Source organism: Ovis aries, chromosome 12, assembly GCF_016772045.2.
Source record: "Ovis aries strain OAR_USU_Benz2616 breed Rambouillet chromosome 12, ARS-UI_Ramb_v3.0, whole genome shotgun sequence".
Classification (NCBI taxonomy): Eukaryota; Metazoa; Chordata; class Mammalia; order Artiodactyla; family Bovidae; genus Ovis; species Ovis aries.
The window spans coordinates 79,329,702-79,789,059 of NC_056065.1; the positions used below are offsets into that span (position 1 = coordinate 79,329,702).

The 459,358-nt window shown below is 57.1% G+C and overlaps 6 protein-coding genes and 1 long non-coding RNA gene across 21 annotated transcripts; 4 read left to right on the forward strand and 3 right to left on the reverse strand.

The window, feature by feature from the left end:
- Nucleotides 1-11,350: 11,350 nt before the first annotated feature.
- On the reverse strand, nt 11,351-21,772 carry LOC105616599 (alpha-1,3-mannosyl-glycoprotein 4-beta-N-acetylglucosaminyltransferase-like protein MGAT4E). The gene is made up of 3 exons (XM_060396794.1): nt 13,832-21,772; nt 13,368-13,497; nt 11,351-12,543 (listed from the first exon to the last, which is right to left on the reverse strand). The coding sequence occupies exons 1-3, from the start codon at nt 13,949-13,951 to the stop codon at nt 11,396-11,398; spliced, it is 1,398 nt and encodes a 465-aa protein (XP_060252777.1). The 5' UTR covers nt 13,952-21,772; the 3' UTR covers nt 11,351-11,395.
- Nucleotides 21,773-23,669: 1,897 nt separating this feature from the next.
- KDM5B (lysine demethylase 5B) lies at nt 23,670-92,766 on the forward strand. Of its 5 annotated transcripts, none has more exons than XM_015099415.4 (27): nt 23,670-23,978; nt 51,341-51,418; nt 52,737-52,859; nt 53,643-53,813; nt 59,231-59,365; nt 61,115-61,211; nt 62,355-62,464; nt 64,102-64,260; nt 64,710-64,829; nt 66,489-66,647; nt 67,098-67,279; nt 68,383-68,545; nt 71,261-71,380; nt 72,217-72,411; nt 74,999-75,180; nt 75,308-75,432; nt 76,360-76,510; nt 76,628-76,742; nt 77,165-77,520; nt 78,600-78,738; nt 80,962-81,141; nt 81,774-81,932; nt 86,490-86,975; nt 88,308-88,419; nt 89,052-89,206; nt 90,304-90,624; nt 91,071-92,766. In XM_015099415.4, the coding sequence occupies exons 1-27, from the start codon at nt 23,790-23,792 to the stop codon at nt 91,206-91,208; spliced, it is 4,620 nt and encodes a 1,539-aa protein (XP_014954901.2). In that variant the 5' UTR covers nt 23,670-23,789; the 3' UTR covers nt 91,209-92,766. The 5 variants fall into 5 exon arrangements, with proteins under 5 accessions (XP_014954901.2, XP_027831824.1, XP_060252774.1 ...); XM_060396791.1 differs by lacking the exon at nt 23,670-23,978 and adding an exon at nt 24,809-24,941; XM_060396792.1 differs by lacking the exon at nt 23,670-23,978 and adding an exon at nt 24,877-33,580.
- Nucleotides 92,767-104,902: 12,136 nt separating this feature from the next.
- SYT2 (synaptotagmin 2) lies at nt 104,903-190,797 on the forward strand. 3 transcript variants are annotated; one of them, XM_027976132.3, is made up of 9 exons: nt 104,903-105,108; nt 181,607-181,794; nt 182,604-182,770; nt 183,483-183,602; nt 183,723-183,890; nt 184,032-184,199; nt 184,983-185,100; nt 185,477-185,610; nt 185,901-190,797. In XM_027976132.3, exons 2-9 carry the CDS (start codon nt 181,623-181,625, stop codon nt 186,105-186,107), a joined length of 1,254 nt encoding a protein of 417 aa, XP_027831933.1. In that variant the 5' UTR covers nt 104,903-105,108; nt 181,607-181,622; the 3' UTR covers nt 186,108-190,797. The 3 variants fall into 3 exon arrangements, with proteins under 3 accessions (XP_027831933.1, XP_042085427.1, XP_042085426.1); XM_042229493.2 differs by lacking the exon at nt 104,903-105,108 and adding an exon at nt 140,239-140,382; XM_042229492.2 differs by lacking the exon at nt 104,903-105,108 and adding an exon at nt 177,050-177,376.
- Nucleotides 190,798-194,780: 3,983 nt separating this feature from the next.
- PPP1R12B (protein phosphatase 1 regulatory subunit 12B) lies at nt 194,781-363,135 on the reverse strand. 7 transcript variants are annotated; one of them, XM_060396795.1, is made up of 26 exons: nt 362,746-363,135; nt 310,036-310,166; nt 305,437-305,555; nt 303,911-304,070; nt 302,789-302,933; nt 301,772-301,846; nt 300,213-300,292; nt 299,570-299,763; nt 297,666-297,778; nt 295,032-295,232; nt 294,023-294,105; nt 293,027-293,152; nt 292,326-292,385; nt 286,638-286,817; nt 259,819-259,909; nt 249,760-249,963; nt 247,668-247,836; nt 247,472-247,584; nt 246,699-246,740; nt 209,292-209,308; nt 206,486-206,615; nt 205,756-205,860; nt 201,399-201,449; nt 200,760-200,810; nt 197,599-197,751; nt 194,781-194,893 (listed from the first exon to the last, which is right to left on the reverse strand). In XM_060396795.1, exons 1-25 carry the CDS (start codon nt 363,028-363,030, stop codon nt 197,617-197,619), a joined length of 3,060 nt encoding a protein of 1,019 aa, XP_060252778.1. In that variant the 5' UTR covers nt 363,031-363,135; the 3' UTR covers nt 194,781-194,893; nt 197,599-197,616. The 7 variants fall into 7 exon arrangements, with proteins under 7 accessions (XP_060252778.1, XP_060252779.1, XP_060252781.1 ...); XM_060396796.1 differs by lacking the exon at nt 292,326-292,385; XM_060396798.1 differs by lacking the exons at nt 286,638-286,817; nt 292,326-292,385.
- On the forward strand, nt 274,117-277,356 carry LOC121816088 (uncharacterized). Its single transcript, XR_006055553.1, has 2 exons — nt 274,117-274,626; nt 276,291-277,356. It is a non-coding gene; the product is annotated as an uncharacterized LOC121816088 (long non-coding RNA).
- Nucleotides 363,136-366,146: 3,011 nt separating the features above from the next.
- Nucleotides 366,147-370,825, forward strand: UBE2T (ubiquitin conjugating enzyme E2 T). 3 transcript variants are annotated; one of them, XM_027976029.2, is made up of 7 exons: nt 366,147-366,199; nt 367,161-367,439; nt 367,925-367,994; nt 369,077-369,182; nt 369,285-369,383; nt 369,507-369,584; nt 370,472-370,825. In XM_027976029.2, the coding sequence occupies exons 2-7, from the start codon at nt 367,331-367,333 to the stop codon at nt 370,595-370,597; spliced, it is 588 nt and encodes a 195-aa protein (XP_027831830.1). In that variant the 5' UTR covers nt 366,147-366,199; nt 367,161-367,330; the 3' UTR covers nt 370,598-370,825. The 3 variants fall into 3 exon arrangements, with proteins under 3 accessions (XP_027831830.1, XP_027831832.1, XP_027831831.1); XM_027976031.2 differs by having other exon boundaries at nt 367,272-367,439; XM_027976030.2 differs by having other exon boundaries at nt 367,291-367,439.
- On the reverse strand, nt 368,337-442,708 carry LGR6 (leucine rich repeat containing G protein-coupled receptor 6). Its single transcript, XM_027976101.3, has 17 exons — nt 441,500-442,708; nt 438,860-438,931; nt 433,323-433,394; nt 405,525-405,740; nt 401,870-401,941; nt 390,383-390,451; nt 388,718-388,789; nt 388,485-388,556; nt 387,792-387,860; nt 386,981-387,052; nt 386,123-386,188; nt 385,327-385,398; nt 385,054-385,125; nt 383,520-383,645; nt 383,047-383,198; nt 379,919-379,999; nt 368,337-378,017 (listed from the first exon to the last, which is right to left on the reverse strand). Exons 1-17 carry the CDS (start codon nt 441,559-441,561, stop codon nt 376,792-376,794), a joined length of 2,643 nt encoding a protein of 880 aa, XP_027831902.2. The 5' UTR covers nt 441,562-442,708; the 3' UTR covers nt 368,337-376,791.
- Nucleotides 442,709-459,358: the final 16,650 nt, after the last annotated feature.

Here is a 459,358-nt window from a genome sequence, read left to right on the forward strand (position 1 = left end):
GCTCCCTCAGGCACCCAGCCTGAGCTGCTGCATCCGGCGAGGAAGATGCAGCCAGCCCCTCTACCCAGCCGCTGCACGGGGGAAGGGGATGCCGCAGCCAGCACTGGATCCACCAGACGCTAGTGAGCGGACACACGCCCGCGACACCTGCAGGACATCCGCACGTCCGCAGCCTGCTCTCTGGCCCGGGAGGCTGGACACGTGTGGAGCACGGGAAGCCCAGGTTGGGCTGTGGCTGGTGCTGGCGGCACCCACCGCTTCCCCGGGGCTGCCGTGTAGTCCAAGTGTGGATCTGGGGGTAGAAGCCTGAGCCGCCGGCCCTGCCACGCTGGCGCCTCACGTTGCCACCTGACGTCTTTTGCAGCCTCCTCTGACTCTGATCTGTGTCTAGCCCAGCAGGTGGGGGGAATCAGCCTTGATGCTCTGCTTGTTCTTCGATGCCTGAGCACGGCTTTCCAGCTGGGAGGGGCTCCCGCTGGCCTCCTGCCCCTTCTCCAGTTCCGCCCGGACCTGCCCAAGGCCTAGAGAGTTGGGGGCAGTGGCTGGGAGCTGGCAGCTCGTGCTGCCCCTTCAGAGGGACTGTCCCGATGCTGTCTCCGTGTCACCTGCGGGCCTGAAGCATCCCCAGGCTGAGGTCTTTCTTAAACGGAGCATTTTCTGTTTGTCATCAATTTGAATAACAGCTGCTTTTCTTTCTTTTTTGCTTTTCTTTTTTAAAATTTATTTTTGCTGATACACAGAAGACAACATAGCGGTCTCGGGGCACAGCACAATGTTCTGGTACGAGTGTGTATTGCCAGTAAGTGGGGTTCTGCTGGGTGGAGGCTGTCTCAATCTTCCAGCGTCCTTGCCTCCTTCCAAGGTAAAGCAGAGGCGCTTCCGCCCGCAGGGGGCCAGGACTGGCCCCCCCACCGGTTCCGGGGGGGCCAACGTCGCCCCTACGAGTGTTCGGGGCCCTGGATTGGCCCGAAGGAGAGGCGAGCCATGCCACCTTGGAGCTCTGACTGCAGCTGCTGGGAGTGTGTTCCCCCTCCCGCTGGCACCAGAGGGCAGTGGAGGCTGGGGCTGTGCCCTCCAGGCCGGTGGTGAGCCTTACCAGGGCTTCACCCAGCACCTTACAACTACGCAGGGTCCCAGAGCCAGGATCCCAAACAGTGGACACCTGAAATCATTATAAAGTGCCTGTGAGCCTCTTAGGCAAGAAGGCCCATAGCTTTTTATCCTCAAAGGGATCCCCACCAAGAGAGAAACTGTGACGGGAAGCGCGCTGACACCACCCACCCTGGCCGGCACCATAGCAACCATTTGCATGAGCTGTTTTAAGACAGGAGGTCCTGGTAAGGAACCTGGAACTAATAAGCCTCCATCAACTGGAAGAGTTTGGGAAAGGTCAAAAGGAGACCACCTCCCAGAATCCTCTCTGGCATTCATCTTGGCTGAACAAGCTGTGCACCACCAGGAAGGACTCTGAGTCAGAATGATTGGCTAAGGACAACCTGGAAACTAATCCCATCACCATAAAACCCGAGACTGCGAGCCATGTGGCTGAGCGGTTCTCCTGGGTCCCCTTGCCCTACTGCTCTCCACCCAGGTGCCCTTTCCCAGTAAAATCTCTTGCTTTGTCAGCACATGTGTCTCCTCGGACAATTCATTTCTGAGTGTTAGACAAGAGCCCAGTTTCAGGCCCTGGAAGGGGTCCCCTTTCCTGCAACAGAACCACTGATTGAGGGTCCAGCTGCCTGCGGTCTGAGAGATCAGTGTGTTCTCAGCAAAAAGGCCCAACAGGAACCACAGGCTGGACCGGACTTCCTTCTGGCACAGCCCAGGGTCCAGGTGGTTTGAGAGGCTCTTGCGGCGAGACAGGAGTGGGCCCAAGGTGGGGTCTGTGATGTGGGCCTGAGTCTTCATGCTCTGATTTCCGGACACACTTCTAGACTCAGTGTGTGTGCGCCCGCCACTGAGCGTCTGTGAGCCCAGCTTGATTCAGCCCTGGGAGGGGTGTGCTGAGAGGATGTTGCCCAGCCGCCCTCTGACCCCCGTGGTGCCCCTACGGGAGCTGTCGTCTGGCGGTGGGTCTGGTCCCCAGCCTCCCGTGTCCCTGCAGGTCCGAGGGCAGAGGCCTGCTGGCCCCGGCGCGACACGGCCCGTGGCTGTACTGGTTTGTCAGTCTTAGGCCCAGCTCCGGCCCGGGCCTGGGTCTTCCTTACCTGCACCCCTTTCCATTTTAGGGAACAGTTTCCCTGCTAGAGCTGTTCACTTTCTACTTGAGAACCTTTAAACTTCCTGGCTCCCCTAGGACTCCAGGGGCTCGGGGTAGAGGGGCAGTTAAGGTCCGAGGGGAAGTGGGGCGGTCACAGAAAGCTGCCCGGCACCTCCTCAGGGATCTGGGTCTGTGTCGGGTGAGTCTGCCCAGCCTGCTCTGCTGGGACCTCCCTGGACACAGGAGCCGGCACTCTGCTCTCTTTCTGCCGCTGCTTTTCCCCTGCTGGGTGCATGAATTCACACCTATTAGCAGTTGTGTTTGTTCGGAGCATCAGGGAGAGACCAGCCCTCACCACACAGGAGCCCAGGCAGCCGGAAGGAACCTGAGCCGAGCCCTCCTGTGCTTTGGTGCCAGACAGTCAGTCAGTGGTGGACAGAGCGAGCTGCGAGGTTCATCTGCACCGGCTCACAGCCGCCACTTCCTCCCCTCGTGATCCCAGGGTGGAGTAGCGTGAGCTGGGCTCTGTTCCTACCCCCCATCGTTTTTGTGTTTTTAAATAATCAGGGAGAATCTGTCACGGCTGTGCGGGACCGCCTCCAAACCCCACATGGGCCAAGTGCTTTCCCAGGGAGGGCCTTGCACGGGCTCCGTGCTTGTCACGCTGGCTCGCGTAGCTGTGCCAGGTCTTACTTGCAGACCACTCTGACCTTTGGCGTGGCGGCTGGCGTCTTTGCGGCATGTGGGATCTAGCTCCCTGACCAGGGATCGCACCCAGGGCCCCGCGCGTTGGGGGCTCAGAGTCTCAGCCACTGGACCACCAGCAAAGTCCCCCGGGCTCCTTTCCAACTATGGAGCCCTTGGTGGGGTGAGGACGGAAAGAGAAAGCATTGCCTTTGGAGTTGTGTCCTGAACCAGGGACACCTGCAGCCCACAGATGCTCTGCCCAGGGCATGATGTGAGCCCTCCCCGGCGGGCGGGGTCCGCAAAGCTGCTGCCGTGGGGCTGGGGCCCTGGGACCGCCGTCCTGGCTGCAGCAGAGTCCAAACTCAGGGGACTTCCCCCTGTATCCCCTTACTCTTCGTGCCTGACCCTGGCCTGGGAGCCATGGGAAGTTGGCTCCCTGCAGGCCTGCCCGTGATCCAGGACAGGAGACAGAGGACGTTAGTCCCAGTGATGGGACGATGGGAAGGTGAGGGGCCCTGTGCTCGGAGGGCTGTGGCAGGGTGGGAGGCGGCACCTGGCTTCAGACTCTCTCTGCCCGGGGTGGCTGCGAACTGTTCCCCTGTGACCCTTTCAACAGTCTTCCTCCTCTCACGCGTGCCCCCATTCTCCCTGGAGAGAGGCTGCGATGGGTCAGCGCTGTGCCCGGGGCCTCCTGCCTACAGAGGGGCTCTCCCTGTTCCCTTCTTCCCTCCTTAAAGCCCCCTGGAGCTGGGGTGAGAAAGGGGCAGATGTGGGTAGGGGGCACAGGGGGCCCCACCCGGCTGAGGGCAGGCTTCCGGGAGCCAGACGCTGGCAGTGGCGGGGTGCTTGAGGCCGAGCCGGGGGTAGGCAAAGGTGTGGGCAACACGGGCACGTTTATGCTCAGATGATGCTGAGTCCAGTCGTTTGCAGCTGAAACTGGAAGAGAGGGAGCTGGGGAAGAGTCGAGAGCTGGACGACCTTGACTTGGCACTTTTCTTTCAAATACTCCTCCGGCATTTCTGCGTGCCTCGGTTTATTCTAGACGCTACAGGGAACCAGTGGGGAACAAAAGGGTTGAACTTCCTCCTGCATGAAGCCTTCAGGTGCCTGCGCTTGGGGAGAGCCTGTCCTCCGAGCAGCGGCTGTCAGCCTGCAGTGGTGCGGTGGGGCCTCCCGGGTTGCCATGCTGGTGGGCAGAGACCACGGTGCTGCTCTGCGCCCTACCAAATGCAGGGTGCCTGTCTGCGCAGAGGAGGGCAGTGACCCCCGGAGACCTCGAGTCTAGGGATTAAGGTTCAAGGGGAGGTCATAAAAGGCGATCACCCCTGCGTTCCTGACAGCTCTCCTCCTCACACGTGGTCGGCTCGTCACCCCCGGGAGACGGAGCTGGTGACTTAACGCCTGCTCAGAAGGGCCTGGCGGGGCCCCCCAAAGAGCAGCATTCCCCCCATGCTCTCTCCCCGCCACCCTCGGGAAGAAAGCCGGGTGAGTGGGGCCCCTGGAAGGGGACGCTCTCCTCCGGCCCCTCCTGGTCTGTGAGCTGAGGGCGTGGGCTAGATCCCAGACATTCCCGCGTCTCTCTGGAGGAAGACATGGGGTCCAGGCTACGAGGACGCAGCCGAAGGCAGGCTGAATGAGGCTCTTCCTGGCAAGCCGGGGCGGCCTCTCCCGGGAGAGGCACGCGGGGTTCCATGCGGCAGCCGCTGCCGGGAGGCGGCTAGCCCCGGCCCGCTCGGTCGTCTCTTCTAGAGAGGAACCCAGTGGGGTCAGCGGTTAAGGCCCCGCAGAGGTGTGAGGGGCCATGTGGAAGTCCAGCTGTGTTATTCAGGGTTGAGAGTGCAGACTCTGAAGCCAGACTGGCCACACGTGGGCCCCGGACTTGCTGCTCCAGCACTGAGTGGCCCCATCGAGTCGCTGGGCCCGTTTCCTATCTGTAAACTGAGAGGCAGGGCTTCGTTGGTCCAGCGGTTAAGACCTCTCCTTCCAGGGCAGGGGCTGCGGGTTTGATTCCTGGTCAGGGAGCTGGGACCCCACGCGCCCTGCAGTCAAGAACCCAAAAGCATAAAACAGGAGCAATACTGTAACGAATTCAATTAAGACTTAGAAATGGTCCACATCAAAAACTTAATTAACAAATTAAAACAGATGGAAACAGTGGACCCACGACCACGGGCTGAGATGAGGATTAAGTGCCTGGACTGGGTCCTGGGCGCAGCAAGGCTGGCCCATCAGCAGTGGCCCCGGGGCCTGGTCCGAGCGTCCTTCCACCGCCTCCCTGTGTCCAACAAGCCTCCGTGCCAACTCGGAGGAGTCCTTTCTGTGCTTCCCCCAGGCACTTCCTTTCCTCCAAATCTAGCTCTTTTGAAGACACTTGTTCTTGATAGTTCACGGTCCCAACTTCCCGCACCAAGGCCTCTTGCCACTCTTCTGGGGGTCTGGAGCCTCACGACTGTCCCCGAGAGTCCAGGCTTGGCTGCACACCCCCACCCACCACCCACAAAGCGCCCCTCAGGGCCTCCTGGCCAGACCCTCATCCCGCCTGAGCCCCCAGCAGCTTGGAGGTCCATCAGAGGGGACCCTTCCTCAGCTGCAGGCAGAGAGCTCTGTCCTCATTCCCAGCCACGCAGCGGGAGTGAGACCCGAATGTCTTACTGGAGTGACGGGTGGGGCTGGATCCTGGCAGCAGCACCTCCGACCAGAGGAGTGAAGTGTCAGCGACGGGCCCGTGGCCCTCGTCTCCTGATGAGTGACAACACCCCAAGGTCTGGTGCTGGCAACCACCCCACGGGGTGCCTCACGGTCCCCCAGGCAGGGTGTGCTAGGGCCGCCCAGGCTGGCCGTACTCGCCCCTGCCTTCCATAAGGTGGCTGGACAACGCCGCCTCTGCCCAGGGCCCTCTCTACAGCACTGGGAACCTTCATTTGTAGAGGACCACTTCCAGAGGGGTGAACAGAAGCCAGGGCACTGGAGGCGCCCAGGCTTAAGGCCTGGATGTGTTAGGTTGGACCCCAACCCCGGGGTTATGGACCTACCAGCCCTACAGCTCCCCGTGTCCTCCTCCAAAGGCTCTGGGCCTGCCTCTAGTCCCACCGTCCCTATCGCAACCCACAAGCTGAGAAGGAGAGGGGCTTACTCCTGAAAGTCAAGAAGAGGGTCCCTGCCTTGGACAGAGCCTCGAGAGACCCCTGCATGGGCGCCATGCCCCCTTGCTGCCGCAGCGCCTCATGAAACTCAGATCCGAGGTCCTGGCACCACCCCTGATCTGATAGGCCAGCATGTGGGTGGAAAGGAGGCGGACAGGCCCACTCTGAGCTCTAGGGACCCCGATGAGGCCCCCGACGGGCTGGAAGGTGAAGAGATCTATCGTGCTGACCTCCTACTGAAGTGTGTAGCAGCCTGACACTCAGGCAGTGAGTCCCCTGCAGTCTCGGCTTTTTGGGGAGGTGACATTTGTGTTTTGCATGAGGAAACTGATATCCAGCCTGGACAGTCCCTGCTCCCGGGTTAGGGGGAGGGCTGGGAGAGCCGGGAGGTTGGCAGACAGGTTACCTCAACCATGCCTAGAAGAGCCCAAACCTGAAGGCAAGGTGAGAGGGCGATATCCCACGGTCTTCTGGGGTCACGAGGGCAAGGAGCAGACATGGCGGGCAGGGGAAGGCGAGAGGGAGGGCGGCAGGACAGCCCGGTGTCTGCTCAGGGGTGGTGCGGGGACAGGCGTGGGGCGGACGGTGCAGTGGGGACTTCAGGCTCAGGGAGGAGGGCCTGCCGGGCACTCCGCGAGGCCTGGGGGACAAGGATGCAGGGAACAGCCAGGCAGTTCTGGGGCAGGAAGCGTGCTCCAGGGCCCTCGCAGCAGGGCTGCACGAGGAGAGCGTCCCAGACGCAGAGCCGGCCAGGGTGGAGGTCGTGGGGAAGCGCAGGCCAGCAGGGCCCCGGCCCCTGGGAAGAGCCCTGGGGCGGCAGCTCCAGAGGGAGAGGCTGCAGGCGGGACAGCCCCGGGACCCGCCCAGCAGCAGGAGCCAGCGGGAGGGGCTCCTGAGAGTCCCGGGGCCTCACACACACAGACCCTACGCGCTTTCTCAGCAGCCCTGAGTGTCTGCATCCTACAGGCGAGACCATCTGGGACCCCAGAGGTCGGAGCCCCCCTCCGCCCCTAGTTCTGCCCGCAGCGTGGAGGCCGCAGGGAGCCAGCTGCCTCCTGAGTGAGCTCGGCCTCGGGGTGGCGACACTGCCTCCCGGAAATCCAGCAGGTTCCAGAGCAGCCGGCCAGCGAGACGCCCCCTCTCCTCCTTCGGGCTCCTTCCCGCTCTGTCTCCCCGGGGCAGCCCTGCTGATAGCCCCGGACCACGGGGACGCTGTCGAGCAGGGAGGCCCCGGGGGCTCGCACGCTTCCCTCCGCTGTCGGCCGCCACCCCTGGGCAGCCTCCCCGGCCTCCCTCGCCCCGTCCCCGAGGCTCCCCAGCGCCTCTCGGGGGTGGACAGGGGCCGCGCGCCGCCCGCCGCCCAGCGGCCGGTCTGGAGAGGCTGACCCGGGCCGGGCGGCGGCCTGGGCGAGGGCGGGGAAGCCGAGTCCCGCTGCTGACGGGAGGGCGCGCCGGGCTGGGCAAAACCACTTTCAGTAAGCAATTCCCGCGGACCCTGCTGTAAGCAGCGTACAGACCATTGTTTCAAAGCCCGGTTTTAGGTCTGCGAGTTTACATCGATAAGGTAACCATCGTCAGAAATGGACAAGGCCGCAGAATTTGCTGTCGGACGTGCTGGGCTGACAGGTCCAGCCAGGGGCCGCCGAGGCTCGGCTGGAGGCCCCCGAGGATGGCGTGGACCGGGGCGGTGCCCGCACGTGCCCTCGGGTGAGGCTCTGACCCTGCCTGAAGGCGGGAGGAGGTGGCAGAAAGGCCTGGAACGTTCCCACGTTCAGGGCTGGGTGGAGAAGCAGCGGCGTGACCGAGGCCGTGAGTAGTCAGAGAGGCATGCGGGCAACGCTTCATGAACGAAGCGGAGAAGGCGGGGGCCGGGGCGGGGCGCCCGGCCGCGCGGGGGCCCCTCGCGTCTTGTGGGTTTTCCTGGGTGTCTCCTTGTGCGCATTGATGGGTTTTGCTGTGCCGGGTCTTCGTTGCGGCGCGTGGGGTCCTTTTTTGTGTGTCTTAGTAACAGCATGTGAACTCTGCTGTGGCACGTGGGATCTAGCTCGATCCCTGAGCAGGGATCGAACCCGGGCGCCCTGCACTGGGAGTGAGGAGGCTTAGCCACCCGACGTCCAGGGAAGCCCCCATCTTGTTAGTTCTCATGGGGTTCCCCGTCCTGACCCCCTCCGGCTACCTCACCGGGGTGCCTGGGGTGACCTCCCCAAAGCACCCACAGCCGCTTCCTCTCCTGCTCAGGACCGCTGTGACCCTCTGTTGCCGCCAGGGTATTCCAAACCCTTTCACTGGCTTCTACAGCTTTAAACAAGTAACTGCTTTGTTGAGACATAATTCACATACCCCAAAATTCACTCTTCTTAAAGTATACAATTCAGTGGTTCTCAGTATGTTCAGAGTGCAACCATTACCACAGTCAGCTTTTCTCGCCCGCAGATACGATTTGGACTTGCTGATTGCAGGCGTCTCATACAAGTGGGGCCGTAAGCGCTCTGGCCTTTGTGACTGGTTTCCTTGACGCCGCACAGTGTTTCAAAGGTTCCTGCGTGCTGCAGCAAACCTGTGTGTTCCAGCCTCTCTCCTGGCTGAGTAGTTGTCTCATCTTACGATACACACCATGTTTCACTAACCGGTTCCTCAGGGATGGACTTTTGGATTGTCTCCACATTGGGGCTATTACCATGTTGCCATGACCATTCTGGTGAAAGCCCTCGTGTGGATAAACGTTTTTATTTTCTTAAGTACATACAGACCTAGGAGTAAAGCTGCTGGATCATATGGTAACTCTAACATTTTGAGAATTGTTAAACATTTTCCAAAGCGGCTGCCCCATTTTACAGCTCTGCTAAGCATGCATGTGCTATGGTGTTGGAGAAGACTCTTGAGAGTCCCTTGGATACAAGGAGATCAGCCCTGAATACTCACTGGGAGGACTGATGCTGAAGCTGGAACTCCAATACTTTGGTCACCGGACGTGAAGAGCTGACTCACTGGAAAAGACCCTGATGTTGGGAAAGATTGAGGGTGGAAGGAGAAGGGGACGACAGAGGATGAGATGGTTGGACGGCATCACCGACTCAATGGACATGAGTTTGGGTGAACTCCGGGAGTTGGTGATGGACAGGGAGGCCTGGCGTGCTGCAGTCCATGGGGTTGCAGAGTCAGACAGCTTAGTGACAGAACACAACAGTAGCACGTATGCGGCTCCAGTTTCTCCACACCTCACCGGCACTTACTTCCTGTTTTTTAAATAGCCATCCTCGTGGGCGTGAAGTGGTGTTTCAGTGTGGTTTTGATTCGCATTTCCCCAGTGACTAACCGTGAGTGCCTTTTCACTTGCTTGTTGGCCATTTGTGTATCTTTTTCAGAGAAATGTCTATTCAAATCCTTTGCCCATTTACAATTGTGTTATTTGTCTTTTTATTATTGTGTGTGAGCTTTCTTTATATATTCTGGATATCCATCTCTCATCGGACATGACTTGCAGATGGTTTTCTTCCCGTCTGTGGGTTCTCTCATCACTCTCTTGACAGTGTCCTGTGAACCATAAGCCCAACTTATCTGGGGCATCCCTGGTGGCTCACTGGTAAAGAATCCACCCGCAAGGCAGGAGATGTGGGGTCGCTCCCTGCCCTGGGAAGATCCCCTGGAAAAGGAAATGGCAACCCACCCCAGTGTTCTTGCCTGGGAAATCCCATGGAGAGAGGAGCCTGGCGGGCTACAGTCCATGGGGTCCCAAGAGTCGAACACTACTCAACAACTAAACCACCAGCCACGACCAGCAACTTATTTATCCTTTCGGTGACTTGTGCTTTTGGTGTCATGTCAGAATCTGCCGCCTAACCAAGGTCGCAACAATTTACACTTCTGTTTTCTTCTAAGAGCTTTTTTGTTTTTAGCTCCTCCGTCTGGGTGTAGATCCATTCTGGGTTCATCTTTAATGTGAGGTAGGAGCCGCGCTTCGCTCCCTGGCACGTGGACAGGCAGCTGTCCCAGCACCGCTTGTTGCAAAGGTCATCCTTTCCCCCGCTGAGCTGCCCACGGCCTTTTGTAAACTGGTTCGTAGTCCCGCGGCTGCATCTTCCGCCTCACTCCTACTCCAGCTCGCCCTCCACTTCCAGCCCCATTACACGAGTGGTCTTCCCCAATGAGTCAAGCTCCTTCTCACTTCTGGCCCACTTCCCTACATGCTATTCTTTTACTGGAAGATCTTCCTGAACCTTCCTCATCACCTGGCTTTCTTCTCCGAAAATCTGGTAGGTCAGGTTTAGACGTCGTGACTTCCAGAAAGCCTTTCCTAAGCTCCCAGTGAAGTTTTAACACAGGGCCATGCTCCCCAGGGGTCCTGTACTTCTTAACCCCAAGAGGAGCTCCTTTGGTCCCTGGAACATAGTCGTGCGAGCCTGCTAAGTCCCTTCAGGCGTGTCTGACTCTGTGCGGCCCCGTGGACTGTAGCCTAGAATACCGGGGCGCCCTCAGTAATACTTGCCACGCCCTCCTCCGGGGATCTTCCTGACCCAGGGATTGAACCTACACGAGTTCATTGGCGGGTGAGCTCTTTACCATTAGCGCCCCCTGGGAAGCCCGGGACATAGTAGGGATTCAGTGATTCTGATGAGTGGACGAATCCCAGGAGTCGAGAAGAAGGCTGATTTGCACTGTGTGTTGCTGCAGAGAGTAAGGAGACTGAGACCTGGGAACCCCTCCAGGTGTGACTGCTTTTCTCGTTACAAACAGGGAGGAGTCTCAGCAGCGCCGGGGTTCAGAAGCCGGCGTGGGGGTGAGTGAGCACCAAGGAGAAGGCGATACTTTGGTGGGAAACTGTTCATTCTGCAGTCGTCTGAGGGGAGGCGGGAGCTGGGCTGGCGCCACAGAACAGCTCAGAAAGACAGGGTCAAGAGCTCCGTTGCACTTCTGCACATGTGTCTGTGAACTCCAGAGCCTCGGGGAGTTTGACTTCTCAGGAGAGACCCTTTCTTAGCTTCTTCTGTGTGAATTCCAGGGCCTGGCCATGATTTCCCCTCCGGTTACCCCTCCCCTCCCGGTGGGAGAACACACACCATCACCCTGTCCTTGAGCTGACCTCAGCACCCCAGGAATAGAAAGGTTCTGGGAGCGACCAGGGCCTTGTCCCAAATTGGTCTAAGCTACATCTGGCCCAGGAAAAGACAGCCTGTAAGAGTCCCTTGTTTGGGCAGAAAAAGCAAGGAGCAGGTGGAGCATCTTGTTGGCACCACACTGTCTTCCCTCTCTGCCCCTCATTCCCTGGCACGACCCCCCACCCCCCCGCCGCCCCCCAGATCACTCAGACAGGCTAGAATGATGTGGCTGTAAGGTTTTAATTTTTCGGTGTCTTCCTCGTCTGTCTTCATCCCGAGCGGCCCACGTCTCTGGCATGCTCCTCCCAGAGGTAAATGTGCCTGACGATGAGCCCGCCCGCCTGGTTGGCGTTTGCCAGCAGCCTCACACAGCTCACCTGGTGCCCCACGGACCTGGGCACTACCTCCTGATCCAGCTGCCCCTCTAGGAGGCGGCCCAGCAGGACGAAGCTAGAGCAGCGCTGCGGCATCCCCTCGGGCCCGTAGCCCAGCTCCACCTGCCCCCTCTCCAGGGCGTACTTGCCCTCCACGATGGTGCCCGTCAGCACCTGCACCCTCCTCAGGTCGGCCGGCTGGTTCAGGATGACGGTCAGGTGGTTGCCGGCACTCACATTGAGGGTCCAGAAGAAGGACTCATCCAGGGTGTAGGCCTCCCAGGGGGAGTGGACCTCGAATACCTTCATGTCGGTGAAGGCGGCTCCGGGCGGGTTGTCAGGGGCGTAGGAGCTCTTTCTGTGCGCGCCCAAGGCCTTCTGCCTGTCGTTCCGGGGGTCGTAGGGGGCCCTGTGGTAGAAGAGGAAGGGCGTGCACAGGATGGGGTCCTTCTGGGCCAGGAGGACGCGGAAGTGGGCGAGCAGCCTGTCGAGGGGCTTCTCCCGGTAGAAGAGGAGCAGGAAGTGGGCCAGCGTCGGCAGGTCGCTGCTGCGGAAGAGCTTGCCCAGGACGCCCAGGTTGGCGAACTCCAGGAAGGCCCAGGGCTGAGACCGCAGCGCCTCCACCTTCCACTGCAAGTGGCTGATGAAACTGGGGGCGCAGAAGGCGTTGTCCTCCAGCAGCAGGAAGTACTCTGAGAGCTTCGAGGCGGAGCTCAGGAGGAAGGCGTGATCCACGTTCTGCTCGGAGTAGAGCTCCCGTCCGGAGGCCCCGGAGGCCCCGGCGCCCGCGGGCGGGTAGGCGTCTGGGGGGGCGTGGATCAGCAGCAGCTGCCCCGCCAAGATCTGCGGGCTGAAGAGGCTGGAAATGTGCAGGACGGTCTCCCCGAGCCAGGCGGGGTCGGCGCCCGCCAGGTGGACCAGCACCGTGAGGCGCTTCTGCTCCACCTTCGAGGTGGCGCGGAACACCGAGAGGAGCGTGTACAGCAGGCTGCTGGGGTCGGGCCCCGGCCGGGGCCGCGAGGAGACGCCCACCGTCAGCCACGCTGGGGAGGCAAGCGGCGGCGTCAGCGGGCGGGCGCCGGCTCTCTCCCGCCCGCCCCCCTGGAGTGGGCTGCAGACCCTCGCTGTGCGGAGTGCGGCCCCACCGGGACTCTGCGCTTGGACGCCGTCAGCAGGTGCCTGGTGTGCGCGGAAGCCTGAGGAGCCCTGAGCCAGGGTGCTGAGCCTCGCGGCCGCCGAGGCTTCCTGGAGCCACGGTTCTGCCGCCCGCGGTTTAAGTGACCAGCACGCACACCAGCTGCTTTTACATTCACTGTGGTTCCTTCTGGTTTTACCTAGCTCATCTTCACAGAGCTCTCCTTTAAAGAAGATCTCCTGGAAGGAGCCCTCTCCTGGAAGTCAGGAGCCCGAGCCTGCCTCAGCTCTGTGGGGCCCGCGGGGCTCCTGGAGTCCCCGCACCCCTGAGCTGCGATCTGGGCAAGTCGGGCTGTGCGCCCCGAAGGCCCCCCTCTCCCAGGTACTTTCAGGCCCTCTTCCGGGGGCAGCCACTTTATCTCCCCCTCCTTGCTCCTCATCCCTGAGACCAGATGCCCTGACGGGGAGAGGACTGCCGGCCCACGGACTCCCAGGCGCCCCGCCCTCTCTCCCTGCCTTGTTTCTCCCAGTCCCCACCTCCTTCTTCTTCTTTCCCTCTATTTCTGCCCACACCACGTGGCATTCAGGATCTTGGTGCCCTGGGCAGGGACCCAGCCCACGCCCCTCGCAGTGGACGCGCAGAGTCCTCACCGCTGGACACCGGGGAGCCCCCTGCCCTTCCTCCTCTCGACCCGCTTGATCCCAGGAGACCCACTGCCCCCTTGGAACTCACTCTTCTTTCTCTGCTGGAGTCTTTCCAGGTATTTGGAGGTGAGGTTCTTCCAGTCTTCTGGCGGTCCCAGGTCCTTCCTTCTCCTGTGGCTGTCCTCCTGGGGCACTGGCAGAGGCAACATCTGGTCCTTCTGCCATAGAAAGCACAGGCTTTATCGCTAGTGGTCTTTCCAGAGCTCCTCCGGGGAAAGAGTGGCTCACTCCCCCCAGAGTGAGCCCAGCGCGGTATCAGGACGTCTGACCACCGACCAGAGTATCCAGGGCTCACACAGTACTTGCTGTGTTCCTCGTCTTAACAAATATGGGGGGAGGGACAGGGAATCAGCTTCTCTGTGGACCAGTGGGTCCAGCCAGGTCCACACCCACCCCTTGGAGCCTCCTGCTCTCCCGTGAGAGGGATGGGTGCTGTTCACACCCCCCACCCACCCTGAACCCACACAGTGAGGGCTAGGCCGCTACTTGGACCTTGACAGCCATCCTGTCCTGGTCGTCTTCAACTTCCCTGGGCATTTCCAGCGTGAACAGGAGCCACAGGACCCCGAGGCCCACTGAGACAACGCAGCAGCGCCAGAGGGGACAGTGCATGGCGGCTCCTGGGCGAGAGGGGGACAGGCCGGCATGGCTCCCCCGTCCACACCTCAGCCCGTCTCCCGCAGGCCCACCCCTCCCAGCCGTCCTCTGTCCACTGCGCACTCAGTCCCCACGCCTGCCCTCTGTCTGAGCCGGGACCAGAGCCCGCTTCCTGGCCGGCAGGGGGAGGCTGCCTGCCCCGGGCCCTCTGCTGCCCTCTCTGTGCAGGTCTGGAGATTTCAATTCTCCAGGTTCTCCCTGCTCCAATGATCACGGTCTGCTGGGCCTTCATTGGTGAAGCCCGTTTATCTTAGAAAACAGATGGTTACCACCCACTCCTACTTTTTTAAACAAAAGTCAAACTATTTATTAAAATAGCTGAACTTGAAGTGTTGCTAAGTGCTAAGCAGTTTGATGCCTTTCCTACTTTTTGTAAAGGACGTCCTTAATTTATTCCAACCCTTAATCTTATTCACAGACCTTGATTAGAACATAATTCTGTTAACTCAGAGCAAAAGAAAAATCCTTTCAGGACTGATGGGCTGCAGGAATTCAGACTGGCTCAGCCTCCAGAGCACTCGTATGCTGCTTTTTCCCTGTCTGTGTCTTTCCTCCAGGAAGAATGGGTTTTTCTGATTGTTTCTAAATGATCAGAAGAAAGGCTTTAATATACCTTGTCTCCCACGCGTGATCCTTTCTCTGCAGTCAGTACACAAAAGAAAAGAAATCGTCATCAGTAATTATGATGCTCCCAAGACTACGATATTCTCTAATTTCCCCCCATTTTCATGGCTCCCTGCCCCTTTACTATTTTGGTAGAGGTTACCATGCTTTTCTGCCTTAGCCATTTAGCTTTTTGATAAGAGTTATAAAAACAGTACTTATTCAGCAGGAAGACTTAGACTTTTCTTACCTGGCTTTCTTAAGCCAGGACTTTCAGCCTGATGGGTAATTCAGATACAAATCAGTACATGTGACAGAAACAGGCTTGTTTTTTGTAGACCATACATACATAGATACATATATTGAATAAAAGGCTTTACAACGACAGCCGGAGGCAGTCACCCTCAAGTACGCAGCCCTGTTCCCTCTGCTCCTGGCGTGCGGGTTACCTGTCACTCACTGGCGGCCCCGGTGGGGGGTGGGGGGTGCACTGCCCTGTTGCAGCCCTGAGCCGGTCAGGCTCCTGGACGAGCAGGAGAGGAGCTGGGGTTCCGGAGGACCGGGCACCGCAAACTAGGCCCCCTCCCCGGTGCGCCGGCCTTGAGCTAGGCTCCCTCTGCGATGCTGCTCCGTGTCCCAGCCCACTGCCCCGTCGTCAGGGGGACCCCTGGCCAGGACGCACCCGGGGGCTGGGCTTGTCTGGGAGGCCCGGACTGGGTCCCTCCTGCCCGGGTGGCTGGCTCCCTGCTCTCGCCCCGTGAGGACGCTCTTTCCTCCTGCCATCTGCCCACGCTTCTTGCCCTACTGGGCCATTCCCATCATTGTCAAAAGGACACCAACCGTCTCCCAGGGGGTAATGCAGCACCCCCACACACACCCCACCGAAGAAATGTCCTTTCCAAGTCCTGCCCCCTGCCTCCGCAGCCGCGCTAGAATCTGTCGCCCTGAATCAGCCCACTTCATCTCACACTCCCTCTCTCCTCGTCTTCCTCAGCCTCCTCCTGCTCCAGACACTTTGCCCGGCTCGGCTCTTGCCGCTGACTCTCCCCTCCCAGGCTCTTTCCTTTGCTTCTCCTCTTCCTCGCCAGCCCCGCCGGGTGCCCCAGGGCTCTGACCCAGCCCTGTGTCTTTACTATGTACACTACTCGTGAACACGTGTGCGCCCGTGTGCGTGTATACATACACGCATGCAGTTGTGTGTATATCCACCATTTCATATGTACTCCTAAGGCGGGTCTGACCTCCAGCCCCAGTTTCTTTCCTGAGCTCTGAAGGACCTGATGATTCACCATCTCCACTTGGATAAGACGTGTCTTCATTTTAACGGAGCCGAAGCAGAGCTACAGAGTCTTCCTACTTGCCAAATCTCCCCAAGTTCTCCCCATCTCAGTAAATAGCACCATCATTTTCCCAGCTCCTCATGGGAAAAATCCTTGCTACGTCTCTCCCCTTAACACTCCATGCTCCACCTACCTAGTTCTGTTGTCTCGTCCTCCCCAAAGCATCTGGAACGCGACCCTCTCTCCGTGTCTGCCGCTACATCATCTCCTGCCCGGACCACCGCCACCACAACACAGGGGCCTTTTACCCGGAGATCAAACTCCAGACCACGGCCTCCAAGGTCCTGCCTGACCTGGCCCTCTGCCTGCCTCGTGGACTCCATCTCCCACCCCCTACGCTGCCCCTCCTCCCCAAGCTGTTTGGGGGAGTGAGCATCCTTTGGACAAACCAAGCTGTTTCTTGAGTGCTGGCATTTGGTCTTCTTAGAACTTTCCTTCAGAGACTTTCCTTGAGCCGACTCCTCCCAACACGCAGGGTCTTTATGCGGCCTCAGGTCATCATGGTTAAAACAGCTCTCACCCTCTCCCATCCTCCCATCGGCTACCATGCATTCTCTTCTCTGCATTCACTTCTACCAGAAGCTATCTTACTTGTGTGTGTTGCTGTCTCCAGTCACTAGGCTGAGGGCCAGGCCTTCGCTTCACTCCATGCCGCATCCAGAGCGCTGCACAGCGCTGGCCCAGAGTGCTGGCTCGGCAAACATGTGTTGAGTCACAAGCTACTGGGACTCTGTGATGTGACGAGTGGTCACCTATCTCTTCAACAAACACATGCTGGGCTCCAGGGACGCTGCAGTGCCAGGAGAACCGGGCAGCTCACCGGAGAAGGGCACTACCTGGGCGACGGATAAGAGCTCAGAGTCTGGACTCACTCAGACTTGTTCTGCTAAGCTTACTGGCCATGTGATCTTGGCCAAACGACTCAATCTCTCTGAAGCCCAGTTCCTCACCTAGAAACTAAAAGATAACGATGCTCACTCAGCGAAATCCTTACGAGGGTGAAAAGAAATCGTCCACAGAAAAATGTCTGCTTATAGCCAGCACTCAGTAAACGCAGGCACTGTCGTGATAAGGGACGATGACCATTTCTCAGCCATGGACCCGGCACTGCCTCCCTTTCCGTCGTATCTGAAAGGCCCCTCTCCCTTTATCCCTAATCCCCACCCAGAGTTTACTTTTAGACTCTTAAACAGACGCACAGCATTTTGGGAACATTTCCGCATCTAATTCCTGCTTCTCTAAGTGCTTTAGAGGAGACAAACAGTGGTGAAAGAGGGGGAAAGACACATTTTTAAGCTGAAGTGTAGTAGACTTAGAGTGAAGATAAACGTTAAGCCCTGGCAGGCCCCTCCGCAGCGTGCAGAGAGGGGTGACCACCTGGGATGCTGTGTCTGTTGCCACGGCAGGTCCTGGGTGCAGGCTCTGGACTTTGCTGGAAGTCAGAGCTCTCCTTCCAGCACAGAAGCATCATCTCGACCCCCGGCTGGGAGAGGGGAAAGGGTCTGGAGGGCACCTCTGTGCCCCCAGCATCCCTGGCTGGGCGTCCCCACTGGGGCTCCCTGGGCAACCATTGTTCTTCCTGAAGGTCAGCAGACTGACTACCCCACCCCCAGCCTCTCCAGGGAGGCGGCTCCACCCAGAACACACTTGGACCACAGGCTTGTCTGGTTGGCCCACAGACTGTCTTTTTGAAATTAGACTGAACATTTTAAAATTAGGAGAGACTGTATAAACACTTAAGACATTTGCCTTTTCTTGAAAAATTGCACCTTGCTGTCACCCTGGCCTGAGCAGTGATGGGAAGTGCATTCTCTTCTTCAGAATTTTTTTCTGTCCCCTGTTAGTCATTTGAGTCTTTGGCCTCTGCTTTAGGTCTTGGGAGAGTCGGAGACTATGCTAGGTCCTGGCTTTATACTGGGTGCCTGTATGGGATAAGATGGGAAAAGACGGGGCAGGAAGTGATCCCTCTAGTTGAAGGGCTGTGGGCAGAGGTAGGAGAAGATGAATAGAGGAGAGCAGACGAGTGAGGGATAAACCAAAGTAAACAGCAAACCAAAGAGATAAACAATGCAAACAGGCTGATGTGAGCTGGGCACCCTGGGGTGGATGGAGAGGCGAGTCGGAGAGGAGCAGTGGCCAAACCTGGAGGTGGGTGTGAAAAGCTCCTTCATCTACCTCTTCTTGAAAGCTGCCAAACAGGAAAAACTAACCCACTAGCACCATGTTTCCAGTCAAGGGTCAGAATCTGTAATGGTTACGAAGCCTACTTCATGGGTCTCAACCAGCTCTGTGTAAGGGTGAGCACTGTTGTGTGAAACCATCAGAATGTAAGCAAAGGAGCTATAGATGGCAGTCCAGAGCGCAGGAGAGCATCGGCGCTTAGCGGGGGAAGAATGGACACGTGTTGGCAGCTGAAGGGCCAGCTGGCGGTCAGATCTGGGATGGGGTTTCCATGTCCTCACGCCTCACCTTGGCGTTTAGGGAAGAGCACAGGCTCACCATTCCAGCCTGAGTTCTGTCACCGCCTGTGTGACTTTGCTGATCAGTTTTTCTGAGTCTCAGTTTCTTCATCTGAGAAATGGCTTTTTACTGTTTATTAATATTCAGTTCATTCAGTTCAGTCACTCAGTCGTGTCCGACTCTTTGCGACCCCATGAATCACAGCACGCCAGGCCTCCCTGTCCATCACCAACTCTCGGAGTTCACCCAAACTCATGTCCATCGAGTCGGTGATGCCATCCAGCCATCTCATCCTCTGTCGTCCCCTTCTCCTCCTGCCCCCAATCCCTCCCAGCATCAGAGTCTTTTCCAATGAATCAGCTCTTCACATTAGGTGGTCAAGGACTGGAGTTTCAGCTTCAGCATCAGTCCTTCCAGTGAACGCCCAGGACTATCTCCTTTAGGATGGACTGGTGGGATCTCCTTGCAGTCCAAGGGACTCTCAAGAGTCTTCTCCAACACCACAGTTCAAAAGCATCAGTTCTTCAGCGCTCAGCTTTCTTCACAGTCCAACTCTCACATCCATACATGACCACTGGAAAAACCATAGCCTTGACTAGATGGACCTTTATTGGCGAAGTAATGTCTCTGCTTTTTAATATGCTGTCTAGGCTGGTCATAACTTTCCTTCCAAGGAGTAAACGTCTTTTAATTTCATGGCTGCAGTCACCATCTGCAGTGATTTTGGAGCCCCAAAAAATAAAGTCTGACACTGTTTCCACTGTTTTCCCGTCTAATTCCCACAAAGTGATGGGACCAGATGCCATGATCTTTGTTTTCTGAATGTTGAGCTTTAAGCCAACTTTTTCACTCTCCTCTTTCACTTTCATCAAGAGGCTTTTTAGCTCCTCTTCACTTTCTGCCATAAGGGTGGTGTCATCTGCATATCTGAGGTTATTGATATTTCTCCCGGCAATCTTGATTCCAGCTTGTGCTTCTTCCAGCCCAGCGTTTCTCATGATGTATTCTTCACATAAGTTAAATAAGCAGGGTGACAATATACAGCCTTGACGTACTCCTTTTTCTATTTGGAACCAGTCTGTTGTTCCATGTCCAGTTCTAACTGTTGCTTCCTGACCTGCATATAGGTTTCTCAAGAGGCAGGTCAGGTGGTCTGGTATTCCCATCTCTCTCAGAATTTTCCACAGTTTATTTATTAATATTACCCATCTATTATACTTCGCTTTCCTGGTGGCTCATTGGTAAAGAATTCACCTGCCAAGCAGGAGACCCAGGTTTGATCCCTGGGTTGAAAGGATCCTCTGGAGAAGGAAATGGCAACCCGTTCCAGTATTCTTGCCTGGGAAATCCCAAGGACAGAGGAGCCTGGCGGGTTATAGTCCATGGGGTTGCAAAACAGCCTTATAGGACTTGGCAACTAAACAACAACCCGTCTACTTTCACAGGCCAGGGTGTCCAACAGACTGTGGATCACTCCAGCCACGGGCAGATCTGGTCCCCTGCGTCTCCAGGTGCCCCCGTCAGGGGAGGGGAGAAGGGGAGCTGGTGTCAGGGTCGTCAGACCCTGTGCTGGACATGCGACAGGATTCGGTTGAGCGCCGGATTTCAAATGAGTGTGGTGGATTTGGGAGTGCTTGGGCAAGCTCTGAAGCAAAGTTTTATTCCTGTTCCAAGACTCCGCCCCCCCCCCCCCCCGCCCCCGCATTCAGAGAATTCCAAACACTCCGACCACCTGAGGGCCCCCAGGCCCTTTCTTAGGGTGATGGCAGCGGCGCGGGGTGAACAGAGGCGTGTGCTTTTCTCTCTGCCTCTTCAGCTTTTCCCAGCATAGCCCAGAACCTCCAAAGCGGCCCAACCTGAATGGGCGGAAACACCCTTGTGGTGAGGACGGCGCCCCGCCCTGCCCCACGCCTCAGCCAGGTGACTCCAAGCCCTGACCCCAGGTCCCTCCGGGCTGAAGGGTTCCCACGGCCGGACAGAAGAGGGAACGGGCAGGAGCGAAAGGCAGTTATCAGGCGCCTTCCTAGGACCCAGACCCAGCTGCCCAGGGCCAGGAGCCCAGGGCTGAGCCCGCCCCCCGTCACGGTGGGAGTGGACCTGCAAGGACGGGCCCATGGCCGGGGGTGGGGCAGGACCGGGAGCAAACGAGCCCCACCGAAGAGACTTCCGGCGGCACCGAGCAGGGCAGCGGAGAAGCGGGAATGACCAGGGCTCAGCCCAGTAGGTGGGCCCTGTGGTGCGATCTCTTCCTGCCTCCCCTGGGAGCCAGGTTCATCTCCTTGTCCGGTCCAAAACTCCATCCCCGGCCAGACGGAGCCACGGACCACCATAAAGGCCATTTCCCCCTCCCCTTCTGCTCGGGGCTGGAGGCCTTGGCTCCCTCCCTTCCAGCGGTTTACAATCCCCAGGGTGAGAGCGCAGGGACGGGGGAGGGAAAAAGACAAACACCAAGTTAAAGGTGCAGGACCAGAGACGCGTTGTGGGAGCGCACAAAATAAAGCCACGGAGGCCTCCGAGGCGGCAGCGCAGCCTGAGGTCTCGGGGTCTGCGGGTTTGTCTCCACGGGGGACATCCGACACCAGACATTCCAGGGCCCCCAGAGGGGTGGGGGATGACGACAGAGAACCAGAGGGAGGAGCCGAGCTGGACTGTGAGCAGGCCGGGAAGAGGCCTGTGCTTCGGGGAAGTCAGAGGAAAGGAGGGCAGAGAGGAGGCCCACGAGGGCTGGGGAAAGGCGGGTGGAGTGGAAGGGACGCCGCGCCGAGGGTAGGCGCACCGCGCGCCCCGGAAGCCGGGGGAGGCGGCGGCGGGCGCGAGCGGCCCTCCACGTGCGCTACGTGCCGCGCTGGCCGCCCTCGCTGGGGAGCCGGTCTCTCCGCTGCTGGAACCCAGTCGGGGGTGGGCGCGCGACCACGTCGTGCCCTGGGTTGCGAGTGTGCAGCGCGGCTTCCGGAAGGAACGCGGTGCGCCCCGACACCGGGCGGCCGGCCCGGGGCGCGGGCTGCGGAGCCGGGGTAGGCTTGGGGGAGGCCCGCAGGCTGAGCGGGGCGGGGAAGGGAGGACAGACTCCCCAAGGCCGTGTGCTCGGCTCCAGGGAGGCACAGATGCTGCGACCAGAGAGTGAGCCCCGCGGGGCGGGGTGTCGTGCGGGTGAGGAGGGGTTACTGGAGACGTGGCACCCGGATGCGGCTCGGCTCCGCTCCGGCCGCCGGCGCTACCCCTCGCCGGCCCCGGCCCGACCCCTCGCAGGCCCCGGCACGGGACGTGACGCCGGCCCGCCCCCGCCTCGCTGCCCTCCGCCCCGAGAGCCGGACCTCCGGCCGTGAGCGAGCACGACCTCCGGGACGCCCGGCGGCCGCGGAGCAGACAATGCGGCGCGCGCCCCGCCCCCGAGCGCCGCGCCGGCCGGCCAGTCAGCGCCCGCGCCGGCCGGCCAATCAGCGCCCGCGGCCGGGCTCTTTAAAAAAAGAAGGGCCGGCGCGGCGCGGCTGTCAGCTGGAAGGATCCCTCCGCGCATGTAAACACGCATCATAAAGGGCCGAGAGCGCCTCCGCGTCCCCGCGGGCTAAGCGGCCCCTCCCAGCTCCCTTCGAGGCCCGGTCGCCGACCCTCCCTCAGCTGCAAGGCGCGTCTGTGGGGAGGGGCAGCTGCTGCCCTGTTTGCGGGCCACCGAATCCCGCGGCTCTGGGCTCTACCGGAAGTGGCGGACGCGGGGCGGGGAAGCTGCGGTGCGGGGGTGGCCCGGGGGTAGCTGGGGACGGGCGCGCTGTCCTGCTTCTCGGCCGGAATCCGTACGTGTCTGGAGTTCGTCTCGGAGTTTCGCCTACCTGGCTCGGACGATGCCAGTGTTCAGTGTGATAATCGTCTTAACGCTGCTCCCGGGAGAGAGCACGGGACAGGAAATCCACCCCAGTAAGACCTTCTAGAGCCCAAGGCAAAGAGTAACAACGAGGACTTTTCTCCCCAACGTTTTATTGTGAAAATTTTTCAAATATTCAGCCAAGTTAAAACTTTGTGCAACAGATTTCTCTACACCCCCAGCTAGATTCTGTGAACACATGAGCACATTCTAACCTGCAATGTCACATCCTCTGTACACTGACGACTTAATAGGGTGCCAGCTGCCCTTGGTTTCAGCCTTCGTCGCCCTGGCTTAGCAAGATCCTAAAGCCCTAGACAGCAAGGGAGGGATCTGCCTTCTCCAAGGACCTTTGGGTTTATTTTAGAGCTTTCTGAAGAGGAGGCTTCTCCCCTCCGCGGCCTTTTGGAGGAAGGATCCTCAAGGATAAGACTTTCCTTCAGGTGAATATAACATCAGGGTTAGGACTCGGTTGACACCTACCTACTAAGGAGGCCCTGGCGAACAGTCCTTCGTGGGTTTGGCTCCTTTCTCGAGGAAAGAGCTCTTTTTAGGGTTGAAGTTCTACTTTTTGAATTCCCTCTCTTCCCTTTTCTGGGGCAGGACATTATCCTCCCCACACCAACCCCAGATGTGTCAAAAGTGTTATCATCTCTTAGTGAACTTCTTTGTGCCTTTATTGTCTGCTCTGCAAAATGGGGACAATAGCAGGGACTCCCGCGCGGGATGAAGCGCAGATGCAAGCAGCTAACATACCATTGTCCACACCCGCCGTCTTGTTGCTCAAGGAACACTCTTCCCTGCAACACCCTACCTTCCGGTTAGGTGGTGTCTCCACCACTTGTTGACCTATATGCAACTTGGGCAAATCAACTTGCGCCTCGCTGGGTTTATGTGTAAATGGAAACGAGTACCTGCCTCGTAGGGTTGTTGTGTATATTAAAAATTCATCATGAGAGCACGTGCAAAGGCCTAGTACAGAGTGCTAGTTTCTCAGCCTCCTGTTGTTTTCTCACCTCTGCGCTGTTGTCACGTTCGAGCTGACCCCTCCACCTGGAAAAGCCGCCTCCGGCCCCGACACCCCACGGCCCCAGGGGTCTGGCCAAATGTCTGCGGACTTCCACCAGGGCGCCTCCCACGCGGCGGGGCGGGACAGAGGGTCCACCCGTGAGCCCAGCCTCTCCCCCAGACCCGTAACTTCCTGAGGGAGGGAGGGGACTCTGGCACGCAGTCAACGGTCAGTGGAGGCCAGCTGGGCTGAACCGTGAGGCCGCGATCCGTGCCCGGGGGCGGGCGCTCGGCGCGGGCTGGGTGGGGATGGGGGTGGGGTGGGACTCCTTTTCCTCGCCGTGGCGGCGGAGGCGCACGGCGTGGCTGGGGCGGCGCGGCGTCGTCGGTCGGTGTCGGAGTCAGAGTCGGAGTCGGAGTCTGAGCAGCCGGATCTGAGTCTGAGGAGGAGGAGGAGGAGGAAGGCCGAGGCGTCGGAGGAGGCCGAGGCCGGCCACCCAGCCGCGTCCGCGGCGCCGCGAGGATGGAGGCCCCCGGCCCGCGCCCCGTGCCGGCCCTCGGCGGCCCCGGCCCACTGGGGGAGTTCCTGCCGCCGCCCGAGTGCCCGGTCTTCGAGCCCAGCTGGGAGGAGTTCGCCGATCCCTTCGCCTTCATCCACAAGATACGGCCCATAGCCGAGCAGACCGGGATCTGCAAGGTGCGGCCGCCGCCGGTGAGTCTCGAGCGGGGCGCGCGGCCGGCGGGGGTCCGGGCGGCCGGGCCTCGGCGCGGGGCGCGGGCCGCGGGGGCGGCGGACGGAGCGCGGCCGGGCCGGGGTGCGGATCCGGACCGAGAGGCGGGGGCGCCGGCACCGGGGTCGCGGCCGTGCGCCGACCCGCGCGGGCGGAGGGCGGCCGGGCGGCCGGGCGGCGGGCGGGCGCGGAGGCCCCCGGGCGCGGGGGCCGCGGGTGCGGGGCGCCGGGGGTGCGGGGTGCGCGCCCCGCGAGTTGTCGCGAGGAGGAAAGTTTTCAATATGGCGGCGGAGCCCCTGGTCCTTTGTGTGGAGGCGGCGGCGGTCCGGGCGGCCTCACCTGGCGCCCCACCCTCCGGCCCCGGCCCCCCGCCCCGCTCCGGACCCCCGGCAGGTCCTCGGGGCCGGGGGCGAGCCGGGGCGGCGGCGCCGTGCGCGGGCCCCGCGGGCCGGGCCGAGGGGGCGTGAGCGTGGGCCTCGGGGGGCGGCCGCCCCGAAGCTCTGCGCGACCCCCCGGCCCGCCGGGCCCCCGGCCCGGGAGCCGTCCGCGGCGCGCGGTGTCGCCCCGGAGGCCGAGGCCGGCCCGCGCGCAGCCCCCGGCCGGGGTGGGCGTGCGGGGGGTGTTCCCGAGACCGGCCCCAACGGCCGCAACGGCCGCCGCCCCGCCCCGCCCCGCCCCCGCCGCGGCCCCGCGGCGCCCACCTTGGCGGCCGTTGGCCCGAGCCCAACTGCCTCGGGAGGGTCTGCGGGGCCGGGCCGCCGCTCCGCCCCCGCCCCCGGGTGCAGCCCCCCGCCCCCGCCCCGCGCTCGCCCTTTGTGGTGACGTTGGAGCTGCGGGGCTCGCGCGGAGCCGCGGCGCCCGGCCGCCCCCGCCGCCCCCGGCGCCCCCGGGGCGCAGCGCGGACTGGGACCCTGGAGTGTGTCTCGGAGTAGTCGGAAACGGAGGTGAAATGCCCACCTCCGAAAATAGCTGGTCCGCTGGTGCGGGGGCGATGCTTGGAAATCGGTGCCTCTCGCTGCAGGAGTGGACACGGTCGCTCGCCGTTGCCGAGGGGAAGTGCGCGTCGGCTGGGGCCGGAGGCCTGCAGAAGTTGTGCGGGATCGGGGCCCGGGCTTGGTTCGGGAAGAGGAGGGCGGGCGCGGACAGGTGGCCGTGGAGCTTGGTGTCGTGCGTTAGGGACGCAGACTGTGGAGAGTGCTTTGCCTCAGTGGGGTCTCCTCTGGAACTAGGCAACCTGAGGAAGTTCTCGGCAGCCCAAATGCGTGCAGTCGCCTCCTGGGAGTGAGGTGTCCTCCATGTTGGTATTGTGGTGCAAACCCTTTATCCACTCTCTCATCCCGTGCCTTTTGGGAGGCTCTTTTCCTAAAAAGGTAGTGTTGCTCTGCCTAGGTTTGGCTACTCATTTCCTCATCTTGGCCAGAATACCAGTTGTAAGCCCTGCAAAACGTGTGATCTGTCTGTCTGTCCCCATTCTCAGTGTCTGACAGACGTGATGGCCACCATTTTGTGTTGAGAGAGGTGCATCCCGCAGCCCGAGACGGGGGTGAGGGAGGCGCAGATAAGCGCTCCACAAACATGACCAGTGCTGTGCTTTGGAGACCTCCTTTGTGTGGAGGAGGCTTGCTTCCTCCTTTGTTTAAGAAACTCCTGTGCCAACTGGAAAGAGTTTGGAAGTATTCACTGTGGATACAACCACAAAAAGAGAAACCTTTCCAGAAGCTGTAGCTCTTGAAGGAGGGTCTTGTTGGAACAAAGGCTTCCTAAGAGAAGAGGATGTAAGCAATGGTTGTTTTAGAAACCGTTTTCTGTGAAAAAGTGGTTTCATATAGTTGAAATAAACCAACAACAAACCAAGAGATAGGAAATGTTTTCCACGGTGATAGCTATATATGCTATAATGCTTGTGTGTCTAGATGATTGTGGCCACTGAGTTTCTGGAATATAAGTGACTGTTAAAATGAGGATTGGGTTTATTGGTATTTTACTTTTCAAAGTAAGGGGAAGAATTACAAAGTATTTCTATTTCTTTTTGTCCTTAACCTTTGCATCTTTAATTAATGGTACTTAAGGTAGCTTCAGTTTATAGCTGCTCCTCAGTGATGGTCCTAAACTACTTGGCTGTTGAAAACTTGAGGTTCACAGAAACTTGTTTGAAATATAGTAAGATAAATGTGATAAAAGGTAATAAATCAAAAAGACATTACTCAAATCCTGAGTTATGAGTTTAAAGATGGAAGTCAACCGTTTTTCAAATTACATCAAGTGTCTGGCTTTTTGGATTTCTTTCTTCAGTTTACAAGTAATCTGCCTTTTGGTTTTATCCTTATAATGGAAATTTTCATTTCCTCCTTGATGTACTTAGATTTCTTTTTAAGGACAAATTGTATTTTCCATGTCATTTTGTGGTATTTGGAGGTAATTAATTTTAGGGTGGTAATTATTAGGCAAAATCTAATAGGCTGGTCAGTGAATTTCTGAGTCTCCTGAGCTTGACTGGAATATATTTGATGGCTTCAGTAAGCTACTCTGTTCTCAAACATACATCATTTGGCCATAGCTAGGCAGATTCCACAAATTTCTTCTCTGGTGGTATCCAGAAGTGAGAGATTTAAGTCAAACCCCAGATGGCACAGTAGACACATTTTTCCACTTTACCTTCTTGTGGTCGTTACTTAGTTTGACCCCTTTGACTTCATAGCCAGAGTGTAAACCTTTGGCGTGTTCAGTCCAGGCCGCATCTTGCAGCCCGCTGGCTCCGCCCTGAGGAGCGCGGAGGAACTCGAGTGCGCCTCTGTGTGTGGGGAGGCTGGAGCGGCAGGAGCGCGTCTCCTGTCGTCTCCCTGATGTTGGGGTTGCTTGACTTTGGCCTCATCCCCTTTATTGCTTTCCCAGTTTCTTTGGTGACCTGACATTTTTCTCTCTGATTCTTTGCCGCCTTAAACCTTTTAACATTTTGGGGAAAAGCTTATCAATAGAAATATCCTTGAGCAAAGGAAGAATTTACAATAAAAACCACAGTTTCGTTTCTATAGATACATATATATACACGTGCACACACTGCACAGTTCTTCAGTTTAAACTGCAGTTCAGTGGTTTTAGCATCTTCATGGAGTTCTTATAACCATCATTAGTTGTTAGAGCTCGTTCATCACTGCCCCTCCACGCCCCACCCCAGAAGAAAGCCTGAACCAGATTGTAACCACTTTTTAAGACAGATTTAGAACTATACCTCTCAAAAGAACTTCTTTTCCTCACTTGATAGGAGGCTGGGTTAAGTAAGTCCTACAGTTCTAGTTTGTGAATGTATCTGCCTTAAAGTAAAAGCAAACTTCATTTGTTGTAGTCTTTGGATGGGTGCTTAGCTAAATTTGACTTTGCCAGTGGTAAATTGATCACACCCAGATCCTCAGATATCCATCTAACTCACTCTTAGTTAACCAATCAACAAATTAATAGACTCAAAGAATGGAATGTGAGTGATATTACAGGCATATGAGGCAGCTCAAGATTTATGTCCCTACCCCCAGTGGAAAAGTTTCCCTTCCTGTGGTTGGTTATAGGATTTGTTTTTAAACATGCAGTCTAAACCTTTTTTAAAGAGCAGAATGAGGAGAGAATTGCCTTTGAAGAGTGTTAATTGTTGCAACTTAAAACTGGAGGATTGAGTTCATTATTGAGAGACAGCTATAAGGAAAATTAGAGAAAGTGATCAGCCATCAATTTCACTTTTTGTCTCTAAGATACTTAATTTTCTTTATTTCTGGTTGATCAGTAGTCAACTCATTTACTTGGTTAGTTTGGGAGACAGTAACAAAGTCCAGGATATTTAGGATACTTTAATATAGGCATACGGTAATCTGCTAATGAGAGTTTTCTTTTAGAAAGGCAAAAATACCATTGTGAACTAGTCAATTAAAAAAAAAAAGGAATCTGGTTTATGTGCTGTAAAATAGGAGCTTTCTGTAGGCTTTTGTAACCTCTCATTTTTGTTCTAATTGGACCACATTAAAGTTTGGCTATAGAAAAGGATAGAGGGACAGCTCATGCCCCAAAATGAAAGTGCTATTTAGGTTTCTGGATTTAGGTTCCATGAAGTCCACTTGTATATCTCTTGGCAGAGGCCATCTTTGGGTTTAAAAACCAGTAACCAACCGGGAAAGACCTTGCTTTCCCCATTGTACAGCCCCTTGCATTGAGCTGGTAGTCTGATTTTTCCTTTCCAAGAGAATTATATATTCTTTGGGGATTATGCTAATATACCTGTTTTATGAGCTAGAAGACCATTGCAGCCTCTTTTTTTTTTTTCGATTATGTGGAATACGTGTTGAGAACTAAAGAACTGACTGTACTTTGAGAAATGTCTACGTTTGGGCCCCTTGAAGAGGAGTCATCAGAAGCACACTGAAAAGTTCCTTTGGAGTGGATCCTGCCATATCATTGGGCCACTCATTTGCTTTAGATTACTTAAGAGTTTGAGACACTAGTAACTGGATTTTAAAATCTGAGTTGCAAGAAACTTGTTTAAGACATGAGAATTGTATGCAGCTTAACAAGGATTTCCTAAGCACTTATTAACTGCTGTGTCCTAGCATGGGATTAACAAGGAGAAAAAGGAGAGAACACCTTTGTACGCTGCAGAGAGTTCTTCTAAAAATGCTCCTTTTTCTGTTATTAGCTATTAGATGAGTTCAGTGATGACTTTGCTTTCTCGACCTCCAAGTTTATGAAGATGAATGGGGTAAAGCCATCTCTGGGGCACTAGGACTCTTAAGTTCCGTAATTGTAAGATGGGAGAATTTGACTGAATACGTCTGTCTTAAAGCATCATTGCCGTGCACCTGTAGATGTGGCCTGGAGTCGCCCCATCCGTTCATCTGTTACATTGTTTTCAATCATTTAAGTTGTCTTTCTGGATTTAGGACTAGATACTTTGCTCTGCTAGAGCCTTCATTTCCAGAGTATAAATGAAATTTTTTAAGTTATGAAAGTAAGCATACACTACATAGTCCCTTTATGTGTTTTCCTGGGTGTAAGAGAGCAGAAGGCAGAGTAGCAACGTTGGAATTGAGAGCAAACTAGTAACCTCAGTTGGAGAGAACAACTTGGTTTAGCTCTTGTCTTACTCAGGGTGAGTGAGGTTTGGGCAGTTAGGAATGAGGTTCTGGTAGGGAGAGATGGCCTCTCTGCCTCATCAGGATGGGGATTGGACTTCTCAGTCCCTCTGGTGGTCTGTTGCCTTGGGATATGTTTGTGGCGTGTCTGTGGGAGCGCCTGGTCACAGAGGCAGGTGGTGGGAGGTGGTGCCCCTTGTTCCCTTGCCACTCTGGGTCCATCTTCCCGTCCGACAGACGCCATCGCGACAGAGTGCAGCTGGGAGTCGGGAGTGACCGAGAAGCAGAACCGAGCCCCTTCTGGAAAATGAGTGTGAAGGAGGCGAGCGGCGAGGCTCTGAGGAGCTGCTGGGCAGGATGCCGCCGGGTGTGCTTGCCTGTGAAGATGGTTACTGACTTCCAGGTTCCGTGGTGCAGCTACTGTTTCAGCAGAATTGCTGATGAGCATTTAGGTGGCCTCAAATAATAAAAAGAGCCATTTAAAAGGCAGGCCATTGACAACTGTTTTCTATCCCCCTTAAAGTCTGCGTGCCCACCGCCCCCCACCCCCCATCATAACTTTGTTTTTCAGGCATTAAAGTGCCTAAACTAAGCATCCCTAGGCAGAAGACAGAATGAGTGGCTTTTTTTTTTTTTTAAGAAACTTGTTGATTCCGTTTCACTTGGAGGTCTGTTATTTTACAACAGATGTAGAATTTAAGAAATACTTTGCAGGGATAAAAATAAACTTTTATCAAGGAGAGTGTATGTGGGTTTTTTTTTATGTTATATAAAAGGAGTCAGTGTTTCTAGATTCTGTAAAATGAGTGAGTAGAATCTTGAATCTAATGCCATCGTGACCTTGGACAAAGTCATTTTTTCCCAATGTGTGCCTTCTTACCTGCTATAAGAAGACCTAACACTGACCTAGGGCCCCTGTCCAGACTAATTAATTGATGGTTTGCAAGGAGCTTAAATTCCAAAGCTTATGTTTGCTAACCGCTAAGAGTCTGGGGACAGATTTACAGAGACAAGGGTTAGTGCCAAATGCATATCCCGCATTTTCCCTTAGAATGAAGGGATTTTAAAAAGTGAAAAAGTCAAAAGCCCAGCATCAAAACTAGAATATGCAGAGTGTGACCCTCGTGCTGGCCCAGGTGAGGCTTTCCTGCGTCTCAAGTGCTCTTTAAAATTGAAGGGAAAAAAAAATTTTTTTTCCAGGTAAAGCTGTTAGAAATTATTTCAGAAAATTCGCAGTGCACGTGTGTTATACAGAGAGGAGTTTGTGTTTGGAAAGCTTCGTGCTGGGATGGCTCTGACGCTGTGGGAGCCCTTCAGATGGAGAGTATCCTGTTTTATCCAACACAATTTAGATATCCCAGTGCTTTCCTGACAGGATGGTTAGTAGAACTGAGTCTCACTAGTGAAGCGGGGAGAAAGGTAGAACAGACGGGAGGGAATGCTTATTTTGGTCCTCAGGACAGAGCCTGAGTATGTTATGTTCTATTACTGACAAGTAGCAAACTTTTAAAAAATAAAGCTCATTAGAATTGCTATATAATCATACAAATCTGGATTTCTCACTTTTGTTGTTAAAATATATTATCAGTGCTGTTTTCTAAATGTGTTAAGACACAGTCCACTGGTGTACATACCAAGTTTTACAACTGTTGAATGTTGAGTGTTTTAATTAAGAACTTGTAGCTAGGCTGAGCTCTTGTCTTCCCAGCTGTGTTCCTCGTGTGGCCCTAGGCAGACTTTTGTGCATTCCTACGTGAATTCTTGCCACCTCACACTTGATCAGATTGTAGTGTTAGAGAACTAAGTGCAAACCTGAGTGTGGTCAGCCCCTGGCTGGGGCTCCCGTGAGGCGCGTGTTCCCGTGAGGCGCACAGGTCTCTGAATGTGGCCGTCCACTCCACTCCTGCAGCTCCAGAGACAAAGAACAGATCCCATCAAAGCCACGTAATTACAAGGTCTTTAAGGCCAGTGCCTCCCAGTTTTCTGTGTGGTTGTACCAGCTCATCATTTGGTGATATTTAAACCAGACGGGAACAGCTCATCCCTGCCAGGATTTAACTTGGACAAGGAGAGCAAGGCTGTCTTAGGATTTGTGCTCTGATATCTTTTTATTTGCAGGAAGGGAGGTTCGAGCATGGAGATGAGCAAGGTCTGTAAAGAGAGTTTTTGGAGTATTACCCCCTTTTGTAAAATTCCAGATATTCCAAGCTTTTTTCTTCTCCCAGAGGGGCTCTTCTCCAATATTATGATGCATTTTGAACAAATTGAGAACAGCTACCAGATTTTCCAGTGGAAGGCTGGCTTCAGGGTTTTGTGTATGGTATGGGTTTGGGGTTTTTAAAAGTTACAGTAGGAGGCAGCCCATTCTTCTGGGTTCCTCTCTATAACTTTTTTTTTTTTTTTTAGTAACTACTTTTTTCTCTGATAACCTTGTGACTTTTCCTGTATTCCATATGTAAAATATATCTTTGACTTATATAATAGATAATTAATTCAGTTCAGCTCAGTCGTGTCCAACTCTTTGCAACCCCATGGACGGCAGCACGCCAGGCTTCCCTGTCCATCACCAACTCCTGGAGCTTACTCAAACTCATGTCCACCAAGTCTGGGATGCCATCCAACCATCTCATCCTCTGTCATCCCCTTTTCCTGCCTTCAGTCTTTCCCAGCATCAGGGTCTTTTCCAGTGAGTCAGTTCTTTGTATCATGTGGCCAAAGGATTGGAGTTTCAGCTTCAGCATCAATCCTTCCAATGAATATTTAGGATAATTGCTCATCAAATTTTTTTTAGGGGAACAGGGTTTAAAATTTGGTTTAGGATCCAGGCTAATTTGTTTCTGAAGGTTGGTATTAGATAGGAAGTGAAAACTTTGCAGAGAATAGAGATTTTCATGAAAAGATTGTGGAGCAGGAATCCAAACGTTAGACTTCTGGTATGTTTTCCATTATCTAGTTATTATCCTTGAGCTTCATGCCTTGAGGGTCATGACTGTTTTCAAGGTTTTATTCCATTAAGTAAGTAAAGTCGCTCAGTCATGTCCAGTTCTTTTTGCGACCCCACGGACTGTAGCCTGTTAGGCTTCTCCGTCCATGGGGTTTTCCAGGCAGGAGTGCTGGAGTGGACTGCCATTTCCTTCTCCAGGGGATCTTCCCGACCTAGAAATTGAACCCGGGTCTCCCGTATTGCAGGCAGACGCTTTACCGTCTGAGCCACCAGGGAAGCTATTTTATTCCATTAACCTGACTTTAAAATGGGGATAATTCTGGCCTTAGTTTACATGAAGAGGCATAAAGAGGGTAAGTAAACTTCTCAAGGTCACCTGGCTACTAAGTAGAGAAACCTAATGTGAGCACACACAGTATTCTTAATATTTATATTGCCTGTACCCTCGTAAAACTAGGGTTACATAGGATGGTGGACAGAAAATTACGAATCTTTTTTTTTTAACTGAAGTGCAGTTGATATAAACTAACAGTTTTGGGCTTCCCTGGTGGCTCAGATGGTAAAGAATCTGCCTGCAGTGCGGGAGACCTGGGTTCCATTGCTGGGTCAGGAAGATCCCTGGAGAAGGGAATGGCAGCCCACTCCAGCGTTCTGGCCTGGGCGGGTAGTGCTAGTTTCTCAGTGGAGTGGTTCAGCGACATGCGTTCTTTCAGATGATTCTCTGCTGTAGGGTGTCGTGAGATGCTGCATATTGTTCCCCGTGCTGTCCGGCACGCGTGCTGCATGTGTGGTGGTTTGTATCTGTGGATCCCACACTCCTGATGCATCTCTTCCCGGCCCTCCCTTTCCCCCTTGGTAACCAAAAGTGTTCTCTGTCTGTGCATCTTGCTTCTGTTTTATACATAGATTCATTTCATTATCTCTTAGATTCCACATATAAGCAATATCGTATGATACTTGTCTTTCTCTGTCTGATTTACTTCACTCAGTACAATAATCTTTAGGTCCATCCAGATTGATGCAGATAGCATCATTTCGTTATGCTTTATAGCCGAATAATACTCTGCGTGTTCTGGTATCTAGGCACCCTGTCTTCTGTGTCCGTCCGTCTGTGTGGGCCGTCTAGGCTGCTTCGTTTCCTGGCTGCGGGGCGCGTGCATCTGTCTGGAGCCTCTTCCCCAGACATCTGCCCAGGCGTGGGGCCGCTGGGTCCCTGGTGGCTCTGGTTTCAGCTTAAAGAGCCTCCTCCGCATTGTTCTCCAAAGCGCATCGCTTCAGCAATGCATTCCCACCAGCAATAGACAAGGCTTCCCTTTTCCAGTAGGTCCAGTAGAAAAACCTTTCTGTTAACTTAGTTCTTGCTGCTAAGGTAGGACTTTTTTTTTTTTTTTCCCCTTCCCATTCCATGCAACTTGTGGGATCTTAGGTTCCCAACCAGGGATTGAGCCCAGGCCCACAGCATTTGAAAGCACACCACAGGACTGCCAGGGAATTCAAGAACAGTTAGAGGAAGATGTACTGAGAGAAGGTGAGTGACTTGTCTGAGGTGACACAGCTTTTAAAGGACTGATTGGGGAATTCCAAACTGGCTTTTTACTTCTGAGTTCAGTGTTCTTCTAATACGCAGTGACCAGTGGCTCCTTTCATGGATCCCAGAAATCAGCTGGGCTTTTTGGGAAGGAGAGTGTGGTCTTCCTTTAGTTCCCTTTGGCTGTCCTGACACACTGCAGGAAAACCATCACAGAAAGCTGTATCTACACGACGCCCAAGTGCAGGCCCGTGGTGTTTTGTCTGCTTTCTGTTGTTGTCCAGCTCTTGGTGACCCCATGGACTGCAGCACGCCAGGCCTCCCTGTCCTTCAGTATCTCCCGGAACTTGCTCAGACTCATGTCCATCAAGTTGGTGATGCCATCCAACCATCTCATCCTCTGTCGCCCCCTTCTCCTCCTGCCCTAAATCTTTCCCAGCATCAAGGTCTTTTCCAATGAGTCAGCTCTTCACATCAGGTGGCCAAAGTATTGAGAGTTTCAGTTTCGGCATCAGTCCTTCCAATGAATATTCAGGGTTGATCTCCTTTAGGATTGACTGGTTGTATCTCCTTGCAGTCCAAGGGACTCTCAAGAGTCTTCTCCAACACCACAGTTCAAAAGCCTCAGTTCTTTGGCACTCAGCCTTCTTTATAGTCCAGCTCTCATATCCATACATGACTACTGGAAAAACCGTAGCCTTGACCAGATGGAGCTTTGTTGGCAAAGTACTGTCTCTGCTTTTTAATATGCTGTCTAGGTTGGTCATCACTTTCCTTCCAAGAAGCAAGCATTTTTTTTCATGGCTGCAGTCACCATCCGCAGTGGTTTTGAAGCCCAGAAAAATAAACTCAGCCACTGTTTCCACTGTTTCCCCATCTATTTGCCATGAAGTGATGGGACTGAATGATGATGTTTAGGCAATGTTAATAAAGGGCTTTTCTTACCTGTTGACTTTGAATTAATAAGAATTCTCAGCTTTGCTATAGGAAACTGAGAAATCCTTTTTTGTCAGCTCTGGTGAATGAAGAAATGGATTGGGTCCTTGGGGTTGGCTTTAGGTTCCATTCAGTAGGCTTAATGATATGTCAGTAAGTGCCAGGAATTGTTAAGGTTCTGTAGTGTACAACTTTGACTTAAGGAAACTTGTAATCTACTGGTGAGAAAGATCAGCAACTAGATTATAATAGTGGGATGTGTGCAAGTGATGGAACTTGTATATGGAATGCTTGAAGGTATTAGGGTTGGGCAGATAATGGAGGTGGAAAGAGAGTATGGGGAGAGGGGGCTGCCTGGGGTATCTGGGAAGACTGGGTTAGGGCAGAGCTAGGGAGGGGTAGGGGTGTAGAGTGAGAGCGAGAGTCATCCACACCTCCAGAAACATCAACAGACAAGGGGTGAAGAGGACCTGGACGGAGGCTGCAGGCAGTGTGCTGGGGAGCCAAGGAGAGAAAAAAGCTGGTTTGTTGAGTCTGTATTTCAGACTTACAGGACTTCTTGGCGATGATTTTCTCAAGTCTCAACTCCAGAGACAGCTGTAAAATTCTCTTATTTAAAATCTGGGAGAGGAGATAATAGAGGAGTTTTATCGTGCGTGTCCCATTGATACCAGGCATCCCTTCACATGAGGACCAGTTTTATCAGGCTGGCATTTTCCTCATATTTTGGGGTTGGGTGCGTCATAATCGTGTAATGAACCGATCAAGTCCATTGTTAGGCCCGTGCTGCTCGGCTTGCTGGGTCTTGGTTTCCTCACCAGGTGTTGAACCTGGCAGTGGTGGAAGCACCGAGTCCTGACCGCTGAACCTCCAGGAATTCCCAAGTCGGTTATTAAATGTGGCAGTACACGTGAAAGAAGTGAGATAGTGCTGTCTGTACAGCAGTAACAGGAGACACATCGTGAGATAAATTTAAGGTTTTTGGACATAGGACCTGTATCTACTCTCCTAAATTGAGCTTGCCTGTGTAATGTTACATCCTTTTGTCTTTCATACAGAAGATCTAGCCTTGAGGCATGGTCAGAATTAGAGTATATTGAATAGATGGTCTGGTTATGTTTGTGTAAATATTAGGTGATTGGCCGTGGGGTGGGGGTGAACAGAGCAGCTTCCTAGCAATACCAGCTCAGGTTCAGGCTTAGTCTTTTCCTTTGAATATGGCTATTAGGGATCATACATATTCTAAAATTATTTCCACTTTTGTTATTAGATTTATAGTTAATATATCTTAATTGCAGCAGGACCGAAAGCTGTTGAATGTTTGCTTTAATTAAATGTATGGCTTACTATTTATGTTTCTTTTTTGTACAATTGCAAATGTGTCTTGAGATAGATGGGAAGAGCTGACTCATTGTGAAAGACCCTGATGCTGGGAGGGATTGGGGGCAGGAGGAGAAGGGGACAGCAGAGGATGAGATGGCTGGATGGCATCACCGACTCGATGGACATGGGTTTGGGTGGACTCCGGGGGTTGGTGATGGACAGGGGGGCCTGGTCTGCTGCGGTTCATGGGGTGGCAAAGAGTTGGACCCGGCTGGGCGACTGGAGGGATCTGAACTTGAGGTAGAACATCAGAACAAAGAGCACCCCTTAGTGTCTTCTCCGAGGCTCAGGCTGATGTTCACTGCCACTGCTGTCCCTGTCCTGACCTTGATGTTTGAATCTCCCAAGAGAGCCCAGTTTGTCAAGTAGGGAAAGTGTAGTGTCGAGCAGGTGTTCACAGATCTAATAAGCCTTTAAAGATAGGGTGTGGGCTGTTTAACTTTCCCTGCCCTTGGTGCCCAGGTTGGTTTGGGTGTTACCAAGTGCAGGTTGAGGGGGCAGAGTCCAACCTCATTCCTAAAGTCCTTTCCCTGACAGATCATTTTTGTAATCTTTCTGAAGTATGTAATGTTTTCTTAACTTTAAATCAAAACTACTTATTAAGTAATTTCAAAAACTGTGGTATTGCTACAGGACCATAATGTGCCTTGGTTGTAGGCATACCGAAGTGATATTCTTGCCAGTTACAATCACTACAGGGGAGAACGGTCTGAAATTTCTTGCAGACTCATTCAGTGACCGTAAGATGTCTATGAATGACCTGAAATGAATAGTGCTTTCCTGTTAAATTTTCATGATTGACCATCGTATTGTCAGCCTATTTAAGGGGAAGATAATTTGTTTTAGAGATTTAGCTTTCTTAGGATCTTTCTTTCAGCACCCCCACGAGAGACTGACCCAGACTTGCCGGTGAGTGTCCAGGAGTCTCTGGCAGAGGTGTGGCCTGGTGTTGGCCAGCTGCAGGGTTGGGGCTCTGAGTTCCGCAGTGCACAGGACCTTTTGAAGGAGGTCACCATCATCTTCTGGAGAAGGCAATGGCACCCCACTCCAGTACTCTTGCCTGGAAAATCCCATGGACAGAGGAGCCTGGTGGGCTGCAGTCCATGGGGTTGCGAAGAGTCGGACACAACTGAGCGACTTCACTTTCACTTTTCACTTTCATGCATTGGAGAAGGAAATGGCAACCCACTCCAGTGTTCTTGCCTGGAGAATCCCAGGGACGGGGGAGCCTGGTGGGCCGCCATCTCTGGGGTCACACAGAGTCAGACTGAGGTGACTGAGGTGACTCGGTGGTAGCAGCAGCAGCAGCAGCAGCACCATGACCTTCATCAGCCCTAGTAGTTTGGTCTCAGGTCAAACAACAGGGAGGGAACACAGCCCCGCCCGTCAATAGAAAATTGGATTAAATATTTACTGAGCATGGCCCCGCCCATCAGAACAAGACCCAATTTTCCCTACAATCTGTCCCATCAGGAAGCTTCCATAAGCTTCTTATCCTTAGTGACAGAATGAACAGCCACAATCACAGAAAGCTAATGCAGCTAATCAGGTGGACCGCAGCCTTGTCTAACTCGGTGAAAGTAGGAGCCATGCCCCTTAGGACTGCCCAGAGCGGATGGGCCATGGTGGAGTGCTGACAAAACGTGGTCCGCTGGAGAAGGGAATGGCAAACCACGTCACTATTCTTGCCTTGGGAACCCCACGAACAGTATGAAGAGGCAGAAAGATAGGACACTGAAAGATGAACTCCCCAACTTGGTAGGTCCCTAATATGCTGCTGGAGATCAGTGGAGAAATAAATACAGAAAGAATGAAGAGACGGAACCAAAGCAAAAACAACACCCAGTTGTGGATGTGACTGGTTATGGAAGTTAAAGTCTGATGCTGTCAAGAGCAATATTGCATAGGAACCTGGAATGTTAGGTCCATGAATCAAGGTAAATTAGACGTGGTCAAACAGGAGATGGCAAGAGTGAACATTGACATTCTAGGAATCAGTGAACTAAGATGGGATGGAATGGGTGGATTTAACTCAGATGACCATTATATCTACTACTGCGGGCAGGAATCCCTTAGAAGAAATGGAGTAGCCACCATAGTCAACAAAAGAGTCCAAAATGCAGTACTTGGATGCAATCTCAAAAACGACAGAATGATCTCTGTTCGTTTCCAAGGCAAACCATTCAGTATCACAGTAATCCAAGTCTATGCTCCAACCAGTAATGCTGAAGAAGCTGAGGTTATGAGACCTTCTAGAACTAGCACCCAAAGAAGGTGCCCTTTTCATCACAGGGGACTGGAATGCATGAGTAGGAAGCTGGAGGAGTAACAGGCAAGTTTGGCCTTGGAGTGCAAAATGGAGCAGGGCAAAGGCTAATGGAGGTTTGCCAAGAGAATGCACTGGTCATAGCAAATGCCCTCTTTGAACAACACAAGAGATGACTTTGCACATGGACATCACCAGATGGTCAACACCGAAGTCAGATTGGTTATATTCTTTGCGGCCAAAGATGGAGAAACTATACAGACAGCAAAAACAAGACCGGGAGCAGGCCATGGCTCAGATCATGAACTCCTTATTGCCAAATTCAGACTTAAATTGAAGAAAGTAGGGAAACCACTAGACCGTTCAGGTATGATCTAATCAAATCCCTTATGATTGTACAGTGGAAGTGACAAATAGATTCAAGGGATGAGATCTGATAGACAGAGTGCCTGAAGAACTATGGACGGAGGTTCATGACATTGTACAGGAGGCAGGGATCAAGACCATCCCCAAGAAAACTGCAAAAAGGCAAAATGCTTGTCTGAAGAGGCCTTACAAATAGCTGAGAGAAGAAGAGAAGCTACACCTTTCCAAAGAATAGCAAGTAAAGATTAGAAAGCTTTCCTCAGTGATCAGTGCAAAGAAATAGAGGAAAACAATAGAATGGGAGAGATTAGAAATCTCTTCAAGAAAATCAGAGATACCAAGGGAACATTTCATGCAAAGATGGGCACAATAAAGGACAGAAATAGTATGGACCTAACAGAAGCTGAAAATATTAAGAGGTGGCAAGAAAACACAGAAGAACTATACCAAAAAGATCTTCATGACCCAGATAATCACTATGGTGTGATCACTCACCTAGAGCCAGACATCCTGGAATGTGAAGTCAAGTGGGCCTTTGGAAGCATCGCTACAAACAAAGCTAGTGGAAGTGATGGAATTTCAGCTGAGCTATTTCAAATCCTGAAAGATGATGCTATGAAAGTGTTTCACTCCATATGCCAGCAAATGTGGAAAACTCAGCAGTGGCCACAGAACTGGAAAAGGTCAGCTTTCATTCCAATCCCAAAGAAAGGCAATGCCAAAGAATGTTCAAACTACCACACAATTGCACTCATCTCACACTCCAGCAAAGTAATGCTCAACATTCTCCAAGCCAGGCTTCAACAGTACTTGGACCATGAACTTCTGGATGTTCAGGCTGGATTTAGAAAAGGCAGAGGAACCAGAGATCAAATTGCCAACATTCTTTGGATCATCAAAAAAGCAAGAGAGTTCTAGAAAAACATTTACTTCTGCTTTATTGACTACGCTAAAGCCTTTGACTATGTGGATCACAACAAACTGTGGAAAATTCTTCAAGAGATGAGAATACCAGACCACCTTATCTGCCTGCTGAGAAATTTGTATGCAAGTCAAGAAGAAAAAGAACCGGACATGGAACAATAGACTGGTTCCAAATCGGGAAAGGTGTGTGTCACGGCTGTATATTGTCACCCTGCTTATTTAATTTATATGCAGAGTACGTCATGCAAAATGCCGGGCTGAATGTATCACAGCTGTAATCTAGATTGCCAAGAGAAATATCAATAACCTCAGATACACAGATAACACCATGCTTAATGGCAGAAAGTGAAGAAGGACTAAAGAAGCTCTTGATGAAAGTGAAAGAGGAGAGTGGAAAAGTTGGCTTAAAACTCAACATTCAAGAAAGTAAGATCGTGGCACCCGGTCCCATCACTTCATGGCGAATAGATAGGGAAAGAATGGAAACAGTGAGAGACTTCATTTTTGGGGGCTCCAAAATCACTGCAGATGGTGACTGCAGCCATGAAATTAAAAGATGCTTGCTCCTTGGAAGAAAAGCTATGACAAACCTAAAAAGCATATTAAAAAGCAGAGACATTACTTTGCTGACAAAGGTCCATCTAGTCAAAGCTATGGTTTTTCCAGTAGTCATGTATGGATGGGAGAGTTGAAGTGCTGAGCGCCGAAGAATTGATGCGTTTGAACTGTGGTGTTGGAGAAGACTCTTGAGAGTCCCTTGGACTGCAAGGAGATCCAACCAGTCCATCCTAAAGGAGATCAGTCCTGAATATTCATTGGAAGGACTGATGCTGAAGCCGAAACTCCAATACTTTGGCCACCTGATGCTAGGAACTCACTCTTGGAAAATACCCTGATGCTGGAAAAGGGGACGAGAAGGCAGAAGGGGACGAGAGGATGAGATGATTGGATGGCATCACTGACTCAATGGACATGCGTTTTGAGTAAGCTCATGGAGTTGGTGATGGGCAGGGAAGCCTGGCGTGCTGCAGTCCATGGGGTCATAGAGTAGACGTTGCAACTGAGCGACTGAACTGAGCTGAGGATCTTTCTTAGTGAATTTTGAAAGGATCCTTCCATTATAGGCTTTATGAGACTTTTGGGACATGCCAAACATGCGTATGAATTGCTCCAGGTAACTTGGTAGTTATCTATCAAGGGTGTGTTTGTACTTAGCTTGTTCCTACAGAGGGACTTGGGAGGAAACTGTCTTTGAAGTCTGAAAAGCAGTATTAATGGGAGGATTGTTTTATATATGGCAAACAATAGATTTTCTCATGAAACCGGTAAAGTGGGCCTGTCATTTTGTAAGTTTGAAAGTCTTCTATTAATGATGTGATTGTGTTTCGGTTTTTGACAGTTCTCTTGTGGAGTCAGAAGTTTGAAATATAAGATAAAAATTGATCCAAATTATTTTTTAATTTAATATTTAAACTATTGTAAGTTTACAGAAAAATTGAGAAGATAGGTCGTTTGAGAACCTCCTCACCTAGTTTCTCCCCCCTTTATTAGCGTGCATCAATGAGCTGTTAGTGTGACGCATGTGTTGTATAAATCCGTGAATGAACACAGGTGCGCTTCGGTTTTATCTGACGTCTTCTGTTGCGGAATTTTATCTGGGGCATCACGACGCATTTACTTGTGAGGTCTTTTTGGGCTCCTGTTAGCTGCGGTGGTTTTTCAGATTTCTTGGTTTTGATGACCTTGACAATTTTGAGGAGGACTGACTGGACATATCAGCAACTTTTTTTTTTCTTTTCAGGAGCCATTTATTCTTGCAGTCTTTCCTGTTGGCTGTGGGAATATTGAAACATTAAAGCTGTGGGAGTTGTTCTCACGTTAACTAAAGCAAGCCCTCTGCTGCAGTACGCACCTCACTTGACACAGTTGCCCATGTCTAAATAAGGAGCATGATGTATTTTACTAAAATATTGTTTTCAAATACTTGTCACCAAGTTTTCTTCATTGACAAGTTTTTAGCAGTGAGAGGTTTTTTATTTCATATTTTTAATCTTATCTTTATAGAGACATTTAAAATTAACTTTCCTAATTAGACTTTGCTTGTCAGTAGCATTTATTGGACATCCATAGCACTGTTCTGGGAAGGTAATTTTCATTTTAAAGTCTTCCTTATTCTTATACTTCTGTTACAGAACTCACTGTCATTCATAAAAGGGGGTCTCAGGCAGGCACCTGTGGCTCCTGTGATCACATTGATTTATTTTTTTCCTGTGCTTGGCTGTCTGTAAAACGTGACCCTTGAGTGAAGCTGAAAGAAGCTTCTTAGAAGGTATAAATGTTTTGTTTATGATAATTAACATTGAAAAGTAAAGGAAATAACCTCAATGTCCAATAATAAGAAATTATTAAAGTGCCAATACAATGAAATATTAATGTTGACTGTATAGTAATAAGTAAAATGCAATGTCATTTTTTGGGGGAGGGTTTGAAATTATGAAGATAAGCATCTTAGAAAAAACACTGGGGGGATGTATACCAAAATGTAGCAGGTTTTTCTCTACAATTACAGGGCTGATTTTTTTCTTTATATTTTTTTCTGAAATTTCAGTAATAAGTCTGATTACTTTTGTATTAGGGGAAAAAAGTATATTTTAAACCTATTGTATTCCTTAGCCTTTGTCCCATAAGAAAATATGCAGTCAGGAAATTTTACATAGTGGTCACACAGAAAATGGCTTTGTCAGTATAAAATACTGATGTCACGTGTGAAACCATAGGTAGACTTGCCCGCGAGTGTTATTTTTTGTGTTACAGAAGTTGAATTCCATTGCCACCCTAGCACCTCCTCTCTAGACAGTTTTGTTAACTGCCTCTATGCCTAAAACAGTCTGATGGCATCACCGACTCGATAGACGTGAGTCTGAGTGAACTCCGGGAGTTGGTGATGGATGGGAGGCCTGGCGTGCTGCGATTCATGGGGTCCCAAGGAGTCGGACACGACTGAGGAACTGAGCTAAAACAGTCTGATAAGAATCTCTGTGGGTTTTTTTTTTTGGTTACATCTCACAATATGTGGGATCTTAGTTCCCTGACGAGGTATTGAACCTGGGCGCAGAGTTGATTCCTGGACCGCCTGGGAATTCCCTAGGAAGCTCTTTCAGCATGAAAATCCTGCTTCAAAAAAGCAGGATGCGTGTATCTAATGCTGGAAAAAGAACACAGAAAAAAAGATTAATGGACCTCGAGTAGTACATATTAATGAATTCCATTTTATACAAATTCATAATGAAGATTAGAGAATCACAGCCATTGTTTTAAACATAACCAATCAAAAAAAAAGAGAGAAATGATTGCATTAGGCTTCCTGGAAACGACAAAGCTTTGCAACATGAACATTTCATGCTCGGTAACGAGCTTTTTCCTGTCATTCACTGTGTGCATGCCAGGTGCCTCTCTAAAGGCCTCGCCCACATTATTTCGCTTAAGCTCCCTGATTCCCTCTCTCTCCGTGCGCACAAGGCACACGGAGCTAGCCTAGTTCAGAGTCACAGTGGAGCCAGGCTTTGAGCCTGGGCAGTGCGGCTGCGGGCCTCCTCCCTGACACCCCCTCTGCGATGTCGGGGAGACATAAGCCCCACTGTGCCTGAGGAGGCAGCATCGAGCAGGTGACAGGCGGGGGATGTACAGCCCTTGCTTGTTTACAGTCAATTTTCAGTTCATTTCGGTCGCTCAGTCGTGTCCCAACTCTTTGCAACCCCATGGCCTGCAGCACACCAGGCTTCCCTGTCCACCAGCTCCTGGAGCTTGCTCAAACTCGTGTACATTAAGTCAGTGATGCCATTTAATTTTATTTAAGTTTATTGTTTATTCTGACTTTATTGAGTCAAATGTATAAAATAGTAAAGTATATACAGAGAGGTTTAATAATTAGTTGTGTATATAGATATATAAAATTTAGTCAGGATGCAAGTTAAAACAAGTTCTTTTCTATCCCAAATACATTGTTACTTCTTTTTTTAATCTTTTTAATTTCTTAAGTTATGAAGATATGATAACACATTACAGGAAACTTGGAAAATATAGAACAGAGTTACATATATTTCCACTTATATATTGCTGTTTTTTTCTAAGTAGGTAAATTAAGATTTTTAGTTGGGATTTCAGTATCAAACTCAAAGATTAATAGAAATGAATATACAGAGAAGTAGAAGGACACAGTAGGCTTGGAAAAAGCCCCGTGAGCCAGCTTAGCAGAATTAAGATCTGTGCAGTCTTCACACAACACCAAAAGGTATTTGAAAATAACCCACATATTTTCAAGTTCAGTGTGACATTTACCGAGAGAGATCTTTGAGTTAGACGCTGAAAGCCTCAGTAAGGCTAGAAAACTGGAAAACCACAGAGGGTGACCACAGAGAAGACGGCATTTAAGGGAGAGATGAACATCAAAGATGCTTTTGAAACCCCATGAGTTTGGAAGTTAAATGTCCACTCTTAAGTGGTGGCTGTATCTAAGAAGCCGAAACAAGGAGAATTAGGAAATATTTGTAACAGAATACAAATGAAAAGAGAATTTTCCAGAATTGGTTGCATGCAGCTGAAGTTGCTCAGTGGAACTAAATACAATGTGGAATCTTGAATAAAGAATTAAAAAGATAGTATACCCTAGCATAAAATTTTGTGAAGTTTGAACAAAATCTGTACTTTAGTTAATAATACTGTATCACATTAATTTCCTATTTTTTTTTAAAAACAACATAGTATTTCCTTATATTCTCAGAAATGGATTAGAAGTTTCAAGCTTCATTCAACTTAAGGAAAAAAAATCCCTAAAATAATTGTCTTTTTAGACTTTTAGCATGAATACTAAATGCCAGAATACATGGAACTATATCAAAGTTTTTTACTGAGTCAAACAAGTAGACTCAAAATGTCATAATTTTTTAGGCTAGGCAAAAACTCGTAAGTTTTCTAAACTCATAAGTTTTCTGAATATTTTACATACTATTTGTATATGTAATATGTGTATGAAAAGCTTTTCTACTATGTTTGATGAAGGCTTAAGAAAGAGCAACCAAAAAAAGGGAAATGAGAGAACACAAACCAGGTGAAATGGGGGCCCTCGCCATCTTCCGGGACCCCTATAACGCGCATGGTGGTGTGCTCGGTGTCCCGGAGGTCTCTTAGAGACTGTCCTCTTTTTTTTTTCCCCTTCCCATTTTTCTATGTTCCATTCTACGGCAGTGATTTCCACCGTTTTGTCTTCCAGGTCACTTATCTGTTCCACTGCCTCAGTTTTTCTGCTGTTGATTGCTTCCACTGCGTTGCTCATCTCTGTTCTTTAGTTCTTCTGTGTGTTAGCTCAGTCGTGTCCAACTCTTTGTGATCCCATGGACTGTAGATTCCCAGGCTCCTCTGTCCATGGGATCCTCTAAGGCAAGAACACTGGAGTGGCTTGCCTGCCCTCCTCCAGGGGATCTTTCTCCTTTGTTGGCAGGGGGCTCCTTGTGGTGGTGGTGGTGGTGGTTTAGTTGCTTAGTCGTGTCCAGCTGTTGCGACCCCATGGACTGTAGGCGGCCGGGCTCCTCTGTCCATGGGGTTCTCCAGGCAAGAATACTGGAGTGGGTTGCCATTTCCTTCTGCAGGGGATCTTCCCGACCCAGGAATTGAACCTGGGTCTCCTGCCTTTCAGGCAGATTCTTTACCCACTGAGCTTTGAGGGAAGATCCTTCCTTTTGGTAAAATTTCTTATAAAGCTTTAATCCAGCTATCTACTGTGGGTGGCAGTTACACTTCCTCCCTGTTAGTTGTTTGGCCTGAGGCGACCCGCCTTGAGATCTATAGGCTCTGAAAGTGAAAGTGTTACTCCCTCAGTCTTTGCAAGACTCTTCAAGTCCATGGGCTGCAGCCAAGGCTCCTCTGTCCATGGAATTCTCCAGGCAAGCATGCTGGCATAGGTGTTCATTTCCTTCTCCAGGGAATCTGCATTGACCCTATCATATGCTATAGGCTCTATGGTAGGGTTAATGGCGACCTCCAAGAAGACCTGATGCCGAGGAGCATCTTCCAGGGCTGCTGCTGCCAGTGTCCCCGTCCCTGTGGCGAGCCCTGCTGACCCACCTCCACAGCAGACCCTCCACTGCTAGCAGGGAGGTCTGGTTCTGTATCCTGTGGGGTCAGCTGCTCCTGTCCCCCGGTCCTGGTGCATGCAAGATGGCTCAGCTGGGAAAGACTCCTCCTGCAATGTGGAGACACAGGTTCCATCCCTGGGTGGGGAAGATCCCCTGGTGGAGGAAATGGCTCGTCACTCCAGCATTCTTGTCCGGAAAATCCCATGGACAGAGGAGCCTGGGGAGCTACATGCAGTCTATCTGTGGGGTCACAAAGAGTTGGACACGAGTTGGCAACTAAAGCCCTCCCTTCAGGAGTGGAGTCTATTTCCCCCAGTCCTGTGGAAGTCTTGTAACCAAATACCACTGGCCTTCCATGTCAGATTCCCTGGGGATTCCCGGTCCCTTTGCTGGACCCTCAGGCTGGGAAGCCTGACTTGGGGCTCAGAACCTCCACAACAGTGGGAGAACTTCTGCGGTTCAGTTGCTTTTGAGCTTGTGTGTTGCCTGCCTGGCGGGTGTGGAAGTTGAATTTACTGTGATTGCTCCCCTCCTCCTGTCTGGCTGTGGCTTCTCCTTTGTTTCTGGACGTGGGGTATATTTTTTGGTGGGTTCCAGCATTGCCCCGTCCGTGGTTATTCAGCAGCTAGCTGGGATTTTGGTTTCTCTCAGGAGGAGGTGAGTGCATGTCCTTGTACTCTGCCGTCTTAAACCAATCTTCACTGTTACTTCTTCTTTTTAAAATGTTGCTCTCTTTTTTAAAGGTTATACTCTGTTTCTAGTTACTATAAAATATTTGCTTTATTTAAGGGAACTCTTTATTAACTTGTGTTGAAATTGCGATGATGAGAAGTACTGGTTGGCAACTAGGTGCCAACTGGAGTTAGGCTGAAAGGATGGGGCCCTTAAAGTTCTAAGCTCATATGCTCCTTGAAAGTTGAGGTTGCATTGACTTTTTGCTAGAGGAAAATTACATTTCGGCGGTCAGAACTCAATGTGATGTAATGCTTGTTATTTTTGCTTTACAGTAAGCAACACTTAGATCTGTAATTTCTATTCTCACCATAGCCCTGAAGGTGGCTGTTTTTCATACTTTTCTGCAGAAAGAAGTTGAGATTGCCCGAGTGGTGAAGATGGAACGCAGACTCCAGTCTTCTGCCTTCAGCGCATCACCCTTTCCTATCCTGTAGTGATGCTGATGTTCTGAGGAACAAGTGTCTTTATCTATTATTATGATGTTTGGTTAAGTAAAAGGAGAAAGTATTGAAAGAAAGTGGGTTGGGGTAGTGAGATAAGAACTTGAAAGCGCAAAATTTTTAAAGGAAAGCCAGATATACTCCCAGTACGTTTGTTTGGTTACAGACCCATTTGAGACCCTGGTGAAAGCTGTGAGCCTACCCAGAAAAAACCACATACACTTAAAGTGCCTCATATTTAAGATATAAAAGTGTTCCATAGTCTAAAAAGAAAATCCTCCAAGTGTTTTTACTAGTGGCTCACTAAGGCCAGGCGATCTTAAACATACTTGAACAAATTGGTGGCTAATTACAGTGCTTGGGGCCAGGTCTGCCCTGAGGGGAGTAAGAAGCAAAGGAGAAGCAGCACCAGCATGTATTTGCTTTGAGAAGACTGAATGAAGCCTTTGTCACAAAACTTTCCTGCTAGACACCTGTCAATGTCATTGTGAGTGGCAGTGGATGTCTGAGGGGCTCGTGAGCAAGAAGTCTGTTCCCGCAGTTCACGGGGAGTGTGCTGTGCCGCACACTGCCTGTCGCTTTTGTGCAGATGCCTTAAGGCTATCTTACAGACTGATGGGTGAGAAGGTGTCTTTAATTGTATTTCATAATATGTTACTGAAATCTTCATTAAGGCTGATAAACCTTACAACCTCAGCCCAACAGAAAGCTTTTTTAACTTCCCTTAACATTCTAAGATGAATTCTTTGTTCGGATCCTTAAAATTTGCACTGAGGTTCTGTGGTAATGTTGATAACACAATGTGAGAATCTGCCCTTGAGAACACTGAGGGTTAGCTCTGCTGGCATTGAACTCAAATCCCGTGAGTGCATTTTTTCAGTGATGAGTGGGATTGATAGAGTATATGCAATTAGAAAAAAGCTTTGGTTCTTAATTCATGTTATTCTTTGTAAACTAATGTGCTTTTGATGCTGATTTTTAATTGATTTTGTCTGTACGGAATCGGAGAACTAACTTGTAACCTCTGTATACTTTCCCGTTTTGGTGATTGTTAGGTTTCAAATGATGTCAGTCTCTAGAAACATTAAAACAGCTTCTAGTATATTGAGTATGTGGGTGTTAATAGTGGATATCTACGAAGTGAATTTTCATGGTCTTTTTGAAAAATCTTTAACATTCTATGGAAGTTATTTTCATACTGTTCATCATTTCAGACATTTTCTGAATTAAATGTGCTGTAAGTTACTGTTGCTAGGTTAGTGCTGGGACTAAGGAAAGTGTTTACGTGGTGTTTCTCAGGCCTCTCTCAGGATTTGGAAGCTTCAGTGTCCTACTTAACTGCCTTCCCAAGGAATATATTTTTTAATGCTCAGGAAAATAATTGAGCTTTTAAATATTATAACTGTACTTTTATATCGAATAACATTTTAAAGTTTTTAAAGAAAATTAAAATGAATTTTGACAGGGAATTTATATGGAACTCCTTGCAATCTATACCTACTTCATGTAGAAATTGCTTTTCTAATGTTAAAAAAAAAGCATGGTTTTATGAATCATCTTATTGGTAGAGGGCAAGATTTTGGTTAGATTACGTGATATCCCTTTTAGATACTTCACCGTCAAACCAGAAATTATCACCATGTTTCTAGATGGAAATCTTCATTGTCTGACATTTGAACGTTAGATTCCTGTGTGAAAATGTTCACTTCTTAGAAGCTTTATTACGGTCTCTCTGCTTCTCTGATGGCTGGCCTTAGTCAATTCACAGTTTATCTCTGATGGCTTCTTTCCACACATAAAGGTCATGGCTCAGTGAGGCCAGCCTTTGCCAAGGATTTCCTTGTTCTAATATGACAGTGAGCATCGGACAGAAAATGCGCTTCTTTTATTGGAGCAGAGCTTTGCCCCTGACAGTGGAAGACTCAAAACTGAATGACGTTTATCCTATTTTATCTCATTTTTTGGTAACCAGAGGAGGAGACAGAAGTTTGCAGTGATCTGAATTTAGTGAAGGAATAATCTACTGAAATAGTTTTGGTTTTAAACAGGTTAAACCCACTGTGTGAACTTCCTGAGGACAAACACATATTGTTTTCCCTTTGTGTGATTTTTAGGATTCATTTTACTCAAAAAATGTTGCAAGCTAAAACCAAGTATAAATTAAATAAGCTACATACGTACAAAGACACTGCATATCTTAATGTAGAAAACTTTAATATGTAGACTTATAGTGAAGTTAATTTCTGTATCATTGTGTTTTGGAAATAGAAGGCATATTTGATTCATTGGAGCGTATCATACATTACCCATAAATCTTAATCTCTAAAAATTGCAGATCATTTGGGCATTATGTTAATCATTTACTTACATATTTGACACATTATCTTTGATATATTTTTGGTCTAACCTTCAACTCGTATCAATTCAATTCAGAAAGCCTACAGCTTTTATGAAGTAGTAGAGAGCAAAGCTCTGAGCAACATCCAGTCTTCCATTATGCTGCTGCAGAATACTAAGAATCAATGTAATTTTCTTCTGCTACATTTTATTCATATAATTAAACACATTGCTTTCCTAATTTTTAGTTAACAAGGTAAACAAAAATCATTTTAATCTTTTTGACCCAGGATGAAATAAGTAGTATTTTTGTAAGTCTGTTAGCAATATAGTATATTTAACTAGCATTTAAACATTAGCTGTGGTGTTTGCTGAAGAGGCTGTATGATAGCGTTAGACACTTCAAGACCTGATCTGTAATTGGCTTGTTACACAGGACTGTTGGTTTTTCCTTTCTCCTTCCTATTCTTTTTGGGATTGTAGTAAATGGCTTTGTACCAATGTGTGATCTACTTATTTCCTTTTTAAAAAAACTGTAATATTTAATCTACTTTTTAACATAATGTTTAATCAGGCATTGCTGGTGAGCATTTTCACTTACGTGTGTCTATCACAAAAGCAAAGTCTTGTTTTAATTTTAAACTAAAAGCAGTCGATAGTGATAAATTCCAACAATATAAATTTGAGATTAAAATAACCTCTTTCCCCCTGTCTTTTATGATAGTCTTTAAAATTCACAAATGTCAGCACAGATCTGCAGGGTTTAGTTCTCCGCTCGTTCACTGCTGCTGTCTCTCCACGTTCAGAGTATCTAGATACTCCTCATTACAGCTGCCCAGTATTTTAGTGTTATTTACAGGTGTGACCAGCATTTGAATTAACTTGTTCTCTTAATCTAAAATTATTATTATTATTAGGTATTACATAATGTATTTAATATATTTCAGATTGTATTTAAAATGGGTAATGAAGCAAAAGAAAAATCACCCGTTATCCTACCAAAGACCAAAGACAAACCACTGTTACCCTTGTTGCTCTTTCCATGTTTTGTTTTCCTATTATATAGCCTGTTTTTCTTTCTTCCAAAAAACATATGTAAGGGAAAATTTCAGTGTCAATAAATGGAGCTATGTGTGTGTTTGTGACCCCATGGACTGTAGCCCACCAGGCTCCTCTGTCCATGGGATTTCCCAGGCAAGAGTACTGGAGTGGGGAGCCATTTCCTCCTCCAGGGGTTCTTCCTGACCCTGGGATGGTACCTGGGTCTTCTGCATTGCAGGCAGGTTCTTTGCCATCTGAGCTACCAGGGAAGCCACTATTAGAACTCTTCAACAGTTTAATTTTTGTCTTAAAATTATGTTGAAACACTAAAATAGTACCTAATATAAAGTAAACCATCGTTAGGGTGCAGTTTGGTAACATTAAGTACATTGACAGTGTTCCGTAACCGTCACCGCTGTCCATCTCCAGAACCTTGTCGCTGCTCCAGACTGACTCCGTGCCTGCTGGTAGCTCGGGTGCTGCTTAACACCTTTCAGCTGTTCTCTCGCTGGGAACAGTTTTTTCCACTTGGAAACAGTTCATATACACTCTCCTTCTTGTCTGTTTTCTTCTAATAGTTCTTCCAAGAACCCGGATCAATAGGTATGTTAAGGATGACTTTTTTTTTTTTTTTAAGGGATGATTCTTAAAGTTGGTTTTAGATGTCAGCCCTCCTTCCCCCAGGGAAGAGTTTATCCTCAATTTTATAATAAAGGTTAATGTTACTAGGTTACAGATACTAAAATACAGTTTGTATATAATTTGACATTAATATAGCTGTTTGGCAACCCACTCCAGTACTCTTGCCTGAAAAATTCCATGGACTGAGGAGCCTGGTAGGCTACAGTCCATGGGGTCGCAAAGGGGTGGACACGAGTGAGCGACTTCACTTCATGGCTGTTTCTGTCCTTACGGAAGAGAGGAGTGGGAGCCTCTTTTGCTTGAGTTGGCGACCTTTCGGCGGCATCTTTGGACCCTGCTTGGAGGGGTGTGTGCCGGCCGTGCCAGTTATTTGGAGAAGGGGGATTGTACATATTTCGCTGTTCTGGTAGAAAACGGTTGAGAAACTACTGCTCTGTGTTTTGTTTGACTCATTAGAAATGACATGTACTGTACTTAACCAGAGATTTTTCTCCAAGACTCTTTTTCTAAGTGTGAGAATTATGACGTTTTCTAATGAAAGCCGTTGCTTCTCTTCTAGGATTGGCAGCCACCATTTGCATGTGATGTTGACAAACTTCATTTTACCCCGCGCATCCAGAGGCTGAATGAACTGGAGGTGACGTCTTAACCACTGTTCTGGTTGCCTGTATTCTAGTTTTCTGAAAGGGCTCTTCTGAACTAGGCCTTGTCGCAAATCTAGTGGCTTCAGGGAAACTAAAGTATAGCTAGTAATTGTTAATCATAGTAAAACAGATGGCAATAAGCCTTTGAAGCAAACCCCAAAACACTGATTTTTGTCAGTAATTGCCAACCTGTTAATAAATGCATTTAAATCCTTGTAAATCTAAGGGACAACGAATAGAATTTAGATTTTGGAAGGCATTTGCTTTCAGAACTGCTTCATGGAGAAGATCTCCCAGCTCTGAGGCTCTCCCATTCTTCCGCATGCCTTCACTTAGGCCTAAGAGCACACTCTCCTCCCCCAAGGAGGAGTGAGTAGCCTGGGGCTCTCTACAGAAGGGGAGTGTCTCTTCTTTAGCCCTGGGTGACTTGAGCCCTAGAGTGCTGGGCGAGTAAGAGCTGAGCGCTTCTCGCATGAAGGCAGATCATTTCATATGAATGTTTTGCTAATCTAATTTCCATACCGAGCCGCGTTTTATTTTTTATACCAAACCAAACATTCTTAAATGAAAACTGTGTCCACTGGAACTCCGCTGCATTGGCAGTGGTGACATCTGGTGTGTATGTTTTCAGGCATTTCACTGTGTTTTCACATTAAGCTTGAAAGATAGGAAGATGGGTATTAACTTTGACGTAGGTGGGAATATCTGAGTATTGATCTCAATTTTGGTCTTATGCAAGATAAGACTCGTAGAACTGTCTGAATTTCACAATGGGGGAAAGAAAAATGAGATAATTTAAAAAACATGACTTGTAGGCTACAGTTAGTAATCTGTTAAAGGAGTAACATTTAAGAGTTCTCTGCTAAGATATCCAGACTGTTAACATTGATGCAGAACTGCTGCCGAACATGTGCTTTCAGATTTGCATTTGAGCAAATGAGAGAATTTGTACCTGGAGAAAATAGAACCTTAAAATGCCGGAATTGTAAAAAGACCAAAGGGGCATACAGAAGCTTACCTATGATACTCCTTAAATGAGGAGCTTTTCAGATTGCCTGTTTATGTTATGCGAGGACTTCCCGAGTGTGTAACTGCTACTAACCTGGTACATGGTAGGGGCTGGGTTAAATTTTTGATTGTTTATGTGTAATTATTTAATCAGTTTTATTTTGTATATTTTGGGACAGTTTCTCTCTTGAATTCATAAGTGCTATTGCAGTTAAATATTCTAAGAATGAGAATATCACATGCGCAGGAAAGGAGCTTTATAATAAGCTAGGTAAGAGTACAGCTCAGTTCTTTGTCATTTAGGCTCAAACACGTGTAAAGTTAAATTTCCTGGACCAGATTGCAAAGTACTGGGAATTACAGGGAAGTACTCTGAAAATTCCACACGTGGAGAGGAAGATCTTGGACTTGTTTCAGCTTAATAAGGTAAAAAAGCCTAATGACCATCTTTCTCAGTGAATAGTTTTTCTGACAGCATGAATTTGCTCTTCATTGCCTTAAACTAAGAAACTTACTGCTGCTTGAAATATGTAAGGTAAAATTCATCATTCAGTTTTGTGATTAATTGGTCTCTGCTTTTCAGGTTTGAAAGCCTTATCTTGTGAAGTATATTGCTACCACCTGGTTTTGGTCATACTTAAACTTCACAATGGTCCTCTTCGATATTCCTGTCTCTTTTATTACAGATAAGACGACAGTGGCTTTCAGTGTCCAAAGTGACCAGTTTGAAAAGGCTGAGTTATAATTCTCTACCTTAAAGTTCATTTCAGTCCAAAGCCTGCGTTATTTCCACCTGGCATGCTGCTGTTCTTCCTACTCATCAGTTTATGGAGATTTTAAAGGGTCACTGGGTTTGACCAATGGCTTGAACTCTGTCTTTATCAGAGATTTCATTGCTAATTTAGTTCTTTCTCATGGAAAATCGTGACTACTTTGGGGAACTGAGAAGTAGCTTTTGGAGGAGTACAAAAAGTTAATGGACTATGCTGTCAAAAGCAGTGTTTTTAATTTCTAGTTTAAAATTAATAGTGTATATATATATGTGTATGTATATATATGTATGTATTTTTTTACTTTGAAAATGTAATTTTTAAAAAAGATGATCACAGCCAAGAACATTGTATTTTCGGTGCCATACCTCGGCTTGAGGGGTTTAGGGCTGATTCCCCTATAGCTGTTTCTGATTCCTTCTGCTGTTTTATTTCACAGTTAGTTGCAGAGGAAGGTGGATTTGCAGTTGTTTGCAAGGATAGAAAATGGACCAAAATTGCCACCAAGATGGGCTTTGCTCCTGGCAAAGCTGTGGGCTCTCATATCAGAGGACACTATGAGCGAATACTGAACCCCTACAACTTATTTCTGTCTGGAGACAGTTTGAGGGTGAGTGGGGCTAGCCTTAACCTGTTTTATTTCACTGCTTATTGGTACATGGTCTTTGTGAGGAATGAAAAGGCCTTGATTATGTATGGAATACTTCCTTAAAAGACTTGGTTTATCAATTTTTCCTCTGATGTTTTTGTTCTGTTTCTAGAGTGAACATACTAAAAAGGTTGTTTTTGGAATGAATAGGGTTATGGAGGAAATAGTCTTTGATGAAACTGAAACCTATATTATACGCTCATTTCCTACAATGAGCAGTTGGTTATCACCTACTTGTCACAACTCATGCTTTTGCGTTCACTTACTGTTTAAAGTATATTCCTGGGCTTCCCTGGTGGTCCACCAGTAAAGCATCTACGTGCCAATGCAGGGGACGTGGGTTTGATCCCTGGTTCTGGGAAGGTCTCACATGCTGTGGGGCAACTAAGCCCACGTGCCCAGAGTCCCTGCTCGGCAGCAAGAGAAGCTGCTACAGTGAGAAGCCTGCACCGCAACTGGAGAGGAGCCGCACCTGCCGCAGCTGGAGAAGGCCTGCGCGCAGCAACGGGGACCCAGCACAGCCGAAAACACTTGATAGCGAATAAGTTAAAAAACTATGAGGCTTTAAAAAAATGGAATTCTCGCTGTCACATGAAAGTATAGCATGTGAAATATCTTGCTTGTGTGCTCTCTTGCCAGCTGAGATCGCCAAAGAGATTTTCAAATAGAATGTTGATTTTGGTAAAGAGTTAGGGGACTTGGTAGGTCTTCCCAGGTGGTGCCAGTGGTGAAGAACCTGCCTGCCGATGGAGGAAATCTAAGAGATGCAGGTTTGATCCCTGGGTCAGAAAGATCCCCTGGAGGAGGCATGGCAACCTGCTCCAGTACTCTTGCCTGAAGAATCCCATGGACAGAGGAACCTCCTGGGCTACTACAGTCCATGGGGTCGCAGAGAGTTGGACATGACTGAAGAAACTTAGCATTCACGCAGGGGACTTAGCAGTGCTGGACAGCAAATGGATCCCTTTTCTGATAGTTCTGTGTAACCATGTTTGTTTCCTTACAAATTATTCAGATGAAAACTTCCTTCTAATTAAAAGCAAAACAGTGTTATAAAAATTTCCCACTTTATTTTAGGCCCTGGTAGGAAGAAGAATATCATAATTACCCTTTGAGATATTGTACACTAGAGCAGGGGCCCCTGTAATTTTAGAAACTGTTAGGTGGAGAAGTAGGAAGGTATCACTGTTTCAGAGGGTGAACCACTAATCAGAACTGTGTCCTGAGGCAGATACACCATCCATGATGCTTGCACCCTGTAGATTCTCATAGCGTTTTTTTCTCTCTCGTGATTCCAGGAAGGCATTCTTTTTACCCTCGAAGAATGTGACTATTCTAATATTCAGAAAGTTGTTTAAAGATAGATGGATTGTGTGAGTGTTGAGTGAACCCATGGATGAAATAGTTAAGGATACTGTGTGTGGAACCTTTATGTCTCTGTTTTGTAATCCGATCTACATATTTTTGCCACAGTAGGTTTTTTCCTTTTAACCTTCTCGGTGCGGAAGTTAGAAGAATACAGAGAAAGAGTCTCAGCTTCACGGGTTGCAGCATTTTAGAAACAGCTCAGTCTGTGTGCTTAGAGTCTCAGAGTCTTTTCCAGTGAGTCAACTCTTCGCATGAGGTGGCCATACCAGAGTTTCAGCTTTAGCATCATTCCTTCCAAAGACATCCCAGGGCTGATCTCCTTCAGAATGGGCTGGTTGGATCTCCTTGCCGTCCAAGGCTGGGAGGGATTGGGGGCAGGAGGAGAAGGGGACGATGGAGGATGAGATGACTGGATGGCATCACTGACTCGATGGACTTGAGTCTGAGTGAACTCCGGGAGTTGGTGATGAACAGGGAGGCCTGGCGTGCTGCGATTCATGGGGTCGCAAAGAGTCGGACACGACTGAGCGACTGAACTGAACTGAACTGATGTACTTAGAGGCCCCGTAGTTTCATAGTTGAAAAGTATGTAAGCATTTATACAATTATAGTCTGAAAGGAGTGGATATTTAAAGAACCTCTGAAAGGAGTGGATATTTAAAGAACCTTTTACAAACATTGCATCTACAACACATAAATATTTGTTGAGGGGTCTACTGATGTGTTCATTGTGGAAAAAGTCTAAAAGGGAAATAGGATGAGAATAAATCCCACCTAATCCTCTCATCTCATGTATTATTTTTATACACATACATACAAATGGAGGTATATTCTTTATGTACAGAATTGATCTTACTTTTTTCCTGCTTAACATGTCAGTGTATATCTGTGAAGATACAGGTTTTTAAGGAATCTGTGGCATTCCCTTTTTTATACCCAGACCTCTTTTTTTTTTAGGTTGCTTCTTTCCGGTTGTGCTGGGTCTTGTCGCTGCGGGTGGGCTCTTCTCTCACGGTGCTGAGCGGGGTTGCTCTCTGGCTGCAGTGTCTGGGCTTGTTGGAGCGGTGTCTTGTTGAGCATGAGCTCTAGCGCAGGCTCATTAGTTGTGGCCTTTGGGCTTAGCTGCCCCGTGGCATGTGGGATCTCCCTGCACTGGGGGTCAAGTGCGTGGCCATTGCGCTGACGGGGATTTTTAACCACTGGATCACCAGGGAAGCCCCAGTGCAGACCTTGCTTTGATTTCTTGCGTCGCATTCTTTGTGTGTGAATTTTGTGCCCATTTCTGATTTTTGAAAATAATCCTGAGAGGAAAGGAGAATCAAAATGCATATATTTTTAATGGAAAACAACAGGAGGCCACTGTGCATCATTAAAGTGACCGGATCCAGAGCACAACGGCCCCGGTGCTGGTGGGGTGTGGAGCAGCAGGAGCTTCTTTCCACTGCTGGTGGGGAAACAGAACGGCGCCCCGCCCTGGAGGGCTGTGCACGACTGCCTAGAGAACGGAACGTGCTGATTGCCACACACAGCCCGGCAGGCACATGCCTTGGTATTCACCCAAAGAGTTGCAGCTTTATTGCCCAAATTGGAAGCAACGAAGATGTCCTTTAGTAGGCGAATGGATAAACAAATTGTGAGGCACCCAGACGATGGAGCATTACTCAGCCCTAAACAGTGAGCGGTCAAGCCCTGAGAAGACAAGGAGGAAGCTTGCGTGCGTTTCTTTACGTGAAAGAAGCCGGTGGGAGGACTGCGCCCACTGCATGATTGTACCTCAGTGGCACCCTAGAGAAGAAAAGACCAGTGATGCAAAGACCAGTGATCGCAAGGGATGGGGGCAGCGGAGGGAAGCGGAGCAGGCAGAGCCCAGCAGACTGAAGGCAGCGAAAGCGCTCTGAGTGATGCCCCACCTTTGTCCAGACCCAGAGCAGGCACGTCACCGAGAGGGAGCCCTGCGGCGCGAGCGGTGGGCTCCGGGGGCTGTGTTGGTGTCGGCCCACCAGCTGGAGCCAGTGTCCTAACACTGGTGAGGATGTTGACGATGGGAGAGGCCGTGCATGTGTTGGGGGCAAGGGTTGTATGGTTAATCTAGGTACCTTCCTCTCTACTAGACTGTAAACCTAAAAATTCTCTTGAAAAATAAACCCTTAGTAAGGGCTGGGGGAGACACGTGCTCTGTGAAGGAACTGTTGAAGCCTGAAGTAAGTTTTGGGAAACTCGAGAGACTGGCGCCGTGCTCGCGCGGGACAGAGCTTCAGTCTCGCGCCCCGTGCGCTCTAGTGTCTCACGGGATTGCATGATGTCGTTGTGTGTGATGATTCCAGTTACCTCGAAGGCCCAATTTCTCAAACCTTTGTTTGAGCGTTGGCATGTGGTAGCATTAAATATAGAACAAACATATCAGGTGTGTTTTGAACTGACTGAGCAACTAACACCTTCACTTGAAACAAATTAGTCTCTTCATACACATTCTTAAAAGTTCCTGAGCTTGATTTTATCTTGATTCCTCAAAGCCCTTATACAGCCAAGCAGACCATGTGTTATGGAGCTATTTACAGCAGTGGAGACTAAGAACCACACACACAATATTCTGATTTCTGACCCTCCACTTAATAAAATGTCTATGAATCAGCCTAGTTCCTGTGTCCACAATCATACATACGTTCAGGTTTCAGTAGAAAGTTTATATAATACATGAAAGTGACTAATTTAGGTGGTAGACAGGTTTTATTCCCATCTATGTGTTTTCACTGAACATACTCTTAACTACTTACTTACACAGTGCCAGTGATACTCTCTTCTAATTGAACTGGTGTTTGCAGATCCGATCTCTTAGACTAAGACTCTTTCACGTTCACAGGGTGCGCTGCCAGTGGCGGGTTGGTTACTTGCTCGTAGCATCGGGCAGTCTGTGGTAGTTTCCGTTACTAGTCTCTGACACTGTGTTGGAAGCAGACTGTGTCAGCTGGTGGCTCTGTGGTATCTCGGGGCTTCTGCCCCCCCTTCTCTGGGTTCTTTTTGCAGATGTTGTGAGGGGCGCCGAGCGCGTTAGTGAGGCCCTGGCCGCGGCGGTGCTCGCAGAGCGGAAGCTGTAGAAGACTGTCACTCGAGTGCACGTTCCACTGAGTGCGGATGCATGACAGCCATCTGTGCTCACGCTATGGAAACGGCTCTTAGAAATGCTGCCTGGGATGTTTGTGGGTCCTCTTACAGAGGAGCAGTATTTTCTTGAAATTCATACTCGATTCGGTGGCGAAACTTTGCTATCACTGTTTTGTCGCACTGGCATTGAATCACCCTTTTACAGTCAAACCAAAAAGAAAAATCAGAGCAAAAAGACACTGTTGTATGACCAGAACCAGAGTTACTCCTGGGGGCTGCCTGTTAACCTTTGCCTTGTGAATGAGACTTTGTAGGGATATGTTGAAGAAAAGGAAAGCCTTAATATGGGAGAACAGTCAGGTAATCTGTTTTCTCAATGCAAATGATATTTTTTTGATAACAGAAGGTGGCTAGTTATGTTTAAACCTACAGGATAGCATAACATAATTTAGAAAACTTACTGAATTCCACATTTCATTGCTGTAAATTTTTTTTAAAAATGAGATTCCAATTATGGAAAGCTATTTTGGGAACGTATAGGGGCCTTTCTAGCAATTTGGACCTTCAGTTAATTGACAAGTTGTAAGCAGGGGTAATTGCCACTGGCTCATGGGAGCTGCTTTGAGCCTGCTGTGGCCTGTTGTAACCTGATCAGATGACATCAGCATTACATGAGTTGAAGCAGCACTGTTCACCTCCTGGAAAAAAGTTCAAGGTGTTATAACTATATGTGTGTGTATATGGTTGATAACTGCAGACTTGTCTTTGCATTTATTTATTTAGATTTTAGAGATTGCACACCTGTATTTCCATCAGTAATTGTAACATATACCCTGCAAAAATCCATTGAAATTCTCTTAAGATTAAAACGGGAGAAATTCATCAGTACAGTTGTGTTTTATTTCCAGTGTCTGCAGAAGCCAAACCTGACCACAGACACAAAGGACAAGGAGTACAAACCCCATGATATTCCCCAGAGGCAGTCTGTGCAGCCCTCGGAAACCTGTCCTCCAGCCCGCCGAGCAAAACGCATGAGAGCGGAGGTGAGAGCCTCGTGAGGCTGGGCAGGCCTGGAGCCCAGTGCTGGAGTCTCTGACCCTGGACTCCGTCGCGCATGCGCTCTTCACAGGCTGACCTTTCCTGACCTCACAGAGGCATGCTGCGTGTACGCTGGCTTTTGCACTTGGAGGAATCGCACTGTTAGAGGGGCGAGGAATTGAGGAACTCCTTCTAGGTTTATGCTGCAGGGTCAGTCTGCTGCTGAATGGTTAACAGTCAGAGACTTGGGAAGAATAGGCATTCATTGTGACCCTGATGATGTTGGGCAGAGTTTATTGGGGGTTAAGACTAGTAGGTGTGAAGTTGAAGATTTTTCGCTGAGAAGAACTTTGTCTTTTTAACAAAGCATTTAGGAAGCAGGTAGCGACAGTTGTTTCTGTCAGACTCCTGAAGAGGGATATGTCTGTGGCAAACGCTCGTGCTGCAACGGCAAGGGGCAGGGAATTGAACACAGGTGAAATGAAAGAGAAGCAGGAGGGAAGATCAGGAGTGAACGGCTAACAAAACAGCTTGCTTTCAGATACTCCTGCTCTGAGAGGTTTCTCCTAGAAAGGGAGCAAAGTGTTTTCCCAGTTAGCTTTTTCCCACACAGAGGTGGGAAAGTTTGGGGTTCTTCCCTGGCTTGATGGACATGTATGAAGAATCAGTGATTAACATATTAAGAACAATTTAGAACTGGGAAGCCTCTTGGCATTAGTTGGGTTTCTGAATCTGTAGTTGGGTTATTTAGTAATTATTGGAGAGGATGAAAAAAATCAGCCATTTTGGTTTCTGAGAAAATGGATAAATAAGAGAATTATTTTTTATTTAGGTGGGTTGGAATAGGGAAAAGATTGGTGACTCCATTTTTCTGAAGTGAGAGTGCCTCCGAATAGGAATAAACGGTTATTTGAAGCCCACAGGCAGGCCTCCGGTGCATTCGCCTTAAAGGGAGCTCTTGTTTGAGTGCATCTTGATCTTGAAATGTGTAAGACATCCAGGTGCTGTGAGCGTCCAGGTCTGTCTTGAGGACACATCACGGTGATGGTAGCAGTGGACGTCCTAATTCTGTGTGAGTGAACGTGGGGCAGTTTCACAACCTCACTTGTGTCCCAGAGCAGACAGGGCTTTGCGTATCAACCAGTGTGAGCACTTTAGTGACTACTAGGGACCGTGATTGGCTTGCATGCTCTTTCTGATGGGAGCCCATGACTCAGTGCTGTTAGGGGAGCAGTTATAGTGATAGTCCACTACAGGAATTGATAGGAAATTGCTGTGGAAGCTGAATTTTCCTTGAATGCAGCCAAACTTTGGAAGAGCCAGCAGAGCTTATAGGCTGATGAAATTATGGTATTTCTGTAACTGTTTAGGCTGTGGCTTAACGATGACTGAATAGAGTGTAAGTTGTGAGCAGAGGAGAAGTGAGGAGCTTCTAGGAGGAAACACGCGCTATTCCCAGTAGGGGTAGTAATGCTTCCCATCAGTCACCCCTGATCCCTTGCCTTTTCCCGATTGGTTTTGTCCTGTTAAAAGGGGAGAAGACTCGTGACGTACAAGTTTCCTCATTCATTCCTCAAGTAATTATAATAATAAAGGTGGGGTCTCTCCTTTAAGGGGAAAGGGAGCTATGTTTTGAATGTCCTATTGATAGAGATAATTTTTAAGATTATGGGGATTTTGTGATTCCAACTGGATTTTAGGATATGTCTTTCTTTTTAAAGAAGATACTCACGTATATGACAAATTTGTTTAAGGCCATGAATATTAAAATAGAACCCGAAGAGACGACAGAAGCCAGAACTCATAACCTGAGGCGACGAATGGGATGTGCAGCTCCAAAGTGTGAGAATGGTAAGAACGTCCATCCGTGGGTAGGGAGGAAGAGCAGATAAGTGAAAACAGCCATTCATCTGTTAGTTAAAATAGTGGAGCAGCTTGACATACTAGTCACTGGGTTACATACTAGTCATTGGCGTTGCACCCTGAGAAATAAAATCTTATTATATCTGTTCACATATGAAGTGACCAGAAGGTGAAAGGGTCTCAGCTCCCCCTAGTTGCTACTTTGAATTTTGATTTGGCAACAGTAATTGTAAAGCAGTGATTTGTGAGACACATGGGCACCTTTGACTGAAGAGCTGAGAGGTTTGCTTTCAGGCACGCTTGCTGAGTCTGGGTTCTAGCTGCCTGCCTGGCCATTGCGTGATGTCAGTCACAGAAAGGCAGGTTTGGTGCTCTCTTGAGAGAAGTTCTAGACAGGGAGGCACTTAGTAATGAAGACGTTATTAAAGTGGACTTTTCTTAGTGGTTGGTGTGTTAGTGTAAAGGCAGCACAAGGTAACAGAAAACAGATGGGATTTTAAAAACGTAGATCTGAGTCTGATCCTGGCTCAACCACTAACTGGTTGTATGGCCTTGGAGATGTTTCTTATCTTCCGTGAATGCCAGTTTTCTTGTCTTTGAAACAAATTTGATGCAGAGCATTATGTGATAGATACAGTAGTGCTTTAGTACAGTACCTGCCACAGGATAGCCCATTAGCTAATAGCTCGTGTTTTTAAAAAGTCTGCATCTTTGAAACGAGAAAGTTAGGTTAGCAGCCTCAGACCATGGAAGGGCAGTCTGCAGTGTGGAGGGGGCTCTGGTGGTGAGCTGTCAGTCTCACAGGCAAGAGCAAGAGGAGCTCACTGTCTGCATGTGTGGTGTCTTAGCCTTAAGACCGTATCTTCACCTCCCACGTTAGAAGCATACAGGCTTGAGCAGCATCTCCAGAAGTGCTCGTATCTTAGAGTTTGAATGATGGGAGAGTTTGCACTTGACCCTAAAGCGATGAGCACAGAGCCCTTGAGCATGGTCGCTCGGGGGGCCCCTGCCGCCGCTGCGGTGAGAGCAGCGGGACATCCATTCAGGGTGTGCTTCGGGAGGAGGTGGTGAGGAGGGAGAAAGCTGAAGAAGCAGAGCAGAGACAGTGCTAACCTGGACTGCCTCTTACAGACAAAGACGTGAAAAGCAGCATCAAGCAAGAACCTGTTGAAAAGAAAGAGTATGTTACAGAAAGTGAGAAGGAAAAACCCAAGAGTCGAGCTAAAAAAACTACCAATGCTGTGAGTTGACATGTTTAAACTCTTCTATGGCCCAGTTTATAAATATTTAATGCCTTGCCTGGGACTGCTGGTTCAGGGTCTCTCACAGTGAAGAGACCTGTGGAGGTGGTTTGTATCGTCAGCTTGTAAACAGGGAACACGGACGCATCGTGAAGATGGCAGTCACTCCTGGGGACAAGGACGGCCGTGTCTCTGGAGGCCATGCCGTTTAGCCCTGAATAATGGTGAGCTCAGGCCTATGCCGTCGTTGCTAAGTGACTCACCTGCCTCCAGGTAAGCTGCAGGTGGATCAGAAAATCACGATGGTGTTCTCCAGCAAGGAAGGAAAGGGGAAGGAGTGTGGGGCCCCGGGAAGCCAGGGCCTGGCAGGGCTGTTCACTCGGGGACAGAAAAAGCCAGGCTTCTCCCTCAGCCCCCTTCTGAGCGCCTGGGAGCAGCAGCTTAACAACAGTACTTTTGATCTTGGAATTTGACGTTACGCAGTTAAATGTTCTCTTCATAAATATCTGTCCCTGCCCCACCACGAAAACACAGCCATCAGAAAAGTGGTTCTGTGAGCCAGTCCGGGTCTCTGTTGGCTACAGCGAAGACGCCTGCTTGGGCTGCCGTGATGAAGTATCACAGACTGAGCGGCTTCAGCAGCAGAACCCGATTTCCCCCAGCGGTGGAGGCTGCAGGTCTGAGGTCAAGGTGTCTGCAGGCCTGGTTTGTGCCAGAGGCCTCTGTCCTGGGCTCTGTGTGTCTGTGTGCGAGTCTCCCCTTGTTATCAGGACACCAGTCAGATTGGATTAAGGCCCATTCATAGGGCCTTTTGGGGCTTCCCTGCTGGCTCAGCGTTAAATAATCCACGTACAATGCTAGAGACTCAGGTTTGATCCCTAGGTTGGGAAGATCCCTTGGAGAAGGAAATAGCAACCTGCTCCAGTGTTCTTGCTTGAGAAATCCCATGAACAGAGGAGCCTGGCAGGCATGGGATTGCAAAAGAGTCGCACACGCCTGTGCAGCTAAACAAAAACAAATATGACCTCTTTAACGACCTCTTGAAGACCCTGTCTCCAAATGCAGTCGCATTCTGAGGTGCTGGGAGTCAAGACTCAACATGTGAATTTGGGGGAAACGGTATTCAACTTATAGTAGGTGATTTCTGAGTAGTTTTGTCCTTGTGTATTTGGGAGAGCTGCTTAACTATCACTCTTGAATTAGGATGTAAAGGGGTAATTTGATATGCTTGATTAACTTAAAACAGTTTCCTTTTAACATGCTAAAATTAAACTTTTCCTTTGTAAGTTCTGTTTTTGGTTAGATGAATAATTTATTGCCTAACATATTACTCTTCTAGAAGACTTAATCTTTCTGTAAGTTACTACAAGCTGGATATTTAACAAGTAACTTTAAAACACATAATTGAGAAATCTTGAAAATTACTCTGTACAGTTGGGAGTGCATGGGTATTGTGAAATATCTCTTACAGAAGGTGAAGCATTTTTATTTAAAACGTTCCTCACAGAGGAGGAAGCGTTTTCATCTGCAGCAGATTGAAGAGACTAGATTACGCTGCAGACTCATCACATTCTTAGAATTTCCCAAGAGCCTTCCTGTGGCTCATGCCTGCGTTCGTGCCTGTTTTCACGCTGCAGGTTGACCTGTACGTCTGCCTCTTGTGTGGCAGTGGCAGCGACGAGGACCGGCTTCTCCTGTGCGACGGGTGTGATGACAGCTACCACACCTTCTGCCTGATCCCGCCGCTCCATGACGTTCCCAAGGGAGACTGGAGGTGTCCTAAGTGCTTGGCTCAGGTCAGAAGTGATAGCAGAGGCGGCCGTAAAGCGTTTCCTTCAAATGTGTTTTCTTTGCCTTTGTGTTTTATATTGGGCAGTTGATAATAATGAGGCTCATGATAAAAACTGGGGTGGGCCTGAATGGAAAGGAGGTCTTGGAAGTGACTGCACAGCTATGCAGTCAGCTAAGAGGCAGAAAAATGCTTTAATAACTATGCTTTAAAACTTCTCATTTAAAAAAAAGCATTGTATGCTCTTTGCAAAAACTCTTAGGAACTGAACAACCTAAAATATAGATAACTTCACAATAGATAACCACTGTCAATGTTTTCCAGACAAGTAGAATTACACTGCACAAGTAATTTTAGTAAACATGTAATTACGATTTCTCATATACACATACATGTGAACTGTAAGTAAATATGGATATACTTAAATATTTTTCCTTTCTCTTTGTTTTTTGACAGGAATGCAGTAAGCCGCAAGAAGCATTTGGCTTTGAGCAGGCGGCCAGGGACTATACTCTCCGTACTTTCGGTGAAATGGCAGATGCATTCAAATCTGATTACTTCAACATGCCAGTCCACGTATGTACATACATGCTGCTCTGATTTAGGATTCTAATAACTTTGAGGGAAGGTGTATTGAGGATATTTGAGTTGGTTCTTAACTCTGGTAGTCAATTCATGCACAATAAAACCTTTAATTTGTTGAGTAGTATTAAAATTCCACAATACTTTTAAAATGCACTCTTAAGATTTCATTGGCTTTCTCTAAGGACAGGCTTTTTGAGACAAACGATGTAGCAGCAGGGACAGAACGCCGATTAAAGTCCCACACTGGCAGTCCTTCCAGTTCACAAACGTAGTCTGAAGAAGACGCCACGTCTGCTGAATGACCCCTGTGTGCCAGTCAGTGTGCTGTGCCCTGGGGGCCTGTTGCGTGTCCTTATGTTGTCATGAATTAGCGCTGTGAGCTTCACACTTTTAAACCCTCCTCTGTTCACTTGGAAGCATAAGCGCGCTTCGTCCAGTAAATGAGTGCACCAGGGTGAAAGGGCTCCTACCATAATTTTGGAGACTTAAGCTGTGTTTTCTTTTTCTCACTAGTAATAAAGTGCTATAGCAAACATTGTATGCATCTCTTTGGTTGGATTATTTTCTTAATATTTGTCCATCTTCTCCCCATCTGGTACACCAAGCTGTACCATTTATGCGATCCCAGCAATGTATGGGTGAACCTGCTTCTCCTAGTATCACTAATGTTAACTGTTACTTAAAATAGCCCCTTATTTAACAGGCTTATAAATAAATTCAAGTTATATTCCCTTTAAATTTTCAGTTCTTTTGACCCCTCCTGTATTACATATTATTTCTCCATATGTTTGCTAAAACAGTTCTGGTGCCTCTTCTGTCTGTGGTTGGCTTTTTATTTCACTGAAACGAGGACTTAGAGACTGGCCTCTGGCCTCATATCAGATGAACAGCAGACCTTAAGCATTCTTTTACATTCCTGGCGGCTCTTTACATGTGAGCTTGCAGCTGCAAAATCACGGCAGCCTATCTTTACCTTGAGGTTGCCCGCATCACTCTCTGCCAGGTCAGGTGCAAAGAGTGAGAACGTGGATTCAGAGTGATGTGATCAGACGCATCTCAAAAGATAAAGCATCATTCAAACACAGCTAACCGTTGTTACTAAACAGTAGTCAACCAGGTTGTGTTTTGGATTTCTGAAAACAGAAAAACACTTCCAGCTCTTAAATCTCCGCATTTTGCCTTCCTTGACCCCTTTACGGTGGTGGCCGGGCTGTTGATAGAGGAGCATGGGTTTTTAGTTCATACTCTCTGGTTATAAGAGTGTTTTTAAGAAGATAATGTTCACATCTGTGCTGCAGACGGGCCAGTTGTGGCGCATTTGGGACACGGCATGCGTGCCAAGTCTTGTCCAACTCTTGCAACCCCATGGACTGTAGCCCCCCAAGGCTCCTCTGTCCACGGGATTCTCCAGGCAAGAGCACTAGAGTGGGTTGCCATTTCCTCTTCCAGGGGATCTTCCCGACCCAGGGATCGAACCTGTGTCTCCTGCATCGGCATTCACACTCTTTACCGTTGACCCACCGGGGAGCCCTTTGGGGTGTTAGGGACTGTTTTTCCTCAGCCTACTACCCTGTGATCCTTAGGTTGCTCATGGGCCATGAGCAGCTGCGGAAAGCCGCTTTCTTCTGTTCCTCGCTGTTTTGTTTACAGATGGTTCCCACGGAACTGGTAGAGAAGGAATTTTGGCGACTAGTGAGCACTATTGAAGAGGATGTCACCGTGGAATATGGAGCCGATATTGCCTCAAAGGAGTTCGGCAGTGGCTTCCCTGTCCGAGATGGGAAAGTCAAGCTCTCGCCCGAGGAGGAGGTGAGCTAAGCTGCGAGCGCCGAGACTCGGAGGAGGAGGCAGGTGCCCTTAGAGCTGGTCGGTTTCAGTTAATGAAGAAGGAATTCACAGAAAAATGAGAATCCTGGATAATAGGGGAGAATCGCTTGCCTCCCTTTGCCTTCAGATTCTATAATTTTAGTTTCTCCTTCTGAAGAAAACATGAGGCACTGGGATCAGGCGTGTGTGTGTGCGTGTGCGTGTGCGTGTGCGTACCCACTTGCATAAGGCGCAAAAGCTGGGCAGAAGTGATCGATGGGCATCCAGGAAGTAGGCACAGTGGCTGCTCCTCTCCCCCCCCAAATCCCCCCCCACCCCCATTCTCTTAATTTTGAGGACTATTTACAGCCAGCCTTTTGAAACCAGTGGAGTTCCAAATTGTTAGCATGTTAGAGCTAAACCTTTATCCTTTTTTTATCTCCTTATTTTTAGGAGTATCTTGATAGTGGCTGGAATCTGAACAACATGCCTGTGATGGAGCAGTCTGTGCTTGCTCACATCACTGCTGACATATGCGGCATGAAGCTCCCTTGGCTCTATGTGGGAATGTGCTTCTCTTCCTTCTGCTGGCACATTGAAGACCACTGGAGCTACTCGATTAACTACCTGCACTGGTGAGGAGTCCAGAGAGCCTGTGAAAAGCACACCAGCTGGGCTGGAATACGTACCCACCTCTTAACTGTGACACACCCTTTAACTCTGTCTGAAGAGTAATGAATTTTTTATTCCTTAAGATTTTTGTTGACTGCTGTTGGAACAAGCAGCCTGACATGCTGAGACAAAGGCTCTTAAGAATCTATATGAAGTCCACGGAGCCCTGAGCTTGCTCATGGGTTTTGGTGGGAAGATAGGCAGTTTTTCTCTAACCCTCAGAGAAGTCTTTACTCACAAGAAGTCTAGAGAGCACTGTTCCCGTTGGGTGGCAGTGGCAGCCTTGGCAGCCCCCTTGGATGAGGGACAGGGCTCAGGGCCCGCGGTTGCTCTAGGTTCTCGGAGCCACCTGCTTCTGAGGGCTGGCCGAGGACCGACTTCTGTGTCAGGTGGAGTGGGCCGCCTCCTCGCGTGCCTGTGGTGGGAGGAGGCGGGAGGGGATATAACTCCTCACACAAGGACTTGGAGTTGGCACTCTATGGGCAGAGCATCAGTCCTGCTCCCCAAGCAGGCACTTCCAACTGTGAAGTGGCGGTGTTTACCACACCTCATAGGCTGTTACAGATTGATTGGCCAACAGGCCACTGTGCCTTGGAAGAATGAGAGCTCTGTGGAAGTGCTGGTTGCCTCCCTGGAGTTGGGTCTGACTCCTCCAGCAGCGCAGGCAAGGGAAGGCAAGGCTCGGGCTGCTGCCCCTCGTTAGCCGCTGTGGACAGCTGTGGCCGCCACCTTGCCCTCTACTCACGTGATGCCTTATGTTCTCAGGATGCGCGACCCCTGTGTTTTCTGAAGGGTCAGGTAAAATGGGAGGAAAGAGGGGGCCTCAGGTGGAACTCCCATATTCAGACTTTACACTTGAAGAGGCAAAGCGCATCGCTATGTTCAGGTCATACTTCCGGTGACACTTGGGGACATTGTTTCAGTTTGAACATTGCCTTACAAAGCAAGATCTTAAAAACAGAAACTGGTGAACCATTTTGTTTGCATGGATATTTGCTGGTTGATTTGTAAGAAGCTGCTGAAATACCATGTGTTTTTTGAGATTGTTCTGCTTTTACTGCTTTAGGGGTGAGCCAAAGACCTGGTACGGAGTTCCAGGGTATGCCGCCGAGCAGCTGGAGACTGTGATGAAGAAGCTGGCCCCAGAGCTCTTCATCTCCCAGCCCGACCTTCTCCACCAGCTTGTCACCATCATGAACCCCAACACCCTGATGACTCACGAAGTGCCTGTATGTTTGGGTCGATCCTCCTGCCACCCAGACTTAACTCCCCGCTTCTTTTTCTCCCCATTGCCTGAGACTTTATGCAGTTGATTTGGTTGTGTAGAAATAACTGTGTGGTGTAATTTCGTACAAAATTGCATTAAGCCAGTGGGACTGGATCCTCAAAACACCATCAAGAAAGCTGGTCTGGTACAGCTGCTGACCAGCTTGCCGAGCAGCCTCGTTTTGCCACAGTGAGTGCGGGGCCGCCTCCTCCCCCTCCCCAGCGTTCAGTGCACAGTGTGTTCCTCGGCTGCGGCCGGCGCCATCCCTGCCTTCCACACTGTCACTCAGTTTGTAGCTTTAGTTCTTCAAAGCAGCAAAACGAAAACCTCAGGAAATGAGTCTTGTTGGTGTCAGTTAGTTGCTGTGTTACTGCCCGCTCCAGGATTCCTGGGCTTCCCTGGTGGCTCAGCTGGTAAAGAATCTGCCTGCAGTGCGGGAGACCTGGGTTCGATCCCTGGGTTGGGAGGATCCCCTGGAGAAGGGAAAGGCTACCCCGTCCAGGATTCTGGCCTAGAGAACTCCGTGGACTGTCCATGGGGTCACAAAGAGTCGGACGTGACTGAGCGACTTTCGCTTTCACTATGGAACTGGCTGGGTTCTGTCATAAATTAGATCTAAACTTGTGGGTGTGACGCCTTCATAGGCCATTCCTACTTTAGAAAGTATTGAATATGCCCGGCCCTGGTTTTGAATGGTGAACTGAAACGGTGACTTCCGGGTGGATCTTAAACACTACCCACCCGCGCCACCCCCCCCCCCCGCCCCCCCAGTTAAGCTTAGTTTAAGAGAAAATTCAAAGAACAACAACAACAAAAATAGAAAATTCATTTCAAGGTCTTGAGCTTGGATTTCAGGGCTCCCACTCTAGACTGAAAGGTCCTGTATGCTTTTTCCTCTGAGGTTTCTGTACAAAGTGACACTTTTGTTTACTGACTTCCTTTCAGTGGAAACTCGGAAGACATTTTGGCAGGCCAGATTGAAATGTATAAAGTTGGAGAATCCAACTTAGTTAGCTCAAGCGAGTGTAGATGATACATTTACAGTGTTAAGAGGAATTCTTGATCTCAAGGTCTCCATTTCGTGCTTTTGGATTCACAAGCCAGGAAGTGGGGCAGATGGAGAGGACTTCTCTTTAAAGGACCTTCGAATATTCATGGGCCAAACCTTAGAAAATAGGGACCAGTAGCCATCAAAACACCACCATCACCTCATTGTTGGCATTTTCCGTATTGATTTCCCACCCCACATTGATGGACCTTTCTGATTTGCTTTGCAAAAAAAAAAAAGCAAAAGTTAGTCACTCAGTTATGTCTGACTCTCTGTGACCCCATGGACTATAGCCCACCAGGCTCCTCTGTCCGTGGAATTCTCCAGGCAAGAATACTGGAGTGGGTTGTCATTTCCTTCTCCAGGGGATCTTCCCGACCCAGGGATCGAACCCAGGTCTCGTGCATTGCAGGCTGACTTGACTGTGAAGGAATTTTAAGCACTGGGACGAGCTGGTAGCTGGCTTTAGAAGAGACCTCCAGCCCAGTCCTTTAATAGCTGAGTAACCCATATGGGGCTAGACTCTGGATCTAGAGAGGCAGATGGATGACACTGTGCATTTTAGGGCCCACAGTCTAAGAGAAAAGACATAGTGTTTACACAGACAATGGAAGGATGGTGTGGTTTGACAATGGTGTCAACTCTGGAGAACTGGAAAGGGCTCATGAGGGTATTTAAGCCCAGGTGTGGGGCCCTGAAGAAGTGTGGTGTGTGTGGCACAGAGTTGGGGAGGGAGGAGGCAGTCCTGGTGACGGGACTGTGTGGGGGTTAGTGGTCCTCACACTTTGCCTGTTGGAGCCCTGAGCGCATGCTGCAGCACAGGGCTGGGCCTCAGCCAGGGGCTGCTCGGCCTCGTGGCCTGCCTGGCTGGCACTGGAGAGCTTGCACTCCAACAAGCGGCCAGTCGACGGTGCTCTTGGTCTGGGAAGTGCGTTTTGGAGAACTGCTGGTGGAGGCGCGTGTGTGCGGGCACAGTCACGCCCATCTCTGCGACCCCGTGGACTGCAGCCCACCAGGCTCCTCTGTCTGTGGGATTTCCCAGGCAGGTTACTGGAGTGGGTTGCCATTTCCTACTCCAGGGGATCTTCCCCACCCAGAGATCGAACGCATCTCTCTCCTGTGTCTCCTGCATTGGCAGGCAGATTTTTTTTTTACCACTGTGCCACCTGGGAAGCCCCTGATGTTATTATTACATAATAATTGGTTCAGCATGAGGATTGTGTGCCTAGAACAGTGTGGGTGTCTTTTGGGTGAGAGCAGTTGGAAAAGAGGAATTGGAGGGGTTTAAGTTTGAGGCCCAAATCAGGAAGAGTTCTGTGTGGAACGAGAGCCTTGAAATAGAGTGGAATTTCTTTACTGGGTGGTAGGAGATCCTCTTTCATTTATGATACTATTTAGAAGGGTGTGTCCTGATCCTGGATATAGCCAGGTTGTTGTGTAAGCTGTTTTCTCTTGAGATACTTACACACCTGGAAGTCTGAGTAACCACTCCATCTTGTGGCAGAAACAAGTATCTCTAGGCAATACCCACCACACTTGTTTGCCTGCCCTTTCTGGGTCTGATACTCTGTGTCCAGAGTGTCTTTCATGAGAAATGTCACTGAAAATCTCCAATTTTTGTCTCCTTAGGTTTACCGAACTAATCAGTGTGCTGGGGAGTTTGTGATCACGTTTCCAAGAGCCTACCACAGCGGTTTCAATCAAGGTTTCAATTTTGCTGAGGCCGTTAACTTCTGCACTGTTGATTGGGTGTGTAATTATGACCTAGTGAGCCTTTTGACATGTACTGGTTTTCCTGCAGAAGTGGTATAGACTTTCTAGTTGCTTAAACCAGTTGCTGCTGAGACGGCAGGTCTGCCAGTCGAGCACCTTCCAGCAGGAGAAGGCACTAGCCCGCAGTGTGAACCCAGGACCTGGTGAAGAGTCTGTTGAGTTATGTTTTGCTTGAAGCTCATATCTCATTACAAACTAACAACAAACATTTCCAATCTGAAGACTGTACATTGACTTAAATTTTCCAAACACAGTAATTTTTAATGATACTTGATTTTAGATGGTTGTAAATTGCATTTTTATATTAGTATTAATACTTTTCATTTACTTAAAAAGAGCTGTCTAGTTTTAAGTGGGTGTGGTGTTAAAGCTAATAAATTGTAACCTTGTTTCAGTGCTTTTTAATAAAAACAGTGCTACTTCCTACACCTCTAATTATTTTCTGTACAGTAATAATAGTTTTTAGAGCATTTTTGTTCCTGAAGTAGGTTAACCACACCAGTTTCACACAGTTGCTTCAGGAAATGTGAAGATTCATATTTCTGATTAAATTCTACATTGTTGTAGACAGTAATGCCTCAGGAATACTTTGGGTTTTAAAACCCTGTTACAATTAAGGTCCCTAATAGCCAGATCTTTGAGATGCAAAGATTTTAAAAGGTCCGAGGCTTCTTTGAGTCTAGTTGTAGGGGTGATGTATAATACGGGTGATAACCCGAGATGTGATATTTGTTCGTTTGGTAATACAGGGGTCTTTGGAGACAGGCAGGTGTCCCCTTCCGCACGTCACGTGTCTTCCCCTTTTGGCGCAGCTGCCCTTAGGCCGACAGTGCGTGGAGCATTACCGCCTGCTCCACCGCTACTGCGTGTTCTCCCACGACGAGATGATCTGCAAGATGGCTTCCAAGGCGGATGTCCTAGACGTCGTCGTGGCCTCAACTGTTCAGAAAGACATGGCCATCATGATTGAGGACGAGAAGGTGCTCAGGGAAACTGTCCGCAAGTTGGTAAGGTTTCTGAAACTCCCATCTGAATGTCACTGGGGGTCACTCAGTACAGTCCTCACACTCAGGACCGTTCTGACGGGTGTGTAGTACTGCTTCACCGTGCTCTAATCTCCGTCTCTCCAGCGGCCGATGGTGCAGGCGCTGTGTCACGCTCGCTGCCTGTGCGTGTGTCCCTTCGGTGCAGCGTCTGCTCGCTCTGTCTTGCTGCGCCCCTTTCTACAGGCTTGTTGAGACACTCCACTTTATTCTGACCAGCTAAGTGTCCGCAAGTATTTCCTTGCAGTTACTGGTTTGTCTTCCCACTTTCTTAGTGGGGTCTTCCAGAGAGCAGAAGCTTTTCCTTTTGATGAAATTCAGTTTCCCATATTTTGTTGTTGTTGTTAGATTTTAATGAGTCTCTTTTGGTGTGTCCTTCCTAAGAAATTGTCCCCTAACCTGAGTCACAAGCGCTTCCTAGTGTGTAGACATCTAGAATTGCTAGTTTTAGGTTTTACATTTAAGTCTGTAATCCTCTTAAGTGGTTTTTGTTTACGACAAGTTGTGGTTGAGGTCATTGTTTTTGCATATGACTGTCTAAGTGTTCCGGCACCATTTCTTGAAGATGCCCGACTCTTTTCCCATCGGCTGTCCTGGCACCTTGGTTGAGAATCGATGCGTGTGAGCCGCTCCTGTACTCTGTTCTGGTCTGTTAGCTTGTGCCTTTATCCTCTTGCTGATGCCTTAAGGTCTTGATTACTGTAATTTTCTAATGTCTTGAAGTAATTTGAATCCTCCAACTTTTGCTCCTTTTAAAAATTGTTTTGCCTGTTTCAGCCCCTTTGCTTTTCCATATAAAGTGTAGAGAATCAGCCTACTGATTCTACCAAAATGCTTGTTGGCATTTAGATTGGATCTGCATTAAATTCATGGATAGTTTGGGGGAGAATTGATCTTGTAACAACACTGAGTCTTCTAATCTTTGGACATAGTATATCCCCTCGTTTAGTTAGGTCTCCTTTTCCTGGCTATGCTAGAAAGGCTGGGCATTTGGGATCGTATTTCCCTGACCAGGAATCATCCCTGTGCCCCTTGCAGTGAAAGTGGGGAGTCTTGTCCACTGGACCACCAGGGAAGGTCCCCACTGAGGTCTTCTTGGTTTCTTTCATTCCATGTTTTGTGGATTACCGCACACAGGTTTTACACGCATTTTCTTGGGTCTGTAATTAGGTACTTCTTGTTTTTGGCACTATAAATAATACTTCAGAGTTTTTCACAGTCTTTTATTGCTGGTATTTTAAAATACAAATTGACTTTCAAATGCTCTATCCTGACCGCTTCCCGAACTTAATAGTTCTTAGAGCTTTTTTGTAGATTCTTTGGAGACAGTCGTCTCCTCAAATAGTCATATGGATTTATTTTTCAGTGTGCCTCTTTAGCATGTTGGCTCCCTGGAGCCCTACTGTGAATCAACAACCGCTTGCTCACCTTCCCCTGATACTGTACCATTCTGGAAACAGTGCCCAGAGGGTTTAAGTGTCTTACCAAGGTCTTCCATCAATAGTGGTAGCTTGTTTTTGCAACTTGGAGAACTCATAATTTTTTTTCCAGATGTGGAAAATTTACAAATTAAAACTGAGTGGACTAATATGATTTATTCTCAACCAAAATTCATAGAGTTGATCCTTAATCTTACTTTAAAAAAAATTTTAAGACATCTCCTTAACAAAGTCCTTTTTAAGAATCAGTTTCAGGTTAGAACCAAAATTCATTTATTAGGTTTTTCCCTAACTTCTGATGAGCAGGATGTGAAATAGTCCAGAGGTTGAAATACAGAATGAAAGAGTAGAACAAAGGAGCGGGCTGGTTTATAAACATGAGTTGGCCAGACTCTGCATTCTCAGGTTTAGGTTGGAGACGGTTCCAGGTAAGGAGAAAAAGTGGTGCGAGTTCAGTTTTTCCAGAACGAAAGATACATCCTAGACGGGCTTGTCAGGTGGTGCACGTCACAGTAGGCACGTACTGGCTCGAGAGCTCATCTTTCTTGACGCTTGGTTACGAGATGCTTCGTTCTGCCTTCAGTCTCTGCGTCACAGATTGGCGAGCCTTTTCCAGGAGCCACGCAGGCCACTCAGTAGCTTCCCATCTGCAGTTCCTGCGTGATAGTCTTCTCTGCTTGCCCTATCTTCTTTCCTTTTATTTATATTTGTTATTTTTATGGATTCTCTGAAGTCCTATATAGCATTTCCTCTGCAGTAGAATGTATTTACATTTCTTTGCTCTTATATATACCCCAAAATTTGGGCAAGGCCAATTTTGAGTAGAAGCAGCAGCTAATCTCAGTAGTTTTATAAGCCTGTGAATAGCTGTTCTCATATTCAGATCAATATAGCCAAACATAAGGGCCTACCTTGTCCAGAAGAGATTGTTCCAGATGAGTGAAACAGGTTAACTTGCCCACATTTACTGGGTCCACACATTTTTAATCATGCAGTCTGTGTTTTGGTAAGGTTCTCTCTGGTTTTTTTAAAGCTCAACTATTGCGTGTTTTTCTTGGAAGCTAGTGGGTGGTATTATCCTTTGGCGATCTCTAAAGTACACTTTATTTTAGGGAGTAATTGATTCAGAAAGAATGGATTTTGAACTGTTGCCAGATGATGAGCGTCAGTGTGTGAAATGCAAAACCACATGCTTCATGTCTGCCATCTCCTGCTGCTGTAGACCTGGCCTGCTTGTTTGCCTGCATCACGTAAAGGAATTATGTTCCTGTCCTCCTTATAAATATAAACTGAGGTGAGTAGGAAGAATGACTTTTCTCCCTGTGGAAAGCACTGGATGTTTAATCTAGGCTTTGTGATGTTGGCATCTCATTACCTTCAGGCCCATGTATCTCAAAGCCAGCCTGCTCTTCTGTTTCCAGGTACAGATACACTCTGGATGACCTCTACCCCATGATGAATGCGCTGAAGCTTCGAGCAGAATCTTACAACGAGTGGGCCTTGAATGTGAATGAAGCTTTGGAGGCTAAGATTAATAAGAAGAAAAGTATGTGGTATATAGAGAGTGTGATTTGGTGATTGACAAATTGGGGCTGATTGTAATCCAGTCGGCAAACAGTTATCGGCAAGCATTGCTTGAAGCAGCCTGGTTGAGCTCATCTGTCCAGCCAGGCTTAGAGCTTTAGTACAAGTTTTAAGCCAAGAGTGAATGAGGCAAATATCCAAACATCAAAGGGAAGTCTTAGTGTAAGAGTTCTGAAAGATTGCATTCTTAACAGAGGCAGCATTATTACAAACCACAGTAGCTCTTACACGCCTCTGTCTCAGAAACAAAAGTATTTCACATTTTATATGGACCCTTAGAAAAAGTTTTTGTTTGTTTTGCTTTTTTTTTTTCAACTAGCGTTCATGACCCAAACAGTATATCCTAAAGAGTCAGTGAGGAGTTTATTACTTTTTAGCTCTAGTCAAAGTCTCTGGCCTCATTATTACCTTTGAAAGTCACTGCTTCCCTTCGCATCTCTTCTCTCAAAGTGGTTTCATTTGCTTTCCTTTTTGGAGCTCAGCAGGGGACTCTGCCCTCTCCTGTTCCAGGGCACGTGCAAGGTCAGTCTCTAAGCCGCTGGTTCCCTGCCAGCTGCAGTTAGATAGATGCAGGAGGGAAGTGTGGCTCCAGCCGCAGGAGGGTCTGCATGTGCGCTCTCCTGGCGTTCTCTCCTGCTCCATCAGGCGTTTCATAAACTTGTCCATGGTAAAGGGCAGTTCCAGGCACTTCATAAAGCCCTCCACTCTCAGGGCACCACCCACCGGCCCCCCCAACCCCGCCAAAAAAAGTCAACAAATTTACTAGCGGGAGAGCATTGCAAATATCCATAGATAAGAGCTGATAAAATCAAACCTCATCTTCTGTTCCAGACTTCATACCAGAAGTTCATATATATTGATCACAGAAAAGGTGATCTTTTGTTTCTAGGCCTTGTCAACTTTAAGGCTTTGATTGAAGAATCTGAGATGAAGAAATTTCCAGACAATGATCTTCTACGTCACCTCCGCTTAGTCACACAGGACGCGGAGAAATGCGCCTCTGTCGCCCAGCAGCTGCTTAATGGCAAGAGGCAGACGAGGTAGGCTCTGTGCACACCCGCTTTGGGTGTGGACTCTTGGGGAGTCTGCTGTGGCTGGAGTCTGGGGTGCTAGTACTTGTGTCCTCATGCAGCCTTCTTGGGCCTTTGTCTCTCTAGATACCGGTCTGGTGGAGGGAAATCCCACAATCAGCTGACCGTGAATGAGCTCCGGCAGTTTGTGACCCAGCTGCATGCTCTCCCCTGTGTCCTCAGTCAGACACCGCTGCTGAAGGTGCCCAGACGGGGGCTGCCCCCCTCCTATATGTGGTCATCCTGTATTTTGTAAATAAGCTCAGTTGACGTGATGAAGTCCTGTTCTTGAGTGGCTACTTTGTACATCTATTTGCAAATGTGTTTAACAGCAGCTTGAGTGGTACATGTTCACAAGGAGGTTGTAACAGGCCTGCAGTGGAGAGACAGTTGGAAGTCCTCACCTTGGCAGGGACCGCCGGCCGCTCGCCGCCGCCGCCGTGCGTCTGTCTGGAGCCCCTTGTTGAGCCGCCGTTTGGCCAGTGTGCTGTCATGTTGGTGTGTGTTGTTGCTGGGGTCGAGTGAGATGCAGAGGGCCATGTTGAATATGCACTGAAGGCTGTACATTTGCAAGAAGCCTGTTGCTGAAATTAGTGTTTTGATGCAACAACCTGTGTTTTTTAGGATCTCTTGAATCGTGTAGAAGATTTCCAGCAGCACAGCCAGAAACTGCTCTCTGAGGAGATGCCCAGCGCTGCTGAGCTGCAGGACTTGCTGGATGTCAGCTTTGACTTTGATGTTGAGCTTCCCCAGCTTGCTGAGATGCGTGTCCGGCTGGAGCAGGCCCATTGGCTGGAGGAGGTGCAGCAGGCGTGCCAGGACCCTAGCTCCCTCACCTTAGACGATATGAGACGTCTCATAGACCTGGGGGTGGGCCTGGCCCCGTATTCAGCCGTGGAGAAGGCTATGGCGCGGCTTCAGGAACTGCTCACAGTGTCAGAGCACTGGGATGACAAAGCCAGGAGTCTCCTCAAGGCCAGGTAACTGAGCGCGGCCACGCCTCCCCTGGGGAGGGCTCCTGCTTGGTCCACGCTGGGCAGGGCACAGGCTTAGAATGAGACCCAGGCGCAGCAGCTGAGCTGTGCGTGTGGAAGTTTAGCTGAGATGTTTGCAACTGCTTTGGAACTTGGTCAAAGAAGATTAATGTTTTTTTCTTGATTTACTGATTGTGAAATGAATGGTTCAAATGGATACTCATTTTCTAAAAGTGGTTTAATGAAATTTGCCTGGATTTCAATGGGAACATCTTTGAGGGAAGAAAACATTTACAAATAAGTGGAACTGTTTAGACACTCATTTTCTAAAAGTGGTTTAATCAAATTTGCCTGGATTTCAATGGGAACATCTTTGAGGGAAGAAAACATTTACAAATAAGTGGAACTGTTTAAACCCAGAATTAATGAAAGAGATCCCAAGGAGTCGTAAAGAGAAGCATCTGAGCCCCACGCTGCGCAGGGCCCTTAAAGCGGCGGCCGCGCTGTAGTTCCCAGCATTCATGCTGTTGCCTCATGACCTTGTCTGTCCTTGAGGACGTGTTGGGCTCGGGCTGACCATCTGAGGGGAGAAGATGGTTCCTCCTCGTCTTGCTTTCTGTCTAACAGATCTTTACTGTTGCAGCTGACAGCATAAAGTACAGGGATAGCTATTTTCTGGACGTTACTGTTTAATCCTGAAATAGTGGTCATCGATGAGAGGACACAGAAGTTTTGGGCTTTGTGCTTCGGTGCGGTGATGTCCTGGAGACTCTTACTTATCTTAGTGGAGCTGTATGAGCCTTGATAGCGTCTCTAGTTTAACATGGAGGAAACTCCCCCTAAGCTACCTTTTGCAAACAGAAGTGTATGGTTATTCCACTGTCAAATCAGAACCAAGTAGAACTGAGTTATTTGCCTTAGTCTTATGTAGATAATTCGATATCTTGTAGTTACTTGCCATTTCAAAAAGTTTATTTGCAACTGTGAATTTCCTTTGAAGTGGTTTCTCTAACTTCTCTGATAAGTAAGCCATGAGAAGTGCGAGCGGTTGCGCGGAGGCTGACGACACTCTTTCTGCTCTCTAGGCCCCGGCATTCACTGAGCAGCCTCGCCGCCGTGGTGAAGGAGATCGAGGAGATCCCCGCACACCTGCCCAACGGCGCGGCGCTGAAAGACTCTGTGCAGAGAGCCAGAGAGTGGCTGCAGGAAGCGGAGGCCCTACAGGTAGGCTCCCAGAGCCCCGCGTATGCCCGCGCCTCGCTGAAGAGCAGGGATGGAAGGCTGGGGGAGGGATGTGCGCTGGGCTTCGCGGCACGGGGCCTGTGTTTGGGCTGGCCACGCGATTGATTCTCTTCTACCCCGTGTAGATGCCCTTGCCCACCCCGCCTGCTGTGCTCACGAGTTGGCTTAATATGTAAGACTTAGATAATTTCACTAACCTTTTCTGGGAGCTTGGGAGCCTCCCATAACAACAGTCTCAAGCACTTGATTGGGGTTGAAGAGAAAGGGCTAAAAATGAAGTTGTGGAAGAAATGCAGTTACTAATCTTTGACCGTTATGGCTGTCTCTCGCTGGCTTGCCAATTGCTTGGAGTTTAGATAATGAAGAGTAGGCGATTGAGTGAGTAGTGATATGTGATTCCATGGCCAAACTGGGCAGTGAGGTCCGGGACTTTTACCGCACAGGTAGTGGCTTAAAAGTGCTTCTCTGTCCCTGCAGAGGAAGTGGGGCTTAGCGTATTCTGGAGTAATTCTCCAGAGAATCAGCACAAAGTATCTGTGGCTCTGTGCTAGATGGTGTACTTACTGAGCCTTTACCTATAAGTTAAAATAGAAAATTAAATGCGTGTGTAGCATCATTAAGGTATAGACAGAATATACCTTCACAATGTCCCTTAACTTGGTGTGCTGCAGTCCATGGGGTCACAGAGAGTCAGGCAGGGCTGGGGGACTGAGCAGCGACAATAAAGACGAGACACACTCTCTGTTTTTCTCTGTTTCCAGTTGGGGGACTTCATGTGAAAAGGGGTTGCTGGGGGTGTTTTCCTTTTTCTCTCTTATCATCATAAAACAGCAGGTCTTATGGTCCTATTGAGAAAAAAAGATCTTTGAATTACTTAATGGGCTAGGTTTAAAAATTTTTAATTTATATTGTACTTGAGTCTCAAGTTCTGTTTTGTTGAAGCCATCAGACTCTAGGAACAAAATATCTGGTTTTCTGAATATCTGCATAATTTAAGTTCTGCTAATAGACCAGTTGTTAAATGAGAAGTGCCAAATAGGACAGCTTAGCCAGGTGTTTTCAGTGAAACATCTGGACATCTATTCTGATTAACAGGGAAGAGAAGATACATTGTTTGATAAATAGTACATAAGGAGTGACTCCAGACAGTCAGAGAAAAGAGCACGGGGAGTGTTCGCGGTGCACACACACTTCCCAGCGAGATCACTGATGCACGCTCTTGTCTGTCGTTGCTGGAACCATCGTGATTGTAGCCTTGGTCCTTGCTTCCACTCATGGTTGCTAGGCGCCAGAAAGTGAGGTGGTGGCAGAGGTCAGGAGAGGTGAGCATATGAAATCAGAGGAGAGGACACGTTTCTAGGTGGGCTTGGTTCCCTTCACATGTTTTCATGTATGTGCTTCTTAGTTCTGTGTCTGCAACAAAATCTGTCGATACGGACAAAAAGCAAGTTTTGCTCCATTCCTGAAGTAATAGCTTGGCCTGGAATCATGTATGTAAGGACTAGCAGAGAAATGTGACCAGTGACAGGGCGACCCCTTGTGTTCGGTGGACTCCTCGTTCTACAGTGCCGCCCAGCTGTCTGTTTACACGCAGGGAGTGCTCTGCATGCTTCAGAGTGTGGTCCCAGAACAGCCCCAGCAGCCCCTGGGAAGTTTTAGGACTACAAATTCACATGGACCCTTCCCTAATGAACTGAATCAGAAATCTGGGGGTGGGGCCCAGGAAGTTTTTAAAACAGGCTTCCCAGATGGTTCTTAATAATAAACTTTGAGAGCCAGTGTTCTTTCTCAGCTCATTTTAGTTTTCCTGGATAATCTATCAGCTCATTGTCGGTGGACGGAGTGAAAGGCTGGCTTTCCGCTTTGTTCTCCCAGTCAGTGCGGAAGTCCTCTGAGTTGTTACAGGTTTGCATTTCTGTTGGATTTTCTTCAAACCCACCAAAATGGCAGATGCCCTGAGAAAGGGCGTAAGCGTCTGAGCGAAGGGATGGCCGCGCATGCCAGTCCTCAGTTGTGTCTGTGGCTCCAGCACGAGCCAGGCTCTTGCCTGGTGACCAAGTGGGATCCCCCAGGGGCCTTACTGTCACCACCACCAGCTAGCCGGCAGGTTCGGTCGGCATCGCTCGTGAGTTTAGTATGTTGAGATCATGGAGGGGCACTTTGTGCGCTTCCACAGCAGTGTTCTTCTTCCTCTGACTTAACCAGGCTGGAGGGCGTGTGCCAGTGTTGGGCGCGCTGGTGGAGCTTGTCACTCGAGGCCGGTGTATCCCGGTGCATCTGCCCTCGCTGCCGAGACTGGAGTCCCTAGTAGCTGAGGTCCACGTTTGGAAAGAATGTGCTGCTAACACATTCCTGACGAAGAACTCGTCCTATTCTCTCCTTGAGGTAAGTTTGCACTCAGACCACCTTGGGGCCTTGCGGCCCCTCACCTGGTAAACACACAGCCCCTTCGTTATGGAGGGGGCAACACTGACTGATGTATGCTCTAGGAGTTATTTTCTGAGGGGAGCCAGGGAGAGTCTCCTGAATTTCGCTGGAAACTTAGAAGAATCTTTGAATGTTTTCTGCATATGTTTGGGGATAGCATTCACTAAGGAAGAAATATTCCTCTTTGAAGTTCCTTGGTCTGTTAAAATTGAACATTTAACCTTGGCTATGCTTCACCACTTGGATTTGCCAAGCTTGATAAAAGATCCCCACCTCTCAACATGCTTATAGTTAACACTTGTAGTTTCCTTAAGCTGATTCTGGTCACACGTTATGACTGGAATCATTGCATTTTACTTCTTTTTACTTACTGTTTGATTGAATCTGAATCAAAAGTCTTTTTGTGAGATTTCCTTCATCCTTGCTTCCTTCCTTTGTAGAGTAGGATTTCTGGGATCAGGGTTGGATATTATGCAGAAAATATAAAGAAATCCACGTCCTCCCCGCTGCTTCGGCTTTTACTTGGGAACTTGGTGATGCTCTGTGGTGAACCAGACAAACCACAGCGGCTGTGCTTTGTTCCACATCAGGTGCTGTGTCCTCGATGTGACGTTGGCCTTTTGGGATTAAAGAGGAAGCAGAGAAAGTTAAAGGACCCCTTGCCGAGTGGCAAGAAGAAGAGCCCCCGAGTAGAGAGTCTGAGCGACCTGGAGAGAGCGCTGACGGAGAGCAGAGAGACTGCTTCAGCTGTGCGTGCTGGCGCGCCGCCTCTTTTCTTGGGGGGAGGGCCTTGTCTAGCTCTTCCTTCTTTACTGGGTATATTGGGAAGGCAAGTAGGAGAATAACTTCCAGAGTACTCTGTTACCAAAGCAACTTTAGGAAAACTGTCATTTGTAAAAGTTTTTAATGGAAGGTGCCTGCGAGGCCTCCCAGACTCAGAAACACTTCCCAAGCCTGTAGCTTGGTCCAGGGCTAACAGGTGACCTGCGATGCCAGCTTACTGTTAAGTTTACAACAGGCCATACACTGGAAAGGGTACTGGGTACTCCTGAGTCTGATCCCCTCTTAGCGTGAGCACTGTGGATCCAAAGATAGTGTCATCTTCAAGAAGATGGAGCAGTATCGGGCCAGTGTTTGGTGAGCACAGTATTGGATGGAAAGAAGAGAGCTATGGGCCTGGATGCTTTAGGAACTTGCCAGGCGGGCGTGACTGGCCTGTAGCATTAGTCTCAGGTGTGCCTGGAGTGGCCCAGGATATGTGCATTACCCAGTGGTCCCTGTGTGAGTCTAGTCAGTAGCCATCACCACACAGGTTTGTTTTTTTTCTCTTGTGATGAGAACTTTTAACATCTACTCTCTTAGCAACTTTCAGAACTATAACATAGTATTAATGACTATCTGGAGTAGGGAATGGCAACACGGTGCAGTATTCTTGCGGAAAATTGCATGGGTAGAGGAGCCTGGCCAGCTGTAATCCATGGCGCTGCAAAGATCTGGACACAACTGACATATTCCCTGGAGAAGAGAGCACAGTTTCTTTTTGTATCAGTGACCTCAGTCACCGTGCTGTATGCCGCATCCCCAGGATTTGTTTTTGCCTTTTGACCCCCTGCAGCCATCTCCCGGACCACTTACCTCTGGGAGCTGCCCATCAGTGCTCTGTGTCTGTCAGTCCAGTTCAGTCTCTCAGTCGTGTCCCGCTCTTCGCAACCCCATGGACTGTAGCACACCAGGCTTCCCTGTCCATTACCAAATCCCAGAGCTTACTCAAACTCATGTCTGTTGAGTTGTGTCCATCCAGCCATCTCATTCTCTGTTGTCCCTTTCTCCTCCCACCTTCATTCTTTCCCAGCATCAGGGTCTTTTCCAGTGAGTCAGTTCTTCACATCAGGTGGCCAAAGTATTGGAGTTCTAGCTTCAGCATCAGTCCTTCCAATGACTATCTAGGACTGATTTCCTTCAGAATGGACTGGTTGGATCGCTTTGCTGTCCAAGGGACTCTCAAGAGTCTTCTTCAACACCACAGTCGAAAGCATCAGTTTTTCCGTGCTCAGCTTTCTTTGTAGTCCAATTCAGATCCGTACATTACTACTGGAAAAACCATAGCTTTATCTAGATGGACCTTTGTCGGCAGAGTAATGTCTCTCCTTTTTTAATATGCTGTCTAGGTTGGTCATAGGTTTTCTTCCAAGAAGCAAGCGTCTTAATTTTGTGGCTGCAGTTACCATGTGCAGTGATTTTGGAGCCCAAGAAAATAAAGTCTCTAACTGTATCCATTTTTCCCCTCATCTATTTCCCATGAAGTGATGGGACCGGATGCCATGATCTTCGTTCTCTGAATGTTGAGCTTTAAGCCAACTTTTTCACTCTCCTCTTTCACTTTCATCCAGAGGCTTTTTAGTTCCTCTTCACTTTCTGCCATAGGGTGGTGTCATCTGCATATCTGAGGTTATTGATATTTCTCCCGGCAATCTTGATTCCAGCTTGTGCTTCATCCAGCCCGGTATTTTGCATGATGTACTCTGCATAGAAGTTAAATAAGCTGACCATATACAGCTTTGACGTACTCCTTTGCCAATTTGGAACCAGTCTGTTGTTCCATGTCCAATTCTAACTGTTGCTTCTTGACCTGCATCCAGATTTCTCAGGAGGCGGGTCAGGTGGTCTGGCATTCCCTTCTCTCTAAGAATTTTCCATAGTTTGTTATGATCCACATAGTCCTCTGTGGGGTGGTGTTTGTTTTTCTTCTTCTTTTTTAGATTCCACATGTAAGTGAGACCATACAGTCCTTGTCTTTCTCTGGCTTATTGCACTCGGTGTGATGCTTTGAGTTCATCTGTGTTGTTTCAGATGGCAGAATCCTTTTCTCTGTCTGTGGTTGGTAACACCCCATTGTACATACACAGCCGCGCTTCCTTTCATCCACCAGTGGGCACACTGAGGTGGTTTCCGTATCTTGGCTGTTGGGAATGAGGCCGCCTTGGACATGGGAGTACAGATAATCTTTTCAAGTTAGTATTTTTGTTTCCTTTAGGCGTGTACTCAGAAATGGAATTGCTGGGTCCTGTGGTAGTTCTGTTTTTACTCTTTTGGGGACTCTTCACACTGTCTTTCCACGGCAGCTGCAGCAACTCACATCCCCACTTGTAGTGTAGGAGCGGGTTCCCTTTTCTCCACATCCTCACTGACACCTGTTTTTTCTGGTCTTTTCGACGATAGTCCTTTTAAAACAGGTGTGAGGCGACGTCTCAGTGTAGCTTCGACCTGCGTTTCCCTGCTGGTCAGCGGTGCTAGGCGTCCTTTCCTGTGCCTGTTGGCCGTCTGTTCGTCATCTTTGGAGAAATGTCCGCTGGGCCTCCTGCCCGTTCTTGTCGGGCTTCGCTTTTGCTGGGGTGGCTGCGGCTGCTGTTGCAGTATGTGGGTTCTTCACAGATTTGGGGTCTTCATCCCCTGGATCAGGTTACAAGCTGCCAATACTTCTCCCGTTCTGTAAGTTGTCTTTTCCTCTTGTTGATGATTTCTTTCCATGTGCAGAAGTTTTCTAGGCTGATGAAGCCCCTTTTAGGGTGGTTTTGAAGGCACGAAGCCTTGCTCTTCCCAGAGCAGGAGCCCACCTGCTGCTGGGGTGGAGCTAAGCGGACTCGCCCTTGGGCCAGGACGCCTCTCCAGTCTGAGCCCTCAGTGCTGCCTGGCTGCCCTCGGGATTGACGTGGGGTTACCCTGAAGTGTCTGTGTATTTTGACACGGACTGTCTTTGGCGTATTCGTCCCTCCTTCGGATTGTAGTCAGCTGTGGCTGCCTGAGCATCATTCTGGTGCTTCCGAGCTGCTGCTTCCACTGGTAGACGGCGGGTTTTGCACAGGCTTGGCCTGGAGCTCTGCTCGGCTCTGCACATTGCCTGCTGGCCGCTTTGTCACCGCACCGCACCGTGTGCACTGCCTGCGCGCTGCTTCGTCTGTAGAAGTAGGAGATTTTCCAAATTGAGCAAGGGTTTGTTAGGTGGTTTATCCTAGGTCTTTTGGTTTCTTACCTCAACCCTCATTGATACATTTTTCTCCTCTAACCCAGAAACAGTGGAGCGTCAGTCTGGCCTCACGACTCAGGTTCCTCGTCTGGTGACCGGGGGTGGATCTGATCTCGGGAATGGTTTAGCTGTGACACAGTATTTTAAGGACTAGGAGATAGGGTTGGGAAAGAAACGGTTCTGTAAGCCTTTAGTTTTTGCTTCTGGTGGGGAATGCTGGTTCTAAACATCTGTGCTTCCTCTGTGTTTCTCTTCAGTGAAGTATCAGGACTTGGCTCATCCAGCCGTTTGCTATGAAAGGTCAATGTGTTATGTACCAAGGGGGTAGTGACTTACTCTTACATAGCTAGTGATCTGAATTGGTCCCCCTTAAAGCAGTTCTACTTCATGGTGAGCAGTGAATAAATCTGTAAAGCCTGGACTGCCTCACATGGAGGTCACACATGGACAGTCTGTACATGTTGGTCAGGAACATGTTCGGTATCACTTCAGCTTTTTACTCTGAAACTAATCATGCTCGTGTTTTCAAGTTGCTTATACAGATTACCTGATCTCGGAAGTGAAATGTGGCTCTTGTTTTAGTAGAGAAAAGACTATAGCAGGTACACGTGCCACTTCCTGCAGAAAAGCAGCTTGCTTTTGTCTGTGCCTGGTGGCCTCACGGTGTGTGTGTGTGTGCGGGGCGCTCGGTGAGGAGCTCCTGCAACCTCTTCACGAGGGACCCGCTCTCACCACGTGCGGTTCATGCGTCCAGTGCACCTGTGAGGCCTGATGTTAGAGGCAGTGAGGGACACAGGCTACGGTGGCATCTGAGAGACTTTCTCATCTAAATTACGTTTCTAGAAGGTCACAAAAGTTACTGGAGCTGAAGACAAACCTCAGAAACTTGTACATAGACAGTGAAAAACCTGGATCTTAGAAGGGAGGAATATCTTCTAAGAGATACACGTGCAGAGAAGTTGGCTTGGAAGAGCAGTGTGTGTTAGGTAACTGCTGACAGCGTGGTTCGCCGGGAGGCAGCCAGAGCACCTGGTCACATGGCCGTGGGGTCGTCCCAGCAGCCCTGGAGGCGGGCACTGTTCCTGACTCCAGTTTATGCCTGTGGGGGTCCCACCACAGTGAGCAGAGTTGTTGTCCAAGGCGCCCCCACGGCTTAGTGAGGCAGAACCGGCGTTGACACCCAGAGCCTGCTCTGGAGCCCTCCTCATCGCCACACCCCGGGAGTTTGAGAAGACGGCCGAGGTCTCTGTGCCATCATCCTTTATCGCCCTCTCCTTTCTAGATGGCAGCACTCGGGGAAGCTCGCGCACGAGAAATGGAAGCCTTGCAGTCTCTCCGACAAGCCAATGAGGGGAGACTGCTGTCGCCCGTGCACCATGTGGAGATGAGAGTCTGCGTGTGTCAGAAGGCCCCCGCGGCCCCCATGATCCAGTGTGAACTCTGCAGGGATGCTTTCCACACCAGCTGTGTGGCGGCTCCCAGCATTCCACAGGGCCCCCGAATCTGGCTGTGTCCCAACTGTCGGAGGTCGGAGAAGCCTCCACTCGAGAAGATTCTGCCCCTACTGGCCTCCCTGCAGCGCATCCGCGTCCGTCTGCCTGAGGGAGACGCGCTGCGGTACATGATCGAGAGGACCGTGAGCTGGCAGCACAGAGCCCGGCAGCTGCTCTCATCAGGGCACCTCGCGGCCCTGCAGGACCCAGTGGGCTCGGGACTGTTGTGTGGCAGGTGGCAGGCCGCAGCAGGACAGGTGCCAGAGACCAGCAAGGTGAGCCTGGGCCCTCTCTGCTGGTCTGCAGACAGCTCGCCGCCGTGCCCCTGTGGCTCTGGGCGCTTCTGCTGCCGGCGCCTGCTGTCCTTGCAGGGCTCCGTGCTCCTGCCACGTTGTCTGCTTCCTCTGCTCCCGGTGGTCAGTCTGTGGAGCAGATTTCACCTGCTCATATATACATATGGTTTCCCCATGTGTGTGTATGAACCTAGGTATTTTTAATAGATATACTTAATTTTTTTTTTTTTGCTTAGCTATTTTTTTTCCTGCTTCCTATCATGTGAGTCACTGAGCAGAAAGGGAGTGTGCCTTCTTCTGTGTCTTATTGCTTTTTGAGGAAAAATTAAGTTTTGAAGCATCTTTTGTACCATGTTGCTTCAGAGGGGAGGCAGTGGGTTTCACACTATCTGTGGTCTTGCTGCCGAAAGCCTGATTCTTAATAACCATGACTTTGGTGGCGAGGGTGGGGTCCTGTCTTCTTCCGCAGAAGATAAGAAAGCGCAGTCGGGAGTGCAGGGTTCAGTCCTCTTATAAGGCCCACCTGATGCCTCCCCGATGCTGCGGACTCTCCAGCAGAGTCACTGCTCCTCCCTGGTGCTGCGCCAGCGGAGGCCTGTGGTCTGCAAGGGCTGCGTGAGGTGCAGGCTAGACATAGCAGACAGAGGGTTGCTTCTGCTGTATTTGTTGTCTTTCTTTCTCTCCCCCCCCCACCCCCATTTATTTCCAGCTTCTGAAATACAGTGCCTGGCACTGAGCAGGTGATGTGTTTAAGTCTTTGCCTCATAGTTGAGTTGTGGCTCTTCGGACAACCTAACCCACATTGGAGACAGTTGTGTCCCTTACACATGCCGTGCTGGGGAGTTTCCTTGTGTTAATAAAGAGGAAAGACACAACTGCTGTTTGCTCATTTGTGGTCAAAGGACTGTTGTTCTAGCCCCTCTGATAAGCTCTGAAGAAGGTGGGGACATGAATGGGAGTGCTGTCTGGCAGTTCCTCAGTTGGTTTACCCAAAGGGCTGCATGTCTGTGTCAGGCAGGTGAAAATCCCCCCAGGAATCCAAGAGGCTGTGTGATCTGCCTCCATGCAGAGAAAAACTGACTTACTGCCCAGTAGTGCTCTTCACCTCTGCAGTCAGTCCAGGCACAGCCAGGAAGGCCAAAGGCTCGGTGAACAGGAGTTGGCTTGGCCAGATCTGAGATGCCAAAGGCTTGTTTCAGTTTGGGAAAATCAAGTCCTGCTATATGCTGCCTGATAACCCAAGCTACTTCTATCAGGCTGGTGGGAGTCTTAGTCCTGGAAGAGCCTTACTGTGAGATGTTTTCCTTCCGTCAGATATCTCAGCCTCCTGGCCCCACGTCCTTCTCCTTGCCTGACGACTGGGACAGCAGAACCTCCTATTTACACTCTCCCTTCTCCACTGGTCGGAGCTGTGTCCCCCTCCATGGTCTGTATTGATCACCATCGTCATGATCGTTGTTGTTGTGAGGGCTTGAACAGTAACAAGTGATGCTGCAGCAGTTTCCTGCTGCGGATGATCTGGAACCATTGAAAAATGACTTTGCTCGTGTATGTGGGATGCGTGTTACTGTGTACTTGAAAGGTGGGAGGAGAATCCTATTTAAAGGCTTGTAAGTGCAAAAGAAATAGAAAGGAAAGCTTTATATCCACTGCTTTCAGGGAGGAGTGGACTCATCCCATGTCAGCTGATAGTTAAACAGCAAGTGATACGGTCAGATGCTCAGTCACGGGTTCACTTGTTGCTTCATTACTCAGGAGACTTGAGGGGGCTGTTCGAGACCCTGCTTCTCTTCTGTCCCTCCTGCGGGTGACTGTTCCCCGGGAGCTCTGCCTGGAGCCCCGGCCCGTGAAGAGTGCCCGGCCCTGAGACGGCTGTCCAGGCAGAGGCGTGTCTCCTGCGTCAGCGCTAGACTCAGTCTCATTTGGGCCTGTTGGGCTGTGGCTCTGGGCACAGGAAGTGGCTCCACTTGACGTGGGGAGGGTGGCAGTTGGCTGGGTGGCCCTCCTCTCCTCATGTCACAAGGAGTGTCCCCGTGATCTGCTCTGGTCTTGACACAGGTATCAGCCCAGAAGTGAATGAGCTGCTGATGGAGGCCCAGCTGCTCCAGGTGTCCCTTCCTGAAATTCAGGAGCTCTACCAGACATTGCTCGCAAAGCCGAGCCCTCCGCAGCAGGCTGACCACAGCTCTCCAGTGAGACCCGGCAGTGAGAAGGTGGGCACTGGGGTTCGGCGTCCCCCCGTCTCAGCGCCACCCCCTCTCGACGTCACCCCCTCTTGATAGCACAGGGACGAGACGCTGTCTCTGATCCAGGAAGAGATGCCGACGGCGGCTGGGCTCACAGCCTGGGTTCTGGAACTGGTTCTTAAACCACTGTGTGAAAAGCTTTTCTTTTTCATACGGCGCTTCTCATCATTTCCATGTGATAATAGCTAGAAACAGGATTATTCTTGTGTAAGAGAAATCCTGTTAGATGAAAGTGTAACTACAGCTGGAAAGGCTTTCATTCTCGAGTCAACGTGTAACAGATGCGGTAACTCTGCTAAACGGAACCTGACAGCTGTTGGTAGGACCAGGTGGCTAGACCAAGAGGGCCCGTTTTTGTGCTTCGTTCTTTTTGGCTGCACCACAGGATCTTAATACCTTGACCAGGATCAAGCCTGTGCCCCTTGAAGTAGAAGTAGGGAGTCCTAACCTCGGGAGGTCCCGGGGGGCCTGTTCCCAGTGCTCTCTCCCTTAAGTGCGAAGGCCCCGTTTCTCAGCAGCGTGAGGTGCTGCCGCTGCTGCATCCTGCTAACGGCATCGCTGACCCCTGAGGATATAGTCGAAGCAGGAAGACAGCATAAGGGTAGACCCTGGCGTTTAGGATTGATTTTATTATTTCAGTACCAAATAGGGTAGCACATTACCAACTGTGTTCAGTTAAAAGCACCTTTTTTCTCTAAGGGGCGGAGATGTCCTTTACAAAGGACGGTATCGGTCTGGTTTCTTAGCCACCTGAGGGTCAGCATCTCCCAAGAAGCTCTGTGGACGTCAGGCATTTGCTCGTGTGTCTGGCCTCTCCCGCCTCCCGGCACTGCTGGGCTGGTGTGAGGCAGTTCACGTTGGTGACACGTTTGTCCTCCAGTGTTTGATGGGCTGAACGGCGAAGTTAGGTGGTCCTGTGGGGTGGGGTGGGCGAGGCCGGGAGCAGGGGCAGCCTGTCTTGGTTTCGTGGGGCGCACCTGTTGCTCATGCCTGCGGGTGTTGACACGGCAGCTTTAGTGAGAGGCAAGCCGTGCCCTAAACTGGGCTTGCCGTCTTCCTCCCAGAGTGACGGCTGCCGAGGGAAGCGAGACGGAGCCAGCGGCCTCAAGAGCAAGCTGAAGAGACGCCTGGAAAGAGAAGGCCTCTCCAGTGAGCGGTGGGATCGAATCACCAAAATGCGGGCCCCCAAAAAGAAGAGAATCAAACTGAGCCACCCCAAGGACACGGACAGTCTCAAGTTAGAGAGAGAGTGTAGCTATGAGTTGGTCCCCTCTGCCGACACGCAGTCCCTGCCCTCAGACTCGTCCTCCTCGGAGCAGGAGGACTCTGAGGACGAGGACGCCATCTGCCCGGCCGTGAGCTGCCTGCAGCCAGAAGGAGACGAGGTCAGTGAGGTTTGGGCCGTGGAGGACATGTGTTCCCTTAGCTCAGAACCCTGTGAGCACCAGCTCGCCCGGCCGGGTCTCTCTCCTGCTTAGCTGCCTTGAGCCCGTCTGAGTGGATTGCTCACCCTCCCCCACTGGTGTCTCTGCTCTCTCAGCGCTCCTGGGTCTCCTCCCTTTTCTCGAAGAAACTCTTCCTCTGCCCTTTCCTTTCCTGCTCCTCCGGCTCTCGCCGCCCGGCGCTCAGAAGGTGGGGGGGTGCCGCTGTCGTCCCTTTGCTTACTTGTCACGGGGCGACCTGTGCTCGCCCCGCTCAGCCACCGCGTGGAGAACAGCTCAGCGTGCTCGCCTGGGCTGCCGTGCCGGAGGTCCCGTGAGGGGCAGTGGCTGCCCCGGCCGCCGGGCCTCTTCTCCCCTGAAAACCCCGTCTCCCTGCTCTCTGTAACCAGGTGGACTGGGTCCAGTGTGATGGCAGCTGCAGTCGGTGGTTCCATCAGGTCTGTGTTGGTGTCTCTCCCGAGACGGCCGAGGAGGAGGACTACGTGTGCGTGCGCTGTGCGGAGACGGACGCGCCGGGCCGGAGATAAAACCCGCAGAGCCCTTCTCAGTCAGGGCTTGGCCCGGGGACTCCCAGTTTCTCAGCAAAGCTGCAGGACTGGCGTTCAAACCAGCCTGTGAACGGTGCTATTTCTATTCCTTACGGGATCATTTTTCCAGAACTCTTTGAAAAAAAGAAAAAAAAAAAAAACAAAAATTTTTTTGACACTTTTTGTATTTTTTTCCTTAAGAGCTGTTTGTGGTTGTTGAGATTTGAAACGCTGACTGTTTTTGCAGGGGTTCCCACCAGTTTGGAAGGATTGGCGCTTGCACCTTCTCATGTACAGCATTAAAATCTCACCTCTTCCTGGGGTTTACCGGCTGAGTCCAACTCGGTTTCAGTGCCCAGAAGGGCCCAGTAAATCCTCATTTGAGGAATTTCTCTCTCGTTTACTCTGTTACCATATTGGGGAGCTTAAGTTTTTCACTTTTGAGGTTTTTGTTTGTTTTCTTTATCCACTTTTGTTTTCCTGGTAGACTAGGTTTATTTATCTAAGCAATAACTTCCATGTTGGTTTCAGTGGCTGGAATTAAAACCAAACAAACTTCCAAACAGTGTGGTGCTTTAGCATCTGGCGGATGTCCGAACACAGACGTCTGGCTTCTGGTGTCACTGGGGAACTGGTGACAGAGAAGAGGCTGCTCCCTAAGCACCTGTCACCGCTGTTCTGGCTCTCCGCACCCCACCCCCCGCCTGCTCATTTGGAAGCTTGTATCAAGTGTTGCGGTTTATATTGTGGAATAAATCCTTGGTCCTAACGTAACACTACCTGCTGGTTATTCAGAGCCATCAGCCTACAGCTGCTTCTGCCCCTACCTGTGGGCCATGAAGAACCCGAGGGGGGCTTGCTTTTGCCTCTGCCCACCCAGGGGACAGCAGCAGCTGGTGGTAGCCTGCAGATATTAGGGAATTCTTCTGTATCCTGCTCTGTCTGGTGGGCCACATGCCTCCAGTCCCCGCTAACAAAGACCCCCTTTCCTCCCGTCTTCACGCACCAGAACCTTCTAGAAAGCCATGCTGTTTTTAAATACGCTTTCTCAGAATGCTGGCGGATCATTCTGTCCCTGGGTCAGTTCCCGGCCTCAGATGAGCTCTCCTTGGGGGGATGATGTCTTTATTCTATTTGAATCGACAGGAAGTTTGGTTTCAGGTTAGGACCTCAGAAGGCATCCTCACGGAGGCCTAGGAGAAGGGGGCTCCAGGGAGCACTTGGGAGCAGCCAGGCTCCCCTCCCATCAGCCTTCCTCTCTGACTTGCTGCTGTTCCCGATCGTAGGTGGGTCCCAGCCTTTGCACACCTTTTTTTCTCAGAGGACCCTGTTCCGCACTGGAGAAGACGTTCTGGTGAACAGACTCTGGCTTGCTTTTCCTGTCCTGTGCTAATGCCTACGTCCCCTACATTCTATAGCCATAGACCGGAAGATGGGTAGAAACAGCGGTCTTTAATAAGCAACAAGAAGAGCAGCGGCAGTCTGCGATGTAGCAGAGATTCACATGTGTACTGCTCCCTTTTATGCCATTCAGTCAATTAAATTTCTTTAAGAATGACTCTGAAGCGTCTCCAGTTTTCCCAGAGTTGTCTTCATATTTCTCCTCATCTTACGGGTTTGTGGGGCCAGTGGAGGAGACTGTCCAGAGTGCGGCCTGGCATTAGAGCAGTTTGATTTACAGTGTTGCGCCAGTCTGCTGGTCTTGGCCTTTTTAAGTGTCCAGATCCTTGGAGCCCCTGGCGTCGGGGCAGGATGCTGACTGCCCCAGTTCCACAGAGAGAGGAAGCTTAAGGCCACCCTGCTCCTGGAACAGAGCCTTGCCTGTGGAGAGCTGCTCTGCCCGTCTGGGCTGCCCCTCTCCTGCCCGGCCAGCTTTGCCGCTTCACCTGGAGGGTTGTGTGTGATCCTTGACAGGAGCACCCTTGGTGCTAGAGATCTCTGCCCCTCAGGGATGGGGGAGGCAGGAGTGAGTGGGAGCTGCCCCTCCCCGGGTGAGACCGCTGGCCCTTCATACACGACGGTGCTGCAGTTGCGGGCGCATTGGGTGCCAGCTGTCAGCTGCTGGTACAGACCCCGGCCTGCTGTGTCTTCAGCCCTGCCTGTGTGGCCATGTGGCGTGAAGACGCACACCTCCCGGTCACCCTTCTGAGGGACGCGCCACGACCCTGGCGGTCGTGTGTGAGCTCTGAGGCTGCAAAGACCGTCACACAAGTGAACTGACCCCTTGCCGTCTGGTCTATAGCCGCGTGAGGAGGAGGAGGGCCGAGTGAGCCTGGCGTCTCAGCCAGGAGGACCTGTGGACGGAGGGCCTGGTGCGCTGCTGGCTGTGGCGGCCATTCATGTGTTTGCTGGCAGGTGAGGCTGGGGCTGCTCGCTGAGCGCGGTGGACCCCGCCTGCGTGTAGACTGTCCTGGAGGAAGACTGGGGTGTGGGCGGTCTGTGAGCAAGGTCTGCCTCTGCGCTTCATTCCAGCACCCTGGGAGTAGGGACTTGTTCACCCTCAGTGAACCTGAAGCCAGCGATGCCGCCTGTGCTTGGGGTTGGTGGGAGCCTGCTGCTGCGTGCCTGTGAGCTCTGGTGACGGGGCAGGGCGTTGGTGAGATTTGGGGTGCTGTGGCAGACGTGTGGCGTGTGACCCACTTGGTTTGCTAGCACACCCACCATAGAAAGGAGCACGACCTTGGGGTGCCTGGACGGGGGTAAGCCTGTGCACAGCGTGGGTGCCTCCTGGAGGGCGTGAAGCCTGGCTTCTCTCCACCTCTGGTGGAGCTCTTGTCACAGGCCTCTGCCTCTCCTTTGTCTCGCTGTGATGCTGATGGATAGCCCGGCATTCTACTTACACCCTCTTCCGGCTGGAGTCCGCCTTGGTTGGAGTTCACTGCCCGTGGGTGGTGGTCCGGGCTAAGTCCTTTCTGGGTTTCCCAGCTTGTGACAGACTGGAATGGCTCACAGATAACCGTGTCCTGTGACAGGAGGCAGGTGCACAGCAAGGGTTTTCAGTCCGTGCTGATCGCCGTTCAGTCACTGAGCCAGTCTGCGCTGGGCATCGGCCTGTGTTGGAATGGCCTTGCCTCGGTGTAGAGATGCAGACAGCACAGTCCCTTCCACTGGACTTGACCTGTTGGGGAGGGCACTGAGGAGCGGTGAGGAGCCCGGTGCCCCGCCCTGAGCAGCCAGGGGGTTGGCTCCTGCCCTCCACCCTCCCGTCCAGCACGTGGCTCCTGAGAGCCCCCCTGCTCCTCAGGGCAGTCCCTGAGAAGCTGCCTGGACAAGACCGCATGTGAAGTCACACCACCGTAAATCCAGTTCCAAAACACAGAGTCCACGTGTAATGCGTACATTTCACTTCTTCCAAATTGATGTATACCTTGCCGTGTTCTGAGACTGCTCGCGCAGGTGCTGCCCCTTCCTGCCAGCAGGGACGGGGCCTGCAGATGGTGGCCCAGCCCCCTCTTCTGTCTTCAGCTACTTGCACTAGGAGGAGGGGCAGCGCGGTGCTCTTATTCTCAGGAGGACTCGCTGAGTTGGATGGAGGAATGGGATTGCGAGGCCGTGGGCCTGGTTCAGGTGAGTAAGAGGCCAGAGGACTATTCTGTTTTCCTTGAACTGGAACACAGGGAAAAGTTAATGGCTTTTCTCAGGGAACATGGTTATTTGCTCTATGGAAAATAAACGCCCAAGACACCATCTCCCTGGAAGCAAATGTAGCTCCTACAAGCCGGATGTTGGGGACGCGGTGGGGGCTCAACCAGTGGCTCCTTTCTGCCCGTGATCCCAGCAGGAACGCACATGGGAGGCCCCTCGTGCGCAGGCCAAGGACTGGGGGTCGGATAGTTTATCAGAAAGTCAGCGGGTGAAAAGGGACGCTTCCTGTTCCCTGAGTCCTGTGTTCATCCACTTAAGAGGCTAAAACTGAGGAGATGGCAGCCTAGGGACGAGGGCTTTTCTCCACAGCGATCGCCACGAATCACCCATGATGCTCAGTGTGGGCTTCCAGTAAAATGGATGAAGAATTTAGCCATTGTATGAAGGAGTTTGGCTTTCAGAATTCAGACTCTTTTCCTGCAATCTTTTATAAGTTTCGCCCATACTTATAAGCAGTTCTGTCTAGTTTTTATAAAAGCAACTCTTCACACTCAGTGGTTTATATTATCATAATGACGGACTTTCCTGGTGGTACGGTGGGTAAGAGTCTGCCTGCCAGTGAGGGCACATGAGTTCGATCCCGGGTCTGGGAAGATTCCAGATGCCTCAGAGCAACTAAGGCTGTGCACCACAACTACCCAGCCTGCACACCCAGAGCTGTGCACACGGCAAGAGCAGCCGCTGCGACGAGAGCCCCACACGCCATAGCGAAGAGTAGCCCCCGCTGACTACAAGTAGACAAAGTCGGAGCGCAGTAACCAGGGCCCAGCACGGCCAAAAATTCAAATCATCTAAAAATCATGACTACAGCTAGGAATAGGCGAGACCACAGAGGGCCAGCTGCAGACCCAGAGAGTCCGGGCTGGGCGAGCCTGCGTGGCGAGCTGCGTGTCCTGCCCTGGTCCAGCCCTGGTGAGGCTGCAGGATCCCGGGACACTGCTTGGTGCCCTCTGGCTGGGGCCCACCGAGGCTTCTGTTCTCAGAGCGGGTGGTGAGCACCCGTCTCGAGTCAGAGCGCCAGCAGGTGGCAGCCCCAGAAACCCAGGTGGGGTGAGCCTCCTGGGCTTGTGCCTGCTCTAAGCGAGAGCTCTGAGCACATGCCTAGGGCTGGGAGCCCACTGCGTCCCTCTGCCCCTGCCCCGACGCAGCAGCTGGGGTCGAGCAAGACGACCTCGCTCCCAGTATCGATGGGATATGAGCCCTGTGGCCCTGGTGGTGCGGGGCTCCAGGTTCTCCACGAAGCCCCCTTCTCCCTGTGGATAGCGAGGACAGTGGCAGCAGCGTGTCTGTGACTGCTGGACTTAACCACGTGCCTCTGTGGGTGCCTGTGAGGCCAGGGTCTGCTGGGCACAGACCTCCCAGCCTTGTCATGCTCGAGACGGTCCAGTTGAGCTTGCAGTGGACATGGCTGCCTGGCCTGTTTCCTGAGCTCTAAATTTCCACCCCCCGAACCCTCACCTTCCAAGAAACTTCAAGGAGCAGGAGTGAGCAACATTGAGGGTCTTGCTGCATCAAGGCGGAGCAGGGTCCAGAGAGCAAAGCGGAGGCTGCTGAGCAGGAACAAGAAGGCGTTTCTGGGAACCGAGTGCACGGCCAGCAAGGCCCTGGCCGCTGCCCGAAGTGCCCAACCCCGCACCGCCTGCTCCTGGTGCTGGCGGAGGTTTCCCTGGTTGGATTGGCCGGGAGAGAGAAATAGGGGCTTAGTCAGTCTTTGGGATTCTTTGGTGTCACCAAGGCTCCCACACAGGCTTCCCCAGCTTCAGTCTCTGGAAGGTGGGGAGAGCGGGATTAGGGACCAAGGCCTTCGGTGCAAGGAGCACCATTTACCCGGCAGAGGTCTGCAATGTGCTGACGGCGACCCTCCCTGCAGCTTCCTTCCCACGGAGCCCCCCTAGACTGTCCCCTGGAAGTAGCATCGGGGTGTGCCCTGCTGGGCAGCCAGACCCAAGCCCGTGTCCTGGAGACAGCCAGACCGTCCCGCTGTGCTGGGGCCTGCACGGCACGGAGAGCTCCACAGCCCCCGGGTGCCGTTCCTAGGGCTCCTCTGACCCGAGGAGCTGTTTCTCTGTGGGTGTGGGGCCTTCACCCTTCGCTTCAGAGCCTGAAACTGGAAGCAGGTGGGTATTAGTCAAGGGGGATCCTCCAGGTTCCTGTGAAGGCTGTGCCCCCAGCCTGGCTTTGTCCCGGGTGACAGCAGCTGAAGTCGCTGAAGACACCCTCAGGACGAGCCTGCAGGGCTCTTGGGGGGCGGCAGAGGGCTGGCGCTGGGCCAGGTTCCTGCCAGGTCCCTGAGCGCGGCCTCCCTGACGCCGTGAGCCTGCAGCCTGGGGCCCCTTAGGGATTCCGCTCTGTTCGGGGGAGACTTAGACGTGGACTTGAGATGGGGCCCTCAGGCCTCCTGCCCGAGCTGCCGGTGGCCCCAGTTCTGGGCTCCACGCGAGGTTAGGAGATTCGGGGTGTACAGAACTTGGACGCAGTCCCCGAGAAGCTGAGTCCAGGGCAGAGGGGCCTGTGGAAACAGGCCTCTGGGACTTTCTGGTCTTGGCTTCACGACTGATGGAGTCAGGAGAGCCGCCCTTGGGTTCTGTCACCCCCACACTGACTGTGTGACTGTGCTGAGGGGGAGGCTGGGCCCACTCACCTCCCCCGGTCCCACCCAGCCCCCACCTCAGAGCCCTGACTGCAAGCTGTTCTGGGGCAGGGCTCCTCTGAGCAGGGACAGGCCTTGCCTCCGAGGGGGACCCTTGGGTACAGACTCTGCGGTGAATGGAGGAGACATCTTCGAGGACCCCCAGTGTGACCAGAAGGGGATGTATGTGTGTGGTGGGGGCGAGCAATGATAAGAAGCAAGCCAACACAGTCCTTAATCCGTGGCGGGTGCTCTCTGAAAGCTGAGCCCGAATTCACCCCCTCTCCACAGCCTCCTGCGCAGCCAGCACCCCCGTCGTCTCCCAGATGACACGCAGCCGCTAGGACTGCAGGCGCTCCAGCCGGTGCCAGGGGGCCAGACGGGGCTCACGCCCACAGTCTGGGCCCTACACTCAAGGTGACAGGCCTCTGTGTGCCCTTGAGCCTCGCCTTCGCAGGCTGTGGCTCCCAAGGCAACGAAGAACTCCTGAACCCTCCCCGGCCAACTCCTGAAGCCCTCAGAGGCTGTGGGTTTTCTCCCACCACCAGCGCAGTGCAGCTTACGGAAGCCTTAGGAACTGGCGGGACGCTGTTTTTCTCCTGAACTGGTTTGCTTAATTCAGGCAGGCGGGAAATGCACTTCAGCTGTCTTATTAAGCTCCAGGCATCTGCGGCTTCAGGGTGCAGGGACCCTGCTGATGGGGGCCACCTGCCCCGTCGCACTCTGCCCTCACCCTGCACCTCCTCCCATGGTTGGCAAAGGCACGTCACTTGGCACAGGCCAGGCATATCCATTGAGATCCTGGCAAGTGAGCAGGAGAAAACAAGACGGTTAGTGACAGGAGGGCGGCACGTCCAGGTGACTGGCCTGGCCTGAAGCAAGGCTCTGTTGTGGTCGTCTTCTCTGGACAGAAGCCCCATCAATGCCCACAACCCAGAAGAAAAGACCCAGCTCACCATGCCACTCACGGACCTAGCTGCACACACACACCAATATTTCGGACCAGAGGCAAAGCAGACACGCCAAGCCCTGCTCCAAAGACGAGGCTTAGGCTCAGGTCCTCTCCTTCCTGAATCTTGCTGTGGGTGGGCCACAGGCTGAGTGAGGAAGCTTCCAGGCTCACTGTGTGTCCTTGGGAACATCCGTCTGCGTCTCTGGGGCATATGAGGACAGCCGTCATGAAACTTGCTGGCCAGAGGTAGCAGTGACAAGCCCCGGCTCCAGCGCAGCCCTCTGCGGGTGCCCCCCCCCCCCCGCCCCCCGCACAGTCCCATGAAGTGAGCTCACCGCTTAGTACCCAAGCCTGTGGGCGGTGAGCTGAGCCCAGGCTGAGGTTGAACCCAGGCAGCTGGGCACCAGAAGCCACCAGGGCCAGTCCACCTGCAGGCCCCCTTGGGCAGTCAGCAGGGGAGGGGGTCAGTGTGGGCCTCCAACCACCTGACATGAGTGGGTTGACCAGGCTCCTGTGTGTAGACGAGACGCCCTCAGCGGCCTCTGCTCACTGGTGAAGAGAACCTGAATGACCTGTCTGAACCCACCTGCCTTGGCCGAGCCCTCGCCCCTGACCTTGCGTGACTCCCCCACCCCGGCACAGTGGCCCCCACGCAGGGATCTTCCTGTTGCTGAAGCCTCGTGGCCGCCTGTTGTCAAGACCCTTCCCAGGGTTCCCGCAGCCCCCGCCCCAAGCCGCAGCGCCTCAGCAGCTGCTGAGGTCTCCGTTCAACGGAGACACAAGACACCCTGCTGCCGCCCTGAGCTGCTGCTGCCAGCTGGAGGCTCCAGGAGGCCACCTGGGTCAGTCACTGCAGGACTGCTGCCACCACCCCCCGGGGAGTCGGGGGTCTCAGGTGCCACAAGCCGCGGGGGTTGTGCCAGTGCCAGCCTTGGCGCTCCCGGCCCCCGGCAGGTGCCAGACAGCATCTCCACTGGGGGATGGGGTGAGGGCACGCGGGTGAGGCTGCAGTCAAGGGTGTCTGGCTTGCTGCAGATGTGCAGAGGCCCAGGGAAGGGCGGCAGGGCAGCCTGGGACACCCCGGCCGGCCGAGCGTCTGTCGAGGCCTCTTCCCCTGCAATGGCCTCTGCACTGCGGGCCGCTCTGAGACTCAGCCTCAACACACGGACACTTCATGGACTTGGAGATGTAAAGGGCCTCAGTGGTTTGCTTCTCACCCCCCTCGATGGTGGGTGTCCTGCGTCCTGAGAGCCGTGCTTGCCCTTGGGAAAGAAGAGTTCGCCTGGTGCAGCTCCCAGCTCGGAGCACTCAGCAGCACACAGCCCCTTCCGTGCATTTCTGGATTCAGGGAAGACGGGCTGTCTGGGGAAGGAGCGGGGTAGCTCAGGAGAAGCTGCTCCTCGACCATGGCGTGGGGGCCTCCGCTCAGAGGCATGCATTTACCTGGGACACCAGACTGGCGGGTACTTTGCTGACGAAGGAGGAATATAAAGATAAAAGAGTGTTTATTACTATTATTCCCTTTGAAAAGAAAAATCATGTTTGCTTCCAGAAAAGTCAGATCAAAGAATGTAAAAAGAGGAAGTCCCCATGATATTCACGAGGTCCTGTGATCTGATCAAATCTGAGATCATCTTTGGGATTTGTTTCACTTCCTCTCTATGCCAGGTATGGTCCTGAGAATCTTAAGATGTGACTTTTCTAGCAGCATAAAATTAGAAGTCCTCCTCAACCCTCCCTGTTCTGTGGTATTTGAGTTTTATTGGACTCAGTTGTTAAAACTTGATTGTTTTCGTTCATTGCCTGGGGAATAAATAGTCCAGTCACTCAGTCGTCTCTGACTGTTTTGCGACCCCATGGACTACAGCACGCCAGGCCTCCCTGTCCATCACCAACTCCTGGAGCTTGCTCAAACTCATGTCCATCGAGTCGGTGATGCCATGCAACCATCTCATCCTTTGTCGTCCTCTTCTCCTCCTGCCTTCAATCTTTCCCAGCATCAAGGTCTTTTCCAATCAGTCAGTTCTTCGCAACCAGGGGGCCAAAGTATTGGAGTTTCGGCTTCAGCATCAGTCCTTCCAATGAGTATTCAGGGTTGATTTCCTTTAGGATGGACTGGTTGGATCTCCTTGCAGTCCAATGGACTCTCAAGAGTCTTCTCCAACACCATTCTTTGGCATTGCTTTTCTTTGGGACTGGAATGAAAAGTGACCTTTTCCAATCCTGTGGCCACTGCTGAGTTTTCCATATTTGCTGGAATATTGAGTGCAGCACTTTAACAGCATCATCTTTTAGGATTTGAAAGAGCTCTGCTGGAATTCCATCACCTCCAATAGCTTTGTTCCTAGTGATACTTCCTAAGGCCCACTTAACTTCACAGTAAAGGATTTCTAGCTCTAGGTAAGTGATCACACCATAGCGGTTATCTGGGTCATGAAGATCTTTCTAAATATATTCTTCTGTGTATTCTTGCCACCCCCTCTTAATATCTTCTGCTTCTGTTAAGTCCATACCGTTTCTGTCCTTTATTGTGCCCATCTTTGCATGAAATGTTCCCTTGGTATCTCTAATTTTCTTGAAGAGATCTCTGGTCTTTCCCATTCTATTGTTTTCCTCTATTTCTTTGCACTGATCCTTGACGAAGGCTTTCTTCTCTCTCCTTGCTATTCTTTGGAGCTCAGCATTCAGATGGGTATGTCTTTCCTTTTCTCCTTTGCCTTTTGCTTCCTTCTCAGCCATCTGTAAGGCCTCCCCAGACAAGCACTTCACCTTTTTGCATTTCTTCTTGTGGGGGATGGCTTTGATCACCACCTCCTGTACAATGTTACAAGCCTCTGTCCATAGTTCTTCAGGCACTCTGTCTATCAGATCTAATCCCTTTAATCTATTTCTCACTTCCACTGCATTATCATAAGGGATTTGATTTAGGTCAAGCCTGAATGGTCTAGTGGTTTTCCCTACTTATTTCAATTTAAGTCTGAATTTGGCAATAAGGAGCTCATGATCTGAGCCACAGTCAGCTCCTGGTCTTGTTTTTGCTGACTGTATAGACCTTTTCCATCTTCAGCTGCAAAGAATAGAATCAATCTGATTTGGTATTGACCATCTGGTGATGTCCATGTGTAGAGTCATCTCCTGTTTGTTCATCACATGTGGAATAAATAATTATAGTTCACTTAGCCAGCTTCCTGGAGGAGTTGGCCTTCACTGACTGTTTAGAGACCTTTTTTTTAAAATTAAAATTTAAGATATTATGTGAATTGTGTGATACTTAACTTGATCCATGTTTCATTTTTTGGTTCCATCTAATGAGTTAATGTCTTTGGTATTAAAAGCATTTTTATGCAATAGCTAAGAAATTAAGCAGAGTTGAGTATGAAATATATTAGTGTAAGTAAAATTAAAATACCTCTAAACTTGGTGTGTCTACAAATCAAGTCAGATAAAGGTCACTAAGACCTGAGTGGCAGGAACTGCACAGAAGGTTTAAAACCCTTTGTTCTCTTACAAACAGGGAGGCAGGTGCCTCAGTGGAAGCTTCACCAAGGTCTGTTGAATTGTCAGAAGTGATGCAAACTGCTCCAGAGACTGACAGGGTGTATGGGGCATGGGGGGTGCAGCTTTGGGGGCATGTTTGTGTTGAGAGGGGTGTGAGGAGAAAGCAGGAGCTGGGAGCTGCTGAGGCCTGCGAAGTGATGGCCGGCTCGCCCCGCTGGCTCTGCTCTGTCTGCTCAAAAGACAACAGCAGAGCTTTGGAAGATTCTTGAGGCAGAGACATCCCCAGAACACAGTGGGGGTGCAATCCAAGTGCCAGCAGACCTGTGAGAGATGGAGATGGGCACAAGCAGGATTATTTAAGCAGCTGAGTTGGCCAGTGGGTGGGTGAGGGTGCAGGGGGTCTGGGTCCCCAGGGAGAGCGGTGATGGGGGAGATGCCACCTCCCTCTGGCCTGCCTCCGGCTTGAGACAATTGGAAATGAAACAGTAGGAAGCTCTGTTCAGCAGAAAGTGGTGAAGCCGGGTAACTAGGGGATTGTAGGCTCGTTCTCCCTGGAGAACCCTCCAAATTAGGCAGCCCTCTCCTACCTTCATGGGTTCAAACGGTATTGCACAGAGGCAGAGCGATTGCCTTGATGGCCTAGTTGAGCAGCAGTTCAGCGTCTAGGGTTGACCACAGGCTCTTCCTTCAAAGGACGAACAGCTGGAAAGCAAAGTAGTAACGCGGGTGGGGGGTGGGGGGTGGGGGGTGGGCATCCCTCCCACCCTTCTCTCAGCTCCAGAGCCTGGGGAATGGGTGCCAGGGGTGCTGAGCTCCCAATCAGGCTTGTAGCTGACACTATTGGTCCTGATGGATTAATGTGGAGGCTGTGGCCAGGAACATCGCATTTTTCATTAAACCAAACTGACTACAGCCTAGACTCTACATAGTCTAGGAGGCAGGCCAGCCCCCTCTGCCCCTGGGCTCTGGGCTCATTCAGGAGGAGCCCTGACAGCAGCTGGCACAGGTTTTGACTGGAGTGGTAGGCAGGGAGGCAGCCCAGTCGGCTTGGCTGGGTTCTGTGCCAGGAGACTGCAGCCCTTTCTCCCGCCTGCATCCTGCCGATGCGTCACCAGCTGGGGACCAGGAAGGACAACTCAGGCCCTCCAGCGAGGCAGCAGGTCCTAGGATGCTGGCCAGGGTGGGCAGCCTGAAGGTGTCAGCTCAGATGCCTCTCCTGGTCTGGATTCAGATTCCACTGCCCCTTGCCCTGTGCGTGGGGGTGACCTCCAGGCCTCGGGCAGGCACAGCTTGTCTCATCAAGGACCCCGCAGGCCTTCCATGCCCTTGAGGCAAGCTGGCTGCGACGGCCTCCATGAGTGATAGGGAAAAGCCCAGCTCCTCTCCCTGCCCTCCTCCCTCAAAACTTACTTTCATTTTTTCCCGCCCCGCCCCGCCCCCAGGCCGCTCGGTATTCCCCTTCACTCAGGAAGTGTTACTGAGACCTGAGGTCAGGTCAGGCGCATTCTGGCGGGAACCTCTCTGGGCATCTCTGGGAGAGGCAGATACTGCCCTCTGGTGATCAAGTTGACTCCAGGCGAGCTCGTGAAGATTGAGATGCTCCAGACGCTGCAGGAGTTGCAGATGCGGAAGGGAGAGCAGCACCTGGTGCTTCCCCCGGCCCCTTCCACGACTGTCTGCAGCTACTTGGCCATAGGACCATTTCGGGGCTGTTTGCTCCCTGCAAACTACCCCAAACCCACCTCCGCTCTGAGGCCAGCCCGTGTGGAAAGCCCTGTCCTGTGATAATTGGTCCTCCTCTGCTCTCTTCTCCCCCACCCACGCTGTTCTCTGAGCCGCTCCAGGCACCTTTAACACCTCCCAAGGGTCCTCCTCTTCCTCACCAAACCTCGAGGCTCAGAAACCCCTCCCTCCAGGTGACAACTGCAGGTAGAGGTGACCTTCCAAGGAGGAGGACGGCGAGGAGAGGGGCTCAGAGACCCCAAACGGCTACCAGGGCTCCTGCGGCCCGTGATGGCGCCTCGAGCTGCAGTGGATTTGGGACATTGAGGGGGAGCTGGCACGAGAGAGACAGCCCCTCTCGGGTGAGGAGCGCGAGGCCCGGCTCCCGGTCCGACCCTTCCTGACCTTGAGCAGGAGTCCGGGGTGGGCTCTGAGAGCCCAGAGATGCTGCGCGTAGGGCACCCGGGTCTGCCCCGCCCCGGCCCGCCCCGGCCCGCCCCGGCCCGCCCCTCCTTCCGCCCCGCCCCTCACCGTCCCCTCCCCCTTCCCGGACTCCGCCCCCTTCTGGCAGGTTCCCACCTCCAGCCGGTCTCCGCCCCCTCCGTGGGCCCCGCCCCACTTCCTCCCGCCCCTCGGGGCCACGCCCTCTCCCCGGACTCCGCCCCTTCTTGACAGGTTCCCACCTCCTGCCAGGCTCTGCCCTTCCCCGACCATCCGGGCCCCGCCCTCTTGGCTCCGCCCCTCCGTCTGGCCCCGCCCCCCGCCCCTGCCCCGCCTCCACCGCCTCCTGGCACTGCAGCTCGGGTCGTGAGCCTCCCTGCCTCCTGCCGGTCTCCGCCCGGCCCCGCCCTCATTCGGGCCCCACCCTCGGCTCCTCCGCCGGCCCCGCCCAGGGCTCGCTCCTACCCGCTCCCCGCACTGCAGCGCGCCCCGCGGATGGGAACGTCCCTCACCTCCTGCCGGTCTCTGCCCGGCCCCGCCCTCCTCCGGGCCCCGCCCTCCTCCGGGCCCCGCCCCACCCCCGGCCCCGCTTCGCGCCCCCATTTGGGCCCCGCCCTCGGCCCCGCCCCCTCCGGGCTCCTCCCCCTTCCTCCCGCCCTTCCACCGGGCCCCGCCCCCGTCCCCACACCCTCCCCGCACTGCAGCGCGCTCGGTGGGTCGCGCGTCTCCTGCCTCCTGCGGGTCTCCGCCCCGGCTCCGCCCCATTTCCTCCGGGCCCCGCCCCTGCCCCGCCCCCATTACCTCCCTGCACTGCAGCGCGCTCCACGGGTCGCGCGCCTCCCTCGCCGCGGCGCAGGCTGCAAGCTCAGCAAGTCTTGCGGCAAAGACACTCCGGCCGAGTTGGGGCCGGGGCGCCGCGGGACTCCGGGCCGAGCGGACGCCCTCTCGGCCGTCGCCGGCAGGCCGCCGGCCCTCACTTCGGGGACGCGGGTCCCTGCTGGCTGGCTATCTCGGTGAGTCGTACCGCCGCGGTGAGGGGCGCCGACCGCCTCCTCAGAAGTTTCTGCTCCTCACCGAGGGGCCGCGGGTGGGGTCCGCTCCCGGGGGCGGGCGGTCGCGGAGCTTTGAGGCCGAGGGGCCCGGGCGCCCGCACCGTCCTTTGGGGGAGTTTGCGCGCGTCCAGATGAGGCGTCTGGGGAGCCGGACCCGAGCGGCGCGGAGCCGCTGCTCTGCGGGTTTGGGGCGGGAAGAGGGGGCAGTTTCCACCCTGGCTCCCCCGGGACGAGCTGCGGAGCAGAGGGCCGGGCCCACTCCGCTGCGTCCCCGGGCTCTGAGCCCCCGACCCTCTTTCCCGCGCCTCGGAGACGTCCCCACTCCCGTCTCGCTCCAGCCGAGGTTCTCCTTGCCCCCACCTCAAGCTTCGGGGACCCCCGGCCCCGCCGTCGTGGGGGGAAGCAGGGAGGATCCTGAGCTCCAGGAGGTAGAGACCCTCGGTCGGGGAGCCGGCGCGGATGCAAACCACAGGGGTGGTCTGCGATCGAGGGTCCGGAGGAGCTGGGGCAGGGATGCGAGGGGGTGCAGGCACCCCTCACCTGTTCCAAATCTCATGACTCAGCAGACCTAGGACGTCCCGTCGCGCTGCAGCCCTCCCCCGCGCTGGGCAGCACTCCTGACACCAGGCAGCTCTCCCCTAACTGGACAGCCCAGCCCTCCTCCCAGCTGGGTACCCAGGCCCTGGAAGCACAGACAGCCCCTCCCTCTCTCTGGACCCCTATCATTTACCCCCACCTCCGCCTCTGTTCCTGCCCCAAATCTGGGCACAGAGTGGTTATTTTTTAACTCCAGACACATGGCTTATCCCTTCTCCTTCCCTATTTTCATCCCCGCACTCCACAGGTGCCGCCAGGACACCCCCGGCCCATGGTGTGGGGTCACCAAAGCCTGGTCTCTCCCTCTGCAGCACGCCCCCTCCCCCGTCAGGGAGAGGAGAGTGGCTTTCCTCGGTGGTGGCAGAGAGACAGGAGCGCAAGGACAAGGAGGCGCCGACCTGGGGGGGGGGGGCACTGCAATGAGGAGAGAGGGCTCCCCGCCTGGAGTGGGCTGGGCTGGGGGACAGGAGGACCTTAGGATCCGGGGACACCCAGAGAGAGGAAGGTGAGCTAGGGTCTGACAGGGAGCTGGAGGGCGCCCTCCCCGGCCCCACTGGCCCCCTGAGGGGAGGCTCCATGTGTAACAGTGTGTCCTCAGTCCATGGAGCCGGCCCGCGGGAACCTGGGTGCTTCATCAGAGGGTGTGACCGTTAAGAGCAGGGCTCCTTTAACCCTCCCAAGTCATCTCCCCCTGCTTAGGGCCGCATCCGACCTCCAGGCTGCGTCTCTGTTACCCCTAGAGAAGCCAGAGGGAAGAGCCATGCCCAGGGCCAGCCCTGGGGCCAGTGGGAGAGGCAGGGCAGCTCTGATGCAGTGGGACGTGCCTGGTGTCCTGGTGAGCCGCGGCCTGGCAGGCCCTGCAAGCTGCAGCATGGGTCTGGGCTCCCAGGTGAGTCAGCAGCAGGGGTCCTGGCCCGGCACGCTGCAGCCACCTAGGGAGCTCGGCCCGGGCCCCTGCTTTCCACGACCCTGGGGCGTGACCAGAGCTGCGGGGTCCTCTCCCTGGGCTTCTCTCCTCCGGGGACCAGCCTCCACCAGGTTGGCTCTCAGGCAGATGCCCCAGAGGGGCTCAGCTTTTTCTGGACACCTCTTGGGCTTAAGGTTCACAAGCTCCCCTTCTCCAAGGAGCTGGGAGCTTCTGGAAAACTGAAGCGGGGGAAAGAGATAAGTGTTCCATGCCTAGCCTCACGTGGACCTACCTGGCCCCCATCCCCAGGAGGAGGAGCCCGACTACTCTGCCGAGAGTTTCGTCCAGCAGTCCAGGGCTTTTTTTAAGGCAACAGCTTTTAGGTTGGGGGGGGGCGGATTATGCCAACGCAGCTTTCAGTGTTTCAGCCTCAGGGCCCGCTGCCCACACACAGATCAAGACCAGGCAGGAGAAAGGTGCTGGTGTTTCCCCACAGAAGCGCTTGTGGCTGGCTCCATCTCCTGACTGCTGCTGGGTTTATCCCCGGGCACAGCGCATACCTCGTTGCACACCTGCAGGGGCAGGGAGAACCTTTCTGGAGCTGGGGCCGGACTCTCTGACCTTACACTGTGGCCTTCCGCCCTCGGGCAGCTTCAGGCAGATGCCACAGGGCTGTCCCTGGTGTGGCACAGACCTGCAGAAGCCCCTTCCCTGCCCTCTCCAAGCCGGTACTCCCCACCCCAGGCCAGTCTGGCCTCTCATGTCCCTCCAGTCTCTCCCCGGGCTCTGACGTCTCTCAGCTGGGACCCCTCAGAGAGCAGGTGGAGGGAGGTGGGGGGGATGGTTAGGATGGTGGGAAGGAGGCTGGGGCTCTGGGGCTGGGAGAGTGGCTCGTCGACGCCTCCCTGAGCAGAATGTCCTCATGGGTGGTCGAAGGCTGTGGGGGAGGAGGAGCCGTTTCCCCTGGCGCTGTAGCTGGGTCATTGGACTTGGTTTGTTGGACGGTCCCGACGTTGGGTTCAGCTGCAGCTAGGCTTGCTTTCCATGAGCCAGACAACTCTGGGGTCAGGGTGATGTGGATATGCTTTCCAAACTGAATCAGCAGCCACAGGGAACAGCTGTGGGTGTCTGCTTGGTACAGGGGGGTGTTAACGTAGGCAGCAGGCATGCATGCACGCAAGTCACTACAGTCGTATTTGACTCTTTGCAACCCTCTGGACTTGCAGCCTGCCAGGCTCCCCCGTGCATGGGATTCTCCAGACAAGAATCCTGGGGAAGGTTGCCACGTCCTCCTCCAGGGGATCTTCTTGACCCAGGGATCGAACTCTACTCTCTTACGTGTCCTGCATTGTCAGGCATGTTCTTTACCATTAGCGCCACCTGGGAAGCACAGAGGCTGGGAGCCCTACAGGCCTGGGTTCAAACCCCCAGGCCACGAATTACAGAGCATGACTGTTAATGCAGCCAGTGCTTATTGGCGAGGCCTGCCCTGTGCCCGGCTCTGCTCCACTCACTGTGGACACTGGTGTGAACACAGCACACAGTCCCGGCCAGCTTGGACTTTGTGTTCCAGGGGCCAAGGCACGTTGCTCAGCCTCTCCACGCAGCAGTTTCTATGTCATTCCGCCTTTAGGTTTTGAGTCTGTTGCGTGCTTGGTGCTGGCAGCGAAACAGACCGGATCGCTACCTTCACGGCACTTACAGTCCAGTGAGTGACTCAGTTAGACAGATGATCACATAGATGATGGACCACAACCACGACAGGTGTTAGGTGAGCACGCAGGTTGCTTGGAGAGCATGTAATGGGGTGACCCGACCTACTCTGGTGGGTCTCATCTGTAAAACAGAGCTAATGACACTTGGCTGCACGGTAAGTAAGCTCTCAGCAAGTGGTGATGGTTAACAAGTCCCGCCAGACAGGTAGAATTCCGAATTCCCTACATGAACCGTCATCGTGCAGTCCGGGGAGCTGGGGTCCGGCCCGCGTCCCCCAAGCAGGAAGCCTGTGGGCTCCTTGGGGGAGAGTCTCGTCGCAGATGTCGGTCTGAGGCACTCAGGCCGACCGTGGGCGACTCAGTCAAACTCTGCTCAGTCTCTCTGTCTGCTGAATGGAGGTAAAGCGCACGTGGGTGACACCAGCTCGGGGAGGATTGAACGAGCTCATTCCGGTTGTGTGTTTGGAACAGTGCAGAGCGTGGCGGATGCCAGCTCAGCGCCTTGGCATTACCAGGATGCTTCTGCACACGGACCAGACTCTTTCTGGGTTCCCCAACTGAGGGGAGCCCTTCCCCCACCCTCACCCCCGGCTGTTTTTCTTTTTCAAAACTCAAGAGAAGGACCGGCGGCTGTCACTTCCTCAGAGGCCATTCCAGTGTCTCACCTCTCCGGCTTTCAGCCTTCCCAGCCGTGTCTCACCAGAACTTAATTTCTGGGAAGGGTTTGTCCCAGAATCCTTGATTTTCACCCCTGCAGTGATGGTTCAGGGAGGGGCCAGAGAGTGATGGGTAAACTTGGATCCTTGGCCAGTGACTGAGAATCTGGACAGCCGGGGGAGCCCCTGGCCGCCGACCCCTCCTCTGAAGACATCTGAGCTTCAGCCAGGTGTCCAAAGTTACCCACCAAGAAGGACCCCCAAGTGCAAGGGCCACAGAGCGGTCCCGAGGCTCCGTCCTTGGAGCACCTCCACTGTTGGCCACCTGTCTGGCCCGGAGACCATCTGACCAGACACCAGGTAGGGGCCAGCCCTGGCTGCTTAGGAAAGTGGGGCATCAGTTGCTCGGGTCAGTATAATGGCCACTGAACCTCAGGGGTTTTGTGTCACCAGGCAGCCCCAGACTGGGGGTCCGGCTGCAGTTGTAAAGTCAGGACAGGTCGTCTCTGGCTGCTGGCCGGGCCTCGGAGCTCAGCGTTCCCTGCGGGGGACACGGAGCCAGGTGCCCCCCCCCCAACCCGCTGCTTCAGGTTCCCCCTCCCTGAGCGCGCCCCCACGGTGAACAGCCTGCAGCTCCGTCCCTGCGGCCCTCAGGGCAGCCTTCGCAGCCTTTGCTGCCCCGTTTAACAGTGAGAGGACACAGACTCCCGGACAAGTTCCGTGACTCACTCAGGATCTCAGAGCACCTGCTTGGGGCAGGGGGCAGCTCTGGACCCTCCCGGCCGCGGCAGCTGATGGCTCAGAACGTTCCTCCCATCAGCTGCCCCTCCCACCTTCCCGCCACTCCACCTGCCCGGGCGCTCAGGGAGGAGAAGGGAATCGGGCATCAGACGCCTGATGGAACTGCTGGGGTTGAGTCAGCCTCCTCCCCTGCCACGGGGTTTCGTGGGACTGGCTGTGGGGCTTTGGTGGCCTCAGGAGCACCTGAGCTGCAGGGGTGGTGGGGGGAGCCGCGGTGGGTGCACCAGAAGGGTACTGCCTGACGGCCTTGGCACGAGGAGCCTTCACGAGGTCATGATTCGGTAATTACAGGCTCCCTCTGACAGCTGGGACGCAGGTCTGCGCACACCTGTGGGTGTGCATATGCGCGTGTGTGCACACTTGCCTGGCGCTCGTGCATACTGGGGGCTCTGGGCACCGAGAGGGAGCTGGGGTCTGGCTGGTGTCTGACTGCCCCTCCGTCCAGGTCTGAGAAGCGGGGATGCTTGTGGGACTCAGCCCCGCTCCCAGGCTGGACCCTCCACCGGTCCCACTGCGCCCTTCCTTCTGCTCGCGGGGTGGACAGAAAGGGCCCAACGGTGCTGGGAGGCTGGGCCTCACCACGCCCGCTCCAGCAGCCTGGGGCGCCCCCAGGGTTGGGGTGGTGGTGCTGGGCCCCAAGACATTCCCTGCCCAGGACAGCTGCCCACCAGAACCAGGTTTCCTCAGGGTGGGCAGCCCTCCATTCCCTCGGCAAGAAGCCAGGAAGCCTGAGACCCTCACCTGGCCCTCTGGGACCAGGGTAGGACTGTGGCCGAGTGGGGGGCAGCTCCCCTCAGGCGTCTGTGGGGAGGGCACCTCTGCGTGGGACGGGGCACCCTCAGGCCACGGAGAGCCTAGCGGGGCTTCCAGAACTGGGCTCCTGCCGCAGCCCTGGGGAGTCAGCAGTCAGGGGACGTAGCGTGTAATTCCTGCACTCCATGCGTCTGTATGGAGTGTAGTGGTCGCAGCTGTGAGTCTGGCCTTAGGGAGATGGGAACCCAGAAATGAATGGGGCGGGGGTGGGGCAGGGAGGCACGCAGCCCTCCCGCGCCCCGCAGGCTGTGCGTAACGCCCAGCAGCCCGCAGCTCTCCTAGGCGTCCTGCTCACCTTGGCGCAGGTGGGCACAGGGCAGGCTGCCCGGCGGTCAGCTTCAGAGGGAGGGCACAGTCATAGCCGATGGGTGCAGGGAGGGAAGGCGTGAGCAGGCAGCCCCTCCCGACGACTCTGCTCTGAAGTGATGGCCACGGGCCGGGCACCTCCTCCCTTTGGAAGCTGACCGAGGGAGCCACTTTCCTGCTGCTGCAGAGAGGAAGCCCTCGGTGGGCTTTGGGACCCCCTGGGTGAGCAGGAGAGCCGGTGCACGGTCCTCTGTCTCCTCGGGCTGCCCGACTCCCCTCAGCGTCAGCCGTGGCCCCCGACCCGCCCGTCTCAGGCCAGGCCAGGCCCCTGGGTTCCCTCTTCCCACCTGGAGGGGCGGGTCCTGCCTGAGGGGTGAGGGGCTGGGGGCTGACACCCAGCCTCCCGCAGGGAGCCCGGGAAGGTGGAGGCACAGGCCTGCTCTCCCAGTTTGATTCTCCCCCAGGGAGGAAAGGCACCACTTTAATGAGGCTGCCCCGGATCTGAATCAGGCCTGGCCTTGCAGGAGACGGGCGGAGGCACAGTGGGAAGCTGGGTTCGCTCGCTTGATGCTGGGCACTGGGCTGCTGGGGGCAGGGGGGCAGGGCAGGTGCCCCAGGTCTGAGCTTCCAGGGAGGCCCCGCCCGGGGAGCACAGGTGGTGAGAGCAGCCAGTCTTCACTCCTGCCAAGCCCGAGAGGTGCCCCGGCTTCCCCTGGGGTGCGGACGGTGAGCGTAGGGAGGGGCAAGAAGTCTGTGCCCCACGGTTGGGTGTCCTGCGGGTGAGATCTCGTGTGCGGCTGGAGTGGACGGCCCGCGTGGGGACCAGGCTCTCATTGCAAAGTGGAGACTGACAGGCGGGGTATGGCCTGGGGCACCAGTCCATGAGCTCCTGGGACAGCAGTTCTCAGCGTGTGCACCACCCCGGGGTGCGCCGGGGCTGAGATGCGGAGTCGGTGCCCCAGCCCCGGCGGTGATGGAGCCTGGCCCAGCCCTCCTGCGAGGCTGAGGGCCCACTTCCTCTCACATCATGAGCCAGGTGCCGGTGGGCCTGTGATGGGCCCTGTGTCTGCACAGCTGCAGCTGCGACTCAGAGCCCTGGGCTCCAAGGTGGGGAGGATGGGAAGTCTTGCCTTCTATTCTGTGGCTTTGGCGGCTCTGGCTCTGAGAGGCTGCGGTCAGATCACCCCAGGAGGGTGAGTGGAGCATGGGGCCAGGAGGCCTGGAGCCGCTGGAAGGGTGGCCTCTGAGTGAGAGTGAGCCCTGGACCAGAGCCTCCACATCCTGCTCCTCGTGGTCACGCGCGGTGAGGGACCACCCTGGCACGTGGCTGCTTCCTGGTCAGCTATCCTGGGCTGCCTACCAGAGTCCGGGAGTAGGGGGAGACTGAGACAGGAAGAGACAACTCCTCCCATGAGAGGGGTCAGCGGAGCAGTATGTCCCTTGCTGGGGATGGGTGTTCAGAGCTGGACGAGCTCCACAGGGTTTTCCAGCTGCAGTGGAAATTCTTGGCTCTCCCAGCTCTGCCCCCTGTTCAGCTCATCCTGCCTGTGCCCCCGAGGTGACTGGAGGTGGCCCTGGGCTGGACTCGTGGGCAGAGGACTCAGCAGTGGTCGGAGCCCCTCTAGGGCCCCTGGGGACCCCCAGGGCTCAAGTTCTGTGGGCCTGAGCTCTGGCCTTAAAAAGATCTGCGGTGCCCCTCTCAGCCCCCGCAGCCTGGCTCCCCTTTCAGAGAGCAGCTCCCTCTTGTCTGGGTTTGGGGCACCTCTAGGCATGTGGCTCAGAGTGGGGAAGACCCACAACGCCACAGACAGAACGTCACTCCTGCCGCAGTGTGGGCCGCCTGCCCGCGGGCCCTGGTCCCTCTCGCTCTCCTTCCTTGGAAATCAGGATGAACTTGACCCTGAGGCTGTACCTTCAGGCGGCAGCTCTTCCTGAAGTTGATCCAGTGCTGCGGGGCTGAGAGGCAGGGGCTGGCGGGAGGCAGTGAGACGGTGCATCCGGGTCAGGATCTGGGCCCTGCCCTGGTGACGCGTGCTTGGGGAAGGACCAGGAGAAAGGCACGTATGAAAGCCTGTGGACTTGTTCAGTCCTTTCAGCGGCAGGCTGGGCTCGACCGGAGCAGGGACCTCACAGAGCAGCGCTCAGCCTCGAGAATCCCTTCTGTGTCCCAGGCCTCCGGGGAGGGAGCGTCCTGAGGCTGCCGTTCTCTGTCCTCATTGTCAGAGGAGAGGCAGGCCCCGGCCTGCAGTCCCGCACCCCGGTGGCCCTGGCCCGCCCCCAGGCCTGCGCTCACTCACTCATGCCCAGGCACCCTGCCCACAGGGCCCTTACGGTCTCAGGAAACTGGGCAGTAAACAAAAGAGGGTCGCTTCACTGCAACTATGGTAACTGGTGTGGAGTAAAAGCTGCCCAGTGTCCCGAGGGTTTACGATGGGGGCGCTCAGCGCATGGGGGTCGTGGGGCCCCCCCTCACTCATGGGCCGTGGAGGGGCCTTCTCCCCGGACGGGGGTCCCGCGGGCGCCTGCGTGGTGGGCTCCGCCTGTGCAGCAGCGTGCGGCCTGCAGGGCGGGGGGGGGGGTCTGCGCTGGGGGTGGCCTCTGGTGCTGGAGGGACTGGGTGTCACCTCTGCCCACGGTTCCCAGGTGGCCTCCGGCGCTCACTTTCCCTCCTCATCACTGCTCCTTCATCTGTGAAATGAGGTTGGGCGAGGAAATCCCGCTGGCCCTCCTCAGAGCCCCAGGAAAGTGTCCGTGGTTTGCAGAGGCCAGACTGCCTTTCGTCCCCTGAGGCTGGGACAGGGATTTGGGACCAGGACAACTCTGCTCTCTGGCAGGGGATGGAGGCCAGGCTGAGTGCCTGGGTCTCCCAGGTGGCTGGCATCAGAGGTGGAGACGGATGGGGCCGCCCGCAGGACCCAGGGTGGACACCAGGCCGCACTTTCTGGCCTGCCGTGCCGAGACATCAGGCAGCTGACCAGACGGGGGAAGTGAGGGCGTCGGACAGACGCTCCAGAAAAGCAAAGAGCCTTGCCGGGAGAGTGTTTGTGCAGAGGCGGCGTGGTGGGTGACCTTCCAAGGTCTCCCCTCAGACAAGTCTGTGGCTCCCTCCTCGCCTTGCCACTGATGTCAGCGCTGTCTGGGTGTCTCTTGGAAATGAGTTTTTGGGCATAAACTGTCCCCAGTTCACGTCCCTGATGACACATGTGGCTAACTGTGAGCTGTCACACTCCATCACATCGAGCCCAATTACACCTTTGCTCTCTTGTCCTGCTGTAATGGAAATATGGCTTCTGAGAAGTGTATTAGTTGCTGGTGGTGTGATTGCTGGGGAGGCTGGGCTTGGGGGTGAAGGGAGGCCAGGGTGTTTCATGCTTCAGACCCAGAAACGAGGGCGGGAGACAGACTCTTCAGGGAACCTGGGACAGTGCTGTCCCTGGAAACGGGGGCAATCAAACGCCCTCTCCAGGGGCCTTTGTGTCCTTGGGCTTTTTTGTTGTCATTACCCGCGGCCACAGGTTCTCCGTGTGTATGTGGGTGGGGGGCTGTCCGGTGAACCCCCACCCCACTTCCATGAGGGAGACTCTCCATGTCTAAAAATTATTCACAAGGTCAGAGAGGCCCTAGGATTAACCCGGCATGGAAGTATTTCAGGTGGATGCGGGGGGCGTTTCTGAAGAGAAGTGTGGTTGGACATTGTGCCAGAAGACCAAGCAAGCGGTGAGCCCGCCTTCCAAGAGGAGGGGCCGGGCTGGGCTGGGCCTGGGAAGGGCAGGCTGACCAGCTGGACTGCCGTGGGCCCAGAGTCTCTGCGGGCGTGGGGGGAGCCGAGGTCAGGTGGGTCACTGCGCTCAGTGAAGGGGAGGACGGCGTGGGGTGGAGGGGCTTAGGGCGATCAGCGCCAGATGTGGTCACGTGGTCTCAGGGTAAGGGAGTGTGTGTGAGAGTCAGGGCTGTGGAAGGACATGCAAGTGCCCCCTCCGCCCGTTCTGCTCGTTTAAACCCAGGAGGCTGTCATCTCCTGCTGAAGGAGCTCTCTTTTGGTTGTGGTCCATTCACAATTGCAGAATGTTTGGCCTGCAAAAGCCACCATCATTCCACCCTAGGGTTGAAGGGAGTCGAGAGCCAGGTCCCCGAGGAATATGGCTTCTCGGTCTTTCAGCAGGGACTCCAGTCTGGGGCTCAGGATAGACGCAGCCCCCTCTTTTCAACACAACCTTGATATTTTTCCAAATGTTCCCAGTGAATCTCAGGGTTTATGCTAGAAACGCGTAAACCTAATCTGAAGCTACTCTGCCACTAACAGAGGACAGATGCTCAGTACTGTAATGCTTTGACCCCCTTCTCCGCTAGACTTCAAGGACCCACAGGAGGGTCATAGTCTTTGGACCCTCAGTTCTGGACTTTGGACGTATGACCTTGAAAGATCCTGACACCTGACCTGTAGCCTCTTGACAGGACCCTTCCGAATCCCCCCACATCCTTGACATGTCCTCCTGTTATCCACATAGCCTCCACATTTCCCTTGCAAATTCCTCCCCTCTGAGGCTCACCGGGTCAGTCCTGTTTTCTCGCTTTTAGCTGTTCTGAACGGATCTCAGCCTGTCAGATCAGGTGGCCATGCCCAGGTTAGGTGATGAGCAGGTTGGGAGGGTGCACTTCCCCGTCTCCGTGCTCCAGAACACCTTCCTGTTTATTTGTTGTTGTTTTAAATTTATTTGTTTTTAATTGGAGGATAATTGCTTTACCAATATTGTGTTGGTTTTTGCTGTGTATCAATGTGAATCACCCATAGGTATACGTATGTCCCCTCCCTCGTGAACCTTCCTCCCTTTTTAAAAACATTATTTATTTTTAATTGGAGAATAATGATAGAAGGATGGAGCACCCCAAGGCACCTCCCGAAATGCCGAAGCCTCGGGGTGCTGAGATCATGGGCCGTGTTGTGCGGCGGTTCAGCACCATGGACAGAGCCAGGCGTGCGCCCTGGAAGGAGGGTCCGGCGGGCTGCATCCTAACCTTCCAGGGAGACAGACGCGGGGGCTGACGGGAAACCTGGTGCTGTGGGCACTGTTCCCGCCCTTTGAGACGCGGCCACGCCCCCTTCTTCCCCTGGGTCAACTGTTTCCGATAGAACGGGCGATGGACTCCCGAGCGCCGCACAGTGAGCCCTGGTGTCTGCCTTGCCTTCACCACGAGGCCTTTAACAGCAGCGAGGCAGGCGTGGCCCGGGTTGGCGGGCCCTTGGCTTGCGGGTGTTGGGAATACACGACCTCAGGTCCTGCAGCCTGACTTTGGTCTCCCAGCGTCAGTGACTTGCTGATTGTCTTTGTTCCGATACCTCATCACCCACTCCTCTCGTGCAGCATCCAGCCTGGGGTGGTGGGAGGCGCCAGCTTTTGTGGTGGATGCTGTCCTGTGGGGCTTACTTGGGGCCCCTGCCCCGAAGTGAGGCTGGAGTAGGGAGGGGGCTGCATAGGGATTCGGGATCGGTGGGTGGGAGCAGGTGATGGAGCTACAGGGTGGAGGCAGCTGTAGCTGGGAGGAGGTGTGGGGTGGGCAGGATGCGATGGGACCCCGTGCCGGGGAAGGACTGGCATTGCTCAGGACTCAGAGGGCCCTGGAGCAGGGCGGCACTGCTTTCCGGCCTCTTGATCCCCCTGGACAGGGTCCCTCCTCTGCTTCCGGAGCTCAGGACACCCTTGGGTGGAGGAAACCTCTCCTGCCTCTGTCCCTTCCCCTCCACCCTTCCACCCACAGTGCCTCCGGGACCACTGTATGCCCTCTGAAACTGACCCTCCACACCCTCCCGGCTTCCTGTTCAGGGCACATGGCTGGGCCAAAGGTCTAACGTTCATCCTTCGAGTTATGAGAGACAGCTCAGCTGCCACGCTCTTCATGGGGCCACTAGGACCCTCCAGGATTTACGTAGCAAAAGCAAAAACCCAGGCCGCACTCAGGCCACTTTCTGTCTCCCCTTGGGTGCCTCTCCCCTCATGTTGCACTCAGACGCCCGGGTGGGGCCCCTGCTACCCGGGCCTCCCCTCCTTGTCCCCTCCTCCAGGCTGTACGTTGGGCAGAGCTTCCCCGTGCCCTGGCCCTCCCCCAGGCTGTGCATTGGGCAGAGCTTCCCCGTGCCCTGGCCCTCCCCCAGGCTGTGTGCCGGGCAGAGCTTCCCCGTGCCCTGGCCCTCCCGCAGGCTGTGCATTGGGCAGAGCTTCCCCGTGCCCTGGCCCTCCCGCAGGCTGTACGTTGGGCAGAGCTTCCCCGTGCCCTGGCCCTCCCGCAGGCTGTGCGTCAGGCAGGGCTTCCCGTGCCGTTGGTACCGCCAGGTGGTCGCTGCCTTCCCCCCTGATGGGCGGAAACAGATCCGCCAGAGGGGCAGGCACGTCCTGGCAGACAAGCCCGGTGTCCACGTGTGGGCACAGAGTTCTTGGGCAGGAAAGGAGACCTGGGGCTTCCCTCTGGCACCAGGAGAGCTTGTTGCCCAGGTTCAGTCTGGAAAGCCAGTGCCAAACAGGGAGGTGGTTCTGGGGAATGGGGCCAGGCTGGGGGAGCAAGCTGGGGCCCCTGCCTCACTGCAGGAGCTCCAGGCTCTGTCCTAAATCTGTTCCCCGTCTCATCCCCTCCTGGGCCCCGTGAACAACAGCTGACCCATGAAGCCTGACTGCGACCCACTCTCAGAAAGAGGTCGGCAAGGACCTCTTGGGTGTAAACCAGCGTCCTGTTTGGCACTGGTCCCTGGAAGACGCTGAATGACTGTTGACCGGATGCATGCCGGGGTAGGGGCCTGTCTGTGGGCACTTAGTGGCGTGCTGTTAGAGGGGCCTCCCGTCCAGCAGGCTTGGTCCTAAAGGCCTGTCCTCTTTGTCTGCGAGAGTCCAGGGTTCTGTGACCTCTCCTTGGGGAAGGCACCTTCAGGAAGAGGCCGGGGCTGCACTGGCAAGGGCATCTTTCTGGGGACACGGAGCTTGGGACCTTCTGCCCAGACACGTCTGCCACCAGACATGCCTGTCGACCTTGAGAGAGAGCGGGTCTGTGTGCTTCTCGATTCTTGGAAATCCTTGTTGGGAGGCTCCCGAGGGTCAGCCTCAGCGTGGCTGGCGCCTTGCTGGCCATCTGCTCAGCAGGGTGACGGCCGTCTGGACGCTGTGTCACTTTGCAGAGGTGGGCGTCCGTGGGACCCCGGGTGGGCAGGGGGTGGGGGAGACAACTGGCTGCTGTTAGGGGAAGGAGGTGGGGTGGGTTCGGTCCTGGCTCCAGCTGCCCCCATGCTGTGTGCCTGGCTCTGGCCCTGAGGGGGATGAATAATTGATGGAGACTAATGGATCGTTGCTCTTGCATGAGAGACTCCGCGGGGACCAAGCAGGCTTGTGCAATCAGGTGCTCCACTGCCCTCCCGGCGGGTGTGGGTCTCCCGGCTTCCCTTGACTCTCAGAACCCTGGGGTGGTGGGTGCTTCCCAGAGCGAAGGGGGCATCTTTCTCAGGGTAAACTTTCTGGGGGAGGGGCAGGGCCCTCAGTCCTCAATTCTGGGGACTGGGCTTGCCTGCTTTGCGGGGTGTCTCTACTGCCCGACATTTGGAATGCTGGTGAACTTCCAGGGGAGGCAGCAGGCAGCCCCGAGGTGTCTGAGAGGCAGTGGGATAGTGATGGTGGACGGGGGGACACACGCCGGCCCCCCGGTTCTTAGAACAGACCCGGAGCGTGAACTCATCTCACCGACGAGGAAGGAGTCTCGGAGGAGTGAGGTGATGTGCCTGAGGTCATGTGTCTGGTGGGTGGTAAATGATGTCACCGGGACCCCAGGATAGGATTATAGCCACAGCAGCAGTGTGCTGAGAAGGCTGGCTGGCCCCCGTGGGGGATGGGAGGATGGGAGTGAGTGTGTGTGTGTGTGTCGGAGAGTGTCTGCCAGCTCATCCCTGCTGTGTGATGAGGGGTCTGAACTAGTCGTCCCTCCATCACCTGCCCCGGCCCCCCGATCTCTGCACGGTGGGGGTGCAGCAGAGCCTGTGTTCAGGGGGGACACAGGGATGGGATTCACCTGGGGGGCCGGCTCCTAGGTGGGGATGGAGGGGTAGCTGCCCCCGCCACCCCCAGCTTGGGTGGTGCCCGCTCCCTTGGAGCCGCTCCCTGGAGCGTTTATCCGTCCACGGACTTGCCGGCCACAACCAGAGCCTGCACGTCCTGAGTCCCATGTGATCTTTCCTCTGCCACTCTGCCCGGGGCTCCGTCACCTCCAGAGGTGGGCGAGGGGCCGCCTGAGGCCCTGCTTCCTGCGCAGGCCGCTGGCCCGCACTCACAAGCTCTGCAAGACCCTGGGAGATGGGTCGGTTCCTCCGACTGTTTCCATGTCTTACAAGCTCCTTCTGGGGTCGGGAAGCTGTTCAAGCCCCAGGCCCCCTGCTGCAGCTGCCCAGTCAGTCTGTGCTTCTTCCCGCAATACTCCTGTAACATCGGGGTGGGGGCACCACGCATGCTTGCTCAGCAAGTGGGGAATGGGATGCGGGACTTGGGTGCGGTGCCAGGTGCCTTGGTAGCTCTCTCCACGAGGAAGCAGAAGGCCCCCCAGGAGTGTCCCCTGCTCATGCCTCAGTCCTCTGTGAGTGTGGACTCTGTGAGGAGTGTCCTCTGTGAGTGTGTCCTCTGTGAGGAGTGTCCTCTGTGAGTGTGTCCTCTGTGAGGAATGTCCTCTGTGAGTGTGTCCTCTGTGAGAGTGTCCTCTGTGAGTGTGTCCTCTGTGAGAGTGTCCTCTGTGAGTGTGTCCTCTGTGAGGAGTGTCCTCTGTGAGTGTGTCCTCTGTGAGAGTGTCCTCTGTGAGTGTGTCCTCTGTGAGAGTGTCCTCTGTGAGTGTGTCCTCTGTGAGAGTGTCCTCTGTGAGTGTGTCCTCTGTGAGACTGTCCTCTGTGAGTGTCCTCTGAGAGTGTGCACTCTGTGAGGAGTGTGTCCTCTGTGAGGAGTGTCCCCTGTGAGACTCTCCTCTGTGAGGAGTGTCCTCTGTGAGTGTGTCCTCTGTGAGTGTGTTCTCTGTGAGAGTGTCCTCTGTGAGATTGTTTTCTGTGAGTATGTTTTCTGTGAGTGTGTCCTGTTTGAGTGTGTCTTTTGTGAGTGTGTCCTCTATGTGAGTGTCCTCTGTGACAGTGTCCTCTGTGAGTGTGTCCTTTATGAGTGTGTCCTCTGTGAGAGTGTCCTCTGTGAGTGTGTCCTCTGTGAGAGTGTCCTCTGTGAGTGTGTCCTCTGTGAGAGTGTCCTCTGTGAGTGTGTCCTCTGTGAGAGTGTCCTCTGTGAGTGTGTCCTCTGTGAGAGTGTCCTCTGTGAGTGTGTCCTCTGTGAGAGTGTCCTCTGAGAGTGTGGACTCTGTGAGGAGTGTCCTCTGTGAGACTGTCCTCTGTGAGAGTGTCCTCTGTGAGAGTGTCCTCTGTGAGTGTGTCCTCTGTGAGAGTGTCCTCTGAGAGTGTGGACTCTGTGAGGAGTGTCCTCTGTGAGACTGTCCTCTGTGAGGAGTGTCTTCTGTGAGAGTGTCCTCTGTGAGGAGTGTCCTCTGTGAGAGTGTCCTCTGTGAGGAGTGTCCTCTGTGAGAGTGTCCTCTGTGAGTGTGTCCTCTGTGAGGAGTGTCCTCTGTGAGACTGTCCTCTGTGAGAGTGTCCTCTGTGAGTGTCCTCTGAGAGTGTGGACTCTGTGAGGAGTGTCCTCTGTGAGAGTGTCCTCTGTGAGGAGTGTCCTCTGTGAGGAGTGTCCTCTGTGAGAGTGTCCTCTGTGAGTGTGTTTTCTGTGTGTCCTGTTTGAGTGTGTCTTTTGTGAGTGTGTCCTCTATGTGAGTGTCCTCTGTGAGAATGTCCTCTGTGAGTATGTCCTCTGTGACAGTGTCCTCTGTGAGTGTGTCCTCTGTGAGTGTGTCCTGTTTGAGTGTGTCTTTTGTGAGTGTGTCCTCTGTGAGGAGTGTCCTCTGTGAGTGTGTTTTCTGTGAGTGTGTCCTGTTTGAGTGTGTCTTTTGTGAGTGTGTCCTCTATGTGAGTGTCCTCTGTGAGAGTGTCCTCTGTGAGAGTGTCCTCTGTGAGTGTGTCCTCTGTGAGTGTGTCTTTTGTGAGTGTGTCCTCTGTGAGTGTGTCCTCTGTGTGTCCTCTGTGAGTGTGTCCTCTGTGAGACTGTCCTCTGTGAGTGTGTCCTCTGTGAGAGTGTTCTCTGTGAGATTGTTTTCTGTAAGTGTGTCCTGTTTGAGTGTGTCTTTGTGAGTGTGTCTTTTGTGAGTGTGTCCTCTGCGAGGAGTGGCCTCTGTGAGTGTTATATTAACAGGACCATCCCCGCTGGTACCAAGGCCGGAGGAGGAAGGTGCACGCACTGCAGGGGCCCACTTTACAGATGGGGAGACCGAGGCTCACAGCAGCATGCCCAAGTTCACATTGCAGGCAGCGGAGGGTGTGGGCACGCACCCTGGTGTCCACCCCGAGTGCAGCGCCCGGGTCTGGGGGCCGCGGTCAGGAGCTCTTCCCACGACAGTGCCTCTGTCTGCCAGCCTCCGCTGCAGAGGAGGGGCACTGCCCCTCCATGAACGTGCCTTCAGCCTTCTTCCAGTTTCAGCTTCAGTTCCGGGTTCGCTGCAGGGGACTCGCCATATAGGCAGGCACGGGGTGGGAGATGGGGAAGAAATGACCCCAAAAGGAAACACTAATCACGTGGAAAAGGATCTGTTCTTTAAAAACAGCCCTTCCTGTCTGAGCAGCCGGGCTGGGGTGTCACACCCTCCGCTTGCCTCAGCATCCAGGGGGGCAGCCCCTGCGGTCCCTTCGCTGCCCAGCAGCCCCTCAGCCCGCAGCCCGGCTGAAGGTCCCCAAGGTCCCAGGCTCTGGGCTCCTCTCTTGGCGGGAGGCGGGAGGGCTCAGCGCCCCCAAAGGGGCAGCTGCGGGGCCTTGCGAGCCTCGCTCCCTCCCTCTCCAGCTGCCGTGCTGTGGGCCTCCCCGCGCTCCGCCAGCTCACGGAGGGCGTGCTGGGGCAGACGCGAGGCTTCTCCAGATGGACAGAGGAACCAGGGAGCCACGGGTGAAGACTCGGGTCCCAGGGGGCTGTGGGGAGCAGAGGGGCAGAGGTGTGAGCGGCCGTGTGCAGGTGGGGAGCTGGCCCCAGGCCCCAGCTCTCCCTGCGGGGTGTGGAGAGTGGCGAGGGTTGGGGGCAGAGAGCTCCAGCTGGCAGAGAGGGCGGCGGCCCTTGAGGTGATGGGGGCCTCTGTCTGCCCCCCAGTAGAGTGTTCGAAGTGGGTTTCAGGACAGCTTGCCCTTGGCTCCCTGGGGGACCTGGGTGTGGGGAGCCCCTGCCCCAGACCGCCATCCCCTTCTCTCGGGCTGTCGGAGACCCAGGCAGCAAGCCTTCACCCTCAAGGAGAGAGGTGTCTGTTTCCCGAGACCCTGTCTGTTGGAGGTTAGGACGGGAGGTGGGGGTCACAAGGAGGAGCTCCGAGTCTGGACTGCTGAGCTGCCAGGGGGGTCCCTGCCACCCGCTCTCCTTAACTTACGTGTTTCAGCCCTGACGCTGGCCCCGGCCTCTCTTCGCGGTCGGATTTTTCCTCTTACTTAGTGTGTGGTCACTTGTTCGGCTCCGCCAGGTCCTGTTGCAGCACGCGGACGCGGACCTTTTGGTTTGAATCCTTGGCCCGCGGGGTCTTTAGGTGCGGCGTGAACTCAGAGTTGTGACAGCGGGGTCTAGTTCCGCGAGCAGGGATCCCCCCCAGGCCCCCGGCGTGGGAGCGCCGAGCCTCGCCCCTGGACCACCAGGGCGGTCCTGTCGCCATCGATTTCTAACCGGGACTGAGCGGCACCTTGCCCTTCCCAGAGGTTTGTGAGAATGCTCAGGGACCCAGGCCGTCCGCCTGCCCCGGGAGGACCCTCGCGTGTGGTGCCTTTGTCTCTGGCTCCAGGTTCTCTTTTTCCTCTTGACTCCACCCACCCTCCTGGGGGCCCAGGCCAGCCGCACGTGGGCGTCCGGAGGCCCTGCTGCTCTCCGACTCTGACTCTGCGTCTGGCTGCCTGGTCTCCATCTCGTTTTCTGCAGTTTCTCTCTGCTACGTCTAGACGCACATTCACTTTTTCTGCTTGGAGTTTGCTGGGTTCTTGAACCTGTGGGTTGGTGTCTTTTCTCAGCCCTGAATATCCTTTTCCGTCTTTCTGTCCGTTTTCCTCGCTGGGACTCCAGCTCAGGCCTTGTCGTCCTCTTGTGTTCTGCCCTTTCTTCTGTGTGTGTGAGTGTTCGGTTGGGCCCCCTCCCTGCTCTGTCTCCCAGTTCCTTCCTTGCCTCCTCGGCTGCATCAAACCCACAGTGGGGCCTGTCCACTGGGCTCACTGTATTCATCAGCAGCAGGCTTCATGTTAACGTCAGCCCTGCGCCCCTGTGGGTCTCCTGCCCCCTGCTCTTCCTGACCACACACACTCACGGCATCCCCGAGCTTTAGTTTCATGCCGAGCGTCATGTGTGACGCACCCTGGGCTCTCTCCCCCCAGAGACGGTTTGCATTTGCTCCGGCAGGCGCTGGGGGCATTCCTCGAGCAGGAGGCTTCACTGAAGTTCAAGGCTTGGGTTTCCAACACCAGAGGTGAAAGGTCGGACCAGAAGCCCATCCAGCCCGTGCTGAGATGCACCTCCGTGCTGGGACCAGGGCTTAGAAAGACAGGTAGTTTCTATCGAAGTCTCTCCCGGTGGCCCCACCCCCGGGGGCGCTCAGCTCCCCCTCCTGCGGTGTGGACGCCCTCAGGACAGAGGCGCCTACCCTGGACTCCTGATGCCAGACTGCAGCCTGGCGTCCCCTTGCTGGGTTTCAGACGCTCTAAGGTGACCATTGGGTGGCATGGAGCTTTCCCCACCGCCTCCTAGGGGGCTGGTTTGAGCCGCCTGGTTTCCCTTTTCTGAGAGGGGGTCTCCCTGTCTCGTCCGTGCACACGTGGCTGCCTCAGCCCGATGCCTGCCCGGGTCCTGGTTGAGGGCTCAGACGGACAGCTCGGGGATGGGGCACGTGGGGAATTGAGAGCGAGGCCCCGGGCTGGGCTGCTCTGACTGCTCCTCCAGACCAGTCCGTGGCCGTGGACGTGACTGGTCACTGGCCCTGACTGGACTCCCCCGGGCCAGCACTGCCCATGTGGCAGCCTTGGGTGGTCTGCGTGGGCCCAGGCGGGCGTGGGGAAGAGCGTGACTGAGCCAGCCTCCACACCCCCACGTCGCACTGTGGCCGTGTGAGCTGTCGAGGGCCTGTGCTGACCGGAGATGCGGGCGCTGGACAGCTGGGATGAACGTCAATACAGATCTGAGACTCGGGCCGCCAGCGTGCCCCTTTCGCCTGCTTCCCAGCACTGCTCCAGGAGGGAGCAGGGAGGGGTAAAGGCACCTGGCACCTTCCCCCGCCCCTGTGTCCTTCAAGCTGTACGTGGCCTTTTGGATGCTGGGAGTGCTTTGGTCTGGGAGCGCGGTAATTAGTACCGGCGGGAACTTCATTAATCTTGATTTAGTGGCCTGTGTAGGCAAGCCCCCTCCTACATGGAAGCGACTCTGGAAGCACGTCCTTCTCGATGATGGCTGCGGGGGCTGAGGGGCTTGGGTTCTCCCCCGCAGGGTGTCAGGAGCCTCCCCCGCCAGATGCCACCAGAGGCTCCCCGGTGTCAGCGGAATTGGGCCCAAGAGCATCTCTGTCCCCTGCGACCTGCCCCTCTGGGTCCAGGGGTATTGGCACCCCAGACCCCTCCATCTGCCCCAGAGTCACGAGGCGGGGCCGCTCGCGCAGGGGCCTGTCGACGGGCAGGGGCTCCGTCCTGAGTCCTCGCTGTGGCCCCGGCTCCCTCTGCCGGCGCGGAGCCCTCACTGATGATTGAGGGCGGCCAGGGCCTTGAGGAGGAGGACAGGGGTGACTGCTGACCAGTCTTCCTTTTGGGCGAAGACTGTTCTGAAGTTAGCTGGCAGTGCTGGCTGCCCTCTTCTGTCCTGGGGCCGCACAGGGTGGGCGGTGCAGTCCTTCCGCCTTCTCGGGGTCGGGGCACCTCTGCACCCTGTGACCCTCAGAGACCCCAGGCCGCCCCTACTCCCACCCAGGGAGCTTAGACCAGAGAGATTCGCTTACGCCCCGGGCACCATCTCTGCACCTGTGTGGCACACACCCTAAATTCATCGACCACTTCCACAGACGCTATCAGCCTGCTTGCCCCCGCACCACGCCCGCGAGTTTAGATCACATTAAGAAAAAGATTCAAAGCCCGCCTCAGGAGTTTCAGCCACACTCCGTGTTGTGCATCAGAGTGTGCAGTGCACGTGTGTCAGGAGGAGTGTGTGCAGGCGTTTGCTTACACGTGTCTGTGAATACGTGTGCACTGTTGCTGTACCCTCAGGACCCCGGACCCCCTCCGCCCCGGGGACCCTGGACCCCAGCCTCTGCTCTGCTCTTGCCAAGTGGTCCGCCTGTCTATGGTGGCAGGACCCTGGCAGCGTGTACTCAGGGCACCACCCCGAGGGGCTTCTCGAGCAAGTGTGAGCTAAAGTGTCGGCGCCTGTCTCTGGCCAGACTTGTGTTCACACGCGCACGTGCTCACCATGCCAGTCGCCTGGAGCTCTCAGATCCTCTCCACGCCTGCCCTCTGCTTGGCTGCACAGGCTGAGAACTCCATCTATCGGCTCCTTTACCAGCTGGGATCTGGGCAGGTTCCGCCCCAAGGCGGGCACTGGCGAGGCTGGAGGCCTCTCCCCCTTTGCCCAGGAGGCTGCTTTGGCAGCCCTGTGTGTCTTCTGTAGCTCTGGCTGCTGACAGACGGCTCAGACTCTGGTCCTTGGGGGCCCCCACCCGTCTGCCAGCCCAGGGAGCTGTGGGCTCCTGCTAGCACCCCCCCACACACACACCGGGAGCCCTCCCCCATTTGGCCCCTGCCCTCACACGGTCCCTCCTCCTGGTATTAAGTGTGAGACATAAGGAAGGTGCAGGCGCCAGGGAGGCCTGGGCCATCGGCTTGCTCCGCGGGCCTGTCTGCCCTAGTTTCCTTGGTGGGAAAGTTTCTGGTGGAGAGAATTTTACCATTTCCCCAGCAGATTGGACTAGATTCTGCTGAAACGGGCAGTCAAGCTGTCAGACCACTGGGGAGACTCGAGTTAAATGAGCTGTTCAGCATCCTGAGGATGAGGGATCATGTAACCTTCTTCCTGTTGAGAGCTGCTGACTAAATGACTTATTTTAGTGAGCTCGGTAAAGAAACAAACTGTGCCCCATTTATCTGCTTCTTAATTTAGGCATTGTGATCAAAAAAGTCGATTGAGTAAGCACAATAAATAATAAAAATATAGACTTGGACTAATGACCAGTTAACGTGGAAAGACAGGACAAGGGATGGGGTGAAGGGCGTGAAGACGACGGGAAGGAAAACAGGGGAGCGGGCGATGTCTGGGGGCTCGGAGGGCCTGGCTGGGCTGTTTCTCTCACCCCCACAGAAGGTGGGCTCTCCCTGGCCTGCGGGTTTCTGCTGCTGCTGGGTACTGACCATCTACCCAGCACCCAACCCGAGACTGTTTCTGTGGCCAGTCACTGCCCTGCCACCCTGTGAGCCAGGGCTGCTACTGGGTGAGTCACGTCAGCTCTGTAAGTGCTGGTTAAATACTTGTTCTGTGCCAGGCCCTGGGTTAGGAAGAAGGCTAGAGTCAGCTGCGGCTCAGGGGCTTCCAGCCCGGGTGGGGTGGGGGCTACATACGAGGGCAGAGGGAAGTGAGGAGCCTGGAGGCGTGAGCTGTGATGGGGGGCTGAGCACAGCAGGAAACGCAGCAACCCAGGTGAGGCTTTCTAAGCCGGATCCTGAAAGTGCACCCCACCTGGGAGAGCAGGGGAAGGGCTCTGGGCAAAGGAGCAGTCGGTGTAAAGGCCCAGAGGCGAGAGAGCGAGCCTGTGTCTGGAGCTTTATGGCCTGTGGAGCGGCAGTGCGGAGGGGACGCGGCTGGGCTGCGCTGGGCTGGTGGTGCTGGGAAGGAGAGTTGGGGTGAACAGCAGACGAGCGGGTCACAGTGGAAATCAAAACTGTGTCCCGTGAAGCCTCAAGATTCACCGTCAGTTGATAAGAACTACACAACAAAGCTACAGTAATCAGAACAGTGTGGTAGAGGCGTTAAAACAGACGCACAGATCAATGGCACAGAACAGAGCGTGAGCCCGGGTAGAAACCCACACATCTTTGGTCAATTAATGTATGACAAAGGAGCCAAGAGTATACAAAGGGGAAAGGATAGTCTCTTCAATAAATGGTGTTAGGAAAGCTGGACGCTAACCTTGCACCATATACTGAAGTCAATTCAAAACAGATTCGAACATAAGACCCGAATCCTAGACAAAATATGAGAGGATACAAGGGCAAAGCTGGAGATAAAGAGGGGAGTTTGAATGTGGGTTCACTTTAGTCGCTCAGTCGTGTCCGACTCTTTGTGGCCCCATGAATCGCAGCACGCCAGGCCTCCCTGTCCCTCACCAACTCCCGGAGTTCACTCAGACTCACGTCCATGGAGTCAGTGATGCCATCCAGCCATCTCATCCTCGGTCATCCCCCTCTCCTCCTGCCCCAAATCCCTCCCAGCGTCAAAGTCTTTTCCAATGAGTCAACTCTTCGCGTGAGGTGGCCAAAGTACTGGAGTTTCAGCTTTAGCATCATTCCTTCCAAAGAAATCCCGGGACTGATCTCATTTAGGATAGACTGGTTGGATCTCCTTACAGTCCAAGGGACCCTCAAGAGTCTTCTCCAACACCACAGTTCACAAGCATCAGTTCTTCGGCGCTCAGCCGTCTTCACGTGGATTGGGTGTTGTATAATATTAGGTAATATTACTGTACCAGGTGTGATATGGCCAGCTAGTCATAAAGAGACATACATATAATTTTTAAATTTTTGTTTTATATTGGAATATAGCTGATTAGCAATATTGTGTCTCAGGTGTATAGTAAAATGATTCAGTTATACATATAAATGTAACTATTCTTTTTCAAGTTCTTCTCCCATTTGGTTATTACAGAATATTGACTAGAGTTCCCTGTACTAAACAGTAGGTCCTTGTTCATTATCTGGTTTATATACAGTAGTGTGTGCATGCCCATTCCAAACTCCCAATCTATCCCTCCCCCCACACTTTTCCCCCTGGCAACCATAAGTTCATTGATATACATATAAGGGATTTTAGTTAGAGGCCTTCACTTATCTGAAGTATTTATGGGAAAAGTAACATGATATCTGGACTCCCTTCAAAATGCTCCACCTCCCAAACAAAGGAGGCCATGAAGGATCTAGGCAAGTGAGATTGCAAACTGTTCATAAATGTTGGGGCCAGGGGCCAAGCATAGGAGGCCCTTCTTTCTGCTTTTCTGTGGGTTTGGTAACACCCACAGTGAAATGTGTTTGTAAGAAGCTGACCCTAAGTTTCGAAGTGGAGCCAACAGAAGCCCACGGTGCCGTGAACAGGCTCAGGGAATCCCACGGGAAGGGTCCGTTTGGAGGCAAAGCTGGGGCACTCACTGGGAAAAATTGTTCTTTCTGCCAAGGGTGATGCCCCTCGTCTTGGGGCAGAAGGCTGCCTGAGCTCTGTCTCTCGGTGACCGTGTGAATGAGCTGAGGACGACCGTCCATATCTCCAGATAGCTCCTTCTCCTGGCCAGCTGGGGCAGCCTTGGTGACCCCTTCCCGCTGCCTCCTGGAAGGGGTGGGTGGAGGCTGCCAAGCTGAGCCTGCCCTTGGGGTTTGCAGCTGAGGGTTCCCAAGGGCTCGTGGCCCCTTAGGGCCCTCACTTCCTTGGCCTTTTTCTGACAAGGGGGGCTTTGCACGTGTCAACCTTGGCGCCTAGCACTTTGCCTGGTAGAGAGGAGGTTTGTAGAAGTACCAAAAGAGTGAGTGAGCGAGCGAGGAAGTGAGTGGAATGAGCGGGTAAACAAATGAGTAAGTGACTGAGTGAGGGAGGGACTGAGTGAGGGAGGGAGGGACTGAGTGAGGGAGGGAGGGAATGAATGAATGAGGGAGGGAGGGAATGAATGAATGAGGGAGGGAATGAATGAGGGAGGGAGGGAATGAATGAATGAGGGAGGGAATGAATGAGGGAGGGAGGGAGGGAATGAACGAATGAGGGAGGGAGGGAATGAATGAGGGAGGGGATGAATGAGTGAATGAGGGAGGGAATGAGTGAATGAGGGAGGGGATGAGTGAGGGAGGGAGGGAATGAATGAGGGAGGGAGGGAATGAATGAGGGAGGGAGGGAATGAGTGAGGGAGGGAGGGAATGAGTGAATGAGGGAGGGGATGAATGAGGGAGGGGATGAGTGAGGGAGGGGGTGAGCGAGTCAGTGAATGAGGGAGTGAGCTGCTGGGCAGTTGATGAAGGATTACATGGTCCCCAGGGTGAGGTTTTGTTTGGCCCGTCGCCTGACGGCGCCCCCAGAAGGGGTCTGGGGCCAAGTGGGGGCTCGTGACCTGAGAACCCAGGGTGGGAAGCGGTGAGCCGCGGCGGGAAGTCCTGCTCCGGAATGCTTGTGGCAGAGAGGGGTGAGGCTGCGGCGGGGCCGGGCACCGAGCACGCTGCAGCCCGCGGGTGCAGGGCCCCCTCTGTTTCTCGGGACGCGGTGAGCCCCCGGTGCCCGAACTGAACCTGCCAACCCAGAGTCTCTGGGGCTGGGCCTGGGGCCCTGCACCGTACGTTGCTTCCAGGAGAGACTTCATGCACTTAGAATCCGGAGGCGTTTGCCCAAGGCTGCGGGGTGGGGCTCCTGGCAGCTGCGGTGAACAGACTCTAGGCCGGTACCCCTCGCTGCAGCCTGTGAGCTGTGGCCTATGCCCTCCTGTTCCTGGTGAGGAGACAGGCCCCAGGGTCAGTGCAGTCACCCTGGGACCCCAGGCGGAAGGCGGCAGAGTTGGGACCACAGCCTGGACTCAGCATTACCCTGCCTGCGAGGTTCCCTCCGCCTCCCGGTGGGTGTCCCCCTGACGGCTGACCTGACCCACTTCCTGCCCTGAGCTCAGGGGCGGAGAGCTGTCCCTGCGTCCACAGCCTGTGCCCCGGTGGAAATGCCATGTGCAGGGTGGTATCTCCCAGGCTGAGGGCTGGCTCGTTTTCATCTAAAGACCTCCTGCCCCTTGGGCCTGGGGGCCCCTCCTGCCAGGCCCGAGTCTGGTGGCAGCGGGAAGGGGCCCCGACCTCCTAGCTCCAAGTGCCGCGTCGCTGGCTGTCACCTGCACACAGATGGCAGGCTGGCAGTCCCCCGGGCCGGGCCAGCTTGGCCCCCGCTCTATCCTGGCTGCCCCCGAGCTAGAGCCACCTGTGCCGGAGAGACTGGCCCCAGAGCGGGGAGCGGGCGGGGCCCCGCCGCCCTCCCAGTGAGGGGAGGGGCCTGGGGGCACCAAGGGTCACCTGCCACCCGGGACCTTTTCTCTGCTGGCCTCGGGCGCGCTGCGGTCCCTGGGAGAGGGCGGGGTCTCCAGCAGCCTGAGTCAGGCTTTGTTTCCCTAGCTGATTGAGCCCATCCCTTTCTAATTGGAAAGGCAGAGCTGGAGTGAAAAGTTCCCTGGAAATGAGACCCAGGAACAGAAGAAGGGCACCAAGGCAGAGCGTGTGGAATTAGGGTGTCGCCCAGGGGGCAAGCGGAGGGGCCCCTCCCCCCGGAGACCCCTGCAGCAGACTGGCATCTGATCCAGCAAATGGGGGGGCGCAGTCATCTCCCCCCCCCCAAGGAAGCTCCTTCAGAGAGGGCAGGGTAGGTTGAGGTGGAGCCCCTTGGGTCTGAAGGCGTCTCTTCTCGGTGACGGAGACTCAGCCAGAGGCTTGGGGTTGCGGTTGGTGCTGAGTGGTGCTCCAGCCACGGATGCTGAGGTGCCTGCCCCACCAGGCTGCACCCCAGGACCGGAGCTGAGGGCAGGGCTGCTCAGGGGCGGGAGGAGGGCCGGCCGCCAGGTCCCGGAATCACTAGGGCGGACGTCCCAGGCTGCCTGGCCGCCCCTTTTCAGAAACATTTGGCTGCGCTTTTCCCTGGGAAATGAGGAATTTTAGGGGAAAAAAAAAAGAAACTAACAAAAAACCCCAGCACTGCATTGCAGAGCCGCTGCGCTGGGCAGGCTCGCCTGTAGTCAGGGCCCGTAGTCACGTCTGCCCTGGGGCCGGAGCTGGAGCCAGGGAGCGGGGGCCCAGCCCAAAGACGCCAGGGGACGACGCCAGGGCCGGGGAAGGACCCGAGGGGCGGGGGCATCTCCTCCGCCTCCACTTCCCGCCCAGGTGTCTCCATCCTCAAGGGCACGTTTACCTGAAACCTGTCCCTTTACCTGAGTCTCCATCCTTGTCATCTCTCCTCCTCCTGCCTCAAAAGGGACCGGCATCCTCGACTGTTCACCCACTGCCAGCCCCCCAGGCCCCCAGGGCAACTGGAGGTGAAGGAGCCACTTGGTCACCCAGACCCCACTTATGGGACCAACAGGGCCCCCAGGCCCCCGGCAGAGACTTGACCCACCCAGCCAGTCCGGGAGGGGCGCCGGCTGCTCTGGGGCAGAGCCCGGCTGGGCTGGCTGCTCCAGGCGGCTGCGGGGAGGGGTAGCCGAACCCCAGCACCACATGTGGGGTCAGCCTGACCGCCCCCTCCCTAGCTTTCTCGGAGCCCTGTGCCCCCCACCCTGCAGAGGGGAAGCCCTCCCCCAGCCACTGGCCGGCCCAGAGCCCAGACTGTGTGAGGGCTGTTAGCTCCTCGCCTGGGGCAGCATCAGAGAAGGGGCCAGGGGCGCCTCCCCTGCCCTGGGAGCCGGCACTGGGCAGCCCCGAGTGGGGTGGGCCCTCCAGGTTTCCTGCATCCCAGCATCGCCTGCCTGCTCCCCCCTGGCCCCTCCCAGGGGCCCGTGGTCACCTGGCCCCAAATGGGAGGGCAGCCCTGGGAAGTGGGCTCCAGGCTGGTGGCTGTCCTCAGGGAGGGAGAGGGCCGGGCTTCTGGAGGCTGGACGCGCACTGCCGGATGAAGCCTCGGAGATGGAGCCCGATTAGTACAGGAACCCTCTCTGACCGCTCTTAACAGGGTGTGGACACTGAGGAGCCGGCGGCAAGCTGCTATGGCGTGAGCAGATGCGGGTCCATCAGGGACGCAAGTTGGGGACCTGTGTGGAGGTGGCGGCCAGGTCTCACCTCCCTCCTCCGAGCACGGGCCCCAGACATGAGAAGGGACCTGGGCATGGCGTCTGGCTCTGGAGACAGGAGCGGGAAGGTCTGCCTCCCAAGGGCTGAGAGGGTCGTGGAAAGAGCGCTCAGCAGGCGGGAGCCTCCTGAGGCAGCGGGGCCTCAGCTGCCAGCAATGTTGCCTGTCACCGTTGGCTCGTGGGCACTTGACCAGCTGTTGATTTAGTAACAGATAAAGGAAACGGGCCTGCGTGAGTCTCAGGAGGCGGGGTGCATGCCCGTCTAGAAGGGCTCTTCCCGCCTGCTCGCCAGCCCTCAGCCTCAGCCCATCCTGAGAGGACGCCGCGCATGCCATCAGCCTGGGCTTCTCCGAGGCCGCCCACGCCCCCTGCACGTCTCCTCGATGCCCCGCAGACTCGACACCCAGCTTTTGCTCACACCCACCTGCCCACGCCTGGGCTGGCTCTAGGGCTCCCTGCCCCCCCAGCGGCCCCCCCGAGCCCCACACCCACCCTCCACGCGCCTCTGTCCTCCCAGAGCCCGCCAGCCTTGGCTGACTCTTTCCAGGGCCCTGAGCCCCCAGGTCGTGCAGGAGCCGCTCACTCTGCCTGCTGCTTTCTGTGCGGCTTCAAGCCTCCACTCAGGCGCTGCTTCCTCCAGGAAGCCGCCCTTGATCTTCCTGCTGAGTCCCTCTGGTGGGCCTATAGCACCCTCTCTCCCCACTTCACAGTTCCAGGTATAGCACACATCGTGTGTGTGTGTGTGTGTGTGTGTGTACAGCGTCGGGGGTGTGTGTGTGTGTGTACAGTGTCGGATGTGTGTGTGTGTGTTTGTACAGTGTTGGGTGTGTATGTGTGTGGTTGTACAGTGTCGGGTGCGTGTCTGTGTGTGTGTTTGTGTGGTTGTACAGTGTTGGGTTTGTCTGTGTGTGTGTGTCATTGTACAGTGCCGGGTGTGTGTGTGTGTGGTTGTACAGCGTCGGGTGTGTGTGTGTGTGTGTGTGTGTGTGTGTGTGTACAGTGTCGGGTGTGTGTCTGTGTGTGTGTGTCATTGTACAGTGCCAGGTGTGTGTGTGTGTGTGTGTGTGTGTGTGTGTGTGTCGCTGTACAGTGCCGGGTGTGTGTGTGTGTGGTTGTACAGTGTCGGGGGTGTGTGTGTGTGTGTGTGTGGTTGTACGCTGGCAGGTCCCTACGTGGACTGGCTCAGGACACAGCCTTGTCTGCTCTCACTCAGCAGGGACCCCCGCCCTCGCCAGGCTCGGAGCCTGGCGCGTGGAGTAGACCGTCCACAGAGGTCGTGGGGGCTGTGAACAGGCAGGGGCCAGGCAGGTTTACGTGAGGAAAGGCTGGGGGAAGGCGCCCTGGCCCCTCTGAGATCGAGGCTCGGGCTCAGTGCAGGTCACGCGGGTGCGGACGACTGTCAGGCTTGGCAGAAAGCTGGCCCATCGCGGGGCACGGCCGGCCGGCGCAGGGCCTCGTTGGGAGAGTGCGCCTTCAGGGTCCCGTGCCTGCCGCTGCCGGGCCTGGAGCGACTCGTCACGTTAATCGGCTCATCCGCTTGAGCAGCGGCTAAGGCAGCAGCCTGAAGGCTGGGGAGAGACACTCGGTTATTTGCGCCGCATCACCCTGATTTCCTCAAGAAGCTCGGCTGAGGAGGAGGTTTGAAAGCCCAGTTAATCCGCCGGGGGTGAGAGCAGGCAGAGAGTGGGCCCTCGGGGTCTTGAGCCTTGGCACCACTGGAAGACGATGCAGTGATTAGCTCCCTGACCCTCCATTAAGGACATGGATTTGGGAGGCTCTGAGGTGTCACCCTAGAGAGAATAACTCCACCGACATCCAACAGGTCAGCTCTGGGACAGCCTGCCTCTGTCCTCCCAGCGCCCAGCCCAGCCACTGTTGCCTCTTTCCTGGGTCGTGCAGAAGCTGCTCACTCTGCCTGCTTGGTTTCTGTGCAGGCCAGGCGGAGGGCACGGGCGGGTGGCGGGGCGGGAGCGCCCTCCCCACAGGCAGCCCTGCATCAGCATCAGCTGTGCCTGCTCAGCTGAGGGGACTGCCCTCCTGGCTGATGGTCGGTGGGAGTGGGCATCACTTCTGGCTCCACAGTCAGCTTGTGTGGCTTAGGAAAGCTATGCCTCAACTTGCCAATTCTGCAAAATGGGTAGATCATATGTGGACAGAAACTCACACCTCAGATCTTTAGGAAAGAGAAAGAAAGTGTGGGAGCATTTCGCGACTGCTCAGACCCGAGGCAGGAGCTGTGGGGGGAGCGCACTGAGGTGGCGAGGAGGGTGAGCCTGGGCCCATGTCTGGGAGCAAAGCCGGTCGCGGCCGCTTGTCAGGTGGTTGATGTCTCCAGAGCAAGTGCTTCTTTGCCATCTATGAATCACTGTCTTCTGGAGGCATGTCCCTGTCCAAACCTCTCCCTGAGCTCCAGCATGTTTCCAGGTGTGTTCTGGACATTTCCCCTGATTCTGGTGCAGGCCCTCAGTGGGCTCCCCAGCTCACAGCTCCCCGGACCCTCACCCTGACCCGGGCCCGTGCTCCTGCTTGTAAAGGGGAAGCTCATCCCGCTTCCGTCACCAGCCCGGCCCAGGAGCCGTCCAACCCCGTGTCCCCAGCTCGGGTCTTCCTCCTAGAGTGCACACGCACGCCACCCTCGCCCTCAGCCCGGCCAGGCTCACCTCCCCTGACCCAGCAGCACCGCTGCCCCCGTGTGGGGCCACAGGAGCTGTTCTGTCCCCCAGCGCCCGTGGTTCCCTTTACACCATCCTGTGTGGTGGCAGTGTGTCTGAAATCACAGCGCGCGTGCCTTAATTTAAAATGCTTGTTTGTAAAGATGCTAACCTGGGTTGGCACCCTCAGCCAGTCCTTGTAGTGACATCAGAGGTCACTGTCCACAGACCATCACAGAACACTAGCAAAGACGCTGAACTGTTGGGAGAATTACCAAACGCCACAGAGACACGGAGTGAGCGAAGGCTGCTGGAGAGACGGCGCCAGGGGCTTGCTCGACGTGGGGCTGCCCCCAGCCTCCTGCTAGTGCAAACACAGTGCCTGCCAAGAGCAGCCTGAGGCCTGTGTTTAGGGCGTGAGCCGCCTGCTGGGGCAGGAGTGCAGCTGAGGTGCAGGGTGTGTGTCCTCAAGGGAGGCCGGCCTCGGGGAAGGAGACGCTGGGTTTGCAGCTGCTGGGGCCCTGGGCATGGGGCGGGGGCCCTGGCCCGGGCCCCTCGCTGCCGAGTGAACTCGGGCAAGTCATTTGCATTGTGGAGCCTCAGTTTTCTCCGCCTTGAGCTGGGCACAAACGCCCATTTCATAGCATAACTGTGAGGACTGGGCAGCACCCAGCGGTCCACACCTGTCCAGCTTACAGGGAGGAACACGGGCCTGGCCTTGATCGGTGAGGTAGGGGCACAGGGGGCGGGGCAGGGCCCAGAAGAGACCCTGCACCTTCCGGCCCCGCTGTGAGCGTGAGCAGGCCATTGCACCCTCTCTGCCCTGAAACAGGCTCAGGAGCAGCCCTCTCGCGGGGTGTTGTTTTTGTGGGGTGAGTAGAGTCTGGTCCATGAAGGCTGCTGTCCTCACCATCAGTATCTCAGACCCTGACCCCCACCTGCTCCTGCAGGAACCCCCCCAAGCCAGCCTCACCTTCCCCCACCTGCCCCCCCAAGTCAGCATCATCCCTCCCACCTGCAGGAGACCCCCTCAAGCCGGCATCATCCCCCCACCACCTGCAGAAAACCTGCTCCCCCAAGCTGGCCTCTCCCCGCAACCTGCCCCACCAAGCTGGCCTCACCTTCCCCCACCCACCCCCCCAAGCCAGCCTCACCTTCCCCCACCTGCAGGAAACCCCCCCCAAGCCGCATCTTCCCCCCCCACCTGCAGGAAACCTGTCCCCCCAAGCTGGCCTCCCCCTCCCCCACCTGCTCCCCCAAGCCGGCCTCCCCCCCAACCTGTCCTCCCAAGCCGACCTCACCTTCCCCCACATGTCCCCCCAAGCCGACCTCTCCCCACCACCCGCCCCCTCAAGAGGCCTCTCCCCTCCACCCGCCCCCCAAGCCAGCCTCACCTTCCCCCACCTGCTCCTGCAGGGAACCTGCCCCCACAAGCCGGCCTCACCAGCCTGGGTGCCTCCACAGCTGCCCTGCGAGGTGCCTCCTGGCTGCATGCCCACTTGTGGCTGGCCTGTCTCAGTGCCCACTGAGAGAATGAGAACCCCCAAGGGTGAAGTGCCCATTTGGGGGGTTTCCCGGCAGGTGGTGGGGGCCCTGACCTGCTGCCCAGGTCCCTGGGTCAGAGGAGGTCAGGTGCCGGCCACCCTCCCGCACCCGGAGGGTCCCTCCCTCTGGCTCTCAAGCCCTGCTGTGCCGTCTGGCTCGCCTGCCAGCTGCATTCTTTGTTTTCGACAATTTCTTTACCAAAACCCCCAGTCTAACGGCTGCCAGGCCTGCGCCCCACCCGGAGGGCTGTGGATGCGGCGCGTCCCCAGGTGCGGCTCTCCAGCAGCCCCGCGTGGAGCGTGGAGGCAGACGCTTGCTGGCACGGGGGGACGGGGGGGGTCTGCCGTGGCTGCAGGCCTCGCACTTGGCACACGAGCCGCTGCTCTGGGAGAGGCCCGGGGTGAGCAGGCGCTGGTTCCCGCGTCGGCGCCTGCCGAGAGCGGGCACAGAGCGGATGCTCTCTGGGCCCCCGTCATGGCCCAGACGCCCTTCCAAGTGTCTGCCTGTCTTTCTTATACACTCTTCACAGTGATTGGGTGAGGTGCAAACTGTTTGTGCCCCCATTTGACAGAAGAGGCACAGAGGGGCAGAGCCACGATCCTCTCCCAGGTGTCTGGTTTCAGAGCCTGTGTCTCAACCCCAGAGTCTGCCGGCCGTGAGGGTCCCATCCTTCCAAGTCTGTGGCCCGAGTGCTGCTCAGGTTGTCCGGTGAAGCCCAGGGGGGCGGGGGAGAGGGTAGGGGAAGGGGAGGAGAGAATGGGGGTGGGGGATGCGGGAGGGGAGGGGAAGGGGTGGGCCGCCAGTGGCACCAGTGGTGGTCACGGAGCTACTGCGGGGTTTCGACGCTCTTTGGGCGGAAGCCCAGTTGCTGCGTCCCTGGAAGAAGAGCTGAGAGTCACCGCTCTGTCTGCACAACTCTGACGTGGGGTGGGGACCTGGCCTGGTGGGAGAGCCAGAGCAGCCTCTGGAAGGGGCTCCCCTCCGTCCCCCTCCCTGGGCAGCCGCTGGACCAACCTGGGGAGCTGGCCAGGCTGCCTCTGGGGCAGCTGGGGCGCCAGGTGGAGGGCTGGGGCCGGGCTGCCCATTTCCCGGCAGCGGCCTTTGAAGGCCCAGGTCAGACCGAAAGGAGGGCGCGGGACAGCGGCAGGGAGCCTACCCAGAGAGACCAGTAAGCCCCCCGGGCCCTTCTTGACGGCTGCCCTTCACCCCCCCCCCCGAGCCCTCAGCAGTGGCTTCAGCTCAGGTTGGGGGCAGCTCGGGGGTCTCCGTGGAGGAAGCACAGGGGACCCCCTCCTGGGCTGTGGGCGTGGACTAAGCCAGACGTGGCTCTTGGGGAGATGCTTTGCTGGCATCCGAGGCTGACGCGGGGTAGAGCCAGGAGCCGGAGGGGCCAGGCCTCGGCAGGGAGGGAAGGGGGGCTGCAGCCGCTGTCTATCCATCCTGGAAGCCGGGGACAGACGTTAGGGCTCAGGAGCTGCTGGGTGAAAGGGGGCGGGGGGCGAGGAGGGGGGCTCCTGGGGAGAAGGGAGGGCGAGGAGGCTCCATCCTTCGCCCCTCCCTTTCCAGCAGGAGCTGACCGTGTGCTCCAGGCATGGCGCTGGTCCCTTTAGTCCCTGCAGCGGCTCCGATTTGGAGCTGGAATTGGAGTCCCTCTGTGGCAGGTGCGAAGCCAAGGCTGAGGGCTCGCCCAAGGTCACAGTGTACGCTGGGAGCAGCGGGACTCCAGGAGCCTCTGAGCCACGGAGATTCTGAGGTGGTGCGGTGCTCCCTTCGGGAGCCCGTGGTCTGGGGAGGGGGCGATGAGAACCAGGAATGACCGGCAGCCAGTGCTCAGAGGACACGGACAGGCACAGGGAGGTGGCGGGTGTCAGGGGCGGGCGGCGGGGGCAGAGGCTCTGTGCGGCAGAATGAGCGCCGCCCTCAGTGCAGCTGGAGCACGGGGTGGGGACAGAGCCGCCGCGGCTGCAGGACCACGTCCAGTGAGGGGGTGCCTCGGGGGCGGCAGGGTCGGAGGGGCTCGGAGGGCAGTAAGGAGCCCCTGGGACAGGCGTCGCCACAGGTGTGCCCCCAGCCCACGTGGACTAGGGGGCTGGCATCCGGGTCACGGGACCCAGCTCCACACCGCACTGCACCCCCCCACGCCCGGGAGGCAAGCTTCCTGGGGCCGACAGGGTGAAGGCTGCCCCGCCCACCTTGCTGCCTCTTGGGACTGTTTCCAGGCTCAAGTGAAGCCAAGGCTGGAAGCTGTCCTGACCACCCTCCCCCGGGAGGGTCCTCTGGCGTGAGAGGTTTTCTAAGCTCCTCTTCGCTAGGGGCCACAGCGTTCCTACCAGCCTGGGGCCGCGTCCCCTATCTGTACAGAAGCCCATCCCAGAGAGGAAAGGCACGCTGGAGGGAGCTCTGCCCTCAAAGGAGCGGACAGCCCTCCATAAATGCTTTGTTTTCTGTAATTAGGCCATTTCACCCCTCCTTGGACCACTTTACTAGAGGCAGCTTTGAGTGACGCTCAGGGGATCTTTTGTTCCGTTTTACCAGAAGGAGCCACGAGGGCCATTTCCAAGCAGCATCAAAGTTCCAAGCAGAGTGGCATCCCCGGACCCTGGGCATCAGGAAATACCAAGCACCTAACCCGGGTCCAGCCTGTGGGACTTTCAGCTCCTTCCCTCCTCCTGGAGAAGACACTTTGTGGGCTTTCAGGGGATTCTCTCTCTCCAGGGAGGGATGGAAGAGCGACCTCCGGGGTCAGGTCCCCTCAGTGTGGTGACCAGCAACCCCGGGCGGGGCTTGATGCAGGAGGAAACCTCCCCTCCTGCCCAGCAGCTCACCTTGAGCCCCTGACCCGCGGAAGGCACGTGAAGGGTCTGCAGAACTGACCAGCGGGTCTCCGCGCCGCGTCCCCTTACCCGGCTTCCAGCCCGCATGCCCCCAGCCGCGAGTGCCTGCTGCCGATGGAGCCTGGAAACCCCGAGTCAGCGTTTTCCGCAGACCCGGCCGGTGCCCAGCGCGAGCGCGGTGCCGCCGCCGCAGTGCGGTGGCCGCTGGGGCGATGTGGCTGGCGGGCTGGGGACGCAGGGAAGAGGGGACACAGAGGGCTTGCAGGGCTGGGGGTCCCCAGGGTTCCTCGGCTCTGACGCTGCAGAGGTGAGGCGCCGCGGGGAGCCTGGCTAAGTTCTCTCCCAACACACCGGGTTTGGGGGTGTCACTTCCAGGGTGAAACCCCAAACTTGATTCCGGATTCTGAGTCTCCAGGCCGGGAGCAAGCAGAGGAGGGAGCTCCTGAGAGCGGAGCGGAGGGGCGGGGGCGAGGCCGGGCGCGCCGACACAAGCCAAGTTCCCCGCGGCTGAGCGGGTCCGGAGGTCCGGACACTGGGTGCCGAGGCCGGAGGAGGGGCTCAGTGGTTCCTCGTCCCCGCTGCCCCTCCGGCCGCAGTGCTGGGGTGGGCGGGCCCAGGCCCGGCCTCCCCGAGAGGCCCCGCGGAGGTGCCCTCTGAGAGCGGGGTCCGGGTCCTGCGCCCTCCGCACAGGGCCCCCTCCGCCCGCGTCGTCCCCCACCGCGGCGCGGGAAGAGCCTGGGCTCCGGGCTGCGGGCGCACGGGCCCCGCCTCCCCCAGCCTTTGTCTCCGCCGCTCCTCTTCGCCTCCCTTTTCTCTTCCCGACCAGGAAAGCCTTCATCCGTGTCCCCGGAGCAAATCCGCTCCCTCCCGCCCGCGAGCCGGTCCCGAGCGCGGGGAGGCGCCCGCCCGCCCGCCGCCCCCGCAGCCAATCCCCGCGCGCGAGAGGCTCGGAGAGCCCGCGGGCGGCGGGGCGCGCGGCCGGCCTCGCCCGCCGCAAACTTCGCCCCCTCCCCGGGCCCGGGTGCGGCGGGCCGTTGGGCGGGGGTCGCGCTGGGAGGCCGGGCCCGCGCCGCGTGCGGACGGCCGAGAGCGGCCTCGGGATTGGCGGGCGGCGGGCGCGGGGCAGGTGTTACTACTGCGGCGCGAGGGAGCGGGCGGAGCCGCGGCGGCCGGGCGCCGGGACTCGCCGAGAGGGGCCTGCGCTCCGGGCGCGCGGCGTCCTGCCCACCGCCCTCGCCGCGAGCTCGGGTCGTCACGCCGAGCCGTCTCCGGGTAAGAGCGGTGCGCGGGCGGCCGGGCCGGGGACGCAGGCGGCGTCCGCCTGGGACGCTCGGACTCTGGGCGGTGGGGGACTGCCCTCCGGGAGTCCGCGCGCTCCGGGAGCACCCTGAAGGTTCCCGGGGAGAGTCCGAAATTATCCCGGGAGCCCCGCGGCGGGGAGTGGCTGCGGGCGCGGGATCCCGCCGGGCACCTGGCGGAGCGCGCTTCCTTTCTGTGCCTCTCGCCCGGCCGCCGCCATCCGGGTCTGGGATGGGCGGCGGCGTCTTCCGCCCCTTCCTCTCCCAGAAACTTTTTCTACTCCAGCCAGCGCGCGGCCAGTACGTGGGGAAGCGAGGGCCCGGGATCCCGGCGAGCGGCGTAGCTTGGAGAGACCGGGGTGGGGTAGGGGGCCCGTAGGCGCGCAGACTGCTCATTTTTCTGCGTGACCTTGGCCGAGCGGCCGCACCTCTCCGAGCCTTTAGGTGATGCGATGCCCCTGTGGGGAGTGGGGGCCTGGGGGGGGGCAGGGCGGTGGGCGAGCAAGCCCACGGGCGCACCTGCTGGCTGGGCCGCCTAGCAGGGCGCCGCCTCCGTTCCCGCCTCTGCAGGAGCTCCGCGCGGCGGTCCTGGGAGGCGGGTGGAGGCGGGTGGCGGTGTGGAGCTGAGCTCCTGGCGTGCCAGACTGAGTCGGAAAGCTTCCATGCCAACCCCGCCTGTGACCTTGGACAGCTCTCTTACCCTGCCGGGCCTCAGTATCTTCATCTGGAAAATGGGGCTTTGGAGTTTATGGTGACTGAATCTCTCCTGGTCCTGCTGGCCTGCCTGCAGGTGGGGTGCGCTGAGGGCATGGGGGCCACCCCTGGGTGACCTAGCCTCAGGGGAGAACTGCAGCGCCCTCCCCTGCAAGGCAGCGCGCCTGAGACTGTTTCCAGCACCACACAGCCTCCTTGCAGGGGCAGAGCCTTCCCCAGAAGGGTTCCCAGTGTGCCATAGGAGGCCTGGGGGTTCAGGGGGGGTCACGGGCCTCCCAAGGTCACGCTGTGTCTAATTGATGAGGATGACTTGAAAGGCTGCACTGCGATAGCTCTGGACACGGGAGCTTAACCCGAGCCTGCCTGGGGTGCTCCAGCTCTCTTCCAGCTGAGATGAGCGGTGGCTTCTCAGTGGGCCTCAGGGTGCTGTGGGGAGGCTCCCGCTTTAAGATAGGAGGCTTGAGTCTAATCCTAGGTGCTGCTTCTCGTGACCTTGTGTGACCTTGGGCAAGCCCCTTTCTTGCTTTCCTTGACTGTACATGGCAGGGGTCCAACCAGATGACTTCCTGGGACTCCTGCCATCCTGTGGCTGCAGTTCCAGACAGAGTCTGATCAGAGTGGGCTTGGCTGGGCGGTGGGGCCCGTGGCCCTGGAATTCCCAGCACACGTCTGTCTGCAGAGTGGAGACCCTTGAGGCAGATACTGGGTGTGAGTGGGCCACGGGCAGGCATCCCTGGGGGACCCGAGCTTACCAGTTAGTGGCTGTGTGACCTTGAGCATGGTGCTCCACATCCTTGAGCTTCAGTTAGTTGTCAGGATGAAGTGATAACAGCTGTGGTGCTTCAGTTGCCGTGAGGCGTGAACAAGGGACATGTGTGCGATGCTCCGTCCAGTGCTGAGTCCTGAGTGGCTGCCGCCCGCGAGAGCGATAAGGACCTGCAGGGGGCGGGGGGACCTGCCATGCGATCTCCCAGCAGCTTCAGGGCGGCCCTGCAGAAGGGGGCAGCGGCTCTGCCTCCTCCCCTGTCTGTGTGTCTTTCTGTGCCTCTTTCTTGGATCATTAGAGAGGTTCTGCGGCTAAAAATTCACGGGCAAGAAAGTTGCTGCTTGACTTTAATCTCACTCCTTTTTCCCGCTGGTTCCCCCCCCCCCACTTCCCATCCCTTCTGAGGTTACAAGATGGGTTCAGTCCATCCGCTCCAGAACCTTCCAGGAAAGAGCCAACAGGGGCTAAGAGAGGGTGAGGCTGGCCCCCCAGAGGGAGCAGCCGGAGCACGTCTGCACCCAGGGCAGCGGCGGGAGGACCCCAGGATCCTGGGCTGCCAGTGTGGACTGCGGGCTGCTCTAGGCTGAGGAGTGGTGTTGCCCCAGGCTCACTGTGTGACTGTGGGCAAGGTGCACTCAACTGCAAGGGACAAGGTTGGTTTGAAGGGCCCCTTGGTCTGCTTTTGCCAAGGTTGGGGGTGGGGTCCCACGGGCCGTGCCTCTCAGCCCCCTCCACTGGGGTCCTGTGACAGCCTGGGGCGGTGGTGACATCTTGGCGGGAACGCCGATGCTTAAAAGCAGACAGATCCAGGCTCCCATCTTGACCTTTTCCTTCTAGCTGTGTGAACTGGGGAAAGTACTTGACCTCTGAGACTCCGTTCTGTCGTCTGTGGACTGGGAACACTGTTGCCTACTTGCCAGGGAATGGTTCATGCACACTCCTGGGCGTGGGCAGTTCTCAGTGTGAATAGGTGCACTGCGTGCTGCCCGGGGAGTGGCCTTTTGAGGTTCTGTGTCGTCACGGGGGATGCAGGCTAAGGCAGAGCGAGGACACAGCCCCCTGCCCCGCCACCGTCACCAGGCGTGGGGGCTGCAGGCTGGGGTGAGTCTGCAGAGAGGAGTCTGGGCCAGCAGAGGTCCCCAGTACCCAGGGACAAGCAGAGCCCGGCGGCCCCCAACTAAGGCTAGTCTGAGGAAGGGCTTTAGAGAAGGGTTTGGGGGAAAAGGCCTCACCGTCCCTGGGCTGTGTTGAGTGAGCCGCAGCCTAGGGCGCTGGGGGCGCCTCGGGCATCATCCGTTCAGCGTTTGGTTTTGCTGACGGGGTAGCAGGGCTGAGAGAGGGGGCGTGCCTCGTCCGGGATCACACAGCACGTGGGCATCGGAGACGGGGTTGCACCTGCCCGGTGGGCCCTCAGGCCAGCCGCCTCTCCACTCTCCCGATAGGAACCGAGCGGGTATTTTCTGTCTCTTCTAAAGTCAGAGTACACGGTAAAGGGGCTTTGATGGCAGCAGAAAGGAGGAGAGGTCCTCAAGTGCAGCGTCCCCAGGTTGAACGCTGAGGCCCGAGAGGCCTGGAGGGTCGGCCATGGTGCCGGAGCCGGAGATGCGTGCTCCTGCCCACGCTCTGCCAGCGGCGCCAGCCGCTGCCTGCTTCTCTGGGGCCCGATAGGCTGCCTGGCAACAGGACAGCAAAATGCGAAAACAAACCCAGGGGCTCGGGGGAGGCCCAGAGGCCAGAGGGCAGAAAGAGGGGCTCGGGGGAGGCCCAGAGGCCAGAGGGCAGAAAGAGTGGCTCACAGAGCAGCCCTCCCCTCCTGGTTCGCCTCTTGGCCCATCTCCACAGGCCCGCTTGGGCCGCTCCTGACGGTGAGCACACCGCGGCCTCCCAACCTCCCTGCTGTGGCCTCAGACTCTGCCGGGCAGGTCTGGGGTGGGGGCGCGGGGAGGGCTTCTGGAAACGGGGGCGGCGGGCCCGGGCCTCGGGGGCAGCCCTCGGTCCTGAGCCGGCCAGTGGGCGAGGCGCGCTGAAGTGCCCTTTGTGTCTGGACCCGCGCCCCCACCCTGACCCCCAGGTACCTCCCTGGCTGAGGGGACCCCTGCAGAAAGGCCCTGGAGCGGCTGGCCCTGTGCAGGGCTCGGGCCCGCTCCCTCGTCTGCGCCCGAGCTCAGGGACGACGTGGAGACAGTCCTCATCAGGTCGAGACAGGCTGCACGGCCTCTCTGCCTGCCCTTGTTTCATCTCCTCATTGTTCTCTGCGTCCTGTTCACTTGTCCTGTGTCCTGAAGCTGGAGGAGGGCTGGGGCGAGGGCGGCCAGAGCCCCCTGCCTTCCTGGACTGACGGGGACTGGCCTTCAGCCGCTGTTGTGGTCTCTGTTGCTGGTAGAACCGCGTCTTCGCAGGTTCACGAGGGGGGCTTCAGGAAGCAGGGCGCTCCTGCCCCCACCCCCGGGCCGCGCTGTAGCAGGAGGGGCTTGGGGGCACGGGGGGGGCTCCCTGCTGTGTGGCGACTCTGCCAGGTGGGAGACGTGGGTGGAGCCCGAGCCCCTGCCTCTTGTGGGAGGGCCTGGCTGTGCCACCTGCCGCAGAGAGCAGAGAGCCAGGCTGACCTCCTACTGTGGGGCCGGCCATGTGCCGTTGGACCTGGGTCAGCGGTGGAGAGACCGAGGGAGGGCCCACACCCCAAACCTCCAGGCAGCCTGCCGCCTGCTCTGAGTGGCTGCCTGGCGGGGACGGTGAGGGGCCTTCAGCCTGCTCTCCACTCTGGGCCCGACGGCCGGAAGCCGCTTGCATACCATCCCCCAGGCCCCAGCACATGGCCTTGGGCGAGAGCGCAGCCCAGAGTGGACTCTGCTCCTTCCTGGGCCCCGACCCGTCCGGGTGGGGTCTGGGGGCTCTGGGCCTGGCGCCTCACAGGTGCTCAGCTTTGCCACCCCGGTGCCAGGCGCCTGTGTCCAGACCCTGCCTCCTGCAGGGCTGTGGCTAATTTACTGAAACGCTTGGGAGAGCACGTGAAGCAACTGATGAAAAATCAATCCCCCAAACACACAAGCAGCTCACGCAGCTCAACACCAGGTAAGCAGCCCAACCAAAACGCGAGCAAGAGAGCACAGACATCGCTCTACAGAAGGCGTCAGTTCAGCCCAGTCGCTCAGGCGTGCCCGACTCTGTGTGACCCCATGGACTGCAGCACGCCAGGCCTCCCTGCCCCTCATCAACTCCCAGAGCTTGCTCAAACTCACGTCTATCCAGTCGCTGATGGCATCCAGCCATCTCATCCTCTGTCGTCCCCTTCTCCTCCTGCCTTCAACCTTTGGGCCTCTGCCCAGCGGTTTTGAGCAGGAGCCCAGTCCGCCTGCTGCAGCGCCCCTGGAGCCTGCTGCGTTCCCTCCGCCCCCGCTTCCTAAAGGTGTCGGCCGGGGCTGGAATGTAGGGTCCCGGGCAGGTGCCTGTCCCCTGTGACCTTGTCTGTGGCCTCAGATCCCACAGGAAGCTGGAGGAGCATTGAGAGGTGGGAGCACTTCCTGAGGGCTCAGTGGGGAGGTGAGAGGAGGCTTTTCCCTGGATGTTTGGGCTTCAGGCTGGATTCAGGAAAAGCTTCAGGAAGAACCTTGGACGTGGAATTCTGTAACTCAGAGTCCCGAGTCGGACCCTGCAGCCGGCTGCGGGCCGTTGCAGGGGCTCCCTGGCCCCATCTCCCTGCTCCCAAAACTGTGATCAAAGCCTTTCCCTTGGAGGTTTACAGGGTTTTACTTTTTTTTTTTTTTGGCCATGCCACGCAGCATCCGGGAACTTAGTTTAACCCTGATCAGGGATTGAACTCGTACCCCCTGCAGGGGAAGCTCAGAGTCTTAACCGCTGGACCACCAGGGAAGACCCCGGGTGTTTCACTTGTAAAACCCCTGACTGAGGTGCCACTCGCGCGCCGCACAGCGCGGCCACCTGAGTGCACAGCCGGGGAGTTTCAGCAGAGTTTTGCAGCCAGTACCGCCAGCTAACTTCAGAGCTTGGTCACCCAGAAAGAAAGCTGTTTGCGCCAGTGGCCACCGTGTCCTCCTTCCCCCCGGCTCCATCCAGGGGACCGTCTATCTTCCGTCTCTGTCCATCTGTCCCTCTGGACGTTTCACATGAGAGAATCATCCATCTGTCTTGTCTCTGTCCGTCTGTCCCTCTGGGCGTCTCACATGAGAGAGTCACCTGCCTGGTGGGCTTCTGCTTTCAAGGTCAGTCCGCACGCCACAAGTCCGGCCTTTGTTCCTCTGAGCTGCTGAGCGATGTCCTGCGGCAGGGATAAACCACAGTGTATCTATCCACCTGTCGATGGCGTCTCGGTCGGTGTTGGACGATGTGAATGCCAGAGCTGTGAACGTTTGAGGGCAGGTTCTGCAGGACGCCTGACTTTACTTCTCTCGGGCACGCGCCTAGGAGTGGGCCTGCTGGGGCAAATGGTATACAGTCACTCTCTCTGTGTCTGGGAGTTCTCCGTGTCTGAGGATTCAACCAGCTGTAGGGTGAAAATATTTGAAAAAAATTCTGAACAGTTCCACTGAGCAAAATTTGAATTTTCCACCTACCAACGACTATTTATATAGTGTTTATATCGTATTTACAACTAGTCACACAGTGTTTACATTGTGTGAGGTGTTCTCAGCAATCTACAGGTGACTTAGAGTGTCCAGGAGGGAGGTGTGCCGCGTGTATATGAGAGACTTGAGCATCCATGGGTTTGGTGTCTGAGGCGTCCTGGCACAGTGCCCATGGAGGCTGAGGACAATGGTTCTTATTTTTCACTTATTTTTGAAGTCGGTGGTGACCCAGGCCTGTTCTGAGCATTGCATGTGGATAACTGTCAGTTAGCACAATTCTCTGTGCAGAAGGTACTGTCATTATTCACTTTCTAGAATAAGAAACCTGGGGGTCAGGTTCCCAGGACCCTCGCCTGGAGACTGGGACTTAAACCTGACACATGGCTGAGTGCCATGCTCTGGGGGTGCTCCCCGCCACCGCTGGGTGCTCCCCACCACTTCTGGGTGCTCTCTGACACTGCTGGGTGCTCCTTGCCACCACTGAGTGCTCCCCGCCACGGCTGAGTGCTCCCTGCCACCGCTGAGTGCTCCCCACCACTTTTGAGTGCTCCCTGCTACTGCTGAGTGTTCTCCATCACCACTGAGTGCTCCCTGCCACTGCTGCAGGCTTCCCACCAGTGCTGGGTGATCCCCGTCACTGCTGACTGCTCCTGGGCAGCGCTGGGTGCTCCCTGTCACCGCTGGGTGCTCCCTTCCACCGCTGGGTGCTCCCCATCACTGTTGGGTGCTCCTGTTACTGCTGCATGCTCCCCACCAGTGCTGGGTGCTCCCTGCCACCACTGAGTGCTCCCCGCCACCGCTGTGTGTTCCCCACCACCACTGTGTGCTCCCCGCCACCACTGTGTGCTCCCTGCCACTGCTGTGTGCTCCCCGCCACCGCTGGGTGCTCCCTGCTACCACTGAGTGTTCCCCATTGCCGCTGAGTGCTCCCTCACTGCTGAGTGCTCCCTGTTACTGCTGCATGCTCCCCACCAGTGCTGGGTGATCCTCGTCACCGCTGAGTGCTCCTGCCACTGCTGGGTGCTCCCTTCCACTGCTGTGTGCTGCCCGCCACCACTGAGTGCTCCCCACCAGTGCTGGGTGTTCCCCATCACTGCTGAGTGCTCCCTGCCACTGCTGGGTGTTCCCCATCACCGCTGAGTGCTCCCCACCACTGCTGAGTGCTCCCCATCACTGCTGGCTGCTCCCCGCCACTGCTGGCCCTCCTGGGGAGGTGACCAGACCCCCACACCCTCTGTCCCATGTGGGACTTAGGGACTCCTGTGCCCCCCAATGTGGAAAGCCTCCCACGTTGCTCTTAAGAGGAGACAGGGAAGACCCCGGCTCTGGAGCGGGGTGTCCGGACTCCACCTCTGTCTGCCCTCCTGACTTGGGGAGAGGCCCCTTCCCTCCGCCTGGCTCTCTCCTCCATGAGGCTCTGCACTGCCTCACGGCAGCGGGTGACACCCAGGCCCCCACAGAGTTCCGCCCTCTCGGAGTGCCAACTGACCAGGCGGGCGGGAGGAGGGCACCCGCCGCAGACCCTGCATCCATCACCCCTGCTGTGGGCTGGGGACCCCTGGGCCCAAGCCAGGACAGAGCCCGTCGCCGCGTGGCTCGTGCCTCCGGAGCCCTGCTCTGGAGTCCCGCACCAGCCAGCTTCTGACGCTCGGCCCTCCTCCGCGGTCTGGGGCCTTCATGGGAAAGTGCTGAGCACACAGGAGGTGCCCGGTGTGTGTTTAGCCCACTCTGAACCTCCAGCCAGCCTGGTGCCAGCAGCGAGGCGGCACGGCCCCCGCGCACCTTCCCCCTGCACGTCCAGCCCTGCGACCTCTCCCAGGCCCTCCACTCCGCCCTCCCCGCCTCCTGGAACCTTCCATCTGCGCTCTTCCTGACACTCAGGCCCTGTGTCCATTCGGTCCAGTCGCTCAGTCGTGTCCAGCTCTTTGCGACCCCATGGACTGCAGCACGCCAGGCCTCCCTGTCCATCACCAACTCCCAGAGCTTGCTCAAACTCATGTCCATTGAGTGGTGATGCCATCCAGCCATCTCATCCTCTGTCGTCCCCTTCTCTTCTTGCCTTCGATATTTCCCAGCATCAGAGTCTTTTCCAAGAGTCAGCTCTTTGCATCAGATGGCCAAAGTATTGGGAGTTTCAGCTTCAGCATCAGTCTTTCCAGTGAATATTCAGGACCGATTTCCTTTAGGATGGACTGGTTGGATCTCCTTACTGACAAAATGTGGTCCACTGGAGAAGGGAATGGCAAACCACTTCAGTCTTCTTGCCTAGAGAACCGCCCCCATGAACAGCATGAAAAGGCCCTGTGTCGCAGAGCCTCTAACCTGCGGAGGGTCAGCAGTGCCTCTGCTGGGGAGAAGGAGGTCCAGGGTGGGACGTGCCTTCTGTGAGCTGGCGGCTGGCCCCGGAGGACATGAGTGAAGGCCATCTCATCCCACACACCCAGGTAAAGCGTGACCCAAGTCTGTGACCTCGGCGTTTCCAAAGTCAAAGACAGAGGAGACGCTGGGGCATGGTGCCCCAGGACGGCACATCTGGTGCTGGGGGTGCCCACCTACACCTTGGTCGGTCATTGCAGCGAGGTTCTCAGACAGCAAGGGGTTGGTCGGCAGTGACTGCAGGGGCCTCCCTGGAGGTCCAGCGGTCAGGGACCCGCCTTCCAGCGCAGGGATGTGGGCTCGATCCCTGGTCAGGAGACCAGGAGTCCGCGTAAGCAGTGTGCCTGTGTGTGCTGCCGTGTCTGACTCTGTGGGACCCCATAGCCTGCAGCCCGCCAGGCTCCTCTGTCCGTGGGATTTCCCGAGCAAGAACACTGGAGTGGGCTGCCGTTTCCTTCTCCAGGGCGTCATTCCGACCCAGGGACTGAACTGCGTCCCCTGCGTTCCCCGCACTGGCAGGCAGAGTCTTTAACAACGCACTACCTGGGAAGCTCTAGGATCCCACGTGCCGTGGGGCGACTAAGCCTGCACTCCAGAGTCTCTGCCCCAAAGAGAAGCCGATGTGTCGCAACCAAGACTCCACGCGCCGAGGACCTAGCGCAGCGCAAAAAAAAAAAAAAAAAAAAAATTGTAGTAAAAAAATAATACTGGTTTTAAACAACGTGACTGCAGGCACACTGCGGTAGAGACAGGCACAGAGAGTCTTCAGTCTGTGCATCTGAAAGTTATGTCGCGCCAGGCTGCAGTCTCATAAGTGTGCAATAGCGTCATCTCCGTGAAAACAATTTGCGTGTTTTCATTACAAAACGGGCTTCCCTCATAGCTCGGTTGGTAAAGAATCCGCCTGCAATGCAGGAGACCCCGGTTTGATTCCTGGGTTGGAAAGATCCCCTGGAGCAGGGAAAGGCTACCCGCTCCAGTATTCTGGTCTGGAGAATTCCATGGGCTGTATGGTCCATGGGGTCGCAGAGTTAGACACGACTGAGTGACTTTCACTTCACTTCATCACAAAACACTTTTTTGCTAAAAAATGCCAAAGCAGCTGCAATAGTAATATCGAAGATCACTGCTCGCAAATCACCACGGCAAATCCAGGAATAGTGAACGTTTGGAATGTTGTGAGAATTCCCAGAATGTGACAGACACGGAGTGAGCAGAGGGTTTTGGGAAACGGTGCTGACGGGCTTGCTCGACAGGGCTGCCCGTGACCTTCCGTTTGGGAAGCGCACGATGCCTGCGAGGCAAGGCCGAGTGAGGTTGCCTGTGTCTCCTCCCACGTTTAGGAAGAGATGGGTTCCTTCCATGATTGTCAGAGGCATTTACAGGTAGGGACCTAAGTCCAGGTTTGCTTGTGTTTGGGAAATAAGCTGCGTTTTCTTTTGCTTCCGTGGCTTACGCGGCTTTGTCTGCTCAGGGAGGTTTGCAAGCTTGATCTCTATTCTGTGTTTAGTTCTAGCACCCCCCAGGCTGTCTGTGAGGTAGTGATGTTGTAAAGAGCACCACTGAGCTCCCCCAGACCTGGGTGGTGGGCGCCCCCTGAAGACAGGCTGCCTGGGGAATCAGCCCCTGGGCAGCCCAGCGGGGGTGCAGATGTCGGGGGTTTAGAGGTCGTTGGAAAGGGGGCCTTGGAGGTCATCCAGGCCAGTGCTGGGTCCCCTCCGTGTCCTGCCAGCAGTGGTCTGTCCTCAGCTTGAATTCCCCTGGTGACAGGGCACTTATCCCCTCATAGAACCGCCGTCTGTCAGGGCTTCATCAAATGCTGAGATGCCCTCACTCTGGGCCTGCATCTGTGCTCCCGCAGCACGAGGTGGGGGCCCGCCCGGGGACGGTCCGGCTGCCTGTGTCCAGGCCCCTGTGCCCCTGGGGTCGGGGGAGAAGCAGGGGCGGCCGCCGGGCAGCGCCTGGGCCGGGAGGCGCGGGGTCTCCCCGACAGGGACCCTGCTTACGCGCCTGGCCACCACGAGGAGCAAGACGCTGTTGGCGGGGAGTTAGGCGCCTGGAGTGCATGACAGAAGCGCACAGACAGGAGGCGGCGGGCGCCGGCCCGCCACCACCTCCGGGCCGCAAGTCTGACGGTGCCTCGCTGGGGGCTCAGCCAGGGCTCGGGTTCCACGCTGTCAGCCCTGCCCTGCCGAGCGCGCCGCCTCCTGCCCCGACCCTGCGACCTGGGGCGTGTCTCTGCCTCCTGCCTGCCCTCGTGTGGGTGTGCCACGGGTGGACCTTGGAGGGGGTGTGCTGGCCGAACTCTGGGGGAAGCAGAGTCCCGAGCCACCATGGAGGGGATGGTGCTCTGCTGGGCAGGGTGCTCCCGAGAGCGTGAGCCTGGAGACTCCACATCCTGGCCCAGGAGGCTCCGAGGGGCGCGTCCCTGGGCGGCGGCCTGCTGTGCCGCTCCCGGGGGCCGGCTGTCCCCCCATCTCGGGCGGTGGCCGTGAGCCCTCCCATCTTGTTTTGTGGTCCTCACAGGCCGCTCACTCCTGCCAGGGGCGGAGTTTCTTGCCTGAGACTGGTCGGTGTCTTCCGAGGCCTTCCGTGATCCCTGGCTCAGGGCGCCTCTGCCAGGAAGCCCCCCGCTGGTGCAGCCGGTCCTGAAGCCTGTCCCCGCAGTCCCTCAGCCAGAGCTGCAGAGACCGCGGAGCCGGGGTGGACCCACCCAGACTGAGCGCTGTCCTCGAGATGGAGGGCAGTGTGCCTCGTGTGGAGCCCGCAAGGCCTCCCTCTCTGTGCCCCACGTGTGCCCATCCCCATGCCGCCTCCACGCGGTGACCCTCCACGTGCTGCTCTGCCCGCCAGAGCCGGCTTCCTGCCCCCGTGGCTGTGCTCCCAGCGACCCCAGGGCTCAGCCGCTGCGCCCCTGCCGCTGAGCCAGACGCCTGTCCACAGCTGCTGGCACTGCCAGCTGGCGGGTCGCTGGCACAGCGGGGGTTCAGCTGGGACGTCTGAGCGGCCCGGCCTCACTGAGTGCAGCCCTGTCGCTGGGGGGAACGGGGGGCCCGGGGACGGGGGGACGGGGGCCTGGGGATGGGGGGACGGGGAGCCTGGGGACGGGGGCCTGGGGACGGAGGATGGGACGGGGGCCTTGGGATGGGGGGACGGGGGACGGGGAGCCTGGGGACGGGGGGACGGGGGCCTGGGGACGGGGGATGGGGAGCCTGGGGACGGGGGGACGGGGAGCCTGGGGACGGGGGGACGGGGGCCGGGGGACGGGGGCCTTGGGATGGGGGGCGAGGGCCTGGGGACGGGGGGAGTGGGTGAGAGAGAGGGTCGAGGTCAGAGGCGCCAGGGCCACTTCTCAAGGCTGGACGGGGCGGAGGCCGCGCCCTCAGTCATCAGGGAGACAGTCCTCACACACGTGTGACACACTACACACACACACACACTGCATACGCATCACAGACACAACACACCTCACGCACACCACACACACCTCACGCACACACCACACACACACTCACTCCATACACACCTCACACACACACTCACTGCGTACGCACCACACACACCATGCACCTCACACACACACCTCACAGATGAACCTCACACACCACGCGCCCCGCACAGGGCACAGACACTCAGCACACGAGTCACTGTTGCTCAGTCACAAGTCGTGTCCGACTCTTTGCGACCCCGTGGACCGCAGCACGCCAGGCCTCCCTGTCCTTCACTGTCTCCTGGAGCTTGCCCAAGTTCATGTCCATCGAGTCAGTGATGCCGTCCAACCATCTCATCCTCTGTCATCCGCTTCTGCGCCTACCTTCAATCCTTCCAGCATGAGGGTTTTTTCAAATGAGTCAGCTCTTTGCATGAGGTGGCCAAAGTATTGGAGTTTCAGCTTCAGCATCAGTCCTTCCAATGAACACCCAGGACTGATCTCCTTTAGGATGGACTGGTTGGACCTCCTTGCAGCCCAAGGGACTCTCAAGAGTCTTCTCCAACACCACAGTTCAAAAGCATCGATTCTTCGGTGCTCAGCCATGTTTATGGTCTGACTCTGGTCCTCCCTAACGACTTATAAAACTTGCCCTTCCTAGGGTCCTGTTGCTGTTTTAACTAATGACCTCACTTTTTCTTTTCAATAAGCATCCTCATGCTGTTCCTCACTGCCTCTTGCTGTATCTCCCGCTTACACTGAGACGCTTGCCCCGACTCAGTCCCGCCAGTGGTCCTAGCTGGTGTCCTGAGGTCTCGCTGATAAGGCCCTGCTCCTCTCCTGAGACTCTGACACCCTCGCTTACTTTAGGCCCTTATGCTGTTCCTAATAGCTTGAGGTGTTTCTCACCTGAGCCCTGATCTTGTCTGTATTTAAAGCCCTGACTGTGTCTTTTTCTCTGACTGTCCCTGAATGTTGGCCTCAACTCTTTTTCACTGTGTCCTCCACTTGTTTCCCCCTGGGGCCCTGATCGGGTCCCTGACCGAGTCCCCTGCCCTCTCTCAGTCCTCGATGGTGTCTGTGAGGCCCTGACACTGTTCACCTGATGACCTCGCTTTCCCGCTAACACCCTGACGCTGCCCCTAACTAAGATGCTGATGCTGTCTTGCCCCAAACCCCAGGATATCCCTGTCTAAGGCCTCTGTGCCAAGTCACGTCAGCCGTGTCCGACTCTTTGCAGCCCCACAGACTGTGGCTGTCCAGGCTCCTCTGTCCACGGGATTCTCCAGGCAAGAATACTGGAGTGGGCTGCCACGCCCTCCTCCACCTAAGGCCTCTACTGTCGTCCTGTTTCACGGCTGCGGTCGCCATCCGCGCTGAGTTCAGAGTCTAAGAAGAGAATCTGTCACAGCTTCCACCATTTCCCCTTCTGTTTGCCATGAAGTGATGGGACTGGATGCCACGATCTCAGTTTTTCAATACTGCGTTTTAAGCTGGCTTTTCACTCTCCTCTCTCACCCTCACCAAGAGGTTCTTCAGTTCTGCCCACTTTCTGCCATCAGCGTGGCGTCATCTGCATGTCTGAGGCTGTTGGCATTTCTCCTGGCAACCGTGATTCCATAACCAAGACTGGGATCAGCTTGCATTTTGCATGAGGTGCTCTGTGTGTAAGTTAGATAAACAGGGTGACAATAAACAGCCCAGCCGTGTTTCTTTCTCAATCCTAAACCAATCAGCCATTCAGGGTTCTAACTGTTGCTTCTTGACCCTCATACAAGTTTCTCAGGAGACAGTTAAGATGGCTTGGTCTTCCTATCTCTCTAAGATTTTTCCACAGTTTGTTGTGATCCACACAGTCAAAGGCTTTAGCGTAGTTGATGAAACAGAGGCAGATGTTTTTCTGGAATTCCCTTGCTTTCTCTGTGTCCAGTGAATGTTGGCAATTTGATCTCTGGTTCCTCTGCCTTTTTAAAACGCAGCTTATACATCTGGATGTTCTCGGTTCATGTAATGCTGAAGCCTAACTTGGAGGATCTTAAGCACAACCTCACTAGCATGGGAGATGAGTGCAGTTGTCTGGTGGTTTGAACATCCTTCGTACTGCCCTACTTGGGAATTGCGATGAAAATTGACTTTTTCCAGTCCAGTGGCCACTGCTGGGCTTTCCAGATGTGCTGACGTGTGGAGTGCCGCGTTTTAACAGCATCACCTTTCAGGATTTTGAATAGCTTTGCTGGAATCCATCGCCTCCGCTAGCTGTGTTGGCCCCAGTGCTTCCGAAGGCCCACCTGGCTCCACACTCCGGGGTGTCTGGCTCTGAGTGGGAGGCCGCGCCGCTGTGGCTGTCTGGGTCGCCGAGGCCATTTTTGTGCAGCTCTTTGTCGTCGTCTTTCTGTCTCTTCTTGACCTCGTCTCCTACCAGGTCCTTACTCTTTCTGTCCTTACTGTGCCAACTTTGGATGGATTGTTCCTGTGATATTTCCAGCTTTCTTGAAGAGGTCTCTAGTCTTACCCTTTCTGCTGTTTCCCTCTGTTTCTTTGCTGTTCGTTGAGGAAGGTCTTCCTGTCTCTCCTTGCTGTTCTCTGGATCTCTAGTCGGGTGTACTTGCCCTTTCTCCCATGCCTTTCGCTTCTCTTCTTCCCTCCCCTGTTTGTAGAGCCTCCTCGGACAGCCCTTCGCCTCCGTTCATCTCTTTTCCTTTGGGCTTGGTTTGTTGTCTCCTGCTGAGTGTACGGGCCTCCGTCCATGCTCCTCCAGACGCTCTGCTTACTAGATCGAATCCCTTGGGTACTTGTCCCCTCCCCTGTATATTCATAGGGGATTTGACTTAAGTCATACCTGATTGGCCTAGTGGTTTTCTCCGCTTTCTTTAGTTTAAGCCTGAATTTTGCTATGAGGAACTGATTATCTGAGCCACAGTCAGCTCCCTGTCTCATTTTTGTCGACTGTATAGAGCGTCTCCATCTTTGACTACAAAGAGTAGAATCAGTCTGATTTTAGTCTTGACTGTTTGGTGGTGTCCGTATGTAAAGTTGTCCCTTGTGTTGCTGAATAAGGATGTCTGTTGTGACCAGTGCATTCTCTCAGCAGAATTCTGTTAGCCTTTGCCTTTGCCCTGCTTCATTCTGTACTCCAAGGCCAAACTCTGTTACTCCAGGTTGCTCTTTGCATTCCAGTCCCCAGTAATGACAAGGACTTCTTTTTTGGGTGTTCTAGAACGTCTTGTAAGGTCCTTCATAGAACAGCTCAACTTCAGCTTCTTCAGCATTACTGGTTGGGGCATAGACTTGGATTACTGTGATACTGAATGGTTTGCCTTGGAAACAAACAGAGATCATTCTGTCGTTTTTGAGATTGCCTCCAAGGACTGCATTTCGGACTCTTCTGTTGACTGTGATGGCTACTCCAGTTCTTCTAAGGGGTTCCTGCCCGCAGTAGTAGATGTGGTGGTCATCTGAGCTAATTCACCCACCCCAGTGCATCTTAGTTCGCTGATTCCTGGAATGTCTGTGCTCATTCTTCCTTCTCCTGGTTGACCATGTCCAATCTGCCTTGCTTCACGCACCGGACATTCCAGGTTCCTGTCCTTAGAGCATCGGGCTTTCCTCACAGACGCGCCCACACTGAGCATTGTTCCCACCCGGCCCGGCCGCCCCCTTCTTCCTGGGGCCGCAGCGGTCGTCTCTGCCCTTCCCCACTGGCATGCTGGACACCTTCCAACCTGGGCGCCCGTCTCTTGGTGGCCTGTCTTTTTACCTTTTCATGCTGCTCATGGGCTTCTCGGGGCATGAGAATGCTGGAGTGGTTTGCGTTCCCTCCTCCAGCGAGGCCCGCTTCGTCAGGACTCTCCACTATGACCCGTCCGTCTCGGGTGGATGCGGCTCCTGGCTTCACTGAGCTATGCAGACGCCTTCGCCACAGCAAGGCTGTGACCCAGGAAGGACCAATCACATGCACACCTCACAGGTCACACGCACACCACACACACCTCTTACACACCTTACACACACCCCACCTCACACACCACACGCACACCACGCGCCCCTCGCCTACTTACCATGCGCCCCTCACATACTTACCAAGCACCCCTCATGTACTTACCACGCGCCCCCCGCATACATACCACACGCCACGCGCCCCTCACATACTTAGCATGCGCCCCTCACATACTTAGCATGCGCCCCTCACATACATACCATGCGCCCCTCACATACATACCACGCGCCCCTCACACACATACCACGCGCCCCTCGGACACTTCACACACTCCGCTCATGTCTTCACGTTAAAAAGCGTTGGCTTCTGGCTCACTGCCTTCACACTGTCTGAGAAGCCACACACGCACGTGTGTGAGGGGAGCACGCCCCCCCGCCCTCCCCGGCCAAGCTGCCTCCAGCTGCGCTGTGGGGTCCCCCAGGAGGCAGGCCGGGGGCGACGCAGCAGGACCCCACCCGGCTCCCATGCCGTCTCCCAAGGCCATAGCTCCCTCAGGGGCCGTGTGTAGCAGAGCTCGTGTGTCAGAAGAACACATCTGTCTTTAGTGGTTTTCGGGTGAGTGTGGCATCGTGTGTCGGGGTGGGCCCCGAGTGCAGGGCGGGTTTGTGTCCTGAGTCGTCACTGCTCGGGTGGGGGGGCTGCCCCTCCTGCTGGCACCTGCGCCCCCGACCCTGGGGGGGCCTCACCCAGCCCCGCTCCACTTTCCTCTCCGCCACCTGCCCCCGGCCACCTGTGGTCCCCCAGTGTCCATGGGCCCCACTCAGTCACCCTTCGGGGTCCCCCTCCCCCACCTGCTCCCTCAGACCCTTAGCTCATGAGGGCACCTGTGGGCTTGGGAGACGGCGTGGGAGCAGGGTGGGGTCAGGCTGTGTCCTGCTGGGGCCCGACGGGGTGACCCCCGGCCTGCCTGCTTGGTGGACCCCACGGCGCAGCTGGAGGCAGCTTGGCCAGGTGGGTGGGGGGGTTATGCCCCCTTTACCCACGTGCGTGTGTGGCTTCTCAGACACAGGCTCTGGGTGGTGGTCTGCAGGGTTCCCCAGGCTCCTGGTGTCCAGAGTTCTCTTCTCCGCTTTGTGAACCCTACACCCAGGATCTCGGTCTAGGGATTGAGCTCTCTCCTCTGACCACCCTCACTTCCGGGCGAGTGGGTGGAGGCTTGGGATTTGCTGATCTCAGCCTGGACCCAGGGAAGGCAATGGTGGGTGGGTGTAGCAGGAAAGTTTGAAGTGAGATTCTGGGCAGGACTTCCTAAGGCTGGGGCCCTGGGGCGGGCAGGCTCTGCTTCTCCATGCGGGTGGCAGCCTGGCTCCAGGCACAGGTGTCCACGGCCGACCCAGGCAGGCACTTGAGGAGCTCAGAGAAATGGCCAATTTTAAGAAAATTAACTGTTTTAAACTTTAGCTTCTACCTCCCAGGACTAAATGTCAGACCAGAGCGTGGGTCCAAAAAAATAGAGACAAATTTATCCTTAAGTATTGCTCTTCTTTGATCGTGAGTTTGAGCAAACTCCAGGAGATAGTGGAGGACAGGGAAGCCTGGCGTGCCGCAGTCCACGGGGCCGCAGAGAGTGGGGCACGGCTGAGCAAGCAGTTGATCTTCTTAGCTACCGGGCACCTTGCTGGTCAACCTGTTTCACCTCATTACCGTGGTGTCTGCAGACACAGCGCCATCAAAGTCAGCTCCCCGTTGTCCCGTGCGAGTCGAGACTGGGCCTGCGGTGACTGCACCGTCCTGGTCGTGCCTGGTTGGCTGGGGGGCGCCTGGGGGTTGTGGACACCCGTGCCCCCAGCAGGGTTGGGGGTGGATCGTCTTGTCTCCCTCATGGGGTCAGGTTCTGTTCTGGAAGGAGCCTCCCCTGGGAGTGCACGGAAGCTGCAGGAGGGCCTGCTGTGTCTTTGGGCGGAGGAGCTGCAGGCGGGCCCCCTCGTGGGGGTTGGGGGAGGCGTTGCTGGGCAGCTCCCTCTCGTCCAGATCCAGGGCCCTCAGAGGTCTGGTTGAGATCCTCCTTGGGGGAGGTTCTGTGGGGGACCGGGGCCCTTCACGGGACCAGCTCCCAGTAGAGATGCAGGGTCTGGGGGCCTGGGAGGGCCGGTCATGGAGCTGAGTGGCCGCCCTGCAGAGACAGACCGGACAGCCCAGGCTCATTCCTGCAGGGTCGGGGGTGTGGGCAGGTTGAGGCCCAGCCTCTCCCGGCCTGGGGGGCAGAGACCACTGCTGTCTGGGTAGAGCCTCCTCGGCCGGCGGGGGTGGGGTACTCCCCTCTCCCAGGAGGACGAGGGGGACTGGCCAGCGGCAGAGCCTCGGGGCTCGTTTTCCTTCCAGCACCCGCCTTGGGCCTGAGCCTCCCGTTCCAGGGCTTCGTTCTGTGCACTAGCCTTGACCACCGCCCTGGGGAGAGGGGCCTCCCTCTTGCCCACCGAGTGGACGGGAGGGGGCTGTGGCCACTGGCCGTGTCTTCCCCAGCCCGGCCCGGCCCCCTGCCCGTGTGCCTGCTCCCTGCGGAGGCACTGTTTCCTTCTTCCCCTGTCAGGCTCGGGAGATCCATCTTCTGAACACTGCGGCCGCCCAGGACCACGGCCAGAGCCCCGGGGAGCGGCCGCGCTTCCCCTCCGTGCTCGGCGGGCTGTGTGCCCTCGGGCAGACTCCGCCTCCTCTCTGGGCCCTTCCCTGCAGGGGTCCTGAGAACTGGTGCTGCACCTCTCTTCTTTGCTTCCTTAGCTTCTGTGGGGTAAGAGGGGGTGTGACCCGCCTGTAAGGCCTGTTGGGATGGGGGCGTGAAGCCTCGGTTTTTGCTGGAGAAATGGCTGGTGATGCTAGGAACATTGCCCCCGGGCAGGGGGCGTCTAGCCCTGTCTTCCTGCTTCTGCCGGGGCACCCTCTGCCCTGGAGTGCTGAAGGCGCTGTGTGCACAGGCCCGGCTGCCGCCCCCCTTTGTGCTCTGAACTTGACTCTGCAGGAGACACGGGGGTGGGGTGGGGTGCTGACAACTCAGACGAGGGCGGCCTCCGGAGCTTAGCAGGGCCGGCGGCGTCCATCCCGGCGTTGGCTCCAGGCCCAGGGGGCCACATGGCAGAGCGGGCCCCCCGCCCCGGGTCTGGCTGTCGGGCGGCCTGGCCCCGCTGCCCTCTGAGTGCCCCTCGCCCCCGTCTGGACAGGCTCCGCAGGCCAATTACCCCCATCATAGGGTGGGCGCTCCTGGGCCCAGCGCGGGGGCCTGTGGCTGACGGCTGAGTGCCCATCTGTTCTCCCCTCGTCCCGCACGTGCCCGTCTGCGGGTGGGGTGACCCCGCCAGGGTGGGGTTTCCCCGCCTGGGGGTCTTTCCCCGAGGATCAGAGATGGAGAGTCCCAGGCTCAGGGGGCCGCTACCCACCCCTGCCGCAGTGTGAAGGCCGCCAGGACAGGCAGAGCACCGCCCTGCCCCGGTGACCGTGGGCCGTGCTGGGGCTGGTGAGGCTGCGGCGAGGGGCGGGCAGGCTGGGGGCCTGAAGGCCATGCCCGGGGCGGCTCTGCTCCTCGGGATGGGCTGCGTCTGAAGGTGGCATGGCCAGACTTACATTCTGGAAGGTTGCCTTGGGGGCAGGTGCGCAGCAGGGCTGGGTTGGGGAGGTCACGGTGGGACGCGGATGGCATTTTGGGAGCTCTGAGGCCTTCCTGTCTCAGCCCGGGGAGAGATGAGAAGTGGTTTATTAGAATAGGATGCTTGTGAGGCTGACAAGCAGACAGGCGCGAGGGTGCTGTGCCCCCAAGAACTTAGGGGGCCGGTTTTATAATCGGAGGAAAAGTGGGGAGGGGTGAAGACCACCTCCCTCCTCATCCTGGAGTAGCCATCAAGCCTCCAGTGTCAGCTCCTGCTCCAAGTCGGGCAAGGGTGCTTTCTCGTCCCTCACGGTCACGCCGGGGCAGGCGCGGTGGAGACGCTGGCTCAGGTTCGGTGCCGTGAGCTCCTTTCTGTAGCTGCTGCTGCTGTTGGGCCTCCACTGCGGCTGGAGGCTCGTTGCTGAGTCGCCTGGACCCCCCTCTGCCTGCGGCCCGCACGGCTACTCCGTTCCGCGTGGGCTTCTCCTGGCTCAGCGTGTGGCCTTAGTTGCCTGCAGGATCTTAGTTCCCCGCCCAGAGATTGAACCCGCATCCCCTGCACTGGAAGGTGGATTCTTAACCAGCAGGCCCCCAGGAAAGTCCCCTAAACTGTTGTCACGTGAGCAGAGAGCACGTCTTCAGTTCAGTCGCTCAGTTGTATCCGACTCTTTGTGACCCCATGGACTGCAGCATGCCAGGCCTCCTTGTCCATCACCAACTCCTGGAGTCCACCCAAACTCATGTCCATTGAATCAGTGATGCCGTCCAGCCATCTCATCCTCTGTCGTCCTCTTCTCCTCCCACCTTCAATCTTTCCCAGCATCAGGGTCTTTTCCAATGAGTCAGTTCTTTGCATCAGGTGGCCAAAGTATTGGAGTTTCAGCTTCAGTATCAGTCCTTCCAATGAATATTCAGGGCTGATCTCCTTTAGGATGGACTGGTTTGATCTTCTTGCAGTCCAAGGGACTCTGAAGAGTCTTTTCCAACATCACAGTTCAAAAACATCAGTTCTTCGGTGCTCAGCTTTCTTTATAGTCCAACTCTCGAAACCATACATGACTATTGGAAAAACCATAGCTTTGACTAGATGGACCTTTGTTGGCAAATTAATGTCTCTGCTTTTTAACATGCTGTCTAGGTTGCTCGTAATTTTTCTTTCAAGGAGCAAGCATCTTTTAATTTCATGGCTGCAGTCACCATCTGCAGTGAATTTGGAGCCCCAAAATAAAGTCTGTCACTGTTTCCATTGTTTCCCCATCAATTTCCCATGAAGTGATAGGACATGTTGAGCTTTAAGCCAACTTTTTCACTCTCCTCTTTCACTTTCATCAAGAGTCTCTTTAGCTCCTCTTCACTTTCTGCCATAAGGGTGGTGTCATCTGCATATCTGAGGTTATTGATATTTCTCCTGGCAGTCTTGATTCCAGCTTGTGCGTCATCCAGCCCAGCCTTTCTCATGATGTACTCTGCATATAAGTTAAATAAGAGGGGTGACAATATAAAGCCTTGATGTACTCCTTTTCCTATTTGGAACCAGTCTGTTGTTCCATGTCCAGTTCTAACTGTTGCTTCCTGACTTGCATACAGGTTTCTCAAGAGGCAGGTCAGGTGGTCTGGTATTCCCATCTCTTGAAGAGTTTTTCAGTTTGTTGTGATCCACACAGTCAAAGGCTTCAGCATAGCTGATAAAGCAGGTGTTTTTCTGGAAATCTCTTGCTTTTTCAATGATCCAGTGGGTGTTGGCAATTTGATCTCCGGTTCCTCTGCCTTTTCTAAATCCATCTTGAACATCTGGAAATTCATGGTTCACATACTGTTGAAGCCTGACTTGGAGAATTTTGAGCATTACTTTGCTAGCGTGGGAGATAAGTGCAATTGTGCGGTAGTTTGAGCATTCTTTGGCATTGCCTTTCTTTGGGGTTGGAATGAAAACTGACCTTTTCCAGTCCTGTGGCCACTGCTGAGTTTTCCAAATGTGCTGGCATATTGCGTGCAGCACTTTCACAGCATCAACTGTTAGCGTGGGCTGGAGGTCATGAATCTCCGCGCTCACTGGGAGGGGGGGTGGTTTACTGTTCGGGGCGCGTCTTCTCCTGTTGCATGGTTTTGTTGCTGATCGAGTCAGCTTGGTTTAATCATGAAGCAAGCCTGCTCTCCCGAGTGATCACTACCTTACAGGGATCTCTCATATCTTTTCCTAGTTACAGCTCCCTGGTGGAATCGACTACTTAATCGCCCGCTTTGTCTCTTCACCCGGTCCCTGTCGGCAGGTCACTGAGGCCTGGGAGAGACGGGGCTTGAGGGGAACAGAGGAGTCAGTGTCGCAGCCAAGTCCAGGGCACGGCGGGCAGGGGCCGTCGCGGGGCGTCCCGCCTGATGGGCACACGTGCCCTCGCGGCTCGGTGGCCTCTCTTCACAGCTTGTGAAGGTGGGCAGGGTCCAGGGGGTCAGAGGGGGGCTGGGGGGAGAGTGAGAGAGAGAGCGGGGCCTGGGCTGGCCTGGGCGGGCGGCTGTTCCAGGTCTCCCAAGAGGAGCAAGGAGGCGGCAGGCGACCCCAGTGTGGACGGGGGCTGCGGGAGGCGCGAGGGCTGAGCGCTGGGCTGGGAAGCCCTGTGCAGACTGCTTGCCGGGGTGGCGGTGCGGCTGGGGCCAGCTGCGGGACGATTTCCGAGAACCCGGCAGCCTGGAGGCGGGCAGTGGGGGTCAGGCCCCCCTCAGGCGCCTGGGTCCTGTGGAGGAGGGCTCAGCGAGGGCCTGTGGGGGCTCCACCCGTGCCCTGCCCGCCCTCATGCCGCGCATTGGGGTCACACATGAACTGGGGTCTCCCCGCTCCGGGCAGGGCCAGTGCTTTGCTGGTTGAGTCTCACAACGAGACAGAGGAAGGGGAGTACAGGGCCCTGGAGGGGTTTGCTGGCACGATGGGCCTTGGTGGGACGTGAGCCCAGGGGCCAAGAAGCTAAGGAGATTTCAGGGGGGCTCCCCCGGTGCCACTAGTGTCAGGAACCTGCCTGTCGGTGCAGGAGACGTAAGAGACCTGGGTCGGAGAGCCCCCGGAGGAGGCCGCGGCAACCCACCCCAGGATCCTTGCCCAGAGCGTCCTGTGGACAGAGGAGCCCGAGGGGCCACAGGCCCTGGGGCATGAAGAGTCGGACGCGGCTGAGCGCCTGAGCTCGCGTGTCCAGGCCGAGGGGCGGAGCTTGCCGGCGGCTTGTGGCCGCTGTGGCGGGACTGGCGGTGGAGGCAGAGGCGACGGGAACGGCTTGCGGGCAGCCGCTGGGCCCAGGCCGGCCGGGCTGTGGTTCTGAGCGTGGACGGCCGCGCCGGGGCTTCACCCGGCTGCCGTGCGGGCGTCAGGACGAGTGGAGGGCCCTGGCCGCCTCCAGGAGACGGCAGTCGTGGGGCGGGCTGGGCTGGGGGCGTGGGGAGCGGAGGGGAGAGCGTGCAGACCCCCGGCTGTGGGGCGGCCCCGGGGGAGGACCCCAGGGCTTTGGTCGGGCCGGGTGCCGCCTGCCTTCTCAGATGGGCCTCGTCCCCCCGCCGTCTGGGCAGCCGAGTCCTCAGGCCCGGGAGCCACCCTCGGACCCTGCCCCCTCCCAGCAGCACTCTCCCCCAGTGCCCTCCAGGACGAGGTCTTTATCTTTCATAAGAACCTGGATGACAAGACATCCATGTTGGCTGTTTTTTTAAGCTCTTTATTTTGGAGTGTAGCCAATTATAGCAAAGGGGCTCAGCCGTACAGACACGTGCACCCATTCTCCCGCAGACTCCGCTCCCATCCAGGCCGCCCCGCGACACTGAGCGAGTTCCCTGGGCTGTACGGTGGTCCACGTCGGTTATCCAGTGTAAGCATGGCGGTGTGTGCATGTCCGTCCCAACCCCCCTGGTGTCCCTTTGCCCCGCCTTTCCCCGGCGACCGTAAGCTCGCTCTCTAAGTCTGTGAGCCTGTTCCTGTTTTGTAAGTAACTCCCGCATACGAGGGGTGTCATGCGGTGCTTCTTCTCTGACTGACCTCTCTCAGGATGACACTCTCTAGGACCGTCCACTCTGCTGCAGACGGCACGATCCCGTGCCTTTTAGTGGCTGAGTGGTGCCCCATTGTGCGCACGCAGCCCATCTTTTCCCGTTCTTCTGGCGATGGACATCCGCGTGGCCCCCGCGTCCTGGCTCCTGTAAACGGTGCTGCGGTGGCCGCAGGGGAGCATGGATCCCTTTGGACCACACTGTTCTCTGGATACACGCACAGGAGCGGGGTTGGGTCATAGGGCAGCTCGATTTTCAGCTTTTTAAGGGCCCTGCACACTGTTCTCCAGGCGGCTGTGCCGAGGCCCCGTCTCTCCAGCAGTGTAAGTGGGCTCGCTGCGGCATTATTTTGGTGGGTTGTTTGATGACAACTGTTCTCCTGAAATGAGGTGACATCTCACTGTACTTTGGTTTGCGTCTCTCTAATAACTAGCGATGCGGACACCTTTCGTGTTCCTCTGGGCCATCTGTGTGTCATCTTTGGAGAAATGTCTATTAATTAATATTAATTAATGGAAATTAATCCTTTGTCAGTTGTTTCATTTGCTATTATTATCTCCCATTCTGAGAGTTGTCTTTTCACCTTGCTTATAGTTTCCTTTGCTGTGCAAAAGCCTTAACGTTTAATCAGGTCCCACTTGATTACTTTCGCTTTTATTTCCATTACTCTAGGAGGTGGGCCACAGAGGAGCTTGCTTTGATTTATGGCACCGAGTGAAATGGTCAAAGAGACCAGGAAAAGGTGACCGAGAAAGGAGAGTTCAGTCCACACGCCTCGCCCATCTCTGGCTGCCCCCCTCGCAGGGACGTTGGGTGTCTCTTGGCCTTGGCAGGTCGGTACAAACCCCGACCAGGCTCCCTTTTCCGGCCTGCCTTCAGCCATGATGAGGCACCGTGAAGCCGCAGGGCGGGGCTCATTGCGGGCTTCGTGCAGGGCGTGCGGTCCACTCACAGAGGCACACAGAGGGTCAGCAGAGTAAAGCAGAGAGCGTGCGCGTGAGGGAGCGAGGGGCTGGAGCTCCACGTGTTCTCACCTCGTCCCGAGGATCCCGGGCGAGCCCCCAGGAGGACAGCTTTCGGTGAACGGTGTTGGATCCGTAATCTCCGAAGAAGACTGAGCTTCGGGACCAGGGACCAGGCTGGATCGCTCAAGAGCTTTTGTGAAGCAGAGTTTTATTAAAGTGAAAAAGGGACAGAGGAAGCTTCTGACACAGACTCAGAAGGGGGCGGAGAGTGCCCTCTCATTTGTTTTTGTTTTTTTAAAACTTGTTTTTATTTCCATTATTTTGGGAGACAGGTTTAAAAAGGACTTTGTTGCTCAGTCATGTCTGACTCTTTGCGACCCCATGCACTGCAGCACGCCAGGCTTCACTGTCCTGTATCTCCCTGAATTTGCTTAAACCAACGTCCACTGAGTCGGTGATGCCATTCACCATCTCATCCTCTGTCGTCCCCTTCTCCTCCTGCCTTCAATCTTTCCCAGCATCAGGGTCTCTCCCAGTGAGTCAGCTCTTTACATCAGGTGGCCAAAGTGTTGGAGTTCCAGCTTCAGCATCAGTCCTTCCAATGAACATTCAGGGTTGATCTTCTTTAGGATGGACTCGTTGGATCTCCTTGCAGTCCAGGGGACTCTCAAGAGTCTTCTCCAACACCATAGTTCAAAAGCATCAATTCTTTGGTGCTCAGCCTTCTTTAAGGTCTAACTCTCACATCCATACATGACTACTGGAAACACGATAGCTTTGACTAAACGGACCTTTATTGGCAAAGTGATGTCTCTGCTTTTTAATATGCTGTCTAAGTTGGTCATAGCTTTTCTTCCAAGGAGCAAGTGTCTTTAAATTTCATGGCTGCAGTCACCATCTGCAGTGATTTTGGAGCCCAAGAAAATAAAGTCTCTCACTGTATCCATTTTTCCCCTCATCTATTTCCCATGAAGTGATGGGACCGGATGCCATGATCTTCGTTCTCTGAATGTTGAGCTTTAAGCCAGCTTCTCACTCTCCTCTTTCACCTTCACCAAGAGGCTTTTTAGTTTCTCTTCACTTTCTGCCATAAGGGTGGTGTCATCTGCATATCTGAGGTTGTTGATATTTCTCCCGGCAATCCTGATTCCAGCTTGTGATTCATCCAGCCTGGCATTTTGCATGATGTACTCTGCATATAAGTTAAATAAGCAGGGTGACAATATACAGCCTTGACGTACTCCTTTCCTGGTTTAGAACCAGTCTGTTGTTCCATGTCCAGTTCTAACTGTTGCTCCTTGACCTGAATCCAGATTTCTTAGGAGGCAGGTCAGGTGGTCTGGTATTCCAATCTCTTTCAGAATTTCCCACAGTTTGTTGTGATTCATACAGTTGAAGGTTTAAGTGTAGTCGATGAAGCAGAGGGAGATGTTTTTCTGGAATTCTTTGCTTTTTCTATGATCCAGGGGATGTTAGCAATTTGATCTCTGGTTTGTCTGCCTGTTCTAAATCCAGCTTGAACATCTGGAAGTTCTCAGTTCACATACTACTGAACCCTAACTTGGAGAATTTTGAGCATTGCTTTGCTAGCATGTGAGATGAGTGCAATTGTGCAGTAGTTTGAACATTCTTTGGCACTGCTCTTCTTTGGGATTGGAGTAAAAACTGACCTTTTCTAGTTCTGTGGCCACTGCTGAGATTTCTTATTTGCTGACATATTGAGTGCAACACTTTAACAACATCATCGTTTAGGATCTGAAATAGATCAGCTGGAATTCCATCACCTCTACTAGGCTTCCTGAGGCCCGCTTGACTTCACACTCCAGAATGTCTGGCTCTGGGGGAGTGACCACACCATCATGGTTATCTGGGTCATTACGCTCTTTTCTGTATAGTTCTTCTGTGTATTCTTGCCACTTCTTTTTAATATCTTCTGCTTCTGTTAGGTCCAGACTGTTTCTGTTTATTGTGTCATCTTTGCATGAAATGTCCCCTTGATATCTCTAATTTGCTTGAAAAAATATCTAATCTCTCCCACTCTATTGTTTTCCTCTATTTCTTTGCATTGATCACTAAGGAAGGCTTTATCATCTCTCCTTGCTATTCCTTGGAACTCTGTATTCAAATGGGTATATCTTTCTTTTGCTCCTTTGCTTTTTGCTTCTCTTCTTTTCTCAGCTATTTGTAAGCCCTCCTCAGACAGCCATTTTGCCTTTTTGCAGTCCTTTTTCTTGGGGATGGTTTTGATCACCGCCTCCGGTATAATGTCATGAACCTCTGTCCATAGTTCATCAGGCACTCTGTCTATCAGATCTAATCCCTTGAATCTATTTCTCACTTTTACCGTGTAATCATAAGGGATTTGATTTAGGTCATACTTGAATAGCTTAGTAGTTTTCCCCAGTTTCCTCAGTTTAAGTCTGAATTTTGTGATGAGGAGTTCATGATCTGAGCCACAGTTGGCTCCTGGTCTTGTTTTTGCTGACTGTATAGAGCATCCATCTTTGGCTGCAAAGAATATAATGAACCTGGTTTTGGTATTGACTATCCGGTGATGTTCATATGTAGACTTGTCTCTTGTGTTGTTGGAAGAGGGTGTTTGCTCTGACCAGTGCGTTCTCTTGGCAAAACTCTGTTAGCCTTTGCCCTGCTTCATTCTGTACTCCAGGGCCAAATTTGCCTGTTACTCCAGGAATCTCTTGACTTCCTCCTTTTGCATTCCAGTCCCCTGTAATGAAAAGGACATCTTTTTTTGGTGTTACTTGTAGAAGGCCTTGTAAGTCTTCATAGAACTGATCCCCTTAAGCTTCTTCAGCGTTAGTGGTTAGGGAGGGCATAGCCTTGGATACTGTGATACTGAATGGTTTGCCTTGGAAACAGAGATCATTCTGTCGTTTTTGAGACTGCATCCAAGTACTGCATTTCAGACTCTTTTGTTGACCATGATGGCTACTCCATTTCTTCTGAGGGATTCCTGCCCGCAGTAGTAGATATAATGGTCATCTGAGTTAAATCCACCCATTCCAGTCCATTTTAGTTCGCTGATTCCTAGAATGTCGACGTTCGCTCTTGCCATCTCCTGTTTGACCACTTCCAGTTTGCCTTGATTCCTGGACCTGACATTCCAGGTTCCTATGCGGTACTATTCTTTACCGCGTCGGACTTTACTTCCATCACCAGTCGCATCCACACCTGGGTATTGTTTTTGCTTTGGCTCCATCCCTTCATTCTTTCTGGAGTTATTTCTCCACTGATCTCCAGTAGCATATTGGGCACCTACCGACCTGGGGAGTTCCTCTTTCAGTATCCTATCTTTTTGCCTTTTCATTTGTTCATGGGGTTCTCAAGGCAAGAATCCTGAAGTGCTTTGCCATTCCCTTCTCCAGTGGGCCACGGTTTTGTCAGGGAAGGGTGCTGCTGTGATTTATGTTGAAGAGTGTTTTCCACCTGTGTTTTCCCCAGGAGCTTTGTAGTGTCTGGTCTCACGTTTTGGTCTTTAATCCATGTCGAGCTTATTTTTGTGTATGCTATTAAAGAATGACCTAACTTCATTTTTGACATGTAGCTGTCCAAGTTTCCCAGCACCATCTGTTGAAGAGACTCTTTCCAGCCTTGTGTAGACTTGCCTCCTTTGTTGATTAATTGCCCGTAGATGCGTGGGTTTATCTCTGAGAGGCTCTCTACCGTGTCCTGTTGATCTATATTTCTGTTTTGTGCCAGCACCGTACCGCTTGATGACGGCAGCTTTGTAGTATAGTCTGAAGTCAGGGACCCCGATTCCATTTTTTTCTTTCTCAAGATTGCTTCGGCTGTTCAGGGGTCTTTTGTGTTTCCATACAAATTTTAAGATTTTTTTGTTCTAGTTCTGTGAACAATGCCATTGGTAATTTGACAGAGATTGCACTGTAGATGGCCTTGGGTGACGGTCTTTTTGACAATATTGAACGTACCAGTCCACAAATACGGTATGTCTGTCCAACTCTTTTTGTCGTCTTTGCCTTCTTTCATCAGCATCTTACAGTTTTCAGGGTGCAGTTTGAAAGATTGTACTTAGCCTCCTTAGGTAAGTTTATTTGTGGGTATTTTGTTCTTGACGTGACGGTAAGTGGACTTGTCTCCTTAACGTCTTTCTTTCACTGTTAGTGTATAACAATGAAAGAGATTTCTGAGCATCAGTTCTATAAACTGCAACTTGACCAAGCCCATTGCTGAGCTGCAGTGGTTTCCGGGCAGCGCTTTCAGGATTTTATAGCATCATGCTGTCTGCGAACGTGACAGTGTGACTCTTTTTCCAGTGTGGACTCGCTCCATCTCGTTTTCTTTTCCTGATTGCCATAGCCAGGACTTCAAACCTGTGCTGAATGAACGTGGCGAGAGTGGTCATCCCTGTCTTGTTCCTGGTCTTGGAGGAAACGCCTTCAGCTTTTGACTTTCGAGTATGCTGTTCGCTGTGGGTTTGTCCCATACGGCCTTCATTGTGTTGAGGCAGGTTTCCTCCCCCGCTTTCTGGAGAGTATTTATCATCAGTGGGTGCTGAATTTTGCCTAAAGCTTTTTTTGCATCCGTTGAGGTGATCCTGTGGTTTCCATTCTCCAGCTGTTAATGTGCGGTACCTGACTGGTTGATTTGCAGACACGGGAGGGTCTTTGCACGCCTGGGAGAGGTCCCGCTTGGTCGCGGGGCGTGGTCCTTTCGGGCCACTGCTGGGCTCAGCCTGGGGTGTTCTGCTGGGGACTTTTGTGTCTGTAGTCGTCAGTGACGCTGGCCTGTAACTTTCTCTTCTGGGGCATCTTTGTCTGGTTTTGGCCTCAGGGTGATTGTGGCCGCGTAGGATAAGTCTGGGGCTCTCTTTCTGCAGTGTTCGGGGACAGTCCCCGGCGGGCGAGCATCAGTCCTCTAAGCGTTTCACGGAGTTCGCCTGTGGCGCCATCCCCTCCGGGCCTTCCGTTTGCTGGAAGCGCTAGAGTCGCAGTCGCGACCTCAGCGGCTGTGGCTGGTCTGGTCACACCTTCTGCTTCTCCCTGGCTCAGTCTCGGGAGACGGTGCCTTTCCGAGAGTCCCCCAGTTGGCGCACGGCTGCTTGGGGGAGTCTCTTCTGACCCCTGCCGGCTCTGTGGCGTAGGCTGTGCCCTCTCCGTCTTCACTTACCGTGCTGTTGATTTGGGTCCTCTCCCTCTTTTCGATGAATCTAGCTAGAAGTTTCTCAACTTTATCTTTTCAGAGAATGAGCCTTTAGCTCCGCTGATCCCTGCCGTTGTTCTCTTTGTCTCTGTCTCTTTCCGCCTTGGCCTCTCTGGTTTATTCCCTTCTGCGACGCCAGCTGTTCTTTGTTCTTCCTCTGGTGGCTCTGGCTGTTTGGTTAGGCTGTCCCTCTGAAAGCTTGCTTGTTCCCGAGGCAGTGCTGTGCTGCCGAAAACGTCACTCTCGGAACTGCCTCCGCTGTGTCCCGTGGCTGTGGATCGCTGCCCCATTTTGTCTTTGGGTGTCTTTGAGTTCCTCTTTGATTCCCTCAGTGACCCATTGGTGGTTTAGCAGCGTATTGTTTAGCTTCCACTTGTTTGGTTTAATATTTTTTCTTGTAGTTTATTCCTAATCTCATAACGTCGTGATCGGAAAAGATGCCTGCTATGATTTCAGCTTTCTTACATTTTCTGAGTCTCCCTTCTGGCCCAGCATGTGGTCAGGCCTGGAGGCTGTTCCGTGCGCTTGAGAAGAGTGCGTGTCTGCTGCTTCCGGATGCGATGCTCTATGTTACTGTTCAGTCGCTCAGTCGTGTCCGACACTTTCTGACACCACGGACTGCAGCACGCCAGGCCTCCCTGTCCATCACCAACTCCTGGAGCTTGCTTAAACTCATGTCTGTTGAGTCGGTGATGCCATCCAACCATCTCATCCTCTGTCGTCCCCTTTTCCTCCTGCCTTCAATCTTTCCCAGCATCAGGGTCTTTTTCTAATGAGTCAGTTGTTCGCATCAGGTGGCCAGTGTATTGGAGCTTCAGCATCAGTCCTTCTAATGAATATTCAGGGTTGATTCCTTTTAGGATTGACTAGTTTGATCTCCTTGCAGTCCAAGGAACTCTCAAGAATCTTCTCCAACACTACAGTTGAAAAGCATCAATTCTTTGGTGCTCAGCCTTCTATATGGTCCAACTCTCACATCCATACATGACTTCTGGAAAAACCATAGCTTTGACTGTATAGGCTTTTGTTGGCAAAGTGGTATCTCTGCTTTTTAATATGCTGTCTAAGTTGGTCATAGCTTTTCTTCCAGAAAGCAAGCGTCTTTTAATTTCATGGCTGCAGTGAGTTTGGAGCCCAGGAAAATAGTCTGTCACTGAATCCATTGTTTCTCCATCTAATGCCGTGCGGTGATGGGACCAGATGCCATGATCGTTTTCTGATGTTGGGTTTTAAGCCCGCTTTTTCACTTTCCTCTTTCACCTTCATCAAGAGGCTCTTTAGCTCCTCTTTACTTTCTGCCATAAGGGTGTTGTCATCTGCATATCTGAGGTTATTGATATTTCTCCCAGCACTCTTGATTCCAGCTTGGCATTTTCTAGCTTCATCCAGCCCGGCGTTTCTCATGATATATTCTCCATATAAGTTAAATAAGCAGGGTAACAGTGAACACTCTTGACATACTCCTTTCCCAATTTTGACCCAGTCCGTTGTTCCATGTCTGGTTCTAACTGTTGCTTCTTGACCTGCATACAGGTTTCTCAGGAGGCAGGTAAGGTGGTCTGGTAATCCTATCTCTCTAAGAATTTTCCACAGTTTGTCATGATCCACACATTCAAAGGCTTTAGTGTAGTCTATGAAGCAGAAATACGTGTTTTTCTGGAATTCCCTTGCTTTTTCTGTGATCCAATGGATGTTGGCAATTTGATGTCTGGTTCCGCTGCCTTTTCTAAATCCAGCTTATACATCTAGAAGTTCTCAGTTCACATGCTGTTGAAGCCTGGCTTGAAGAATTTCGAGGATTACTTTGGTAGCATGTGAGATGAGTGCAATTGTGTGGTATTTTGAACATTCTTTGGCACTGCCCTTCTTTGGGACTGGAATGAAAACTGACCTTTTCCAGTCTGAGTTTTCCAAATTCGCTGGTGTGTTGAGTGCACCACTTTAACAGCATCATCTTTTGGAATTTGAAATAGCTCAGCGGGAATTCCATCACCTCTGCTAGCTTTGTTCATGGTGGTGCTTCCTGAGGCCCACTTGACTCCACACTCTGGGCTGTCTGGCTCTGGGTGAGCGATCACACCATGCTGGTCATCCAGATCATTAGACTGTTTTTTTGTATCGTGCACAGCTCTTCTGTGTATTCTTGCCACTTCTTACTATTTTCTGCTTTTGTTCAGTCCATACCTCTTCTGTCCTTTATCGTGCACGACTTTTCATGAAATGTCTGTTGCTTTGGTGTCTCTGATTTCCCTGAAGAGACGTCTAGTCTTTCCCATTCTGTTGTTTTCCCCTGTTTCTTTGCATTGTTCACTCAGGAAGCCTTTCGCGTCTCTCCTGGCTGGTCTTTGGAGCTCGGCATTCAGGTGGGAATATCTTTCCTGTTCTCCTTTGCTTTTCGCTTCTCTTCTTTTCTCAGCCATTTGTGAGGCCTCCCCAGACAGCCATTTTACCTATTTGCATTTCTTCTTCTTGGGGATGGTTTTGATCACTGCCTCCATCCACGGTTCTTCAGGCACTCTGTCTATCAGATCGAATCCCTTCAATCTATTTGTCACTTCCATTGTATAATCGTGAGGGATTTGATTTAGGTCATATCTGAATGGCATAATGGTTTTCCTACTTTCTTCAATCTAAGTCTGAATTTTGCAATAAGACGTTCAGTCCATATCGTCTAATGCATCATTTAAGGCCTGTACTTCCTTGTTAATTTTCTGTCTGGCTTATCCGTCCATTGTTGAAAGTGGGGTATTGAAGCCCCCCTCCCACTGTGTCACTGTTAATCTCTCTTTTCGGTGTTAGTATTTGCCTTACACATCGAAGTGCTCCTGAGTTGGGTGCACGGCTTTACAATTGTTACGTCTTCTTGGATTGACCCCTTGATCACCGATCATATTACACGCATGCGTAAACCCTCCAGCAGCTCCCCTTCCTCCAGACAGCCCTCCCTGCTGTGGCCAGAGGGCTGTGTGTCTGGTCCCGCGGCCCCCTCCACCCGTGCGGGGCTCCTCCGGGCTCTGGGCCCCCGCCGCTCCCATCCCTGGGCCCCCGCACGTCCTCCGTGCCTGGAGGCCCCTTCACCGCCAGCGCCTCAGGAAGGCACTCCTGCGCCCCCAGAGTGGGCCAGATGCAGCCGCCTCGGAGCAGCCCGCCCGGCCTCCGCTCGGCATCCCTCCCCGCTGCACCTCTACTCGCGCGGCCGCCTGCCGTCCAGCTTGCGGGCCGCCCCGAGCGGAGCAGGGTGTGAGCCGCCGGTGTCGCTGAGTGAACGCAGGGTCGACCCCAGCCCCGTCCCGTGTCCGGTTCCTACCGGCTGGGTCCAGACCCTCTGACCCGGCTGTGAGCGCTCCCTGGGGGCCCCGCCCGGCCGCCCGCTCTGCCCCCTTTCCTGGACTTCAGGGCCCCGGCGGGCTTTCCCGACGCTGGGCTGCGGGCCCCCGGCTGGTTCCGGCTCCGCTCGCTCGGCCCCTGGGCCGGGCCTCTGCTGTGCGCGGGCCGCTCGGCCCGGGGAAGGGGCGCTGGGGTCGGCTCCGGTCACCGGCCCTGAGCATCACCTCCAGGCGGACGCCGGCGACTTTATTCTCGTCATTTGCACACCAGTTTTGCACCGTGGGTATTATTTCCCCCAGCTTTTATTTGAGGAAATTGAGTTTCAGAAAGCGACTTGTTTGGCGTCATCGGGCAAGCAGTGGGCATCCTGGGGTGCCAGCCCGGCTGCCGCCCCGAGCACTGCGGCCGGGCGGGCACGGGACCTGCGGCCGGCGGGTGAGTGTGCCAAAAGCCTGCGTATACAGGCTCCATATACACACACCACACCCACTACACACACACACACACACACACACTACACACACCACACACACACCACACACACACACACACCACACCCACACACATATACACCACACACACACACCACACCCACACACCACACCCACTACACACACACACACCACACTACAGACACACCACACACACACCACACACACACACACCATACACACACCCCACACACACACGCCACCACACACACACACTATACCACACACACCACACACACACACACATACCACACATACACCATGCACACACCACACACCACACGCAATCACACAGACACCACACCACACCCACACAGACTATACCACACACACACACACCACACACACACACAAGCACACCACACCACCACACAGACCACACAGACTACATACACACCATACCACACACACACACCACACACACACATGCACCATACACACACACCACACACACAGACACACTATACACACAATCCATACTACACAGACACCCACACACATACACACACACCACCACACACTATACCACACACACACGCACACACCCACATATATACAATACACAGTGCATGTCACAAACAGCGTCAGAACTAGCAGCCAGCTCACATGGCAGGACACGAGACCAGTACATGAAAACTTACTGCATTCATATGTTAGTAATGAACAATTTGGAAATGAAATTAAGCAGGTCCACCTACCACAGTATTAAAGAGACTCAAATATCTACAAATTTAAGGAAAGTGTAAGGCTTTACGCTGGAAACTGAAAGGGAGCGTTGCAAGCAATTACAGAAGATTTTAAAGGGAAAGGCGCTGTAAGACACTGTTGTTAAGGTGGAGACGCTCCCCACACTGACCTCAGACCCACTGCGTCCCGGTCACAATCCCAGATGGCTTGCTTTTTAATAGAAATGAACATGGCAATCTTGTTTTAAACAAACACACCTTAAAATTTGTATGGAAACTCAGGACACCCAAAATAACCAAGACAATCTTATTAAAGAACAAATTTGGAAGACTCACACTGTCTAATTTAAAAACTTTATGACAGGGACTTCCCTGGTGGTCCAGGGGTCGGGACTCTGCACTTCAGTGAAGGGCGCATGTGTGATCCCTGGTCCTGGAACCCACATCCTGCACGGCGGCAGCCGCAGCCAACCACTGCCTGGCCCCCAGAACCAAAAATACTTTACACAGTGATTGAGACAGTGCGGTGCTGGCACATGGAAAGACAGGTTAATGCGATAGAGAACACAGGAACCACCTCGCATTCACGGTCAGGTGATATTTTACAGGGGCACTAAGACAGTTCAGCGGGGGAATAATAGTCTTTGCAACAAATGGAGGTCCATACACAAAACACATTCTTGAAGGTGAACTCAGTGCTTCGTAACCTGAATGTAGGAGCTAAAAGCACACGGCTCCTCTAAGGAAATCTGGGAGCAAATCTTTGTGCCCTTGGGTCAGGTGAGGGCTTCTTAGACACGCTGCCAGAAGCGCAGGCAGTGAAAGAAACAGACGAATGGACATCATCCAAATCAAACCTTTTTGTGCTTCAAAGGTGCATCAAAGAAGGAACAGATACCGTAAAATGAGAGAGAATATTAGCAAAACGTGTTTGAAAAGGGACGGGTACAGAATATGTAAAGAACTCGTACAACGCAACAATAAAAAGACAAATATTCAATTAAAACATGGACACAGGATTTGAATAGACATTTCTCTAAAGGAGACATACAAATGGCCGATAAACACGTGGAAGGATACTTGGCATCATTAGTCATCAGAGAAAGGCAACGCAGAAGCCCAGTAGGGCACCCCGTCCGCTCGGCTAGGACAGCCAGTAGCCACAGGTCCTGTCCAGGGTGTGCGGAACCCGGAATCCTCGTGCAGTGCTTGCGGGAAAGTCAATCGGTGCGGCCATTAAAAAAAAATTACTGATTGGAGTATAGTTGGTTTACAGTGTGCTAATTTGTGCTGTGCAGCAAAGCGGTTCAGTTACACCGCACACACACATATGTTCTTTCGTAAAGCATTCTTTTCCGCTAGGGTTTATCACAGGGTGTTGACTGTGGTTCCCCGCGCTGTGCAGGAGGGCCTTGTTTATCTGCTGCGCATGTAACCGTCTGCACCTGCTAACCCCAGACTCCCGTCCTTCCCTCCTCTCCTCCCACAGCCACACGTCTGTTGTCCCGTGAGTCCGTTTCCGTTTTGTAAGTCGGTTCACGTCATGCTGCAGGTCTGACGTGAGTGACATGTGACGCCACGTTCGTGGTGGCTGTCTCTCTGGCTTACTTCCCTTTCTGTGTGATCTTTCTGCCACGCTGCTGCAGGCAGCATCGGTTCGTTCTCCGCGACGGCTGCGGGTTATCCCGCGGCGCGTGCACCGCGTCCTCCGCAGCCATTCCCCGCTGGGGGCGTTCAGGCTGCTCCCGTGTCTCGGCTATAGTGCGTAGCGTTGCTGCGAACAGAGGTGGATGTATCTTCTTTGAATTAAAGTTTTGTCTGGATATTTCCCCCGGAGCGGGAGTGCCGGACCTTGTGGGGACTCGGATTTCAGTTTGTTAAGGAACTCCCACGCGGATCTCCCTAGTGGTTGGGGACGTTCGGCAGCTCTTTAAAATGTCAAATACAGTTACCATATGACCCAGCAACTCCACTCACGGGTATTTATCCCAGAGAAATGAAGGCATGCACAGAGCTGTTCAGGAAACCGAGGCGGAAATAACCGATGTCCATAAATGGATAAATGTGTGACGGGGGTGGAGGAACATTCCTCGGCCACAGAGGAATGAGGTGCTGACGGCGGCGCCCTCGGCGCTGCGCTGCGGGAGAGGCAGGGCACCAGGCCCGTGTGGTGGGATTTCGTCGGTGTGAGAAGTGGAAACGGGAATCTTCGCACAGATCAGGGGTTGCCCAGGCTGGGAGGAGGGAGCGCGTGGGGAGGGGCAGGCGAGGAAGTGGGGCTTCTCTTTGGAGGAAACGTTCGAGTTGGGTCGAGGTGGTGGCTGCGCGACCCTCTGAATGTACTCCACCCCTCAGGGGAAAGGAGGAGTGAGGGGGTCCTGCGGGTGCGAACCGCCTTCGGCCAGGCCTCCAGGGCCCTGGGGCCAGGGCCAGGGCGGCGGGTGGGGGCCAGGGCCAGGGCGGGGGCTGCAGAGGGCGGGGGCGCCGCCCGCCCTTCAGGGCGCGTCTCCGGGCGGGGCTGTTGGACCAGGAAGGAGCTGGCGGAACGCGGGGAGTGAGCGGCCTCCACCGAGGACGAGGACGAGGGCTCTGAAATGTGCCCGCGGCAGAACCCTGGGGGATTGTGAAGCTCCTGGCTTCTCCTCTGATGACCTGGATCCCCAGGGGCGCGCCCCTGGGTGCCCGCTGTGGCCCGGCAGGGGGGGGGCATGTCCGCCCCCCTGACCTCAGTGGGGAGGGGAGGGGCGCAGAGCTGAAAAACTAAGAACTTTACCTTAAATGAAGACCATCACAAGAATACTTTAGCAGCAAGAACTTGAAAACCAGCCAAGCTGGAACAGCGGATGGCTACACAGGTGGGGTGCGTGTGACTGCGCGGCTGGGCGTTACATAGCTATTTAAGTAAGAAGGGAAGATTGTCACGATAAACGACAATACTTGGGACAAAATTTTACATGAGAAATGCAGAATACCACACTCTCAGATGAAACTACTGGGAAAGAACCTGCCGCCAAGGCAGGGGAGAGACAAGCTCGAGCCCTGGGTCGGGAAGATCCCCTGGAGAAGGAAGTGGCACCCCACCCCCGTGCTCTTGCCTGGAGAATCCCATGGAGGGAGGAGCCTGGTGGGCTGCAGTCCATGGGGTCACAGAGTCGGACACGACTGAGCGACTTCACTTTCACTTTCACTGTGGTCTCAACACATAAAACACAGGGAAGAATTCTTTGCAGATCCTCCAAAGACACCGGCCTGAGTTGTCCGTGGAAGGCAGGGTCCTGGGGAATGTCGCCCAGCTCTCCTGCCCTCCCCCGTAAACCTGGGTTACTTCTGTTAGTAATGAGCAGCCCTTGTTTCCCTGGCGGCTCAGACAGTAAAGAATCTGCCCGCAGGCAGGAGACACGGGTTCCATCCCTGGGTCAGGAAGATCCCCTGGAGGAGGGCATGGCACCCCACTCCAGTATTCTTGCCTGGAGAATCCCATGGACAGAGGGGCCTGGTGGACCACAGTCCATGGGGTCACGAAGAGTCACACTCGCTTGAACAGGAAGTTAACATGCTGCTGTGGGGAGGGGGCAGGGCTGGCGAGAGGCCCCGACTCAGCCCAGGGAGGGAGTGGCTCTGGGGATGGACATGGGCGCCACTTTCCTGGACCAGAGGCTGAACCCCGCCCTGGGCAGGTGTGGATGGGGCCTGCGGCGCAGGGCGAGGGTGGTCTGGAGGGTGGGGTGCTGGGCGCCAGCGTGGGTCTGGGAGGACAGCTCATTCTCGCTGTGAGCTGCCTCCTGCCCTGGGTGGTGTGCTCAGGTGGAATGGGATTCAGGAAAGCCACGTGCTCTGCGTGAGTGAGGGTGCCCAGGCTCTGTTTCTGCCTCTGTGAAGTGGGTGTGTATGTGTGACTAAGGGGGGTTCTGCGCAGCCCTGGGGGCACATGCCGCCGAGGGATGGTCGTGTGGCTGCCGCTGGAAGTACCCTTGAACTTAAAGGGATTAAGTTGAAAAAAAAAAAAGGCTTAAAAATATTTTTTCATTGAGGTTGATTTACAGTATCATGTTGGTTTCAGCTGTATCCCATCTGTTCCACACAGAGCCCCGCTCTTTCAGGTTCGTTCCCGTGTAAGTCCCCAGAGAGTGCTGAGCATTCCCCGGCGCTGCGCAGCAGGCCCTCATATCCACTGCACACATGGTCTTGCGTATCTCTCAGTCCCAATCCCCCATCCCTCCCATCCCTTCCCCCCTTGTTAACCGTGTTTACTTTCTTCATCTGTGACTATATTTCTGTTTTGTAAATAAGTTCATTTGTACCATTTCTTTTAGATTTCGCAGATGAGCGATGTCTGTGTCTTTGTCTGACTTACGTTACTCAGCGTGCTCATCTCCGGGCCCACTGATGTCACTGCAGGGCTATCAGCCTGTCCTTTTCGGGGCCGCGTGGTATCCCGGTGTGCACTGCGCTTTTCTCCACTCCACTGCCGACGGACATGCATGTTGCGTCCATGTCTTGGCCACTGTGAACAGTGCTGCAGTCAACACTGGGCCGCATGTATCTTTTAAAATTATGGTTTTGTCCAGGTAAATGCCCAGGAGTGGGGTTTCAGGGTCATCTGGTAGTTCTGTTTTTAATGTTTTAAGGAACCTCCATGCTGTTCTCCGTAGTGGATGCAACGATCTGCGTTCCCACCAACAGTGTAGGAGGGCTGCCCTCTCTCCAGGGTTTCCTTTGCAGACTTCTCGATGCAGGCCATCCTGGCTGGTGTGAGGCGATGCCCAACTGGAGTGTGGATCTGTGCTCTCTAATAATTAGTGATGGTGACCCTTCCATGTGCTTTTTAGCCGTCTGTATGTCTTCTTTGAAGAAATATCTGTTTAGATCTTCTGCCCCCTTTTAAATTTTTTGATATTGAGTTGCATGAGCCATTTGTATATTTTGGAGATTAATCCTTTGTCAGCCTCTTTGCAAATATTTTCTTCCATTTTGTGGGTTGCCTTTTTGTTTATGGTTTCCTTTGCTGCAAAAGCTTTAAAGTTCACTTCAGTTCAGTTCAGTAGCTCAGTCGTGTCCAACTCTTTGCGACCCCATGAATCGCAGCACGCCAGGCCTCCGTGTCCTTCACCATCTCCCAGAGTTCACTCAGACTCACGTCCATCGAGTCCGTGATGCCATCCAGCCATCTCATCCACTGTCGTCCCCTTGTCCTCCTGCCCCCAATCCCTCCCAGCATCAGAGTCTTTTCCAGTGAGTCAACTCTTCTCATGAGGTGGCCAAAGTACTGGAGTTTCAGCTTTAGCATCAGTCCTTCCAAAGAAATCCCAGGGCTGATCTCCTTTAGAATGGACTGGTTGGCTCTCCTTGCAGTCCAAGGGACTCTCAAGAGTCTTCTCCAACACCACAGTTCAAAAGCATCAATTCTTTGGTGCTCAACTTTCTTCACAGTCCAGCTCTCGCATCCATACATGACCACAGGAAAAACCATAGCCTTGACTAGACGGACCTTAGTCGGCAAAGTAATGTCTCTGCTTTTGAATATGCTATCTAGGTTGGTTATAACTTTTCTTCCAAGGAGTAAGCGTCTTTTAATTTCATGGCTGCAGTCACCATCTGCAGTGATTTTGGAGCCCCCCAAAATAAGGTCTGACACTGTTTCCACTGTTTCCCATCTATTTCCCATGGAGTGATGGGACCAGATGCCATGATCTTCGTTTTCTGAATGTTGAGCTTTAAGCCAACTTTTTCACTCTCCTCTTTCACTTTCATCACCACCATAAGGGTGGTGTCATCTGCATATCTGAGGTTATTGATGTTTCTCCCGGTGATCTTGATTCCAGCTTGTGCTTCCTCCAGCCCAGCGTTTCTCATGATGTACTCTGCATAGAAGTTAAACAAGCAGGGTGACAATATTCAGCCTTGACGTATCCCTTTCCTATTTGTTTTGTTTTTACTCTTACTACTCTAGAAAATGGGTCAAAAAAGATCTTGCTGCAGTTTATGTCAAACTTACATCTGTGTTTTCCTCGAAGAGCTTCATGGTTATCTGGCCTTACATTTAGGTCTTTAAGCCATCTTGAGTTTACTTTGTGTTACGGTGTTAGGAAGTGTCCCGTTTTCCCAGCACCACTTATTGAAGACTGCCTTTACACCAGTGTGTATTCTGGCCAGCCTCCTTTGTCAAAGATAAGGTGCCCTAGGCGAGTCGGTTGATCTCTGGAGTTTCTGCCCTGTTCCATTGATCTGTATTTCTGTTTTTTGTGCCAGCACCATACTGTTTTGATGACTGTAGTCTTGTAGTTTAGTCTGAATTCAAGGAGCCTGATTCCTCCAGCTACGTTTTTCTTTCTCAAGATTGCCTTGGGAGTTCGGGGTCTTTTGTGTTTCTGTAAGTTCCAAAATTGTAAATTTTCTGTTCTAATTCTGTGGAAAATGCTATTGGTGATTTGACAGGGCTGCACTGAACTGAGTCTGTAGCTTCCTCTGGGTAGTACAGTCACTTCGACAGTATCGCTTCTCCCAGGAACACGACGCATCTCTCCGTCTGTTCGTGCCGTCTTGCTTTCTGTCATCCGTGCTTACGGTTTTCTGAGCGCAGGCCCTTTGCCTCCGCACGTAGGTTCCTCTAGGTATTCTATTCTCTCTGATGCAGCGGTGAGTGGAGTTTCCTCATAACGTCTCCGCTCTTTCGCTGACAGGGCATCGGGGCCAGAGGCTTCTGTGCGTTCCTTTTGTGCGATGTTGGCTTTAGAGGATTTCTGGCCGCGCCATCAGGATTTTCCGGGTAGCGTCATGTCGTGCAGTGACTGCTTTGCTGCTTCCTTTCCAATCCGGATCCCTTTTATCTCTTGCTCTCTAGCCGCTGCAGCTGGGACGCCCTCTGCTTGCTGAGCGACAGTGGCGAGAGTGGCCACCACTGTCTTGGTCCCGATCTTAGCGGTGAGGCTGCAGTTTTTCTCCATCACGAGGATGTTTGCTGTGGGTCTGTCACATATGGCCTTTCTCCACAGTCTTTAGCTTCTGGAAGAACCTTCCGCAGCCTGTGGGCAGAGCCGTCTGCACTCGGGCCTCTGGGGGGCTCACCCTGCCCCCTTCCCCCGCAGCTGTCCCTCTGCCACCATGAGGAGCATCTTCAAGAGGAACCAGGAGCCCATGGTGGCCCCCGCCACCACCGCCATGCCCGCCGGCCCGGTGGACAACTCCACAGAGAGCGGGGGTGCAGGCGAGGGCAAGGAGGACGTGTTTGCCATGCTCAAGGAGAGGTTCTTCAACGAGATAGTCAAGCTGCCTCGTGAGTGTCCCTGTGTGCTGGGCGGGCAGACGGCTGCGGGCTCTCCTAACATTTGGGCTCTAGGCTGGATTATTTGGCGATCCCCTTCAGGACCGGGGGTGGTGGGGCCGGCAGAGGGGTCTGTCACTAATGAAAGGAACAGGGAGTTTATGTGCCCTCACCTCCCTGGGCAGAATGTTCTTACAACTTAGAAGACTCGAAAGGTGAAATCTAAAGATGAAGTCTTCCAGTTACACTTTGAAATAGTTCTGTTAGAAAATAATCCCCTCCCCACCGGGGCTTCCCTGATAGCTCAGTTGGTAAAGAATCCGCCTGCGATGGAAGAGACCTGGGTTTGATCCCTGGGTTGGGAAGATCTCCTGGAGAAGGGAAAAGCTACCCACTCCAGTATTCAGGCCTGGAGAGTTCCATGGACTGTATGGTCCATGGGGTCACACACAGTCGGACATGACTGGCTGATTTCCACTCACTGCTTCATAGATTCCTGGTGAAGACGGTGAGGAGACACCCAAAGTCCAGATCTGGGGGGAGCAGCCGAGCGCTGGCCCCACTGACCCCCTCCCCCAGGTCACTAAGGAGCTCAGCCTCTCAGCACTGCACTCGAAGGCTGTCCCCACCCCCGTCCCCCACCCCCGTCCCCCACCAGGTCTGCACAAGGACCGTCCCATCCTCCGTGTGAGCCACAGTCACATCTCAGCAGAGCCCGGCTGGGCCCCACAGGGGTGGTGAAGGGGCACAGGGTACGCTCTGCCCGTCTGGGTTTTGTGGGCTGCCCGGCGGGCACCGCTGACGCTGTCTCCCACGGGCAGTGCCCCCCTGGGCGCTGATCGCCATTGCCGTGGTCACGGGCCTTCTGCTGCTCACCTGCTGCTTCTGCGTCTGCAAGAAGTGCTGCTGCAAGAAGAGGAAGAACAAGAAGGAGAAGAGCAAGGGCGCCAAGAGCGCCATGAGCATGAAGGACATGCGGGGCGGCCAGGTGGGCGGGGCGGCCAGGTGGGCGGGGCGGCCAGGTGGGCGGGGCGGCCAGGTGGGCGGGGCGGCCAGGTGGGCGGGGCGGCCAGGTGGGCGGGGGCGGCCAGGTGGGCGGGGCGGCCAGGTGGGCGGGGCCGGGCTGCTCTGCCAGCGGGGCTGATGGGGCGAGCCCCGCAGAGCGATGGGGGACCTGGGGTTCCCGCTGGCAGGGCCAGCAGGCCGGCCAGGACTCAGAGGACTGGTCTCCTCTCCGCCCGTCTCCCGGGGGCCCAGCCCAGAAAGGGCTTGGAGGTGTCCTGTGTTTCCTCTTGGGCACCCCACTTCCCCGTGTTTGTTGTGTGAGACATTTCTTCCTGAAGGAGTCAGTGCAGAGGATGGCAGGAGGGATCAGCCTGGAGGCCTCAGGGTGCACGTGGGGGCCCGGGAGGCCTCAGAGTGTGGGCGTGGGAGGCCTCAGGGTGTGCGTGGGGGCCCAGGTGCAGAGCGGCCCCCGGCTCTTCGCGGGCTCGTCTGAGCTGCGGGATTTCTCACCACCGTCTCCTCTCCTCTCCCTGTGGACGCGCCCGGCCTGGACGCCCGGCCTGCACGCCTGGTACGTGTTGCCCGGGGTGGCGGCCTGCATGGGGAGGACCGGGGCGCTGCCAGCTCCGGGGCAGGATCTGCATGGCGGTGGCCCCCTTCTGTCCCTGACGCACCCCGCTCTTGCAGCCCCCCAGGATGACGACGACGCGGAGACGGGTCTGACAGAGGGCGAGGGCGAGGGTGAGGAGGAGAAGGAGCCGGAGAACCTGGGCAAGCTGCAGTTCTCCCTGGACTACGACTTCCAGGCCAACCAGGTGGGGGGGTGGGGGTGGGGCAGGTCACCACCTCTCGGCGAGTCCCCTGCGGCGTGGAGACTGGCGTCCTGCCTGGCACCCGCCCCCGGGGGGGCTGACGGGCGCCCGCTCTCTTCACAGCTCACTGTGGGTGTCCTGCAGGCTGCAGAACTGCCCGCCCTGGACATGGGCGGCACCTCGGACCCTTATGTCAAGGTCTTCCTCCTTCCAGACAAGAAGAAGAAATATGAGACCAAAGTCCATCGGAAGACGCTGAACCCTGCCTTCAACGAGACCTTCACCTTCAAGGTGACAGGCGGGAGGCGCGGCGGGCCGTGACCCAGGCCCGGAACAGCTCGGCCGGGACCAGAGCCCAAGTCCCTGCGGTGTCCACAGCCTCTGGACGCCCCCGAGCTGCCCTGACCCCGTCATCCCGCCTGTGCCCTGCAGGTGCCATACCAGGAGCTGGGGGGCAAGACCCTGGTGATGGCCATCTACGACTTTGACCGCTTCTCCAAGCACGACATCATCGGCGAGGTGAAGGTGCCCATGAACACAGTGGACCTGGGGCAGCCCATCGAGGAATGGCGGGACCTGCAGGGCGGGGAGAAGGAGGAGGTGAGGTGGGGCGAGGAGGAGGAGGAGGTGGGGCGGGGCGGGGCGGGGCGGAGGAGGAGGTGGGGTGAGGAGGAGGAGGCGGGGCGGGGAGGAGGAGGAAGGGGTGAGGCGGGGCGGGGTGGTGAGAAGAGGGCGGGGCGGCGCGGGGCGGCCCCCGTGGGTCAGCCGCCCGGCGAGGCCGCAGGCGCAGGGCACACGGCGCTCCTGTTTCCCTCGAGGCCCTGTGCCTGCTTAGCGCCAGCGACCCGCCCGGGGCCTCGTGTGCCCGCAGGGAAGGCCCGCGCGGTCTGAGCGGGTTCTCAGCACCGGGCTTGTCTTGCCGGAAGCGGCAGCGGCTGCAGCACCTGCTCACACACTCAGCGAGTACGAGCCCCCGCTGTGTACAAAGCCTCTGCTGTGTACAAAGCCTCCGTTTAGACGCTGCCCTCGGAGCACCAGGCCCCCCGGACCTGGACGCGGGGGAGGCCTCCTCTGAGACGCTGCGGCGCCGCGCCACCGCACTGGCGGCGACGCACTGTCCTCCTCTCTGGTCTCGAGGTCCCTGCCCCCTGGCACTGACACCAGATGGGAGGTGCCAGGGGCTCTGAAGACCACCGCGCACGCTGCAGGCGGGACCCCACAAACCCTACGTCCATCCAGAGCCTCCTGGTGCCACCGGCCATGGTGCCCGCGGCTCCAGTGTCTGCCTGCCGCAGGCGGGGCTGGGCTGCCCCTGGCCCGAGGCCCCAGGGGGCCAGCCGTGCTGGCGGCCGCTGAGGTGACCCGCGCCCGCTCTCCCGACAGCCGGAGAAGCTGGGGGACATCTGCGCCTCGCTGCGCTACGTGCCCACCGCCGGGAAGCTCACCGTCTGCATCCTGGAGGCGAAGAACCTGAAGAAGATGGACGTGGGCGGCCTCTCGGGTGCGCGCAGGGCTGCTGGCCGCCACCGGGGGCGCCCGAGAGCCGCCTCTGGCCTGAGCCCTCGGGCTGCGGGGGAGGGGGCGGCTCCCAGGGGGGCGCCGCAGCGCGAGGGCCGGGGCTCTGCTGGGCCGCAGGGCTGAGCGACCGCCCTGCCCTCGGCCAGTGCGCGGGGTTCCTGAGTCACCCTGGACAGGCCGGTCTCAGGCGGGCGTCGGATGGGTGGGGTGGGTCCCCTGCCCGGGACGGACGTCACCAGGAGCCCCGCGCCCCTCACCGAGCCCCAGGCTGCGGCGCGTCACGGGGGCAACGCCTGCGACCACCTGGCCCCGGGCCGGCGGGCCGGGGGGGCTCAGGGCCTGCCTGCTGCGCCCCGCAGACCCCTACGTGAAGATCCACCTGATGCAGAACGGCAAGCGGCTCAAGAAGAAGAAGACGACGGTGAAGAAGAAGACGCTGAACCCCTACTTCAACGAGTCTTTCAGCTTCGAGATCCCCTTTGAGCAGATTCAGGTCCGCGCTGGGGGCGGCCCGCCGCTGAGCCCCGCGGGCGGGCGGGCGGGCGGGCGGGCGGCCCCCTGGGGCCTGGCCCCGGGCGTTCCGAGCTGCCCCTTGAGCGGGCGGCAGGCCTCCCCGGCAGGCCTCCCCGGCTCGGCCTCCCCGGCTCGGCCTCCGTCGCTCTGCGAGGAGGGTCCTGCCCCTCGGGCTCCGCGGGACCGTCTGGGTGGAAGGTGGGGGCGGGGGGCGCGCCGTGCGAGCGCTCCTGCCCACCTTCCCCCTCCCCGCCTCCCCGCCTCCCGCAGAAGGTGCAGGTGGTGGTCACCGTGCTGGACTACGACAAGCTGGGCAAGAACGAGGCCATCGGGAAGATCTTCGTGGGCAGCAACGCCACGGGCACGGAGCTGCGGCACTGGTCCGACATGCTGGCCAACCCCCGCCGGCCCATCGCGCAGTGGCACTCGCTCAAGCCCGAGGAGGAGGTGGACGCGCTGCTGGGCAAGAGCAAGTAGGGCCGCGGCCGGGCCGCCGCCGAGACCCAGAGCCACGGACACCTCAGCTGTGCCCCCGCGCGGCGCCCCGCCCGTCTGTGTGGTCGTGTCCCCCGTCCCCTTTTTATAAGGACCCCCCCCTCCGACGGCCGTGGGAGGAGGGCCCCCAGAGGCGGCGCGGCCTGCCCGGCCCGCCCCGGGAGCCGTCCCCGCTGCATGCCTGTGACCCACTCCTGCGAAGCTGCCCCCCAGGCTCACCCCGAGGCGGAGCTCCCAGCCGGCAGTGGGCCTCTCCTGCTCCCCGAGCGTGTGCCCCCCACTCCCCCCCGCTCCGAGATGGCGGCACTGCTGGGCTCCGGGTGGGGCCTGCGCTCCGGCTCCTGGACGGGTAGCGACCCGTGTGAGTGGCTGGTTCGGAGGCCGGGTGTGGAGACTGGATTGTGCAGAAGTCACCGCCCCTTGGGCTGGTTTCAGGGACAGCACGGACCTGAGCTGGTGGCCGGACTTGCACGGGGTCTGTCCATCCTTCGAGCTCACCTTGTGAACGGGAGATGTCAGGCCGTGAAGACACAGGAGACCCCCTCCCCAGAGAGACCACGACGGGCCTGCTGGGCCCTGGTCTCTGGGCAGCAGACGTGGGTGCTGGCCCCCGTCGGGGCCGAGAGCTGAGCGGCGTCCCCGTCCTGCCCGCGCCCAGTTCCTCTTTTGATCTCAGTGGAGCCGCGCTGTCTGTGCAGAGCCGGGTTCTTCCTGAGGAGGCCCTGTCCTTGGGCCCAGGTGAGCAGGGGGCAGTGGCCGGCCGGCCTCCTCTCGTCCCCCGGGGCTTCTCTGGGTCCCCGGGGCATCCGTCCCTGCCCCGGGGTCCCCATGCTGGCTCCCCGCTCAGCTCCTGACCCCAGTGTTGATAAAAAGCCATATATACGTGCGTCCAGTGCGCACGCAGGCTCCTTCCCTACCCGCAGCCTGGGCAGGAGTATCAGCCCCGCCACCTCCGGCTGGCTCCCTCCTCCCCTCGCGGCCCCCCAGGCCCAGAGCTGCTCCCATCAGCCCACACCCCACACCCCACACCCGGACGGACGGCTGTCTTGGGCAGGCTCTTGCCGGAGGAAGACGCCGGGGCCCTGCTGCGCGTGACGCAGTGGGGAGGGGGCTCAGCCGTGCTCGAGGGCCTGCGTCCTGGGAGCCCCTCTGCACAGGTGGGAAGGGGGCCGGCCCTGCCTTCAGGACCGGGTAACCGCAGAGCGGAGGGATTCGGTGCTCCGCGAGGGTCCCCGTTTCAGGGCCCCACCCCAGGCTGACCTCACCCCTCCGCTCCCTGTGCCAGCACTGGCCTCCATCCTGACGCCTCTGCTGCTCTGGGGGTCTTGAGCCTGGACGTGGGGCTGGATGACAGCGCTGGGCTGGCTGAGGGGGCGGGGTGGGGGCCGCAGGGGCCTGCCAGGCCGGCCGGGCCCAGAGGAGCCGTCTGAGCAGGCGTGTCTGCTGACCTGTGGCTGCGGGAGACACATGCGTGCTCCGGTCTCTGCCTGAGGGTCCTGCCCCAGGCCTGTGGGTGCCCGGGCCTGGGGTCCCCCCTCCGTGGGCTGAAGGTTGCCAGGAGGGAAGCAGCAGAGGTGCCCTTCAGGGAGGAGCTGAGAGTGACACGCGAAACCCAGGCCCCTTCCTCCCCTCTCCGGAGCAGGGGCTTGGGGCAGGGCCTCTGACTGTGGCCAGGGGCGTGGGGGTTGGGGGGCAGGGGTGGTCTCAGCACAGCCTCAGCCCCTCCTCCCAAGAGACCACACAAGTTCCTGCTGCTGTGGCCTTGGGGTGGCAGCAGAGAGAACCAGGTCCTCGTGGGCTGGGTGGGGGGGACGTGGTGAGCAGGGTTGGAAGAGACCCCCCTGTCTCACAGTCCCGCGGGGTCTGGGTTAGTTCTTGGGGCCCCCCCCAGAGAGGCTGTCGCTGTCCCCGCCCCGCGGCCCCCTCTCCACCTCAGAGCCCTGGTGATGGCAGACACGGAGGGGTCCCGGGCCTGATGCTGGCCGCCCTCAGCCCCGCGGTCCAGGTGCCAAGTTAAACGTGAGTTTTTGACAAACCACTAGTGACTGAACGTGTGAGCCCGCCCGTAGCGCTGGCCGGGACAGCCCCGCACCCACGGACCTGTGGCCATGCTCTGCTGTTGGGCAGCCTCGTCCTGCGGCCACTCCTGCCTCCCTGGCTTGGGGGCCGGGCCGGGTCACCGGGACTGTACCCGCTTCCGAGCTGCAGTGCTGGAAGAGGACGCTGTGAGCTGGAGATGACAGCAAGAGCCTGAGAAGCCAGCCTCGTCCGCCCCCGCGCGCGCTCAGCTGCACACGAGGGCGGCCACCCGTGCCCGCGCCGCCCCGCCCATGCACGCCCCGGCTCCGCGCCAGCAGCCGCATGGCCGCGCCCAGAGCCCAGCTCCGCATCACAGCCCCGAGCTGCCCCCCGGCGCCGTGTGAAGTCTGCGTCTCCCCCAGCTCCCCACGCCTCGGGAGCCAGCCTGGGCCTGGCCCGACCGGCTGGTGCGTGTCCATGGCAGAGCGGCCTTGGTGGCCTGCTCCTCCCCCGCCGTCTGATCCACTGAAAAGCCATACGGGGGTCTCCGGGGCCACCCTGTTGGAGCCCCCGGTCCCTTTGACCAGCTCCCCTCAGGATACTGTGAAGGGCTTGCCTGCCAGCCTCCCGCCCCCCACCCCCCGCCCTGCGTCCCGAGGACAGACGGGTGTCCCGGGATCCTGGTGGGCCCCAGCGGTGTCCCCCCGGCCCTGCTCCATGTTGGCGGCGGGGTGGGCAGTGGGGGCCCTTGGAGACGGCCAGGATGCATGGGAGCTGTTGGAGGCTGGGTCTGTGGTTGGGCCCCGCTCCCATGACACTGAGGGGGTGGGGGTGGCAGGGGGCAGCGGTGGGGACCCCAGGCTGGGGAACAGGTGCACTCAGCGCCGACCGTCGGGCAGGGACACCCCAGCAGTGGGCAGCTGTGGCTGCTCTGAGGTGGGGGGTGGGACCCCCATCCGCACCCAGCCCCACCCCACCGCCCCCTCGGGAGGAAGGGAGGCGGGAGGGGAACCGCGGGCCCCAGGCCCTGAGCCGTCGTGTTGGACCCAGAGGACAGCAGCTCCCGCCAGCAGCCCCTAGGTGGGGTGACCCCTCCATGGACCCTGCAGAGGGGGCGCTGGCCGGGGCCACGGTGGGGGGTGGGCCCCACAAACTGGGGGAGCAGGTGTGGGTGGGATGGACCCCGACCCGTCAGAGCAGCCGGGCATCCTGCCCCGACCCCTCCCGTCCCAACACTGGCGCTGCAGCTTCTGAAGCCCCCAGACCAGGGCGGCAGGCCCAGGCTCCTGCAGCGTGTGGCCCACCGGGACTCCCAGCCTGCCTCACGGGAAGGACGTGTGTACAGCGGCCCGCCCCCACCCCGCCCCTGCTTGGCAGTGCCCCCCCCCCCCCTCCACGGACTCTGGTCTCCCGCCCATTTGTTCTTTTGTAACAAACAGCATCTCCTTATTAAAGAAAAGAGCTGAAAGCAGCTGGGAGTGGAGGTCTCTACTCGGGTCGGGTGAGGGCACAGTGCTGAGACCCTGGCCCCGCGCTCGGGGGGGGGGGTGGGCACGCGGGGCCCTCAGGGCAACTTTTGGGGGGGCCTTCAGGGAGGAGGGGTGGATCAGACTCTCGGAGCCCCCCCCCCCCCCCCAGCCAGCAGAGCAGGCCTGGGGCATGGCTGCAGCCTGAGCCCCACAGGTCTGCGGAACGCCGCTGCCTACAAGCGCCGGGTTAGCTCATGGAGGAACCCGAGATGTCTGACCTCTGAGGCCAGGGCTTCGGGGGTTTTCAGGGACCAGGCAGCACCCCTCACCCCGGAAAGCATGACCCCCCGCAACACTCCCCTCACCTCAGCCCGTGGCGGTCTCCTTGGGGGTCCTGGCAGGCCCTGAGCACCGCGGGTATCTGGCCCCAACTCCGGAACGAGAAGGCAGAGCGCCCTGCAGGCTGGCCGGGGGTTTCAGGAGGAAGTGGCCGGGCCTCAGCGGTCCCTGGGTCTCTAGGGGACGCGTCTCCACCGGTCGTGAGGAGCCCTGGGCCGCAGCCAGGTGACCGTGGGGGACAAGGCACCCGGCCCTCCCCGGCCCCCAGCGTGGCGACGGGGCCTCTGCAGGGTGTGAACACACGGGGGGCACGGGGTGGACGCAAGGCCAGGCCTGGGCAGCTGCCCGTGCTGATCGCCATCTCTGGTGACCCCGCCCGCGGCCCTTGTCTGGAGCTCTGGAGAGGCTCTGGCTCCCCAGACCCGAGTGGTGGCCCCGAGACCCCGTTGCGGAGGGCAGAGACCACGACCTGGCCACGAGCACCAGGGGCACTGCCAGACACCAGGCAGCCCCATAGTTGCGCCCCGAGCCCCTGGGCCACGCGGCCAGCCCTGGGATGCAGGCCCCGACGGCTGGGACGGTGACATGGGGACGCCACAGGCTGGCCCACGGCCACGCCACCCCGAACGTGCCGACCGCGTCTGAGCTTGAACACCAAGCAGCGTCAGGCTGGGTGGGAGAAATACCACAGGCCGGCCCAGATGTGAGGTTCTATGAGCCCCATTTCATAAAGCTCAGAGACCATCACAAAGTTAAAACACAATTTAATTTACTCATTTATAAATACTGTTGTGTTTACAGGCATCATACAGACGTGAATATTATTATTCCCAAACTTCCAAACACGGAATACTTCATAATACTACATAACAACCAGTAAAACGAAACCATTCACCTCAGGGTTGAAAGGCCACTCAAAAGTTGCATAAAAATACATTCAGCTCACGAAGTGCATCCGGGCTCCTCCCTGAACCCCGCCCCCTGGCGTGTGTACACAGAGGTGCTGTCTCGGAGGGGAGTCAGGGGTGTGTGTGGGGGGGTGTGAGGTGACGGGCGGGGGCATGGGGGCCCTGGGGAGCTTCTCACGTGTGCTCTCCACCCAGCCGGCCAAGGCTGCGGCAGGAGACTGTGGGATGGGGACCAGAGTCACCACCTGAGGCTGAGCCCCTCACGGCGGGCTGGGGGACAGTCGGCCTTTTGGGGGGCTCAGAGGCCCTGCCCCTGCCGCCCACCTCCAGGGGGCCTGGCTCGAGGCCAGTCCTCTAGCCCAGGAGGCAGGTGGGGTGGAGGCAAGGGGCAGGGCAGAGCCCGGAGCTCCGCCCGCACCCAAAACCACTGAGGCACGCCCAGCTGGAAGCAGAGTTGCCCCCAGGGCCCCGCCAGGCAGGTGCCCAGCAGGGGGCTCCGCAAGTTGGGGCGACTCGTGGGAAACCCCCCCTCCTCTGAGCACCATGGGCTCCAGTGAGAAAAGCAAAGACTGAGCGTTCGGAAGGGTGGAAGGCGTGTCTGTTCTGGAATGGCATCCTGAAGGTGGCATCCTAAAGCCACCTTAAGGGGCCACCCAAGGCAGAGATCACTCTGGAGTCCCCGTCAGGACAGCGAGCGGAGGAACTGGAGTGGCCCGAGGAGCAGGGCGGCGGGGGGCAAAGATGTGAGTGAACAGAGCCCCCGGATGAAGCCAGGGTGAGGCTGTGACGTCCCCAAGCAGCGAGCACACTGCACGCAGGCTGGAGGCAAGAGTGACCCCCGAGCGCGGCACCCCTCAGGGGCACCAGACTCTCAGCGGCTTCCGTCTACAGTCTTCTCCCCAGCCTGCTGCCTAGCCCGGCCTCCCGGAAGGTGGCGCCGCCTCCGTCTGGCCTTTCTTCACCCCAGAGCCTGCTCACTCCCCAGGAGCCGCGACGCTGACAGCTCCTGGGCCCCAGGGAGTCAGCACGGGTGACAGGCACAGTCCTTGAGGGGCCCGCAAGCTCCGTCCTGCAGCCCTGCTCCGGGCAGGGACCTGCCTCAGCCCGGGACAGCCCCGACGGCCCCCCAGGACTGAGGCTGGTTCCCATCCAGGACGGTCCTCTGCAGACCTAAGGCAGAGCTAAGATGGGGCGGCCGCTGGGGAGAAGCACAGCTCGAGGCCACCGGGGGCCGCACCACCTCCTGGGAGGGCCACTTGTCCAGAGGCTCACCCGGCCACCAGGGGGGCCTGCCCTCCACGCTGAATTCACTCTCCCGCTTAGACACACGCTTCAGCAGTTTGAATGCAGAAGGAAACATGGATTTATGAAGTTAGAATGAGCAGAATCTGACTGCGAGAACTATCTGGTCTCCTTAGGAATCAAAAAACCACAGACTCAGTCTAAAGACCCGACCCAGGCCACTCCAGCCCCTTCAGACGGCAGCATGGCTGCCCGGGGCAGGCGCGGGCCCAGGGCCCAACCACCGACCCTGTCCTTCCAGCTGCTTCCTCCTGTTGCACCCCTGCCTTCTCACGGTGCCCGAGGACTCACCCCCAGGTGCCGACACCTGCCCCAAAGCTCAGCATGGGGACAGCGCTCAGTACTGGCCCTGACCAGGAGGACCGCCTATGCCCGCCCCATGCAGAGGCGGGGTGCCAGGGGCTCCCCTGCCGGCTGGAGCTGGGCCCTCCCTGCTGGCTCAGCTGTGAAGTCTTGAGGCTCCCCCTTGGAGGCACGCGGGCTGGGGCCCTGGGAAGCCCCTCCGTGCTGTCTCCACTGCCTCACACCCACAGCAGCGCCCACCCCGTCAGGCTCCCGTGCCAGCAGCCTGGCTGAAACCCTGACGTCTGTCTGTCCTGGGCAGATCACACAGTCAGGCGGGGGTGGGGGCCGGGGAAGCCAGCGCCCTGTGGGGGAGGGGAGATGGAGGCCCAATCCTCGCATCCGGGAGCAGTGGCCTCGGGGACAGGGTGGCGAAGGGGCCAGGCTGCAGCTGGAGGCCTGGTCGTCAGGCCCAGACGAGCAGCCTCCCTGGAAAACTGCAAACCGCCCCTGACAAGGACCCTCCCAGGCGCCGGCCTCCCGCTCAGGCGCCGTGGTAATGGGTTGGAGTCCCGGGGCAGCAAGGAGGCCTTGGCCACCACCTTACAACCCACACGGCCCAGAAAGAGACCAGATTTAGGGTCCCCTACAGAATGAGCTGCGTGAGGCCGTGCCTGAGACTGCGGCTCCGGCCACAGGGCCCACCCTCCTGAGCTGGGGCCTGTCGGACACACGAGGGCTGCGGGAGGTGCCCGCAAGAAGGCACAGCCGGATCTCCTCTGCCCGCTGTGAGAAGGGTGGGGTGACCCCTCCCACTCAGCCTCCTTCTCCTGAAAAAGAGGCAGGGCCGTGCCAGCCCGGTACTGGGGGTCAGGGTCTAGGGCCCCTGCGGGTCCCCCAGAACAAAGGGCTGGTGCGTTGACGACTGGAGGTTCCTTCGACGTTCCCGGCCCGCCTGTCCCCACTGTCAGACCCCTCCCCATCGTGCGCACAGGGAAGGGCCTGCCTGCCCTGAGAATGTGGTTTTTCCCCAGGAGACAGACCTCCTGTCTGGAGCCGGGACTGTGATCGAAAGCTCTGGGTTAAGGAGCACGGGGCGCTTCTGAGGGCCACGGAGGAGCTGGAGCACTCTGCCATTTTCTCAGACAGAGGTAGTGTTTGCTGACAGCTACACACCAGACGTCAACAGCAGCCCCAAAGCTGGCCTGCACGCTCGCACCAGCCGAGGGACGGAACTCTGACAGAAAGCACAGGCCTCAGTATTAACACCAAAGCATCACCAAGGACTCAGGACCCAACTCTGCCCTGGACCGAGGGGGCGGTTCATCCAGGCTTCTGTCCGGGGAGCCAGCCACGTGGGGACTGAGGTCTGGGCCAGGGAGCCGCTGGTGCCTCGGGTCCCCAGCCACGCACGGCAGGGCTAGCACGTGACGGGGGGCCTCAGGAAGACCTCTGCTCCCACCCGGAACCTTTCTGGTTATCAGCGTCTCCGAGCTTGCGAGTGATCAAGGTACAACCCCCAAAGCTCCCTGACCCGGGGTGGGGTCCCTGGACACGGCTGTGGAGGGGGGCCCTGCCCCTGCCGGAGCCTGGACTCCTGCTGCTCCTAAGCGAGTGAGCGCCTCTCCCCACACACGCCCAGAGTCGCCAAGTCAGCGTCCTTGAGGGCCCACTCACACTCGTGGGCCCCACTCACCCCCGCCTCCAGCGAGTCCGCCTCCAGCAGCCCGCCCCATGCCCCTCAGAAGCCCTCACGAAGGTGTTGCTTCTCTCAGGACAGGAAATCGGGTTGAGGGAGCGAGGCAGGTGGGGCGCTCAGAGCCCAGGTTTTCTCATGAAGAAACTGTGATGGGGGGACAGGCGCGCTGAGAGCCCGGCCCGGCTTCGTGGCGTGAGCGCCTGGACGGACTGCGGGGCTTGGGGCCTGTCCAGCATCTACGCCCTGGGCACGCGCAGCAGGGGCACCAAGGACGGACTGTAACAGCACAGACTCGGGGATGAGCCAGGCCGCCCGAGCTCAGGGCAGGCGCTGCCACAGCCAGAAGAGCTGCCGCCACCAGCATCGCCGCGTGGGCTCAGAGGAGAGTCGGCTCCTGGGCGGCCGGGGCGGGCGGCCGGGGCGAGCGGCCGGGCAGCGGGAGGCCGGGTCCGAGGCGGGCCTGGCAACCCCGAGCCGCCTCCGGATGCCCAGCCGGCTGAGGGTCGCTGTGGTGCCTTGATGGGAACTGTCTGAGCCGGGGTGGGGGGGGGGGCTGGGGGGCCGCCGAGGGCGCGGCGGCTGGCGGCGGCTGGCAGCCAGAGGCAGGCCCCGGCTCGGCAGGTGGGTGCAGACACAGGCCGTCCCCGGCAGCCCGGGCTTGGCCTACTTGGACAGCTTGCTGATGACCCTGATGAGGGCACCGTTTTCGTCTTTCAGCCTCTGGTTGTCGGACTTCAGCTCTGTCAGGACCTGCGGGGCGGAGGAAGACGCGTGAGACCTGGCGTGGCCCGCGCCAGGCTGCTGTGCGAGGGTGACCAGCGCCAGCTCCCGGCCCGCGGCAGGGACGCCCTCCCCCCACCCTGGGCGAGTGACTGCTTCCTGGGTCATCCCCGGGACCACTCCGGCTGGAGAAGCTGGGGCAGCACCCATGCTGGGGACACAGGGACGTTCGGAGGGTGACGGGGGAGGCGGGGGCACAGCCCAGGCCTCCGCTCACACCCACAGGACGACGTGCGGGTCCTGCTGCTGCAGCCCGCAGACGGGACAGCTGAGGCCCCTGGGGCCGCGGCGCACGTGGCCTCATCGGCCCCAAAACCGGGCCGGGACTGCCGTGGGAGGTGGGCGAGCTGTTCTGCCAGCCTTGGACCCTCACACCCCACTGCTCAGCCTGTGGGACAAAGGGGGCAGCGGCCCTGCCCAGGCGGGGCACTCCCAAGGGAGGCATGGGGTCCAAGCGCCCTGAGGGCCCCACAGGGACGCAGCTGGCGTGAGAGCTGGCTGCACGTGCTGGTCTGAGGGAGAGAACCTGTTCACCTCGAGGGCGACCAAGCCCCTCCTCCCATCTGTTGAGGGCCACGTCCTCTGCTTGGTTGTTCAGGCCTACAGCCCCCACCGGGCCATGTTCCTGGGGCTCTGCTAGTAACACTCAGGGGCCAGTCAGATTCCCGAAAAGGATGGAACTGTCCCCTCAGCCCCTCACAGACGAAGCAGGTCAAGCTGCAGACAGACGTGTGTGGCCCGCAGGCAGCAGCACCGGTGCCCAGAGGACAGAGGGCAGCTGGAGCGCAGGGCGGCCCCGCGGGCTGGGGCACAGCGCCCCTCCCGGCCACAGATGTGGACAGGAGCCCAGCGCCGCTGTCCACGCACAGCGCCTCACAGGGAGACGGACGCTGCAGGTGTGGGCCCAGAAGCCGGGCCACGTCAGGCACCTGGCTCTCTTCCCTGGGCTTACCGCTTTGTATCTAGAAAGGCCCATCCCTGCCCTGGTCCCCCACAAAGCAGGGACTCTGAGGGGCCCACAGCTGTGGCATGGTGTGTAGGAGGGCGCTGATCCAGAAACACCAGGGCAGGGCGGTCCTCTGAGCCCCTCTGATGCCCTCGCAGCCCCGTCAGAGCCTGGCCCGCCTCCCTGCCCACCCTCAGCCTCAACTGCTCAGACGCCTGGGCCGAGAGGCTGGGAGAGGCCCTCTGATGTGCCCTCCCAGGCCGCCAGCAGACGCCCGGGCTGCGTTCCCGCAGCGGCTCTGGATGGGAAGCAGCTCCATGTGGGTATAGCCGTGTCACCACTGGTGGCTCTCAGATCAGGCCTGAACTGCCGCCTTTGAAAACACGTCCAAACACGGCCTCGACTCTCGGGAGACTCACTTCCAGGTTAAGACTTGATTCTTTGGGAAAACCAGGTCGAGGCACTTTCTCAGCCGCCCAAGCTTCTGCTGACAGCCCGGGACAGTCGGAAAGGACCAGGAGAGGCTGGCGCTCAGACGGCAGAGGCCGCCTGCCCCACACTCTCCCCATGACCTGGGGCGGGTCACGTCTTCTGACTCAGTTCTTCCAGCAAGAACAGCGGCTGGTTTCACTGAATGAGAACGTGTAAGCAGAGAGCTTGGCACGGGCCTGCACACACCACCACTGGCTCCGCGGTACCCAGCCCCAACCAGGCCCGGGATCTTCTTCACCAGAGGGGGAATGAGAAAAATGGGCCATCTTTTGGGGCCCCCAGTTTACCCTGAGTCAAGGGCTGATCTCCCTGAGTGGAGCATGGACCTCACGCACCTTCCCAGGAGGCCAGGGGCCGCTCGGCTGGCAGGGGGACCCCAGCGTGCCCGACAGGAACAGCGGGGTGGGGAGAGGGGGTTCAGACCCAGCGGGTGCAAGCTGCCAGCTACTGACCCAGAGGCACAGCAGACAGGCGGAAAGAAGAGCAAGCCTCGGTCGGGACTAATTACATTGTTGCTGGAAATCAAAAACTCATGTCAGAGAGTGAGGACTGCTCAGGCCACCTTGGCGGGAAACGCGCCAACTGTGAGTCGGGCTTCAGGCCACGTGAGGGAGAGGCTCCGAGTCCAGGGGATGCGTTTCCTGGTCCTCCGGTGACCGCTCACAGCCTCCTACCTGTGGCTCCGTCAGGGAGGGCCTGGCCACGCGAAGGGCCCTGCCCCAGACCTAGACCTTTGACAGGCAGGAGGGCGCGGCCCCCAAGATGGAAAAGAAGGCAAGACCCAGCGCGGGAGGCGGTGGAGAGGAGCAGGCTCAGAGCCCCTGCCCAGCGCTTGCTCCGGGGCCTGGTTCTCACCTGGCTGCACACAGAACAAGCGGGGAGCTCTAGACACCCCAGGCCTCAGACTCAGAGGCTCAGCAGCACGTGGGGTCCAGCCCCTGGGTGTCTGGAGCCCGCACCCCCTGCCCTTGGTCACAGCACCCCAGGCCCAACCTGACTGCTCCAGGGAACAGGCTGCACTGGGGTCACAGCTGACCGAGAGCCCGCCCTCCCCTGGAAACGCGTGGCGTTCACACACAGGCCCAGGACCTGCGCGGCCACCTTGAGGGAAGAGTCTCAACAGAGCCCAAGCCAGGCCCCTGCCCTGCGCCTGCAGACCACCAACCCGCATGGACCCCACACATGTAGGCTCAGGGGGCGAGTGCAGAGCCCGAGGCCGACAACAGAGGGAACGTGCCTGGAGTGGCGGGGAGGACTAGGGCCCCTGGGGGTCCGAGCCCTCGACGGCCTCCGAGAGTCTGGCCACAACCCGGGTCAGAGCCCGGTTCTCAGCCTGCAGCTGCTCGTTCACGTGCTTCAAGGTCTGAATCTGTTTTAGCTGGTGAAGGTTCTGCAGAGAGTGAGACAGGGACGGACAGACAGACAGGACAGGCCAGAGGAGAGACAAGTGGGACAGAGAAGTCACAAGGCTTTCTGCTTCTGCGCTCAGTCTGCACGCAAGGAAGGAAAGGCGAGGCGGAGGAGGCGGGTGGGCAGCTGGGGCTGGGGGCTGGCTGTGGCAGGGGTGAGTCTGGGGGCCGGCGTCTGGGGCTGCCCTGCTCCCCCCTTCTCACGTCCTGCCCTGAACTTGGCTCCCAACTCCCGTTCGTCTCCTCTCTGAGTCTTTACTATCTCACTTGTGTTTCATTTTCAATGGAGCAAGGCCTGTGGGAGGCGCACCTGTGGCAGCCCGTCCTCGCCTGGACACAGGGCCCCAGCAAGGCCTGCTCTGCTGCCTGGAAGCCAGGGTGGAGACCTGCTCCCTGCCCTGGGGGAGGGCTGGGAGCATGGCTGTGCCTGAGGCCAGGGCCTCATCTCAGAAAACGGATGAGTGGCCGGCACCAGGCCCGTCCAGCGGTCACCCCACAGGGTGGCGGACGGGAGCAGGGGAGCACGTGCATGGCCGTCCCATGGACTACAGCCAGCAATAAACAGGCTCCTGCCTGGCCCAATCCTTCCCACCAGGCCTCTAAGCCTGAAGCTGGGACTATCAGCTCTGGGAGGGAGAGAATGGGCTCCACAGACGGAGATGATGACCTGTGGGCTACGTGACGACAGACAGGTCGCCAGGCGCCAGAGGAAGGTCTCTTCTGCCCACGCAGAAGGGAAGGGCAGAGATGGAAGGTGAGGAGGGGGAGCAGGGAGTTTCCAGGAGAGAAAGAAGAAAATGAGAAGCAGCAGGAAGGGGAGACGGCGAAAAGGAAACACACGCAGACAGATGGCTGACCCTCAACCCACAGACGGAGACGCGGCCCTGGGAGGCAGGAGGGTGGCCCAAGGCTCCCAGGAGCCCAGAAGGGCCGGGCCAGGGGGTCCTCTCAGCCAGAGGGTGAGTGCGCTCACGGTGCAGCGTCTGGGGCCAGGCGCAAGGACCCGGGGACCGTCCACCGCGCTGCCCCTTCCCTGGGGCTGATGGGACCAGCACTTTCAGCAGTCATGGTCCCTCCAGGAAATGGTCCTTGCCTCCTAGAGTGGTGTTCGACTAGGAGAGTGGCTCTCAGAACCTGGGAGCACAGGCGGGTCAAGGGAAAGAATGTGGCTGCGGGGGCAGGGCGGTCGGAAGGGGCAGGGCTGAGAACAGGCGTGGCAGGGAGCGGCGAGCAGGGGGCCAGGGTCAGCCAGGGGGGGGCAGGGTCAGCCAGGACGCTTCCAGAGCCGGAAGACAAAACTCAAAAAGCAGTGTCCACACGGGTGGGCTGCAGGACCTCCCATGCCAGCGCCTGGAGGAGGGGAGGGGAGCAAAGGGAGTGAGGGCAGGAGGGGAGGGGAGGAAGGGGACAAGATTGGGAAGGGTGAGATGGGGGAGGGGTGAAGGGGTGAGGATGTGGGGGAGGGGAGGGGTGAGGAGGTGGGGGAGGGGAGGGGAGGCGGTAAGATGGGGGAGGGGTGAGCGGGTGGGGGGTGAGGTAGGCCAGCCCACCTCAGGGTCCAGAGTCAGGAGACTGGCCCCAGCCCCATCCGTCCTTGAGGCCCTCCCGCTTCCCGGGGCTCCCTGGAGGTCCCTGCGACCAAGCCTGCAGGGCCTGAGCTTCTGTGTACATGGAACAGTTCCCTGGGCGCAGGTGTGACTGGGGTCTGCGGCTGGCCGGGGAGAACAGGGTGGCCGCAGGAAAAGCCAGGTTCCGATCAGCATGCCTGCTGCCCGGGGCGCAGACACTCACGCACAGGCCCCACCCGGTTCCAGCTGGGCTGGCACAGAACCTGGACCTCGTGGGGCACCGCCCCGTGTGCTGACCTTGACGCAGAGAAGAAGGCCTTGTGACCCCGCTGAGGGAACCCCAGGCCGAGAGGAGGGGACAGAGCCACCTGCCTGAGCTGCGGCCTGAGGGCTCCCACACTGGCGGGAGCGTGCCCGGCGGCTCCCTTCCGGACAAGCGTGCACCCCCATGCAGGCCAAGCGGACCAGACGGCAGCCTGGCCTGGAGCAGGTGAGGCCTGGGCTCCTGAGGTCCCTGTTTGCAGGGTCCCAGCTGCGGCCGTGTCCACGCTCTCCTCAGGGCTGGCCCGTTTCCTAAGGAGCACCCTGACAGCGGCCAGTGTAGCTCAAGAGTGGCAAAACCAGAGGAGCTCCGAGGAACCAAGGCCCACCCTGCGGACCCCGTGTGGGGGGCACGCTTGGAGCGCCGGGCGGTGCGTCCAGAGGAGCCAGCAGCTGGGGGGCGTGGGCCCCACGCCCTCGGGAGAGGCGGCCCTGCCCAAACCCGCCCGCCAGCGTGGCCCGTCCACCCTGGGACGCCGAGCCTGCCGCCCACATGCCTCCCGTGCTGGGGCCATGCAGACCGACGCGGCGCCTGGCACCGGACCGCACGTCAGCTTTGACATTGTCAGGCCCTGGGCAACCTTCTTTAGTAAATCACCCATCTTTTTAGGCCATGGGAACAAGGAATGGTCTCCCTCAAAGGGCTCAGCTCACAGCCCGGTGCCTCTGGCTCCCAGGGAGGAAGCCCGAGCGTGTTTCACCCAAGCGTGTAGCCCCCTCACTATCGCCCCGACGCCCAGATCTGACGCCGCCCTGCCCAGCCCTGCCAGCCCCATCCTGTGCCCTTGAGTGTAACCCCCAGGGCCTGAGGGCTGATGGTGGGGATGGTTGCTGCAGGTCCTCAGGCCCTGGAGCAGCCCCACCTGCGACCCGTCCTCAGGGCTGGAGCTGGAAGCCCGGCTTTGTCCTCTCATCCAGCCCCTTGGGTGAAGCCCTCAGAGGAAACCCTCCAGGTTCAGCTCAGGTTTGCCCCAACCAGTTAGACGTCCCCTTGGCCCAAAGGCCACGTCCGTTCCAAGGGGCTGAGGGTCGAGCCCAGGCTCCCCTCACCCACACAGTGCACGCCCCTCAAGAGCCCCCATGGCCCGCAGGCTCCATACCTTCACTTCCTCTTCCATCTCCGACATCTTCCGCTCCAGGGCCCGCCTCTCCTGTTCAACAGGGCAAGACGCTGAGTACTGACGGACTCCAAGTCAAGAAGCCGCCCCCCCGGCCCCGCTTAGCCAGAACCCCATGCCGTGGGAATCGAATGTAAAACTGAGCTGCTTTCCAAATTAAACATGGCAACAGGAGAGAGGAGAACGTATTTTATACTCCAGGTCAAGGCGACGCTGGAGTTCATCAGTACACCTGATTTCTCCCAACCCGAGAAAGTCGACCCCCAGATAGATCCTGAGTGTGCTCAGGAGGAGTCAGCAGCTGACTGAGAAGCCCCTTCCCCTCGGTTAGAATGAGCAGGCTGTTCGCTCACGTTCGGTCCTTAGACCTCAATCCAGGGTGCAGCCGAAAGCGCCCCCTCTGCTCAGCAGGGCGGGAGGGCGCGTGCGCTGGGGACGCACTCTGCGGGCAGCTGAGTCTGCACAGCTCCACCTGCCCCAGCGATGCCAGCGGCCCCCTGGACCCCTGCCCTGAGCTCAGAGGCCGCCCCGGGACTAGCAACCAAACTGCCGCCCGGAGGCAGAGAGAACGGCAGCCCCTGGGACGGCCGCGCGGGAGCCCCGCCCCCGACGCGCACGCACCCGCTTCTCCGTCTCCAGTGCCGACAACCGCTCAGGAGTCTTGTCTTGCTTCTGTCGGTGCAAAAGGAGGGAAGGAACAGAGTTGTTACTGGAGGTCTCAGGGCCAGAGGGCTCGTCTCGTCTAGCCCCCACCGGCAGCCCACCAGGTGGCGGGGCTCCAGGCGGTCACACAGCAGGCCCTGCCCACGGGTCCTGACACGACTGAGATGCACTTCACCGCCCCTCCCGGTTTCCCAGAGTCCCCCGGCGGGGCTGGGGGCGGCGGCCGGGCCCCCAGAGACATGACATGGCAGGGACACGAATGCACAGTCACCACACCCACACAACACACCCCCCAAACACAGCACACACCCGCACACAACACGCACAGTGCATGTGTACACCACACGCACCCACACCACACACACCCACACCACACATGCACACATACACCACACACCACACACACACAACACACACGCAACACGCACACTACATGCACGCCACACACAACATGCACACAACACACATGCAAACACACATCCACCACACTACACGCATACATGTATACACACAGCACACCCACACAACATGCACATGTATACACACAACACACTACATGCATACACAACACACATCCACACGCACACACACCACACAACATGCACACATACACAACACACACCACACACACACAACACCCATACATAAGACACCCACATCACATACACAACACTCCCCAACACATACACATGTACACACATACATGTATATACACACACCACACCCACCCACACAACACGCACACATGTACACAACACTACACACACACACAAAACATGCACACTACATGCATACACAACACACACCCACACCACATACACATGCACACGCACCACACACACAACATGCACACATGCACATACACTACACGCACACACAACACATGCAGCACACACACTACATGCACACACATCCACACAACACACACGCACAACACACAACACACACTACATTCATACACAACACCCACACCACATACACATGCACACACACACCACACCCACACAACACGCACACGTGTACATACGCAACACACACACTACACACACACCACACACCATGCACACATGTACACATATACAACACACTACACACAACACACATGCAACACGCACACTACATGCACAGACACATGCACACCACACAACACACACGTACACATAACACACTACATGCACACACAACACACCACGCACACTACATGCATACACAACACACACCCACACATAAGATAGCCACATCACACACAACACTCCCCAACACATACACATACACATGTATATACACATGACACACACCCAGAAACATGTACACACATCACACACATACATGTATACACACACCACACACACACCATGTACACACAACCCACACATAAGCAACACACCCCCACATGTACATGTATACGCACACATTCAACACACTACATACATATCACAAACACAACCCCTTACAGTACACACTACATGTACACATTCACCACAGGCACTACATGTATACACACAACACATGTATACATCGAAATACACTGCATACCCACTACATGTATACACATACAACACCCCCCACACAACACATACATGCACACACAACACGCCCACACATAACACACCCACATGTACAGTTTCACCACACACATTATATACATATTACACACACACAAACACCCCCACACAATACACACGACGTGTACACACAGATACACTCACCACACACAACACGCCTACACACCACATACTATATACGCACTAAATGTATACGCACGCTACGTAGTACATGTATACACACAACACACTACATGTACACACACAGAACACACCCCCACACGCGTTTATCACACACAACACACATACTACACGGTACATGCACACACACAAACAACACACATGTACACACACACAGACACCACCACACACACTCATCCACCACACGCCCACAGATCACACACGACACATATGCACATTCACCACATGCACACGCAGGACACACATGACATGCACACACGAAACACCACAAACACACGCACTACCTGCATACACACACACACTCACCACATACGACACACCCCACACACGCCTACCACACACACCACACACTAAATGTAAACACATCACTACACACACATCCACAACACAATCACATACACACATTCACCACACACTCCCACACAACACACATTCATCACATACACACCCACTACACACACACATTCATCATATGCACACAACACCCCCACAACATGCACACACACACACCAACAGACATGGAGATACACACTCGCTTCAAGGCTGCCCGACTCGCCCCGCGCCACCCCACCTCCCTCTCTGGAATCTCAGGCCGGAGGGAATGGAGGGGCCTCCCTCCTGAGCGGCCCCTGCTGCTCTGCCCCTCTGTCCCGGGGGCAGAGGTGGTGCTGTTCAGGTGGGCGGGCTGGAGGCCCGTGGGTCTCGGTCCACCCACAGACCTGCCTGCTGCGTGCAGCGCCTTCCTGTTTTGTGCAATGGGCTCTGCACCGGGCGAGACTCTGCTCGAACGAGAGACTGGAGCTCTGCTAGGGGCCGCCCTCCACCTTCTTCCTTTCTTCACGCTGGCTGCGCCCGGGCTTTGCTGCTGTGTGGGCCGCTCCCCGGCCGCGGCGCGGGGGCCGCTCTCCAGCCGCAGGGCAGTGCGGGCGCCGTCCTGTGGTCGCTTCTCCTGCTGGGGAGCGCGGGCTCCAGGCATGTGGCTTGGGCTCCGGCTCGTGGAGTGCAGGCTTGGCTGCTCCTCAGCATGTGGGGTCTTTGAGGACCAGGGATCAAACCCATGTCTCCTACACTGGTAGGCACGTTCTCTACCTCTGAGGCACCAGGGGAGCCTCTACTTTTAACACATAATTTGGAGAGGAGATAAAAAGATTCAGCCACCACAGCCAAAAAGCAGAGCAGCTTCAAGGCTGGACCCCTCGATGGGGCATGGGGACGCCCCGAGGCCCCTTCTGCTATCAGCACTTCAGAACCAGGCAGAATTCCTTACGACCAACAGACCGCTGATGACAAAGTGGCTGCTTATGCTGAGTACCAAGCACAGAAACGCTGAGTGAACACAGAAAGCGCGCTGGCGTTCTTGAGGAGGCTTCTTTTCTTAAACAGTGAAGGACTGGCCGGAACCAGCAGAGACTTGGGATTTCAGGCTCCTGTCCGAGGCTCTCGCCGATGTCTCTGAAGCGCATGGCCATCGGCCACTCCCTCCACCGAGAAGCAGGAGGAGAGAAGGGGCAGGGCAGTCGCACCCCGGTCCTCCTGCCTGAGCCGGGGCCGCGGGAGCCATTTCACGGCTACTTCACCTGCATTGGGAGAGCTTAACTAGCTTACTCAGGCGAAGAACTCGTTCTGTTTTGCCTTGGTTTAACTCTAAGCCCTCCGAGTTAGGGTGGGCCTTCCCTGCAGACACGCCACGTGTCCATGTGGTAACCGTCTGCACACAGATGTGTGGGGCCGACAGGCCTCCCCCTCACTGTCCATCGAACAGGCCATTTTTGGTAAAGAGCTGAGGCTTGGCTTGCAGCTCCAGCATTTCTTCTGACTTTCAGTAACTCGCATTTGGCAAAACAAAGCATATTCCGACACACCCAGTAAAGCAGTTGGCTAAAAAGTCCACACACTTCCCCAGGGACGCAGAGGCTGAGTTTATCTTCAGCAGCCACCACGCCATCAGTGTCCCAGCTTGTGGGAGCGCTGTGCCATGAAGCCAAGACCCGGAGGCACTGCTGGAGCTTCTGCAGAGGAAGTGGGGGCGGAGCTCCTCACAGGACGCCCCCAGCCTCTGAACCGTGCAGCCCAGGCCTGCGTGGCCAGCCCGGCAGCCCCTTCACGACAAAGTCGGCTTCGGCTGCCTTGAGCAGGCGGGGCCCTTCCAGGGTGAGGATGAAGGGCAGCTCCCAGGACAGGCAGCTCTGCACTGCAGAGCCGTCCAGAAAGCCCTCGGGGCAGGCCCCCCCACCCCGGGGCAGGCCCCCACCCCGGCCCCCCGGGCGCTGGCACCCCTGCTCGCCTGCGGGTTAGGAGGACACTGTCCCCCGCCACATGCTCACGGCTCAGGTCCAGCATTTCCATCTCTGCTTTCGGACCCCATCTTGGGGCAGAACTGACAGCCAGCTCTGGTCTCCACCTGGGCCGCCCTGGCAAGACTCAAAACTCTCACCCCCAGGCCTCCAGGCAGCTTCCCACAGACCCAGCAATGGCCCATGGCAGGTGAAGCCCGCCCCTCATCTCTGGGGAGGGCCGTCCTGACCACCTCGCTGCCCCATCCAAGTCTGGTTCTCCTCTCCCCACCTCACCTGGGCCATCTTCTCAAGCCTGGACTTCACGTCCGCCAGCTCGAGCTGGGCCTCCTGAAGTTTTGTCTTCAGCTTCTGGTTCTCGGTCAGGGCGCTCTCGTAGAGCTGGGGAGGGAGAGAGGAATCAGGTCCCCACCAAGTGGGCAGCTGGGGACAGGCCTCCTGCTGCTGGAACCGTGAGGTCCAAGGGACCGAACACGAAGGTGAGACTCCCGTCAGTAATGCTGCTCTCCAGGGCAGGGGACAGAGCGGACGCAACGCTGCGTCGTGGTGTAGAGCTCTGGTTCCCACACAGAAGAGGCTGGACGCTGGGGCCGCCCTTGCACGTGTGCCCGTGTTAGCCAAGTTCCACCCAAGACAAACGTTTTGGTAACAAAAAAGTTTTTCCTGGCACCTCACGCACAGGAACAGTTTTGAGCTGGCCCCTTGAGCTGGGTTCTCTTCTGCAAGAAGTGAAGGAAACGAGCCATGAAATAACATAAACCCTCAAACCAGAGTACTGTTACTGACCGCAACCGAGCAGCGTGTGTGTCTGGGGCTCACAGGGCTCACTGAAAGCAAATGGCTTTGCTCTCCCTTCCACAGCTCTCGGTCCTTGCTGCTTCCCTCACCTCTAAGCACCCGATACAGGGACATTTTTACTGTACAAGAAACAGCAGCCGGCAGAGGGGGGTGACCGAGGCGCCCTGCGGGGCTGTCCCGAGCGGGGCGGGCCGGAGTCAGAGCCCACCTTCCTGTAGTCCCTACTGCCGTCCTCCTCTGCGCGGCTGCTCAGAGTGGCCAGGCGGGCCTCGCGGGCCTCCCGGCGGGCTCTGGCTGAGGCCCGCTCAGTGGACGCGTCGCTGCCTCCAGATTCCAGCCTGCAGGAGACACAGGGAAGGGGAAGCTGGTTCCGAGAACAGCAAGGTGTAGGGGGAGACGCTAAAGGGCAGCAGACGCTTTCCCCAGGGGCGCTGAGTGCCACAGGGCATGCCTGCCCACCTGGGCAGGGGGCCAGCCCACACCCAGCACACAATGGGCTTCAAGTTGGCAGTTTACACGCTTGTGCTGGCTGAAATCTCAGAGCTTTTCACACTAGCTTCGGGGTGAATACCTTCCCTCGAGAGAGTGCTTTTAAAAGCAAGTTTCTTGGATCTCAGAGGCTCTTACAAAATTATTCCAATGAAGTCAGAAACACGTGGGCCTGGCGCTCAGAGCTGGGGTGGGCGAGGAAGGCCCGGGGCAGGCGAGCTCACCATCCACCCCTCCTCTGGACGCCACATGGGGGCAGCCATGCCCAGGATAGGACTTCACAGCCTGTAGGGGCTGCATGCTTGGGGCGGACAGCAGCTTTGTTCCAGAACTGGCTGGTCCGACAGTGGATCACAGACTGAGTGGGTCCCTAACAGTGTTCCTGTTTGTCTGGGGCTTTGATGTTTCCAAGCTAAAATGCAGCCCATGAACGGCCACAGACGGACTGGCCCTGCCGGGCTCCACCCTGAACCAGGACGCGCGAAGGCCCGGCTCCGGAGCGTCTGCCCATGGCCCTGTCCTGTGGGCGCTGCTCAGAGGTGGGTGGGATCCAGGCACCAGAAGAGGCAGAGCTGGGGGGGGCGGCGCCCAGGACCCCGAGGGCCACTCTGTCCTCAGAGGGAGGCTGCGTCCTACAGCAGCGTTCTTTTTCTTCTTACACTTAAAAAAACACCTTTTGTAAACAGAAATCCCTTCACTGACTTTCCTGATTATAAAAGCGGTACTGCTCACTGAACAGCTTAAGCACGGGTATCGAAGCTCCTAAACAGAAAGTGAAAGCCACCCCAAGCCCTGCCCCAGGACAGTCTCTGTCAACAGCTTAGTCCGGGTTCCTGCAGGATGTTAGACGTGGCGGTGGGAACAGACACTTCTGTAAACAAATTCGGAGAACACTTTCCGTGTCTGCCTCTCCTCTCCTCCCCTGCACCTGCTCCCAACGGCCACGGGCACCCCACACGCACAGAAGGACAGGCCTCCCTCAATAAAGGAAAGATGATTGTGGAGACTTCCCCTGTATGGCTGCGTGAGCGCTTAATCCTCTACTGAAAGGCCCACACCATCTGTGCTACGGCACTGAGGTCGTGTCTGACTTTGCGACCCCAGGGATGGTAGCCCGCCAGGCTCCCCTAGCCATGAGATTCTACAAGCAGGAATACTGGACTGGGATGACGTTGCCTTCTGCAAGGCACACACTGACCTGTCTATAAGCCTTAGTCTATCTGTTCAGTTACTTTCTTAGCGTAAAATTGTAGCAGTGGAACTGTCTGGTCGAGAAGGAAATATACCGAGCATCCTACACACAGCAGAGCTTTTAAACCTGAAGTGAAAGTCGCTCAGTTGCAGCCAACTCTTTGCGACCCAAAGGACTATACAGTCTGTGGAGTTCTCCAGGCCAGAATGCTACCACGGGCAGCCATTCCTTTCTCCAGCAGATCTTCCCAACCCAGGAATCAAACCAGGGTCTCCTGCGCTGCAGGTGGGTTCTTTACCAGCTGAGCCACCAGGGAAGCCTCAGAACTAACGTGAGCTGCAAGAAGTGTTTTCCCCACTTCAGTCTCTTCACTAGCAGAGATCTGAATCTTATGTAATGAGATGGATTCCTCTCGACGAAGCTAGAAGTCACGTGTGACTCCGGGGGCTGTTGGCTGGTTCCACCGATTTTGAGGACCTCACTGATCTACTCGCTACAGTTTTACAGCATATTTTGAAGTTGGCAGGGAAATTTTTTTTCATAAATGGCATTGTAATGTAACAGAGTTCACAAGAAATTAACCGGAGTAAAGCGCTTCTCTCCACCAATCTGCAAAATTAATTTTCTTCTGGGTTAGAGGGAAATTAGAGTTACCCTCAGCTGGTGCTGGCGAGAGGACACGCGTGGGGAGGACACGCGCCAGTGTGTGGATTTTAGGGTCTATCAACAAGGAAGCAGCGGCTCCGTCACGAGACGGATCCGCCCACACCTCCCGTAACCACGCACCCCTGTCCCTCTCAGGGTCATCAGAGGGGTCACGAGCCTGGGGACCGACGGTCTCCACTCTTACCTCGTTCTTCAGGAAGACCAAGTCTGCCCTTAGGTACTCGGCAGAAAGTTACAGAGGACCCCTTCCCAAACCCTGACATTCTTCGAGTTTTCAGGGCTGTAGCTCACTGGACAAACTTCCCCTGGGCCCACCTGGGTACAGGGAGCAGGCTGGGGCCCCTGACCCAGAACCATGGGTCCGACTGGCCACCCCTCTGCCCCAAGCGCCACCAGCACCGCCCTCGGGGCCCAGCTGCTTCCCACTGAGACTGTCTGTCCAGCCGTCTGTCTGTCGGGATGCTCACGCCCCCCGAGCCCAGGGGAACCAAGGTGGAGGCAGGACACAGCGTGGTGTGGATGGAGGGGTTGTGTGGGGGCGAGGAGAGAGGACACAGAGAGGCTGAGGCGGGCGAGGAGAGGAGGAGAGAGGACACAGAGAGGCTGAGGCGGGCGGTGGCGCGGGCAAGCACGCGTACTCACGGGGGTGGCGCAGGGCGGGCCTTACCTGGAGAGTCGCTCACGCTGCAGAAGGGAGAGAAACGAGAGGTCAGTCAGCCGCAGGCCGACGTCGGCCGTTTCCATTCCCAAGTGTACTTTTCAACCAAACACCCCCGCTCCACAGCTGCAGACGGGGTGCAGCTTCGCAGGCTAAGGAAAGGCTGCTGAGCAAAGCACCGCCCCACGTGCCCAGGACTCTCAAGACTTGTGGCTGGTGGGGGGCGGGGTAGTGCATCGCGTTAAGCTGGGGTTCAGTAACCTGTGACAGGACCGCCAGCCCCCAACAAATGGCCCTGTGTCCCAGGGCCACGCAGGCCTGTGACGGGCCGCCTCTCTGCATCTCTGCGTCTCAGCGTCCCGTCTACCCATCGCCTTCCATTCACACCCAGCCCTGCTCTCGGGGACGCCCTCATCTGCTCTGTGACGGCCCAGGACCGTCCCCACTGCCCCCAGGCCCCTCATGAAGGGAGAGGAGGGCAGGCAGAGGCCCCCTTGCTCCCAGGACGGTGGGAGGAGCAGAGCGAGAAAGCACTGAGGCCTCAGGAGGAGGGGCTCACAGGCCTCAGCTGGGAGCCCACCCGCTTAGGGCCACTGCGAGCACCAGCGAAACAGTGCGGCTGCTTCACGTGTATTTTCGATCACAGATGACCTTTACCCTTTATCTCCACTTTTCTAATGAAAGAACTCAGGCAAAAACCCAAAAAAACCTCCATCGACGTAGACGTATTTATTTTTCTCTCCTGAGGAGTTAATAACAGTATCGATGAGGGGAGACAGAGGCAGGAGGGCGAGGAACAGGACGCGCAGGTTCCCGCCGGGCTGGGCCTTCCCGGGGATGGTGCCCCACCCCGCGGGCCGCAGGCCCCAACCCAGCGACCCGGCTGCAAGGTGCCATCCCCGAGACCCTCGCCCGACCCGGGCTCACGCCCACCAGCTCTGCTTTCCACAGCGCCCCACCGGACCTCCACCCGGACCTCCGGCTGGCAGGTGTCCCCTCGACAGGCCAAGAGCCGGCCTTCCTCTGTGAATGGCGCCGCGGCCCCAGGTGCCCTGCGTGCAGCTGGACGTGAGCGTTTGGGGTGAAGACCCACCCCACCGCCGACGGGGCCTGCGCCTTCTTCTGACCTGGGGCCAGACACCGGCAACGGCTCGGGGGTCCTCCTGACTCATCCCCGTAACGCCCGGCCCTGCCCCTCTTCACCAGCCCAGCACGTCGCCTGGCCTGAGTGCCAGCGCTCAAGCTGCCCCCAGGGGCTGTGCCGGGGCGGAGGGCTCACGGCCGGGGCCTGCCCATCAGGACACACCCAGACCCCAGAGAAGTGAGGCCAAACCCGGGCTGGGGACAGCAAGGGCCCCAGCGAACAAAGACCGCTGCGCAGGGCCTGCAGGGAGGCCGAGCCGGGGCACCGAGAGAGCAGCCGGCAGGCCTGCCTGAGCAGCGGGGGCAGACGGAGCGGGGCGAGGAGAGACGGCGGGGAGACGGGGAGACGGTGCTGCTCACGCGCCCCAGGGCCCCCGCCCTCCCGGTGACGCCCCCGGGGGCGCTCAGCACAGGCCCGGCCCAGCCCTCGGGCTCCCCCACCCACCTCGCGCACACGACCATCCCTTCCCATCTCTCCTACAGAAGCCTGCGCCCCCGGGCAGGGTGTCTGCAGATGGGCTTGGTTTGGTGGCCCACAGATTTACTGCTTGGGGGTTCCTGACGTCCTCTCTGTAAGTGTGTGACCTGTCGGGTGAGACTGTAGCTGCGTCTCCAGCTTTAAATTCTGCAGTGCGGACTGTCTCTGGTGAAGACAGGAAATTCAGCGTTCACCAGGTCTGTCTCCATCAGAGCTCACGAGTCAGGTCCAGGACTCGCTCCTCTCAGGGCAGGAGTGGTGACCTCCCCACGGGGGGGGGGTTCCCGCCATCACGCCCCTGCGGTCCTCAGGTGGGGAAGATCACACGCAGGGGACACACAGCATGGCCTCCGCTGAGGACGCTACACAGACAGTGGGCCAGCCCTGCCACGCCGCCCTCAGGACAGCCCGCGGCTCCCCGAGGGGCCGCCTGGGGGGCTGGAGGAATACACGCCCGCTTCTCCCGTGGGGCCGCGCTTCTCACGGAGCAAGACCCACTCAGGTGGGCTCCCACCAGAAGGCGGGGATGAGCAGGAATCACCCGAAGCTGGGGTCAGAGGAGAAGAGCCTCCTCCCACCATGTCCTCCGCCCCTCCCAACTAGTGACCACCTGAGCCCTCTGGGAGCCTCGGCTTTTTACCACCACCTTTAAGGACGAGCCTCAGCCACATTTCGAGGTGACCGGCTCCTCAGAGGAGAGCGTGAGTCTCAGGAGACACGATCTGGGAACAGGCGAGGCAGCTCGGCTACACACGCACCACTTCAGAGGAGAACCCCTGGGTTTCTAGAGACGGCACTGTCCCTGCAGCAGCGAGCCCAGGAGGCTTCTGAGAGCCGTGAGGGCAGGCGGGCCCGGACGGGTAGAGGCCTCGGGACGCAGCCGCAGCCTTGGACGGTGCGGTGCTGGTGCTGAGACCGTGTTCCAGACACTGCTGCTGTGCCCAGCTTCTTAATGCCCTAGATAACCTGGCATCTAATGGAGAAACACCAGCTACGTTTAGGGAGAGAGAAGTCTGGGTTTCTTGATCAAAGGAGCTGTCACTCACTAAGCCCAGCTCCCTGTCATCCGGACACTGCACCTCATTCGGAAGCGTGCACCCATCCCTGCAGGGAGTGGTTGGAGTGGGCCGGGAGAGTGGGCGGCGAGCCCATCAAGGACATCACGGGAGTTGGGGAAAGGCCCAGGGCCCCCGGGGAGGAGCCGGAGCCGCCCCAGGGTCAGCTAGGGCCCAGGCCCAGCCAGGCTGCGCCCTCAGAGGACAGGCACGGCGTCCTTGCACCTGTGCTTTGGACACGGCCCGAGTCCCCAGCCCTCCGGAGCCGCAGGTGAGTACCGGCGTCTGGCAGCCCGTGCTCCAGTCCGCACGTCTCAGGAAGGACTCCCGGTGAGAGACGCCGTTGCTCTGCTGGCACTGAAGACAAGCGCCGTTGGCCACGAGGCGGGACTCTCTGCTGCCTCTGGGCTGGAGGTAGACTGCTCAGTCGCTCTCACAGCCTTTACAGCCCAACCTGGGGCCTCAGCAGCAGAGAAGACAAGCTGCTCAGAGAGCAGCACACACACGGAAAACAGAAAGTGAGGAGGAGGAGGAGGACCCAGACAGACCACAGCTCAGAAATGCTCCCAAACCAAGAAGCTGGCTCCTCCCTCCCACACCTCCCGAATTCTCCCGTAACAACCTCACTGGCTGGGGCCTGTTTCTAATAAGACAGTAGGTCCGAGGGCGCTGGGAATTCACAAGGCCGTCCTGGAACGGGACGGGGCCAGGCTGGTTTTCATTTGTGAAATGTAGAGGCTCTCGAAACACCAGCGGCTGGCTTAGAAAAATCCCCACAAAAGCTTTTAGCTTGGAGTTACTGGGAGTTCAGGAAGGTGGATAATTAAAACCAAACTCCTCTGACCAAGTTTAAAATAAAACCGTGGCTCTGGAGGCTGGGCCCAAGGGAGAGGCGGACCGCGTCACGTGCCCAGGCCGAGACCAGCGGGCTGACCCCAGAGCCGTGGGAAAGCCTGTTTCCTCGCTGCCTGCAGAGGACACAGCGGGCGCCAAGCCAGCGTCTGCCTCGCACCCAGATGAGGACCCACGGCACACCTGGCCGCGCCCGAGAACGTCCACGCGACGCCAAGGCCCTCCCCACACATAAACACGGCCTCGGGCTCTGGGAAGCCTGAACCGGTGGCTGGGGGCTCCAGCTCTGAACAGGGCCTCGAACCGGTGGCCAGGGGCTCCAGCTCTGAACAGGGCCTTCCTGAGTCCGGGCTGTCCCAGCATCCAGGACTACGCGCCGGGGCAGGGAAGGAAACCGTCCCTCTGTGCAGAGAGTGGCGGTGTCCAGGCAGGGTCGGGCGCTTCCCAGATCTGGGGATGGGTGTCACCAGGTCCCCGCTGGACTCTCTCCTCTTGCACATCTGCCGTCCGTGTGGGCCAGGTCCTGCCCCACTGTGCCCCTGGGCCGGTCCCGCAGCCCCCGCCTCCGACAGGGACGGGGCCGCCTGTCACACTCCCCTGCTCCCCCGCCGTCAGCCTGGGACGCTCTGTGCTCAGGGCTGGTGCTGGGTCAGGCCCGCCCTGCCGAGGGCCGCGTGCCCACGACACAGTCCAGGGAGAAACGCGTGAGCCCGGTCACAGGCCCCAGCCAGGCCAGGACACCAGCTCGGGACGCTCTGGAAAGCCCCACGGTGAGAGGCTTGGCCAAGCTCACCCCGCACCCCAGGGGAGGAAGTGTCCCCAGCGCACGGCCCCGCAGCGGCGGCTGGCTGACGGCTCACAGCCTGAGTCAACAATGCCGGGAGCACGACACGCGGGCAGGTGGGTGTCCTCCGGGCAACACTTGCAGGCAAAACCCAACTTTTAAAAGTATTCAACTACATCTGACTTCATCGAATTCCACCCCATTTGTCTTTACCAAGTACTTACTGCACGCGGAAAGTAAAACAATGGAGTCAAGAAACGCAGGAATTACATTCAGTTCCTGGAGATGTTCCTGAAAACTCTCACTGGCAGGTCGTGACGAGCCGTGTGGGAGGCTTGTGGGAACGAGGTGCCCAGCTGTTGCTGCACGAGCTCTAGTGTGTCCCCCCGCCGGCAGAGGTCCAGCCCTGCTGCCCCTCTGGTCACGCCAGCCCCGTCTCCATTCCATCCAGGCCGGCACCCTTCCCTGTGGACATTCCCCGTTTCTGAAGAATTCCCACACCTCTTGGGCTGTGCTCAGTCGCTCAGTCGCGTCTGACTCTGCGAGCCCGTGACTGTAGCCCACTAGGCCCCTCTGGCCCTGAGGACTCTCCAGGCAAGAATATGGGAGTGGCTGCCATGCTCTTCTCCAGGGGATCTTCCCGACACAGGGATCGAACGCAGGTCTCCTGCACTGCAGGCAGGTTCTTCACCATCTGAGCCACCAGGAAAGCCCCACAGACCTTCGGGGAGCTCACAAAATGTACTGGTAGTAGAAGGGAGTACACGAACATGCTGAAGTTTCCCTGAAGAGCCCAGGGCAAGCCCCCTGCACTTAAACACCACCCACAAACTGTCACGGACCCAGGAACAAAGCTCCCTCCCCAGGCGGCCTTCACGGGCCAGGTGACGAGGACCAGGGACCACGGGCTGGCTCTTGTGGTTCTGGTCGGGGTGCCCAGCCCACACGGAGCATGCAGGGGCACGGGTCCTGGGTCTGCACGGCACAGGCACTGAGGGAGCTCGTCAGCATCGGCCTCCACTGCCCGCTCACCTGGCCCCTCGGGCTGTGGGGCTTCAGGCCGCCAGAGGAGTGAGCTCAAGTGCACCCCTGCCCACAAGCCAGGGTTTTGATTATCTGTAGATTTTGATTATCCAGGCTAATCCCTACTTACCCTCTCTAACCCATGGGCACTTCGGGTTATTATTTGACTGTCCAAACAGTTACACTCTCTCTCTGACAATCACTCAAGAGGTCGACGCTCTGACACAAAGACGCTGCTCTCACTGGGAAGAGGACAGCAGTCAAGTCCAGGCCTCCTGGGGAGGATGCCTGCTCTGCAGTCCGAGAAGGCAGTGGGGCTCCGGGCTGGGGCTGCACTGGCCCCTGCAGGACACACACTCAGGACCAGAAACCAGAGGGACGAAAGGCCGGCTCGAGCCTCTCCCGTCTCCTGACTGTAACCATCGGCCCGCCCACGGGGGACGAGGCCGAGAAACAGTGAGAGCCGTGCTGGGCCCTGGAACCATCTCAGACGGGAGACGAGGGCCATGCTGAAGGCGGACTGGAGCCTCTGCCTCTCAGCCCCTCTGCCCTCATGACCCTCCACTCCTGGGCTCTTCCGGACGGAGGCTCGTCACCGTAACAGCCAGACGTGGGCCCTGGCTGCCCGCAGGGGCGGCCTGGGAGGAGCCCTGCCCGCTGCTGCTCCGCCCCGGGCTTTGCTCCCTGCTGCTGCCCACACAGTCTGCCCATGTCTGCCCGCAGTTTAGGTCACACACCTCAGCACTCTCTGCCCGTGATTTTCTCCTGAGCTTCATACCAACCACCTCCCATCACTCCTGAGCCTCCCAAAGCACTTCTCACTGGACACGTCGCCATCTGGGGCACCCGGCCTGCCCCGCCGCGGGGCTGTGTCTACCATCTTCTCTGGAGCTGCCCATACTGGGGTCTGCGGGTCACGCTGGGCCCCCCTGCCCGCCCTCCAGGCGGACGCGCCTACCGCCTGACGGGCCTCCTGCAGCCAGCGCCACGCCCGCGCCTAGACCACAAGGCTCCCTCTGCCCCTCGTCTCCCATGTGAGCCGGCAGGCCTCCAGGCAGGGAGTCCTTCCGTCTCACTCCCGGGTCTAGCATCGGCCCGTTGCATGTGGAACGGTCCCCAGGGAGGATCCACCATGGTGACGAAGGTCCCGGAACCAGCCTCCGGGCTGCAGGCCTCTCCTCTGCGGCCAGCCCAGCCCACCCAGGACTCGGGCACTGCTCCGGGGGTGGTGGGGCCTGCTTCCATGCCGACAGGTCCTCCCGTTCTCGTGAGGAGCTTTCTCCTGTAGTTACTGCTGACTAGCTTTTACTCAGTGGATTTAAAAGACCAAACCAAACCCAGCACACCAGTGGTTCTGATTAGAAAGTGACAGCTAGCTGCCTGCACCCTTGGTCTGTATTATTCACCCAGACAACACTTCTCATCCTGGGGCAACAGGTCCTAAAGTGGAGTCAAGAAGGCATCCCAGACGGGAAGTGCCGGGTCAGGATGGTGGGAGCAGCAGAAAGCGACACCTACGGGGCTGCTCGCCGTCTGCCACAGGGGCTGATGTGGGGGGCAGGGCTGGAGACACCGGGCTCAGCAAGGGGGTGGGCAGGGCTGGAGACACCGGGCTCAGCAAGGGGCTGGGCACGGCTGGAGACAGTGGACTCAGCAAGGGAGGGGCCAGGCAGGGAGACACCGGGCTCAGCAAGGGGGTGGGCAGGGCTGGAGACAGCGGGCTCAGCAAGGGGGGTCAGGCAGGGAGACACCAGGCTCGGCAAACGGGGGCAGGCAAGGAGACAAGTGCTTTGTGGGGTGGTCTCTCCCCTCTGGGAGGAAGACGCCTCATGGGGTGGGCGAGCACTCCCTGTTGCCACAGGACCCAACACCAAACATACCCTCGTTAGTTTGTATAGCTGGTTACAGTTTTAGCTGGTAAAATGTTCCCTTTATTCACATTAATAGCTAGGGTGAAAAATATGTAAAATCTGTGTATTTTCTGTTGAGATGTAAGTCTTGAAGGAGTAACAATCCAGGTTACACGGGGAAAATGCTACTGATCTTGGTTTATAGATGCAGGTCAAATCCTATTATCATAAATACCAACCAATTCAAAGAAAATCTGTCTAATTGAAAGACTCCCAGGGTGCAGCTGATGCCCCACTTACTTCAAGACTGTTTGGTACAACAATGCCAACCAAGCTCTGTAGACGTCAGCCTTTCTCAGGCGTGTTACCTCGGGGTATGCCCTGTACTGAGGAATATTTTGGTAAATTAGCAAATAATATTTTGAGAATATTGACCAGAGGTTACCTGGTTCTTACTTTCAAGATGATTTAAAAATACTAAACCATCTAAACTGACTAGTTTTTAAAATAAGAGAATTTATAAACTTGAAACCCAATAACAGTCACAGTGATTAAAGAGCAAAAAAGAGCTAGAGGCATCTAATATATCAGTAGCTCAGGATTATTTTTTTTAATACTGGAAAATTACATCAAAAAGCAGTTTGAATGGCATCACTGATTCAATGGACATGAGTTTGAGCAAACTCTGGGAGTTGGTTAAGGACAGGGAAGCCTGGTGTGCTGCCCCCCATGGGGTCGCGAAGAGTCGGACACGACTGAGTGACTGAACCAGTGGGAGTGTGAGCCGGGCGCCTGGCGGAGCTGCTCAGGGTTCGAGGAGAGGCCGACCTTCAGGTGCTCATCAATCCACACGGGAGGAGGCGCCTGCCAGACTCACGTGGGGCTCTGGAAGCTGTCTGGCTTTCCCTGAGCAAGAGGCCAGAGACGGCAGGCCTGTCACTCGGGGACCACCGCTCAGTTTCCAGACGGAGATGCTGAACTAGTGTGAGTCTGGTGTGAAAGGGTAGCGGAGGCCAGCACTGCGGGTCAGGAGGGCGGGTGGTGGGTGCCTTCCTTATGGGGCTGGATTTAAAGCCATGTGTAGCAGTATAATAGGGGTTCAGAGAATGAAAAACGTTTATTATTTTAAAACTACAAACTAGAGAAAGGAAACAGCACCCTTGGTTGGGGAGGACATGCACTGTCTTTTGCACCTAAGTGAATATCAAGGAGGATGTTAGCTGCACAATCTCTAGGCAAACATTAGCTTACTACATTTTCTTAAAAAGGTCGCTGTTTTACCAAGTACAGAAATGCCGACGAACATAACGTTAGAAGCGCCAGACGCTGCCGGGAGTTTAGAAGCGTGATAAGACAGCTTCAGTTTTCAACTGCTGAAAACGCGCCGTCATTTGTTTTCTGGAGTCAGAAATAACCCGTTTGAGCTGCAGTTTACAGGCTTCCTGAACACTGAAGAGCAACGTGCCCTAACTCCCCCACGAGACAGCCGTAACTTCACAACTCCCCTGAGGATGTTTTCCTTACAGGAAAGGAAAATGGAAGCATTTGCTGTTTAGCCCTTTGGACGACACAATTTTTCTCAGTGGGGGCTTCGAGCCTCGGGCCTGCAGAACCAGCTCTGGTGGTGTGTCGCCTCCAGCAGGACGGCTGTCCCCAGCAGGGTGTCCCAGGTCCTCTGCCGGCGGGCCAGCGATTCTGCCCCAGAGGGGGCCCCACCACGCCCCAGAGCCACCCAAGCTCGCAGCAGCCGTCAGTGAGCTGGGGGTCCTCAACCCTCACGAGTAGTTGCTGTTTGCTTGCTGACAAGGGGCCGGGCCGGGTTTCGCGCTCTCTGGGGAGGATGCGGGGATGGCAGCACCCTCGGCAGGCACCTGGGGCTCTTAACCGTGGCCCGGCCTGTCCTCGGGGCGTCTGTGCCACACACGCTCCCGGAAGCAGCGCTGGAAGGCAGGGGAGATGCCAGCGTGGACCCCACAGGACACGAGCCGAGGCCCACTGGGAGATGAAGTCAGGGCTTCCCCGCCCGTTCTGACTGTCGACAGCCCTGGGTTAGTCTGCCTGTCTGACACCCAAGCGGAGCATGAGTGCTTTCCACAGCACAGGCCCAGGCTGCCCGGGTCCCTGGGGCTGCAGCTGGCAGTGGGAGCCTGGCCGCCCTCTGACCTGGGAAGCGGCACCCAGGCCGGGTTTCAGCCGCTCTACCCCAGAGCCTCGACTCTCTCCACCGTGGCCTTGGCCCAAAAGTTGGGGGGCGGGTGGCCGTTGGGGACCAACACAGGAAGCAAGCCGCAGCCCATGCAGAGAGGACACGGGCTCCTCGGCACGGGAAAGGGGTGTCCCTGGAGACGCGAGCAGGGTGCCGCTGGGAGGCACTGCTCTGGGAGCGGCCCCGGGGCTGAGCGATGCTGACCGGGGCTCCTCTCACCACAGGACGGCCCGGCTGCCCCCACCTGCGGGCCCTGCCTGGAAGCCGCAGGGCGCAGGCGCCCCAGCTCCTTGGGGATGACAGCAGCGAGGCCACGTGCAAAGAGGCCCCCACATTCCCAGGACACACACAGGAGAGGCCCTGCAGTCACTCACACGGTGAGAAAGACACTGAAAACAGACACAGAACCACTCAGGAGACACGCAAGCCTCCCTCAGGGTTCCCCTCCAAATAAGGGAGCCGTGCTAAACCCCCACCCAGGAGGAGCCGCCCCGACCCCTGACCCCCCCAGCAGGGCGATTGTGGCCACGTGCAGACACGCGCCCTGGAGCGGGAGCCGCCGGGACCCTCACAGCCAGCAGGGGCGCCTTCAGCTTCTCCAGCACAGAATTTCCTGACGGCCACCGAGGACCAGGACCCCGTGTCCGGAACGCCTGCCCTCTGCTGTCCGTCACTCAGAGATGCCCCGCACACACACGCACACACACAGAGCCTGCGCACGCCTGAGGTCACCGCAGGCGCTTCTGCAGCCCTGGGGGCTGCCCCGGGGACACAGCGTCGACCCCTACTTCACAGGAAGGGACCGCTGACCACAGCCAGCCTCCATTCTGCCGTCGGGGAGGAGCTCCACCTGAGCTTTCCAAGGCCATTTTCAGGGCAGAAACCTCCTGTTGAGCAGCTCCTGGCCAGCTGGTTCCACACGCCCCGCAGCACCTCTGCCCAGCCCGACCCCACAGACCCCAGACCTCAGCCCAGCCCGGCCCCACAGACCCTAGAGCCCAGCCCACAGCCTACCCCCACAACCAGACCCCAGGGCGCAGCCTGACTCCATCACACCCCAGGGCCAGCCCACAGCCCGGCCCCGATCCCACAGACCCCAGATCCCAGACTTCAGCCTGGCCCTGACCCCACAGACCCCAGGGGCCAGCCCACAGCCTACCCCCAAGCCCAGACCCCAGGGCCCAGCCCAACCCCAGCAGACCCCAGAGCCCAGCCTGACCCCATGGCACAGCCTGACCCCAAAACACCCCAGGGCCCAGCCCGACTCCAACATACCCCAGGGCCAGTCCACAGCCCGGCCCCGATCCCACAGACTCCAGACCTCAGCCTGGCCCTGACCCCACAGACCCCAGGGCCCAGCCCACAGCCCCACCCTGACAGAGCACGGATGGAGGGGGTCTGCTTACTCGTAGAGTCTTGGCCGTCGGGGAGGGCGAGGCTGGGGGTGAGTCCGACTGGGCCGTCCTGCTCCGAGCGAGGTCCTTGCCCCGGCCATGCAGGGAAGACATGGCCCCAGGGGGGGTGCGGGGAGGGGCAGGGTCACCGAACGCCCCTGATCACACCTCAGAGCTGAGCGGGTCACGGTGGGGGGCCCCGTCGGTGAGTCCACGCTGGGTCTGAGCACGTCCAGTCCAGCCTAGCCTGCTTCTCCCCGAGGAGCTTCTCTTGGAGGCCTGCGCCCACAGAACGAGGTCCAGGCTCTAGGACCACAGGTCACGCCCGGGAGGTCGTGCCGGTGAACAGCCGCCCTGTACTCATCTGCAGGGAGGGCACACCAGCCCCCTGGACACCACGCCGCCTCCCAGAGCCAGGCACCGGGGCTGCACTGGGCCCTGTGGCCATCGGCCGTGACAGACGCAGCTTAGAGGACTGAAACACACAGACACCAACTGTAAACAAGGGAGCCAGGGCTCAGAAGGAAGCGGTCTGGGGAAGTCCAAGGAGGCTGCTCTTACATATAAACACGCGCCCCACATGTTCCCGCCCTCCACTCTGACATTCCAAATCCTATTCGCTCAGCGAGGAATGCTGGCCGAGGGCCAAGGGCCAAGATGCGCTTTCCACTCGGAATTCGGGTTGCCACTTGCAGGAGGAGAAGAGAGCCCGCGGCTCCTGGGAACGCAGGGGGGCCCTGGGGGCGAAGCCGTGGCCCCCACCCCCCGCCCCGCTTCTCAGAGGCGTCTCCCGGGGGAGCCGGGACTCTTCCACATCTGGGCCCGCGAGCGACAAAGCCCAGACAGGCAGCAAAGCAACGGAGGCCTTTCGTGTCCAAGTGTGACCACACGTCACTGCTGCCGCCCCGTGAGGAAGCCGCAAGTTGAAACTCTGGCCACGGCGGAGGAAGCTCTCGGCACAAGAGACCCTGCCAGCGGAGCCTCTGAGAACACAGCTCGGCAGGGTTTTACAAAATGCCATCACTGGAGGATCAGACAGGGGGAGAGAGCCAGGGGGAGCAAGCAGAGGACAGGGCTGCGGGGAGTCCAGAGTTAAGCAGAGGAATTCCTCCGCTTGGGGTAGAAGGGCTCTGCGTTTGGCCTTGAAACATCTCAAGTTCAATCTCTCGTGCCCTGTGTCGTCGCCACTGTAGCCAACATTTCCCGGCCAAGCGCTTCCTCAGCCAGCGGCTCAGTCCCTGAAGTAACAAGGCTCTCAGGAGCAGTCCCGCCTCCCGCCCCCGGTGCAACGGGCGCTTTGCCTCCCCCGTCCCCAGCAAGCCCCCTTCCCTCCAATGCCCTGGTATCTTCCCCACCCTTCTGAGCAACTTCTGACGCTGAATCAAGGGAACTGGCGCTGCTCTGAGGAACACAGGCTGGAACGGCTATACCGGGGCCCTGAGCCATTCCCAACCCAAAACCCCCTAGGAGGACCGGCCAGTTCTACCGTGAGCCGGTTCACGTGTCCAAAAGGCGGCGATCTTGGGGCTCAGACCCGCAAGTCTGACCTTCTGCAGCGCACTCACACGGCCACTCCCGTCTCTGGGGGCGCGCCTTCCTCAGACCTTCCCACTTAGAAGGGAGACACCGAGGAGACACCGCCGCAGCGCGGCAGGCTGGGAGGGTCAGGCGCTGGCCGAGCTGAGACCCCGCGAGCCGGCACCGCCCCGGGTGCGGCGGCCCCTTCCTCACGGGCAGCTGCTCCCCGTGGTCCGTGCGGGTCTCGCGTCCGTGTCTCGGCAGCACCGACGCCCGTCAAGCCCTCCGCGTCTGTCTCTAACACCCATCATCTCGCCCGGCCCTCTGCCCCACACGGAAAGGGACGACCACCCTACAGACGGGGAGACAAGCCCTCTCAGGGGACGACGTGGCAGGAGAGACGCAGCGGCCCGGCGGGGAGCCCCGGCGTCAGCAAGGCGTCCCCAGACGGCGGGGAAGGGCGGGCAGCAGGCAGCGCCCGGAGTGCAGGGACAGGGATGACTTCTCCGGAAAGGTAAAGCTCAGCTCTTTCTTCATCCACTGGTCCTTTCGTATGTTTGACGCTTTCTTCACGCTGGCGACAAGCACTTCTCGTCTCCCTTCTCAATGACAAGGCGCCAGCCCCGGAGAGCGCTGCGTGCGCTTCCCGCCCGGTGGCCCCCGCCCTGCGCCTTTGCGTGGAGCCCGATCTGCTTCTCAGGGAGCGCGGCGTTGCCGCACCGGGCGGCCAGGGACGGGAGCGCCCCGTGTCTCTCCAGGCCGCCCCGCCACGAAGCGCGACCTCCGCACCTGGGCGCACGCGTCCCCGCGGGGCAGCTGCTCGGTCAGCGGCGCGGAGCAGCGGCGCGGCGAGAGCGGCCCTCTCGGGCCTTTCGTCTCTCAGCCGAGTCACCGAAGCGCCCGGGAAAGGCGCCCTCCAGACAGAGGCCTACACACGCTGCTTCCACGCGGGCAGGAGGGGGCATCGGGGCCGCGCTTCATTCCCTCCAGGGAGACAAAGGGAAGCAGCTCAGCAACGCTGGACGCTCTGTTATAACTGAACCAGAGTCCCAGGCCGTCGGCTCGGCAGCGAGAGGAGGTTCTGTTAGGACTGAAGTCCCAGGCTGTCGGCTCAGCAGAACCTCCGACAACGTGGGACCAGCCGCAGGCCCCTGCGTGCCCCTGCGTCTGACGGCACGTGTGCGCCCTGCGTGCCCCTGCGTCTGATGGCACGTGCGCACCCTGCGTGTGCCCTGCGTGCCCCTGCGTCTGACGGCACGTGTGCGCCCTGCGTGCCCCCTGCGTCTGACGGCACGTGTGCGCCCTGCGTGCCCCCTGCGTCTGACGGCACGCCCCCTGCGTCTGACGGCACGTGCGCGCCCGCAGGCCGCCGCACACAGCAGGCGGTGGTGTGTCCTGCCCACCCTCTCCCCGAGGGCTCTCCCAGCCTCCCTCAGTGGCTTTCAGTTCAGAACGGATGAGCCACGTGACTCACTTCTAATGTCTCCTCTTAGGTCTTAAACCAAGAAAACTAAACTCCACGGTTCAGGAGTGATGAAGTCCGGTAAAGCGTGCCCCAAAGCAACGGCACAGCGGACACAGCCGCCCCTCAGGAAGGGCGTGCGCACGGAGGCCCGGCCGCCTGCCCGCGGTCTTGAGAAGGAACACGTGCAGTCCCAGTGCCTCCTTCCTCCAGGAGGAGCGTGCTTCCCGCGCTCCCCCGTGAACAGACAATTCCGGACTGTGCTCACCACCCCCCGCCCCCCAGAAGTGCAGACGTCAGCTGCCTCCAAATTCAGCCTGCGCGAGCAGGCAGCAAACACGGCGTATTATCACACTCACGGGAGCGCCTCGGCTACTGTGTCGGCTGCTGCCACTCCACACAGACCACCTGCAGCAGGGGCCTCGTGTTTACCCAGAACAGATGTCAGTGCGCAGAGACACAGGCTGTCGCCCACCAGGCCCCTCTGTCCGTAGGATTCTCCAGGCAGGAATACTGGAGTGGACTGCCATTTCCTCCTCCAGGGGGTCCTTCCGGTCCAGGGATGGAACCCTCACTTCCTGCACTGCAGGCGGATTCTTTACCACTGAGTCACCGGGAATGCCCGTACGCCTTTCTATGTACCTACTGTATTTCTATGTATCTACATGTCCTTTATTCTCTGGTTCACGATCAAACTAATTTTTGTAATTCCCGAGGGTAGAATATACAAGCATAAATGTATGCACCCAGAAATGGAGTGGATAAACCCACAGAACTGCATGCCGAACACAGCTGCTAAAACAGTCTCACAGTCAGACTGCAAACCCAAAGGGGGCGCACTTCATCCTGCTGCATATAACCTGTGAAGGGGAGGAAGCAACGGTTAGAGCTGGACTTGGAATAAGGGACTGGTTTAGAGGTAAAAGAGTACGTCAAGGCTTTATATTGTCAACTCTGCTTATTTAACTTATATACAGGGTACATCATGAGAAACGCTGGGCTGGATGAAGCACAAGCTGGAATCAAGATTGCCAGGAGAAATATCAATAACCTCAGACATGCAGATGACACCACCCTTATGGCAGAAAGTGAAGAGGAGCTAAAAAGCCTCTTGATGAAAGAAGACAGAAAAAGTTGGCTTAAAGCTCAACATTCAAAAAACTAAGATCATGGCATCCAGTCCCATCTCTCCATGGGAAATAGATGGGGAAACAGTGCCAGACTATTTTCTTGGGCTCCAAAATCACTGTGGACGATGACTGCAGCCACAAAATTAAAAGATGCTTACTCCTTGGAAGGAAAGTTATGACCAACCTAGACAGCATGTTAAAAAGCAGAGACACCACTTTGCCAACAAAGATCCATCTAGTCAAAGCTACGGTTTTTCCAGTAGTCATGTGTGGATGTGAGAGCTGGACTATAAAGAAAGCTGAGCGCCGAAGAATTGATGCTTCTGCACTGTGGTGTTGGAGAAGACTCTTGAGAGTCCCTTGGACTGCAAGGAGATCCAACCAGTCCATCCAAAGGAGATTAGCCCTGAATATTCATTGGAAGGACTGATACTGAAGCTCTAATACTTTGGTTACCTGATGCAAAGAGCTGACTCATTACAAAAGACCCCGATGCTTGGAAAGATTGAAGACAGGAGGAGGAGACGACAGAGGATGAGATGGTTGGATGGCATCACTGACTCACCGAACATGAGTTTGGGTGAACTCCAGGAGACAGTGAAGGAAAGGGGAGCCTGGCGTGCTGCAGTTCACGGGGTCGCAAGAGTTGGACACGACTGAGCAATGATACACAACCTCTTGGAATCGGTCGCAGAAACAAGCATGGGGCTGCCGCATAAATTCTGGAGTGCTGCTGGCCAAGGGGTCAGAAAAGGGCCTCTTGTCTGCACTTTTGAGGGTCACAGCTGAGCCCCGGGGTGAAATGTTTAAGTTAACAAATAAACACTTTAGGAATTTAGCCATAAATGTGAGGTCTACACTTCTCTGAAGATCCACCCTGAAACCCACTCACCCTGAACTGCGGCCTCTTCCGAAGAGCAGCGGGGATGGGGTTAAGGGCAGGCTGTTGGCTAGGAAGGTGAGGGAGACTCTCAACAGGCTCTCCCGGCCCCAGGGAGGTCTGCTCAAAGTCTGCAACCAGTATCTAGTCTTTCAAAAATCCTGCTGCTACTCTTCTCGCAAATCGATTTTGGGGGACAACTTAGCGTATAAACTTCCGAGACGCCATAATATACAATATTTCAGTTCAGATCTAGAGAAGGGAGCAATGAGTCACGTTATGAAGAGTCATTAACTATAAATAGTTCAGACCTCCGCTCCTCCTTTTGTAACCAAGAATTCGGAACACAACAATAAGTTTCAGGCGTATTTATGAATATAGGGCCAAATAAAATATTTTCTGCTTTTAACCATCAACTTGATTTTCTCCCATCAAACCACCGAACACCACCAAGTGCTCGTGCAATGGACTTCCTAAACAAACAGGTCTTCCCACTGAGAGGAGGCCAACACACGCCCGCACACACTCAGAAGAAGAGTCTGGGGTCCTAGGAGCCCCATGGATTTACGCTACTGTTTTCATTACTGGGCGCCTGGACGGGCCACCAGCATCGCAGCAGGAGAGGGAAGAGGAGCTCTTTGCCAGGCATCCCGTCTCTGCCCGTTTCCCCGTCTCCATCTGTATCCTTGGTCTGTGTGAGGGGAGGTACCGGGCATAGAGTTCTGAGCGAGGGGCATACAGCAGGAGCTTCACCACAAAGCAGCCCCTGCCTTCCCCGCCGCTGGGAGGAGTCCTCCCGAGGAGAGCCGGTCCTCACCCCACACCTGGGTGGACTCCGGTTTCCTTTTCCATCTCTGAACAGCGGTAGGGGCAGGCCCCCTTTGACTGAGTCCCCCAAGGCCTGGTAAACCTTCTGCAGACTGGCTCAGGCCTGGAACCTCTGGCCCAGGGTCGGAAAGCGGAGGTTAGAGTATTACCCGATTTCCTCTAGTGGTTATGGGGCTTTTCTATTTTCCTATTACTTCTTGAGTAATTGTGGTATTTTATATTTTCCCAGAAAAGAAATCTGCTTAAACCAAGTGTTCATGCCTACGGTCATAATGCTGTTCAAAAGCACGTCTTATGATTAATGTCTGCTTTCTCTCTTCTGTCCCCCTCCCTTCCGGAGCTGTTCGTTCTGACTGTTCCCACCGGCCCCCAAGGCTGTCACGTGTGAGGTTGGCCGTCCTGTGTCTCTTCAGAGTCAGCTCCTGGTCTCACCGGTCACCTCCACGGCTGTTGCGTTTCCGGTTCGTTGATTTCTGCCCGTCTCTCTATCTCACCCTCGCTGCTCCATCTGGGCGTTCTCTGTCCTCTTCCCAGCACCTCGAGTTTGAACGCCTGGCTCACTGGCTTTTCCGTTCCGTCTTACTTTCAAGAGTTTTCGATGCACTTCTGCACTGAAGGGTGTAGCTTTTTCTCTCTAGCTACCTCTCCAGGATCTAGTGTGAAGCAGCCTCACCCTCAGTGTGTTCTAGCTGGTGACGGCAGCCTCCCTGACCCACGCGGTGTCTCTATGAGGGGCTCTCAGCGCCCTGTCCCCCCGCCTGCACCGCTGCAGCCTCCATGCTGCCCCCGCGTCTCTCCTGCTCTCAGGACGCGTCGAGCAGCCGCCGGCTGAGGCCCGCGCCACTGTGCCCGGCGCTGAGTCCCTCACGCCCGCTTCGTCCTGCGTGAAGTGCACCCCCTCCCCGCCCCCTGCACTGCACTCTGGCAGAACCACAGCCTCGCGTGACCTGAGCTTCCTGCCGACTCCGCCACTGCGAGGGGCTGGCAGAGAAGTACACCACCGGGCTCACCAGGCTCGACTTAAACACACCCCCGTGAGCCGGGGTGGGCCCCAGGCTGGCCCTCGCCTTCCAGGGCTGCGATCGCACCCTTCCACAGGTGGTTCTCCAGCTGCTGGTCTGCCCGCTGCTTCACTGGGGAACGGCGGCAGGCTGGCCACGTCCCGGTGGTGGGCGGCCCTCTCCCGGGGCACCCGCCGCCCGCCCCGCCTCCTGCTCTGCCTGGTTCTGGGCTTGCTCCCCACTGTCCACCTCCCCCAGGCCCATCGGCTGACTTCTCCATCTCAAGAAGCGCCCTTGTCTTGACCCCATCTCTCCTGTGAGCTTTCATTCCATTTCCCTGCCCCACTCTGCTGAGAAACTTGTTTGCAAAAAATGACTGTTTTCCATATTTCTAACTCCTCTCCCCAGCTGGGTCTTGAAACCTCTGCTGCCAGCCTTTCTTTCCACCGGAGCTAGCCCCACCAAGGTCGCCGCTGACCCCCACACGGATGTCACTGGGCAGCCCGCGGCCTTCACGACCCGACCCATCAGCAATCCCCAGTGCCGCGGCCACTGTCTGTGGTGGGCTCTTCCCACTCACACAGGACGGGGCACCGCCACTTCCCGGGTGCCCTCCAGCCCCTGGGCAGGGCACCGCCACTTCCCGGGTACCCTCCAGCCCCTGGGCCCGAGGCCCTCCCTGCAGTGCGGAGTGAACCCAGCTCAGGCCTTTACCCTCTCGTTTCAACTACCCTTCCATCCCCTCACAGATTTAAGCATCACCCAGACGCGCCACAGGCCTGACAGCCAGGCACCTGCGGAGACCTCGAGCTCAACAGCCCCGCCCGGGCCCTGCGTCCCTCCCCGGCCTGCAGCCTCCAGCCTCCAGCCGCCAGCAGTTTGGGCTTTGCAGCTGCTCAGACCAAAGACCTCGGGGTTGCCAAGACCCCTCATTTTCTCACATCCCGAATGCCCAGAATACTCTTTTCCACTGAGGCATATAGTTCAAGTACAGTATTATATGTTTCACCTGTCCAGCATAATGATTTAACTTTCTGAAAGTTACCTTCCATTTCTAGTTTCAATACAAACTGTATCCCTTGCGCTGGGCAACATGCCCTTGTAGCTTGCTTGCTTTATAGAGAGCAGCTTAACCTCTTAACCCCCCACTCCAGTACTGCCTTCCCCTTCCCTCTCCCTACTGCTAACCACTGGTTTCTTCTCTACACCTGGGGATCTGTTGCTTTTCATTTTTTGGATTCCACACATAAGTGACATCATACTTTTCTTCCTCTGACATTTCACGTAGTATAATGCCTTCCAAGTCCACCCACATTGCTATAAACAGCAGAATTTCATTCTTTTCTGTGGCTGAGTAATATTCCCAAAATAGACGGGGAGACAGTGGAAACAGTGTCAGACTTTATTTTGGGGGGCTCCAAAATCACTGCAGATGGTGACTGCAGCCATGAAATTAAAAGACGCTTACTCCTTGGAAAAAAAAAGTTATGATCAACCTAGATAGCATATTCAAAAGCAGAGACATTGCTTTGCCAACAAAGGTCCGTCTAGTCAAGGCTATGGTTTTTCCTGTGGTCATGTACGGATGCGAGAGCTGGACTGTGAAGAAGGCTGAGCGCCGAAGAATTGATGCTTTTGAACTGTGGTGTTGGAGAAGACTCTTGAGTGTCCCTTGGACTGCAAGGAGATCCAACCAGTCCATCCTAAAGGAGATTAGCCCTGGGATTTCTTTGGAAGGAATGATGCTAAAGCTGAAACTCCAGCACTTTGGCCACCTCATGAGAAGAGTTGACTCACTGGAAAAGACTCTGATGCTGGGAGGGATTGGGGGCAGGAGGAGAAGGGGACAGAGGACGAGATGGCTGGATGGCATCACCGACTAACTCCGGGAGTTGGTGATGGACAGGGAGGCCTGGCGTGCTACAGTTCATGGGGTTGTAAAGAGTCGGACACGACTGAGCGGCTGAGCTGAACTGAATATTCCACCACACACACACAGCCCTTACCCATTCACCGGCTGACAGACGCCTAGGTTGCTTCCGTACCTTGGTAACTGCAAATAATGCTGTTACGAACACGGGTGCATTATCTTTTCAAATCAGCGTCTTGCTTCCTCTGGGTGTGTGTCCAGGAGCAAAACTGCCGGGTCACATGACGGCTCTATGGCAAGCATCTTGCTTTCCACGGTGGCTGCACCAAGCTACACTCCCGCCAACAGTCTGCGTGTGTGGGGGCCCTCTTCTCCACGTCCTCACCATGCGGTTTGCGTTCTTTCTGACGACAGGAGTGCTGAGAGGTGTGCGGTGGTGCCTCACTGCGGTCTTAGGTTGCCTTTTCCCGGTGATTAGAGATGCTGGCCATCTCTGCATCTTCTCTGGAAAAATATCTATTCAGGCCTTCTGCTTGTTTTTAATTGAGTTGTTTTTATGGGGTGTCCCTGGTGGCTCAGATGGTAAAGAATTCGCCCGCAATGCAGAAGACCCTGGTTCAATTCCTCAGTAGGGAAGGTCCCCTGGAGAAGGCACAGGCTGCCCGCTCCAGTATTCCTGGGCTTCCCTGGTGGCTCAGCTGGTAAAGAATCTGCCTGCAGTGCGGGAGACCTGGGTTTGATCCCTGGATTGGGAAGATCCCCTGGAGGCGGGCATGGCAACCCACTCCAGTATTTTTGCCTGGAGAAGTCCCCTGGCGGGCTACAGTCCATGGGGTCGCAGACAGTCGGACGTGGCTGAGCACCTAAGCACACGGATAACGCACACAGGTGACGCCTCACTGTGGTTTTAGCTTAGGTCTTCCTGATGATTAATGACGTTGAACATCTTTTCATGAACCTGTTGGCCATCTGATTATCTTCTCTAGAAAAATGTCTAGTCAGATCTGCTCGTTTTTTAATTGAGTGGTTTGCTTTTATGATGTTGAGTCGCATAAGCTGTTTACACATTTAGGATGCTAACCCCTCATCAGTCGTGTCATTTGGGACTATTTTCTCCCGTTCCGTAGACTGCCCTCTTGTTTTGTCAGTGGTTTCCTTTGTGATGCAAAAGCTTTCAAGCTCAACTGGGTCCCGTCTATTGCTGCCCGTCTCCTCTGCTTTAGAAGGCAGATGTGAACATTCATGAAGGTGGTTGGTTTCTCCATCTGCTTGTATCATCTTCCGTTTCATCAGCCTCTTCAGAATGCAGGGCTTTTGCCTCCTCGGATAGGTTTATCCCCAGGTATTTTATTCTGTTTGATGCGATGGTAAATGGGGTTGTTCCCTGAATTTCTCTTTATGATCTTTTGTTGACAGTGTATAAGAACGCAAGAGATTTCCGTGCGTGAATCTTGCATCCTGCAGCGTTGCCAGCGTCACTGAGCTCCCGCAGTTGCCCGGCAGCACCATCAGGGCCTCTGTGCAGGGCAGCCGGCCGTCTGCAGCAGACCCTTCCTTCCGCTGCCTGTCCATCTCTAGCTGATGCAGCCAGGGCTTCCAAGGCTACGTGGGGTGACCGGCGAGACCCTGTTCTCAGAGTGGGTGCTTTCAGTTTTTGACATCGAGTGGAATGTTAGCCGTGGGCTTCTCATATACGGCCTTTCTCATGTTGAGGTAAGTTTTCTTTCTCATTTTCTGGAGGTTTTTTAAAATAAAAAATGGATGTTGAATTTTGTCAAAAGCTTTTTGTGCCTCTACTGAGATGATCACAGGGTTTTTATTCTTCAATTTGTTGATGTGGTGTATATCATATTGTCTGTGGATACTAAACCATCCTTGCGTGCCTGGGAAAAGTCCCACTTGATCATGGTGTATGATTCTCTAAATGTATTGTTAGATCTGGTTTCTAGTGTTTACCTGAGAGGTTCTATAATGTGTTCATCAGTGACACTGGCCTGTACACGCGTGTGCATGTGTGCATGTGCGTGCATGCGTGCGTGTGTGAGAGAGAGAGATCTCAGTCTGGCTTTGGTATCAGGGTGATGCTGGCCTCACAGAGTGAGCTGGAAATCCTCCTCCTTCTGCCACTTTTTGGAAGAGTTTTTCAAGAGGAAACCAGTCCTGAATATTCACTGGAAGGACTGACGCTGAAGCTGAAACTCCTATACTTTGGCCACCTGATGCGAAGAACTGACTCATTGGAAAAGACCCTGAAGCTGGGAAAGATTGAAGGTGGGAGGAGAAGGGGACAACAGAGGATGAGATGGTTGGATGGCATCACCGACTGGATGGACATCAGTTTAAGTAAGCTCGGGGAGCTGGTGATGGACAGGAAGGCCTGGCACGCTGCAGTCCATGGGGTCGCAAAGAGTTGGACACGACTGAGCGACGGGCCCTAACCCTGACTCTTCTCTAATTGCTGGTAGAACTAATCCGCCTGCCAGTCAGTGTAGAAGTAGATCCGATCCCTGGGCTGGGAAGTTCCCCCGGAGCAGAGCATGGCAGCCCATTCCAGTATTCTTCCCAGGAAAATCCTGCAGACAAAAGAGTCTGGCAGGCTACGGTCCACAGGGGCGCAGAGAAGTCAGACACGATGGAGGCCCCAGAGCACAGCACACACTCGCACACACGCGTGAATCCACAGAAGCGTAGAGAAGTCAGACACAATGGAGGCCCCAGAGTACAGCACACACACACACACACACGTGAAGCCATCTGGTCTAGGACTTTCATTTGCTGGGAGTTTTTGAACTAACTGATTCAATTTCATTATTGGTAACTCATCTGTTCCCATTTTCTGTTTCTTCGGAGTTCAGTCTTGGAAGGTGGAACATTTCCGAGAGTTTGTCCATTTCTTCTAGGCTCTCTGTGCGAATAGCGCGTAGGTGTTCGATACAGTCTCTTACGATCCTCTGTGTTTCTGTGGTGTCAACTGCAGTGTCTTTCTCTTTTTTTTATTGATTTGGGCCTCCGTTTTTCTTGAGTCTGGCTGAAAGTTTGTCACTCCTGTTTATCTTTTCACAGAGCCAGTTCGTTTTACAACAGTTGTGTTTACTTATTTTTGGCTGTGCTGCGCATGGGCGTTCCCCGGCTGGGGTGCCTGGGCCTCAGCAGCTGTGCTGTGGGGCTTCTGCCCCGACCGCGGAGCCAACCCGAGTCTCCTGTACTGGCAGGTGGATTCCTCCCCCCGGACCAGCAGGGAAGCGCTCCCCTCCAGTCCCCCAAGGCCTGGCTCTAGCTGACACGTCTGTCTGGAGCACTCTCCCTCCAGACGTCTTTGCGGCTGACTCGCTTGCTCTTCAGCTCTTTGTTCTGATCTCAGCCAACAAGAGCCATTCAGGCACCCCGCCTGGCAACGGGGCGCGTCCTCGCCCCAGCCAGTCCTCTTCATGCGACTCTTTTCCACGAGCCTGACACACGACACCGCACTGTGCTTGCCCTTTCCCACCTGCCTCCTCCGCCTTCTCGCTGCTGGAAGGTCAGCCCCATGAGCCCAGGCTCTCTGTCGACTGCTGCATCCCAAGTGCCCAGGACAGCGGGTGGCGAGTGTCACCACTCAGTAAATATCTGATGAATGGAAGCATGGAGCTGATTTCCAACTCACTGTGGTCCTCACGATACAAGCCCGCGTGTGCCTGGTGTAGCTACTGGCACGAGCTGGCTGTTTATGTTCTCTGAATCTGTTATGAACTTCAGATGGCTGTGAGTGTTTGACACACTAGTTTCTCAGAGAGGTGTGTAAAAGTCTGCAGCTCTGACCGTGGACACACAATCTACTTGCTACTCTGACAGCTTTTGCTTTATAAGTCTTCAGACTGTATTTTCGGTGTCTACAGTCCATTATTTTGTGACTTCTCTGTGGACTGCTTTTCACAATTAAGAAATATCTTCCTGTCATTTGATGTCTTTTGCTTAAAATTATCTTTTGATGGACACTGATCTTGCCGTATCAGCTTCCTCTCGGTGAGCATCTGCATACATCCCCTCATACTTTTATTTTTAACCCTTGACTCCCGTTTTGAAGACAGCATGCAGTGAAATAATTCAACCTGAGTGTCTGCCTGGCTTTACAGGTAAATTCATGCTCATCAAGACTGAGAGCACGTTTTGTTCTGAATCTCCTATTCACTCTTTTCCCCTTTGCCTCTTTTCATCTCCTTTCTTGTCTTGCACTGGATGGAGTGAATTAATGTGAAGAATTTCCTATTTTCCCTGCTGACGGGAGCTGTCCCTTCTGTTTCTGTGTTATTTCAGTGGCTATCTTTATGCAATGGTTTAACAGTTAAGGCATCTTTCTCTTTAGAAGTGCATAAAGTTAACCAGTCTCTTTCTGCTCAAAACTAGAACTGCAGGGCACTTCTATGCCTTTAACACTGCATCGCTTCTAGATTCCAGGTCCAGTGCTTAAACATTAGGAAAACTTGGCTCTATCACCGTGTTCCACGCGTCTTCTCTCTTCTTCCCCGTTTCCTTCTGTGTTTGCTTTCCTTCTGCTGAGAAACGCTCGGTCCTCACGCCAGCAGGGCCTGTGGGCTGAGTCAGCCCCGCGGGCCTGACACCGCCTCACTCTGCGCCTGCTGCGTGGCCGCTCCCCCTCAGCATGGTGGAGGCACCACGCTCTCTCCTGGGGTCTGCTGCTGCCCATCTGACGACCATTCTTTGGGGAGTTACTTGTATCATTAGTGGCTTTTACTTCTGAAATAACAGCAGTTCAGTTCCCCTAACGTCACAAGTCAGATAAAACATTAGTAAATATATCCAAAGCTTAAACTCAAAATCAACTGTAGTGGGGGACTATTCCTACTGTTTGGAAGTTGCATGGACTGAAACCTTGGGTTTACTGTGAAATGAGATACAGAGGGCAGATGGCTCTGACACGGTGATAAGCTTGGGCAGCAGCAGCCCTGACTGGGCCTGTGTGTAAACCCTGCCTGTATCTCCCCGCGCGAGGCACAGAGGAGGCCGCTGTCCCCGGAGCCAGGCCACAGCACCTCCGCCCCAGGAGGCGCCGGGCCCTCGGGAGGACAGCGGCCTGGAGCCAACGGCGGGAGGACCCTGCAGCTCCTGGACGGCTCGGAAGCCGCACCCACTCTGGGGCTCTGGACTTTCAACCTGTAGAATAAGGAAGTTGGGGTGGAATAGTTTCCACAGTACCTTCCAGAAATAACTCTGTGACCCCCAGTGTCTGGGGCCTCTAAGGGCCGGGGCGAGCGTGCAGACCGATCCACACAGCAGAAACTGGCGGCGTCGGAGGGCGGGGCGTGGCCGAGACAGCAGCCTGCACTTCACTTCAAGCCTCTGCTTTCCCAACATCTGTGCTGCCCAAGCACTTAGAAAAAATGATGGCGGCAACAGGGGCTCATCAGAGCAGAAGCAAGCGGGGCGCCGAGTGCCACCACGGGGACACGGCCACCAGCACTCGGCGACTCAGTCTGCAGCCCATGTGCACGCGCTCACGTTGCCCGCGGGGCCGTGCACAGGCCCACGTGGCGGTGCCCTGCAGGCGCTCACCCAGGGCTCTGTGCGGCCTCTGCAGCTCGGCGGCCTCCGACTCCAGTCTCTTCCTAGGAAACCCCCAGGGCTGGCCGTCGGGGATGGAACGCAAGCTGTGATTCACGGTGTCCACTGCAAGGCTGAGGCACTGTTTGCCTAACTGCCGCCGGGACAAGGGACGTTTTGGTGGTTTCCATTTTCCCACTAACACAATCGCTAAGTGGACTCTGCTCTGTTCAAAAGCACCAAACAAACGCCTCCCACGTAACAGGCATGCGAGCATTTACTGAATAAACAAATGTTTATACAGCCACGTATGTATTATATAATCTCTGCTGAAAATCACTGGATGTAATACTTCTCTTCTTTATCATATTTAGGACTGTTTCTAGAGACAGAGTTCCAAAATTGGAAAATGAAAACTCCAAAATGAAAATTCTGCATCAACTCGGGGTCTTTGATAGCTTGGCAATTTGCTTTCTAAAGAGAAGTATTAAAGTATTAATTTGCATTCCCAACATGAAATATGAGGCGATTCATCTCACAATCCTCTCAAACTGGCCTTTATCTTTTCAAAATATTTTCGTATTTTGGTTGGTGAAAAAAAAATTCTACTTCATTAGGCTCATTTCCTTGGAAGGAAAGCTATGAGAAACCTAGAGAGCATATTAAAAAGCAAAGATGTCACTTTGCTGACAAAGGTCTGCATAGTCAAGGCTATGGTTTTTCCAGTAGTCATGTATGGATGAGAGAGTTGGACCATAAAGAAGGCTGAGTACCGAAGAATTGACGCCTTTGAACTGTGGTGTTGGAGAAGACTCTTGAGAGTCCCGTGGACTGCAAGGAGATCCAGTCTATCCTAAAGGAGATCAGTCCTGAATATTCATTGGAAGGACTGATGTTGAAGCTGAAACTCCAATACTTTGGCCACCTGATGGGAAGAGCTGACTCATTGGAAAAGACCCTGATGCTGGGAAACATTGAGGGCAGGAAGAGAAGGGGACAACAGAGGATGAGATGGCTGGACGCCATCACTGACTCAACAGACATGAGTTGGAGCAAACTCTGGGAGATGGTGAAGGAGAGAGAAGCCTGGTGAGCTCTGGGGCTGTGGAGTCGGACACGACTTGGTGGCTGAATAATGACAGTTCTGAATACGTGAAGTTACACATTTTTATTCGTATAGCTATATATTTGTGAACTAATCTATTTTGAAGTAGTTTTCTAGTAATGATTACAATCTAAATCAAATTTATTCCTTTACGCTTAATTGTTGTTTAGCCACTAAGTCATTTCTGACTCTTTTGCGACCCTATGGACTGTAGCCTGCCAGGCTCCTCTGTCCACGGGATTTCCCGGGCAAGGATGCTGGAGCAGGTTGCCACTTCCTTCTCCAGGGACCTTCCTGACCCAGGGATCGAACCCAAGTCTCCTGCATTGGCAGGTGGAGTCTTTACCACTGGGCCGCCAGGGACGGCCCAAGCTCAGTTGTAGCTTGCAGTAAAAAAGTATTTTGGGGAGACACTTTCTTCAGAGGACTGACCTGAACACAGAGCAGGAAGTAGCTTATTCACAGAGCAACATGCTGTAGCTCATGGCACAGTCAGGGTCGGTCTCCCAGGCCCTGCCCTGCCCCTCGGACTTACCGTCGGGAAGCTCCGTTTCGCCTCTGATGTTTTTCTGGGGCGACGGTATGCACTGAGGAGGGGTGAGCTGGGAGGAAGTGCTCTTTGAGGAAACCGTTCCGGATGAACCCATACCCCAGGGCTGTTTGCCACGACTGTTACCCTCCTGGGAAACTGGGAGCCTCAGAGACTGGCTCAGGTGCGGTTGGAGTCTGCAGGGAGCTAAACCTGTCACTCAGCAGGTGACTGCCTGTGTCCAAACTGTGGCTGGAGGCCTCGGGAGGTGGGAAGGGACAGGCTCGGATGGGAAGAGCTGACAAGGGACAGACAGGGGACCGTCATCTCAGGCTTTCTCCCCAGAAGGCCGTGAAGTGAGACCACGGGGAAGCTCCATGTAGACGTTCCCTCCTCGAGGCTGCCCCCTGGGAAGTTCTGCTGCGTCCCTGCAGAAGTGCGTTTCCAGGTGAGGACAGATGACACCGCTGCCTCCTGCACGACTCCCCTGCCCACACACTGCTGGTGACGCTCAAGAATCGAAAAACGCTGCATCAACAAGGTGGGGCCTGGCAGGAGACACACGGGCACTGAGAGGCACGTGGCCGCCAGCAGCCTGTCCGAGCCGGTCACCTGGCGCTTGCCCTGCAGGCCAAGTCCAGCCTGCTTTGTATGAAAAGTTTCGTCAGAACACAGCTATGCCCATTCAGGACATACTGTCCACAGCTGCTTACTCACTGGAACAGTGGAGCTGAGCAGCTGAAATGGACCAAGTGTCTGGCCAAGCAGACAACACGGACGATCAGACCCCGCACACAGGCCTGCCGAGCCCAGACTGGCAGCATTCGGTGCCAACATGAAGACCAGGCCGCCCCCACCCCCCGCCCCCCACAGGGCAGGCCCCAGCACTTGCCTGGCTCCCCAAGGCCCAGAGTGCAGACCCTCCAAAGAGACAGACGCTTGGACAGAGGGAGGCCTCGGCGCTCAGGGACGACAGCCTGATGACCGCCGAGGCCGTGACGGTTTCCTCGGAGTCCCCCAGCGCCAGGAAAGCTCTGTCGCACAGCAGGCGCTGTTTGTACAGGATATCCAAACAGTATTTTCCTTCTAGGATGCTGCTACAGCCTGACAAAGGTTTCAGGAATTTAGGTATGACCTAAATCAAATCCCTTATGATTATACAGTGGAAGTGAGAAATAGATTTAAGGGCCTAGATCTGATAGATAGAGTGCCTGATGAACTATGGAATGAGGTTCGTGACATTGTACAGGAGACAGGGATCAAGACCATCCCCAGGGAAAAGAAATGCAAAAAAGCAAAATGGCTGTCTGGGGAGGACTTACAAATAGCTGTGAAAAGAAGAGAAGCAAAAAGCAAAGGAGAAAAGGAAAGATATAAGCATCTGAATGCAGAGTTCCAAAGAATAGCAAGAAGAGATAAGAAAGCCTTCTTTAGCTATCAATGCAAAGAAATAGAGGAAAACAACAGAATGGGAAAGACTAGAGATCTCTTCGAGAAAATTAGAGATATCAAGGGAACATTTCATGCAAAGATCGGCTCGATAAAGGACAGAAATGGTCTGGACCTAACAGAAGCAGAAGATATTAAGGAGAGGTGGCAAGAATACACGAAAGAACTGTACAAAAAAGATCTTTAAGACCCAGATAATCATGATGGTGTGATCACTAATCTAGAGACAGACATCTTGGAAAGTGAAGTCAAGTGGGCCTTAGAAAGCGTCACTCCGAACAAAGCTAGTGGAGGTGATGGAATTCCAGTTGAGCTGTTTCAAATCCTGAAAGATGATGCTGTGAAAGTGCTGTGCGCTCAATATGCCAGCACGTTTGGAAAACTCAGCAGTGGCCACAGGACTGGAAAAGGGCAGTTTTCATTCCAATTCCAAAGAAAGGCAATGCCAAAGAATGCTCAAACTACCGCACAATTGCACTCATCTCACATGCTAGTAAAGTAATGCTCAAAATTCTCCAAGCCAGGCTTCAGCAACACGTGAACCGTGAACTCCCTGATGTTCAAGCTGGTTTTAGAAAAGGCAGAGCAACCAGAGATCAAATGCCAACATCCGCTGGATCATGCAAAAAGCAAGAGAGTTCCAGAAAACATCTATTTCTGCTTTATTGACTATGCCAAAGCCTTTGACTGTGTGGATCACAAGAAACTGTGGAAAATTCTGAAAGAGATGGGAATACCAGACCACCTGACCTGCCTCTTGAGAAATCTGTATGCAGGTCAGGAAGCAACAGTTAGAAGTGGACATGGAACAACAGCCTGGTTCCAAATAGGAAAAGGAGTACGTCAAGGCTGTATATTGTCACCTTGCTTATTTAATTTATATGCAGAGTACATCATGAGAAACACTGGGCTGGAAGAAACACAAGCTGGAATCAAGATTGCCGGGAGAAATATCAATCACCTCAGATACGCAGATGACACCACCCTTATGGCAGAAAGTGAGGAGGAGCTAAAAAGCCTCTTGATGAAAGTGAAAGTGGAGAGTGAAAAAGTTGGCTTAAAGCTCAACATTCAGAAAACTAAGATCATGGCATCCGGTCCCATCACTTCATGGGAAATAGATGGGGAAACAGTGGAAACAGTGCCAGACTTTATTTTGGGGGGCTCCAGAATCACTGCAGATGGTGACTGCAGCCATGAAATTAAAAGACACTTACTCCTTGGAAGAAAAGTTATGACCAACCTAGATAGCATATTCAAAAGCAGAGACATTACTTTGCCGACTAAGGTCCGTCTAGTCAAGACTATGGTTTTTCCTGTGGTCATGTATGGATGCGAGAGTTGGACTGTGAAGAAGGCTGAGAGCTGAAGAATTGATGCTTTTGAACTGTGGTGTTGGAGAAGACTCTTGAGAGTCCCTTGGACTGCAAGGAGATCCAACCAGTCCATTCGGAAGGAGATCAACCCTGGGATTTCTTTGGAAGGAATGATGCTGAAGCTGAAACTCCAGTACTTTGGCCACCTCATGAGAAGAGCTGACTCATTGGAAAAGATTCTGATGCTGGGAGGGATTGGGGGCAGGAGGAGAAGCGGACGACCCAGGATGAGATGGCTGGATGACATCACGGACTCGATGGACGTGAGTCTGAGTGAACTCCGGGAGATGGTGATGGACAGGGAGGCCTGGTGTGCTGCGATTGATGGGGTCGCAAAGAGTCGGACACGACTGAGCAACTGAACTGAACTGATAAGCTCCAAGCCCACACCAAGTATTCTAGTTTGAACTATTAATTTGGTAAAAGGCTTTTAAAAAGTCCCTTTTTTCTTCTCAGTAGCCGTTGAAACTGGCATAATTTACAGTGTAAGAGTTGGGGCTGTCAGGAAACGAAGCCTCTGAAGGCCCAGGGAGCATGCTCCGGTGCACCTGTGCGGACATCTGTGTCCCTCGAGCACTGCGTCTGGACAGAACATCACGGTTTTCTAAGAGAGAAATTCAGGCCCCTGAATGCCTGCTCCGATTCCTGAGTCTGCGTGATGGAAAATGGAGCTGGAGAAAACGAAGCCTGGTAGACCGTGACCGCGGCCCCCACCAGCCCATCCCTCCGGCCCTCCAGCCATAACATCAGTCAGTGCCTCAAGTTCGACATTCCTGCCGGGGCGAATCTATAAACACTTCATTTGCTGAGAAAGAGCCGCAAATCCCCCACTAAGCTTGTTACCTCAATCATGGGGCTTGAAGGCTGACATTAGCTAGGCCTAAGCCATGGTTAAAGGTCTCCAGAAGAAATGAAGGGTCCTGTAACTAAGGAAACCCCCAGACTGCACTGCGCAGAGAACAATTACCCCTGCGGGCTCCCCACGATCAAAGCCAGCGCAGCCTGACTCCACCCAAGAGAGAGCCGGACCCGAGGGCTCAGAAGCCAGCCTCACACAAAGCTGTCATCACTGTAATGACGGGGCCCGGAATACCCAAGCTGCAAACCATCGTCTTCTTAAGAAAGCCATTAGCTGGTTTCGGGATATAAAACTCTTAGGAAAAATATCGGCATGAAATTCACCGGAATGTTAAACAATCATCTCATTTGAGTGAACAACTTTATTTTCACTCTTTGCAGCAGTAGGAATCGCTTCTTATAACAAACATTTTTTACTCCCACCAACTATGACTATTCTGAAGTTAAATTCTTAAGAGGTAAAACTCAGCTAAAATCACAAAAAATTAATAATAAAACATGGAGAAGAGACAAAGGGAAATCACTGAAAATGAAGCATGTGTTTCAGTGTGCAAATCTGGGGGCCAGGAACACCAGGAGGCGTCAGGAGGCAGCCAGAGGTGGGCCCCGAGAAGCATCCTGGAGGCCAACGGCAGCGGTGACGGGGGAATGCGGGGCGGGGGCTGCTGAATGATGATGTCCTTGCTCAAGAGGCGCCGCGGTTGGGGACGCAGTCAACCCACGTGCAAGCGGCTTCTCCTCGACCGAAAAACGTGAGCTCACGCACATAGTCAAGTCTGGCTCTGAACTCGGATGACAGAGAGGCTTTCACCCCTGACTGTCCAGGGCGGCGGGCAGAAGCCCAGGGGCAGGACAGCTGCGTTCAGGGGCACGGGGGAGGCCTGGCTTCCCTGGCCCTGCCTGCGTCCGTCTCCGCCACGGCGACCCCTACAAGGACAGCCTCCTCTAGAAGCTCTCTCTGCACGTCTCCGTGCGTCACGTGCTTTCTGCCTAGTCACAGAAACAAGCTACAGCGGAGGTTCAAGCCTCTGACGACGCCACACAAGGTCAGAGGTCGCTGACAAGACCGGAGGCCTTGAAGGCAGCCAGAGGCGGAAGGAAGAGACTGGAGTAAGTGCAAAGCTCAGAGGCTAAGTGTCCTCCCCTCAGCAGCTGATAAACCCGCCGCATCTCTGGACCTCTGAGTGGAGGCCACACAGATACCCTGAAGGTCAGTTTTTCTGTCTGACAGATTCCTGACTGAGGCAGGACTCACTGATGTGGTGGGCAGCGGGCCCCAGAACTGCAGGGTCTGAGGGGAACACGTGTGCACTTTCGTGAGCTCTGCTTGGCAGCAGCGTCGCCTAAAACTGACGGAGTCCTTGAAAGGAAGACGGCAAAAGAGACTGCTCTCAGGCCGGCTTCTTCAGCTTGGCTGGAACCAGGCACAAACGTGACCCACACAGAGACAGCCCAGCAGCTGCGGGATCCTAAGAACTACGGGTGCAGAGCAGAAGCGCACGAGGGGAGAGGCTGGAGAGGCCCCCGCGGGCGGCCTGGACAGACGCACTGGCCCGCCTCCCCCAGCGCCCTGCCCGTGGTCCCTGTGAGAGTCTGCCGACCCCTGTCCACACAGCCCTCCCTGTTCCATCTGTCCCGGGAGCACCGTATCAGATTCTCAGGCTTCACAAGCCCTCTCACTCCGGGGACAAGCTAACTACCTTTCCCCTTTCTTCCCCTTCTTTTCCAGCTAAAGACAAAGAAGCTGAGGGAGGAAGATCTATATTTCACTGTCTTTTCACTCAGCTGAAAGGGAGAGCGGCTTGCTTAAAAAAGATGATGGTGGTTTTCCAGTGACTGAAAAATACTGCTTGACTACAGAAATAAGCTGTCCCGTCCGGAGCTTACCTACCGGGTCTCTAAACTTAGACGGTTGTTCTGTCTCAACAGCTCAGCTCGTCTGGGACATACTTTACCTTATTAGGCAATCGGGCCCCGGAGAGAAGGGAAAGCAAAACAGGCCTCAGCTTTTACCTAAAAGGAGAACAGCAAAGACACTAGCCAGCGGCGGACGCGGACAGAACCCGCTGGGCGCCTGCCAGCAGACGAAGGGGCTTCAGGAGGCTGGGTAACAAGCCAGAGTCCTGCCTGACGGAGGGGACAGCGCCCACAGAGCGCCAGGAGCAGACAGGAGGGGAGGCCACCACCGACTCCAAGTGAGCGGGGGTGGCCTGAGTGCGTGCGCGTGTGCAGATGAGCGGAAGGCAGGCGGGCGCAGGCAGAGCCTGGGGGCTGCTGAGCGCAGGGCACGCACAGGGCGCCGGAGCTCGCCCTCCTCCCGGCCCGCCTGGCTCGCCCGCACCTCAGCACTCCCTCTAACGTTTACTTCTCAAAACCCAGCAGGCCCGCTGTCAGAGCACAGGCGTGTGCTGGAGCCGGGCTACTTCTCTGACCCCGAAAAATCCATCCTTTACGGACAGCTTAACAGCCAGCCTCGAAGTCAGAGTATCCTCAGGTCAGTGAGAGTATTCCAAGATTCGGAACGAGTCTGAATGGCCGTGACTCATCTCTAGCTGTTTCAGTGTATTAGGTGGTTCTCATTTCACGACTCTAAGAGGTCGACACTGTCATCAACCCCGTTTACAGACGAGGAAACGCAAGTGTCTCCTGCAGAGCAGCTGGGCTGGGCCTGCGCTCCTCCCGCCGTGACAGTGCGTCACGACACGCGACAGGCGCACACTCAAGGGCAGAGTCCACACACAGCTGTGCGCGCTTTCCCTGGGGCTCGCTGTGAGCTCTAAAGGGAGGCGCTCAGGAACCCCCAGAGCTCCAGGGGCTCGGGCGCTCACTGCTGGGACCCGCTCCAGTCCCTGGCCTGGGCACCAGGATCCTGCAGGCCCTGCGGTGTGGCCATGAGTAAGGAAAGCAAGAAGTTCAAAGCTTCCTTTGGCTCTAAAATCCCAAGCCCATGACTGTCGTCTTAGACTGATCAAAGCTCCAACTCGCAGGCCCACAAGCACCACCGCATACCACGCGGGGTATGGCCGACATTCCCTAAGAACTGTGAGACTCAGTGAGAAAAGAGGAACTCTGCGGAGGAGCTGGCTGTCTGCAGGCGGTCTCAGAAGCTGGCTCAGCTCTGGTTCCCTCTGCCTGGCCCGACTTCGCTCTGCCTGGCCCTGTTCTCTGTTTTCCTTAAGGAGGGCCTTTCTTTGGAAAACTTATTTCTGGGAGCTCTTCTGTATGAAACTCTGATTTAGCCCTCGGATGGCTAGAATGACACTTGTTCAGTTACTAAGTCGTGTCCAACTCTGTATGACCCCAGGGATGCAGCACACCAGACTTCCTTGTCCGTGACATTCCCAGCCGTCAAAGCGACAGGCTGCGTCTCCTTCTCGGGAGCCGTCAGGGGAGCCCCAGGAACCAGCTCTCCGCAACCGCAGGGCCTTCCCATGGGGATGCCCCCACACCAGCTGAGACCCGGGGACGGGGTGACGCTGGCCCTGAGCACGGCCTGCCCACAGCAGGCGCCTCGGAGGGCTTGCTCCACGAGTGGGGGAGGGGCTACAGGAGACGAGGGGCAGGGGGGGAGGCGCGTGCAGCGGCTTCAGGTGTAAGAGGCATTCCCGCGGCCAGGTGGCTCTCAGAGCAAGTTTCATTTCCTGTTACAGCTTAGTTCAAAACCAAGCTTTGCTGGAAACACCCCAGTTTGGGTCTCTCTGGTTCAGTTTGAAAGTCTCACACCTAATCGCTTACGCCTTCTGGAGCATTGGACCAGCGTGCCCCTGGACGAGCTCACCAGCCGTCTGCGGCAGGGATCTCAGCGCCCTCTGACCAGCACTTCCTCAGCACGTCTGCTGGGCAGGCCTCGCCAGGAGGAGGCGTCACCAGACCAATGGTCCACTCTGGACGGGACGCTACGCTGCTGACTTCGAAGGTCAAGTGTCATGGTTTGTTCAGATGATGGCATATGATTTGCTGGAAAGCAAAAGGGCACCTTCCTACGTGGAGGAAGGGAACGCCACATCCTGGCAGACAGACACACACCAGGTCGGGGCAGTAGGGGAGTGCTCCCCTGGACACGGATCAGACTCTCACGCGGCCTCTGAACCGCCCTTCAAGGGAACCTCCCTTTATGTGAGGAGGCGCAACACCACCAGCAACTCAACTCAAACACGGAACCTGCTCGGCAAGAATAACAGACGACGACGGAGGAGTGAGAGGAACACCTCCTGCGGGGCAGGAAGCCGGGAGGACTGCACGACACACAGAGTACGGCCGACGCTCTGCAAGAACTATACGTGGGGCATAACCTTTGAAACTGTGAGCCATGACTCTGCACAGCTGAAGCTCACACAGGGCTGTGCATTAACACACTTTAACCAGAAAACCAGCTGGGAACGTCTAGACTCACCCCCACCTGCTGAGGGAAGGCGGAGGGGGAGGAGACTGAGGTAACAGCGAACTACACACTTGAGGAAGCCTCCAGAAAAACCCGAAGACCGTGGGGTCTGGAGAGCCTCTGGGTTGGTGTGAGAGACGCGTGCCAGGCGGTGGTTGGCCCACCTCCACGCGGCAAAGCTTCTGAGCCTGGAAGCCCTTCACACCCCACTGCTGAGCCTCTTCATTGGGCTTCATCTGTGTCCCTAAATAGGGACGGGGAACCACAGGGGACGTGAGGTCAGCCCCAGCACAGTCACAGAGGCCCCTGAAGTGGGCCGGGGGCCACCTGGAGAGTGCTCGCCCCTGGATGCTCCGCTGGACCAGGCCTCAGAGCTGCCCCTGTGAGGCGAGGCCCCTCTCCTGGACTTTCTCTAACTCCCTCCCAGCTCCAAGGTGCCCACGTCTGGAAGGCGGGCAGCTTCCCCGCACGGATGTGGACTCCCCACCGAGTCACCTGCCTCCCGCCCGGCCTCCTCAGGCACGGCTCTTCTCGCTCACCACGGCTCCGAGACACGTCTGCCCTCTAGTGACGAATTCAACCACATGTAGGAACTGGCCTGGGGATCAGGAAACAAGAACTGGGAGACCCAAACAGCGCAAACAGAATGGAGGCGCAGGCGAGAAAAGACGCAGAGCCTGCAGGGCCCTGAGCACACAGCCCGCCCCGGGGCCAGCGGACAGGCAGCACTTTGGACGGGAGCAGCCGCCTCCCTCACGTCAAACCCAGACTCGGTTCAGCCTCACTTTGCAAGATGCAGCCAGATGAGGACTTCTGGGAGGGCGCCCACCTCCCGCGGACAGCCGTGCAGACCTGCTGCCAGCACGGCGCCAAGGGGCTGCTGAGACGCGAGCCCTGCATCACCTGCGGCCTCACCGCCTCATGGCTTTTCCAGGGGGGCCGGGGTTTGCCTCAACAGGTGCACCACGTGAGGCCTGGAGCATTCCTGTGTCACCACCACGGAAGCGCACAGGGCCTCTCCTCTCACCCAGAACAGAGAGCACCCAGGGCCGCTCCAGTCGCAAATCGTGCCCGGACATGCACGTCAGCGCCCCTTCTCCAGCTGAGCTACACGACAGGAAACAGATGCCCACAACATCAACACAGATCGGGATTAGACAACAAAGGTTTTCCAACCAGGCTCTAGTCTCTGAGAGGAGGAGAGACATCCACACACATTCAGGATCATTCTAGCCCCCACCTGACCAGGGATGGACTCCCAGGGTCCATGAGGACCGGGCCTGCTGCCCCGGGGGCCGGTGCGGACCCCGGCATCACACCTGCCAGGCTGCACAGGTGCTGGGGAGGAGCCCACCAGGGCCGGGGTGGCGTCAGGGCATGGGCTCACCACATACCCTGCCCTCCTAAGCCCACACTCGATGTCCCTGCCTGGTGCCCCGGCACCAAGGAGCTCAGAAACGAGGAGACTGCAGCCTCCCTGCAGGGACGCTGCCTAGGCCTCCCTGCTGGGCTCCTTTGTGGAGCTGCCCGCCTCGACGCCCCTGCATACACAGTGGCCATGTCCAAGCTCTGCGGTCACCCTCGGGCTCTCCCGTTAGGTGTATCAGTCACAGCTGACTGTCTCCCGAAGCCCTGCCGACCCCCAGGAACGAGGTCGCGGTCACGCACACACACCTTGCCCCGGGGGCCTCCTCGGGCATCTGTGCCCACACCGCACCCCCAGCCCTCCCCTGTGAGCCAGCTGCAACCCCGCCCCCACAAGGGGGCTGCACCCTCCTCAGTGGTCTGGACCGCGCAGCCTCTGGAGGCCACTCCTGACAGTTCTGGGTCTCGACCCCAATCCTGGCAGGTCAAGGAGAGCAGAGCATCCCTACTTCCCCTCTGAAAATGGACCATTAACTTTCAGGATGAGCTATTATGCATATTCTGATCACATACTGTCACATACCTTAGGGTAGAGAAGAAACCATCTCTTTACGTACTTTCCAATAGAAATGCACATTTTCTCCCAATTCATCTGGTCAAAGCCAGACAAACCCCTTCCTTCTGGAGAAACAGCAGGAGGGTGTCCCCGCGGTGCAGCAGTCAGCAGTCAGGACTCCACGCGCCACGCAGTGGGCGGGGATCCGGCCCTGGTCAGGCAGCGAAGACCCCCAACCCCAACCCGGGAGCTGCGCAGCACGGCCAAGAAAACAAACAAAAAGCCCAAAGGAAGAAAAAGGAAAGATGCATGGTGCTGCCCAGGAGCACGGAGCCGACGCTCACGAGCCCGGGGCTTTGGGAGAGCCGCCCTCAGACAGGAGCGGGCGCCATGGTGCAGGCCTGTGAGCTGCCCAGGCCAGAGCGAGGCCTCCTTCCAGAGGCAAATGTAAGTGACTTCCGACCGTCCCCACCCCGCCCTCTGCTCCTCTCTGCCAGCGTGGAGAGGATGCTGATCCGTGAGAAACAGCATCACTGCACTTTTCTTCCCAAGATTCCAAAGGACTTGACACACTCCACCAGCACAAGAGAGAGGAGACAGAGCCGGAAACCGAGTCGGAGCCTGGCCGGAGGCGCAGGCAACCTCGAGCGGGAACCCGGGACGCAGCTCGGCCAGGGCAGCGCGCCGGACCCCCAGACCCTAGCCTGCACGCAGCCTGCTCCTCTGTTAGGTGGGCAGAGCGGGCACGGCGGCCCCGCGGGGCAGCCTCACCGCCGGTCACTTACCCACGCTTTCTTCACCTCTTCCGGGACTTCCGTTTCATCTTCCTGGAAAGGCAGGTGGAAGAAAAACAAGTGGTCGCGGTCGCAGACAGCGCTGGCGGCACCAGTCCGCCCGGTCAGCGCGCGGCCTCAGCAGCGCCTCGGAGCGCCCCCTGCGGCCCCAGCGGAACGAGAACCGGCCTCCGCGGGCGCTGCCGCCGCCGGACCCGTCCGGACGCTCGCACCCGCCGCTTCTAACAGCGACCACCACCGCCTCTTCCCTCTCTTCCCGCCTCACCGCAGCGGCCATCTATTCCCCGCGGGCCACGCTCACTGCGGACCTGACCCCGGCCGCTCGGTCTGTGGACGTCAGGGGTGGGCTGAGCCAGCAGGCAGAGGCCCGCGGGGAGCGCACGCACGGAGCCCCGTCCTCGCTCCGAGCCCAAGGCAAGCTGCGCTGCGTCACCTCCTTCTTCGGAGGGTAACTCTGAGAGCCCGGGTCCTCGGCCAACCCCGCGCGCACGGGCCGCCGCGCCGCTGACTCCCTGCGCGCCCGCGCGCCCGCGGGGGAGGCTCCGACCGCACGGCCTGCGCGCCCGCTCCGTCTGCACTCGCTGCGCGCTCGCCCCCTGCCCGCGCGCTTGGCACTGCTGTCGGTGCCAGCCCGAGCCCCCCAGACGAGCCCGCGCCCTGCAGCCTGCCTGTCTCACGACGCGTCCTGACAGGCAGCGCTCGCGGCGCCGGGCGGGGCTCTCTCTTCACCCACACAGGACGCCCGGCACCAGCGGGCCACTTACGTCCTTCGTCCAGAAGTTGATGCCCGTGCCCCGCCGGCGCTCCCGGGGCCGCCTCCTCTCGCGGACGGACATCCTGCCGGAGGACTGGTCGCCCGGCTCTGCTTCTCCGCCCTCTGTTCAGGGAGGAGACGCGGCACGGAGCTTAGGCGCCGCGGCGTGCGCACTGGAAGCCTGTGCTTTCCGAAGCCCGACGTACCGTTTCTGTCCATGTCCCGCGTCCCGGCAGTGCCTGCGGGGGGCTCTGAGCTCTGCGCGGCGGGCGCAGAGGACCCACCCGTCCGGAGCAGGTAGGAGCTGGTGTAGAGCGAGGGTCTCGGGGCGGAAGGGGACGCCGGCGCCGTGGGCTGCTCGGGCTGACCTGGACGCTGCAGGGGATGATACACAGGCTAGGACGACCCACAGGATGGGGCGTCAGCGGTCAAGTCCAACCGAAGCGTAGGGACAGCACGTTTATTCAAAACGGGCTTTTCTACATCATGAGGCTTATAAGCAGTTAACCAGCCAGAGAGAAAACAGGTCCGAACTCCTCTGACACAGCCAGGGTAACAGCAGCCCAGAAAAGTTCCCCCCGAAACCGACGGGCGGGCGCCAGGGAGCACCGGCTCGCTAACGACTGTGATTCCACGAAGCAGACAGGAAGGGGGCTGGGGCATCGTTCAAGATGGGGCACGGAAAGGCAGGGTGTATGTGGGAAAATAAGCTCAGGATGGGAAAAAACAACATAAGAGGCGTCTAGAAACAGATCGAGTCCGGACCTTCTGCCAGCTGCTGAGCCCTCTGCCAACCTGACGTAACTGGGCTACTGACACTGAAAGCTCCCTCTCTCTGGGACTTCCCTGGCGGGCTGGCGTGAAGACTGCAGCCCACTGCCAGGCGTGCGGGCGTGACCTCAGGCTGCGGGACTAAGATCCTGCATGTGCACCCCACCCCCAAAATAAAAGGAAAAAAATAATTCCCCTTTTCTGCTTTGAGCTTTTTTTCCTTGAGAGTCAGGACAGAGCTCGACAGTAAGCCTCAGCATTTATCTGCTGCCGTGGTTTGCCGAAGATGCAGAGCTAAGCGCTCGCCACATGTGGAGATGGCCTGACCCTTTGTTTATAAGTTACAGAGACAGAAGCAGCGCGTCACAGGCAGCTTGGGAGTCTGGGAGGATGTGGCTCAAATTCTAGCTTCGGCACAAATGAGCCGCATGGCCTAAGAAGGTGACTCAAGTTCTGAGTCTCCACTTCCTCCTTCTTAAGACGGAAAACAAGCTCTTCCTCAGAGAGGCCTTGGAGGACTGGATGAGCTACCGCATGCTTAGAACTGAACCTTGTACGTAGTAAGTATTCAAGAAGCAGTGGCTGATAAACGGAATAAACAAGAGAACCTCGGCCACCTACAGGAAGAGCAGGAAGACTTCTTTTCCTGCAACTACGGTCACCATGAAATGTGTCATCGCGACCGGGGCATTTCTGGGCGTGAAAAGGGATGGTGCTGACAGTCACCCTGAGATAAAAGGTGTCGCTGGGAGTCTTCGGTGAACCAGGAGCACCTACACAGGGCCCCACACCTCTGACTGCGCCTGCACTGAAGGGGTGAAGTGCACGGCAGGCCGTCCACCCGCAGCGCAGGAGGAGAGGCTGCGGGAGTGTGCGGGCAGGGGCTGGGCCGAGGCTCAGCGGCCCCGCCACCTCTTCTTCCAAATCCCTCACTGGTGTCTGGCCACACCGTGCGGTTGTGGGATCGCAGCCCCCGGCCAGGGCTGAAGCCGGGCCCCACGGGGCAGCGCAGCCTCCTACCTGCTGGGCTGCCAGGGAACCCGTTGGGCTCTCCTGAGTCGCGGAGATGCCGAGCAAGGTGCTGAACACCCCACGGCCTCAGTGTAAGAAGGACTGGCATTTACCTCACAGGGCTGTGCTGAGGACTGAGCAGTTTCACACGTGTGAAACAGCTAAAGCAGTGCCGAGCATAGACAATAATAAGTGCTTCTATTTCTACCTCATTTTATTATATCGAGACCTGTCTCTTCAGAACCGAGACATTCACATTCGCTCACCAAGCTTGCGGTGGCGATCATGTCACAGGACACACAGGCATCGCAGCAGGCTGCGGCCGAAAGCACATCAGGTAACTCCCAGAGGAGATGACGGTCCCTGAAGGACACCGTCCTCTGAATTCTCTCAGTTACACAGGCCCGCCAACCACAGACGGGCGTAAACAGGCCTCCTGGGAGGCGTCCACTGACTCCCCGTGAGCAAGAGCCCCCCGGCTGCCTCCCAGACCCTGCTCTCCGTGCCGGCGCTCACCTCTCCCTCCGGGCTCCGGCCCCAGGGCTGGTGGCTCTCCCCGGCTTCCTGGGCAGGGGCCGCCAAGGGCTCGTGCTTCCGGAGGCCGCCCTCAAGTGCTCCGGGACCCACGGGCTTCAGGCTGGGCTGCTCCTGAGCCTGACGCTCTACCCTTGACCGGCTGAACGTCCTCTCCGCTTCCTGAAGGTCCGTGAGGGTGACGCCCTGGGAAGACACCAGACAGTCAGAGGGTGCACCCTAACCGTGGACGTCTCCCCATGAACGAGCAGGGAAGCTCCTCAAAGGTCTAATGGTACCAGGTTCCAAACAGCTCCCAACAGGTGTGAGGCCGTCTGCAGCTAATATACACCGAACACAAGTGCCTGGGTGTGCAGAGGTCCGGGCCCGGGTCCAGGTGCACCGCAAGGGCAGCCCTCCAGCGTCGCCGCTCGAGCTCCACGAGCACCCCCTGCCGTGTCCACACCCATCCGCTCGGCTCCTCGGGGCCCTCCCGACCTCAAAGAGCACGTGGGTTCCAGCTATCCCAGGAGAACTGGAGCTGACACACAGGAAGAGCCAGGCTCAACAAGGTGAAACGTCAGTCAGGCTAGGACAACCACCAAACCGCAAACTGCATCCACACACACACACAGAGCTGGCCGCGAGGGCATGGCCAGCGCGGCGGAGCAGGAAGACCCGGAGCACAGCCCTCCGGGGCTCATCAGAACGACCGCTGTGACGGGGTTGGCCAGGGAGGGTCTGCCACAGCTACGGGGAGAAGGGGCCACTGCAAGACAGCAGGAGGGGCGGCCCACTCACGGCAGGCTGACTAACCACAGAGGGGCTGAGGGGCTCCCCAGCTGGGGGTCCTGTGCTGGGGAAGGCGAGCCCCCAGAATGCCGGGCTTCGAGGCCAGCAGGGCTTCCTCGGGGAGTCGCCAAGGCCTGTGGGGAGCAGAGACTCCGCTCCTGCAGGCACACAGAGCTTCACACACCCCACAACCCAGGGTGGAAGCTGGGACTTCAAAAGAGCCAGATCAGACCCACTGGCTGACCGGAGTCTCCCCAAGAGGCAGGCTGTGACACTCTGGACAAGACACCGGTGGCAGCCACACTGGGAGCTGGTCCCGCCCCAAGGACGCGGCTGCAGGCCAGCGCCACGGTGGGACCCTCCCTCCAGCCCAGTACCCGCAGCACCTGGCCCCCAGCAACACACAGCATGGGAGGCCTCAGGCCCAGCAACCAAGCGGGCAGGGACGTGTGCCCATACCCCTCCCCAGCAGACAGGCTGTCTGATGAGTCCTCGAGCCCACAGCAGCCCTGGACAGCCAGCCCCTCACACCAGCACAGGCGCTGGGTGGGGACGCAGGGACCTGCGCCCGCGGACCCTGGAGCCCGGGTCAACCCACCAGCGGGCAGACTCCAGACCCAGACATGGCTGGGGCCTGGCCCTGTCCACGAGCAGCCTGTGTCGACCTCGAGACCAGCCTCACACACCAGTGGGTGGACACTGGCCCCAGGATAGCTGCAGGCCACTGCGTGCCGTGGGCTGACTGGGTCCACCACCTGCAGGCGGACACCAGCCCTGGGGTTTCCTGCACTGACTCCCTCACCAGTGAACCAGCAGCAGCCCCAGGGTCCCCCACAGCCCACACGGGGGCACCCTAGAGCACGGAGCGCTGCTGACCACAGGGAGGTGCACCACTGGCATGCACGGGACACTTCCTACAAAAGGCCACTTCTCTCCGAGACCGGGAAAACAGAACCCACCTGCTGGACATGCGGAAATAAAAACAGCAAGCTAGGCAAAGGGAGGCAACAGAACACGTTCTACACGAAGGAGCAGAAAACACTCCAACAACCAGGTGACGCAGGAACAGGCGGCCTCCCGGAGAAGAAGGTCCCGGCAACGCCTGTGGCGGAGCCCGGAGAGCCGCAGGGAGAGCGGGGGGGCAGGGAGCGCAGAGCGCGGCCAGCGGCAAGAGCCGCGGCCAGAGCGGGAACGCGCTAGAAGGGACCAAGCGGTGACTGAGCGCTACGGAGAACGGGCCAGCGACCCAAGGGAGAGTGGGGGGTGTCCCGGCTCTGAACAGGACAAGGAGAGCGTGCGCGTAAATGCGCGGGTGTAGGAGGCCTCAGGACGACAGCAAGCGCACCGATGCTCATGTTACAGGAGCCCCAGAGGAGAAGGGGCCACGGGGCCACTGAGCGCGCTTGGAGACACGACAGCTGGAAGCTCCCTGACCCGGGAAGCGAAACAGACATCCAGGTCCAGGAAACACTGGGTCCCCACCGAGAATAACCCAAAGAGGACTACACCAAGGCACCTCGGGATCAAATCGGCAAAAGTTAGAGACGAAGAGAGGATATTAAAAGCAGCAACGGAGAAGCAACAAGCTATAAACAAGGGAACTCCCATACAGTTATCAGCTGACTTTTCAGCAAAAACTCCGTAAGACAGAAGGGGCATGATACATTCACAGCGCTGAAAAGGAAAGGCCTACAATCAAGAATACCCTCCTCAGCGAGGCTCTCATCTGGAGTGGATGAAGAAAGCAAAAGTTTTATACACAAGCAAAAGCTAAGAGAGTTCAGCACCACAAAACCAGCTTTACAAGAAATGTTAAAGGGATTTCTCTAAGCAAAAGAAAGGGAAAAGGTCACAACTAGAAGCGTGGAAATTACAAAAGGGAAAATCTCGCCGGCAAAGGCGAACACACAGGAAAGGAAGCATCAATCCATCAAGCAACCAAGTACAAAGCTCGCCTCAATCAAGCAACCAATTACAAAGCTCGCTTCCATCAAGCAACCAAGTACAAAGCTCGCATCAATCAAGCAACCAAGTACAACGCTCACATCAATCAATCAACCAAGTACAAAGCTTGCCTCAATCAATCAAGCAACCAAGTACAAAGCTCGCCTCAATCAATCAACCAAGTACAAAGCTTGCCTCAATCAAGCAACCAAGTACAAAGCTCGTGGGCTTCCCTGCAGCTCAGATGGTAAGAATCCACCACAACCTGGGAGACCTGGGTTTGATCCCTGCAGACAGGTTAAAAGACTAGTAAAATCAACTATATCCACAATAAGCAGTTAAGGGACAAAATGAAAGGATGTAAGATAGGTAAAAAGCAGCAATCTTGGAGGGGAAAGAATGACAAATGCAGGGTTATTAAAATTTTTTTGAAATTAGAGCGATCAGCGACTTGAAACACAAACCTCATGGTAATTACAAGCCAGGAGACTATGACAGACTCAGACACAAGGCAGGGAAAGACGCCCAAACACAGCACGAGAGACAGTCCTCAAACCGTAAGGGATACGAACAAAGGAGGGGTGAGCGAAAGAACTGCAAAAACAGTCTCAGAACAGCAACAGAGTGACAGCAGGTACACACAGAGCAATAACCACTGTAAATGTGCATGGATTAAATGCTCCAATCAAGAGAGAGTGGCTGGATCCACTCTGGTACAGAAACAAGACCCACACATACTGCCAGCAAGGGAGACACTTCAGGCCTGAGACACGCAGCCTGAGAGCAAGGGGAATGGGCAAGGCATGCGATGCAGACGGCAATCCAGAGAAAGCCAGGAGACACACCCTAGAACAGAGCGCTGCAAGAGACAAGGAGGGAAAGGACGCGATGCCCGAGGGACGACTCCGAAAGGGAGACACGGCAATCACGCTCGTACGCGCACCCAGCACAGGAGCGCCTAAACGAGTCCGGGGAGGAGTGAGAGACGCGGCAGGGGCTCCGCAGCAACACAGCGACAGGAGGGGCTCCACCCCACTCACATCAGCGGACACGCGGCCCGCACAGGGCGTCAGGGCGGGGACACTGGCTGTGTGTCACGCCCGACCAGAGGGCCCCTCCCTTCGAAAGCAGCGGCACACACACGCTCTCAGACGCACATTCTCCAGGGCAGATTTGCACCGCTGCACAAGTCACAGGGAATTTAGCGCAGCTGAGACCACATCAGGCATCTATTACAACCACGAGGCTCTGAGACTAGAAACCAACTGAAAAAAGAAAGAAACCCTGCAAAACCCACAGACACATGGGGGCTAAACAGTGTGCTACTAGACGACTGATGGGCCACTGGAGAGGCCGAAGCAGAGCCCAAAGCACCCCCGGAGACAAATGAGATGGAAGCGCAGCCCTCCGAGGCCTCCGGGGCGCTGCAAAGGCCGTCCTAAGGGGTATCTGTAGCAATACAGGCCTACCTCAGGATACATAGCAAACCTCACACAACCTAGCCTTCACCAAAGGAATCAGAAAAAGAAGAATAAACAAAATCCACAGTTAGCAGACAGCAAGGCGATCAAAGCAGTCAATCCTAGAGGAAATCAACCCTGAACATTCACTGGAGGGACTGACGCTGAGGCTCCAGTACTTTGGCCACCTGATGCTAAGAGCCGACTGACTGGAAAAGACCCCGGTGCTGGGAAAGATCGAAGGCGGGAGAAGAAGGCAACGGAGGATGAGACGGTTGGAAGGCATCACCGACTCGATGGGCACGAAGCTGGGCACGTTCCTGCAGACGATGAAGGACAGGGAAGCCTGTCCGTGGGGTTGCAGAAAGTTGGAGACGACTTAGTGACTGAACTGCGACAAGAGTCAGCAGCAGAGTCATAATGGTCAGAGTAGGAACAGGCGAGGCAGGGAGCAAAAGTAAACGGGAAGATCGATGGAACCAACCTCGTTCCTCGAAAAGACACATGGACACATTTCTAGAAATGACAGTCTGAACCAGGAAGGGTAGGAACAGGTGAAGCAGGGACCAAAAGTGACCGAAAAGATCAATGGAATCAACCTCGTTCCTCAAAAAGATAAAAAAAACTGACAAACCTTTAGCCAGACTCATCCAAAAAAGAGAGAGCGCAAATCAAGTCAGAAAAGAAGCTGCAACTGACACTGCGGAAATAAAGGCAATGAGAGGCTGCTATGAGCAAGCATATGCCAAGAAGGGCCGCCACCTAGAAAGATGGCACGCTTCTAGAGACGACCATCTAAACCAGGAAGACAGGAAAGATGGCCTGACCCAGTAACAGTGAGGAAACGGAATCAGCAATAATAACAGAAGCTCCCCACAAACAGAAGTCCAGGACCAGGTGGTTTTACAAGTGAATTCTACAAAACATTTAGAGAAGAGATAACACCTATCCTTCCGAAAGCTTCCAAAAAAGAAGAGTAAGGAATGCTTCTGAACTCATTCTCTGAGGCCAGCATCATCTCAATACCAAAACCAGACAGATATAACACACAAAAAGAAAACAACAGGCTGAAATCCCTGATGAACATAGATGTGAAAACTGTCAATTAAATACAAGCAAACCAGATCCCATAAACGTTAAAAAGATCAACCACCATGATCCCTCTTCATGGACCACAGCTTGTTGTGGCGAAGGGGCTTGTGCAATTCAATGTAGCTATGCAGCCCTGCAAGGCCACCCAAGACAGACGGGTCTCACTGGAGAAGGAAATGGCAGCCCACTCCAGTATTCTTGCCTGGAAAACCCACGGAGAGCATGAAAAGGCAAAAAAATATGATTCTGGAAGATGAGCCCCCAGGTGGGAAGTGTCCGGTGTGCTACTGGGCAAGAGCAGAGGGCACTACCAACAGCTCTGAGAAGACCAAAGGGCGGGGCTGCTCACAACCGCACCGCGGGCGGGGCTGCTCACGACTGCAGATTCAAGGGACCAGACCTGAGGGGGCGCCTGAGGAACTGAGGATGGAGGTTTGTTAAGACTGTACGGGAAGCAGTGACCAAAACCTACCCAAAGAAGAAACACGAGAAGGCAATGCGGTTGTCTGAGGAGGCCTGCAAATATCTGAGACATGGAAAGCAAGGGAGGGAAAGACAGCACCAACTGAATGCAGAGTCCCAGAGAAGAGCAAGGAGAGACGAGAGAGCCCTTTAAACAAGCAGTGCAGAGAAATAGAAAAAAACAGCAAAATGGGAAAGACTAGAGGCCACTTCAGGAACGCTGAAGATGTCATGGGAACACTTCACCCAAGGCCAGGCTCAGTAAAGGACAGAAATGGGAGGCCCTGGCAGAAGCAGCAGAGATTAGGAGGTGGCAAAAAGAGACTCTGAAAAGCTAGACAAGAAAGGTCTTGATGACCCGGATAACCAGAGTCTGACATCCTTGAGTACGAAGTCAAGTGGGCCTTGGGAAGCATCACTACCAACAAAGCTAGTGGAGGTGACGGGATTCCAACTGAGCTGTTTCAAATCCTAAAAGATGATGCTGTTAAAGTGCTGCACTCAATATGCCAGCAAATATGGAAAACTCAGCAGCGGCCACAGGACTGGAAAAGGTCAGTTTTCATTCCAATCCCAAAGAAAGGCAATGCCAAAGAATGCTCAAACTACCGCACAATTGCACTCATTTCACATGCTAGCAAGATAATGCTCAAAATCCTTCAAGCTAGGCTTCAACAGTACGTGAACAGAGAATTTCCAGACGTACAAGCTGGGTTTAGAAAAGGCAGAGGAACCAGAGATCCAACTGCCAACATCTGCTGGATCACAGAGAAAGCAAGGGAATTTCAGAAACACATCTACTTATGCTTCACTGCCTACACCAAAGCCTTTGACGGTGTGAATCGCAACAAACTGTGGAAAATTCTTCAAGAGTCGAGAGTTCCAGACCACCTGACCTGCCTCCTGAGAAATCCATATGCTGGTCAGGAAGCAACAGAACTAGAGATGGATCAGCTGGCTGGCTCCAGATTGGGAAAGGAGGCCGTCAAGGGGTACACACTGTGCCCCTGCTTACTTAACTTACATGCTGAGTACATCAGGTGAAACGCTGGGCTGGAGGAATCACAAGTTGGAATGAAGATTTCCCGGAGAAGTATCAGTAACCTCAGATGTGCAGACGACACCATTTTAATGGCAGAAAGTGAGGAGCAAGCAAAGAGCCTCTTGATGAAGGTGAAAGAAGAGAGTGAAAAAGCTGGCTAAGAATTCAACATTCAGAAAACTAAGATCATGGCATCTGGTTCCATCACTTCATGGCAAATAGAAGGGGAGAAAGCGGAAACAGTTTTCAGATTCTATTTTCTGGACTCCAAAATCACTGCAGAGTGCAGTGACTGTAGCCATGAAACTCAAAGACGCTTGCTCCTTGGAATGAGAGTGATGACAGGCCTAGCGAGTGCATTAACAGAGCAGAGGCACCAGTTGCCTGCAAAGGTCCACGGTCAAAGCCGCGGCGTCTCCAGCAGTGATGAGAGAGGAGGCTGGGCGCCGAAGAGTCGACGCTTTTGACCTGTGGTTGGAGAAGACTCCTGAGAGTCCCTTGGACTGCAAGGCGCTCCCACCAGTCCATCCTAAAGGAGATGAGACGGTTAGATAGAATCGCTGACTCAGCGACCATGAATGTGGGACAGGGGAGGCCAGAGGAGCCAGGCGGCGCTGCAGTCCATGGGACCACAGAGATCCGGACTCAGACTGAGCCACGACAACTAGCAACACCGCGATCAGGTGGGGCTCATCCGGGGCATGTAAGGGGGATTTAGCACCTACACGTCAATCAGTGGGGCCGACACCACACGGACGAAGCGAAGACTAGAACCGTATGGTCATCTCTGTAGAGGCGCAAAGAGCTTCCGACAAAACTCAGCATCCATTCACGACGCAAGAACAATTCTCCAGAGAGTGGACAGAGAAAACGCACCTCAACACAACGCAGGCTGCACACGAGAAGCCCCGCGCGGACACCGTGCTCAACGGTGCAGTTCCAAAAGCATCTGTCTACGATCAGGAGCAAGACACGGATGCCCACTCTTGCCACTTTTATTCAACACCGTACTCGAAGTCCTAGCTATAGGAATCAGACAAGAAAAAGAAATAAAAGGAACCCACACTGGAAAAGAATGAGTAAAGCTGTCAGTGTGTGTGGATAACATGATCCTATACATGGAAAATCTCAGCGATGCCACCCCAAAGCCACGAGGGCTCATGGACTCGGTAAAGGCACAGGATATAAGATTAACGAGAAGACAGACAGAAGCGTGGAGAAGGTAACTGCAACCCACTCCAGTGCTCTTGCCTGGAGAATCCCATGGGCAGAGGAGCCTGGCAGGCTACAGTCCCCGGCGTCACAAGAGAGTCGGACACGACTGAGTGGCTAAGCAGCGACAACAAGACAGAAACACGTGATCCAGCCCCTTCTGCTTCCGGGTCTGTATCTAAAGACACAAAAGCAGGGACTGAAGAGTCAGCTGCACATCATGTCCACAGCAACACTGTTCACGGCTGCCCAGCAGTGGGAGCAGCCAAGTGTCCATCAGGGTGGCAGCCGAACACGACGCGGTGTGGACACACCGTGGAACGCCGTCCGGCCGCACGAGGCAGGGCGACGTGGGCGGCACAGGGAGAGGCTGCCGCCGGCGGGCAGGGGCTGCAACTCCACTCACACAGCCACCTGGAGCCAAGGCCAGGGAGAAGGGGCACAGCAGGGCTGCTGGCAGCCGGGGGAACAAACGAGGGTCCAGGGGGTCGAGAGTTTCAGTTTGGAAGAGGAAGGCCGTTCCAAAGATGGATGGCTGCAAAACACCGTGACTGTCTTTACTGCCGATGAACTGTCTGCTTAAAAATGGCCAAATTATTAAGCTGCACGTTACATGTTCTTCCACAATAAACCCAAACAAACAAATGACAGCCAGTCTGGCCCTCTCGAGGTTGCGTCCTCTGGGGGAAGGAGCCGCCGTCAAGCACAAGCAGTCACAGCTGTGACAGCGCCTGCCCGGCCCTGGGTGTCCGTCAGTCCTGAGCCTTCCTGCTCGGCGTCTTTAGCATCTGAAACTGCGGGGCTTCCCCACCCCCTGGAAATGGCCTTCTCACCCCTCTGGACCATCTCCTGTTGACTCCTCACCCTCTGCCGGCCCAGCTCACCCTCCTCTGCCTCCCTAATGCCCAACCACAGGCCCCGTCCATGTCGCTGCCACAGGCCCACGGCCCAGCTCAGCCAAGGGACAGCTGCCCACATGCCTCCAGGCTTCCGAGACGACCCATCGGGTCTCGGCGACCTTTGCGAGATATTCCTCACCGCAATACCTCCCTCAGGCCTCTTTCCTTTCGTAACATCACTAGTGGAACATAAGCCACACCTGGCGGCACACACACTGCCTCTGAGCACGCTCCCGGGCTGCACACACCCGCACCCAGCGTCAGGGACGCCCCCCACACCCTCGGGGTCGCTTCCCGTCCCCCCTCCAGCCCTCAGGGAACACTCGTCCACTTTCTCTTCTCTGCCAGTCTGGGGGTTGGCGTGGACGGAGCCGGGCCCCGTGCCTGCCGCCGGCACGGCTGCTGCTTCGGGCTCATCTGCGCCGCAGTGTGCGCACGCTGTAAGGCTTCACTTCCCTTTGCTGCCAAACAGCACTCCTTGAACATGGGCCATTCCGCCCATCCATTCGTTCATCAACAGGAACCTGTGCAGCGTTTCAAGTCTCGCTGACTGCTTGTTTGTTCAGTCTGTGCAACAGCCCAGCTTGAGCCCACCACCCACACCTGCTGGGGGCCGCGGGCGCCCCGGCTCCACAGCGCCGACCACGCTGCGCCTAAGGGCCCAGGGCTCAGCCCTGCAGCCAACGTGCAGGCTCCACACGGGAGGGGGGCCTCCACAGCAAGTGAAGCCCAGCCAGAGGAGACCCTGAAGGGGGCTTTCTGGTTCCCGCGAACAATGCTGTTATAAAATCTGTGTAGGAGCTTCTCTGTGGATGCCTGCCTTTCTCTCCCGAGTGCACACCCAGGAGCAGCATGTGAGCCCGTGGTAACTGTGGTGAGCACCGAGCTTTTCCTGCAGGAATGAAACAGGGGCCTTAGCACAAGGGAAATGATTAGGCTTAGCGAGGAAAGAGGAGAGGCCTGCTCTGCGCCTGGAAGAACAGAAGCGAGAGCAGGTATGTGTAGCCATGAACGCATCTGATTCTGTGCAGTGTGAGGTTTAACACAAAAGCTTCTACTGCAGGGGCTGCGAAAAGGCACTCGGTTTATTGTTTTTTAACTGTACTTCCAGTGGAATGGCAGACAAACAAAGGATTCAAAACACAGAGGCCACACTCACTTGGGTAGACCTTCGAGTCTGCCGAGCCTGTCTGGAGCGCGCCTTCCGTAAGGACTCTGCTTCCTCGTCCCGGACGGGAGTCAGATACGACCTGTGGGGAGAGGCACACCAGAGGTGAGGCCCCGGCACGCGTGGGCGGCTCGCACGCCTAGACGGAGCCAGGCAGAGGCGGCCACAGAAGGCCGCTGCAGAGGGCGACAGAGGCCAAGACTCGCTCTGGACCTGCTCCCGTGCACGCAGAGCCGCGTCCCAACGCAGCACGAGACCCTTCCTTCCCCTCTCCCATCCTCACGTGGCTTCTTTCCTGGCCTCACACTCCGGGTGCAAACCTCCAGGGCAGGTGAAGAGGGGTGTGACCCGCCGCCCAACTCCCGCCTTCAGAGCTGGCTTCCGGCCGAGACAGCAGACTCGGCTCCCCAAGTGCAGGCAGCTCCTCCCTCCCTGGAAGCAGGTGGGGGGATGTGTGTGTGTGGGGTGTGTGTGTGGAGGTGGGGATGTGTGTATGGGTGTGGGTGTGTGTGGTGGGGTGTGTGTGTGGAGGCGGGGTGTGTGTGGAGGTGGTGGTGTGTGTGTGTGTGTGTGTGGGGGTGTGTGTGTGGTGTGTGTATGTGTTGGTGTAGGTGTGTGTGGTGTGTGTGGCTGTCGCTAGTGTGTGCAGTGTGTGTGTGTGTGGTGTGTGTGTTGGTGTATGTGTGGTAGGTGTGTGTGTGTATGTGTAGTGTATGTGTGTGTGTGTGTGTGTGTGTGTGTAGGTGTGTGTAGTGTGTGTGTGGGGTGTGTGTGTGTGTGTGTGTGTGTGTGTGGAGGTGTGTGTGGTGTGAGTGTGTGTGTGTGTTGTGTGTTGGTGTGTGTGTGTGTGTGTGTGGTGTGTGTGTATGTGTGTGTGTGTGTAGGTGTGTGTGGTGTCGCTATGTGTGTCTCTGTTGGTGGTGTGTGTGTGTGGTGTGTGTGTGTGTGGTGTGTGTGGTGTGTGTGTGTGTGTGTGTGTGTGTGTGTAGGTGTGTGTGTGTGTGTACGTGTGTGTGTGTGTGGTGTATGTGTGTGTGTGTGTGTGTGTGTGGTGTATGTGTGTATGTGTGATGTGTGTGTGCGTGTGTGTGGTGTGTGGGGTGGTGTGTGGTGTGTGTGTGTGTAGTGTGTGTGTGTGTGTGGGTAGGTATGTGTAGTTGTGTGTTGGTGTATGTGTGTGTGTGTGTGTGGTGTGTGTGTGTGTGTGGAGGTTTGTGTGTTGGTGTGAGTGTAGGTGTGTGTGGTGTGTTGGTGTATGTGTGTGTGTGGTGTTGTGTGTTGGTGTATGTGTGTGTACATGTGTGTGTGGTGTGTGTTGGTGTATGTGTGTGGTGTGTGTGGAGGTGTGTGTTGGTGTGTGTGTGGAGGTGTGTGGGTGTGTGTGTGTGTGTGTGTGGTGTGTGTGGTGTGTGTGGTGTGTGTGGTGTGTGTGTGGTGTGTGTGTGTGTGTGTGTGTGTGTGTGGAGGTGTGTGTGTGTGTGTGTGTGGAGGTGTGTGGGGTGTGTGTGTGTGTTGGTGTGTGTGGTGTGTGTGATGTGTGTGTGGTGTGTGTGGTGTCTTGGTGTATGTGCGCGTGTGTGTGTGGTGGTGTGTGTTGGGGGGTGTGTGTGTGTGGAGGTGTGTGCTGCTCCTTCTGGCTCTCGTCACTAGCCTGTGCAGTTTATCAGTCGCGTCTCCCCCCGGGTACTGAGATGATCGTTTCCGTCCTTCTGCGAATGTGGTGGATTTTGCTGAGTGGTTTTCAAATGACAGAGCAACTCTGAGTCCTCGGGATAAGCTCAGCGTGGCCGGGATGCATCACCATATATAGACGTACTTTTCATATAGATTCAGTATTATTTACTTCCGGATTTCCCCATCCTTATTCTTGGAAGAAACTGGCCTGTACTTTTCCTTTCTTATAACAACCTGGCCAGTCTGGGAATTAAAAGTTATGAAAGGTGAAAAGCACTCTCTCCTTGTCTGTTTGGAGAATCTGTGGGAGACGGGGGTCAGTTCCTCCTTAAGCAATTGGAAGAGCTCCCCAGTGGAGCCATCTGGGTTTAGAGTGTCCTCTATGGGAAAGCTTTAAGTAAGGGTTTCCGTTTCCTTAACGGAGTTTGGCCCGTCCAGATTCTCTGTTGTGCTAACACTTGTTTGCCAAGGAATCTTATCTACGTCTTCGTATAGAGTGACTGCTGATGATATCCTAACGATGTGTTTCAACTGGCACCGGAACGCACGCAGGCCTCAGAGACGCTGAGGTCAGCTCCAGACCGCCAGAATAAAGCGAAAGCTGCAGTGAGCTCAGCCGCGCGCCCAGCACCTGTGCAAATCACGTCTGCAGCGCACTGTAGTTGAGTAAGCGTGCAACAGCATGGTGTCTTTAGAAAATAAAGGATGTCCTTCAACTAAACACACTTTTATTGTTAAAATGCTAACCATCAGCTAGGCCTTCAGCAAGATGTAATCTTTTTGCTGGTGGGGGGTCTTGCCTCCATGCTGATGGCTGCAGACGGAGCAGGGTGGTGGCTGCTGAGAGCTGCGGTAATTTCTTAAAATGAGACAACAAAGTCTGCCTCACTGATCGACTCTTCCTGTCATAACAGGCTTCCCCACAGCCTGTCATGCTGTTCAACAGCATTTTGCCCACAGTAGAGTTCCTTTCGAAATTGGAGCCAATCCTCAAACCCCGCCACTGCTTCATCAGCTAAGCTCATGAGAGAATCCAAAGGCTTTCTTGCCACTTTCAAGCCTCCGCAGCATCTTCACCAGGAGACGATTCCATTGCAAAAAAAACTTTAAAAAAATATTTTATCTTTTAAATTGAAGTACAGTTGATTTTTCAGTTGGCAAGTATGGATGTGAGAGTTGGACTGCGAAGAAAGCTGAGCGCCGAAGAATTGCTGCTTTTGAACTGCGGTGTTGGAGAAGACTCTTGAGAGTCCCTTGGACTGCAAGGAGATCCAACCAGTCCATCCTAAAGGAGATTAATCCTGAATATTCATTGGACGGACTGAAGCTGAAGCTCCAATACTTTGGTCACCTGATGTGAAGAGTCGACTCATTGGAAAAGACCCTGATGCTGGGAGAGACTGAAGGCAGGAGAAGGGGACGACAGGATGAGATGGCTGGGTGGCATCACCGACTCATGGATGTGCGAGTCTGAGCGAGCTCCAGGAGACAGTGAAGGACAGGGCAGCCCGGCCTGCTGCGGTCCACAGCGTCGCAGAGAGTCGCACACGCCCGAGCGCCTGGACAGCAGCAGCTGGTCTGCAACATCCTGTTGGTTTCAGGGCACAGCGAGATGCGGCCGTTACGCGCGTGCCGACATCGATTCTTCCCCCGATTCTTTTCCCTTCAGGGTGTCACAGCGCTGAGCACAATCCCCTGCACCGGACCGGAGGCCCTTACTATTCATCTGCTTTATGTGTCGTAGTAACGTGTCTATGTTGGAGAAGGCAATGGCAGCCCACTCCAGTGCTCTCGCCTGGAAAATCCCATGGACAGAGGAGCCTGGTGGGCTGCAGTCCATGGGGTTGCAAAGAGTCAGACACGACTAAGTGACTTCTTTCACTTTTCACTTTAATGCATTGGAGAAGGAAATGGCAACCCACTCCAGTGTTCTTGCCTGGAGAATCCTAGGGATGGCGGAGCCTGGTGGGCTGCCATCTCTGGGGTCACACAGGGTCGGACACGACTGAGGTGACTTAGCAACAATGTGTCTATGTGAGCCCCAAAGTTCTAATTCACCACCCTTCTTTTCCCTCTAGTAACAGTAAGTTTCTTTTTATGTCTGTGACTACTTCTGTTTTATATATAAGCTCATTTGTATCTTTCTTGTTTTTAAAGACTCCACATATTAGTGATATATCACACGGTACTTGTCTTTTTTCCGCCTGGCTAACTTCACTTCCTGCGACAGCCTCTAGTTACACGCCTGTTGCTGCAAACTTTTTACAGCTGAGTTTTATTTCACGTGTGCCTGCACCACTTCGTCTTTATCCCTTCACCTGCTGACGGACGCTCAGGTTGCTTCCGTGTCTTGGCTGCTGTGAACAAGAACCCTTTCCCGTGCTCATCCATGAGAAACAGGTCCTCACCCTTCAAGCTTTAGCACGAGATGCAGCGATTCTGTCCCAGCCTCAGGCTCCCCTTCTCACCTAGTCCTCTGGTACAGCTCCTTCAGATCTCAAGTCTTGGACCCCTCGAACTCATCCATGAGGGCAGGGATGTACTTCCTCCAAACTCCTGCTAAGGTGGATATTTTGATCTGTTCCCACGAGTCACAAACGTTCTTGGTGAGTCTTCTCCAGAGGGTTTTCAACTGACTCTGCCCAGGTCATTGGAGGACTCACATCTGTGGCAGTTACAGCCTTACGAAATGTAGTCCTTAAACAATAGGCCAGAGAGTCAAAATCACTCCCTGACCCTCAGGCTGCAGGACAGACGTGTTTGCAGGCATGAGCCACAGGAATCCCACTGCCCACCTGCATCAGAGCTCCCGGGTGACACCCGGCACACCGTCAGTGAGCAGCGATGTTGTGAACCCTTATTTTCTGAGCAGTAGGTCTTAGCGATGAACTTGAAAAGCTCAGGAAACCTTCTGTCAACAGGAGTGCTGTCTTTAGGCTTTCTTGCTCCATCACAGAGCAGAGGCAGGGCAGACACAGCATAACTCTTAGGAGCCCTGGTTCTCGAAATGGTGAACAAGCGCTGGATTCAACTTAAAGTCACCAGCCTGTAACAAGGGAGGCAGTCTGTCCTTTAAAGCCTTGAAGCCAGGCACTGGCTCGCCTAACTATGGAAGTCATGGATGGAACCTTCTTCCAACAGAGGCTGGTTCACCGACACTGAGAATCTGTCGTTTAGTGCAGCTGTGTTCATGGGCGATCTCAGCCGCGCTCACGGGCGATCTCAGCCGCGCTCACGGGCGATCTCAGCCGCGCTCACGGGCGATCTCAGCGGCGCTCATGGATGATCTCAGCGGCGCTCATGGACGATCTCAGCGGCATCTTCTGGGTAACTTGCTGCAGTTTCTACATCACCACCTGTTGCTTCACCTCATCGTATCTGCGTTATTCAGTCGCTAAGTCATGTTCCACTCTGTGTGACTCCATGGACTGCAGCCTGCCAGGCTCCTCGGTCCTCCACTATCTCCAGGAGTTTGCTCAAATCCATGTCCGTTGAGTCTGTGATGCCATCTAATCATCTCAGCCTCTGCTGCCCCCTTCTCTTCTTGCCTTCGATCTTTCCCAGCATCAGGGTCTTTTCCAAAGAATTAGCTCTTTACATCAGGTGGCCACAATCAGCTTCAGTCCTTCTAATGAATATTCAGCGTTATAATTGTATGTTATTAAGATGGCATCTCTCCTCAAACCTCATGATCAACTTCTGCTAAGCTTCAGCCTTTCCTTCCGCAGCGTCCTCACCTGTCTGCCGTCCTAGAACTGAAGGGAGCTAAGGCCTCGCTCTGGGCAAGGCTGTGACTAAAGGAAGCTTGTCTGTCTGACCCTCTACCCAGACCACTCGGGCTTTCCCTCTCTACGCCAGCGGTGAGGCTGCCTCCCTTTCTAATCACCCACTGAAGCAGCACTTTCCACTCCTCTAAGCTCCTGTCCTTTCCATCCCCAGCCTGGCTGTTCGGTGCAAGAGGCCCAGCTCTAGGCCTGTCTGGCTTTCGAAGTGCCTTCCTCACTGAGCACAGTCATTTCTAGGTTTAGATTTAGACTGGGAGGCACGCACCTCCTCCTGCCGGTTGGATACTTAGGGACTCTGGTGGGGACTCTCCCGGCCTGAGTTCAGTACTGCTGTGTCCCCAGGGAGAGGGACGCCCAAGGCACGGGAGAGGGATGGGGGAGCTGCTGGTCAGCGGAGCAGTGAAAAGCGGCATTTCTGATTGTTGGTGGTTTCATATGGGTGTGGTGTGTAGCACCCCGGACAATTACAACAGTAACCTCAAAGACCACTGATCACAGATATCATGACGAATACAGCAAGGAAAAGTTTAAAGCACTGTGAGAACAGCCAGCTGTGATACAGAGACATAACGCGGCCAAACGCGGCTGCAGAGCCAGTGCGCTGGCAGACTCACTCCTCGCGGGGCAGCCGCCGAGCATCACGGGGCCACACGGGGCCACACGCGAGCCGCACACGAGCCACACGCGAGCCTCACGTGAGCCACACACGAGCCTCACATGAGCCACACACGAGCCTCACACGAGCCACATGCGAGCCTCACGTGAGCCTCACGCGAGCCTCACACGAGCCACACGCGAGCCTCACGTGAGCCTCACGCGAGCCACACGTGGCCCGGGAGCGACGCTGGGACGCGGTCACGCAGGCTCCACCTGCGTCTACACAACGGCTCTCAGACTGTTTGGTCATGGACCGTTCACATTTTAAAAAGTGCTGAAGATCCCCAAACAGCCTCTGTTTATATGGGGTATATCTATTAATATTTACCTTATTAGACATTAAAATCGAGAAATTAAACAGCATTTGTGAATTTATTAGAAAATGACAGCCCTATTACATGTTAATATCAATAATTTACCTTTTATGAAAATATATGTTCTAAAACAAAATTTTCGTAAGAGTATTACTTTTACATGTTTGTGAATTTCTTTAATGTCGCCTTAAAACGAGACGGCTGGGTTTTAATGCACACTTCTTCATTCAATATGTGTGTGTTTTGTTTTAGCTGAAATGTGCAAAAGTACCCAGTGCTGCGGAGACATGTAGCTGGAGAAGCAAGGAGCCTTAGAGCAGCTCTTCCAGGTAACTGTGGGCAGTCCTCTGCAGTCACACAGCCACAGTAACTAACACAGGTAGTGACCCCTAAGGTCAGCTGAAACGTGGACCCTGAAGCCACGTCAGCAGGGCTCTCGCGCCCGCTACGCTAGAACCCAGTCGTCTGTCTTGCACGTGGGCTGCAGTGCCTTCCCCAGACGTGGCTCTGGGGAAATACTGGCGCAGCCCTCCCGAACGCGAACACGTTTCATCGCGCAATAGCAACTTTAAAACCAAACCGAAAAACTCACACAACTCAGCAGAAAACAAACACTCCAATTAAAAAACAGGCAAAGGATCTGAACAGACTTTTCCCCAAGAAGATGGACAACAGGCGCATGAAAAGGCGCTCACACCACTCATCACCAGGGAAACGCCAACCACAGGCACAGTGAGAGGTCACCTCACACCTGTCAGGACGGCTACCAGACAAGAAGCAACCAGCGCTGGCGAGGATGCGGAGACGGCGTCCTCACGCACCGCTGGGGGACGTAAGCTGCTGCAGCCGCTGGAGAACGGCAACCCCAGAACTGCCATGCGGCCCAGCGAGCCCCCTGCTGGGCATTTACCTGAAGGAAACCAGAGCACCACCTCGAGCGGCGCCAGAGCTGCTCCCCACGTGCACCAGTCTCATCTGCCAAGACAGGGAAGCAGCCACGTGTCCATCAACATGAGCGCATAGAGAAATGTGTGTGCACGCACACACGCGCACATACACGCACGCACATGCGCACACACGCACACAGCAGAACACTATTTAGTCACCAAAGGAGGAAACCCTGCCACCTGCCACAACATGGACGGCCTTGAGGGCCCACGCTGGGTGAAGTAAGTCGCAGACAAATACGCTGTGGCCTCATTTGCATGGGAATCTAAGAGCTCACAGGTGCGGAGAACAGCCTGGGGGTTGCTGGGGGTGCAGGTGGGCAAAGTGGGTGAGGTATTCAGAAGGAGCAAACTTCCAGTTACACGGCAGCCAGTGCCGGGAGTGTGTGCCACACGGGGCCACAGCAACCGACACGCACTGCGTATCCGAGACTTGCTCAGAGAGGGAAAAAGAAAGCTCGTGCGGGGCCAGACGGCAATTAAAGAGATTGTGGCTGTCCCTCTGTAACATGCGTATCAAATCACTGCACTGTGCACCAGAGAGAAAGTGTTCATTTCATCCATTATATCAATAAGAAATAATAAAATTCCTAAAACTCCACGTTCTCTAACACTGGCTTTGGTCTCAGAAGTCTTTGCACATTGGGAAGCAGTGAGTACTGTCACCCAAAAGGTACAAGTCTTCCAAAATTCTAACTTCTGCCTTAAATGTTATAATTTGCAACCAATACTCAAAATGACAGGTTCAGTTTGCTCGCTTTCAAGAAAATGTTGGCTACGCACCCACGTCTGAAGGGCGGGTCTGAGCATCCGAGTCCCGGGAGGAAGCGGCGCCGGCCAGGAGAGGCAGCTGGGCCCCCTCCTCTCCAGCTGCAGGTCAGCGCCCCAGGGCGCCCCGCCGCCCTCCGATCTGAGGACGCTCTTCCTGGCCTTCCTGCTCTCTCTCTGGGCTGCACGCCGGGCGCCTCCTGCTGTCCGGTCTGTGCAGCTCGCGAGTCCTCTCCCAGGCTGCACGCCGGGCGCCTCCTGCTGTCCGGTCTGTGCAGTTCGCGAGTCCTCTCCTGGGCTGCACGCCGGGCCAGGCGCCTCCTGCTGTCCGGTCTGTGCAGCTCGCGAGTCCTCTCCTGGGCTGCACGCCGGGCCGGGCGCCTCCTGCTGTCCAGTCTGTGCAGCTCGCGAGTCCTCTCCTGGGCTGCACGCCGGGCCAGGCGCCTCCTGCTGTCCGGTCTGTGCAGCTCGCGAGTCCTCTCCTGGGCTGCACGCCGGGCCGGGCGCCTCCTGCTGTCCAGTCTGTGCAGCTCGCGAGTCCTCTCCCGGGCTGCTCTTCTGCAAGTGGTTTCTTGTTACTTTAGTTTTCAGCTCTAGAGTTCCCATCTTCCTGAACAGAGAGCAGTTCTCCACTGAGATTCTCCATCTTGCCTTCCGTTGCCTTGAACATGCCAACCTGAGCCTGCCCCTAGCGCCTGTATTTTCTCCTAGTCTTTCATGAATCAGTCGCTTACTCAGCATGTACGGTCACTTTTAAAACTAATGCCAGAATTTTCAATGAAAGAAAATCGTAATGGCTTGCAGCTCTGGAAGCACTGCCACCCTCCACAGGGGACCCTCTTCCCTGGCAGTCAGGCTGAGGAAGTGGCCCCCCGACTTCCACGCAGCAGCGTTGCTCGGAAGGCCGTGACTACGAACCTCACAGGGCTCCCCCCCCACAGCACTGACTCAGCAGGTCTGGAGGGCATCCGAGAAGCTTCTGACTGGTTCTCAGGTGACACTGGTGATGTGCAGACCACACTGTGAGGAAGAGGGGGCTCAGGCAAGCCCTCTGAACCCACCTTGAGACTGAGCTGCTCAGAGGCTGGGCTTCAGTCTCTGCAAAGCTGGCCTGGGTCTGGGAAGCCTGGCGGCCAGAAGGCGGGCCCTTGGCGGTCCCAGCGGAAGTCTAGGGGCCCCTGGGGCCCTGTTTCTGAACTCTGGCTTCTGTCCCCTCAGCGTGAGGAGCCTTGTAACCAGTGCCTCGGGGACAGCACAGCCCGGGGCAGGGTTCACCTCCTTGTGACTCCCTCCAGGACTAGGACATGCCCAGCGGCCATGAGTCACCGTCTCTCCAGCACCTCCGCAGGCTTCTTCCCCTTCTGCTTATCCACCTTCTCTGCTTATTCTCAGTGGGAGGGTTTGTCTGTTATAAGACATGCCATAGTCTGAACAGAGGTCCTCAGCCAGGCTGCATGTTGAGAGAGATTTTCCCGCCACGTGGGTCAGTGAGCTGGAGCTGCCGTACGCTCTCAGCGCACAGTGAATGCCTCCTTCCTGAGTATACTCTCCTCGGGGCACTGGACAAACCTGAGCCTCCAAACTTGCAAGCCATAGGCCAGCGTTGAAGTCAGTGAGTCAGTGGCCACACTGAAGACCAGCCCTCCCCAGGAGATCCGCCTGGGTGCCAGGCAGCCTCCTCACACCGCACCTCTGCCTGCAAACACAGGGAGTGCCCCTAAGCCACCCAACTCTTGACTGTCGTCTCTTCTCTGCACCCTGGACAGAAGCCACAGTGAAGGTGCAAGCTTCCAACGGGCACATCTCACCACCTGCTCCAGTGACTTTCATCGAACAAGAGCAATGCAGCTGATAAAAACAGCTCTGGGGGGAAATCGAGGGCCTTTCACCTCACTTGGAGTCTTAAGTGTTTGAAATCACACACGTTCTTCTCAGAAACAATCAGAAAACAGACCAACATGTGAAAACCAAACAGACTGAATCTTTCCGGAGAACAAGCGCACAGACGGCGAGACCCCCACCTGTGCGCGCCTGCATCCTCTGTCTGCTGTGTCACGGTCTATTTCTATTGCTGTCACGTGTGTGGCTTTGCGGCCTGTGTCAGTATGTGAGATCTGCACTAAGCTGTAAGGGAAACACTTATAAAAGCAAACCTCAGAAAACCCGAGTACTTGATCTTAAGACTTTCTGAGGAGGGAAGGAACATCCTCATTCACTTTTGTCGCCCCGATGTGGGTTCCAGATCCACAGAAATGAGCTCCTCCACGCCCGGTTTCCCGGGGGACACCCTGCGCTTTCAGCAGCGCCTGAGTCCTGAACGTTCTAAGCCCAGACCAGGGAGTGCGCTGCAATCCTGGAGCCACACCCGGCCACCACATTCTGCAAACCAGGTCTTACCAACAGCAGCAGCAGGGTTTAGTATTTGTGACCGAAACCACATGGCCTGCAAAGTCCAAAATATTCATCACCTGGCCCTTACAGAGAAGTCCCGGCAACGCCCATGCCGGGGCAAACCCACACCGCACGTCGCGGGCGCTCACACATCTGCCCTGCACAGCTCTGCTCTGCAGACGCGTCAGCCCACAGGATACGGCAGCGACAGCGCAGCAGAAGCCTCGGCTTTACATCTGCCCCTGCTCTGGCCTCCAGATAAAAGCCAGGCTCACACCTGCAACGCAGGGACAGAGGAAGGAATTTCAATGCCAAATCATCTAATTACCATACCTGCCTACTGCGTCTCCTGGAAGGCGGGAAACATTTTGCTTTGTCTGAAGTTACATGGTCAGTAGAATTCAAATAGTTGGAAATAAGCAAAATAAGTTGTTACTACAATAATTTGACTGCAAGAAATAATTTGCTCTCTGCCTCTAAAGTTCACAGTGCTCCTTTATTTACAACACATGCGCCAATTCTATCTCAGAAAGCTGTGCAAAATCGTCAGTGAGCATCAAGAAAGTCGTCACAGTAATAAACGGCCTAGAACACCTCCCGACAAGGTCAGTGTGGAAGGACCAGACGTGGAGCCAGACGGCCGGGGTTCGAACCCTGGCCCCGCAGCACCCGTGCTAGAAAACCCCGGACAAGACGTCTGAGCACTCTCAGCCCGAGGTCCTCACGCAACGAGGGCATTCCCGGCTGCCACCGCCTCTTCACCCAGCACCAGGGCAGGTGCCAGGGACGGCCCGGCCGCTGCTTCCAGCCACGACCTCTCCATCCCACGTCAGAAGCTCAGCAGTGATTTGGAAAAGAAAGAAAGGCGCTATAATATCCATGCCACCTAGTCTATTAAGGAGCTCCCCTTAATTAGTTTTCCTGGAAGTGGATAATTCATTTGGAAGAGGCCATAATGCCCTTGGTGCTACTTTCAGCACAGGCCCCGGGGCTCTCTAAGTAAACTGCAGGTACGTGAGGCAGCCTGAAGAGAAGGCACCAAGGGGTCTCCCAGGACTGCACAAGGCTGTGAGCCCTCGTGATGAGGATCGGCTCTCACCCGGAACCCACCCACGGGCGCTGCTTTCTGCAACAGCGCTGGGGAACCCTGCGTCTGAGCTCTGCTCTGAGCTGAGAAGGGGGCTCATGGTTAATTTCAAACCGGGAAGGAAGCAAGACAAGCATCCGCCGATAGCACCCGTTCCATTAAAATCACTCCATCCTTGAACGCCAAAGCCACTTCCACAGGACAGTGGTGTATTTACGGAGGCCACCCTACAGTGAGTCCACGGGTGCCAAGAAGGGCAGACAAGCACCAGGGGGCGGCAAGGCTGCTTCGTCTCACTCCCAGGCTACACCTGCCAGCTGGCCTGGCCCACTCTCAAACATCTGTCCCTGACTGCAGGATAGACCAGGTCAAACGCAGCCTCACCACAGCTTTTTCTCTTTTAATCAGAAAGAAAGAAAATCCAAGAAAGTCAACACACAAAATATTTATGGAAATAACTCAGATCTTCAACAATAGCGAGGATGCAGAATTACAGAACATCCACACGCTCCAAGACAAACTGGGCCGTCACGTGTGCGCGGACCTGCAGATGCTGGTGTCTAGACCCCGTCACGTGTGCGTGGACCTGCAGATACTGGCGTCTAGACTATGTGAAGACCTTGTACCAAGGTTTTAAAAAAGGGCCAAATTCCAACAGGAAAAAAATAAAGCATATAATAAAGGAATTTACAAAAGAGGAAACCCCGAAAGCCTCATAAACAAGAGACGTTCACTTTCACTAGTAATCACGAAATGCAAATTAACACAAAGAGAAGCCACTTCATCTTCCTTTGTTTTTACACACCCACTGATATCATCAAGCGCACCGTGGGCTGCAGAGAACTGCATGCTCACTGTGGCGGGTGAGACCAGGAGCAGGCAGGGTGGCCTCTCCAGAAGCCACACCCGGCTCCTGACAGCGGGCCTCCTCGGGAACAAGCGCCCTGGACAGAGTGCTGCACGCACGCAAGGGGCCAGGAGCGAGCGTGCGCAGCACAGCTGCAGCGCCGGGGGGCACCAGGCAAGCGCCCTGGATGCCCATCAGTAGCAAAGGCACCTAACCCAACCGCGCTGCGCTCACACCATGGCCTCGGCGAGCAATGAAAATGGACAGACAGACCCGCTAAGTGAGAACAGCAGGTTCCAGACTGCTGTGCAGAGAACACCACAATTCACACACACAGTGAGCCCTTGTAAAAGGACGGTATGTGTGCACACACGTGAAGTAACGACTGACAAGATCTGAAAATGGTGACGCCCAAACGCACAGCAGTGGCCCCTCGAGGGGGGGCCAGGGAGACGGGACTGAGGGGACACAGCGGTGTGAACGAGATTTTAGCAACTTATTTTAAAAATTGAAGCCAGTAGGCAAGACACAGGACTTGATAGGGATAAAAACTGATATGTTGGATGTTTTAAATATGTAACAAGGATATTTTAAAAATGAAACACGGCACAGCTTCATCTCCAAGTGAGTAACACTTAACGATGTCAGCAGAGGTATTGCGGGATGGCGAGACTATGCATGCCTCTTCAGTTCAGTCGCTCAGTCGTGGCCGACTCTGCAACCCCACAGACTGCCACACGCCAGGCCTCCCTGTCCATCACCAACTCCCAGAGCTTGCTCAAACTCATGGCCATTGAGACGGTGATGCCATCCAACCATCTCATCCTCTGTCGTCCCCTTCTCCTCCAGCCTTCAATCTTTCCCAGCATCAGGGTCTTTTCCAGTGAGTCAGCTCTTCCCATCAGGTGGCCAAAGTATTAGAGTTTCAGCTTCAGCATCATTTCCTATAGGATGGACTGGTTGGATCTCCTTGCAGTCCAAGGGACTTGCAAGAGTCTTCTCCAACATCACAGTTCAAAAGCATCAATTCTTCGGTGTTCAGGTTTCTTTATAGTCCACCTCTCCATCCATACGTGACCACTGGAAAAACCACAGCTTTGACTAGATGGACCTTTTTTAGCAAAGTAATGTCTCTGCTTTTAATATGCTGTCTAGGTTAGTCATATGGAGAAGGCAATGGCACTCCACTCCAGCACTCTTGCCTGGGAAATCCCATGGATGGAGGAGTCTGGTGGGCCACAGTCCATGGGGTCACGAAGAGTTGGACACGACTGAGCAACTTCACTTTGACTTTTCACTTTCCTGCACTGGAGAAGGAAACAGCAACCCACTCCAGTGTTCTTGCCTGGAGAGGACGGGGGAGCCTGGTGGGCTGCTGTCTATGGGGTCACACAGAGTCGGACACGACTGAAGCACCTTAGCAGCAGCAGCAGCAGGTGGTCATAACTTTTCTTCCAAGGAGCAAGCGTCTTTTAATTTCATGGCTGCAGTCACCATCTGCAGTGATTCTGGATCCCAGAAAAATAAAGTCTGTCACTGTTTCCACTGTTTCCCATCTATTTGCCATGAAGTGATGGGACCGGATGATATGATCTTAGTTTTTTGAATGCTGAGTTAAGCCAACTTGTTCTCTCCTCTTTCACTTTCATCAAGAGGCTTTTTAGTTCCTCTTCACTTTCTGCCATAAGGGCGGCGTCATCTGCGTATCTGAGGTTACTGATGTTTCTCAGTTCCCAAGGGAGGGGGAGGGCAGGGTTCCCGAGGGCCGTGCAGGTGGAGAGGGAGGGTGCTCTGATGTGTTTTCAAGGGGAAGGGCAGATAGGACTCGAGGAGGCTTGGTCACTTCTAGGGAGAAGAAAAGAAGTCTTTGATTTTCATGTTCCTCAGCAGAGTGACATCTATTCAAGGCCTTTAACAAGGACAAAAATGTATAAGAGCAAACAGACTTTGCCCGCACTTTCCTGCCTTTCAGAGTCAGAGGGAAGGGAGTGGTTTGGTTCTTTTGCTTACACCCTCGTTCTGAAGAGAAATTGAGAACGCAAGGCAGTGCATACCTCCAGCATCACCCTGAACGGATGGAGACAAAATAGAGGGAAAGGAAACGAACGGCCAGGAAAACAACGGCAAGGGTTTCCCTGGCAGCTCAGGGGTAAAGAACCCACCTGCCAAGGCAGGAGGCACAGGCTCGATCCCTGACCCAGAAGATCGCGCACGCCGAGGAGCAACGAAGCCTGGGAGCCACAGGCGCTGAGCCCTGATCCCCTAGAGCCCTCTGCAGCTAGAGAGAGGCCTGGACGCAGCCACGCAGACACAGCGCAGGCCAAGACAAGTAAGTAAAATTACACACACAGACACACACACACACACGACTAGCGAGAGTCCTGGGCTCACACACACACACACACACACACACACACACACACGACCAGCGAGAGTCCTGGGCAGCCCCCGGCAGTCAGACTCCACACCCACACACACCCACACACACCCACACCCACACACACACGACCAGCGAGAGTCCTGGGCAGCCCCCGGCAGTCAGACTCCATGGTGTCAGGAAGGTCCCAAGAGAAAAGCCCAGAGGACGCAGAGGGGCCTGAGCAGCTGGTGGCGGGGGGCGGTCCCAGAGGAGAAGAGGAGCAGCCGGCAGGGGCGGGAGGGCTGCAGGAGCCAGAGGAGGGAGAGGACGCAGGGGACGGAAGACATAGGCTCCGGGGGCACAGGCAGAGTCGGCGGCGTAGGCGTGGGGTCAGTGGGGAAGCGGCAGGGCAGAGCCCCCGGCAGCAGGTCTCAGAGGGAAGAGGCGGCGTGAGGACAAGGTGCATCAGCCCCGCCTCGAGAGCGGCACGGGGAGCGGGTGACGGGCGGCTGGCACGGGGGCTCCAGGCCAGACGGTGGCGATGCGCCCCTGGGCAGGCACCTTGGCCCAGGCACATGAGGAGGCAGCCCTGCCATCCCCAGCGTGCTCGGGGCGCCCCTCCTCCACGTGCTTCTTCAGGGAGGAGCCGAGATCCCCCCCCCCGGTCCCCAAGCTGTCACTACACTTTATCACAGGTCAGCAAAAGCACACGGGAACCGCGAGTCATGCTCTACTCCCCCCGTTTTAAGGTCGGAAGACTAGGGTTTCTTCAGAGGAAACAAAATAAAAGTGAGGAGGCTCTACTGCCCAGCGTGAACTGGGAGCCTGAGGAAAAGCGTCTGAGGAAGAGCCAGAGGCAGCGGCTCGCCCAGGTGACTCCGGTAGCCAGCCCCAGCTCTTCAGAAAGAGGTGCCCCCAGGCTCTGGGGCACCCCCGTGGGCGCCGTGCGCCTGCCGAAGAGACGGCAGGCGGCTTCCAGGAGCCCTGCGTGCCCTTTGGCCTCAGACGGCACAGAGAGCTTCCAGTCTCTGTTCTCAGGACGGTTTCTCCCAGGCCACATACTCACGTCCTTCAAAATCAGAACGTCCAGAGCCCTAGGCCTGCGCCCACACAGCCAGTTCACGGCGCCCAGGGCCCAGTGGAGACTGGTGCCTCGGACGCTGCCCCGCGGGGTCAGAGCAGGGGGCAGTGACGTCCCAGAGGCCTGGCTCTGAGCCCTGGCTTTGCCACGTACCAGCTCTATGACTGTGGGCAGGACCGTAGTCCACCTCCACTTTCTTATATGTACTAAGGAAAAGTACTATTCATCTCACAGCTACGAAGGCTGAATGCGTCTGGGGGAATTGGTACATAGTAAGTGTTCACAAACATCAACCCCCTCGACCTGTCTAGGCCTCCCACGCCTGAAGGCGGCTCGGGTCCCCCTCACTTCATGGCCTTCTCTAGGTAGGTCATGTGTGGGACCACCCACCCTACACAACCCGCCTTCTTCTCCGAGCGCCTAATACACCCCCCGCCCCGACAGTCTGCTCCCTCTCGGCCTCCGAGGCGGGCACCTGGCATCCCCGGTCTCGGGGCATGAAGCAGGCAGGGCTCTCATTTTATTTTATTTTATTTATTTTTTTTTTTTTTAGGGCTCTCATTTTAAACCCACGGCTACCGGCACAGCAGTGAGTGTGTGGCTGACGGGACGGCCACCTCTGGTCTCCAAGCGGACCGGAGCTAAGTTAAAAGGCAACCTCGAGGTGCAGGGCCCAGGAGCCCTCCCCTGTGCCTGCCGCTCTCACCAGGAGGAGAGTCCACCCGCCTGGACACCCCCGGGAAGGAACGACCCAAACACAGAGCAGCAAGGTCCCGGGGGCCGCCTTCCCAAGTCACCACGGTCACCACACGTGCCTCTGCTGCCCCCCGCTGGACACGGGGGTCACTGCACAGCAGCACGCTGGCCCCCACCCAACACCCGCGTGCTGTGCGGAGATCGCGGCAGGACCAGCCCCCAGGGAGCTCCCGCGGCAGCCGCGGCAGCCGGACCAGCCTGAGCACTGGGCCGCAGAGGCGCACGGGGAGCGGACCCTGACCTCGGCCGGGCCTGGGGGACAGAGCCAGCAGCAGGGTTGCTGTCAGGAGCTCTCCCAGGAAGAACAGAACTTGGTTCAGCAGAGAAGGGGACAGCGGCCATCCCAAAACAAAGGGTCGGCGTGGACGTCACACACACGCGGGGACGTCTGGGCTTGCTACCTGCAACGTAAAGTCGGGCGACCACCAGAGACACACGGGGCAGGGGGATGGGAGGAGCAGGGAGGGAAGGGTCTGGCTCCCGGAGGCCGAGTCCAGAAGGTCCCACGGGCAGCGACTCCGTGGGCCAAACCGACGACCCGGCAGCAGAGCCTCCTACACGGCCTGACCTGGTCCCTTCCGAATCCTGTCTGGAATCCGGTCCTCTGCGCACCCGAGGCCATGAGGGGACGACTCACACACACGGGAAAACATTCACTGCCATTCAGTCCGATTGTCCCGTTTGTAGCAGGCGAACAGCTTCTACCCGGAGCTCAACGCATCAGCCTCTTCACTATGATTTCCTGTTCAAAGGCCAACTCAAGCGGCGCCTTATACCTTCACACACCCACACCAGCTTGTCTCTCTGAGGTAAATATCTGACCTGTTTTATTTACTTAAAATACATGCTGCTGTTGCTGCTAAGTCACTTCAGTCGTGTCCGACTCTGTGCGACCCCATAAACGGCAGCCCACCAGGCTCCCCCGTCCCTGGGATTCTCTAGGCAAGAACACTGGAGTGGGTTGCCATTTCCTTCTCCAATGCGTGAAAGTGAAAAGCCAAAGTGAAGTCGCTCAGTCGTGTCCGACTCTTCGCGACCTCATGGACTGCAGCCTACCAGGCTCCTCCGTCCATGGGATTTTCCAGGCAGGAGTACTGGAGTGGGTGCCGCTGCCTTCTCCAAAATATATGCTATGTGACGCTTAAGAGGAAGCAACACAACCAGCACCTGCGCGCCACCGTCCACCGCGAGCACGCCACCGCTGAGGCTCGTCAGCAGGACACGCACGCTTCTACTTCCCCAAACGCCCATCTGCCCCTGCCACCCTGGCCTCCGTGAGCAGGCCCGGCGTCAGCACACAGGTTCACACACACTGGGACGGGGAGACGCCAGCAGAGGTGCACACAGGCTCTGGCCCGCACTGCATCCGGCCCTCACCACTTCCAGCCCCAACCACAGCACCCAAGCGGCGTGCACGCACGCCCGCCTCCCGAGGATCTGGAGCGGAGGGCGGAGGGCGGACGGCGGAAAAGGACCCGGCCGTCAGGGTCTCGGGCAGACTCACCCGCCGCTCCCGCACTCAGGCCCCGCGCTCTCGGGGGCCCGGGGTGGCACGCCAGCCGCCCGCAAGCCTGGAACAGCAAGATCCACTTCCCGCACCTCCCATTTCTGTAAATCCAGGGGCGGCAAGGACTCCACTGCCAGGTCAAGTCACGGAGGGGAGAGGTCGGGCACCCAGACACACCGCCACACACCTGGGCCCTGCAGCGGCGTTCCCGGAGCCTGCTTTTCAACAGACAGGTGGCCGCCCCTCTGCGGCCCTCCCCTAGTAAACACCAGAGCTCGTTTTGTGAGGTTGTTGCAAGCGACCATTTCCCTAACATGGGAAAATCACCTGGTATGGGGTGGGCACGGCTTGAGTGAAGGCCCAGCATTCTGGCCCCTCCCACCGCGCACCGGCACTCACAGCTCTGAAAAAAGCAGCCCCTTATCAGGAGGAGATTAGCTGTGAACTCAGGGCTGATATGGGCCCAGCGCTGGCACTGCGGGACTGGGAGCAGGGGCAGCGGCCCCGAGCCCTTCCAGACGCGCACGTCCCTCGGGGAGGGGGCACTCTGGGAGCTCAGCTCCTGAACTGTTAAGTGGTGCTGAGCGACCACGCCACAAGCACCACTGTCTCTGGACCCGATGAGTGCGTGTCTCAGGAGCCGCGTTCAGTAACAGAAAACAGCCGTTTCCTCCCAGGCCCCCGGGCTCACTGCGGCAGCCCTCGGCAGGCACTGCCCAGGCCTGCTTTTCCGGAGCTGCTGGGGGGCTGGACACCCTGTGCTATGTTTAGACAGCTTCCCGGAGCCAGGACGCATCACACCTCCACTGAAGCGCACCCCTCAACAGCTTTCCGTATATTAAGTTACGCGATCACCAAAATCAATTTTAAAACACCGGAATCACCCCCAAAAGAGACCCTACACACGCTAGCAGCTCCTTCCCACTTGGCGCTGTTAAACCCAGACCGGCTGCGTCTCCCCCTGTGGCATCGGATGTGAGCTGGCGGCGACGGAGGCAGGACCCCTGCTTCACCCTGGGGGGGACAGGCGGGGCTGCCACGCGTGCTCCCCTTCAGCTGTAGACATCCCTCCACGGTCACTGGGAGGCGCCTGTGGACCCGGGCACCCTGTGCCTGTGCGGCACGTGGCCAGGCGGAGGTGCCCGAGCGACCAGGACCACACTCGGGCAGGTGCAGGGGCCACAGCAGCAAGACGAGGTGGCTGACGTCGGAGCTCGGGACACACGAGAGGCGCCCCCAGAACCAGTGCCACCCGACGCTGCACGGCAAGGCATGTGCTTGGTGACCGAACGGTGCAGACGGCCTCCTGACACGGAGGAAGCGGGTCACGCGGGTGTAGTCTTTAACCGCCGGTGAGTCAACGTGGCAACTCGCCACACAAGCAACCCAGCGACCCGCGGTGCGGCCAGAGGCGGGCATGGACCGACTGCTATCCAGCCTCGCGGGCAAAGGAAACACTCATTTCAGAGTAAAGCTCAGAGGCTGCAGGAGCTGGGAACCCCTTTCCAGAGTAACTCCCCGAGCTGACCACTGCCTCGTCTTCAGCATGGAGACTGAGACGAGTCAAACAGCTTTAAAAAACCGTGACTCAGAGTTTAAATCTCTCACATTCCAAAAATGAGGCCAAATTAATCTGCTGACAGCTTCTCTCAGCGGAGTAACTGCCTAGCTTACTAAGACCCCGAGGAACTCAGGAAGGTCGACCCATGCAGTGTGCATGACTTGGCTGTAAACAGATCACGCAAAGCAAGTGCGCGGGAGCTATCTGGGAAAGAAATAATTTCAGTTCATGCAGAGAGAAACCATTTTGGTTATTTCTATAAGAAAAAAAAGTGTGCCAAGAAAAAGAAAGAATGTAAAATTCAGGGCCGGGGCCTGTGGGAGGGGGAAGCTGCAGGAGACGCCGACCAAGAGGACCCCAGGCAGGCGCTCTAATATTAGAGCGGGGTGTTTACAGGGTTGCTAAGGAAAACCTGCGGCTGCGGGGATGCGTGGCAGCTGCTCCGGCCACACACCCTCCCCACCGCGCCTCTGGTCCAGCAACCCTGCACAGTCCCATAGCCCGGGGGGCCTTCAGGCCTAGGAGCAGCCCCAGAACGGTGTGCAGGCCTGGAGGGCCATGAGGTGGAGACGGCTGTGCTCCCGTCACAGGTAGAGATGGACTGGCCCCGGTACGGAACCTTTTTTTTTTTTTAATCCAAAATAAGAAATGGTTAGGAAGTTCAACGAGGAGGAAAAGAGGCTTGAGACATGGCCCCCACCGCCCGCCTTGATGCTCTTGGGCCTCAACATTTCCACCTGCAACCTGGGGCCGTAACCCCCCTTCCTTTCCATCGGGGAACAGGAGCGTGCCAGGCACAGGGGTGCTTTTCAGGGGAAAAAAAAGAAACTTTGTAAATCCAAGATTGTGCCCTTCTCAAAGGTAATAAACTTCCAGAGGTCCTGCCCTGAACTTATGCAACAGAATCATAGATTACCTAGACTCCTGCATATGGTGTCTGGAACCGCTTAACTATTAAGGCTGCTCCTCAAGGACTGCGGCCTCTTCAAAGACACGTCCTCACAGAGACCCGTCCACAGGGCTCGCCGGCCCTCCACCGCCATCACAGTAGTAACACTTCATCACTCTACAACTCTGGAAAATACAGCGAGAGTAAGTCATCCCTCATCCCTGAGAAGAGCCCGGTGCTGGCCTTCCCCGTGTGGTCACCACGCGGCGTCGCAGCCGTGCCCTGGGCCAGCCCCCGCGCTGGCACCCGGGGCCCTGTCTGCGGCTCAGGCTGAGTGCAGGGCCCCACAGGGGACGGCTGCAGCTGCACCCACCGAGCCAGGGGGGCTGCTCAGAGGTGGGGAGCCGGTGCGCCGGGCACGGAGACCCAACCCCGGCTCGCAGGCTGCGGTGACGCTGCAGAGGAGATGCTTCCCGAGACGACACTCCCCCTGGTCGGGTCCCGCTGTGACTGGTCTGAAGGCCCGTGGACCCGACACTGTCTCCAACGGGGCCCGAAAATACGGGCCCCAGGCCTCCAGTTCCCAGCAGGAGCCAGAGTGCCACTGCGAGGACCCGACTTCAGAGGAAGCTGCGCGTCAGGCGAGAGTGAGTACCCAGCATGTTTCCTCAGAAGGAAAATTCAGTTGTTTGCAAAACATGGGATTTGTTTCTCTTTCAGCCTGTGTTTGTCGGAAGGAGACACTGAATGGCTTTGATTCTGTAAAGGCTTAAACGGCATGTTTTATTTGGTCAAGTTGCTCCCCAGCTGCACACACTCCAGCCCACAGCCTTGAGAGCAGCAGCTCGGGCTTCTCGGCACAGACACACGGCACCACCAGCTCCTGCCCACCCCTCGGACACCGCAGTCTCCCAATTATCCCAGCGGGAGACCACTGGGGCTCCTGTGAAAATCACAAGGATTCCGTGGACGCGGAGAGTGGGGAAGGCTGCAGGTGCTCGCCCTCCCTGCCCTGAGGCTGGAGAGGAAGCCTGGTCACCGTCTGACCGCAGGTCAACAAGCTCACTTAGCCACAGAATACAACTTCATCTAGACCTGCTCCACAGAAGACGCCTGGGCAAACGCCGCGTGGCCTTGCCTCCCCCAGCGTCAGGCAGTGACCTGTTCCTTGCGTGTCTCGTGTCCCCTCTACATCAGCGCCCGCCGCCCATGACCAACCCCCAAAACCCGAGCCCGGCACCTCCCTGGGCAGCTGCCCTGCGCCTCCGACCGGCACTGTGTGGCCGGCCTGTGCACACGCCCGACCTCGGACCCGCGGCTTCTGGGCGGCCTGCTGGCCTCCTCAGGGACTCATGGGCCAGCTCTCCTGGGACCGCGGCTCCCGACACCTCCGCCAGGCGCACGGCAGCCTCGCCGGGAGGCTGCCACGTGCTCAAGCAGCACTACTGGACACACGAGCGTGCAGCAGACCCTCCTGTCCCAAGAAGTGCCCCCGACCCCTCAGCTGACTGCTCTGCCTACAGACCTGCCTCGAGTACCACCGCTCACTTCCAGTTACCCTCACTGAGGATAAAATTCACACTTTACGGCAAGACAAGAATGACTCAGACCTAGAACGACTGCCTCTGTCCTCTGGCCCCCTCCCTCTACTGTGCAGCGTGTCTGCCTTCCACACAGGCCAAGCCTCTGCCGGCAGAGACGCCTGTTCAACCACACGCAGCGGCGGCGGCAGCCCTGACAAGGCAGCCCCTCAGAGAGAGCCCTCCTCCCGGACGGAGCCGTGAGGGTGAGCAGACCCGGGTCGTGCCGACCGCCAGTGAGGCGCCGTGGACGGGCACACAGCCTGTGTCCCAAACCTCACGGCACTGCTGAGCCAGGACCTCCAACGGGAGGGCCATCCTCCGGGCTTCCTGAGACGGTCCTCCAGGTCACACTCCTCCCGTGTGGCTCCGGTAAAATCCTGCGGGCTGACTATGCTGACGTGACCCGTCGAAACGCAGCCTGCGGGTTCTGCAGGAGCTCGCAGACCCGGACCCCGCGCTGCGCGCGCCCTCACAGGACATGCCTGCCCCAGTGCTCGCAGCGTTCCCTGCGAGGGGGTCTCTGGAGGGGACAGCGGACGGAGACGCCGCAGACCCCAGACTGCACACGCGCTTCTTTCCGAGGTGGTTTCGAACGTGTCTGTCCTTCCTGGCCCCCAGACACCCAGAGTGCACACCTGGTTTCCATGTTAAGATTCTTGGCTTGGGATTTCCAAACTGCGTGTGTAGTAAGAATAGCCCAAAGGAAATTTTCCTGACAACAAAGACTACTGTAAGCACAGCAAGCTACACTCAGCATCTCGTAATAACGTGAAACAGAAAAGAGCCTGAAAAAGAAAATAACACACGTACGTATTCTTTAAAATCGTGAGAAAAAATTAAGAGTTTTCCATCCCTGCCCAGACCCCTGACGCTGTTCTGGAGCAGGGGCCAGGACCCAGGCAGCCCAGACGGGCTCCCGGTGAATGGTCTGAGCCCACTCAGGCCCACAGCCCGGCATCCTGCGTCCACACTGGGTGCCAAATCCACGCCTCCAGCCCCCAGGCCTCAGGCTGCCCCGGGCCACGCAGACCACTCTGGCTTTTGGGGTCTCCTCACGTCTGCCCCCTGGGAGCCTCCTTTCCTTTTTCCCCGCTCAGGGGCACTCTGCTACGCTGACCGGGGAACAGGGTCCTTGTGGGCCCACTTAGCACGCTGGGGAGCTGCCCCGAGGGGGCTCCTCGTCCTCTCCCGCCACGGCCACCGCCCGCTCCGTGCCCCCTGCTCCCGTCTGCAGAGGGCCCCGACGGGTCGCCTCACCCCCTCCCCCATTGTTCCTCCCTGTCCACTCCACACACAATGCTAAACCAGAGCTCAAAAAACAGAGTTTTAAAAAATATAAGTCAGACCGAGTTATTATTATTTCTTTTTTGGCTAAAATCTTCCATGGACAGATGACTAAGAAATTCTACGCTGAGGTATACACCCAAGATAAATGAAAATATATACCTACACAGAAGCTTGTACCTGAATGTTTATAAACAGCCAAGAGGCAGGACCGATCCACATGCCCAGCAACTTATGAATGTCAAACAAAACGCAGAACAGCCACGCAATGGGACAGTGCTCACCCCCAGAAAGAAGAAAGCCCCGACGCACGCCACGGCACGGGGAGCCTTGGAGACACCAGGCCGGGAAAAGCAGCCAGGCACGGAGGCCCACGCACAGACTGTGCTTTGGGGCGATGCTCCAGGTGGGGAGCTCCAAAGAGACAGAGGGAGGGACCGGGGAGGGAAGCTCCAGGTGGGGAGCTCCAGAGAGACAGAGGGCAGGAGCCGGGAGGGAAGCTCCAGGTGGGGAGCTCCAGAGAGACAGACGGCGGGAGCCGGGAGGGAAGCTCCAGGTGGGGAGCTCCAGAGAGACAGAGGGCAGGAGCCGGGAGGGAAGCTCCAGGTGGGGAGCTCCAGAGAGACAGAGGGCAGGAGCAGGGAGTGCGGAGAGCAGGGACCTGGGCCGAGAGCGAGGGGCCGGGTTCCTCTCGAGGCAATGAAGGCTCTAACGTGGACTGGTGATCCCACCTGGCGACCACCACGCATCTCTGCAAGGTGTTCAGAACACTCTTCCTGAGGCCGACGACGGCTCTGAGAGCAAGCCCACACTCCTCCTGGCTGTGGCCGCCCGCCCCTCGCAGCCCCGGCCTGCCCTGGGGCCTCAGCCCGGACCCTCCACATGTCAGTCTCCTCCAGGGTCTCTGGAGCACGGAGCGCCTCGCACACGGCCCCTCTGCAGGGCCTGCACGCGCTGCCTAGAGTGCGCAGCTCCCAACAGGGCGGGCCTCGCACTCTTGTGACTTTCTCTGAGCCCCCCAGGAGTCCTCTGCAAGGCCTGTCGTAAGAACTCGGAGTATGTGTGAGACACCTCGGCGGCATCCTCTCACACGCGCTGCTCCTTGAGGAAATGCGCTGCATCGCATGCTGCGCGGGGTGCCGGGCTGCCGCTCCGTAAACACTGCGGCCTGCACGGACCTTCTGTAGCAAGCCCACGGTCCGCAGCAGGTTACCGCTCAGAGATTACAAGCTCCCAGCAGACGGTCGCCGTGTCCCCTGCTCTCCCTGCGGCTCCCAAGCAGGAGCGGGGCAGCCTGCAGCCCCTGGCTCAGCCGTCCTTCAGGGCCCGCGGTCCTGATGGTGGATTTAACCCATTTCACTTGTCTCCACTCAGGAGCAGTTTTCAAAGAGAGTTTTTTTTTCAGCAAATGAAAGATTACTTTTGCATTTAGTTTCTGGATGAAGCTAACAGTGTCTAAGTTACATCTGTACTACGGAACACACAAACATTGAATGCTGAAGATTCGATTTATTAAAATTTCTGTTGGCTCTGCAATCTGTTAGCCCAGAAAACAGAGTCTCTTCCAGTTTTATGCAAATAAATGAGAAAAGAAAGGAAGGAAAAGAAGAAGAAAAGCACTTTTCAGCTTCACTCTCCTTCCATCTCGTCCCAGAAGGCAGGCCTTTGAGCTCTCTTTACAGAACACCAGCATCTAGAGCGTGCGGCTCACTGTGTCTGAGACGACAAGGTGCTCGGACAGGCGACACGTGCACACACGCTCACAGAAGCAACACTCCTTCTTCCGGATATTCAAAATACAATGAAGCCAAACCGGAATCTAAACTTTGCTAAGATCTCACCTCTTTTTACAGTCTTAGAAAAGGGACACTTATGCCTCAGTCTGCAATCCCCCACCGGAGTGCACTCTGCTTTCACCACTTCTTCAAGTGGGAGAAGACGGCCCGTCCACTTCGGCCGATGCTCCAAGGTCTCTCAGGCCCGACACTTAGTTCAGTTCAGTCGCTCAGTCGCAGCGTCTGACTCTGCGACCCCACGGACCGCAGCTCGCCAGGCCTCCCTGTCCTTCACCAACTCCCAGAGCTTACTCACACCCATGTCCATCGAGTCGGTGATGCCATTCAACCATCTCATCCTCTGTCATCCTCTTCTCCTCCCGCCTTCAGTCTTTCCCAGCATCAGGGTCTTTTCAAATGAGTCAGTTCTTTGCATCACGGGGCCAAAGTGTTGGGAGTTTCAGCTTCAGCCTCAGTCCTTCCAATGAATATTCAGGACAAATCTCCTTTAGGATGGACTGGTTGGATCTCCTTGCAGTCCAAGGGACTCTCAAGAGTCTTCTCCAACACCACAGGTCAAAAGCATCAATTCTTCAGTGCTCAGCTTTCTCTATAGTCCACCTCTCACATCCATACATGACCACTGGAAAAACCATAGCTTTGACTAGAGACACCTTTGTTGGCAAAGTCATGTCTCAGCTTTTTAACACGCTGTCTACGTTTATCATCACTTTTCTTCCAAGGAGCAAGCATCTTTTAATTTCAAGGCTTCAGTGACCATCTGCAGTGATCTTAAGAGCCCAGAAAAATAAAGTCTGCCACTGTTTCCATTGTTTTCCCATCTATTTGCCATGAAGTGAGGGGACCGGACGCCGTGATCGCAGTTTTCTGAATGTTGCGTTTTCAGGCAGCTTGTTCACTCTCCTCTTCACTTTCACCAGAGGCTCTCTAGTTCTTCTTCGCTTTCCGCCCTGAGTGTGGAGTCAGTTCTCTCAGCTCCTCCCTAAAGTCTCTGCGGTCAGCTCTCGGCGGCTCCCTCCACCCCTCCAGTGAGTCTACTGAACAGCCAGCCACTGGCCGCCGCCCACTCGTCACGCACTGTCCTCTGCCTTTTCTGACATGCTTCTCAAAGTAATCCCCACTGTACATCGAGCTCTGCTTCTCGGAGCCTTTTATCACATCCCTGCTCTCCTTTGCTGCCAGAGGTGGGCGCGGGCCACGCAGTGTGGGACTGAGACCCTTCCCTGTGCTCAGGGGCTGCAGCGCCAGGGGAGACAGGGCCTGAGCGGGACCTCTCTCCCATGAGACGAGGAGACGGAAGACACGCCTGTATCCGTAATGGAAGAAGCGCCTACGTTAAATAATCAGAAGTAATTAAAATCTCCACCGACAGTCTCTGAGAGACAGAGTACAAACCCAAGCCATAACAGAAAGAAAGCTCTGCTTCCAAGAAGCCTCTGAGCTGGGGACTCACTGTCACCACCCACCCCGCACCTCCTACCTCCTGCCTCAGAGCAGAGCCCACAGGGGGCAAGGGCCACACACCTCCTCCTCTGCCCGGCTTCCGCAGAGGGCTCGGGGCCAGGGGCGCAGAGTGGCGCGGCGGCTGGAGCCCCGCGGACAGTGCTGGGCGGGGGGCGGTTCGTGATCACACAGAGCGGGCTGCTGCAGGCGAGGCCGTCGGCTCTCTCTGCCGTGGAGTCGGCCTGGGACCTGTAAGGGGTCCTAAAATCAAGAAGGACACAGCAGAAAGGGAACGGTCAGCACACAGACAACACCGCCCTGGGACCTGTGAGGGGTCCTGAAGCCAGGAAGGACACAGCAGAAAGGGAACAGTCAGCGCGCGCGCGCAGACACACACACACACACACAGACACAGACACACACAGACACAGACACACAGACACACAGACACAGACACACACACAGACACACACACACAGACACACACACACATACAGACACACACACACAGCGCCGCCCTGGGACCTGTGAGGGGTCCTGAAGCCAGGAAGGACACAGCAGAAAGGGAACAGTCAGCGCGCGCGCACAGACACACACACACACACAGACACACAGACACAGACACACAGACACAGACACACACACAGACACACACAGACACACACACAGCGCCGCCCTGGGACCTGTGAGGGGTCCTGAAGGCAGGAAGGACACAGCAGAAAGGGAACAGTCAGCGACGCGCGCACACACACACACACACACACAGACACAGACACACACACACACACACACACACACACACACACACACACACACACACACACACACACACACACCACACACACACCACACACCCACAACACACACAACACAGACACACACACAACACACACACACACCACACCCACACACCCACACCCCACACACCCACACACACACACACACAGACAACCCACACCCACAAACACACAACAACACAACCAAACACAACTTACAACACACACAACACAACACACATCCACACACCTGACACACAACACAAAAAAAAAAAAAAAACACACAAAACAACACACACACACACACACACACCCACACCCACACACATACCCACACACACCCACACACACACCCACACCCACACACACCCACACACACCCACACCCACACACACCCACACACACCCACACCCACACCCACACACCCACACCCACACACACACACCCACACACACACACACACACACCCCACACACACACACACACGAGACGACACCGAGGCCACCCACACCGCCCGCAGCCCCAGGCAGGGGGCCCCGAGGGGCCGCGGCCGACGCCAGGCGACCGTCTTCCCGGGTCACCCAGACCCCCTCGGGAGCGCTCTGCGACCTCACCTGGCAGCGCGAGCGCTCTCTCTCCAGGGAGCCAGTGCCTGACTGCCCACAGTCACAACTGCAGGCAGGAGTGACCGAACAGAAACTGACGGGATCCTGCGAGCAGCCCTGAGACAGACTGCCCATGGGCAAGCTGTGCACTTACGCTCGTTTACATGAAAACAAGATCTTTGTTTCTTAACAAAGACTTCAGAGCAGCCATTGGCTCTGCACCCAAAAAGCCATCGCTTGTGACGTCACAGCTTGTTGCTGGGGTAACAGAGACCCAAAATTGATGCCCACAGAGACAGGGAAGCAGTGGAAGTAATAAATGCTAAGAACCTGCTTTTTTCACCTACTTACAACCACCACAAATGCTTTAAGCACCGATGAGCTCATTTTCAAATAATCACATTATAATAAGCTTGAAAGAATGATCAGATCATAAAACTATCAATACGGTACCTCGATACAAGGATAAAAATAGAGCAGTTCTGAACTGGTGTCTAAGAAACAGACAAGCCACTTCTCCAGAAGCAGTTAATAGCTCAAGAAAAAGGTGAGATTTCACATTCACTTTTTTTTTTTTAAGTGAAGGCAAATAATCCCTCAGACTTCCACGATGCCTAAGTCTCTAGGAAGCACTAATAAAATCAACCAGAAACAAAGGGATAAAAGTTTACAGTCGGCAGAACTTCACGGGAAACTCTGCTTAGTTAATGACACGCTTCGATTGCTGCAATTTCTTATGCTGGAGAAATGCCAAGGATTTTATTTTGTCAAATTACAGAATATGACTTTTATTATTTTGAAGCGCATAATTTTACAGACTGCTGGGATCAGAAGCAGAAACGCTCCGGGGCTCTGGAACCACCTGGGGCCAAGCTTAACCTCTTCCATCTCTCATCCTCTAAGGGATAATGATGACTGCGAGCGCAAGGTCTTGCGAGACTAAATAGACAGACCCGCGGAGCACTCGGGCTTCCCCGGCGGCTCACACAGTGAAGCGCCTGCCTGCAGTGCGGGAGACCCTGGTTCAATCCCTGGCTTGGGAAGATCCCCTGGAGAAGGGAACGGCAACCCACTCCAGTATTCTTGCCTGGAGAACTCCATGGATTGAGGAGCCTGGTGGGCTACAGTCCACGGGGTCGCAAGGAGTCGGACACGACTGAGCGACTTCACTTTGCCTTTGTTTTGCTTTGCTTTGTGGAACACTTACTATACCCAGAATAAAACATAAACTCAGTGGAAACAAAAAAGTGAAAAAGAGCCCCGAAATGCACAGACCTAGGCTCAGCCCGACTCTGCTCCTTCCAGCCTCGTGACCGCGGGCAGATGGCCGCGCTCTCGGCCTCAGTTTCCTCATCTATAAAGTGAGGCTGCCGCTCACACGCTGGAGGCCTCCTCTGGACCGAACAGGACACACCCACATCCATGCTCCTCACTCCAGGACCCTGTGGCTCAGGGCAGCCATGTGCCCAGTTAAGAATCCACACGTGTCGAAGTCTCCCCGGCTGCTGGAGGGAGCCAGTGAGGCATAGGCAGAAGGCTAGGGCCTCACGGGAAAGTCTCAGTTCAGAGGCATCCCTCTTGGCATACCGCCCGTCTCCTCAGATGGCCTGGAATGCAGCCGTGACAGTGAGGGTTCTAGCAGCTACTCTGGAAGTGGAAGCCACGCTCTAACCACTGGGACTTGAGCCACGCGCCAGCCCTGTCTTGGGGCCGTCCTGACTGAGAGGGAAAATGAAGACGCATCACCCCGGAGTCAATATTGCCGGGTGCACCGTGGGTGTGAGTGGACCAGGTCCTGATGTCACGCTGTTTGGCCCAAGCCCCGTGCCTGGTCCAGGGGAGGCTCAACACAGGGCAGCTGCTACGCCTCCTCCGCTCCCCCCCAGGCCACGCTCTGAGCTCTGGAAGCCTCTCTGCTTCAGCGTCGTTCCGTGCGGGGACAACACGCCTGTCCCCACAGGCTAGCGTCCTGTGCAAACGCACCGTTGTGGGGCCTGGCGCGTGTGCACGCGGTCACACGGGGGCTGCAAGCAGCGCCCAGCAGCGGGCAGCACCGCGCCAGGAGGACAGCGTCAGGCGGCCCCAGCATAGGCGCAGGTGGCACCGCCCTCGCTGATGCTTCGCCGCCTGCGCCAGCTGCAGGGATGGGAGCAGAGCGGCCCTGGCCACACCCGGGGAAGGGCTCTGACCACAGACACACCAGCTATGGCCGCAGTGGAAGCTCTGCGCTACGTCACACGCCGCCCGCCGGGCCGCCGCTCGGATGGGCCGGATGCCAGGAAGACACAGCTGGGAAGAGACCACCGGCGCCAAGGCCTCCCCTGTGGCCCGAGCGCTTCTGAAGCAGGACTGAGCCTCCTGCACACCGGGGTCTGAACGCCGTCCTCTAGAAAGAGGCACAGAAGAGGCCCGCTGAGCACCACGGAGACTGTAGGTGAAGGTGGGGCGGCTGTGACCTCCGACCTACCACACAGTCTGAGCCTGGACTCGCAGCCCTGGCTGCAGGGCTGCTGAGAAGTGAAAGCGGTCGCATTAAGCGGAAGCCTGAGCACCCTCCACTGACAGGACAGGTGGCCCCGGGTGGCTGCTGCACCCACGCCGACGGCGCACCTCGGGCCAAGCTCGGCACGGCGCACCTGTGGGCCTGCGGGCGGCCCAGTGCTTACCTGCCATGGTGCACAGACCAGCAACGTGCCCTGCGGAGGGAGGCAGCACGAGTGGGCTGCGATGGGCTGCAAGGTGGAGACGGAGGGGCCACTACGCCCAGCACGGGACGCACTGCGAAACGGCACACGGTCACTTCCTCCAGGACACGCGGTTTACCACCCGCCCAGCGCCACCTCCCCACCCAGCTGGGCGCTTCACCCAAGTTGGGCGGAGGAGGAGGACAGGAGGAGAGGTGCAACAGAAGGGAGCAGAATGTGTGGACGCAGTGGGCCTGAGAGGGGAGACCGGAAACAGCCATTTCATTAGGGAACACTCCGACAACCCCAAGACAGAAAGTCATGTGAGCCCAGAGGCCTCCCTGAGACAGAAGCACCACTGCAAAAGCTCAGAGGCGCTCTGGCGCAGCACGGAGAGAGGCCAGAGGCCCACGTCCACGCAGCAGCACCCGGGGGCAGCGAGGCTCAGCTTCTCTGCTCCACCGAGACACACCTCAGCTGCAGCAGGCAATCATGTGAGTCCAAATTTATTTAAAAACTTGACCATAACAGCAACCTGGAGGTGTGAACAAAAGCGGTCAGGAAGACCTCTTGGGCAAAAGACGCGTCTTACTGGGCTGTACAAAAGGAATTTCTGCCTAGAAAGGAAAACGGGAAGTTTCCGAGAGTTGGCATAGTCCAAGAATGACAAGTACCTACTCGCGCTTTCTGTCTGAAACAGCGACTGTGGATGACTCTTTCCTTTTGCAAGATCATAAAATAAGATTCGCTCTCAGACTCGCTCGCACAAGGAAGCGCGCTCCCGCCCTAGAGAAGCGGCCCTCCCCCCACCCCAGCTCTCGGCTCACCAAGACTGTGCAGACGGCATCTGCCCACCAAACGCCACTCCCTCCATGCCTCCACATCTCAGCCTACCACAGTGCCCCAGCAGGCCGGAACAGCAACCCCAGCTCTCGGCTCACCAAGACTGTGCAGACGGCATCTGCCACCAAATGCCACTCCCTCCATGCGTCCACTGAGACATGGACGTGGAAGCCCCAGCCTACCACAGTGCCCCAGCAGGCTGGAACAGCAACCCCAGCCTCCCCTCCCCTTGGGCTAGGACGCCATTCTCCTTGAGAACTCTTCTCAGCCTTAGATCCAACCTAAGGAGCAGGAAAGCATCGACTCAGACCAAGGCCTCGGCCCATATACTCGTGGTCACACGGGGGCTGCAGGCCTCGGCCCTGAAGACAGGCAGGCAGCAGCCCCAGCAACGCCAGGAGCGAGGAGGCGGCGGCGCGAGCCCTGGTGCCCCCTGAACCGGGCGGGCGCCCCCTGAACCGGGCGGGCGCCCCCTGAACCGGGCGGGCGCCCCCTGAACCGGGCGGGCGCCCCCTGAACCGGGCGGGCGCACTGTTCAAGCCGAGCCTCCTCTGACGGGACACGGAAACAGGCAACAGCGGCTCTCGGATTTCTGAGCAGTGCCCACGTTCTGGTGTTAATTGGTTAATAAGATCCTTCCAATCAAATGAAAACAGTTTTTAACCCGAACACAGTCTGTGGCCAAAGCCTGTATCCCTCAGCCAACCAATCACCAAAACGCCCGATGATGAAGACTGTGGCACGAACAGGCAGGTGGAGGGGTTAAGACAGCGGGCGTGAAGAGAGAATTCAGAAGCCCCGAGAGTCAGACTCTTCCGCGTGAGCAGCAAAGTTTAAGCTGAAATATTAACTGTATCTTACAGCTTCAGGGTTCTGGCAAAGGCGCGCTGCTTGCTGGCTGGCACATGGCAAAGAAAGTGACTGCAGAAAGGGGCAGACAGATGAGAAAGGGGCAGGACACCTGGGTACCTTCTCTGCACCTCACTCGCGACTTTCACATCTTGATGGATCTGAGGGCCATTAAAGTCATAAAGAAAAACAACAACTCAAGTCCCGGAATGAACAGGCTTCAGTGCAAGACTCTTAAATTAAACCTGTCCCCATCACCCCTTACACCCGCTGGGCTCCCCCGCCTCCCTGCTCCCCAGGTGAGACTCAAGTCCCTGAATGAACAGGCTTCAGTGCAAGACTCTTAAATTAAACCTGTCCCCATCGCCCCTTACACCCGCTGGGCGCCCCCTGCCTCCCTGCTCCCCAGGTGAGACTGCAGACAAGGACGGGGCTTGAGTTCAGTCCCGCTCAGAGACTGCTGGAAGCCAAAAGTGGCTGCAGACAGCACAGGACTGAGAGGGTGGAGTATGTATTCAGATCTGTCTGTGGGGAGAAGCTGGAATTAGCTTACTCTAATTCAGTTAAGAAAAGAAATTAATTTTAATTTAAAATTACTTACGATGTTAATCCCAAGAAATCTAAAAGCAATTTATTTCTCAGTTCACTTTTGTGACGGTAATCGGATGCAGTCACTGCCCGTCTGTCTACAGCCAGAATGAGGGGGCGGGTACCTTTTCAGGAAGGTCGACACGTAGGTGGAGGGAGCCACCGTCTGCGGGGCCTCGCTCCCCTTGGCTGCGTCCCTCCAGGGCTGCCGGGGCTGGGAGCCACTGCACACCAGGTTAGCAGCTGACTCTCTGCGGAGGCAACAGGCAGGGCTGCGCTGAGGCCGCTGCCTCGCCGCGCCGGGGCAGGGCGCCGGGGAGCTCGGGAGGGAGCACGCGGGACGCCCTCCCAGGGCCTGTCTGCAGACTCCCCTGCTCCCTGCGCAGATGGAGGGCCGGCAGCATCTCTGTCTGCCCATTCACCCACTTCAGGGCCAGCCCGCCTCACTGGGGACCCAGGCCTCGCTCCCAGGGTCTGGAGCCTCTTGAAAGAGCGGTCGCTTTGCTCCTCGTTTATAAAGGCTGGCGAGTCAGCCTAGGGCAGGTCACTCCAAGCAAGCAGAGCGGGAGTGGGGGTGGACAGTACGAGCATCCAGGAGCAGCAGCCCCTCGGCTCACAGCGGGGTGCACACCCAGAAGAGGCTCACCCCCAGCTGGCAACTCGGGGCCTCTGCCTCCCCAGGTCCCCCAGCAGCCCTCCCCAGGCGGGGACTGTTGGCAAGTGGAGGCCGCTCCAGCAGGCCCCGGGGGACCAGGCCTCCGCACGGCCAGCAGGCTGCAGGCGGCGCCTGGGCCGCGGGGGGCAGCATCGCGCCTTGAGGAGCCGGCTCCAGCCCGCGGGCGGGCAGCTCTGAGACGCGGCGTAGGTCACAGCTCCCACACTCGTCTTAATTAACGTGGACGTACAAACTAGAAGTTGCTCGACTCCATTCCGTAACAAGGTCTCTAGTGCTGCCCACGGGGCGGGCCCTGCGTGAGACCCGCGTGGACACTGAGCCCCCTTCACAGAGCCTGCTGTGCACAAACGCAAGCCCCCGGGCGGGGCGGGGATCCCATGCTGGACTGAGGACCTGAGGGGGTGGGGCTGGGGGGTCCCAGACAGGGGGCGGGGCACGACGGTACCTGTTCTCCTTCTCTTCAAGGTCGCTCGTGCTGCCCGGCCTCCGCAGCCCCAGTGAACTCAAGGAGCTTCTGGTTTCTCTCTCCTGCAAAGTCAAAGCAAGTGAAGCATAGAGAAGGCCCGCCCTGACCCACCGGGGCAGCAAAGCACAGCTTCACACCTGCGTGAGTTACTTCCAGACCCAACACCGACTCCTGCTCGAGCAGTATTAACAAAGGCTTATTCCCAGCTCTCCTCCGTTAGACGCCAACATGTATGGAGGGGATTCTCTTGGGAAAAGCTGGGATGACCAAAAAGGGAACAGCAGCAGTCCCACCAAAAGGGGACCTCTGAGAAGCTAGAGACAAGCTGTGCTCTGACGTTCTCCACCTTGAAAGGCAGCCACAGGCTCAGCAGGCGTGCTGACACCCTGGCCCGAGCGTCTCTGGAAACACAGGGCTGAGTGAGGGGGCTGCGTTTGGAGGAGACCCGGCCACTCAGGCAAGCCGCCAGCACGCCCCGTGGAACCCGGACCATCTCAGGATCAGAACCCGTGGCTCCCACTGAGCAGTGAGGGCTCAGCCCCCGGGACACCCGCCAGTCAGGGAGGCGCACGCAGAAGCTTGCTTTCTAAAGTGCTCAGATGCCCGAGCTTCACTAGGCTCGAAAGCCCAGCTAAGGAACTCTGCTTCCGCACACCACGAGGAGGAGCCACCGCCGCTGGGTCAGAGCACGCGTTAGGCCAAGTCCTCGGAGAGGACGGAGGGGAAGGATGAGCGTTAGGCCGAGTCCGAGCCTGCACGCTCGCACGCTCCTGCCCTCGGGGAGGACGGAGGGGAAGGATGAGCAGAAGGCAGGCCAAAAGGAAAAGGGGTTTTCTTTCTTGGACAACCAAGTCATCGCAAGTGAACAGCTACCTGACGACCAACAAGCCTGCCTCCTTTTAAAGGCTCTGTGCTTCCAGAGCCAGACCAGGCGCTAGACACTGTCTGTGCGTCCCCGAGGCTGAGCTGCCGCCTAGAGACACCGCACCTTTTCTCTGCTATCCATCAGGGTGGAGATGCGGGGGCTGGAGGCCGAGCGGTGGACAGACGCGCCCCGGTCCCGCAGGGCCTCCCTGGCCCCTGCGGCCTCGCTCAGCACATTCTGGCTGCCGGTCTTCCTGAGGCCCAGCCTCCACGAACACGGAGACTCGTCCCTGGTCTCTTCCGGCTTGCTGAAGAGGCTGGAGGGCTACGAGGGAAGGGGCACCGGAGGTGAGGTCCGACGGCTCCTCCCACCCCTGGCCGAGCGGTGAGGGCAACGTGAGGAGAGCAGGGGGCCCAGAGCAGGCCAGGCGCCACGGGCACCCCCCAGCAGCCCTCAGCCGTCACAGGGCGCCCACCCAACAGAGAACCCACCAGCAGGGGAGTGCTGACATGGGGCCGGGGAACAGCAGCCCGCTTCTCTCCACGCCTCCCCCGCCCACCTGTGAACCTGGCCAAGAGCTGACCCTCTTGCAACACACGGACCCTGAGGAACACAGACGGGCCATGGCCCTATCACGCGGCTGCGGTGAGCTGACTTAAGGCAACCCTGACACAAACTGCAGGCCTCTCCCCCCAAACTCTAGCTGCTTATTTCAAGAAAACAGCTTCTCTGACACAGGCAGCAGTTCTAAGCATTTCAGATTTCAAGAAACAGCAAAATCAAAAAGAAAAAAATAGTAGAAGTTATACGGTTGCCAGGTTTTAAATTCTGCCAAGAGAACGGCTTTCAAAAATGAATCACCATTTTCATTACCATCATTTCATTAAAAAGTAACGTTAACGTTGGAAAAGAAAGGCTCATGGAAAGCTTACACTGTCCTTAAGCATCTCATCTCCACACACCACACAACACATCACAGACCGGAGTCAGCCGAAGCCAGGCTGAGGCACGGCCACGGCCGGCCTGGGTACCACCAGCCACCACCTCTCTGGCCGCGGGGGCCCTGCTAGAGCACCGCCCTCGCTCCAGAACCAGGCCAGCTCTGCTGCTGGCACAGCGGGAACGCAGCAGAAGCCTCACGCCATGCTGAGATCTGCTCTTCCGTGCATCCCCTCTCCTAGGGGCTCTGCAGAAGCACCCTGTGGGCTCTTTAAGAGCCGTCCAAACGCCCCCCAGCATCTTCTGAGCAAAGTGGCATGGGTGTGTGTTGGTGGCTTTCCTAACCCAGTCCTTTTCCTCCTAAAGAGCGGCTGATCTGGTCACACTCCTCACGACGGAGTGAGGACCACGTCCTGCCGGTGCCGCCCGACGGCTCACAGCAGCGCCCGGGGAACGCGGAGCGGCCGAGCCTCTGCCTCCTGGTCCCCACGAGGACACCAGAGGCCCACTGCGCACGCGGGCAGCGCCGAGGGGCCAGCACGTGAGGGAGCGCCCGCAGAAGCACCTCAGCCACAGCGTGAGCGGCTCCCCCGCGGCGAGCCTCCAGCGGACGAGGCTGGGAGGCTGCCGGCCCTCGGCCCCTCGAGCTCTGCCCTCCCGCCAGCAGCTGCACAGACCTCACTCATGGGGGGAGAGTGAAGACACGCGTGTTTGTCGCAGTGCCCAGGCTGTGCCCTGGCCGGCCTCTGCCCAGCCCGACCGTGAGCCGTGTGCCCCAACCTCAGACTCGGGGACGACAGGCCGTGGCAGCACTCCCCTGGTCCCAGGCTGCTGGCGCTGGAGCCTGGCCACCCGCACGCGGCGGCCACAAGTTCTTTAAAACACACTGTGGGCAAGTCAGGAACGCCCTGCTTGTGTCCACCCCCCAGACCCACGTCCTGACGCCCGGACACCCAGGTGACAGCATCCGGAGACCAGGGGGTCGTCTGAGCGCCAGGAGAAGAGCCCTCACCGTGGACGGAACCTGCCAGCCTCCGGCCGGTGGGACACAGGCCTCGACGTGCAAGCCACCCTGTCTCTGCCCCGTCACGGCAGCCTGAACACGCCGTGGCGGGGGCGTGTGGAGGCGCAGCACGTGATGTGATGAGCACTCGGCCATGGCAGAACCACGAGAGGGGTGGACCAGGGCCCCCCGTGGCAACACCAACAGGCCGGGAGATGGTCGGCCTGCGTGCAGTCAGAGAGACACGTATCCCGACACCACTTGTGTGTGGAATCGGAACAAAAAAACGATTTTACAAAACAGACTCACAGAAAATAGACTCATGATTACCGCAGGAGAAGGGGGCGAGGGATGAACGGAGAATTGGGATTAACGTATAAACTCACGGTCACCGCAGGAGAAGGGGCCGAGGGATGAATGGAGAATTGGGATTAACATAGATAGGCAACTACGCATAAACCTGGAGAAGGGCATGGCAACCCGGTCCAGGGTTCTTGCCTGGGAATCCCATGGACAGAGGAGCCTGGCGGGCTGCAGTCAGACTCAAGTCAGCAACTGAACAACGAAAGTATATGAAACAACAAGGACCTGCTGCGTCACACTGGCGCCTGCTGCTCAATACTTTGTAATGATCTATGACGGAAAAAATCTGGAAAACATGTACGCAACGTGTAACAGTCAGCTCGCGGCACAGCTGAAACGCAGCTGTGAGTCAGCCGGGCTCAAGCAAGAAGGCAGGCGCGAGTGCGTCTCTACGGCCTTTACGCCTGCCTGCTACCGCGGCGGGGGCACGCCCAGCTTAACCGCACACTCACTCTCCTGGCGGAAGCGGCGGGGACGGCGCTCTGCGGGGCTGCGGGGGTCCGCTCCGCGACGCTGCTCCCGCAGTCAGAGCTGGGACGGCTGGGGACGGCGCCCGGCCCGCCATCTGGGGTGAAAGACAGAAGCAACAGGTGCGTTAGGAAACCCTTATGGGAGTCCGTACTGTTCGGACGCAAAAGATTTACCCATCATCACACAGACCACCAGGGCCAAGGACGGCTTAGACTCCAACCACGGTGAAAGCTCCGGCAACCCCTGCCTCTTACGAGGAAACAGGCGCAAGTGAGAGTCTGTCTGGACAACAACTCCCACATGAACGCCGGACAGCCTTCTCACTACAGGTCACACACACCGTTCACCAGGAAGTGCAGGTAGAGCCCGCTCTGGGGGCTGGGCAGAAAAAGCCAGAGAAAGTACGAGACGGACCTTGCTTCCTCGGCAATTAGAAAAAGGAAAGGTGAGACGCAGAACAATCACGGTGACAACACGAGGTCCCACACGCCCAGAGCCGAGCATGCGGGCTCAGAAAGGAGCCGCCCGGAGGGCGGGGATGCGGGGAGGCTGCGGGGCGGGCGGGGCCGTGGCAGGGGTGGGGGCGTGGCGGGGCGTGGCGGGGCGTGGCCGTGGCAGGGGCGTGGCCGTGGCAGGGGGCGTGGCGTGGTGGGGGCGTGGCTGTGGCGGGGGCGTGGCGGGGCGGGGCGGGGAGGCTGCAGGTCGTGGCGTGGCGGGGCGTGGCGGGGCAGCCCGCAGGGGAAGAGCCCTCCTGGGGGCGTGGCGGTGACGCAAGATGGAGGCTCCCTTCTGGGGTGTCAGCAGAAACCCGTCTGCTTGTGCCCGGGGCTGCTGCGCCTCTGGCCCCTGGACTCCCAAGGCCCAGCCCTGCAACCCCGCGAGGCAGTCTTCCTGGGCAGAGACGTTCAGACTGCCCTGAGTATTCACAGTGATCACATGAGCTGTCCCAGGGCCGACCCAGTGAGGCTATACCCTGGGTGTGCCCTCCGCCCCCCACACACTGACTCCAGGCCTGACCCGTGACCTTCTGTGGCCCCTGGGGCTGGGCATGCCCCCCCACACACACACTGGCTCCAGGATTGACCTGTGACCTTCTGTGGCCCCTGGCCTGGGTGTGCCCCCACCCCAACACCGACCCCAGGCCAGTCTTGGACAAGGGCAGTACTCCCCTGAAACGGCAGATACCACGTCAGTAAAGGAGACCCCTCACAGAGCGGGTGCCAGGGACAGGCAGGCTCCGGGGGTACGCACACTTGACTCTCAGCCAAGGCGGGCCCGCCCCCTCACTGAAAACCCTGCATCTTCTCGGGACGCCTCTGGAGGGGAACATGTGGTGACCGCAGGCCCCGGGCTGTGCAGTCTGAGCTCACCACGAGCCCCGTTATCCAGCAGGACCACTGCCACAGGCAGACCCGCCAGCAAAACCCAGATCTGCCAGGCGTCCCCTGCCCGCGAGTGGAGACCCCGGGCTAACCCAGAGCCTGGCGTCTCCCGCCCATGAGTGGAGACCCCCGGCTACCCCAGAGCCTGGCGTCCCCCGCCCACGAGTGGAGACCCTGCGCTAACCCGGAGCCCAGAGTCTGCCTGCCCACGAGTGGAGACCCTGCGCTAACCCGGAGCCCAGAGTCTGCCTGCCCACGAGTGGAGACCCCGGGCTAACCCGGAGCCTGGTGGTCCGACCAAGCTCAGCACCCCACTCTCACTGCACAGGAAACTGAAGACCCTTGACACGACGCGCACCATTAAGAGGCAGCAAGGTAACCAGGACTGTGCTCCTCCTTCCATCCCCCCAGCAACTGAAGGGGCTTCCCATGATGAGAAGGGAGAAGAAAGCGATCTGGGGCCCCTGTTTGGGAGTCAGTCCCCCAGGGCCGGCTCCACCTGCCTTCTGACACGCGGCGGCCCCCCGCGCTCTGCGGACGGACGGCCTCAGGGTCCCCCGCCTCCTTCTCGGCCTCTGACTCCGAGGCCTCGTCCTCCCCCTCATCCTCCTCGGAGCTGGAGCTGCTGGACTCTTTGCTCTCCTCCTCTGCTCGCTGGGACTTGGGCGTCTCCTCCTCACAGAGCATCTTCTCTTTGCTAAAGTACAGACAACAATCTGAGTAACTCAGAGAGGAGAAACCGCTTTCTGAGCTCGCTGTGGAGCTGGTAGAGGGGGACAAGCCTAGGAACCTCCGTGTCGAAGTGGTAACAGGAACGCACACACGCTCCCTCGGGTCCGTCCGGTGTCCGACCTGGGAGTGTGGCGTAATCTGCACTCAGGAAAACGGGGCTACATCTCCTCGTGGTGAACGAGGCGAACAGTTCTAGCAAGTCGTCTAACAGACATTTCCTGACACACACAGGGTCTCCATCACTCCACAAAGTGGGCACACGCTCCCCACTCACAGGCCCCCACGGCCATGCCATCCACCTCCTCGCCCGTCGAGCGTCCCGCCTCGCTTAGAGACCACCTGGCTACAATCAGACGCCAGTCTCCTCACCGCATGGACTCTCAAGCCAAGTCTGCCACGGGCAGACCATCTTACTTCTTGAAGAGTCTACTGTGCAGCTCGCTGTTCAGGTCTGATTCGATGAGCTTATCCCGTGTCTCTTTTTCACTTCGAAGCTGGAAATCAAGAAAAGAGGAAAGGGAAGACACTGACTACAGGGAAGGAATCAGCAGTGACGAGAACTCCAGCGGCCCCACCACTGCACCAGCCCCAGAGGGGAGGTGGGGGCGGGCAGGGGACACAGCAGGGGGTCTGCTCGGAAGAAGCCGGCAGAGGAAAGCCCTCAGCCAGTGAGAAGAGGAAAGCCATGGCGCCAGAGCTTCGGCGACACCCGCCGCCTGAGCATCCGAGCCTCATCGCCCCCAAACCTCACTCCGAAGGGCGAAGCGCCAGGAGCGCCTGTGAGAGAACGCTCTATGATCCTGAAGCTGAATGAAGTCGGCAAGGCTTCTACAGAGAAACCGGTGCCAAATGGGAAATCAGCCCTTAGGAAAACCTGCCCAGCACTTAGACACACACTCCAGACAACATGCATTTATATCCCCGGACCCCAAAGTTATGCGGAGGCAAAGGCAGGCACCACTCCCAGTGGTGGGAGACGTTACTTGGTGAAGATCCTACTCGTGCTCAGAGAGGAAGCACACCGGGCCAGACATGCACGGGGCTCTCTGCGTGTTCCCGCAACTCCCACATTACGTGAGCCCAGAACTACTTCAGGAAGAGTATCCGTAAAGCGATGAACACGTAGCCGTGAAAAGCGCACTCTGGTGTCAGCAAGGCTGCGACAGCTCAGTGAGGGCGCCCACGGGACCCGGCGCGTCTGCGCTCTGGGCGGCCTCTCCCGCCCCAGCCTGAGCCCCTCGCTCTCCCCTCAGAATGGCTCTGCACGCCCTTCTGAACCCGAGTCAAGGCCCGCAGAGGGGAGCTCAGGAAAGTGAGGGCGTGACCTTCTCCCGCCCCAAGGGGAGCTGCTCGAGCCCCGCCCTCCCCTCCGACAGCCCTCCTGCAGTGGAGCATGACTCACTCCCTGCTCGCCCGTCGAGGAGGGCTTCCACACTGCACCTGGACGTGGGCACATGCCTCCGTGGTCCTCCTGAGAGGCGCTGTGCCACGGGCCCAGGAGCAAACCCTCACACACTCAGGAGAGCAGGAAGGGAGCGACTGTGGATATCCGATGGACCTGGGCTAGGTATGGATCGCTGACCAAGCGCCAGCCCAGGCCACATCTCTGAGCTTCGTGGGTTTGCTTGCTTTCTAAGAAAGAAACATATTCCTCCCTGTAGTCAACCCCCTTTAAATACAGAAGTCCCTTCGGTCAATAAGGAAGTCACAAGACATCCTCAACTCGGTACTCCCTGTTTGGAAAGCACTGACTCCCACACCCCACCCTCACTGCCTAGAGCTCCAGGCAGCCAGAGCCGCCCTCGCCGCGTTTACCTGCCAGCTGCCCTCAGGTGCCACAAGACACCAAGCGAGCTTCAGCAGCAAGGGCTTCTGGGATGTTCCCTCTAACGGACTGTGGACAGTTCCTGGAGGAACAGTGGCCACTGCCGGGACGCGGGCAGACAGACCGCACGGCTGCCACGCAGACTCACCACGCCCTGCCTCTTCTGCAGCGCCTCCAGGTGCTCCGCCAGGCCCTCGTCGGCCACGTCGAACGGCGTCTGGCCCTGGCAAGGAGACGCCGCCGCGGTCACGCGCCTCTACCCAGAGGCCAGCTGGCGCTCGCCTGACGCCTCTGACCCTCTAACCTGCCTCCCTGACTCACCGACTTAGTGCCAGGATGAGGCCCTCATCTATCAGAGAGGGGACGTAAGAAACAGAGGACCCCCCAGACACAGGGCTTTGCATTCTGTGAAACGGTGAGCAGGAAATCCTCACCTCGTCTCTAGTGTTTATTGTCTCTTGGCAAATCATCAATTGAAATCTCTGCTGGTATCTCTTCCACAAAGCTCACAGTCGCTACGATAAACTCAGCAAGGGGCTCTCAGAGGCCTCGGAAGGAGGCCCAGGTGTGGGCACTAAGGACAAGTCACAGGAAGCAGCCCATTAAGTGAGACCCTCAGGCCAAAGCGCAGCGAGGGGCCCTGGCCCACAGACCGAGGGTGAGCAGGTGGGGCGGGGCAGACCGGAACGTCCCCGGAGTAAGCAGCCAGGCCTCCGGATCTGCAGTCAGCAGGTGGGAGGAAGCCGCAGGGCCTCTAACCTGCCTGAAGGGGGGCTGGACAACACCGCTTTCGGCCAAACACGAGGGTGCAGTCAGCGCCATGGTTTTTAACGAATGGATGTGAGCAGGGCTCAGCTACTAGGTTTCTGAATGAAAAGCTGACGCATTTCACACTTCTCCCCGGACAGCGGTCTCGGGCTTCCCCACTGCTCACTTCTGCTGAGGTGAGACCGTTTCCGTCTTCCATTTTCTGTTTCAGGGGCTTCGATGGAAACGGTCAGCAGGCGGGCCTCCTGCCGCCAGGCGAGTGTGCGTGTCGGGGGGAGGGTGGGGCGGGGGCAGGGCTCCAGCTGCCAGTGGTGCCTGCTCCGGATGGCAGGCCTGGCCCCTGGGCAGGCCTTCTCGCCTCGTGCCCCAGGACGCCGCTGGGGGCCAGCCCACTCACCAGCTTGTTCCTGACGTCCATGTCGCAGAGGGCCTCTGCCAGGATGGAGCAGGCCTCCTTCACGCCCCAGTGCGCAGCCGCGTGCAGCGGGGTCCACCCATCGTGATCCTGGACGTTGAGCTCACAGCCAGCCTGAATCAAAAGTCTGAGGAGAACACGGACGAGACATTCAGATCCTCTGCATCGGGGTTCCCTGCCCAGCGCACAGCCACCTGTCTGATGCTACAGACCCCGGCCCCGAGCCCCGGCCCCAGGTGCCGAGCCCAGGTCTGCTTCCTCGGGCATCAGCGCAGCCACCAGAAGTGAGGCCCCCCTGACCGAGGCCACACTGGGGTGCAGCCACGTCATCCCCAGCACAGAGATCACCCAGAGCCCTGTCCGGGGCCCGGCCCACGGCCCCACCAGGAGGGCTCCGGCCCTCGTCCTCTCCCTCCTCCCACGGCCACTCTCCGGGCGGTCTGCCGCCTCCCACCTTAGGAGTGCCTGCAGGGGCTCCCGCTGAGGCTCCGAGGCGGCGGGCACGTGGAGGCTGGCATGACCCCCGGCTGACAGAGGCAGCACCGTGCGGGCCTCCAGAGAAGCAAACGAGGGAACCCCGCCCTGAAGACAGGGGCACCGACCCCACCACACAGACCAGGAGCCTCGTCCCGGGACACGGGCAGTGAGGACATCTGCTGACAGACGCACACGGAGCTGCCAGCAGCCGGTGCCGCGCCCGCCCGGCCCTGAGGCGCCACAAAGCAGGGCAGGGACGGGGAGGTGGAGGAGTCCAGACCCCTCCAGCATGGGCGACCGCCCTACCCCAGCGAGTACAGCTCCCCTGAAACCTACGCCACCAGCCTAACGAGGCCACAGAGCACTCAGGGATGCACGTCTGCCTGTACTGCCTATACAGGGGCGGGGGAGCCGGAGATGAACCGCCAAGCAGCAGGAGGCCCTCCAGGCCCTCCAGGCTCTGCTCCCCGCGGAGCGCCAGGAGAGGCCTGGGAGGAGGGCAGGGACGACCCAGCAGGTAGAGGGGAAGGGACGGCGAGGAGGGCGGGGAGGGGGAGGGGGACTGCGAGGCGGGAGGGGGGCGGGGAGGACAGGGCGCCGTGCGTCCCGGCTGCAGTGCGGACCCACCTGAGGACCTCGGAGTAGCCCTTGGCCGCAGCCACGTGCAGGGCAGTGGCCCCCGAGCGCGCCTGCCTCACGTCGGCGATCCTGCCGCTGTTGAGCCACTGGCGGGCGTCCTGCAGCATCTGCTGTTCCTCCTGCCGCCGCGCCTGCTCGAGGTCCAGCCCTGCAGAGGCACGCGGGACAGCCGCTCAGCCGCCGCGGAGCCTGCTCAGCCAGCTCACTCTGCATCAGAAGAGGCGTTCACGGCCGCCAGCAGCCCCCCAGGGAGAGGCCACTAGGCTCACACAGACGGCAGGTCCACCGACGCCTGCAGGCGCTCTGGCCTTAAGAACCTGAAGGCCGGCGGGCTGCCCCTCGGTAGCACCTGCAGCAGTACAGTCACAGCCTTCTCACACGTTACCCCTGTGTTTCCCCACAGCCTCCGGCGCAAATGCAACCGCTGTCACGACCCCCACTGAGCGCAGGAGGGAGTACACACGCGGAGGTCAGGCGGTCCCTCGGGGACACAGAATGGTCGCCCCTCAGCCCCTGTCTGCTCCTCCTGTCCCCTGCTACACCTAGGGCTGGGGTCAACAGTCTTAGCTTCAGGCATCGTATACGCTGATAAGTTAGCTCCCTCTGAAGTTCATCTCCCTGAGTAGAGAAACATGCCAAGTGAAGCTCTGTGGCCCAGAGCTGAGGAGCAGCTGAGCACAGAGGCACTTCCGAGGGGTTCCATCTCCCGTCAGAACATCACGGACAAGTTGCTAAGTGTCAGTATTCTCGGCTGTGCAGGCACTTGGCTGTCTCAGCACCTCAGCTCTGCTGCTGGAGCAAAGGCGGCCTTGGGTGGTGTGAGCGCAGGCCCGCCCGGCCGGTAGGGATCGAGTCTGGAAGGTCACGGCAGAGAGACCCCCGGGGTGGACTGCAGACTGTGGGTGCAGGGGCTCCCAGAAGGACGGCACGTCCCTGCACCTTGGGCCCACACAGCTCTGCGGCGCTTCCAGCAGGGAGGCCTGTCCTCCCTGCCATGTAGGCCCAGGGTTACTTGCAACTTTTTAATTTAAAAGAACCCAAAGACCTCCAGTCGGAGAATCCTGACCGGCTCTCTGAAGGGGATTCTTCTTCTCATTAGCTTCCTCACTGTAACAAACTACCAGAAGTCTCATAGTCAGGATGGTTAGAGATCACTTTAGAGGTCGCAACAAAGGTCCCACCAGCACCACGTTCAGCTCTGCTCAAGAGGAAAGGCGCAAAGTCAGAGAGAGGACTGTCCAGCGCTCAGAGGGACACGGGCCGCCTCCTCTGCGGTCTGCACACATGGGAGCCGTCACATGCCCCTCCTCAGCCTGCCCTGCAGCGTCACAGCGCGCACCGGCCGCCTGACTGCACAGCGGCGCACGGCCCAGGGCTGCAGGGGCGGGCCGACTGCACGCCTCTGGAGTCTGGCCCGGGCGATCCGCGCGCAAGGACTAGCAGGCACGTGCCGTGAGCAGACGGTGCCGCACGGTGACGCCCAGGCCCCTCCTGCCATGTGGCCCTCGGCTCACCTTGCTTCTTCACCTGCTCCAGAAGAAGGTCCTTCATGGCAGGCTCTTCTGCAAGGTCAGAGGGGACTTCGCCTTCGTTGTTGACGATGCCCACGCAGGCTCCATGGTTAATGAAATACCTACGCAGACAAGAGCAGAGTCAGCACCCTCCCCAGTCTGAGGCCAGCGGCACTCCTGAGCCTGGGGCTCCGCGCAGAGCGTGGCCTCCGTCTAGAGCTTTCGTGTGGCCCCAGATAAGGCACTCCACTAGCCTTCAACACTCGGGATCAAAGCGTCTCTGTTCCTTGGTGAGAAAGACGCCTCCAAGAGCGATTTGCCACACTCGTTTCTGAAGCCCATTCTCTCACTCCCATGGGCAGCAAGGCACTTGGAAACACCACAAGGGGGACACGCCGCCTTAAAGCTCACCCCAGGCTGCGTCCAAACCCAGGCTTCCAGGAGGGCTCAGGACACCGCTGATACTGAGAATGGGGTCCCCAGAAGAGACGGAAAGGAGTGATCCCCACAGGAACGCCCCCATTCCCATTAAGAGCACACTAAGTGGAGCCAGGGCATGAAAACAGAATAAAGGACAAATCAGGACTTTCATGAACCTGCCTGGGTCACGTGTCCACAGAACTCTCCCTTAACCAGCCACCTCCATGAAATCTACACTCTAAGACACGTCTAAATGACTGGAAAAACATTAGATTCTATATTGAAAGCCAACAGTGCTCGATCCTAAAGAAGAGAGGCCTGGTACCTTTAACACCTGACGTGGATCCTTTCTGATTTTCAAAGCACTTCCACGCACAATTAATAATGAGTCTTAAACAACCTTAGGAAGTAGGCCACATGGGTACTATCAGAGGCAAAAGACGGAGGTTACGCCCCATCCGCTGACTTCAGCTCCAGGTCATCTTGGCACTACATCAAGTTACCTGGGGCCAGTGAGAACCCCAACAGTGCCAGAGTTCTCCAAAATACACAAGTCTTTAAAGGAGAAAGAAAAGCTACTTAAATCAGACTTCAACCAGCCAGCAACGCAGCAAGCATGCACAGGTCCCCTTCTGCATTTAAAGGGCACACATTTTAGGCACACTGAGGCTCCCCTTGGGGCTCAGTGGTAAAGAACCCACCTGCCAAGGCAGGAGATGCGGGTTTGATTCCTGGATCAGGAAGATCCCGGGGGAAGAGAATGGCAGCCCACTCCAGAACTTTCCACCTAGCCTGGAAGATCCCAGGAGCAGAGGAGCCTGGGGGGCTACAGTCCATGGGGTCGAAAAGAGTCAGACATGGCTGAATGAACAAACAGCAGCAACATTTCAAAGACCCTGCAGAAGATTTTAAGAGATAACATGTGGCCACTGCATTCAGGAGCGGGCAGAGGAGAGCCTGCAGCTAGTGGGTTTCGGGCACGTTTTTCGAGGACACTGCTTCCTCACTGCTCAGTACCTCATATAAACGGAGCGCCCCCAAATGTGTCTGCCTTTCAGGTGGGCTGCACACACACGGACTCATCTGACTTTGAGCCGTCTCCACCCTCCCTCACAGCCTCAGAGGACAGACGCTCCGCTGAGGCTAGCCGCTCCCTCGGCTCTCCGTAACCGCACCAAGGCCACCTGCTGCCCTTCACACCCACGCTGCTTCACCTCCCAACCCTGAGACCCCAAAACGCAAAGAATACAGAGTAAGCGCAGGATACACGCTCCTGGACTGAGCTGCACCCTCTCTGCTCGCCCTGAACCCGCACTCCCCCAGAGTCAGCCCCGCACACATATCCAGACTGAGCTACACCCTCTCTGTCACCCGGAACCCCACATTATCCCCAAACACAACAGCTCACTTGCCTCCCACAGTTCGACAGTCCCTCCAACCGATGAAACACCCTCCCCTCACCCCTTTCCTGCTATTACTAGAAACTTTCCGTGTCTTTCGAAGCCCCTTTGAGTGGCCTCTGCGTGTTCTGACAACTGAACCCTCCCTCTTCTTCCTTGGACTCTGCCTCCGGCACTGAGTCTGGGCCCCGGTGACACACAGGGATGTCGACACCGCCCCCCAGCTGACTGCGGCTCCAGATAACAGCTGTGTCCTCCTCACGGGCATCACCGCTGTGACGTCCGACGTGCGCTCTCTCTTAGCAACCCACAAACACTGCGTGAAATAAACCCAGCGTGGAGCCGCTCCACTCTGACACCTTCTCCATTCTTTACTGGGCCAGCGGCCATGTCCCTCAGGCATAAAGGCCCTGCTTTTCCCTTTCCTGAGAAGTTCTCGGACCCTGATGGAGACTACTCCTGTCCAGAAATGACCTGGGTCTCCCCGAGTCAGAGGGATGCGTGCCAAGTGAGACACTGCCCCAGGCCATCCTTACCCTGGGGGAGGGCTGGTGGAGGTGGAGCCTCTCCAGGTTCACACTGTTACCTGAACAAGTATCAGCCCATGAAGTCTTCTTTCTGTTCTAACCACACTGTGCGGCATGAGGGATCTTTATTCCCCGACCAGGGACGGAACCCACGCCCTCTGCAGTGGCAGTGCGGAACCTTAACCGCTGGACCGCAGGGAAGTGCCTATGAAGTAATATTCACTGTAATCCTGAGGATCCTTACAGTTGCCCTGAGGCTCAGAAATACCTCTTAGCTCAGTAAACATGTCCTTCAGAAAATAGAGCCGCTCCTGGGAATCTCCAGAGGCCCAGTCATTAGGACGCAGAACTCTCACAGCCGCGGCCCAGGCTCCGTCCCTGGTCAGGGACTCAGGCCCCACAAGCCACGCACAGCCTGGCCAGGGAAGAAGAAGAAAGAAGGTGAAGCCTCTGTGTCCCTCTCACGCCACCACCAACGTGAGGCCTTTCTGCTCCCATCCTCAGGGGCAAACAAAGAAAACGAGATGTGCTCAGCAACTCAGAATAGATCAGCCCCGTTAACGCAAACAACAAGACCTAACTAGACGCTGTCGTTTATGGCCAGTCTGCCGCTTCTAAGTTAGACACTTAGTGGGAGCAGGAAGGTAAGAGACCCAGCTCACTAGCAATAGGCCTGAATTCCAAAAGAGGAGTAATAGCCCCTGAATCTTTTTTTAAAAAACATTAGACAGAGTTGGAATGAGACTAAAAAAGGTCGTCACACTAGAACGCACCGATTCTTCCCTAGAAAGCGAGTCTGGCTGTTCTTCATTTCCACTTGCTTGAAATTTAGACTTTCTACAGACTCTGGGAATGAGAGTATAGTTTAAGATGTATTTTTAAGATACAAAAGAGAAATGAGGGAACGGCCGGGCGCTAACCTCTGAAACACCGCTCACAGGCTCTGCGGTCGAGGCCCCGAAAGGCAGGGGGCTCTGCGGGCAGGGGCTGGAGGGCTCTGGGGGGCTCTGCGGAAGACGGCTCTACGGGCAGGGGGTGGGGGTCTCTGCAGGGGGGGAGGCTCTGCGGGGCAGGGGGGCTCTGCTGGCCTGCATGGGGACACACGGGGAGGGTGAGGACGGCCAGCAGCAGCGCCAGGAGGGCTGGTCCAGCTCGCGCCTCTGGGCAGGCCTGTACTCGTCTGACTGGCCATCTGTGCCTGAGGAGACAGTGGCTCTCACCAGTCCACCTCACTCAAGGTAGCGTTTGTTCGGCAACAGACACTTAAAGTTTGAACTTATTTCCAAAGGAACCACGTTCATCCACAGCCAGGGTAAAGACACCACGGCAACAACGCGATCACAGTCACTGTCTGTCTCAGCTTCACTTTAAAAGGAGGACGAGAGACCCCTAGGATTAGGCCAGCACGACACCAGGCTGAGCTCCGCCTGTCAGCTTCTCGGGGGAAAGCAGAACCCCGGATGGAATGAGACTCAGGAGGTCAGAATCACAAACAAGCCGCCCGAACAAACAGTCAAACACCAGTGAGGAGGGATGAGCAGGCTCTGTTCACGGTTCTCGGCAGAGGTGGGCTGAGGGCCCGCCCGGGAGGGGAGCTCTGCTGCGGGCGCCTGCTCCTCAGAATCCGCGTCTGTCAGCGCGCCACCTCCAACTCCCTGCACCCGGCACCCTCCCGCGGGACCCGGCGAAGCTTGTGTGGGGCCGCTCCCAGGCCTCTGCAGAGCTGCCGACAGAACACGCCCTGCTGTGCAACAGGAGGGCTATACTGGGCCCCCGTCCCGCAGAAAGGGGCCGCGAGACGCCTCTCACCACGGCTTCATGTACAGAACTTACCTTAGCAATCCACAGTTACTCTCATCTAGAACACATGTGACTTTCACTCAGCAGACGCTCACGCAGCACCCTCCCAGCCCAGACCCCGTGTGGTGGGGCTCTTCTACACAGGGTGTGGAGAAATTCCCCAGGTCTGCCCCCGTGCGTGTCCAGCTACAGCTGCTAGAAACAGCCGACAGTGCGGGCAGCAGAAGCCAGCCCCGTGCGTCCCAACAAGCACGCACCAGCTGCAAACAGGAGCAAACACAAAATCTCAACTAAGAAGCTGCAGATTAAGCAACGATGCAAAACACAGTGATCAGTTATTCCTTAAACTAGTTCAGCCGCCCGCTTGCATGAGCTGCAGTGAAGAGCGGTCACGGCTGTGAAACTCAGGCTCAAGAGCGGAAGGGCACGCGTGGCGTGCGCCGCCGGCCACTCACTCTGCTATGTTGAGGTAGCCACAGGACGCTGCCGCGTGCAGGGGCGTCCAGCCCTCGTTGTCCTGCTGGTTGACGCTGGCTCCGTTCTCCACCAGAAACTTCACCACATCCAGGTTCTCGTCTATGCAGGCCTGCAAAGAAAGGCCCGTCACTGAGTCAGCAAGCGCGCGCGGGGACGCTGCCCCGGCTCTGGGGGTGCGGCGGAGTCGGGAACAGGGCGCGTCAGCCCCTGCGTCCTGAAGGGTGTCCTGGGGGCCGCTCAGTGCTGGGATCTTAGGCAAACCCGCGAACTCCCTCCCTGCCTCAGTGCTCAGCTGTGAAAGCGCCATGACGGTGACTGACCAGATCAGAGGACTAACCAAGGAGCGCGATCGCTGGAGTGCCGCCTCATCACGTTAGCCAAGAGCGACGTCAGGAACCACTCACCGACTTGCCTGCGAATCTTACAGGTGCAAATACACCTTTCTCAGCGGGAAGCTGCAGTTTAGGTTCCAGGGCTGCTGAACCATCTCTGCTCTGGCGAGAGGGTGCAGCGAGCCCTCAAACAGAAGCCGTGTCCCTCTGAGCAGCTGCAGACAGCAAGGCAAGCGTGTCTGCGCCACAGTCAGGAAGGCAGGGAGGCTTCCCGAACAAAGGCTGCAAGCCCACTCTAAGCCAGCAAGGAAAGCCAGCAGACCCACGCGCCACCAGAGCACAGAGGACAAGAGCAGCGAAGGCCACACGGACAGAGGTGACCATCGTCAAGGCGTCAGCGGACCCCGGCAGCGGAGACACTTCAGGGCCCAGAGACAAGTGAGACTCCCTTCTTAAAAGCCTCTCTGAGCCCTCCTTTGCAAAAGAAAAAAAGTCAAAACTTTAGCTGAGAACAGCTTTCCAGGTCAGGCTGACTTTTGTAACACTGCTAACACCCGACTTGCTCCTCTCACTGGCTGACGCCCGCACTCAGACACACAGCCCCACGGGGAGGAGCCGGGGAGCCTCCGAGGGGCAAAACACACACCGAGAGGCCGGTTTCCCTCAATAACGACCCTGAAGAAGCCGTAGACACTGTTACCGTGACTGACCCTCAATCACGGCTTCTCAGTGTCCTTGACGCTCTCTGACACAACAGCGAACACGCACGAAGCCCTTCTCCACGTCCCGAGCTCAGCGCCGACTTTGAGGACAAAGCGTCTGTGCGTCTGCCCGAGCTGCAAGACGAACAAGCACCTTCTTCACAGACGCTGCTTTACTCAGAAGAACCAGCAGATAAACTATGACGATCAAGGAGCAAAAATGAAAAGTGAGCCTGTCACTTCAAAGGGAAAGAAACCTAGTATTTCTTGCCAATGACAAAATTTGGCCATCCAATTAAAATCAGAATTTTGAAAAAGATATCCACTACCAAGAGCCTGACAGCTCCCTAATATTCAGGTTTCCAATGTGACCAGTGGGATTATCGAGAAAGGCGGTTTTTTATGCTGTGAACGGAAACACACACCGACACCCGGAAGATCGGTGTGACGCGATCGGCCCATGCTCTCCACAAAAGCAGGCTCGTCGTGAGAAAGCCGCGCAAGGTGAAAAGACCGCTGGAAACAGGGCAGATGCTGGACTTCAGCCACAAAGTGAGGGAGCTCCCCGATTCGGTTTCAGATTCCACACTGTGACTAAGATTTCAGAAGCTACTCTTGTTGGCGTTTTCAGTACAGCACCAAGAACACTCAGAACTGTCTGAACAGGCTATTAAAACACTCCCCCCTCTTCCAGGCAGACACCCGTGTGAGCCCAGATTTCCCTCATACACACTCATCAGAACAATTCATCGCGGGAGGCAGAAGGCAGACACGAGCAGAGCTCCACGCGGACGCAGGACCAGCCGCTCTTCCCCTTATGCCACAGGTCGACGGGCTGCTCTTACTTCGCTTTTGGTTCTGAAAGTACGTAGCTCTTTTCCACTAAAGTATGTGGTTCATATGAACATGTAATGGGCTACTGCTATTTTGACTGAATCACTAGGCAGATAGTTCCAAGACTTCTCAGAAATATGTAATAATACTTATGAATGAAAGCTCTTTGGGGTCCTGAAGAAATTTTTAGAATGTCAACGATTACTTAGATCAAACAGTTTGAGAACTGATGTCTTCAGTGAACATACCAAGGGACATTTTACGGTGACAGCGAGCAGCTGGGGAAGACTGACGGCAAAAGGATGAGATGGGTGGATGGCGCCATCGCCTCAACGATGAGATGAGATGGGTGGATGGCACCATCGCCTCAACGATGAGATGAGATGGGTGGATGGCAGCATCGCCTCAACGATGAGATGAGATGGGTGGATGGCACCATCGCCTCAACGATGAGATGAGATGGGTGGATGGCACCATCGCCTCAACGGACGTGTCTGAGCAAACTCTGGGAGATGGTGAAGGACCGGGAAGCCTGGTGCGTTGCAGTCGGGGTGGGGGCAGGTCACAAAAAGTGACATGACTTAGTGACTGAACAATGGGCAACCATTTAAACAGCAGAAGATTACCCTGGGGAGAACCGAGCGAGAATTCTGAGGATAACTACAACACTCAAGAAGCATCTATCCCAGAAAGAGGACTTAAAAAGAAACCCCTCGAGATAAACCTCATGCCAATCCCATCTAGAAACAGACTGGACGATAAGCAGCTGATTCAAACTAGGGGATATTTATTTAATCAGGTAATCTTGGCTGAAGACTCACCTCATGGCAAATCGATGGGGAAACAATGGAGACAGTGAGAGGCTTTATTTTGTTGGGCTACAAAATCACTGCAGATGGTGACTGCAGCCATGAAATTAAAAAGACGCTTGCTCCTGGGAAGAAAAGCTATGACCAACCTAGACAGCATATTAAAAAGCAGAGACATTAATTTGCCAACAAACGTCCATCTAGTAAAAGCTATGGATGTGAGAGTTGGACCATAAAGAAAGCTGTGCGCCAAATAATTGATGCTTTTGAACTGTGGTGCTGGAGAAGACTCTTGAGAGTCCCTTGGACTGCAAGAAGATCCAACCAATCCATCCTAAAGGAGATCAGTCCTGAGTGTTCATTGGAAGGACTGATGCTGAAGCTGAGACTCCAATACTTTGGCCACCTGATGTGAAGAACTGACTCACTAGAAAAGACCCTGATGCTGGGAAAGATTGAAGGCGGGAGGGGAAGGGGACAACAGAGGATGAGACGGTTGGATGGCATCACTGACTTGCTGAGTTTGAGGAAGCTCCAGGAACTGGTGAAGGACAGGGAAGCCTGGCGTGCTGCAGTCCACAGGGTCACAAAGGGTCGGACACGACTGAGTGACTGAGCTGAACTGCCTGAAGAAATCCGGGATAGACACCAGGTCACTCGGGTCTGACCTAAATCAAAACCCTTATGATTATACAGTGGAAGTGACAAATAGATTCAAGGGGTGGACCCAACAGACAGAGAGCCTGGAGAGCTATGGGCGCAGGTCTGCAGCACTGTGCGGGGAAGCAGTGACCAAGAGCATCCCAGAGGGAAATACAAGCGGGCAGAATGGCTGCCTGAGGAGCCTCACAAATAGCTGGGAGAAGCAAAGTGGAGGGCAAAGGAGGAAGGGGAAGATATACCCAACTAAACACAGAGTCTCAGAGAACACCAGGGAGAGACAAGAGAGCCTCTCAGGTGATCAAGGCCAAGAACTAGAGGAAAACAGCAGAACGGGAAAGTCCAGAGATCTCTCCAAGAGAATTGAGGCACTGCGGGACATTTCACGCAAAGACGAGCACGGAAAGGGCAGGAGTGGTCGGGGCCCGACAGAAGCAGAGGACATCGAGAAGGGGCGGCAAGAATGCACAGAGCTGTACAGAAAGGTCTTAATGACCTGGATGACCACAATGATGCGGTCACTCACCTAAAGCCAGACTTCCCGGAGTCTGAAGTCAAATGGGCCTTAGGAAGCCTCACTTCAAACAAAGCTACTGAAGGTGATGGAATTCCAGTTGAGCTGTTTCAAATCCTAAAAGATGATGCTGTGAAACTGCTGCCCTCAATATGCCAGCAAACTTGGAAAACTCAGCATGGGACTGAAAAAGGTCAGTTTTCATTCCAATCTCAAAGAAGGGCAAAGTAATGCTCAAAATTCTCCAAGCTAGGCTTCAATGGTACGTGAACCGAGAACTTCCAGATGTTCAAGCTGGATATAGAAAAGGCAGAGGAATCAGAGATCAAATTGCCAACACCTGCTATATCATCGAAAAAGCAAGAGTTCCGGAAAAACATCTGCTTCCGCTTTATTGACTCTGCTAAAGCCTTTGACTGTGTGGATCACAACAAACTGTGGAAAATTCTCAGAGAGATGGAAATTCCAGGCCACCTTACCTGCCTCCTGAGAAATCTGGATGCAGGTCAAGAAGCTACAGAACCAGACGCGGAACAATGAACTCGTTCAAAAGTGGGACTGGGGGGCATCAAGGCTGTATATCGTCACCCTGCTACATGCAGAGGACATCATGAGAAACGCCAGGCTGGGTGAAGCACAAGCCGGAATCAAGACTGCCTGGAGAAACAACAACCTCGGATACGCAGATGACACCACCCTTACGGCAGAAAGTGAAGACCAACTAAAAAGCCTCTCGATGAAAGTGAAGAGGAGAGTGAAGAAGGTGGCTTGAAGCTCAGCATTCAGAAAACGAAGATCATGGCGCCTGGTCCCATCACTTCATGTCAAATAGAAGCGGAAAAACGGAAAGAGTAGCAAATTCCACGTTCTTGGGCTCCAAAATCACTGCGGAAGGTGACTGAAGCCACGGCATCAAAAGATGCTTGCTCCTTAGAAGAAAAGTTATGACCAGCGCAGACGGTGCCTTAAAGCAGCACAGACAGCACTTTGCTGACAAAGGTCTGTAGAGGCAAAACTGTCGTTTTTCCAGGAGCCGTGTTCGGGTGTGAGAGTTGGACTGTAAAGAAGGCTGAGCACAGGAGAATTGATGCTTTCTAACTACGGTGCTGGAGAAGACTCTTTAGAGTCTATTGGACAGCAAGGAGATCAAACCAGTCCATTCTAAAGGAAATCAACCCTGAATATTCACTGGAAGGACTGATGCTGAAGCTGAAGCTCTAATACTTCGGCCACCTCTTATGAAGAGCTGACTCATTTGATGCTGGGAAAGATTGAAGGCAGGAGGAGAAGGAGACGACAGAAGATGAGATGGTTGGATGGCATCCCCGACTCAAGGGACATGGGTGTGAGCAAGCTCCGGGAGACGGCGAAGGCCAGGGAGGCCTGGTGCTGCCGTCCATGTCCGTGGGGTCGCAAAGAGTCAGACAGGGCTCAGCGACTGCACAACAACAGTCCTGGTTACAAAGCGCATCTTGTTCGTTTCCCCCAAACCACCTGACGCTCTTTTTACCATTAGTGGGATTAGCTACACATCTTACCCTCGATTTGATCTGAAGTCACATATCGCTCCAACCCGACCTTTTAAGGCCAGATGACTTTTATAGCCAGCATTCAAAACAGCCTCTTTTTCAACCAGCAGTTCCAAAAAAATCAAAATTTTTCCTATTATGTTTGCTTAGGTTGATCAGCTCTTCCTCATACTTCCTTACCACGTAAAATATTTCACAACTATTCCCAATATTATGAGCCATTTTGTAACTGAGATTATCAGTGAACCTCTCACACTCTGCATGTCGGCCAGTCTGCAATCCCACAGGTTACGATTTAGCTAACCCCCTACAGAATATGTCACTAAAAACTGCTGATACTTTAAGTGGAAGGATGGAAGAGGGTATTTTCAATAGGCACTGAAGTTCAAGGAGGAGACAGTGCTTCAGAGGTTCAGGGCACTCTGCCCAGGAGTCATATACTGTGTCGGGAAGGTCGAATGTGCCCTCTGGGCCTGTGCTAGTGAGGGGCGCGAGTCGGCTCCTCCTCGCTTGGCTGCAAAGTCTCTCTGGCTCTGGAAGGAGACCAGCTGGGACACTTAGCCAGGGGCCATACCATCACCAGGCCGAATTCTGGGAGCCAGTGTTCTCAAGACGGTTCTTCATCCTTAGATGACTGAGCCAAATCCCAGAGGTAACGCCACCCTGGCGAGGCAGACATCAGACAGGAGAAACCTGCCTCTCCTCTTCCCCCTCGCGTCTCCCCTGCCTTTTCCTCACCTCAGCGCATCTTCAGCTCTCTTCCTTGCCAGTTTCATGATCATTCCTGTCCATGAATCTCACACCCCTGACACGGTGTCTACGTAAGAATGACACCGTGAGGATGTCCGAGACGCCGCCGCCAGCCTCACCTGACAGCGCCCGTCTCCAATCGTCCGGGAGGGGGCAGAGCAGCACGGCTGTCAGGTGCCCCTGCCTGGCATTCCACAGGGCATGGCCGGAGCCGGGCAGACCTGGGCTCGAGACCCAGCCCTGCCGGTGCACACAGTCCCGAGTGAGGACGCAGCCTGAGCACCAGGGCTCAGCTGGGGGCGGGGACGCCAGCGCCTCACAGGCCTCGTGAGGGCTACAGAGGACCACAGCCTCACGCAGCACGTGGCACCATTTCTAAGCCGATGGTTCAGCGAAGCAGCAGCAGCCTCCCGGGAAGAGCATGAATCCCACGTCATCCTCACACACCGCTGCCCTCCAGCTCCAGGCTCTGAGCCAGCAAGATCACGGGGCCTGTTCCGTAAGCCTGCCTTCAGGAAAGTCGCTGTAGCGCCTGGGATGCTGTGGGGCCCTAGAGTCAGAAGCCACAGGAGTCAAGCAGTCTGTCCACAGTCAACTGAAGAGGACGCTGTCGGGCAGGCCAGCCCACAGAGCTGCGGGCAGCCGCTCTTGGGGGCATCTGGGGGGGCCATTCTCTGCTCTTTGGTTCGGGGAATTTTTTTCCCTCTAGGAGGGTTTCCATGGTGGCTAAAGAACCCGCCTGCAATGGGGGAGCCCTGGGTTTGGGTCTCTGGGTTGGGAAGACCCCCTGGAGAAGGGAACGGCGACCCAGTCCAGTATTCTCTCCTGGAGAATCCCAGGACAGAGAGCCTGGCGGGCTGCAGTGCGCGTGGCCGCGGTGAGCTGACACGGCTGAGCGACTTTCCCTTTCTCTAGGAGAATGAGCGTGACCAAACGCACAGTCCCTGGAGGCTTCCCAGCTAAACACAGACCACATTTAGACGCTGCCGTCCCTCCCCCTGCAGCTGTGCTGTGCCTCTTCCCGGCCTCAGCGAGGGGCGGGCAGGCGGCCGCCTTCGAAGCCACGGCCCCCACGCAGGGCTGCACGCGCCTCCCCACGGACAGGTCTTCCCCTCAAACAGGCCAAGACACTAAACGGCTTTCTGATGTCACTTTCGACACAGAATATTACTAAAGTAACAACCTGTTCTAACTCCTTGAGAAAAGGAGATATTATTTAATTATTAGCCCAGAAAGCTACCAGAGAAATTGCCAGGTAATCATTTAAAGCTTCCTAGAATCAGCACGTCATAGTTCCCTGGCAATGAGCATCTCTCCCCCAGGAAAAAGGCTTGATTTCACAGCCTGGAGAATGGGGAGCGCCGTGCCCCTCTGCTGTGCCTTCCCCTGCCCGCTCTCTATCAGAGGCAAGAGCAGCTGACGGCGTTAATCTGGGAATGCAAGGGAGGCCTCACAGAACAAAGCTGCCTCCATCCCCAAAATAGCCTGCAACTGTCACCGCCAGCAAGCGCCACGGGCCCCAGAGCGACCTTGCTCCTATGTCTCAGAACCTGCCCTGGCCCGGGAGAGCGTCTCCCCAGGCCCGTCCACCCCAGCGCAGGCAGCACACAGACGCCGGGCTCCAGGCAGCGGGATTCCCCGGCCTCGATCCCACAGATCAGGCTAGGGGATGCTGCTGCTGGGGGGTGATGCTGTCGGTGGGGGGGAGGCTTGGTGACGTTGGGGGGATGGCAACCCTGGGGTGGGGGGCGACACAGGGTTGGGGGGAGGACGGCACGGGGGGGATGATGCTGCTGGGGGGTGGTGACGCCGGGGGGTGGTGATGCCAGGGGTAGGGGGGCGACCCTGGAGACGTGGCCCCGTCCACATCTTTCACTATCTTGTCCTTTATCCTCCAAACTTGTATAAAACAGTAACATTTATTTATACAGTTTACATAACTCAAAATTTATATAATTCCCAAAACTGCGCAATGTCTACCTTATCCCGAAAACCCTAAATGCTTGGAGGTAACAGCAAAGAGCCAAGTTTCTTCCACACACGCACTCATCACCAAACACCCTGACTCACCTACGTGCAAGTGTCAAGTCCACCAGCAAAGCCAGAACGCAAATTCCACGAGGGAGGGCTCTCTGGCTATTTGTCCACTGATAGATCCCGAATACCAGGGCCGTACTTGGCACCCAGCAGGTCCCCAACAGATGTCTATGGAAACGAACAAACACCCAAACGCATAGAAACTCCCATGTTCTACAGATTCAGTGACTGCTGGTTACCTGGACTCTAAGACCTGTCCAGACTCATCCCACTGAGAGCAGACAGCACGTCCCAGGGTGGGCCAGAACCACTGAGGGCGGCCTGCTGACGCCGCACAGCTCATGCTGGGCACACACCTCCATCCACCGGGCAGCGGCTGAACAGGGGCCCAGCAGGGTGCCTCCACGCCCTAACCCCGGAGCCGGAGGGGGACTGGACTCAGACACGGGGGCCCAGCGGGGTGCGTCCACGCCCTAACCCAGGAGCCGGAGGGGGACCCAACTCAGACACGGGGGCCCAGCGGGGTGCATCCACACCCTAACCCCGGAGCCGGAGGGGGACCCGACTCAGACACGGGGGCCCCACGGTGTGCGTCCACACCCTAACCCAGGAGCCGGAGGGAGGACCCAACTCCGACACGGGGGCCCAGCGGGGTGCGTCCACACCCTAACCCCGGAGCCGGAGGGGGACCCGACTCAGACACGGGGGCCCCACGGTGTGCGTCCACACCCTAACCCAGGAGCCGGAGGGGGACTGGACTCAGACAAGGAGACCCAGCGGGGTGCGTCCACGCCCTAACCCCGGAGCCGGAGGAGGACCCAACTCAGACACGGGGGCCCAGCGGGGTGCGTCCACGTCCTAACCCAGGAGCCGGAGGGGGACTGGACTCAGACACGGGGGCCCAGCGGGGTGCGTCCACGCCCTAACCCAGGAGCCGGAGGGGGACTGGACTCAGACAAGGGGACCCAGCGGGGTGCGTCCACGCCCTAACCCAGGAGCCGGAGGGGGACTGGACTCAGACACGGGGGCCCCACGGTGTGCGTCCACGCCCTAACCCAGGAGCCGGAGGGGGACTGGACTCAGACACGGGGGCCCAGCAGGGTGCGTCCACACCCTAACCCAGGAGCCGGAGGGGGACCCAACTCTGACAAGGGGGCCCAGCGGGTGTAGGCGGGGTATGGTCTCCAGCTGCAGAGGCGTCCTGGATGACCTGAGGGGCCCCAAACCCAACCAGCATCCTGCTAAGAGGTAGACAAGCAGGCAGGGGAGAGCTGGCGAAGGCAGGAGAGGGGCAGCAGAGCGCCTGGGGCAGAGCCTGGAGCGTGCCGGCCGTCACCAGGAGCCGGGAGGATAGAGGAGAGCGTCTCCCTGGAGCTCCAGGGCCAGGGCAGCCCCACCGCGCCCTGACTTCAGGGCGAGAGCCGTGAGGGGACAGGCTCCTGCTGTTTCCGCCACCAAGCTCGTGGAGGTCGGCTATAGGCCACAGGGCCCCAACACACCTGGCACGGAGCGGGCGTCGGCCCCGCGAGGACCAGTGGCGTCCTCACCCTTGGTGCCAACGGGGCACCACAGCCAGTCACCCCTTCTCTGCCAGATGAAAACGGTCAGGAAATCAACTTCTTAAGGCACACTTAAGGCACAGCTGTGTTTTACCAGAAGGTTTTAGGGTCAATTTTCAGCCCAAAGAGCAGATGCCCCGAAATGCCTGACCACGTGCTCACGTGAGACGTGCCTGAGGACGGGGACGAGGCGGGTAGGCACGGGGAGGCTGAGCCCACAGTGCCCTGGACATGCTGCCTGAGGACGGGGCTGAGGCGGGCGGGGACGGGGAGGCTGAGCCAGAGGCTGCAGGCCCGACACAGCTCAGCCCACAGTGCCCTGGCTCCAGCAGGGCAGCCTCAGGCGCCACCAGAACGCCTTCGAGAGAAGTCAAGGCCGCCCAGGCCTCAGTGTGTTGGATAAGCCCTGAGCAGATAAGCCCTCTGAGAAGGCTCTACCTACTGTAGCTCAGACCACCTGATCCACCTCACAGTCAAGCATCCACTGTGGCCATGAGGCTGTGTGCCCGTCGGGGAGGCGGGGATCACAACGCGACAGGCGAACCGGCACCGCCAGCCGGGCTCAGGGCCGCGGGCGCGGGCGGCTTGGCCCCAGCGGCAAGAACTATATCTGAGGATGCGCTCAGCGCTCAGGCCGGCTCTGGACACAGATCTGTGGCCTTTCAGGGGAGAGAGCCAACAAAGGCAGCACAAGCATTTTCCATGGAGCGCCACGTGACCAAGATTCTCGCTCTCAGTAAACTGGCATCCTGTCCCCAAGGCTGTGACCGGCTATTATCTGCGGCCAGAGAAACCTTCTTTCAGTTAAGAGCAGGCACCTTCTTGTCTGAGGCTGCCACTGTTTGGATTTCAAACACACGCTCACGCGGGGCCTAACAGGACCGCCGGGAAGTGCCACCACCCTTACCCTTCCAGTGAGGTCCCCTCACCCCTCCCTGCGCACTGCAGTGAAGAAACACCCGCTGAGCTGTCCGACAGGCATCAGCGTGGCAACTTCTGTACTCCAAAGGCTGGGCCCAGCGACCCTAACTTGTCATAGAGGCGGGTTTTCGAAAAGTCAAGGAGAAGATGAAGGGCCTGGAAGATGAAACAGCATCTTCTCAAAGCCCATGATTCGTCTCAGATAGAAGTTCCAGTCTCGAAACCTCAACCCTGTCACGCGTGGAGAGTTCTAACAGCGAGGGCCCGTGAGGGAGCCCGAATAAACGGCAAACCCCAGGCGTGGGCTTCTCTCAGACCCAGGGTGCGCGAGGCCGGATCGGGCTGAGCCTGACGGCAGGGAGGAGGCCCCGGCAGGAGGCCCCTGTGGGTTGTCTGCCCACAGGTCGTGCGCACTGGGCCGAGGCCCACCGAGTCGTGACACAGCCCGCCTGAACCGGCCTGGTGGAGCGGGGCTCCCGGGACAGGCCTGCGCCAGCCGGGGCAGTCAGCAGGGGGAGGAAGCCCACAGATGAAGGAACCAGCCCCAAAAAGGGACCCGAGCTGTTCCAGGTCACACGTTAGGTGAGGAGCCACCTGCACTTTCTCCCCAGCAAGTTAAAGCTGCCCACAACAGCGCTCACGGGCCAGGCTCAAGATGCCAGTCGGCCCGCAGAGCATCTGTAACAGCTGACACTGTCTTCCTAAACAGAGGGCAAGCTGGCATCACCAGGGACACAGCCGACTGGCGATCCGAGCTACTCACGCCACCCCAGACGAAATGCAAAGCACAAAGACCCCGTGAAAGTGCTCGGGCGCTGTCTGCTCATCAGCAGAGTCGAGAGTAGAGACCCCCTCACGGCTCAGCTAACTGTCCTACCCTCGGCCCCCAGCCTGCCTGTGCCGGCTAGCATGCAGGGTACACGGCTGTCCTGCGAAAAGGGCAGACCGGTCTGTGCCCAGAAACAAGCGTTCCACAAGCTGCAGAGTGCGGTCTGAAAGCGAGGACGGCGGGCAATGCTCCACGGCTGCCAAGCGAGCCTCACAAAGAAAGCGGGCAGTTCTGGGACCTGAGCTGGGTGGAGAGAAGTTACAGGAAGATGAGGTTCTCAGAAAGTATCACATAAACCAGCACAGCACGTTTTACACCTGACATACGAAAAGGAAGGGACTGTTATCCCAGCGTATCTTCGTGCAGAGCTCCGTGCCGGCAAAGCTCCAAGCGTCAGTCGGCATCACCTCCTGAAGGGCCGCACACGGCAGGGCCCCAGGGAGCACGACTCACAGCCCCGCCTGGCACAGCTCGGCCACCAGGAGGGCGGCTGCGGGCTCAACCCCGGCGGCCAGCCAGGGGCCCGTGTCTATGGATGAGAGGCCACCGCGCGCTTCCATGCCCCATCTGCACAACAGCCACCCAGACCGAGGAGCCCGCGTCAGGGGTCACGCGCCCGCCGCGGAGCCCGCGCCGTGTGTCTCAAGCGAGCGAAGGCGCACAGGGCTCCGGGAGTCCAGCACGTGGTTAGACGCTCTGTAAGCAGCAGCGGCCACCACGATCATATTCTGCATGCTATCATCCTTGCTTAGTCCCTAGAAAAAGGCGAAAAGCATCCACTGCATTTTAAATAAACAGAGATACGCTATAAACTCTGGGTGAGTTCAGACCGCAGCAGTCAGGCCCTACCGTTAATGAGAGAGGGAGGTCGGGGGTCGGGGAGGTGCGGAGAGCAGCTCGCGGGGCTCCAGGCCATGGACTGGGCTTCGCCAAGACAGGGTCACCAGCTGTTGAAAGCCATCAGGTCCTGTTAGCACAGGAGGGAACGCTGGGCAGACAGACCCAGCACTGAGACACCACCAAAGGGCAGGGAAGACCCTTCCCAGTGCCGTGTCCAGGGTGCGAGGCGCCTGTCACCGACTCAGCCAGCACTTTCTGAGGCCAACATTATGCCAGACACCGCCCTGCGGAAGACAGGGAGGAATCAAAACTGAGCCAGACTTCGCCATTTAGTGGTGGCGTCACTCAAACACGCATGTCGCAGGAATGAGACGGAAATAACGTGAGAGGCGTGCTCAGTGTCAGAGCACAGGCGTCACGAACTGGCGCCATGAACTCTGGGGCCACGGGAAGCACCTCCCAAATGGCTGTCATTCGCCCCCGTCATAAAGGACAAGGACTCACCAGATGAAGCCGCAGGCACAAGGAGAATCAGGAGAAAGTGAGGCGAACGTCACTCAGCTGTGTCCGACTCTTTGGGACCCAATGGACTATACAGTCCACGGCGTTCTCCAGGCCAGAGGATTGGGGTGGACAGCCTTTCCCTTCTCCAGGGGATCTTCCCAACTCAGGGATCGAATCCAGGCCTCCTGCACTGCAGGCGATTCTTTACCGGCTGAGCCACCAGGGAAGGCCAATCAGAAGAACAGGAGCAGGACACACACAGCTCCAGAGGAGAGGAGAGGAGCTCGCTTTCTGAAACGGTGAGGAGTCTGGCCAGTCTGTGCTCCGCTGGGGGTGGGGCCCACACACACACGCGCACAGGGCTTCACCTGCCGGGCAGGCGGGAGGAGAGGCGGGCAGCGTGGAGCGCAGCAGCGGAGGCCGCCCCAGACAGACCGACTCCACCCTGAGCAGCAGGGAGGGCCTGCGGCTTTGAAGACGGGAGTGAGGTCGTGGGGTCTGCACCCATCAGTGAGAACAGACCCCTGACCTGCCAGCAGAAGAGCCTCGCCGGCTGCCCGAGGGAAGCAGGCACAGCAAGGCCAGAGGAGGGGTCCTGAAGGGGCACTGGTGTGGGGGTGGGGGGGACGCGCCTGGCTGCCCAGCAGTCAGGACTCAGCGCTTCACTGCGGTGGCCCAGGTCCAGTTCCTGGTCCAGGAACTGAGGCTCCAAAGCCACGAGGCAGGGCCTGGACACGTACTTTCATGAACAGATCCACTGAAGGACAGCTGATACACAACGCTGGGTCTCTGGCACACGGTGCAGTGGATCGGGTATATACTTCACGCTGTTTCCAGCATCACGGGGCACTGCATAGCGCCCTCTGGGCTAGGATGCTGCATGCCACCCTCCAGGGCGGGGCGCCGACTAGCGCCCTCCGGGCTGTGCAGCAGGGCCTTCGGCATGTCATCTGCTGATGACGCTCAGGGTGTTTCCATGTCTCGGCTGCTGCAGCGCTGCAGTGAACACGGGGACGCACGTAATTCCTTGACTTACAGTTCTGTCTGGATATATGCCCAGGAGAGGAGGACTGCTGGGTCATATGGTAACTCTGTTTTTTAGTTTTCTAAGGATAATCAATTTTGCTAATAATATAAACTCACTACTGGGGATAAAAGAGAAAGTACTAAAAAATTTTAGAAATGTAAAGTTTTTTTCCTGAAACCATCCACCACAGTAATTCAGGAAACATGGCGCTAGTCTCTCAGATTACTTTTGAACTAACGGAGCTGGAAAAGACTCGAGAGTCCCTTGGCCTGCAAGGAGGTCAAACCAGTCCCTCCTAAAGGAGATCAGCCCTGAACTTTCACTGGAAGGCCTGAAGCTGACACTCTAACACTCAGGCCGCCTGATGCGAAGGACTGACTCACCTGAAAAGGCCCTGATGCTGGGAAAGACTGAGGGCAGGCGGAGAGCACGGCAGAGGAAGAGAGGCGGGACGGCATCACGGACGCGGTGGACATGAGTTTGAGCAAGCTCCCGGAGATGGTGAAGGACAGGAGGCCTGGCGCACTGCCATCCACAGGGCTGCAAGGAGCTGGCCGTGACACTTATAGAGTGTGTCTCCAAGGCCCACCCAAAGCTGCAGCGGCATCAGTACGTCTCTCCCTTACTTTCTTATTTTGGCTGCACTCGAGCCAACATCCATCTGCTGTGGCTCTCGGGGTCTGGAGTGCGTGGACTCAGCGGCCTTGGAGCCCATGCCTTCTCTAGCTATGGCATGTGGGATCTTGGCTCCTCGGTCAGGGATCAAACCCAAGTTCCCTGCTTTGGAAGGTGGATTCCTAACCACTGGACCTCCAGGTAAGCCCCAGGACATCATGGCACCCCACTCCAATACTCCTGCCTGGAAACTCACATGGGCGGAGGAGCTGCATGGGTGGGCTGCAGTCCATGGGGTCGCGAAGAGTCGGACACGACTGAGCGACTTCACTTTCCCTTTTCACTTTCATGCACTGGAGAAGGAAATGGCAACCCACTCCAGTGTTCTTGCCTGGAGAATCCCAGGGACGGGGGAGCCTGGTGGGCTGCCGTCTATGGGGTCGCACAGCGTCGGACACGACTGAAGTGACTTAGCAGCATCTGGACACACCACATTCTGGTCAACCAGTCGTAAGCTGATGGCCATCTGGGTTGTCTCCAACCTTCTGGCTATCATGAACAATGCTGCTGTAAACATCTGTGTTCAAGTTTTTATGTCAACACCTTTTCATCTGCTTTGAGTGTTGTATTACCTAGGGGTGGAATTGCTGGGTCACAGGGTAACCCTACACCTAGCTGTGTGAGGGACCGCCAGACTGTTTCCCAAAGCTGCTTTACCATCTTCCATTCCCTCCAGCAGGGTATGACATTCTAATAATTAGAATAATAATTCTAATAATTAGAATGTCATACCTTGAAGATTTGAAATTTTCAATTCTCTACATTCTAATTTCATTGAGTTCAAACTATCTTTTCTTCCCCTACCCCCTCACGCTTGTGGTGTCATATCTAAGAATCCTTTTCCAAGTCCAAGGTCATGGAAAATATCACTGCTATGTTTTCTTTCAAAAGTTTCAGCTGTTACACTCAGGTCTCTGATCTGCTTTGAGTTGAGTTCTGCATATAGTATGAGGTAAAGGCCCGACCTCCTTCTTTCATGTGACGGCACAATTGTTGGAGCCCCATTTGCTGAAAAAGATTCGTTTCCTCACTGAGCAGTGGTCTTGGAACCTCTGTAAAAGCTCGGTTGGTGAATTCCTTTCTGAACTCGGCTCTGTCTCGCTGGCCGGCAGGCCCACCTCTGTGCTGGACCCACGCCGTCCTGGCCGCCACTGCTGTGAGGCCAGTTCCGGGCAGGCAGTGAGTCCTGCTACCTCCCTCCTTCCCACAAGTGGGCAGCAATTCCGGGTCCCTGGTAACTCCGGCTCAGTATTACACCACATAGTTTTCACCCAAAGAAGCAGATGCCCCCTCACAGCCCTTCTTCATCTTTCTTCTGGATAACTCAACTCTTAAGCGCTGTCTGCACAGTGCTCACTTCGGCAGCACACACACTGAAGCTGCAGCGACACAGAGGCCAGCGCGGCCCCTGCGCGAGGAGGACACGCAGGGTCGTGAGCTGCTCCACATTTCAAAAGAAAATGGTCTGCATGAACTCGGATTCAGAAAGACACACGACCCCCACAGCAGCGCCATTCAGAGCAGCCAGGGCATGAGGACAGCCTCAGTGTCCGTCGGCGGATGAGAGGGCAGGGACGCAGCACGTGCATCAACGCAGGACCATTCAGCCGTGAAAAATGGAGCAGTGCCATCTGGGGCGGCACGGACGGGCGAGGGCATCACGCGGCGCAAGTCAGAGAGGGGAGGACGGCACCGCATCACTAACACCTGGAACCCGAAAGGCGACAAACACGAGCATGTCTACAAACCAGAGGCAGACTCGCAGACAGAGAGCAGACGAGCCGAGCAGGAGCGGCTGCGCTCCCGTGTGACCGCACAGCGGAGGAAACGATGGACTCGCGGGGCCAGCTGGCCGACAGTGCGCCTGAAGCACTACGAACAGAGGCCCGCAGCACCCGCGGCGGCGAGCAAAACCACCCGAAGAGAAGGGACACGAGAGGCAAAGCGGTCATCCGAGGAGGCTTCACGAGCAGTAGAGAAAGTAGGGCAGCAAGGGAGAGGGGGAACGGCACGTCCAATTAAACCCAGAGCTTCAAAGCTACAAGAGACAACGAACCGCGTTTAATAATAGAAGAAAACAGCAAACGGGGAAAGACTAGCGATCTCCTCAGGAAACTCGGAAACATCAAGGGAGCATCTCGCCCAAACACGGGCACAATAAAGGACAGAATGGCACAGACCTGGCAGATGCTGAGAGGATCAGGAAGAGCTGGAAAGAACACAGAACTGCACTCGAAACGACTTTAATGCACCGATTACTGCGGTGGCGTGGCCAGCCACCCAAAGCCAGATATTCCGGAGTGCGAAGTCAGGTGGGCCTTAAGAAGCTCTGCTGCCAACAAGGCTTCTGGATGCACCAAAATTCCCACAGAGCTATTCAGACCCTGAAGGAGCGCGCCCCCAAGGTCCTGCGTTCAGCAGGTCAGCAAATCTGCAAGACCCAGCTGTGGCCACAGGACTGGAAAAGGTCAGTCCTCACCCCAGTTCCCAAGAAGGGCAAAGACGGTGCTGACCACACGATAACTGCGCTCATCTCCCAGGCCAGTGTGATAACGCCTAGAATCTGGCAGGCTAGCGTGATAACGCTTAAAGTCTCACATGCTAGTGTGATAACGCTTAGAATCTCGCAGGCCAGTGTGATAACGCTTAGAATCTCGCAGGCCAGTGTGATAACGCTTAGAATCTCGCAGGCTAGCGTGATAACGCTTAAAGTCTCACATGCTAGTGTGATAACGCTTAGAATCTCCCAGGCTAGTGTGATAACGCTTAGAATCTCCCAGGCTAGTGTGATAACGCTTAGAATCTCGCAGGCTAGCATGATAACGCTTAGAATCTCCCAGGCCTGCATGATAACGCTTAGAATCTCGCAGGCTAGTGTGATAACGCTTAGAATCTCGCAGGCTAGTGTGATAACGCTTAGAATCTCGCAGGCTAGTGTGATAACGCTTAAAGTCTCGCATGCTAGTGTGATAACGCTTAGAATCTCCCAGGCTAGCATGATAATGCTTAGAATCTCCCAGGCTAGTGTGATAACGCTTAGAATCTCGCAGGCTAGCATGATAACGCTTAGAATCTCCCAGGCCTGCGTGATAACGCTTAGAATCTCGCAGGCTAGTGTGATAACGCTTAGAATCTCGCAGGCTAGTGTGATAACGCTTAGAATCTCGCAGGCTAGTGTGATAACGCTTAAAGTCTCGCATGCTAGTGTGATAACGCTTAGAATCTCCCAGGCTAGCATGATAATGCTTAGAATCTCCCAGGCTAGTGTGATAACGCTTAGAATCTCCCAGGCTAGTGTGATAACGCTTAGAATCTCGCAGGCTAGCGTGATAACGCTTAAAATCTCGCGTGTGAGTGTGATAACGCTTAAAGTCTGGCATGCTAGGCTTTAGCATTATGAGAACCAAGAACGTGTAGATGTCCAAGCTGGGCTTAGAAAAGGAAGAGCAACTAGAGATCACGTTGCCAGCATTCGCTGGATTATAGAGAAAGTAAGGGAATTTCAGAGAAACACCCGTCTATCTCTGTCTCATCGCGTCTACAAGCTCATCGGACACAACTGAGTGACTGCACTCACCTGATGAACGACTGACTGGCTCGAGACCAAGAAGGGATCTGACAGAGCCGTCTGCTATCAGCCCGTTTGTTTGCACACTGTGGGAAATGCCAGGCTCGATGAGTCACAGGCTGGAATCAAGACAGGCGGGAGAAACCCCAACAACCTGAGCTATTTGGGCGATACCACTCCAACGGCAGAAAGCGAAGAGGAGCTAAAGAGCCTCCTGATGAGGGTGAAGGAGGAGAGAGAAAGGGCCGGCTTAAGACTAAAATATCAAAAAAAACTAAGACCATGGCATCGGCCCCATCACTGCATGGCAAACAGGAGGGAAAGGGTGGAAGCAGCGACAGATTTCCTCTTCTTGGGCTTCAGAGTCACTGTGGACGGTGACTGCAGCCCAGGAAATCAGAAGACGGCTGTTTCTTGGTAGGAAAGCGATAACAGACCTAGACGCTGTTTTGGAAACCAGAGACACGACTCTGCCGACAAAGGTCCGTACAGTCAGGCTGCGGACTTCCCGGGGGTCACATGTGGTTTCTGAGAGCTGGACTGTAAGGAGGGCAGAAGGCCAAAGAATCGATGCCTCCGAACTGTGGTGCTGGAGAAGACTCCCAAGAGTCCCTCGGACAGCAAGGGGATCCAACCAGTCACTCTTAAGGGAGATCAACTGCGAATATTCACTGGAAGGAGTGATGCTGAAGCTCCAGTATTTTCGTCATCTGATGCCAACAGCCAACTCATCGGGAAAGACCCTGATGCTGGGAAAGACCAAGGGCAGAAGAAGAAGAAGGTGTCAGAGGATGAGATGGCGGGCCAGCATCACCGATGCAATGGACACGAACTTGGGCTAACTCCGCGAGACGTGAGGGGCAGGGAGGCCTGGCGTGCTGCCGCCCACTGGACCGCAGAGCTGGGCACGACCGGGTACAGCCACGGCAGTACTGCACTTCGGCGTCTGGCAGGGCAAGACCGGCCTCAGTGGGCTTTGCGGTTTTCTTGGCTCTTTTTGCCACGCACTGAGCTTGTGGGATCTTAGTTCCCCAACCAAGGATTGAACCCATACCCCCTTGCAGTGGGAGCCTGGAATCGTAACCACTGGACTGGCCAGGAAGTCCCTTGGCTACTTCTGAACACATTCTGATTGATTCTTTCAGATAAACCTCAGAATGATCTTGCCAGATTTTCACAGAATTTTTGATTAGGGCATTTTAGAGTATCGAAGTCTTTATGTAACTAAGAATAAGCAGAAAGAAACCCTTCATCTTTTTGAAACCAAGTTTCACCTTTCTTGCTCTGAACATTCTATTTTTTTAAACACCAGTGAGACAGCCTGTATAGACAGTATGGCCCCCCCTACTTCCCAGAGCACCAGCTAACTTACTTGTCAATATGCCACACTGACATGGTGGACAGTTCTTTAACTCAAGACCTTACGGCAATTTAAAGTATCTGTTTCCAAGGGCTGTGATAAAGGCCAAGAGTAAAGAGATTTTTCCAGGCCAGCTCAGAGGGCAGTGGAAAGACCAGAGCGAGCACCGAAAAGCCCGACAGAAGGCCAACAGCTGCATGCAGACACAAGCACCACCAGCTCCGCGTTCAGTCAGCAGACTCTGTGCACCGGCCTTCAGTGTCTCCTGAAGCATTCTTCTCCCTGGACTCAATTTCAATTCTTCATGCCTTTTATTTAAAAAAAAAAAAAAAAAAAAAAGAGGGCTTAGGCAAAGATGTATCTCAGAAAGTTCTCCTGAAAACGGCCCTCTTGAAGACCAGTGCATTATAAAAAGCAAATGGCAGTGTGCTGTCTCTCAGTTGCCGACTCCGTGACCCCACGGACCGTGGCCCGCCAGGCTCCTCGACCCATGCGACTCCCCAGGGAAGAGTCCTGAAGTGGGCTGCCACCTCCTCCTCCAGGGGATCTTCCCAACCCAGGATGGAACCCAAGCCTCCTGCCGTGTCTCCGCATTGGCAGGCGGGTTCTTTGCCACTGAGCCACCTGGGAAACCTCAAGATAAATACGCTACCCTTGAAAAACAAAGGCACTTTGTCAAGGCGTTTGATAAAATAGCACTTAAGCCAATTATTAATTATTCAGTGCCTTGATTTTGTCAACAAAGAGGGTCAATGGAACACACTAAACACAGAGGAACTCATTAAAGTGTCCAGGTTTATAGGCACATTTCTAAAGTCAGCCATGAATAATACCTGTGAATACTAGGCCTTGGGCCACTCCTGGATCGCAGAGCCAGAGTTCTCCCTGCTGCAAAACCCCCCTCCCCCTATTTGCAGAGTCCCTTCCTCCCCTGCAATAATCCTTCTGAATAAAGTCTCTCTGTACTTTAAAAAAAAAAAAAAAGGCTCTTGGAATAATCATTTAAACTATCATAACACTAACCCGAGGGAAAGGTGGAAATTATGATTGAAACAGAAAATACACTTGAAAGGATCCAAGGTTTCTCTTCTCCCACAAATAAGCCACCACAGGGAAGGAGTACAGGGCCCAGAAGAGACACAAACTGCTGAGACCCACTGTCCAGTGTGACCGAGGAAAGAAGTCAGGCACACGCAAACCCCAGATGCCAGGCAGTGTGCCGCCTGGTCCTGAGGTCTGACCGTCATCACGAGGAGACTATGGAGCAGCACTCCGCACTGCCAGCACCGGCTGAGCGCCAGCGACTGGCTCGGGAACCTTCTCGGCTGTGGTCCCAGGAGTCAGTGCTCTAAAGAACCCGCCGGCAGCAGGCGCCCGGGAGCACGCGGAGCGACAGCAACCGCCGGAGGGGGCTGGGGAAACGCGGGCTGGCGCAGCCAGGCGCCTGACAGCGCTGCCCACAAGCGCACGAATGTGACCCCCACACAAACGCCAGGAAACCCGGACACATCTGCACGTGGAACCAGGCACAAGGGCCGCAGAGGGCCGCTTTCCGGCATGTTCTTACACCGTCTTCGTTGAGAGATACAATTCACTGACTGCAAGCTCACCTCTCTAAAGCATGCAGCTCGGTGTTTTCAGTAGACTAACAGAGCCGTGCAACGCCCCGTCTGATTCCTGAAGCATTTCATCGCCTTGCAGGGGAACCCTACGCCCCTGAGGGCCCCCTGCCATCCCGCTCTCTCTCCAGCCCCCGCAAACACTCAGCACTTTCCGCGTCTGTGGGCTGCCGTTTCTGGACGGTTCACACAAAGGGAGTGCCTTCTGCGTCTGGACTCTGTCCCAGCATGACGGCGTCGTGATGCACACACAGGCACCACGCCTCAAGATGCGGCCACTTTCTGAGGCCAGGTGGGGCTCCATCGCGCACACACGGTTTGCGTGTCCGTTCATCCGTGTCCATGCCTGAGCTGTCTCACTTTCTTGCTGTCACAGATGCTGCTGCTGCAAAAACTCCTGCGCAGGCTTTTATCTGGACGTGTGCTCTCACTCACCTTGGAGATACGCCCAGGAGCAGAACCGCTGGGCCATACTGGAGTCTATGCTTAACAGCTGCAGGGACTCCGTTTCCCAGTCCCACCCCCAAAGCACGAGGCTTCAGCTTCTTCATGGCCTCACCAGTATCTGTCATTTGCCACCTTTTTATTAAAACCATCCAAGTGGGTTATGAAGCAGTATCTACATCGTATTTAACAGCAAAGCAAGACAAAAATCTAGCATTACGTCCGTCAACAAGAAAAGGAAGGAGGCTTTAGTGTGCTCCTATCCTGCGCTGGCACATGACTAACAGTGCGAAGATAATGAATCAACAGAGGCCAATCTCACACACGTGACGTCGGGCTTGCAGCAGCACGCAGCAAGAGGCGTGAGAAACGCGACCCGTTTATGTGGCTTTAAAAACACATTAAGTAACATCATAAATGAGTGGGGCTACATGTACGTGAGGTAAGAATGTAAAGACAAGTCTATTTCTCCAGTCGGTCGGTGGCCCTACGGGTATTTGCTCTATTATTTTCTGTAATGTATGAGTTCATTAAAAACAACAGAAAATCAGGACTTCCCTGGCGGTACACGGATAAGAATCTGCCTGCCAATGCAGGGCACACAGGCTCGATCCCTGGTCCAGGAGGAGCCCACATACCCTGGAGCAACTAAGCCGCGGGCCGCGACTGCCAAGCCCCCGCATGGCGACGACTGGAGCCCGCGGGCCTGGAGTCCGTGCTGCACAAGTGGAGCAGAGACCGTAATGAGAAGCCGCTGCACCACAGAAAGGGGCCTCCTCACTCACGGCGCCCGGAGAGACCGCCCGGCGCCCGAGACCCAGTGCAGCCCAGCACAGAAACCATCAAAGTCTGTTCAAAACAGCCGTCCCTGTGACCGCAGCACACCAACGCGGGCGAGTCTGCCGCCGTTTATCTCCAGCAAGCGTGCAGCCAGTCAGAACCGGAAACGTGGAGCACACGTGCCGCCCCGTGAGCCTCCGGTGTGATGAGAAAGACGCCCGAAAAGCAACGGGCTTCCTCCCAGCCAAAGGGCGAACGGCCACAGCATCTGCCAGCCCACAGGTTTAAAAACGTGACCGATTCCATTCTGTAGTATAACTGTCTCTATATAGAGAAACCAGTCTAAAAAAATTCAGCAAATCAGTAAGATTTAAACTTTATCGATATCACTACTGAATAAATAAAAAGATGCCGCCAAAAACAAACTTCAACAGAGAGAACAACTAGATGGGTCTTCCAAAACAAGGAAATGCATGCTTCCGTCAGGAAGACAGCACCTACGAGCAAGATAAAGGACACGGTGGTCAGGAGTAACGCAGGGCTCGCTTCACGGGTTCCGGGGCCAGCGGTGCGACCGGTTGCTCTAAGTGGCCGCGTGAACCTGTACAAGGTGGAGCAGCAGACACGTCAGACCTTGGTCCTTCAAGAGTTAGAGCCGGGCAAGCGTGACGCACGTAAGGAGAATCCACACTCAGAAGGAGTACGTATAATCATCCCTGCGGAGCAGAGGCCTCCAAAGCGATGCACTCAAGTTCAGAGAGACAGCAGCCCAGAGAAGTCCTGCGCTAAATCAGTAAGCCCGCAGGCCACAGAGCAGCAGAGACCACCTCTGCCAGCGCCACGGAGAGAGACAGGGCCAGAGCTGAGGGGGGACGGGCGATGCTGAGCATGACTCGGCCGGGCTCTGCCGTCCACTCCCTGGGGGGGAAACAGGGGCGGTGACCCAAAGGCCAACGGTGCTCACAGACACCGTGAGAAGCACGCTCTCCCCTTCGTTTACAGGTCGTATTGGAACCACTGGACCAACCTCCCCACCGGGGCGGCAGCAGCTCTGCCTGCCACGCATGACGCGCGGAGAAAGACGCGACGCGCAGCCTGTGAAGCCTGGCGGCTCGTGTGTGCCTCCGAGTCCTCACCGGTGTCGTTGAGCAGAACCTACAGTGGCTGCAGGCAAGCATCTGGGTGCTGAGCGTCAATCCTAAGCTACATCTTTTTCCACTGCTTAAAATGGAAACATCTGGGGACGTCCCTGGCGGCCGCGTGGCTGCGACCCACTGCCGAGACCCAGGATCAACCGTGCTTTCAGGGTTCTGATGTTCCTGTCTCGCTTCAGACACGAGCACACCCCCGAGCGGTCCGCGTCGCGTGATGCTCCTCGCGGCCTGGACGGTGCGTGACGGGCAGTGTTGCTTTCCAGTCGCTCAGTCGTGTTCGACTCTATGTGACCCCGTGGACTGTGGCCCTCCAGGCTCCTCTGTCCGTGGGCTTTCCCAGGCAGAATACTGGAGCAGGTTGCCGCTTCCTTCTCCAGGGGACCTTCCCGACCCAGGGATTGAACCCACGTCCCCTGCACTGCAGGAAGACTCTTTTCCACCGAGCCGCCAGGGAGGCCCTTGCAACGTGCGGAGACGCTCAGTAAACATATGGTTAAGTGCTGGTGGATAAGGGGACCGCGGAAGAGCCTCCCTGTCCTTCTTCAGCTTCCACGAGACACCAGCTGGCCCGCGGCTCCCCCCCGCGAGGCGCTCCCCGCTCCTTTTCTCAAGGTGCAGCTCCCCAAGGGCAGCCTTGGTCTGAGAGCCCACCCGCCTCCGGGACCGGCGTGGGAACAGACTCATTTTTTTCCAGCAGTGTGCTGGACACTAAGGACAAAGGATGGTTGAGAGAGCTCGGCAAGCAAGGGCTCAGGGCCTCGCCCAAGACAAGGCGGGCCTGAAGCTGCGGGAGGCAGCGTCTCAGCTGCCAAAGCGGCCTCAGGAGCAGGACGCTGTGAGAACAGGACAGAAGGGCGAGCGAGTTCTAACAGGGTTGCTGTCACGGAGGCAGCAGGTGTGGAGGGCAGGAGGGGCGCGCACGGTGGCTCAGCAGCGAAGAACCTGCCCGCCGCGGCACGGGACTCGGGCCCGAGCCCTGGTCAGCAAGCTCCTTGGAGGCGGGCATGGCAGCCCACTCCCGTATCCTTGCCTGAAGAATCCCACGGAGAGGAGCCTGGCGGGCTACAGACCGTGGGGACACAGAGCCAGACACAGCTTAGGGACTACACCACACCACCAGGCGGGCAGGGCACCGCGGCAGACAGAGCCGCGGGAGCAGAGGGTGGGCGGGCGGGCGGGCGGGCAGGAGGCACCTTGGCAGACAGAGCCACGGGAATGGAGGGCGGGCAGGGGGCACCGCGGCAGACAGAGCCGCGGGAACGGAGGGCGGGCAGGGGGCACCGCAGCAGACAGAGCCACGGGAACGGAGGGCGGGCGGGCGGGCAGGGGGCACCGTGGCAGACAGAGCCGCGGGAGTGGAGGGCAGGCGGGCGGGCAGGGGGCACCGCAGCAGACAGAGCCACAGGAGCGGAGGGCGGGCGGGCGGGCAGGGGGCACCGTGGCAGACAGAGCCACAGGAGCGGAGGGCGGGCGGGCGGGCAGGGGCAGGTGCTATCTGTGCTCATCCCCAAGCGCGGCCGGGAGGAGAGACGGAAACTGCCAAGATGGGCTGAAACACCGTGGGCGTCACGCTGCTTGCCCTCTGCCTGCATCCCAAGGGTTTCCAAACGCAGCGCCGCGTCAGAACAGCCTGCATGCAGGGGAAGATACAGACTGCCAGGCGGGGCCCACTGAACTGGGGTTTCCTAAAGGGGGCCCAGGCCTATGTATTCCAAGAGATACTGTGTGTGGCATCAGATTCGGCAGTGACCGTGTTTTGAATATGAGCTCCGTGACTAGACTGGTGTTTCACAGACAGCTGTGGGTGCTACTAACACGGGCTCCCAGTGTGTGCCAGGGGAAACGAGGCCGTCGGCAGACAAGCAGGATGCTGCGGCATTCCACGCGCACGCTGAGCACACGGGCCCGCACAGGGCCCCCGGCATGCATGGAGACGTTTAAGAGGGCTGGCACGCCCTGCTGACAGCAGACGGCGGGGGAGGTCTGCTCGGACCTCCATGGAGGCCGCCACGACTCCCAGCGTGCTGAGCCCCAGGAGGGGGACCGGGGGCTGCCCCAGGCCTGCCGGCTCGGGTGCTTTCTCGCCTCCACCTCCACCACGGTGATGCTGATTCTCATGCAGTCAGATGGGCAGCAACAGGGGAATGATAACCTCCTTCCCAAAGACAAGGCAGGAGGAACAGGCCCGTGTCTGGCATGAAAAGAGTTTTGCTCTGGAAATACCAAGACGGAGGGCCGGACAGACCTGGACACAACCCACGCAGAAGCTCCAGACGAGGCCCCGGGGTGGGCAAGGCCACCAGCGGAGAAACGAGAGGCAACCGAGCAGGCCAAGGGTGAACAAGGGTGAACGTCTGGGAAGAGGGGCAGTGGGGGGTTAGTCAGAAGGAGGGATTCAGGACGCAAGAGAACAGTGGGGGACAAGCAATGAAGTCGAAGGACAAAAAAAGTTCTCAGCAATAAAAAGAGCCAAGCGCACAACATATGAGATGGCCCCAAAGGAAAGAAACCGAGGAGGGAGGCACGGCGAGGCGGTTAGCAAGTCTGAAAAAGTGGCGGCCTTCAGGAAAGCAGTTTCAGTAGAACGCACGAGCTAGAGCAGAACAGAGAATCTGAGGACAAAGGAAGCAAAGTCTGAAAACTGTGGAAAGACTGAGGGACGGGTCTTCTGGAGGCCGCTTCAGCTGTGAGAGTGGAGACGCCTGCAGTGTGTGAGGGACAGAAGGCGACAGGCAGCGAGAGGGGCAGGAAGGCAGAGACAGGCACAGGGCCGGGGCAGCGGAGGGCACAGCCAGCCTCTGAGAGGCAGGGCAAGGAGACACAGCAAGGAGCCCCGAACCGGCCCTTCCTTTTCTTACAGAAATGATGACTAGGTCACCTTCCTTCCCAGCAAAGAGTGAAGATGTGGGTGGTCCCTGAGGCGCAGTCACCTGGACGACGATGATGCTGGCAGGCGTAAAGAGGACCCAGACGAGGCATCGCACAGCCCGCATCCCCAGCCAGGACGCGTGCGCTGTGCCCGGCAGGGTGCTTGGCACCTTACACGCTCGCTGAACCGGTGCTCAGAGCAGCCCGAGTCGGAGACTGCCGTCACCCTCCCCTCACCTGCGGTGAGCCGGCACCGAGGAAGTGGCGGCCTGAGCTCTGCGTGGCGGGACCAGGGCTGACACCAGCACGGCCCAGCCCGCGTCCCGCCCCAAACATCTGCTGCTGCTCCGCTGCAAACCTCAGCGTGTCTGCAGCCAAGGAGGAACGCCATGGGTTTCTCTTGCTCTGCTGAGCAGCTCAGGCGAGTGGGGCCGGGAGGGGGCAGCGCCAGCACCCCACACGAAGGGAGCTGGGGCCACTGAGGTCAGGAAGCCACAACCGGTCACGGCCCCCAGGCCTGTCGCCTCTGACTCCAACACGCCTCAGACCCAAGCCCTTCTCCAACTCCGACTGCTGAGCGCACGTCAGTGGCCTGGTGTCTCCCAGCCTCACTTTGAGCCGGACACGCCTGGCCCGGGCCCCGCTCTGCCCCTCACCAGCCTCCCCGTGCCGTCCCGCGCCTGCTCGTGGCCGAGCGGCGGACGGGGCTTCCTCGCCAGTGCTCCCAGCATCCAGCACCTGACGGGCGCCGAGTGAGGACCTGCTGGATCTCAGTGCACTGTCCAGATGTTAACGCTGCCCCTGCTTCTTCTGGCCTCTCCTGCTCTCTCTGTCTGGGAGGTCTCACCGTTCTGGGCTCCCCCATCACGGGGCCATGGAAGCCACTCTACACGCCACTGCGCATCGTAACTCCTGCTTCTCCCGCCTCAGCCCGTCAGTCAGCTCAGTGCAGGCACCCAGTCGTGCCTGACTCTTTCCGACCCCACAGACGCCAGGCCTCCCTGTCCATCACCAACTCCTGAAGCCTGCTCAAACTCATGTCCATCGAGTCGGTGATGCCATCCAACCATCTCATCCTCTGTCATCCCCGTCTCCTCCTGCCCTCAATCTTTCCCAGCATCAGGGTCTTTTCCAATGAGTCAGCTCTTCGCATCAGGTGGCCAAAGTATTGGAGTTTCAGCCTCAGCATCAGTTCTTCCGATGAACACCCAGGACTGATCTCCTTCAGAATGGACTGGTTGGATCTCCTTGCAGTCCAAGGGACTCTCAAGAGTCTTCTCCAACACCACAGTTCAAAAGCATCAATTCTTTGGCGCTCAGCTTTCTTCACATTCCAACTCTCACATCCATACATGATTACTGGAAAAACCATAGCCTTGACTAGACGGACCTTTGTTGGCAAAGTAATGTCTCTGCTTTTGAATATGCTATCTAGGTTGGTCATAACTTTTCTTCCAAGGAGTAAGCGTCTTTTAATTTCATGGCTGCAATCACCATCTGCAGTGATTTTGGAGCCCAGAAAAATAAAGTCTCTCACTGTTTCCCCATCTATTCGCCATGAAGTGATGGGACCGGATGCCATGATCTTAGTTTTCTGAATACTGAGTTTTAAGCCAACTTTTTCACTCTCCTCTTTCACTTTCATCAAGAGGCTCTTTAGCTCCTCTTCACTTTCTGCCATAAGGGTGGAGTCATCTGCATATCTGAGGTTGTTGATATTGCTCCCAGCAATCTTGATTCCAGCTTGTGCTTCCTCCAGCCCAGCGTTTCTCATGATGTACTCTGCATATAAGTTAAATAAGCAGGATGACAATATACAGCCTTGACGTCCTCCTTTCCCGATCTGGAACCTGGCTGTTGCTCCATGTCAGCCCTCGCTCAGTCAGTCCGCCCGAAACAGGCACCGTCGCATCAATCACTTAAAACACTCTCCTTAAAACACAATCCTTAAAATACTCTCTCAAAAGCTGTAGTACATTGCTCTTCTGTGCCAAGATAGCCACACTCTTTGCTCGATAAGCAGCTGAGAGATGCCCAGCAACCTGCCCCAAACGGTGCCTTTCCCAACTAAAGCAACCTCGACCTCCTGAGAACACCCACACTGCGCATTCCACACAGTCACCCCCCTTACACAGCCAGGAATTATTTGCTCCCGCAATAACGTCTCATCCCACCCAAAGGTGCTGCGTCCTTGGGGGAGGAGGCTGATTCTTCTACCCTCTCCTTGCAGGCCCTGCAGCACGTGAGGGCACAGGGGAGTGCCCAGCATTCAGAGGACAGACGCGCCGTCAGTCACAGACTCTGGTTCGCTCCCCTATCCTATTATTCCACATTTACATTATACTGAAAAAGCTTTAACGATCCTTGTCATATTACTTCATTATAAATAACAACTTCTGGGACAATTTCATATCAAATTAAAATAAAGACTAATTTTATTTAATTCACCTATGATTTCTAAAAGGATGTAAGTCTTTTTCGGTACAAGACTGCATTTACACACCAATTTCCAGACCACCCTAAAAAAGGTTTTATCATTACTACAATTCTCATATTTCTACCAATTCACTCAATTTAGAATTTGCTTCAAGTTGATACAAAAGCTGTAGCACTTCGAACACAGCGATCTGTCTGTGAGCAAGACAGATTGATGCAGAGAGCTGACTCATCTGAAAAGACCCTGATGCTGGGAAAGACTGAGGACAGGAGGAGAAGGGGACGACAGAGGATGAGATGGTTGGACGGCATCACCGACTCGATGGACATGAGTTTGAGCAAGCTGCAGGAGGTGGTGATGGACGGGGAGGCCTGGCGTGCTGCAGTCTATGGGGTCGGAAAGAGTCGGACACGACTGAGCTACTGAACTGACCGCAAGAACTTTCTGTATCAGAGACACTTTCTCCTAACAGTTGTACTGCCCACGCTGACATACTGCTTGAAGGTCAAGGCTCTAAATTCTGCAATATTTTTAGCACCTAAATCCTGGTTTATGCTCTCCTTGTTCTGTTTGTCTTTAAAAGACATAAGAACATGATACCCAATTCCTAATTCCCTCTAAGACCTAACCAAGCAAAGTTTAACCAATAAGAAAATCTAAAAGAAGAACCAATTACTAAGAAAGGAAATCATATACTTTGCAGCTTATAAACAGGAACTCAAATTCCAGTTCTGAGTATTCTCATTAAATTATTCTCCGGAACAACTCACTGCTACTCCCTTGCCACCACCCCATTCTTCTCATGAATTCACTCACCGAGTGACCAGCTAGTCCCAAAGTCTACAGTTTAACACATGGTATGGTGGATGCGGTTAACGCAATGGTGAATGAGTCAGGCTCGGTTCCTGGACCCTCAGACCTTAAAGTCTGGTGAAGGGAAAACAGTCAGCTAAATAAGAAGCTGTAAGACGGTATGACAAGCGCCCCATGACAGGTACGAGTGAGATACCGGAAGCACAGAAGCAGGCAACACGGCAAAGGGCGCAGGGAGGGCGCCGCGGGGAGGAGGGGGGCTGAGACCCGCAAGGCGGGCGGGCCAAGGAGAGGCGCCGCGGGGCCGGGGGACTGGAGACGAGAAGGGACGCGACTGAGGGGACGAGAGAGAGAGACGAGCCGCGCAGCTGAAGGCGCAGAACCCAAGGCCGGGAACGGCGAGAAGAGCCTGGAGAGCCCCTGAGGGGCTGCAGGGAGCGCAGGACGTTCCCAACTCTCGGCTCAAAGAGCAGGAAACCGGAGGAGAGACGGACCCGGCAGACTCCTGGGACGCAGGTGAGAGCTACAGGCTGGGACCAACGGAGCAAACAAGAGACCGAACGGAAGCAGACGGCTCGAGAGGCGCCGGAGGCGCCCGGGAGATGAATCCGCAGGGGCTGGGGCTGGAGGCTGACAGAGGACCGCGTCTCTCTTGGTCCTTATGCACCCGCAGGCCTAGGAAGCACCTAACACGGGACGTCCTAGAGGAACCGTGCAGAGCGAGCGGATCCAGAAACACACGGCGTCGCAGACGCCACCCAGGTCCCCAGGACAGCTGGGCAGAGGGAGGCGCCGCTCACGGAGCGAGGAGACACAGGAAAGGGGATGCCCGAAGGGCCTGGTGCCTGTGACCCACCCAAGGGCAGACCTCGGCAAGGCAGGTGCGTCCTGGAAGTGCAAACGCGAGCAGCCGCAGCGGCTCAGCCAAACCACAGCTGGCAACTGGCGTCTCTCAGGGGGCACAGCCACTGTCAGAGAACACTGCGTGTGATGCCACCCTAACCACCTTTTAAACGTCCTGGGCTTATTAACTAACGGTTCTAACATCAAAGGTATTAGAAGCTTACCCCTCTTTCCTGATCTTGGAACAGTAGTTGACCAAGGTCACGGTAACTCAGGCCTCTGCTTTATAAAAATCCATTAATTATATAGTTCTATTTCATATGCACTTTTCTGAATATGTATTAAATTTCCCAATAAAAAAAGTTTTTTAAACTTAACAAGTTAGAGAGAAATTGCTTACTCAAAAGAAACTATTTAAAAAAGAGCAAACATCACATTTAATGGAGACATATAAGAGATGTCTCTTTAAGGAAAGAAAACAGACAAAGACGCCTTCCATCACAATTACTATTCAACACTCTCTGAGCTGCTGGTCAAAAACTGCAGACCAGAACAGGAAGATTTACCCTTCCGAGTTTTCGCAGCAAGAGGCGCTGCGGCACCTGGATATTCGCAGGAGAATCAAGCTGGACCTCTTCCTCACACCACATGGAAAGCGCAGGACGGATCGAAGGCCAGCACGCCAGGACGAGACTATGAGACCCACACGAGGAGACGCAGACGCGAGCTTCATGACTGCGCGTCTCTCAGCCGTCTCTTAGGTGTGCCACTGAAGGTGCTCGCAACGGGAGAAAAAAGAGTGAACTGGACGCCATCGACGCTTCAAACGCCTGTGCTCCAAAGGGGCCAAGTTCAGAGGCTGACGGGGCATGAGACCACACAGCGCCCGGCAGGGCGGGGCGGGGGGGTCCACAGCAAGGGCTGCGGTCTTCATCTCAGGACTGGCAGAAGTCACCTGAGCGCCTACTGCGAATCGGGCGCTGAGGTTCAGCAGCATGCACAAAGTGAAGGCCAGCAGCTAAGCCAAGATTATCAGATAAGCCAGGCATATCTGACTCCAAAGCTCATAATCTTAACCATACTGTGACACTAACTCAACGCAACAACTGCCAGTATTCACTGGGTTCTTCCTATCAATGTGTTTAAGCTAAAGGGCTTTATCAGAGAGCCCCAGTCACCACTGTGTTACAGATGGGTTAAGACCTTTTGAATGAAATTCTGTATTACTATTAAACAATGTTTTGCAGCCAATGAAAAATCTCAGGGGGGTAAAGTGGCGTTTCACCTGCGCGGCTCCTGAGTTTAGCGATTGCAGCGTCGGTGCGTGCTCCGCTGTCCAGGGCGACTCCACAGCACAGCCTCCTCTCTTCTGACTGACTCGCTTTAACCTGTGTTTATTTCAGTCTACACTGTTTAACATCAGGCAAGACGGACGTTCTGCAAGCACACGTAAATATACCGTTTCCTACCGAAAATGAAGACGTGCGTGTTTGTCGAGACCGTCGCCATCATCGGCGTCAGCGCTGACGCAGCTGATATCACTACATTTTCTTCAATTAAACAAGTGATGCTGTTAATTTCTTGATTGTTACTTCTTGGTCTATTTATTGTTTATAGACTTTAATGGTAACAACACTGTAAATCAACTATACTTCCATTTTAAAACAGATTTTAATGCTATCAATTAAAGTTTGATCTGAATAGGTTTTACCATGATATATTCAGAAATGTCACAGGTGTTTATACCAAGCTCCTGAGTCTCCATCCCCAATGCTGTCATCTCTGCGTGTGCCATGCTGGGTGAGGCGGGGACGCAGAGCTCTGGGCGCTATCTCACACTGAGCAAACCAAGACCTAGGCTAGAATCAGAGGAGAGACCGCAGAAAGAAACCTCCCCTACAAAGCAGCACGCATCCAAGAGGCCTTCCGAAAGTAAACGGATGGTCCAGACGGAGAAGACAGCAGGACTTCCCAAGAGCAGCACATCCTGGCAGAAAGCAGAAGCTCCCAAGTCAGCCCGACCTACAGGATCAAGGTTCCCAACTCTACTCATCAGTAAATGGAATAACAATGCGTACTTGGAACTGCTCAGGCAAAGGTAATAACAGGAAAAAGCACAGGGCAGCGTACGCTCAGTGAGGGGCACTGAGAGTCACAACACGCAGCGCATTCTACGAGTCAAAACATTTGTAAAAATTAATGCGACCTGGGAAAGAATAAAAATAAAAACTGTTAATGTATTTAAGGTGGTGTTTGCACTAACGACTGTTTTTCCTTTTATATAATTCAATTTTAAAGTTATGTGATTAGCAGTAAATACAAAGACGAATAAATAAAATGTGAAATGCTTAAAAGAACTCTCAGATTCATTTTCTTGAAATTGTGAATAATTACTCCATTATACATCAATTATATTGTAGCTTTTCAGAGAGAAATATAGTCATACCGTACCGTCCTCCTTCAAAAGTTCTTCAAGAGAATTGAGAATATTTTGTTTTTCTCAAAGTTATCCTGGAAACAACTGCATTTTCAGAAACAGAAGAGACTGCCAAGCAGAAATCTGGTTTGTTTTACAGATAAAACACGTCATTATGTTGAATCTCTGTTCCATGCTCATGGTATTCTTTCAGCTTCTTTCTAGGCTCAGACTGCTCATTTGCAAAAATGACAGAGGTGGGTCAGATGCTGTCCTCCGAGGTCCTTTCTGCTGTGAGGCCTGAAGCGTGATGGTCCCGTGACAAAGCAACACGCACGGCCAGGCCTGAGGCTCTCCATCCAGCGCGGCCCCAGCAGCCCTTCCGCCAGTACGGCCCCAGAGCGCAGGCCACCACTGACTCTCCAGCGAGCCCTCGGGAAGCGGAGAGAGGGGAGACCCACAGAGGACAGAGGACAATGACTGACGGCCTGGAAGTCCACCTCATTAGAGACATGGGCCTTTTATCAGATTAGCGGCTGGAGAAGGCTGACTCTCTACAGTACAAAGAGGCAGACCGTAGAGAATCAACACTCTCCCCACTTCTACCATGAACAGGGCAACAGAGAACGGAGGCAACCCGAGCCAGAAGCAATCCGGGCCAGACGGCATCTCTGAGACTGAGCTACCCAATCCCTGAGGGCAGGGACTACGCCACCTGTGTGCCCCGGCAGCCACCATAGCACCTGGCGTCTAAGAAACAATAAATCTGTGGCTAAAAAAACTAAATGAAGGAGCATTTAAATTTTTAAAGATTCAAACCTCAGAAGTGCATTACGGAGACAGAACAAGAAATTTCTCTTCTCTAGATATTAAAAAAAAAAAAAAAAAGGAAGATACAGTAATAGCTTTCTTCACAATAATGAAGACACTGACTTACACTTTGGAGTTATTTCCCACTGAAAACCCTTGCTAGCAAGATTATGCTCAAAGTCCTTCAAGACAGGCTTCAGCAATATGTGAACCAACAACTTCCAGATGTACAAGCTGGATTTAGAAAAGGCAGAGGAACCAGAAATCAAATTACCAATATCTGTTGGATCACATAAAAAGCAAGGGAATTCCAGAAAAAAACATCTACTTCGGCTTCAATGACTAAAGCCTTTGACTGTATGGATCACAACAAACTGGAAAATTCTTAGACAGATGGGAATGCCAGACCACCTTATCTGCCTCCTGAGAAACCTGTATGCAGGTCAGGAAGCAACAGTTAGAACTGGACATGGAACAACAGACCTGTCCCAAATCGGGAAAGGAGTGCGTCAAGGCTGTATATTGTCACCCTGCTTATTTAACTTCTATGCAGAGTACACCATTCGAAATGCCTGGCTGGATGAATCACAAGCTGGAATCAAGATTGTTGGGAAAAATATCAATAACCTCAGATATGCAAATGATAAAACCCTAATGGCAGAAAGTGAAGAGGAACTAAAGAGCCTCTTGATGAGAGTGAAAGGGGAGAGTGAAAAAGTTGGCTTAAAACTCAACATTCAAAAAATGAAGATCATGGCATCTGGTCCCATCACTCCATGGGAAATAGATGGGGGAAAAGTGCAAACAGTGACATGTTTTATTTTCTTGGGCTCCAAAACCACTGGAGAAAATGAAGCCATGAAATTAAAAAAGACACTTGCTCCTTGAAAGAAAAGCTATGACAAACCTAGACAGCATACTAAAAAGCAGAGACATTACTTTGCCGACGAAGGCCTCTATATTCGCTGGAAGAGCTGATGCTGAAGCCGAAGCTCCAGTGCACTGGCCACCTGGTGCAGAGCCGGGAAAGACCTGATGCTGGAAAAGACTGAGGGCAGGAGGCGACGGTGGCAGAAGACGAGGTGGCTGGATGGCATCATCGACTCAATGGACACGAGTTTGAGCGAACTTCGGGAGATATTGGACGACAGGGGAGCCTGGATTGCTGCAGTCCGTGGGGTCACAAAGAGTCAGACAGGCCTGAGCAACAAAAACCCCTGGGGCCGAAGCGATGCTGGTGCTAACCGGCATCAGCAGAGACAGCTGAGTGGGAACACAGCATCTCCTTGCACCTGGCAACTGCGCCAGCAGCGAATGTCCTCTGAGCACCGAGAGTCCCAGCAGGGAGGACCCTCCGACGCCAACCCCGCACAGCAGGCCGAGGTCCGCTTCGCTCGGCCCGGAGCTCCCAGCAGGTAGGAAGACTCTCAGCGGGCGGGGCAGGACTCTATCAGCCTGTATCCCGAGCACGGACAGGGAGGTGAGTCATCCTTCTGACCTCATTTTCCACGCGGTTTACCTTCAAAGCGGGCAGTTTAAACACGCGGAGGAAAGGCAGCAAGAGGCCTGCGCGCGAACAGTGGAGCTGAGTTCCAAGAACCCAGCAGTGCATTTGGGACTTTAAAGCCGTACCTCATGGCTAGGCTAGCCAACTTTCAAAATGAGTGAGTGAAAGAATAAAAGTCACTGAAAACAGATGCCCGGCAAAAACACTGAAGAGAAACAGAAAATAAACCTGCTTCCCAGGAACTGTCCCATATAAAGAAAATACAGTTCATAAAACGGTGTTCATAACAAAACAAACTTCAAAACGAACACGGTGCCTAACACCCCCTACTGTGAGAGCCCCGCCCCGCTGGAAGGGCAGGCCTCTCCCGGCCCCAGAGGGCCCCACAGCCGCAGCCTCCACGCAAGCAAGGACCAGCGCCCCGCCTGCCGCAGTGGCGCGGACGCTCCGCGTGGACTCGCGCCTCCTCTGCCTCCCCGCTGGCGCGGCCGCGCGCCGCCTCTATCCCCCTCCCTGGCGCGGACTCGCGCCTGGAGGAGCGGCTCTCCTCTCCCCGTGGAGCCGAGCTACTCTGCCTTTTGACTTGTCTCTGGAGCCTGTCCTCCGAGGTTTTCTTTTATAATGAAGCTCAGGGCTGGTGCAATTTTCAGGGGCAAGAAGCCATATTACTGAACTGAAACTCTGAACAATATTTCAAAAGAGGGGGAACTTCAACTAAGAGTTAGCAAAACAGATCTGAAAAGGTGATGAAGTTTCGATCCTTACAGTCAGTGTCACTGACAAACTTTTACACACCAGGGCACTGATCTAAGCTTGCCAGCAAGAGACAAGGTTCACAGTTTACACGCTTTGAACTGGTCCCAGGTTTCCCAAGGAGAGGTCAACAAAGGGAGATGTGATGATAATTAGAAGAAAGCATTAATTATTGATTAACAGAATTCAGGTCTAGTTAAGACAGGCTTGAAACTTCAAGATTCTGTTTAGGCCACCACCAGCCACTCAACCACAAACAGATAACTTGATATCATGTGCCTCTTGACAGAAGGATATACCATCACCTATGAAATACCCTTGCCTAAAATTCACATCTAAATCAGATCAAATCTGTGGATCTGACGATCAGTTTATGGAAAATACAGGAGACCATGTTAGCATATAAGCATGCAGTCAACAGAACCAAGACTGTGGGCAAGTCTATAGTACAAACAACTCAGGTTTTCAACAAATAAACTGCAGAAGAAAAATGAGCAGAAACTACGGATTAAGAGAGTCTTAAGATACACAGGAACCAAAATGCAGATCTTACCTGAATAAACCAATTGCTAAAAAAAAAAATAACTCATGAACCACCAGAGAAATTTAAACACTACTGGACACCTTACGGTTTAGGGAGTGACTGCTCAATTTTTACGTGTGTTAATGAATTTGCAATTGTTTTCATTTAAATTCCTATCTCTTAGAAATACATGTTGAAATATTTACAAATGAAAGTATGTGATAATTAGGACTGGCCATAAAACAACCTAGTATATTGGGGACAGGGAAAGAAAGATGTAAAAACGCAACAAGATTGGCCATGAGCTGCCAGCTTTTGAGAATCATACTACTCTTTTCGTATGTATAAATATTTCATAAATTAAAAGTTTAAAAAGAAAAAGGAAGTAGGTCACTAGACCAAAATTTCATAGTGGAAGCCAGGCTTTGCCGGCAGCAGAGCAGTTCCCCAAACAGCCCCAGTACCATGGTCTGTCAGGACCGTAGGAACAAGTCTTTTCTGAATCCTTAGGTAACACCCCACAAGCACACTGCACACAACACTGCCACAACACTGCACACACTGCACACACTGCTGCCTCAGACACCGCACACGGATCAGTTCTCTATACTGAAAGCTAAGGCTTCAGTTTTCCAACTAACCTGTGTTATGAACAAACTCTACATGCCTGATTAACGTCAAATTTATTCAAATCGATTACAGTCTAAAATTTAAGAAAAATAAATTATACTTCAAAGGCAGAAAAATAAATTTAAAGCAAAAAAAAAAAAAAAAAGTCACCAATTCAACTAGTAACCCAAATGAGGTTTCAATTCAATTCCTTCCTTGCCCTGAGTCAGTTCTGGGTCAGGATCTGGCATCTGGATCGGGGACTTCCCTGGGGACCCAGAGTTTAAGACGAGCCGGCGCACTGAGCACAGGCGAGAGGAGCTACCCTGCGTCCAAGGTCAGGGGCAGCAGGGAGGAGACACCTCGCGCCTGAAGCCAGGGGCAGTGACCCTGAGGAGCCACCCCGAGCCCAAGGCCAGGGGCGGCAGCTGGGAGGAGCGTCCTGAGGAGTGGTGGCTGTGCAGGTGCAGGAGGGCCTAGAGGAGCCATCCCACGTTGATGGTCAGGAACGGTGGTGGTGAGGAGACACCCCTCATCCAAGGTAAGGAGCAGCAGCTGTGCTTTGCTAGAGCAGCCAAGAAGAAATACCCCATGCCCAAGGTAAGAGAAACCCAAGTAAGATGGTAGGTGTTGCAAGAGGGCATCAGAGGGCAGACACACTGAAACCATACTCCCAGAAAACTAGTCAATCTAATCACACTAGGACCACAGCCTTGTCTAACTCAATGAAACTAAGCCATGCCCTGTGGGGCCACCCAAGACGGGCGGGTCACGGTGGAGAGGTCTGACAGAATGTGGCCCACTGGAGAAGGGAATGGCAAACCACTTCAGTATTCTTGCCTTGAGAACCCCATGAACAGTAGGAAAAGGCAAAATGGTAGGATACTGAAAGAGGAACTCCCCAGGTCAGCAGGTGCCCAATATGCTACTGGAGATCAGTGGAGAAATAACTCCAGAAAGAATGAAGGGATGGAGCCAAAGCAAAAACAATACCCAGCTGTGGATGTGACTGGTGATAGAAGCAAGGTCCGATGCTGTAAAGAGCAATATTGCATAGGAACCTGGAATGTCAGGTCCATGAATCAAGGCAAGTTCAAAGTGGTCAAATAAGAGATGGCAAGAGTGAAGATTGACATTCTAGGAATCAGTGAACTAAAATGGACTGGAATGGGTGAATTTAACTCAGATGACCATTATACCTACTACTGCGGGCAGGAATCCCTCAGAAGAAATGGAGTAGCCATCATGGTCAACAAAAGAGTCTGAAATGCAGTACTTAGATGCAATCTCAAAACGACAGAATGATCTCTGTTCATCTCCAAGGCAAACCATTCAATATCACAGTTATCCAAGTCTATGCCCCGACCACTAATGCTGAAGAAGCTGAAGTTGAACGGTTCTATGAAGACCTACAAGACGTTTTAGAACTAACACCCAAAAAAGATGTCCTTTTCATTATAGGGCGCTGGAATGCAAAAGTAGGAAGTCAAGAAACACCTGGAGAAACAGGCAAATTTGGCCTTGGAATGAGGAATGAAGCAGAGCAAAGACTAATAGAGATTTGCCAAGAAAATGCACTGGTCATAGCAAACACCCTCTTCCAACAACACAAGAGAAAACTCTACACATGGACATCACCAGATGGTCAACACCAAAATCAGACTGATTATATTCTTTGCAGCCAAAGATGGAGAAGCTCTATATGGTCAACAAAAGCAAGACCAGGAGCTGACTGGCTCAGATCATGAACTCCTTATTGCCAAATTCAGACTTGAATTGAAGAAAGTAAGGAAAAGCGCTAGACCATTCAGGTATGACCTAAATCAAATCCCTTATGATTATACAGTGGAAGTCAGAAATAGATTTAAGGGCCTAGATCTGATAGATAGAGTGCCTGCTGAACTATGGAATGAGGTTCGTGACATTGTACAGGAGACAGGGATCAAGACCATTCCCAAGAAAAAGAAATGCAAAAAAGCAAAATGGCTGTCTGGGGAGGCCTTACAAATAGCTGTGAAAAGAAGAGAGGTGAAAAGCAAAGGAGAAAAGGAAAGACATAAGCATCTGAATGCAGAGTTCCAAAGAATAGCAAGAACAGATAAGAAAGCCTTCTTCAGCGATTAATGCAAAGAAATAGAGGAAAACAACAGAATGGGAAAGACTAGAGATCTCTTCAAGAAAATTAGAGATACCAAGGGAACATTTCATGCAAAGATGGGCTCGATAAAGGACAGAAATGGTCTGGACCTAACAGAAGCAGAAGATATTAAGAAGAGGTGGCAAGAATACACAGAAGAACTGTACAAAAAAGACCTTCATGACCTGGATAATCACGATTGTGATCACTCACCTAGAGCCAGACATCCTGGAATGTGAAGTCAAGTGGGCCTTAGAAAGCATCACTACGAACAAAGGTAGTGGAGGTGATGGAATTCCAGTGGAGCTGTTTCAAATCCTGAAAGATGATGCTGTGAAAGTGCTGCACTCAATATGCCAGCTCATTTGGAAAACTCAGCAGTGGCCACAGGACTGGAAAAGGGCAGTTTTCATTCCAATCCCTAAGAAAGGCAATGCAAAAGAATGCTCAAACTACCGCACAATTGCACTCATCTCACATGCTAGTAAAGTAATGCTCAAAATTCTCCAAGCCAGGCTTCAGTAATACGTGAACCATGAACTTCCTGATGTTCAAGCTGGTTTTACAAAAGGCAGAGGAACCAGAGATCAAATTGCCAAAATCCGCTGGATCATAGAAAAAGCAAGAGAGTTCCAGAAAAACATCTATTTCTGCTTTATTGACTATGCCAAAGCCTTTGACTGTGTGGATCACAAGAAACTGTGGAAAATTCTGAAAGACATGGGAATACCAGACCACCTAACCTGCCTCTTGAGAAATCTGTATGCAGGTCAGGAAGCAACAGTTAGAAGTGGACATGGAACAACAGACTGGTTCCAAATAGGAAAAGGAGTACGTCAAGGCGGTATATTGTCATCCTGTTTATTTAACTTCTATGCAGAGTACATCATGAGAAACGCTGGACTGGAAGAAACACAACCTGGAATCAAGATTGCTGGGAGAAATATCAATCACCTCAGATATGCAGATGACACCACCCTTATGGCAGAAAGTGAAGAGGAACTAAAATGCCTCTTGATGAAAGTGAAAGGGGAGAGTGAAAAAGTTGACTTAAAGCTCAACATTCAGAAAACGAAGATCATGGCATCTGGTCCCATCACTTCATGGGAAATAGATGGGGAAACAGTGGAAACAGTGTCAGACTTTATTTTGGGGGGCTCCAAAATCACTGCAGATGGTGACTGCAGCCATGAAATTAAAAGACGCTTACTCCTTGGAAGAAAAGTTATGACCAACCTAGACAGTATATTCAAAAGCAGAGACATTACTTTGCTGACTAAGGTCCGTCTAGTCAAGGCTATGGTTTTTCCTGTGGTCATGTATAGATGTGAGAGTTGGACTGTGAAGAAGGCTGAGGGCCGAAGAATTGATGCTTTTGAACTGTGGTGTTGGAGAAGACTCTTGAGAGTCCTTGGGACTGCAAGGAGATCCAACCAATCCATCTAACGGAGATCAGCCCTGGGATTTCTTTGGAAGGAATGATGCTAAAGCTGAAACTCTTTGGCCACCTCATGAGAAGAGTTGACTCACTGGAAAAGACTCTGATGCTGGGAGGGATTGGGGGCAGGAGGAGAAGGGGACGACCCAGGATGAGATGGCTGGATGGCATCACGGACTTGATGGACGTGGTTCTGAGTGAACTCTGGAAGATGGCGATGGACAGGAAGGCCTGGCGTGCTGCGATTCATGGGGTCGCAAAAGTCAGACACGACTGAGCGACTGAACTGAACTGCTCCCACTCCAGGAAGCTCGGGTTCGAGAGGAACTAACATCTGGCATCCCCCAGGGTGCCGGGCTTAGCATCCTAAAATACCCCTCACTCATGAGTAACAAAGCCTTTGGAACTAACTGGAAACCAACATTTTAGGAGTCTTCTCATAGCAATGGCACCCCACTCCAGTACTCTCGCCTGGAAAATCCCATGGACAGAAGAGCCTGGTGGGCTGCAGTCCAGGGGGTCGCTAAGAGTCTTCTAAGTGAACTGAGAGACTTCACTTTGACTTTTCACTTTCATGCACTGGAGAAGGAAATGGCAGCCCACTCCAGTGTTCTTGCCTGGAGAATCCCAGGGACGGGGGAGCCTGGTGGGCTGCCGTCTATGGGGTCAAACAGAGTCGGACGTGACTCAAGCGACTTAGCAGCAGCAGATATCTTGGGCCCTAATTTTTCCCCTTTCAAAAGTCAACAGGAAAACTAAGTTATCCTTAATAGTAAAAACATAACACAACCTCCATAAAAAGTCCTCAAAACATCTTCCCACTGAAACTGCTCTCTCAAAAATCATAAATGACCAAATCTAAGTTTCCCCCCAGGCCTGCTCCTCGATTCCCTTTCACATTACTGGCCGTTCACTCCTGAGACTCCTCAGCGTCACTGGGCTTTTGTGGCTGTCCTCTTGGTGCTGTAACGAAGGATCAGAACTCAGCAGCTTAAAAGTGCACGGCTTCATCTACGGGCCTGGAGGACAGAAGCCTACGGTCGGGCTCACTGCCCAGCACCCAGGTTTGGCAGGACACGCTTGGGGGAGGCTCTTCAGAGCACTCCACCCCGTGGTCTTTTCGGAGGCGTGAGGCCGCCGGCCGGCCTGGGCTGGAGAGCCCCCAAGACGCTGCCGTCTCTGGTTTCTGCCACCACCGTCTCCTACGACTGACTGTTCTCTCCCAGCTCCCCTTTCTAAAGACCCTGAAGATGACACTGGGCTCACCTAGACAGCCCCAGGCTCATCCTCCCATCGAAGACCCTAAGCGTCATCACCTTGCAAAGTCCCTTTCCCCTGGAGGGGAGGCATCTGCAGGGTTCCAGGACTCGGACAGGCAGGGCCCCGGGGGGCACGCCTCAGTCGACCCCCCGAGAGGCCCGCCGCCTCCTCTCTCCCACCGGCCTGCGCCTCCTGCTCTTCTGTTTCCTCCCATCCCCTCCCACACTCGTCAGTGCTCACCTTGACGCTCATGTCCAACTCTCATTTTAAACGTGAACAACTGGAGCCCAGATGGGGAGATGACCAGCCCCGAGCCACACGGACATGGACAGGATCCTCCTCCTCGGGTGTCTTCAGAGCAGCGGAGCCCCGTGCTGGACAGAGCCCCGCTCCTGTCTGAACAAGGCAGCGCCTCCCTCAGGCGGGAGCTGGCTGCCAGCTCTTCTCAGCTCTCTCGGCGGCTCCTTCCTCTCTGCCCCGTTCATTCTGAAATCCAGCCGCAGCTTCCTACTTCGAAGAGCTGACGCTCCGGCTGGGCCACCTCTCCTGCCCAAACCCAAAGCTCTCCACCAAGGACTGCATGCTCTCGACACCGCCCCGCCACCAGCATGCCACCCCCGCCGCCAGCACGCCACCCCCACCCTGCCCCTCTCCCTGAACGGCCTCCCTCGTCCCTCCACCGAGGAGTGAGTCACGGAGCACACCCCGCTGAAAGGAGCTGCTTTCTCCAAACCAGACTGAGTCACGTGTGGCCAGGAGCCGTTCCTACCAACACACACACACACAGCAGCCCCGCTCCAACCCTGGGGTCACTCTCTTCAGTTACTTGCCATCAGAAAATACCAAACAGAATATTCCAGAAATGAGCAATTCCCAAGTCTTAAATTGGCCAACGTTCTGATGAGCTCTCCGGCCGACCAGCTCCACCCCACTATGTCCAGCAGGCCCAGGCTGCCCACCCATCAGGGAGGAAAGACAGCACCACGGACCCTTGAGCTGTGCGGGTCTACTCAGAGCAGACTTTCCTCCATTAATATGAACTGCGGTGCTAGACAGTACCCAGGGGGCTGACTCTGCAGACGCGGAGCCCTGGGGCCGGAGCACTGGCTACTGTGGGCGTCAGCACCTCGACCCACCTGGAGTATGTGCAGGGCTCGACGCCACCTGCGGCTTCAGGCACCCGCCGTGGACACGGGCAGACTGCTGCAGAGATCAGCACAGGCTCATGAGATACCACCAGGCACACAGCAGCGCTGCGACTTCGTCACCGCGGGAGAGCTCTTGCCTAAACACTGCATGTTGAATATGTGTGTACATAAACATGCTGCCGTGTGGCAAAGCCAGTACAATGTTGTAAAGTGAAAAATAATAATGATAAATTTAAAAAATTAAAAAACAAACAAACAAACATATAAAGAGCACCCGCTTACAACACACAGTATTCAAACGGCAAAGCCTGCACTTTCAAAGCACGCTGACTGATATAGGAACATGGTCACCAAGGGAAAAATCAGGAAGCACAGCGCGTGATACTAATCGGCTCTATGAATACAGTCTTCACACACAGAGACTCAATATAAGGGACAACTGGAAAAAAACCCTGAAAGGAATACATTGAAATGGTAGTGGTATTTATCTCAGAGTAGCCTCATTTGCCAACAAAGGTCCGTCTAGTCAAGGCTATGGTTTTCCTGTGGTCAAGTATGGATGTGAGAGCTGGACTGTGAAGAAAGCTGAGCACCGAAGAATTGATGCTTTTGAACTGTGGTGTTGGAGAAGACTCTTGAGAGCCCCTTGGACTGCAAGGAGATCCAACCAGTCCATTCTGAAGGAGATCAGCCCTGGGATTTCTTTGGAAGGAATGATGCTAAAGCTGAAGCTCCAGTACTTTGGCCACCTCATGCGAAGAGTTGACTCATTGGAAAAGACTCTGATGCTGGGAGGGATTGGGGGCAGGAGGAGAAGGGGACGACCGAGGATGAGATGGCTGGATGGCATCCCTGACTCGATAGACGTGAGTCTGAGTGAACTCCGGGAATTGGTGATGGACAGGGAGGCCTGGTGTGCTGCGATTCATGGGGTCGCAAAGAGTCGGACACGACTGAGCAACTGGACTGAACTGAGCCTGATTTTAAATAGTTTCTACCTTTTCCTCCTGTTTTCTACCCAGTTTTACAATGAGCAATACAGTGTAGCAAGAGGCTTACAACACAAAGCTAAAAACAGGGATTTGACCCTCCAACTGCCTCAGCAGAAATAAATCCCAACTTCGCCACTCATCACCTGTGCAGCCCTGGGCAGTGGGTCCAATTTCCATCTCTGTAGGATCCAGAAAATGATAAAGCACCTCCTCCTGAGTTCTTCATATACTCATGAGTTAATAGATTAGAACTTAGAACGGGCCCTGGCTCACAGTAAATACCATCCAAGCGGGAGCCACTGTCACTGCGTCCACCTGCTAAGCTGCTGCCACTGTGATTAAAGACCACAAAGCAGTGTCACTAGCGTGGAGACTGCCACTGAAGCTCCTCACCACCACGTAACTGCCAACAGGGCTTTTTAACAATGACATCGAGTACCGGTAAGGACGGGAAGCAATGTTCATGGCGGCTTTACTCATTACCACCAAAACTGTAAATAATCACAGCATCCTGCACCTGGCGGACAGACAACAAGCTGCACTGTGTCGGCACAGTGGGACACCTCTCTGCACAAAGACCAGCGTGCTCCTGACACGCGCAACAACACAGGGGACTCCACACGTCACAGCCAACAAACGCAGCCCGACTCAGAGCCACAGCGCAGGCTCCCCATTCGGCCCCGTCACTCCTGCCAGAACACCGATGGAGGGCCGGGGGGCCCCGAAGGTGTCCCCAGTCGTGAGGAAGGTGGTGGCTACACAAAGCGTGTGCCTGCCATAACTCAGAGTGTATTTAACACAAAGCTGCACATAGACACACTGAAACCATAATCACAGAAAACTAGCCAATCCAATCACACTAGGACCACAGCCTTGACTAACCCAGTGAAACCAAGCCACGCCCTGTGGGGCCACCCAAGATGGGTGGGTCATGGTGGAGAGGTCTGACAGAATGTGGTCCACTGGAGAAGGGAATGGCAAACCACTTCAGTATTCTTGCCTTGAGAACCCCATGAACAGTATGAAAAGGCAAAATGGTAGGACACTGAAAGAGGAACTCCCCAGGTCAGTAGGTGCCCAATATGCTACTGGAGATCAGTGGAGAAATAAATCCTGAAAGAGTGAAGGGATGGAGCCAAAGCAAAAGCAACGCCCAGCTGTGGATGTGACTGGTGATAGAAGCAAGGTCCGGTGCTGTAAAGAGCAATATTGCATAGGAACCTGGAATGTCAGGTCTAGGAATCAAGACAAATTGGAAGTGGTCAAACAAGGGATGGCAAGAGTGAACGTAGACATTCTTGGAATCAGCAAACTAACATGGACTGGAATGGGTGAATTTAACTCTGACAACCATTATATCTACTACTGTGGGCAGGAATCCCTCAGAAAAAATGGAGTAGCCATCATGGTCAACCAAGAATCTGAAATGCAGTACTTGGATGCAATCTCAAAAACGACAGAATGATCTCTGTTCGTTTCCAAGGCAAACCATTCACTCTCATGGTGATCCAAGCCTATGTCCCAACCAGTAATGCTGAAGAAGCTGAAGTTGAACAGTTTTATGAAGACCTACAAGACGTTTTAGAACTAACACCCACAAAAGATGTCCTTTTCATTATAGGGGAATGGAATGCAAAAGTAGGAAGTCAAGAAACACCTGGAGTAACAGGCAAATGCGGCCTTGGAATGAGGAATGAAGCAGGGCAAAGACTAATAGCGTTTTGCCAAGGAAATGCACTGGTCATAGCAAACACCCTCTTCCAACAAGAGAAGACTCTACACATGGACATCACCAGATGGTCAACACCGAACTCAGGTTGATTATATTCTTTGCAGCCAAAGATGGAGAAGCTCTATACAGTCAGCAAAAACAAGACCAGGAGCTAACTGTGGCTCAGATCATGAACTCCTTATTGCCAAATTCAGACTCAAATTGAAGAAAGTAGGGAAAAGCGCTAGACCATTCAGGTATGACCTATATCAAATCCCTTATGATTATACAGTGGAAGTGAGAAATAGATTTAAGCGACTAGATCTGATAGATAGAGTGCCTGATGAACTATGGACGGAGGTTCGTGACATTGTATAGGAGACAGGGATCAAGACCATCCCCATGGAAAAGAAATGCAAAAAAGCAAAATGGCTGTCTGGGGAGGCCTTACAAATAGCTGTGAAAAGAAGAGAAGCAAAAAGCAAAGGAGAAAAGGAAAGACATAAGCATCTGAATGCAGAGTTCCAAAGAATAGCAAGAAGAGATAAGAAAGCCTTCTTCAGCAATCAATGCAAAGAAATAGAGGAAAAGAACAGAATGGGAAAGACTAGAGATCTCTTCAAGAAAATTAGAGATACCAAGGGAACATTCCATGCAAAGATGGGCTCAATAAAGGACAGAAATGGTATGGACCTAACAGAAGCAGAAGATATTAAGAAGAGGTGGCAGGAATACACAGAAGAACTATACAAAAAAGATCTTCACGACCCAGATAATCACGATGGTGTGATCACTCACCTAGAGCCAGACATCCTGGAATGTGAAGTCAAGTGGGCCTTAGAAAGCATCACTACGAACAAAGCTAGTGGAGGTGATGGAATTCCAGTGGAGCTGTTTCAAATCCTGAAAGATGATGCTGTGAAAGTGCTGCACTCAATATGCCAGCACATTTGGAAAACTTAGCAGTGGCCACAGGACTGGAAAAGGGCAGTTTTCATTCCAATCCCTAAGAAAGGCAATGCCAAAGAATGCTCAAACTACCGCACAATTGCACTCATCTCACATGCTAGTAAAGTAATGCTCAAAATTCTCCAAGCCAGGCTTCAGCAATACGTGAACCGTGAACTTCCTGATGTTCAAACTGGTTTTACAAAAGGCAGACAAACCAGATATCAAATTGCCAACCTCCACTGGATCATGGAAAAAGCAAGAGAGTTCCAGAAAACATCTATTTCTGCTTTATTTCTGCCAAAGCCTTTGACTGTGTGGATCACAAGAAACTGTGGAAAATTCTGAAAGACATGGGAATACCAGACCACCTGACCTGCCTCTTGAGAAATCTGTATGCAGGTCAGGAAGCAACAGTTAGAAGTGGACATGGAATAACAGACTGGTTCCAAATAGGAAAAGGAGTGCATCAAGGCTGTATATTGTCACCCTGCTTATTTAACTTCTATGCAGAGTACATCATGAGAAACGCTGGGCTGGATAAAGCACAAGATGGAATCAAGATTGCTGGGAGAAATATCAATAACCTCAGATATGCAGATGACACCACCCTTATGGCAGAAAGTGAAGAGGAACTAAAAAGCCTCTTGATGAAAGTTAAAGGGGAGAGTGAAAATGTTGGCTTAAAGCTCAACATTCAGAAAACGAAGATCATGGCATCTGGTCCCATCACTTCATGGGAAATAAATGGGGAGACAGTGGAAACAGTGTCAGACTTTATTTTGGGGGCTCCAAAATCAGCGCAGATGGTGACTGCAGCCATGAAATTAAAAGATGCTTGCTCCTTGGAAGGAAAGTTATGACCAACCTAGACAGCATATTGAAAAGCAGAGACATTACTTTGCCAACAAAGGTCCGTCTAGTCAAGGCTGTGGTTTTTCCTGTGGTCATGTATGGATGTGAGAGTTGGACTGTGAAGAAAGCTGAGCACCGAAGAATTGATGCTTTTGAACTGTGGTGTTGGAGAAGACTCTTGAGAGTCCCTTGGACTGCAAGGAGATCCAACCAGTCCATTCTAAAGGAGATCAGCCCTGGGATTTCTTTGGAAGGAATGATGCTGAAGCTGAAGCTCCAGTACTTTGGACACCTCATGCCAAGAGTTGACTCATTGGAAAAGACCCTGATGCTGGGAGGGATTGGGGGCAGGAGAAGAAGGGGACGACCGAGGATGAGATGGCTAGATGGCATCACGGACTCGATGGACATGAGTTTGAGTGAACTCCGGGAACTGGTGATGGACAGGGCGTCCTGGTGTGCTGCGGTTCATGGGGTCGCAGAGAGTCGAACACGACTGAGCGACTGGACTGAACTGGACACGTAGACTGTAAACACGAACACTTTACACTGTGAAGATGAGAATAAGAAGGACTTTAAGTCTAATTTACCAAAGACCCGTCCAACCCGCTACCTGCGACAGAGCCACGCTTCACCCTCACACAGTGACGGCTTGGCTACCGTGAAACACAAGGGTTCTGGAGCCGGCATCGCAGCAGACAGCTCCTTTACGAGACTGCAAGCCGAGGCACAAAGCTTTGGCTAAGGAGCAAAAAAAAGCTGGTGGTTAGACAGCGTGTGTCTGTACTCCCCCAGCTCTCCCACTTCCCAATAAACCACCATAAAAATAAGCCTCATTTTCAAAGCTGGCTCTGAAGTGCACGACGGCGTCACGACTGGGGACGAGACTGGGAAGGCAAGGCCAGGTGGCCTCCTATGAAGCAGGCTGCGAGGTCAGCCACCAGAATGACTCAGCAGGCGTGCTCCGGAGCCACGGTGATGAAAACGCCGACAGGCTCTCTCATTTATGCCCAGATAGCCTTGGGCCCTAAGGTGAGCAGAATTCACCAACATACTGGGTAAGTCTCGTGGAACTGTAAGGGGAATAAATAAGGAAGTTGGAATAAAAGAGAAAAGGTTAGGAAGACAACTTCTATCCCAGGTATAAAATAAGTCACGGGCACGTGATGACAGCATAGTGACCATGGCCAAAACGTCTGCCCCGGAGTTTGAAAGCTGCCAAGAAAAGTGTACCTTAAAAGCTCTCATCGCGGGAGGGAAAGCTGGCTTTGCACGCTGACCAGAAGCAGAGGCGCGCACAGGAAACGGACACAGTGTCGAACGTCAGCTGCGGGGCCTCCCTGGCGGCCCCGTGGCTAAGAACCCGCCTGCCGACGCAGGGACGTGGGTTTGACCCCCTGGCCTGGGAAGATTCAGTGGCCGCGGGGCAACCAAGCCTGTGGGCCCAATTACTGAGCCCGGGCCCCACAAGAGACGCCACTGTGATGAAGAGGAGGACCCGCTCGCTGCGACTAGAGAAAGCCCAAACAGTAATGAAGACCCAGCACAGCCGTAAATTAAAAAATGGGAACACGGGTGGCTTCCATGAGGTCTTTAAACAACTCAATTTAAAAAAAGAATACACATCTTACTTTAGCATACAAATCGGCACACGGACATCCCATCTGGAACCGAAGCACAGGCCTCTCACCCTCGTCTCCTCCGTCTCACTGAACAGAAGCCGCTCTGCCGTCCTTCCTCACCTCTCCCTGCCTAGTCTCTTCCAGGGAAACAGATCCTTTTCATTCCACTCAGGACACGGGGGCAGACTGAGGCAGCTCTAGAATGACTGAGGCCACTAGGAGTTGAATTCCAGTCTGGGGCGACTCTGAGGCCACCAGGAAAGCATCCTTCTAGCCTTCTTGGTGTCGTCCAGATGGAGACCGGTCTTGAGCGCAGAGCCCCGAGGACCAGTATCAGCGTCCTCCCCACACCCGAAGACACAGCACCAATGGAATGCATTCTGGAGGAAGCGCAGGCACCCATTTTGACAAAGCCCAGAAAATCTTTCCAAAAGCAAGTGGCTGCCTCTCAGCAGCCCAGTAATTTGGCTGACGCAGGTCTACGAGCCTGTATCTGGCCCCAGAGGACCCAAGAGCATAACGCTAAGGACACGAGATTGGCGCTAATAGAAAACCTTACCACATAAACATGTAAAAAGAAAATGTTTCAAGTACCAGCCCACACTGAATTATAAGCCCACACTTGAAGCCCAAAAATATCGACACGTAAACGAAATGGGAATTCCTCTGTGAGCAAGCACGCTCTTCCAAGGGTTATGTAACTCAATTAACATCCTTTTCATTGACGACCCTGCATGCACACCAAATCTTAATTCATTTGCTCATGTCTAGTTGGTATGCATCAGTTTCCAAGGCTTTCACCAGAGCAAGGCTAACCTTCAAGAAACTTCTTATCCGGATCTATTTCAAGCATTACTAGCAGGCGCCCTGGAACTCACCTTTGACTCAAGCACCTCCTGGCAGAACCACAGGCTACCAGGAAAGAACTGTCTAAGTCGAAAGCAGGGTCCAGGCACCGCGCCCTGAGACACAGAGCGCCTACTGTAGCCTTGAGGGAGAAGAGGGGTCGGCCAGCGACGTCTGCTGGGGTTTCGTCCAGCTGGCCCAGAGGCCGTGGCCAAAATGTGGCCAGCAGCAATCATCCTGATAGATCACACCACACTTGCAGGCTGGTGGCTATTTTAGCTAAGTAACTCGGGCGAGCATGCCACTCTCCGCTTCACAGGACAGGCACGCGGACAGCTGATGGCCGTCCAGCCACTGGCAGTTCCAGCCCCACGTTTCGAAAACTCCTTTTAGGTCCCTTAAGAGTTCTTCAGGCCCTGGAGAAACACACTGTAACGCTATGGAAACGGACTAGGAAAAGAGTTCCTGAGCGAATAAAGGCCCCGTCTTGATTCAAAACAAAGCGACGGTCTGTTGTTTCCCCTCCGATCTTCAAGCAGCTTAGTCTGTGGATGAAATCTGTCAAGTGCTGAGTACACCTGGTCAACCCAGCTCGCCAGGAGCTCTGCAAGCAGGGAGCAGGATCATAAAGCGCATGCCGGCGCTTCAGAGAAAAGGCCGTGGCTGCCATCCCCTCCCTCTCCTAGTTTAGGAGATCACAGAATGTGAAGAGCACAGTAACTCAGAGAAGCTGCAAGTCACCGTCTAGGGTGCTAATTAACAGGGAAAGAGAGACTCCAAGAGGCCCAGTCTCAGGGCAAGGGGTCAGAAAGGCGGTCTCCTGGTGCGGGAAGAACCACCAGGAGCGGCCTCACGCTGGGTGCTGGTCTTGGGGCTCTGCTAAAACACGTGTGGTCGGGCCGGACTCAGCGGGCAGAGGCAGCTAAAAGAAATGGGGCCACTGAGTTATACTCAGAAAACTGCCTCAGTGAAGAACACGTGCGCTAGAGATGGCTTTCTATTTCTCTATCCTCCAGTATCCCTTCAAGTGGTTTTTTTCAGAATCTAGACCTCCCAAATACATCTGAAAAGTAAAAACGCACCCTCTCAAGGAGCTCAGAAATTTAAAATGCATGTGGCCCTCTTAGCATCCATCTTATACATATTCAGCTCCTTAATAGACGAAATATAAAGCTCTAGAGTTTAAATGTGAAAAATCTATGCCTAAAAGCAATTTCTCTCTCTTCTAATCCCATACAAGCAACAATTTTCTGAGCTTGAGACTCATCACCTAGAAAACGGTTATTATATCAAAAACAAACACCGACGTCAAAGGATAACTGCTGAGATTCACATGCGGTGAGACATAAAATAATTTTTAAACAGCAAAGAATTATACAAGTGTTTTCTGGGTTCCAAAATCACCACAGATGGTGACTGCAGCCATGAAATTGAAAGACACTTGCTCCTTGGAAGAAAAGCTATGACCAACCTAGACAGCATATTAGAAAGCAGAGACATTACTTTGCCAACAAAGGTCCGTCTAGTCAAGGCTATGGTTTCTCCAGTGGTCATGTATGGATGTGGGAGTTGGACTGTGAAGAAAGCTGAGCGCCAAAGAATTGATGCTTTTGAACTGTGGTGTTGGAGAAGACTCTTGAGGGTCCCTTGGACTGCAAGGAGATCCAACCAGTCCATCCTAAAGGAGATCAGTCCTGAATATTCATCGGACGGACTGATGCTGAAGCTGAAACTCCAATACTTTGGCCACTTGATGCGAAAAACTGACTCACTTGAAAAGACCCTGATGCTGGGAGAGACTGAAGGCGGGAGGAGAAGGGGATGACAGAGGATGAGATGGTTGGATGGCATCACCGACTCGACGGACACGAGTCTGAGTAAACTCCGGGAGCTGCTGATGGACAGGGAGGCCTGGCCTGCTGCAGTCCATGGGGTCGCAAAGAGTCGCTCGCGACTGAGCGACTGAACTGAACTGGTTGCTCTGTGAGGTGGGGCACCGTTCTGAGTGAGAAAACACGGATACAAGCAGAGTAAAGAGAAGGTCCTTTCCTCTGAAAGAAAGGACTGGAAACACGGCGAGCAGGCACGCTAAGCTCCTGGCCAGCGTGTTCGGAGAAGCGGCGAGACGCAGGCTCGAGTTATTTTTCAGAAGCGCTCTCATGCCAACGCACCCACTCGCACACAGCAGAAGGAGGAAATCGAGAAGGGTTAAGAGTGGGTGTCCAGCTCCGGGCCCCCTGAAATAACTGACGAAGCCCCACGTGGAGACGGAGGGTGGAGTCAGTCCTGACAGCGACACGGACCGCGCGGGCGTAAGATGGGCGCAGCGAAGGCGCCGGGGCCGAGCGCACACGGCGGTCCACGGCTGCGGCCCGGCCGGGGGCGCGTCGTTCCCGCGGGGCCGTCGGGGCGCGGGAAGGCAGGCGGCCCCGAGCATCACGCCAGGGCGCCCCGCAGGCGGCCTCTCGCCGGCGCGCCCGACGCGGGGCTGGGCCCGCGGTCACGAAGCCGCCCCCGGACCTTCGCAAACCCGAGGACGCGGCGCGGACCCAGCCCCGCTCCCGGGGGCACGTCGGCCGGCCTCCGCGCGGGCGCCGGGCGGGCGGCGCGGGCGCGCACCGGGGAGCACGGCGCGCACCGGGCCGGGGAGCGGGACGCCGCCGGGCCGCGCGGACCCCGGCTCGGCCACCCGCCCCGCGCGCTCACCTGGTGCAGCGCGGTCAGGCCGTCCACGTTGGCCGTGTCCACGTCGGCGCCCCGGGCCAGGAGCCGCCTCACTTCGTCGGTGTCCCCGCTGGAGCAGGCGGCCAGGAACACAGCGCCGTCCTCGAAGCGGACCCGCGGGCCCCCGCGCCGAGCCTGCGGCCCCGCGCCCGGCCGGTCAGCGGGCTCCTGCTCAGTCGGCGAGCCCCGCCAGCGCCGCAGCTGCTCGGCCCGCCGCGCCCGCGCCGACTCAGCCCGCTTCCCGCCCAAGTGCTCCAGCTCGGCCATTGCCGCCGCTGCCCCGGGCCGCCGCCGCCGCCGCCGCCGCCGCCGAGCGCCTCAGCCGGGAGCGGAGGGCGGAGTCCCGCGCGCAGCCATCTTTACTGCTCCGCTGCCCGCACGTCCCGCGGCCTCAGCACGCAGGCGCGGCGGCGCCCCGAGGCATCACGGGACTTGTAGTGGGAGCCCCTCGCGCGCCCCACCACCCTGCGCGCGCCCGGGACCGACCGGAACTTCAATTCCCTGGATGCACCCGGAAAGAGGCGGGGCCGGGCGGCTCCGGGCCTGGCAGCGGACGCGCGGGGTCACCTCTGCCCCGAAGGCGGGAGCTGTCCGCGGCCCGAGTCACCTCCGTGCGCTTCCAGCTAATCTCGGATCCCTAATTATAACGTCAGTCTTTTGAAGTGGAAAAAGAGACGGTTTCTATTGAGAAAAACTGGACGGAAAGGACTCGAAATTCTCGAAACCCTGCCCTGGTTGTAAATCCAGAGTTTTATTAACGTTGTCACTTAGAACGCGTTAACAAGGAGCCCTGAAAAGACCCTGGAAAGGATCCTCGCAGTTCATAGTGGGAATCAACAATCTGTGTATGACTTGAGAAGTTTTTCAAAATTTAAGTCATCTAAGTTTTTCCTTGAAACATCTTCCCCCAACAGAGGCTCTCTGGAAGTTCAGTTTAGTTGCTCAGTCCTGTACGACTCTTTGCGACCCCATGGACTGCGGCAGGCCAGGCCTCCCTGTCCATCACCAACTCCCGGAGCTTGCCCAAACTCTGAAAGTAAGCTTACGCAATAAACTCATACAACTGTTTACTATCATTAAACAAACATGATAGTCTATATTTCCTAAATATGGTAAAGAAAATAATACTGATACTTTATATACAAGTGGACAAATCCTGACAGTCCTGTATAAGTAAAACATAATTCTTGTTTTTTCTTCGTTTTATTGAGATGTAATTGACATTCAGCATGTGTAAGTTTAAAGTGTACAGCATAATGACGTATACATCATAATGACCGCAGTAAGCATGGGTCATCACATACTGATACAAAATTAAACAATGTATATTTTGTGATGAGAACGCCCAAGATTTACTCTTTTAACTTTCATATATAACATAGGGCAGTGTTAATTATATTTATCATCTTGGATATTATATCCGTATGTGTGCGCGCACACGCGCACGCAGGCAGCGCCTACTCAGTGGTGTAGGACTCTGTGACGCCATGGACTGTAATTATGTACTTATCTGATAACTGGAATTGGTACCTCCTGACCACCTTCCTCCAATTCCCCCAGATCTGTTCTCTTTCTCTGTAAAGACTTTTTGTTTGTTGAAGTATAGTTAAGCTATAAACGACAACAGTTCCTGGTGCACACAGTGGCATTTCAAAGCGATCACACTCCTGAGCCTTTAAATGTACCGAGTCCGCCAGTGACCATGCACACACATCCGGAAACTTTTATTAAATAATCCTTTCCCATTTAAAAAAAAAAAAAAACTACAAATTCGTGTGTGTGCCTGCGGGCGCTCAGTCGTGTCCGATTCTTTGTGACCCCATGGACTGCAGCCCTCCAGGCTCCTGTGTCCATCCATGGAAATTTCCAGGCAATAATACTGGAGTGGGTAGCCATTTCCTACTCCAGGGGATCTTCTCACTCAGGGATCCAACCCGAGTCTCTTGCATTTCCTGAACTGGCAGGTGGAATCCTTACCGCTGGTCCACTTCGGAAGCCCATACTCCATTCTTTAAAGCAATGGCACCTGTACAGTTTATGAAAAACTTTCAGCGTGGCCTCTGTTCTCGCCAGTTAACATACCCCCCTCTGGTGGACAAATAGAGACTGTACATTTCGCCCATGGGACTCTTTCTTTCTTTTCCCTGTTATCCCGTTTTTTCTGTGGTTCCCCAAACTACAGGTCTTTGCTTGGTTCATCATACCATCTCTCCTTTCCACCAGAGTTAGCATGGTGCCTGATTCGTCTAAAGGACGTGTTAAAGATTTCCAGGCTTCCCTGGTAGCTCAGCTGGTAAAAAATCCGCCTGCCATGCAGGAGAACCCAGTTCAATTTCTGGGTCAGGAAGATCCCCTGGGGACGGGATACGTTACCCACTCCAGTATTCTTGGGCTTCCTTGGTGGCTCAGCTAGTAAAGAATCAGCCCGCAATGCGGGAGACCTGGGCTCGATCCCTGGGTTGGGAAGATCTCCTGGAGAAGGGAGCGGCTACCCGCTCCAGTGTTCTGGCCTGGAGGGCTACAGTCCACGGGGTCGCAGAGAGTCGGACACGACTGAGCACAACACAGCCACAGCACGTTCTCAGAAAACCGCCGGAGGAAGGAGTTAACTTCAGTTCCGAAGACAGAACAGCAATTGCGACACAGTTATAGCTGAGGTGGAAAATAAGGAACCATGCTGAAGAGATCAAAATAGAAAGTATCAGTAGTAAGACAGGCAGCCAACTCCAGCGTTAAGACGGAAAACACGTCCCCGCAGTGAGTGGGCGCTGGCAGTAACTGCGGACCGACAGCTGACTGGACAGGAACGGGAGTCCCGTGTGGCTCGCGGCTCCCGGCGGGGCCCGCAAGCCCGGGGAGCACCGCGCGCCAGCGAGGCCGAGAGGACGCCCACGCCGCGGCCACCCGGAACCACGGCTACTCAACGCCGGTCTGGGCCGGCAGAGGTCCCGACTGGACCGCCCGCGGGAAGGTCCAGCAGGACCGGCCGCTCCTCCCGCTGCCGAGCCGGAGGCGTGGCGGGCGCGGCCCGATCGCGGCGGAGGCCCCAGCGCCGGGCGCCCCCAGTCGGAACCCCGCTCCGAACGTCCGGCTCCTCGGGCTCTCAGGTCTCACGGTCCTGTGGCGGCAGCCCCACCGCGCGAACACCCGGACGGCAGTCCGCTCCGGCACAGACCCTCCCGGCCCCTCCCAGCGCGCCTCCTCCCGGGCCAAGCGAGCCAAAGACTCGACGGTCCCAGCCAGCCGCGCTCGCGTTCAAAGCGCGGGGGCGGGGCCCGCCCGGAGCCCGGCCAATCGGAGGCTGCGCGCCTCCCGGGCGGCGCTCCGGACCAATCACAGCCTCCCGGGCGGAAGGCGGGGCAAGGCAGCGGCTGGGCTCGCGCAGGCGCGGTGCCGGCTGCTCGGGGCTGTTGCACTGCGGGGAGCGACCGCGCAGGTGAGAGAGGCCGCGGGCGGGCGGGGTGGCGGGGTTGGGGGCGCCTTCTTTCCGCCTGACTGCGGAGCCTCCTCTTCTCCGACTGTCGCTTGTAGAACGGACGCTCTGCATGTCTTGGCAGCGCGGTTGGCGCTCTGCCCCGGCCCGGCCCGCGCCCCACCGCCGCCCCAGCCGTTTCCCAGCCGCCACGCCCACCGGTTGCTCCCGGCCCCCCCCCCCCGACGCTCATTAATTGTTATATTTGTTGTTTTATCCTTGCTGATTCCCAGTGCCCGCTTACTGAGAGGAGCAGTCAGGGTCAGTGTGTAAACGGAGCTCAGTCGCTCAGCCGTATCTGATTCTTTGCGACCCCATGGACTGTAGCCCGCCAGGCTCCTCTGTCCGTGGGATTCTCCAGGCAGGAATACTGGAGCGGGTTGCCGTGCCCTCCTCCAGGGGAGCTTCCGGACCCACGGAGCCACGCAGCGTCTCCCGAGACTCCTGGATTGGCAAGAGGATGCTTTACTAGGAGCGCCACAGTGTATAACAGTAGTTAACTACCCAGGAAGATAACCGGGTCCCAGAGATGATATGATGGTCCTCAAGACGCGGATGAAGAAACTTGGAATAATTGACATGAATGGCTGTTGTAGTGATTAGTTCTAACATACTAATTTGCCTGTAGTATTGCTAATTCTGGGACTTCCTTGGTGGCTGAGTGGTAAAGAATCCGCCTGCCAATTCAGGAGTTGCGGGTTCCCATCATCTCTGGGTCAGAAAGATCCCCTGGAGAAGGAAATGGCAACCCACTCCAGTATCCTTGCCTGGAAAATCCCGTGGATGGAGGAGCCTGGCGGCCTACAGTCCATGGGCCGCAGAGTTGGACACGACTGAGCGACTTCGCTTTAGAACTTCAGTGTTTTGTTTGTAGAAACTTCTCATTGTTTTATACTTTATTTTTAAAATGTGTTTGCTTGAATAGATAGCACGAGGGAAAAAACTCAAGACTCCTCAAACAAGCAAGTGATGTGAGGGCTGTCTCCTTCAGTGAATTGAGCCGGCACTAGAATTCACTGCTGCTGACCCTTGGCAGGCACCCCTCTTCTCCCCAGGATCCCAGCCAGTGCAGACTGAGTGCTTCTGCCTGAGGTCATGCAGAGAACATCGCGTCTGAAGCGAGAGCTGAGCCTGCTGGCCGCGGAGCCGCCCCCGGGCATCACGTGCTGGCAGGACGGGGACCGGATGGAAGACCTGCGAGCACGTAGGTGTCACCCCAGGCGTGCGGGTCTCGAGCCTGTCCACAGTTGCGCGGGGATGTGAACACCATCTGTTCCTCCAAATAGGGCACAAGTGCATCTGCCTGCCTCGTTTGCTGCCTTTATAAAAGGTCTCCAGGGCATTTCTTCTTTGGCCTTTTACCCCACCTCTTGCTGATTTATTTCCGAGACCTGAGCATCAGCTCTGAAGCAGTTCAGCACCACGGTTACGTCACCTTTACGTATCTGTGAGGCCAAACCAGGCAGCACGTGGTCAGAACGCAGCCGGCCTCCCAGCAGGGCTGCAGGTATCTGTCGCCTGTGGCCAGATCTCCCACGTAGCCCTTGGGTGACACCAGCCCGGCCTGGCGCCTCGTGTGGGGGCTTGTCAGACCCTGAGAGCTGTCCCAGACCTAGCATCCCGTCAGGACCAGGCGGTGAGCTGCTTCAGGCACCCAGTTACCTCTTCACTGTTTCTTTTTCTTTCAAGAGATACTCGGTGGAGCCAACACACCTTATGAAAAAGGTGTTTTCAAGCTGGAAGTTCACATTCCAGAGAGGTCAGTGTGAGCTACATTCACATTTCCAGGCTAAACCAGTTGCTGGAAGACAGCAGTGTCGTGGAGCGTCGCGCACAGGGCTTACGGGGCCTGGATCTCGGTCCTCATCTCCTCAGGACTTCCTGTCACCTCCAGCACCTTCTCTTTGGAGTTCAATCTCTTTTTCTTAAACCTGGGTTAGATCACATCTAACACCACCTCCCCTACCCTGGGCTTACCGTTGCACTAACACACAAAACATTGTGGTAACACACTCGTCACTGCAGTAACACACACGTCACTGCGGTAACACACACGTCACTGTGGCAACACACACGTCACTGCAGGAACACAGACAGAAACTGACCACTCACACCCTGTTTAAGTGAATGGTTTTGGGGCGTGGATGCACTCCACTGTTGTCCAGCCACCCCAACCCATCCATCTCAGGAACTTTTTCTTTCCCAAGCGCCAGCCCTCTGTCCCCGCCCGGCCCCCGTGGCCCCGGCCCCCCGGCCTGTGTGGAGGCCCTGTTCATGCGCGTGTGCTGTAAGACTCTCATCAGGGGCAGTGGTTGTAGTTTGTGGTTTGTAGACACCTGTTCACAGGCCAGGTTTGTTACAAGTCCCAAGAGAAGCAGGTCAGTAATCCCAGGGATGTCAGTTCTGAGACACACAGGGGTTTTCCAAGGTGTGTGTCTCGCCAGAGAAAGAGTAACCAGGTGCAGTGTACAAATCAGCATTGGGCCCTGTTTTTCAAAATCCACCTGTAAAAACCTGCAGCCGAGACTGAGGAAGCCCGAGCGGCAGGTGAGACTGAGGGGTAACCTTTGTTTTTTTCATGGGTGTACTGACAATCTTGCAGCTCTATAGGAGAGGGACCTTATTCTTGGGAGATCATGCTGAAGTATTTCAAGGGCTAGGGACTTGATCCAGGTGGTGGGTGAAAGGGTTTTCAGTACTGTAAATTTTCATCATAAAAATTGGGGGAGAACAAAGCTTTGTCTCTCAAAGGTTGCTGTCCTAATCAGTCATCAGCAGCTGTTCGTAACCGTCAGCAGCAATATTCTAGTGAAACTTCCCTGTCCTCCTGTGCTGTCAAAGGTACCCGTTTGAACCTCCTCAGATCCGGTTTCTGACTCCAATCTATCACCCCAACATCGATGCTGCTGGACGGATTTGTCTAGACGTTCTCAAGTTGCCACCAAAAGTGAGTGGCGGGGGCAAGGTCGACCCTGTGGCCTCATGTGATTGGAGAAGCACATTCTTAGAGCTGCTGCCTGTCTGTCTGTCCATCTGTCTGTCTGTCTAGGGTTCCTGGAGACCATCCCTCAACATTGCAACCCTGCTGACTTCCGTTCAGCAGCTCATGGCCGAGCCCAACCCGGATGACCCGCTCATGGCCGACATCGTAAGTGCCCAGCCCACTCTCCCCATGTCCCATACGCTGTCCAGGAGGGGCGTGGGGCTGCCCAGCGTGGCGGCTGGAGCTGACAAGTCTTGTCTCTCTCCGTTTACTCTGCTTCCGTCTTAGTCCTCAGAGTTTAAATACAACAAGCCGGTCTTCCTCAAGAATGCCAGGCAGTGGACAGAGCAGCACGCACGGCAGAAGGTGGGATGTCTGGCAGCCCTGACTTTGCTCCTGCCTCTCGTCTGTTGCGTGTGAACGTGTCTGCGTTCGTACGAGAGTTTGTTGCGTGTGCCGAGTCCATGCTGTACCCAGGGGTGGCTGGTCGATCACCTGCGGCCGTCCTTGTAATCGTTGAGCAGATAGAGAACTCAGCCAGTCGGAGCAAGGGCTTCTGGGAGCCACCGTCCACTGAGGACCACCAGGCAGCTGGGGCCTCTTTGTGGGACTCAGGGAGGGGCAGGGGTGTGGGAGGGAAGGGAGTGGACGTGGAGGGAGGGAGGAGCCACGTCCCCAGTTCACATCGATAGTTCACTCACTGAACAAAGGAGACCCTTCAGGAGCAGAGACGGTGCTGAGCACGCATGGGTCTGCTGAGCCGTCCCCTCCTTGAGGCGGAGCCACGTAGCCCTTAGTGTCAGTAGGGGGAAGAGTCAACAGATAAACGGCTCAGGGGATGGGAGAGCAGCAGCTTTGGAGAGATGTCTGTCCGGGACGGGGCAACAAGGCCCCAGGAGAATGTTTGTTGTGAACCGTGTTCAGTGTGAACCCAGAAGTATGGTGTGAACCATGTTCGGTGTGAACCGTGTTCAGTGTGAACCCAGAAGTATGGTGTGAACCGTGTTCAGTGTGAACCCAGAAGTATGGTGTGAACCGTGTTCAGTGTGAACCCAGAAGTATGGTGTGAACCGTGTTCGGTGTGAACCGTGTTTGGTGTGAACCGTGTTCAGTGTGAACCCAGAGGTATGGTGTGAACCATGTTCAGTGTGAACCCAGAAGTATGGTGTGAACCGTGTTCGGTGTGAACCCAGGACGGTATGAACCATGTTTGGTATCAACTATGCTGTGCTTTCCCATCTGCTCCTCCTCAGGCAGGCGAGGAAGGGCCGCCTGGCAGCCTCCCCGAGGTGGGCAGCTCAGAGGGACCCAGCACCACGCAGAAGAGGAAGGCCGGGCAGCTGAGCGGTGGTGGAAAGAGGCTTTGCCCTGACGTTTAGGGATTGTCCTGGCCCGTCTTTGCCGGGATGGCCCACGTTGCCTCCATTTCTGGAACGTTTGCTCCGTATGTGATGACGTGCTCACTTCTGCGTCCTGTGAAACAGACCTTGTACGTTCATGTGCTCTGCTCTGCGTTGATTCTCTGAGAGTTATTTTATTTACCGTGTGCGTATTGATCTTAAAACTTGTAAGCCTGAAAAATAAAGTCATTTGACGTTGAAAACACATTCATCCTGAATGTGTGTCTGGGAGCAAACTGGCCAGAGAGCCATTCAGAAGGAGTGTCACGGTACTTGGAAGAGCCCTTTACTTTGCCAACCTGCCAGCATCACGCAGGACACTGAGGATGGACACGTGTCTGAAGGAGATGTAGAGAGAATTTGGTGCCCACCATGCTTCCAGAACTCTAGGTTTCAGAAGTCTCAGGCAGTGTGGGATTCAGGTCGTCGCCCTCCTGAGTGTTGCTTGCAGCCTTCTCTCTGGCTCACGTGGCTGGTCAGAACACTGTGGCGCAGCACAGAGCTCGGCAGACACAGCGACCGCCTGTGACGTGCCAAGGGGATATGATATTAGTGGGACAGTCAGGCGATGATCGCACAGATTCACAGGGCTCTTCACAACCCCTCGTGTCCCTGGCAGCTTCATTTGAGGGCAGGTACTAAGGTGCCAAGCTCTAGTCCCTGGCCAAGACTGGACAGGGCCCTGGGGCCCATGTTCACTGTTCTGTGCAGACGACGGGCAGGCGGTCCGGGCCCGCCGTCAACTGTCCTGTGCAGACGACGGGGCAGGCGGACCCGGGCAGAAGTCAGCTGAAGTGGAACGAGGTGCCGAGGCAGGGAGGCTCCACACCCCACTGTGTTGAGCCTGGTGGTCCCGGGCCAGGCCGGGCTCGGGGCACATAGAGGGCCCCTCGAGCCATTTCCCTTCCTCCACCGCGGAACCGCCCTGCGCTCACGGCAGCCTGCCTTAGGACACGGGCACAGTAACACAACGGCACCAACCGAAATGTGAATTTCCTGCGTGTCCCCACTTCATCTATTTCCAGCTTCTACAGAATTCTTGAAACCGCTTCTGGAAATCAGCTACCATCCTCTCATCGAGCCCAGGAACTCAATGCTCTCCTGCACTTGGGCACATGTGCCTCACACTGGGGCTTCCAGATGCCCTTAGGGGATCAACCAGGAAGCTTCACTTGTGAGAAGCGAACGGCTGGTGACGCCGGGCGGGCCGGGCGGGCGTCTGGACGGCTGGGTCGGGGGCTCCACTCACACGCGCTATCCTCACTCTCCCTCCTGGAGGGACCGCCAGCAACCATCGGGGCTGTGTGCTTCTCGTCCAAGGCGAGCGCCCGCGGCGGGAGACGCGCGTGCCGACGGTGCTGACGAGGGGCAGGCCAGGTGTGAAGCCAGATGGCCTTGGGGTCGTCATGGGAAAGCACAAGCCCCCTCTGCCGCTGGCCCCCAGCGGGTCTCAGCTGCCCTGCCGTCACGGCTGGAACCTCACCCCCTGGCCTCCAGCCCTGACCGTCTGCAGCGGATGCTTCTCGTAGCCGCAAGGTCTTCAGGTGACATATTAATAAAAGCCAGACTGTACCTCCTCCTGGAGCCCAGGAAAGCCCTGTCTCCTGTCCCCTGCCCACCAGCGCTGTGGGCTTCACCCCCTCGCCCGCACACACCGCTTCTCTGTAAGCCACGTGCAGCCACGCGGCCCCACCCGTCTCCACACACCAGGGGCCCTGCCGGTGCCTCCACACGGGACGCCTCATGCATCCCCTGAAGGGGACGCGGCCTTTTCTCGGTGGACCTCACACCCTGCACCGTCTGCTGGCGTGTCCACTCCACGGGCTGGGTCATGGCTACAGAGCCTGCGCCCTACTCACTAGAAACAGCAACGCCAGAAGTCACCAGAGGCCCCCATCTTGGAGTGCAAAAGCAGAGGGCACCCGGGCAGAGGACAGAAGATGGGGGAGGAAGGCCAGGCCCGCGCCCAGCCCAGGAAGGAGGGGGAGAAGGGGAGCAGGGATGTGGGTCCAGGAGACCTGGCCCGGGAAACCACCCGCCGGCGGGGGCCAGGGTCCTGCCCGAGCTCTGCACTGCCATCTGTCCTGCAGACGGTCAGGGCGGTTGTCAGGACTGGGTGGGGCAGGGCGAGGACAGCGGCCCCCACACGAGGCGCCAAAGCCCTGCTCTGCCGGGACGAGCAAGCCGAGTGGTCACCCGAGAGGCTGCGAGTCTGATCCCGCCTGCTGCCCACAGCAGGTCCACTCCTGGAAAAGGGACCACGGGGGTGCATGACGCGTGGCGAGGACCCACATCCAAGGGCGCGCACGGCAGCGCCGCAGGCAAGAGCACAACCTCAAGCAACCCAAGTGCCCGGGAGGGCGGTAAGCGAAGTGATGGCCCAGCCACACGGTGGGAAGAGAGCCACCGTCCTGCAGAAACCAGAGGGCTTCCTCTACGGATCTGCGCTGTGAGCTCAGACATGTTATTGGTGCAGGAAGAGACGCTGGAGCGAGGCAGAAGCAGAGCGCAGCAGTAACCAGCTGGGGTCTGGGGCCTTGGCAAGAGGAACAGGGAGGGGGACTGTCAGAAAGATGCGTGCCGTCGGGACACGCGCGTGCACTGCTCATCCGGAATAAGGAACAAACGGGGTTGAGGAGGAGCCTGCTTAGGGGGCCGGGGCACACACCCCCAATTTCAGAGCGGCTCACGCCCGCCCGCCCGGCACAGCCAGCCCCCGCCCACCCCGGCCCGTGCCCGCCTGCCCCAGCCCGCCCTGGAGCCGATGCAGTGCTCCCTGACAGCCCCTCCCAGCGCAAGGCTCGGGCTCGGCCCAGCAGGCACCAGTGCAGAGCCCGGATCTGAACCCATCAGGGCCTCACAGCCTCGCTCGTCCTCACCTGCTTAGAGGGGGCAAGCCATGAGGCTCGAAGGTCGGGTAGGGAGGTCGGCCCAGGGGAGCCCCAAACTGAGGCTCCGTAGTCACAGCCCTACACCCAGCCCTGAGGAGGGGTTTCCTGTGGTGAGGACAGAGCTGCCAGGGAGAATCGGCTGTGGCGGCCAGGGCCCTCGGGGGCACTGAGCGCCAGGCAGGACGTGCAGAGGCCCGGCCAGCAGGGGCCAGTGTGTCCCCCACCACGGCCCCCAGGACGGGCTCTGCTCTGCTCTGCGGACACCGTCTTGGAAGACGTCATCCATCCAAATAAATGCATTCACGTGCACTGGATTACTCGGCTTTTGATTTTTCGCTTGATCAATGATAGACTAATACATAGTCTTCCACTGACCACAGCAGAGAGAACCAAAGAGAAACACTCCAACTCACCAGAAAGCCGGCCAAGCACAAAGGTGACCTCACCTCTCGTTCTGGGTAAATGCGCAACACCTACGGGGGCTTCCCTGGGGGCTCAGGTGGTACAGAGTCCGCCTGCCGGTACAAGAGACGGAGCTCAGTCCCGGGGCGGGGAAGATGCCCTGGAGACGGGAATGCAATCCAGTCCAGTGTTCTGGCCTGGACAATCCCATGGACAGAGGAGCCTGACGGGCTACAGTCTGCTGCTGCTGCTAAGTCGCTTTAGTCGTGTGCGACTCTGTGCGACCCCACAGACAGCAGCCCAGCAGGCTCCCCCGTCCCTGGGATTCTCCAGGCAAGAACACTGGAGAGGGTTGCCATTTCCTTCTCCAATGCATGAAAGTGAAAAGTGAAAGTGAAGTCGCTCAGTCGAGTCTGACTCTTCGCGACCCCGTGTCGAGTCTGACTCTTCGCGACCCCGTGGACTGCAGCCTACCAGGCTCCTCCATCCATGGGATTCTCCAGGTAAGAGTACTGGAGTGGGGTGCCATCGCCTTCTCTGGATGGGCTATAGTCTATGGGGTCACAAAGATCCAGACACAACAGAACACATGTGTACACACACACACACACAATGTCTACAAGCCTTTTGAATAATAAAGACAGTTTGTGGCGAACACCTCCGACCAAAAGGTGGAGGCCTGGCCGACGCCCAGCTGGTGGGGAACAGCGCAGCTGGAAATGGAGCCACCCCGGAGCTGAGCGTGCAGCTGAAGCCCTGCCTCTCCCCCAGGAAGGGCTCCTCAGGGACAGGCCCCAAGTAGCAGCTCCAGCGTTGGGGGCTGGTGGGCACATGGAAGGGGCCTGGACTCTTAAGGCCATCTGTCCTGGGGCGTCTTGGAGGACTGAGAGGCCCGCCTGAGTCACCCCGTCTCTGCGCCGAACAGAGCTCCGGCTCAGCCCAGGCGGTGGGGAGACCTGGGTGCGCCTCCCCAGCTGAGCGCTGGCGGGGCCTGCCGGGCTGTGCTGTGCCCGGGCCTCCCTAAGGCACCGGGACAGCAGGTCTGCTTCAGAGCTGGCGGAGTCCAGGCTCCTCAGCTAGACTCGGAACAAGGTGCCAAACGTGCTGGCTCCACCGTGGAGCCTTGCTCCTCCACTCGCCCGCCTGGCGGCCGTGGCGACTCCTCCTGGGATTTTCACCAGGGGCCCAATGGGGGTTGTCAGGGAGATGAGACACCGGTCCCCCAGCCACGATACTCGAAGGACCTTTCCAGGGCCGCCCCAGGATCACGAGAGCGCCGGCGGGGTCCCTCTGTCCTGTCGGGACGTGGCAGACGGCGGGGTGCCCAGGACGGGCCACCCCGCCTCCCGAGCCCCAGCTCCCACTCCTCAGCCTGCATTTGGGGTGGGGGAGAGTGTGCCGGGAGCGCATAGGGACAGACACAACGTCCTCCCCCGTCTGGGGCACCCAGGAGCCCAGGCCTGTGTGACGCTTCCTGCCACCCAACACGTCACACGTGTCCCTGGGGCTGAGCAGCAGCTCCGGGCACCCCTGGGAGGGCAGGGCCGGGGACTCAGAGGGACAGCCGGGCTCATGGTAGAAGGCGGCAGGCGGAGAACCATGGGGAGGAGCTCGGAGCCGCAGGGGAGTCGGGAACCCTGCGTCTTCCGAGGGCGGAACTTTCTCTGGTGCCCGTGAGCTGTTCACCGCCCCCCCGCGGACCACGGGGCAACCCGCTCCACAGTGTTCTCGGGGCAGGACGAGAGAGGCAGGGGGGTAACATGTGGTTGAGCCCCAGCTCCCAGGAAGGGGGGCCTCTTGTGACATCAGCAGGGGTGCAGAAGGGGGCCCCTGGGAGAGACGGGGGCTCGTCTGTGAGGTGCTAGTAGCTGCTCGATGGAAACCTAACAAGTAACCCCAAGCTTACCGGTCAAGAACTGGGGATCTGGGTTAAAGCAGGTTCTCCCACCTCTTCACCGCATGGACCCGCTCCCCGGGTCTCTGAGAAAGGGGCACCAAGTCCTATTTTCCAAAACTGATTCTCACAGGGGTCTTGTGAAGGGTGCGTTCAGGGACCGTGGGGTGCAGCGCATGGAGCGGTCCCTGGCACCCCTCCCTGGCCTTCCTCTGAGTGTCCCCCCCAGCCTTTCCCTGTCCCCCACCCTGGCCCTCCTCTGAGTGTCCCCCCCCGGCCTTTCCCTGCCCCCACCCCGGCCTTCCTCTGAGTGTCCCCCCAAGCCTTTCCCTGTCCCCCACCCCGGCCTTCCTCTGAGTGTCCCCCCCGGCCTTTCCCTGTCCCCCACCCCGGCCTTCCTCTGAGTGTACCCCCCGGCCTTTCCCTGTCCCCCACCCCGGCCTTCCTCTGAGTGTCCCCCCCGGCCTTTCCCTGTCCCCCACCCCGGCCTTCCTCTGAGTGTCCCCCCCGGCCTTTCCCTGCCCCCACCCCGGCCTTCCTCTGAGTCCCCGCCCTCAGCCTTTCTCTGAGTCCCCCGCCCCGGCCTTCCTCTGAGTACCCCCCCTCCGCCCTTTCCCTGCCCCCCAACCCCAGCCTTCCTCTGCCCCCCCACCCCAGCCTTTCCCTGGGCCCCCAGCCGTCGCGCCGGCTCCTGGGCCACATGGGCGGCCCCCCGCCCCCCCGGTACAGTCTTCTGTTCCCTTCCTTTCCCTAAAGTGAGAAACGTCCAGACCTTGGGTCCTCAGCCTCCTCAAATGCGACAGAGAAGAGGCTAGAGCAGGACTGAGGGGAGACCCGGCCAAAAACCCACAGGCAGCGGCCTGGGAGGGAGGCGACCGGCAGGGTCAGGGGCGGGTCGTCTGCGCGGGTCACTCTGGGTTGCCCTGATTTATTTTACAGGCAGCAGCATCATCCGTGGAGGGGGCGGGCGGGAGTGGGGAGGACATTCAGACGCCTGAGGCCAAGCCGGACGACTGCCAGCCCCCGCCACCCGCCCGGGCCCGGCCTGCTGGTGAGGCCTTGGGATCCCCCTGTGCCCGTCCACCATCCCTGTCGGGCGGCTGCTGCCCAAACTGGGTTCCCTCCGGCTCTGCAACATGGCCGCCTTCCAGCTGGAGGCCCCCAGGCTGCTGGCGGGGGACGAGGGCCCCCGAGGGGAGGCCGTGGGTATCGGAGGCCTCGGAGGAGAGCTCCACGTCAGGGAAGGCCACCAGGGCCTGCGTGGAGTCGCAGGAGCTCGGCTCCCGCGGGCCGGCGCCGCCCAGGGCGAGGGGCCCCAGGCCCCTCAGGCAGGGCCAGAGGCGCCGCAGGTCCTCCCGGGAGTGGGGGCTGAAGAGCAGATAGAGCAGGGGGTTGAGGCAGGCAGGCAGCGGCAGCACCAGCAGCAGGACGGCCTTCACGGCCTCGGGGGCGACCGGCAGGAGGCCCAGCGCGGACGCCAGGCTCAGGAAGGCCACGGGGCAGTAGAGGAGCCCGTCGGCGAAGGTGAGCCAGGCCACGTGGCGCACCGCTGCACAGTCCCAGGCGGCCTCCAGCCCGGTGGCGGGCAGGCCACAGGAGAGCCAGATGCAGGCCAAGGCCGCCGCCAGGAGGCAGGCGGCGTGTAGCAGCACCAGCGCCACGGCGAAGCCCAGGGCGGCCGGCCGGCCGGCGGGCGGGGCATGGGGCAGGCAGAGCGGGGAGGTGCCGTACTCGCCCACCGAGGCCAGCGGCAGGGCGGCCAGCAGCCCCGCCAGAGCCAGGCAGCCCAGGGCCCCCGCGCGCACGCTGCCCGCGGCTGGCACCTTCCCGTGGGCCCGCACGCAGGCCGCAGCCACACTGCAGTGCGCCGCGCCCAGGCTCAGCAGCAGCACGGATGCCTCGGAGCCCAGCACGGCCAGGAAGCCCACCACCCGGCAGCCCGGGCCCGCCTCCCAGCGCGCGCCGAACTCAGCGAACCGGCCAAAGGTCAGTGCGTCGACGGAGGCGAGAAGGCCGCAGGAGAGGCCGGTCAGGGCGTTGGCGCCCGCAAGGGCCCCCACCACGAATTTGGCCGGGGGCAGCCGGCCGGGCCCAGCCGTGGAGAGGCTCAGCAGCACCAGCGCGTTGCAGAGCAGGGCCAGCAGCACGACGGCCCACACGGCCAGGCGGATGCCCCAGCTCTCGAAGAGATGCTCGCAGGGCTGGAAGGGACCTGTGGGAGAGAGGCAGACGCTAGCCGGGCCGGGCCGTGTGGCTCTGCACTCTGTCCCCAGCCTGGGCTTGGGCTCCGGTGCGCGGGGGCAGAGTGGACACCCGGGGAGCCTCTTCCCCCTGCGGCTGGGGGTGGACACAGGCCCAGGATCCAAGGAGCAGACGTGGGAGACACACACACACAGCACACACCGAGGCAGCAGAGAGTGGCCCTCCCCGTGGAGCAGCGTCCAGGAGCAAGGGCGGGACAGGCCGGCCTGGCGGAGTGGCCAAGCACCGCTGTGGGGCAGGCCGGGCCAACCCGCAGAGGGAGAGGGGTGGCCGGCTCTGCTTCTTGGGACGGTGCCACCCCAGCGGGGGGAGGCTCCACGGCCACACTCAGTGCCCCGGAGTCGGTCGGTGCTGGGGGCAAAGCACAGAGGGACAGGCAGCCCTCGGGTCTGCCCGCCGGGTCCCGCCCTGGGCAGGGAGGCCGGGCCTTTTCCCGCTCTCTCTGGGGGCCATCATCAAACCGCCCTGTCGCTTTGATTCTTCACTGCTCTGCCCTTGGACTCCTGTTCAATGCGCTGCCAGGAGGCCTGGGGCTTCGGGAGGCTTCTGTGCCCGCTACTTTTTAAACACTTTTTTCTGATCATCAAATAATAGATGGTAATTGTAGAAAAATCGGAGCACAGAACATGGAGAAGCTGACACTGCTCATGAGAGAAGCGTTTCGCTGGTTTTCTACCAGTTTAAAGCATACGTATACATACAGATCTTCAGCTCATTGGGACTTCACTGCATATAGTTCCTTATTCTTTTTGCTGGAGTATTATCGTGCGCGCTCTCCCGGGTCGCTATGCTCCTCAGACACCTACGCTCCTCGGGCCTGCGGCACCGGCTACTGGGAAAGCCGGAGCCGGTCTTCACGCTCGTAACGAGCATCACCACTGCGGGCTTCGGGGCGGAGCGGCCGCGTGAACCGGAGCAGCCCCTCCGGGTGCGCTTCCCGCCGCGGGCACGGGGGGGCGCGCGGCGGGCACGGGGGGGGGGCGCGCGGCGGGCACGGGGGGGGGCGCGGGCGCGGCTGCGGGCCGGGTGGGGACGCCGCCGCCCCCTGCTTGCTCGCCCCCAGGCGGCCCGCGCCGCACCAGCGGGGCGCTCTGTTCCCGGACATTTAGGGGAGACTGAAGCCGGCGTCAGCCGTCAGGAACGGTGCTGCTGGAAGGGGCCCGCGGGGACACCTGGAATTCCGGGGCCCAGGGCGCTCCATCCCGCGCGCCGCTGGGAGGGAGCGGGGAGGGGGCGCAGGGTCCAGACGGGCCAGCGGCCCCTCAGCCCTCCCTGAGCACAGGGCTCCGCTGAGAAGCCTCTCCTCCTGGCGGTGGGACCCACGAGGCCTTCCTTCTCAAGGGCTGTGGACCGCGCTGAGCCGCACCTAACCCTGCGCGCTCACAGACACCGACAGCCCCACCAGGTGCAGCGCTCACACCAGGACGGTGGCCACGGCATAAGGGGCCGCCACGGCATAAGGGGCCGCCACGGCTCTGAGGACTGGCCTCACGGAAGCGGGAACCAGCCAACCAAGGAGCTGAAGATTAACGGCACTTAAAACAATGACAGAGATGCCGGTCAGACCCCTGACGGCCAGTTTCAAGATGACCGTCAGAGCTGACGGCGCTGCCTCAGGCAGACCCCTCCCTCCGCCTATAGAAGCTCTTGCCCGCAGGTCGATGTCCGGGGGAGCTCAGCCTTTGGACACCAGTCTGCCGTCGCCCAACCACCCTGGTTGCCAGCCTCCGAAATAAACTTTCCTTTCCCCCAGCCTTGCCCCTCGAGTACTGGCTTTTGAGCAGTGGGACCTCACTTTCTGAAGCGGCCCTTCCGCAGTGCCTGCCCTCCCCACCCGAGGCGCCCTCTCACCTGGAGCAGGGCTGCACTGGACAGCGGGCTGGGGCCTGGGCTCCTCCACGTCCAGCTGGAGCTCTTCCGGGTCCAGATCATCTGAGGAGAGCGGACAGGGGCTCAGACCTGCTCTCGGTGTGGGTCAAGCCCGCCTTTCCCCAGACGCCCACCCCGGAGACGTCTGCTGGGCACAGGGCACCCCGGTCGCCCCGGGGGAAACCCTCTTCGCCCGTGGCTCCTCCGCCTGTGGTCCTCCACGCCCGAGACCTGCTCCTGCTCGGACTCAGGGAGCATCCGTATCGTGGGCAGCTGGGCAGAGTCTGAGGAGGCTGCCCTAACTCTGGGGGCTCTGTACGCTGGCCAGGACTCCGCGTCCAGCTGGAGACGCCACACACGGAGCGGGACAGAGCAGCGAGCCGGACGTGCTGCAGGGCGTGGGCCAGGCCCGGGCAGCTGGGAGGAGCACTCGGGAAGGGCAGGGCGAGGGGAGGAATGCTGGCCTCAACGTGTGCAGCCTGAGGGAACCACGCCACCCTACTGGCTGAGAGCCCCACGGCAAAACCAGCATCGGCGGATGGATCGCAGGAGGAGAACCATGGTCCCGATGGACAAGCCCCCAGATCAGAGTCACGTCAGGGGCGCGGTGCCCACATGAGCCCAGGGCTGGGCACACGCCGGGGGGCGTGGACAGGACAGCCCTGCTCTCGGCGGTTGTGGCTCCATGCCCTCGCCGGGCGGCTGGGACCACACGCCAGTTCTCGTCCTCCAGGCCCGTGCCCGCTGACTCCACGTCCTTGCAGCCGTGGGGGCCAGGGGCCCTCCGGCGCTGCTGCGCAGATGAGGTGAGGACGCTGGCCAGGGTGTGACAGGGCCAAGTTCAAAGCCAGCCTCGCTGGGCCCGAGCCCAGACGCTGGACTTTCCCCACCAGGAGCTGGTTTGGGGGACCGTTGGGGGGCTTTATAGGCGCAGGAGGTGGGGGGAGCAGTGGCTGAGGAGCCTGCAGCAGAAAGCCGTGCGTGAGAAGGGGTGCGTCCCTGCGGAGCTAGCGGCCGGGCCAGGTCATGCTCGTGGCCCCTCAGCTCTAAGTCTAGGCTCTGCGATTCTGCTTGTCCGAGAAAACAGGGTCAGAAAGCCAAATCCCGTTAAAGAGACTCCGAGACACGCTGGGTTATCTCCACTGTTCACTCTCCCACTGTCTCTTAAACCAGGGCCTGGAGTGTCCTAGGGGGCAGACATCTCAGGAGCCATGAACTCTTTAAGGATACTGAAGTGATAAACAAACGATGTAAACCATTTTATAGATTATTAAGGCGAAATCCTGTTTTGAAGTGATAATTCATCACTGGAAGAGGTTTTTGTTTTTTGTTTTTTTTTCCTGGCCAAGTGGCTTGTGGGAATCTTAGTTTCCTGACTAGGGATTGAACCCGGGTCCCTGGCAGTGAGAGCTGAGTCCTAATCATGAGACCTCGAGGGAACTCCTGAAAGACTTTGTCTTAGGAACAAGAATCTGGTTTCTGGAATTGGACTGGACAAGGTGAAGGAGCCAGGTGAGCGCACCCTCAGGTCCGGGCCAGGCCAGGCGGGCGGCCGGGTCACACCAGTCCCCGCCTCTGGCTCAGGGCTGCCATCCTTCGTGGAGCCTCGCTCCTGCTGCAGATGGGAGTCGTTCCCAGCAGGCCGGGGGCCGGGCAGTGCCCACAGCCTGGTGGTCCACCCCTCACCACCTTTCCCACTCTGCAGAGGCGCTCGGGGATGCCTAAAGGAAGCGCAGGGGAAGCCGGAGGGCTCTGGCCAGGGTTGGCGGTCACAGTACAGCTACTGACCGAGGGGCCAGTAAAGCCCCTGTGGCCGTGGCCCGGGTCCTGCCCCTTCTTGGCTCCGTGGACCCTCAGGAAGGGGACCCTGCCCAGCTTCCCCTACCATCCTGATGCCTGTGGTTTTCCAAGACCTCAACCTGGTGGAAAGTTACACCTCGAGGAAGGCAGGACCCTCATGGGCGGATGGCAGACGCCCTGGGGACGCATCTGCTGGGCCAGCGCCGGCCGTCCACCCGCCCAGGAGGCTCTGCACTGCCACCACCCAGGCTGGCCTCCAGGGCTCCTGGCTACACGCCTGCATGTTCCCGCCTGCGTGTTCCCCTCTGAGCAGGACCCTGGGCGCATCTGCGGTCTCCCCGGTCTGTGGGGTGCGAACACTGCTCCCGCTTTAAGGATGAGAAACAGAGGCTCCAACAGGCCTGCAGCGGCCTGGCCTGAGAGCCGCCTCATCCAGTTAGAACCCGGCCGTCTGCTCGGTCCTGGACGCTCTCTCACAGTGGTGGTGGTTTAGCCACTCAGTCACGTCCGACGCTTTGTGACCCCATGGACTGTTGCTCCAGGCTCCTCTGTCCATGGGATTTTCCAGGCAAGAATACCAGAGTGGGTTGCCATTTCCCTCTCCAGGGGATCTTCCTGACCCAGGGATTGAACCCATGTCTCCTGCGCTGCAGGCAAATCCTTAACCTCTGGGCCCGCAGGGAGGCCTCACCCACGGTTAGACCTGGCTCTTCTGCTTCGCTTCTGCACTGCCGTGCAGTGAGGAGGGGGCCCAGCCCTTCCCTCCTGCTCCGGATTCCGCCTGCGCTCTGCAGCAGGCTGCTAGCCAGGGAGGCCCTTCTCTCCTCCCGTCATCCGAGAGCCCAGCCCGCAGGCGGTCCTGTCAGGGTGAGGGGTCACTCCTGCGAGGCCAGAGCACCGGGGCCCCTGTAAGTCACCGGGGAGACTTGCCGGGGACGGTGTTTGGCTCTGGGAACGGCATGAGGGGACTTTCTCTGGAAACAGGCTAAACTGAATTAATGAAACCGTGCTTGGCTATAGCTGATGGAAAAGGGCTGCCTGCTCTAAGAACGCCCTGCGAGGTGGGAGTGGGGCGCCGTGGGGGCACTGTGGCCCACAGGGGGTGTGGACAGGCAGGGCTGTGATGGGCATGGCTCTGAGAGCCCAGGGGCTGCAGAGGGCTCACGGACCCCTCCCCAGGCCTTGGAGACGGGCCGGACAGAGGCGGTTCCCCCTGCCCCGGGTCCTGGAGCCCTGCCGCTCCCTGCGGGCCCACCCACCCCCTCCCAGACCCCCTCCCCGTCGCCTGCGTCCCGGGGCAGGTCACTCACAGCGGCTCTCGGCCTGGTCGGCCAGTGTCCGCCTGGGAGGGTCCTGGGCGTCGGGGGGAGGGTGCTGGAGCCCCCGCGGCCCCGAGGCTGCAAAGAAGCCGGGGCAGCCGCTGTAGGCGCAGCACTGGTAGGCGTAGGGCACCTCCAGGGTCCTGGGGCGGGGAGACCGACGCCTGAGCCAGACCAGGACTCTGCCCGCGCCTGCCCTCCACCCGCCAGGGCCCCACGGGCAGCCTCCCAGCCCCTTCCCACGGCCCGGCGGCCCCTCCCGCCTCCTCTCCCGGCCCCCGACACGGCCCAGCCAGGCCGGGCACCTTCCCCTCGTCTTGCGTCTATCCTCGCCAGGGTCCCCCAGGGCTGGGGCTGGGGTGGGGATGCTAGCCACGGGCTCGGTCTGGGCCAGACTTGGGGCCTGCAGGCTGCTCCTGGGGCGAGGCCCGGGGTGCCCCCGCCCTGGGGCCGGGCAGCCTCACCTCAGTCTGGGGAAGCTGTCCTTGGGGAAGGCCTGGGACAGGGCGCTGTTCCCTCGGAGCTTCAGGTGCACCAGGCCCCCCAGCCCGGCCAGAGGCAGCGCGCTCAGCTGGTTGTCCGTCAGGTCCCTGGACAGCGGACATGACCAGTTTCCAGTCAGCGGGAGGCTGGGGCGGGCTGTGCTGCGGCATGGACAGGTGCCCAGGCAGAGAGGCCACAGACGCCGGGCAGAGGTGGCGGGGCGGCAAGGGCACTCGCCTGGGGCCGCCTACCTGCGGGGCTGCCGGAGGGGCGCCCCGCCATCCCCCCCGGGCACCACACCTGTGGGCCCCACCGTGTCCCATGGGAGCCCCGACCCCTCCCCAGGGGGTCCCCTGCTGTGCTGGCCTCGCCCCTGCACCCCAAGGACCCAGGGGCCAGAGCTGGGAACAGGGCGGACTGACTGGCCACACCCAGGCCTTCGGCCACCCGCTGTGTTTCAGGGTCAGCTTGGGAGCCAGAGGCGAGGATGCCCACGGCTCCCCCAGAGAAACATCAGAGGAAGCCAGACGTCCACTCCAGACAGCGCGGCCACAGGCCGTGCGGCATGGAGACCGGCCTGGGCTGGCCAGCAGGAAACCTGGCCCGTCACTGTCCCCGTGAAGCCAGGGGGTCGCGTCTGCCGGAGCCTGAGCAGCCTCACCTTTCAGATGAAGATGCCGCCCCACACTGACGGGGGGATGAAGATACCATGCCCCCCACTGCCCAGGCGGGTGCAGATACCGCCCCCCACCCCACTAAGCAGGGGGATGAAGATACCACGCCCCGCCCACCCCACTAAGCAGGGGGATGAAGATACCGCCCCCCCACTGCCCAGGCGGGTGCAGATACCGCCCCCCACCCCACTAAGCAGGGGGATGAAGATACCACGCCCCGCCACTGCCCAGGCGGGTGCAGATACCGCCCCCCACCCCACTAAGCAGGGGGATGAAGATACCACGCCCCGCCCACCCCACTAAGCAGGGGGATGAAGATACCGCCCCGCCACGGCCCAGGCGGGTGCAGATACCGCCCCCCACCCCACTAAGCAGGGGGATGAAGATACCGCCCCCCACTGACCAGGGTGCTGCTGAACAGACGGGCGGGAAGCCGGCTGGGAGTGTGGCCTGGGGCCCAGAGCGCGGGGCCATGAGCACTGGGGACCCTGAGTCCCGGCCCCGTGAGTGAGGCCCCCGACCTGGGCGTGCCCATGCGGCGAGGGGCAGGGCTGCAGGGTCGCTGGCGGACATGCCTGAGGACGCAGCGGAGGCCCCCAGTATCCCTCCCGCGCTGACGCACATCCCGGCTCTTTGGGGGACCCCCACTCTGCAGCCCCAACCCCCACGTTCTGCGCCCCCCCGCCTGGGGCCCGAGGCAGCGTGTGACCTGCAGGGCTCACAGAGGGGGCTCCTTAGGTCAGAGCCAGGCCCCCCAGTGTGCATCCCACACCCACAGGCGACCCCCCTGGGCTGGGCCTTCCCCACCGCGGGCAGCACCCAGGAGGAGAGCCGCACTCACAGCTTGACCAGGGAGCGCAGGGTCGCGAAGGCCTCAGGGTGGATGGATCGGATGGTGTTCCAGCTCAGGTCCCTGTGGGAGAGAGGACGTGATGAGAGGGAGCACACACGCGGGGGACCCGTCATTCTTGCCCTGGGGTGCGGGGGTGCAGGGAGGCCCTGGGGTGCTCACAGGGTGCAGGCGTGCAGGGAGCGCCCTACTCAGAGCGATCACAGGGAGGCGGGTCCCCTACTCACAGAGGTCGCGGGGGGGGGGGGCGGGCCACCTACTCACAGGGATTGCAGGAAGGTGAGCTCACGGAAGGTGTCGGCTCTGACTTCCCAGATGCGGTTGTGCTGGAGGCCGCTAGGGCAGCAAGAGGCCTGCTGAGCCCAGGGCTGAGGGCTTCCTGCCCCCACCCCGCACACTGGGAAAACGGAAGGACCCAGCTGGCAGAAGTCACCAGGATTAAGGGAGCATGGGGGCCCCGGCTGCCTTAGGTAACAGTCGGTCAGAAAACTAAAGCTACAAACCAATCCTGTGGCTCCAAGGGAGTGAGTTTCCAGGGTTGCCTGGGGCCTGGCTCCCAGCCCTACCAACTTCATCCTGAGGGCCCTCCAGACCCTCTTCCAGCAGCAGAGCCCAGCAGACTGGTGTCTGAGTGGGAGGTGGACCCTGGGCCTCGGGACAGCAGGACTCGCCCTGCCCGGCCCCAGGGCACAGACACGGCGGTCTGTGGGCCCCACACTGGGAAAACAGGAGCTCGGAGAGCCTGTGATGGGGTTCTGTCCTCGTGGATCCTGCAGCCCAGGTTCCCTCCTGGACACGAGTGTGTGCGTGTGTGAGTGTGCGTTTGTGGAAAACGAGAGCCTGGGGCCCCTGCAGGCCCGCAGCTGCTCCCTGTCCAGCCCAGATCACTGCCACATTTCATGCTGTCCGACCCCCGAGGAGTGCCCTGAGGCACGTTTGGGCCCCAGCTCCGGGGCCATCACCCACAAGTGCTGCCTGTCCCGGCCCGCTGAGTCCCCAGCCCGGGGCAGAAGGCCAGCATGCCTGCCAGCCCCACCTTCGGGCCCTGCCTCAGACTCACATCTCCTCCAGCTTCTGACACCCGCGCAGGCTGGGCAGCCGCTCGATCCGGTTGTGAGACAGCTCCCTGGGGACAGGCAGGGGTGGTGAGGGGAGCCGGCCGCCAGGGACACGGCTGGGCAGGCTCCTCACCGCACCCGCGTCCTTCGGGACTCCCCTCCTCACTGTAGGGGCGGCGAGGGCCGCTTCATCCACAGGAGGCCTAGGGGACGCCGGCAGGGCCCGGGGTTGGGGCGCAGGAGCTGAGGGGGCGCTGAGGCAGCCAGCAAGGCCCAAGTGCTGCCGCGCCAGCTGGCCGAGGCTCAGGCGCGGAGCTGACGCCCTTGGGGATCCCTTGGCAACCCTCATCCCGCTGAGGCATAGGAGGGGATGGGACCCCCAAGGACGCACCACCTGTTGGTGATGGACCCCGCTGGACCCCGTCTCGAGCCAGGGGTGGCGGTGGGCGCGCAGGCCCAGCGGGACCCCCTGCCCATGACTGCACATTGAAGCACCTCCGCGGTCCCGGAAGGACGCACTTTTCATGGACTCGGGAAACACTAGAACCACCCCGGAGGGACCTACCACCTGCCGGTGCCTCCCACCCTCCAAAACGTCCTAACGACGAGCGTGAGGTCAGGACCACTGAAGGGGAGCCAGGCCTTGCCCGGCGGGAAGTGGCGGAGCTGGGCCTCAGCCCTGGTCTGACCGTGACCACCAGGGCTTCTGCCGGAACCAGGAGAGGTGGCCTGGTCACTCCTGGGCAGCTCTCTCAGCCCGAGCTCCCCCACCCCCCAGGAAGAGCAGAGAGTACCCCAGGGGCAGAGGCCGGAGGGGCCAGGCCGGGTCATGGCTGCGGGGAGGGCAGGGAGGCACTCACAGGACACGGAGCCGGGGCAGCTGCTGGCACATCCCCGGGGGCAGCCGCTGGAGCCCTGCACCGGTCAGCGTCCTGCAAGGACTACAGGCTTGCACCACGCCGCCTCCACTTGGGCCTGCTGCTTTCTGGAGCTCAGGAGTTGGGGCCCAGGGTGGGGGCGCCTCGGGGGAGGGGGCGGGGAGGCACAGCCGGGCAGCGGTCCTGCAGCCATACCCCCGCCATGTCCCCACCACACAGGGGCTGGACTCTGCAGCCCGCGCGGGGCCACAGGCAGGCGTGCATGGAAACCCAGCCCATGTGGGGCCAGGGACCCCAGCCCCACGCCCGTGCCCCTGTGCCCGGAGAGCCAGCGGGGAGACTTGGGGAGCGGGGTGGGGGCCGGCAGGCTGGGCACCGCTGTCCCGAGAAGACCTGAGCCAAGGGCATCCTCGGGGAGCACGCCGTCCTTCAGGGGAGCTTCTGGCTCTGGGGTCCCCTGACTGCTCAGCCCCTCTCTCACAGTGACTGGGGGACCTGCCTAGCTCTGAGGACCCCCCACACCCTGACATTTCAGGACATTAGTTGGGAGCCAGGGGGCCAAGGAGGCGGGCGTCACAGCCCTCCACCCCTCGGGGGTCCTCTGCACTCCTCGGTGGGTTAGGGACTGTGAGAAACCCCAGGATGGGAGCGGCCCCCTCCCCCAAAGCTGCCTGCCCTGCTCCCAGTGGGAGCGATGTGGGCCCCTGGCCAGGCTGGAGCAGATGGCCAGACCTCGGGGAGCCTAGTCTGGGGGCTCTAGGGTCCAGGGGTGTGGTGGGGGGCGTCCACTCACAGGGTCTCCAGGCTGGTGGTACCTCTGAGGTCTGGGAACTCCTGGATGTCCGTGGCGCCGTTCAGGGAACTGGGGGCAGAGCACCACTGACCGGAGGGCAAGGTCAGCATCCGGGGGCCCCCCGACCCACCACCACTGACTGGAGGGCAAGGTCAGCATCCGGGGGCCCCCGACGCACCACCAGCGACCCCAGACCTTCCGGCCTCGGGGGAGGCAGACGCCCAGGAGGCCAGGTCAGCTCCGTCCAGCCTGGCCCAGGTGAGGCCCGTGGGACCCACCCCGTTTCAGAGCAGCAGCCTGCGTGCTTCTGGGGGAGTTCTGGCTGTGGGGGCTGCTCCCTGGAGCTGGGCAGCGGGTCTCCCCAAGGGTCACTGCTGGGACCCTCCACACCGGGCACCCCAGCCCAGGGGCCATACGGCCCGCAAGGGACAGAAGCCCGGCAGGGTGCACGCTGCCCGACCCAGAGGAGCCCTGGGCTCGCACCCAAGCGGGAGGGCCTGGGGCCCAGCGCTGGCCTCCGGGGTGAGGCTGGGGACGCACAGACTCGGGGTGGCCCCGGGCTGCTGTGCACGCAGTATCCTGAAGGAGGCTCTCTGAAGAGCCACAGATGGGGCGTCTGGGGGTCGGGCCAAGGCTCCGGGGCCACACGAGCAGGACCCCGACTGGGGGATCGGGGCGGGGGTGCCAACTCACAGGGTGTGCAGCCCAGGCAGGTGCCGGAATGCTGACCGCCCCACGAACTGGATCGGGTTGTCATAGAAGTGTCTGCAGGACAGATGAGACCTTCACTGCCCTCCCGGCGGGCGAGGCATGTGTCCGCTCCCCCCCGCTAGGCCCTGTCGCCCTGAAGACCAGGACCAGCACGTGGGGAGCTCCCCCATCCCACCAGCCAACCACACTCTCCCCCAAGAGGAGCAAGGGCTCACATGGTCTGCAGCAGAGGGTTCCCCAGGAAGGCTTTCTCCGGGATGGCCCTGATGTTGTTGCTATGGAAGCCCCTGGGGGACAACACAGGCATCAGGGGGACCACAGGACGCCCTCCGGCAGCCAGACAGGAAGGCTGGGGCCAGAGGGACGTAGCCGGGGACCCTGGGGACCCCCCTCCCGGCTCTGCCACCCTTGGGAAGGAGAGCCAGCGGGCTGGGGTGGGGGTGAGGGGGGAGAGGAGCAGGCCTGGACCCCTGAGGGCAGAGCTCTGCAGAGTCCCTGGGAAGGCACGTGCAGGAGCGCAAAGAGACGGGGCTCCCAGAGGAGATGTGGGCGCCAAAGGGACGTGGGCTTGGTCTCAAGGCCCTGAACTGGGGAGCAGAGCCACGGAGGGGTGGGCCGGGGGGAGACACCCGTGGCCGAGGAGGAGAAACGGCGGGTGGAGCCCCCACTGAGTGCCGGGCTCTGGGAGCCAGGAACGGCGTGTCTGGCGTCAGGAAGAACCGTCCAAAGTCAACGCTGGACTGGGACACACGGTCCTCTCTGAGCTGCCCCGACACCATCAGTCACTAAACTCCCCCCGACCAGCGCCCGCCTGCCAGGTTCGTGCAGGCCCCGCAGGAGTCTGCTCCTCCCACGTCTGATCACCCACTTCTCGGCCAGGGCTGCGCCGAGCCCCGAGGGCCAGAGGTGCGAGCCCTGTCCTCAGGCCGCCGTGGACAGACGGACACACACACGCCCGGCTGCTGCTCTTGCTGCTCCGGCATGCTCCCCGGAGCCCCACGCCCTCCCTGGAGCAGTGTCCCTCGTCTGGGGCTCCAGGCCCGGAGGACAGGCAGCCGTTCCCCTGGGACCCTCCCCTGTGGCCCCGTGCCTGCCGCCCGGCACCCCTGCCAGCATTGGACCAGGTGAGGGTGGTGTGAGTCCGGCCCGCAAGGTCACAGGCGGCGGCGGGGCAGACCCTATGTGGCCTGGGGGCTCGGGCTCTGGCTACAAACCTCCACCGCCTGAACCGGTTGCACGCAGACCCCAGCCCACTGCCTGTGGCTGCTCCCCACAGAGGCTGCCCCCGCCACCCCAGGCCGCCCCCCTGCCCGCCCATCTCCTGTCGGGCTTTCCCCTTCGTTCTCCCTCCCCGATCGCCTCCTGACCACACGCAGCCTCCAAGGCTGACCTCAGGCCCGTCAGCCCGCAGTGCCCTCTGGACACCCAGACCGTCATCGCTGAGGAGACAGTCCAGAGCTGGACCTACACGCCGGCCCTGAGCCGCCCTGTCCTGACCCGAGCTCTGTGTCCTCGGGGGCCTGGGCACACCTCCAACTGTCTCACCCCAGCGTGCATCCAGCAGGCGCTCTGCAGAGCAGGCGCTGAGCAACCCATCCGAGATTAAGACGAGCAGGGCTCCTCGTCGCCCCCGGGGGTGGGGGCTGAGGAGGGGCCCCAAGGCACAAGTGAGGCCTGCTCCCGGGCCTTCCAGGTGGGGCCGGCCTCACTCTCCCAGGCCAGAAGGGGCCAGCTCCCCTGACGGCCCAGCTGGAGACGCTCCGGGCCGAGCAGTGAGGCCTGTGGCTGCTGGCCTGGGGGAGGGGGTCGCGACCTTGGGAGGTGAGGGCATGGTGGCCCGCGGACACAGAGGATATCCCGGACCCCACAGAGGCGCTTACAGCTCCTGCAGGCGGCCCAGCGTCCGGATGGCCACGGGGAACTCGTGCAGCTGGTTGTAGTTCAGGTCTCTGGAAAGGAGGCGGCGGTCACTGGGGGCAGCTCCCGGGGGTCAGGGCCCAGGCAACGGACGCTGGGCTCTGAGCTGGCTGAAGGGAGGGCCCGCTTGGCCGCAGATCCGTCTGCGGGAATACTGTGCTGATGCGCAGAACCAGCCCTTCAGAAGGGCCCAGGGCTGAGAAGAGTCTTGGGCCTCGGGGACAGTGGTGGCTAGGAGGGGCCCGGGAGCAGGGGCAGGGGAGAGGCCCTGGACGCCCCCCCGGACCCACCCCAGCCCCGCGCTGCAACCCCCTCCAGAAAGGCGCCCCCGCCACGAGGGGAGCCTGGCCGGCCCACTGCCCTGCGCGGGACGACGGCCTCAACGGGGGGCTGCCGATGGCCAGCACCCAGGCCCCTGGCCCCCAGCCCTGAGTGGACGCCCGGCCGCAGCGCAACAGGCACAGGGGTCTGCGAGAAGTTGCAACCGTCTTTCACACCACGGATCAGGGCTTTGGGGGCGTCCACGGGGCAGAGACAACGAGACAGCCCGCGTGCCTTTCCTCATGAGCACGCTAACGCCTGACAGAGACATCCTCTCCCAACTGGAATGCAAGCTCCTGAAGGCACAAGCTTTGCTCTTTTCTCGTCGAAACCCCAGCAGGGCCCTGGCACAGAGCCGCGGCCAGCAGACCTGTCGCCTCCACATGTGAGTCAGGGGAAGGTGGAGATGGTGCGCCCGACGGGAGACACGCACGGGCGGCCCGGAGGCGCCGGGCTCGAGAGGCACCAGTGCGCCCTGAGTGGCGCCCTTGGCTGCTGGGGCAGAAGGCCGGGCAGGTCCCTGGGGGCTCGCTACTTCACCGGACTGAGTGGTCTCAGCCCTCTCACCAGCCTCTGGTCAGGAATTTTGCCAGGAACGGCCTGACAGACCGTGGGAAAGACACGTGGTAAAAGGCATGTAAACTAAAAGGCTATTTTTACAGAAATATGTGGGAGAATAAAAATGGTGCAAATGCCTAAAAGAATTCTGCAAACCACACGTCAAAGAGGCAGCCTGAGGTTTCCCGTCTGAACGTCCACGCAGCTTCGAGAAGCTGGGTAGCTGCCAAGCCCTGCTTCATCGGGGGCCGCGCGGATGCTGCCTCTGGTCTGACTGCCCAGGAACACCCCTGCCAGACCTCTGCCCCCCGACGAACCAGCTCGGGGCGGAGGGCATTTGCTGCCAGCCCCAGACACACGGACGCCCACCCAGGGGGAGTGGGCGGCAGCGAGGTGGACGGGAAGCGCCGTCTAGACAGCGGGCCGAGCGGCTGCGGCCGGATGTGGTGGGTCCCACCAGCCCAGGTGCCGGCCTGTGTGGACGGAGCTGCAGGCGGCGGGGGAGCGGGCCAGATGCGGGCACAGGCAGGTCTTAGGGGCAGACAGGTGGGCCTGCATGGGTCATGGCCCGGTCCAGGTGTGGGCGCAGGCTGGACCTCAGGTGGAGAGCGTGGTCTGCAGGAGCGGTGGGGAGGCGGGGGGATGGCCGAGCAAGCGGCACTGTTTCCAGGAGAGGCGGGGGGGACGCACGCTCGCCGGCCTGGTTTCTCCCTGCTTGACGGTGTCCCCGGACGCCCTCGCCAGCTCCGAGCCTTCCAGAGGGCTCGCAGGCAGCGCTCGCGTTACACCCACATTATGGCCGAGGGAAGGCACACAGGCACTGGAGAAGGTTCCGGACCACGCCCAGCGTGACCGGGCCACGGCGGGGGCCGCTGTGTCCACTCCAAGCCCCGTCCCCTCTGTCTGCAGCCACACTGCCCAGTGCTGCAGCCACCAGCTCTGTCGGCCGTACACGCGCGCGACACGTTCGTGACGTTGAGGGTTCTGTGCTCGGCGTCATGGGCCACACTCCAACCGCGCGGTCACGAGTGCTGGCCGCCGTGTCAGCAGCCCCGATAGAACCTCCCCACGGCCACAGGGAGTTCTGTCCCTCGTTGCCGTCCTTGGTGAAAGGAGGCGAGGCCGGGATCTCGGGGTTCCCAGCTCCCCGCGGTTGGCGTGGCAGCAGGGCTGGTCCTCCCCACAGAACCAGGAGAGCAGGCTTCACAAAGCAGCCGGCTTGCCCCCGTGGCCTCCCCCCACTTCCACCAGCTGGAGGCCAAGTGCCAGAGCCCTGGGCACGCCCAGGCCCCACGCCACCACGTGGAGGAGGGCCACCTGCTGAGGAGACCTGGCCCCTGCCCCCCGCCGGCGAGGACATGGTCCAGGAATAAACTCCTAAACTCCTCCCTGGTGTGAGCCATGCCCTGGGCCTTGGTCTACTGGTGACCGCACTTGGGCCCTGCACTGACCCAGTGCCACACCAGGGCCTGACCTCGAGTCCGGGGCCCACTGCCCAAGCTGTTGCTGTTGCTCAGTCACTAAGTCGCATCCAACTCTCTGCGACCCCGTGAACTGCAGCACACCGGGCCTCCCTGTCTTTCACCAACTCCCAGCGTTTGTTCCAACTCACGTCCACTGGGTCGGTGATGCCATCCCACCATCTCATCCTCTGTCGTCCCCTTCTCCTCCTGCCTGCAATCTTCCCCAGCATCAGGGTCTTTTCCACTGAGTTGGCTCTTCGCATCAGGTGGCCAAAGTATTGGCGCTTCAGCTTCAGCATTAGTCCTTCCAATGAGTATTCAAGGTTGATTTCCTTTAGGATGGACTGGTTTGATCTCCTTGCAGTCCAAAGGACTCTCACGAGTCTTCTCCAGCATCACAGTTTGAAAGCATCAATTCTCCAGCACTCAGCCTTCCTTATGGTCCAACTCCCACATCTATACACGACTGCTGGAAAAACCACAGCTCTGACTCGACGTACCTTTGTCGGCAGTGACGTCTCTGCTTTCTACTACGCTGTCTAGGTTGGTCATAGCTTTCCTTCCAAGGAGCACGCATCTTTTCATTTCATGGCTGCAGTCACCATCCACAGTGATTTTGGAGCCCAAGAAAATAAAGCCTCTAACTGTTTCATTTTTCCCCCTTCTATTTGCCATGAAGTGATGGGACCGGATGCCATGATCTTAGTTTTCTGAATGTTGAGTTTTAAGCCAACTTTTTCACTCTCCTCTTTCACTTTCAACAAGAGGCTCTTTAGTTCTTCTTCACTTTCTGCCATAAGGGTGGTGTCATCTGCGTATCTGAGATATTGATATTTTTTATATTATTGATATCTCTCCCAGCAATCTCGATTCCAGTGTGTGCGTCATCCAGCCTGGCATTTCGCAGGATGTCCTCTGCATACAAGTTACATAAGCAGGGTGACAATATGCAGCCTTGACGGACTCCTTTCCCCATTTCCAACCCATCCACTGTTCCACGTCTGGTTCTGTTGCTTCCTGACCTGCATACAGCTTTCTCGGGAGGCAGGTAAGCTGGTCTGGTTTTCCCATCTCTTTAAGAATTTTTCAGTTTGTTCAGTAAAAGGCTTTAGCATAGTCAGTGAAGCAGATGTTTTTCTGGAATTCCCTGGCATTCTCTATGATCCAACAGATGTTGACGAATCTCTGATTCCTCTGCCTTTTCTAAATCCAGCTTGAAGATCTGGAAGTTCTAGGTTCACGTACTGTTGAAGCCTAGCTTGAAGAATTTTGAGCATTATTACCGGCCTAAGAGATGTTTCTAAAATGGGAAGCAGAGGCTGTCATCCTTCCAGAGGCTTGGAGGAGCCTTCCCACGACTCACGGAGCAGCGTTCCGCGCCTTGTGGGCTCCGACCCCTGGAGTGACCTTTCAGCTGCACCAACAGTCTCACCTGGTGGAGTCTCCCCGTCCCGGGTACAGCTGCAACCCCAGGGCCCTTGGCCCGCACCTTTGCCCCACATCTTCAGGGCTCCCAGCCCTAGGCACCCTTGGAGCGCTACCTCCTGAAGCCGGCCCTGTCCCTGTGGTCAGAACAGCTCACTCCCTCTTCCGGAACTTTCCCGGTGTTTTCTCCAGAAACACGGTCAGCTGGACAGGAGAAAATGCTGGTGGGGTCACACTGCTGATGAGATGGTGGCGACTGTGTTCACGGCTCGAGCTGCTCCGCCGTCGCGGGTCATTTCACGCCCACGCCAGCCCTTCAAGGCAGGTACTGTTATTACCTCTGTTCTGCGAAGAGGGAGGCCACCCTGGACAGCAGCTCAAGAAGAGGCTACTCAGACTGCGGCCCTGGGCGCGGGCATCCAGCATGGGGCTGTCCTGGTTCACAGCGTCCTCCTCCTGGTTCATACCATCTGCCCGTGAGACCAGAAGCCTGCTGTCATCAGGAAGCAGAAGGGATCCCTGTGGGCTTCCCGAAGCCCGGGCACCGGCCGTGTGTGCGATGTCCACCACCAGGGCGATGGTCTGGCCCCCTGGGCCCTTGGGCCAGTGGTGGCCTGCAGGCTCCTGAGGGCGGAGCCTGCCTTCCCTGGTGGAAGGCTGACTCCTCTGTAGCAGGTGAGTCACAGGGCCTTAAACCTCAGCTGAAAACTCCTGAAGGCTGTGGAGGCCATTATCTTTAATGGCCTGGAATCAGCCACAGCCCACAGCTGTTTTGTCTGCGGCTCCAGAGCCGGGAGCAGAGGGGAAGAGCTGAGGCTAAAAGGAGCCGGCTCCCAGTTCCAGCCAGAGCTCGGTCTGGAGGCACAGCAGTCGTGGCTGGTCCTTCCCCGTCTGCTCACCCAGCCAAGCCCAACAGGATGACGGTGTCGGCAAACGCGGCCGGGGACGCGCCAGGACCACCTCCCGGGTCTCCTTCCGTCCGCTGCGCAGCAGTGGCTGCTCCTGGGATCCACAGAGCCTCTCACTGTGGATTCGGAGCAGAGCCAGCGGGGTCACCATCCCTTGTCCAGCCCCAACATTTTACTGATCAGGACCTGAGGCTCAGAGAGAAGCTGTGGACCTCTGCCCATCAGAGCAGGACCCCGAAGCTGGCCCTGCTCTCTCGGCTCCGGGCGAACATGTCTCAGAGCTACCCAAAGCGCATCCTGCTGGGCTCCAGGAAGCAAGGCCACAGCAAGGCTTAAGGGAAGGTGGGAAAGAGGGTGAGCAGAGGGGGTTTCGGTTTCCCCAGCTGCTCGCAAGCAGGTCAAGGTAGGTGACTGAGCTGGAGGCCAGGTCTTCTGCGTATTTTCGTCTTTGGAGCAGGTGGGAGAGTCCTGATCGTCAGGGACCAGCAGCATCACCTGGGCCAGGCACTGACCTCTGCTGGGCTTGCTCCTCACCCGCGCCTCAGGGGACGCCCACTGCGTGAGGCGCCCTGCTCACTGGGCCCAGAGTGCATAGAGAGGGCATCTCTCGTGCTCCCTCTTCCTGGACACGAGGCTCCGGAGCGGAGGACAGACCCACAGGCGGTCTCCACTTTCCACAGCCATCAAGAGGCTGCCATCATTAACGGGGCTTCCGCTGACATGCTTACTCTCAAGGCTAATGTTAATCGCCAGATGACAGCCAAAGGCGCGTGGGGGAACGTGGGGGAGCCCAGACGCTTCTGAGGCTATAAACCCCGAGTCCCCTTCATCCCCACGGCCAGGACGCAGGGCGGCCACACACGGTGAGCGCAAGCACGCCTGCACTGCTGAGCCCGAGCTGGAGCGACTCCACACGCTCAGGCACACGAGCACAACTTCAGGACGGACAGCGCCGCTTTCCTAACAGCCTGCCTACCAGGCCACCCGTCAACGAAGGCAGCAGTTAGCACAGCGCCCTTTTTTCTACCGAGAGAGGAACACGCCCTTCCGCCTCCCTCCACCTCCGCCCTCTTCTTTGCCAGAAAGAAACCCGGACGGTCCCTGACGAGGTAGTCCTGCCCACTGTAATGGAGCTGCCCTGCCCTCAGGAGGGCCCCGAGAAGCCTCGACTGGCAGAGAGAAAACGCTCAGCAAGCCCGGGGTCGTCCCTGGGGTGCTTGGCGCTGAGGCTCCACCCCTGCCTGATGCCTGATGCCTGCGTGGCAGCCGCTGGCCTTTCAGGCTCCGCCTCGTCCTGAGCATTCCCTTCCCTGCCCCCTTGGGCCACGGGCGGACGGCCACCCATGGGCGACAAGTCTCCTCCACCTCTGGCTCCTCCCAGGCTCTCTGCATCCAGGTTTGCAGCCTCATCACATTCTCACCACCTTGCCCAGCAAAGCCCCAGCGCTCTGAGATGTGATGCTCAGAGAAGGACCCAGTTCCGTAGGTGAAGGCGGGTCCCCACCGCAGCACCCCTCAGCTGGACCACCGGGACGCGGGGCCATCCGTGCAGGTCACAGTGGAACACAGCGGCCTGAAGAAGGGGCCCCGAGGCTGGGCCGCAGGGCGTGTGGGAGGGGACCCCGAGTCAGGCAGGGATGAGGGACCACCCGGTGGGTGTCTCTCCGAGCTAGACAGCATGACAGGGCTTCGGGGCGCTCCCGGGCTGTGGATCTTTAAGGCTGCTTCTGGCCTTAGAGCCCGTAGCCCCTGTGACGAGGGCTAGACTTTCTGGTTGATAAACGTCCCCTGAGCCTACAGCAGGGGCCTGGCACACACCAGACACCCAGCAGCATTCACAGAGCCAGTGAACTGAAGAAGCAGAAGACAGGGCGGTCCCCGCCTCCTTCCCGTGGGCTCTGGGGGGCAGACCTCAGCCCCTCAGGCCTCTCTCCACAGTGTCCTCCGAAGCCTGCGGCCCAGCAGTCTACAGGCCCTCCTCCAACCATCTCGCCCACCCCACTGCGGACCAGCTCAACCAGGGCCCAGGGTGCAGGACACGCAGGGCCTGCAGGCAGGCAGGGGAGCAGCGACAAGCACGGCAGCTGAGGCTGCCCCGGAGAGAGTGGGGAAGGCTGCCCTGCCGCAGAGAAGAGTCGGCCGTCGTCCTGGGTGGGACACGGGCGGACGCGTCCAGAGCTCGGCTTTCTGCCTGTGAGGAGTCATTAGTGGTTCTGGGGGAAAGCCAGAGAAAAGATGTTTTATGTGGAGCAATAAATTCTTCCATGAGCCACAAAACCCCACAGATTTGCAGCTAATAAGCCCACAAGTGTAGGTGATTAAGGACTGGCAAGGGAAGAGCTCAATGCTCCCAGGGTTGGCCTCGGGCGGCTGTGGGCTGACGCTGGACCAGAGGCAGGGCGCCCTGGGCGCCAGCCGGCGGGCAGCGGAGCAGGCTGAATTGCAGCCCCCAAAAGACAAGGCCGAGTCCTCACCCTTGGAACCCGTGACCTTTTTTGGAGAAAGGGTCTTTGCAGATTTAAGATAAGGACCCTCTCAAGAGTGCTGGCTTATCAAGGCGGGCAGCCAACAAGGTCCTCACCCAAAGAGGAGCCCCAGGACACCTTGAGAAGCGGACGCAGAGACTGCAGGGAGCGCCCACCAGCCCGGGGACCTCGGCAGGTGCCGGATGTCAGGGGCTCCTGCAGATTCCGCCACAGACCCCTCAGAGGAACCACCCCCTCCAACCCGATTCCGGACCCCCGGCCCCCTGAGCGGGGGGGAATACAATTCTGGAGTTGTTTTTAAGCCACAGAGTTTGTCTAATTGGTTACGGCAGCCACAGAAACTTGTCAGTGGCTGTGCCCAGCCTGCTGGGGGTCCCTGTGCAGGCAGGCCTGGCTCAGGCGCGGGGAGCACTCCCCCTGCGCCTTCGGACTCAGTGCAGGGGGGACGTGGGGAGGAGGGAGGGAGGAAGTAAGAGTGACTAACTGCTGGGGAGGACGGCACGTTACTGTCCATCTGGCGCTACAGGGACGACAGGCTGAAGCAGCCAGCAGAAGTGAGCGCCAGCACTCCAGGCTCTGGGAACCGCGGAACATCTCCCCCGCTTTCTACCTGTGGGGACTGAGTCTCCCGCAAGCCCAGGCGACCCGCACGTAGCACGTGCGGAAGGCAAAGCCCGGGTCTGGACCCTGGAGGGACCTCCGTGCAGAGCCGCCTGGGGGCTGTCCCTGGCCAAGGCTGACCATCGGCCCCAGCATGGGGAGGTTCAGTTCAGTTCAGCTGCTCAGTCGTGTCTAACTCTTGCGGCCACATGGACTGCAGCACGCCAGGCCTCCCTGTCCATCACCAACTCCTGGAGTTTACTCAGACTCATGTCCATCGAGTCAGTGATGCCATCCAACCACCTCATCCTCTGTCGCCCCCTTCTCCCCCCACCTTCAATCTTTCCCAGCATCACGGTCTTTTCAAATGAGCCAGTTCTTCGCACCAGGTGGCCAAAGTATTGAAATCTCAGCTTCAGCATCAGCCCTTCCAAGGAACAGTCAGGACTGATCTCCTTTAGAATGGACTGGCTGGACGTCATTGCTGTCCAAGGGACTCTCAGGAGTCTTCTCCAACACCGCAGTTCAGAAGCGTGAACTCTTTGGTGCTCCCTGGGACGTGGCTGGATGCTTTCAGGGGCCAGGTTGGGCCGCTTTGGAGCAGTCTGCTGACCGGGGTGGTTTCAGGGATGAGAGGCAGAGGTCCCTTTGCCGGGCGGCTGCTGTTACCGTGAGAACGCTCTGCGAGGCAGATCCTCGGGAGCCCGCAGGGAGGCGGCCGTCCTCCCAGACCTCTGCTGGGCACTGGTCCCGGGCTAGAGGCACCGTGGCCCTGGCCCCTTCCCAGGGGAGGCCCGGCAGCACAGACGCTGGGCTGCTCTGATTCGTTCAGTGAGGAAGAGGCCCGAGGGAGGTGACGTGCTCTGAACCCAGGCCCCTCTGTCCTCTCAGGGCTGCAGGCGTCAGACCTCAGACCCAGGCCAGTGGGGGCAGGCTCAGCTCTGAGCACGGCTAGGCCTCTTCTTTCTGAACAACTTCAGCTTTCTGAACAAACTCACCGGTAACTTCAGCCAGGCCTTTGAGGACACTCCACGACAGTTCTGCAGGGCATGCCAGGGTCTGCAGGCATGCTTTCCAGACGCTGACCTCAGGGCCCGGCAACATCCTTGGAAAACCTCCCAGGGGGTGCGGCTCGCTCCCTTTTCCTTTTCACCGGGCCCCTGGCAAGCCCAGGGACTGGTCTGAGCTCAGGGAGCTGGCACTGAATGGCTTGGGGTCCACCGTCCGTCACTTACGAACTACGAAACCTGGGCAGCTTGCCCCGAATCTCTGGATGGGTCTGGCCTGGAAAGTGGAGGTGCAGGACTCCGGAGCACTCTGACCCTGGATCTCCCGAGGGGCCGGCACCCTCACTGTGGGAGCAGAAAGGAGGCTTGAGTGCAGGATGGCGTCGGTGCCTGCTGCCTGCAGCCAGGATTCCCTGCAGGCTCTGCACAGTGAGGTGGCCTCAGGGAGCCAGGAGCCAGTTCCCACAGCCCGGCCCGTGCAGTCAGACTCCCCGAGCAGTCAGGGCCTGCGCCCCCCGCCCCAGTCTGCGGGCTTCGTCCTGCAGCAGGAGGGTGGGCAGACAGCCCCGGCCCCCACCCCGCCCCGGTCTCCTGGTGCTGCTTTCTGGCATAAAAGAGAGTGTGCGTGTTCACCCCACTCGTGCACGTGAGGGAATCCAGGGCCCACAGGGCGGGGGGCTCCTGCCCCAGAGCCCCAGCTGGTGGAGGGAGACCCGGGCCGGGCAGGGTGCAGAACCCAGGCCGTCTGGCCTCCAGAGCAGAGGTCACAACAGAAGCAAGGTGGTCACGGGGTCCCCGGGCAGTGCTCGAGCCATGCGCCCTGGGTGTGTGTGTGTGTGTGTGTGTGTGTGTGTGTGTGTGTGTCTGGGCACCTGGCCCTCCTCCTGGGTGGAAGAGCTGGGGCCGCTCTCTCTCTGGAGAGGAGCCCACAGCTCAAGCCCAGCTGCAGCTCGGGCCAGGCAGCTTTGGTGAGAGGGTCCAGGTGGCAGAGCCCCGGCCCTGCAGAGAGCCGTGCACAGAGGCCCCAGGGTGACCGCGGGGCTGCAGAGCGGGCCACTGGCGCGGCGGTTCAAGGTCTGACTTCCTCTCCTCCCGCTTCCAACCCCTCCCCCACCTCCCCGCCTGGCTGTCCAGCCAGCCCCCAACAAGAACACAGCCTCCTTTTCAACGGGAAAGCAAACATTGGAAGGAGAACTCAGTCCTCAGGGATGGGGTGGGAGAGTGCTGAGCTCACGGCTGGGGTGGGGTGCAGGGGCGCTGGTCCCCGGGGGCGCCTCCATCAGAGCCCCCAAGGCTCTCCTTCAGTCCCTGTGGGCCTGGTAGGTCGGCGTCACTGCGGGTGAGACACTGCAGGCCTTGCTGCCGGGCGGTCCTGCCCCCCGCAGCGGGTCCCGCAGCCGGGCCGTGCCCTTCACAGAGCGGGTGCAGGCCCCCGGTCTGTGCAGTGGGCTGGCTCTGCTGCAGATGAAAGGCAGGCGGGTGCCACCCGCGGCTCTGAAGCCCAGCCAGGCTGGTCGAGCCCAGCGCCCCACACTGCCATCCAGGCTCGTTGGGAAAGAATCGGGCCACCGCCCCGACAGTGAAGAAGCCGCCGCCAGCTGGCTTTTGAGAGGTGCCAACACACGCCCACCACGGCCCCGCCAGCCGCCTTCCCAGCAGGGCTCCCCGCCTGCCCGCCGTCCAGGCAGACGTGGACCTCCCCCGCGCAGGCACCTTGTGGCTCCAAACCTGCGCCCGGCTCCGGGTCCCCGGGGGAGGGGCGTGACCCCTGCTGTCAAGGCTGCTGGCCGCCCCCACCGCCCAGGAGCCGCCGGCACCGGGCACACAGCAGGCAGCTCGCACAGGGCCCAGAGACTGGACCAGCTCGGGACCCGGGCGTGTTTCCTTGGCCAACCCCCGAGGTCTGCTCTGCCCACGGACAGTAAGTCCAGGACCAGCTGTGCAGACACCCACGGCCCAGCACGGCGACCGAGGGGCCTAGACCGTGCTGTCGACTGTCCGCCTGCCCCTGGCGCCGCCCGGGCGAGGCCGGCTCTCCTGACCCCAGGCTGGGGCAGCAGCCCTCGCGGGAGGAAGGCTGGGGTGGGCAGCCCCGCGCTCGGCCCCGCGTCCCGTCCACTCCAAGCAGCCCAGGCTCACTGGTCTCAGGCACCGTCTCCTCTGCTGCTTGGATGCGGGAAAGCCCTTACCTCAGGAATGAGGCTCCGCGTGTGGGGTGGGGGCATCGGGGGGCGAGACAATGGCCTGTGAGTCGGGGCTCACTCTTGGGGACCTTCCAGGCCTGGCCCCGCCGTGGGTGACTGAGGTGCAGCTCCCCCGGGAGCCGTGGGGTGGCGGGACCGCAGAGGGGGCGCCGAGGGCGTGGGCATGCTCTGGGCAGAGCTGCTCCAGGATGCGACGTGGGTCATGCGGCCATCCCAGAGCCCACAGCTTGGGCGCTGACGGGTGCTCCCCACTGCGTCAGCAGCGCGCTCCCACGGGGACGCCTCCCCAAGCCTTCTGTGTCCAGGTTAGGGGCCCTCATTCTTCCTGCTTCTCCTCAAAGCCCCACGTCCATCTCAGATCTCGTGGGCTTTGGACTCCCTATGGGCACAGCCCCTGCCCCGGGAAGAGGGGGCCGCCCTCCGAGAGGGACCCTCCCGGGCAAGGCCACCCCCGAAGGGACTTGGGCCCGTCACTCACAGGCTCTCCAGGCTCCGCAGCCCCTCGAAGCTGTGCGTCCCCAGATGCTGGATGCGGTTGTTATGGAGATGCCTGTGTGGGAGGAGAGGCGCGTCAGGGGCCGGACCCAGGGCCACGTGGCAGGGGCCCAGGGACAGACGCTCTCAAGCAGGAACAGCCACGTCTGCAACGCTGGAGCGGCCGCGGGCTTCACTGTGTCCGCTTCCTATCGAAGGAAAAAGCCAGAGGCACGGCCTCGGGTGGGTGGTGGGTGGTGAGTCTGGGAGAGACTCCCACGGTCAAGAGCAAACTGAAAGTAAACGACAGCGTGTTCTCCCAGTTCCTAATGGAAAGAGCGCAAGGACTAACACAGAAGCGGGCGCCACCCCAGCCCAATATCGTGACATGAGCAGCAGCGCCGCAAGGACAGACAGAAGTTCAGAGCAGAGACCGGGGCCGCGGCGATGCGCTGGGGCCCCCGGCAGAGGCCCAGCGGTGAAGAGAAGGTCCTGCGATGTCTCTGGGGAGCCCCCGAACTGGACAGAGGCGCGGTGTCTTTCCAGGGGATGGGGGGCAGGGAAGGAGATGAAAGCTCCTCTGGAGCTGAGCCCAGGGGGACCTCTGTCGGGAGGGAACGCGTATCTCCCAAAGCCTGAGCCTGCAGACGGGGCCCTGTCTGCACACCACCCCACACACCAGGGCCCCGGGCGCCTGGGAGCAGGTGACCCTCGTTCACCCACAGTCCCAGCCCACAAGCTGCAGTCCGTGGGGAGCCCAGGGGGCCCTTGGTGATGCAGTGGCCCCAGGAGGAGCCCGGAAAAGCTGGCGGCTGGCAACGGTGCAAACACACAGCAGGAAACTAGGGGCAGAGGCGCCACGGCCACCCGCCGGGGCCTGGCCTGCAGGGAGCCACCTGCGCAAGGGGTGCAGGATGCTCACCAGCCCCTCCTGCCGCAAAGCAGGCCCGTGAGCGCCCAGAGACAGCACTATAAATGGGGGGAAGAAGGCTGTCGATTGTGCATCGAGGATCAGAGCTGCATCATTAAAAACTAGGCAATTAGTTTGCAACCAGGAGTAGCACAGGCGCTGCTGAGCACAGGGGTGTCGGAGAAAACGCCTGAGCTGAAGAGGGGCGAGGAGACGGGCCTGCGCGCCACACGCGGCGCTGACGGCTCCGGGGTTAGGATTAGGGTGAGAGTTAGAGTTAACTAACCCCTTAGGGTTAGGGTGAGGGTCAGAGTCAGAGAAAACGCCTGAGCTGACACCAGAAACTGAGGGGTGAGGAGTCAAGCCTGCAAGCCACACGCGGCGCTGAAGGCTCCGGGGCCGGATCCAAAGGGAGACAAAAGGCGTATTCAGAAGTGCAACCCAGAAGAAAACCCTCCAAAATAAGGAGTGGAATCCGGAGGCGACAAGCACACATTGTTTCAGGAAAATTAGACGAAGAAAATCCCACACTGCGCCACACCCTAGCGAAGCTATTCGAGTTCAAAGATTAGAAACGTCTTCGCGCAGGAGAAGGAGACTGCGGACAGGGAAGCAATCAGGCTGGCCTCCAAGACGCCCAGGGAGCAGGGCGGCGGCGGGGCGGGTAGGGACTGTGTGCCCCCCCCCGCCCCCGCTCCCCGTCAGGAGGCACCAGGCTCCGCAGGGCCTTCCCGTTTGACGGGGGAACACAGCCCCCAGCTTCCAGGAGTGAGCCCTGGGCCTCCCCACTTCCTCCAACTCTCAGCACACTCCAGCCTTTCTCCCTGCGCCCCCACCCCCCTGAAGCTCGTCTCCAGCCCACTCTGCCATCCGAGCACCTCCTGCCTCCGCACGGCCAGCCTCAAGCCTGCAGACCACCGCTCTAGCCCTGGCGTCCTGAGCGCCTCCGGCAGCCCAGCGTCCTGCGACTTCTGGTCCGGAGGAAGGGATGAGACCCCCACCCAGGCCAGCACTGCAGTCCTCTCAGGCCCTCCCAGGGGCCCCTGCAGGGCGGCCTGGTGAAGGCTCAGGGCTCGGGCTGAAGGGAAGCCCCTCTCCGCCAGCTGGTCGCCCGTGCCTCTGGCATGAGCCTCGAGCACCCATCTTCTTACTCTGCGCTTTCCGGCAGCCCAGCCCGGAGCCCTGGGTGGCCTCCTGCGGCCCCCTTGCCCTGGACGGCCCGGCCACAGCAGCCCCTCCCCCGCCGAGGCTGGAGGCAGGAGAGGGCGGCATCAGCGCCCCGGGCTTCTCTCTGCCTCACTCAGCCTTCCTGGCCCAGCCCTCCTGAGCTTAGCCGCCTCCACCGTCCCGGAGACCTGAGATCCTGGGCTGAGCTTCTGCGCCCTACTCCTCGACCAGACCCTGGCCTCTGACCCCAACTCCTCCTCCACAACGTCCCTCAGGCCCGTGCATCCGCCTCCGCCCTCCCGTGCCCCCGTGTGTCCTTCAGGTCACCCTCCTGGGGCCCCTTCCCACCTCCAGGACCCCACTGGCAGGCCAGAGTCAGACCTGCGCTCCGAGGCCCCAGCTCACCCCCCAGCCTCCTCGCCAGCTACACTGGCCCACTCACTGGCACGTCCTCACCGACACCTGCCGAGAGCCTGTCCCCCGCTCCTCCGCCATCCAGCTCTAAACTGTCCTTCCAGCCAGGACCGCCCTGCAGGGCCCTGTCCCCCACCAGCTGCTCCAGCCACCCTGCGCCCGGGCCGAGGCTGACTCAGCACCCAGTGCCCTCGTCCTGCACTCTGGGGCAGCATCGCTGTCCTTCCCAGTCCCCCCGCCACTCCCCCAGGCCTGGGGCAGCGGCCGGAGCGCACTCCTGGCTCTGCGGGTCCCGCAGGACGTGCTCCTGCTCCCAGGGGCCCACCGTGAGGACCCCCTCATTCCAGGAGCTCCGTCTCTCAGAGACTCATGATTCGCAGGGAGCATCAGGACGTCACAGGGGTGTCACCAAAGCTGGGATCAGGCCCCCCGTCCTGCTCACCCTCTGCCAACCCACGGCCACCCAGGAGGATGCCGCGGCCGTCCTGACAGAGGCTGAGGCTCTGGGGCAGCTCACCCGCATCGCCCGCCTCCCAGGACAGAGAGCCAGACAAACAAATGCTGCTCCTCCATCTCTCAGAGAAACCAAGTCTTGTCCGCTCCTTGGTGTGGAAAATCAAACCAGATTTCCAAGAGCAGAGGAGGCCTCTCGCCCATTTCACAAAGTCTGGACATTCGGGTCTGTAACCCGGAGCAATTACACACGGCCGCCAAGCCCTTGGTAATTGCCCTACAAACTCGGTAACCGTCCATGGCAATTAGCCGGGAGCTAACCCGTGCCCGCAGGTCCCGGGGGGGCAGTGAGCCTCAGGCCCTGCCAGGCACACCGTCTCCCGGAGTGCCCCCCCAGCAGCACTCTGCTCGCTAATCGAAGCGCTGGCTCTCCGCTGCTTCTCCAGGCTGGCAGATGAAGTGAATTTATCCCACCCCTGCACCCACCCATCGCCCAATTCAAGAACGGTGGAAGTCACTCCCAGGGGGCACTCCCACGTGGGGCACAGCCACAACCTGTGGGCAGAGCAGCAGAGAGCACGGCAGCTGAGCCCGGCGCCCAGGCTCCCCAAGCACTCCCCGTGCCGCCCGGCCTCCTGACAGCCTGGGATGGCCACCTCACTGTGCCTCGGAAACCCCAGGGACACGGCCGAGAGCAAAGCGGGCGGGCACTCACAGCACCACGAGGCTGGACAGGTTCCAGAAGGCGTAGTCGGGGACGCGGCCGATGCGGTTCAGAGCCAGGGTCACGGCCTGCAGGGCGCGGAGGTGGCCGAGGGCCCTGACGGGGATCTCGGTGAGGGCGTTGTCGTCCAGCCACAGGTGGCGGAGGGAGGTCAGCCCCTCGAAGCTCCTGTCCGGGACCAGGGAGATGAGGTTGGCGTCCAGGCGCCTGTGGGAGGGGACAGGGAGAGTCTGGGCCGGGGCAGCGGGCCCCCCGGGCTCCACAGCGCAGCTCCTCAGGTCCCGGGTGCCCCTCCGCTCCAGCCCGAGGCCCTCTATGCTTTGTGTCCCTGTTGGTGACCCAGTGCTGGTCCACAGCCTCAGACCACAGTGCCCCTCATGCCCAGGTTCTCTGTCTGCGCCGCGGCTCCCCCGCTCTGAGGACACTGGCTCCCAGCCCTGTCCGCTCCGGGCTGGCCTGGAAAGCAACGATGGTCCCCCATCAACCTGGGGACAGGTCCACCTATGGACGCAGCCAAGGAAAGACCTTCTCGGAGCCACAGGCCGATCCCTGGCACCTGACCCCAGAACCCCTGTTCTCAGCACCCCTGTTCCCCTCCCCAGCACCCCTATCCCCCAGCACCTCTGTTCCCCAGCACCCCTGTTCTCAGCACCCCTATTCCCCAGCACCCTTGTTCTCAGCACCCCTGTTCTCAGCACCCTTATTCTCAGCATCCCTGTCCTCAGCACCCCTATTCTCGGCACCCCTATTCTCAGCACCCCTATTCCCCAGCACCCCTGTTCTTAGCACCCCTGTTCTCAGCACCCCTGTTCCCCTCCCCAGCACCCCTATCCCCCAGCACCTCTGTTTCCCAGCACCCCTATTCTCAGCACCCCTGTTCTCAGCACCCCTATTCTCGGCACCCCTATTCTCAGCACCCCTATTCCCCAGCACCCCTGTTCTCAGCACCCCTGTTCCCCTCCCCAGCACCCCTATCCCCCAGCACCTCTGTTCCCCAGCACCCCTATTCTCAGCACCCCTGTTCTCAGCACCCCTATTCCCCAGCACCCCTGTTCTCAGCACCCCTATTCTCAGCACCCCTATTCTCAGCACCCCTATTCTCAGCATCCCTGTTCTCAGCACCCCCGTTCCCCAGCACCCCTGTTCCCTAGCGCCTGACCCTTGCACCCTGATCCCAGTGCCCCTGCCCCCTGGGACCCTGCCCCCTGGCTCAAGGACCAGCTGTCAGACGGGGCTCCCTGCTTGGCTGATGCCTATGGGGGCTGCTGGATGTTGGACAGGCAGACAGGGGACAGCCTGTCTGTCCACAGCAAAGCATCCAAGGAGGTGGAGGACCTCAGACACGAGTTCAGGAAGACTCTGCCAGCTGAGCACCCAGTTCTGGCTTCTCAGGACGGCGCCAGGCCTTTACCCCCTGCATCCTGGCCTGGGGCTTGGGCTGACGCCCCACCACCCGGCAGCTGGTCCCATAGGGTCGAGGCAAGCTGGCCAGCGGCCGTGGATCTGCCCACGGGCTCTGCTGTCTTGAGGGGCTTTGCACCGAGGCCTGGTTCTCCGCACTGGCATGTGGAAACCCCAGCCCCCAACCACACAGCCCCGAAGCCCCTCATCCTGGCCCCGAAGAAGACTCAGTGCTGGGCGGTGGGGGCCTTTCTCCCGCCCCAGCAGCGCGAGCCCACATGCCGGTGGCCGCAGGGCTCCATCTGCTCTGAGCTGCTCACCAGTATCCTCCCCATCCCTGGGAGAAATGCCAGGCCAGCCAGCAGGGGGCTGTGGGTGAACAGGCCAACCCCAGAGCCTTGGATGGGAGGGCAAATCGACCGAGCCAGGCCCTGAAGCCTGCAGCGGCAGAGACCTCCACACACGTCACACCTGACCCGACGGCCACAAGCCCCTCGGTGAGGGCCTGTCCCTCTGGTCACTGTCCTCAGGCCCCTACGGTCTGACTGTGGCTACTGACCGGGGGGCCCACAGGTGGAAGAAAATTCTAAGACCCCGTCCAGGATGCCTGGCTCAGAAGGCCCGAGGGGGCCTGTCTCCATGCACAGGCAGGTGGGAAAGGGCTGGACGAGCATCGGCTCCGTCCCCGCCCTCCGCGTCAGTGGGAAGGCCAGGCTGATGGTCCCAGAGCAGTGTGACAGCCACGGACGTGTTAGGAGGGGCCCCAGGGGAAGGGGCGCCGTGCAGCGGCCTGCCGGGAGAGGAGGAGCGGCCAGAGGGGCTTCAGGAAGGCTAGGGGTGGGAGGCAGCAGGGCAGGGGCAGCCGGTGGGGCCGGTGGGGCTGGGGCTCGGGGGCCGAGGGCAACACTGCCACAGGGAAACGGGAAGCCAGGAAGGGCCTCACCCAGGAAGGGCTTCACGCGAAGAAGGCCGTGGCCAGGATTCTGCTGCTAGGGAGGGGCCGTTCCAGAGGGGGACGTGCCAGCAAAGGGACAGGCGCTCTGCACAAGCCCCTCACCCAAAAGCGGGAGTAGGCACGTCCTGGGAGCTCGAGGGTTAGCTCGACCACTGCAGGGTCGGGTCCCTGCAGAGTCCCCTCCTGAGGCGCCCCTGCTGCCCTGCCCTGGGATGTCCCTGCACCACCAAGGGGCCAGCATTGCGGGCTCCCTGGCACAGGACTGTCACCCGGCAGTTCCGGGAGCCTTGATCAGCCCCACACGGACGTGCCCTTCGCCTCGCCCCACCCCAGGGCCCATCACAGACCCTCGCAGAGCAGGCCCCTGGGATCGGCATCAGCGGCCCACATGGCCTCACCTCCTCCCTGCCAGCGTTCAGGGCCCAGGGCACCGAGAGCGCGCCCCCCGAGTCCCGGGGGCGCTGTACGCATCAGGCCGTCTAACCCTCACCTGTGAGGTTCACATTCCCCAAAGAAGAAAAGCCACGTGCGGCCCCGTCACACGCCCAGTAAGCGGCGCAGCTGGGCTTCCAGCCTGGCAGCGGCTCCACGGGGCACACCTCTAACCACTGTGCAGGTCGCCGGGCACGTAGCACGCGCTCCCCGGCCCTGGCGCCTCACCCCACCCCCCGCCGCCTCCCGCTCTCACACAGAGCCTGCCGCCCGGTCGAGGAGGCTGGCTGGCACAGAGCCCGCCACCCGGTCGAGGAGGCTGGCTGGCACAGAGCCCGCCGCCCGGTCGAGGCTGGCCATGCCTGCTCCGCCATCCCCTCCAGGGCATCGCTGAGTGCCTCAGACCTTCCTCTGGCAGGTGGTCCGTGGATCGTCAGCTCAGCACTGCCTGGGACCTCGGCGCAAAGGCAGAGTCTGAGGCCCCGTCCCCGACCGGCGAGTCAGAACCTGAATTCCAGCACGACCACAGGTCATCCGCCGAGTGCTGAGCGCTGAGCGCAGCGGTGTCTGCTGACACTCAGTCGGCGGGAGGGCCGCCGGCAGGAGGAGAGCCTGAACAGCGAGCCAGGCGCCTCCTCCTGTGCTCCGTGTGTGGCCAGGCCTGGGGCTCTGCTCTGGGGTCCGCGCACCCGTCACCCCAGGCCCGGGGCTCCAGGCCGCCCTCCAGGGAGAATCCCCCACACCTCCAGGCCGCGCGGCTCACAGACAGCAGGGGAGCGGCCCCCCAGCCTGGGGACCCGGGCAGCCCTTCCTGGGGTGTGTGTGCAGCGGTGACTCACTCAGATGTTCATCCCACGCTGTGGGGGCCCTCCCCCACCTCGCTCCCATCCAGAGACCCCTCACGCCCTGGGGAGACCCCGGGGGCGGCACCTTCGCCCCAGCTTTCCCAGAGACTGCGCAGGGAGCGGAGTCCCGAGTCCCCCCAGATCACAGCCCGCACCAAAGGCCTTAAGGGAAGGTGGGACGTACACCGGGACAGAAAGGCGAGGGCCGCAGGCAGGACACGGGGCCAGCATGGGCCAGAAGTGGGCACAGACCTCAGATGGCTCAGGTCAAATCCAAAGGTCCAGCGACTGTGGGACGGAGATGGCCGAGTGGGCTGGAGCTTGGCTCTCAGGCCACAAGGACGTCTGGGCCCCCCGGGCGGAGATGCACCCGCTCCGTGACAACCAGGACCCCGAGATGTCACTGCTCCCACTTACAAGCCCTTGTCCTGAGCCCAGCCAGCAGGGATAACTTCTTAGAGCACGTAGGTCCCACGCAGTGTGTACGTTTTCCACGGCCGGTCTCCCCTGGGGTCCCGTGAGCAGACACATCCAGGCACACATTCCCCCCCTCAACCTCCGGGCGGGTCTCCTCAGCTGACTAGTTTGGCCACTGCCCGCCTGAGACGCTGTTTTCAGGTGAAATGCTCACAAAGCATTTCCCTGACACGGCGGGGGGGAGGGGGGGGGGCATTCCTGTGGCTCCGCTGGTAAAGAATCCGCCTGCAGTGCAGGAGACCCCCGTTCAGTTCCTGGGCCAGGAAGATCCGCTGGAGAAGGGAACGGCTGCCCACTCCAGTATTCTTGGGCTTCCCTTGTGGCTCAGCTGGTAAAGAATCCGACTGCAATGCGGGAGACCTGGGTTCGATCCCTCGGTTGGGAAGATCCCCTGGAGAAGGGAGCGTCTACCCACTCCAGCATTCTGGCCTGGAGAGTTCCATGGACTGTATAGTCCATGGGGTCACAAAGATTCGGACGTGACTGAGTGACTCACTTCACTTCACACACAGAGCACAGCTCAGAGGCTCCCCCAGCACCCCTTCCTTCCAACAAGGAGGACATCCAGAGGGACCCCAGGGAGGAGCGGGGGACCCCAGGGAGGGGCGGGGCACCCCAGGGAGGGGCGGGGATTCTGGCAACTGCAGACCCTCTGGTGGTTTTGGCCGTGAGGACAAACACTGCCTTCAGGAAGACCCCAGCCAGGAGCCAGGGCAGGCGAGGAGGTTGGGTGCCAGGCTCCAGGTGGCTGTCCTTGACCTGACTCACCCACAGCCCCCAGAAGAGCAGGTGGAGACTTGGGTCCTGCTCCCTCGGAGCTGAAGGAGCCGCCAGCCTTGCCCCCTGTGCCCAAGGGGCCCAGGGCCTAGAGGAGGAGAGAGGGCTGCCCCAAGTGGGTCAGTGGCCGGGCTGGACTCACACTCGGAGCCTCTCCACAGCCTGGCTCCCTACCAGGAGGCACCTCTGAGCCCAGGGGCCACAGCCCCCTGGAAACCAGAGTCCCTGCAGCCCACAGGGCCCTAGACTGACCCCACAGACCCTCTGGAATCTCCTTCTCTGACCCTCCCTATATCCCACCAGGTCAGAGCCAAGGCCAGAGAGACGGACCGGGAGTCCTAGAGGGCCACCAGCTGCCATGCCCGTCACCAGGGGCCCATTCAAAAGGCTAGGGCCTGCTGTCTGCTCCCCGAGCTCTGAGCGCAGGCCAGCAGGACCCAGGGAGGGCAGAGGGCAGAGGGCGGCAGGGCAGGCCCCAGTCCACGCTGCTCGGGGTGCGGGGCCTTTCCCGCCCCAAGTCAGGCACGTGGAGGAGAGGACGCAGGGCGGCAGGGCAGGAGCAGGCACTGGCTGAAGCCGGCGGCCCTCAGAGAGCATCCAGCCGCCAGGGCTCCCCCGGGGCCGCCCCTCGCCCTGAGCAGCTCTGGGCGGGCCAGCCTGGAGGGTCCCTTCCTGGGCCTGCCCCGCCCCTCCCACAGAGGAGCCCCTGTGGGCAGCCGCCCCCTCCCTGCAGGCAGCCCTCCAGCCGCACACACAGAAGGGCAGGTGGGCGGGGATCCCCGAGAGTCTGGGTGGCTGCGGGGAGCCACTGGGTGGGACGCCCGCGAGTGTCCTGCTCCCTGAACCAGAAACCCTCCACCCCGTGGCCGTCCTGACTCAGGGGGCAGGAGGCCCTAAGCACGGGGCCCCTTCCCGGGCACCAGACTACTGACCCCCGCCTGCAGCCACACCAAGGGCAGCCTCTTCTCTGGAGGCCCCTAGGCCCAGCCCCACACCCACGGCACATGGGGCCTACAGAGGCCTTGCCAAGGAAGGGAGGGCAGGGCAGGGAGGTGCTGGGGGAGGTCCTCACGGTGCGGAAAGAAAGCAGCCGCTTCGGAGCAGTGACCCTGTGCCTGAGGCGGCGTTGGCAGGGGTGGGTGCTGGGGTCCGGCCACAGGGAAGGCGGAGGCTTGGGGACAGGCTGGCACCGGCCAGGCGGCGAGGATGTGCCCGGGCCGCCCTCATCAGCACCGCTGGCAGCACCAGCCTCTGCAGGAGGGCGCACACCTTCCAGGGGAGCGGGCTTGGGAGGAAGGTGCATTGCTCCTGGGGGGAGGGGGCGGGGGAGGGGAGGCTTGGGAGGAGGGCGCGCGGCTCCCGGGGTGGGGGTGGGGGTGGGGGGAGCGGGCTTGGGAGAAGGGCGCATTGCTCCTGGGGGGCGGGCTTGGGAGGAGGGCTGGCCCACCTGGGGCCAAGCAGACAGGGCCAGCTCATGCCGAGGTGCCCCTGCACACTGACCCCCTCCCCACGCCCTGCCCCCAAAGGCCTCTCTGCTCTCACTTGGCTCCCACAAAGCCACTCCACTGGCGTGCCCCAACTAAGCACTGGGCCCCACAAAGGCCCCTCATCTCTGTTCAGTCACTGAGTATCTCCCCTTAGCCCTCAGCTCAGTCAGGCTGGATTAAACGCAGCCTGGTGGCCTGATGGAACCCACTGAGCGCTTGCAGGCTCTGAGTGCCAGGCTAGCCCGGGCTCGGCTCTGGGCCCCAGCATGAGCTGCACACAGCCCGTCTCTGGAGAAGCTCCTGGACTGTCCTTCAATCAGCAACACAAAGACCTCGGCCATCGACTCCCGTGCAGGCTCCTCGCCAGGCAGGCCAGCCTTTCACACGCGCCTTCCTACTGAACACCCACCCAGACCCCTGGAGGGCTGTCTTGCTTGCCTCCTCGCCTGCAGCAAGGAGTCTGTGGCTCCAAACCTACGGCTGAGACTTAATCAAGTATGTGGGAAATGCTCTGCAGCTGGGGCCTGCCCTCCGCCCTCGGGAAACCCAGGAAGGCCTCACGGAGGAGGTGACATCTGAGCTGGTTCCCAGGGGAGGGGTGTCCTGAGGGGCAGTGCTGGAGGAGGGCGGGAGGAGCAAGCCCGAGGCAGAAAGGGGGTCGGGTGCCTGGGCTAAGCCTAGGGGGGTGAGAGAAGGGCCTGAGGGTGAGGCAGTGGGTCCCCAGTGACTCAGGAAGGCAGGGGTGAAGGCAGAAGGTGGGGCCCCAGTGCACAAGCTAAGGAGCCCCGAAGAGAAGGCTCCTGAGGGGCAGAGGCCACGGTCAGGGGACACAGGCGGGTGACCGAGGAGCAGCGAGCACTTCCTGAGGCCCCCAGCAGCCCCACACACTGCACGCACACACACACACACACACGGCCCCAGACACACTGCACACTGCACACACACACACTGTCCCAAGCACACTGCACACACACACACACACACACACGGCCCCAAACACGGTGCACACACACACTGCCTCAGACACACACTGCCTCAGACACACACTGCCTCAGACACACACTGCCTCAGACACACACTGTCCCACACACACTGCCCGCAGGCACGCTGCATGTCAACCCCCCAGCCGGGCCCCTCCCCACCCCAGCTGCACAGAGCAGATGCCGCGGCAGCCCTACAGGCCGAGTGCTGCCGGGCTGCCTGGAGCAGAGCTTCCTGTGAACCCTGACCAGGACAGGCAGGGCCGCAGAGGCCAGTCCCATGGGGGCCCCAGGGCTGCGGCTGCACATCTGCCCTGGGAATAGCCACTGAGCCTCGAGTCCAGGGGAGGGGATCCCAGACTATTCCCGGGGTGCCCTCTGAGCCCCTCCTCCAAGCCAGCACCGAGGGCAGGGTGGCAAAGGGCTCCTAGGCCCTCTCCTGCACCGGGGGCGGGCGGACGCCTCTGGGCCTGAGACAGCACGGCAGAAGCCACGGCCCCTGGCCCCCAGGACCCTCCGCCAGCTGCGGGGAGGCCGCTGTGCCTGAGGAACTGTCTCTACACTGAGCTCACCTGGATTGACACACGCGCCTGAGCAACCAGCTCTAAGAACCCAGCCGCATTTGTGCAGGACACACCAGTGCCCGTCCCAAGGGGCTCCCCGCTGGAGGCATGAAGCTGAAGAGAGAAGCAGCAGGTGCTGCCGTGGTGTGCGCGTGCGAGGCTGTGTCCACTCGGCACAGAGGGGGTGCGTGCCCTGGGGAGCGGGGCTCAGGGGCAGGAGTGTGCGGAAAAGAGCCCCTGGGCCCGGGGGCGGGCCGGAGAGGGGAGGCCAGGCCTTCTGCAGACACGGCTCCTGGTTGTGCCCTCTGAGCCAGGACAGGCCTGGCTGAGCACACGTACAGCCTCCTGCAGATGCTCTGGGCGGCCACCCTCTGCTGTGGCCTACGCGTGTTTCGGCGTGACTGAATCTGCCAGTCAGGGCGGCAGCCCTATGGACTTTATGCACGCTCAGCCGCTCAGTCATGTCCCAGTCTTTGCGACCCCGAGGACTGCAGCCCACCAGGCTCCTCTGTCCACGGGATTTCCCAGGCAAGAGTACTGGAGTGGGGTGCCATTTCGTTCCCCATGGGGATCTTCCCACCCAGGGGCTGAGCCCACGTCTCCTGCACGGGCAGGTGGACTCTTACCACTGAGCCACCGGGGAGGGAGCCAGTACAGGAGCTGCCCGTGGCGACTTTAGAAATCCAGATATACACTACAGATATACAGCCTTTAGATTAGTGGAGAAGACAGCTTTCTGAGAGAAACTTCTGGGACAGGGACACAGGCTTGGAACGCAGGGACCTTTGGCCAAAGGGACAGGGCTCCAGAGAAGACGCTCAGCGTGCCTAAGTGTCGAAGGCAGGCCCAGGTCAGCGCCGGGCCCTGGGCCATCACCACGCTTCTCCCTGATTAACGCGAAGGCCGCTGGGGCAGCAGTGTGTGCTCTCCCTGAAACTTGTCGAGAGGCCTTCAATCTGCGTGGCTTTGGTTTGCGCTGGTGGGGTTTGGGGTGCGTCCAGCACTGTTCATAGGATGGTGTGCCATGAAGAGACCTTCATGGAGTGAGAGCTGAGAGGGACCCTGTAACCCAGGAGGAGAGGACTCAGAGACGGTCAAGGTCAAGAGTGCACCAAGGGCAGAGCCGGAGAAGGCGGTTGGCGTGGGACCCGGGGCCCCTGCCCTCCCGCCCTGGTCCCTTGGGAAGCAGCTGCAGACAACGTCTAGGAAGAGCTGGGGTCCCCTCGCCTGGTCTCCCACGGTGTCCAATGCTGAGTCCAATGGGCTGGGACCAGCACCCCAAGGGGAAGTGCCCCAAGGTGATGGAAGAGTCGGGGGTAGAGTGGACACTGATGGCTAGGCCCCCAGGAATTCAGAGTCACACTTTGCTGCAGGGGTGGGTGGGAGTGGGGGGCTGCAGGAAAGGGATTCTTATTCCATCTGTGTCCCCCCCAACAGAGGGGCTGTGGGGTCCCCACCCAACAGAGGGGCTGTGGAGTCTCCATCCAACAGAGAGGCTTTGGGGTCTCCACCCAACAGAGTGGGTGTGGGGTCACCCAACAGAGAGGGTGGGGCCACATCCAAAAGAGGGGCTTTGGGGTCTCCACCCAACAGAAGGGGTGGAGACACCCAACAGAGGGGGTGTGAGGTCCCCACCCAACAGAGGGGGTGTAGGGTCACCCAACAGGGAGGGTGGGGTCACCACCCAACAGAGGGGGTGGGGACACCACTCCCCGCCTCGCCCTACACAGGAAGGTCTGCGACTGTCGGAAGAAAGCGGTTTCGTCAGTTCCATTTATGCCACCTAATAAGATCCTTCCCCTCGCCGCAACCTCCCAGCAGATCAAAGCGAGACTACTAAGATGGAGCCAACCCCCGCCTGCCCTGCAGGCTCTGAGAAGGCCCCGCTACCCTGCCCTCCTCCCGGGAGAGTGACGGATGGGCCAGAAGCCCAGGAGCGGAGAGCGCTTCCTTTGTGTACATCAAAGGGGACACCTGAGCGCGCCTCCGGGCCATTTCGTGTGTTTAATCGCAGCAGTGTATAAAGATGATTACCCACCCTCCAGGCGGAGGCGGGGAGGAGCCTGGCAGCCTCTCCCAGCTTCTCCTGAAGACACAGACCTGAAGATCCGGGCAGAAGGCCAGCTTTGTGGGTGACAATCCCGGAATCCAGGGTGGGGACCGTGAAAGGCAACCGTCCCAGACCCAGAGGACAGGCTGGCTTTCAGAGGGCCGTTAGCCTGTCCTGCGGCCCCTGGGGACCCGGGTGCCCGCCCTCGGCACGGCTGCGGGGGCCGGTGGAGGAAGGGGCGTCCGGGGTCTCCTCGGCCCCGCCCCCGGGAGCGGGCAGTGACGTCCGAGTTCACGGAACACGAGCAACACCAGGGTCCTGGGCAGCCGGGCGGACTGTGTGGCAGGGAGCGAGCAGAGGGTGCCCGGGGGCACGGGAGGAGGCCACCGGCTGGGCGTCCCTGGCGCAGGCCCCCGACTCCCGCGGACCAGGGTGACAGCTGGCAGCTCGCAGCTGCGCGCTGTCCATCCGCTCCTCCCAGCCCCGCTTCCCGCGCCCCCACGACCCCTGTCTGTCGGCCCGTCCACGTCCGTCCATGCGTCCGTCCGCTCAGGCAGACTCGGGCCCCCCGCGTGCAGGCTGGTCTTCCCCTGCCTAGGCCTCGGGTCGCCCCGTGTCCCACCCCCTGGCCCTGGCCCCTGCGCGCTGCCCGCCGGGCCGGCCTCAGGACCCTGCGCGCTGCCCGCGTCCCGGAACCTCCTAACCCTAACCCTGCGGGCCCGAGGCGGGGGCTTCGAGAGCGCCTCCGCGGAGTGAGCCTCGCGCCGGCTTCCCGGGAGGGCGCGTCCTCCGCTCCACCGGAAACGCCGCCCCTGCCCAGGGGGGGGCGGCCCCCGCTCTCCCCCCAGGCCGGCCCCCCGCGCGCAGCGTCTTCTCGGCCTCGGCGACCCCTGAGCTCCCGCCCCACTCAGCTGAGGCCTCTCCTCTGGCCCCAGAGACAGGTCAAATAGTCAAGCAAGTTCAGCTAAAACAGCAGAGTGCAGCCACCTTCCCACTGAGACACTGATGAAGACGCAGAAGAAATGAAAGCTCAGACCCCGACCAGAAGCGACACGCGACCGGAATCCGCCACGTGCTCGCCCGAGGAGAGCAGCCAATCACCGAGGGCGGCAGCGACGGGCTGAGCCCCGCGGACGGCTCTGCGCGCGGCGGGCGACGACTCCGCCCCGCGAGGACCGGCGCCCACGGCCTGCACCTCGAGTGCGCGGTGCCGCGTGAAATAAGCCAGACTCAGGAGACAAGCTGTGTGATCCCGCGTAAGCGAGCTCCCTAGACCCAAACTCACAGCGCTGGGTCAGGGTTACCGAGGGCTCAGCGGGGGCGGAGTTTCAGTTCTGCAGGATGGAAGGAGGCCCGGGACCGACGGTGGGGATGCTGACCCAGGGATGTGCAGCGCTTCGTGCCCCACACGCACATCTGACTACACGAAGACGGTAAAGTTCATGTTACACGTTTAAACAAAATCATTTAAAAGAGAAGGAAAAACTTTAAAGGGACAACTTTTTTAAAAAATTCTGAGGAACATGGACATGATAATAGCATCCCGAAACCCAGGAAAAGATGCTATCTCTAAACATAATTTATTCCTTGAACCGGAATAAGCAGCAGGTGGTTCATCAGCATCCTCAATAAGGTACAAGGAATGATGGCGTCGGTGAGACAGGGGCAAACACGCACGGGGGCGGGAAGGCAGACGCAGAGGGGCGGGAAGGCAGACGCAGAGGGGCAGCAGCGCAGAGCGCGAGAAATAAAGGTGGATTTCAGAGAGAAATCGATGCAAGTGGAGCTGGGCGGGCAGGGAAGCTGCGAGGGGCGCGTGCAAATGACTGGAGCACAAGCGCGACAGCTCTAATTTCTGAAATCTGTTGAAGCTGCAAAAAATGTACTTTACAAACGTCTACTGGGTTTCAGACAAACTGAAGGAAAAGCGATTCACACCTGGGCACATTCTGGCGAAACTCTGTAAAGACGATAAACGGAGAAACTCTCGTAAGCACTCATGAAGATGCACGCTCTTCTCTAGGGAACAAAACAGTGAGGGCCATCTCTGAATTTCCTGGCAACCACATGCCAGGGAAAAATAGAGCTACCCTGACAGCATCCTAAGAAAAAATGATCCATGAATTTTATTTTCAGAGAGCTTGACAAGTATCTGTGAAGTCCACAAAAACATATTCTCAAATACGTAAGGGATCAGAAAACAGACCGCGTGGGATCTGGGGGCCGGGGTTCGGTGCATCTTCACAAATTAAAGCTCAGGTCCCTGTTATGATGGCTGCCCTCGAGGCTCAGACAGTAGCGACTCTGCCTGCAGCGCAGGAGACCCAGCCTTGGTCGCTGGACCAGGAAGACTCCCCTGGAGAAGGGAATGGCTCCCCACTCCACCATTCTTGCCTGGAGAAGGGAGAGACCATTCTTGCCGCAGAAAAAGAAGCCTGATAGGTGGTAGCGCTAGGGTCACAGAGACTCAGACACAGCTGAGCAACTAAGACTTTCACGTCCATGTTATAAAATAAATAGACAAGCAAAGCGTAACAGAAACGTGGACTGGGGCTTTCCCCATCAGACATCACAACACCAAAAAACAAACCAAACACCCCAAACATTAAAATACCAAAAAAACCCCAAACCAAACACCCCAAACATTAAAATACCAAAACAAACAGACCAAAAACCCCAGACATGAAAATACCTCATTAAAAAACTACTGGAGCTTATAAATAAGTGCAGCAAAAGTGCATGATACAAGATCAATACCCAAAACCAACTGTACTTCTACACACTTGCAATGAAGAATCCAAAGACGAAATTAAGAAAAGAATTCACCTTCAGTGAGCGTTGTTGCAAAAGCCGGACACAACATGTAGACCAATGAAGTCAGAACACACCCTCACACCACACACAAAAATAAACTCGAAATGACTTAAAGACTTAAGTATAAGACATGACACCAAAAGCTCCTAGCAGAGAACACTGGCAAAGCTTCTCTGACATACACTGGACCAGCGTCTTCTTAGGCCGTCTCTCAAGGCAATAGAAATAAAAGCAAAAATAGACAAACGGGATCTCAAATCCACAACACTGTCACAGCAAAGGAGACCGCAAACAAGACAAAAAGGAGCTTACAGACGAGGAGAGACTGTTCGCAAAGTGGACTGACAAGCATTTAGTTTCCAAAATAAACAAACAGCTTGTACAACTCTGTAACAACAAAAAAACAACCCAAACAAAAAGTGGGCAGAGTTCTCCGAAGAAGACACGCAGACGGCTAACAGGACATGAGGAGATGCCCAACTCTGCCGATTCTTAGAGAAGTGAAAATCAGAACTACATGAGACATTATCACCTCACACCAGTCCGAACAGCTGTCATCAAAAAGTCTACAAATAATAAACGCAGGAGAGGCTGTGGAGAAAAGGACACCCTCTTACACTGTAAAGTGGTGCAGCCACTTTGGAAAGCAGCGTGGAGGCTCCTCAGAAAACTAAAAACCGCGCTACCATGTGGCCCTGCAATCCCACTCCCGGGCACGCTGCTAAGTCGCTTCAGTCGAGTCCGACTCTGTGCGACCCCATAGACGGCGGCCCACCAGGCTCCTCCGCCCATGGGATTTTCCAGGCAAGAGTACTCCCAGGCATATATCCAAACAAAAGGCATTCAAAGAGACACACACACCCCAGTGTCCCCTGCAGCACTGGCTTCAACAGTCAAGACGCAGGAGCAACCTGAGTGCCCGACGGCCGACGAGTGGACGAAGAAGCAGCAGCGCCACGCACAGCGGGATGCTGCCCGGCCTCGCAAGAGGGAAACGGTGTCACAGCAACAGCACGGATGGACCCAGAGGGCAGCGCGCCAAGTGAAGTCAGCCAGCCAGGGAAGACGGAGACACGGTACCGCTTCCTCGTGGAGTCTAAGCTGTGAAGCAAATGGACTTATTTACAAAACAGAAGCAGACTCAGAGGCACAGGAAACAAACTCACAGTCACCAGAGGAGGGAGGGGTGAACCAGGAGCTCGGGATTCACGTGTGCACACTGCTGCTGCTAAGGCGCTTCAGTCGCGTCCGACTCTGTGCGACCCCAGAGACGGCAGCCCACCAGGCTCCCCCGTCCCTGGGATTCTCCAGGCAAGAACACTGGAGTGGGTATGTACACACCAGTATCTATTAAACAGATAGACATATACATGAAGTAAGAAGACGGACTTATAGCGCAGGGAACTATACTCAGTGTCTTCTAATAATCTATTACGAGAAATATATATATATGTGCACATACTTGTATAACGGAACCACTTTGCTGTACACCAGAAACTAATACAGCACTGCGTGTTTCAATAAAAAAGAAACCAATTCAATTTACAATAACATCCACACGAATATTTAGGAATAAACTCAACGAAAAGTGCCAAGTCTATACTTTGAAAACCATAAAACATTGTTGAAAGAAATTAAAGGCTATCTAAATAGATGGAAAGACATCTCATATCCATGGATTTTTAAGATGGCAACACTCCGCAAACTGACCTGTAGATTCGGCAGGACGCGATCAAAACTCCCAGTGTCCTCTCTGTTTTTTGCAGAAATTGACACAGATCCTAAAACTGTATCGAGAAATGCAAGGGAGGCAGAATAGTCAAAAGAATCATGACAAAGAGGAACAAGGTTGGAGGACTCACGCTCTCTGATTTCCAACCTTATGGCATGAGCGCAGCCGTCGCGGCTGGATGGTGCCGGCGTAAGGGCAGGCAGGCCAAAGGAATGGGACTGAGAATCCAGAAATGCCCTCACGCGTGCGTGCTGCTGCTAAGCCACTTGAGTCGCGTCCGACTCTGTGCGACCCCGTGGACTGTAGCCCTCCAGGCTCCCCCATCCCTGGGATTCTCCAGGCAAGAACACTGGAGTGGGCTGCCACTTCCTTCTCCAGGGGATCTTCCCCACCCAGGGATCGAAGCTGCGTCTCCTCTGTCTCCTGAACTGGCAGGTGGATTCTTACCACTAGCGCGGCCTGCGAAGCCCAAGCATTCACACACTCGTGGGCAACTAACTGTCCACAGGATGCTGTGCTGCAGCCCACGGGCCACAAAGAGTCGGGCACGACTGAGCGACTGAACTGAACTGAACGGAAGACAGTTTAATAGGGAAAAGAACAGCCTTTGGTGTGATGAAGCAGTTTGCTGAAAGAACTCACCATCTGCGAGGAAAAGAATGCAACGGAGCCTCTACCTCACACCACATACAGAAATGGACTTGAAACAGACCAAACACTCAAAACTATAAAGCTACCAGAGGGAGACAGAAACCTCCCTGACCTTGGATTAGGCAGTAGCTTCTTACACAAAACGCCAAAGTACAAAAACAAAACACAGAAAAATTTGACTTCATAAAAATTAAGTTTTGTTCTTCAAAGGACAGTATCAAGAAAATGAAAAGACAAGCCACAGAATGGGAGAAAATATTTGCAAACTGCACATCCGATAAGATACTGGTGTCTAGAATACTGAAAAAACTATTATAAATAACAATAGAAAAAGACCACCCAGGTTTCTAGATGGTCAAAGCCTCTGAACAGACTTCTCCAAACAAGGCCACCAGGAAGCACGTAAGAAGAGGTTCCATCCCACTAGTCACAAGGGCGTGTAAATCAAAACCACAAGCCGCTATGTCACACCCAGGAGGAAACCGTAACGCAGACGGCAGCAAGTGTGGAGACGGACAGAGGCGCCCCGGGGCATGGTGAGCGCTGTGCCCGCCGCAGGGGACGGCTTAGCGGGTCCGCACACGGCTGTCCGTATGGTCACCACACGGCCCGGCAGCTTCACTCCTGGCTACACACTCGAGAGACTGAGAGCACAGCTGCACAAGTGTTCACACCAGGATTACCCACAGTCAGCAAGCGGTGAAGACAGCCCAGTGTCTACCAGCTGGCAACAGGCAACCAGACCTGGGCTAACCCACAGTGGAATGTCATTCAGCCACCAAGAGGAGCAGAGGCCTGGGGTCCCAAGGGCAGCAGCTAAAAGCTAGTGCAGCCAGAGAAACGGAGACTTTCTTAGAAAAGGAAAGAAGTACTGACAGAAAAGCTAAGACCAACCTGCACAGCATTTTAAAAAGCAGAGACATCGCTTTGCCGACAAAGGCCCATCTAGTCAAGGCTATGGTTTTTCCAGTAGTCATGTATGGATGTGAGAGTTGGACCATAAAGAAAGCTGAGCACCAAAGAATTGATGCTTTTGAACTGTGGTGTTGGAGAAGACTCTTCAGAGTTCCTTGGACTGCAAGGAGATCCAACCAGTCCATCCTAAAGGAGATCAGTCCTGGGTGTTCATCAGAAGGACTGATGTTGAAGCTGAAACTCCAGTACTTTGGCCACCTCATGCGAAGAACTGACTCATTGGAAAAGACCCTGATGCTGGGAAAGACTGAAGGCAGGAAGAGAAGGGGACGACAGAGGATGCGATGGCTGGATGGCACCATCTCCGGGAGTTGGTGATGGACAGGGAAGTCTGGTGTGCCGCAGTCCATGGGGTCACAGCGTCAGACGTGACTGAGTGACTGAACTGAACTGAATTGACAGACTAACGGACACCCACATGGGTGAATCCTGACAACATGCAAAGCGAAAGACGCCAAACGCAAAGCGCTCCATTTCGTATGACTGCATCTATGTGAAATGTCCACAGCAGGCAAATGCAGAGAGCATCCGCATTAACGCCTTCAGGGCCGCGTGTTGTGGGGAGTGAGAGCCAACCAGGGTAGGGAGACGAGAACACGCTGAAATCAGAGACGTTAATGTCTGCACAAGTTTGTAAACGTGCTAAAAAAAAACAAGCAGCCACTCAGGTCTCTACTTTTAAAGAGCAACTCATGCTATATCAATTATATCTCAAATTTTTAAAGTACTTAAAGCTAAAATGATTACGCCAGTGCTACAGTCTGGAAGGAACCATAAACCAGGCCCCAACACAATTTGTAAAGATTCAACACATCACAAAGGAAGGGCGAGTTTAAAAGTGCGAGAGCTCAGAGACAGAGGCATGCTGATGAGCGCTGTGTCTGGCTGGTAGAATTGCGGATGATTTCCATTTTATTCACATTCTCTGTATTTTCTACATTGAATCAGAACAAAACATATTTTTAAAAAACAAAGTGCGTCAGGATATAATTGAGCCCCAGGCTCTGGAGCACTCAGCTGGGGATGGTGCACACAGGGGGCGGGTGTAGGGAGGGGAGGCCTGGGGGTGAGTGGAGAGGCCGCACTCTCTGGGCCCCCTCCCGCGCCGTCCTGCCTGGCCTCACGAAAGGGCCGGCCCTCCCTGCAGACCAGCCTCCTCCAGGCTGCCCACTAGGCTGAGCGAAGACTGCCTTCAAATCCAGCCCCTGGGGCTGGTGGCTCAGCTGGTACAGAATCTGCCTGCAATGCGTGAGACCCTGATTCAATTCCTGGGTCGGAAAGATCCCCTGGAGAAGGGATAGGCTACCCACTCCAGTATTCTTGGCCTTCCCTAATGGCTCAGATGGTGAAGGATCTGCCTGCAGTGCGGGAGACCCTGGTTCGATTGCTGGGTAGGGAAGATCCCCTGGAGGAGGGCATGGCAACCCACTCAGTATTCTTGCCTGGGGAATCCCCATGGACAGATTCAGCCTGGGGGGGCTACAGTCCGTGGGGTCGCAGAGACAGATATGCCTGAGCACACCCAGGTCACAGCCCCTCCCCTCCCAGCAGGGCGGTCCTTTCCTCTCCACTCTTCACCTCTCACTCTCCCGGCTCAGCCCAGTGGGGTGCCTCTCACGGAGCTTTGCTGCTCTTCCAGCCAAGAGGTCCCAGGCCTTGCAGAAGCCAGCTGCCAGGCCCTGACACCAGCAGCCCTGTGACCCGACGACCCCGCGAACTATCAAGAAGACTCGACTACACTGGTATTCCAGTTAACTGTGCATACGAGCAGGGTGGTGTCACCAATACCCCATCCTCCTAAGAGCCACAGTTAGCATCAGATGCTGGGGGTCCTCTAAACCCTAACACCGTCAGCATTTATTTCAAGGCAGCTCATGTTTGGCCAGTTTCTTTCAGGTCCTTGCTCTCGGCTCCAGGTAGATTCACGGCTGAGCCGCCAGCCCAGCTACACCTCCTCTAATGTTGGACGGAGCCAAGGACCGTGTTGTCTGGAAACCATGACCAGACAGACCCAGTGAAGCACCCAGTAAATTCCTGTTTCATGGAGACCTTCGTTTGGACCAAGTAAAGATGACTGTGGCTGTGGAGGGTGGATTTGGGTTTGAAAGTCCTGGTCCAGACATGGAAAGTTAATGCGTCCATTTCCCAGGTGGCGTTAGCTTAAAGAACCCGCCTGCCAACGCAGGAGACATAAGGGACACGGGTTTCATCCCTGGTTTGGGGAGATCCCCTGGAGAAGGGAGTGAACCCTCTCCAGTATTCCTGCCTGGAAAATCCCGGGACAAAGAAGCCTGGTGGGCTACAGTTCACGGGGCCACAAAGAGTCGGACACGGTGGAAGCACAAGCGACCGTGTGTGCAAGCGCAGGGAGCTGCGGGCGGCGCTGCAGGCAGGAGGGGTGTGCTCGAGCGAGGGGCCGGCCCTGGCCGCCGCCGCCAGAGGACGGGCGGTCCTGGGAGCGTCTGGACGCGAGGTCCCATCTTGGCTGCATGGCTGACCTCGTCAGTGACACCCTGTTGGACTCTTATGTAAATTCCCCAGCTGTTTTGCCCTTTGAAAATAAATTTACAAAAAAAAAAAAAAAACAAACAAAAGAAAAGAAACTAGTGGTCAAACTCCGCCCCACGCAGGAGAGAGGAGCTGGACTTCCGGTGAGCACGGATTCAGGGCCCTGACTCTGAAACTCGGGCCTGCACAGACCTGCAGGTCCCAGCCTGTCCTGCTGTGACGTCCTGAAGCTGGCAGCTCACCGCCTGCTGGGGGTTGCTGAGGGCCGTGGAGGGAAAGGGGTGCCCAGCCACTCAGGAGGATGCCGCCGGGTTCTGCCGCAAAGCCGAAGCCGCAGGTGAGCCCGACAACAGCCCTCGTCCCAGCGCCGCCTGTGTGAGCACAGAGCACCGCAGGGACCTTCAGGGCAGCCACCCCACCGCCCCCAGCTCACAGCTCACAGCACCAAGGCTCAGGAGGCGCAGATAACTCTCACCTCAAAAGAGGCAGGGCTGGCTTACACAGGCAAGCAGCAGCGATTTCAGACAGAGAGGCTGGACTCACACATCCCCTCACAGCTGAAAGGAGCGCCTCCGGGAGTCCCACCCGCCCCAGTCGCCAGATGTGTGAGGTGAGGCCTTGACCACAGGGAGGTGAGTGACCACCGGCCACGCCCCACGAGCCTCACTGCCCTTCTAGCTCTGACTCCCGGACTCGGGGCGGCTGGGACAGTCAGATCCAGGATGCCGGTCAGGTCACGTCAGGGAGACACGGACCATGACGGGTCCCGTCTGCCTGGGATCGCGTGGAGCCCTTTCTCAGAGCTCTCCAGGCTGGCCTGAAGTCCACCACTCAGCATCCCAAATGGACCTGTAGACAAAGGCTAATTACTGTCTGTGCCCAGCCCTGCCCCCACCTCAACCTGTCAGCTGAGTGAACGCAGGCGGCAGTGTCCTCCAGCCCGGCAGCAGCGGACAGGCTCCAGGGCAGCACAGCAGACAACAGAGCTCCACCCGGTCCCTCCCTGCTCTGCTCCGGCTAGGGCCTCCCTCCTGCCAGCCTGTGAGAACCGAGGGTGTCTGGTTCTGGTACTTCGTGTACTCAGAGACTCAGAGTTGGATGGAAATCTAGGAGGACTTCCTGGAGGAGGTGTGTTGCATCGACTCAGTAGAGAGTCAAAGCCTGGCAAGAAGGAAAAGCACCAGATCCCGAGGACAGCTCAAGCCGAGGCCTGGAGGCAGAAGGGCACTGGCGTGGGGGCGAGGGGCACAACGGGGTGCGCAGCCCAGCTGGATGGATGGCGAGCCGGGTGGGCTCACGGCCTGACAGCAGGTCCAACTCCCAGGAAAGCTTGGCTGGCTGGCCCTGAGGTCTGTGGCTTCTTATTGAGAAGTGGAGCCACCCAGCGTCGGGAGCCCTGGACCCGCCCTCACCGCACCGCTGACCCACTCTGCCCAGAAAATGGCAGGAATCAGAGTGGGTAGAGCAGCCGGCTCCCCGCGGCCCTGGCTCCCGCTCCCTGCGGGCCCCCGGCTCCCGTCTCCACAGGTTCGGTGGGAGGGTTTCACTGTTGGTCCCCAGGCCCAGGTCAGCAGACAGACAGGCCGTGAGGAGCTGGTGAACCTTCACCCCAGGCTGGCTCGGCCCCCCAGAGGAGACTCCCACGGCAGCTCCCAGGGCAGCGGCAGCCCCCGCTGCAGGTGAGGGCTCAGGAGGGATGAGGCCGGGGGAGGCTGCGGAGGGGACGGAGTCGAGGCGCCGGCAGGAGGGCTGGAGGGAGCTCCGTGTGCAGGGTCGGGGCGGGCCTGGGGCCCGAGACAGCGCTTCACGGGCAGCTGGGATCCCGAGAGGGGGCCTGGGAAGGGCCTTCTGGACGCAGGGGAGGCCCAGGCCTCGGTAAGAACTGCCCAGGAGCGCGGCCTGACACAGTGAGCACCTGGAGGGCCTGGGGCAGGTCTCCGAGAGACGGCGGGGCCAAAGCCCAGCAGCCTGAGGGCCCTGGGCTGATGCTGTGCCCTGGGGATGCCCAGAGCCGCCCCTGCCCATGCCCCCTCCCCATAGTCCGCGCCCCTGCTCCTACCCGCGCCCCTACCCCTCCCCCTAGTCTCTTCCCTGAGACCTTGGCCCCACACAGTGCTGTGATCCCCTTGCTCAGGGCATCAGGGCGGGATTCCCCATGAAGCCTCCAGAGGAAGGATTCTCCCAAGGAAGGGATGCTTGACCTGCCCTTCCTCTCAGGGAGAGACGGCCCCTGACCCTCTCCGAGGCTGCCAGGCCCCTCGAGACTCACCCCTGGGCTCCCGCTGCCCTCCCTAGGGTCCACAGAGCGCTTCAGCCCAGGCCTCGCTGGAGCAGGAATGGCTTATTTCAGGGGAGGCTGGTGGCAGAGTTGGGTGCTGGCGTCAGGGCAGCGGGAGCCCCTTTGGTGAGAGTGCAGGGGTCAGGGGTCATTCCAGAACAAGTGACCTCAGGGTCATCTAGCCAAAGAGGTCACAGAGATGCGCAAGGACACCTCCCTCTCAGGAAACAGCAGAAAAGCATCTGCAGGCCGGCTCCTTCTCTGGTGACATCCAGGGGATGCCCTCCCCTCCCCAGGCCAGGTGCCCATGCCTCCTCCCAGCCCCCCTCAGCCTCTGCGGTGGGCAGAGCAGGAGCTGGGCGCTCACCGCGTCTTCCAGGTGGTATGCACGTTCCCACACACCGACGAGTGGCTGGCAGCCACGTGGGCTCCAAAGGCTCAGAAGCAGGTGGACAATGACTCAGACTCAAAACAGACCCACCTCCCTGCCCCGGACCACGGAGGGCTGCGGGCTGGGGAGGGCGGGCAGGGCTGCACTGGGGGAGGGCCGGTGACTAGCACACGGTGCTATCCATCTCTTCCTGGCTGGGGTCTGAGCCACCCCTCACCTCCCTCTGGCACTCTCAGGCTTTGATGGGACAGGATTCTGAAAAGAGGTTGTGAGCTCCCAGAAAACATCAAGAGGGGAGCAGAGTGGGAGATCCCCCAGGCCAGACAAGGGGAGCGTGACTGGGGGCCTTCCAAAGCCACTCTGACCTTTCTCTCCCTGTGGTTAAAGGCAGCTGGAAAGTTCTTCCTGAAGCCTAACCTCTGTGTCTCCAGCTGCATCTTCCAAGGTCATCCGCACATCTCATCAGCTCTAGGCAGGTCGCAACCTCACATTCCCACCGCACACGTGCAGGGGACGACAGGGAAGATAGGGGTTAAGGCTTGATGATTTTGCAAAGAAAGTCTGTAGGGCCAAGGGATGGGGGACAGGGAGCCAGTAACGATGGCGGCTCACCAGAACTGGGGTTGGGAGAGAAGGCAGGTCCCAGGAGCTCCTGACCGAAGAGCACAGAGTCCCAGACTTCAGTGGCGCACTCACAGCTGGGACGGTGCGGGGTCTTGTTAAAAGGCAGAGTCTGACCTCCTCGGTCTAGAGCGGAGCTTGAGCCTCTGCACGACTCACGAGCCCGTGTGAGGCCAGGGCTGCCAACGCAGGAAACACGCTCTGGGTCACTAGGATCATCGCGTGGCTCCCAAACCTGGCTGTGCATTAGATCCCACCAGGGAGACCTGTCAAGCCCACTGTCCTGGGCCCCAGCCCGCAAGATGCTGACTGAGGTCTGAGACAGGGCCTGGGGTTCCGCACCTTGTGGGCTTCTCCCTCGCCGTTCAGCAGGCGGCCTTGGGGACCAGGCCCCGGGTCTCACCCAGCTGCCCGTCTGCATGGCCCAGGGCTGTGGCTAAGGGCACACGTGCAGACACACCGCCTACCAGCCCGCTGACTGGCTCCCTGAACCTCCACTTGCGCGGCTGTGAAACGCGGACCATTGGACCACAGAGACCTGTCACAGGCGCAGACGAGCTGGTGTCTGCCGAGCACTGGCCGAGCCTGGGCCACAGTGAGCCCTCAGACACGGTCCACAGGCCCGATTCTGATCACACACACCACTCCACCTGGGCCACAGTGAGCCCTCAGACACGGTCCACAGGCCCGAGTCTGGTCACACACCCCTCCACCTGGCCACAGTGAGCCCTCAGACACGGTCCACAGGCCCGATTCTGATCACACACACCACTCCACCTGGGCCACAGTGAGCCGTCAGACACGGTCCACAGGCCCGATTCTGGTCACACGCCACTCCACCTGGGCCACAGTGAGCCCTCAGACACGGTCCACAGGCCCGAGTCTGGTCACGCGCCACTCCACCTGGGCCACAGTGAGCCCTCAGACACGGTCCACAGGCCCGATTCTGGTCACGCGCCACTCCACCTGGTTTGCCTCATGTCCATCAGCTCCCTCTCCACTTGTCTGCACTGATTTCGCATCGTTTTCACCAGCACTGACTTTCTGTCTCAGGAGCTTACGTCCACAGAGTACAGGAAGGGAGGGATAAGGATTGGGGTCTGGGTGTGATATTCCCACAACAAGCAGGAGCTGCTGAAAGGCAAGGCCCTTGTGTGATTATTGAGCTCAGGCACTCAGCACGGCTTCAACAAGCAAGCGAACAGTTGGATGGATGGATGCTTGGAGGACGGATGGGCAGATGCATGGGTGGGTGCGTGGATGCATGGGTGGGTGGATGGGTGGATGGGTAGGCAGACAGAATGGCAGACGTGCGCATGGGCGGATGCACAGGTGCACAGGTGGATGGATGGATGGTCGGAGGACAGACGGACAGATGCATGGATGGGTGGGCAGGTGAATGGCTGGATGGGTGGATGGGTAGATGGATGGATGGGTGGAAAGATGGACGGATGGGTGGGTGGGTGGGTGGACAGATGAGTGGGCGGGTGAATAGCCGGATAGGTGGATGGGTAAATGGGTGGATGGACGGGTGGATGGAAAGATGGATGGGTGAGTGGGTGGGTGGGTGGGTGGATGGATGGATAAGTGGGTGGATAGATGCATGGATGGATAAGTGGGTGGATGGGTGGATGGATGGATGGATAGATGGATGGACGGATGGATGGGTGGATGGGTGGATGGTTGGTTGGATGGATGGATGGATAGATGGATGGATGGATGGACGGGTGGATGGATGGATAAGTGGGTGGATGGATGGATAAGTGGGTGGATGGGTGGATGGATGGATGGATAGATGGATGGATGGGTGGATGGGTGGATGGATGGCTAAGTGGGTGAATGGATTGTTGGATGGATGGATGGATGGATGGATGGATGGATGGGTGGGTGGATGGCTAAGTGGGTGGATGGATGGGTGGATGGATGGATGGATAGATGGGTGGATGGGTGGATGGGTGGATGGATGGCTAAGTGGGTGAATGGATTGTTGGATGGATGGATGGATGGATGGATGGATGGATGGGTGGATGGGTGGATGGGTGGATGGATGGCTCAGTGGGTGAATGGATTGTTGGATGGATGGATGGATAGATGGATGAATGGATGGATGGGTGGATGGATGGATGGGTGGATGGATGGATAAGTGGGTGGATGGATGGGTGGATGGATGGATGGATAGATGGGTGGCTGGGTGAGCAGATGGATGGACACCAGCGGTTGGGTCTCTTCTTCCCTCCAGATGCAACCAGAACCCAGGCTGGAGTTCTGCACTGGCATCAGCTGCTCAAGAGGAGGCATTAATGCAAGAGGAAGGAACCTTGCCTCTGTCATCTCCCCTGCGGGGAGGGGGTCACCCCACTTCTGGGCTCTACCTGGGGGTCCATGCGCACTCAATCTCAATCTGAGGGGTCAGCCCCCACTCAGAGGTGCCCCTGCCCTCTCAGGCCGAGGCCTGTAGGAGCTCTGCAGGGCTGAGGAGCCCTCAAGGGCTGAGCCCCGCTCTGCTCCTGGGTGGCCTAGCTTGGGCCAACTCTACCCAGACCTACATTCACATCTGAAAGAGCCCCCACAGGATCCCCGCCACACAGACACTCACCTAGCGTCTCTGGGGAACCAATGACCCATGTTAGACTCTCATCACGTGCAGGGGGCTGCCCGCATGCCCACCCACCACCCACTTCGAAGCAGCCTCTACCCCAGACGCATGTAGTAATCAACTCCCAGAACCTTGGGAGATCCAGATAAAGCAGCCTATAATCACAGGGCCCAAAATAGCCATGCCAGGGAGGCCATCTGCCACCTCGGGCATCCCCTGGGACCCCGCGGCACGCCCCACAGCGTGGCTGGGCCGTGGGCCCTCTCTGGTGGGCAGGCAAGTTCGGCCATGCTAAGCACACCCAGCTGGTCACTTGAGAGCTCAGAATCAGCTTGGGGGCTGGCCTGTGGCTGAGCACCTCCAGGGTGAGAGCCGCCCAGACCTCTGGGCCGCGTCCCTCCTCCTGCCGGTGCGGACGCTGCTCTCCCTGCGGGGCTGGCTCACGGGCCACTGCCCTCACCGAGACTCCAGCCTCCTCAGTGCTCAACTCTACCCTGCCGCTCCCCACAGGACCCTTGCCCACCCTCCTCTGCCACCTGACCCCATGCTGGCTGGGAGGTGCCTCCCAAGCAGGCACGTCACCGTCATAACCCGCAGAACTTGTGGAGGGAAACTAGAGGAAAAAGGGTCTTTGCAGGGGTGAATAAGCTACAGACCTCAAGGTCAGACTGGATTATCGGGGTGACTCTAAATCCACCGTCATGCATCCTGAGAAAGACACAGAGACACACGCAGAGGACAGGGCACGCGAGGACAGGGCACGCGGCCACACGGAGCGGCGGCCACACGCCCGAAGAGGCTCCGCGAAGGGACGGCCCTGCTGAGACCTTTCTCTCTGGCCCGACTGTGCAGCTTGCTGTTTGAAGCTGCCCACATAGGGGACACCAACGCCCCCAGGTCACTCACACACCCCTGTCTCGCATAGCTGGTTCTCACTCTGCAGTGGGTGTCAGAATCCGCTGGGCGGGGGGGAGGGGGGTGGTGCGCTCATGAAAATGTGATCACAGTCCCGCCTTCAGAGTTTACGCTGTTGTGGGTGCAGGTGGGGCCTGGGAGGGCATGGCCGACGGGGCCCCAGCGTGGCTGCCCCGGGACCCCACCTGGAGAGCTGCGGCTCTATGTGGCCCCACCAGACTGTGCAAACCGTTCTCTGCCTGGCCTGTCCCCCAAAGACACCATCCTGGCCCCACAATGCCTCCCCTTCCTGCGGCACTCAGACCCAAGAAGCGCTTCCCCAGGGGACCCCTCCCACACACAAGCGTCTCCGCCTCCGCTGCACTGGGGGTCTGTAGCAGGGCCCCGCACCGCTCCGCTGCACCTCACATGGCTGGGGTGGGGCTGCTGTTTCTGAGAGAGCTGTTTTTGCTGCTGTTTCTGACGACCTTGAGCACAGGCAGCCTCACAGCCCCCCCCACCCCCCGAGATGGCTTGGGGTCTGACCAGGACCAGGGCTCTCAAGGGCCACCAGGACACCAGCGGCTCGGCAGCCCTGGCTCCCCAGGAGCCCACCCTGCCTCCTCCTTCTGGATGGCCTGTGTCCCCTGGGATTCCCCAGCTTGTGTGCAGTCCTCACCCCTGGACGATGGAACCAGGAAGCAAGGCCTCTGGGAGTAAAGGGGGGTGAGACAAAGGGTCTGCGAGGGGGCTCGTGCCTCACTTGTTCCAGCAGCCCAGCTGGGGGTGCAGACACGTGGGTGAGCACGTCCTCTAGCAGGGTGTGCGTTCCTGGGGGCAGGGGCACCGGATACACCATGGTCTAGAGCCCCCGACCGTCCGCCCCCCGGGCTGGTCATCTGCCCGCTCAGTCCCCCAGCATTGCCCTGGGACAGCCTGGTGTCCCAGGCTGGGCCCGGCTGCCCAAGTCTTGACCCCGGCTCTCCATGCACGGTCTGTGTCCCTGCCGCCGAGTCCTGCACCCGCTGGGCCTCAGTTTACCCATCTGTGACATGGGGGTGATGCATTACCAGTCTAAGTGCCCCACAGAGCCCCAGGTGTAGCGAGGTGTGTGTCCTGGTGGCTCACACATACAAACGGCCACGAGTGCTAGCCACCACAGGTTTGGGGGGCCACAGTTCCTCGGAGGAGGGTCAGTTGTATGGAACGCGGCGGGGCCTGCTTGGAAACTCACCCAGGAAGACCTTGGATCCCTGCCCCTGAGAGCTTGTGCACTGGCGGGATGACCCAGCGGCTCTCCTCCCCACCCCACCTGGCGGGTCCCCTCGCGGAGGGACTACCCACCGCACAAAGCCCCCCAGGGACCAGGCACTTGGGGCCGGGCCCTCCCCGCCCTCCACCCCCACCGCAGGCCCCGTCGCGTTTCCAAGGGCGGCAGAGGCGTGCTGTGCTGGTGCTGGCGGGGCCTCTGGCTGGAGTCAGCCCTCGTCTCCCAGCTCTGCACAGAGCCAGGGTGCTGAAGGGCGCACCTCCCGAGCTGTGCGGGCAGGACTCCTGACACTGGGCGCCTCTCACGCCAACCTGGGCCCCCCTCAGCCCAGGCCGAGCCTTTCTGGGCCTCCCCCGACCCAGGAGCTGGTTCCCCCGGGCAGGCTGCTCGTGGTTCCTCCTGGCCATGGCTCCACCCTGGCGTGACACGTCCAGCCTGGCACCCCCCACGCAAGTCAGGGAGGGGGCGGGGGCAGCTGGGGAGCGGGGAGAGGACCCACAGGTGGGGAGGCGCCACCCACTCCACCTGCCTCAGGGTCCTCAGGCCCTGCCCCAGCTCTGAGTCCCCCCAACCACCTAGTCTCCGGTCAAATCCAGCCGGCTCACGGGCACACATTGGGCACCAGCCTGTTCCAGGCCTGCCCGTGCGCCCAGCACCTGCCCTGAGCGCCGAGCGGCCAGACCCTCCGGCACTCCACCCGTCTGCTTCCGCCCAGGAACCGCGACGGCCCCAGTGGATGGACAGAAACCGCAGGGCTCTGGGCAGGGCTGGACGGGTCCCTGGTGGCCCATGAGGCGTCTGAGCTCAAAGCCCCGCCTAGCCTGGGAGCTGGCCAGGTCAGGGAGACAGCCCCGTCCGGCCGCGGTTCTGGGGCGGCAGCTTCCAAGCCCGCCCAGGCTCCGTGGCGGAAGGCCGGACGGCCCAGGATGGCGCCTGGGGCCACCCAGGGAGACCTCGTCCCCGCAGCCTTCCACAGGGGCTGGGCACCTGCTTGCACGTACACACCCCTCGAGGAGACCAAGGCCAGGAGCGCACCATCGGAACCTGGGGTTCAGGCCCAGGCAGAGGCGCCCAGCCCGCTCCCCAACTCACAGAGACTGCAGGCCTGGCAGCTCCCACAGCGCCTCCGCGGGGATCCCTCCCAGCCGGTTGTCCTGCAGCATCCTGTGAGGAGGAGAGGGCTTGAAGGACCCCACCCACAGAGCCCACAGAGCCCAGCCTGAGCCCCGAGCCCCGACTGTCCCCAGGAGTCCACAGGGCCGGGAGGCCACCTCCCAGGGGCCCCGGGGACGAGGCACCCGGGAAGACATGGAGGCAACACCCTGGGCAGCAAAGCGGAAAAGCAGGGCAGGGTCACCCGCCCCCCCCCCCCCCCGGCATCCCGGCCCAGAAGATGCCGCGCCTCCTCCCCAGGCCTCAGCCTCCTCTGCAGCCGAGAGCCTGCGGCTTCCCTGGCAAGGGGAGGCTGTGCAGGCGGCCAGGCAAACACCTTTGTAGTGTGCGTGTCTGCAGGGACGACTTGCGGCACCGCGTCGGCAAGCCAGCACAGACGACCCCGCAAAAGCAGCACATCCCGCCAGGCACACGAGCTGCTCAGAGGGCTGCCCTCTAGGCTGGCGGGGCTGTGAGTCTGAGAGCGAGAGGGGGAGAAATGCGGACCCCCAACCGACCCCAGGCCCCAGAGCCGTGCTCAGAACACTCAGAAAGCCACTCCAGAGCCCTGGGGCACTGGGCAAGGGGCCTGCTTGCCCGGCTCTAAGGGGGGCCTGAGTGGCCACTGTCTCTGGGGAGTCCTTCCCTGCTGGCCTCTGGGGGCGGGGGGGCGGGTATGCGGGCAGAGCGGAGGTCAGGGAAGAGCTGGGGGCAGGAAGGTGCCCCCAGGCCTGCACACCCACCCTTTTCACCCAGATGTGGGCGGCACCTCTGCTCTGAGGGCACTGGGTAGGGGGGTGCCTTCCTCAACCGCCCCCCAACCCTCGAAGCAGAGGAGGCCTGCAGGCAAAGAGCAGGTGCAAAGGCTGTGGGTGACTGGGGAGTCTTAGGGGTGCCATTGGGTGTCAGTGGAGCGCTGCCCTCAGCTCCAGCTGCTGCCCCTCCAGCCACCCAACCCGCGGGGCCAGCACCATGTCTAGGGGGCGGGATTGCAGCTTCAGGAGGCTTTGATTAGCTGCCTAAGGCAGGCGAGGAAGAAAGGCACGTCCATAAGCTGGAGGCTTAGACATGGGAAGTGAGTCTCATCTTCTGAAGGCCCAGCAGACAGACCCCCACTCTCCAATATGGCCACAGGCCTGGGCCTGCCCCGGGCAGGGACCACACCCAGCAGGCTGCCCAGGCTGTCTCTGGCTTGGGGGTGCCTCCCTGCCCGGGGGCAGCAGCACTGGGGGGGTGCAGGACAGACAGACAGAGGAGGCAAGAAGGACTGAGGGCTGGCGGGAGGCCAAGAGGAGGCAGGTAGGGCCGGGATGGGGCGCCCGCTGGCGGAGCAGGAGCGGGGAGGGGTGGGGCCAGGGCCCCAGGGCCCAGAGCAAGAGTGGGTGAGGGACAACACCAAGCGAGGAGGGAGCCTGGAGGCGGTGGGGCTGCCGACCAGCTGAGAGCAGGAGTCTCCCGGGCAGAGCGGCCAGGGCCACCCACCCACAGACAGCCTGGAGCAGAGAAAAGACCTCCTTCTAGATGGGTGCAGCCCGGGATAGGCACAGCAGTGGGCTGCGCGGGCGCAGGAGGGCCGAGAGGGGCTGCTCCACATTCAAGGTCAGGAGGGGCAGCCGTGAGGGGACACCCCTCGCCCAAGGTAAGAGAAACCCAAGTAAGACGGTAGGTGTTTCGAGAGGGCATCAGAGACAGACACACTGAAACCATACTCACAGAAAACTAGTCAATCTGATCACACAGACCACAGCCTCGTCTAACTCAATGAAACTAAGCCATGCCATGTGGGGCCACCCAAGACGGATGAGTCATGGTGGCGAGGTCTGACAGAATGTGGTCCACTGGAGAAGGGAATGGCAAACCACTTCAGGATTCTCGCCTTGAGAACCCCATGAACAGTAGGAAAAGGCAAAATGATAGGACACTGAAAGAGGAACTCCCCAGGTCGGTAGCTGCCCAATATGCTACTGGAGATCAGAGGAGAAATAACTCCAGAAAGAAGGAAGGGATGGAGCCAAAGCAAGAACAACGCCCAGCTGCGGATGTGACTGGTGATAGAAGCAAAATCCGATGCTGTAAAGAGCAATATTGCATAGGAACCTGGAATGTCAGGTCCATGAATCAAGGCAAATTGGAAGTGGTCAAACGAGATGGCAAGGGTGAACGTCGACATTCTAGGAATCACCGAACTGAAACGGACAGGGATGGGTGAATTTAACTCAGATGACCATTACATCTACTACTGTGGGCAGGAATCCCTCAGAAGAAATGGAGTAGCCATCATGGTCAACAAAAGAGTCCGAAATGCAGTACTTGGATGCAATCTCAAAAACGACAGAATGATCTCTGTTCATTTCCAAGGCAAACCATTCAATATCACAGTAATCCAAGTCTATGCCCCAACCAGTAACGCTGAAGAAGCTGAAGATGAACGGTTCTATGAAGACCTACAAGACCTTCTAGAAGTAACACCCAAAAAGATGTCCTTTTCATTATAGGGGACTGGAATGCAAAAGTAGGAAGTCAAGAGTAATTTGCCTGGAGTAACAGGCAAATTTGGCCTTGGAATGCGGAATGAAGCAGGGCAAAGGCTAATAGACTTTTGCCAAGAGAACGCACTGGTCATAGCAAACACCCTCTTCCAACAACACAAGAGAAGACTCTACACACGGACATCACCAGATGGTCAACACCGAAATCAGATTGATTATATTCTTTGCAGCCAAAGATGGAGAAGCTCTATACAGTCAGCAAAAACAAGACTGGGAGCTGACTGTGGCTCAGATCATGAACTCCTTATTGCCAAATTCAGACTTAAATTGAAGAAAGTAGGGAAAACCACTAGACCATTCAGGAATGACCTAAATCAAATCCTTTATGATTATACAGTGGAAGTGAGAAATAGATTTAAGGGCCTAGATCTGATAGATAGAGTGCCTGATGAACTATGGACGGAGGTTCATGACTTCGTTCAGGAGACAGGGATCAAGACCATTCCCATGGAAAAGAAATGCAAAAAAAGGAAAATGGCTGTCTGGGGAGGCCTTACAAATAGCTGTGGAAAGAAGAGAAGCAAAAAGCAAAGGAGAAAAGGAAAGATATAAGCATCTGAATGCAGAGTTCCAAAGAATACCAAGAAGAGATAAGAAAGCCTTCTTCAGCGATCAATGCAAAGAAATAGAGGAAAACAACAGAATAGGAAAGACTAGAGATCTCTTCAAGAAAATTAGAGATACCAAGGGAACATTTCATGCTAAGATGGGCTCGATAAAGGACAGAAATGGTCTGGACCTAACAGAAGCAGAAGATATTAAGAAGAGGTGGCAAGAATACACAGAAGAACTGTACAAAAAAGATCTTCACGACCCGGATAATCACAATGGTGTGATCACTCACCTAGAGCCAGACATCTTTTAATGGGAAGTCAAGTGGGCCTTAGGAAGCATCACTACGAACAAAGCTAGTGGAGGTGATGGAATTCCAGTGGAGCTATTTCAAATCCTGAAAGATGATGCTGTGAAAGTGCTGCACTCAATATGCCAGCACATTTGGAAAACTCAGCAGTGGCCACAGGACTGGAAAAGGGCAGTTTTCATTCCAATTCCAAAGAAAGGCAATGCCAAAGAATGCTCAAACTACCGCACAATTGCACTCATCTCACATCTCTCAAGAGTCTTCTCCAATACCACAGTTCAAAAGCATCAATCAAGAGATGGGAATACCAGACCACCTGACCTGCCTCTTGAGAAATCTGTATGCAGGTCAGGAAGCAACAGTTAGAACTGCACATGGAACAACAGACTGGTTCCAAATAGGAAAAGGAGTACGTCAAGGCTGTATATTGTCACCCTGCTTATTTAACTTCTATGCAGAGTACATCATGAGAAACACTGGGCTGGAAGAAGCACAAGCTGGACTCAAGATTGCCGGGGGAAATATCAATAACCTCAGCTATACAGATGACACCACCCTTATGGCAGAAAGTGAAGATGAGCTAAAAAGCCTCTTGATGAAAGTGAAAGCAGAGAGTGAAAAAGTTGGCTTAAAGCTCAACATTCAGAAAACTAAGATCATGGCATCTGGTCCCACCACTTCATGGGAAATAGATGGGGAAAACAGTGGAAACAGTGTCTGACTTTATTTTGGGGGGCTCCAAAATCACTGCAGATGGTGATTGCAGCCATGAAATTAAAAGATGCTTACTCCTTGGAAGAAAAGTTATGACCAATCTAGACAGCATATTAAAAAGCAGAGACATTACTTTGCCAACAAAGGTCCGTCTAGTCAAGGCTATGGTTTTCCAGTAGTCATGTACGGATGTGAGAGTTGGACTGTGAAGAAAGCTGAGCGCCGAAGAATTGATGCTTTTGAACTGTGGTGTTGGAGAAGACTCTTGAGAGTCTCTTGGACTGCAAGGAGATCCAACCAGTCCATTCTAACGGAGATCAGTCCTGGGTGTTCACTGGAAGGACTGATGCTAAAGCTGAAACTCCAATACTTTGGCCATTTCATGTGAAGAGTTGACTCATTTGAAAAGACCCTGATGCTGGGAGGGATTGGGGGCAGGAGGAGAAGAGGACGACAGAGGATGAGATGGCTGGATGGACTGACTCGATGGACATGAGTCTGAGTGAACTCCGGGAGTTGGTGATGGACAGGGAGGCCTGGTGTGCTGCGGCCCACGGGGTCACACAGTCGGACACAACTGAGCGAGTGAACTGAACTGACCCCTCGGTGACCGCCTTGTGCAAAGAAGGCCGCAGGTCAGGGTGTGGCTGTGGGGGCAGCAGGGCAGGGGGACAGCTCACCGCTGCAGGGGGGCTTCAGGCGCTCCGGGGTCGGCCCCCAGGATCCACTTCGCCCCCAACCCGGGGTCAGGCCCTCCAAGGACCTCCCCAGCCTGCCCTCGGATCCCCTGCGTGCGTTCGTACTTCCTTTCAGGCATACTCTTCCCAGGGACAGGGCGCGGACTAGGGTCTGGGAGAGGCTGCCTTCACGTCCCCTCCCTCAAGGGGGCTGTGGGGCCAACGAAAGAGCAACACAGGGTCCTCTTCCGTCCTCATGTTCCTTCTGCTTCCAGGACACAGATGCCTGGGAACTGGAGCGGGGGATCCCATACTGCGGCCAGAGAGGAGGGCCGGGGTTCAAAGGGAAGGGCAGTTAAGAAGCCAGTGTGGAGTCTGCTCTGCAGGCGCAGTCCAGCTCCTCCCGGCCTGAGACGCCTGGACCTGCGGGCCACGTTCACGGTTCACCACACTCCCTGACACTGTGGTGTAAGCATCGGGGCTGTTAAACATCTGTTTGCGAACCACCAACTTTCTTACCGACAAGGCAAAAGCAAAGACCTGGAAATAATTAAAGGGAAAAGTGAAGATACGGAAATAAGCAAGCCAGTGGCAAAGCAAGACACAGGCTCCAAGCCTCCATCTGCCCAGAGTCCTCAAAGCTGAGTCTCCACGTAACGTGGGACTTAGACTTACAGGATTTTCAGGCTGCTGAGGCCAGAGAACGCTTGTCCCGGGATGTGCGAGAGGTGGTTCCCCGAGAGGCGCCTGCGAACCAGAGAGAAGAGCGGGTGACGCTGGCGGGCGGCCAGGCAGGGCGGTGGCCCCACGCAGTCCCGGGATGCGGGTGGGGAGGGCGGTGGTGAGACTGCCCTGCTGACCTCACAAGGACCCCCACTTGCTGAGGAGGAAACCGAGGCTCAGTTCAGTGTGTGGGCATCTGGCAGGCCCGATTATCTCCTGGGCCACGTCCACCCACAGCCTGCCCTCTGCTGTCCTGTCGGCAGATGCGTGGGTCTCCCTGAGCCCCAAGCTGCACGGCCAAGCCCACTAATCTGGAGAAGAAGCGGGCTGTACGCACGAATCTAACACTGTGGTCTAATCAAGCACTTCCACACTGGCCACGAGTGACCATCGACTCCAGAAGGAACAGCTGAGACGGAGCGCGCCCGACACACGTCCCCACCGGAGTCTGCACGGCGCCTGGGGGCCTCCGAAGTCCCCACGGGCATCGCCAGGACTCAGCTCCCAGAGGCCTGCTGACCTGGGAGCTGGGCTGGCACAGCTCAGAGGCTGTCTTTCTTAATCTCTCCACTGAGAGTCTCGAGTTGACACTTATTGTTTTTCCTTTCGTTTTGCTTATTTATTTTACTTCATCTCACTTCATCTCACCTCATTTCCCTTTATTTCATTTCCCTTTTTCATTTCATTTCACTTTATTTTTTTATTTCCCTTTATTTCTTATTTCCCTTTATTTCATTTTTTTCTCTTTATTTGGTGGAATCTTCATTTTGCTTATTTTACTTCATCTTATTTCATCTCATCTCATTTCCCTTTATTTTATTTCACTTTATTTCCTTTAATTTCACTTTATTTCATTTCCTTTTCATTTCATTTTTTATTTCCCTTTATTTCATTTTTTCTCTTTATTTCATTTCCCTTTATTTCATTTCCCTTTATTTCATTTTATTTCCATTTCATATTTAATTTCCTTTTCACTTTTTTCATTTCCTTTCTCTTTATTTCATTTCATTTCTCTTTATTTCTTTTTTTATTTCCCTTTATTTCACTTTACTTCCCTTTATTTCATTTTTTATTTCGCTTTATTTCTTTTTTTTTCTCTTTATTTGGTGGAATCTTCATTTTGTGACATGCGGGCTTCTCTCAAAACTTCCTGTTTCAAAAAAGGTGCTGTGACCTTTGGGGTGTCCATGCTTGGGTTCTGTACGAGGGCATTTTTGCCTCCAAAATGGGCCAACAAGCCCCTCGGGGACTGGAGGACAGAGGACCAGCCCCGGGCTCAGGCTGCGCGCGTCACCAGCCCCCTCCGCGGCCTCGCTGTCCCTTCCCCTGAGAACTGCCCATGGTTCCTCCAAGGGGCCTCTCCCTGCTCCGGGCCAACGCTCGTCCTGACCCGAGAGTCAGCGTCCACTAGGCGTTGCTCATGCGCTTGGGCAGGGCAGGGTGCCCTCGGGGGCCTGTCCAAGGGCCAGTGGGAGGGTTGGGGGGGGGAAGGGCTCAGGGTGCAGGTGGAGTGGTGAGTGTTTCGAACCGGGAGCCTGTGATCTGAGAGCTTAAGCGAAACCAGCAGAACCCCAAGATTGATGGTGCCCAACATGAACCAGCAGGCTGGAGTCCTGGGGATCAGGCAAGGAGGAGGGCGGGGTGGGAAGAGGGTGGCCTGGCTTCCCCGAGGAGACAGAAGGCGCTCGGCCGAGGAGCTGACTCACTCATGCACGGCACTAGCTCGTCCGACCAGCAGGCAGGCTTCTAGGCTGTCGGAAGGGACCAACCAGGGAGGGCTTCCTGGAGGAAGCGGGCCTTGCGTTGGCCCTGATAAGAGTAGAGAGATAACCTGCTAGGCTGGAGAGGAAACTGGCTCCCATGGAGCACAGCTGGCTGGTGGGCTTGGGCCAGGTGAGGGAGGGTCCTTGAAGCGGTTTTTCCGGGTTGTGGCGAACCAGAGAAGGCTTGTGAGCTGGTGAGAGCCACCCGCAATGGACAGAGTGTATCAGAGAGAGGGCAGCGGTCTGCCCTTATGCGCTGGGCAGCCCCCAGAGGAGGTGACGTAAAGGGGGGATGGGGACGAGGGCGCACTCGCTGCAGGGAAGAACCACCAGGACAGGGACTGGCCAGCGGCCAGACCCGGGGGACAAGGGCAGGTCAAGGACAGCCCCAAGGAAAGGGGCTTCCCTGGTGGCTCAGCTGGTAAAGAATCCGCCTGGCATTTGGGAGACCCGGGTTCGATCCCTGGGTTGGGAAGATTCCCTGCAGAAGGGAAAGGCTACCTACCCACTCCACTATTCTGGCCTGGACCGTATAGTCCATAGAGTCGCAAAAAGACCCAGCGACCCTCACTTTCAAGGAAAGGAGAAGTGTTGACAGAAAGCTGGTCAGCTTCAGGGAGGTAGAGGCTCACGTCCGAGTTCCTGGGTCCACGCTGCCCCAACTCAGCCTCACACCTCGGTAGGCGGTGCTGACCCTCTCTCAAAACGGCTCCTTCCGCCGGACTCCCCCTCTCCCCAGGGAGCCCAGTGCCCTGGTGTCAGAGGTTACAGTACCCCTTCCAGCCCTTCCCGACAGCCCCTCCCACCCCCGACCAAGGCCTCTACTCACAGCTCCTCCAGGAAGCGCAGGTGGCGGAAGACGCCAGGCCAGAGTTCCGTGAGGTTGTTCATGCTCAGGTCTCTGCGAGACAGAAGCAGGCAGATGAGCAGACCGTGTCACCCAGGCCCGCGGTGCTCCCCGAGGCTCTCTCCTCCCAGTGGGATGGGCCATGATGAGAGCCGAGGAGGAAGCTGATCCCCCAGCAGGGATGAGCCAGAGAAAAGTTCACAGAACGTTAGAGCAGGATGGGGCTACTCAACACGCAGGACTCCTGTGGACGCTTTATCCAAGCCCCCATGGGCTCCTGGGACCATCCCCAGACTGGCCAGCGAGATTCGACGGCCCTCTAGGCCTGCAGTCTCTCTCTCCTGCTGTCCCCCCACCGCACCCCCAGGCTCCTTCTCCTCTTCTCCATCCAGAGGGCATGGGATCCTACCGAGTCCCGCCTGGACTAGCTGCCTTCCCACATTATGAGAGACCCTGAGGGTGGCTTCCGCGCCACGCCTCCGAGGTACCCTGCACACAGATGATCACGGCAGGACAGCCAGCATCTGCTGGAGGTCCATTCTGCCCAGCGCCGGCGGCCCTTTATCCAAACAATCCTACTGATTCTCCCAACGACCCCAAGGTGGATACCAATGTTGCTTGCACTTTACACTGAGAAAGCAGAGGAAAGACTGAAGCCAACTCTCTCCTTGATTTACCCACCTGACTGAGGGCTCTTTACTCTCTCAGTCACCAAGTCCATAAAAACGGGGGAATGCCCCCAAACTCCTAGGGTCCTTGTACGGATTAAGTGAGCCAGTGCCTACAGACTGCCTGCCAGAACGGGCATAGCATCCCCTCCGCCTCCTGCCCCTCAGTGACCAGTGGGCAAGAGCCCCACAGTCTGCGGCCGGCCGGCCCCAGGGTCTTCCTCCCAGCCCGCGCCGGAGACTGCATGCGTGCGTCTCAAATCTTGGGATCCCTCACAGCAGCCACTGGCCTCTGTCAGCTCCCTCCTCCCAGGGATGCACTTTCACCGCAGACCCCAGGGTCTCCATTTCCTGCAAGAAATGCCTGTGCTGAGGTGTGTGCTGGACGCGGGGTGTGGGGCAGGAGCTGGGGGCCCAGCTTCCACGGATGCAAAGGCTGTTGAGGCGCCAGCGTTTTATCCCTGGTAAAGCGGGACAGATCCTGAGGAAGGCAGGCGCCCCGTGCGGGCAGAGGCGAGGGGCCGGCGGCTCCCCTCCCGCCGCACCCGAGGCCCCGACCCACCGTCCAAGACGGGGGCCGGCGGCCACAGAGCCGCGGGGCGCGCAGGGCAGCGACGGGAGCGGAAAGCGCGGCCTGGGAGCCCAGGCGCGGAGCCTCCTGCGGGACCCGGGCCGGCGCACCGTCGGCCCGGCGGGAGGAGCCGAGGAGCCGCGGAGCCGGCACCCCTGGACGCGCGCCGAGCGCCTCCGGACGTGCCTCCACACGCGCTCGCGGGGCGTGTGACTCAGGCCCCGCCGCTGAGCCGTCGCCCCGGGGGCCGCAGCGCCGCGGCTCTGATGCGGCTCCAGGCCCGCCACCCGCCCCGCGCCCGTGCGGAGAGCGGCCTCATTGTTCTCCCCGGGAGGAGCCGCCCGCCCCGCGCCGCCCGCGTCCCGCCGGGACAGCGCCCAGCCCAGCTGCGCGGCTCCGGGGCGCCGGCGCCAAGGAGGGGCGGGGGAAGCGCGGGCCGCTCGGCGGGGCGGAGGCGCCGCGGCCGCGGGAGAGCCGCCGGGCACGCGCGGTGCGCGGGGCTCGGGGCGCGCGCTTGTGCACGCGCGCGGCACGCCCAGTCCGCGCTCTCCACGACGGGCCCCCTCTGGGGGACGCTCAGCCGTCTCGCCCCCCGGGTCGAACCCTTCTTGGCTGTGACCCCGGGCGAGCGGAGGGGCTGCGACCCGGCCGGGGAAGCGCAGGCTGCTTGGCGCGGCTCGGCGCCCCGCTCGCGGGCGGACTGCACACCAACGCCCGGCCGCGAACCCCACCGCGGCACCGCCGCCCCACGAGCGCGGGCAGCACGCACTGCACGCACCACGCACACGCATGCACGCACGGCCCCCGGGGTGTGCTGCTCTCAGACGCGCAGGTTTGGCTGAAGCCTGCACGCTGGCCGCGCGGCACCGCCTGCCCGCGCGCTGCGCCTGGCCCGCCGCCTCTCTCAGCTCGAAAGCAGGGCGAGGCTGGGTGCCTCCCGCCACGCGGCCTGTCCCAGCAGCCCTCGGGGCGCTCCGTGCGCCTGGCTGCACTCGCCCGGGCCAGGCCGGTAGAGGGCCGACGGGCGAGCCTGGCAGCCTGCACGCAGGAGCGTTCTCAGCGCTCGGCCCTGGGTGGCCCGGACCACCAGGGAGCTGGGAGAGGCAGCGTCGCCGTGGAGACCAGAAGGAGCCGGGGACTCGGGGGCAGAGAGCAGGAGGGCCCGAAACTAGGCCGGGTTGGGGTGGCAGGAGGCCGGCCGCTGGGGTCATCGGGCCGACACCTAAGTGCCCTTCGGGACTTGTTCAGTGCGATTTTCCTGTGAGCAGAGGACAAAGCCCTGTTCCTGCGAGGCGGGCCTGGGAGGACTGTCCCCACCGAGGGCAGAGGCCGGGACGCAGGGTCCATCTCTTCCAGGAGATGAGCCCCTCTCCCCCGGCCGCGCCCCGGGCTATCTCCTCTGAGAGGCCCTCCCCCCAGAGCTGAGCGGGGCCCTGCGTCCTGCGCGTTTGTTCAGGCTCCTGCAGGGGCGTTAGCTGGGCACTGCCCTTCCCCACCAGCAGCCAGCTGCGCTGACCAGCCTGCAGGCCTGCTTGTGCTGGCTGACTCCCGGCAGCCTCGCTCTTCCCATATGTGAGATGGGGATGTACTTGCTGGAGCTGAGTGAGAAACACAGGAGTCAATGAACAAACCAGTTAGGAAAACACAGGGCCCGCTCAGCAGGCCTTCATAACATCCTGGCCCTGACGAATCATGATGCTCAGGGCTCAGTACCCCTGTGACCCTGGCTCCTGCTCCAGGACGGCTCACTCTCAGGCCTGGGGCACCTGGCACATGGGCTGCAGCACACACAGTGAAGGACCCCAGCCTGGCCCCACTGTCTTCCTGGAGGCTCCGAACCAGCCGACACAGAGCTGTCTCAGAGTTCTGCACATTTCCCAACAAGGGCATGACTCCAGCACCAGTTGTTAGACACACCACAGCACCACCTCGGGCTCTCCGCTTCAGACAAACTCCTCTGTGAGAACAATGCTGTATTTTTAAACAAAGGGGCTATTGCTCGATTCCTGCCTGTCTTGGCTCCTGTTTGTAACACAGCCTCTTGCTAGGGTTCGAGAAGGACGTGGGCGGCTGGGGGTGGGGAAGACAGATGCTGCTGGGGAGCGCTGGCATCTGACCTAGAGGTCAGTAGGGGGTCCCCGTGGTTTCCAAGCCAAGACAAGGCTTGTGCATGTCATATGGAACCGGGGAGAGACAGGAAACCCAGAGGGTCATCAGGTGACCCAGTTAATCCAGGTAGGCAGGAGGGATAAAGCCAGGGAAGGGGACAGTCCTGAAAGTCAGGTGAGAGGGGAGAAAGTAGATTTCAGCCCTGGATTGTAAACCCACAGGAGTCAGGGAATGGTGCTCACTCTGTCTGCTCCAAGCGACAGCAGAGGAGGGAGACGGGGCCGGAAGAGGCCAGAGGCGCCTCCTGCTCAAGGATGCTGCATTCGGAAATCGAGGTTTGGCACCAACGTCAAGCCACACCCTCATTTCCACCTCTTCTTGAAAAAGGGAAAGTGCCGCTGGACCAGCAGGAGAGGGTGCGGGTGCCTGGGTGAGGGGAGGAGGGTGGCCTCGGAGATGGAGAGGGTCCCAGGCTGACCTGACTCTCAGCCCTGCGGGAACCCCTAAGTGGGGGAGCCAGGCTGTCCCAGGCTCAGGGGACATGTCTGCTGGCAAAGCAATCAGGCCGGGAGGTCCCAAGGCCTCTGCCGGTCAGTTCCCTGCCCCAGTGGCCAGGGCTGGCCCCTCGGCCTCCCTCCACTAAGCCCGGAACGGGCGAGGGCTCTGCAGAGAACAGTCAGGACAGGCCGCCTGGGTGTCTGCTTCCCTATGCGGGCCACACACACACACACACAGGCCAGCGGGACGCCACGGGCCCCCTCGGCAGCCGCACGCAGCCTAGGTAGGCGACGGGCCTCCCCCCCTCCCCCAGATGGTTCAGACCTCCACCGCCTGCACTGACTGTTCACACCTCAGGTCATTAAATCAGAGTGGAAACTCAGTGCCTCGTCTACACCTGCCACACGTGGCTAGCAGTTGCCACACCGGACGGAGCAGACACAGGGCGCGTCCTTGGCGTCCTGTCGGAGGTCCTGGGATGGCCCTGCCGTCGGCCCATTCCCCTCTTCATCTCCGCTCTCTGCCGGCTGCGTGACTGGGCGAGAGACCTCAGCTCTCCCCGCGCCATCTCCTCGCTAGGAAAGCGCTTCACCAGCGCTGGGCACCCTGAAAGCAACTCCGCGCCTGGCAGCTGCCCACCGTGGTCCAGCGCACGCACCTCCGACCCCCAGCCGCTTAGCGCCCTCCAGCTTGTGAAGCGCCTGCAGTGTATCAGGCCCCGCGCCACGTGCTGAAGCTGCCGACCCAACAGTGTGGGACCCCCTCAGGGCCCAGTCAGGTGGCACAGTGAGATGAGTGGGCAGTGGCGCGGGCGGGGCTGGACCTCACAGCGCCTGGGTGTGGCCGCTGACCCCTGCAGGCTCAGCAGAGGCTGGCATCCCCATGGCGCTGGTCTCCCGACACGACGGCTGCCTCATCATCACACATGCAGCGCCGAGCGGTGGGTGCTCCCCAGGCAGCTCCGACCAAGACTGACCCGGAGCCAAGAGTCCACTTGGGGGTCCCCCTAGATCCTGCCCAGCTCAGCACCCTCCACTCCCCAGCGCTGCCTTCCAGCCCTGCCCTGACCTTCCCCCTGTCCGTCTCTGGAGGTGTGAGGTGGGAATCTGTCCTCCCTGTGGGCCCAGAGCCCCTCAGAGAGGGGGCTGGGGCATCCCATCAGGTCAGAGGTCCTCCAGGGCACCCAAGAGACGGGGTGGGGCAGGGGCAGAGGGCAGGCTGAGGACCGGGCAGCCCTGGGCCGGGCAGGAGGCAGTGCGCTCTCCGTGCTGAGCAGACCGCAGCCCTGGGCCCCGCTTGTGGAGCTGAAGCTCCGGCCTTTGCTTCTCTGGCTCAGCTGCACTTTGCTACATTGACTCAGTGGCAGGAGTGTCTGGGGGAAGCTGGAGAGGCCCTGTATTCCGAGTCCCTCCCCCCCCCCCCCCCCCCCCCCCCCCGCACCTCCCAGCTGGGTGCCCTCCTCTGGCATCAGGACTGTGGTCCCAGCAGCTGCCCTGGCCACCCTCGTCCATCCCGGCCGGATGGTTCTCTAGAGTCTCAGCTCGAGTCTGAGGGACTCAGAGCACCAAGAGCCACCTTTGCAGGGAGGGACCGTCGTGCAGATGCCGATCAGGGCAGGGACCCTCCAAGGCCGCCCGGGAGGCCCCCGCCCACGCAGGTGCCGTCTGGAGCCGCTCGCACAGCCTTGGCCTCATTCCGTCTAATCCTTTCATCAGGCCGGGAGAGAAGTTCTTTATTTCCTTTTCAATGCAGAAAGGAAGACTCGGAAATATCAAGTTACTGCCCGTCTAGTCACAGTAAGAGGCTTGGTTCTGCTGAGCCCAGCCGGGCCGCGCCTGCCCCAGCCGCCCGAGGCTGAAAGGTGCGCGGTGGGGGCGGCGGCCGGGAACAAAGGAGGGATTGGGCCTCTGGGTCCCACTGGCCCGGCTGCCAGGACTGGTGGAACTTTCCAGAGCCCAGCCCTGCTGTCTCTCCCCGGGGAGGTCCTGCCGGCCCGCAGAGCCTCTCCTGTCCTTCCGCCCAGAGCCCCCAGCCCCTGGCCCGGCGGGATCCGCCGTGTCCTGTGTGAGTCATCGCCCGCCCGCCACCTTCTCCGTCCCCTGGAGAAGCTCTGACAACCCGCCCCCTCCCAGTTCCTGCCCGTCTGGGCCACAGGCTCGGGAAATGAGGGTCGACTAGCAGCCCCGCGGAAGAAGGGGCCCCACCGGACGCCCAGCTCGCTCCCTCGTGCTGCGCTTGGACTGGCCGTCTCCCGAGGGGGACGCAGTCTGTGGGCTCCGGGTCTGACCTTGGCCTGTCTGCTTTCCAGGTGCTTGATGTGGCCAAGTCATGTTTCCTGTGTTTTGGTTTCCGCACCGACACCTGTCGCACTTTTGGGGAGCTGTGCGGGGATCAGCCCTGCCCACGGGTGCCCAGCTCCCACCCTCAGCCGCCCTCACCCCCAGAGCCCTCGTCCGGAGAAGCTGCTCCTTGGGTTACTTCGGGGGGATGCGGGAGGGTGCTCTGGCCCTGCCCTGCCCTTAGGAGCCACCAGCTGCCGCTGCAGCCTCCAGAGAGTGCCGCCTGCCTCACCCCTCATCTTCCCACCTTTGATCTTCCGATCTCTGGCCTTGGTCCCCAAGCCAAAGGCATTCCTGTCTCCTGGCTCCTCTAAGGAGAGCAAACGGCTGGGCGCCCCGTCCCCCGGGCTTCCTTCTTCCCTGTGTTGTAGGCATAGCCAGGACTCCTGCAGAGGCCCTGGGACCAAGAAATAGCCCGGTCCCTAGGGAGGGGGTTGTCTGGAGGGAAAGAGGGCATGGGAAAGGGCCGACTACTGGGCCACCACTGGGCGTGGTGCCCTGGGCCAGACACGCTGGAAGGGTGCCATCGGCCTTGTTCCTTGTTCCAGCACCTCACGTGCAGAGCTGAGCCGAGCTTGGGAGGTGTGCGTTGGGGTGTGCACACAAGGGAGGGGGTGGGCACACAAGGAGGGGATGGGCACACGAGGAGGGGGTGGGCACCCCCTTCCCTCAGGAAGCCGCAGTCCAAGGACACATTCAGACCACAGGCACAGCTGGACGTTAGTGCTGGAGGAACCCCATGCCTGGGAACCAGGACACAGGCAGGGAGGGCTTCCTGGAGGAAGGCCACAAAGGACAAGGTAGCCCTGAGAAAGCGGCCTGGCTGAGAGCATGGCCGAGGCGGCACCTGGGCAGCCGGGCAGCCGCAGAGACGGTGCCGTGGGCTGAGCAGAGGTCCTCAGAGATGTGTTGGGGTCCTGATCCCAGGACCTGTGGGAGAGGGTCTTCCCCATAACAGTGAGTGAAGCATCTGAGGTGGAGGAGCCTCTGGGTGGCCCCGAGTGCGGGTGCCGAAGAGGCGCAGACACACACGGGGGTGGGCGGCAGCTGGAGCGATGTGTCCCCGGGCCCAGTGGCCAGCAGCCCCGGGAGGTAGAGGCCGAGGCCCTGCGGACACCGCCCGGCTCCGGGCCTGGGGACAGGAGCTTGGCATGATGCCGGGAGCACTTGGATGGGCCTCCGTACACCTCACACCCTCCCGATCCTCCCCACCCCGGGGAGCGCCCTCCTGACACCCTGGACCACAGCCCCACCCAACGCCCCTCCACCTGGAGCGGCCTCTGGGGTCTGCTGTGACCTGGCAGTTCTGTGTGTCTGTGTGTCCCAGACCTCCGCCCAGAACGGCCCCAGCAGCCCCGTCCCGAAAGCCCCAAACCACAGGGTCTGTGCATGGCGCCCGTGTCCATGTGGTAAAGAATGGGCAGCCGTGGGAGCAGGGCTTGCGGGTCTTCACACAAGGGGCCAGACACAGCCCTGCTCCGTCCACACCAAGGCCAAGCATAGGCGAGAGAGGCCATGGCTGAAGCTGCCCCGGGGCTCGGGGAGAGCTGGTACCGGCGGCGGGGAGGCTGTTGCTACTCCATTTCCTGATCTGGGCACTGGGGTTGGGAAGATCCCCCAGAGAAGGAAATGGCAATCCACTCCAGGACTATTGCCTGGAAAATCCCATGGACAGAGGAGCCTGGTAGGCTACAGCCCATGGGATCGCAGAGAGTGGGACACGACTGAGCGACTTCACTTCACTTTACCCCAGTGTACCCAGCTGGTGGAAATTTACCGGTACACATTTGCCAAAGGTACACTTTTCTGTGAGTACACGCCACATAAACAAAAGTTAAACAATCAGAGAGGGGGAGCTCATTCTGAACGCCCTCCAGGAACGCAGCGCCGGCTGAGGGCTCCCGCTGGGTTTCCTGGTCACGCTGCCCAGCCTTCACCTCGCGGGACTGAAGCAGGAAGTGTGTTTCCGTGTGTTCACCTCCTTCTCCTGGGTGTCCCCGGCATACCTGCCGAGAGTTGCCGCAGGGCCAGCGGCACACTGTTCTGGGTCACCCCCAGAGGTCCCTGGCCACAGGTCCCAGCACCCTGGGTGGTCCCAGGAGCCCCTGTGGGATGCACTCTCCCCACAGCGGCCCCCTGCCCTGAGCCTGGCACCTGCAGGGTGGCGCCCGCTGGCCCACCAGCCCCCAACCTCCCCAGGCACGGACGCGGCGCAGACTCGAGCCCAGAGCCCCCGGCCCCCTCCTGAGCTGGAGGAGCCCTCTCTGCACCCGCACTTCTGTCCCCGCTCCTTGGTCCTGGGCTGGAGGTTTCTCTTCTAAGAAGCAGTAGAGGCAGTGACGGACAGGCCGGCGCTCCCAAGTGGCGGATTCATGGGGCAGAACTCTCACTCTCACAAAACCCGAGCCCGGCCGCAGGCTGGCCGACTGGCAGCTCAGTCTGGCTCTAGCCTCACCGCGGCTACGCGTGTGGATGCCACCCCTCGGACCTGCAGGGGGGCCAGGCCACACCGCCCCCAGTTGGGAGGCTGCCCTCCGGCCCAGCCGGCTCTCGAGAGCGCTCCACGCCACCTGTGTGTTCATTTACGGCCTTGCTCATCCCAGCGACGGCTTTGGGCGTCACGTAAAGGGTGACCCCAGCCAGCTGGGAGACAGACAGTGAACAGCAGTCAGAACCCAGGAGGGAAGTCCCCGGAGGAAGAGCGGGGGCCTAAATCAAGCTGACACATCCCTGGCTCCCTCCGAAGACGGCCCCTCAGAGTGGCCAGCTTCTGGCTCAAATGCCTTTCCTAACCACATCCTCGCAATAAATCACAGAGGTGACCGCGGGGCCCCATCTAAGCACGACTTGGGTCAGAGCAACCCCCAGGCAGGGTGGGGGCAGGGTGCAGGGCTGGCTGGCCTGCCGAGGGCCTGATTTGTTCCACAGAGAAGCTGGAGGCTGCTTCTGAGCACACTCGAAGTGCAGTCGTGAACCCAGCAGGTCTGGGGTGGGGTCTGAGCCCCCGCACCCGGACAGGTCCCCAGAGGGAGACTGCTGGCCCCATGTGGAGTAAGGGCTTCAGGACGTCCAAGGGTCTGCAAGGCGTGAATTACCTTTACACAGCCCTCCTATTTTTTCAACCACTTTCTTGTTAAGTGTTGAGCAAACTGGCTGATGGAGACACCCAGCTGCTGCCCGGCCTGAACCAGGTGGCTGGCGTAGGCGCCACCGTAGGGGCCTGCCCCCTCCCCATTCCAGCCCTGCCCCCTCCGCGATGTGGGGCCATGAGGCGAGCTGGGCTGGCTGCAGGCAGGTGCGGTGATGCTGTGTGAGTCCCACGAGGGGCAGCCCAGGCCCTCGGCCTCCTGCCTCGGCCCCCTGTGCAGCTGTGTGGCCCTGGGGGATGATGGGGACCGCCTGGCACCTCCATCTCCAGCCTTCAGGACCAAGAAGGCAGGGAGAGCCGCCTCTCCCTGCACAGAGCTGGCGGGCGGGAGGGGGGCTAGGAACTGGAGGAGTTACAGGGAGGGCAGAGAGCCCCAAAGATCACACCCCTGTGGGGTCCCGGTCACCCGCATCCCAGGGGCTGGTAGATGGCAGGTCACTCCGAGCTCTGTAGTAGGCCCCTGCTCTGCCCACCCTAAAGATGGGAAGGAGCCCCCATCCATTCCCCTGGAAGCCTTGCCCACTAGTCTGATGCCTGACTGACTCACAGAAGCATAGCTCGGCCGTGGTCCCCACCCCGCAGACGCCGTGCACAGGCCCACCCGCCCTGTAATGTCCACTCGGGTGCATCCGGACAGGGCCTGCCCCCACCACGCCCCTCAGGGGGGCGCCCGCCGCACCCTTGGGTCTGCTCTGCCGGCATCACTCCCTGTGATCCCGGGCACAGAAGCAGAGAGTCCGGGGCACAGGCACAGAGGGGGCTCGCTCGACCCATGACCACTGCTGGTTGGGGGCAGGTAGAGAGCCTCGTCCTACGAACAAGCGCGGGGCCAGTGTCAGACTCTGCAGGACTCAGAGCAAAACAAACACGAGGCCCTCGCACACAGCTCGGGACCTTGGAGGCGGCGACAGTGGCGCACCAGCCCAAGGCGGCCCCTAAGGCGCAGGGCACGGCTCCCGGCCGGCGCAGGTCAGCAGCCCCGCGTGTCGGCCCCAGGTGGCCGGGGGCCGGCGGCCTGTCCCCACTCCCTCCCGCTTTTGTCCCTGACGATGGTCCTCCCAGCCTACCAGTCGGCATCCACCACAAAGGCAGGGCATTCGCTCACAGTCCTTCTTGGCTTGGTGCTCACTGCCCGGACACTCGCTCCAGCTCCTTCCATCCCCAACACCCACCGGGACGCCGGGCCTGAGCTGGGGAGGGGTGACCAGGACAACTCCTCTGCCTGAGCGCCACCCACGCCACACAGGGCCCCCGCCGCAGGAGGAGACCCACCCCACAGGGGCATGCGTGTCTGTGTGCGAGTCTCTGCCTCGGTGTCTCTGTGTACCTGCGCCGGCGTGTCCGTGTGCGTCTCTGTGTCTATGTGCGCCTCGTAAGAGTCTGTGAGTCTCTGTGTGTGCGTCTCTCTGTGTGTCTCTGTGTGTCTGTGCGTCGTATGTGTGTCTATTTCTGTGTCTCTGCATATGTGTTTGTGTGTGTCTGTGTGACTATGTCTGTGTGTGACTCTGTGTATGTCTGTGTGTTTCTGTCTGCATCTGTGTGTGACTGTGTCTGTGACTCTATGTGTCTGTATCTGTGTGTGTGACTGTGTCTGTGTGTGTGTCTGTGTCACTCTGTATTTACGTGTTTGTGTGTGTGTGTCTGTGTGTGTTTCTGTGTGTCAGTGACGCTGACTCTGTGTCTGTGTCTCTGTGTCTGCGTGTTTGTCTGTGTGTGTGTGACTCTGTGCATGTGTGTCTATGTGTCTGTGTCTTTGTGTGTCTCTGCGTGTGTCTGTGTGTGTCTATGTGTGCGTCTGTGTGTGTGACTCTGTGTGTGTCTCTGTGTGTCTGTGTGTGTCTGTGTCTCTGTGTGTTTGTGGGTGTCTCTGTGTGTGTGACTGCGTGTGTGTGTCTGTGTGTGTCTGTGTATGTCACTGCATGTGTGTCTCTGTGTCTCTATGTGTTTGTGTGTGTCTGTGTGTGTGTGTTTGTGTGTGCCTGTGTGTATGACTCTGCATGTGTGTCTGTGTGTGTCTCTGTGCGTGTGTGTCTGTGTGTCTCTGTGTGCGTCTGTGTGTGTGACTCTGTGTGTCTGTGTGTGTGACTGCGTATGTGTCTCTGTGTGTGTCTCTGCGTGTGTCTCTGTGTCTCTGTGTGTTTGTGTGTGTCTGTGTGTGTGTGTCTTTGTGTGTCTCTGTGTGTGACTCTGAGTGTGTCTTTGTGTGTCTATGTGTGCGTCTGTGTGTGTGACTCTGTGTGTCTCTGTGTGTGCGTGTCTGTGTGTGTCTGTTTGTGTGTGTTTCTGTGTGACTCTGCGTGTGTGTCTGTATGTGTGTCTCTGTATGTGTCTCTGTGTGTTTGTGTGTCTCTGTGTGTGTGCATGTGTGTCTGTGTCTCTGTGTGTCCGTGTGTGTCTGTCTTTGTGTGACTCTGCATGTGTGTGTGTCTCTGTGTGTGTGACTCTGTGTGTGTCTGTGTGTGTCTCTGTATGTGTGACTTTGTGTGTGTCTCTGTGTGTTGTGTGTCTCTTTGTGTTTGTGTGTCTGTGTGTGTGTGCATGTGTGTCTGTGTCTCTGTGTGTCTCTGCATGTGTGTCTTTGTGTGACTCTGCGTGTGTGTGTGTCTGTGTGTGTATCTCTGTGTTTGTGTGTTTCTGTGTGTGTGACTCTGTGCGTGTGTGTCTGTGTCTCTGTGTGTCTGTGTGTGTCTGTGTCTTTGTGTGTCTCTGCATGTGTGTCTTTGTGTGACTCTGCGTGTGTATCTGCGTGTCTCTTGTGTGTCTCTGTGTGTTTGTGTGTGTCTGTGTGTGTGACTGCGCGTGTGTGTCTGTCTCTGTGTGTCCGTGTGTGTCTGTGTCTTTGTGTGACTCTGCGTGTGTGTGCGTGTCTCTGTGTTTGTCTCTGTGTGTTTGTGTGTGTTTCTGTATGTGTGTCTTTGTGTGTGACTCTGTGTCTGTGTCTTTGTGTGACTCTGTGTGTGTGTGTCTGCGTGTGTCTCTGTGTGTGTCTCTGTGTGTGTGACTCTGTGCGTGTGTCTGTGTCTTTGTGTGACTCTGTGTGTGTGTCTGTGTCTTTGTGTGACTGTGCGTGTGTGTGTCTGCATGTGTCTCTGTGTGTGTGACTCTGTGCGTGTGTGTCTGTGTCTTTGTGTGTCTCTGCATGTGTCTGTGTGTCTCTTGTGTGTCTCTGTGTGTTTGTGTGTGTCTGTGTGTGTGACTGTGCGTGTGTGTCTGTGTCTTTGTGTGTCTCTGCATGTGTGTCTGTGTGTTGACTCTGTGTCTCTGTGTGTGTCTGTGTCTTTGTGTGACTCTGCATGTGTCTGCGTGTCTCTTGTGTGTCTCTGTGTGTTTGTGTGTGTCTGTGTGTGTGACTGTGCGTGTGTCTGTGTCTCTGTGTGTGTCTGTGTCTTTGTGTGACTCTGCGTGTGTGTGCGTGTCTCTGTGTTTGTCTCTGTGTGTTTGTGTGTGTTTCTGTGTGTGTCTTTGTGTGTGACTCTGTGTCTGTGTCTCTGTGTGTGTCTGTGTGTCTCTGCATGTGTGTCTCTTGTGTGTCTGTTTGTGTGTGTCTGTGTCTCTGTGTGTCCGTATGTGTCTGTGTCTGTGTGACTCTGCACGTGTGTGTGTCTGCGTGTCTCTGTGTATGTGACTTTGTGTGTGTCTCTGTGTGTTGTGTGTCTCTGTGTGTTTGTGTGTCTGTGTGTGTGCATGTGTGTCTGTGTCTCTGTGTGTCTCTGCATGTGTGTCTTTGTGTGACTCTGCGTGTGTGTCTGCGTGTCTCTTGTGTGTGTCTCTGTGTTTGTGTGTGTCTGTGTGTGTGACTCTGTGCGTGTGTGTCTGTGTCTCTGTGTGTCTGTGTGTGTCTGTGTCTTTGTGTGACTCTGCGTGTGTGTCTGCGTGTGTGTCTCTGTGTGTGTCTCTGTGTGTGTGACTCTGCGCGTGTCTCTTGTGTGTCTGTTTGTGTGTGTCTGTGTCTCTGTGCATGTGTGTCTGTGTCTCTGTGTGTCCGTATGTGTCTGTGTCTTTGTGTGACTCTGCGTGTGTGTCTGTGTGTGTCTGTGTGTGACTCTGTGTGTGTGTCTGTGTCTCTGTGCGTCTGTGTGTGTCTCTGTGTGTGTGAGAAGGGAGGTGCCACGTGGACCCCTTGGCCCCACCACTCCCCGGCCCTCCAGGATGTCACGTGCCCTGGCTCTGAGCCTGGGACCACACAGACCCCTGACACCCGGACGCCCCAGGGCCACTCGGCCCCCCAGCGCCCCCAGAGGCCTAGGGGGAGGGGAGAGGGCGGTGGTCCTCCCAGGGCCCCACCCTCTGGTCTCCCCCCAGGCCAAGCCCCATCTGTGCCGCAGGCGCCAGGGTGCCACGCGCCTGGCTGCGCTTCCCTCCCAGGACCCCGGAGGCCAGGCAGGGAGCAGGCGGGCACCACGCTGGGCACCGCCTCCCCCGGAGGCCCAGAGGACGGGAGGAGCAGGTGGGTCCGGCGGCAGGCATGGTGGGGGCACGCACACAGACACGCAGGGCAGGGCTGAGAGGGGCCCCGCCTGCCGCACAGGGGCAGCAGACCTCCCCGCAGGCGCCGGGGGTGCAGGGGTCGCCCTGCCTGGCCCGAAGCTGCCTGAGGAGGCTGGACAGTCTACCCAGCAGCCCGGCACCTCGAGCTGGCTTTTGTTTCCTTTGTTTTGCTTTTTTTAACGTGACCTGAGGAGGAAAAGGCAGAAAGCCCTTCTCTGGAAGGCCTGCCTCGGGAGGGATGGGGAGGCGACGAAGAGAAACCCGAGGGTGCGTCCCCTCCCCAGCCCGTCCGTCCGCCTCCAGCCCCTGCCCGTCTGAATCTCCCGTCCACCAGCGGCCAGGGCTCCCCGCCACAGCGCCTTCCCCAGCAGCCATCCGCCCACTGCTCCAGGCCGCCGGTCTCCCAGAGACACCCCGCGTCCACCCCAGGCAGGGCCGCAGCGGGCAGGTGGCGAGGGGAGCCCTGACTCTCCCCGAGGCGGGAAGGACAGGCTCTGAGGGACGGCTTGGCCGGGGGGTTCAGGTGCCCAGCACCTGCCTACCCCAGAGCCGGACCCCTGGGCGCTGCGAGGCAGGGCCACGGCAGGGGGAGGCAGGCAGCCCGCGCGGCGCAGGACTAGCTCTCCCCGCGGTAAGGTGGGCCAGGCCGACGCCCCTCACGGTCCACACAGAGCTGTGGAGGCGGCCCTGGGGTGGCCAGGGCCCAGGTAGGCCCGCAGGCCCCACGGACGGCCCAGTGTTTTCCCAAAGAGGCTTCCGGACTTCCTGGGAGTGTACAGAATGAAGTGCGGGCATTCCCCCCACGCGGCTGAGCCGGGAGGGAGGGCAGCAAGGAGATGGGTGAGAGACGGATGGACCGGACCGGGGGCGGGAGGCAGACCCGCGGGCAGGAGATGGACCTGGGGCAGGAGACCGGACCGAGGGCAGGAGACAGACTGGGGGCAGGAGACAGACCGGGGGCAGGAGACAGACCGGGGGCAGGAGATGGACCGGGGGCAGGAGGCGGGACCCTGGGGCGGGAGACAGGACTGGGGGCAGGAGGCGGGACCTGCGGGCGGGAGGCGGGACCGAGGGCCTCTGTCCCGGGTGCTCTTGTCTCAGGACAGCGGCCCGCCCCAGCGGCCCACTGCCCGGCGCCCGCCCGCTGGCACGGCTCGAGGGGCGCGAGGCCAGCCCCCAGCTCTCCTGTGCACCGTGTCCTGCAGCTTCCAGGACGCTCCGTCCTCTGCCCAGGTTGGGCCTCTGGGGTGTCTTTCCCCTTGGAAACCTGTTCTCCCACGTCCGCGGGGGAGGCAAGGCCTGAAGTGGCGTCAGCCGTTGGGAGCCACCCCTGTTATCAGGGGACCAGTGAGCACAGAGGGGCCCCCATCACTAGGCCCCCGAGGCAGCGAGTCCATCTCAGTTGGGCTCAAAAGCCTTGTCTTTTCCAGCTTGGGGGAGGAGGGTGGAAATATCTCGCATTGCTGTCTCCTGCAGCTTCCCAAGGGGTCCGAGCCCACTCGGGCACCCAGAGCCCTGCTCCTGGGGACTGTCAGGGTCCTCAGGGGCCTCGGGTCTGTCCTGGGGCAGGAGGGGGCCCCGCGCCTCATCCGCCCCAGAACCACTCTCTCCCGTGCTGCGCTCAGGACCCGCGTGCTCCACAGGACTCAGCTACTTAGCAGAAGCTGGACCCTGCAGCCCACAGCCTCCTGGGAGTCCCGGCCCTTCCTCCTGGAATGTCCCCGGGGTCTCGCTCCTCCAGGCACCACAGGAGACCGGTCATTTCCTCCATCCCCGCAGCACCCGCTGCGCCAGGAACCCAAGAGCAAACCAGGCTCGGGGAAGGCCCTGTGCTGAGGTCACCAGGTCGGGGCTTGATGCACGCGGCCGGTCGTGTCGGAGGGGGACGGGGTCGGACGACGGGCAGTGCCTCAGGCCCCAGAGCCCAGACCCCAGAGCTCCCCCACCGTCAACGTTTCACAGCAGACACGGCACGAGTGGCCCCAGGCTTGGCCCCTCCGCCTGGTGACACCGCCCTCCCGCCCGGGTGCTGTGCACAAGACCACCCTTGGACGCGTGGCCGCCGGAAGCCGTGCGGGGCTGAGCCGCGGGCCATGGGCAAAGGGGCTGAGACAGGGTGCAGGTCGGGCAGGGCCTCTGCTTTGGGCCCCGGGCCCCACGCCCACCTGGCCCTGCCAGCCAGCAGGTACGATGCACGGGGAAGCGCTGCTGCAGGGGAGCCCCTCAGAGCCCCCCAGGCTGGCGGCACCCCCAGGCAGCCTTTCTTCTCCGCCAGTGCCCTGCCCGCCGCCCCAGAGGTTTCCTCTTTGTTTCGCCCGGGGCTGCCTCCCGCCTCTCCTTTGAACTGGGGTGTGGGCTCCCCGACATGACATGCCCACCCTCCTCCAGCGACCCCCAGGCCTGCCCCCAAAGGTCCGTGGGGGACCCCGCTTCTGGGAGGGGCTCCCCTGCCCCGGGGAGGCCCAGAGCCCAGCTCCCCCGCGTCCCCTGCCCCTTTTCTCAACAAGATCCCTGGGCACCGTGGTCCCGAAACATTCTGGGACGTGCACCCAAGCAGCTGACTGGCTGGCGGTTAGAGCTCACACCCGAGTTCTGCAGGGGCACCTCACACCCTTAGAATCTTCTAGAAAAGAACAGTGCGGGCTGGCCCAGAAAGGGAGGCCTCTGGGCTCCAGAATGAGACGAGGCCCGTGGGTCCCCCAGGCTCAGCCCCCGAGGCCGCTGTCCTCCCCAGGACCACGTGCTTCTCTGCCTCCTCAGACAAGAGGCCCTGCTGGGCTCCGCAAGCTGCGGTCTCCCAGCCGTTGCTCCGCCCACCCCACCCCACGCCACCCCACTGCAAATCTCTGCGTCCGCACCAGCCAGGAGCAAACTTAAGCCTGCCCAGGTCCCAGGGGCTCCTCACGGCTCCCTGCGCCTACTTTGCCCTCTCGGCCTCCACCAGGCACACACATCCACCCCATACCCCTCCACCCACCCCCTGCTAACCCCACACTTTCTCCTCCAGGAAGACCTCTTTGACTAACACTTCTTGGCCCTGGCCACCCTAATAACAACACTGCTAACACCAGGGTCTCCCCAGGGGCCAGGCACTGTGCCAGACCCTTAGGCACGCTGCCTCATTGAATCCAGATGACATCCCTGTGAGGCAGGTGTGAGCTGCGTTCACAGGTAGGAATCCGGCCCAGGTCACCAGCTCAGATGACTCCAGCCCTGCTCTGCTGTGACCCCGTCTCTGACCCACGCCTCCAGCAGTGATGGACGCGGACTGCCCAGCATCTTCCTTCAGTCAGGGTCAGCGGTCAGGGGGTCAGGGTCAGGGGTCATCAGAGCAGCCTTGCAGCAAGGGAGACCGAAGGAGGCAGGAAGCTGCCTGGTAAAGTAGTGAGCGCCCGACACACGTCCCCAGCAGCTGTCCTGCCTCCTGTCGGGTGTCCGGGGTGGGGAGGGGGTGCGAGGGAGAGCCTGGAGCCTCGGTGGGAGGGAAAGTGCCTGCTGGGCCGTTGAGGGAGGAAGGGAGGTGGCCTCAAGGCACTGGTCTCAGTCAGGACCTGGCTGCCCCGGCTCGGGGTCCAGCCAGTTGTGAATGAGGGGTTGCGGGGGAGGGGACACGAGTCTTCCTGACACGGGAGGAGAAGGCAAGAGGTCAGATCAGGCCCCTTGGATGTTCAGGGAGCGGCCGGCGAGAGGGTGCCTACAGCGGCGGGCTGTCAGCCCACTGCTGCCCACCCTGGAGGGGGCCCCCAGCCATAGCGGCAGAAGGTGGTGGAAACGCGGGCTGAGAGGTCCGACCTTCAAGCAGCACTGCTCCCCTCCTGCTTCCTGACCAAAGTGTGGACTCAGAACACCACCCGATTCCCCAAGTCAGGGACAGCCCTGGGCACTGCCCACACCCGCGTGCCTGCCGCTTGCTGCGTGGCCGCCCCACCTTCCGGTGGCCCCAGAGTCGGGGCTGCTCGTCCCCAGGCGAGTTCCAGGGAGGACGTCCACACCAAGCCTCACTGAGACGGCAGGCTGGAG

Excerpts from the sequence above, each read along its gene's own strand:
- KDM5B (XM_015099415.4), top strand. The coding sequence starts at position 23,790 with ATGGAGGCCCCCGGCCCGCGCCCCGTGCCGGCCCTCGGCGGCCCCGGC. Across the intron at positions 59,366-61,114 it reads CAAAACGCATGAGAGCGGAG|GCCATGAATATTAAAATAGA; the intron begins GTGAGAGCCTCG and ends AATTTGTTTAAG. Across the intron at positions 77,521-78,599 it reads AGGAGTCTCCTCAAGGCCAG|GCCCCGGCATTCACTGAGCA; the intron begins GTAACTGAGCGC and ends TCTGCTCTCTAG.
- PPP1R12B (XM_060396795.1), bottom strand. The coding sequence starts at position 363,030 with ATGGCCGAGCTGGAGCACTTGGGCGGGAAGCGGGCTGAGTCGGCGCGG. Across the intron at positions 305,556-310,035 it reads GGCTACCTCAACATAGCAGA|GTATTTCATTAACCATGGAG; the intron begins GTGAGTGGCCGG and ends TTGTCTGCGTAG. Across the intron at positions 304,071-305,436 it reads GGAGCAGGTGAAGAAGCAAG|GGCTGGACCTCGAGCAGGCG; the intron begins GTGAGCCGAGGG and ends GTGCCTCTGCAG.
- LGR6 (XM_027976101.3), bottom strand. The coding sequence starts at position 441,561 with ATGAACAACCTCACGGAACTCTGGCCTGGCGTCTTCCGCCACCTGCGC. Across the intron at positions 401,942-405,524 it reads CTGTCCAGCCTCGTGGTGCT|GCATCTCCATAACAACCGCA; the intron begins GTGAGTGCCCGC and ends CCTCCCACACAG. Across the intron at positions 380,000-383,046 it reads CGACCAGGCCGAGAGCCGCT|ATGATCTGGACCCGGAAGAG; the intron begins GTGAGTGACCTG and ends CGCTCTCCTCAG.
- UBE2T (XM_027976029.2), top strand. The coding sequence starts at position 367,331 with ATGCAGAGAACATCGCGTCTGAAGCGAGAGCTGAGCCTGCTGGCCGCG. Across the intron at positions 369,183-369,284 it reads TTCTCAAGTTGCCACCAAAA|GGTTCCTGGAGACCATCCCT; the intron begins GTGAGTGGCGGG and ends CTGTCTGTCTAG. Across the intron at positions 369,585-370,471 it reads AGCAGCACGCACGGCAGAAG|GCAGGCGAGGAAGGGCCGCC; the intron begins GTGGGATGTCTG and ends GCTCCTCCTCAG.
- LOC105616599 (XM_060396794.1), bottom strand. The coding sequence starts at position 13,951 with ATGCACTGTCCCCTCTGGCGCTGCTGCGTTGTCTCAGTGGGCCTCGGG. Across the intron at positions 13,498-13,831 it reads AGGACAGGATGGCTGTCAAG|AAGGACCAGATGTTGCCTCT; the intron begins GTCCAAGTAGCG and ends TTTCTATGGCAG. Across the intron at positions 12,544-13,367 it reads ACTCCAGCAGAGAAAGAAGA|CGTGGCTGACGGTGGGCGTC; the intron begins GTGAGTTCCAAG and ends TTGCCTCCCCAG.
- SYT2 (XM_027976132.3), top strand. The coding sequence starts at position 181,623 with ATGAGGAGCATCTTCAAGAGGAACCAGGAGCCCATGGTGGCCCCCGCC. Across the intron at positions 185,101-185,476 it reads GGACGTGGGCGGCCTCTCGG|ACCCCTACGTGAAGATCCAC; the intron begins GTGCGCGCAGGG and ends TGCGCCCCGCAG. Across the intron at positions 185,611-185,900 it reads TCCCCTTTGAGCAGATTCAG|AAGGTGCAGGTGGTGGTCAC; the intron begins GTCCGCGCTGGG and ends CGCCTCCCGCAG.